This window comes from Homo sapiens, chromosome 15, assembly GCF_000001405.40.
Source record: "Homo sapiens chromosome 15, GRCh38.p14 Primary Assembly".
In the NCBI taxonomy this organism is placed as follows: Eukaryota; Metazoa; Chordata; class Mammalia; order Primates; family Hominidae; genus Homo; species Homo sapiens.
In genome coordinates this window covers 36,423,419-36,864,070 of record NC_000015.10, presented here as the reverse complement: position 1 = coordinate 36,864,070, position 440,652 = coordinate 36,423,419, and the positions used below count along the sequence as shown (strand labels likewise).

The window sequence follows — 440,652 nt, the reverse complement described above, 5'->3', positions numbered from 1 at the left end:
CTGGCAGTCTAAAGATTGTAAGCAAAAAGGCAATAAATACGTCAAAAGAAACTTTATAAATGGGTTTTTGCAAGCCAAGAAAACTGCCAAATAACTTGTAGGCTATAGATGTACTAATGCATTTGTCTTTCTGACCTTCCGATCTTGATTCGTTTTTTGATGCCATCGGCATCTCTAAGGTTACAATTTGGTGGAGATTCTGGATTGCAGTTGTGCTGTCAAAGGGTCATTCTTCCTGGTAATGAGGTAACTAGTAGTCCCTGGGAGAAAGGAGAAAACAATCAGGTCTTGAAAGCTGAAACATACTGAAGTGGAGAGTAGGTTCTTGGCAGAGGCCCAGCTCCTCTTTCTCAGAGCGTTTGTCATCATTGCAACAAAGAAGAAAATGGTGGGGTCTGCATAGACAGCTATAAAGTGGGGACCTAAATAACAAAGAAACACAGGCACCCAAATCCCATGAACTGGAATGTATTTGGAGGCTGTTTTTGAGAGCACTTTGTTTTTTCATTTACCATATTGTTGAGTCACATGTTAAGGATGTGGGTCGCATTAAAAAGAAGCATGATGCTTATTTTGAAGCAAATTATTATCAAAAGAGTATGCTTCAAAACATTTCTTAATTTCAACTTGAAGCGAAGTCATTTGACTTCGGAACATATGCCTTTGCTAAATTGTTGCCAAAAAAAGACAACTTAATTTTTGCATTCATTGCTTGCAAAACTGTTGATTCAAGATGTAATGGAAAGGTAATTCACTCATTATCGCTAGTGAGATTCACTTCATAAAGCCAAAGGTAAACTTGAATACTTGTCACATTTAGTCCAAATGAAGATTGTGACTAGCCTGTGAATCATATTTGTAATTTAAACCTAAATAAAAATAGTAACAATGACAAATAATTACAAAATACAGAATATATGTTAATATGTATAGTGCTATACATATTAGATCCTATAAGATATCTGAAAAATAATATTTGAGTAGAACATATGTCTAGTCATGTGCAACTCAATTTCATGGACCTTACAGGCACTAAATTCTCATCTACATATATTCTCTAAACTAGACTTTGGGCTTTATGACACAGTTTCTGCATTAAATTTTTTCCTGTCTTGAAGGTAAAGTTTGGATTATTTTTACAACATTTTATTTTATTATTTTCCTTAATGGCTAATATATTGACATGGTAAGAAACTCAAACAATACAAAAAGATATACAATGAAGATAAGCCTTCCATTCCCAGCCCCCAGTGGATTTCCTCTCCCTGACAGTTATTGTTAGCATTTTCAGCACACCATTCTAAGTGTATTATCTGAATATTTGAGTGTCTATTTCTATATATACACCATTCTTTTTCTTTTTTCTTTTCTTTTTTTCTTTCTTTTTTTTTTTTTTTGAGATAGGCTCTCGCTCTGTTCCCCAGGATGGAGTGCAGTGATCACTCCTCACTCCTCTGGAGTAGCTGGGATGACAGGCCACCACATCCAGCTAATTTTTTAATTTTTTTTTTTTGTAGAGACAGGGTGTCCCTGTGTTGTCCAGGCTGGTCTCAGTCCTCCACCTTGGCCCCCCAAAATGCTAGGATTACCAGCATGAGCCACCACACTTGGTCATTCTTTTTCGTATTAACATAGTAGCATAACTGGGTCATAATAGGAAGCAGAAAGAACATTCAAACTTGGAAAATTGGAGAACAGTTTACAAATAAAGAAATTATCAGCGAACATATGAATATAGGGGAACCACAAGGAGATAGTTTAGTAACCCAAGGTAGTATCAGTGGAGCTGTCACATCTATAGGCTCAAAGAAATGAGGAATGTGATGGCTATTGTTACCTGAACTTGGAAGGAAGAAGTCATGTAGGAGAAGAGTAGTGATACAGTTAGCCTAAGGCCAAAAGGGAATGAATGCTGTGACCTCATGCTCCTCTCCTCTGGTGTCATGCAGGGGTTCCCAGTGGCCAAATCCAACCAGCAGCCATGGGATCTAGAAGCCCAGTGGTATAGTCCATATAGGTTGGTCTCCACCAGCAAAGAACAGAGCAGAGAAACGGTAAGCAACTGGAAGACATCTGCTATACACGCTTCTGCTCCATGCTTTTTGCAGTTAAGGATATATGTTGGAGATCCTTCCATCCATCAACATCTATAGATTTCTATCCATTCTTTTGAAAGAGGTAATCTATTTCATTGTGCATAAAACATAATTTATTTAATTGGTCTTCTATTGCTAAACATTTAGATTGATATTTTGTGTTTTATGAACACAAACACTATAATAAATATGCTCGTATATATGTCTTCATGCATATGTGTTCTATATCTTTGATATAAATTCCTAAAATGGAATTCCTTCTTATTAATTTAGGTCAAAATGGAATTTTAGTGCTTATTTATCTCAACAGGAAAAAATGAAATTACTTTTACATTTGGGCATAAAGTTTTCAAAAACTGGTTGTAAGTGCTATTGCCCCAAATCCAAATTGTTTATTGCTTGAATATCTAAATTCTTTTTGATTTTTAGAATGGTATAAAATTGTAGAAGTTACAAAAATAACATGTACTCAGGAGCTAGTGAGCCTGTGCTGGAATCCTGGCACTGATGCATGACTGTGGGCAAATTTTATAACTTCTTTTTTTTTTTTTTTCGCCCTTGTCGCCCAGGCTGGAGTGCAGTGGCACAATCTTGGCTCACTACAACCTCTGCCTCCCGGGTTCAAGTGATTCTCCTGCCTCAGCCTCCCAAGTAGCTGGGATTACAGGTGCATGCCACCATGCCCAGCTAATTTTTGTATTTTTAGTAGAGATGGGGTTTCACCATGTTGGCCAGGCTGGTCTTGAACTCCTGACCTCAGGTGATCCAGCCTTGGCCTCCCAAAGTGCTGGGATTACAGGGATGATCCACTGCACCCGGCCTTATAACTTCTTTATGTTTCACTTTCCTTATCTGTAAAGCAGGTATACCAGGAATAACAGTAGCTACCTCGAAGGGCTTTGGAGGGGCTCAAATGAATTGATGTATGTAGATTGCTGAGACTAGTACCTAGCACTATGTAAAAGTTTTGTTGTTGTTATTGTGCAATAATGATCCTTTAACAGCTGCTTCTTCTTGCCACCACTTTTATAAAGACTTCTATTTGTCCCTTGTATACATCTTGCAAATATCTACTTTTCAGATCTTCTCACTTTTCTCTATGCAACTACTTACTTTACTTCTTTCAATATTTTTTCACTTATTTCTCCAAGGAACCTCTTCAAACTTGCCCTAACCTACCATGATATACCAATAGTATATCAGAGCTTTTTTATATGTTGTTTTTATTGATATATGTTTATTCATATATATGATGCTATAATATATATACATACACAAAACATGAGACCCACTACTCTGGTTAGTGGCTTTGGGTTTATTCTGGATCACACCAATGGCTAACTCAGTTGATCTCTGCAGTAGTAACAAATAATGCTTATTTAAACAGCATGCCTTCCAAAGGCCTTAGGTTTTGTTTGTTTGTTCATTTGTTTTGTTTTTACTAACATATTTGAGACTTACAGCATCTGCTAATTTATCTAATCTTCTCTTCAATTATTGTACTTTCAGCCTTCACCATAACTTCACGTAATGATTATATAAAATTACCCTTTCCTCTTATTTATCTCCAAACTAAGTTTTCCAAACTTTAAGGGGTACCTCCTAGTTCTGGAATTACAATTTTCATTAAAAAGTTGTTTCCTCTACCAAGACTGCATGATTTTGCAAACTAATATCATTTACTCTCTCCAAACAATCATTTTTAGATTTATCCTAATAATGGGAAAGAACAAAATTCAAATGGGCAGAGAAAATACAGTTTCCTTATTTTTGCTCTTGTCATGCTAACTTGAAGTCCATTCTGGTTTCTCTCTTAATCTGAGCCAATAGGGGTCATTAGATAGTCCTTAATATCCAGAGAAAAAATGCTTATCTCTCAGAAATTTTGGTCTCCCACCCTTCTGACCATCTCCTCTCCAACATGACATCTCAAGAAACTTTTGAATTCTTGTAGGAGGCGTAGAGGATAAGGCTTTTTATTTCATTGTCACTTGTCCATCTAGGCTGCCACTCACTGTGTTGGCTTTCGGTGGCCAAAGTCTACAGCTGGTATAATACATACGGTGGGTTCTCTCTGATTTATTGGCGCCCAGTGGTGCATTCTGACCTGCATGTCCTTTCTCAGCCCTTGCTGACTCCTCAGGCACTGCCACTGCCCGAGGCTCTGTCCAGTCAGCCTCTAGGCCAGATGGTCTGCCTTTGCCATGGAGTCACACCATCCTGTTCGGAATGGACCTTGGAACGTCCACTGTATTCATGCCACTTAGGAACTTAGAGGGACTCGGAAGAGCGAAATAAACCATCTGGTGGCCAGCTACACATTCTGGCTTGTTAAGTATCTCATGTTGGCATAGGACCATTCTCCTTCTGGTATTTTCTTCAATGTATCTGTATATATACCAGAAGACAACTTTCTCTGAAGGGTCACCTCCAAGTTGGGGATGAAGTATGGAGAAAGGGACCATTGAGGTACTTTCCTTCCCCTTCTCCACTCTTTCCATCTTCCTAATTTCTTCCATAATACCCTGGGTCTAAAAGGAGTAGATTGCTCCCTTTCACTGTGTCGTATCTTTCTTCTACCTAAGCCTTACAGGGAGAAGAAATATTCTCTGGGAGAAAAAGGGAAAATAACTTGAGCAGGTGCTCTAGGCTTGGTTCTTGAAAAAAATAAGAGAAAAAAGAATAATCTAGACATTCCTCTCTCAAGAAAATGGCTTTTTATGACCATTATAAGACTATTTTATGGAAATTTTCAAATTGATATTTCATTGATACAAAACTACATTTAAAATGTCAGGATCTGTACATTTTGTATCCTTTTGTAATTATCCTAATTCTCTTTTACAACCACCTGACCTCTTGACTTCTTCCTTACTAGGGGTTTCCTTGGGTCAATCAGAAAGGAGGTCATGAACTTAGAAAAGTAAAAGAAAAAAGCAGACTATTTCAGAATATTACCTCCAATACACTTACCTAATTAATTAATCTATTTGATAATACCTACATTCCTTATAGCAAATTAGGTAGAGCCTACTCTTAGATCTTCACATATTATCATTCTGTGACACCCCCACTGAATCTTTCTCAAGCTTCAACATATCTATCTTACCAAGGCACAACGATGGCACTGCAAGAAAGTGTTCCTGGTTCAGATGAATTATGACATCATGCTGTGGTTCAGAGAAAGGATAATGTCTTACTTTTTCCTGATAATACTTATTATTGTGCAGATCTCATTTTCTGTGATTCCCTATTACTGATAACTGATGCTGAGCATATGAGAGCTCAAAGCTCATTAAGGTACTTATCAGTGGGAATTCCACTGACTGCAACAGGTGGCTGTGGTGAGATGTTGGGAAAGAGGAAAGATAGAGGCAGGCATTAGTTTCCTCATTTACTCTGAACCTGTCATCAAATTATATTAGGTTAAGAAGCTAGAAAATGGTTAGCAACAGTTGATGAAATCAGCTTTGCCTTGTATTGACTCTAATTGAAACAAGTTGTAGAACCAACATTATGACAGGAATGTCAGAAATATAAAGAGGAAAAAAATACTATGTCTTCATGTTACCAAGTGAACTTTTTTTATTTTTTATTTTCCCATTCCTATTCATATTTATTATATCATTTGTAATAGATAAAATCTTACTGACAGTAACACTTTCAACATGAATTGGATTTCTCATAATATATTTATGCTCCAATTAAAGACAATTTGACCTTGTAAGATTAAAAAAACTTTTTGCCCTGAGAAGGTCGAGGATACAGTGGGCTGTGATTGCAACACTGCAATCCAGTCTGGGCAGCAGAGCGAGACCCTGTCTTAAAAAAAAAAAGGTTGGGAAAACCTTTAAGACTAACACATCAGGACTCTGACTAGTGTTTAAAAAAATTATGCTTTTTTCTTATGAAGAACTTATCACTGTAATTGGTCTTACTGTTAAAATAGCCTAATTAGTTGATGGGGACGATACTAATTTACCATGACAAATATATTAATTTCCTGATGTTGCTTTTTAAATAAACAGAATCAAATTATTTTTTATCTTAAAAATACCCATGAGATTATTTTTTGTGATGGTATATAAATGTCTTTAAGCTTTTGTCATTTAGTTATCACATCATTTCTAGTCTTTCCCAACAGCCTTCAAAGATAATTATCATTCTTGAAGATTTTACCGGGTATATTTGGCCCTTTGCTCTTTGAATTTTTGGCTTATTTGCGAACTAGTTGACATTTTTCTGATATTTAGTCTGCTTATCTATGAACATAATATATTTTTAAATTTATTTAGGTCTTCCTCCTACATGTCCTCAATAATAAATTATAATTTTCTCCATAGGAGTTTGCATGTTTGAATAATTTACAGTTTCTTTATATTTCTGTTGCTATAAAATTTGTAATGTTTTTAAATTTTAAATGAACATTGTTGGAGTATAATTTTTATACAATAAAATTTTAAGTGTACATTTTGATGAGTTTTGACAAAGGTATATACCAATATAATCACCACTTTAATCAAGACATACAGAACAATTCTTTCATGCTTATTTGTAGGCAGTCCCAACCTCCACCCCAGCCACAGAAAAACACTGGTCTTCTTTTTGCCATTTTGGATTTGTTTTGTCTCCTCTGTAATTTCATATAAGTGGAATCATACAGTGTTTATTCTCTTGTTTCTGGCTTCTTTGCTTAGCAAAATATTTTTTAGATTTACCCATTGTCAATGAATGAGTTCATTCTTTCTTATTTCTGAGTACTATTCACTACTGAATAGTATCCAAAATACTATTTGTTTATCCATTTAATTGTTGATGCAAATTTGATTGTTTTTAGTTTAGGGCTATTAAGAATAAAGCTTCTGGCCAGGTGCGGTGGCACACACATTTAAATCCCAGTATTTAGGAGGCCAAGGCAGGCAGATCACTTGAGTCTAGGAGTTTGAGACTAGCCTGGGAAACATGGCAAGACTCCTATCTCTACAAAAAAAATGCAAAAATTAGCCGGACGTTGTGGTGCACACCTGTAGTCCCAACTACTCAGGATGCGGAGGCAGGAAGTTCTTTTGAGTCTGGGATGTGGACATTGCAGTGAACCGAGAATGTGACACTGCACTCCAGCCTGAGTGGCAGAATGAGACCCTGTCTTAAAAACAAAAAAAGGAAAAACGAAAGAAAGGAAGGGAAGGGAAGGGAAGGGGAGGGGAGGGGAGGGGAGGGGAGGGGAGGGGAGGGGAGGGGAGGGGAGGGGAGAGGGGAGGGGGAGGGAAGGGGGGGACGGGAGGGAAGGTAAGGGAAGGGAGGAAGATGGAAGGAAGGAAGGAAAGAAAAGAAAAAAAGAAAAGAAGGAAGGAAGGAAGGGAAAAGAAAAAGAATAAAGCTTCTATGAACATTTGTGTACAAGAGTTTTTGTGGACATCTGGCCCTAATTTTAAGTCCAGAGTAGTATCATAAAAACAATCATTAATGTAGGACAGGTCTCAGTTTATCATCATAATATGCCTTGGTGTAATTTTTTTTTCATTCCACTTTGGATTTATTGGGCTTTTTTTTATCTGAAAGTTTACAATTTTCATCAAATTTGGAAAATGTTCATGAGTTTTTTTTTTCTGCTTTCCCACTTTCTCCTCTTTGGGATCTCCAATTAATCATATGTTAGAACACTTAAAATTGTCTCACAAGTTATTGAAGTTCTGTTTAAATTTTTCAACTTTTTTTACTCTGTGCTTTAGTTTCGATAATTTCTTTTCTACCTTTTCAAGCTTACCGATGTTTTTTTCTAGAGTGTATAATCAGTTATTAAGTTCATCTAGTGAATTTCTCATTTCAGAAATTGCATTTTTCAGCCCTAGAAATTTCTACTTTAAAAATCTTTCATTGTCTCATTATGTTCATGTTTTCCTTTAAATCCTTGTACATACGTATAAAGCTGTTTTTAAGATCTTGTTTGCTAATGCCATCATCTCTGTCATTGCTGAGTTGTTTTTTATTGAATTGATATTCTCTTGGCTTTGTGCCATGTTTTTCTGTTTATTTTTGTGTCTAGTTTTTTTTTTTATTGGTTGCTAGATATTGTGAGTGTTATACCATTGAACATCTGAATTTTTATGTTTTTCTTTAAAGAATAGTGTGCTTATTTTTGCAGGTCATTAGTTACTTGTAGACCAGCTTGATCCTCTTGAGTCTTGGTTTTTAGCTTTGTTAGGGTAGGTCTAGAGCATCCCTTAATCTGACGCTAACTTAGCCCTACTGCTAAGGAATGATCTTTCTGCAGACTCTACTGAATGACCTAGGTGTTCAAAAAGTCCTCTCCACTGTGACTAGCCAGAACTCTGTGGTCTCCCAGCCTTTTGGGGGCTCTGTGAATTGTTCAGCTTACAACTTCCTTGTAGTTGCTCTTTGCCTAGCCTCATGAATTATCATCCTATATAGATAAACAAAATGGTATATAGCGAAAAACTCAAGAAGACTTTTATGCAGATTTCTGGAACTTTATTTTGTTAATATGGTGAAATATATTAATTTTCAAAAGTTAAATCATCCTTACACTTCTGGGGATAGACTCAAGTTGTTTATAGTGTCTTTTTTCCTCCACTGCATTTAATATGCTAAAATTTTATTTAGACATTTTCCATCTATGTTAATCAATAAAACAGGCCCATAATTTCCCTTCTCATACTCTTCTAATCTAGTTTAGGTACTAAAATGATATTAGACCCATAAAATACACTGAAGAACTACTGTTTTGCATAATAATTGAAGTGTATTTTTCTTTGGTAGAATTTTGCCTGAACCTGTTTTTCTGCATAAGCAAATTTTAAATAGCTGGTTCAATTTCTTTAATTTTCAAATTTATGACTTCTTCATATTCTTTTAAATAAAGGCATAACATATGTAAGGAAAGAGCATCAAGCTTAAGTGTACAACCCGATACATTTTTACATATATTATACGTTACGATAATACATTATATAGACAAATACATAGATACAGAGAGCCATCTACCAAACAGATAAAGACTTAGAACATTTCTACTACTCAGAAGGTTCCTTAGCATAATATCCTGAAGGTTTATCCATGGTGTCACATGTTGCAGAATTTACTTCTTTTTAAAGGCAGGATAATATTCCATTACATGCATATACCACATTTTCTTTATCCATTTATCTGCTGATGGACATTTAGGTTGTTTATGTATCTTAGTGATTATGAATAATGCTTCAATGAACAAGGGAGTGCAGATATCTCTTTGAGATCCTCATTTCAATTCTTTTGGATATATACCCAGAAATGAGATTGTTTGATCATATGGAAGATATATTTTTAATCTTTTGAGGAAATTCCATACTGTTTTCCTTAGCAGCTGTGCCATTTTGCATTCCCACATTATGCTAAGTGAAATAAGCCAGTCACAGAAGGATACATGCTGCGTGAGTCCAGTTACATGAGGTACCTAAAATAGTAAAATTTATAGAATCGAAGAGTAGAATGGTGGTTGCCAGGGTGTAGGGCAGAGGAGAAGGTGGTGGAGTTGCTAATCCATGGGCTGAGAGTTCCAGTTAAGCAAGATGAGTACGTTCTAGAGATCTGCTGTAAAACATTGTATCTATAGTTAACAAAAATAATACTGTATTGCACTCTTGAAAATTTTAGAGGAAAGATCTCATGTTAAGTGTTCATACCACAGAAAATGTGGCATTATTTTTAAGGTTTTTTTTTTTTTTTTTTGCACCTTTCTCAATTAGTACCTTACCTCCTACTATGCTGAATTCTATCACTGTAGATAGTTTTGTCTCTTCCTAAAATTCTTATAAATGGAATCAAATAGTGTGTGTGTAAAGCGTTTAGCTTCTTTTGCTCAACATAACATTTGTGAGATTCAGCAGTGTTGTTCTGTGTACCAGTAAGTCATTCTTTTTTATTGCCCTATAATATTCCATTATTTAAATATAACAAAATTCATCCATTCTCCTGTTAATGGACATTCGAATTGTTTCCTGTTTGGAGCTGTTATAAATAAAGCTGTCACAAACATTCTTATACAAGCTTTATAGTGAAAATATGCACTCATTTCTCTTAGGTAAATACTTAAGAGTGGAATTGTTGGGCTAAATGATAGGCATGTATGTAGCTTTAATAATACACTGGTCCCCCTTTATCCATAGAGAACATGTTCCAAGACCCCCAATAGATACCTGGAACCTCAGATAGTACTGAACTCTATATACGCTATGTTTCTTCCCATACAGTCCTATGAAAAAGTTTAATTTATAAATTAGGCATAGTAAGATATTAACAACAATACCTAATAGTAGAACAATTATAACAATATACTGTAATAAAAGTTATGTAAATATGGCCTCTCTCTGTCTCTGTCAAAATATCTTAACATTTTCAAACTGTGGCTGACTATAGATAGCTGAAACTGTGGAAAACAAAACCATGGGTAGGGAACTATGGTCTTGCCAAACAGTTTTCCAAAATCATTGTATCAATTACACTCATGCCAGCAATACATGAGGGGAAGAATTCTTCCACAACCTTGCCCACCCTTGTAATGTCACTCTTTTTAATGTTAGTCATTCTTGGGGGTATGTACTAGTATTAAGATATTACTTTGGTTTTAATTTGCATTTCCCTGATTTGGAATGATGTTGTGTACCTTTCTGTACTCTTAGTATTTATTTGAATATTCATTTTTTTGAAGTGTTTCTTCATGTATAGGATTTTGTTATTGTTATCAAGTTCAAACTAATAATCAGAGAACGTGGGTCTTTTTTGTTTTTGTTTTTGAGTTTTTTGATGCTTATATTTTGATATGTATAGAAGTTTGCTTTGTGACACTTTTTTTGGTTACAATTGTGTGTTTGTAAAGCATATACTCTAATTATTGGGTTGTTCACATCTTCTACATTTTACCTAATTTTTATTTTCCTGAATTACTGAGAAAAGTGTGTTAAAATCTTCTATCATGTTTATGGCTTTTTCAATTTCTTTTTGTAATTCTGTCAATTTTTTACTTTATATACTTTGAAGCTATTTATTAAATACATACGTGTTTTAAATAGTTATAACTTCCTGGTGAATTTTTTTTTCTTTTTTAACAAGAAGGGAAACCACTCAGACTGAATTCTTTCCCTCTTACTCTCCTGGAGGAAGAGAAGAACCATCATCAATGGTACATGGTGGTTGCAGTGAAGCAACAAGAGTCTGCTTCATGCTCAGGCAACAACACTGAGACTCCTCCTCATGGCTTCCAGCGCTCTACATGTTTAGAGAAACTTTTCTAGTAATGAACTGTATAGAATGATCATGATTCTTGAAAGTATCGTCTTGAATTTTTCTTTTTATCATTATTTGTCCCTCCCCTCCCCTCCCATCCCCTCCCCTTTTTTCTCCTCTCCTCTCCTCTCCTTTCCTTTCTCTGTACCTGGGCTGGAGTACAGTGGCGCAATCCCCACTTACTGCAACTTCCACCTCCCAGGTTCCAGAGATCCTTCAGCCTCAGCCTCCCGATTAGCGGGGATTACAGGCACCCGCCACCACACCTGGCTAATTTTTTTGTATTTTTGGTAGAGATGGGGTTTCACCATGTTGGCCAGGCTGGTCTTCAATTCCTGGCCTCAAGTGATCCTCCTGCCTCAGCCTCCAAAAATGCAGGGATTACAGGTGTGAGCCACCATGCCCGGCCTTGTTTGGTTTCTTTCTTATTTCCAATAATGCTTGATGCCTGGTGTGACTACAAATATATTCACTTTATTTTGGCTAGTAGTAATATTTGCATGGGATGCTTTTTCGTCTTATACTCACAACATTTCTGTGCCCTTGTGTTTTAAGTACACCACTTGTAAGCAACATATACTTTGATTTTATTATAGTTTTAAAATACAATCTTCCATTAAAAAATCTGTCTATTTTCAATCTGTCCATTTTAAAAGTTAAACTTTTAACTGGAGAGTTTAGTATAATTAGTGATGTATTTGGATTTTTTTTTTTTTTTTGTCAGTTGAAACCCCAGAAGGAAATACATGGCATCATTTGTAAAAAACAAAACAAAACAAAACAAAACAAAACAAAACAAAACAAAAAAAACACTTACAAAAGTACAGTCTGGGTATGGGAACACTAAAAGTAAAGTAACCCAGAGCTCATAATGGCAGGCTTCATTTCCACCAAAAGTGCTGGGGGAATGAGAGAAAGGAGTAGTTACTGGGACCTAGAGTCAGAGAAGGCTATGTGTAGAGTGACCTGACAAGAACTGAGACCTTTGATTAAGGAATCAGCCAGTCTGATGTAATCCTGCAGTGAGAAAGCTGGGGAAGTGAATACTCAACCTCACTTTTCTTCTTTCTGATCTTCTACTCTTCAGAAACAAGAGAGCAAGGAAGTCTCTGATTTTGTCCAGGCCACACAGCAGGGTAGAAAAGTATATACAGATGGTGAATCTGGAAAGGCAAACAAGGATACCCATTCCACATGTCTACTGTATTAATTTGTGTTTTCTATTTATCCTTTTAAAAATGTGCTTTATTTAGGTATGGTTGGCATGCAATAAACTGCACATAAATAAAACATACATGACAAATTTAGACAAACATATACACTCTTGAAACCATCACCACAATCAAGATAGTAAATATAACCATCACTCCCCCCAAAATTCCTTATTTTCCTTGGTTAATCCTTCCCCATGGCTCCTAACCTCCATGACCAACAATCACTGATCTGCTTTTGGTCATAATAGTTAAGTGTGCAATTTCTAGAATTTCATATACGTGAATTCATATTACATATATATTTTTTGTCTAGCTTCTTTCAGTGAGCATAATTATTTGAGATAATTCATGTCGTATGTGTCAATAGTTCATTGCTTTTAATTGCTGAGTAGTATTCCTTTGTATGGATATACCACAAATTGTTTTTCTGTTTACCTTTTGATGGACATTTTGGTTGTTTTCAGCTGTTGGCTATTACAAATAAATCTATGAACATTTGCTTTCAAGTCTTTCTATGGACATATCCTTTCAATTTTTTAAAATTAAATACCTAGGAGTTGAGCTGGATCATATGGTAGTTGTATATTTAACTTTTTAAGAAACTTCCAAGTTTTCTACCAGCAGTATATGAAAGTTCCAGTTCCTCCACATCTTTGCCAACACTTGGTGTGGTCCATCTGTTTTATTTCAGCCATTTTGATAGTGGGCAACGGTGTCTCATGTGGTTTTAATGTGAATTTCCTAAATGTCTAGTGCTATTGTGCATCTTTTCATGTACTTTCTTGTAATTTATGTCTTCTTTGGTGAAGTACCTATCTAAATCTTTTGCCCATTTAAAAAATTTGTTTTTTTGTTTTCTTATTATTGAGATTGGAGAGTTCCTTATATATTATGGACACTTTTTTTTTAATCAGATATATGATTTGCAAAGATTTTCTTCTAAACTGCAGCATGTCTTTTTATTGTTTCAGCAATGTCTTCCAAAGGGAAGAATTTCATATTTCCTATGAAATCCAATCTATCTGCTGGGCATGGTGGCTCACACCTGTAACCCTAGCACTCTGGGAGGTTGAGGTGGGTGGATTGCATGAGCCCAGTAGTTTGAGACCAGCCTGGGCAACATGGGAAAACCCCATCTTTACAAAAAATACCAAAAAATCAGCTGCGCATGATGGCACATGCCTGTAGTCTCAGCTACTTGGGAGACTGAGGTGAGAGAATCACCTAAGCCAGGGAAGTCAAGGCTGCAGAGAGCTGTGATTGCAGCAATGCACTCCAGCCTAGGAAGTGAGGGACCCTATCTCAACAGAAAATAAAATTTCAGTTTATCAACTTATTCTTTTATACATCATGCTTTTGATGTCACATATGAATAAATTGTTGCCTACCCCAAGGTTGCAAAGTTTTTCTCTTATATTTTTCTCTAGAAATGCTATGGTTTTAGATTTCACATTTAGGTTTATGATCCATTTGAGTTAATTTTTCATATGGTACAGAGTATAAATTAACTTTCATTTTTTAAATAGAGATATTAAATTGTTCCTGCATCATTTGTTGAAAGACTATCTTCTCTCCAATAAATTGCCAGTCCACTTTTGTCACAAATATGCAAGTCTGGCCAGACGTGGTCTATTTCTGGACTCCAGTCTGTTCTGCTGATTTGTCCATCTTGGTAGCAATACCATCAAGTCTTGAGTACTATAACTTTATATTAAGTCTTAAAATCAGTTATTAGTCCTTCTGCTTCATTCTTCTTTGTAAAAGTTGTTTTCGCTAGGCCTTGCTTTTAAAATTTGTTAGGTGGGAACAGCAGAATGCTCAATTTAGTGCTAATTATTTCCCACTAATGGTAGAAGACCCTTCCAAGTAGTCTGTAAAATGCACGATTAATTTTGCATTTTCCAGTATGGTTGCTGGATATAGAAATTCTTTCTGGCCCCGTGTGAGCACCTGGTACTATTTCCTCTCATCGTTTCGGATTGTCCTTTTCCTGGCATCAGCTAATTTTCTTGTACACGTATTGATTCACATTTTGCTGAATACTTGAGGGCATCCTCTATCTTTATTTTACTTTAGGCAATATTTCCTCCCAAGATTTATCAGGAAGATTACTAAATAATAAGTCTTTTAGAGAGTGTGTATAATATGTGATTTAAAGCAAAAATAATGTAACTTTATTTCCACTGGATGACTTACAAAATGTTTCAGAAAATGGAGTTCTGATGCCATTTTGGTCCTCAGGGCATATGGATAGATTCAACACAATGATTATTCAGTATCTTGAGTCAATCTGGTTAGTGACTAACAACTTTTCCTAATAGAATTCTTGATTCTCACCCTGGCCAATCCTGCCTTGTCCAACCATAAAAAATCTGGTTAATGTCCTAATAATACTAGAGAGCTCTTTCTGTCTTTTTCTGACAAATTGCTTAGCACAATCAGAGCAGTTCCCTTTAGACTAGCAGCAAGAAATAGTGCTTTCTGTTCCTCTGTCTGATGGTTCATTTGGCTTATTATTTTAAATTGGGCATAATAAGCTTCCCAGGATGATTTTCCTTCGGCGTTGACTGGTCTTTGCATTGGCTGATTACACAAATTGACCATATTGCCACTTGTTTCTGGTTCTTGAGGCTAGAAACTTGATTTGGGATTCCATGATGGAAAGGAATATTGTGATCCTTCTGGCTTAAAAGAGACTTTCTTTGCTTGACTGTTAGCTGAAAAGGGATCTAAACAAAGTTGCCAGAAATTTCCTTCTCTTCCTCATATTGCCTTTACTGTTTATTATTCATTTTATTAAATCAATACTTTGATAATTAATGCTTCTACACCTGCTACATTCTTGATATTTTGTTTCTCCGCTTGCTGAATTATGCGTTTGCTAATATAGTTTGCCTCTTTGTTTTTTGTTTTATTTTTTTAAGCTGAAGAACTTTAAGCAAGTGAGGTTCCTTTTGCAAAGCCTAGTTGGCATGTGCCATTTAGTCTGAAATTTTGGGATTTATTCTGTATCATTTTGTATAATATTAATTGATTTGAAGTTAATTGAAATTTCTTTAGTTTCTGAGAATCCACATTGAGCTTTAATGCAATAAAATAAAAACATCTTAATTGTTTGCCTCGCTCATTCATATGTGTACATTTAACAGTGTGAACTTCAAAGTTAAATTATTGGGAGGGTTCAATCAAGGAGAGGGCATTAAGATGTATTTCCTTTCCTTCTGTCTCTTTCCTAAGAAGACTGTTCCAATTAAGTATAATAGAAAACAATGTATAGAGCACAGACCTTTACTGCAGCAAGTAACATAGAATAGGCATAGGAAGTCCCAGTGATGTAAGCAGTAGACATCTCTTGGATGTTTTCTTGTCCAGCTTCCATCATGTTTATCACCTCTTACTGCTCTTATCTTCCGTAAGATAACTTCTACTGAGTAACAAAAGCTATCTCAAATCATTTAATCATCCAAGGGCCAGCAATTACTCTTATACCTAGCTATCTATGAATATGGTTATTAATAACTTCTATAATCTAAACTCACTCATGAGTTTAGAGCTTTTTAATTCTTGGAATAATGCCCCTTTAGAAATTAATTTTGGGGCATCCATTAGATAATTTCCCATTAAATGACTTATTCTTATTACTTCAACATTCATCTGTCAGAGAATATAAAAGGAGTCACTTCTGATTTTACCTGAGATTCTTACTTCCCGAGGTAGCCAATAACCAATCTTGGGGTGGGGAAAAAAAAGAGCAAGAAGGCAAAATACCTGGACTAACTTTGAAACCTGGCTTTTATACATGGGGACCTCATTATCTAATTACTGCATATAAGTTCTAAAGTTATTAGGCAGTCTAGGGAAAAGTGGTCACTACCCAGAAATGTCCATTACTGAACTAACCACTTATACAACTAATCCCCATCCAACTAGCTCTCCTGGCTTAGCAGAACATTTATATCAGCCTATTGTGCCAATGTCTTGGTTAGTCTCTCACTGACTATCAAATATTATAAAAAGCCAACAATGTGATACAATATAATACAAATTGACTGCAAAGAGAAATTATGCATATTTCAAAAGTTGTAGAATTTTATGAAAGAATGAAAGTAATGTTGGTGAGCTGCATAAATCGCATTTTAAGCCACTATTTGACATATAGGGATCTGGCAGAGTTAATTTAACAATCAGAGAAGAGAAGGCCAGGCGCGGTGGCTCACGCCTGTAATCCTAGCACTTTGGGAGGCCAAGGCGGGTGGATCACGAGGTCAGGAGATCGAGACCATCCTGGCTAACAAGGTGAAACCCCATCTCTACTAAAAAATACAAAAATTAGCCGGGAGTGGTGGCGGGCGCCTGTAGTCCCAGCTACTCGGGAGGCTGAGGCAGGAGAATGGCATGAACCCGGGAGGCTGAGCTTGCAGTGAGCCGAGATGGCGCCACTGCACTCCAGCCTGGGCAACAGATCGAGACTCTGTCTCAAAAAAAAAAAAAAAAAAGAAGTTAAAAAAAAAAAAAGAATCAGAGAAGAGAAATCAAGAAGGAGGATGGCTAAATAGAGAATGTGAATATCAAAGTCTTAGTAAGACCCTCAGAAAAACCTAATTTTAAAAAACTTCAAATATTTTCCAGGTGATAGTCTTGTGTTGCAGAAGTGAAATGTGAAATGATGGCTGTATTATATTGCCTTACAATTTTCTTGGGAAAATTACCACAAAAGTCAATACTTGATTTACTCTTCTTGATTCTGAGTACTGCATTTAATTATAAAATATATTTTGTTACTTATAAAATAAAATGCATGTGCTTCAATAATTTTTGCTTTAATTTTTACAATTGTTCTCAGCAAATCCTTTTGAAATATGTTTTTATCAAATTATGGTTCCATTTTAAGTGGATTCACTGGGAGATGCCTTTTGCTGACACCAATTAACCCTGGTCAATGAGAACCTCTCAGGCAATGAAGTGATCCATTTTCTTCTTCTCTTTCACCGTGTTAAATCAAAGTTTAGCCTAAAGCTGCTTCCTTACATATTTTAAGTTCGGCCTAAAGGTTTTTTGTACATCATGAACTCTAACAAGTAGATGTACAAACAAACTGTAACCTGCACTTGTGCCAATCACTGAGTTTTGGACAGTCAACTGTAGCCAACTGTTTTAACTGCGTTCAAATAAGGCAAATGCCGAGCTGTAACCAATCCAGCTGCTTCTGTACCTCACTTCTGTTTTCTGTACCTCACTTTCCTTTTTCTGTCCATAATCTTATCCACCACGTGGCTGCGCTGGAGTCTCTGAGCCTATCCTTGCTCAGAAGGCTGCCTGATTTGCGAATCGTTCATTGCTCCTTTAAACTCATTTAAATTTAATTCAGGTGAAGTTTTCATTGTATCAACTCTCCTCCACTCTCCACTCCATCCCCCATTTAGCTCATTGCTTTCTCTACCTCTGTCCTTGCCGTTGTGTGATTTTCTTCTTTCCTAGCTATCATCTCCTTTGGTGAGGCTCTAGCTCCCGGAAAACCAGAAGGGTGAGTGCGTGTAGTCAGTCTCCTGAGATGCTTGTTGAACTGCTGACATCTTTGCAATTTCACTCTATTAGGAAATACGGAAAATACATTTTTATGTTTATATATCTACCCTTATTCCTAACCATTTGAAACAAATCATATTACATGAAGGCTGGTTTACTTTTACTAAATCTTCTTAGGAAGGATAAAAATTGCTATAGTGATAATTAGCTAGCCCCTCCTTAAGGAGAAAAATTGAGGCAGAAAGTTCCAGAAGGAGAGAGTAAGAGGGTCAGGTCTTTAAAAATGTCACCTGATCCCTTTTGAGAATCAGTCTTGAGATTTGTACATGGTAAATGCTCAATAAATATTCACAGATGGGCTAATTGGCAAATAAGAAGCCAGTCCTAGGACCCAGTGTTTTCTCATATTGTCAATTCACTCTAGAGTAAAGTCATGAAAATGCCTGGGGCACAGTGCACACTGCTTTTGTTGATTGGGGCTTAGATTATTTGCCAGATTGATTGGTGTTTCTCAACCACACAGGGAGCTTTAAATCCTGATGACCAGGTTGCACCCCAGACCAAACCTTTGGGGAGGGAACCAGTGCTAGTACATATAAAGCTCCCTTGATTATTTCAGTGTGTAGTCAAATTGGAAAACCATCTTCTTAGATGATGATATTTCTATGCACTTTCCTTATGGCTCTGAGGTCTCAAGTTTTCCTTTTAACTTTCTCTTCTTCTTTTAAAATTACTTTTACCCCAAAGAAAAGGCATGATGAAGTCCTTATAACTTTCTGCAGCAAGCACCAATACAGGTAATTTGACACTGATGGGGAGGCTCAAAATTGTCCTGGGAGTATGACGAGGCAGAGTGCTCATCCTGGTGGCTGCACTTATCTAATTTAGCACTGGGATCAGGTTGAAGTCTTTTTCACATACACAGTTCTCAGGTGGACCTGCCTCCACTTCTCTTCCGTGTTACAACTCTGATTACTATGAACGCAGACAGCAGCTCTTTGAAAGGGTGCCAGGGCTTGGAGACTGACAGAGGAGACATCCCTCCTGCAGCTGTGCTCTTTCTCCTTGGCTCCTTCTTGTGGCTGCTGTCAGGCTCACTTCTTGAGATGTTAAGAAAGAAATATCTCTCTGGTTTTCTTCTCCCCAACCCTCACTTTTTTTTGGGTGATATGCAGCACAAAACAGTCTAGAAATATTCTTCCTATGCCAAACCACGGTCAAGTGTGAACCTAGAAAACACATGAAGCAGACAAAATTCCTGCCCTGGCAAGAAGCCTACATTTTAAACTGCACATTGAAAAAAGCATTCACTAGGATGTAATGTAAACATTGACTTACAAGCTTTGGTGTGCTCCGTGTTTGTGTTGTATAAGTAGCTTGTTGAAACTGAAGGGGAAAGAGATTTATAATCTTACTTATACAAGTCAGGCAATGTTCTGGTGGGGGAAGAGGGATTTTTAGGAGCTCTTTAAGTGAGGATAATGTGAGTATTTGGTCTTAATAAGCAGTGAAATGAAACAAGAGGGTAACATTTAAAAAAAGATTCATTTACTCAGGAAAGCCAAGTTAATGTATTAAATAATGGTATAGAGGTGTAAACTATGTCTTATGCTACTACTAAGCAAAAGACAGTTGCAAATTCTTCTATATCCATTCATTTAAAATGATATTTTTGACATAATAAACATAGCTAACATTTATTGTGTGTTTAGTGTGTATAAAACATATTTATTCTTCAGGAAAATTCTATGTGCTAAGCTACTATACCCACTTTACAGATGAGGCATTGAGAAGTTATGTTACTTGCCAAAGGTCACACAGGTAGTAAATAGCAAAGCCAGAATCTCGACTTACAGTCCAGCTCTGGATGCCGGGTGCATTAAGTTGACTTTGATTGTTCTGTGTTATTTTGTTTAGTATAACTGCTGATATTGCTTATTCTACTTTCTTGCAACTGAAATAAAATCTTGTGGGTCGAGTCACTTAATTCCACTGGGTTCATTTGAGATGAATGATAATTACTAGTGGCATCTAGTGATGTTTATTCTGCTGATCTGATATAACAAATGGAGAATTTCTGGCAAAACATTGGAGTATCAATTAATTGATTTATTCACAAGTGTTCATTTTCCTGAAGTGAAAATTAGATTTTGTTCTTTAATAACTATTTTTTCTTTGATAAAGATAGGATAAATAACAGCTAGTAGGTAATTATAATTTATTTAATTTCTACAAAATAGCTAACTCAAACCCATTTGGAAATGATAAAGAGAGGAAATTTTACATGGATAGTAGGAAGACTACAATAGCTTGAGGAAATCTAGGAAAAGTTATGCAAATGGATGTAGATGCTAGTGAAAAGCTCCTTAAAACATGTAGCAAATGTAGGTAGACTTTCCTATAATCAGTTCAATAGGCATTCAACATTTTTTGTATGTCACAGTTACAATTGAGGACAGTATCTTAGAAATTCAGAATTTAAAGATCTGTAGCAAGTAGTAGAATACCTGGTCCTTATTAGGTACAGGTTGAATATTTGTTGAATGGTTATTACAGAATAAATTAAAATCACTGCCGCAAGACAGAAGGAAACAGGCTCAAACTTCTCTTTTTTTAAAACAATTTTTACTTCCATATTTTCTACCCAAAATATATGTGGTAGATATCACCAATGAATATTAATTGAGTGGGTCAGATTCAGCTACTCAACATTTCAATTAAAAGATCATCCTGAAAGAAGATGGTAACCACATTTCTTCTAATTTCCTCAGGCAATATAATCAACTACGTTCTGAGTTTCCATTCCTGGTGTTAGTGTTGTTTGCCTTTTCTAGGTAATCTTCTTTTTTAACTTGATTTTTGTTCTTTAATTGTTTAAAATATATCACCCACTTTCAACCTCATGAAAGAGCACATATGCACGTGGGGCATTTTACCAAATCACCTAATATCAGTGCTTTTTCTTTTTAATTATCTACTTTTTAGAAGAGATTAGTAATAGTACCAAAACACCATTTCTCCTTTTCTTTCTTTTCTAAATGGCCAACATGTAGGAAGTTGAGAGTCTCTGGTCACTCCTTCCGGACACACACAGACACCAGCATCCAGCCTCCTTTTTAACTCAGCATTTTCCATTTTCCATGTGATGCTTTGAATCCAGGTTATCCTTTCTGCTCTTTCTATTCAACCTGATATTGAGACTGGCCCAAGCAGAAGCAAAACCAAACAAAACCAAACAAACAAAAAATCAAGTTGAGTGTCCAGCATCCTTGTCAGCTCCTCTGAGACAGTGGATGGCACTTGGGAAATCAGAGGTGACAATCTTGTGCTCTGGTTTCTGTCCTGTCATGATGGAGATAATAATACCTGTCGCCGAGTAGTTGGTGAAACTCAGGTGAAAGTTATTGTGAATAATGGCCACACAACTGCATGGCTTTAAGCCAGTCCCTTGTTGAATGAGAAGCAAAATCTAATGAGGAGAGTGACTCTCTCTGAAAATGAGATCTTAGGTTTAACAGCTGCAATTCCAAACCTGAAATGGAAGACACGTAGGGCTTTTCTTTGCCTGAGCTTTTGGTTGGGGCAAGAAGTGCCCTGAAGTTCGAATTTTCAGTCTGTATCTCAAAGGTAATGTCTAGAAATCAATTTTCTGCTTGTCCTCTTGTTTAGTCAAGGGGAGAAATTTGCTGCTTATGAAGGGTTGAGGGCCTGACACCACTTCAAGAGAGCTCTCCAGGACCACAGGTTAAGGAATCTTCTGTGTAATCTCGTCCTCCCCACACTGCAGACAGCCTCAACCTTGACCTAGAGGGAATTTCCTTTCTAGAGGAGAGCAAGGAAATTCTGTTTCCATGTTAACAGAGGGAGGTCTCCTCCTGTCACTGACTGCTGCTGTTAGCTTTGTGGGCTCTGGGAGCCCAATTATGTGTGGAAACATTATAAAAAGGAGCCAGTGCTCAAACTGGCATGCAGAAGACACGGACAAAGATTCCGTCAACAAATAATGGAACGAGCTTGTGTGTTGGTACACACATTTGTGGTTTAGAAGATTACCTTTCAAAGTGGACTTACTGTGCAATTGGAAATGAGCTGAGACCCCCATTTCTATACCTTTCCTGCTTGGATGGTCTGGATGTCATCGACACAGGCAGCAGAGAAAATAACAGCAGGGTTAACTGTTCATGCAAGTGTAATAATAGTCTTTAACAGAAGAAGAGTAATTACCTTTGTCTAGTTTTCCCTGCTGTAAAATGTAATAAAATAGAGACCAGTGTCTACTGCTGATATGCACCATGCTTCTCTTCTGAAATACACGCCAGTGACTCTGAAACACCCTTTGCTCACAAGCTAAATTCACATCTTAATTTTGAAAAATCCATTACTGTTGGGTAGATTCCCTGAATGCATGTGACAGCTCTCAGGCCAGTGCTATTAGGTGAGAAATCTCAAAGCCGTGAGAGATTTACAGCCTGGGAGATCATAGAGCATGGGTGGGTGCAGTCCCATCCCCCATCGATTCTCCAACATCACGATGACAGGAGGTATCTATGTAGCAGAAGGAAGAGCTCAGAGGGGTGGCTTCATTTGGAAATAGAAGCCCCTGTTAGCAGCCGGAAGCAGTGGTGCTGAAAAGCAATCGCTGGTGTCAAGAACTTTCTTAGCTAAGCAGTGCAGCTGGTGGCAATAAATAGCATTCTAATAAAGGAGGATGTTCAATCCATGACATAAGTACATACTGTTTCAACTACCAAACATAATTTATGAGGCTGCATATGTCTGAAATGGATTCCCCCTATACATTTATGAATAAAAATGCAAAGATTTCAAAAGGAGGAAAAGATCTGCATTTTAAATCCAAGTAAAATGGGAAGATCAATGAGAAGTACACTGCTTTTTAAAAGTACACTATGATACATAACATTTTAAAGATGTGTTGGGTGTCATATTGTACAACTACCTCCATTCCTAAGAAAGATGGATACTATTTTCTATGATAGTGAATGCTATATTTATGACAAGGGGTCTTATAACACTCCACCTCTTCCCAGAAGCTGCAAAAAGGCAAATGCTTACATTGAATATCTTGGACCTTACTTTCGAAAACATGAGCACATGTTCTTACCTAAGCCATTGATGAAACCCAGTCGATTTCACATAATCCTTAAAACAGTTCTGAAGGAACTTGAAAATGATGAACCAGAAAAGCCATGTGTACTATTAGGCTTAAACAACAGGGCTCATTTGACCTCTTAACTCATTGACTCTGCATGAGCAAAATAAGTTATTAGTTTTGACATAACCAGTGGTTATTTTACCATCTACTGCTGTTCTTTGTTACATGTTCTATTCATATCACATGTTATTGCTCTTTATAATTATTGTGGAACATAGCAATTGCACAGAGTGTATCATATCCCACTGGGATAAACATTGTGGATGAGGGACCAGAAGAACTTGCCTTTGACTTAAAGTTTATTCCTACTGCTTTCTTTACACGAGAAAGATTTTTCACTGATGGCATTCACAAAACTAACTCTATGTTTTAATGCCTATGGAGCCACTTTGAATAGCACTTTATTCAGGAACTCCAAATGCCAATTTGTTTTCTACTGTGAGGTGTGTGTTCAAGCTTATGAAATGAATAGCTGGTTAATCTTTTAAGCTATTACTCAAGATAAAAATCCACTGAACCTGAAAGCAAAATACAGCATTTACACTGCTGTTCTTTGAAATTTATTTTCCATGCTGTGCCTGTATAACTGTTTATTAATAACATATTTTTGCTTTAGAAAGGAAGCAAAGGTCTGTAAGCTCAGATGTCAATGGGTATCAATATTTTATCCTTTTGTTGACTTTGAAACTCATTACTTAGTGATAGAGAAGCTGAATTTCTATTCTCTTCATGGTGGAAACGTAAAAAAATTAGTAGCATTGCAGCATAAAGACATACTGCCAAATGGATATTATTGTTATGTGTTTTAATTGTAAGTGCAAACCCCATCTAAATAAGGGCAGATGTATTTCCACTGTACAATGTGTTTGTGGGTTTTTTTTATTTTTTTTTGAGAAAGTCTCGCTCTGTCGCCCAAGCTGGAGTACAGTGGCATGATCTCGGCTCACTGCAACCTCCGCCTCCTGGGTTCAAGCGATTCTCCTGCCTCAGCCTCCTGAGTAGCTGGGATTACATGTGTGTGCCACCACGCCCTGTTAATTTTTGTATTTTTAGTAGAGATGGGGTTTCACTATGCTGGCCAGGCTGGTCTTGAACTCCTGACCTTGTGATCTGCCCACCTCGGCCTCCCAAAGTGCTGGGATTACAGGTGTGAACGACTGTGCTCAGCCAGGGCAGGCATATTTCAAAGCACCATATTATAAAGTCAGGAACCACTATAGAATAACATGAAAGCTTTGACATGTTCTACTTGGTGAGGAGAAAAACACTTTAGATAATCAAAAGGGAGAGAACTACTAGAAAGATCTTGCTTGACTCTGTCCTCTAAACTGTTCAGAACCAGATGGTTTCAGAGATACTATACATGAAACTGATAAAGATTTCAACCCAGTGGTTTCTGGGGGAATTCTAGGCAGATGCCATCAGGATGTGCTTAAAAAGTTAAACAGCAGTAATGAATTCCCTTAAATGTCTCTTAAAGTGCATATGGATTCTCCAAAGTCTGTACTTTGATTTTGTTTGTGAGGCTGATAGCTGTAAGTCCAAACAGGGGAATGGAGTTAGTCAAGATTTTAAATCACTTGCATACATGTTCTTTCTCTAAGTCAGCAACAGGGAAAACCTGAAAGTTTTTCTTACTTTTCAAGGAAGCATGGATGAGCATATGGTGAACATTAGTTATCTTAAAAGTAAGTTTTGGTCATGGCTAAATATTGCCTCTTTTTTCTGATATCATTAGCTCAGGACTGAATTAACCTGACACACACGTACAACATTAAAGAGAGTGTTGGCAACAGACTTCTCAGTCATTGTTCCACACACTAGGGACAAGTACACACCTTTGTTGCTGACTGTGGGTGGAACTTGGACAGTTTTAAGTGCAAAAGTAGAGTTAGGAGTGGTACCACTCTGACTCTCACATTGAATTGCACCATGCAAATTGAGGTGTTAGAATCATCTGAAGTTCCTTTGGGAAAACACGACCTAGTGACAGTTGTCTTGGTGTAGTCTTTCACCTGATAATCTTCAATATTCTCACTTTTAACAGAAGGAAATGTGCTTTCTACTGCTAATGAAATCCCTGTGGTGGTGTAAGAGGTAACAGTGAAAAATTTTGAAGAACACAAGCACCTAGTGGCAAGGATTTCCAAGTCTGGAATTGGGGTGCCCAGCCTCTCTCTTGAATTCTGGATTCATATTTTCATCTGTCTGCTTGTCTTGGTAGCTCTTTCACCTTGATGGGTAGTAAACATTGGCCCTTGTCTTACAGGAGAAATTTTCTCCACTCTCAGTGCCAGAGAAAGCTGGGTCTTTATTTTTATCCTCAGGACAATGTGGATCTTGCACTGAGACAACTTCTCTCTTTGCTCTCGCCCTTCAGAAACGTCAAGCCAAATCAGTCTTTCTTCAAGTAATCATATACATCATACAGCATGCATTTTGAGTGCTAATTTTAATCTTGACTTCAACTTACTTCTCTTCACCTTCATTTCCTCATTTATTTCATTTTTTAAACAAACATTTTGTAATGTTTCTACCCCGGCAAGGCACCCCCAAATCCATTTATACAACAAAGAGGAACATAAATAAATAATCCAAATTTGAAAAATGTCATTTTCTTCCCCATATCCTCTTTTACACTCAGTGCTTTAAATTACTGAATTCTCCCTTTTCTTCAGTCACCATTTCTATTCAGTCTTCCTTTTAAATATCTCCTGAAGCCACTCCTTGTTTTTCTGTTCTCCTGCCGTTGCCTTAATTCAGGTAGGCCATCTGATTGGCCTCCCTTTTAGACTCTCATTTTAATAAATTCCACCTCCATGAGTATGGTTGTTATTTCTCTGCTTACAAATACAAATATTATTATTACTTCCTTGCTTAAAAATCTTCAATTGGCTTTGTACTTCCTGTAGACTAACATCTACATTTCTGTCATGTGCTGTTTATTATCTGACCCCAGATTTTCTTCTAGGCTTTTTCACTGCCCTTCCTCATAACCCCATGCAACATGCCACCCAATAATGCTGACCTGCTAATAATGTCCTGAACATGCTGTATTTTTTTTCACACTTCCATGTCATTTTGATGCTATTCTCTTTGCCTGGAAAAAACAATCTCTGTGCCCTAACCCTTGTCCATATATTTCCTAGAGAAAGACTGCTGCTTGTGGAGGCCTCAGCTCCAATGCTATTATCTTTCAGAAATGCCCAGGCATAAATACTCTCTTCTCTCTGCCACCTTGCAACTTGGAATAAGTTTTCATGATGACATATCCAACAGGTATTTTAAGTATTTGTTTACTTGTCTCTTACCTTGATGACACCCTAGTTCTACAACAGTAGGGTCTTGTTATTCTTCTTTGCATCCTCAGTGTCTAGCATAAGACTTGACACATTGTAGGTGTTCTATAAATGTTTATTAAATTAATGAATAGAGGAATGGATTACTGAATAAGTGATGGAATGAATTAATAAATCACTTACCTCTGGTCAATGAGAGAGAGAACCAGATTCTCTTGTCCTGTTGAAAATACGGGTGATTTCCACATTTTTACCAGTTGTTATGGGTTGAGTTGTATCCCTTCCAAATAACTCCTAGTACCTCAAAATGTGACTACATTTGGAAGTAAGGTCATTGCAGATGTAATTAGTTAAGATGAAGTCATAAAGGAACAGCATGGGCCACTAATTCAACGTGACTGATGTCTTTATAAGAAAACGGTCATCTGAAGATAGAGATACACAGGGAGATAACGCATGATAACAAAGGCAGAGATTGGAGTAATGAAGCTGCAAGCCAAGGAATGCTAAAGATTGTCAGCAAACCACCAGAAACTAGAAGAGGCAAGGAAGGGTTCCCTTACAGTTCTCAGAGGGAGAGTGGCTTTGCCAATGCCTTGATTTTAGACTTCTGGTCTCTGGAATTGTGAGACAATAAATTTCTGTTGTTTTAAGCCACTCAGTTTGTGGTATTTTGTTATAGTTGTCCTTGGAAACTAAGACACTCTCTAAGCTCACTTTTAAATGTGGGGATTGCTTTTATGTAATTTTCCTTCATTTAATTATGATAATATGCACAATTCACTTCAATTTGTTAATGTTCACAATGTTTCTAAACAATGCTTCTCTCAAATATTTCAAATAAATACTTCAAATGTGAATGTCATATTTATCAGTAACACCGCTGACCTAAAAAAATGGTCCTACCAGAGCAGTATTAAGGATAGTCCCTACCTGGCACCAGAGCATTAAAGTCTCAGTAATCAGAGTTAATACAGTTTTTGAAAAAAATCAACTATTTGGGGATGTCATTTACATACAATAAAAATGAATCAATTTTAAGAGAAAAGTACAACAATTTGTTTATCCATTTACATGTTGATGGATGTTTGAGCTGTTTCCAGTTTTTGGCTACTATGAATTAAGTTCATATAAATGTTCATTACAAGTCTTTGTGTTGACACATGTTTTCATTTCTCTTGGATAAATATCCAAGGGTGGAATTGCTGGATCATAGGGTAAATGTATGTTTAAAATTTTAAGAAATTTTTAAACTGTCTAAGTGTTGCACCGTTTTACCTCCCCACTAACAATGTATGAAAATTTCAATTTTTCCATATTCTCCCCAAATCTCGATATTGTCAGTCTTTAAAACTTTGGCTATTCTAATGGGTGTGTATATTTTGTGGTTTTTATTTGCATTTTTCCTAATGACTAATAATGTTGAACACTTTTTCTCGTACTTATTGGCCATTTGTACATATTCTTTTGTGAAGTACCTGTTCAAATCATTTGCCCAGCTTCTAAACCTAGAGAGCTTGTCTTCTTACAACCCCTGAGTTGTAAGTGTTTTTAAAATACATATCCTGGATACAAATCTTTGTCAAATATGTTTTGTAAACATTTTCTCCTAGGCTATGGTTTGCCTTTTCTTTTTATTAGTGGTGTGTTTCAAAGAACAGAAGTTTTTCATTTCATTGAAGTCCAATTTATCATTTCTCTATCATGATACATGCTTTTTGTGGTTTATCTAAGAAATCTTTGTCAAGATCAAATAATCTTTTTGTCTTATTTAAAAAATAATTTCATAAATTTATCTTTCATGTTTAGGCTCTGATCCATTTTGAGTTAATTTTTGCATATGGTGTGAGGCAGGGGGTCTAGATTTCCTTCTCCTTATAAATGTATAGTTGTTCCAGCATTATATTTTGAAATACCTATGTTTTCTGCATTGAATTGCCTCAGCACATTTGTCAAAAATCAGTTGGCATTTAAGTCTGGGTCTATTTCCAGACTCTCTAGTCTGTTCTATTGATCTATGTGTCTATTTAGCACACTGCCTTGATTCCTGAAGCTCTATACTAAGTCTTGAAGTTAGGTAGATTAGTTCTTCAATTTCATTTTTCTTTTTCAAAATCGTCTCGGTTATTCTAGGTCCATTGCATTTCAATGTTAATTTCAGAATTAACCCATCAACTTCTAGAAAAAAAAACACTGCTGGTATTTTGCTTAAGATTGCATTGAGTCTATTGACCAATTTGTTGAGAACTGACATCTTAACAACATTAAGTCTTCAGATTCATGAATCTGATATTATTTATTTCAGACTTCTTTGTTTTTCTCAGTAGGAATTAACATATTTAAAAATAGTTTTTGTTAAAGTTTATTTCTCAAAGACAAACTATAATTCTTCCTTTTGTGACTTGGGTCTTGTTATACCCTGAGCAGGACAATGTATGGACTACTGAAAACAAAGGCAGAACCAAGAAAAATCAAACCATTCTGATATTGGTCATAAGTAATTTCTCTTCCTTCTTCCACGTAATAATAATGTTCATAGAATAAAATTGGATTATTTTACAATGGAGATGCAATTGACTTACAGAGATTACTTTTTCTTTTATAGTCAGAAAAAATGATGACAATACACGCACACAAAAAGAAATAACTACAGGTCTCTAAATTTTAACATTACAGGTATGAATTTAGTTAATATGAAGATATCTAACTTCCATTTGAATGATGTATGGCATGAACATATCCTTAAATGACCTATTTAGAAGACAAGTGCTCTTTCTCAGGTTTTCACTTTTCTTCCTTGGCTATGTCATGGGCCCAAGGCCACATGACAACAACTGAAGACTGCATATACTGACCGTATGCTGAGTTTATATACTGGTTGTAGATTATAGATTGAGATCTTAGATTGAGAGTTTAGAGAGCAGATTATAGATTGTAGATTAAGTTTAGATGTAGGTTGTAGATTATAGTAGAATTACCCTGTATGTTTTACTGTTGGCCTAACTTAGATTTGCTTAGCTTTCATGACTTTGCGAACTTCAGGAAAAAGTATACTCTACAATTCCCTTATCCATAGTTTTGAAATCCAGAAAGCTCTGAAAACCTCCAATTTTTAGAAACATCTAATTTGGTTGTAAAACTTGATCTGACCTCAACTCATTTAGTGCCCAAACCTAACTAAACTGGCATGAGGCTATTTTTGGTCTTTTCTATCATTTAGTATAAATATTTAAAAAATTCACTGCAGAAATATTTATACATTTGATTATGGGATGCTGTTGCACACCCTGCTGGGATGTTACAAATGGTATGTGCATCATATTACCTTTCTAAACTCTGAAAAATTCTAAATTCTGAAATGCATGTGGGCCCAAAGGTATTAGGCAAGTGATTTTTGACTTGTATATCTGATTTTTTGTATATCCTGAAGTCATGCAGTCAAGCTGTGGTGAATCTGCAGAATTTAATTTTTTTGTTATATCTGATTTATAAGCAGTCATAAAAGTGGTAAGGTAGAATTCTTTCATTTTTGGCAGCCCAGACTTCATTCCCCCTTTTTAACAGCAGCTGGCTCCTTTTGGAGCATGGCTTCTTCCCTATTGAGAGCTAACTCAGATGTCTCCTCAAAATATAGCAGCTGAAGAAGACAGAATTTCCCGTTTCCTGCCTCAGTGCTGTCAAGAGTTGGGCACATGTGATCCAAGCCTGGCTATTCAGATGACAGTCTTGCAACGTTGATTCTTGGATAAACAAAAGACTAGACGTCACACAACTCAGCCACAAGTGCTGCCCAGCATGTTCCTGGATCTTAGCCTTCTCAACTTAGTATCTTCAAACTTCCCTAGCTCTCAGTACCTGTAAATGTGACCTTATTTGGAAATAAGGTCTTTGCAGATATAATCAAATTAAGATAAGGTTATACTAAATTAGAGTGGATTTATAATCCAATATGACTGGAATCCTTATAAGAAGAGAAGAAACACACAAATACACAGTGAGAATGACACGTGACTACACAGGCAATGATTGGGGTGATCGATCTACAAGCCAAGGAAGGATAAGGATTGCTGGGAAACACCAGAAGCTGGGAGAGGCAAGGAAGGACTGTGAGATAGTAAATTTCTATTGTTTTAAGCAACCTAGTTCATGGTATTTTGTTATAGCAGTCCTTGGAAACCAATGTGCTATCAATAAATTCTGTCTGGGGTAAGTCAACCAGTTTGTTTTCCTGTCTGCCCCTAGGGATTCAAACATGCTAAGTAAAAATCTACATACCTTTATGTGATTCATGGATGTTATACATTATTTTACAATTCTAAACAGGAATATATTTAGATAAAATATTAAATGTTCCTACCTGGAAAACAACAAGCACCAAAGCTGAGAAAGAGACAGAGAGAAGAAAATAGTTCACAAATTCAGACACAAAACTGCAGAGCAACTGAAATCCTGAAGGTTTCCAAAATAAAATATTATGTTGCTCATAGCAACAAATTAGTGAATAGCCAATCAGGGCTTGCCTTTAAAATATATTAAAATAGGCTGTCCTTTACATAAGAGAAAGTCTTCTTTATGTTATGATTGCTTTCCAGGATATATTACATTATGATAAACGATTATCTACATTGTTTTGACAATCAGGGAATTTATGAATGAGAAACGGATTTGCCTGCAGTGATGAACTGAATTGTAAAAAAAAAAAAGCATTAGCAATGATGATACTTTTAAAAATGTGTTTAAGAATTGTGTTACAGTTTTGCTTTCTTTTTAATCAGGAGGAAGAGAAAAAAAAAGGCAGCCAAAAGGCATTTATTTTGTAGTAACAAGCATCTGACATCTCTCATTAGAAGAATTCACTCGCAAATCCGAAGGTATAGGCTGGTTTGTTTTTGCTCTATCACACTTACATGACCTCTCAGCTGCAGTATTGAGATCTCCTACTTGTGTTTTTAACCTTGTGCATGGGGCAATGTCGCAAACTTTTGCTGCTATTTATTCTGAGGTTTCTTAGGGTGAGAAAATGATGATTTTCACCAGTTTTAGGAGGGTATGTAGCAACGGGGACCCTGGGCTTAAAGATCTGCATGTTAGGCATGAAGTGCCTCCTGGATTTGTAGGAAATAAATCTCAAGGTGAAACAGAAATTATGACTACTTTTCTCCATTTATGCCTTTAAAAAAATCCAAAATAGAACACAATAAAAACCCAAGAAGTTAGATTACCTGTTGAGGAAAAAAGAAAGTGTCAAAGTTGAAGTATTACTAACAGACATGGTAAGATTATTTATACCAAGATTGCTTTAAAATTCTGTGAAGGCTAGCAATTGCAACTCCACCATGGTTAGGTGTTGCTTGGGGAGGTTAGCTGGCTGCCTGCCAAACAACCTCACAGTTTGGCATTCATCTTGATGAATTTAAAGTACAGCCTTTTCAGATTTGCAGGCTCTGAAATTGATGTATTCAGCATCCTGAGACTCACATGTACCAAGCTCACATGAGCCTGATATGTAAATCAGAATGCTAAAATAAAATATATAATAAGAAGCCTTTCTCACCGGCAAAGGAAAATCTAAATAAGAATCTAAATTGTAATGAGAAATAGGCTTGAAATGTATGGAATCAGAACATGGGAGATTAGTCATATGATTCAAATTTCAATGGCCTTGCTAACCAGATGCATTCACCTCCAGTAGCAAAGACCTACCAGTGGGACCTGATGGGCTGGCTGTGAGAACTTGGCCTTCTAGCCCTTGGCTGTGCTGGTCACCCACTGCCAGCTGCTTTACTTCTGACTCAATGTGACTTCCAGTCAACTTTCAGTATGACTCTTCAGAAAGGCCATTTCCTTCTCTAGATGTTTTAATGTCATTAGTAAAGTATCTGCTTTTGACATATGTCATCACCCAAATCTTTAACCTAGGAGAAATCTTTCAGTCATGTTGGAATGCTTTATTTACTTACAAATCAATAATTTTCCATCATGTAATATTTAAATGTTTCCCAACTTAATAAATTCTGATTTGGAGGAAACCTTACTTTTGTTCTGTGTATTATCTACAGGCACTAAGATCCTGAAAATGTCTTTTCCTCTTCACATTACACACAAGGAAACCAGACTGTGAACATAACAATGAGTTACTTGAAAATTAAAGGTAAGTCAATGATGCATACCTGGTTCATGTAGTTAATCAGTGAACGTTGGTGGAGTGAATGAGTGTGAGTGTGAATGATGAGTATGGCTGACATGTTTTGAATTTGACTTGAAACGGAACAGCAGAGGACATTGATGCAGAGATTTTCCTGCTCATCACTTTATGATCATCAAAGACACTTTTTTAATTAAATAAAATCTTTACTAATGAGTAACCTTTCAAGTTCCTATTGTTTCAAACACATTCAGTTCACAGTGAAAAGTGGCAATGACCTGATTTTGCCATTTCGTTTTAATAATTTAGACTGTTTTCTTTTTCTGAGGCAATTTAGGCACAAACAGTGAGATGCTGCCCCTGAAAAAAATTGTCAATAATTACAAGATCACATTCTATCCTGCTATTTTCCTCAGGACAAGAAACTCTTGTCCTTACTGGAGAACTAGCTTAGTGGTCTCCCTATGGTATTAGTCCATCAGTGGATATAGATATTGAGTGTCTTTCATGTATAGGGTATTTTGTTAATTGCAGCAGTGTAGTTATTACTACACATGTTCTTCACCTTCGGACATATTAGTTGAAAAGCCAATATCTACATAAGCAAAGTTAGTTATCATTACAAAGCAAATACAAAAGAGCTGGAAGAAACATTAAAGACTGTAAGCATTTATACAAAACCACTCACCAGAGTTGGAGAAGTTGGGAATTCTTCAGGGGCCTTATGAAGACTTTATTTTCTTCTCATCTTACCCAACTTTCTCTTGTTCACACACAAAATCATTGTTTAAGTATTTTATGTTCAAAGATATTCTATCAGGCTGGGAGTGGTGGTTCACGCCTGTAATCCCAGCACTTTGGGAGGCCGAGGCAGGTGGATCACAAGGTCAGGAGTTCAAGACCAGCCTGGCCAAGATGGTGAAACCCTGTCTCTACTAAAAATACAAAAATTAGCTGGGCGTGGTGGTGGGCACTTGTAATCCCAGCTACTCAGGAGGCTGAGGCAGAGAATTGCTTGAATCTGGGAGGCAGAGGTTGCAGTGAGCCGAGATCATGCCACTGCACTCTAGCCTGGGCGACAGAGCGAGACTCCATCTCAAAACAAAACAAAAAAAAGATAGTCTATCTTCTTGGATTATATAATATATTCTGAGCTTTCAAGCCAAGTATAATGGCAAGGCCAACTTCTTTCACTACATTCTCTTCTTAGGTCTTTATATATGAATGACTTCCAGGATCATATCTCCAGGACAGTCCCCCTTCCCTCTGACCTCCAGACTTACTCTTTGACTATCAGTTTGACACCTGCATTTGGTTGTATGGCAGTAGGCATCTCAAACTTACTATATCCAGAACTCTAGATTTCTCCTCCACTTGTTCTTCACCACCATCACAAGCCCCAGGTCTTCCTCAGCTCTGTGAATGGAACCACCATCTAACCACATGCTCAAGTTAAAAACCTAGAAGTCACTCTTGAGTGCTGTTTTCTTCTCACTTTTCCTCCTCTTTGCCTCCCTTGATCTATCCAAAAGTCCTCCAGGTCCTACCTCCAAAATACATTCTATATCTATCCGCTTTTACTAACCTAGGCCAAGCTACCATCATTTCTTGCCTGGTCTCTCTTTTTATTCTTTAAACCTAATTTTTTTATTTTGGTAAAATATACAGACAATCCCCAATTTAAGAAGGTTCTACTTATGATTTTTTTTTACTTTGCAATGATTCAGAAGCAATAGGCATTCAGTAGAAACCATACTTCAAGTATCCATACAGCCATTCTGAACATTTTATTATAAAATAGGCTACGTGTTAGATGATTTTGCCCAACTGTCAGCTAATGTAAGTGTTCTGAGCATGTTTAAGGTAGGCTAGGCTAAGCTATGTTGTTCAGTAGGTTAGGTAGATAAAATGCATTTCAAGGCTGGGCACAGTGGCTCGTAATCCCAGAACTTTGGGAGGCCAAAGCGGGCAGATCACAAGGTCAAGAGATTGAGAGTATCCTGGCCAACATGGTGAAACCCCGTCTCTACTAAAAATACAAAAATTAGCTGGGCGTGGTGGCACTGCCTGTAGTCCCAGCTACTTGGGAGGCTGAGGCAGGAGAATCACTTGAACCCAAGAGGCAGAGGTTGCAGTGAGCCAAGATTGTGCCACTGCACTCCAGTCTGGCAACAGAGTGAGACAGCATCTCAAAAAAAAAAAAATGCATTTCAACTTACAATATGTATTTTTCTGTCGTCTTTATTTCTTTTCTTTTTTTTTTTTTTTTTTTGAGATCAGCTCTGTTGCCTGCCTGGGCTCAAGTGATCCTCTCACATCAGCCTTTCAAGTAGCTGAAACCACAGGTGTGTGCCACCATGCCTGGTGAATTTTTTTAATTTTCTGTAGAAACAGGGTCTTATCATGTTGTCCAGGCTGGTCTCAAATTCCTGGGCTCAAGCAATCCTCCTGCCTTGGCTTCCCAATGTGTTGGGATTACAGGCATGAGCCACTGTGCCCAGCCTCTCTCACATCTATTCTCTTTTCTTCACTGCATTTATCACTATTTAACATTGACACGCTTATTCATTGGTTGGCTTATTTATAGTCTGTCTTCCTATTTTAGTATCTGCCACCATAGCACTACTGACCAGTGGATCTAATAATTACAAAGTCAGTTGGTTTCTTATTTTTACTGTCCTGTGGTGTAGTATATTAATCTTCTAAATGTAATACTTAGGCATTTGCAAAATGGCACATCACACTTAAACTATAGTATGCTCTCTGTTATTGTGGTACCTAGACTACAATAGTACATCACTGTGAGGTTGAGACTAGACATCTGAAAAGTGAGTATGTGCCTTGGAAGTACTTAAGACACAGCAGATCAATATATTTGGACGGCCATGTCAAAGTGAGTGTGTAATTTGTATTAAGTGAGTGTGGACACTCATAGATGGTACCTATAGATCCTTGCTGTTATTGGTCACATACTGCTGTCAGGGGAAAAAATTGTGCACACACCCTTAAACTCTATGCATTTATTTACAAATTGTTTATAAATTGTTAGTATTTACTTACAAATATTGGAAAATATTGGTAAAATTAGTAAAATATATTAAATATTAGTAAAATTAAGTTTTTATTTTTTAAGATTAAAAAGCAAATAGAGGTTCCAATATACCTTTTCTACATATACTCTTGGATAAATGCTCCCCACTCTTGAGCCCACTGGCCTAATCACAGACCATGAAGTATGTCAAGAGCAAAGCTCTCTTCACTGTCATTAATCAATCTTCTGTCAATATGCTTTGTGGAGGTATAGATCTCTTTCAGCTGCCTGTCACAACAGAATGACAGTTGTCTGCCTCTCCTTAAAATGCAGGGAGAACACTTGATGGTCTCTGGTATGATCTACTAGTTTTTTGTTGAGTAAAGTTATTAATGTTCTGGCCTTAATTTTCCTTCAGACCCTTCTGGTAGATATAATCTTCTGCCTTTTTTCCTTTTCCTTTTTTTTTTTTTTTAAATAATCAAAGGAGTCTTTGTGTTCCAGTATGACACTAGGCAAAGTTTTTATACAGCCCATCAGGAATTCACATATGACCTCACTGGACAATATTCAGCTTATACTTCATCACATCATGTAATTTATGTGAAAAAATTTAAATGAATAAGGCTTTCAGAATAAGAATGTTTTTATATTTAGCAAAGTAGTTGAAAGAGACATATATGATAATTTTGCCCATTGTTTATACATTTATTCTAATGAATATGATTAGTTTTATTTAAGAAATAGAATTGTATAAAGTCATCTTTTCATTGAAATTAAGCATACTGTGTATATACTGTAAGTTGCTAAGGTCTGGTGAAAGTTGAGGTGTTTGGGGGTGCTTGGTATAATGAGTTTTTTGCTCAATCAATTGATTTTCCAGTTACGTTCTTTTCAAAATTAAGAGAGAAAAAAAAATTCTTCACCTCATAGCATTTGAATTATCACTCTGTGATCAGATAGTCTGAATAGTTTCCACCAAACTGAAAATTTTCTGTTTCCATGAGCTTTGTAAAAGAGTCTTCCTGTTTTAAGAGGAGAAAGAGGAAAAAGCAAAGTTGTCTGTATGGGAGGCCAGGTCTATTCTCGGCTTTGTCACTAATTACTGTGTGGCCTCCTGCACGTCCCTTTATCTCTCCAGTATGATTGTTTTCTTATCTATTGAATGGACACAGTAATTCCTGTTCTCCCTCACATTTTTAGGAAGTGCTTTAACTCTGCAGGGATATGCATGGAAATGACTATATAAGTAAAGAAATTTTGCCATAAAAGCTGCTCACACGTAAAATATTACTATACATGAATTTCAATTTAAAAACTGTTTTTTGTGTATCTACTGTGTTATGTTTTATCACTTTTTGCAAATAACCTTTTTATTTTCTAACAGTTTTAGATTTACAGAAAAGCTGTGAACATAGAGTTTCTATATACCCTGCATCCAGTTTCCCTTATTATCAACATTTTATATTAGTATCTTATCCTTATTTTTAATAACTAAAATAAATATTATTCTGTATGTTCAAGGACTGAAAAATAAATGTGGCATCCCCTGATTCCTTTTCTGTGATCTTAGCTTCCCACTCCCTCACCAGCCCATGAAAAACAATGTATGTGTTGTAAGATGTATCAGTTATGACGTTTTTGGCTCCAAATAACAGAAAGACCTGACCCAACTGGCTTAAGGAGTAAAGAAAATGTATCATCTCAGATGACAGGAGATGTGGAGGTAGAAGAGTTCTGGGATTGATGCAGCAACTCAGGGACATCAGGAGAGTCTTAGGCTTCTTCCATTTTAATTAAATTTATTTAATTAGTTAACTTTTTTAGACAGGGTCTGGTGCTGTTGCCCAGGTTGGAGTGCAGTGGTGCTATGTTGGCTAACTGCAACCTCCACCTCCGGGGCTGTTGATTCTCCCACTTCAGCCTCCTTGGTAGCTGTGGCCACAGGCGCATACCACCATGCTCAGCTAATTTTTCTTTTTTTTTGGAGAGACAGGATTTCCTCCTGTTGCCCTGGCTGGTCTTGAACCCCTGGGCTCAACCAACCCTCCTGCCTTGGCCTCCCAAAGTGCTGGGATTACAGGGAGGAGGCACCATGCCAGGCTTCTTGCATTTTTCTGCCTTGTCATTTTCAGTGAGTTGGCTCTTCTGCAGTCTAGCACTGCTCCTGGTTGCTGGATTGCTGTAGCAGTTCCCACATTTTATCCAGAGGCTACCACAAATGGTAGAAGAGAGGTTGTTTCTCCCTTTGTGGTTCTTAATCAGCAAAGAATACCTTTCCCAGAAGCCCTCCAGAAGACTTTCTATTTGGTTTCATCCAATTTGCATCATATGCCCGCGCTACACCAGTTAATGGTAAGGAAAGGAGGGCGCCATGACTGGCTTATACTAATCATGACATGTCCCTTGGGGCTGGGATTGGTATTCTTTTCCTTTGAGAAAGTACATGGCCATCTAAGGGACAGGGAACACCTAAATGAAAGTGACCTTGGGGCAGAAAGAAAGTGTGGCAGTGGTGATGAGTGGCTGCTGGGTAAGCATTAACAAAAGCAACTTCAACAGATATTATTAAACTTGCATAATAATGGTGAGTGGAAGAAATTTAAATAATAAGATAGCTAATGCATATATTTGCATATTATGGGCCAGGTATTATTCTAAGAAAGTGGATTCTGTAATATCATCAAGGTATTTTCTAACTTACTTTAAAGTAATGTAGATTTGAGAATTCAGTACGGCTCTTTGGGGCCATTAAAATGTGCAAAGCTGCCTATTTTACAGATTGAGACAATATATGCTGAATAAATATTTGTTGAACTGTACTGAATGACTTTTTTTTCTGAAACTTTAAAGCAAGATATATATTTTGCTTTTTCTGGTTGTCTTGAATACAGCTTACTCTTTTACATTTTGGCCCTTAGACCATTTTGCCTTTATTGTTTAATGTATTGAATATACATATTTCAAGTGGAGTTAGTATGAATAAATTAATATAGATAACATTTTATATATAATGAATTGCATTAAAAAAGCTTAACTTATAACTGTCAGAACATTACTAAAATTTGAAGAATTCATTTGAAACTATTAATCATCTATTTTTAAAATTTTACATTTGTTTGACTTTTTGGTGTTTTACTGAGGTTTAATTTACTATGAATTCACTCATTTTTGGCACACAGCGTTCTATGATTTTAACACATTTATACAGTGTGCAACCACCAGAATTAAGAGGGAGAATATTTACAACATTTTAAAAAGTTCTCAGATGCTTCTTTTTAGTCAGTTTCCTCCCCTCCACCACATCTTCAACCCCTGGCAATTATTGCTTTGATTTCTGTTCCTACAGTTTCTCCTTTTCCAGAATATTGTATAAATGGAGTCATACAGTATATAGCCTTTTGAATCTGGCTTCTTCCACTCAGCATAAGTCTTTTGAGATTTATCCATGTTGGGGTATGCATCTGTGGTTGGTTCTTTTTTATTACTGAGTTGTGTCCAGTCATATGGATGTACCACAGTTTGTGTATTCATTCAGAAGATGGTGGGCATTTGGTTTGTTTCCAGTTTTTGGCATTCGTGAATAACATTGCTATAAATACTTGTGAAGAGGTTTTTGTGAGTACATTTGTCTTTATATCTCTTGGGTAAATGTCTAGGGGAATTGCTGGGTTATAAGGTAACTGTGTATTTAATTTTATAAGAAAATGCCAAGTTGTTTAACCAAGTTAACCATTTTGCATTCCTACCAGCTATGTATGAGAGTTCCAGTTGCTCCACATCTTCCCTCAACATTTGGTAATGTCAATGTTTAATATAAGGTATTCTAATAGGTATGTAGTAGTATCACACTGATTTTCATTTGTATTTCACTAATGACTAATGATGCTGAGTATCTTTTTATGTACTTACACAACACATCTCTTCATTGGTGAAATGACTATTCAGATCTTTTGCCCATTATTTTTTACTGGGTTATTTGTTTTCTTATCACTGAGTATTGAGAGTTTTTAAATATTCTGGATACAAGTTTTTAATCAGCTAGAATTCACAAATATTTCATCCCAGTCTGTCGCTTATGCTTTCATTTTCTTAACTGTGTCTTAGGAAACTAATCTATTTTTAAGATTCAAATTTGTATGCTCTAGGTTAAGAGAAATAAAAACATTTTATATTATGATTTCTTGAAGATTGCTTACATGCAGGTTAAGCTAAAATGCCTTTCTAAACCTCAAAAGGCCATGATAATTTTAAAATAAATTTTTCTCTAATATCCTGAAAAAAATGTTAAGCAACAATAGCATTAAGGCTTTCTAAAATACTACAATTATGAGCTGTTGATATTCATAATATTTATATCTGTCCTGAAGGTTTGCAGCATGATTATTACTTATCATAGGAAATTAAACTGTAGAAGAATGTACATTAAGTTTTCCTTATGGCTCATTATAACATTGCTATAATGCCAGATGAACCTCACCCCAACCCCCATCCCCTAAAAAAACAAGAGTTATCAATGAGCCACTGGGATAATGTCATATTAATCAAATAGAATATTAAGTCAATACTCTGGTTTTTCTGTTATACAATATTTGGAAACTTTATTAGTTGAGATAGACCAGGCTGATGCTATGGTAATAATTCCCAAATCTCAATGCTTAACACATAAAGGTTTATTTCTTGCTGTTTTTAAAAGGACTGCTGTAGGATGGTGGTGGTGGTATGTAGGTTGGTCTATTTAGTTTATCTGTGCTCCAGGGTGATGGAGATTCCACTTCTGGAACTTTGGTTGGGTGTTACAGCAAGGGAAGAGAAAGAATGAAGAATCCTGCAATGTTTCTCATTGTCTCCCTGACACATACAGGTCTCATCACTCACATTTCATTAGCTAGAATTTGTAATGTGGCCTCGAGGGGGCTGGAAATTGTGTAGTCTCTTGTACATTCTGGAAGTTGGGGAAAATTGAATATCGGTGAGCACTAATAATGTTTACCACATTTTCTAAAATAGCATAAAAGATAAATTATAACAACATTATGTAAACTAGAGGAACATTTTGAAATAGTTTTACTAATTACTGGATAGGAAATCTTGGATAAGCTACCTAACCTCTCTGAGCTTCAATGACCCCATCTGGAAAAGGGGTAATAGCAATAGCTAATACTTATCAAGTGTTTATAAGGTGTCAGGTTCTGTTATGAATACTCTACCTATATTAAATGCATTAATCTTTACAATTCACACACAAGAGGTACTTATTATCTCCATTGTTACATATGAGACAACTGCGGCACAAGGACACAAAGCAGCTAGCATCACCCAGACCACATGTGAGAGCTGGATCTGTGATTGAAGCCCAGGTATCTGGTGTCAGTGCTCCTCGACTCCATGACAAGGCTTTACCTCTTCTTTAATAGCTAATCACACCCATTTGAATGAGATGTGTATTAAGTACTTAAGTTGCCATTGCAACATTTTAGATGTTCTGGCAAAATAGAAAGCTGGCTAATATATTCAACTGAATAATTCAGTGAACATGGTGTTCTTTTTTGGAGGTGGGGAGTAGAGAGGGAAAAGGAAAGGGTTATCCCAAAATTATTGTATATGTGGCCAAGGATTTCTGTCCACAGTTCTCTATGGGGGCCTTTTACTTTCCGTAACTCATTTTAAAATTCTGACCTCAATACTAATAATGATGCCTTTGAAGACTTCAGTTCTGGCACAGGGACTCGACAGATTTTCACAGAATCCTACTATAGACTGAATTTGATGGTGATGCTCCATAATAAATTACTGGGTCCCTCTTCTCTCCAAGGGAAGTTAACTTCCATCACAGCACTCTTAAGAGTTTCAGATTGCATAGAAATCAGTGTTTCTGGATATGTCTGAGCAATCAGTGACTTTGTTAGACATTTCAACTGGATCTCTCCCACCATGCAGTATAAGAAATTACCAAGGGCTCTATTCTAGAAAGCCACGAGATTCCTTTGTCAGTTAGAAATGCTTTTGGGTGCAAGTAACAGAATACCTAATAAATAATAATTGAAACAAGAGGAGTTTATTTTTCTCACATAGTAAGGAGACTGAGGGTTGGCAATGTTGACATGGGCTCAGTGGCTCTAGTGGTTTCTTATCTTTTTCCTCATTGTCTTGATGGCCACTGCAGCTATAACCATCCCAGCCTTATATCAAAAGGAAGGGGATGACAGTAAAGGGAAGAAAAGCTTTCTATGAAACTTCACAAGGGGTGTCACAGTCACAACAGTATCACATGCTCATCATTGGCCCAGTTCACCTGTGCTGTGAAGATGCTGAGCATCTCCCTCCAAGCTCCTGATTAAAATGCATTCTGCTACACAGGATAAAGGAGTGTGTGTGCATATGTATGTGTGTCAATGGTTTCTGTAGACAATAAATTGTAGATGAAATACTGTGTAGACACACATTCTTTCTCATAGGCATCCGAGAACAGATAACTCCCTAACTGGGTTTTCATTGTGAGGGCCTATTAGCTGCTCTGGAACTGACCCGAGCCCTCTGAAAGTGGCGATATTGACTCCCAGCCCTAGAAGATGAGGGCCAATCAAGCTGTCTCTAGTGAGCCTCCAATTTCAGCACATGCGGGGTTATGGTTCCCACAGCAGTCAGGAAGCCCTTCCTCATCACATCTCCAACAAGAAGCCCTTCCTCATCACATCTCCTCATCACATCTCCACGAATGAATGAACTGATTATTTTGGCAACTCTGTAATTCGACTTCATTGCATTGTAAACTCAGATCAATTTTAGTTAATAATCAGATCAAGCCATTTCAGGACAGTTGTGTCAGGCTTAATATTTTTAACAAGATAGGGTACCAGGTTGAATCTGATGCAAATTAATTTGAAATTTTCAAATTCAGTTAACAAAAGAGTCTGGATTATCTTTATACCACGAATTCTATCATGCTAAATGGGTCCATTGCAAAGTTATTCCTGAGGACTGTAACTTCTGTTCTGCTGAACTTTTATTATTTTGAGTTAAAAGAGGTAATTTTTTTTTCCTCTCTAATTCCTCCTTTCATAATTTACGCAACACATTTGCAATAGAAGGAGCTATTGAGGGCACTGCATTGAGGACAATGTTACAGCACACACCACCAGTTTTCTTTCAGATGTTCTCATCCACCCATTGAGGTTGGAAGTTTGGAGAGTGCATCTGAAAGAGCCTACCGATATGCCTCAACTTGGTATCCCTGTCTTTTAGTATTTCATGAGATACTACTAACAAGCTAAGAAAAGACAGTCTCTGAGTGCTGAATATAGGTAGGTCTGGGCAATTTACTTATTGATTTATTAATTTTATTTTTTTGAGACAGAATCTCGCTCTGTTGCCCAGGCTGGAGTGCAGTGATGCGATCTTGGCTTGCTGCAACCTCTGCCTCCCGGCTTCAAGTGATTCTCTTGCCTCAGCCTCCCAAGTAGCTGGGACTACAGGCGCACACCATCACGCCCAGCTAATTTTTTTATTTTTAGTAGAGATGCGGTTTCACCATATTGGCCAGGCTGGTCTTGAACTCCTGACCTCAAGTGATCTGCCCACCTCAGCCTCCCAAAGTGCTGGGATTATCGGCGTGAGCCACGGTGTCCAGCTACAGTTTGTACTACAATTTCATATTTGTGGTTGAGTGAAAACACATTTTAATATTTATTTTTAAATTTTTTTTATTTTTCCAATAGCATATATTATGGAAGGAGAAATCATTCTCTTCAGTGTAAGTGTTCTTTCAAGTTTTTTTAATGTTGTAAAGTAAATAAATAAACAACTTCTACAAGAAGCAAAACAACATTAGTTAAATCCTCTGTAAGCAACAAAAGACCACTTATCTAACTGGAAGCTTAGTTAACTGGAACTTAGATGGGAAGCTTAGTTCATTGTTTGCAGAATGTTCTGAAGCCCCCAGATGAGAGAAGCCACATTTTTCGATATCTGGCATTTTTGTAACAGTGTTTTCAGCTGCCTAGGAGAGCTGACTCAGAATCTGCCTCCAACATCACTGGCCTGTGTTTTGTGAGGGGAGCATCAGTACTTGGTTCAATTGTTTAGAAATTATACAACTTGCCTGTGACCTAAGGAGGTTTATGTTTAGGAGTGGTGCGCTTTCGAAAATCATGTCCTTTTAAAAAGCCACCCCAAAAAGTGTCACAGTCATCAATCAGAGGAAGAATCCAGGAACAAACTAGTGATTTCCCCAAATTCCTTTTGCTTTGCCTTTTTGTTTTTTCAAAGATCAAATTCGAATAGCATTTTATGCTTTCTTTCACTGAAAAGAATGGCCTGAAGAAGGTATTTCACAACTAAGAATTAACAATGACCCGGAGAAGGTATTTCAATCCTCTTAAAGAAAGCTTTTATAGTATGACAAACCTATGCACCTTTAGGGGGCTCATCTTGTGCATGGTGGATTTGAGCCGTCAGTCAGATGTGGAAGTCCTGGCTGGTTCCTGTGCTGTGCCGCCGCTGAAGCTGTATTTATGGCAAAGGCTTCAGTCACTATCAAAAGTAACATGGGCTCACTGTCTCTGAGCCTCTCCTCCGAGCAGAGGAATGTTAAACCAGACATCTGTCTGCTAAAACAATCAATTAAACATATGCCTGCTCTCAAAGGAGGATCTTGTTCTGCCTGTCTCTTAAGTTTTGGAAAATGGCTTTTCCTAAATGAGCTTTAGAAAAGCAATAATAAGCCAAGCTACACACCTTATAGTGATTTTTATGTTAACACAGGAAACACACATTTTTAATGCTGTATATCGTTCAAGTAGAATTTTCAATGGGTGTAGTAATATAATTATAATTATATAACACATAATACAACTATAATATACGATACTAGTTTTATTAGAGCTATGCTTTATGAGGTATTAGGCACTAATCTTATTTAACTATCATAATAGTCCTGTGTGATGGGCATAATTTCAATTTTACAAATGAAGAAACTGAAGCTTTTAGAGAGTTTGGTTATATCTAAGTGCACAGGCGGGGATTCCAGACTCTCGTCAAAGCTTGTGTCTTAGCCACTAGGCTCTACTGCCTACAGTTCTAGAATACTATATACTGGTCATTCCTGGTGATGATCAGTAGATGTTCATGAATTACTGTTGGTTTAAATATTACCTTATCCTTACAGGAAGAGAAGATGGTAAACATAATATCTGTGGATTTTTTTTCCAGTAGAAGAAAAGTCAATATAAAAATTGACCAAAGGAAAACATTGTCTTCAGTCCTTCCAAATTCATTCTTAGTGGCGCATCCTTAGGCTCATGGCAATGTGTAGAAAATGACTGTCATCAAACGCTAAGGATTTTAGGATAGTAAAGTACTGACAAAATGAAAACTGTTTCTGTCAAAATGCTTAGCTGATTTCCACCATGAAGAGAACTGGGCAGGACCAAAACAGTAAGGTTCAGAATGTTCATTAAAAATATACCAGGACCCTTTACTTTGTAAATAGTCAACATAACTTATGGGATTGGAAATTCCTTGGAGTAAAATATTTACCCTATGAAGGAAAGGACAGTGGACAGGAAGTTAGGGGGTGTAGATTCTGGTCCTGCCTCCTATTAGCTATGTGACCCTGGACAAGTCACCTGCCCTCTCCAGATTTCAATGTTCGCATCTGTAAACTGAAGCCTCTGGCGCCTTCCAATTCTCAAATTCTGAGTCGATGAGGCGGATCCTTTGGAGCAAGCGCCGGAGGTCCCTTTCCCAGAATGCTCTGCGCCGTGAAGAAGCGACTCCCGGGTACTGGGGGCATTTTGTGTTGGCTGGAGCTGGAGTAACAAGATGGCGTCGTCGGCGGAGTGACAGGGGTCCCTCTGGGCCGGAGCCGACGGCAGTGGTGGCAGCGGTACCGCTCCCCAGCTCACTGCGCCCCTTTTCCAGCCCGGACGTCGCCGCGAAAGCGAGGCAGCGGCGGCTGCCCAGAACAGGTGGCCCAGCCTGGTAACCGCTAGAAGCCCTTCACAAACTGCGGCCTGGCAGGCAACCAACCAAAAAACAAACAAAGAATCCTGACCGAGCAGCGGGCATCAAGTTCCCTTCGCCGGCATCTGGGCCCTGGACGCCGGGAAAGGCCTCCGTGTTCCGCTTCCTGCCGCCTTCCACGGTAGGCTTGGCCCAGCCTCCATCTTCGTCTCTCAGGACGGCTAGCAGCAGAATTCATTGTCGGAAGGAAATATAAACTGCTTTGGAAGATCTGGTGTAGCTCCTTCGGAGACATCTGTCTGGCGATCAGCATCACCAACGGTGAAGAAGTGGTAGTGAAGCCAGAATCTCAGGGCCAGGCATCCCCAGTTGCTGTACAAGAGCAGGCTTTACAAGATGCTTCAAGGTGGGGTTGGCATCCCCCACATACGGTGGTGTGGTCAGGAAGAAGACTATAATGTACTAGTCATGGATTTTTCTGGGACCTAGCCTCGAAGACCAATTTCTGTTCAAGAAGGTTCACAATGAAAACTGTACTTATATTAGCTGACCAGATGATCAGTAGAATTGAACATGTGCATACAAAGAATTTTATACACAGAGCCATTAAACCAGGTAACTTCCTAATGGGTATTGGGCGTCACTGTAGTAAGTTATTCCGTATTGATTTTGGTTTGGCCAAAACGTACGGAGACAACAGGACAAGGCAACACATACCATACAGAGAAGATAAAAACCTCACTGGCACTGCCCTGTATGCTAGCCATGCACATCTTAGTATTGAGCAGAGTCGCCGGGATGACATGGAATCGTTAGAATATGTTTTGATGTATTTTAATAGAACCAGCCAACCAGCCTGCCATGGCAAGGGCTAAAGGCTGCAGCAGAGAAACAAAAATATGAAAAGATTAGTGAAAAGAAGATGTCTACTCCTGTTTTTTGTAAGGGGTTTGCTGCAGAATTTGCCATATACTTAAACCCTTGTCGTGGGCTACACTTAGAGAAAGCCCCAGATTACATGTATCTGACGCAGCTATTCTGCATTCTTTTCAGGACCCTGATCCATCAATATGACTACACATTTGATTGGACAAAGTTAAAGCAGAAAGCAGCACAGCAGGCAGCCTCTTCTAGTGGGAGGGGCAGCAGGCCCAAACCCCAACAGGTAAGCAACCTGACAAAACCAAGGGTAACATGAAAGGTTTCTAAGCATGAATTGAGGAACAGAAGCAGCAGAGCAGATGATCAGAGCAGCATTTGTTTCTCCCCAAATCTAGAAATTTTAGTTCATGTGTACATTAGCCAGTGGTCATGGACAGCCATTTACTTGGTGTAAAGAACTTAATTTTAGTATAAACTGACTCTGGGTAGCATTGGTGATGCTGTATCCTGAGCTGTGGCTACTGTAATTGTGAATATTAACTGAGACAGTGAAACATGGTGGCCGGGTTTCTAGTGCATTTTTTTTCAAGTGAAAAAGTTTACTAAATGGTTGACACACACAAATTGGTGGAGAAATTATGCATATGCCAATTTTCTGTTAAAACCTTTTGTTTTGAACTATACTGCTTTGAGATCTCATCTCGGAAGAATGTCGTGAACCGTCTTCAGCCAGTTTTGATGGTTATAAATGCTCACAATTGTGCATTCTTAGGGTTTTTCCATCTCTTGGGTTTGCAAGTTGTTCACGTAAAACGTTCTTAAAGTTGTTGGCTTGTTGTTTGCAAACCAGCTGGTAGGGTAGCAACCAAAGATTCCAATGTTGGAGCACATGAAAGACTGCCTGCTTACTTGTGCTAGAAATAATAGCATCTAAAGTGAAGACTTAAGAAAAACTTAGTGACTACTAGATTATACTTAGGACTCTGCATTAACTTTATAATGTTCTTAGTGTTTTTCTTAAAAGCTTGTCACAGAAATTTAGTTAACATCTTACAACTGAACATGTATGTATGTTGCTTAGATAAATATTATCACTGTAAACATCTATATGATTGGGGATCTTGTTTTTATTTTGAAATGGTAGCTTTTCTGTTTTTAAGTTCATTAAAAACTAAAAACTGTTTCTGTAGGAAGATGAGTTTTTTTTAAACAAAAAAAAATGCCTTGCTGACTCCCTATTAAATAAAATCTCCCAATTTTTTGATAAAATTGAGTCTGTGAGTCAAACTCACCTTCGCTAATGGCTCAAAGATGCAATTAGTATCTTTCAGGGAATTGTCAAGAAATAAACTGAAAATGTAATTCGATTTTCACATGAGTTTCTTGGCTCATTCTATGCACCCATTTTGCCATTTTTAACTCATTTGTCATTGGGAAATATTTTCAAGGATAATGGGGAAGTAAGAAAGACGAAAGTAATTTACCAAAAGACTGAGTTTTACATCATTATGCAATGTGCTCATGGCCACTTTGCCATCTTTCATTGTTCTGCTTTTCTATTATCCTCTGTTAGGTTGCACTGCTATTTTTTCATTTATTGAAAATTTTATTTTTTAAAAATTGTAACTCTGAAACCAAGATGGATTCTTCTATTCAAATTAGTACAAAATATAATACTTTTAGATTTTTACCTAATTTTCCATGTGCAATGATTGTCATTATTTTAGCTGCCAGAATTAATGAACTGATACAATTAAAAGGTTCTGGCAAAAGTATTTATAGCTTAATGGTAAATATATTAACAAAATTGTCTTACCATGTAAAGCATACAATCTTCTCTGTCCTTGAAAATATTTTACACTTCTTTTTGGGAACATATTTTCAAACCACTATTATATACAATCACTACCTTATAAAAATGCACTGTACTAAGCAGAAAATTGATACCCAGATGATATAAAGGCCATGAAAGATAAAGGAGGCAGAGTGTTTAACTCACCTTGAATTCCTAGCCTGGTTTGAGTGGGAGAAAAAAAAAAACCACCCCAACCCCGCAAAAAAAAGAAAAAAAAAAAAAAGAAAAAAAATCTCCAAAGCTAGAAATGTGTAAAATTTACTAATATAATCTGCGAATTTCAAGGTCTTTGTGCAGGGCCAAAATATACAGGCCTAACGTTTTTCATTAATAATATAATTGAACTTGTAGACATTTACTGAAAATAATAATTATCTGCGCCCATCTAGTGTTTATCTTGAGGCTTAAAATCATATTTCTATGATTTCAATGACATATTTAGCTTATCTGTATTACTAGACAGACCTTAGCCATGGACAGACACTTTGCTTGATGTTATAGAACTATCAGAACAAGTTATTGCTTGTTTTATTACTTAGGCCGATGAACAGGTATGAATTCTGTTTCAAATGCTTAGAATTTATTTATACTTGCACTGAACATGAATGGCCCAGAGCAGGAATGGAAAATATGTGGCATCCCTGTGATCACTGCCTACTCTAAGAACTAGATCAAAGCCTTAGCTGCTAAGCTGAACTTGGCCTTGGAATTGCTTAATAGCAGTGAATGCAGCCACCATAAGCAAATAGAAAGCTACTTGCTGTCCATAGTCTAGGGTTAAAATATCTTATTAAAAACCTCATAGATTTCCCTCTTTCCTTCATGTGATTTGCTTTTCTAAAATTTCCAAATATTTTGTGTTGTTTTCATTTTGAAGAGGTAATGATTTATTTTTCTTCAAGAAGAGGATCTTTTGTTGCATTAAAAAAATTCCCCACAGCACCTCACATACTTCTAATACACATTAGGGACTCAATAAATATCTGTGTCTTAAATAGTTTTAATGCTGGAAATATAAGACAGAATTATCACCTGCAACCAAAGACCTGGTCTTAGTGATATCTGTACTGGGGGTCTGTTCTGTCCAGAAGCTCATGGAAGGAATAACAAAGTAAAGAGCCCCAACAAATTAAGTCCTGGGAAACTGGCAGAAAAAGAAGAAATGTGGAAGTTCCAGTTCCTTTTGTGCTACAAGTTTCCAAATTATGAGGAAATATGCCAAATGCGTTTGGCTTTCAAATAATAATATACTCTGAATTAATGAGTAACAAGGAAACACCCACTGAGCGGTTCATGGGCAGTATCTCTCCAAAGGTCAGATCCTATTGGCAAATGACCAAATAACCCTTCTCTCTTGAGCCAGCCAACACTTCTATGGCCAGGAAGCACTTTGCCATCAACTCAGCATTATAAAAGGGAGCAATTAAAAGTATCATTTGCAGTTAATCTAATAACTCCATTGAATATTCCAAAATCTGCTTGTGAAACACAGTTGATTTGGGACCCTGCCGTGATTTGAGGAGAAAGTTTTTTTTTTTTAATGGAAATATAAAGATAAGCCATTTCTTTTAAAAGAGAAATAAAGATTTTTAATATTCTCATTTAGCAACAGTGCATAAACAATAATGTATTAAGATTAACTTTAAGGCAAATGCAACAAAAAGTTATGTAAATTCCCCCCTTAAAACTAAGTGTGCATCCTAAAACACTCTTGTTGATGAATTTGATTTATTTCACATTTTGGGGAGTTTCTAAATTAATTAATTCTTTAACATCAACACATGATGATTTTCTCTGATTTTTGGTAAATACACTCATTTTTCAGATGAAGAAAATGAGAAAGATAAAGGTTCTAATTATTTGCTAATGCGAGTGATAACATATTTAATAAAACCGTGTCATTCATTTACTCATTTAACATTTATTGAATACCTGCTCTGTCTGCACCAGAATTCTGTTAGGCATTAGGGACTAAAGTGAACAAAGTTAGTGTAGTTTCTACTTTCATGGAGCTTACAGTCTAGTCGGAAATCTTGCATTAAACAAGTACAGAAATCACAACTGAGATAAAACAAAAGCAATCAAATAAAGGGTGCTTATAACTTTGTTTACTTAACAAAACTATGGTTTCCTGCAGAGGTGGTTTTATCTTTTTATCTAAATTTTGATTTGTCCTATAGAAGAAATTCAATTAAAAATGTAAAATACAGAAGGTTTACTATAGATCCACTGAATTGTTATTCCTGAATGTTATTTCTGAATTAGTGTTTAATGTTAAAATGACAAGGGTTTTTTTTTTTTTTTTTTGAAAAAAAAAGTGCTAGTTATTGTAGAAATACCTTTAACCAAGGCAGTTTCCAGGGGAATTAATGACCACTTTAGGTTAATGGTCATTGGATTCATGTTCAGCCCTCAATTAAACTCTGAACTTCAATTGTTATTACTTAATTGACTTGGTTATATTTCATGTCAGCATTTCAATATGACCTTCCTTTTAAAAAGTAAAAATTACCCTGACATAATACCATGAGTCTTTAGTTGAGCCTGACATTGTTGCTGCAGCCCACAGTATCTTTATATATGGTTGAGCCTAGAATTTGCTTAGCTTTGCTATCACTAGTGTACTTCCCATTATCCTTGCCTATAAAATGAGACAGCTTAGGATAAATCCAAGTGATGAGGGAAAAGGGATGAAAAAATAAATATATCTGTTGCCATGATTATTATTAAGATGCCAAATAAATCCACTGAGATCCTCACCACTTTATCCTAATTGCAGGGAGTTAGACAGTTTTAACGAATACCTCGAGTATCACAATTAAATACTATCAAGGTATGCTTATTTTAAAATGTTCCTATATTATCTTTTCCTTACAAGTGACTCCAAATATTCAGCTGTTCTTGTTAAGGAGATGAAAACTTAAATCTCCTTTACCTATACATTAAACAACAAGAACAAGTTGGATTTATTTAAACAATGAGTTGGATTTTATATAAAGTGAGTATGACACCCAGATCGAACTTTGCTATACTAAGTGAAACAAATTAAGGCACCAAATGAGCATTTCCCTTCCCCTGTACTGTGGAAATGTTTTAAAAGTCTTTTTGAAGTACTTTGATCAGGCTTTGAAATCATTTTAGTGGATTACTATTGTATGAAAACTGTAATTTATAGCGCTTGACCTAAGCAGCTCTTTGTCTCACAGCCATATTCAAAACAATAGCAGGAAAGTGAAAAACAGAAGGCGAACCCAAGTTGTTCAGGTTATTATTTAATTCATAATTCCATCTTCCTTATTTAATCTTTGGAATCCAAGCATGTTCTTAATAAAACAGGTTCAGATCATGTTTACTAAATGTAGGAAGGTTAGTTTAGAGTAACAAGATTAAATGATCCAAACACATGACCCTTCCATAACCCACGAGTGACTTTACACAGACAGGTTCAGATAGACGCTTCCCATAAATGGTGACATTGCAGGCAAACTTCTATTGTTTGCCTTTTAGTTTCCTCTCAAGTTAAGCTTGCTTTGTTCCTTAACCCTAATCAAGAATGTGCCTATTGAGATTTTCTCCTCTCATCTTGTCACAAAATAGTTATACTTTGAGACAACTTGCTCCCATCAGATCACATGAAAATGGCAAGCTACCCCCAAGATGAATGAGCTAGGAGTGATTCGCTAAATCATACAGACATTTTGCTATTTTAATCAGCTGAACACCACCACTCAGGCTGAAAGTAGCTATATAACCTTACTTTTTTTTTCTCTTTTTGCTCCTTTTGCCAAATCATTTACTGAAGGCATGAACTTCAAGCCATATTTAACCCTGTAAAATCTTATTATCTTAGTTAAAAGTTTTACGATCCTTCTGGTGCCACATATGCACTTGAGTATTTGGGCATGTGGAGGGTGCTTAAGTTGTGTTTCTCCCCAAAGAGGTTAGGCCAATTGCTCCCCACTCCCCAACCAGGTGTATGCATCAGGACATATTTTGGTCCTGGGATCCTGATCTTTTAGAGAGAAAAAGAGCCCAAGAGTAATGAGAAAATGCAGGGTACATGTCCATGTGGAGGGAAACTGGCAAAGGCCAACGCAGGGGAAGATGACATGGAAAAAGTGAAAAGTGAAGTGAGAAAGCATATGGAAGCAGTAAGGATTTATTGCAATTGAGATACCAGGTCTCTAGATGGGAACAGTTAAAAAGAGGAGACATCTAAGGCATCTTGGTTCCAAAGAGAAAAGAAAGCAATGGGTGTAGCTCCCCAGTGAGAAGCAAGTGAATTAACTGTTCACTTCAGCATTAATTAGTGTGGCCCACCAGGGACCATTTAGGTAGATTACCTCATCAGGGCTCTAAGCAGTCCCCTGGCGGCCTGAGTGAGTTAATGCACCCCCTCAAGACCAACAATTTATCATCTTTTCCAGGGGGAATCAAGCCTTGCAGATAATGAACAGGTACACACACCTACAGTTACAAGAAAATTATTTCCCCTGGAGGTCCAGCGTTCTACTTTAGACCCCTGAGACTTCCCTTTTATTTTAGATTTTAGGAGTGTTGTAAAGAGCTGACGTATGCTTCACTAGAAGGCAAAAGAAAAAAAGAGGATATGCAACTGTTTATGGTTTGTTTCTTTTTTGAGGGGGTACAGATGTGAGGTGGGAAGGAGTCTATGCAGTCGCCTTACAGATCAGTACCGGATCAGCTTTGCTTTGAGTTGATCTGTTTCCAGACTTCAAATGGTCGCCTATGTGTTTGTGAGGGCAGATGCTTGGCAAGTCTGCATATGCCAGGGAGAACGTCATTCAGTTTTACGTTTTACACACGCTCCTGCTTTCTGGCTTTGCATAATTCATTAGCATAGTGTGCAGAATGCACCATAAAACAAGATTTGGCTTTAATGTTAATGTTCTAATGATGACAGCAATAAAAATAAGTTGTCATTCCGTGTCTACTTTCTGGGGCTGATGTTTATATTGTCTAAACTAAAAAAACCAGCAAGCAGACAATGCATAGAGATGGAACACAGACAAGTATTTTTAACAGAAAAAGAAACAAACCAAGGAGACTTTAAGCTTCCAGTTGGGAACATTACTCTCTTCTCTCCCATACAGCTCCAATTCAAAAGTAGTATAATTATCACATTAGTTTTTATGTGTGAAAAACTTACTTTTGACTAATTTGTAACCTTATTGTAGTGTGTACAGTTTACTGTTGGGTTCTTTCTCACTTTTAAGGGCCAGATTTTAAAGCCTCATTCATAAAGAGGAGGTAGTGCCTTTGCTAGGAACACCAATACCTTCTCACAACACATTATGTCAGGGCAGCAGGTAAAAGAATAAATACAAAACGCAAGTACCTTTTTTATTTTTTAATTTATTTGTTCACGTTCATCATAATAAATTTGTTTAATGTAAAATAAACAAATCCTTGACAAGGGTTTAACAGGATTTTCAACATCTGTGCAGATAAATGTAATTTATTCCTAAAGAAAAAACAGTTTAGAACATGCCAGGAAACCTGCTTTTAACATTTTTGTATAAAGTGTGTGTGTGTGTGTGTGTGTGTATCCAGGCAATACAGTAGTGGTTTCAAATCATTCTATTTCACTCAGAAGCCTGCATGATGAATTTTATACTGAAACAGAAGTTTGCCTGACCCTTCTTTAGCATTTCATCTTCTGCCTCTCTCTTTTGATTTAATGCACCCCACTCAGAGTTAAAATCCACACATGTTGGGACCAGGTTTGTGTCCTTCAAAAGGAAAAGCAGCAGGCATATTTTTACAAACCTTCTTTGGTAGAAAATAAACAAAGTATAAATGACATATTTAGTCTTTTGAAAAAAATCAAGCAATGTATATAAGTTAAAGCTGTCTGCAAAAATTACATTGTTGTTATTAGTATTTCCCATATCATCTATTCAACATTATAAAAGTTGTTATGTCAGCATGGCAGGGTGGCGGGGGCAAATATTTTACTAAATACGTTTTGGGTACAGATTAATATTCAACTTCCCAAAAGATAGGTTTATTATTAACTTACTGATGTTTCGCTTTAGACTGAAATCTGATTTGCAGTACATAAAAGTACACAAAAGTGAATAAATTAAAGTGAACAAATAGAAAAATCTCCTTTATTTTGCTTATTTAAAAATTGCTCCAGGTTTATTTCTGGCACACTCAGTTCATACAAAGCTAAACATTTCTAATGCTGAACTTACTCGAGTGTTTTATAATTACATGGTATAAAATGCATATACTAAGCAGTATACAGAATGTGCCTTTAAAAAACTCGACTCATAAAAATACTAGCTCACGTACATACTGACAACTAGCCATGTTTAAAAATAAACTCTCCTCAATGTTGGGTTGTCGCCTCTCGGCCCCCAATCTAAAGGAGTGTGGTTTCCAGGCACAATGGAACTAATACTTTCAAATAAGATAAATCTAAAATATGTGGTGTTCAAATAACATTATTAAAAGAGGAAATTCTCATCAAGTGTATTTTTGCACTTGGCTTACTGTCACAGAAGTCAGGAAGCCGTAAAGATTGAATATAGCAAACACACAGCATAGGCAGGCTGCCATCAAGGTCTTCTGGAGCTCTGCAGGTGAGTACAAAGGTGGCTTTGGACTTTGTGGCTTCAGCTTTCCTAGGTTTGCGCTAGATTATTCCACGATGGTAATGCAATGCTGGGTCTCTGTGAGTGCACATGAAGAGAAAGGGAGAGGGAGAGACAGTGAACGGAGGCTTAGGGAAAAAAAAATAAGAGGGTGATTCGGTAACTGGGAGGAGAATTGAAAAATCACACCTTTCAGTCTTCACATTTTTTCTTTTGTTCAGCATACAAGGATAAACCATCCGGAAGAAAGAAAGATTATGACTATCTATAAACTAATTGTTTGACAGAGACAGAAATGCTGATAATGAGTGGGTTGTGTCTGTAGTTCTTGGCTGTTCACATCAGCAAGGGATGAAGGAAAACAGAAACTCTTGATATGTTTGTCTAAAGAGGTAGTGGTGTGACTACGGGCAGCAAGAGTTCAGCTGAAGTTCAGGGCAGATGTTGCCAGGATCTTACAGTGCAGGAAAGTAAAATTGCTTCCGGATTCACCTTTTCCTCCCAGCTTCTCTTCCAGGATCTTCAGGGTCAAGCTATGCTGTGGCATAAGGTGACAATGTTCGTGGGGAAACAGGCTTTGAGCAGGATGCCCCTTTCCCGGTTGCAGTCCAGCTCCTGGATAAATCCATACCAATAGATGACTAAGCCTGGCCCAAATCTGTAAAAACACCAGAAAATAACACACACACATGGTATCAACAGAGCTCTTGAAAAAAGTCACCTTGGGGCACTGATAAGATGATTAAATGACAGGACTGCACAAAATTTTTGTTTTGGTTGCTACCATTGTGACTGAAAATAGCCAAACTTATACCAAAGAGTTCACATAACACACATACTACCTTCTCGGATGGATGTGTTCCCTTTCTTTCCAGAAACCTGAAGTATTTCAGATATGGAAACTCTGAATCTTACCTTTCAGTAAGGTGTTATGAGCTTGGGCTGATGTGACTACCTAGCTGATGGAGGACAGATTCACAGTGCAAACAGGAATGAGCTGGGGAATGCCAGCCTTGGGATTTAAGTCTAACATTTAATGGTACTATTTAAAAAATTAAACTTGCCTAATAGCAACTAAGAAAAATAAAAGAATGTTTGAAAACAGAATTTAAAAAAATGCAACAACTTATGGTCCTCTTCTGGCTATACTGTTCTACTTATGCACCCATTGGGCTGGAAGTACCTCCTGTCATCCATATGACACACTGGGTCCCTTTACTCTCTGCATTACAACTTCTTTAAGTGTGGACACAGCATAAAGTTTGGTCATTGGTGCTTACGGAAATGAGGAATAAGGTCATATAGGCTTGTGACAAAGTATAGATCGCTACGGGCTTAATAAAACCTCAGCATTTCTAAGTTGTGCCCTCTGAATTATCTGCAATTTTGTTAGCAGTGACTGATCCCCGCCAGGCAGACTCAGGAAGTGGCCCTATGGACTACTTCACCCATCAGGAAGTTGAGACCTTTAGGCTGGGTTCATAAAGATGTAATCACTATCAATCACTGCACACAGAGAGATGTTTTGCACATCAGTTTCACGTTTTTCCTACCGAGGGCACTTAATTAAAGGGCAGCACTACTTTTGGTGTAGTGTTGCAGGAATTTTACAGTGAAATAATAAATTATGAATGTTGGGTTAGTAAAAGCATGTCTAAAAACAGAACTGCTTTCTGTATTCTAACATTACAGCAGGCTGAACCATGCTAGGCCAAAAAGCTTTTGCCTTCCATGATTTATTATATGCTGTAGTGTACTTGCCAAAACTAACAATACAGGATGGGCTGCGAGATACTGTATGCACAGGGACAAGTTCAATTGGATGTCACGGCCTGGTTTATTTGGGGATCCACATTAGTGGGGTAGCCAAGTTGTATTCAAGATTATTTAAAACTTTGGGATTCCCCTCTGTGCAGGTACAGAACCATGAGATGGCAGCTCATCACTTGATCTTGTTCTAGAAGATGTAGGAACTGGGTATAATTAGAAGCCTTGGAGCACCAGGCCCACTGAGATTTATCAGCTGCAGATGTTCTCTTCTTCCTCAGCATCCCCAAAGAAGAGATTCCTTTGGGGTCAGTAGAATTAGGCTACCTGTGCACAGGTGTGTGGGTCCCCAGGCTCAAATGCATACAAGACGAAGCTCACACCTGCAGAAGAACTTGCTTCCATTTAACCGAGGGTTTCTTAGTAACTTTTAATCACAAACACTTGTCTGTAATTGGAACATAAACCATTGGTACCTTTATTTTACAAAGAGCTCTATGATTAGTGTCAAATGATCTCAGATTTGTCAAAACAAGTCTGGCAAGAACAGAAAGATTTGTGATTCTGTGGACCATGTCTGAGAAGCCACAAACCTTCCCATCAGTGAAGCACCCCTGAGTCACGGCCTTGACAGATCTAACATTAAGCTCAACACATTCTTCCATTTTATTATACAGCCATTCTGGAGACCATGATGTTCTTCAGAAAGGTGCTAATATTTTCACAAAGGAAGAAAAAAACTGTGATCTAACAAGTCACAGAGAAGAACAAAAGAATATATGGAGGTCATAAAAAACAAGCCCAGTATTTTAAAGATTTAATAAACAAAAACACATATCACCAGCACTGAGCAAGTGAGAGCAGCCTGCACTTTCTTTGAACAGCTAAATCATAAGCCAAAGGACACGAAGCATGACAGCTCTTTACGAAAATGGCATTTTCTAGGCAGAAAAGCCAGGCTGGGGAACACCTCAGTGCTCAAGAAAATGGACTTGTTTCACTTGTGAGGCAACAGATATTCCTGCAACTCAAAAAGGTTTTGCAAGATTGTGAACCTGAACATTTCATGCAGTGGTTCACAACCAGGATTCCCTAAAGATACCAACACAGATCTATGAACATTTTGAGTAGGATTCATTAATAAGACTCTACTGTCTACCTAAGTTTTGTGTTTCTTATGGAACTATGTTTAGGTTAGGTAACATTACCTCTGTCAATGTAGCTCAAAACCTCTGATTGACAATATGTCTCTAATTAATTAAGAATGAGGAAACACAATGTCCCTTTGTAAATAGAGATTGATACGCTTTCAAATTATGTGGTCTTTGGGTGACAAAAGCAGTAAGGACTTTAGAGGGTGACAAGTTTGGAAATTTAATGGCAGAACAAGATCTGGCCTTATTCCCAGCACCTACTTTAGTGCATTTCTGAGCCTTCTTCAACAGCTCAGGATCCAGAGATTATCAGATGCTGACGAGATAATCTTTCAGCAACCTACCTGTTTATGAAGAGGCTGACCACATTAAGCAACTTTATATAATCAATTTCTGGGTTATCTGAAGTAACAGGAGGGGAAGTTTTGGTTGCTAATTTGAAATATCAAGCAATCAAAAATGGTAGAAGAGGTGTAAAATAGGACCCTAGAAAATTTTTATTTAGGTCAAATGCAGACTTTTGGGTTGAACCATTTCCTCTTTTTGATGCCTATTCTTATTTACTGTGGCACCACTAGACAAAAATGAGATCACTGGGAAGGCAAATACAACCTTTGTGACCAATAAAAATCAAAGAGACTTTGTTAACAACATTGAAAAGAAAAGAGAGTCCTTGGGTCTGAGGAGATATGCACAGCAGAGGTTGGTCTGCTACTGAGATTGCAGCCCTCCCTGCCAGCTGGGAGACCCTCAGGAATGGGTGTCCACGGACATCTGAATTGATTCTGGAAACACTTTTTAAAGTTGACTATAATTTTATGGTTGCTATACTCATGGTCAAGTAATAAGATCCAAGACCCCCAATGGATTTTAAAGACTCCTGGGAAGCAGCGACTAGAATGTGAATGACGTTTGAATAAGTAATTTTGCTTGCAAATAAAATATCACCAAATTAGCAAAAACAACAAATACGCCTTGAAAAAATGGGAGGTGAAAGCCAAGAGCCATCACAGACCATGAAGGCAAGAAAGATGAGGTTTTTCATAAGTAATGACCCCTTATAAATATGTTCAAAATGTGTTTCTCGGCTGGGGACAGTGACTCACACCTGTAATCCCAGCACTTTGGGAGGCTGAGGCAGGCCAATCACTTGAGGTCAGGAGTTTGAGACCAGCCTGGCCAACATGGTGAAACCCCGTCTCCACTAAAGATATAAAAAAATTAGCCAGGCGTGGTGGTGCTCGCCTGTAGTCCTAGCTACTCTAGAGGCTGTGGTGGGAGAATCTCTTGAACCCAGGAGACGGAGGTTGCAGTGAGCTGAGACTGCACTACTGCACTCCAGCCTGGGTGACAGAGCAAGACTCTGAAAAAAAAAAAAAAAAAAAAGTGATTCTCTGGTTTCATTTCATTTTAGGGTATTTAGAGAAATTCAATCAGAGACGATGGAACTAAAGCTGGCCCTTCTGTGCATACCTGTTTCCTAGTGAGTATCCCTCTGTTTCACCATTTGTCTGTTATATTGGGACCCTGTTGAGGGTAAAGACCAGGTTTTATTTGTATTCATGACCTCCATGCCTAACACAGTGCCTGGTACATGAAAGATACCCTCAAGGACAAGATGGGCAATACAGGGTTAGCACTAAGATGATCAGACAGCTTTGCATTGGTTATTGAATCAGTGCGAGTCTAGAGACAGGGGTGCAGGCAGGGGTCAGCCATTGCCTCGGCATGGCAATTTTATTAATGACCAGAGTGAGCACACTAGTGGCATACTTACAGGTTATAGTGAAAATAATATAGTTACAACAATGTTCATTATTAACACTTTCACCCCACTTACTATGTGCCCAACACTGTTCTAAGCACTTTAATATATATAGAAGCACTTTATATATATCGAACCACTTAATTTGTATGCCAACTCCATGAGGTTGGTACAATTATTATCCCTGTTCTACAAGTAAAAAAACCAAGGCATAGAACAATTAAGTAGATTGCCTAAGGTCTCACAGCTAAAAAGTGGAGGAACCAGTTTTAGAACCAAGGCAGTTTGTGATGCACTCACTATGAGGTAGTGATCGGTTTACTAAACAGGGTGATAGAATGTTAGACTTTAACCAGAAAAAGAGAGTCAATGTCCTTTGCAATGGTTAAGCCACACCTAGGGCATTTTGGAGAGTTCTGGTGTCATATTTTAAGGGCATGTCTCCAGTTTGAAAGTCAACCAAAGGAGAATCCTAGGATATTTGAGGAATGGTTAGAATAAGAGTATGTCTGATTTAGAAATGAACAGTCAAGGTTCACTAACACACTCATCATGTTCTGATTTTGAGAGTGCTCTTATGGAGGAAGGATTTGATTCGTGCTGTAGCTCTCAAGTGCAGACTTAGGACAATGCTTGAAAGTAGCCAAGAATTAGATTTTGATTCCACACAAATAAAATTTTTTGTATAACTGAAACTTTCAAAAACATGGAGTGAGCGGCCTTGCAAAATAGTGACATCAGTAGATCTGTTAAATCAAGGCTGGGCTTTCATTAATTTTAAAAAATTGAACCAATGCATACAAATTGGGAATGTTTACACAAAATCCTGCATATTTAGCTTTTTTTGAGAAACTAATCAATCTGGCAACAAGCAACTGAAGATAAGTAACAGCTGCCCCCTTCAGATATAACCTAGGTTCGCGGGACTGCCACAGTCCCCACTGTTCTCTGTCACTTTCTGATGCCGAGGATCAGTGCCAGGTATACCAACTGAGCTTCTTAGCTCCTAACTTGCACTATACAGCAATACTCCTCCTTGCTGCATATCTAGGATGCTAAGGTTACATAAAATAAAGAATTCTCCATATTTTCTCCAGTTCTATTGTTTTGGTAAACTTGGTTATTGGGTTCCTGAAGCTGCATATTTGAAGGAGTTGGTTACAGGGAGAACACTTTGTCAGTCAAGGTGAATTCCTGCTGGCAAGCAGTGAAGAGAGACATAAAAATGCCCCAACTGTGAGAGTCCCTGGCTGTTTGGTGTTGGGGCTAGCAGGCTTTGTCGATCTCAACAGGTGTTGAGGACAGTGCAGGAAACACAAATGCTGCTTACATTTTGTTCAGTTTTAAAAAAGGCAGTGAAAGCTGTTAATGTATTTTTAAAAGATTATCACCAAGAATGTTTTAAAAATGGTACTTCAGTGAGTAAATTCTTAGTTTTGGAGAAAAATCTAGCTATCCTCAGATAAGCCCTGAGGATTCCAGATTGCGAATGTTGGACAGAATATGATATAAGTATCTTTCTGTTCAAGGTTTCCTGTAACTCTCTGAGAAACTCAGTGGTTCAGACAGAAAATTTGGCTCCCCAAATTCAGGAAGAACTTGCTTACTCTTTTTTTTTAAAGTATAAAACTAAATACTCCCCTTTCCTTGCCACGCCTCTAACACTATCCTATAATTCAGGAATTACTAGGATGAGGCATCTTTACTTATGGAGAATGGAGAAGATTATTAACTTCCTATTGTTATACTTTTCCTCAAGGCATCCTCTTCAGAGACTGTTGAAAAGAAAGGCAGATGAAGGAATTTAGAGGTTTCGAATCATACTATTAGATATCATCTTGCTAAATTAACCCCAATAACCCCTCGTTGGTTTCCTGAAGCCAGCTGAGCTTCTAGATCTCCACAGATTTCAGGGAGCCCTTGACCAATCATTATGTCTATAAAGATGCTAAGTACATATAAAATAATATAAGATCTCAATAATCAACAACAAAGAGGTAACTAATATTTACTGAGCAGGCAGTGTTTCAAGAACTTTTACATGTACAGACTAATTTGGTACTCACTGCCACCCTATGAGGAGGGCACTATGACTATCCTCATTTTACAGATGAAGAAACTGGGGCCCAAAAAGGGCCAGGTTTCGAACCCAAGCCGCCTGGCTCTATGGCTTACCCTTGTAACTACTATGCTTTACTGTCTCATTATACCTTGTGTTTATATAGCATTCTATAACAGTCATTTGACTCTGAAAAATATTTACTACACCTGGATAGGTGATAGGCAAGCAGGGGTCCAGAAGCAAGGCAACTGATCAAAACCCCAGTATATGAGTTGGGATCCACCTATCTACACAGGGAATAACTCTAAGTTTGATGTCAATAGTTTCACGCTAAAAAGTTTATCTGGCTACTTATTTCAATTTAAGTATCACCACATTTAGGAAGTAGATGGAAAAGCAACCCATAATTCTGGCAAAAGAAATGAAAATAATTACTTTTGAGGGAGCATATTTTAAACCTTTGACAAACAGGTGGAAGTAAGCTAGGGAATGAGAATTACAGAATCACTACATAAAGTTCAGAGAAGAGAAATGTCTCACGCTGTGAAGGGGTTCAGAAGTTATGGGGCAGAATCTAAACATGAGGGAAGAGGAGTAAATCCAGAACACTGCCACAGCTTGTTCATATAAATGGAAATAAACAGCTGGAATAAGTTATGAGGAAAACTGAGGGAAGCAACGGGTCTAAGTGAACGTATGAGGTAGAGATTTGTTTTCCCAGAAAAGAAGGTTCAGAACTTGTTAAACAGGGTGATACAGTATGCCCCAAAGGCCCCAGTTTTGCTCCTAAAATACCTCTAGTATACAGATGCATCTTATGTTTGTGCCATTAACTTGGCTTACCCATGTTTTCAGCTCTATGAGAAAACCACTACATATATTTTTTAAACTAGTATGCTTTTACATCTCTTTTGGTAATAAGACGGTGAAAGGTGTGGGATTTATGTACTATTACATAATTTGTCTCTCTACCTGTAATCACGGAAACTGCTGAAATTGACCTAATACTTTTCTTCCCAATGAGCTGAATTACCATAATTGCATAAACAAGGATTCTCAGTGCAGTAGAGTCCTACAATATAAATCTGCATCTAGTCAATGAAACAAACAATTCTCAATTGAAGAATGACAAGTAGACTACGGAATGATCTGATAATTTTAAGTTTCTTGTTCATGAGGGTCTTCATCAAACAATAAAAACATACAGAAACCTTCATTCCTAGCCCAAATTTTTTATTTCAATCATAGGGAAATAAACTCCTTCTCTAAAACAAGAACAGCAGAGAATCATATATATATATATATATATATATATATATATATACACACACACACACACACACACACACACACATATATACACACACACACACATATGTATAATCATAATCATATATATATTTCTTTTTCTCTTATTATGAGTTGCTGTGTGGGGTCTGTGCTATCTTCTGAGGATGTGTGCAGACATGTGGCTGTTGGAAGTCGATTGTTTCACCATCAAAAAAAGACTTGCATGTGGTTTTTATGAAGAGTGCGTTTTCAAACACATAGTTCACGATGAAGGAGAAACATAAAACATCTTGTAATTGTTTTAAAATAAACTCTTACACTGTTTATTTAGTTTTAATCTACGTGTTGTAGATTGGTTATGCACTTGTTAATCACTGTTGTATGTATATCCAGACAGAGTTGTAAATAACCTTTCAGTCCAAGTGAAATATGCTTGCACATGTTTATATGCAAAGTATGTGTATACTTATGCCTGTGTGTAAATACGTGTACAATAATAATAGATTAGTGATCATGTAATATAACATCATAAAGTTCTGGCACTATGGTCAATTTAATATACAATACAAATATTCTTTTTTCGTAGAAATGAAGTTAAAATATGATAACTTGGTTGTTTCATCTACTTTTTCTTACCTTGCCAGGTCTGTATTTGCAGACTGAAATGACCAAAGAAAGAGAACCTAGTTATGAGTATTCTCACTCAATCTATGCATGTTGGCTATGAAAAGTGCAACTTTATCTCTTTGAAACAACTTTCTATAATTTTGAAAATAAAAAAGTAAAAGCATATGATAAATACTGATTCACTTTGGGCCTTTATGCCACAAAGAAAATGTTATTTTGAACAAAAATTTAAATGTATATAAATATACAACCACAACACTCTGAAATTCTCCATGGTGATTATATACCTTGATATTTTCACATCCATGTTAAATTACCTGAAAAAGTAGTTAATTTCTACTTTGCTTTGTTCTATATTGGATATAGATAGATGCTATATTTATAATCTTTCTAGCCTGTTGTAAATCTTTTCTCAGAAGATTACAATAGAAAACAAAGGCAGAAGTGATTTTGTCTTTAATCTGTTGTCTTTACTCTCTGTTTTCTAGAAGAAATGTTTACTCCTGGATTGGGTCAGCCCCTCTGCATTTACCTATAAGAATCTACATACAAGCTTGTCTATCCATCCTGCATAGAGCACAAGTCACAGAAGAAAAGCTCCTCTCCATAAATTGCTTAACATAGTAATCAATATCTCTTCACATTTTCAGAGTAAACTATATCACTTGAATAAACAAAATGCCAAAGGGTTCACAGTAACAGACTAATTAGAGCAATGACAATGATTCTAGAAGTCTTCCTGGAAAAGGCAACTATTTAACTATGTTGTATTTATTCACATCAGCCCTTTAAACTTTCTCCATGATACATCCATTTTTGAGGGGAGGGAAAGGTGAGGTTAGGGGTCCCGAGAGACTTAGAGGGATGATGGGGTCAGAAGTATATTGAGATGATTTCACTGGGAAACGGGAGGATGAGTTTCAGGACAATAGCTGTGGTTCTGTTTCAAACAGGATGCATGGAGAAGACAGAACACCTTCTCAAATGGGAAGAGAGAGACAGCAAACATAGCAAAAGACATAGAAACCCTAAAAGTAACAAAGTACCCGAAGTTATGTTTACTTTGAAAACACTTACTTACTTAAGTACTAAAACGAGAGAACACTTCATGTGGACACTGGGTGCAAATCATGTCCATCGATCTGGAATTTATACCCCAGCCTTCTTCCAAAAGTTGGGGGTGTTTGTTTTAACAAAATTGGTCGTGTGAATTATTACATGTTTTCTCAGTTATTTCCCCAGGGAAACACGCCAAAGGCAAACCCATCATTTCAGCTGATTTAGTGTTTGATGCCAGAGAATTTATAATTGATATGACAACCATAATGGATAGTGATCATGGAGTTGGCAAGGCCTGGCTGACAGTGGTGCAGTCCATTTTGGTGTTTGCCAGTTAATCAACCATCAGACTTGCTCTGATGAATTTTGAGGTGATTTCTGAACTTTCCATTTCTAACTAACTTTCTGAATATTAGAAATTAGAACCACATTATAAAATGGAAAAGACTACATAAATCTTGCGTACCCAAAATATGTCTTTTTCAAGTAGCCCTTAATTATTCGCTAATGGAGGGAATGGAGTTTCTTTTTCCTTGGCATAGTTCTCAAAGGATCACAGGGTAACCCAGAGTTCGGTCAGATGTTTATCTCAAGGAACAAAGAGATTTATGGGTTTTGGATATATAAAAGTCTGCTTAAAATAAAAAATTATTGGAATTTCATCCTCGGCAAAGTCAAATAACTGAAGGATTAGGGCTGATACATGTTTGCCCTATAAATCTATCATTAACCAAATGTGACACAATGCTTTGGTATGTCAGATCCCAACTCACTCTAAATGGGCAGTTAAATTTTTCTCTTAGTCACAAGAAATATTTAATGATAAGGAAAATCTCTTTGGCTAGCCAACCTAGTCCCCAAAAGCAAAACATCCCAATTTTGCAGATTCATGAAGGCAAATGCCAGAAAGGGGAAAAAAATAAATTAGAAGTTAGAAATGTCTAGATCATTAGAAAAAATGATCAGATAAGGAAAAATGATTTTAAAAATGGGTCTTCAAAAATTATGGATAACCTGGCCTTGCAGTTATCAAACAAACACTTCTTTTAAAATGTAAGCTTCATGAGGGCAGCTTGTATTTCAGTGGCACATAGGAGTCAGCCAATACATATTTGTTGAGTGGATATATGAATACACAAATGAATATCACTCTACAGTCCCTTGCCCTAGAAGAAGAAGATGTCAGTGTTACTACTCATTTGGAAAATAATTTTTTTTTTTTTTTTTTTTTTGCTAATAACTCTCTACTATATAATGAAGGAAAGTCTTTTTTTTTTTGAGATGGAGTCTTGCTCTGTCACTCAGGCTGGAGTGCAGTGGTGTGATCTTGGCTCACTGCAACCTCCGCCTCCCAGGTTCAAATGATTCTCCTGCCTCAGTCTCCTGAGGAGCTGGGACTACAGGCATGCACCACCATGCCCAGCTAATTTTTGTATTTTTAGTAGAGACGGGGTTTCACCATGTTGGCAAGGCTCGTCTTGAACGCCTCACCTCAGGTGATCTGCCCGCCTCGGCCCCCCAAAGTGCTGGGATTACAGGCATGAGCCACCATGCCTGGCCACGGAAAGTCATTTTTAAAGGTAAGAAAATGAGCCTTAAAAATATGTCCAAGTTGTACACTTCTGAAGAGCGAATTGCAAGATTGCTGGGATTGCTGGTAGGAATCTATTCTGTCTAGGATATTAAGGGGGAGATGATGCTGTGGTTTAAAGAGTGGTAGAAACCAAGAGTACTAGTCCCTGTAAGTAACACTACTGATGGTTAAAGTGGTGGCTGCAAGGCTGTGAGCAGCAAGAATTGGCTGCTAGGAGGAAAGACTGCACTTGGGAGCCAATTGCTGCACACAGGTGGCTCTTGCTTCCTTTAAATACAATCAGTTTAGGTAGGCTTTTGTTTACAGTCGCTTTTATCTAGAAGATAAGGTTGTAAAAACATCAATCAAAATGAAGTACTACTGTTCCTGGCCATATCTCAGCAGGTTCATCTGTTTTATTTCTTCCTCCCTTTCCAAATACCTTAAGGTGTTTAAGATGAGTGAAGAGATAGCAAACTATTAAAGTGAACTGTATTTGTATATGACACATGGATTTGCACTCATTGAACCACAACTGCCATCTCTACAATGCCTATGTCATTCCTAGGTTCAGCAGGCATCTGTGTTCTTCACAGCTCTACTTTTCCATAACATACAAACTCTACAAAATGATCTTTGCACCATTTTCAATAGTGCTCCTTTAAGAAAATGAGAATCTTACAGTTTCTGTATGTCGGTTGTGCGGCTTTTAATGTATTTATACTCTGCCTTTTCTTCAAAGAGTCATGATAGCAAAATAGAAAATTAAGCTCAGCAAAAGGGAAATGCAAATATGTGAACTTCAAAGGTCAACTTTATAGTTAGAAATTTTAAGTCTGTAAAGATGGTACCTGATTATATTTTAAAGGCATAGCTTAATTAATGCTGGATCTGCAAGATGAAGTTCTGAGCCACAGACATTTCCAAACGAAGAGGGATGCTCTGTTTAGGGAGTTAAAAAGGCACACTGGTCCAGCTCCAGAGGATGGTTCCCGACAGGGCAACATCTCATGGGGATTTCAAGCCCCGATGTATGAACATCTGAGGTGAACAGAAGAGGCTTGACTGCATGAGCAGACAGATGCCTGGTAGGGGACTGGATGCCAGTGCTAGACAGGTCTGGGAGGCCATCCTGCACTCGATTCTGGTTGTGCTGAGGGTCTGTGTGGTGGAAAATATCTTACCTGTCATTCTTGAGGTTTTGTGAATCATTCTGCAGTTCTGGGCTTTGTAATTTTTTTCTATTTGGTTCCCTCCTAAGCACAACGAGAGTAAGGCATTCTAGTAAATGTAATGCCCCTGCAGCTAATCCATGACTGACTACTCCAGATTTATTTTCCTGGCATAGCCCCAAGATTTCTCTATCTATAAAGTGAATAGAATAGCATTTGTGCCCTGAAGTTCAAGGTGGATTTGAGAATAAACTTCATAACAACTGAATCTGTATATGTTCATTGTTGCCTGATGCCAAAAACCCCACCCAACAGTAGAATCTAATAAAGAAATTTTCTGAACTCTTCTCCACTAAATCCCCACCACAGATCTTTCCATGAGTAGACTAGATCTCTGTCCAGAGATCTGGAAATGAACTCAGTAGGAAAAAGAAAACTGTTATCTGTAAAGTACTAACCAAAGGCAATACAAGGTCATACTTTACCCAGGATGAAAATTTGTAACGCAGAACTGAGGGGTAGGAAACGTGAGTAAACTAGGTCAGAAAATTTCCTAAATTTATAATTAGATAAGATGTTTCTTTGAGCTAGAGAGCAGGAAGAACCATTTCACATGGTCATTTCTGCCTTGAAAAATAAGAGCTAGTTCAGGTGCAGAGGTTCATTCCTGTAATCCCACCATTTTAGGAGGCTGAGATGGGAAGATTGCTTGGGCCCAGGAGTTCGAGGTTGCAGTGAGCTATGACTGCCCCACTGCATTCCAGCCTGGGCAACAGAGTGAGACTATATAAATAAAAATAATAAATAATAATAAAAATAAATAAAAACAAGAGCTGATCAGCTTCATGAGACCAGGAGAAACTCTACTTTAAAAGAGACTAGACAGAAAATCCTGGTGATGTCAGTGACCTAAATGTTATTTAAATATAAGTTTCTGTTGTTAATAACATGACACTGCTGTGCCTGTTTGAACATTTAAGTCTAGTTTACACAACAAAGAAGGGCTGCATACACCAATTTCAGGGCAATGAAGTTTCACTGTACCATCTTGAATACATTTCCTATTAGACCAAAAACTTAAAACATTTTTATTACTTTTATTGGTATATAAAATTTTGTGTATTTATAGGGTACATGTGATAGAATGTGTAATGATCCAGATAATTTAGGGTATCCATTACCTCAAATAATTATCATTTTGATGTGTTAGGAACACTTTAGGTTTTCTCTTCTAGCTATTTTGAAATACACAGTACACTTTTGTTAACTACAGTCACCCTACTCTGCTATTGAACATTAGAACTTACTCCTCTATCTGACTGTATGTTTGTATCCATTAACCAACCTCTTTTCATCCACCCACCCTCTTAAACTCACACTCTTCCCGGCCTTGGATAGCTGTCACTCTACTCTTTACCCCCATGAGATCAACTTTTGAAGCCCCGATATATGAACGAAAACATGTGATATTTGTTATTCTGTGCCTGGCTTATTTCACTTAACATAATAACCTCCAGTTCCATCCATGTTGTTGCAAATGACATGGCTTTATTCTTTTTTTATGGCCAAATAGTATTCCATTGTGTATACATACACATTTTCTTCATTCATTCATCCACTGATGGACACTTAGGTTGATTCTATATCTTTGTTATTGTGAATAGTGCTGCATAGAGGTGCAGATATCTTTTTGATATGCTGATTTTAGACTAGGAGCATTTTGAAATCTTGCCAAGTTTAATAGTTCATCTTTGTTTTAATATTTGCTTTTTAAAAAGAGAAAGAACAAAGCAACCCAAATGTCCACTGATAGATGTATGAATGGATAAAGAAATGTAATATACATGTACAATGGAATATTACACAGTCTTAAAAAAGAGGAAAATCCTGTCACATGCTACAACATGATTGAACCCCAAGGATATAAATTATGCTAAATGGAATAAGCCAGTCATAAACGGACAAATACTGTATGCTTTCACTCAAATAAAGTATCTAAAGGGGTCAAAATCATAAAAAGAGGAAGTAGAAAGGTAGCTGCCAAGGGTAGGAGAAAGAAGAAATTAGTGTTTAATGAGTATGGGTTTGTTTTGCGAGATAAAAGTTCTAGAGATCTGTTGCACAAAAATGTAAACATGCTTAAGACTGTACACTTAAAAATAGTTATGATGTCACACCTGTAATCCCAGCACTTTGGGAGGCTGAGGTGGGTAGATCACGAAGTCAGGAGATCGAGACCATCCTGGCTAACACAGTGAAACCCGTCTCTACTAAAAATACAAAAAAATTAGCCAGGCGTGGTGGCGGGCGCCTGTAGTCCCAGCTACTCGGGAGGCTGAGGCAGGAGAATGGAGTGAACCCGGGAGGCGGAGCTTGCAGTGAGCCGAGATCGCATCACTGCACTCCAGCCTGGGTGACAGAGCAAGACTCCATCTCAAAAAAAAAAAAAAATAGTTATGATGGCATATTTAATATTATGTGGGGTTTTTTTTTTCACCACAGTAAGAAAATAATGAAAAAGCAACAACAGAAAATAGAAGAGCATTTTTAACTAATAAAGTCTCTGGGAAGAAGATAATGTAAACAGATAACTAGCGAAACAGATGATGGTTACTGTTGGGCACGGCACTTGCAAAAAGAACACGGAAAAGCATTGGGACACTGATGCTGGCCTTTAAGGCAGAGTGGGGATCACACAATGGGGTTTTAGGAAGCCCAGTGGCCAGCGGCAATTTCTAAAGCTGCCCAAACTCTTTGTTTTCTCGCGATTAATGAAGCCGCTTTTTATCAGACAATTGCAGGAAATAAATACCAAGTTAAGGAAACAAAAACTTTGCCTTGTAAAGAAACAGTTGAAGGATCATGCCTGAGTACAGAAAACTGCAGGGCTGGATCCAAAGGGCAGGATAAGCTTTAGTGAACTCTGGTTCTATTCTTCAAGTGATGAGGAGAGGAATGCTTCACAGTTCTTAAAATACTTCCACAAAGTGTACAGTAATTTATCTAATCCCCCAAAAATGCATTATTCTGATAGGACAGCTGAAGAAATTGAGGCTCTCTGAGGTCAAGTGACTTGCTTAAGATAACACGGGAGGGACTGACAGCATGGACCTGGCTCTACTTACTTCTAGTATAGTGCTCTTGTCAGCTTGTAATGCTCTCTCCCCCTCACCCTCACTGCAGAATAGGGCCAGGAATACCTTCTGCTTCCCTGAAAAGGAGGCCATGTTTTGGTGAGGCAAAGATAACATGAACCCAGCTCCTGTCTTTCAGGGACTCTCAGTAGTAAGGGAGACAAGCAGGTAAAAAGATGAGTGTATGAAAGAAACAGAAAGGTTGTTAAGAGAGCTATGCAGAAGGCCCTGGGGTAGCTCAGAGAAGGAAGCACTTAACTCTTACCTGGCAAGGCTCTGAGCAGAGGGGAGGTGTCTCTGGGTTCAGTCTTGAAGTCAAAGTTCACCGAGTGGGTAAGAGGGGGGAGATACTTCAAGGAAGAGCCACATGCAGATCGAGTGGAGAGAAAGATCAGGGGGACTTTCAGGACGGTGCAGGAAAGTTCAGGAGAAAGAAAGATCATGGCCATGCACGACACAGCTTAAAGGTGGAGTGGGAATGGGGCTGATGAGGACCGGAGGGAAGGGCACGGTATAGCAGACCAAGGTGCTTGGTGGGCCCGATGGGATGCTACACTGATAGAAAGCCCAATCCTATCAAGTACAAAGGAGGCCTTCGCCTGAGGGTGATCCTCTTTCTTGAAACCCAAATACTCTGGGCCATGTTTCTGCATGGAATCTGTGAGCTAAATATTTACTTTGTGCTGGACCAAAGTATCTACTGCAGCTCACTTATTTGGGGATAAACAGATTCAAGAAAAGCGTACATTAAAACAAATCCACCCTCCCCCCCAGCCCCACCTCATTTCCACTTCATACAGAAAAAAGACTGTCATTCAAAAAAATTGAAAACTATACTGAGGGCTCAACTTTCCGGAGTCATTGGGACAAAGTATGTGTATATAAACATTCACAGCCCAGCTCCACAGGGTTCCCCCGATTTGTATTTTTTGAGAAGTCTGCGGGCACGAGGTGAACGGCTAACAGTTTCCTTAGTGAGTTACACAGAAACTTTATTTAACTTAACAGGAGTCATTAGCTGAATTTTATGGAGATAAGGACTTCCAGGAGTGAGTTCCCTTCTGATTGTTTTTTGATTAAAAACAAGACAAGAGAGAGCTACACTTCGATGCTCTGACAACCTGCAGTTTTACTTTACAAACTCTATGGCTCTAAGATGGCCCCATAGAGCCACCAGGGCTGGGGCTGCGGTTTGATTTCACTGAGTTGAAAGCAATCTGTCAATGTGAAGAGGAGTTAGAAGGTTATTTTAAACATTTAGTTAAGCTTGTGACGGTCTTTCTTTTAGAGGCGTTCCTGGCTGCAAACTGCCTCATCCTGGGTGACATAAGACAAGCTATTGCATGAGGTTAGACTGAGGTCCCTGCGTGCTGGTCTGCGCGTGCTGCCATTAGCTGATTAATATGTGTTTATTTTTAGGGCCTGAACTAACAGACCAGGCTAAGGCCAATGCAAGATAATATTTGAAGTACTCTGTGAGCATCTCATGCTTACAAAAGGCCCTACTTTGTGTGAAGTTATTGATGTAGGTGTAGTCCCTGTCAGCCTAGTAAAATATAATACACCAAATGCAGAGAAAACCCCACCCAACTCCATTATAGAAAGGACCACTGCTAAAACACATCGATGATCACTTTTAAAAGAAACACTTGTTGAAGGAAACAGGAAGATAAATATGCCTAACTAGCTATGAGAACTGGTTGAGTCCAAATACTCATTCAATACTAGATACTAAATAACAACGATTCCTAATATTATGTCCAATGTCTTCCATAAACAATAACTAGGTTTTAAATTTATTTTTAATGAGATACTTATGCCTCTACAGATATATGGTATAATAAAATCCATATGAATTTATGGCCTTTATGTAGACTTAGAAGATTTATGATTCTAAGGAGTTCAGAAACAAAATGGTAAAAAGACTCTTCTGTTGTTGCCAAACTATAAGTTTAAAGACGTTACAATTATATATTTATTTGCATTTAATGTTTATCTCCTCCACTAGATAGTTTGTGCTATGCAGGCAAGTGTCTTGTCGACTTCATTATTACCTGGCATTTAGTGGTTAATGGCACACAGTAGACATTGAATAAATATTTGTTAAATAGCCAAATAATACAGAGAAAAGTCAGGCAGAGTATCTTTGCATAGCTATTTTGTGTAGGTCTAGTTTAGATGTCAAACCTTATGGCATATGTAAGATGGGCTGAATGATTTGAAAATACTGCTATTGTTTGCTTTACTGATTCATTTGCCTTTGTTCATTTGAGGAGCTTTCCTACTTCCTCAAGAAAGAGGGCCATTGTAAATGATAAGAACTCAAGGACACAAAGAGGAGAACAACAGACACTGGGACCTACTCGAGGGTGGACAGTGGGAGGAGGGAGAGGATCAGAAAAAATAACTATTGGGTACTAGGCTTAGTACCTGTGTGATGAAGTAATCTGTACAACAAGCTCCTGTGACAAAAGCATACCTATATAACAAGCCTGCACATAGATCCCCGAACCTAAAGTTGTTGTTGTTTTAAAACAAGAAAGAGAGCCATTGGTGCTGACTGGCACACTCAGAGAAAAGTTAAAGTTAACTGCTTTTCATGCTTTATGTTTTTTCTCCCAGGGAATTTGCTGGAATATTTTTAGAGGAAAATGAACTGGAACTTTTCCCTTTTAGTTTAAATTGGTCATCTCAACCTTTAATATTTTTTAAAATTGATACATAATATTTTAGACATTTATGGGGTACATGTGATATTTTGTTACATGCGTAGAATGTGTAATAATCAAGTCAGGGAATTTAGGGTATCTATCATCTCAAGTATTTCTTTCTATGTGTTGGGAACAATTAAGGCCCTCTTTTCTAGCTACGTTAAAATATACAATACATTGTTGTTAACTATAGTCACTCTACTCTGCTGCCGAACAACAAAACTTGTACCTTTAGTCTAACAGTATGTTTGGGTCACCTCAACCTTTGTGATGATATGCAATATTGCAACACTGGCGTACCTTCCTTACCTTTTAGGTTAACACAAATCCAGTTCTAGCCAGACTTCTGAACAGTAACAACTCTGGAAAAGGTGCATTTAGAGTTTAGAGCTGGGAAAGATTGCTGGCAACAGTTCCAATTCCCTGCCAAGTTCTGTGCTTGAGGCTGAAAAGCAAGGTGCTATTTTATTTATTAGACTTCACAGAAAGACACTGGAGATCTCAAGAGACCAACAGTCCAGTCTGTAAAGTTGTTATATCCACAATCAGATCAGCTAGGTCCATAACGGGGACACATATGGCAATTTACCACCACGATTTCCACAGGGAAGCAACCCTTGTGGCTTCAGTCTATTTTCATGATATAACAAACGTAGATCAATCACCCACAGCTCCCAACATTTATAACACCCTTTAGGCTTATTTATGGACCAAGCATTAGTTTTACTGAAACAGACCAACAGCCACCATTTGAAAGGCGAATTCTTTTATCTCACCAAGATTACTCAATGGTTTCTAGGACTGACTTTGGTAGGCCTCACTAGCCCCATGTCAATTTTGAAGATTCTTTACTTTAATGCCTTTAGATAGTCAGTTGCTGCTCTCAAACCTTCCAGCACAAGAACAGACATTTCAGAAGAGGATGGAAATAATAACTTTCACGAGGAGGAAGGACATCATGTGTGGGGCATAATTTTAAGAGGAAGCCTTTGAGACTCACGGTGTGATGTCTGGACTTTGTCTTAAGCCTCTCTTCTAGCTATTTTGTAATAAGTATACCTTACTGTTAACCACTGTCTCCCTAATGTGCAACAGAACACCAGAAATTATTCCTCCTATGTCATGGTAACTTTGTACCTGTTGACCAACCTTTTTTTCAGACTTCCTTCACCCATTAATTTTTTAACAAAATATACATCTTGAAAAACTAGGAAGGTCGCAGAAGATTTAGAGTATATATATTGACTCAATGCCCACCTTCTTTTCCAAAGTGTTTACCATAATCTGATTAAACTTTATTTAAAATGTTTCTATATTTGTTTACTCTAAAGGATTGAACATAATTAGCTCAAGAAAATGGTCTGCAATTTTGGAACTCCTCAACTTGCATGTGTGAGTGGCGGATGTCAGTTTTTTGGACAAATGTACATAAATTACCCAAAGTTAAATGACAGTAATCATGCAGGGAATGGAAGCACTAGGGACAGTCAGTCTAGAGCAAGCTTGTCCAACCCACAGACTGCATGTGACCCAGGATGGCTTTGAATGCAGCCCAACACAAATTCGTAAACTTTCTTAAAACATTATGAGATTTTTTTGTGATTGTTTTTAAAGCTCATCAGCTATTATTAGTGTTAGTGTATTTTATGTGTGGACCAAAACAATTCTTCCAATTTATGCTTGTATGGTACTTTATGCTTTCTAGAAAATGCGAGTCTGTTATTTAGGAGGATGAAGTATTCAGAGAAACTAAGTGACTTCCTGGAGACTTATTGGCAAGATACTGGAGTTATTAGGATGAAGGTCTTCTGATTTCTTGTTCAGAGTTTACTAAGGAACCCTGGAAAGTTTTGGTGAACCATTTTACCCTATAAACCCTATCACATTTATCAAATGAGTCCTTACAATTTGCATCTTATCTTGTAAACAGAAATAAAAAAAATGATAATTATTCAGTGTTTAAATGCTACAAATTTGATATAATTGCTAAGCATTATTAAAATATATTTAAGTAATAATTTTGTTTTGAAACTAATTGAGATATTCAGATATTTCACATTTTGCTGACTTCACCTTCTGACAAGCTATTTTTTATTTCGTATTCATAGACAAACCTTTAAAATATATAAATTGGGTTTTTTTATTTTTGGTCAGGTATCCTAAAACTTCTGAAGGTAACATTAATTTTTATCTGTCAGGATGTACTAATTAGAGCTTCAAAAAAATTAAAACATTATGCCTGAGTTCAAACTGCTCATCTGTTTTTTTAAAAATATAATTATCGGGCTGGATGTGGTGGCTCATGTATGTAATCCCAGCACTTTGGGAGTTCAAGACCAGCCTGACCAACATGTAGAAACCCTGTCTCTACTAAAAATACAAAATTGGCCAGGTGTGGTGGCGCATGCCTGTCATCCCAGCTACTCGGGAGGCTGAGGCAGAAGAATCGCTTGAACCCAGGAGGCAGAGGTTGCGGTAAGCCGAGATGGTGCCATTGCACTCCAGCCTGGGCAACAGGAGTGAAACTCTGTCTCAAAAAAAAAAAAAAAAAAAAAAAAAAATATATATATATATATATATATATATATATATGTATAAAATTATCGTCATATTGCTCTTTAAATGTGAGGCAATATTTTACCTTTCCAGGTAAGTGAAAATATATTGGTCTTAGTTCAATTTCACAATTGTGAGTTGTACAATTTCTATTAAAAAGTATGAATAACATCATTTAAAGTATGAATAATATCACATTAAATATATGATACATATTAATACATATTTATCATATTAAATATGTGATACATATCTAAATATATGATACATATTACCTAGTCTTTGGTCTTTGCTATGATTCCTATGGCTATATATTGGGAATGAAATTAAAACAAAAGGACATTTTTCAAACAAACAGAAATCAGTCCTTAAGTGACAGAATAGACTATCTCTATAGTACGATTAAAATCTAATTTTCAGAATTAATACTAAGAAGATATAAAAGTATATGTATTATCACAATAGTGCTATAAGAACAACTTATTTGATATTAGTTAACCAAATAGATTTTGGGGAGTTATGTATATTCACTATAATCTTAAGACAGTTCTGGATACAATGAGAGATAGTATATTCAAATAACAAAAGACTGAATAAACTGTATACAAGTGACTATTGATTTTAAAGGGCTAGAAAAGTAGTCCTTCTAACTTTGCATCATTCTTATTATTACAGTATCCTTGCTAATGCAAATGAAAGTGTGGGTTAAGAGTATGAGAGCACAGCTACTAATATTACACTGAAATGCTTGAAAAGCTACCACATTTCAATGGTAGTGATGGAGGTGGCTTATTTAACTAAAAAGGTGAAATTTCTATTTGGTTTTGAAGGATGAGAAGAAGGATATAAGATGGAGAAGCATGTATGGGTAAGAACCAGGGCAGAGACAAAAATAGAGGCATCCATGCCTGGTACTTCAGGGCTTCCCTAGAACTCAGTTTGAAAATCAGTGCAGTAGCCAGTTAAAAGAATAAATCTGGAAATAAAAAACAAAAATAAAAACAAAACAAAGATTGAATCTGATGACACACGTCTGGAAATGATGCGAAGACAGGTACCTAGACAAGACTGTTGGAGGAGTAAGGAGACCAGGGGTGTGAGGATGGAAACATGAGGCCAAGAATGTAAGGGGCAGGTGGAGGAGAAGGAACAAGCAAAGATGATTATGCCGGCAGACAGGCATCAACAGGGTGGAAAGAGAATCAGGAAAGAGTGGTATCACAGAAGTCAAGAGTGGGTTTGAAGGGTCAGAGAGAGGAGAGTGGTCAAAAAGGATAAGGAGCAAGACATCTCTGCAGGGTCTGACAACTAGGAGGTACTATCAGAGCAGTTACACCCCAGAGATGGAGGTGGAGACAGACTCAGAGACATGAGGAAGTAGGGACCCTGAATGCAGATGACTCTTTCAAGATTGATCATGAAGAAAAGAACAGAGATAAAAGCAGACACAGCAGAAAGAGAATGAAAGCAGGTTAGATGTGGGATGGGCAGCCTTCAGTATATTGGTGGCCAGTATACTGGGGTCTAATATGATCTTGTGTGTCATAAAACAGTTGACCTTATGAAATTTGTGTCCACAGACTCAATCAGAAGGACACAGGATTAAAAAGACCACAATACTGAGAGAATAAAAATGAGAGATTGTCACAATGAGATGTGTCCACTCAGGGGAAGTACACGATACACACAGTGAACAAACAACTACGATTAAAAAATCTATACATTTAGCACAGTTTCAGAAATATTATAATTTTTTAGGTAAAAGGGCAAGTAGCATTCTTAATAGAGTTAGAAGGTGATAAGGAACATAACCCAATCTGTACCATTCACTGTGTCAACAATGTTATAAAATCATAGGATTGAGACAATTTTATCTAAAGGAATAAAAAGTTACCTTAAAAATACATATTTTCAGCCTTACAGCTTTGAACTCTAATTAAAGTGAAGTCAACTTTGTATTAAGGACATGCATGCTTACTTATTCTAAATATTCCTTATTTGCTTTACTTTCATTTTCTCTTAGTGTATGAACACTGTCAGTATTGAACTCTGGAAACCACTGGAAAGTCAGGATAAATGAGCTTTATATTACAACAAAATGGGTTATATGTCTCTTCATTTAGAGTTACTTGCTGATCTCAATTTAATGAGGTTTTAGGCAGAATTATCAAAATAGTGGCCAATATTCTGAAATGTCTCTTACAGGGGTCTGTGCCACCATTAAGAGCAGTGTGTGTTTAGTTGCCTTTATGGTACAGTGTGTGTCAAGCCAACAAGTCCTAGCAAATAGAGGGGTAAATTAAACTTCGGCAAGCAGTTTCTCAGTTACAATAAATCTTCAGTTCAAGAATTATAGCTTAACACCAATTCTTTCTGTAAAAAGTATTGGAACTCCTGAGAGGTGCTCAACTTCCAATTAGTTATCTGCACAAGGTAACGAGAATAGTTTTTCCCTGGGTCACTGGAGAGCAAGTTTTCAAGTTGCAATGTGTAGAAAAGTCCCAAGTCCAATCAGCCGCTCAGGCACTGATCAGTGGCTCTTCTTTGATCTAAGGTGTGTATGTGAATGTGTGTATCAGTGTAACTTGTCTTTGTAGAGGCCCTTGCTTCTGCCTCACAGATGTCCTATGCTTCAATTCATGACTACTCGACTCCCGGGTTAGTAAGTCATGATCCCAGAATGTTAGTGATTATCCAACCGCTTTTCAACTGAACAACCAGGGCTCACTGGGCCAAAGTGTGAGGCCTACCGGACTCTTTGGTTAACACAGAGCCTAGAAGAGCATCAGACAGACTATTGAAATATGGTATCATCACTTTAGTGCCTCTTTTTGCAATTTACTAAATTTGTAATTTTATTATGATGGGAACCAAAGTCTATGAGAACACCTTAGCTATTTTGTGATTGACTTATAGATATTTCCCCTGGCTGGCTTAATAGCTGGGAATATCCTCCATGTAAATGTGAATCATTCACCCCATTCTCAGAAATGTGCAAAAGTAAGAACCACAGAGGCCCTTTTTGGTGACTCTGTACGTGTACACTAAACCTTTACAAGGGCAGCACCCTGACATCTGAAATCAACCTCTTAGCTAATTCAGAAAGATAACCCATCTCCTCATGGCCAAAACAGGTCCACTTAAGTTAACAGTATTTGGTGGTGTCACTTGGGCAGGGAAAAATCACACCTGCCATACCACAAAATCAACAGGGGAGCTGTCTTGATCAAGTGGAGCTTACAGGAATTCCAGCCTATTTCTAGCAAGAGCACCATGGTGCAACAATTATGTTTATGGTACTGAAGGAAAAAGTAGCAAAGAGGAGGAGAGATATCAAGCATATAAAGAATGTTTTTTAAAGGGGGAGAATTTAGTTAGCAAGCAGGACCAAAGAAAAAGAGATAAGATTGGATAACGCAATGTTTATGCATTATTTAATATGAGATCCAACTAAATTCCAACAATAAAAAAATCTCCGTGAAGTGTGGAGATTTTATCCACAGAATAAGATAGATTATTCGTCACTGCTGCAAAGCAAATATAATAAGGGCAACAGGAAAATTTTCAGCAGACAGATTCTTAAGTAAACAAGGGCAAAAGACCAGTGATTATTACACCTTTTAAACTTTTATATTGTCTAAATTGCATTATCTGTGGATGGCAAGGGAGTTACATGTGTAGTCCTTTACAATTGCTTTGAGCAATTATTGCTTGTTAGACTCTAATTTCCTTTTTCTCCCTAGGAATAACTGGCTTAACTGCCTAGTTGTCCAAACTTAGCACCACTTACACGGCTACCAGTGATCCTCCTCCACTTCCTCCCTACTCTTTACTGAGCCCCTGCTAAAGTGCCAGGTACTCTGACAGGCACTTTGTGTTTTTATCTCAAATCTCTCCTGTAAGCCGGTAAGTGTTATTTTTAATAACAGTGTTATAAAATCATAGGATTGAGACAATTTAAAGGAATAAAAATTTACCTTAAAAATGCATATTTTCAGCCTTACAGCTTTGAACTCTAATTAAAGTGAAGTCAACTTTGTATTAAGGATGTGCATGCTTACTTATTCTAAATATTCCTTATTTGCTTTACGTTCATTTTCTCTTAGTGTATGAACCCTGTCAGTATTGAACTCTGGAAACCTGTGGAAAGTCAGGATAAATGAGCTTTATATTACATCAAAATGGGTTATATGTCTCTTCATTTAGAGTTACTTGCTGATCTTAATTTAATGAGGTTTTAGGCAGATTATTAAAATACTGGCCAATATTCTGAAATGTCTCTTACAGGTGTCTGTGCCACCATTATGAGCAGTGTGGGTTTAGCTGGCTTTGTGGTACAGTGTTTGTCAAGCCAACAAGTCCTAACAAATAGAGGGGTAAATTAAACTTCCGCAAGCAGTTTTAATCATATTTTCAGCAAATTCCAACTTACGTTTCCCGTGTTTACTGTATGTTCATGTGTATCACAGCTCTGAGGCTCTAGCTCTTTTTGGGTCCTAAAGTTATGCCTTGTTTAAACAAGTGGCTCTGGTTTCATCATGAAACAATTTAAAAAATAATGAACACTGGGATTTCCTAAATGAAAAAGCTTGCCACCAACTAACTGGGCGAAAGGTATCAATAAGATGCTCCCATTTTGACAAAATGCTTAAATATTGGGCATATATGAATTTAAACTCAGGCTTTTAAGAGAGGATTAGATAATGTGAAAATTATACACAGGAACTTGCAAAAAACTTTTAAACAGCATTAAAAAAAAAAAAGCTACTCCAATCCCAACATATGTTTTTACACAAATCTGCATGCTCCAATTAATCTGCCGAACTGCTGGTGTGCGGCTGGGACCGCCTTAATCATCTTTGTAAGCACAATGTACAATTTGTGGTCTGATTTCTAGCAAGAAAAGTGCACTTAATTTTGGCTCTCCCCACACTTAAACCTATTTTAGAAAATTAGAATTTAACCATAGCTTTACAGAGTCTTAAAAATAAAAACTGTATGCAGCTGCTGACAGGTCATTGATGTTGTAATACTCTGAGTACCCGAGGAGAGATTTTATAGTATTATCCCAATGAATGGCATAAAAGAGACTTGGATTTTAAAAATTCATCTCCACTTGTCAAACATTATTAGGAGAGGAGGGAAAAATGAAGATTTCTTGGGATGATCTGACACAATGGCATGTTTTTCCAGTCCACCATGTCTGGCTGGCAGAACTCTTTTCTTCTGTAGTGTAATAAACAATTGTTAGTACAATGCTACGTTTGGAACAAAGCAAGTTTTATCTTCTTTTTTAAGCCCTTGGCTCAAGACAACAGTCTTATAGGAAATGGCTATTGTGTTTAGTGTTATCTGATGATGAAACGTCATCTGACTAAAATATTTCTATAATAAATTATTTCATTCAATAAAGCCATCAATAGTTTGGTCAGCTTAAAAATGTAATTTGCATTATAATACATTCAGAAATCCCTCATGAAAACACCTTCTGTATGCATTAGTTCATATCTACACACACACAAGTGCGCTTGCTCGTAAGCTCTTTCTCTTTCTCTTGTGGTTTAAAAGAGTTGCTTGCAACTTGAACTTGTCATAAAAATTCAAAATCTGAAAATGCCATCACCATTTTGCAGCTTAGTATAGAATCATTTTAAAGCAGGAACAAAAATGCTAAATTATTAGTTAATTTAGAGAGTGATGATTTACTAGGAGTAAACTGGCAGTATTAAAATGCGGTTTTGCCTCATTTTCTTGTAAAATGTGAATGGCTGTGGCATCATCACATTTTTGATCATCTAATGGAATAAACCCCCACCTTTTGGGAGCAGCCACATCTCCTCCTTGTCGTTTGTTTTTGCCACATAACTTTGTTATAGTTGTGTTTACCATTTAACAATAATTTAGTTTATAAATTATGAGAAATGAGAATTACTTTTATTGGGGGAATTTTTCAATATTCATTAAGATAACTAGAGACACTCTTGAAAAGTCAAGGCTGCTAATTATCAGCTTCATGGAAAAAATACGAGGATCCTATTTCTTAATTAGTCTGTTTACAATCCATGGCTACTTCTGGGAGTGGAGTCCCTGTTGAAGGAAAAACTGTGTATACTGGCCAATATCCTTCTAATACAGACTTGAAATATTTTCCTCTAAGGAGAAAACCTTTTGAGGAAACAAAATGTCCCTCCTGCTTCTGAGATTGGTGAGGACAGGGGCTGGATCTATGTGTCTCTGTTCCTAGGGCCAAGCACAGGGCCTGACCCACCTTTGGGTGCCCAATAAATACTTGTGAATGAATGAAGAAGTGAGGGAGTAACTGAGATCATTGAGCTTATGATAATCCATAACTCTGGTCCAACAGACCAGTATTCCTAATCTCACTGCGGCATCATGGCTCCTGGCCTCTGTGCCATAGTCTTGAATTTCGTGCATGTACTCTAGCTTCTATCTGAACCTTTATGGGACTGAAAAGGATATCTGTGCTAAATCTCTTATTACTGTTTTATTTTCAAAAGAGCAAGAACATGTTTCAGTCATTTGGAAAGGAATGGACTCAAGATGCAGAATGGACACCTATTGTTTCTTTGGATGTGCATACCATGAATTAGTTAGTTCAATGTAGGAAAAGCACGGGAAAAAGAATCTGAAATCCCAGGCTCCAAGTGTGACCCTGACTGTAATTGGCTGTGTGACCTTGGATAAACTGCAGAGACTCTCAGGCCCTTTTTCCTCATCTGTAAATGAAAAGGCCGTAATCTCAGATAATGCCTAAGGTCTTGCTTAGCCCTAATATCTTTAAATTTTATTACTATTCTTATTTCTACAAGCAAATATGAGTACTAGAATGTGATTTTTTTAAGTAGTCTAAAAATGGCATAGCTGCCCTCTCAAAAAGAACAACTTGAACTCCCAGTTGTAACTTACATGTAAGCCCAATGTAACACATGCATTCATTAGATTATTCTTTTGTATTACCATCTATGGTGCTAAATTCCACATGTGAGGTACATGAGGAATTTGTTTATTTATCTTGTAATTATTTAACAATCTTTCCTGTCAAGCTAAATCTAGAGTTACATACTCATTGGTGATATCCTGGACTTTGGGGCGTCCTTGGACCTTTTGAAACGGTATGCAAAATGTTGCATATGTGGAAAGCTATGCAGGGAGAAAGTTCATAGGTATAATTAATATTGAATTCAAAATTTTAGAAACCTCAGCCTAAATCATGGTCTGTCATTTCTTGCTATGAAATGTCCTTGGAGTTGGACGTGTGTTGGATTCCTAGCTCGGCCACTTACTAGTTCTCTGACCTTGAGCAGGCCTCAGTGTTCTTATAAGTAAAATAGAAACAATAGTATCTACTCTATTGCACAGTTATTAGAATTAATAAGAGATACACATAGAATTAATAATTATAAAATCACTGGTCCAGAATCCATCTCATGACAAGTACTTAATATGCAACAAATACACTTTGCTTTTTGTTTTAGTAAATGAGGTTACCTAACTCTTCAAGGTTTTTCCACTGCAGATAGTCAAATCAACCTTTGGGAAAGATTCCTTTTCAAAAGCTTTCAAGAGAAGGTGGGGTGGAGGTGTGTGTCTAAATATGGTAGTCTATAAAGGAATCCACCTGCCTAATAGGATTCTATCTATACGAGTTAATTCAATTATAGTACAATGGATGGCAGCCATTGGTTAAAACATCAATTTAAAACAATTTAAAATGTTTGATAGTTTTGGTTTACACATGTCTTATTACAGGTAGGTTTCCTGACTCAGCTTGGTGAGCCAATGAGATTTTCTGATCCAAGCATTTATTGGCATAAAGGCATGAAGACTCAGTAAAAGGGCTGAGGTCCCTTCCAGTTCTGAGACTGCCATTCTCTTTTCCTGAATGAGGAACTGAAAAATCTGCTTTAAATGGCTCTGAAATCTACTTTAATATCTAAATAGTCTCAGGTCCCAAAAAGGCACTAGTGTTCCCAATATCTTTATACACCATACAACGGGTGCTTCAGTGCACAGGAAATTGAGACTCACTCTCCATTTGGAATCATTCTAAACGTAAATGACTATGGGAGTTCTAGATTGAAGAGAGAAAACTCATTTGAACTTTAGAAGAAGGGAGGGAGGGAAATGCCACTGCTACTCAGTATGACCACATCATAAACGAGACTGGCTACCACACCCCACTCAGAAAAGCAGTCTGTTTCATAGGACCATCTTCAGAAGACTATATTCACACTACTTGATGTACCAACTTAGTTGGGTGGTATCTTCAACTTTCAGAGCATCCTTCCTCTAAAAAACAAAACAAAAAATCTTTGGAAAAGAAACTGCAATTTTGTAGTCTCTGAGGCCCAGAGAAGTCTGGTAACCTGGTCAGCTAATAAGTGCAGGTGCTAAGATCTGAACTCAGGTCCAACAGACTCCAGAATTACTGATTCTTTCCGTCACCCATGTGGTTCCCAAAACACGAATGGAGAATGCCAAGCAGTTGCATAGGAATTGGCTGAGGAGCAAGATAGAACACATATTCCTAGATTTAGACACAATCTGAGTAAGGTGGTCTGGGGCAGGCTCAGGAATCTACATTTTGAACAGCTGTCTCCATTAAATCTGATATGCAGTCTGACTTGGGAACCACTGAAATCTGTCTTTGGGCTATAGTCTCCAGGAAAAGTTTTCTGTAGGGAGCGAGATTTGAACACCAAAGGAAAAAAATGAACTTAGGTGGAGGCTGGGTTGTGAGTTGATCTTTACTGAAGGAAGCTGCCATGTTTGTAAGAGAATAAGAAAACTGTGCGAGCTAGAGCAGAGGGTCTGTGAAGGAGGAGTAAGGCTGGAGGTGCATCTAAAAATTATATAGCGAATAGATTCATTGTTTAGGGAACTCTAATTGTTTGGTAGTGGTTTCCTTGAAGCCCCGTGTTGAGAAGGATTTTAATGCAGGGAGTGGTGGCATACAGCCACATAGCACACATGCCTAATTTAAATACAAAACTTTATTTTAAAATGACAACATATGGTGTATTTTGTAGTCCATCAAGACTGGCTTTGTGTAAATGAATATATGATTAAAAATAAGACAAATAGTAAAATTTAATTATCTCCCCCCAGTCTTACTCGGCTCCTACAATCCTGTTTTCAATTATAGCTTCATGACTTTTACCTGAATTCCTCAAGTGCAAATACTTTCTTTTACAATTTATTTCCATCATATCTTTAGTGCAATGCAGAAAAGGAATCTTAAATATTTATTTCAGCATTTTATATTTTTATTGGTTTTGTAAACCACTGAAATTGTAGGGTGTGCTTAGAGTGAGTTGATTCCATATGCAGTAAATCAACTGGAGGACAGACGACAGTGTACACCATTTACAAAGTGAATCACTATAGCTAAAAATACAACTTTCTCCCCTCCCACCCCTAAAACCTGCCAACATCCAAACAACTACAAAATTGCATGCTAGAGAGATGTGCACTATATGCCAAGATAAATACATACAAATTAAACTGGAAAACCTCAAGGTGTTATTGATTAATTCTAAGAAACATTTCAAAATCAAGTCATATAGAGACTATTTTCTGGGATAATTGCAAGGAGAGATGTAAAACAATTGCAGAGGATAGGAATGTGGAAGGGAGCCTTATTAAAATACTTTAGATTAAAGGCAAAACAGAAGAAAAAGTTTGTAGGTAGCAGAGGGTAAAATGATAAGTACCCATAAAAAGGAGTTTCAGATTTAATTAAATAGCACTAGGAACACAGACCCTCTACTTTCCTCCACTTTCTCGGGCTGCCTTCCAGGCTGATCCCATGTCACTCTCATCCTTTCCTGACGTGTGTCCTCCCAATCTGAGGCATCTGTGGGGGTCAGTAGCTTCAGGACTTCCTAACAGCAGTGCGTGAGAGGCAGAAAAGACCTGACGGTGACAAAGCCAACAACCCTAAAAACAGAGGTCTTATACTCAGTCTAAGCCAGGCCCGTGGTAACTTGGTATCTGATATTCAGGATTACATTCCTGAGCACGCTGAACATTGCATTCTCTTCACAAGGGGGAGAAACATCCTAAAATCAAGCAAGTGAAGACCCAGAAGGGATCACCCAAGCATTTCAGAGGCTACCAATTCCAGCAGAATTAACTAGGTCATCAGATATATCTTCCAATTGCCTTTGAAGACTTGAGATGCTGGGTACACAGGATCATGCCTATAATCCCAGCACTTTGGGAGGCCGAGGCGGGCAGATGGTTTGAGCCCAGGAGTTCGAGACCAGCCTGTGCAACATGGCAGAACCCCATCTCTACAAACAATACACAAATTAGCCAGGCATGGTGTTGCTCACCTGTAGTCTCAGCTAATTGGGAGGCTGAGGTGGGAGGATTGCTTGAGCCTGGGAGGCGGAGGTTGCAGTGAGACGAGACTGGGCCACTGCCCTAGTGAAAGAGTGACATCTTGTCTCAAAAAATAAAAATATAAATAGAAACCTTGAGATGCAAACTTGATGTCTAAAACAGAGTCTGGTGTACAGTAGGGGCTCAATAAATGTCTTCTGAATGTTGATTAGATGTCCAAATGGTTGACTGTGTGTGGCCTTGACAGCTAGAATGTTGGCAACCTTTAAATATAAAATAAGTTTCTGAAAAACAGGGAGAGGGAGGGAATGGACAATGGACCTTTTTTTTTTTTTTTCAGATCTAAAAACCAACAAAGCGTAACTCTAAAAGGGTTTGTCCAACATAAGGTGACCTGAAATGAGCAAGTGAGTTTGGTAGGGTGTGTGGGTGCAGAGATTTACTTAGAAACTGAGGAAATTATTAAAACAATTTAAGCTCAAGTATTTCTTTTTTTCTCCCGTCACTAATTAGCCACAACGTTGAAAACATTTTCATTCTATTCACACTCTGGGCTCAGTAAATATTGCTGATGGACCTATTAAATACACATCCAGTAAAGTAAGCACTATTAAAAAATGTGCCCATCAACAACCAAGATAATGGTAATCCCTACTGATAAGTATTTTTTTCCCCAGTAAATATCAAATTCAGACTAACCTTTAAAATTATATAACCTTAAGATCAGAAGTGTGGCATCAAAAATATTGGGACAAAAAGATGAAAACAGCGCTTCATGCAGCAGTTTTTGAAATTCAAAGTTTATGATATAATAGGAAATTTAAAAATTATTTCCAAATGAAAGCGAATTGGCAAAACAACCTCATGTTTTAGAAAACGTTCAAAATGGCTCTAAGATTTAGATTTCATTTAGGTAAGGAAAAAAAAGAGATCACTATGTTGGGCGACTGGCAACCACTTTTACTATAATTTAAATGAACTCATTTTATCTTTCTTTTACTCAGGGAAATAATTATTTCTACCAAAGCTCTTTGCTGCCTTTTCCTCCTTTAAACCTGCATTCTAGGCCAGGATCCTATAAATGTCACAGAAAATGAGTTTACATAACTGAACAAGCATACTGCAGAAACAATATAATGACAGAAAACACCATCCTTTTAGCACGAAGAATAATTTTATTTTGAAGGCTACAGCCTGTGCATGATTACCAAGAAGAATATTTTTTAGCTCTATGTGACTTGGCACTGGCATAGAACAAGGATTCTGATGCAGAACTGGGAAAGTAGAAAGTTAGTTTCAAGAGGCCAGGGAGTGTTCTCTCCACCTGATCAACACGGTAGGTGCTCAGTGAGGAACTAGAAGATAAATGAATGAAGAGAGTTCAGGTGTTCATTGGTGGTGAATTCAGACCATTCCCCATACCATGATTCTATCACCACCATGTATGTTCCCTGAATATTCTCTCCAATACAGATTTAGGAGGACACAGATGTCCCTGACATATCCTAAATCTGTGAGGTAAGACTGCCCAGCAGTGAAAGACTTGATCAAAGGCTCATCAGAAGAATGTGAATGGGTCGTACTTGAAAAACCTACTGTAAAACTGTATTATTCAATTTGTCTTGTTAAAAGTTTAGTCGTTACTTCCTAGAAAATTAAACCACATATTTGAAAAAATTAAGTGATGTTTCAAAGAAATATTTAAGCCAAATACTTGGGAGAATAAAAAGAAATCAAGTTTCTAAAAGCAGCTTGTTACTCCTTCCACAGATGGATTTTCATGATATATTAATCGATTACTAGAATAGTTCTAATCTACTAAATCTAAATGAATGAATACATACATACGTACATACATATATACAGTAAGTAAATCCAGGTAGAAACCAAAGAAAAATTCTAAGCTCTTAAGGAAAAAAATGAACATAATGTAAAATTACGAAGTAGGTTTCTATAAATATCGAAATATCATATTTATACATTTAGAAAACAGATAAAACGCTTGTCAGGGTATACATCTTGCATATTGTCCCTGTGTAAATCTGGTAATAGATGAAATTAGAAAAAGCTGCATGTTATACTTCATTGCTATTGGATCAAGACTTTGGCAGAGTAACATTCACCTTTTTGTTTTAAAATAAAGGTACATCAAGACTCTTGAGTTGAAAGGTTAAGTGTGCTCTCTGTGTAGTTGATAAATGTAGTCCTAATCTAATCAGGGCCTGTCATAGGCACTGCTGCCTGACCCAGGCTTCTGGTTTCCACACGGGTAAGATCTAACCAAGATGTAGACTCTAGGCCTCTGACCTCCTGGAGACCTTGTCCGTGCCAGCCGAGAATTCTGGTTAACAGCCGGGGAACTCATAGTTCAAATCAGGAACATGTGCACTTTGCTAATACAACACATGGCTTTGAAATTAAAATGCAACATGATCGAGTGCTTCGGGATATTTTAACAACTAGACGAGAGATTACAGCTAGATAAAACTGGGCTTTCAGGTCACTTTTGCTCATTCATGTTTCTTCCCGTTTCTTTGGACTAGACAAATTTAATTTCATTGTATTTCTTAAGAATTTGCTAGAAAAACAAAAGTTTGGTAAGTTATTTCATGGCTGATTGATCTCAGGGAAATGGGGATGTTGTAAGGTTTCTCTGCGACATGTGTCACCTATTAGATAGTTAGCTTTTTCTATTTCCAACTGAGCCAAACCAAATTAATTAGAAAGTGGTTTGAATTACAAGCTAAATACAATAAAAAGTAATAAAAACAGAAAATGACATTTATGTCATCAATAATATTCCTGAGGTAATTCAGCATTGATTTTTTTTCTTGCTTTCTATGATAAAGAGCTTTACAAGTTGTCAAGCTGACAGTTTAACCCCCACTTGCTACAGTCAACAACTGCAGGCGTCAAGAGCACAAATTTAATAATGCGACAGATTTATTTTCTTTTTGTATCTCACTTTGTTTCTCCTGGAGACCAGTCCTAGGAGTGTAAGATGGCCTGAATAACCTACTGTGCACCTGAGGAAGTCTACTAATCACACGGTCATATGTTTGACTTGTAAGAGTCAAATCTGCAACTGTTCTACCAACAAAACTCAAGTCAAAGCAGAATCAGATTCAGAAGAAAAAGAGGAAAACTACCAACAGCACATTGGGATTTTCTTTTTAAATAAGGAAAAAATGTGAATTATGATAACCTTTGCAAAGTCTTCCTACCCTTCAGAGAAAAACTTTTTTTTTTTTGCTAAATGAAAAGTTAAATTCTTGGTTCAATTTATTTTAGACTGTCCTAGGTCCGTGAAAATGAACGTTTTGAATTACTTTTAAAATTTTAGTATAGGAAAAACACATGGTACAGACGTCCCCTCCAAATAGCTCAACTTATCAATTGGGGGAAAAAAACAACCAGAGTAGGAATAGGTCGTGCTTATTTTGTTTAGATGAATTTCCAGTTTGTTAACCCTTGGAGAGTATTGGAGGAGGACTAGTGACCCTTCATCTAAGTTTAAATCCTGTCTCTAGTAACCTAAGGGGCTATGATTGTGTCTCCCCTCATGCATGCGCGCGCGCGCACACACACACACACACACACACACACACACCCCTGTCAGTTACTTGCCGGCAGGTGCCTGGGGGTGTGGGAAGGCGGCCCTAAACTCAGGTCCCTGAGAAGACTCTTCTCTGACTCCCAGTACTGCACAGTAGCCATCTGCAGAAACCACAAGAAATCTCTTCGCAGTTCAACTTCAGGAGGACATTCCATGCCAAACTATGCTTCTGGTGTGCAGGAAGTAGCTTTCAGAGGTGTCAAGGACTGGAGACATTTGCCAAGTGGCACAGATAACTCCTTGTCAGAGTTCTTAGCCTCAGAATAGCAGCTGACATTACAGGAGCACCTTTAAACACCCTGAAGGGTTTATCCCTAGCCTGACAAGTTGAAAGGTCTTTTCAGAAAATTCACTTCCTACCACTTTCCCAGTACCTCTCACCCAACCTACACTATAATAATATCTAGCCATATAGAGTCAGATACAGTTCTTTGAATGTGCCAGGTTCTTTAGCATTTCTATGCTTTGGTTTTTGTTTTTGTTTTGCTTTACTTGTTCTGCTTCTGCCTGGAATTATTTCATCCCATACTTTAAGGCTGAGTTGAGTGATCTTCTCTGGGTAGCCTTAGAATGCCTCAGCCATTTATGTCAGAATGAAAAGAGCCTGTACCCCAGATCTAGACCTGTGCTGTCCAATACAGTAGCCACTAGCCACGTGTAATATTAAAATCAAAATAAAAAATAACTAATACAATTACAATTTCAGTTTCTCAGTTATACTAGCCACATTTCCAGTGTTGAATGGCAATATAAGGCTAGTGATTATGGTATTAGACAGTACAGATATAAACCATTTCCATTATTGCAGAATGTTCTGTTGAACAGCACAGATCTAGAGAATAAGGGATGGATGTACTGCCCCATCCACCATGGGACCAATAGCCCTAGATCCTGAAAATCCCTCAGAGACAAGTGCCATTGGCAAGAGTGGAGAGAAATCTCAGTTTTCAGTCACTGTCTGAGCCCAGATCACTAGACCCATATAGCTATTAGGGTAAGAAAAACTGAACACCAAAGGCACACCTGGGATATTTTTTTCCTGAACCTCCCCCCACCCCCCACAAACAGGATGAAGAATGAGGGGCTTCTTGATTCTAAAAGTCTGCCTGAACACTAGCAGATGAAATATGCATGTAACTACAATGCAGGAGAGGGAGGAGAGAACAAAGCATTACTGTTACTACTATAGTGCTAATACTACTAGTTTCTTGCAACAGAATCTATTTGCGTTATACAGGTTTTTCTTTCCTCTCTTTAGGAATCAATCCACTCTCTATAACAATATATTTAAATAACTGATTTCCTCTGTTAACACAATTCTTTTGGAATTTGGAGATACAGCTCAACAGATCCTATCAGAGCATGGTGCTCCCAGGATTTAGGGAGAAGACTGGAAAAGGTCACCCTCTGACAGCAAAACTAGAGAAATCAATGCACCATAGATTGCTGTATTTCCTCAGTATGTATCTATCAGGGCCTCACCATTCCAGGCTTTGTGCACAGCAATGGGAAGCAAGACTGAGTTGGTCCCTGCTGAGATGAACATCATTGCCTGCCAGCATAGTCAAACCAAAAGTGGTTAGAAAATGGACTGCCCTGAGGCTGGGCTATTACCCAAGACCAGAGGAGGTCCTTTGGGAATTTAATATATAAAGAAGCTATCATAATCCTTTACCTGAAGCCTTTAGGCCAGATGGCTTCAAGAACTAAATTTATCAGATTTAGAAATTTATAAATATTGTACATTATGTTATACCCAGAGTGGGGAACAAAGCAGCACCATGCAATCAAATGTATTCATATATCCAAAGAAAAACATATGACGATTTGCGCCAAGTAAAGTAAGTAAAGCCTTCAACTAACTTTACATGAGTTCTGGTCAGGTTTTATTGCTAAATATGTTTTGACACCACCTTACTAAAAAAAAAATACAGTTTTCATAGCTTTTTGGGATTTCAGAATTGTGGATAAGGGACAGTACACTCTACTTGAAGATATGATGTGTTGGCAATAGGGTAACTGTTAACATAATATCTAAGAAAAGAAGAACCAAAGAGGATCCTCACTTCTGTCCCTGAAACAAATGCTTCTGGTCTGTTGACAGATTTCTTTTAACAGCATGAATGCACAGGACTACAGAATTCAGTCAGTTGCTGTGAGTTTGGTTTGTGTGAGTCTATCTTCTTTTTTTTTTTTTTTTGAGACTGAGTCTCACACTGTCACCCAGGCTGGAGTGCAATGGCGCCATCTCTGCTCACTGCAACCTCCGCCTCCCTGGTTCAAGCAATTCTCCTGCCTCAGCCTCCTGAGTAGCTGGATCACAGGCACCCACCACCGTGCCCAGCTAATTTTTTGTATTTTTAGTAGAGACGGGGTTTCACTATGTTGGCCAGGCTGGTCTCGAACTCCTGATCTCGTGATTTGCCTGCTTTGGCCTCCCAAAGTGCTGGGATTACAGGCGGGAGCCACTGTCTTCTTTCACCTGCCTGATTCTTGTGAATGGATAAAATAGAAGGCTGAAGCCAGATGCTGGTCTACAGAGACCTGGCCATGGCACTGCTAACTTGAAGCGTGGTTGAAAGCAACCAGTGAGCCTCCTTCTAGAGCTATGGTTTCCAGCCCTGGCTGTGCACCACAATTGGCTGGGAAGCTTTACACATCGATGCCCAGGCCACACAAATCAGAATCCCTAAGGGTAGGACCAGCTATCAGTGTGCCTGTGTATGTATTATTATTATTACTTTACTTTTTCTTTTTTTGTTGTTTTTTATTTTTTATTATACTTTAAGTCCTGGGATACATGTGCAGAATGTGCAGGTTTGTTACATAGGTATACATGTGCCATGGTGGTTTGCTGCACCCATCAACCCGTCATCTACATTAGGTATTTCTCCTAATGCTATCCCTTCCCTAGCCCTCCACCCTTGGGGTATACAATATATACAATAAGAAATATAAAATATAAAAATCTTAAGTAACCATTCCTCAGAATGAGATACAGAATGGCCTGGGTTTCCTCCAGTCCCTTTCCAGTTCTTATTTATCCTCTCTTCCTCCCCTGAGGCACTCCTATGTCCTGTGACTTCTCATCACTATCCAGCAGTCTTAAGCACCAGTATTTTGTAATATTCATTCTCAAACTGAGCTGTTCTTTGGCATCACCTAGAGTTTTAATAAGGACTGGCACTAGGTTCACCCCAGAGATGCTCATTCACATAATGTGGCATCTCGCTGGGCAGCAGCATTTTTATAGCTACCAGGTGACTCTAATGTGCAGCAGTTTGGGAGCCACTGCTCTAGTAACTTGAACATTCTTAGCTGAAACAGATAGATCTCCTAGAGGCCAAACACATAAAATCATCCAGAGTAATCAGAAAGAGGCTCGGCGTGGTGGCTCACGCCTGTAATCCCAGCACTTTGGGAGGCTGAGGTGGGCGGATCACTTGAGGTCAGGAGTTTGAGACCGCCTGGCCAACATGGTGAAACCCTGTCTCTAACAAAAAACACAAAAATTAGCTGGGTGTGGTGGTGTGTGCCTGTAGTCCCAGCTCCTTGGGAGGCTGAGGTGGGGGGATTGCTTGAACTCGGGAGGGAGAGGTTGCAGTGAGTGGAGATTGTGCCATTGCACTCCAGCCTAGGTGACGGAGTGAGACCCTATCTCCAATAATAATAATAATAATAATAATCATCATCATCATCAGAAAGAGATTGTGTTTTTTAAGAAGTTAAGATTGAATTCTCCCTCTCCCCTCTCCTTTTCTCTCTCTCCCTCCCTCCTTCCTTTGTATTCTCCCTTTCCCCTTTTTTTTTGCTTTCCTCCCTCCCTCCCTCTTTCGCTCCCTCCCCTTTTTTTCCTGATCAAGCCACAGTTGCTACTACAGATGTCAGAAGTGGCTCAAATTCCATTTATTATAAAGTCCCTTATTTTTCTCCCTTCCTTTTCATTTCCCTTTCAGGAAGAAATAATGTTTTTTAAAAAGAATACACAGGAAAAAATGAGAGAGAGAGAGAGAGAGAAAGGGAGAAAGGAGAGAAATAGAAAAGGAAAATGAAGCAAGCTGAGTGGGGAAGAAAAACAAGGCTGAAAGGGGAGAAATAATCAAGGGAAAAGAGATGGGGGAGAGAAAAGAAAATGGGTTATGTCTTGACATCGTCCATTTGACCCTGTAGGTTCATTTCATAAGGGCCCAATAGAGCAAAAAGAGCTTTTTAAAATTGCCGGTGGGTACCCTGCTGTATCAGCTGACTGTAACATCATTTATCGCACAGGTTCTTAGACTTTAGAGCAAACACCTTCCCCCAGGGCTCGTTGCGTTTTTGGCAGGCAGCTAAGCATTTTAGGTTGAGAGCTGGGTTTCTAAGGCTGACTGCTTGGCCCAACCATGAAAGAATAGGAAAGAATGGTGTCACCTTGAGGAAGGTACTTAATAAACCTTTTTCAGCTTCACGTTTCATTGTCAGTAGAATGGAGTTAACAGTACCTACCTGTGATGGTTAAATTTTATGCATTAACTTAGGCTAGGCTATGGTGCCCAGTTATTTAACCAAATGCTAATCCAGATGTTGCTGTGAAGGTATTTTGCAGATGCGATTAACATCCATAATCAATTTCAGTAAAGCAAAGTACCCTCTGTAACGTGGGTGGGGTTCATCCAACGGTTGAAGGCCTTGAAGAGCAAAATCTGAGGTTTCCCAGAAAAGAAGGAATTCTGCCTCAGGACTTTAACACAGAAATCCTGCTTGAGTTTCTAGGCGGCTGGCCTGCCCTACAGATTTAGGACTCAGGAACATATTAGCAATTCCTGCCTGAGTTTCCAGTCTGCCGGCCTATCCTGTGAATTTCAGAGCTGGCAACCCCCACAATCACATGAGTCAGTTCCTTAAAATAAATCTCTCAATATATGTACACATATGTCCAATTGGTTTGTTTCTCTGGAGAACCCTGACTGATATAAACTACCTCTGGGGTAATAAATGTAATGCGCTAACCAAAGGCATATTCAATGTTAGCTACATATTTTAGGGTGTGTGGGGCTTATAATATTAATCTGCCTTTATCAGAAGGCCCAGGGATGATTCTTAACTCTGCACTTGAATATAATCTCTTATCTCTCCACAACCTTTTGCAATTTTTTTTTATAACAGATCTCAGGCCAGTTCTCTCTACATTTCATGATAGCCCCATAACATAATTAGGGTACAAATGACAACTGGGTCTTTAGAGTGCACAGCTGAATTTAAAGGTCCTCCTAGGAAACTCCTTTCTTTCAGACTCTGAGGCCTTTCTCCTTGGCTCCTTCAGCTACCTTCATTCTTTTACTCTTCTTTGCTTTTTCCTGCTTCCCCAGCCAAAGCCTGGATTCCACTTGATTTGCTTCGCCAGAGCCTGGCTACCTCCTCCATGGAAGTCAACAGGGCAGCAGCTCCAGTTCCACCCCACTCTGACCACCAGTTGAGGCCACTAACAAATATTCTCGCAGCAGTTTACAGCAAACCCCTTTGTAATGCAAGGATGGGGATCTGCGTAAAGGCAGCCTGATACACCTCAGATTTGGCTTCCCAAATGAAACTTCTTCTTTTCTGGCTTGCAGAAAAGCTGGCCAGAGGCGAGAAGTTGAAGGGGAAAAGCTACCTTTGGGAACAGGGAGAGCACTCCAGCAGCTACAGTCTAGTTCAAATTTTCCCACAAATAGTTTGGAAAGAAGGCCAGCTGAGTGGAAGGATCTGTCTGTGCATCAAGTGTTGGCACTGGATTATTTAGCCCAACTCTCTTATTCATCAAACTAAGACAGTGAGGCCCAGAGAAGAGGTCTGATTGAGGCAGTAGCTAAACGGATCCTAGGACTTGGACCAAAGGTCAGGCCCCTCCATGCAGAGTCCAGGGCTTTCTTCCACAATGCCATGTGGCCTTTAACAGCTCAGGTGGAGTCACAGGGTTTAAAGATTACATCTCCTTTATCATGAAACTAATACCAATCATGCAGGCCAACACTGTCTGGCTTCCTCTGGCTGTCCGTGAAATCTATAAGCCTCTGGATGCAGGGGTCCTGGGGGTGGGAGGCAGTTAAGGGCAGGTAACAGGAGCTGAACCACAGACTAGTATTTGCAATGAGCACAATATATGAGGGGTCAGAAACAGCCCTCTCTTCCTTAGGTGGTTTCCTATGAAGAAACTCAATCAATAATTCCAATTTCTCAGGGCTTCCAAATTCCTAATAATGACTACTTAAAATGAGGAAGTCATTCCTTGATGGAAGGCAAATTAGAAACACTTATTGGATCAGCCTCCTTTTACAAGTCACTCCAAGATGTCACCTATACTGTCTGTATCACCTCTACTGCAATACATTTGAATTTCAAGTTCACTCTACACATGATTCAAAAAAGGCTAATTTCTAATAACAAAGGGCACATGGAGAAGGTATTTCAGGAGATGTCAAAGTCTTGGTTGCTGAATTTAATGCAAGTGGAAGTCTGAAGGCTGAAGGTCCAATTACTCATGTGAAGCTTTCCAGGTGGCTTTGCTTCAGTGACCTGAACAGGTGGGAATATGAAGCCCACCTGCTTCTCTGTTTGCACAGTGACTAATACATTTATAAACACTTAATAAACATGTAACTGTGTCAACTCTTAAAATAGTTCTTTCACAACTAGAATTCAACAGATATGAAATTACTAGGTGACTTTGTAAGGCCATTTCCATAAAAGGGGATGGGGCTACACATTCTGGTGATGTTGGAATCTAACCCTTACCCACAGGCTAGAACTCCTGGTCCTTGTTATGCTCAGATCTGACTCAGGAAGCCCAAAAATACATCTACATTACATAGGGAACAGAGAACAGACTGAGACAATTTTATTCCAAACTGCTGAACCGTAACACATTTGGAAGGAAACTTTCCCAAGATTCAGAGTCAACTCTGAGTATTAAAAATATAGATCCATTTTTTTTAACTGCTGGGAAAATTGGACATCCCCAGGCAAAAGAATAAAATTGGACCCTTATCTTACACCATCCACAAAAATCAACTCGAAGTGAATTAAAAACATATATAAGACCTGAACTGTAAAACCCTTAGAAGAAAGCATAGGGAAAAAGCTTCCTGACTTTGGTCTTGACAATGATTTCCTAGACATGACACCAAAAGCACAGGTAACAAAAGCAAAAATAGACACTTGAGACTACGTCAAACTAAAAGGCTTCTGCACAGCAAAAACACACAAAAAACAAAACCCATCAACAGAATGAAAAGGCAACCTTCAGAATGAAGAAAATATGTACAAACCATATATCTAAGAAGGGGTTAATGTCCAAAATATATGACCAACTCCCAAAATCAAATAACAAGAAAAATCCCAAGTAACCCTATTAAAAATGGGCAAAGGAGTTGAATAGACATTTTTCCAAAGAAGACATACAAATGGCCAATAGGTATAAGAAAACTTGCTCAGCATGACTAATCATCAGAAAATTGCACGTCAAAACCACAAAGAGATATCACCGCTCACCTGTTAGAATGGCTATTATAAAAACAACAAGAAATAAAACAAAAGGTAGCAAGTGTTGACAAGGATGTAGACAAACTGGAACCTTTGTATGCTGTTGGAGGGAAATGTAAAATGGTACATCCACTATGAAAAATAGTATGGAGGGTCCTCAAAAAATTAAAAATGCAACTACTTTATGATCCAGCAATCCTGCTTCTGGGTATTTATCCAAAAGAACTGAAATCAGGATCTTGAAGAGATATCTGCACTCCCATGTTCATGGCAGCAATATTCACAGTAACTAAGATATGGAAACAACCTAAAGGTCTGTTAATGGCTGACTGGATAAAGAATACGTAGTACATACATACAGTGGAATATTATTCAGGCTTAAAAAAGAAAAAAATCCTGCCATATACAACAACATGGATGAATGGGAGAACATTATGCCAAATGAAATAAGACAGACAAGGACAAATATTGCATGATTCCACTCATATGAGGTATCTAAAATAGTCAAATTCATAGAAGCAGAGAGCAGCTGGTAGTTGCCAGGGACCGGGAGGAAGAGGCAAGGGGAAGTCGCTGTTCAATGGGTATAAAGTTTCAGTTATGCAAGAGGAATAAATTCTAGAGATCTGCTGTCTACCATAGTACCTATAGTTAGCAATATGGTATTGAGCACTTAAAATTTTAACAAATTTTAACAGAAGGTAGATCTTATGTTAAGTGTTCTTACCATAGAAAACACACACACAAATCCCCAAAATAAAGCAAGCACTAGAAAACTTTTGGAGTAGTGTGTATGTCTATCACCATGATTATAGCAATGGTTTCATGAGTAGATGCTTATGTCCAAACTCACCAAATTGTATACATTAAATAGATACAATTTTTGGTATATCAATTATATCTCAACAAGGCTGTTAAAAATGTAGATCCATTTTCAAATCCCATAATTTAGGAAAAAGGATAATAATTAAGAATTTTAAATAACTATAAATAATCAAGTTAAAAACAAAATTAGATAAATTCAACCGTCATTACATTTAATGGAACATGGCCTCCAAAGACATGGGAAAAACATTGGCCCCAGAGTTAGAAGGCCTGTGTTTGACTACTTTTTTTAACGTAAACTCTCTTGATATAGATCTATTTTTATCCCCCACATCTCACCTACCGTGTTGGTTAGAATTAAATTCTGCTGCAAGTGAAAGAAAAATCACAATAGTGGTAGCATAAACAAGAAAAAAGTTTATTTCTCCTTTATGAAAATTAAGCTCAGGCTGGGCATGGTGGCTCGCGCCTGTAATCCCAGCACTTTGGGAGGCCGAGGTGGGTGGATCACTTGAGGTCAGGAGTTCAAGACCAGCCTGACCAACATGGTGAAATCCCATCTCTACTAAAAATACAAAAATTAGCCAGGCATGGAGGCAGGAGCCTGTTACCCCAGCTAATAGGAAGGCTGAGACAGGAGAATCTCTTGAACCCAGGAAGCAGAGGTTGCAGTGAGCTGAGATCGCACCACTGCACTCTAGCCTGAATGACGGAGCGAGACTCCATCTAAAAAAAAAAAAAGAAAGAAAGAAAAATAAAAGAAAAGAAAATTAAGCACAAAGGAAAGTAGTTCTAGGCTGGCATGGTGACTGCAGAGTCAGCAGGAACCTAGATTCCTACTACCTTCTCGCTTTGCCATCTTCAGCATATAGTTTCCTCTCATGCCCTGGAATGGCAACCTAGGCATTACCCATCAGGCCCACATTCTTATCGGCAGCAAATGGCAAAGAAGGGCATGTGTCTGTTCCTCTTAAAAAGTTGCACTGGACACTTCGGCTTATGTGCATTCCAATGGCCAGAAATGAGCCCCATGGATACATCTTACTGCAAGGGGAGCTGGAGTTTTTATTCTAGGTGACTACATACCTAAGTAAAACCAGACACTGATTTAAAGAAAGAAGGGGAGAACAGATATTAGGGGACAGCTGCAGATATTTAAGCTGTTGGTCAAGATTTAATGAAGATGAAAACCATAAAAAGAAAAAGCTTGTTCTGGATGCCGGTAGAAGCTTTGCATGGGAATGGGGCAGGGAATAAACAAACACAAAGATTCTATGTAGCAGATAAACGCATTCTTTTTTCCATACAACCCCATTAACATTTTCTTGCCTACTAAATACCTTTAAAAACTGAATCCAAAGCTCTGAAGACTACTGGTAGAAAACAAATGCATATGTACAAACTACCTTTGCTTCTGTTTGTTTACATGTTACTAGACAACTGGATAAATGAGTCTTTTGGCATCATAAAACAGTAAAAACAGAATTATCTCTAAAAGTCACATCATGGTGCAGAAAATACAGGTGCTACAGGATTATGCATTTATAACACAGCAGATTTCACAATGACAAAAAAAAAAAAAAAAAAACCAAAACCACAGAAAGAAAATAAAAATGCTTATTAGGCCTTAGTCCATGGTGGATTTCTGGATTGGCCTATTGGCTTTGCTAATTTATCACAACAGGTAAAACAACTCACAGCATAGATACTTCACTCTGAGTGTGAGGTCAAACTGATTCCCTCCTCCACCCCCAATCTTCTTTTGTTTGAAGTCTGAATAGAAGGGGTGATTTACTGGAATGATTTTTTGAACTTGTGGTTTGTTTTGGTACGCATAGAGAATGGATACTGACAGTCACCAGACTTATACAGGCTGTCACTGAATGTGGACATTCACTATGTATATATAGCCTTTGCTGCCACCTCCCTCTAGTTAGTGTTTGCCTCCTAGAAGCCACAGCTGCTGAAAGGAGTATCTAGTTAAGGAATAAACAGGTTTTAGGTGGAGCCAGCAGCTGATTCTTGGCCTGAGGTTGAGTTGAACTCTACACAGAGAACACAGACATACAATGTAGAAGGGGACTCCAGTGAGCCTTGATGCCAACTCTCAAGCTCCCTGAACCCCACGTGGAAAGCAAGGAAGGCTCCCTAACCCAAAGAGACGTTATGGGTGTGGTTTCTCACCACAACATGGCGGGGTACAGTCCTCTCTCTTCTGGCTTGTGGTAGTGCAAGCTGATGGCAGAGAAGTGGGGATTTATTGTTTTGACACCTTGGGTTCCTAGAGAAACTGGATTCTATGCTTTCCAGTCTGGGGAGCCCCTGAACTCCCATGAGGTGCAAGCAAAGCACAGCTGTCCTAGAAAGTCCTGTTTTATGAAGCCAACTGGATGTAATCTTGACTCTTACTGAGTGTGGCCAGCAAAGTACGGGGCAACTCAAACAAATTTACAAGAAAAAAACAACCCCATCAAAAAGTGGGTGAAGGATATGAACAGACACTTCTCAAAAGAAGACATTTATGCAGCCAAAAGACACATGAAAAAATGCTCATCATCCCTGGCCATCAGAGAAATGCAAATAAAAACCACAACGAGATACCATCTCACACCAGTTAGAATGGCGATCATTAAAAAGTCAGGAAACAACAGGTGCTGGAGAGGATGTGGAGAAATAGGAATACTTTTACACTGTTGATGGGACTGTAAACTGGTTCAACCATTGTGGAAGTCAGCGTGGTGATTCCTCAGGGATCTAGAACTAGAAATACCATTTGACCCAGCCATCCCATTACTGGGTATATACCCAAAGGATTATAAATCATGCTGCTATAAAGACACATGCACACGTATGTTTATTGCGGCACTATTCACAATAGCAAAGACTTGGAACCAACCCAAATGTCCATCAATGATAGACTGGATTAAGAAAATGTGGCACATATACACCATGGAATACTATGCAGCCATAAAAAAGGATGAGTTCATGTCCTTTGTAGGGACATGGATGAAGCTGGAAACCACCATTCTCAGCAAAATATCGCAGGGACAAATATCCAAACACCGCATGTTCTCACTCTTAGGTGGGAATTGAACAATGAAAACACTTGGACCAGAAAGTGCAACATCACACACCGGGGCCTGTCGTGGGGTGGTGGGAGTGGGGAGGGATAGCATTAGGAGATATACCTAATGTAAATGACGAGTTAATGGGTGCAGCACACCAACATGGCACATGTATACGTATGTAACTAACCTGCACGTTGTGCACATGTACCCTAGAACTTAAAGTATAATAAAACAAACAAACAAACAAACAAACAAAACAAAACAACATATGGGGCAGAGGTGCCTCGGCAAAAGTCATCTATAAGTCACTTAAGCAAAAACTTGTAGATAAATCAGAACAGAATAGCCATTTTTATAAATAAATCTTGTAGGCCTTAACTACTTCAGCAATATGTGGGTGACCAAAAAAGCTCACTGCCCCCTCAAGAAGCTTTTCTCAGGGATTCCTTACCAAGAAAGTGCCTGCGTGTAACAAAAGGAAAAGTTCCAAGTTTAAAGAATAGGAGAGGTTAGAAACAGAGGGAAAAAGAAGTGAAAGGCATGAAGTCTAGGAGTGCTCACAAGGGCAGCCTTCCTACTGAGTTTAGCTTGCCCAGTGAATCCTAAGGCTTCAAATCCTTTCATTTAGAGTTTGAACATTTTTAATTTACTCTCTAGATATGATAGGAAACCAAGGTTGGTCCTACTGATATTCTAGAATTGCCACATTCTGCCTGCAATAGACTTCCGGGGCCAGCCTGTGAGCTTAACACCGTTTATAACCCCATTTCAGTATACAAGGAACTCCACAGTCACAGCTGCTATTAGACCCATTAAATTTATTAGTGTTAGTCATTTGCAATTGGTGGCAATCTCTATTTTATTTTTTCCCTTTCCAAATGAAAATAATGGGCCTTTTCAAGAAAGTATAACAAAATCTTGCATATCAGTATGCAACAGTAATAGTTAATGTCCTAAAAAATTGCTCAGACTTTTTCCTGGAGCAAGAAGTAAACAGGAAAGGCAACTGGCATTAGAAGATGCCTCGCTGTCTGCATGAAAGCAGGATCGGCAAGAGATGATGAAGTGCTTTCGTTGCGGTGTCACAAAGGGATGGGGCTGCCCACAAGAGCTTCTTCCAGTGTCAGTTCAGTGAACTTTGGGAAACTTCCCTCCCTGACTCCATGACAGCGCCTCCTTGAAGTGCAGTAATGAAAGCATTTCCCCTGATTTCCTCTCTTTTCTGGCTTGTGGCAGCAAAGAAGAAAGACCGTATCATCTGCTGGCTGATGAAAACTTGAATAGCTGTATACTGTCACCAGATCATTTGGAGGAAAAATGATAAATGCCCTAAAGAAAGCCTTGGGATGCTATATGTAAATCTGAGGTAAGAAGAGCCAATAAGGTCTGTGACAACATTAAGCCAGTTACTAGCAATGAAGCAATTATATGCACAACGGAAACAATCTACAGTGACAGCTATAACAAAGGCACAGGAAAGTGGGCAGGAGACTGCTTGAAATAATCTGAAATATCTAGTGTCCTGAGCAGAGAAAAGTGTGACCTGTTCCAGAGCTTGAGGGTCAGAAAGAGCTGGAATTATAACTGGAGACTGAAGGTCTCTATCATACAACTTTCTAATTGTTAAGTGCCTTAGCTTTTAGATGTGCCGGTGAAGGCGTATCTTATAAAATGACCGATGGCAAAAAATCTCAAAGTAAAATGCAAGCATTCTGAATGAAAACAAGGGGAAGGAAAGTAACAATGAGAGTGTAAAAACTATCCATGAAGTGATGGCATCTGACTTGGGCCAGGGTGCTGAGAAATGGGCATACTTACACACTACTTGCAGAAGAAGAAATTGCTACAATCATTCTGTGACAGGCAGTTTACAAATATGTAACCATGGCCTTAAAACTCTGTGATCCCTTTGACTTGGAAAGTCTATTATCTGGATATTATCCTAAAGAAATATGTATGGATATGAAAAGTGATTTAATGAAGTGTTCAACCACCACCACCACCAGCACCACCACCACCATTTCTTAGATGCTCCTTATGTCCTTCACAGGAGAAAATGTTTATTCTGGATGCTGATGGAGGCCTCAGGTGCGGGATGGAGTTGGGAAATGAATAAACACTTAAAATTTCTGTGGAAGAGACAAATGCATACTTTTTGAAGAACAACACATAACCTTTCTTTGCCTCTAAAATAACTTTAGAGATGAATTAAAAGTTCCTAAGAACTGGATGGTAGAAAACAAACGCATATGTGCAAGCTACCTTTGTTTCTGTTTGTTTTAGGTTACTAGACAACTGGATAAATGAAAATGTCTTGGCATCATGAAAACAGTTCTTTTAGTTGAATATTAAAAGGAAAAAACAGAATTATCACAAAAGTCACATCATGGTGCAGAAAACACAGGTGCCACAGCTTTATGCATTTATAACACAGATTTTACAAGACAGAAGAGAATGAAAATGTTGACTGAGGCTATTGTACTTTCCATGTCTTAACTCATTTCATGATGAGGATGTTCATTACAGTGCTATTTATGTTGACCTCCTAAATACCCATTACAGGTGACTGGTTAAAAAAATTCTATTGCCATATAATGCAAGCATTAGGAACCTACTACAAAGGGTCACATAGAGCTATATTTATAGATATGAAAAACAATCTCAACATCCTCTGAGGTAAAAAACACATAAGTACTCTACAGTATATACAGTGTGATGCCTGATATGATTTGGCTGTATGTCCCCACCCAAATCTCATGTTGAATTGTGTTCTCAATTGTTGGAGGTGGGGCCTGGTGGGAGGTGCCTGGATCATGGGGTAGTTCCTAATGGTTCAGCACCATTCCCCTAGTGCTGTCTTCTGATAGAGTTCTCACAAGATCTGGTTGTTTAAAAATGTGTAGCACTTCCCCGTTTGCTCTCTCCTGCTGCCATGTGAAGATGTGCTTGCTTCTGCTTTGCCCTTCCACCATGATTGTAAGTTTCTGGAAGCCTCCCCAGTCATGCCTTCTGTATAACCTGTGGAACTGTGAGTCAATTAAACTTTTCTTTATAAATTACCCAGCCTCAGGTAGTTCTTTATAGGGGTATAAGAACAGACTATTGTTAACAATGCTAATAGTGTCAATGTAAATGAATTGGGAAGATAATGATGTTACTTTTGTTTATCTGGAACTTTTAGATTTTTAGAATTAATGTATTACAAAAAAAGCACAATTTATTTTAAATGAGTTTTTTTTTTAGAAATTAAAAGACTTTCTTCCACAAGAAAAAACATATTTATCTGAGCAATTGTGAGGAAAATAAAGAATATCTCCAAAGTGGGGCTGATGCAGGGAAAGACTCATCCCAGATATGGACCTGCAAGACCTAATAATTCAAAATGGAGAATTCCTGTCAGCAGGTTGCATTTTCAGGGGAAGAGGACATATTTGTAGTACAGAACCCATGGCCTGGGGCATTTTAAGCCAAATTCTCCTTTGTTCACTTGGGAGCACAGACAAGAAGAGGCGCCTCTCCTCTTACTCCTTCTGTGACTCCTCAATTGCTCCTGATGTCCCTGAGCCTACTGCTGGGGTCCTGCACCCCTCGATGTATCTTGGTGGGGTGGAATGCTTATTCTGCTCTCGATGAAAACCTTGGACAAACACTGAAACCCTCAGGCAACTCAAAAACCACTGAACAAAGTGGATGTGTGGGCAGCTGCTTTTACTGGGCATAAGAGGAACTCCCTATCCCAACCACTCTCACCCCCAGAGAAATGCAAAAGCAAAGACAATTTCATAATTTTTCTGGATGGGTTTCTAAGCCTTCTGAACTGTTGCTTAGGGCATTAGGCAACCTATTTGGTTAGGTTTAACAATATTTGTGAAACTGTATGTTTTAAGTTATACTGAGAAGTTTAACAGATATTATACTGTATTATGTTTAGAAAGGAATCTTTCTCCACATGAAGGTCAAAACTTACAAATAACATAGTATGAATAAGTGTACTGAATACACACTTTCTTCTTCAGACAACATTAAAAAGATAGATTTCATAGCTTAAATAATGCTCAGAAATCTTCCGAGAAGAATTCCATTAAGTGCAAAGGTGATATATTTCTTTGTAAAGGGTGTTATTGCCTTTACAAAGATCTGGAGTGATGGTGGTGAAGAAAAAGACTGTCGCAGGTGCATAAAATACATTGACTTGCTTAAAAATATTCTAACTTGTACATGCATCAAGATCATGCAATCAACTTCTGCATAAATTTAATCAGCTTGCCTTTCCTCATCTTATGAATGAGGAAACTGAGGCACAGAGAGGCAAAGTGGCTCGTCCAGTTTAGAAACTTGCTTTTTTACAATGAAAAGATTGTCCCCAATGAAACAAAACCAGAAGCTCAGTAAAACTGTTGAAATATCACTAGACTATTTCACACTGTAGCCACATGCTACTATCAAGGCCAGAAGCTACTTACAGCTTTGGAGGTAGAGGGTGTAGGGGAGGGAGGCCCCTTATATACCAGTTTTCTAGCCTGCTCTGAGATTAGTATCACATTGATACAATCAGAGAAAAAGGTGCTGGTAGGAGTTTTAGCCTATGAATAGTAGTATTATACAGTAGCCCACTTGTACCCAGTGGGGATACATTCTAAGACACCCACTAGATGCCTAAAACCATGATAGTACCAGACGCTATATGTACTATGTTTTTTCCTATACATACATACATATAATAAAGTTTAATTTATAAATTAGGCATATAAGAGAGTAACAATAAAAAAAGAACCATTATGACAATATACTATAATAAAAGTTACATGAATGTGGTCTCTCTCTCTTTCTCAAAACTATCTTATTGTTCTATACTCACTCTCTTCCTGTGATGATTTGAGATGATAAAATGTCCACATGATGAGATGAAGTGAGGTGAATGACTCAGGCCTGGTGGCATAGCATTAGGCTACTACTGCTCTCCTGACAGTAGGTCAGGAGGAGGATCATCTGCTTCAGATGACCCTGGGTCACCGAGCCAAGATGAGGTGGATGTCTAGATGTCAGGAGCAGAAGATGTGGCTGCTAACAGGCGGGTAGTGTACACAGCATGGATGTGCTGGGCAAGGGGATGACTCATGAGTGGGCAGGATGGAGCGGGCTGCTGTGAGGTTTCATCACGCTCCTCAGAACGGTGCTCAACTTAAAACTTATCAGTGGTCTATTTCTGGAATTTCCCATTTATATTTTGAGATGGTGGTTGACCACAGGTAACTGAAACCTTGGAAAGCAAAACCTCGGACTAGAAAGGGACTACTGCATTTTGTATCGGATTGATAGCAAGCGAGAAAAGAGTTCATGAGGTCTCGACCCAAGTGGCTACAACTCACTACTGTGAAGAGTTAATACTACCCTCATGTAAGGGCTGCCATCACCATATTACATGGCTGGATTTTTGTTTAATCTTCAACAGGCTAGCAACTGCAACTCACACCATCTTTCCATTCCTGGGCCTCCATAACCCTAACTGTTATTCCCACGACGTAAAACAGAGCACAAATTTAAGGTGACAAAGCTCTGGTTGGTAGACGTGAAGTATGTGATGAGAACAGGACCCTCTGAGTACTGCACAGCCATTATGAAGTAACTGACCTATATGAAACTGCTACCATGGTTCACAAATTTATTGTCAGGTTCCAGCCTCTAGCTGTTCTCTGATTGTTCTAAGTACTTGACAAACTGAAGCCTTTTCACTTTCCGTTGAAATTGCCTCATCTCCCTGTCAGAGCGCCATGGGGGACTCCATTACTTTTCTGACTTCTCTCCCCTCCTGACAAGTCATTTAGCTGGCTTCTTGTTGTGAAGGCTGTCCATGTCAAATTAGCCAGGGCCCCTATTGTCCTTATTACCACTCGAAAAGCCATCATGAGTAATGCTACGGGGTCCCTCAGTTGTCATCATTTGTCAGAAAGAAAGGGAGTGTGGTTACATATAGCTGACAGGTAATTTCAGTGTCTACAATTACCCCAATTAGTCTTGTCATAAACAATTCGATAAATGCACACCAATACAAACAGATAAACACACCAAGGTCTCTCACTATTAATGCTGTGTATTGGGTAAATCAGTGATATGATGCTATATTTTATTTATTTTTTTAAACTATCCTCAGCTGTGAGCTGGCACTTGCTACCTGGTCAGCACAAATTGTACTATCTACTTTCATTAGCTCATCACCACAAGGAAACTTGAAAGGCTGTGACAAAATTCATTTAGAGAGAGAGGGAAAGAGCAGATTGTTATAACACCTGCTTTAGGCAAGGATATAACAAAGGTTTTCTTTTTGTCAGTTCTAAGCAACTATGGGCTTTAAAGTTCACTATTTTGTGTTAAAACACCAACATATGAAATATGAGAGAAACAGGGAGTTGAAAAATAATCTCCACACTGAAATTAGATATATGATTTGAAAACAAAAACAAAAACAAAAACCTACTGCCAAATGTGCCAGTCAGCAACCATATATTTTAAAACAAGATTGTGGGCTGGTAATTTCACATTTAAGATAATTACAGTTCTCTTCAACTAAGGATTCCCCACTCCCTTTTTAAAACTGTACCTTAAAACCATATAAACCAATAAAGCTCACCATGTTCGGGGTCAAACTTATTTATCTACTCCAGTCCTCATAGGAATTTGTTGAATAAAGGCATCAACGCTTCTCCTTGCTGGACTCAGCACAGAGGTGATAAAGACCTGGTAAGTGTGGCACACTGGTTCTCTCCCATATTCTCGAAATACCAGGGAATGAACCTGTTTTAACACAACACCCTCTAGGAGCACTCTTCAGTTACATTCTATATTCAACCCTGAATAAAACGCCCTTAAGTTCGCTCTTGTGATCCACATAAATAAAGGCTCAAGATTCAACATCTGTAGCGTCCACTGCACCCTGTCTGTTTGCTGACCGCAATCTTAAGTGATGGCTGAAAAACCCAACACGAGGATATTGTTGTAGGAAATTGCTCTTGGCAACTATTTGTTCAAGCTCAAGATTTTTTTTTTTTTTAAACCAACACTAAGAACTCACCAGAAAATAGGACAGGTCTCCCTAATGAGTAATCTATTTTAGCACAGTCTTGTCTAGGCATGACAGTTTACTGAGAGGCTTGAAAAACTCGTAATTACCAGTGTTACAGGGCAATTAATGTATATTACACTGCACTACTCATGGCAGCAACTGTCATTTTCTCAATAAAAATGAGTACTCTTCAGCTAAAGGTGACATTAATTGGGACTTTAATGACTATGCAGAGGAGCTGAAGCCAAATATGAACAAAACAGCGATTCAATGAGCGACTTCAGAAACGAGAAAATTGTACTAAAATGAGATTAATTGCTGTTTAGAAAAAGGAAAGAACCTAAAAAGCTATTAAATTGCAGGGTTTGGGTGCCCGGGTGATGGTTGTGATGTTAATCTTGCATTCTCACAGCAGGCAAATATTCACTAAATTCAGAGCCTTTTGACAGCAGGAAAAATCATGTATGCTTAACTTCAATCCATCAAAAATATATTTCAGCTTTTATCAGTGTTCTAAATACTTCTGCAATTTCAAAAATTACTGCTCCATTCCTTGGCTGTCATCATGCAAATGTGAACACTGTCAATATTGCTATGAAAAATTTCCCAGCTTCAAAAGGCCTACTTCAGTGATAAAGAAAGAAAAACGTGAAGATTAGAATTGCAAAACACACACTACTAATATAACAGAAATCAAACAATAAGAATTTAATGTTTAAGTTGTGGAAACTGCTAAAATAGAAAATGATGGGGTGGGCCTTTTTTTTGGTAGAAAAATCAAAGAAAAATAATTCTGAAATTCTTTCAAGGCGTGTAACTTTACGCTTAATTAATCATCCCCAATAATTAGGACAGAATTTTGCAGCTTGACTTCAGGTACTATAATTGTTAATACTGTTCTCTAGTTTCTAAAGGCCTTTTTATCCTTGCTTCTGCGTTCTTTAAAAACAATTATATAATTGTTTTTCTTTATGGCCTTTTCAAATATCATGATGACTGTATATACAAAACACAGCACTTAAACTTTGACATGTAAGGGGGATAAATATATTTGATAACTCTGAAGTTATATATTCCCTTACTTGGCCTTTTTTTTTTTTTTTTTTTTAAGAGAGACCATCAACTTAGTATTTTTGTTAAAGAGGGAGTTTTCAAAAGAGTTATATTTTGGACAGAAATGTAGCATGCCCAATAGCTGCCCCATAAAAAGATTAGGCCTGACTTCTGAATACTGTGCACTTTCCTACTGCATAAGCAATCCTGTTTGTTCTCCATTTTAATATTTAAAGAGCCTTCTCATCTACAGTTTAGGTCAGGGCTCAAGACACATTAACAGCCTTATAATTCTGGACATACTCAAGAACCACATCCACTAAATGACAGGGGGTAGTGAAATAGTGTACTTTCCATCTTCAAATCAATGATAAGCCCTGTCTATTCTAAAAATCCAGAAATACAAATCACCTGACCTCCATTATGAAGACTGGTTATTGGCCACTTGTCTGCCAGAATATACTTAGAGGGCCACTGTGGGAGAAGAGGAAGGAATGGAGAGAGAAACACATGCATACCCACGCATAAGTCTGTACAAAACGGCAGGATATTCTGCCAAGTTTTATCTTCTAGCTGTTTTATTCACTATAAGCATGCTTTCTTACGTTTTGAACCCAAACTTGAGTGTAATCATCTTTGCAAAACAAGTTGCTTTCAGGGTCCAGCATTTCTCCAGTATTACCTGCTCCTCCTCTTCTTCCAATTTTCCCTTTTCTTGTATCTAGACTTTCATGTTAACAGCACAATTCTTCCCCAAGAGTCTAACAAATGTTCTTTTTAGTCCTTTTCTGGGGGGTGAAAAGGGGCTTTTGTTATTCATTGTGCCATTTCAAAAACCAAGCTTCTCTTATACCTCAAAAACAGCTTTATTTTAAAGACAAAAAATTCACCAAGCTCCCCCTAAAAGTCTTTTCAGGCAGAGTCCTTAGAGAACACAGGTGCCTTTGGCTAAATTATCTCCACTGACAAACCATTCACATAAATTTGCTTTTTTTTTTTTTTAATAAAAAAGTACATGTCAATAGTTTGATTCCATTTTGTCTATGCAAATACCATTGATAAAAATTTCAATGGAAGTTTTCAGGGAGTGGAAGAGTTCCAAGCTAGGTATTGAAATGGGACTCAGGAATAGGATACTAATTCACCAAACTTGCCAAGAATGATCTAACCCGGTAGCCATACAAAGGCAACTGCAAACCATCTACATGATCCCAGATAATCCCTTATACTGTATCTCTAGGATCTCATCTCCATTCTGCAGTTTACTGTGAGAGGCTCCGTTTGGGGCTCCAGGTTTCCCATTTGCAAAATGGGAGCAACTTTGTCATGCTAAATTTGCTGCCTGTGAACTAGCGCTGAGCACTTGGCAGACACCACCAGCTCCAGGAATGTTAACGATTGGAATAAACCTTTAGGAGAGTTCCTAAAATGAATTTATTTGATACTGTTGTTCAATTGCTGAAATTCTTTACCCCTCACAGTTGCCGCAGTGGTGCTATGAGAAAAGGTGATCACATTGAATCATGCGAAAGGCTTGCACAAAAAAGCAGGAGGCATTGCTCTTTCAGCTAAGGCTGAAATTCCATTTTTAACCTCATTATTATTTTGCACAAATATCATACGTCTCTCTTCCAAAACACTATTTAATAGTTTAAATTTCTTATTCAGGCCCCTCCTAAGATTGAAATGTACCACAATGCCCATCAATCTCACAATTGACAGACCATGTTTAAGCTGGGAATAGTGACAAGTTACAGGGACTTTTTTAAAAAAATCAATTCCAGGAGATTAGTAAGATGCGTTTTTAGATACATACCCTCAGAACATTATAAACTCAGTGAGAAGCCAAACTGGAATATCTCAAGTTTGGAAGATGAACAATATTTTGATGTGCCAAGGCTAATACATTATATGTTTCGAGTCTTACTATTAAGACCTGTAGCAACTGTTTCAAGAGATGAGTAGAAATGAAACAAATGGTAAATGTTTATTCAGTCACACAGTTCTGAAAGAAAACAACTGTTAATTTGCATTAACTTGGGATCACTTAGCAGACTGCTTTTTAAGAGCTATCACCTCTCAGCAGCCCATAAAACAGGAAGCTTTCATTCACATCCCTTGTACCTGCTCCAGCAATATGATATTTCATTTACATTCATTTTCCACTCACCACCAATATTCAACAAATTAAAAGTCACTTCAAAACAGATAGCGTTCTTTGTCATTGGGAGGAGAAAGTCAGTGCAGACAGATGCAGCCTCATCTACTTTATCTTCTGAAATACAAAGTTCTAGAAAGATAAACTTAAGGTATGTTTTGAGTCATCAATTAAACATTGTATTTAATATATCTTTGGCATAACCAGGACAGTTATCCTGCATAAATAAAAATTTAGTGCCCTATATTTATAGGCAACAGAATCTAAGCTATTTAAATGAAGGTAAATCATTTTTATTCATCAACTTTTATTTCGAGTTCTGGGGTACATGTACAGGATGTGCAGGTTTGTTACATAGGTAAACGTGTGCCATGGTGGTTTGCTGCACCTATCGACCAATCACCTAAGTATTAAGCCCAGCATCCATTAGCTATTCTTCCTGATGCTCTCCCTCCCCTGCACCCCCAACAGGCTCCAGTGTGTGTTGTTCCCCCACCCATGTGTCTATGTGTTTTCATTGTTCAGCAGCCACTTACAAGTGACAACATGCAGTGTTTGGTTTTCTGTTCCTGCGTTAGTTTGCTGAGCATAATGGCTTCCAGCTCCATCCATGACCCTGCGAAGGACATGATCTTGTTCCTTTTTATGGCTGCATAGTATTCCATGGTGTATATGTACCACATTTTCTTTATTCACTGTATCATTGATGGGCATTTGGGTTGATTCCACGTCTTTGCTATTGTGAATAGTGCTGCAATGAACATACACGTGCATGTATCTTTATAACAGAATGATTAACATTCCTTTGGTTATATACCCAGTAATAAGATTGCTGGGTCAAATGGTATTTCTACTTCTAGATCATTGAGTAATCGCCACACTGTACTGTCTTCCACAATGGTTGCAAATAGCAATTTTTTTTTTATATTTTTAGTAGGGATGGGGTCTCACCATGTTGCCCAGGCTGGTCTCAAGTTCCTGGCCTCAAGTGATCCACACACCTTGGCCTCCTAAAGTTTTGGTATTATAGGCGTGAGCTGCTGTGCCTGGCTCTCACATTAACTTTAGAGTCTTCCACCTAGGCAACACTGGGTGCTTTTAGAACATTGTTTTCAGGAATACCTAGGAATTTCCATGGCATTAAGACATGAATTAAATCTCTTCTCAACCATATGTATGCCTATTTTTAACTCTATTAGTGCCATATATATATATATATATATATATATATATAAAATAAGCATATATATATGCTTTTATCAATAAAAATGGAATGAAGTTCTTGGTAAAAGCAAACATAAAGAACACTTAGTTAAGTAGTAAAAATATTCATTTTGTGGATATTGATCTAAAATTTAAAATACCTAAATCAATCAGACTGGGCTTCCCTTACCCAGTACCGTCTAAATGTTAGAAGGTTGTTCATTTATTTTAATGTTTCAATACAAAAATATAAAAAATAAAAGGGGAGGTTTTGGCAGTTCACATTAGCAAAAAGACAGATGCTTTTTCTTGTCCTACCTATAATTTTGTTTGTTTGCTTTTTTACCTCTGAGTTGTCCACCCAACTAGCCCCACACCTCCACCTGCTGATCTCCATGGCTTTTCCTAATAAGTTTTGTAGGTCTTTGTCTCCCTTTTCAGCAGTTGAGTTATAAGGTTGGCCTCTTTTATAATTATAGTATAGCTTTATCTTAAAAAGTTTCGGAACTGGCAATTCAGTGAGTTAAAATGGGAAGATATTTTTCAATTGGCCAAACAGCTAATTCTTAAAACTGCCCTTACTTGGAATGAGGGCAGCTGGATCAAAACAGGTCTCCTCCCACAGACTGAGCTCAAGCCACTGCCTCAGTGCTCCTTCCTGCTGTACGTTAAGTATTGAGCTATCAGCAACGTCACCCTCCATCCCACACATCAGAGACTGTAAGCACCTTGAGGGAAGGAATCAAACCCATCCTTGGATGCCTGGTACATAGTAAATGCTGAAATCCTGGCTCTGACGCTGATGAATTAATATTGGACAAGTCACTTTATCTTTCTGAGCCTTTGCTTTCCTATCCATTAAAATGCTTTCAGTTTCCTAGAGGAGTGGTTAGCTCAAACGAAATAATGTATATGGAGGTGCTGAATAAATGCAATGGATTACTACAGCTGTTGTTAATAATTAGCATTTGGATTTATAGAGTAAAATTGCACTGTTTCATGGGACGAATGAGGGAGGTTCCTAATGGTCTCAACAGTTTTTTTTGCCATAAGGAACATACAAAAATGTAGTTCCCTAAGAATTTTAAGATGACAGTCATACCCACATAGGTTTTTTGGTTTGGATTTGTTTCTTCTTCCCCTCTCCTGTGCCCCCACCACACCACCACCGCGAACCAACACATAATTCTTTTCTAGGCTCTGGATCCTGCTCAGGAAGAAGTGAAGTGCTCAGGTGACTGGGTCTGGAGTTTCAAACAGAGGCATTTTCATTACGGCAACACAATGCATTTGCAGAAGGTATACTGGCTCTGCTAAAAGGCAGGATTCTGCTGAGGTGGCCAAAAGGTCGGGGGACCTGGTTGGTGCCCTGTCTCCCACCTCCCAGCACCAATGCCCTTTCCTTCTCAGACTTGCTGCTCCTTCAGAACCTGTGTCCTCCCTTCACTCAATGGCCTGGTGAAAATAACATAGATAGGAGAAAATCAGCGTGAAAAAAGAACACTTGGACAGGTAGGCCACCTCTCTATGGTTGTTTGGGAGCTAATAAGCTGGCCTTGACAAAAACACAGATGTACTTTTTTGTTTTTGCTTTTTAAAAGAAGAACCACTGTTCAATTACTGATGCAATAGCATCCCATTCCTAATGTTCAGATCCGATCTAGCGGCAGACAGCCAGCTGAGTTCAGTCTGAATCGTGCCACAGACTTCATAAGACAGCATTTATCTAGTGTAGGATGAATAATTTCCACAGACAGTGGAATTATTTGAGAAATCTATAAAAATAATGAAACTTCAGAAACCTTGGTGAGCTTAAATGCTACATGGGCCACATATCTCCAGTTCCCTAAAGGACAAAAGGCACTGCAGGTGAATCCAGGGCAGGGCATTATTTTTAAGTCACCAGAGCAATACAAACACATTGTTTGCTTTAGGTCATCTGGTTTGTCTTAATCACAAGCTAAAAATTCATTTATAATGCAGTATACAAATGCCATGTTTATATCAGTATCATATGCTGCTTGCTTGAAATCGTATACATTAAAATTAAGAACAGAAATCCAAGTTAATGGTCTAAGACAACCAATAACAAAACCACTAAATTCCAGTTGTCAAACATCATTTAATATGTATATTTCTGGGGTTTTTTGGAACAGTAATTATTAAAACTTAAAGCGATACGAGTGAGTGTTTATGACTTCCTATTGAAAAGCCCAACTTAAAGAGCATTCATTTCAGGTTGAAGAAAATCACGTGGCCGTCTCTGTGCGATGGCCTACTGACTTTATATCCTCTTGTCAAACCTCAGCAGTTTTATTTGTAGTGATACATGCCGGAGAAGGTTGGAGGTTAAAGTTGATAGGAGGGGCAACAGGAAAATCAACCAACTCCTTTCAAGAGATTACAACCTTTAGCATTTTGGGTCTGTCGGCAGTTTCTGCAAACTTTACAAGTCTGTGGTTGGTGATGTTTTTAAAAAACTGACCCTCAAATCAGAAGTCACATAGATCTAGTAAATGCACTTTTGCTTTGAAATAATCCCAAGTGGTGAATGTACCCCCCAGTTGATGGCTGCACGTTTTGTTTGTTTGTTTGTTTTTACTTTTTTGGTACCTAAATCTAAAATGGAAAAAATATCTGCTAACTTCTCAAGTATCTGAGACCTTGGAAAGTGAAATTACTAATCCGAATTCACTATGTGGTTCCAAAAACAGGGAAACAGCTGTTGTGAGAGAGGAAAAAAAAAAAGGAAAATGAAAAGGCCTCTGCTGGAGGCAAACTTTGTTGGGCAAGGAGACAGTTTGTTAGTGCACCGGTTTCTGCCCTGCAGAAGTGTTCAGATTCTTAGCAGTGTCACACTGAAAAGTGAGACATCTGGCTATGGCATCTATGCCACAGCACAGAATTATAACAAAGTCACAAACTAAGACCCGGCAATGACTGCAAAACATCTCATCCCGTATCTATTTACCTCAACTTGGCACACACTGGTTTACTTACAGATACTTTCCATCAAGTACTTCTAGTTACCTGTTGTCAAATGTGTATTATGTGGCAGGCACTATGTATATCTAAGCTCACTCAAACTTTACAAGAATCCAAATTGTGCCCATTTTACAGATGAGTAAGAAAAGAGAGAGAAATTGAGAGATTTGCCCCAGGTCATACAAATGAGAGACCAAATGAGAACCAAAGTTATTTCCCACTGCCACTCCCCCAGACCTGTGCCCTTTCTACTCAGCTATATTGCTTCTTGGGTTGTAACGAATGATTAAATAACTTCTAGACTATTTCCCTTCATGGTTAAATTTTTAAAATCCTTATTAGCTGATTTTAACTCACAGTGTAGTGTTATGTAGCAGCAAGGGAACAAGACTCAGAGTGAAAAATCCTCAGGTCTTGTATTAGGTCAGCATGTGGTTGGCTCGGGGGTCTGATAATATTATTGGCTGCCACTAATTATTAGGAAAAATGTTTTGGTATTCAAAGAGTTCTCTATGTCAAAGTGGTAGACAGCAGTTATATAATACTAAGTACTTGTGAAATTCAAACAATTCCTACCATAAATGTTAATTCATTTCTGTTTTTAAAGATTTTACTCAACCCACTGATTAGTGTTCAACACTGAGTGACTTAAATCTCCCTGGGCCTTGGTTTCTTCACTCATGAAATTAGATTATATCTATGAGAGATCTTGGCTAGCTCTAAGAAGACTAAGTCTGTGATTTTTTAAAGAAAACCACTTAATTCTAATAAATACACTCATAAAGCTTTTCAAGGAAATAAAGACACTTACCTTTATGAATGAAAGTTAAGAAAAGAAACACAACTTTGAGAAAAGTTCACTTATAAAAAAGAGCATGGAATAAATGAAAACTCTAGGCCAACTGAAGCCGTCCAACAGCCGCCCTTTTTTTGGGAGCCCTTGCAGCTGCAAATAAATGCTTTAAAAATAAATTTACTTGGGAATGACCTGAAAGGCAAATTATTTTGTCACCCAGAAATGTTTGTTACAAGTGTTACGGGAACTATCAACTTTTATTTAGAGAGATAATATAACAAACATTTTCCAAACATTGCTACTTATTGTTTAAGATGAGGAAACACATGCTGGTTGAAACTTTTTTTTTTTTAATGCACTAACTGCTGAGAAATTTCCAACAATTTGAAAATGTTTTTTGTTATTTACAAACACATTTCATAAAGATTCCTGGTAGAAAATGTTTCCTCGCTCCTGTAATTCCAGCACTTTGGGTGGCTGAGGCAGAAGAATCGCTGAGCCCAGGAGTTCCACACCAGCCTGAGGAACATTGTGAGATCCCATCTCTACAAAACATAGAAAAATTAGCTGGGCATGGTGGCATGCACCTGCAGTCCCAGCTACTTGGGAGACTGAGGTGGGAGGGTCACTTGAGCCTGGAAGAGGGGGACGCGAATGCTGCAGTGAGCCATAGTCCTGGGCAACAGAGTGAGACCCTGTCTCAAAAAAAAAAAAAAAAAAAAAAAAAGACACGTTTCCAACTTTTAATGATACCTTGTTTTCTTTTACTCACAAAGTAGCAGTGTGTGTGTGTGTGTGTGTGTGTGTGTGGAACCATATATTTATATATGATATGCATATACGTGTATGATATGCAGGTAACAGTTTTGTTTTGTTTTTGTTTTTGAAATAGATGAAGCATTAAAACAGAGAACATAGCACACCAGAACTCAGAAGCACTCAGTTCAATTCCTGGTGCAAATAAGTTGGACACTAAACAATGCAAATGATTTAAATGGTACTGAATATAAGGAATGTAACTACTCCTATCATAAATACCTTTCTTTCCAACCTAAATTTAACAGAAGAGGACAATACATGTCCTTAATATCCCATATATATTTTCTCCACTTCCATGTATCTGTTTTTGTTCCTTTTCTATTTTGCACTTGTATTTCAGCAATAACTTCCCACTTGGCCTCCTTCCTCTTTCTCTCTACTATTTCCACTCCCCAATACAGACAAACAAAACAAACTTCCAAAAGCAAAGAGCCCCACAAACCAAACACCTCTAATTGGTCTTCTACATGGTAGCTTAATAATACTGCCACATATCAAATGAATTATGTTAGCAATTTGCTCAACAAAACTATCAGCGCTGCCCCAGAGACACTGAAGTCTGTGGTGTCACAGGAAGCTTTTCTTTACCTGGATCCTGTTCCTTTCGCTCTAATTGTACTAAAAACTGTTTTTTGTATATATTTCTGTGTCCTATGATTTGAACAATTTTTCATAAGTAGTATTCTTTTTTTTTGGAGATGGCGTCTCACTCTGTCGCCCAGGCTGGAGTGCAATGGCGTGATCTCGGCTCATTGCAACCTCTAACTCCTGGGTTCAAGCGATTCTCCTGCCTTAGCCTCCCGAGTAGCTGGGATTACAGGCATCCACCCCCACGCCTGGCTAATTTTTGCATTTTTAGTAGAGACAGGGTTTCACCATGTTGGCCAGGCCGGTCTTGAACTCCTGACTTCAGATGATTCACTCGCCTCGGCCTCCCAAAGTGCTGAGATTACAGGCATGAGCCACTGCACCCGGCCTCATAAGTAATATTCTTAAATGAGTTAGTTTAACTGATATGAATCAATTCTATGCTTACACCCTAAGAGTATCTAAAAGTAATATATTCATATTTATTGATAGATGCCTAAAATCAATATCAATAATATAATAATATTACAGATGAGGAAGAAGACTAGTTAACAGTTGTTTTGAAAGTTCAACAGACTTGTCATTCAGAGTTCTCTACAGTGAACCATGCATATTTTTGGAAAGTAATAGTTGTTTAAAATAATAATGAGACCAGAATTAGATTATTCAGAATGTAATATATACCAAAGTTGAACAAATGGTTAATTTAAAAATATATATAATAAGTTCATTCTGGCCAGCATCATGTCTTTAAAAGTTCAGTACTTATCAAAGAGTGGAAATTTAATGGAAAATAATGACAAATTTATTATCTTTTATAGGGTCCTGGGCTGATAACAAATGAAGTGTTTAACTTAATATAAATATTTTAATGGTAAAAATGAATCACAGCTCTACAAATGCTTGGAAAAGTGCAATTTTTTCCCTTTAGTTTTATTATAATCTATCAGAAACCTCTGATGTTTAAACTGTATGTATAACCCTGGCTGGGTTTCCATTAAGATGCATTTATCATAATCTGCTCATACATATACTCTCAAATATACAGACAATAAGAACATCACCACTTATTCACCCTTTCTGCTTCCTGACTTATGGATGTATACAAAAGTGATTGCAAATAATGATATTACAGGTACTCAGCTGCTTCTGGGATGTAGAAAGCTAGACATGGCAGTATTCAGGTCAATGGCCATATATCAGAAAAACTTCATGCCACAGAGATGTCCTACAGCCAAAACATTCAATGTCTCAAATTACACATGGGCTAATTAGAGCTGTACACAAAACAGCAGTATAGTTGAAGGCCATTTTCAAAGTTATCATCTGAGCTTGATGTGCAGAGGGGGTCCGATTCAATTTGGTGAAATGAGATTCAACTCAAACATTTATAGAGATTTATTTTATCACAGGTGGTTGGAAAAACCTTCCCTAATCATGTTATCATGATTTGAAAAAAAATGTATTCATTCATTTCCTTGTTTATTTTCTGTCTTGCTCATCACAGTATGAGATCCCTAAGGATAGGGCCCACATCTGTCTTGTTCATTTCTGCATTCCTGGTTCCCAGAATGGTGAACATAGTAGGCGCTCAAGAGGTACCAACTTAATGAGTGAACATATTACCCTTGCTCTCAAGGAGTTTATGTGAATTTGGTACACTGGAAAGGGCAATCAGACCACGCTGAGGGAGACCTAGATCCCAGGATGCAGCTAGAGAGATATTCAGAACCAATAATCCTCTGGCTTCTTAATGAACATAAAAAAGATGCTAATGTGGCTGGTTGACATTTGCTCCCCTATGGAGAAACCAGGATAACAGGGCTGTGGGTATGGACCAGAGGCCTGGGGGAAGTACTCAGTAGTCTGTTGCTGTCTCCACTGAAGCAGATGTTGCTCTGAAGAGCCTGCAAGGAAAGTGGGCCTTTTTTGCTATGTCCCCTCATTGCAGAATTCCTCTGTACAAAATGGAAGGACAGAAAAAAATGTTTGCAAAGTCAGTCATCTGGTGATGCATTTCATGAAGGTCTAGTAAATTTCAGGGAAATAGAAAACCAAAATTTTCAGAGACTTTTTAAGAAAAAAAAAAAAAAAGACAAAAAATGTCTTTAGAATGAAGAATAAAATGTTTAAGTCAATGGGTTTACAGACAGCCTCGTGTTTTTTTTTGGTTTTATTTTGTTTTAGATAGGTTCTCCCTCTGTTGCCCAGGCTGGAGTGCAGTGGCATGATCATGATTTACTGCAGGCTCGACCTCCAGGGCTCATGCGATCCTCCCACCTCAGCCTCCCAAGTAGCCAGGACCACATGCGCATATCACCATGCTCAGTTAATATTATTATTTGTAGAGATGGGGTTTCACTATGTTGCCCAGGCTCGTCTCAAACTCCTGGGCTCAAGCATCCCTCCTGCCTCAGCCTCCCAAAGTGCTGGAATTACAGGTGTGAGCCACTGCACCTGGCCTGCCTCATGGTTTCTCTTTACACCTTGGAACACTGAGGGTATATATAATACTCACTCCATACCTGGGTTTCAAGCATCAGAAGTTGCAGGGACCCTGACTGCAGCATCCACTGATACTAGGATTAGTTCTGATTATTGCATTTGATTAGATTAAAAGAGGGCACTGCACTGTTGGGACTTGATACTGAAAAGAGATGTTGCAGAACACAGAATATCTTTGTGTGTTTTGGTACAGGTAGCAGGTTATGTTTAGGCTAAGCACCCTACTCTATGACTTTGCTAAGATTATCTACTGCTTATTTCTTAAATAAATTTGACTCTCAGTGACTTTCCTTTCCAATCTATTCCCCATATTGCTGCTCATACAGTCTTTCTAAATAAAAATATGATCATGCTACTCCCCTAATTAAAATATTTCAAAGGCTTCCCACTGCCGAAGTGATTTTTCCCCTACATGACCTGGCTCGTCTTACTTCTCCAATATCATCTTCTCTATCCTGACACACAGTTGATACTTCAGAAATACCAAAGTTACTTACCATTTCTTTAATATACTATCTATTTTCAAACTTCTCCACTTTCATGCCAGGTAATTTGGTCTGCCTTTTAATAGGTTACCTAGAAAACCTTTGTGCTTTTCTTATGACTCAACTCATGGGTCTTCCCACTCCCTCTGGCTTGAATGACTATTTCCATTCTGAGGACCCAAGCCAGTTGCTACTGTACTTAACATACTAAATTCCTTGTTAACATTTTTGTTTATTTTACAAGACCATGAGCTTACTGAGGCTTGAGGCCATGCTTATCTTTTATCTTTATTGCCTACCCCTGTACCCAGCACAAGGTACCAGTTTAATGAATAAACGAATGAATGTGTGAATGAGTGAACTTCAGCAATCTGCTGCAGTTTTGAAAGAAAACTGGCCTGCATCTGGAAATACTTATTCTACACAGGCAAACCAACAACAGGAAGACTCCAGAAGGAGGTCTCAACTCAAGCACATTGGGGTCTCAGAAATCTATGATGGTATAAAGAAAATTGTGAGAAAGCAGTTCACAAAATAAAGGTGACCTGAAAAAGTTTATTTTACATAATCAATGTTGAATTTGAGATTCTGTTTGATTTTTGCCTTCTTCGTTGGCCATCAAAACTCAATGTACTGATTTTTTGTTTTCCTGTGTATTAACGAACAAACACTAAAGAGAAAACAAAAGCAAAACAAAAAAAAATTGTTTTGCATAGGCTTAGACTACTAAGAACTTTTATGCATTAGAACATGTTGATGTTAACAGTAAGGGTTCGTATCTCATTTTACATATTATTCCATTTATACTCTATTTTATGTATTTATAGATATAAATTGGCTTCCAGCTGGTCTTGTCTAGTTGGGTCTTTGACGGTGGTCCAGATGAATGACCTGTAATTTCAATCCTTCCTTTCCTAGTATCTCACATATACACACTAGTTTTTGTAGGTCTCTGGACACTTGGACATTTGGTTCCATCTACTCTTTTATTTGGATAATTGGTTTCATCTACGCTTTTATTTTCAGTTCACAAAGGAACTTTTCCTGGCTTATGTATAAAATATTATGGTTAAGATTTTGAATCTGATTTTTAAGTATTTAAATAAACCAAAATACCAAAACCCAAACCACGGAGACAGCCCTCGTTTTACTCCACAAAGTTCTTTCCTAGTGTTATGTACCTCCCAAAAACTTTGTATGTTGAAGCCCTAAATTCCAGCACTTCAAAATGTGACTGTATTTGGGGACAGGGTCTTTACAGAGGAAATTAAGTTACAATGAGGTCATTAGGGTGTCCCTAATTGAATGACTAATGTCCTTACAAGAAGAAGAAACTTGGACACAGATATCACAGAAGAAAGATGATGTGAAGACACAGGAAGAAGAAGCCCTTCTACAAGCTAGGGACAAATCCTCTCCTCATGACACTCAGAAAGAACCAGCCCTGCCGATACTTTGATGTCAGCCTTCCAGCCTCCAGAACTGTGAGAAAATAAATTTCCGTCCTGTAAGCCACCCAGTCTGTGTGGTATTCTGTTATGACCACCCTAGGAAACTAGGACCCCTAGAGCATCATTTTATTTTTCAATGCTAGTACTTTGTAAACTAAAAAAAAAAAAAAAAAGCTTTTCAAATATTAAATTGTCATTATAATTATTTGATGAAGACAATGATGTCAACTGGTCTTTGAAGTTTTTCAGACTTAAACACTTACAACTAGTTGGAAATACTCCAGTCTAGGAAATATGGAAGGTAAAGTTGTTTTGTTTCTACCAGGGTTTGATTATTTGGCAGGAGTGCACTGGTTACCCCATATGCCTCTCCTTTTTATGCTGCTGTACCAATTCCTCATAAAGTAGAGGTCATGCATCAGGGTGGTTCTGGGATATATTTTGCTTCAGTGCCCTGAAACTACAGAATTAATTGTCACTATTTAAAGTGTAGGAGATAGCCCAGGCCATCACAGTAAATTCTTTAAAAAAGCTGGGTGTGGTGGTCCACACCTATATTCTCAGCTACTTGGGATGTTGAGGTAGGAAGATTGCTTGAGCCCAGGAGCTAGAGGCTGCAGTGAGCCATGATCGTGCCACTGCACTTTAGCCTGGGTGAGAGAGTGAGACCTTGTCTCAAAATAAATAAAAATAAAAAAAAAATTGAAATGCAGGAGAGCAAACATAATTTTTTTTTTTTTTTGAGATGGAGTCTCGCTCTTGTTGCCTAGGCTGGAGAGCAATGGTGCGATCTCAGCTCACCGTAACCTCCGCCTCCTGGGTTCAAGCGATTCTCCTGCCTCAGCCTCCAGAATAACCGGGATTACAGGCATGCACCACCATGCCCGGCTGATTTTTGTATTTTTACGGGAGATGGGGTTTCTCCGTGTTGGTCAGGCTGGTCTCGAACTCCCGACCTCGGGTGATCCACCTGCCTCAGCCTCCCAAAGTGCTGGGATTACAGGCGTGAGCCACTGCGCCCAGCCCATAAAAATTTTGATATTCAGCATGATTTGAAGAATTACGAGATTTGACCATAGTGGGCCCATTATATCTCCATAGCCACATGAGATGAGCTGAGCAGGGCTGTTTCACGTAGAAGTGCTACCATCTCTCGGTATCACCACAGTTTCCACTCCTTTCTGTTATCTGTCTGGTCCCTGCATAATCTCGGATCTAAGGTGATGTCATTTGGGCTTTTCAGTTATGACAGGTATGGTTAGTTAGGATGCCTAAGTATATTTACTATCTCCTCTTACGTAGCTTAAAAGTGGTACTCCCCACCCCCCACATCTACCTCACTCATATCCCACCACTGATGTGATTATCGTCCACACAAGAGAGTCCAAGAGGGCATTCCAAAGGGGACACAGGTATTAGATGCAAAAAAGAGGTCCTTCATCAAATAAGTTTAAGAAATGTAGGCTTAAACAATGAAAACATGTTTCCTTGACACAGAATTTCTCAGAGCCGTTAATATTCTAATGTAGTAGGCAACATTTTCCAAAATTATTCAACCCCCCAACTTTTGTTTGGAGAGCATTTTCAACAAACCATATTCAGTGAAACTTTCGGGCAAGCCCTTTTCCAGTACAAAATAAATTTGTTGTTTTTGCTAAGCAATGTGGATTCCTGTAGTAAATATGACATTTTAGATACATATTCAATCAGAGTTTAAAAAAAGAATAAAACTTTGTATATTTCATTCAGAATACTAATTTTTCAAATTTTTTGGATGTGATATGTGCAGAGATGGCCAACACTGTGGATCTTTTAAATTCAATAACATGGTTTTTGTATAATTTTCAGTAATCAAAATGGTAATAGGAGAATACATACTTATTTTCAGTTGGATCCAAGACATCATCTCATGCTTTACTTTAAACTTGCTAACATTTGGAATATTTGCATAATTAATTTTGAAGTTTGATACTTGCCAGTAATGGTTAAAATACGTGTCACAGTGTGCATTTCCTATAAATGGCTTTATAAGTATATTGTAACACGATCTCCAAACATACTGATAACATATAAAACAATACCAATAATTTTTCTTTAAGTTGGTATTATTTCTCTCAGAAATTGCAGTGGGCTTCCCAGTAAAACCAAAGCGAGGGAGAGAGGAGACAGCCTGTCTTTTCTTTGTTTTTTGTTTTGTTTTGTTTTGTTTTGTTTTGTTTTGCATTTAGAGACAGGCTTTCACTCTATTGCCTAGGCTTCAGTACAGGGTTACCATCACTGTTCACTGTATGCTCAAACTCCTGGGCTTAAGGGATCTTTCCACCTCAGTCTCCCAACTAGCTGGAACTACAGGCACATGCCACTATGTCTGGCTTTTTAAATTTGTTTTTGTTTTTTGTTGTTGTTGAAACAGGGTCTTGCTATGTTGCCCAGCTAGTCTCAAATCCCTGGCTGCAATTCAGCTTCCCACCTTGGCCTCCCAAAGTGTTGGGATTATAGGCATGAGCCACTGCACCCAGCCTTGTTTTCTTCAAACCGCAAAACTCAAAGACTGATGATTGTTTATTTTCCATGGCATATATATTAGATTTGTAACATTCCTTCCAAGTCTCAGAAACTTTGGGAACATCAAATGTTGTAACATTAGCAGTTTGTGCTATTAACATTGGTACATGATATTTACATTTTAAAAATACATTATGCCTATTCAAAATAAACCATTCAGTGCCTGGCACATAATAGGCTCTTATTACTTTAATCCTAGTGATACAGGGGTAAACAAAACAGACAAAAATCCCTGTCCTTGTGAAACTTTTATCCTAGTGGGGCAAACAAAACAGAGGGATATTATAGATCATTTTAGGAGGTAAGGATTATGGAGAAACATGGAACAAAAAAGAAAGCTGTAGGCTGTTGGGGGGGTCAGATTAGGTCTGAGAAGGTGGTGATGTGTCTGACTTTGGACAGTGAGCTACGTATGTACCTCAGGACAGTGCTTCATGTAACAGGGAGTCAGCACAAAAGGCCTGGGGCAGCAACGTACTTGACAAGTTTGAGGAAGAGCAAAGAGGCCAGAATGGCTGTTGCAGAGTGGGTAAGCGGGGAGTGTGTGGTAGGAGATGAGGTCAGAACAATAACTGGGGCAGAACGATCTAGGGCCATGAAGGCTGATTTTGGCTCTTACTCTGGGTCATAGGGAACCACTGCAAGAAGTGGCATATGAGGCAGAGAAACAAGAATGATTCCAAGGTAGTTCATCTAAGCAAATGGAAAGACAGAATTGTCAAAACTGAGATGGGAAAAACATTTAAGGACATCTGGAATTCAGATATGGCTACGCTGAATTTGAGATATCTGCCATATATTCAAGCAGAGGTGTTGAATGGGCAACTGGATATATGGGTCCTGAAGTTCAGGGAGAGGTTCAGTATAGACCCATAGCTTTCGGAAGTATTAGCACGCAGATGGTATAAAACTAGATGAAATCGCCAAGCCAAAAAAATAGAGAAGAGGATGAAATGTTGAGCTCTGGGACACTCCAACATAAAGAGAACAGTTAGAAGAGAAGGAAGCATGAATGGAGATTGAGAAGGAATGGTTACGAAGATTGGGAGAAAACCAAAAGGTGTGGTACTCTATAAACCAAATAAAGTCAAGTTTCAAGGAGTCATCGGTAAGCTTTGTCAAATGTTGTGGACAGGTCAAGTAAAGGTGAGTTCTGACCTGGTGATTTTGGTCATAAATATAGTCTTGAACAATATTATCTTTATTAATAAGTATGAGTTTATGTGACAATCTAGGACACCCTATGTACCTCCCACACCCAGATGTCTTTTCTAAACAAAAAGCAGCTCCAGGCATTTCCCTGTATATGAGTATTCTTATTTGGGTTAAATTACTTTACATTCTTGGGATACAACCAACTGATTAAGTGATTGTCCTCTGACTCATAAGCAGCCGGTACAGTGATCTGATCCCATAACTGCTTAATAAGGATGAAGAGTCATTAACTGGACAGTAACTAGCTAGACAGTAACTAATTGACCCAGACTATTAGTGAGACAGGATATGAGAGACAGAGAAAAGGGAGCTAGCAGAAGTCAGCTGTCCACAAAAGCCTCATAATTCTTGAGGTAGTACTCCATGTAGTCCCTGTCACAGCAATGGCACACACAAATGAAACCTCCTGGTCTAGTTCTTTATCATGTCACATTACGGTGGCACACTCTGGCAACATGCAGATTAGTTAATATTTTCCAAATGCTCCTAACATAACTTTAGCCTCAAATGCAATATTTGTTACCTATAGTCTAGATTCTAGATGAATCACTTCATTTGAATAATTTAGCAGAAGGGGAGGTCAGATATAAAAGGCAAAAATAGGAACGACCCAGGTATTGGAACCTGCAGGAGCAAAGGCATGCAAAAGGGCAGTGTGAAGCAATTTTTGTTTTTTTTTTTTTTGAGACCGGGTCTCACTCTGTTGCCTAGGCTGGAGTGCAGTGGTGCAATCTCAGCTCACTGCAACCTCTGCCTCCTGGGTTCAAGCAATTCTTCTGCCTCAGCCTCCCAAGTAGCTGGGATTACAGGCGTGTGCCACCACGCCTGGCTAATTTTTGTATTTTTTAGTAGAGATGGGGTTTCACCACGTTGGCCAGGCTGGTCTTGAACTCCTGACCTCAGGTGATCCGCTCGCCTCAGCCTCCCAAAGTGCTGGGATTACAGACATGAGCCACTGTGCCCGGCCAGTGTGAAGCATTTTTAAATGATTAAAAAGGGTGTGAGGCATATTTGTTTGGCTAGAAGTAGGGAAGTGTATGGAGTAACATCTTGGGATATGGCTGGAAAGGAGGAGGTCAGACTGTGGAAGACCTTAAACGTACTTCAAGACAAGAGGCCTGACTTTCCTCTGCAGGCAATGGACAGCCATTATTTACCAAGATTTTAAAGAGATCTGGATGGGTAATACTGCTAGAACATTAACAGCAGAGCCCTGAAATAACTCAGCATCCCAGGCACTCATCAACAGCAGGTCCAAGTGAGTAGGCTTAAGGTTCTTCAGCCTTTCCATTAGGAATTAGAGAATGTTTATGCAATTGAGTAGGATGCAGGAGTATAACCAACTCATTATCAAAGCAGCATCTCGTAGACACATGCCTATGTGGCTTTGAAACAAACATGGGAGAATGTCAAGTTCTTCCATTAAGTGGGTTGGGGAGTAGAGGCCACCAGCATGAAAGAATATCAAGGTACTGGACAACAATGGGAAGAGGAGAGTAAGTCAGTAGCTGTAGAGTGTAAATCAAGGGAGATTTTCAAAGCACAGGGCAAACCATGCAATTCTAGGGAAGAGGGAAAACTGAGGAAAGGAAGAAGTGTAATAAGAAGCCACCTTCATTTGAGACAAGTGGAGAGAATAAGCAAAAACAGAGAGAGAAATGGGGGTGATTTAAAGCAGTTCTATGTGGGAGTTCTCTACCTTCTCAGAGAAGCCTTGGAGCAAGGTCTTGGGCTAAGAAGGTAGATAATGGGGACAGTTATAGAAACTGTTTAGGAGTAACCAAATAAAATTGTTTTCTTAGAAAAGTTAAATGAACTAATGGGGAGGATGCTACATGTGCCTCCTTCTTAACACCAAACTCTTAGCAACTAAATCCTATGACCAGATAGTAACTTTTTTCCCAAATAGTTCCCTCTAAGCATTACAATTTTTAATTCTGTTCTGCAGCTGTGGACTTTTAAAGGATTGAACTGCATGATTAGCAAATGTTTATTACTTGCAAATGAATTAATATTAAGTGCTGGGAAATTAAACTCAAATATAATTAATCCCAAGTGGAAAAAAATTATTAAACAACACAATTATTAAAGTGTGTAGCAAGTATATATTAAGATCACATATATAAATTTGATATGATAAAAGCATAATATAGAATCTTCACTTATCTTACAGTCTACCAATTAGAAATAATGTGTATGAATAATGCAAAGATCAACTTTAAATTTTAAAAGTGCAATAAGACTATATACAGTTTTTAAATTTTAAAGTTGATCACATAATATGCATATATATGCACATATGTATGTCTTTGGTAATTTTAGTGATTTAGGAAATTAATCTCAAATAAAAATGATTTAAAATGGTTAAAAAGTGTAAGTATATATTAAGATAAGCATATTTAAAATAACTGATATGATAGAATGATAATAGGGAAATCCTTACTTAAAATGTCTTAGTATAGTCTACCAATTAGAAATAATATGTGTATTACTATGCAAAGATCAACATTAAATTTTACACTAAAACTATGTATTTCTGGTAATTTTAGTGATTAATGCTTTAATTAAGAGATGAGGTACATGCAGACATATGCAATAAACTGACGTAATTCATCATATTGAAAGAATAACATGATGAATGCATATGTATATTGTAAATTATACAACACACATGCAAATCATATACTCATTATCACACAGAGGCATTATTTTTCCTACAGTCAAAATGCAACAAATCTTCAAGTATTATTCAATCCACTGAATGACTATTTAGGAACAAAGTAGTTTGCAGTATCTTTTGCAGAATAATAATTTAAACTGAGAAACTCAAGTTAATGGAAATATAGAGCAGACATTTTTAGTGGCTACATCCCTGTGTGAGCTAAACTGGAAACAAGTCCCTGTACTATGTATCTAGTGTTCACTAGTGTCATTTTAAATGGAAGTCTAGACACAGGAGATTTTAATAAGGCCTTTAAGTACACTGCCAAATTAATCCTTATTTATTTATTTACATTGAACAGTGAATACATTGATCATTGACTAGTTGGAAAAATAGCAACACTGGCCCAGAAACAGATTCTCAATGAAAGAGTAATTACTTAAAAACACAACCTTCTGAGATTGATTTGTTTTTGAATGAAGTGTCCTAAAACAAAGACAATTTAAACATGAATATATTTGGTGTCTGGTAATAGCCAGTAAATACTGATGTGTGTGTGCTTGGATGAGAGCAGACTGGCTCTCCAAACCCTGAGACAGGCTAGGCAGGCTGAGGTGACGATGTAAGCTCTGAAGCTCTAGAAGAACAAACTTGGGTTATTTATAAACAGCTACTTAGCACAGAGTCAGGTTAACCTTCTCTGCTGTAATTCAGCTTGGAGATATACTGTTAATTAAGCTTTAGGACTGAACTCAGTGGAAAATAAATGAGCTTTTTTTAAAAAAAAAAATTATAAAAGTTAAAGTAACTAGGGAAGGAATAAAGTACCTCTGGAATTCTTATACCCGACTACATAGTATTAGTATTGTTCTAAGGATGAACAAAGTGTACATGAACATGTTAATTAAAACAAACAGCATATGCACTGATATTTCTGATCATTTTAAACTTTAATTTGGGTAAAAGGACTCCTTTTAGGAGGGGGAAGACTACTATAGATGTTCCTACTTTACGGGTGAGATTGAATCACCATCTGTGAATCAAAAAGAGTAGGCCTTTTAACACTGTTATATACTTCAATGCATTATAATTCTCACTCTTAAATCAAACCTAAAGAAAAATATTTATAAGCTCCACTGTTGTATGAATCAAATATAATAGCTTCATGGATGACTTTTTCTCATCTAGGATAAGAAGACAATACCCCTATTAATATATTAACATGAAGTTTTATAACATTTTTAAGATTTCTTTGAAAAGTCTATTTTACTTTTTAATTAAATCTATTTTCCAGAAAGGTCTTGAAGGCCCTACAAAGTACCTTGCATTTTCTTATTGCTGACAGTTCTTGAAACCACGCTTGAATGCCTTCTTTATCCTTTGCTGAACAATTGAAAGATCATATGCGAAAAGACTGTGCCTTCTCTTTTTCTTGCTCTGTAATTAAGGCATTCTAATACATTTCCTCATAGTTGTTACAAGAGCAAACTGCTAAGATTCATAGATTGAGACAATTTTGATGCCCATGATTATATAAACACATGATTTTTTCTAATCACAGATTTAAAAAATAACAACAGAACTCCTTCAAACTAAATGATTAATCTCTGGAAGGTTAAGCTGAAATGGTTCTTCTTGTATTGTCTTAATGTATGTACACGATTCACAAAAAGGAAAAAAAAATACAATACATTTGGCTAACTAACCTTTAATATAAGTTGAGTAAATGATAAATTCATATTAAGAACACATTTTCTCCAAATCAATGTATATTCTGAGAGTCTCAGATTTTCAGGTTTTCTTGTTGTTGCTTAAAGATGAAAATACTGCATATGTGCTTAAAGTGCCAAGTAAATGCAGGTTTTAAAAATCATACAAAAAAATCAAGATTTTAATTTAAATGTATATATGTATATAAAATGTCTGAACAAAGATGCATCTAGAAATACATTTAGTTTAATAGTCCTTAAGTTGGGAAATTATATCTGTAACTCAAGAAAATGCTTTTGTAAACAGTGATAAAAAACAAAGCTTAAAATATAAGATTTATAAACTCTCTAATTCATTTGCCAGAAACATAAGGCTGAAGTTATACATCAACAATCATTTTAAACAAAAAAATGATTTGTGCTACTATTTAGGAATTAAACACTTTTCAGAGCACAAAGAAGTATGCTAATAAGTTTCTGTCATATTTTGAATAAATGTTCAGAATTTCTTACCCATTTTCTTTATTTAAAAAATACTGGGTTTGCTACTGGGTTAAAATATTGTAAATGGATTTGGTAGTGGCCAATTAGATGATTTTTTGAATAAACTTTGGAGATTAAAAAAGGTTTAGGTTATATCTTATGACTTAAAAACTTATACTGGTGATAAGAAAATACTAGAAAATATAGGATGTTATAATTTTATATTTAAAATGGTACTTTTAGATAATTCCCCTGACTTTTTTTATTTTTTGCAAACAATTTCAATGTATACAAAGCAGAGAGATCCCTCACCTCAGATATCCATCTTCCAGATTCTATATCCCTCTTTAAATCTTTCTTTCCCTATGAACTTATATATTTATTTTATTGAAATATTTAGAGGAAATCTCAGACACCAACTCAATCTACCCTTACATATTTTTGTATGTATCTCTTTTTCAAAGAAAGGACATTTTTTGACACAATTTCATACATAATGCCACAATGGCATTGTCATGCCTAAGAAAATTAATAATTTCTAGGTGTTAAGAATTCACAATAATTCATATTCAACTTTCAATGACTATCTAAAAAATGTGATTTTTTTTTTGTAGTCTGATGGAATCAAGGTGCAACAAACAGGATCAACTGCATTTGGTTAGGATGTCTCTTAAGTTTTTTTCCTAGTACAGTTCCTCCCTTTCCCTGTAAATTTTTTTTGTGCCTTTGTCTTGTTGAAGAAACTGTTCTGACTTCTTTTTCAATTGAATTTGGAACGTCACTGTTGAAGAAAGTGCAGCATTGGGCTGACAAAGTGAAACCTGCCAAACTTCTCAAATTTATTTTTTGGCTATAGAGGGGCAAAGGAAGTCCTGGGACATTTCTGCCTACTTCATGTTCTGAAAGATCTCCATGAAGCCCTTCAGCAAGTCTACCTGTCACATTAAGGAGTCTAAAACTGTGATAATCATTCATAAAATTTTGTGTTTTACAATACTACTGTGACGTAACGAAGTTTGTAAAATAGTTTTTATTTAATAGCATTAAGATATTTATGCATAAACTAAATGACATCAAATAAGCCAATAAATGTTTAGAAATCCCAAGTTTATAAATATCTTCCTTAGAATGTATAAGAAATAATTGAGAATTGTTTTTTAATAATCCTGGGAAAGAAATACAATTTGGCATGTCTCTTAACTTTGGCTTTTGCCCCCATTTTTAGGGATCATTTAGCCAGACAGGCAGGTTTTCATTAAATTTAATTTGTGTGGAGCTTAAATATTAAGTTGAGTTATTAGGATGGTAAACCAATTGATGGCTCTGTCTTTTAACATCTTGTGGTGCACTTTTTAAGAGAGATATATAGAATATTCAGAGGATTAGAAAATGCTGATGAAAATTACAAGTGTTAGGAAAGAGAAAATGAAACTTGAACATATCTCCATGGTATTTGTGTTACATAAAAGTGTAAATTAGCATATATAAGACTGGCTTAATCTTTCTTTGCAACAGCTTTAGCTAATAAAACTTCAAAAAGATCGGTGATGCAGTTTTTGAAAATCTTAAATATGAATGACTTTAAATGGAACCATATGAAGTGAATGACAGTAAAGTAATCGTAGATGAAATTACCAATTTCAAATGAAATAAATTCAAAATGAAAAGGATGAAGGGCAATTAAGTACCTATTTTGACAATTCGAAGTGGTCAAGTTTTTAAAAGTATGACACAGGAAGCTTAACCTATCTATATATGAGTGATAAATGAGGCATTTTGTGTCATTACATTCCCATAAATCACTTTCTTTAACTGCTGATGGCTTTTATCAGATCTAACCTTTTCAAGCTTCTATTAGAGTGCTAACATTTTCAACTTTGACACATGTGCAGTTTACAAATTCTGCAGCTGATTAACTCTGGACAGAAGCTCACTGGCATCATTGTCTTTAAGTTGGGTGAAAGCCTTAGGGTCTCAAAAACTCAGACACTTACATTACAGTACAAAAATCTCCATTAATGTAAGGGGTTGGGCTTTAGAGTTGCCAGGCGTTTGTTTTCTTTTGGGAAACAAATATGAACAAGACTTCATTTTCTATGAAACAGGTGATTTAGGAAATACTAAAAATTAGAAAAAAGAATTCGATGAGCAAGCCTGATAATAAGGGTTAATCATGTATTTTTTTGCCTTAAAATATATATTTTTGGCACTCAAGAAATATTGTTCAAAAAATGAGTGCTAAAGTTTAGTTTTGAAACAATCAAAACTGAAAATCAAAGATTAATACATTTGTGGGGTGAGGGATATGACCTGAAATACAATATAATTTAAGTGAGGCTTTTATACTGATTGAACCATTTTAATGATTTTTATGGAGAGATGCTAAATCAAACTAAAATATATAGCTTAACTTTCATGTAAATTCCCAACATGCTAAATTAAAGGTTGTTTTGGTTAATTCACCGGTCAATTCAGTTGAAAAAGAGATTGAACACTCTTACTCTGCCTACTTTTAAAACAGTTGTATTGAAATTATAAAGACAAATCATGTAGAAGGTAATGCAATTTCTGTTAAAAGTTACTTGTTAAAATACCAAATCTTCACAGGATACTCTGTATACATAAAATTAGAATAAACCACTTATTACCAACATGAAACATTTATCACAAGACACTTTAAAATTATCAAACTATTTGTCTATTAATAGTGTAGGAACAAATAAAGCAAATATATGAAAGCTGTAATCTATTAAATTGCAGACAAGTGAAGATCAAGACTTCACAATATTTTTAATTTTAATGGTCCTAATTTCTTAGTTGAAGAGTCAAATACAACAGTTAAATTGGACACCCTGAGGGTTTTGATGATTAACATGAAATTGTATAGGTAGATATGAATAGGTCAATGTATTTATATAAATAGCACATACATAAATACATGTGAGTAGATGTGGGTTAGTGGGAACAAAGATGTCAAAGAAATGTATTTAGAAAATATAATTGACATAGACCTTGAAATAAAGCTAAAGTTTAAAAAAACACTGTCTTTGATAATAATAACTTGACAGAACAAATCATGATGCTGGTTGTTTGACCAACAGGAGCCTGGGTACTTCAGATAGCATTAGTTTTGATAAGTACTACCAGTCATCTAGCCTAAATAATGAAACCTAGAGACAGACTAATGGCACTAAAGTAAAAATGTTCACAGAGAACCTCCTGCGGCAGATTGCCTCTTGTTGATAAATGACAAATCTTAGAAAAATAGTGGGGGAAGGACAACTTTTTCTAGCACCACAACCCACATAGTCTCATTAAGGCCTATCCATGACAAATTAAAAACTTCTTTATTTCACTAATAATGTCACTCATCACAGGAGCTGGGCAGTTACACTTTGACAATTCAGATGTAAATCCTGGGTTGCCTATGAGTATTCATGACAAAGGCATATTTATCATTTAAAACAAAAGGACACGACTTCTTGGTGTTCATATCAAAGACCAGTGATGGATGAGGCCATGCTAATCAAAAGACAGGCTAGAAAGAACACAGATGTTTGCTACTTTGATTAAGAAAAGACTATTCCCTCCCCTAAAACCTCCCCAATATGGACATTTCAAATGGTTTTAAATGTATAATTTTAAATAGATATCTAAGAATTTAAAATTCTCAGTGATAGCTCTTACAATAAAATATCATTTTTTTCCAACCAAATTATGGAGAGTCTCGAAACCAAGAAAAGATCCACCTACTAGAAAGTACTAGTTCCTCAGTGTAACCCACAGAGATATTTCCACAATTGGTACTGTCCTGAATTATTATTTTCAATCCAGAAAAATAAAGAGAAAAAAGTCTATCATCTCAAATTTTATAAATAGCACAACCGTAAGATGAAATCATTGTTAGGAATTAAATAGAAAACAAGGTTTAAGACATTTTTGCCATTTTTGTTTCTGGCCATTGTGTTGCTGATTTTCATTCCAAATGCTTTTCCAGTTGAAAACCATTAAAAAATAATTGTTTGGCTAGGCGTGGTGGCTCACGCCTGTTATCTGAGCACTTTGGGAGGCTGAGGCAGGAGGATCACCTGAGGTCAGGAGACTGAGATCATCCTGGCTAACATGGTGAAACCCCGTCTCTACTAAAATAGAAAAAATTAGCTGAACGTGGTGGCACGCGTCTATAGTCCCAGCTACTCGGGAGGCTGAGGCAGGGGAATTGCTTGTACCTGGGAGGTGCAGGTTGCAGTGAGCCGAGATTGTGCCACTGCACTCCAGTCTGGTGACAGAGCAACACTTCGTCGTAAGAAGAAAAAAAAATTTTTTTCACATTTTAAGGCTTATTTAAAACCTCAAAGGCAATTATTTCTGGTAATTTTAGCATTCATTACCATTTTGGATGAGAGAGACCAAAAATAAGCGTGGCATTTAAAAAAAAAAAAAAAAAGGAAGAAAAACAAGCAAAGATATTTAGAGGTGGAGCTATCGATAGCACTTCCTCCCATTCCTCTGATGAAGAGCTATCATCAGGGCTGGCTAATAGAAATCCAATTTACAAGGCCCTGCTCATTTGAGTGCCTTTCAAGATGCAGAGGATTGGTAACCCGTCAGACCCACAAACAAATGTCTGCTCTTCCAGGGCAGAACTATTTTAATGTTGGTTACTGGGAAGTCATCACTGTAAGGTCACCTTGAAGAACTGTGAATGGTAGGGGGGTGGGAGAAGCCCACTTCTAAGTCATCTGTTTCCTGCCAATTTTCCTTGTCACTTTTTCAATTCCAGTGAAGCATACTTGTTGATAAGCTTTTAATAGAGTGATGCATGACAAAAAACAAAAAAACAAAAACAATTCCTCCCTCCACATACAAAGCCATATGAGGGGAAAGAACTACCTGTGTATCATAAGAATACTTGGGAGCTTTGTTTTTCCTTTTGGTAGGATCATCTTCCTCTCAAAATCATGGAGACACCAAAGCCATACAGTAATTCTTAGCATGCATATAATCTGTGCTTCTTGTATGGAAAATTTGTGTCATATTAAATGTGTGGCTGGTGTTAGACCAACAAGTGTATTCCATTTTACAATACTGAGTTGTATCTACACATGTACCAGGGTCTACTTTTTACCGGCCAAAGTATTACGTGTCCTACTTATAATAGGTATGTTCTCTTTTTAAAATATATACCTACTTCTCACAGAGAGAGTTAAGAGCTGGATATGTCAGAGGGCTCAACACTCAATATATTAAAAGATATTTATAGAATAACAACAATGTTTCACCTTTTGGCCCTTTTATGAAAAATTTACTGGATGCCTAATATATTTAATATTCAGTAGCATGTGAGAATAATTTTTATGCAACTCTGATATTTAGAAAGATAGATAACTCAATTATTAGATCATCTATCAAAATATTCAGATGTATAAGAGGCTACTAAAAAGATTGATGACTGAGAAAGTCCACTGATTCTCTAGCCATCATATTCATGCATTTGGCCAGACAACATTTTTCGCTGCCTTCACAAGCAAGCTTCATTACCCATCACTCCACTGAAAAGAGTTTATTATGAGGCTGCCATCTTGGCAAGACTATTATTTAGATGATAAATGCTGAGGGGGAAAAAGTGTGTCTACTTTTTTCTTTTTTTTTTTTTTTTAAGAAAAAAGATGAGCTTTTCTGACAGATAAACAGCGTCTACATTTCTAATTAACTTAAATTTGGCAGATACAAATATGGGTCAGTTAAAGCTATGATGTTGTCTTCTGTCTGAATTTTACCCTTAATTTGCAAAATGTAAATTAACTAATTAGAAGAAAAACAGCATGATTAGTGACAAAAATGCTTCAGCTGGGTCTTTGCTTCCTGACATTTATGATCAACTATAATGAATTATTGCTTTTTAAAATAATTGATAGAATATATTTTTTTCTCACCACAATGAAAGAAATTTTACTAAGAATTTATAAAAGAAGGCCAGGAACCTGGCAAAACAACAGAACTTTGTTCTGTGCTTTCAGAGGGAAAGATATATATAGAATGCCATTATATTAGAAACAATTGGGTAAATTTATACTTGTGTAGCTGGGGTGAATTTAGAGGAAAGATATGTATAGAAATTAAGTCGCTGATAAACCCTGTTAAAAGATTGTTTCATATATAGAAAAAAAAATGCCTTATACTGGGCTCTACTACAGTTTATACTGTACTCAGGACTTAACCCTCTCTCTATCATTTCAAATGGATTTGCTGTATACTCAAGCAATTAGTGAGAATAGTGCTGAGTGGTGGGTTGCAATGTTAGATGGAGAATGGTTAGAAACAAGAAACTATCTGCCCACTTGAGTTTCAGCAGGGAAACCTGTCATTGTTAAGTAACATTAATCCATGTAATAGTTAAGTGAAAAGCAGTTTTCAACTATTCCTATGTAGATAAATGTTCTACAATGAGAAGTACATCTACAATGTCAGACATAAATGTCAATTAAAAGTTATACAAAATCCTGAACAGAAAGGTGTGTGGGGGTGGCCACGCTTGGCACAGTGGAGTGTGTGTGACTAGGCCCTGGGCAAGCAGAGCAGGATGGGGGGCTGTCAGTTCTCATAGCACACCATCTAAGAGGTCTGATCTGAATGAGGAATACCAGGAAATTGGAACTGAAGCCGAGTGGTAATGTAGACAGAAGCTGAATGTGCTCAGCTGATAGTGGGCATTAGCTCCCAGTGACATGACACCATTTGAAATGGTGGAGAAAATAGGAAGAGAAATGATTCAAACAAAGATGTATGATGTCTAGGGGTTACTGAAAAGTGCAGTGATATGAGTAAAACAGGTGAAGAGCTAAAACAAATACTTCAAAATTTCAGTCCTAATTTTGGGTATGCCATTAAAATATTTACCTTGGACAAAAGTATCTTAATTTCATTTAGTAGACAGTTATCACATTTGGAAACAAAACCACTGAAATACTTGAATACTCCTTTTTCCAATATTATGACAAATATGTAAACTTTCCACACTTTGCAAAGTGCAATCTAAATGCTCGGAGAATATTATTGCAATTATTTTATATTTATTAGCTGTGGAGACAGCATGAAAATCTTCCTGAATAGCTGCTTCTCATTAAAAAGAGTATTTTTTTTTAAAGCACTTAGGTTATTACTTTTATATTTATAGAAATTCATTAATAGTACACATTTTTCTTCCCCTCTCCATGCCACCATGATATACTAAATTAAAAAATAATATGGATAACCAGTCAAAGCCCCACTTCACAGTAGATAAATCTAACATAGAACATCAATTTATAAATGGCAGAAAATCCTCTTGATAGTTCTCTTGCCTCCAACTAACTCTTCAACCTTTTAACACATTATGTACACAGGAGATAATTACTTCAATTTATCTACAATTTACCTTTATGTACATTAATCTTGCACTTCAGAAGTAATCCTCAAACTTCTGAATTCCAATAAATTGGTTTCTATCAAAAAGATAGACTATAAAACATAAGATAGCACACAGACCTCCTCATTTGTTTAGTTTTTCTCTTTCCAGCTATTAACAATCTCCATTCACATTTGTCATTTTGAAAAACTAATTTTATTTTTTAATTAAAAGCATTAATAGTTCCAAGTAAGGGTTTCAGCTTGATGGTAACTGGAAAAAAAAAAAAAAAAGAGGCAAGAGAAATGTAAAAAGCAATCATTTATATCTATTTAAATGATTTAATATTTCTGTACTGAGGGCAGCACTTTGTGTTTGAGGAGTGTGTTTATCTGTGAAGGAGAAGGAAGGCAAGGAGAGAAATGCAATGAGTGTCAGGTATCCTGACCAAACCTGAGTCCCTCGGTGTTGCAGGAAGGTCAGACCCTTTCAGCATTGTACCGTTGTGTCAAAATACGTCAACAAGCCATCACATTGCAGGAAGAAGAATGACCTTTCAGTTCTTTATGTTTGGGCTGCCGATGGAGCTTTGGATGTGGGGTATGCATGAATGGTTTTCCTAGCTGCTTGACAAATGCAACTCCCAAGGTTTCTTTCAAGTGTGATTGTTAAAAGCCCTAGGTTCGTACATTTTGGTACAACTTTCTAAACCCACATAACTCATGGTAGAAACTGATGTGAGGTTAACTATCAATACCCTGAATAATCAGATTCAGTGCAACCAGACTAAAATTACTTTATAAATGTTCAAATGCAAGAGATGAAGGGTGGGAGTCGGTAAATTTAGAAATAATTTAATTTGCTATGAGTCATAATTATTGTTAATCAGTTCTCTAAACTTTATTATGATGTCATGTCACAAGTGTCTTCTTTCCCTGTTTATAAGAGGCATTTTTCTATTCTCTCCCTCTGAGAAAAACCACTTAATCTCTTTCTACCATGGATGATCCCTAAATCAAACTATCTCTGACCCATCACTCACATTCCTCTCCCACAGCCCAGTTGCCTTTGGACATCTCTAAACATCCCAACTGAAGCTATTGCTAACCTACATTACTTTCTATTCCCAATTCTTTAATAGCATCATTATTTTGCCACCACCAATATTAAAACCTCAAAGTTATCTCTATTCTAAACCACTTAATACAGCAACACTTTTACTGATGTATTGAATGTCGGCATTACTTGACAAATTCTGTGAATCCTGTCTTTATAATCTCTACAAGTCTATACGGTCCCCTTCCATTTCCACTACTACCACTATAATTGGGGAATTAATGGATTATTTCAATATGGATGACTAATAGCAATAGTGTCCCTATTTCCAAATTCTTGTTTCTATTCAATCTAAGCACTGCTACCAGAATATCCATCCTAAAGTTAGGTCCTAATCACGTCACTCTTCTATTCAAAAAACTCCACTGGCTTTCTAGCTCTGTGACCTTGATTTGGGCACTTAACCTCTTCATAGCTCAACTTTCTCATATGAAACAGAGATAAAATACTAGCATTTACCTCATAGGACTGTTATGTGGATTAGAGTGGAAAATACATGTAAGTGCTTAAACCAGCACCTTGAACATAATTGGTGTTCAGTGTTAGCTATTATTATGATCTATGTACATCTTTGTTTCCCTATTAGTTTGAATTAAATTCACTGAAGGCAAGATTAAGTTTTGCTCACCTTTGTATGCGCTGAAATATATAATATGCTATTTCTACATAGAAGTAACTTATTGAACATCAGCTGAATTTAACTGTATATCTATGCCACTACTGATGGGCCAGTTTGCTAGAACTTGTTGCATTAGGAATACAGCAGGCCAGCCATGGTGGCCCATGCCTATAGTCTCAGCACTTTGGGAGACAGAGGTGGGAAGATCGCCTGAGACCAGGAGTTCAAGGTTGCAGTGAGCTACGAGTGCCCACTTCATTCTAGCCTGGCTGACAAAGTGAAGCCTTGTCTCTAAAATAAAAAATAAATAAAAGAAATATGAAGTAGTAAAAAATACTTCACATTAAACCAATGAAAGGTAATTAGGGCTCATCAAATATTTTAATCTAGTGTTGAGTTCAATATGGCTTTATATACCTGCCATTAGCACACAACCAATGACTTCACTTTTAATACCTTCTTAATCAATATGGAGTACTCTTAAAATACTGCAGCTGGTTATCAAAGATGACTAAAATAGCCTCCTATTTATATGAGTTGATGAATCCTAAAAAAAAATCCTCTTTACTAAATAAAAAAAATTGGCTTTAGTTTTTAACTTATGATCACTTGGAATGAAATACCAGCTATAAGATTAAATTTAAAATGGTGGTAATGGTTAGCAAGCTGCCAGCAACAAATGGGAAGGAAACAGCAAAAGGGAATATATAAAGAGAAGCAAGAAAGGGTTAACAAGACAATTTGCTAGTACAATCCTGTGTGAGAAAAGGTGACCAAAACACAAGAAATATCTCAATGTCAGGGATTCAGATAGAAAAGGAAGAAAATTAAGAGAATAGAATTCACACAGATCTTAAGAGTAGATTGGAAGAATGTAAGGGAGAGAGAAACACACACACACACACACACACACACACACAAGTGAATGTAATTGACTTGTGTTAATGAATAAAGGGAATTCATAGGAGAAATTTAATTTTTATAAGAATTTGACTTCCAGAGTCAATTAGAAATTAGAATGAAAGAATGTTCACCATTGCCATTACGTATCCATGAAGATTTCTGTTTTATGAGAAGAGTACGAGACATGCGAATTGCATTCATGACTCATTTTCCATATTCCACATATGTGAGAAGAGAATGAGCACAGGCAAACCAGGGCAATGTAGCCTCATCACTTATACATTATCCATTCCAGGAGATACCTGAATGATACAAAACATCAGAAGATGCTTGGAAATGGGAACATATGCTCCTTAAAGGCAGAGGAAATGAAAAAGCATAGCTGCTGTGAACAGGGCTCTGTCTCACCAAAATATGGCCTGCTTTATTTTAATCCAAGAGGCATAAGAAGCCCTGAGTGCTACCAGTAGATAACCAAAGAAAGCTGCTTTCTAACAACCGTATGCTTATTATAATCCTTGGCCTTGAACATATTAAAGACTGCCCTTTTGCTGGGCATAAAGTTGTAAATGAAAAATCCCATTCCAACTCTCAGAAGCCTGAGGGAAAGAGAGGTAGAATATATGGATGTCTGAGAGAGAGAGAGAGAGAGAGAGAGAGAGAGAGAGATCTCAAAAGAAAGTAACCTGAAGGACTGCACAGTACTCTCTTTCATGATGACAATGAAGTCTATAAGTTAAATGGATTTAATAAAGATACAAAGGTTAAGATTACAAGGTTAATTTTAAGACAAACTGGTTTACACAAATCTGTTAAACTATGTGTTAAAATCATAATTGAAAGTCTCCTACTTGGAACCAAGTTAGGGTAACAAAGACTAGATTAGCTCTCTGTTCAAAGTTAAAAAACAAAATAGATGACATAACAGTTTTTAAACACTAGACATCAAGCAATGAAGAACAGTAATCCCAGAGTGATGGGATTACAAAGAGTGAGCCATTTGATTGGCCCAGCTTAACAGAGTTTCCCAGCTGTGATGTCCAAATGGCGAGCCCAGGTGAAGTCCAGCAGTCTCCCTGAGTTGAGGAATTGTAGCTAGAAGAATGGGAAAGCCAAGGCAACTAGAGTTTAAAGGGCACAATATCAGCAGGAGAAAGCTGCCCACAGAGACAGACAGACAGACAGAGAGAGAGAGAGAGAGAAATTCCAGGAACTTAAATAGGTCTCCCTCAAGTATTCAGAAGAGTTCTGATAAGTGCATATATGTAAAGACACAGAAAACTTGAATGACACAAACAACCAGTTTGACCTAATTGACATTTATAAGCCACTCCAAAAACAAAAGTGGAATAGTTTCAAGTGTACATAGAAAATTTACAGAGATAACCACAGTCTGAGCCATAACATAAATCTCAATACATTTAAAAGAATTCAGATTTGTTCTCTGATCTCCATGCAATTAAATTAGAAACCAAACAGAAAGATATCTGAAAATTTCTCAAATATTTCAAAACAAAACAGCATACTTCAAAATAAGTGTGGGTCAAAGAAGAAATCAAAAGTAGAAAGTATGTGGAACCAAATAAAAATGAAAATGCAATATGTAAATATTTGTGAGATACAGCCACAACAGTGCTCAGAAGTAAATTTATTGCATTAAAATGTCTACATTGGAATAGACAAATGGGATCTAATTAAACCAAAGAGCTTCTGCACAGCAAAACAAACTACCATCAGAGTGAACAGGCAGCCTACAGAATGGGAGAAAATTTTTGCAATCTACCCATCTGACAAAGGGCTAATACCCAGAATCTACAAAGAACTCAAACAAATTTACGAGAAAAAAACAACCTCATCAAAAAGTGGGCAAAGGATATGAACAGACATTTCTCAAAAGAAGACATTTATGCAGCCAACAGACACATGAAAAAATGCTCATCATCACTGGTCATCATAGAAATGCAAATCAAAACCACAATGAGATACCATCTCATGCCACGTAGAATGGCAAGCATTAAAAAGTCAGGAAACAACAGATGCTGGAGAGGATGTGCAGAAATAGGAATGCTTTTACACTGTTGGTGGAAGTGTAAATTAGTTCAACCATTGTGGAAGACAGTATGGCGATCCCTCAAGGATCTAGAACTGGAAATACCATTTGACCCAGCCATCCCATTACTGGGTATATACCCAAAGGGTTATAAATCATGCTACTATAAGGACACATGCACACGTATGTTTATTGCGGCACTATTCACAATAGCAAAGACTTGGAACCAACCCAAATGTCCATCAGTGATAGACTGGATTAAGAAAATGTGGCACATATACACCATAGAATACTATGTAGCTACAAAGAAGGATGAGTTCATTTCCTTTCCAGGGACATGGATGAAGCTGGCAACCATCATTCTCAGCAAACTATCACGAGGACAGAAAACCAAACACTACATATTCTCACCCGTAGGTGGGAACTGAACAATGGGATCACTTGGACACAGGGTGGGGAATATCACACTCTGGGGCCTGTCATAGGGTCGGGGGAGGGAGGAGGGATAGCATTAGGAGAAATACCTAATATAAATGAAGAGTTGATGGGTGCAGCACACCAACATGGCACATGTATACCTATGTATCAAACCTGCACGTTGTGCACATGTACCCTAGAACTTAAAGTATAATTTTAAAAATAATAATAAATAAATAAATAAATAAATAATAAATAATAAATAAATAAAATGTTTATATTGGAAAAAAATGAACTAAAATCAACAACTTCAGTTTTCCACCTTAGGAAATTAGAAAAAGAAGAGCAAACTAAACAGAAATTAATACACAAAAAGAAAATAATGTATGATTACACACCAATGAAAGAGAAAAAAGAAAATCAATATTTAATAAAAAAACAAATAAAAAAATGGTTCGTTTAGAAGAACAATAAAATGGATAAACCTCTAGGCAGATTGATCTAGAAAAGAAGACACAATTATCAATATCAGGAATTAGAAAGGAGACATATCTACAGACATTGAAAGATAATAAGGGAATATTTTCAACAAGATTATGCCAAAACATTCTGCAACTTAGATTAAATGGACAAACACTTTGACAGACTCAAAGTGCCAAAGCTCATTCAAGAAAAAAAAGGCATAACCTGAATGTCTTATAACTACTAAGAAATCGATTTTATAGTTAAAAATCTTTCACCAAAAAAATACCACAGGCCCAGATGCTTTGACTGGGGAATCTCACCAAAAATTTAAGGAAGAAATAATAGCAATTCTGTGCCAACTTTTCAAAAAAATTAAAGAGGAGGAAATGCCTCCCAACCCATACTAAGAGGCCAGCATTACTCTAATACCAATACCAGATAAATACTTTAGAAGGAAAAATAAAACATGAACCTGTATCACTCATAAACATAGATGCAAAAATTCGTAACAGATTTTAACAAATCAAATCCAGCAAAATATAAAAAGTGTATTGCTTCATAATCAAATGCAGTTTATCTCAGGAAAGCAAGGTTGGTATAACATTAAAATATCAATCAGTATTAATTCACTATATTGACTAATTTAAGAAACTTATATGATCATCGTAATAGATGCAGAAACAGCATTTGACAAAAATCCAACACCAATTTTTGATAAAAACTTGTAGCAAACTAGGACTAGAAGGGAGTTTCTTCAACCTGATAAAGGGCGTCTACAAAAACCTATAGCTAACATCAGTCTTTTCTATTTATTTTAGAGACAGAGTCTCACTCTACTGCCCAGGCTAGTGTGCAGTGTGGTATGATCATGGCTCACTGCAGCCTCAAATTCCTGGGCTCAAGTGATCCTCCCATCTCAGATTTCTGAGTAGCTAGGACTACAAGTGTGTGCCACCATGCCTGGCTAATTTTTTTTTTTAATAGAAACAGGGTCTCACTATGTTGCCCAGGCTGGTCTTGAGCCCCTGGCCTCAAGAGATTCTCCTGCACTGGTCTCCCAAAGTGCTGGGATTACAGGCTTAAGTCACTTGTGCTCACCCCTAACATCATTCTTAATGGTGAAAAGATCTAAAATCTTTCTTCTAAGATCAGCAGTGAGGCAACAATGTCCATTCTTACCATTCACTTTTGTATGAAGCAAAAGCAAAAAAAAAAAAAAAAAAAAAAAGCATACAAATTGAAAGTGAAGTAAAATAGTCTTTATAAACAACATAGTTGTCTATGTAGAAAATCCTATCACTTCCACCAATGATGTAAACTATTAATAAATGGGTTTTATTGCAGTATAGAAAATCAAAATACAAAATCAATTGTATTCCTCTATAGTAGCAATGAACAAATGGAAACAAAACTATCATTACTAATATTATTAAGAACTATGAAGTACTTACATCATTCAATCAATACAAAAAATGTGAAATTTGTGCACTGAAAACTACAGAACAATTTCTGAGAAAAATGTTAAAAGACCTAAATAAATGGAGAGATGTCAGGTTCATGGATCAGAAGATTCAATATTATTAAGATGTTAATTCTTCCCAAATTGATCTGTAAATTCAATGTAATCCCAATCTAAATCGCAGCAGGCTTTTATAGGAATTAATAAACTGACTCTAAAATTCATATGGTAAAAAAGATCTTGAACAGCAAAATGTAACTTTGAAAAGAATAACAAAGTTGGAGGACCTACTATCTGTTTTCAAAATTATAATGTTACAGTAATCAAAACAGTGTTGAATTGGTATAGACAAACCGATGATGGAACAAACAGAGAACTCAGAAACAGGCCCACACGTATATGAACAACTGATTTTTGACAATTGTACAAAGGTAATTTAGGTGGAGAAAAAAGAGTCTTCTCAAAAAAGGGTTCTAGAACCATTTCTACATGCAAGAAGCTTATATCCAGAATACTAAAATATAAAATAAAAATGCACTACCAAAACTCAATAAGAAAGCAACTCAATTAACTAATGAAGCAAAGATTTCAAGAGAAACTTTTCCAAGAAAACAGGCAGCAAATAAACATAAGAAAAGATTCTCAATATAATTTATCATTAGAAAAATGCAAATTAAAAATCACATTAACACATTTTTACACAACTATTAGGAAGCCTTGAGTTAAAAAGACTGACCATACTAAGTGATGAGGAAGATGGGAAGCAGAAGGAACTATCATAAGCTGCTGGTGGGAATATAAAATGGTATAACCACTTCAGAAAAGAGTTTAGTCATTTTGTAAAAAGGTAAAAATATTCCCACCCTATGTTCCAATCATTTCATTCCCAGGTATGAAATGATTACATTACATCTTTACTCAAGAGTAATGAAATCATGTTAATATTTTACAAAACTGTTCAGATCAGCTTTATTAGTAATAGCCAGAACTAAAAATAAGCCCAATGTCCATCAACAGGTGAATGGATAAATAAACAGTGGAACAGCCATGCTACTTAATGCCTCTCAGCAATAAAAAGATGAACTATTGGTACATTCAACATATATTATCCTGAAATAATTATGCTGAGTAAAAAAGGCTAGACAAAAAGAAGTACATGCTGCATAGTTCTATTTACATAAAATAGTAGAAGCAAAGTAATCAACAGTCACAGAAAGCAGATCAGTGGTTACAGAGGTGCAGGGAGAATTGAAGGGATTAGGAAAGTGGATTATAAAGAGGCATCAGGAAACCTAGGGGTGGCAGGTATGCTCACTATCTCTATCATGGTAACAATTTTATAGGTTTATATAAAACATTAAATTGTACTCTTTAAATATGAGTTTATTCTGTGTCAGTTATACCGCAATAAAGTTGTTTTTTAAAATACAGAATATAGGCTCTCGAAGAACAGAGAACAAATGGTCCATTTTCTCCAACCACATTAAGGTGAATATCTAAAACTTGTATGCTGGAGAGGGTTGTAGTTTTAGCTTAGCAAGCCCATTAACTGACAAAGTAGCCTCTTCCAACGTATTTACCACCATGACAGACATGAAGCTGCCGGTGGAGTAGAAAGAGCATAGGTGTGGAGTTCACAAAGAGACTTGGGTTCAGGTGCTGCCTCTGCAGTTTACTGCTCAGTTCTCACTGTTAACCCCTCAAAGGCAGGGGCTGAGTCCCTACTGCCTAACACAGTGCCTGTAAATGTTTGCTGACCTGGACTTGTATTTCTTCATAAAGCAACTATTTCATGAAGACTCTGTTTGGAAGCAGATAAGCTAAGAATGCTACGGCTAGCTAGCAAGTTGAGGCTCGGTAAAGAAGAGTCTGACTTCAATGTTAGATACAGACTAACCTCATCATAGTTTTCAAACAGAACAACAACAACAAAAATCCCAGAGTCCAGGCTGCACTGCACACCAATTAAAATAGGGTAAAGCCAACATCAATATTTTAAAAACAACCCGCATGTGATTTTAACACACAGTAAACTTTGAGAACCATTAAGCTAGACTCCAAGCCTTTTTAGTATCAATTTTGACCTGATCTCCATTATTCTAGAATTAGCCTCAGAAATAGACTCTGTATTCTTGGGTTCTTGACAATAACTATACTCCCGATATTGGTAAACTCTCATTTATTTTTCCCTTACCCTCTCTGGATGATCATAATGGTGTGTTTCCATTCCTAGAACGGCCACTCAATCCTTTGCTTGTTGGTTTGGTTTGGTGTAAGATTTCTGAGCTATACATGACTCAGATTAACTTTGTCATAGTGGGTGTCAACACGAAGTCATTCTCTCAACAATTGTCTGGTCCCCTGGATTTGTGAAACTGGTCAATATACCCCTCTTGTAAAAATCTTACATATGCTTGAAAAGAGTAATCATTTAGATGTCTTTCTAGCCAGAGAAACTATAATTCATTGACATTCCCTTATAGATCTGTTTTCTTTGATTTAAGTCATTCTAGTTTCTCAACAATTGTCTCCTTATTACGAATATCACTCTAAAGGCCTAAGATAACATTTCTATACTTTGCTCAGTTTTGTTAAAACCAATGAATGATGGCAGAAAATATGAATTCCTCACTTAGAAAAGTCTTGTTATTCACATTCAACATGCTGAAAAAATGATACTTATCCATTATAACCATTATGAGAAGTCATTTTTCTCAAAGTACTCTATACACAGAAAACACTTCCCTCATCCTGATAAAATATTTTGAGGTTACTCCAGCTAGCAACAGTGTCAAGTATCTGTCTGGAACAATGGGACATCAATATCTCACAATCAACTCAATTTTAAGAGATAGAAAAAGCAAATCATATTTTACCCTTATCGAAGCCCCCTTCAGAGCATTTGCTAATTATTAGTCAATCTGTCACTTGTTATTGCTACTTGATAGTATACGGCAGCAGTGCTGCTTCTGAGGCTGCTGTAATTAAAGGTTTGCAAGAGCTTCTATTGCTAAGGCACATACTCCAACTTAAGACAGATGTGATCAGCCTTGTTTTTAACAAGACCGAAATAACTGGAAATCTGTGATTTGGCTAATTGCAGGGTTCCTGAAAGTATCTTAATACAGGAAAAACTTTGGCCATGCTCTGAAAAATATCTTCCTTAACTCTAACTGGTTGGCATTCCCATTCTAAATGCCTCTCCTCTCAAGCTATCACAAACCAGAGAAAGCAACTGCCAGACCATTGAGTAAATAACTGATCTTTAAAAAATACTTAGAGGTATGAACTAAAGTCAAATCAATTCTGTGGCAGAAGGTATTAGCTTAGCATTGCCTTCAGGAGAGTAGACTCTCTGGAGCCAAAGGTTCAAAAATCTGACAGATAGAACTCAGCTCTTAATCGTTTCCGTGGTACATAAATGTGATCAAGACCATATTTCCTCTGGTGCTCATCTCGCCTCCTATCCTAACATCAGAACAAGAAATGGCTTTCAAAGATCTATGCACTTGCTTCATTTAATACTGTCCTTTAGAGCCAATCAAGAGAGGTCCGTGTCCTGCACCCAAGCTTTAGGTAACTCTGCTCTGGCCCCTGTCTAGTTATATCTGAATCCATGAAGTAAGGAGTTTATGGGGCCAAGGAAACATCCCCATCTGACACCTGTTCCCTCAACCAGTTTCTAGGCCACATTCCAGGTATCAGTGACCTCAGAACTTCCTGATCTTATAGCCCCAAGACCATTCCCAGGGCCTGGAGGGCCCTTTCAGGTTCATTCACCTGATAAGAGGGCAGACAACCAGAGTGTGCAACTCTGGCCTGAGAGCAGTGGTTCATGGGAATGTACGTGGAGCTTGGATATGCAGGCTGGGCATGTGCTTGACACCTTTCCAGGTGTAGGATGGAGCTGAGGGTGGGAAGAAAAGGAAGGCAGGCTGTGCAGTGGGACCACCTCTCCCTGCACTGACACACGGAGCCTGGAAATCCAAGGAATCTAGGAATTCTTATGCAATTCTAAACTTTCAGCTCTTCATGTAGAATAGAATATATTTTATTTAAGGTCTGTTAACTTAATATGTAACTTTACATATTTAGACACATAGTATATAAGGCTCCATTTGTACTCTTGCTCCAGGCCCAGTTTCATGCAACCCTTAAAGAAACTAGAGTTTATCCTCTGCTTAGAATTTTCACGGTATTCTATGTCAAATTTCAAATGAGAGAACTGTCTGAAGTTTTGGGAAAGCAACCGACCAACATAAGATTATACATATTTATCTAAAAACCTTTATAAAGTGCATTTGTCATTTAGTTCTCAGTTATTTTCTGTTTTTAAAAATCTTTATGTTAAATACATTTATGCTCTATTTCATGAAATAGGACTGCAAAAGTCTACACATTTGAAAAGTGCGTAAAAGTTTTTCAGAAAAATCAGGCATTTTCCTCACTATACTTCGAGTTGAATTCTCAAAGAAAAAAATTTGATTGTACTAAGGCTTAATGTCACAATGCCTGACAAATTCCTCAATGGCCGATTCAAAACATTATTGTCTGTCAGACATCAGTAAATACAATCAATAAATATCTACTATCACCTACTATATGCCAGATTCTGGACAACCAAAGATGGATAAAACCAGTAGATAAGATGGAACTCAACATTAATTGGAGGAGGTTGACAAGTAAACAAGCGATGACATGTTTGATAGATGTTACGAAATTATTAGCAAAACGCAGGAGGCGCATCAAACCCAATCCTAGAAGGCAGGAAGGTTTCTCAAAGAGATGTCAGCCAAGCTGAGTGCTGAAATTAGCTGAGTAGTTTATGTGGCAAAGAAGGCAATTAAAAATGTCTAGTCGGAAGACTTCTAAACTTCATCAGTGGTATACAGAAAAACAGGCAGAGGGGAACTAATATTTTTTTGACTGCCAGGCACTGTGAAAGTGCTTTGCATATATTAAATAACTGATCTTCAGAGTAATAGGGCAAAAAAGGTTTTACTCAGTCCATTTTATTGAGGAGAAAACACAGTAAGTTGCTCCCAGTCATGGGACCAGAAAGTGGCATACTCTGGATTCAAACCCAATATTCCTCCCATTACTTCAAGGATCACTAAATTGAAAAAACAAATTTTGCCCCATTTGTTCCAGCCAAGAAGCTTAGATTTTCTTTGAGAGAAGCAGAGAGGTATATCAACAAAGTGCACTTTGGTTTTAAAGAGATGTCTCTAATGAGAACGTGCCAGAATGTGACTGGAATGGCAGATGGAGGGGCTGAAACTTGCAGTTGCAATTTCCATGTTCTTGATCAGTGGTTGTTGGTCACTGTTCATGTGCTTTATAGCATATGGCTCTTTCTCTGTCATTTAAGGTCACTCAATATTTTCATTCAAACTGACCCACTTTATCTCAAACCACCAAAAGTAAGGACAATGTGTCTATCCCTGCCTCTTTGAAAGGTCACACATTAGAGACCATATATGTAATCTGACCTTAGACTGGTAGAATTGGTTTCTTTCTTTATAAGTCATCATCTCAGTATAAAAGTATACTTAGTAATAGATGCCAAATTGTCAAAGAACTCACCTTTTGATTAGCGAAATAGGATTAGAAGACTTTTTGTGTGTTGATTTCATAAGGAAATGTATTTTCTGGTAGCCTTATATAATTTGGGGTTATATTTATGGTCCAAATGCTTCCCAGAGGCATTCTTTATCTCCTTTAACTCTGTAGAAGTAGAGACTACAGAGTTTTGAGTAGTTGTTTAACCAAGGTTCATAACTGGGTCTTGGGATGGAGATGTGCTTGTAGGAACGGCTGCTTATGTTCTTTACTCAGTAGCACTGATTTTGGGGAAGATGACTACATTGTAAAATTTAAATGTTTTCAAGGTTAGTTAAGCTGAGTAAGAATATCAATTTACTATAAAAGAAAACTCTTATAGAAATGTTAATCTAAAAATTGGTGGCTCTGTAGTTATTTGTGTGGGAAATGGATTTATACAAAAGCATTAGTCTAGGCCAGGTGCAGTGGCTCACGCCTGTGATCCCAGCACTTTGGGAGACCAAGGAAGGTGGATCATGAGGTCAGGAGTTCGAGACCAGACTGACCAACATGGTAAAACCCCCTGTCTACTAAAAACACAAAAATTAGCCGGGAGTGGTGTGAGGCACCTGTAATCCCAGCTACCTGGGAGGCTGAGGCAGGAGAATCACTTGAACCCGGGAGGTGGAGGTTTCAGTGAGCCGATATCACACTACTGCACTCCACCCTGGATGACAGAGTGAGACTCCATCTCAAAAAAAAAAAAAAAAAAAAAAAGCATTAGTCTATAAATAGTAATTGAACAGTCTTATTGTAAAATCCAATCTTTAATCTGAAAATAGTGGGACAATTAGGTAATATTGGTTTTTATATAAACTAGAGGCTTATCACATGAATAAAGCAAAAAGCCCAATTTCTAACCAATAGCCTCCTTGAAAGGCTACCTACAGGTGGGAGAGAATTTCTTCCAATTCTGAAGAACTTTAGAAGCTGCTAAAGTTATATGCTGAAGAACTTTAGCAATTGCTAATATACATGAGTTGTGTTGAGGCAAAATGCGAGAAGAGGAGGATCCCATACATTCACAAATGGGGTAAGTTCTCCTTCTGTCAAAATACTCTATCACCGGTCAGCTTGTATCATTATCATATGTTACAAATTTTATATATAAGTAAATACCCCAAAGTTCCATTTCAAACCTGGGCACTAAATGTTCCTTTTTGAACTTGCATTTCTTGGCCTCTCTGCAGACCTTTGGTAACATCAGTGACTTCTGTGACGTTTACTCCTTAAATGATCTGGACCATTTAAAACCAAGGCTAACATTCCCGTATCACACATCATGCCCTAAATGAATTATGCTCACTTAGCCAGTATATATTCAAACAATGTGCTCAGGGAATGTAAATCAATAGTAGTCTAAGTAAAACATCACCAGAAGGGTAAAAGTAGAATGCAACAAAGTGATATAAAATCCAAAGGAAATTGTATTAAATTATCTATCACACAGACATCCTCCAGGCATGTCAATAATCCCTAAATCTATCATCTAGGTGACTAGATTATTTAATCAGCCTCTAAATGGTGAATGTTAAGTACACAGTAGGTATTCAATAAATAATTGAGTTGTTTTAGAAGAAAGATAATAATTTGGAATTTTGAAGTAAGCTCTAGTATTTGGGATTTGGTTTGTAATTTTTCCTTAGAAAAGATATGACTGGTACCAAAGCTGGGGAAACAGTCTGCCTCCCTACTGATTGAGCTTATCAGTTTTTTTTAAAATACTTTAGCAACCTAAACTTATGCAATTTGATTTTCCTGTCATTGCTTTCCCTATACTTCCAAAAATGATGCTTTCTTTACTATTTCAAACTCATCATAAAATTGCTAAAAATCTAAAATTCAATTTGCCACATTACTGCTAATTTGAATAATGGCTGAATAAAACACAGGAAACGCTGAAACAGCATTGATTTCTAAAACATTTTGCACTTTCCTCCTCCATCCCTGTAAAGTAAAGCTCGGATGCCACGCACAATTACACAAGAAAATCAAGAAAGCTATTACATTCAGCATTTTGTCATGATCATTGTTACCATGGCAAAAAGTGGGCTTAGTTTAGCACAGCTGCCACAGGCGAGGTCCACTGGCCTTTTGTAAAGCTGAGTAACAATATAATGCCAAATTCTGTAGCTGGTCACTGTTTTTACCCTAGGACAAGGCTATTACCCACAGATGCTACTGTCTCATTCCTTAAGGATCTGAGCCAATGTCATTTTATTATTGTATTCTTACTGTTGGCTGGCATTCCTGTTCTAAGGGGGAAAAAACATGTAGTGTGAACACGGGACTGCAATAATAGAAAAAGCCAAAGTTTGGAAGGTTGTATTGTAAATGACAATAGGGTTGTGCTGGAAATCACACAGATTTGGGAGTGAGAGATAAATGCAGCCCCATGATAACTAGCTCTACAGCACATCATTTTCTCTATCAGCTTAGTTATCTGTAAAATGGGGACAAAAGTAACTTCCCGGACATGTGGTAGATAAACAGTAAAATAAGACCCTCCCACTCCTTTCTTAACGCTGAGATTTCCATGTCTTTGGGAACGTTAATATGAGTTGGTAGGTAAACTATTCTCTATTCTTGGAAGGTGTATTATTTCCATCTTTCATATCATTTGGCTACTTTCCTCAGAGAGCTGAGGATAAATTATTTTAAGGTCTGAGTAAGCATAAATTTCACATCAAAAGGATAAAAGTTCAGTGTCAATACTGTAATATACACCACATCTTATTATCTGTATTTTAAGTGACACCAATATTATTGTAAAATGAATGAAAAATGGAATATATACTAATTTTGACCTTATGCAGAGATTTTTAGTTTTAAAAAATGAAGCAACATTATGAAAGCAGAGAAGTTTAAATTATCTGAAATGAATACATTAATCAAAACTCTGTATTTACTAGAAACAACGGCTACTAGCATTTTTACCAGCTAAACAAAATATTTTTTTCTAATGAGATTTCAGCTGAGTATCGTTTATCTTAAAAGAAAAATAATGAGACCTTACCTATTCCAGTAGCTCCAGAACTGGTCATGCAGGTAGGCGTGGTGGCTACATTCATCACCAAATGAGGCTTTGCTTTCAATCCAGTGAATTATGTGCCCTTCTACAGCTAAGGGACAAAGCATTACTAATATACGGAGAAGGGAGGGGAAGATTGAAAATTCTGAACTCTGTACAGGCCTCTCTATGCTTCACATTAATGAGCACAGGCTTAGCCCTTACCATCATCTATAAATGTAATTACAAAACAACACACTGTATATGTTCATTACAAAGAACATTTATGTGACAATCATATCCCTTTGATTTTCATTATATTCTTCAAAACTCCCTTTCCTAGTTCTCAGACTGCCTGTATAACTCGACAAGTGCCATGTCAAGCAGACCAAAATGAGTCTGGCTTTTCAAGAGATCTATGTTTAAGGAATTTGAAATTTAGAGAAATAAGTTGAAAATGACAACCAAAATATCTTTAGAAAACATGTTTATTTCTCAATATATGCAAAAGATTTTAAGACAGATTTCTTCTGAACCTATTATTTTCTGCTGTTTAAAAGTAACATTTTCCAATTATCCACCCATTTATAATATTATAAAGCTAATATTAACATAAAAAAATTAAAAAATACATCCCTTTTCTCTAAAAACAAATGCATAACAGAGTTAAAGAACTTACCAACTGGTACTTGTAAAATGAAGTCTGGTGTTTTGTCATAACCCTTTGCACGAAGCTGATCTTCATCTACAGGAAGAACAAACACTATTTACTTAAAACACTATTCAATTAACAAGATAGGAATATATTTGTTTTTATTTCTTAAATATGTATAAAAATTACTACTGTAGTCATACATATCTTTCTTATGCATGCAGTGCTGTGTCAGAAATAATGAACTTTCTGAACAACACTGAAGCGTAAATATGCTTCAGATATGCTTCTTTCATTATTTTTCTGCATGTTTTCGTTATTATAAACATCACGAGTTCAAGCTGTCATATACTACCTTTTTTGTAATTGAAAGTACTCAAAATAAGGTAATATACTTACTGATTTAAAATAAAGGCTTTCACCACTGTGAAAATTACAAATGTTATCAGCCAGTATTGAAAATTTATAGTAAAGGGGCAAGCACAGTGGCCTTCACAGTTATGAAAAAATGCCTTCAATAAAGCAATTACGAAAGTTTAGTTTCAATTAGTGAAACTATTCCCACACACAAGAAAGAGACAAGGACAATGAGATCGCCATAAAGAATTAGTTATCCTGCTTAATTCCTTTGGTATGCTATTGTTTCTGACATTTACCTGAGTTTTATAACAATATGTAATTCTGAAAAGCAATTTTAAGGCTTTAAGATTTTTTTTCCTAAGTCTGTTTGATTTCTTAGTCCCCTGTAAATATCAATGATCTATTAGGAAGGAAAGAAGGCAGGAAAACAGGAAGCTTGACAAAGTTGGGAAAAACTAGAAAGGTGATTGTTTAAAAAAAAAAAAAAAAAAAAAAAATCCACCAATATTTTCTAAATGCTGTCCTTGACTTCTAATGGCAGTACAATGTGATTTCTGAAATGGGGAGTTCTCCATTAGATTTTGGAGTGACCTGGTCATTCAATTCCAGACATGGCTTTCTGTCTTCACCCAACCTCAACTAATGGCCCGACCAAGTAACAAGGAAGGCTGTGTGGTCTCTTAACACCTACTGGGCTGTTGACATTGTCATGCATCCCATTCGCCTTCCTGCATCACCTTTGATTAAAATTAATGGCCCATTCCCAGTGTTGGGTAGCTTATTTCCAATCCATTTGTCAGCCCAAGACAGTGGTTTCATGGCCAATGTTCAGAAACTCTGTTTTAGAACACTCTTGTGCACAACTTGAAAGGTCAGCATTTCAAATGTAAATAACCTTTTAATGACAAGACACATATTTAAAGTAGACATTTAAGTTAAATTTTGTTAAAAGTCAATATCCTTAAGCTGTCTAGATTTTGAAGGATTGGTGCCAGTATTCAGAACAATCTCCCCTCCTTGAAATATAAAAAATCTCAAGTTAACTATTGAGATAAAGAAATACAGATTGAAATAATATGACTTTAAAAACAAGAGAATTTGGAAAGTGAGCTGTAGATGAAGAAGATTGGACAAGTTTCTGTTCTGTAACTATACTCTGACCACAATGAGAATATTTAATTAAAATCAACTCCAGTGCCTTAAGCTGATGTTTCCGGTAGCTGATGAACAGTTTTAAAAGCAATGGTGACATTGAAAAAGATAGATTAATATTTCACTAAAACTATCCTAGCTTCATCAACCTTTTCAGATGTTAAAATCTGCTTCAGAAAGAAAAATGATTACGTTTCTGATAACAGTGCAAAACAAAATTTCAAAGGTCACCAAGCAATCCAAATGCACATAAAAATCCCTTTAAAAGACAGATGCTGCACTCCTGTTCACTGCACCAAAATTACTAACATAATATCTACAATTTAAATTGCATGGGTGACTTAATATGAGAATTAACAATCCCAAACCTCAAAACTTAAACACAAAACATCAAGTGTGGCTGGGGATCCTTCCCATCTTTTTGTGGTGAACTTCAACAAACTACAACTGGCTCGCTCTCTCTCTTTCTCTCTCTCACATACACACACCCCTGTCTCTCTTTCTCCCTCCCTCTCACTCTTTCTCTCTCAACATGAAGCTGATTCAGTAATAATTGTAGCCAAAGGATAGCATCTGGAAGTCTTTGTCACCATTGGTGATATTAGACTTCTAGTTTTTATAGTAAAGATGTTATGCCAAACATGTAAAATGCTGTGTATTGGGTATCTTCTTCCTTTAATCTATTTACTAAACTCTGACTGTCCCATCTCCTCTGTTTCAACCTTTGGCTTGCTTCCTTCATCCTAGATCTAAGAAAGGACGAGGTAACAACTTGGCAAAGTTCAGATGAAATGATGGTACCAGGGTAGGAAGCAGCATTTCGAAACAGGTGGCCTTGTTCACTGTTCTAGGCCCCAGGACACTTAATGCCCCCAAAAGATGAATGAGTAAAATACAAGTACACGTTTAACAGTATCCATGTCTTTACAAAGCCTATCCAGACTGACAATAATTTCCTTTCTTAATTTAATTCCCTAATTATCAACAAGGCACAAAGGCACCAACTAGGCTCAAAGTTCAAGGTTTTATTGGAGAACTCTCACTGTTATCTTTCATCCTTGGTCCCAACTGTCTGTTCTACATGTTCATCTGAGGTTCATCTCAATTTTGTAAAAAAGACAGCATCTCTTTCCTTAATACTGATGGGAAAATTTTTCTTTGAAGTCAACCTTTTTTTTTGTTTTTTTTTTTGAGATGAAGTCTTGCTCTGTCGCCCATGTGGGAGTGCAGTGGCGCGATCTCGTCTCACTGCAACCTTCGTCTCTTGGGTTCAAGTGATTCTTCTGCCTCAGCCTTTCAAGTAGCTGGGATTACAGGTGCATGCCACTATGCCTGACTAATTTTTGTATTTTTAGTAGAGACAAGGTTTCCCCATGTTGGCCAAGCTGGTCTTAAACTCCTGACCTCAAATAATCTGCCTGCCTCGGCCTCCCAAAGTGGTGGGATTACAGGCATGAGCCACCATGCCTGGCCTCAAGTATTTTAAATAACACTGGACCTATCCACTCCTTAACATTTTAGTAGAATTCCTCCACAAAACCCAATCTGTGCCTGGTGCCATTGTTGGGTGGGCAACTGTTTTTTCTTTGGCTACTGATCTGTTGATATATATATCTCTTTTATAGTCAGTTTTACAATTTATGTTTTCCTTGAGAATCACACATTTCATACAGGCTCTTATAAAACTGCATATGTTTGAGCCAAGTAGTTACTTATGATTCTTTGAATTTTCTAAGTGGAAACTAGATGTTTAAGTAACATAAACTGTTTCTTCAAGTTTCACTGTTTCTTCAACAGTAATATAAGATGTTTTCTTCAAGAAAAAAATGATAAAGATTAAGAACAAAGTAAAAATAATATTAGTTAGAATGAAAAAAAGGTAATGGCAATAATCTGAAATAGTACTTTTAGTATGACTTCCACAAATGGTTGGGAATCAATATGAAACCAATCTTCAAATCCTTCCTATGTGTCTTATTCAGCAACTACAGTAGATACAAAGTAAGGGTCTTCTGGTTTAAGGTATATATTTAAAAACCCAATATATTTTATAACCATTAAGTTCATTAATGTCATAGTTCAAGTGCTCATTATCAAAATTAATATAGGAATATTATCACTTAAAAGCAGACCTGTTAACCTTCAGATTCACAAAACATAGATTTTTAGATAATGGTTGCCTCAGAAACTTTTCTGAACTAGCAAAATTGTAGAGATTACTAGTCCAACATTCCAATTTATACACAATATAACTGGCCTAGAGAAGTTAAATGACCAAACAAGACCTAGACCTCTCAAATCACTGCAGATACAGGATATGTGCCCATGTCAACCAAGTTGCAGTTGGTCCCAGCAGACCATATACCATTCTTAATTATGCAAATATTTAAATTTGATCAAATGTAATATTTTTAAAGTGGGGAAAAATTTATTTTCATCTTGGAAGATCTTGAAATGTAAGAGAAGAAGACTGCCATCTGTGAGCTATTTAGACAACACCTGCCTGAAAAGGAGATGAACTAGATAGTATCTTGTTTTCTAGCACTTCAATGGTCCTCTCTCCAATTTATCTTAAATAAATCAATAAAACCACATCCAAAGATGATGTTAATTTTTAAAAACAACCCAGGTCTTCATTCATTTTTAAGTTGTCAGGACTGTCTTTAGAGGGCATTTTTTAAAAAGAAATTACAGACGCATAAAGAACATTCTGAAAGTTTAATTTCTCTGGCCTTTGAATTACCCTCTTCTCCAAATGCCCAAAATATCCAAAGCAATTAAGTACTAATTACACAATTTCTTTTCTTAAAATAAAGAGCTGATTTTGAGTCAGCGAACAAAACACATCTGAAACTAGTTAACATATACTTAAGAATCACAGGGGGACATGAGGTCCACCAAGAAAAGGTTTGAGGGCTTTAAATTTGTTTTGTTTTATTAAAAGTTTTACATTTTAAAAGTATAGTCATTTCCATAAAAATCATGCAGAAATCCAGTTCACAACATCTGAAAATGAAAAGTCACATTCTGACAGGGCTTTTATCTATGAACTTGTAAAAAGTTTTCTAAAATGCTAGATTAAAATACACTGTATGATAAGAAGAATATTATTAACACCTAGTGCATCTTTACTAAATTGGGGGAGGGCAAAAAGACATGTATCAATACATATTAAAACTATATTTTTTCTACTCTAGTAACTAATTTTGTTTTATTCTGGTTTTTTTTTTTTCAAAACACTGTATCACTCAATATTTGGAGTTATGACCTTCATTCTCTATATTTTTATGTTCTCTAAGAGTAAGTTTCACAGCCTTTTCTATACAATTTAAGAAGTTTGCAAGGTTTCAGTAATAAATATTATATGTTATGCAAACTGTGTGCAAAGGTACACAGAACAGGCATGCATTTAATGGGGAGACCAATAGCACCGATAAATGAAATCTTTAGAGAACCCAAAACTTCATTATAGCCGTTAGTTTCAACCTCTTCCCCCAAAGCCTCTTATCAAAGCCACTAACAAGGAATACAACTGACTGCTCTGACCTTGTCCTTTGCTTATGTCTTTAGGGGATAATACTAGTGAAAATTGAAGTGCCTTATAGAAAAAAAAGGGGAGGTGAAGAAGCTGGGACAGTGTGGAGAGGCTAGGTAGGCAACTGGTAGCTGTGGAAAGGCAGAGGACACGAATATGAGCAAAGAAAGTAAAATTCTCCTATATTTTATACCAGATCATGCTAAATCCTTTTCGTTGTAGATGAAGGGACAAATCAACATAGTAGAATAAAAAGATACAGGACAGGTTGTAGGGAGGGTAGTAGCTGTGATGCAAGGCCAAAGGACAATTTATTTAATCAAAACAAGTGGATTGGACAGTCACTAGAGCCCTTTCCAATTCCAAGATTCAGAGGAAAGATTGACTGTTAGCCTTTGTCTGCCCTGGTTCTTTTTAGCTGTAGTCACTGATGTTAGAACCTCTTGCTGGGCCAGCTCCATGTGTCGCCGAACCAATCTCAATGGAGAGAGGCATACTAGCAGTTCTGAGACACAAAAAGGATCTCCTACACAGACAGATGTGCACATGGGTGAGTGTGAGCCAGTGCACCCATGCACAGGACCAAAGGATTCAATTCAGCAATCACAGTAACGTGTTTGACCCCCAATGCCTTTGGTTATGGTGAGCAAAACCCTAGCCTGTAGTTAATTTTCTGCAGGGAGAGGGAGATTTTTTATTCTGCTGTCCTGTATGTTATCCTGTCCGGCATTGCTACCCTACTCTCACAATGTGATTCTCATGAGTGGGCAGTAATGTGACCCCAAATCACCCCGCCATAGGGCTGGACACAGACTAGCTGATCAGATCCCTTTCTGATATATATATATCTGATATATATGTATATCATATATATATATATCTGATATATATATATATGATAGATCTATCTGATATATGTATATATCTGATAGATCTATCTGATATATGTATATATCTGATAGATCTATCTGATATATGTATATATCTGATAGATCTATCAGATATATATATCCCTTTCTGATATATATATATCTGATATATATATATATTTGAGACAGGGTCTCACTCTATTGCCCAGGCTGGAGTGCAGAGGTGCCATCATGGCTCACTGCAGCCTTGATCTCCCAGGCTCAAGCAATTCTCCCATCTCAGCCTCCCCAGTAGCTGGGACAACAGGCGTGCACCACCACACCTGGCTGTTTTTTATTTTTTGTAGAGTGGACGTTGGGGGAGTGGCGGGGAGTCTTGCTATGTTGCCCAGTCTGGTCTCAAACTCCTGGGCTCAAGCAATCCTCCCACCTCAGCCTCCCAAAGTGCTGGGATTACAGGTATGAGCCACTGCACCTGGCCCTTTCTGAGATTTGTTATGTGGCAAAAGAGAATCACTGACTTTGCTCTGGGATTATAAACTCTAAGGATTAAACAAACTGGCAATCACCAGCAATCATCTTTGTGACCTTGTGAGCTAAGAATAAAGCCAACACAGAAAAGAGCAGAACCCAAAAAGGACAAAAGATATTAATGATATTGTTTTGCCTTCTGGATCCTATTAAGAGACACAGCAGAAGCAAATCTCTCCTCTGGACTTCCCCAGTGTATATTTAAGCCAATAAATTCTCCTTTTTTGTGTATATAATCTAGTTTGATTGGATTTCTGCCACTTACAACCAAAATAGTTCCAATAAATCATTAGTGACCCAAAAGCAGATGACCCGTGGACATGAGCTAACTACCAAGAGCAGTGGTGAGGGAGGGCCAGGAGCAGGGAGCACACCATCGTAAGTGGTCACAACAACCTTTCTTCAAAGTTCCAGGGAGCTGAATCTCAAATTCAGCCGATAAGAAAACAAACATCCAGAAAGCATTTCATCTTCCAGCAGCATATGCATTTATGGTCCTTTTCTCAGTGCCAGGGAGAAGCATGCACAAGCACATTCAATAAGGGGAGTAAGTAAGAAAGTCTCTCACCATGACAATCTCTTCAGAAAGGGGAGAACAGAGCCCAAATCCCCCACCTCCCACCCTCAATTTCATGTTCCTGTTACTCTAAAAACAGCATCATATTTTTAACCTTCGGATAGACAAGAATTTAAATGGTGGATTCCTTATGAAATACCCAGCCATCTCCATTCCCTTCAGCCTACATAATCGTATGTTCCATTTCTGGTCTCTTACTCTCTGCCACTGACATCTGCGTGTACACACAGTCTTGGTATTCTAAATCTCATCTGCTCCTGCTGCCTGTCCTTCACCTGAAGTCATAATCCCCTGTTTGTCACATCATAATCACCTCCCCAGCAGAGTATTATTGCTTCAGGTGAGGAATAAAGCAGCAGGGGCAGATGAACTCTTAGAAACAAAGATCCTAATTTCTTACGACAAGGGACATCCTTCACTAAGCCTATTTGGCTTTACAGATTATACTCTCTCAGAGTCCCACAGAGTAATACACAAATGCTACACAAGCACCCCTGTAAAATTTGCTGGTTTGTCCAAACATGGGGGCGAGGGTGAGGCAGGGGCACAGCAAATGCCTCCCAGGTGTCACTCAAAATAATTGTTAGCATCTACTAACAGGGAAACATTCACTGGAAAGAATAAAATATCTCCAGAACCATTCTTATTAGGCCAGACTTAACAAGAATTTGCACCAGACAGTGGCTGTGGCAGTCACTAACGGAAGTCCCTCCAACCTGGAGATATGCCAACCCATAAAAGATGGATGGTTTATCTTCAGTCTTTTGTATGCGCTCTTTCATATTTTAGCTAACAGGGCAAACTGTCTTGTTGTCTTTGCATTGTCACTATTTTCTTTTCCTTTCCTGTCTTTTTGTCCAAAGCTGCTAAAAAAAACACACAAAAAAACACAGCAAAATACGGTCTCATTAATCACTTGAGAGATACTAGTTAACATGTCTCTACCAGTAGATGAAATACATTTTCTATTTTGTCTGCTAAGAGTGAACCCTTAGCAGAGGTAATGGGATGATCACAATGCTTATGGTTCAATTTAACGTTGAGGAGTTTTTTGTACAGCTAAGCCTAGGAGTAGGCAGCAAGTTCGTCACACCTTTTGAGACTTTAAATGCTCATATCTATCTATCTATCTATCTATCTATCTATCTATCTATCTATCTATCTATCTACCTACCTATCTATCTATCTATCTACCTACCTACCTACCTACCTATTTTAGTTAGAGACAGGGTCTCACTCTGTCACCCAAGCTGGAATGCAGTGGAATGACCACAGTTCACTGTAAACTTGAACTCAAAGGCTTAAGTGATCCTGCCACTTTGGCCTCCCAAGTAGCTGGTACTACAGGTGCCTACCACCACAAAATTTTAAAAAATTTTGTGTAGAGACAAGATCTCCCTATATTGCCCAGGCTGGTCTTGAATCCTGGCCTCATGTGATCCTCCTGCCTCAGCCTCCCAAAGTACTGAGATACGGCCAAAAAATATTAATTCTAAATTAATTATCCTTGGAAAGAACTGCTAACATGTACTGAAACTTATCTTCAGTTTTCCCAGAAGGCTCCACGTTTGCATGAACTTAAAAAAAAAAAGTTTGGTTCTTTAAAATTCTTAATGGTGTCTGCCCACAGCAGGCTTAAGAGTAGTTAGCTACTGGCAATAGAGCCAACCTTATGAGCTCAACTGGCCATCCTAGATATATACTGTGGCAGGAAGGTCCCGGTGAGAAAGAACAAATGAATAAGTAAAATTCCATCACTATTTCAGGAAAAAGCAGCTCATGAGGCAGCAGCATTTTCTTCATTCATAAAGGATAGTGATTGATGTTGAGTATAATTTGTACCTTTCTTTGAAAGGTTTAATGGAAGTAACCTAACAGCCTTGAGTTTTTATTTTCATTATCGAGACAATCATGTGAGCACCTACTAAGTGAGATGCATTCTCACTGGATTCTCACTGGATCAGAGAGAAAACTGCATTCTCATTGGATCACACATGCAATACGGTGCTTGACTATGAGCACTGGGAGCACAGAGTGCTTATAATCAATCACTTTGTACTAACTAGTGTAGTTCCTGGCATGCAGAGAACACAACAAAAGTTAATTGAAAAGAATGAATAAATAATGAAGGGAAGAATTACATGGACTCTCAGAAACTGTTAGAAATTATCTGTGTTCATTGGTAGCTTGTCTCCCTACTGGACCATAACCCCATGAAAGCAGACACTTCATCTGACTTATCTAGTGTCTAAAACAGTATCCAACTTAGTAACTTATTTGTGGAATAAATGAATAAATATGCACATGAAAAATATTTTCTAGTTGGAGAAACTAAAGTCATTTATTCAACTTTGACCTGTCTTAATACAATATACTTATGTGTGGAAGTACAAATTGGATAAGTTTAAAAGATAGGATGAACTCCTATCAGTACATTCAAATCTTCAATGATAAGAACACTTCTGTTTTTCTTTCCTATAGTTCCTGGCTAGATCTTGTGCCATAACAACTGCTCAGGATGTAGTTATGAACCAAGGACATTTAAGAAAGAATTAGTAATTTATTTTTCCCTTCAATTGTTAAGAGTAAAGATAAAATATGCATTTTATAAAACAAATATAGAGCACAATGTGTGGCAAATTTAGAATGGGGTAAAATATTTTAGGGAAAGTCATAATTCTTAAATTAAGAAGGGTTAATATATTAAAAGATGAGAATATTTGTCTTTTGAATGCAGTCCAAATTAGAAGCCAACAGAGAGAGAGAGAGATTTTACTTCAGCTTAGCAAAGGATCAAAATAAATTAAACATGTTTGCAACATCTCTGCAACAAAATTCAAGGTGTACACATGTAAACAAGAAAGACTAAGATTAGTGGTCTGTTTATTTACCAATATTTTTTCCATAGTTGGCTTTAAAATGATCTATCTAAATTTACCTGTCACAACACTTTAAATCTAATTAATCTCTGTGAAGGGGTATTTATAAGGTAAAAGGACAACAGCCCCATAACAATATTTCATACAAAGCTTTCAATTTTCATTTTTCAACCACAAACATATGTTAATTCAGTGCTACATTAAAAATACAAAGAATTAACAACTTCTTTATAGGTTGATGAGGAAATGCTTTAAAACAGGACTCAGGTTGCATAAACTTCCTATATTTCATTTATTTTTAAAGATCAATTAAATATCCTGTTTGAGTATGCTTCCATAAAATAATTACCTCTAGATTCTACAGCACAGAGGAACAGATGAGACCCATCAATTTCAAGTTCCCTTTCTGTACTTGTTTGCAAGTAGAGATGATCCCCAGACCACATTTTTACATTGCTTTTGTCAGCCATGGTGAATCTAATTTAACACGTTCAAGTTCAAGTAAGTTGAGGACTAGGACTAAGTTTAGCCCACATCTACAACCTTTGCTTTTTTTCCCAGCTGGGATTGGCTAGTTCTCAAGAAGGAAGCAGAGAAAAGTTAGGCCAAACAAAAAAATGGGGCTGAAGGCCTGACTGTCCACAGGCTGATGGTGCCCAGAGAGTGGTGCTAAGCAGCTCTGACAATGATGCTGCTTAGTTGGTGGCTTAAAACAAAACAAAAAATAGACTTGGCCATGACATATAGGCCTCTATCTGAGTAATCAATGTGATCGGATGTTTCACAATACTATCAGAACTACCTGGTTCCAAAACATATCTCATAGTGCATCACAGGTCACTCATTCCAACTGGTTCTGAACTATTACGTATTTTCCTTTTGATTAGACTTTTAAAAGGTGATTTCTTCCAACTTACCATCTTTCCATAGGCTGAACAATTCAACTGTCCCCATATGAAAAACCTTGCTGCTTCTACATACTGAAATTTAATTTAGTGACTTGAGAACACTTGCTTAATTAATCAACTTTATTTAAGCCTAACTAGGGAATATTTATGATATCTCCAAGCTTCAAATTAAAACAATCTTATAATACATTCAATTTTATTCTACAGTTTATTAATAAAAACATTGAACATTAAGATTTGGAATAGATTCTTTGTAGGACTTTATTAAACATCTCTTCCTTATTTGACATTTCTCTGCATTTGGTTTGGGCCAATTCTTTGCCCATTTTGGAAAAAACCTTATGTAATCCAATGTTGTTCTATTTTTTGTGTATGTCCTAAAATAAACATCATGCAGACTCTTCAATATCTATATAAAACAGATCTGTATAATAATAAAATGACTTGTATGAAACCTTTACAAATTACCATATTTAAAGTGGAGAAGAGAAATTAATTCATTGTAGAGTGCTTTATGGTTTCTGTGATCACTTATTATATGTATAGTCCTTTGAGGCTTAATTTCTAATGCTTAAGAGATGTTGAAAGAAATAATCTGTAATACACAAACACATGAATACATGTGGGATTTTTAAAAAATCATAATAAATCCATGATGCCAATGAACGTTTGGCATGAAAATAAAGGCTTAATATTTTGCTTTCAAGTAAAAGTACTACCCAGTTCCATATATGAGACAAATATACCCAACATGAATTTTTCTAACTGTTCTTTTTAATATATAAAACATTTTATAGACAATATTTCTTTTGTTTCCTTTTCTCATAAGGGCTAGATTATGGTTAATATCTCATGACACCAAAAGTAATACTGCAACAGATATTAAAGCATTTTTTCAGCCACTTATTCTATAAAATATTAATTGCAAGCTTGTGCATGTGCTGTATATATAGGAGATTAGGTAACTGAGTTCCTGCTCAGTTCCAAATCAATAAAAGATAATATGCACAGCATCAATCATCATTCACTCTTCCTTTAGTGGAAGATTTTTAAAATATATATTTAAGCACTCAGGGAGACAACACAAGCTAGAGAAGATGTGAATAATACTTACCTAGGAAGGACAGGTTTTTCTCTAGAAGCAAGTCTCTCAGCAGGACCTCATGCTCATGACCAATGGCACTGGGAAGTTTCAGTTAAGGGGGTAACACAGGCAGAATTATACCAGCAGGAAAACGCTAATACCAGGTCTATACTTTGAGCAGCCATTTTCACCCTTAGTCCACATCTTGGAGGAATGAAATCTCTACACACATCCCCTCATTTAAATAATTGGATAGAATTTTTCTATAATTTTTTAAAACCTTTTTTTTTTTAATAGAGACAGGGTCCTGCTCTGTTGCCCAGGCTGGAGAGCAGTGGCACAATCATAGCTCACTATAACCTTGAACTCCTGGGCTCAAGCAATCCTCCCACCTCAGCCTCCTGGGTAGCAGGGACTACAGGGGTGTACCACCCACCACGCCTGGGTAATTTTTTTTTTTTTTTTTTTTTTTTTAGAAATGGAATCGCACTATGTTGCTCAGGCTGGTCTCAAACTCCTAGGCTCAAGTGATTCTCCGACCTCAGTCTCTCAAAGTGCTGGGATTACAGGCATGAGCCACTGTGTCCAGCATTTTCTATAATTTTTATATATATTTTGGCAAACAAAGATTTGTAAATGGATGTGTGCTTGTATTTTGAAAAGAAGGAGAGTCATTTTAAATGTACTTTAATCTGTGTTAAAAATCTTCCAATTCAGCTGGGCAAGGTGGCTTGCGCCTATAACCCCAGCCACTCTGGAGGCCGAGGTGGAAGGATCACTTGAGGCCAGTTGGGTAAGGTAGCAAGGCTCCCGCTCTTAAAAAAAATTCTAAAAAAATTTTTAAATTAAAATCCCTCAACTCAATTTAGCATACATTTATTAAGCACTTAATAGGTACAGTAAAGAATACTAGGCAGTCTTTGCCCTAGAAGAATTCCTAATCTTAGAGAATTCTGTAAATCTTCTGTGAATTCACATTTGTCATCAGGCCAACATTTAGAAACTTCTTTGTTTCACTTCCAGTCGACTGTTGTTGAACTTTTGCCACTGGCAAGCCAAACAAGTAACTTGTTAAGAATATATGTAATCTGCAGGAAAGACATCTTAGTAAAGAGTTGTGGATTAGGGTGTGGGTACAGAGGCTGTTTCAAGAGTCTTTTTCTCGTGTGTGTATGCGTATGCATGTACATGTATCTAAATAGATATACATATGAATATATATTTTTTCAGTGCTTACTATGTGGTAGGCACTGTGTTAAGTGCCTTTAGGATGTTATTTTATCCTCATAATTACAATCCTTATTTTATAGATGAGAAAACCGAGGCCTAGAAGGAACCTGCACAGGGCATACAGTTAATGAGTGGCAAATAAGATAACAACAAGATCCCTGTCAAGTCTATGTTTATGACCTCCATATAGCTTCTCAAAAAGTATTAAAATTATGGAATAATTGATAATAGCTAATATTTCTTAAATATAATGTATGAAGACTTTGTACTAAATACTTTGAGATACCATCTTATAATAGCCACACAAGTAGATACTATTATTAGTCCCCCGCCTCTTTTTTTTTTTGAGATGGACTCTTGGTCTTGCCCAGGCTGGAGTGCAGTGGCACAATCTCAGCTCACTGCAACCTCTGTCTCCTGGGTTCAAGCAATTCTTCAGCCTCAGCCTCCAGAGTAGCTGGAATTACAGGTGCCTGTGACCACGCCCAGCTAATTTTTGTGTTTTTAGTACAGATGGAGTTTTACCATGTAGGCCACGCTGGTCTCAAACTCCTAACTTCAAGTGATCTGCCCATCTCAGCCTCCCAAAGTGCTGAAATTACAGGTGTGAGCCACTGCACCCAGCCTTTTAGTCACATTTTTACAATTAAGGAAAGTAAAGTTCAGGGAGGCTGGGGAATTTGCTGAAGGTCCCGTGGCTGGTAAATAATGAAATCAGGAGCAGAACATGGAAGTGCTGTGTATTTTCCAAACAGATGAGATTGCCCAAAGTCTGAAAAGGAGTGTTATCCTAGTCTAGTATTTCAACTGACTCAAAAGCATTTGCATTTGGTAATAATTATGTGAATCATTACCTTCATTGTCCTTTTCACTGATAACGTCAACCTGGTCACGTCACTCCTTGGCTTACCAGAGAAGCTGATTCTGATCATGCACTGCACGAGTTCAACTTAAATAAAACTTCGTTATTTATTAAAAAAAAAATTCCTAGAGAATTATCTTGCATTTTACCAATACATACAGGTGAATATGGTTTAAATCTTAGAATTCAAGAGATGTGGCCATTTATGTTCCAGCAAAACATGCCCTAAGTCATCATTATTGCCTTTTCCTCCAGTTGTCCCTTGCCTTCCAAGGCACATGGCTGTGCTTTTTAAATTTCTAAAGAGAAACAAAATAAAGGAACACATTTTTAAATCACAAAATTTCACAAATTTTCAGAGTCCATTGAAGACATTTGATGAATAACTCTCAATGGTCTCTCATTACTAGGGGCATCCCACACTTTAGAACTAAATTATTTACTTCTATTCCACATAAATGTGCTCTCATTTTTATTGTTGTAAATTATTTACATCTAAAATGTTGAATCATGAAACTGAGGTCTCTGATGGTACAGAAATGAAACCCACAGCATTTGAAGCTTCCTGCATCATTACCTTTCCTTGCTTCATAGTTTATGCTTTTGTCTAATAGCTGTGTCCTGGAGTCACACTTTGGAAAGTTGAGGTGGCTGGTTTCTCACATTTTTTCCTTGGTGAGTATAAGCTGTGGTGGGAAAGGTGTAGGTGGGCATGGCTGCATAGGAAAAAATACAGTAGATAACAAAAAAAAAGAGAAAGCACAATGATGATGTATATACTCTTTGCTAACTGTGCTTTCTGTGATGTCTTACTAGTAAATGACCAACTTACTTTATTCTACTTACACAAACATAACATTTTCATAAGGCACTAAGAAGGTTTAGCACCTATCTTATTTACTGAATGTGTGCTTTCTTTCTCACATCATGATGTAATTTACTGAGAGTAAGCAATGTAAATATTACTAAACTATCAGAAAAACAAACAGCACATTTACTCACATGGAAAAACAATAATTTTTATTCAGTGTGAAATAAAATAATTATGCTGATCAGTCTAGGAAACATCTATGCAAGTGCATTTATACATTATATGAAACTGCTACTACTTCAATGCAGAGACAACATCAGTTTCTCTGTAAACTTCCCAGCCTGTTTTATTTTGCATGACAAAAGCAATCACCAAGTTGAAATTTTGGAAAGATATGTTTCTTAATTATGCTTTGCTTGATATAAACATATATGAAATGCAAAGTCTAGAAAATAAAACTTATAAAATCTGTAGTTTTACTGGCAACAGACATAATGAAACTGCAAAAATTATAACCTAGTCGGTGAATGTAATTTATAGACATACGTCATTATCTTTATCAATTGAAATCATGTACTACATTAAATTCTACTGGCAATAACACAACCAAAAAAGGAAAGTGAATGGTGGCAAAAATGTAAGGAAAATACTCCAGACAGAATTTATAATGCTGTATAAGCAAAAACACTTAGACTTTGTCTATAATAATACCTATTATTGATGTATGGCAGTGACCATGGGCAAAACTTGTAAATAACCTCACAAGCCATTTTCTTCACCAGCAATACAGCAATCTAGTTTCCCGTAAGCATCTCAACTATTACTGAAAAATAGCCTCCTGGCATTTACAAAGCAGTTGACTTCATACTTTAGTCCGTGCATACATAATTAGATAGTTATATTTAAAATCAATATGCAATCCTTCAAAAGACATTATGCTTTTAAAACCTTAACTTTAAATTGATTTTTAACTATTTTATGTGCTTTAAAATTAACATGTAATTCAACCCCAGATACTCTGAGATGGTGTTAGTTGATATATGAATGTGCTAAACTTTCTCAGTGTTAGCAACATAAGGTTGGTACTCCTACAGTTTCTAACACTATCATTAATTTTATACTGAATATAGAAGTACAATTTCACTTTGGTTTAATAAAAAGGTGAGCTTGGGATAATGCTGTGTGTTTTTACTAATTTAAGCTAGACTGGAGAAACAGACTTGGAGGAGAAATACATAAAGGGCTGTATCTTCAATACTGAATATTCTTGTAAGAGGGCTCTGTTCAAAGGTTATTCATCAAAGATTAACTTTACTTATATAGGCATGATTTTCTTATTAAAAATGTTACGACTCTAAGCCTTTGTGAAAGAAGGTGGAATATAAACACATACATGTACACGATTTGACTAGCAGGAGTTTCCAACAAAAAGCCTCCTAACTAGTAATTACTGAGTCACAATTCATCACAGTGCCATCCATGCTAACAAAATCCATACCAGGAGGGACATGTTTATATTATTAAGAGGGGTGAAATTCATGGACTCGGATAGAAATTATTCTCATAAAAATTACTCATTATTTACCATTTAAATAGCACCTTTGAGGATTATCAAAAACCTTGCTGTTGCCACAGTACTACTAAATTTATTGATTAATAATGTCCTACTTTATGTAGTTACTGTCTGTTCAATCTTGTTTTAAAAAGTGAACATTAACTCTTTAGTAATCTCAATGTCTTTAATGAAAAGTGACTGGACATCTGTTTTCACAACCTTAAATGTATTCCAGGAGGAAAAATTAACTTGATTTCTCTAAAAATGTTTATTAGGAATCCAAATGCCGGCTCAGATTGTAATCAGCATTTAAGCAATAAGAATCTGTTGCCTTTAAAATGTGATGTCTCTGGAAGCATTTTAATCACAACCTCCTTTAACTCCAGGCTCTAAATTTATTCTCGTAAATTCAACAAAATTTGGCTCATTTTAAATGGAAATTTGTTATATTTTTAAAAAATGTTTACTGGGATGGGTAGATACATTCCAAGACATTACGTTACCTGCCTAATGACTCTGTACCTGTAAACTCATTGAAAACCAGGCAGTTTGAAAGAAGCATGTGAATGTGTGACTGCTGAACTGACATCTTCCTGTGGTCTACCTGATATTTCTTAAGCTGTAGAAAAGAATGGTCTGTAGTGACCCTCCAGTTGATTGAATGTAAAATAGAAGAGTATGAAATGTGTTTTGTGAAGCAGAACTTTATGTCAGGTTAAAGCTAGACACATCTCCACTGAGTCTAAGCTCGTCAATTGCGCACCTAAAATTTTATGGGAAAGGATACTGCTTGATGCAGTCCACTAGTGGTCCGTAACAGCAGTCGTTCACAATGCACTGCAGACAAATAAGAAAAGGGGTCTGGGGTGGGGCGGCTACAAAAACTATTACAGTAAACAATATCCTAAAAGCAGTAATTACTTTTCTTCCCCCACCCCCGCCCCCCAAAAAAAGAAAGCTATCAAAAGGCGGTTCGGATTTAATCACAGAAAACAAAAATTGCATGCTTTTTATTCACTATAAAAGCAAGCTATTAAAAAGTGAAATGCTCTTCTCGCAAATACTGCATTGCCATTTATGGTGCACCCTGACCTCAGTGATAGTTTATGATGACAGTAATTAAATGAGGTTTAAAATCCTTTACTCTGCTAGGCAGATAACAGCATTGCCACTGAAAATAGACAGCTGTGATTAATACCTGATAGACCTGATTTGCTAGAACTCCATCTGGAATCTGAGAAGGGTCCCGTAGCATACTATTTATAATAGACTTGGAGGCTGTAGAAGAAAAGAGATGAACTGTTAGCAGATAGTCAACATACTTTTAATGCAACATGAGGAGTGACATATATCTACATATACACAAACCATGAAAACAAAAATATGACTGGCATTAATCATTTTTTCCTTTTTCTATAATCTAACAGAAGCTTTTAATTAGACCATTTTGCCAAGTTTATAAGCCACACTACCAGATTTGATGATGACCTAATTTTTCCAAGGTAAATTAACAAGTACAGACCTAAAGCATATGTCTCTTTTGTAGATAAATAAGCTTCCGAAAAGCCCATTTGGGGTAAAAAAAAAAAAATCAGAAAATATTTACCTTTTGCAGGTAGTTATTTTATAACCAAGCATATGTATATGAAGAGTTTAATGAAGACAGGTCAGATCTGAAGTCTTTGAATCTGACCTGTCTTCACTAAACTCTTCATATACATATGCTTTAATTATATCAATTAAAATGGCTTTCAGCCATGAAAGAATCTTCTAATTCTAAACCTTTCCAAAATAATTCTCATCAACTGCCATAAAATCCTATCTCCATTCCACAAGTGAGGAAAGTAGGTAAAACTGACTGAATTGAGAGAATCTTAAATAAGGAAAATATATACAGAGAGAGACACACACACACAAGTTTTCCACCCAAAATATGCCTCAACTTGCAAATTAAGTTGAACCCCAAGGGAACTGCTATAGAAGAAGAGGGGGCACTAAGGGAGGCATCTGATGAAGGTGCTATAGCAAGTGACATCCTTTGGAAAGCAAGGTAGGAGATCCTGACCTCGCTGCTCACTAGGCATGTGGCAGCCACAGTAGCCAGAATTCCTTTTAATGCATGGGAGAAGGGCAGGTCTCTAGGCTGAAGCTAAGTCACGTGTTGCCTAGGTATCGATTATTTCAAGGCCTCCAGTGGAATTATTCACCACAATTTAGCAAAATGGCTTATGGTCTGATCCACACAAGCACAAATTAAAATGCATACTGAATAATTATCTAATTATCATCATTCAAGTTCTGAGATAATTTCGGGTCTAACTTGTTTTCTTTTAAGATTATGTTCTTTATCAAGCTCTATACTATAAGAACACTGATACATAAGATAAATGTTAGTGGCCAGGCGCGGTGGCTCACGTCTGTAATCCCAGCACTTTGGGAGGCCGAGGCGGGTGGATCTTGAGGTCAGGAGATCAAGACCATCCTGGCTAACAAGGTGAAACCCCGTCTCTACTAAAAATGCAAAAAATTAGCAGGGTGTGGTGGTGGGCGCCTGTAGTCCCAGCTACTCGGGAGGCTGAGGCAGGAGAATGGCATGAACCCGGGAGGCGGAGGTTGCAGTGAGCAGTGATCGAGCCACTGCACTCCAGCCTGGGCAACGGAGCGAGACTCTGTCTCAAAAAAAAAAAGAAAAAAATGTTAGTAAATACTGTGGAAATAAATAAGGAAATTACATCTTATTCACTTAAAAATAGTATTGGGTCTGCAAAGAAAAAATGAAGCATGATTATTTTAATTACTGCCCACTGTTAGTCATATAACTACATGCTTATAGCAACACTTATGTACTTAGCCATTTGTGAACACGTGTTTGCACTGCAAGTGAAAAGGTCATATGGAATCTCCAAAAGAGCATCACCCAGCTATCCTATCCAGCCCTATCTCTACAACTGGCTCTGCAACCTTGGCAAGTTACATAGCTTCCCAAGTTTAATGCCCATTGCTATCTGTAGAAAGTGAAAATATTATTTAAGCTGACTACCGAAATAAAGTGTTCTTGTGTGGTCTCTAGAGAAGACAGCTAAAGCACTATTTTGCTAAGTTCAAGTAATAGTAAGAATCAAATCAAACTTAGGTATTTACTTCATACAAACCATAGGGTTGGACTCAATTATTTCTGAAAGCAATTACCACTGATAAGTGGTAAAAATATCGGGAATAGGAAACAATGAATCATCTTCTTATAAAAGAAAAGATTACAGCAGCAATAGTATTAAAAAAATAATGTGCCTGGGAAACTCAGTATTCCCAACCTAATTCTAAGGCCTGGCCAGTCAGAGGGGACCAAAGCAGTTGTCCATACCTTTCATTACCTTCTAGAGGGAACTCTCTCTGGCCTGCCACTCGAGTCACCACATGGTAATGGCAGACACATTCTTTTATGTTGCCCATAATGCCAGCAGAGGCCTAAGAAAATAGGAGCACCTTCTCTGTATGGACCCCAGTCATGGTACATTCCAACTCTCATGAACCCATGTGAGGAAGAGATCACTAATATGTAAGTGGCCATGACTAAGAACGCTATCCTATAAAAATTACAGATCTCATATCAAACTATATGCAAACTCCTGGCTAAAATAATAAAACAAAGGCTGTTTTTTAAAAAAAGAAAAGGGACAATACTCCGTGACATAAGAAAAGTAGTCATTTATTTTCAGCCAAAAAAGGGAAATATCAAAAGAAAAAATAAACTGATGACATAATTTTCCTCACAATATAAATTTTAGAACAGTGGTATGCTTATCAGGATTAAGAATCATAGGCAATAAACTTTTTTTTAAAAGTCTGAATATGTTGAATAAACACTATTCAAATGAAAGGAAACTTGCCAGAGGAAGTCAGTTGTTTTAAATGGAATAACAGCAAAAAGTATACATTGAGTCCACATTCATTTTAACCTCAACAAAATGTCTTTTCTCTTCTTGCAACCCACCACTTTTTAGTGCAACAGAGAAAGTTCCTCTAGGAAGTGACTGCCTGTGCTGTGGACCCAGGATGTATCTGCCAAACACACACAGCTCTTTCCACTCAGGCTTCATGAAAGTATGTTGGTGTCTCAGATCAAGCCAGAGAATGTAAACCTACTTTTACACACAGATTCTGAAGCTTAGGAACTGCCATCTCAAAGAAATGAATAATAACATCAACCAGATAAGTAAATGCGACTGGACAACCTTGTCATGGCCAGAGCTAAGAGGCCTCAAGAAAGCCTGTGTCTTTTATGGAAGCTGTTCCTAGACCACCTCTGGCCAATTTGCATCTGGCTTTTTTAACCACACATGGACAGGATTCCTATTCTCCTCAACCTTTGGTAGAGGCATTCATTCTGTTGATTTCACACTTTGCCTCTGCCATTCCAGGATTACAATGAACAGGATTACAATTTTCTACAAAGTATGTATAAAGCAGGAATGTATGAGTCACTGGAGCTAGATTCACAAGAATAGGAGAGACTTGGTACCTGTTAAAGCAATGCCTGGACTAAGGCACAATGCCTAAGATTATGAACTTTTTGTTGTGAAGTATTTTTAACATAAAGAACTAATATATAATAAACATCTGTGCACTCACCACCCTGACCTAACTTCTACGTCTGCAATAAATTTGCTTTAGATAGTCTCATATTAATTTGTATAAGCTTTTTTTTTTTAATTTCTCAGTCTTGCTAGAGGTTAGTTTTACTAATATTTTCATGAGACCAAATGTTGGCTCTGTCGATCCTCTTTACTGTACCATTTCTTCTAATTTCATTGACTTTATCCTTTTTCATCATTATTTCCTCGTTCCCACTTTGAGTTTGCCACATTACTCTTTTACTATTTTTATAAAATTCATTTTCAATTTTTTATTTTAAAATATACTTTTCAAGGCTATAATTTTTCCTCTAAATTTTGCTTTAGCTACATGCCACAATTTTGTTATCATTCATTTATAGTTTACACTTTCCATTATTTCATCTTTGACCCATAAGTTATTTAAAAACATGGATTTCTGCTGTTTCTAATTTGTGATGTTTATATTAATATGGTTTGTTTCACTTTCCTTGTGTTTTTATATGTGATCAATTTTTGTTAATGTTTTATATGTCTTCAGAAAACTGAAGTTCCTACTTTTGAGCTGCAAGGTTCAGATATGTCTAGTAGGTTAAGATTTTAATGGTATTATCCAAATCTTCTGCATCCTTGTTATTTTTTTTTCAACTACACATGAAATAATCATCTACTACTACTGTGGAGTTGTCAGTTTCTCCTTATAATTCTGCCAATGCTTGCTTTCTGTATTTGGAGACTATACTGTTGGGTGCCTGCACTCTCAGTTGTTATACACTGAATTCTTGGTAAGTATGTCTTTTGGCAAAGTCAAGACTTTCTTTAACTCTAATAAAGGTTTTCTGTTAAATTTAATGTGACCTAGTGGTAATACTTCTGCAACACTTTTCTTTTGGATAGGATCTGCCTCCCTCACATAACTAGTGTTCCATTTCTTTTTATTGTTGTTATTAGTTTTTTATTTTCTAATGTTAATTTTTATTGTACTAATTTCCCCATTTCTTTACTTTGAACTTTATTGTGTCATTATGTCTTACGAGTGATTCATAAATAGTATTTTGTTGGATTTTCTAAAATCAAATTTGACAATCTAAGCTTTTTTAAAAATGTGAATTTAACCCATTTACATTCATTACAACTGATACATTCAGGCTTATTTTTACTCTCTTATTTTCTGTGTTCTGCTGATCATTCTCTTTCTTTCTCCTCTTTTCTCCCTACCTTCTAGTTAATTAAGTTTTCTTTATTCCCCTATTACCCTTTATTCCCTTGGATATAATACATTCTACACTGATTTCTCCTTCCATCCCTCCCTCCCTCCCTCCCTTCCTTCTATTCTCTTGGAAATAATACATTCTACATTGATTTGTCCCTCCCTTCCTTTCCTCCCTTTCCTTCCTTCCTATCTTTTCCTTCCTTCCTTCCTTTTCTTCCTTCCTTCCCTCTCTCCCTCCCTCTCTCTCTCCCACCCTCCCTCCATCTTTCCTCCCTTTCCTCCCCTCCCTCCCTCCCTCTCTCCCTCCCTGACTACCTCTCTCTCTCTCCCTCCCTCCATCCTTCTGTCTGTCCCTCTGTCCCTCTGCCCTCCATCCCTCTGTCCCTCCCTTCTCTCTCTCTCTTTCTTTCTTGTATTTTTTTTAGTAGAGACGGGGTTTCACTATGTTGCCAGGCTGGTCTCAAACTCCTGGGCTCAAGTGATTCACCTGCCTCGGCCTCCGAAAGTGCTGAGATTACAAGCATGAGCTACCGTGCCTGGCCTCTATGATGATTTCTTTTTCTTTTTTTTTTTTTTTATTATTATACTTTAAGTTTTAGGGTACATGTGCACATTGTGCAGGTTAGTTACATATGTATACATGTGCCATGCTGGTGCACTGCACCCACTAACTTGTCATCTAGCATTAGGTATATCTCCCAATGATATCCCTCCCCCGCCCCCCACCCCACAACAGTCCCCAGAGTGTGATGTTCCCCTTCCTGTGTCCATGTGTTCTCATTGCTCAATTCCCACCTATGAGTGAGAATATGCGGTGTTTGTTTTTTTGTTCTTGCGATAGTTTACTGAGAATGATGATTTCCAATTTCATCCATGTCCCTACAAAGGACACGAACTCATCATTTTTTATGGCTGCATAGTATTCCATGGTGTATATGTGCCACATTTTCTTAATCCAGTCTATCATTGTTGGACATTTGGCTTGGTTCCAAGTCTTTGCTATCGTGAATAGTGCCACAATAAACATACGTGTGCATGTGTCTTTATAGCAGCATGATTTATAGTCATTTGGGTATATACCCAGTAATGGGATGGCTGGGTCAAATGGTATTTCTAGTTCTAGATCCCTGAGGAATCGCCACACTGACTTCCACAATGGTTGAACTAGTTTACAGTCCCACCAACAGTGTAAAAGTGTTCCTATTTCTCCACATCATCTCCAGCACCTGTTGTTTCCTGACTTTTTAATGATTGCCATTCTAACTGGTGTGAGATGGTATCTCATTGTGGTTTTGATTTGCATTTCTCTGATGGCCAGTGATGATGAGCATTTTTTCATGTGTCTGTTGGCCACATAGATGTCTTCTTTTGAGAAGTGTCTGTTCATATCCTTTGCCCACTTTTTGATGGGGTTGTTTGTTTTTTTCTTGTAAATTTGTTTGAGTTCACTGTAGATTCTGGATATTAGCCCTTTGTCAGATGAGTAGGTTGAGAAAATTTTCTCCCATTTTGTAGGTTGCCTGTTCACTCTGATGGTAGTTTCTTTTGCTGTACAGAAGCTCTTTAGTTTAATTAGATCCCATTTGTCAATTTTGTGTTTTGTTGCCATTGCTTTTGGTGTTTTAGACATGACCACATACTTGGAAGTAAAGCTCTCCTCAGCAAATGTAAAAGAACAGAAATTATAACAAACTATCTCTCAGACCACAGTGCAATCAAACTAGAACTCAGGATTAAGAATCTCACTCAAAACCGCTCAACTACATGGAAACTGAACAACCTGCTCCTGAATGACTACTGGGTACATAACGAAATGAAGGCAGAAATAAAGACGTTCTTTGAAACCAACGAGAACAAAGACACAACATACCAGAATCTCTGGGACGCATTCAAAGCAGTGTGTAGAGGGAAATTTACAGCACTAAATGCCCACAAGAGAAAGCAGGAAAGATCCAAAATTGACACCCTAACATCACAATTAAAAGAACTAGAAAAGCAAGAGCAAACACATTCAAAAGCTAGCAGAAGGCAAGAAATAACTAAAATCAGAGCAGAACTGAAGGAAATAGAGACACAAAAAGCCCTTCAAAAAATTAATGAATCCAGGAGCTGGTGTTTTGAAAAGATCCACAAAATAGATAGACCGCTAGCAAGACTAATAAAGAAAAAAAGAGAGAAGAATCAAATAGACGCAATAAAAAATGATAAAGGGGATATCACCACCGATCCCACAGAAATACAAACTACCATCAGAGAATACTACAAACACCTCTACGCAAATAAACTAGAAAATCTAGAAGAAATGGATAAATTCCTCGACACATACACTCTCCCAAGACTAAACCAGGAAGAAGTTGAATCTCTGAATAGACCAATAACAGGATCTGAAATTGTGGCAATAATCAATAGCTTACCAACCAAAAACAGTCCAGGACCAGATGGATTCACAGCCGAATTCTACCAGAGGTACAAGGAGGAGCTGGTACCATTCCTTCTGAAACTATTCCAATCAATAGAAAAAGAGGGAATCCTCCCTAACTCATTTTATGAGGCCAGCATCATTCTGATACCAAAGCCTGGCAGAGACACAACCAAAAAAGAGAATTTTAGACCAATCAATATCCTTGATGAACACTGATGCAAAAATCCTCAATAAAATACTGGCAAAACGAATCCAGCAGCACATCAAAAAGCTTATCCACCATGATCAAGTGGGCTTCATCCCTGGGATGCAAGGCTGGTTCAATATATGCAAATCAATAAATGTAATCCAGCATATAAACAGAGACAAAGACAAAAACCACATGATTATCTCAATATATGCAGAAAAGGCCTTTGACAAAATTCAACAACCCTTCATGCTAAAAACTCTCAATAAATTAGGTATTGATGGGACGTATTTCAAAATAATAAGAGCTATCTATGACAAACCCACAGCCAATATCATACTGAATGGGCAAAAACTGGAAGCATTCCCTTTGAAAACTGGCACAAGACAGGGATGCCCTCTCTCACCACTGCTATTCAACATAGTGTTGGAAGTTCTGGCCAGGGCAATTAGGCAGGAGAAGGAAATAAAGGGTATTCAATTAGGAAAAGAGAAAGTCAAATTGTCCCTGTTTGCAGACGACATGATTGTATATCTAGAAAACTCCATTGTCTCAGCCCAAAATCTCCTTAAGCTCATAAGCAACTTCAGCAAAGTCTCAGGATACAAAATCAATGTACAAAAATCACAAGCATTCTTATACACCAACAACAGACAGAGAGCCAAATCATGAGTGAACTCCCATTCACAATTGCTTCAAAGAGAATAAAATACCTAGGAATCCAACTTACAAGGGATGTGAAGGACCTCTTCAAGGAGAACTACAAACCACTGCTCAAGGAAATAAAAGAGGATACAAACAAATGGAAGAACATTCCATGCTCATGGGTAGGAAGAATCAATATCGTGAAAATGGCCATACTGCCCAAGGTAATTTACAGATTCAATGCCATCCCCATCAAGCTACCAATGACTTTCTTCACAGAATTGGAAAAAACTACTTTAAAGTTCATATGGAACCAAAAAAGAGCCCACATCGCCAAGTCAATCCTAAGCCAAAAGAACAAAGCTGGAGGCATCACACTACCTGACTTCAAACTATACTACAAGGCTACAGTAACCAAAACAGCATGGTACTGGTACCAAAACAGAGATATAGATCAATGGAACAGAACAGAGCCCTCAGAAATAACGCCGCATATCTACAACTATCTGATCTTTGACAAACCTGACAAAAACAAGCAATGGGGAAAGGATTCCCTATTTAATAAATGGTGCTGGGAAAACTGGCTAGCCATATGTAGAAAGCTGAAACTGGATCCCTTCCTTACACCTTATACAAAAATCAATTCAAGATGGATTAAAGACTTAAATGTTAGACCTAAAACCATAAAAACCCTAGAAGAAAACCTAGGCAATACCATTCAGGACATAGGCATGATGATTTCTTTAGTAGTTCTCTCAAAGAATGTTTAAACTTAAACAATATATAATCTTTATCAGTAACATCTTTGTTGTTTTACATATAAATAAATTGAAATACATTCACTCCAATCAGGAAGCCTCCCTCTAATACATCACTCAGCTAATGAGCTGCTCAATGACTGTTACTTCAAAGTCTATCTGCTCTTTTTTTACACAATTCTATCAGCCTCCCATGTTATTGTGTCTGTTATTTTTGTTCAACAATCTTGTTTGTAATACAATTTCCCAATTAGTCTCTACGGTGTTAAATTTTATGTGTCAACTTGACTGGGCGATGGGGTACCCAGATATTTGGTCAAACATCATTCTTTTCTTTTTTCTTTTTTTTTTTTTTTTTTTGGCAGGGTCTTGCTCTGTTGCCTAGGATGGAGTGCAGTGGTGTGATCTCAACTTACTGCAGCCTCAACCTTCCAGGCTCAATATACCCTCCCATCTCAGTCTCCCTGGTAGCTGGGACTACAAGTGCATGCCACCACAACCCCAGCTAATTTTTGTTTTTTTTTTTTTGTAGAGACAGGATTCTCCATGAGGTCCTGAACTCTTGGGCTCAAGCAATCCACCTGCCTCAGCTTCCCAAAGTGCTGAAATTACAGGTATGTGTGACCTTGCCCAGCCCAAACATCATTTTGGGTGCGTCTGTGAGGGTATTTCTGGATGACATTAAAATTTGAATGTAAACTGGGTAAAACAAATTGCCCTCCCTAATGTGGGTGGGCCTTATGCAATCCATTGAAGGACCGACTAGAACTAAAAGGCTGAGTAAGACAGAATTCTTTCTGCCTTGGAGCTGAAACATTAGTTTGCTTCCTGTCTGTGAACTCTAACTGAAACCTTGGCTCTTCCTGTGTCTCAAGCCTGCTGGCCTTCAGACTGGAACTACAACCACTGGCTCTTCTCATTCTCAGGGCTTTAGCCTGGAACTGGGACTACACTATCAGTTCTCCTGGGTCTCCAGCTTGTCAACTGTAACTCGAGGCTTATCAGACTCTATAATTGTATAAATCAATTACACACACACACACACACACATACACACACCCCTCCTATTGGTTCTGTTTCTCTGGAGAACTCTAAGAGTTGATTTCCATTTTTTTAAACACTCAACGTTTATTTAAATTTATCAACACATTTGCCGTATTTCCTTTTTCAGCATTGCTTCTTGAATCCCATTCTCTGCTTTTGGATTCAATATCCTTGTTACTGAAGCATTTCATTTATTAGTTCTTTCATCTGAAATCCGTGAGCAGTAAAAATGTTTTAGTCTTGCCTTATGTAAAAATATCTGTACTTAGTTCTCACTCTTGAATAATAATAAAACATAGTATACAATTACAGGCTAAGGGTCATTTTAATTCAACTCTGGAGATTCTACTCTCTCGGGATCTACCGTTACTTATAAGCACTCTAATGTCAGTCTAAAACTAATCCCTATATATGTAATTTGTCTTTTTATCTCTGATTACTTTTAATATTTTATTTGACATTCAATGGTTTCATCACTGTGTGCCTAGATGTGGCTATTTGTATTTCGTCTGCTTGGAATTAGTTGTTTCATGAAGCTAAGAATATATGCCTTTAACCAATTTGAAAAATTCTGAGTCATTACAGCTTTGTCCTCTATTCTCTCCTCTGAAACTGGTATTAGACATCTGTTAGAAGATCTTATTCTATCCTCTATGTCTCCTACTCTCACAAAGTGTTTGTATTTCCCCTCTCTTCATCCTTGTGTCATATTAAGGATGCTTTCCTTAGAGTCACCCTAGAATTCACTAAATTTTCTTGTAATCTAATTCTTCTAATTTTCTCCTAATCTTTTTGTCTAATACATCACTCAGCTAATGAGCTTCTCAATGACTGTTATTTCATTTCTACATTTTATTTTTTAAAAATCTGCTCTTACAAAATTCTATACCTTTATTTATTCAGTTATTTTTATTTACTCAGTTTATATATATATGCAAATATATAAAATGTTTAGATTTTATACTTTATATACTTTGTCTTATAGTTTATAGTGTCATTTCCTTATCTCTAGTTCATGGTATTCTATTTTTCTTTCTTTCTCTGTCTCTGTCCACTTCTCCATGGTAATTGGTCTCCTCCATTGGCTTGTAAATTTTTATTGGGAGCTTATTTTCAGCAAGAATTGTTTGACCTGCACTGTAGAATTAACCATGACAACGTAGTTTCATGTTTAGTTTTGCAAAGACCAGTTTTATTGTTAATTTCTTTGCTTGGCCTTTCTGCAGTAAACAGGAGCATAAATTTGGACCCAACCCCACAAATAGTGCTGACTTATTTCTAATTTCTATTTGTTCTCTCAATACTGCACAACCCAAGGCCACATCCACCAAGCAAGCTTCCTTGCCATTTTCTCCAAGAAAGTAGAGTTTTTCTAGTCCTTTTTATATGGTTTGAGCTATACATGGAAGCTCAATTCCGGCTCTTAGTTGCATATCTGTCCCCTGGGGAGTTCAAAACCCAAGCCCAGCCCCTCGTGTCTATATCTGAAGTTAGCAATTTCTGTAGATCATTCTGAATACAGGTTCTTTCTCCATTTCTGATACCCAAAGATTTTACTTCTCTTGTTTATACCTGGTCACATATCTTTTAAAGTTTTAAAAATTTTGTCTATCATTTCTATCTTTTTCATGGAAATATGGCCCACTAACAAAAGCTCACTCTGCCGTGTTGTTGAAATTTTTGAAGGCCCTTTAGTAATAAGTTCAGGGGAATACTTATTTACTTTTTTGTTTGTTAACTTTCTTTGGAGCCAGAGTTATAAAACTATACTTAAAAAGATCCTTCTAAGAAGTTGGACTCCCAAACAACAGAAAGAAGGGCAAGTGACAGGCATACGGACAGGATGGGGAGTGCAATCACCTAAACTACTACTAAGGACCTGCCTACTGTTATGGCATCTGGGAAGCCAGGGAAAAGGGAGAATGGTCATTGGTGGCTATAAAATGCATTGTTATCCTGATTCCTCCAACAGCTGCCATGATGTCTCAGGCCAAAGCACTGTGCTAATCATCAAGCTTGGGAAAGAAGACAACTTGTTTCTGTGGATGTGAGAATCAGTTCTATTAGATTCTCAAATATAACCCTCCGTTTTTTGGGTAGAGTGCTTTAAACAATTTCTCAACATGCTCATTATTTGGCAATTTGGCCTTGGCTCAGTGGAGACAATTTGCTCTTCCTGTGGTCTCCACTGGGGTGCATCACCTGGGTGCTGAAGGATTCACTTTGGTGGCGGCTCACTTGCATGTCTGCCATGTGGGTGAGGGGCCCTGGCTTCCTGACACAAGACTTAGAGAAGTAAGGCTTCCCTAAGGTCTGTTTGGGCTTCTCCTTGAAAAGGTTGGTGGGTTCCAAGAGCAAGCATCCCCAGATAATGATGCATAAGTTTAAGACCTCTTATGATCTAGACTTGAAAGTCATATAACAGGACCAATATTTTTATTTACATCTTCCTCAAAAGAAGAAAAATATGTCTTCCTTGAAAAAAGGTAAACTAGGAAAGACATGCAGAATAACACTTTCAAACAGACAGGCAGTAAGGATAAGCGGTTATGAGCAGAGTCTAGAATCAGACAGACTTGGTTCGAGGCCTGGCTCTTCCAGCTACTAGTCATGTTATCTTAACAAGTTAATGTTGACACCTCTCAGTATCCTTGTTTGTAAAAGAGAATAACATTGGTGCTTACCTTGCAGGGCTGTTGTGAAGATGAAATAAAATAACACACTGTTATGAACTTGGGCTGTTTGAGACTTGGGATGTTATAGTTGATTTGATGAGATGTTTATAAAGTCAGGGCCCTGCCATAGGCTTGAGAGACAGCCAGAAGTCAATCTATTCAACAGGCAAAATTTGCCAATGCCAGATTGATACTCCCATCTTACATCCCCACTCCCCCACCCCAGCCCATACACACATACACACTCTTTTGTGGCACTCAGTGCACAATCCACTACTAAAAGTGGGCTTGAAAAGAACTAGGTAGAAGTCCTTTCTACTTCTGTGTGTATTAGGTGAATGTGTTGTCACTCTTGGAAACTTTGTTATTTAAGTCTTGTCTATAACGACATAATAGAAGAATTTTCCCCCAGCTAAGGGCATTTCAAGTATTAGCAACCAAGCAAGTAAAGACTTTCCCAAGAATAACTAATATCACATCCATTTTTATAGCTCTTGCTTTCCTTAGCATGAGGTCAGAGAAGTAGCCAGCTACTGCTAGAAGAAACTGAGGCAAACAAGCAGGTGAAACATCTGCGCTCTCAAGATCCCGAAAGTCCTGCCTACTGCAAAGAATGCCTTTTGATTAGGCTGCACTTGAACTAAAACAAAAACAAGACCATATATCGTTGGGATCCCTAATCTAAGATCTCAAATAGGTTTAAGCAAGATAGGGGAACTAGTATGGACTGATTGTGTACTGGATGGCAGCAGTCAGGGAGAAGAAAGGATGTGTGAAGGAAGGACAGACATAGGGATAAAGATGAGAAGGAAAAGTCATGCACAGTCAGAGCTGTGTTGTGAGAGCCTAGTTCTCTCCCCACTTAAAACACACACACAAACAGACTCTGCAACTGAACAGCTGGATGGATATGGAAACTGCTGCTGGCAATACTCCCAAGGTACACCAGGAGCTTTGCCTCTTCATGTGGCTGCCCCAGGGGCTGAACTCCAAGACAGCAAAGCCTAAATACCAATTAGTATTTCATCTTTTCTTCCAATGATGGTTTAACGCCTTTGGATATCATGGTCACTAAAGTCCCAAGCTACATCTCCACAGGGGTTGACCTGCCAGTGTCTTTCCTGAACAATTTCCATATTGCCAGTGGCCTGCAGGAGCCTACTTGCCCTTGCAGTTGGAACTACTCCTCAAGAATTCTAAGCACTAGCCCACTGGCTCTCCCACTGCATAAAAGTGAAATCTAAAGCAGTTTGATCTCATTTGACAATCTGAATAAGAAATATCTTTTAACATTAGGGAATCCTATAGGGACAAATTAAATTATTCTCTCCAACTAGCACATAATCATGTAAGAAATAACTTAGACTAGAGCTATCAAATATAAAAGTATTATGTAAGGACAAGAGGAAGATATCTCCAAAGCATGAGTGTTCAGACTGATCGGAACCTTGTCTCAGGCAACTTGCAGCCTTATAGCCGCTATATGCCACCAATCCTTATCCAACAAGCACACATTCAACAAACATTGAGAAAGCACCTGGTTAATGCTATGAATATACTGAATTCTTCTCCACACTCACACACACAACTTCCAAATCTGGAATTTTTTTTCCTGACTTTCCTTTGGCTAAAACTTTGAGGCCTGGTTCAATGTTTACCTCCTCCATTAAAGCCTTCTCTTATTTTTTTCCAATCCACTTGCCTTCCTCTCCCTCATATTGTGGAATGGAGAGAACTCATATTGTGTATCAATCATTGGGCACTTGATTAAATGTCACTTTGTCAACTGATGACAAGAGATTGATCAGGATGCTGAAATGTTAAATCATGCCACATTAAAAAGGTGTCAATATTTTCTTAATATTGTCTTTAAGTATCTGGGGGTTTTCACATGGAAGTAGATTGAGGCTCATCATGTGGTCACCCCTAAGAAGACAAGAAAGAAATCTCACAAGTTTATTATTGGTGGTGAGGCTACAAGGTTTCAGATTTCAAGCTTGGATTTATGTGGCCCTTATTTAGTCTAAACAGATGATTCTTAACCTTTTCTTTTATTCATTAGGACCCACCTCAGAAGACTTCTTATTTTTTCTTACTTGCTCCCCCCATGAAATTTTAATGCCACAGATATGCTGCATATCTGTTTACACAATCTCACCCCCTTTGAGAATGCATGGTTCACATGGAGGATTAAGGAATTGTTTTTGTCAGGGTATTTGGCAAGCTGCTTAAAAGCAGAAAGCTTATTTGTTACCACTCCAAAGCCACTTTGCACAAAATAGCTACTCAACAAACTGCTGAATAAATACATTTATGAACACACTGCCAAAGGAAAGAGAAGACTACTCTTTCTCATAGGATACAATGGATCTTGAGGTAAACCGTGAAAACATCTAATGACTCATCTCCCAAAGAGGACTGCTTATCACTGGTATAGGTATGTGAAGTGACCTTACTAGCACACATTTTTGTTGTTGTTGTTAACAGTTATATAGTACTTTTATAAATAGTTTAAACTTACGGTAAGAGATTCCATGGTATTACCTCCTCCCTCCTGGATTTTCCTCCAATTCATATATTAGCAATTAAAGTTTCAAGCTAGTGCTCCATGCAGAGCAAATATAGGGCCACATAATGAAGGGAAGCCCTCTTCTGGGCTCACTGGGGCCCAACATGAGAGGTGAGATACAGGTAAAGCGAAAACTCCCATTCAAGATCAGAGGAGAAAGTTCATGGCAGCAAAGACCTACCGAAATTTACTGGGGTATCCAGAAAGCCTGATGAGATCAAATGTCTTATAGTCTATGAAAAGAAAGAAAACTGGATGCTTCTAAAGGTGATACCACAGTGGCTACTGGTATGACCAAGTCTGTATTATTCAATGAGACAAGGGCAAGTCTCTGCTTTGCAAGTTGATGACTTCAAGAAGCCTCTCTAATAATTCCCTCTGGTAGCCTGCTCATTTATGTCTCTTGTGTTTCCAATTGCTGGCAAAGGCCCATACAACATCATGGTGTCTGCCTCAGTGCATAATTAGAAAGCAGTTAATTCTAAGTCATTAAAAATGTTGCCCAGGATTGGAAGTATTCAAGGAAAGGGGGCACAAAAGTGTGTTCTTTTTCGGCAGGCTCCCGAATCTAACGGGAAAGAACAACCTAAACTTTATATCTTAAATTGTAGGAGAGGGATAGGTAGGTGAGCAGAGGCGAAATTTCAAGGCATGTTAAACGATATGAAAATTCAAACACTTTTAGTATGCTGAAAGAAACATTTCCTGGGAACTAAACCCATGTGACTAATTACAGCCAGGGACAGTGCTTCTATTCAGAAATAACTTTCGTCTAATTCTCCTGAGAAAAATCTCAACAACTTTCAAGGAAAACACCGCTATTCAATTTCTGCCCATTATCCAACACAGAGATCTATCTTTCTTGCACTTTATTAGGTACCAAAAAAAAAGTCAAAATTCTATGTGTCAAACAACCTATGCAACGAAGGCGAGGTACAGGTCAGCTTCATTTTAAGGAGAGACAAATACCATAAAAATATCCTACCAGGTTAACATATTTTTGCAGCGGTTTCAAGATTCTCTTGAGTTTTCAAGAAAGCTTACATTTTGGTCCCTCAAGCAAATGAGCTATTCATTTAAATGAACAAGTTAGTAGCCTGATCTAAAAATAGTTGTACAATTAACAGTGTACTATATAATTAAAATCCGTATATCATTAAATGATGCGGATGTTAACTTCACTATGAATTCTTTATGTAATGAGACAGTTAAAAGATACATTTCTTCAGTTGTAATTAATCTTTCAGCAAGGCCGCTGAGCACAATGGCAGCACAATGCTGTGCCAAAGTGAGAGATAGAGTTTACAAAAAGACATGCTGCAAACTCTTGGGGCTCTGGAAACAAAGTGTGTTAAGGGAGAAGGGCAATTAGTCTCTGAAGCAACACTTGTTCTGTAAGCATCACCTTTGGACACCCCAAATGACAGAGGAGTGCTAGAAACTACTCCATAGAAAACAGATGATTTGCATTTTGTACCCTTGGCAATTTTTTACAGTGGCCGTGGTCAACAGAACAGTTGAAGACAGGGATGAGGAATTTAATACATTTTTAAGAACTGAAGAAATTACTCCCACAGTGCAGCAATTAAGTGTAAATTAAAAGAACCATTTAATTACATTTTTTGCTGACTTTAGCAGAAAAAAATGTTAATAGTCACCAATAAAAATGAATATGAACCCAAAACATCTATAAATTAAGCACCATTATGCCAGGATAATAAGAACATTCATGTTTAGATTATCACATACAGCTGCAGTATCCTGAGCTTGGAGTATTTCAGTGGCCTCACGAACTTCTTTCTTCGTTATGAGGGGAAAAAGGGTTGATGTGAGAACAAAGTACTGTCAGCAATCTACCCTTTAAACTGCTCAGACCTGGAAGGCACACTCATTGCTTTATTTCTTTGCTCATTTTTCTCGGAGATTGGTACATCTGAAAAACCTTTCTACAGATCTATACAGCACTACCGTTCAGCAAGAAAAAGAGAGTTATATTTTCCCCTTGAGTTAGGACGCCTCATGACAAACGATAATGGATAATCAATAAACTGGGAAATATGAGGCCACAAACTTTATGAAGCCAAGAGACATATTACTTCTGAACAACACTCATTTCCCTTAACAAAGTCACTACTAGACTGTGCCTAATAATCTGAAAGAAAATCAAAGGACCTGCAACCACATCAGCAATATTGGCAACTTATTCCACTTTAATGGCATTTTGATTGATTTTTCTGCCTAATGGTAGTTTTATACTGTACATTTGACGCTGCTTCTGCAAAATAGTTGTGTGTAATAAACATCCCCGAAGGCAAACAGTGAACATTAAGGTTCTTGTCTTACTAGGAATCATAATTGAAGCTTGACCAACATTGCCTTTGGCCTTTTAAAAGAAATCTTTTTGCAAAAGCTATTCCTTTCTGTTTTTCCTTTCTATGAAGGACCTGATATGTGGTCAAGGCATTTTGTTTAAAAAATTCATAAAGAGGCTGACCTTGACAATGACTTTGTGTGTTTCAGTAAAGCATTGACCTGCTGGAAATGGAGACCCCCGCGCTAATAAATCAAGCACATTTAAAATGAGTTACCCTAATGCTCATTCATCACAGCTGTAATGCCATTTGCAGCAGAGGATTCGCCGTCCTGCGCAAACACTGCAGTAAATAATAACACTTGAACATCTCTGCATCATTGCAGGTTCCAACACCACAAGCATACGCTTATTAAGGAGCCTTTATTAGACAGCGTATTCTCACCTAACAGGCCAGATCATGGTAAGGTTAAGAGAAATATATACGGCTTTTTCAAAAGAGGAATGTGACACTTTCATAACTATATATTCTTTTATGTGGAGTGTGTGTATGTGTGTATGTACTAGAGAAAAATTCCGTTACTTTCAGGAAAAAAAAATCTCATTCTCACCTAATTTCTTAAACATCCCACCCCCTTTACAGTGTGTGTTTCTGAATTCCTTACTCTATACAAAAGCATGAGCATCAGTCTAAGAAATGTCCTTGCCACCTCAATGCACACTAGAATTTTGTTCAAATGTGGAAGCCTTTTATTTGGTATAGTATAGTTTTCATAATCACCCACCCTGCCAAATTTTTTTTTTCCATCTTTATCTACCAAAAAGGGATGTTGAAAACACAAAAAAGGGCCATTCAAAGCAAAGTAGTTTTGACAATTTATACGATTCAGCTCCAGAGAAGCATACTGGCTGGTTTGGTACATTTTGTACAAGAAATTTGCATTTTTCTCTGGGATGAAAATGCCATTAACTAAATTAAAAAATAGGAAAGAAATCTCATTAGAAGGCAACATTTGTTGCAGGAGGAATGCAATAAACAATAATGAATGACAATCGTTATTACTCTTGACACTGATGAGCTCCTGAGCAAATTTGTTTATTAATTAAAAACGTACTTTTTTGCACACAACTCATTGAACTGCAAAGATGCTCATATATCAAACTTCATCTCAGATGGAGATAATGCACGATGGTAAAGCTGATTTTCCATGATGAATCTCAGAGCATATAAATTGGCTAATATCTGAAAACATTTACAGATACTAGAGGAATTGACTACTTGTAGGACATGATGAATGGGCCTTTCAAACACCCGGAGACAGCTCTGCAAATCTCCCCGGCTGCTAAAGCCCTCATTTGATTTTCCAATTTACTCCTCTTAAATTTATCTTCCCACTAGAAATAAAAAGTGCTGATACTTTTCCCCAGTGCCATCCCAGAGAAGATGACTCCAAAGGGTTACTCTGGCAGAACTAATCTGCTTACACCTGCTCTTCCTCACCTGACAGAGCCGGGACCTTCTAATGCCTTTTCGTCTGATCATTAAACTGAACTGAATATGCCTTCAGATCCACGTGAAAGAGAGTAATTAGTATACTTGTCAAGCCAGGTACAGCCCTGCTTACCCTGCTTTTTTTCCCTCCAGCAGCTAATGAACTGCTCCCATCTCATTATTCAAAAATAAAAAGGCACTTAGTATACTATGAACTGATTTCCCTTGCCTTTTTTTTTTTAAAGAAGTAACAAGATTCGGCGCTGATCAACCCTACCATTAAGTTGACAAAGTGATGAATATGCTTCTGGATTGGTGAAAAGTTAGCCATTTGGTAGTCTGAGATGCTACTAAACTATTTTACAAGACAACCTGGAGTATACTTCCTTGCTTAATTGAATTTGAGACCTCCCCCCACCCCAACCAAATCGATCAAATTAGTTATTCTCCACCTTTATACACACAGGTGTTCAGCATGTTTGCACTGTTCTATTTCCCCCCATAGCACTTACCACCTTAATATACTGCATTATTGATTTCTTTATATGTGTATGATTGGCCTTCACTGCTAGGATGCAAGCTCCTGGAGGACAGGGATTTTGTCTGTTTTTGGCTTTCCTGAGATCTCCCAAGAGCCTGTAATAGTACCTGGCACACAGAGGTACTTAAATATTGTTGAATGAAAAAGAAAATTCATATTGATACAGAGATCCTTTGATGTTACAATAAAAAAAGTATAACTACTCTAAGAGTTTAAAATTTCAAAACTTGTTTTCTTTCATATTATAGTGAGGAAAAAAGGAAACATTCAAGACATGTTTCATAGAAAAAGAATACAGTAAAAAGAAACAGTACAAAAAACTGTTTTCTCCCTATTTCAAAAAAAAAATGCTAAGTGAAATTCTAAAAATTTAAACTAATAAAATTTAACATTCCACTTTTTATGCCAAAGCAAGCTGACATTTTGAATGTTTCAAAATTCTGCCTACTCTATTTTAATTCCTGGTGGGGAAAAAAACAACATTGCCAAGGTCAAACAAATTTCAAAACATCAAAATCCATAAAATGATTAATTAAAACAGTGCACATTTTTATCCCTTAGAAGAAACCAAAACTGATGTATTCTGAAGTTCTTCTAGACCCAAAGGTGATTCCACATTGTTTACATGACTGCACACAACACAAGGCTCAATTTTCAGAACTGTCAAACACACCTGCTATAGGTACAAATAAAATCTTCTCAAAGGAAGACAATTGTAAGAGGAACAGTACCTAAAAAACATCAACATTAACAATAAAATCTTTCAAAATCGGTGCCTGACGAATGAACTAAATCCTAGCTGATCACATGATCATATGGCCTGCTCAAGGAAGAAACTGGATAATATGTTTGCTGAGTAACGATTTTGATCTAAATTGAACATGCAGCTGTGAGGACCTCATCTGTCCTACTAGAGCCTAAGTCTCTAGAAAGTAGATAACCCAATTCAGCCAAAAGAACCAGCTTTCCATGGGGTGGGGGTGGTATATGTTCAGTAAACAAAAAAAAAGAGAAACACACACACAATATGTCAGAATGATTTTAAAAAATAAGACAGGAAATATTAAAAACAAAAAAATCTGCCCTTTTTTCATCCACTTGTCAACCTAATTTCCCCCAATCCTTTTGCCTTTCATACTTTTGCTAAAGATACCGTTTTCTACCTTCCAGGCAAAAAGCAAGACAAGCAACCCCAGACAAAGAATATTGCCAATGCCAGTGCTGACTCAAAGAACACGCAACAGATGAATGGTTTCGTGACTGGTGCAGCTACTTCCTTCATCCCCAAGGACAGAACGGCCTCTTCCCTGTGTGGCTGCACTGGAAGGAGAAGACAATCTGTTGCTAAATACCTCAGAATAAGGCCACACATTAATGTTCCCTCTTTCACATACTACAAATAATTCAGAGACTTTTCCTATTTTCTTGTTTCAGATACAACTAGAGACAAACAAAAACACAGAGGAAATGCTGCTGGATACTATTAAAGTGGTAAGAATAAGTTTTCGCTCAAGTTACAACCTTAGTGTTCTCAACTGGCAGATTATTAAACACAATATACTCTTTTCTCTCTTATTTAGTGTTTTTTTTTCCTCATGTAAATAAAAATGCTAAAAGTCTAAACTGAAGCAACTAAATATACAAAATATCATTTAAAGGAATATTCCTAAAGAAGCTACACTTTTCTCTATCTCATTCTTTACCAATGTTCACAGTCTGAAAACAGGAACAGCTACAATGGACAGGCAGAAAACCAAGATTAAAACAAGAAATAATTCAAAAATAAGTCAAGTAAAAAGGCTATAGGAAATTCTTACCATCCATACCTTGTAGACAAAGGTATTCACTGATCATCCAGCATTTTTGATAATTTACGGAGAGAAGAGTGATGACTGAAGCATAAAAAAGAACTCAAAGGTCTGGTTTTAAAAGGAATTCACCTGTATATTGATGGCCTCACTTCAAAACTGTTGCTTCTAAATAATCAAAACTACTTGATATGCAAAAACAAAATCAACCCGAAATACAAAGGTGTCTGTTAATAAATATAATAGATTTGTCAAAATTTAGGTCAGATTGAGGAAATTTACTTTTGATACTTATCAGGCCTCTTTATTAACAAGAGTAACTAACGAAAGAGTTTATCTGTGTTCTTGAAGAGGAGCGCTACTCTGGACTTCTGTTAAATAGTTTATCACTGAAATGAATAGCAGACAAGGATATATGTTTGCTCAGTTTATGGGTAACACAGACAAGAGAAGAAGGAGTATGGAATTAAAAGAAAAAATTAAAATGTATGCTACAAATTTAAGTTCTAAATCTAAATAAAAGTTGTTTAGTGGGACTGTATCTCAAAATTATACATATATGTAAGTTCAAATATAAAAATGATAAATAAACAGGGAGAGGAGACTAAACTTCCTTACAGAAGAAACCCAAATAATATCTCTCCACACTCCTCTCTCCAGAAGGCAGAGTTTAATCATTCTCCTCAACTTGAGTGTGTACTAAATTTAGTGACTTGCTTCCAAAGAAGAGAGTATGGAAAGGGAAAAATAGTAATTTTACAATGGAGAAATCTAGCAAACACTAACCTAACCAACAGATTAAGGTTAACATAACCAGTGATAAATCATGTTGATACCACATACCCCTTGATATGATATAATGATAAGGGAACTTCACCTTATTCTTCCCCAAATCTATGAGAAAAACCTTAGACACATCCAAATTGAAGGCATTATGCAGAATATCCTCTGCAAAAACATCATGACCATCAAAAACAAGAAAAGATTGCTTTCACACACCAGAGGAGACTTGGGAAACAAGACAGCTAAATGTAATGTGGAATCCTGGATTGGGTACTGGTGAAATTTGAATTACGTCTGGAGTGCAATCAATAATAGTAAGGTACCAGTGAGGGTTTCTTAGTGTTGACAAATGTATCACAGTAATATAAGATGATAACATTAGGGATAACTAAAACTGAGTGATGGATATAGGCAGAACTCTCTGTACTATCTTTGCAACTTTTCTGTAAGTCTAAAATTATCCCAAAATAAAATTTTATTTTAAAAAAGTAAAAGCTTTCTATTAGACTTGCTTCTCCCAGAAATGACCTTATGACAAACTTAACCCTTTCATTACCACTAAAAACATCAACCCCTGTTACTTTTGAGAATGTTGGTTATAAGAATTCCAGAAGTATAAGATACAAGTATGGGTAATTACAGCAGGAAAAAAGTAAATTTCAATAGTGCATATGCAGATAGATCTAAACATATGCTGTTGTTTTGTTACTATAAGATATAATAAATTAGAAAACGAATTCAGGAAATTGAGGCCAGCCTCCATTCTATGTAGCTTTCATAAGACCATAATTAATTTCCGCCCATACAGAGCATCGTAAACATTATTTCAAGAGGTTTCCGAAAAGGATCTCTAAAATTATCAGAGAATTCACAATTCAAGAGTACCTAACGAAGAAGAAGGGAAATTAATCCTTCATATGGCTCAAGTGTAAGTATTTGTTGGAATATTACTGCCTATTACTATAAAAATCATGATTCTTTGAGTGCCTACTATGTGCCAAGTAACATGCCAGGCAATTTACAAAATCATCTTTAATCTGTTTAACTTTGAAAGGTAAATGTTGTTATCTGATTTTAAAGAAGAGCAAACTAGGGCTCTGGAAGACTTCACCCAGGATGACAGCTAGTATAGGATCAAACTGGGACTCCAACTCGACATATTGTGGAAATATGCACCAATGATAATAGGTGAGATTTAGGTAAAAAGAAGAAAAACTTTTATGACAGTAAGAGATGCTAAACACTTGGGCAATATCTAAACAATGCAGTCGATTTACATTCATTAAATAATGGAGAGAGGATGAATCTGAAATCAGAAGACACAGATTCTCCCACTCGTTCATTGCTTTTGTTTGTTCATTTGTGCATTCAGGCATGTAACAAGAGTAAGCAGGACATGTAGGCTTGGGTTTTCCAAGTTCAAGTCCCAGCTCTTGTCCTTTCTAACTGTATGACTAAGCTGGTCACTTAACCTGAAATTCAGTTTATCATTTATAAAATGCAATCATAACATTTGCCTTAGCTATGTCAGAGCTATTTATGTGTCAAATAAAATATATCAAAACTTCTTATAAACTATAAAGTTCTATTGAAATGTTTTACATGTTAGCTACAAAATTTCTTGATACCCTCTCAACCCTAGAGTCACAAGGAAATGGTAGGTACATTATCAACAAAATATTCACCTCAAGTCAACAAATATTTATGGATGTATCTAGGCAATGAACCAAGACAAGGAACACTGAGCCCAAGAAAAATTAGTCCTGTACTGATTATATAAAACATCTTCTCAGGCTGAAAAACAAAAACAAGAAATTGGAGATTAGGTGGCTTAGTGAAGAAGACAAAACATTTACCTACACATAATAATCAGTTTTAGCAAGAATAAGTTAGGGAATCCCCTTTAAAATACAAAGGTTAGCTTGTATACAATGACATCACAGATCAACTATAATCCAAGAGGCCAACACATAGGTCCTGAATGAAGCAGAAATTACCTACAATCTACTTGACGTGTTGTATTTTATGTTCTTGTAAAGAAAATAGCTCATATTGTCTGCATATTTTTATCTGGCTAATGAAAAAATACTATTCATATTTTCCAAGAATGTTGTTCATCAAGCTTCTTAAGCAAAATAGTATTAACAACTAAAATAAGAGCTATAAGGTGAAGCACAAAAGAAAAACTTCGTATCATCTCATTCTTAAATATATTAGCGTCTTCTCATGAATAAGAAGAAAAGTGGAATTCCTAAATTCTCAAACTGTGACGTAATATTGGTTTTATTGATTCTCTGTACAATTTGTAGGAGTACCCAATCATTATTTTGACAGTTTTATCATAAAGTAATAGACTTCCTTTTAGATAATTGGCAGTTACCACATTGAATTTCAACCTTCCATAGGATTTCTTCCTAGATACAGCTTTACTGTCTGTCCTAGATCACATTACTTTCTTTTTATAGCTGTACACACAAAGCGTTTTAGGTGCTACACCTAATTATGTCAGCACAATAACAATTTAAAAGCTCATGATTAAGAAATAAAGGTTAAGCACTTACATGTTAAGGCTCCTTTTTACAAAGACATATAGTGCTATGTGACATAAGTAAATGAATTACACAAGCACTTAAAAGTGTGTTGGAGGATTACAAAAAATAAGAGCTCTTTTTGGGTAAACTGGGGAATTTGATGAGTTTGTCCAGGCAAGGACATTTGTTACCTACAGTATTGACTTGCAAGCTTTCTGACTCATGAAAATGATTTGCTACGTAACTAACTTTCAGAAGACAAAACTGTGCTATAAAATATATTTTTCCAAAGGGGAGTAGTTGAGCATAATTGTGAGGAGCACAGGCTCTGGAATCACATTGTCACTGCTCACTGCATGACCTGCAGCAAATCACTTAAGCTCTGGGTACCTCGGTTGCCTCATCTGTAGATGGGGATAATACTACTACTTGACTTATAAAGTTGTTATGAGGAATAAATATCCAAGTAGGTAAAGCACCTAGAAAGTACCTGGTATATAATATGTGCATATTAAGTGTCAAATTTTATTATCATTGCTTATTTGAACTGCCTTAAGCAGCTAATAACCAAATAAGGACATGAGAAAGCATTAAAACTGACAGCTCATCTAAGACAGTGCATGGAGGTGGCAGAAACATAATGGGAACCAAGAAATGAGCTATTCATGGAATAGGGAAGTTTGGGGCATTCTAACCCAGGAGAAAAAGAAAACTGAAAGTGCATAAGTACTTTGTAGGAAGAATGAATTAGGCTAAAAGGAAATCTAAATACAGAGGTCCAAATTGGTATCTAAGGATGAAAATCAAATGGGAGAAAATAACACGATTAAACAGAGATCTATACAATAGGCACAATATAACCAAGAACATTGTTCTGACAATCTTGCAGTCTCTGGCAAATGTGTATGTATAGTGAGGGGAAGGGGCAAGTGTTAGCAGGGATGGGATACAGATAAAGATCAGTAGACTGCAGAAGGGAACAACTACAAAGAGACTAGGTTTAGCGGCTAATCAACTTAGCTGTAAAATCCCCTGAAAATACCAGCCATGATAATTCTCAGTCTACTACATTTCATCAGTGGGGGTAGAGGAGAATTACTTGATTTCTGTATTCCATAATTTCCACAATTCCACTCAATAATTATGAAATTGTCAGAAAAAAAAGGCTTTGTGTCTGATAGGCTCAGGCAAAAATTCTATCCCCTAGTAAATTTACCTGATTTTTTTTAAAAGAAGTAAAATAAGAACAGCCCTTTATTAAAAAGAGCAAAGATACAATATAATTTGGCATCCACAGTAACTACTTCCCTTAAGATAAACAAAAAGTACCTCTATTAAGTTATTGTGTTTCTAAAGAAGAAAAACAAATCTGCATGGTTCTGCAATAAATATCCTGGAATAACCAAAAACGTCAAGTCAATATCCCATACAAACACCAAAATGAGAAATATAAACTAAAAAGAGGGTTTTTCTTATGTATCAATATATGTAAATGAAAGTATGTTTTGAAGTTCTAAGAAAATTCCACTGTATTATAAATATTAAAAATAACTTTCTTTAAACAGAAAAAAAAAGTATATGAAATCAGGATTGTACCAGAAAATTTAGCATACATAAGCACTATACATTATGAACCATTTTTGACTTCCATAGTCTTCTTAAGACAAAAGCTCCAGTGGTGGTGGGAAAGACCATCTCTGTCCAAATGAAGCAACATAGGTCATCAATCCTTGATTCTGTGCGTCTCTTCAGGTTGTGGATAAACCCTGCAATCTCTTTGGACCTTCCTTAACTACTCTTTCACCATCCTCTTTCTCTATCCTAACAACCTGTTCACTGATCAGTTTGCTTTTCATATATTTAAATTTTCTTCACGAGTTGAGAAAAATAAAAGGGGAAGAACATTAACCAGTAAAGGTTTTCTATAGTAAGCAGGATTTATAAGCTCAGTAAAATATCAACATTAATAGCCAAGGTAGATTATTTTTGAATTTCAAGAAACCATCCTCTGCTGTACCCACAATCATGGGTTATAGACTACACTTTACACTATAAAGCGTAGTTGAAATCTAATTTCCAACACAGAGCTTCTTGAATGACAAAATCTTTCAATACAATCATTACCGTTAATATTTATCACACAATGCATGTACTCTTATATGTCTTATCCAAACTAGTGAAAATAAGTTATTTTCTCATTTCACCAGTAGTAAAAAGCAAGTCTACAAACAGATACAAGAAAATGCCTAACCAAAGATACGACTTTTTATCAATAAAAGCATAGATTCCAAAATAAGTTCATTCCTACTCCTAGAATTTCATCTGAATTGTCTAGGCCAACACATTTCAAAGGATAAAATATGATACAGTGGAGCTTTCAAGAAATTGAAAACATAGCATCATGCAGAAGCTTTAAAAGTTTGTTAACTAAAACTTTCCTCATGTTTTAATATTTTACAAGAATATAAAAAGCACCCTCATGCAATGCATAAGGAAATAATATTTCCCTCTTAATAAATGTGTAACCAGGCTGGGCGCGGTGGCTCAGGCCTGTAATCCCAGCACTTTGGGAGGCCAAGGCGGGCGGATCACGAGGTCAGGAGATCGAGACCATCCTGGCTAACATGGTGAAACCCCGTCTCTATTAAAAACACAAAAAATTAGCCAAGCGTGGTGGTGGGCGCCTGTAATCCCAGCTACTTGGGAGGCTGAGGCAGGAGAATGGCGTGAACCCGGGAGGCAGAGCTTGCAGTGAGCTGAGAATGTGCCACTGCACTCCAGCCTGGCGACAGAGCGAGACTCCGTCTCAAAAAAAAAAAGTGTGATCAATAAACAGGAGGCTTGCGAACAGTTGGAAGCATTACCCTCTAGAATGAGCTAGAGAAGCTCAATGTATTCACTTCTCAATAAGGTATTCATTCTTGAAATATGTAGGTATACAAATGAAAATTTAATCATTAATAATTTTGTGGATTAAATAAACACTTGAATAATTAAGAATCAAATGAGGGTTCACATGTAGAATGCGGAGTGCTTCCTCCTATTTGAAATTGCTTGGAAAAACCATTCCGTTTATACATGATTCACAAATCTAAATATGGGGCTCTGAGAAAGAAGCCCACACTTCCACATTTATAAAACTCTTCTATAAACTGTGGTCTGGAACCTGAATTTCATAGCCTGAAGTGAATTCCATTTTTTCCCTTCTCTCATTCAAAGCAACTCTTATTCCTCTTAGCATGAGATACCCAACTTTTAAATCTCAGATGCATCCTGGGTTCCTTTTACTTCCTCACTACCAGTATCCAGTAAATTGCCATGTCTACAGACTTTATTTCCTTTATTACTTTCATTGTAAACCGTAGTTCAGACCTGAAGTTTGCTAAAGATAATGCAATAGCTTATTAGTTGGTCTTTCTCACTACACTCAGAATTACCTTACTTCAACACATTTTACAGTGTTGCTGGATCATCTTCAACCTTGGTTCTTAACTGCGGTCAACAACACATAGTTCTGTGTCATGATCTATTACAAAGTGAGCTGCAAGTTATTTATAACTAATACCAAATCTATTTAAAAGTACTTTTAAATAAATGAGAGTTGATTTAGCTATTTCTGTAATAGTACTCTCCTTCGGTTTTATTCCAATTTGCTTCCTTGAGTGGAAGAGAGGTGGTGGAGTTATAGGAAAGTGCTAGGAATTACACAAATCCTGGTTATCTCACAGTTCAGCACGATGATGGTGGAAGGGGAAGCAAACACATACTTCTTCACATGGTGGCAGGAAGGGGAAGTGCCGAGCAAAAAGGAAGAGCCCGTATAAAACCATCAGATCTTGTGAGAACTCACTCACTATTACAAGAACAAAAGCATGGGGGTAACCGCCCCCCATGATTCAATTACCTCCTACTGGGTCCCTTCCACAACACGTGGGGATTACGGGGAACTACAAGATGAGATTTGGTGGAGATACAGCCACACCATTTCAGATATCTTCCGTATCTGTCTTGTTGAAAAGCACTGTCATAAAAAACTAAATAAAAGCTCTCATCAAGTCACTCTGCTATTCAGAACCAACAGTGGCTTCCCATTCCCTGTTAATTTAAATATAAATACCTAGGTCTGGATTTCAGTATCTTCCATCATATAACCCCATCTGAATTTGTCCAACTTTAATTCCCACTAAGATTGTACATACAAACTTTCTTTGTTCATAGAGTTCTCTGTCTTAAATTGTCTTCTCTTGAAGCCTCAATCCATGAGGCTTCCTCTAATTCTACAAACTAGAACACATCTCTTCTTTGATTCCTTTCAAAGAGATGTTTTTACCTCTAAAGGCACAGACAGGATCATAAGTTGGGCATCCCAAATTCAAAAATCTGAAATCTGAAATGCTCCATAAACGTTTTGAGCATTTCAAAGGAAATGCTCATTGGAGCATTTTGGATTTTGGATTTTGGATGCTCATCCAGTAAGTATAATGAAAATATTTCAAATCCAAAAAAAAAAAAAAAAAAACTAAAATCTGAAACACTTCTGGTCCCAGACATTTCAGATAAGGGATACTCGATTTGTGTTACGTACACACATGATACATTCCACTAAACTATGAGTTCTTTGATGAGTTTTATCCTTTCTTCCATCCACTGTAGCACCTAACATAGTGCCTGGAATATAGTTAGGATTCAAATAGCTCTTGACAATCTGCAGAGGAATGAAGAACATGAATTCCAAAGGAATTAATATCCTCTTATTGTTAGAAAGGGACCACTCAAAGTCTAATCAGATCTAAACACCTACTGGATGCCTTCTCATACTTTCTTCTATTAAACTCAGGTTTTGAAGATGATTGTACCATCTTTTGATGGCCTAGCATACTGAAACTCAGGTTTTGAAGATGATTGTACCATCTTTTGATGGCCTAGCATACTGGCAAAAGGTATAAACCAGTTTGTTTGAAAACTAAAATTAAGCTCATTCAAAAAGTAAGAACAAAATTTAGTAATCCCATCAGGGAAATCATAATCCCATTCTGGTGTGTGTGTGGAGGCAGGGATTATACACATTATGTTGAAAAGCACATTCCCTTAAGAAAATAAAGAGGAACTCTACAAAACATTCATCTTTACGGCAAATTACATTCAACTGTATGGCTCAGTTTCAAATGATGTGACTATTAACCTCGGTCTATCCCAAAGCCAGAAAGATTAAACAGCAACATGAAAGAAAGCAAAGGTAAGCTGTATAAAATCTCCAGGACATAAGCAAAAACATCAGTTTATAATGAGGATTGAGGTATTTTCTCAATGGTTCTTCAGAAATTTTAATCTGCCTTATATTCAGACTCAGTAGCAGTAAACATGGTCGATTTACAATTTTATTATAATGTCAACCTCCCTATTAATAATAGTGTTCACCTTATAAGTTATAGAGGATTGATTTTCATAAAAGGACTGAACATTTAGACAATTTTATCCTGTTTAAGGATATTTCCATTATCATGTCTACTCATAAAATTTTCATTAACAGTTTTCTATACTTAGAGTTTTCATTAACAGAGATTTTCTATAATGCTCCTAGTAGAAAGTCACCATTATTAGTGTGAAACTTACTCATTTACTCATCACTCACTCACACATTTAACATTTGAAAGTTAATAGGGAGCAGGACCTGTGCTAAAATCAGGGAGCATTGAACAATAACAAAAAAACAGGTAAAATCACTAGCATTCTTGTAAAAGTTAAGATGGAAAGGTGATCCCAGGGGTAGACTATAAAACATGGGAGTAAAATTTAGCCTTCCTTAAGCAACTCAGTCTGTAACTGGTCAGCACTTTCCAATTATACTCTCAATGCAATTAGAAAACACGGTATAAAACAGAAAAATATGTATTTTGATACTTTGACACTTAAATGATTTGTTAAAAATATAACGACTGACTTTAAAAAAAAAACACATCCAAACAGAGTCTCCCTATTACTTATTATTAATCATAATGTTGTTGGTAATATCCTCTGCTAGGAAGAAAGGCTACTGAGTGGGGTAGGGTTCAATCACTTGGATTGATGGCATGATGAGTGAAGAGCTCTTTATCTCCTGCTTTTACCCAGGTCTGTGATGTGACAGGAAAACCTGCAATGCTAGTCTAAAAGCATTTCCCCAACAATTATTCTAACTGCTACTTTATTCAGTGTAATGCAATAAAAAGAGTTGTTGACAAGGAGCTGGAAGCCTTGAGTGTGAGCACCAGCACTGCCATCCACTTCACACCCTTTGCTACCACTCCATTTACAACTCACCTGTACACTGGCCTCACATGCTCCACCCACCTCCCTGGGTGATTCCGAGGCCACAGAAAACCAGAGATGCTATTCTCTCCCAGAACAGCCTCACTTCAGATTTCATGAGGAAGAGAAAATGGCACAACATGGATAAACTTCCTCATGTCTAATTTGGGAGGAAGAAAAATAATTCAATTGAACAGATAAAACTTGGAATCTGGGTTCTAGGACCAGCTTTATGTAGTAATAATCATAGGATGATGGCCAAGGCACTTATACTCAGTCCCTGCAGAGCTCAACTCAAAATACGTATCCTATCAGTACACTAGTTTTGTTGTGAGGCTAAGCAACAGTACAACACAAAAGTAGTCTAAAAGGCTATAGAACATTATTTAATCAGGGGCAATAACAAAATGTGTACAACAAAATTGTTTGTCATCACAAGAGCCACTCAGGTTTCTTTTTAACTACTGAGACACTAGACAGAATGTATATATCATACCCTAAAAATTATCGCGTGAGAAACCCAACAGTACTCCTTAAAGTGGATATTCCTAAAGTATATGTTATCAAAATTACATGGCTTATATGTCCCATGCTATTAGCTATACCTTTTTACAGAAGTAAAAACAATTTAAAACTGAGCATTGATCTAATGAAAGTAATAGTAAATACACAGTACAATCCACCCCCAAAAGAATAGGATTTTTTTGCCTGATTTCTAGTTTTAAGAGGAAAAAATTAAAAATACAAGCCAAGACTGAGACTTGCAGCTCATTAAAGCTGAGGTGATTTCCCCTATATAGAATTCTATTGATCTCCATAGTCCACACTAGACAAAAAGTGTGGTCAGGGAAGGGGGTGATGGATGCCTCTGCCAATAGCACTGAACAAACCTGTTAGCTAATTGCTACCAAAGACAATTATCCCCGCATTGTTTCATAATGGAAACACATTACAAAACTCTAATATACACACAGGGAAATTTGATGATTTGACTGCGGAGCCATGTGCATTGAATTTCATTGCCAAAGGCCAGCCAGGCCCATGCTCTGAAGGGGAAGAAAGTGTCAGAATATAAGCCACAGTAACTTAAAGTTCTTTAAGAAAAAAAAAAAAAAAAAAGAAAAGGAAGGAAAAAGAGAGAATGAAAAAGACGAAGAAAAGAAAGGAAGATAACCTAGCACCATCAGCAAATTAATTGACTTCTATAACCTGGCATTAATTTTAACATTTTCTGTCACTTTTTGAAATGATAAACCCTCAATTATGGTTTGTCATATAATCATAAAAGATTTTTGAAACCATTTTCTGTCCAGAGAAATATTTTAATACAGCATTTTTGACTGGCAGTCAGCCTACTGGCAAATAGGGAGTTAAAATGGTGCCTTCACAATAGCCTAGTATGATGATTAAAAATAACATCAAATATCTGTCATGATTTTACTCAGGAAAAAAAAAAAAAAACAAAACCTGACTCTGTAACAACTCACAGTGAAACAACCATTAACCCAACCAATTATAAAAGAAAAAGCTTCAAAATACTGTTATTTGATTATACATAATCATAGTGTAATTCAAGCATACAATATTTACATTCGCCTCCTTTCCAAGCAGCCACATTCTTGAAATACCCTTTCCTTGGTATGTTTCTAAATATGCTCATGTCCTTCTCCAGTGTATTCATGCAAGACATTTAATCCTAGCATTGGAATTATAGGATTCTGATATACAGTACACATCAAAATTATATTCAGTACTATTTAACTCTGCTGTATAAAATGGTACAAAATAAAAAGAAAAATGTACTGAAGATGTGCCAGTGTTATAAAGATAAATTAATGGCTACAAAATTTATGATCAACCTATTAACTTCATAATTCACAAGTCAATGAATTCTGTTTTACTGTGTTTGATACTGCTCTATATAGGCCAGTCTACCTGCTTCAGACTATGCTGACTACTATTTTGACAAGACCTGGATAGCAGTAGGTCCAAAGCAATCAGAAGGTTGACTTTGACAAATGGCGGTGCTGCTGCGAAGTTGAAAATAACACACATCCACTTTAATCTCTTTCTTGATTAAATCGAAACCATACCATTCTGACATCATGTGATTTGCTCATGAAGCATCACTGCAGGTTACTTTGGAGGCTACATCTATTGAAATGATATTGAATTTTTAGGGGAAGTACTTAATTCATTCAAATGAAACCTTCACAAGGTAACTGGGCCACCAGTCACTGGTAACTGCAGATTCAAAGAAAATCAAAGGGAAAAAATCCCTGACAAAATATAAAAAAATAAAAATCCAACATGTACTACTGAATGATGTTTTAGCAGGTATTATCTTCTACTTTCAAAGAGGGAAGATTATGTGCATAAAGCATATTCCAAAGCTTTTTACCTATTCTACCACAGCTGAGCTCCAAAGGTAAACATTATACTAGGTAATAAAAATGCAGAAGATGAAATTGTCTTTTTTACATGAGACTAGGCAAATATTTATGGGGCAGTTGACAAACTCCTGCCTAGTAAAAGAGCCAGCACTGAGAGCAATTATCCTGATATTCATGACTCACTTTGAATATCACATTGAATATTACTCATAAATCTTTTACGAGCACATCCCCAGAGCTCACTTAACAGCCGGTTTTAATCATGCAGTTGACACAGAGAAAATAACAAAATGTATTTTTTCAGTGGCAAATTAATTTAGGCTTGAACCTCCTTCTGTAGCTCTATTCTTTTCTTTTTTTCTTTTTTATTTTCTTGTAGGAAGACCAGTGGAATTCACCTTTGCATTTGGAAGTAGTATTTCTCCGGTCTTGCTGAATTAAAATAAAAAGGATGAATGTTTCTTTTAGAGCCAGTTCCTGACAATGGTTTTTCAAATGATGTATCTTATTCTATATACGAAGATGAATCAATTTTTTAGTTTGATACACATTGTCTATTTAGCTCAATGGAGAGGTTGAGTGTGGAATTTAGACAAAGAAGAGAGCATTATTCTGAAGAGTATTTAAGTTGTGGGTGGTCTTTTATATTGCATTTAATTGTCATTAACTGTTCATGATAGCTGTTTTGGAATCTGGCTCTCATTAAGTGACTTGAAATGCTGTGTAAATTATTTTTAAATTGGGGAAGGGAGTAAAAGAGTACCATTAGGAAAAAAGGGTAACTCACGTGGAGTTTCCTCGTGTTCCTGTAGAAACCTCTCCAGTATAAGCCGAGCCATTAATGAGGGCGCATAGTCCACCTTTATAAAACAGAAGTAGAAAATTAAAACTATCAAGTTGTGCGAGCAGTGGATACTCCAGTATTTTGTCAACACTGAAGAATAAGTCAATTTTAATCAACCATAGCAAGCATCATTCATTAAAATCTTTCCCACCCTTGGTGGCTTCCATTATAATAAAATTATAACAAGTATGGTTTGGGCTGTTGAAAAGAATAAATGGGTCAAATTTATTGAATATAACATTGGAGCAAAAAGGATGGAACAACTTAGAAAAAGCATTCGTCTAAAACAGTGAAATAGGCTTTTTTCATCTCTCCTCAATTTTTTCTGTTGGTAGGCCAATATAATTTTTTATTCAAGCCATGCTTCTTTCTATGCAACTGTCTATATTTATACTGTTCTGAATGCAATTTCAAATAATAAGCCCTTTTTGTTATTTAGTGACAGTTTTCAAAAACAGAGTCAAATGTCCTTATATGACAAATCCAAATAAGGATTTTACTGATTTTATCTTTAAAGACAACTGAAATTTTGGTATAAATTCCTTACATTTAAAATATTTTATTTGATAAAAGACAACTACATTGCAGAGATGTTAATAATAAATTACAACAATATAATATCTGCAACATAAGATCACCGTCCTTATCTGAAACACTACTTACCAATTTAATTAATACAGATCCCAGGGTGGTAACTTTTTAAAATAAAGAACCAGTCAGAAAACAAAGGATATTCAGTCCGACAGTCATTTTAATTAATAAAAAATGTATCTACTATTTTGTAAAGATATTGTCTTCTTTGGGGTTCTTAAATCTTTTATTAACCATTTACTTAATTTCACCAAAAAATAGGAACACACATTTTTAAGAACAATAATGCTTCCCTAAAACGAGTCTTTTTATCTTAGGTGGAAGACAGCAAACATTCCTCATATATTATCACCATGAATTTTTCCTGACAGGTTTTCAAGTCCCGTATTCATACCAAAATTTTATCTTGATTTAGTAACTAGACAAAAAGGCTGGCTTCATTTGTATGAACAGTTTTTTCAAATACGTATGTACTTGGATGCCCTTAAATTCCCCAAGTAGAAAGAAATGCTTTCCACGAAGCTGCTTATTCCTAGTAACCCACATCAGAGCTGACACATGAAAAATGGTGAAATTACTGAAGGTAGTCCAGCCTGAATAAGGACTACCTTATTAGTTCAGGTACTTGCATCTCCCTAATTTTCATATTAATCATGTGTCCATCTTTCTCTGAAATAGGGCCATCATGCTTCATGTCAGAATTTAGCATGTAAATAAAATGCATAGTGCTTCAAATCTCACTTGAAAATATTTGTGTGGAGAGAACAGAATGACTGATCTTATTATCACTAACGAAGTGTGAATTGCTAAAATGTTCAATTTTAGACTTGAAACTGGAAAAGTAGTATGAAGACATTTATAAAATCAATGATGACCACATACAGCCCTTAGCCCCCCAAAAAGATAATAAAAATACAATGCTCTTGTCTAAGAGAGTTGCTGCACCCTGTAATGTACCAATGCTATATATTTCTCATCAATTTTTATAGTTTCCCCTGATTAAATAAATATCAGCTCATAAAGTATTACCATCACATCAATTGTCACCAGATGCAAGTGTATGTTATCTAAGTATTACCTATCTGGAAAAAATGGCACCTTGGTTGTTTAGAAGCTATAATATGGTACCAGCCATTCCTAAATTTCCCTAATGCATTATCAATTTCATAGAAAAGTGCTATTCTTTCTGTACTAGTCTGTAGCCAAAACGGAGGAAAAGTCTTTAAACAACTACGTTTTCTCTTGGCTAAATACTGCTATATATTCATGGTAAATAAAAGGTTTATTGATGTAGGAGAAAATGTGTTGGTAGGTTAAATTTTTCCATATTACTAGAAGACTGAAACTGAGGTCAGCTAAATATTTAATGGATATAGAACTATCCATTAAAAATTCAAATGAATATAAATTGCTATGATATAAAACTTATATAATCAACATCATCATCTATATAGATGGGTACCATATTTGCATCACATTCTTTCTAGATGCTGTGTCTGGAATGCTGCTAGCTTATTCTTCTTTTTCATAAAAGACAATCACTAAATTCCTAGTTAAAGCTCAGATACCTCAAGTTACTAATAGCATAAACTTGTAACAAACAAGTCTAGATACATTTAAAAACCAGCCTGCTGGCCGGGCGTGGTGGCTCACGCCTGTAATCCAAGCACTTTGGGAGGCCAAAGCAGGTGGACCACAAGGTCAGGAGATCAAGACCATCCTGGCCAACATGATGAAACCCCGTCTCTGCTAAAAATACAAAAATTAGCTGGGCATGGTGGCACAGGCCTGTGGTCCCAGCAACTCAGGAGGCTGAAGCAGGAGAATCTCTTGAACCCGGGAGGCAGAGGTTGCAATGAGCTAAGATCACGCCACTGCACTCCAGCCTGGCAACAGAGTGAGACTCTGTCTCAAAAAAAGAAAAAAAAAAAGCAAAAAAAAAAAAGCACTCTGCTCTAGAAATGGAAAAAACAAAAAAAGAATAAAATACTTGTTTTCCTAGGAGGCGCACAGAAATTCATTCTATATGTTAACTATCCTATCTGATTGTGTAGACATTGCTTAGACTATTAAAACCATCTAGTAACTGATAGGTAATTGCTCATTTGTTGACTGCAGCAGTGTATAGCAGCAGACAGAAGCTGTGAGGGAAGCCATCCTTCCTTGCTAATATAACATGTAGAACTTGCTGCTACTGCAACACTTAATGCTCACAGTACCGAGTCATCTTTAATGCAAACACACATTTTCTGCCTTGCTTCTATGTTTTCCATTATAATGCAACGCAAAAACAGTGTACATTTCATTCCATCCCTACGAGGTTTGCATAAGCAGTTCCAAGTCAGACTAAATATTGTATTGCTCTTATTACAGTGGATAAATATTTTAAAGTTTAGGAATTAAATATTTTATTTTTTTGGTATGCTCTCTGCAACTATTATGAACTTTTCACAGCTTCTTCATTCATGGGAAATCTGTAGGGTTTCCCTTTTTAAATGTAAGGCTGTTATTTGTTTCCCCAAACAGAAGCAGATCAGAGTTAACGAATAAGTTCAATAAATCACTTCTTACTTGGTGTTATTAAGAACACTATGCTTCTTCATATAAAGAAGGAGACTTTTCTACAAGGCATGTATCCTTTATTATAATAAAAGTTTGCTAACAAAAAAATGAATCAAGTACATCTTTAAGTATACAATTTCTCTCTTCATTTTTATAACAGCAGTTTTTTTTTTTTTTTTTTTGGCATCCATCTCTTTACTTGACACAGGTATTTCTCACACTAAATTAAGACAACCTATCCTAAGAAAAGCATGTCCTGAGCTGTTTGGTTGAAATTTTCCACAAAATAAGAAACCAAGAGGCTGTTTATACATTTGCCTTAAAAGAAGTAGACTAATTATGTCAACTGATTTATTAATATGTGAAGTTCTTTGTCCAATTACTAAAAGTACAAAGAGATCAGGGAGCAATTTAAATGTCTAATGCACCTCAAATCCTTTTTTTTTCCAAAGGTAGTTATAATTGTAAGCAAAGTTACTCTAGATAGGCCCCTTAGGTTACACGCAGGTTTAAATAAAATCATAACAATAACATTACCTCATTGGCCAGGTCCAGGAGCACTGGGGCAGCTCCATTTTTCACCACTCCATTCAGGTACCTAGACAAGACAAAGCCAAGTGGTAATGCAGTGACAAGAAAAGGCCAGCATAGACTTGTCAGCATCCCCTGTGTGTATACATGTTTCTCCTGGACAAATGCCACGCTCAACTCTAGTTAAAGTAAGCTACTTTCATAGGAAAGCACTGAAGGGAAAAACATAACACAAACAACTCACCTCAAAACCACTGGCAACTAAGAAGCTGAAGGTGGGGGCAGAAGGTGTAAATACTTAGGTCTCCCTTGTTTTCTTTCACCTCCTACCATATAAAGTGAACAAGAGGAACTATCCATATCACTCTGCCTTGTCTCTACCACAGACAACCATTGCATGGAAAGGAAAGAAGTTGACTTATATAGTTTGAGAAAAGCATTCATGCACCCATCTTGCCTTTTCCTTTACCTGTTTCACAGGGCTGCTTGACACCTTATTAAGAAAACGATGGAACAGACATGTCATCAGTGGGTCAGCACACCTGTGACAGGCAATACAAGCCATCACCTTATCTGCCCTAGATTTGTGGAAGAACCTCCAGCTCTCATTATCCTCTCACTCCACTGGAAAAAAACACACAACTCCCCAAAATCCCCAAACAAAACAAAACCCCAGACATGGAAGCTGGGGGGATTTTTTTTTTTTTTACAAAAATTTGAATGTGTCATTCCCCTTGTTATAACACTTCAAGGCCCCACATTAAATCTCAAGATTAAATTATAACCATTTAACAGCTCTTGTAAGGTTCTTCATAATCTGGTTTCTACCTACTCTACTCTGCCAGCCTCATCTCTAGTCACTGTCTCCCGCTCCCATCCCTCACCTGGATAACTCATGATTCAATTCAGATGTCACCTTCTTCGATCCACTACCATATAAGTTAAGTGCTCCTCATATGCAATCGAGGAATACCCTGTACATCTTTCTATCATGTAACGTAGCATATTGTATTTGCCTATTACTTGGCTACCTCAAACCCATCCCCCACTGTAATGTTGAAAGCTTCATGAAGGTTGGAGAATTGTATTTTATTTAATTTATTATGCCTACCAAGTACTTTGTTTATAGTAGGTGATTATATAATAAAAAATCACCTTATACTTTTCCTTTAACAAATGAAAAATTAAATAATTTTTAAAAACCATATTGGACAAGAAAGCAGAATTAGGTATGGAAATTTTCCCTACAGTATATTATTTAAGTGAATAAGCTCTGGGTATTTGTCTGACAGTAATAAAGTCAACAGGTGAGGTCTTCCATATAACTGCCAGAAGTAGGTACTAAATTATATTATTTCATGAGTATATTTATAAAGTTGTATAATTTTCCTGTAAGCAAAGTGGGGTAACAGCAAATTATTTAAGGTGGGGAGAACCTCTGGATCATTGTAACTTCAAAATAATTCTAACAAAGCAATTTTCCACATATTGGGGCCACCCTTGAATGTATTATTTGGGAAACCAATTGGAAAATAAGGACGTTCAGAAGCAAGAGGAAAAAATAAATAAATAAAACAAGGCAAATGTGCTTTAGAGAAAGGTCCCTGGGAAACAGGTCCGTTAAGAACCTCACATCAATTTCTCACAAACAAGGCCACTGCACTGATACCACCCAAGGAACCAGCAATCAGTTCAGTCAAGTCAGACCAGCTGATTGTGTGCCTGTAACCACCAAGAGTGCGTATTTACTATGGTTTCTGATTCTGGGTCAGCGTATTTAAGCCTATACCAATATTGGGATATCTTTACAGCTTTCTACTTCAGTTTCAGTTACCCGACAAGTATTTTGGAGCGCTATGTGTCAGGCCTTATTCCAGGTTCTGAAGAAGCAACAGCAGGAAAAAAAACCATTCATGGTCCCATCATCACAGAGATTATATTACAGTGGTGACACAAACAATAAAAAGGCAGGGAGATAAATATACAGTATAATGGTATATGCTAGAATAAAATGTAAACTTAGATGGGTTGTTCAGGAAGCCCCTCTCTGAGGGAGTGACACTCGAGTAGAGATCAGCATGAAAAGAAGGAGCATGCCATGGTGAGAGCTGACTGCAAACAGTGAAAGAGTAGCAGCTAGATGCCAGACTACCTTTTATACCAGAGATCTGTTGCTTTAAGTCAAAATGACATGGCTTCATGTAAAAGTTGCATCAATCATTATCCTGCTAATGACCAGTGAAGAACTTCTATCAAGTTTAAAGAAACAGAAGATGATTAAACCATAACTACAATCCTCTGTATCTATATAGTCTGGATAATATTAAAAGCATGACCATACTTAATACTGTGGAAATTCCTAATTATGAGGTTGTTAAAGCTTCCCAGTTGGTCATATAAAGAAACCAAACCCCAGGGCACTGATAAAACCCATCTGGGCTCTCTTAGCTGGTAAACAATAAAGCTATAGAACCCTGAAATAGAACCCTGATCCCTCGAGGCCTAGTGAGGTGCCACATACATTGAACATGGTGGATCTGCTCTAAATTTATTTGTTTTCCAATCTGTTTCCCAACTATACCTGTAGCACCTCATAAGTGGTAGGAAAAAAAATTAAGTTTAATTTAAGGTTATATTTGTCTTTTCTGGAAACTTTAATTATCCCCCACATCAAAGTGACAGATCAGGCTCTATTTAAATTTTCAGATATGTAATCAAAGGGACATACTAATTACTGAAAATATTCCATAAAGACATAATTAGAAAATCCTAATGGTACCTTTCTCTGCATCCTCATCATGATCTTGTGCAAACTTATAGCATTGCACTTTTCACACTGGTATAATGGTTTGCTTCTGTCTCCAGTTACCCTGAATGCTCTTTGGGGTAGGGCTACACAAATGAATGTTGAACCTTCATCCAACCCTGGCAAACATCCAAATTGCAACTGGGATATACAGATGTCATTCTCAATACTACATTAAGGTGACGTGGGCTCCATTCCTAATGCCCAGGAGAATTCATGTGTCTCTGCATTCTTGCTAGCATTGAGTTGATACCAACTAAGAATTCAAAGACTGTATTTTTTTTTATTTTTTTTTTGAGATGAAGTCTTGCTCTGTCACCCAGGCTGGAGTGCAGTGGTGCAATCTCGGCTCACTGCAACCTTCGCCTCCTGGGTTCAAGCAATTCTCCTGCCTCAGTCTCCCAAGTAGCTGAGACTACAGGAGCGTGCCACCACACCTGGCTAGTTTTTGTGCTTTTAGTAGAGATAGGGTTTTGCCATGTTGGCTAAGCTGGTCTCGAAATCCTGATCTCAGGTGATCCGCTTGCCTCTGCCTCCCATCAAAATCTGTATTTTACATGATTTCATCATGGTTAACAGAAATCTTATGATATCCAGATAGTAGAAAATGTTTTCTGGCTGGGCACGGTGGCTCAGACCTGTAATCCCAGCACTTTGGGAGGCCAAGGCGGGTGGATCATTTGAGGCCAGGAGTTTGAGACCTCCCTGCACAGCATGGTGAAACCTTGTCTCTACTAAAAGCACAAAAATTAGCCCAGCATGGTGGCGCGTGCCTGTAGTCCCAACTACTCAGGAGGCTGAGGCACAAAAATCTCTTGAACCTGGGAGGTGGAGTTTGCAGTGAGCCAAGATTGCACCACTGCACTGCAGCCTGAGTGACAGAGAAAGGTTCTGTCTCAAATAATAAATAAATAAATAAATAAATAAATAAATAAATAAATAAATAAATAAATAAAAATTTTCTCAAGCTTTTGAATTATTGAAGAAATTTCCTCAATTCTCCATGTTGTATATAAATAGACACAGCTCGAGAGTTTACTTTGAAAATATCTCTATTCTTTCACACTGTACTAACGCCATTTTATTTCTAAACAGGAAAGATTCTTGGTGAAATTTGTTTAGGTCCGCCTAAATTGGTGCACATGAGCATAAGTGCACATGCACACAGTTGGTCAGATCTGCAAGTCCCCATCAATAGCAAAGTTTAGAAATATTGTCTCCATTTCCTCCCTTCTCCCAGCACACTGGCGGAGGAGCCAGCTTTAGCAGCGTTAGAAGATCAGATCTACAGAACTTTATTCAGATGTTCACATGTAAAAAAGGTTGGCTTAAATATGATACTGGTAACATATGTGATAAAAATAGTTTCTGAAAATTTGGACCACTTTTTTGTTCAATTAGCACCATCTGCTTTACACTCATTATGCCCCATTTACAATGCTAAAAACCAACAATACATATATAAGACACAGTACCTGCCTTCCACTGTCCTTTTTGGTGGGAAAAGAGCTGTGTATGTAAGTATGTAAAATGCAGCAAGAGAAGTGCTAACAGAGGTATGTCTATACAGAGTGCTGTGGGAGTTCCAAGAATTATCGATTCGGGGTGTCCGGGGCAACTTGTTTATGCAGTAGTCTAGAAATAAACTTATCATCTTTACTAGTTTGTAGGGAAGCAGAAGGTGTTCCAAGCTGAGAGAAGACACTCAGTGACAGGGTTGTGGATCATCTTAGGCCACAGCATGGAGAACTTTGCCTTATATTTGAAATGAGTATACATTAGTTTCATCTTAGATATAAATGAGTCTTTCACACTCAAAAAACATCATAAAATGGGCCTTCTCTGAGGACCTTTTAAGGCTGATTTCACCCATAGGATGTGTATTTGTTAGCCCTCCTGTAGCAAAGCTAGATGATGACATATAGCTTCTGTATAAAGTTGTTTTAACTGGCAAATAGGCATCAGGAATGGAGCCCAGGTCACCTTAATATAGTATTAAGGATGACATCCTTATATCCCAATTGCAATTCAGATCTTTGCCAGAGTTGGCTGAGGGTCCATCATTCATTTGTTTTTGTGTAGCCCTACCCCAAAGAGTTTTCAGGCTAGCTGGAGACAGAAGCAAACCATTATACCAGTGTGAAAACTGCAATGCTGTAAGTTTGCACAGGATACTAAGAGGATGCAGAGAAAGGTACCATTAGGATTTTCTGATTATGTCTTTATGGAATATTTTCAGTAATTAGTATGTCCCTTTGATTACATATCTGAAAATTTAAATAAAGCCTGATCTGTCACTTTGATGTGGGGGATAATTAAAGTTTCCAGAAAAGATAAATACAACCTCAAATTAAACTTTTTTTTTCCTAGCACTTATGAAGTGTTACAGGATATAGCTGGGAAACAGATTGGAAAACAAATACATTTACAGCAGATCCACCCTGTTCAACATATGCAACCAGCAAAACATTTCTAGACAGTAGTTTGGCAATATGTAATACTTTTTTAAAATGTTCACATTGTTTGCACCAATAATTACATATATAGAAATATTAAGAAACTAATTCAAAAGCAGACTCATGCATCAAGATGTTTATCACAGTTTTATTTACAATAATAGAACATTGGAGGCCAGGTGCAGTGGTTCACACCTATAATCCCAGCACTTTGGGAGGCCGAGGCAGGCGGATCACAAGGTCAGGAGATCGAGACCATCCTGGCAAGCACGGTGAAACCTGTCTCTATTAAAAATACAAAAAATTAGCCGAGTGTGGTGGCAGGCGCCTATAGTCCCAGCTGCTCGGGAGGCTGAGGCAGGAGAGTGGTGTGAACCCAGGAGGCGGAGCTTGCAGTGAGCTGAGATTGCACCACTGCACTCCAGCCTGGGCGACAGAGGGAGACTCCGTCTCAAAAAAAAAAAAAAAAAAAAAATAGAATATTGGAAACATATATGCTCGACAAAGGAATAATTCAGTAAATTATGATACTTTCATATGATGAAATAAGGCAATCAAAAAATGTTTACAAAACGCTTTTTACAAAATAATATTATATCATATACATTTTTCCAGGTGTAAAACTCAGGATTCACAATTGCTTATATAATATGACCTCATCAATATAAAAATGGGCTGACAAAAGACTAAAATGAAAAATGCCAGTAGAGATCTCTGAGTGGCACAATTATGGGCAATCATTCATTCCTTTTTAATACTATCACAGCCGGGCACGGTGGCTCACGCCTGTAATCCCAGCACTTTGGGAGGCCGAGGCGGCCGGATCACAAGGTCAGGAGATCGAGACCATCCTGGCTAACACGGTGAAACCCCGTCTCTACTAAAAATACAAAAAATTAGCCGGGCGTGGTGGCGGGCACCTGTAGTCCCAGCCACCCAGGAGGCTGAGCCAGGAGAATGGCGTGAGCCCGGGAGGCGGAGTTTGCAGTGAGCCGAGATTGCGTCACTGTGCTCCAGCCTGGGCGACAGAGTGAGACTCCGTCTCAAAAAAAAAAAAAAAAAATACTATCACAAATATGCTTAATTTTCACAATAGCTGAGTATTACTTTATAAAAGAAAAAAATTAAATTAAATTGCCATTAACATTTTCAAATTGCTTAAATATATTTTGATATAACAAATACAATTTGGCTTTATTCTAATCTGCTGGAAAACAAACAAAAACCTTTTAAAGCCAATTTACCTTAGCACAGACAGGAACATTTGACCTGCACATTTCCAACAAAAGGCTACTGAGGTCAATCCATCTGAAAGGTAACAACATGGCCTGTCCCTAAGTGCAAAGTGCAGGGCAGAAAGTCAGACAGCAGGTTGGTAAAGTCAGAAAGTGGTCAGACTGCTTTCTTCTGAGACTGCCCATTACGGTCTAACTTCATGTTTTTGTTTCAAATGCTGTAACTCCTCGAAATAATTGAGACTGTCATATTTAAATAAATTGAAAGAAATCTATTTATGTATTCTCATTATTACCCACTCAACTGTTCATCATTGGGTATACTTAAAGGTATTTATTTCTGGGCCAGGCACAGTGGCTCAGGCGTGTAATCCCAGCACTTTGGGAGGCTGAGGTGGGAGATTACTTGAGGCCAGAAGTTCAAGAACAGCCTGGGCAAAGTAGCAAGACCCTGTCTCTATAAACTTTTTTTTTTAATTAGCTGGCCATGGTGGTGTGCACCTGTAGTCCCAGCTACTCAGGAGACTGAGGCAGTAGGATTGCCTGAGGCCAGGAGGTTGAGGCTGCAGTGAGTTATGATCGTGCCACTGCACCTCAGACTGGGTGACAGAGAGAGACACTGTCTCAAAAAAAAAAAAAAAAAAGATATTTATTTATTTATGGCCTATACTACCCAGATAATCCAACAAAAGTATGTTCATACTTCAACAATTAGATATACTTTTTAATGAAACTTAGATTTGAAATAGCAGCACCTAGTGATCCTAAAAATCATGTATTAATAACTAAAACAACCTCCTTACAATGAGGCAAATGAGTATCAGAAGGCAGCCCCATTACCTGTCAGTGGATCTCCGAATTTCCAGGAAAAGAGCACATTTTCCTTTAAAATGCTCTATTTTCCTTTGTATACATTACAAGCCTTTAAAATCCAGACATAAAATCATACTTTTATATAACAGCCTAGGACTATAATGTTTACAAACAAGAATGTATTTTTTGGCATGTAAATAACCTTCAGTGCTTCTTTGAAGAGTCTGGATGCCAACACGGTTGCAGGCTTCACAGCACTTCATGGGCCATTTTTAATTTCATATGTATAATTTAGGCTATGACTTTAATTTGAATGTCAATTTCACCAAGAAGGTTATGACTTTTGAATAAATCATCAAACTTTACAAAGTCTTGTTTAGAGAGGATCTCTCCTAGACACAAAACTGTGTGTGTGTATGTGTCTGTGTCTGTGTGTGTGTAATGAGTGCATGTTATCTTTCTTTGACAGGTATTACTACTCAAAACAAAGCATATCTTTTACCACATATAGCAGTGAATAATTTTTTTTAAAAAATCTAACTTCTGTGACTTTCCTGTTCAATATCCCTTTCTTGATTCTAAATAAAATGATTACCGAAACATGACACCAATATTTTATCCACATATTTATTTCATTCATAAAATTTTTATGCATAAAAATCATTCATCTAAAATCAGTGGTGTCATTCTCACCACAGAAAGGTTCATCTGTCAATCTTAAGTATAATAATTTAAGAGCAGATTTCAAACAGTTTTCATTGCCAATGTGCCCCTGAAAGATTTAAGAAACCAACTAACAATTTCTAATGCAAACCATTACCATTTAGTGTTATAAATTATTCAGTCATATTACAATGACAATACAAATTTTAAAATAAAAAAACAGAGCTATTTTAAATATTGTTTCAGAACAAGAAGTTGAAATTTATTTATAATAAATTAGGCTGAAATTAAAATATCTCCTGGATACTATGCTGTTGATTTAATACCCAAGGTTGTCTTTTAAAAATACAAAATCCCCTTTAAAATGTGACCGTTATACACTACAATATATCTCCAAATGCCTTTACTTGATACATCTTTTTTCATTTCTAAAATGGATATCCTAATACCTATGATGCAAAATAAAATGACATCCAAATTCAATCTTCTTTTTTCAACTTGCTAATCTAAGAAATGAAAATTAGTTTGAGAACTTTCAAATATATGTAGATATATGTATATATGAGCATATGCATTTAGACAGGATATGCACTTATAATAAGTTTCAAGTAGCCAACTGAGATTTCATAATATTATAACTACATCTCACATAGTATGGGCACACACACACACACACACACACACACACACACACACAAGTCAAGACAGCCTTACCATACTCTTTAGATCTACAAAACAAAGCATTTGAAAACTCATTCAAAAACATACTAAAAGTTTTGAATAAAATACTTAAAACACAATGTCTTGGGATATGACATAGAAAATTAATAACCTAACTTATTCATAATTATTATTACAATTAATAGGTACTATGATACCCTCTAGTGGGGCAGGAAGGTCATACCTCTGGTAATAACTTTCAATTGCTTCCGAAGTATGATGTTTGGCATGTGTTCTTTTAATGTGTTTCTGAAAGAAAAAAAACAACAACACAAAAAAATCTTTGATATGTCACAGATGAGGTTCAAAACAAGAATGACATTATTTCTTGAGCCCAGTGACTAGCACATAGGGAACACTGAATAACAGCTTGGGAATTGTGGTGATGGCAGGACTTCTTTTCCTTCTACTCTATGATCCTATGCATTTTAATCTCTATTGCTTGGCTGGGATGTCTTCAGACTGTACCACAAGGTACGGTATATATGTAAAAGCCAACAGGGTCATAGTAATTGAATCTAAATAAGTTTGCTTAGGGCTACAGAGGGCAAAGAAAAACTTGTTCCCTCTTTCAACCTTTGTATTAATTTTCCCTCGATTCAATTCCATCTAAGTCCTCTGCACTCTAGTTTTACAATCCAATTGCCATTTTTAACCAGGAAGAACATTGCTTAAAAACAACTTATTTGAAAACTACAAAAAGTAATTCCATAGAGACTTGCCACTTGACTGACACCTGTCATCTCATGATAAATGACTCCATTTTCTGCCTCTCTTGCCTTCTGCCACTCCAGCAATGGTCATTTATCATCATCTCTGTCAGCAATGGAAAGCAGCACTGACAGTGCAAGTCAGCAAACATTTAGCACATGGAACCACGCAACACAGGGAAATTATTATTGTCAGAATAATAATGGTTTAGCATAATTTATTACAGGTCCACCAAATAAGCAAAGGCTAGATGTTATTAGACAGATGGATGGGTAGGCTTGGCAGGCCTCCACCGAGACGCAGGCGGTGCTTGATGTGGAAAGGAGAACATCCTCCAACCCAATCAGAGAGCTGGCAGTTCAATTACAAAGAAATAAAGGGACATTCATCATTCAATTAGGCACCTGTCAACCCTCACAAAGGAGAAAACTTCTAACCTGGTACTCCTGGGAGAAGATGCTCAGCAGAGTGGCCTGCGATTGACTGGAACAAATAAAAGAAGGACAAAGTTAATTACTGGAGTGCACGGCAAAGAAACAAAAGAGAAAGGAGCTTCAAAGGTAGGCCTGCTGCCCTGTAATCTAACAGAACATGAAAACAAGTGTGGAAAAGTTGTTCCAGATGAACACCTCAAACAAAGGCTTCCTGCCGCTGGGTCAAGGAGAGAGAAAAAAGGAAAGGGGAAAATATGGATAGGGCTCAAAGCAACTATCACATTATTTTGATTTTTTTAAACTTTAGAATCATTGTAAATCATATTTGTAGAATGCAATGGTGTTAAAAGGGACCACAAGAAAGCAAGGCTTATCTCCATTAATAAGTGACACAGTTCAGTCTCATAAACAGTAGAGAACATGCACTTCATTCATTGAGAATGTTCTGAAATTAATTTTGTTAGCAGACAGGTATTCTCCTCTACAGGTATCCCAGTTTCAGGGAGAAAACTTTGGTCTTTACTAGAAGTAGCACAGTGGTCACTGGAACATTCCCACCGATACTGGCGTGCTATGAAAATACAAGCTTTCACAGCAGGAAGCAGAGGTCCTTGGAGTGAATCATTCCTAAAGACTGCCCTAAGCCTTATTCGTCTAAGACAACACACAATGTCAAACACCTGGCAATGAAGCAACCTGAAAAATGTTCTTCCCAAGTGGGAATTTTCCTTTTGCAATTGTTAACATTTAGAAGTGGAATGGAATTTTTCTTTCTCTAAAAAGCAATCAATACCCCACTGCTACTCTTTTCGACTGTCCTTTACAGACACGTCTAACTTATCGTATCTTGAAAACAATTATTTCTATTTTCCTACTAAATGCTATCTGACTAGATTACATTTTAGATAATTCGACTTTTATAGTATGCCAAAATACTGTGAATACATTTTTTTCTATTTATAAATGAAAAAATCTCTTAAGCTCATCACAGGTAATTTGGGGAATGTGAAATAAAGTGACACCATATTTGTTTACTCATTGTCTAGGTGTCGTCATCTTCTGGATGACATTACAAATTTGGTTTCTAACTTTCCACCCTTACCAAATTACAAGAGTAGGTTAAGAAAAAAATACCCTAAATGTTTGCCAAGGAAACTGATACATTATTAAAAGAATATTTCAATAACTCAAAAATGCAGAGAAATGATTAAATACAATAATAAATCCATTATAGTCTGTTTTTTTCAATTTCCCTTTAAAACTGAAAAGCCCCTTTGAAAGAGCCAATTTTATATAAAATCTTCCTATTTTGCCTGGCTTGACCGAGCTTAACATCCAAATCACATACCCTAGTAGGGTTGCTGACAATAATCTTCTGGGGTGGGAGGGAGGCAAAATGAAGCCCAAATCTTTGTAAACCCTTAATAAATTAATGTTAGATATTTATGTGCCATAAATAGACCCCCTCCTCACTGTATAGCAACCATGTATATTATTAACCATCTAATGGTACACAACATGTCATTCTTTGTGCTTCAAAAAAGATGATAGAAATAAATGTATTTGTAATGAGAAAGTTAGGGACCAATGACCAATGAAAAGAAAACTAAACTGTAAATAAAACATAACATAACTGTAGATGCCCAGAATGGGAAGAGGCAGTTGGAGAAATAAGTTCAAGAATAAATAGTTCAAAATGAGAAGTTGGTCAGGAGTTGAGAGTACTGTATAAGCCAAGGATAGAAAAACGTCTTTAGCTAGAAAAATGTCTTCAAACTGCTTAGAATTCAATTCAGCTAAAACCATGGACAGAGCCTGTGAAGCAACTCAGTTTTCTATGGCCGAGAGGGTTAGAGTGATTTTTGCCAGCTTACACTGGGGGTAAAAACTGGCTAGAACTATTAATAAAAAGAGAAAACCACTTACGTATACATAGTAACAACAGAAAGACAGATTCGGGTCCACAATGTTTTGGTTTTGTTTAACTAATTCAAAGCTGTAGAGAATAAAGTGAACTTTGCTAGGTAGTCTGCCAGCCAACTATCTGTTTCTGTATGTGCTAACCTTATAGAAGAGTGTTCTGACCAAATGTCACACCATAAGGAGCAGGAAAGTAGTTTTAGTACAACCAAGACATTGACTTCAGTGTATATTATTTGTACTTTCTTCCAACGTGTTAATGCTGAGAAGGGACACCGGAGGGAAATACTGGGCAGGTGGGGAGAGGATCAGAGTCCCATGATCTCAAGGCTATCGTTTTTAGGAACTCACCACCTCTACCCTGCGCCCACTGTACTGTCCCACCGTGTTTGATCTGTTTCGGCCAAAGGGAACAGAAGTTACAGAATAAATTCAACTTTCACTAGGTTCACAAGAAATGTGGTTGCCAGCTAAAGAGGAGAGGAGAAAGATTCTGTGCAACTGAAAGGTCTACCTTAAACATCACAGTCCAACATTCAACAGTACCACAGTGCATCTACAATGTCCCAAGGTAACACGTATGGGAAAATATGCCATCAGAATCAAAAAACTAAACAAGGTGGACGGGAGTTGATTTAGAAGAAACTTTCAAGTACGCACACAAAAGTACACACATAAAAAAGGCAAAAAATCAGAACACTGTCAAGTACTCACATTTTTTTTATACAGAATGAAGTAAATCATACCCTGAATCTTTACACTTTATATCACTTAGCATATATGGGGTTTTAAATTTACATAATCAAAAAGGCAGTCATTTAATTTGTACCAAATACCCAGGATGTAGTATTAAAACCCCATCAAAACGGTTTTGCTTGTATTTTTCCCATGCTATCTCCCAGCTTTAGCTCCGCACCCTACAGCTGTCTGGGTAAAGGAGAGCATGTGAGTGGACCCAAAGAATGGCTAGGTAAAGCCCTGTCCAAGTCTAGAACAGCAACAGCCATGCTGCAGCAATGTGGAAACAGACCTGAAGAAAAAACTAGCACTGTGAGGATGGCAGACGGAAGATGGAAAGAGCTTGGGTCCTTGAGGACACTGTGGAACTGCTGAAGAGACCATGGAATTGAGCTGACCAGCCTCCATTCTTATTCTGTGTAATTATACATGTCTATTTTTTTAAATCTCCAAACCAAAGAAATAAAACTCTTCCCAGGCTTCTGTGTTCTCTAGTAAGGTGGAGGCATGATGAAGGGCTTTGAGACAAGGTGCTCCATAATGGTGGCACATGTACAAGATGGAACACTTGAGAGGGATTGTCCATTTCCATAATTTCTAGTTCTCCCCTTAGCTGATGGCTATAATTGGCTTCCCTAAAATTTTTCCTCTGTCTGTGCCTGACTCACTAAATTGACGTGCCTAGAGATCCTAAACTGGTGTGTGATTTTCCCATATAGAGTTTAAACATTAACGGGGTACTATTTCTTCTCATGTTATATTGCATTCAACGTTTTTCAAATGCCTGATATAAAAACAGGCAACAAACTAGTTCCTCATGTGATATTTAACTAAATGTGCTCCCAAGTCCACCCAGCTAAGATACTCGGTAACATGAAAGAGCCTCAAAGAGTTGGGAGAGTGTAGCACAGATTAAGAGGAGAGCTGAGCACAGACTTAATTGCAATGCAACATTCATGCAAGGGTAAGGTCCTTATGTTTTCAGATGGACAGCTAAAGCATGCAGAACCTTAAGAGAAGACATCACGTATTTTATGTTCCTCCTCTTCTTGAGTATGCAATCTCTGAAAAAGACCACAAGGAAGTAAATACCTTTACCTTAAAGCTCCTTTTCTATAGAATCTAGGAAGCTTAAATGTGTACACTCTACTGGGCTCAACATTCTCTGAGAAAAATAAATATTATTTCTGGAGCTTGGGAAGAAGCAAACCAATTAAAGAAAGATAAAGCAGGATACTCCTACAAAGCATTATACTTGGATATACTTGGACATCTCACAATTGCTAGGCACAACCTCTCTAAACCTGTGAAGAATACAATGGAACACCAGCTGTCTGTAGTTAATGATTCAGAGTGCTGGTCAAGGCGTATTTTCTATAAAAGCAATGCAGCTACAATCTCTTGACCTCCCCCAACGCCCCCTGCCACACACACACATACCACACACAAATTTGAAATGTAGAGCCATTTTTCTCTCTAAAATTAAAACAGAATTCAACAATACTACACAAACTTTGATATAATACTACTACAAACTTTGCTTATTTTTTAGGAACAAAATGCAAAATGGAAATCTGGAGGGAGATTACTGATACACTGGGAAATTACTGAGGGGGGAAAAGGGAAAAATCTGTAAACTAAATTCAAGACATAAAGAAAAATGTATCCATCCTATCTCCCACCCTATGTCTTCTCTTCCTAATTTCCAACTGCATATCAAGGATGCAAACATTTTATGCCTAACCACAGCAAATATCCCCATAAATGATTAGGTAGATGGCAACATTAAGCTTAGTAGTAATCAACTATAAAAAAAAAGTTCTTAATAACTATAGGTCAAATATATAATTGAACGTCAGTATCTGTTGGGGGGACTGGTTTCCGGACCCTCATGGAAATCAAAATCTGTGGATGTTCAAGTCACTTACATAAAATGGCACAGTATTGCATATAACCCATGCACATTCTCTGGTATAATTTAAATCATCTCTTGATTACTGATAATACCTACTACAGTGTAAATGCTGTGTAAACAGTTGTGAATACTGTATTGTGTTTTTTTGAGGGGGGCAGTTTTTTTTGAGACAGAGTCTCGCTCTGTCACCCAGGATGGAGTACAGTGGCGCAGTCTCGGCTCACTGCAACCTCCGCCTCCTGGTTCAAGCTATTGTCCTGTCTCAGCCTCCAGAATAGCTGCCACCACGCCCGGCTAATTTTTGTATTTTTAGTAGAGACAGGGTTTCACCATGTTGGCCAGGCTGGTCTTGAATTCCTGACCTCAAGTGATCCCCCACCTTGGCCTCCCAAAATGCCGGGATTGCAGGCGTGAGCCACCACGCTGGGCCTGGTTTTTTATTTTTATTATTTTTTGTTGTTGTAGTGTTACTTTTATTGCTTTTTTTTTCCCCAAATATTTTCAATCCATTGTTAGCTGAATATGCCAATGTGGAACCCATGGATACAGAGGGTGAGCTGTATATATATGAAAAAAGTGGTTACTGCCCCAGGCTTTCAACTACTTTTGCTGGGAAACTGAAGATAAATCCAAACGGCTCTATAACTACCTTTGCACTTAATTTTATCCCCACAACAATCTTCTGAGGTAGGTACTGCTATCCTCCTTATTTTAGAGATGGGGAAATGAAGGAAGAGAAGTTAAGTAAAATACATAATTAAACAGCTAGAAGAACAGTAGACCTGGGAATCAAAATTTATATCCAATTCCAGAGCCCAAAGTCTTAATCCCAATGCTAATCTGCCTTCTTAACAGTTCCCAGAAATGAGTTCTGCAAATCATGTATGCTAATATCCCTGCTTAAGCATTTATATGATGTGACATTATACTCCAAACAACCCTGAAATGTGGGGCATGTGGCTTTTTTGCTAGAAAATTGAAGGCACAGGAGGTCAAGTGTTTTGACCAAATTCCATGGCTTTAGACATTATTTCCTTTTTAAGAAATCAAATTGCAGTTTTTCTTTAACTTCATAAAAAATGTTGTTCTTTTATGTTTTTAAAGATAAAGGAACTACTGACTGCAGAAAACAGTCAAGGATTAAAAGACTGTGTGGTAATTTCCATTATTCTCCCTGCAGCAAAGGTATATTTTAACCACCACTATTGCCTGAAGTGTCTCTATCTGATTGCATATGTCTTCTGCTCAAATGTTATTCACTTCATATTAAATATAAAGCAGCTTTAAATTTGTTCCTGAACCAGGCAGGCAAATATAAATAATCCAATCATCTTCTCTATAGAGGATGCCGGGGCCCTCTGTAAGTGTTAATTTTATAAAACAATATTCAATGAAGAGTTTCCTAGTTATCCAATGGTGCATCTTCTGCGTAAAATTCAGATGTCCACTCTTAGAATTCATTCTGGACTATAATTTTCCTGTGTTTTTGCTCTATGTCTGATGTGTATGAATCTGTTTGTGTGTATCTATATACACACACATATACATTTAAAAATTGTGTGTTAAACATACTTTTTTATAACATGCTTTCATTATATAAGATACTAACATTTATCCATGTCATTATATATTCCTTTTTAAAAATTATTTTTATTGGAAATAAAACACAAAAACCCACGTGGAACAAATGCACAGCCCAAAGAATATTTTTTTAAAAAAATATAACCACTTAGGTTAACAAACAGAACACTGCCAGCACCCCAAAAGATAACGCATCCAATCACTACCCTCCTTCCCTCTCACAAATGAGCCACTTCTGATCTTTCCTAGTTTTTCTTGATAGTTTTACCACCCAAATATGTCCCTTAGGTTCTACAGGTTAGTTTTGCCTGTCTGTAAACTTCATATTAAGTAGATTACACAGCATGCACTCTGCATCTGGCTTCTTTCACTCACCAATATGTCTGTGAGAGTTAGCCATGTTAATTTAAGTGTAGTTAATTCATTTTCATCACTTATATTCTATCGAATGAGTATACGCCAAATTTATCTATTCTATTGTTGAATATTACTACTGTGGACTCACTCCTGGGTGAGTCTCTTGGTGTACATTCACACGCATTTCTGATGGGTATAAATGCAGGAGAAGAATTCTGGGCCATCTGACATGCACCTCTCCACTTCAGCAGATACTGTCAAACAATTTTTCAAGTGTTTGTAACGACTTTAAACTCCCACCAACACTACAGAAGAGTTCCCATTGCTGTACATCCTCATCACACTTTCTCTCAATCCATGGCTTGCCTTTTCATTTTCCTTGTGGTACCTTTTGAAGTACAAAAGTTTTTTCAGTTGATGAAGTCCAATTTATTCTTTTATTTTGTTTTAGTACTTTTTGTGTCTTGTCTAAGAAATTTTTGCCTACCCACATTCATGCAGATATTTTCATATATTTTTCTAGAAGATTAATAGTTTCGGCTTTTACGTTTAGGTGTATGATTTACCTTCAATTAATTTTGTGTGTTAAGGAGGGGATCACAGTTTGTTTTTATTATTTCCATACAATTATAAAATTGATCACACACGTTGGTGCCTCTGGGAGGTTAAATATCTGAGAATCTATTTTGGGACTTTCTAATCTGTTCCACTGAGTTGTATGTTTATCTTTACATAGGTACCACACCATTTTGATGACTGTAGCTAAACCAGGTACATTCAATGTAAGTACTGATATATTCAGGTTTAAATCTATCATCTCACTAAATGCTATTGTCTTACCCACTATATGTAATGTTTCTCTCCATTCTTGCGTACTTTTCAATTGATTCAATGTTTATTCACTACTTTTCCTCTTGCAACTTAAAAGTTACATACTCTTTTACTATTCTTTTAATAATCACTCTAGAAAACCATGCTGCCTCCTCAATGTATCAAAATTTATTATTGATTGGTGATTTATTGCTTTCTGGAAAATATAAAAACACTACAACATTATTGAAAGGTCCCCTTCCTGGAATGTAGGATATTACTGAAATTGTCTTAAGTCTGTATATTTCTTAAATCTCAAAAGACACTGCTACTGTTGCATATATCTCTGCTTACTCAGATTTACCCACAGATGTGCCATCTCATTGTTCTTCATTCCTTCCTTTCCACTCTTTCATCTCCGTTACGTTCTTTTGTTTTTTTTGTTTTTGTTTTTGAGATGGAGTCTTGCTCTGTCGCTCAGGCTGGAGCACAGTGGCACCATCTCGGCTCACTGCAAGCTCTGCCTCCCAGGTTCATGACATTCTCCTGCCTCAGCCTCCAGAGTAGCTGGGACTACAGGCGCCTGCCACCACAAACGGCTAATTTTTTGTATTTTTAGTAGAGATGGGGTTTCACCATGTTAGCCAGGATGGTCTCGATCTCCTGACCTCATGATCCTCCCACCTTGGCCTCCCAAAGTGCTGGGATTACAGGCGTGAGCCACCGCGCCTGGCCCATTACCTTCTTTTAATAACTCCATCAGTGCAGATTTGTTGATGATGTCAGGTAACAGTCAAATTGTGGCTCTTTGTAATGACAATCTGTCTCATTCCTCTATCTGGCTTTAATATTTTCTTTTAACTTTGCTTTTTATGAGTTTCAACTATAAAATCCTGCCTAGAATTTGTTGGACTTCAATATGTGACTGCGTACCTTTCATCATTTTGGGAATATGCTCGATCATAATTTCTTCAACATTGCTTTTGCATTCAAGCTCCTCCCCGAGACTCCCAATGAACCTGTCAGCCTTCTCTACTGTATCCTCTGTTTCTTAGTTTCTCTTCATATGTTCCACCCTTTTGTTATTGTATGTTACATTCCGGTATTTTCTTGTGACCCACCTTCCAGTGCACTAATCCTCTCTTCAGTAATGTCTAATTTACTGTTAAATTGATGCACTGAGTTAAATCCATCCAATATTGGTTGCTGTATTTTTCAGTTCTAAATTTTCTATTTGATTCTTCTTCATATAAGTTCCCTGCAGAATGTTTTAATTTCTTTTATAACTCCCCGAACAAAGTTTAATTCTAGTAATTCTGTTTGGTAATTCCAATAACTGGATCTCCTTTGAGTCTAGTACTATAGCCTTTACTGGCTCTCATTCTTGTTGTCATGTGTCCTTATGCAACTGAGTATCTCTCATTATGTGTCATACTAGAGTCGTCCTTTGGTACACACAGGGGATTGATTCTAGGACCCCCAAGGATACCCCAAATTTGTGTATACTCAAGTCTCAAAGTCAGCCCTGCAGGACTCATGTATACAAAAAGTTGGTCCTCTAGATATGCAGGTTTCACGTCTTGCAAATACCATATTTTCAATCTAAGTTTAGTTGAAAAAAAATCCACATATAAATGGACTCACACAGTTCAAACCCATGTTGTTCAAGGGTCAATTGCATTTGAAAAACTATCTCATAAAAAATCTAAAGGCTGAAATGATGTTTTCTCCAGACAGAATTCTGACTTGATACTGGGAGTACCAGGAGTCTAGGATCACCTTAGTCAATTTCAGGTATTAATTTTTGGTGCCAATCAGATAAATCTGAAACTGTCAGGGGGAGATCTTTCAATTTCAGTTCACACTTACTCCTAGGGTATAGTCTGTTAGAGGCCCCCTGCCCCCAAAGCTTGGGATATTTATAAGAGTTCTCATCTTTGGCAAGCCCTCATCTCTAAACTTTGTCCTCTAGCCCTATAAAGCTGTCAAAAGTTCTGCTCAGGACTTGACTAGACTGCATCAAATCAAATAGTAATTAAATTAGAATTCAAAATTAAAAACATAGTCCTCCAAAAAATTTTCAGAAATTAAAAAACACATTCCTATGTTACTCATAGATGAAAGAGGAAGTGATGGAAAAAACAAAAATGCATAAAATTGAGCAATGGTGGTATGTATCAAAATTTGTGAGAACTTTGTATCATTAACTGGACTTTAGGAAAAAAGGCGAAAGGAACTGGTTTTACTGTAGGAGGTCTTAGCAGATTACGTATCCTACCACACAAAAGAAAATAGGAAACGAAATAAGAGCATCAAGAAGGAATACAACAAACAAACCCTCCTTATTTGCAGATGAGATGGCTTTCTACATAAAAACAGCAAGATCTACAAACAAGGTATAAAACTAGTATCTCAGAAAGGTAACTGGAGACAAGATTAATATAAATAAGAATTCTTATAAATCAGTACTATCCAATGAGAGAATGGAATAGAAAAATAGCTATCATTCACAATCAAAGGCCATAAAGTATTTAGAAATGTGTTTTTAAAAAATATATAAAACTTTTTGTTGTTGTTGTTGTTGAGACGGAGTCTTGCTCTCTCTGCAGGCTGGGGTGCAGTGGCGCGATCAAGGCTCACTGCAACCTCTGACTCCCTGGTTCAAGGGATTCTCCTGCCTCCCAAATAGCTGGGGTTTCAGGCATGCACCACCACGCCTGACTAATTTTTTGTATTTTTAGTGGAGACGGGGTTTCACCATGTTGGCCAGGATGGTCTCGATCTCCTGATCTTGTGATCCACCTGCCTCAGCCTCCCAAAGTGCTGCGATTACAGGCGTGAGTCACCACACCCAGCCAAAAGTTTTGAAGAAAGTTATAAAACATTACTGAAGAGCATAAAAGACTTTTTGACTAAACACAGAATTGTGACATTTTTATAAAGTATCATGGGTGGGTTGGGCATGGTGGCTCACACCTGTAATCCCAGCACTTTGGGAGGCCGAGGCGAGCAGATCACTTGAGGCCCAGAGTTCGAGACCAGCCTGGGTAACACAGTGGTCTCTGCTAAAAATAGAAAAAATAATCTGGGCATCATGGCGCATGCCTGTAGTCCCAGCTACTCGGGAGGCTGAGATGGCAGAATTGCTTGAACCCGGGAGACAGAGGTTGCTGTTAGCTAAGATCCCACCACTGCAATCCAGCCTGGGTGACAGAGTGAGACTCTGTCTCAGGAAAGAAAAAAAAAAAAAAAGTATCATGGGTGGAATGATAGTGTAAATAAAATTGTCAGTTCTCCACATATTAATCTATAATTTTAATAAAAATGCTACCAAAATCACAACAGAGTCTTCCGGTAGGACATAATAAATGTATGTTAAAATTCAAGAAGAATACATAAGAATAGCTAACAAATTCTGGAAAGCAATAACAAGTGGGGAACTTATGCTAACCAGGTATCAGCATAGATAAATGTCAAAAAATGTAGTGTTTACCCAAAAAAAGCACATTATAGAATTACATTCACATTTAACACCATTTATATAAAGTATCAAACAGCAAAATATAATGCCCTATTTTTTGTGAATATATATATGGATGTGGTAAAAGAAATATGAGACTGATAAGCACTAAACTCAAGAAAAGAGTTACCTCAGGTGACAGAGAAGAGGAAAGAAATCACAGAGAAGTACATTCAATCATACCTACAACAGTTCATCAAAAAACTAAAAATCAAAGTGAAAAGAAAACGTATAACAGTATTGGAATATGTCATTTGTGTAAAAGTAAAAAGCACCTGAAGCAAATATAAACAGATGTATATTCAAAGGGTTCATTTATCATTCTCTGTTCTTTTATATTTGTGCTATATTTTATAACAAAATTAATTAGGTAGGCAAAAAGAAAAGAAGGACAAAATTGAGGAGGAGTTGGATAAATTGATCTTTAAGATTCTTTTCTGCTCTAAGTCCCACCCTTTTCTAAATGTTCTGATTTAATGAGAGTCTTAAGTACCTATACTTCTTTCATTTCTAATTAAATTTAGGTATTAACTTTTTAGAACAAGTCGTAACATAAATCAGGTAAAGAATAAGAGGCTTGTGTGACACTTAATTTCACTTGCAAGACCAGGCTTCTGGCCATTTTTCTCTGAAGTAAACCTAATAACTTCAACACATTATATAAATAATAGATTTGTAAGAAATGTTTATCAGTCATCTTTTTAAATGTGGTCTCTTCAGTCTTCTCTTGCCCTACATGCTGCAGAGGGGAGAGAACCCTCTCCTTCCCCTCGGGAAATTCAATAATTAGAGTCTATAAAATAAACTGACAATTGATTAGCAGAAGAAAAGGTGTACACACTTATAACATGCATATGCATGGGGGATCCCACAAAGTGTGAGATGCAGAGAAACGCCAGATGGTTGAACTACGGTAGGGCAAGGGGAGGAACTGTACTATAAACAAAGATCATCTTATTATGCAGATAAAGTCTCTCAGGTGGCAGCCCTCAGAAGTACTGGTGAAAAGTCTGTCTGGGTGTGGTGTCCTGGGCATGAAGACCTGTCAGCCTCCTCTTCTGTGATATGAGTCATCTTCTCTGGTTAGTGTAGAATTCAGGGAAGTTATTCATGACAATCACATTCTTTCTGAAGGAACTTCCCTTAGTCAGATGAGAGAACTTCAGAGAAAGCTCCTCTCTGTGCTTCAGAGGGGTGGGAGACTAGGGAGCAGAATGTCCAAGAGACTGTAGTTTTGAGGCTACAAAGATGTAGAGAAATTGGAACCCTCATATATTGCTGGTGAGATTGCAAAATGGTGTAGCCGCTTTGGAAAACAGTTTGTTTCTCAACATACTAAATACAGAGTTATGGTTAGGCATGGTGGCTCACACCTGTGATCACAACATTCTGGGAGGCTGAGGCAGGAGAATCACTTGAGCTGAGGAGTTCAAGACCAGTCTAGGCAACCTAGTTAGACTCCATCTCTACAAAAAATTCCTTAAAAAGCTAGCTGGGCGTGGTGGTGCACGCCTGTAGTCCCAGCTAATTGGGAGGCTGAGGTGGGGAGATCACTTGAGCCCAGGAGTTCAGGGCTGCAGTGAGCTAGAACTGTGCCACTGCACTCCAGCCTGGGCAAGAGAACAAGACCCTGTCTCAAATAATATGAATAATAAATATACATAAATAAATTTTTAAAAAACACAGTTATCATATGACCCAGTAATTCTTCTCATAGGTTTATACCCAAGAGAACTAAAAACATGTTTCTAAACAAAAGTCTATACACAAATGCTCATAGCAACTTTATACATAATAGCTAAAAGGTAGAAACAACCCAAATGTCCATCAGCTGATGAATGGATCAATAAAATGTGATATACCCATTCAATGCAATATTATCCAGCAATAAGAAGAAATGAAGTACTGATATATGCTATGACTCAGATAAGTCTGTAAAATATATGAATGGAAACATCCAGTCACAAAGGCCACATCTTGTACGATTCTATTTGTATGAAATGTCTAGAATAGGAAAATCAATAGAAGTAGAAAGCAGATTAGTAGTTGTCAGGGACAAGGAGGGGAAAGATCGGGAGTGACTGATAATATGGGATTTCTTTTGGAGGTGATGAAAATGTTCTGACATTAGGCAGTGGTGACGGTTGTACAACTTCGTGAATATACTAAAAACCACTGAACTGTATATTTTTAAAGAGTGAAATTTATGGTACATAAATATCTCCATAAAGCCATTCTTAAAAAAATAGAAGATCAAAATTATGAACTTCTTTCCTTCTATGACTTCCATTTTTTCCATTATAAATACAAAATTTTAAATGTGACCTCACAACACTAAAAGGGATTATTTTTCCAGGTTATGTATCATTTCTCCTGATACGGGACCATTGTTCAGTCCTTCAAAATACTAGTTTTCTTTTGCAAATTTCTGGTAGGCATCCGCTATAGTTTGGTTTACTTGACCTCCTCCAAATCTCATGTTGAAGGTTGGTTACCGGTGTTGAAGGTGGGGCCTAATGGGAGATGTATGAGCCATGGAGGCAGATCCCTCATAAGTGGCTGGGTGAGTCTTCATATTAATGAGCTCTTGCTCTATTGGTTCTCTAAAGAGCTGGTTGTTAAAAAGAGCCTGGTATCTCCCTTCTTTCCTCTCTCTCCCCTCCTCCTCCTCTCTCACCATGTGGTCTCTGCACATATCAGCTCCCCTTTGCCTTCCACCATGAATAGAAGCTTCCTGAAGCCCTCACCAGAAGCAGAAGCCAGCACCCTGCTTCTTGTACAGCTTGTAGAACTGTGAGCCAAGTAAAGCTTTTTTCTTTATAACATACCCAGCCTCCGGTATTCCCTTCTAGCAGCAAAAACAGACTAAGACAACATCTTTATGTATTCCACAAATATGTATTAAACAATAGGGAGGGTGGCATCAACAGTTGTATTGTCAAGGGAGCACCAATAGGGAATATTGTCTTTATTCTTGAAGTGCTTAAAATCTAATTGGAAAAATCACTTAATATTTGTAGGTCTCAATTCCACCGTCTGTAAACTGATTGGTAACTTCTTTAGAATCCGGTTCATCTTAAAAGTTCTATGATTTTATCAGTTCTGCAAATCTAAGAGTTAAATTTGTTAAATTTCTCTCTACTTACAGCCCTAAGATGTTTAAGTAGAGTTTTATCAAAAAACTGCGCCTTGGTCCTAATAATAATAACCCATAATCATATTGACACTGGACATTTTTATGTGGGCCTACTGTAGCAGTTCTATTCTAGGTCAATAGCTACAGTGATTAAATTGTCTCTGAAGACCTCTAGGCCTTTAAAGTAATCAAACCACAGAGTGAGAAGATCAAGGAAAATAATTAACTTCTTTTATTCACCACTGATTGTAAGGTACCACTTCCTCCAACAGAGGTTAAATAACCATCTCGTGGTCTAACACAATTATTTCACTGCTGAAATTCCAGCCTCTCCTAAATTACCATATTTTCTGATATAAGACTTAATCCAGATATTTACTAAAAGAGCCGTCAGATCTTTACCTGAAAAGTTACCTAAAAAATAATATACATATATATGTATGCACATATACAAAATATTTAACCTCACAATTTCAATTCTTCACATATTTTCTTTAGGAGGTCCCTGGCTTAAACTTGGTTATCACAAGAAAATAGACAAGAAGGTTATGAAGACCTAGAAGCACCCGCCTCTCCTCACCAATTTGCAGTAACTTCAAATTCAATAATTTGTTTGGCTTTCAAGATTTTAATCATGGTAGCCTGATGCAGAGGAAAACAGAAGTGACTGGATTCTAGAAATAAATGTAGCTTTCAAAGGGCATTTGTCAAAAGGGTTTAGAATATAACATGAGACGTTAGAGAGTAATGGTATCAATTCTTACTCAAGTGACAAAATCACTTCTCTAACAAGCAATGTTCAGCATAATTTAGTAGGCACTAAATTATGATATTATTACCATGAGCGAGATAATTGTTAACCACTAACAAATAATCTTTCTACTCCATGGTATCCTTTTGCCTTTTCTTCCACGAAAGCCTTAGTCTTAAAAATAGCACCAAATAATATTGTAAGTTTTTCCTCAGTAATATTCAGTGCTAAAAAGATGATCAGTTCTGACCCACTTCAGATGGCTTCTTAAACCAACTACTTATCAAAATCAAACAAATTAATTTTACTTTCTCAAGACTTTATCTTAAAAATAAAAATTTACTAAACATCCTACCATGGTCACACACTTTAGTTTCCTATGGTTACTGTAACAAATTACCAAAAACTTGGTGGATTAAAATAACAGAAATTTATTCTCTCACAGTTCTGGAGGCCAGAAGTCCAAAACCCTTATCAGCAGGCCAAAATCAATGTCTTAGCAAGGCCATGCTCCCTCCAGAGGCTCTAGAGGAGAATCCATTTCTCATCTCTCTCAGCTTCTGGTAGCTGCCTGCATTCCTTAGCTTGTGGACACATCACTCCAATTTTCAAGATCAGCATCTTCAAATCTCTCTCTGCTTCATTTTCACATTGCCTTTTAGTATGTGTGGTAAAAACTTCCTCTACCTTGCTCTTCTCAGGATGCATGTAATTCCATTTAGGGCCCATCCTGGTATTCTAGGATAATCTCTCCATCTCAAGATCCTTAAGTTAATTACATCTGCAAAGACTCTAAGTCTATGTAAGGTAACATTTACAAGTTCCATGGCTTAGGACCTAATATCTTTAAGGGACTTACTTTTCGGCCACCACCATCCACCCTCTGGCCTTAAAGATTCATATCTGACCCACATGCCAGATACATTTGCCCCATCCCAGCATCCCCCAAAGTCCCAACTCATCACAGAATCAACTCAGGTTCAAAATGTCATCTAAATAAGCATCATCTCAAACTCCCAAATCTTACCTAAATTAGGTTTGAGTTAGATTATGGGGATGATCTATCCTGAGGCACTTCTAGATATTTACCACACAAAGCCCTACACACAAATTTTTATAGCAGCTTCATCTATATTGGAAAGAATATAAACAACCTTTAATAATGGATGAACAAACTGTGATACATCCATATAAAGGAATACTACTCTGCAACAATACAAGTAACAGCATGGAGAAATCACAAATGTGCTCTACTAAGTAAAAGAAGCCAAACTCAAAAGGCTATCTACCACATGATTCCATTTCTATGGCATTCTGGAAAAGGAAAAATAGAGCGACAGAAGGCAGATAAGTGATCCTTAGGCTCCAGGGCAGGGGGGAAAAACTGACCACAAAAGGGCTAACGGAATTTTTAGGGGATGATAAATATGTTCAACATCTTGACCATGGTGTTAGGTCCAACACATGGCTACACAACTCCATGTGTTTGTCAAAACTTGCAGAACTGTATAGAAAAGGAGGGAATTTAACTGTATGTAAGTCAAAAATAAATTTAATTAAAATTGGGAAAAAAAAATTTACAATGTTTCACACATTTACTGTAGCCAGTGTTCCATAAACCCATGCTGACCTGGTACTAAAAAAAAAAAAAAAAAATTACAGGCCTCCCACTTCTCCGGCAGGGGCAGCTGCTGAGCCAGGAGTCACTGGGCATGTGGGACCACCTCCCTGATGTGATGCAAGATGTGAACCTGGTGGGCCGCCCACTGACCTGTTGCTACAGTCCCTGAAGTGAGTCCCCAGGTTGGGCCTGCCAGGTCGGGCTGGCTGTGCCCTGGCCCTGGTGATGGTTGGTCCAGCTGGGGCAGCAGATATTAATGTGCCAGGCAGTGCTGGCAGGTGAAGCCCCGAGTGGACCCTGTAGATCGGATGGACCACGTGGAGTACCACTACAGCAAGGCCATGCCACTCATCTTCATGAGCAGTATGCTCTGCAGCGGCACCATGCTGATACTCACTGGGCTGGATGCCCACCTTGAGGTGCACCGCAGCAAGGAGACGCACATCATCCCTTGTGTGCTGGCCATGCACCAGGCCTGGTCCAAGTCTGGCCACAAGAAACTACAGCTGGACAAGGCGGGCGTGACTGACGAGGTGCTGGACATTGCCATGCAGGCCTTCATCCTGGAGGTGATCTCTAAGCAAAGGGAGCCAGCCCATGTGCTCTCCAACAAGGACCACTTCAGACTCAAGTCCTTGAATCACTGGTCTACCTGTCACACCTGTTCTCCAGCTCCAAGTTCCTGCTTATGGCTCAGGACAGCCATGTCTCCATGCACTCCTTGATCACATGCAAGGTCACTATTGCAAGGTCACTACCCAGGCTTCGACCTCAGCAGCTATGGCAACTGCCTCACCAAGTGGAACAAGGCCATAGAGGTGATGTACACCCAGTGCATGGAGGTGGGCAAGGACAAGTGCCTGCTCGTGTACTACAAGGAACTGGTGCTGTAGCCTAGGAGCTTCCTCAGACTCATCCCAGACCATCTCGGCATCACCTGGAGCAACACTGTCCTCCACCATCAAGACCTCACTGGCAAGTGGAATGGCATCTCCCTGTCTAAGATCCAGTGGTCCATGGATGAGGTCATCAAGCCTGTGAACCTGGAAGTGCTCTCCAAGTGGACTCACCACATCCCTGGGGACATGGTGCCAGACATGGCCCAGATTGTCCCATGCTGGCTCAGCTTAGCCATGACCCCTATGCAAATACCCTCCCCAACCCCCACTTCCACTATAGCAACCCTGACCCCCATCATCATCAGTAACGCACACCAAGTAAGGGACTATAAAACACCAGTCAATCTGAAAGGATATTTTCAGGTGAACCAGAATAGCACCTCCTCCCACTTAGGAAGCTCATGATTTCCAGATCTCTGCAAATGGCTTTGTTGCCCAAAAGAGAAGAAACTGCATTTAAGTGGAAGTTGGACCCCTTATCCAAGCATATTGCTTGCTATTAGTCGCCAAAACAGGATGGCTAATGAGGAATATATTTGCATATGTTTGCAAAACTGAATCATTGAAAACATACCTTGAAACTCTATCTTTGGATACCCTACGGTGGAAAGCAATGATTGTGGAACTCGTCTGGCTTTTGAAACTTAGGTATTTTATATTTTTCCCCTCGAGAACTATTTTTTTTTTTTTTAAGAAATGGATTTGCCATCCTCCTTAATTTGCAGGACTCCCTTTGTGGCTTTGTTTGCTGGAACAAGGCCCACAGACTGTGCTTCTCTTACAGATCCTTACTTTGAATTTTAAGAATCTACTTAAGAATTTAATATATAAGGCCTTCCCTGATTCCCCATCAGTTCTAGCTAGTTTTGAAGAGAAAAAAAAAATGATTTGAATAAAATGAACAGGGGCTTAAATAAACAAAAATTTAAAAATAAATTATATATATCACATAATATTTAATACATGCAATTTTAACATACATATCTAATTTTAATATATATTTAAATATATCCTGATGACAATAACAGAGATGTACCCAATACAAAATACATAATCTCTAAGAACATATAAACTATTTTTTGTAGAGTTCATCTTGAATAAATTTACTTACTATAATCTGATAAAAATGCTTAAATGTGAAATAAAAGGTAACAAAATAATCCAGTAATTAAATATTAAAATTAAGAAAATGACAACATTTCAACAAGAGAACAAATTTCTGTTGTTTAAGCTACCCAATCTATGGTATTTTGCTATGGCAGCCTGAGCACACTAAGGCACTGGGGATCCTTACGTAACAGGCCATACTGAGAGTTGATGATTAATTATTCCTCCAATATTCCCAGCTAGCTAACTAATTCTTCAAGATCCAGGACTGGGCCAGGCTCTCCCGAGTTCAACTCTGAGTCTCTTTCTTGAAAAGCAAGTTCTAAAAACTTCCACAGAAAACAAGTTTGTGGCTGCATCAGGTTAGCTACATATGTTGGGTTTTATGAAGTAATCTAATTTTACTCCAAGGTGTCGAATTTTTTCCCCTAAATTTCAAATATTTTCTGGTTTTGCTTATACAGAAAATATCATGAATGAATCTCTCTTATCAGAGAATTCTTCAATGTATGAAATCCTGCTAGAATACATAAGACATCCTACTAACTCTATGCAATCATAAGTGAATGAACATCTAGAGGTTAAATTTAATTCCGTGACCATAATGCTACTAGTCTATGTCTAATAAGCACAGTTACTTTCCAACCTTTTCACAGAGTAAAAAAGTTTAGAATACTTTTTTTTTTTTTTTGAGACAGGGTCTCGCTCTGTCGTCCAGGCTGGAGTGCAGTGGCGCAATCTCGGCTCACTACAAGCTCTGCCTCCCGGGTTCACACCATTCTCCTGCCTCAGCCTCCCAAGTAGCTGGGACTACAGGTGCCCGCCACCACACCCGGCTAATTTTTCTTTTGTATTTTTAGTAGAGACGGGGTTTCACTGTGTTAGCCAGGATGGTCTTAATCTCCTAACCTTGTGATCCGCCTGCCTCAGCCTCCCAAAGTGCTGGGATTACAGGTGTGAGCCACCACACCCAGCCTAATATACTTTTTAAAACCATTTAAATATTTCCTTATTCTTTTTCTGCACAAAAATATATGTTCTGCCCCCACTAATCTTTCTTAATTTAATAGGTCACAGAAACCTCATATAAAACCCGCAAAAATGACTGGTCACTTTCACTTTGTAATTCTTATAATTTATAAAAATTGTAGGTATAACTACCATCTTTACTACTTTCTTCCCAAATAAATTCTCAGTTATATTAAAATAATGGTATTAATAATCTCATACTTTTTCCCTGTCTTCTGCTTCTTACTCCCATCCCAACCCCCAATTACCAAGCTGATACTTTTAAGAATTTAACAAGGAAATGCAAAAACTTGCATAAAAGTACCTTCCTGAATATGCAGTTCCTTTAAACAATCTCAGTAGTACTCTCAGGAGGTCAAGCAAACTATTTGAAGCCTCAGTAGATGACATGTTTTCCTTGCTGTATTAGTTTGAAAAAACTATAGATTTTCAATCTTCTCTAAAAACAACATCATCATCATGATATGGACTATAATTATTCTACAACCACCCACTTTAATAATAAATGCTGGCAATGTTAAAACAACAAATGGAATGCCTTACAATGCATTAAGCTCTTCTCTTAATAAACACAAAATTCTAAGTCTTACCACAACCTTTTATTCTTGATTCACAATCAAATCCTTTTGTCAGTTATTCTCAGCACTTAATGTTATTCATTCCAATAAATCCAATCTTAGATGGCTACAAATGCCTTCCCTGTTTCTCTATGTGTCTTAAGAGAAACCAGAGGATGAGCAGAGATGGAGCTGTCATTAAGACTATGCACAATACAATTAGGCTTTGTTATATACTAAATTTTGCTAGAATACCTATTTGTAACTTTTCCCCATTTCTGTTGAACTCTAATAAAGAGTAGGTGCTCAATAAATACCTACTGTCATGATGATCATGATAATGAAGATGGTAACACTGGGGGAACACTTATTAGCTACCAGGTACTGTTTCATTTAATTATCATCACTATAATAATAGTAGTGTTTTCTTAAGAAACTAAGGGAGAAAAGTGAAGTATCTTCTCCAAATTGACACAGTCAGGATGTGAATATAGGCAGTTTGGCCTTAGACTCTAGGTTCTTAATCACTGCCTCCAAATCATAAAACAAATTACTTTCAAGAACCAGTATGTCAATGTTTCACAAGATGCTTAGTTGCAAACAACTTAATCTACTCAATTGAGTTACAACAAAAAACAAAATTTACTAAAGGTTTTAGACAGTTCGTGGAATTTACCACAGGACCAGAAAGTCGAGTTCAGAGGCCTTATAACCAAAAACAGCATTCCAACCACACCATAGGAGTGCTCCCCTCAAACGCTACAGCAACTTCCAGGACCCTGTTCAGGGTACTGAGCTGCCTGCCCCATGGCGTCAACAACTGGTTACCCCCACTGCAACACTTGCCAAAAGAATGGAGCCTGCACACAAAGCCATTTTCACCCTAAAATCCACCATTCACTACTGAAGTTCAACTTGGCAGATCTGAGTTCATCATTCGATAAAGTTAACATGCAACTACTGGCTGTAAATAAATATAATTTAAAGTAAAAAATATATAAAGTTATATTGACAGTATGTTTAAAATTACAGTCTCAAGTAAGAATATGCTCAAGATCTAAAAGAGAAGGCAAAATTGTTTAAAAAAAAGTATGGATTTGGGTTTATAGGTGATTTCTTCATCCTTTTTTTTCTGGTTTTAATGTTATTTACATAAGAAATAAAAATTCAGCGGGAAAAACATACATTTCCCTTGGCATATATACAACATCCTAAAAATGTGACTGAGTTTCACTATGTTCCCAAAATAACACAACCCAATCAAAAAATACAAAATTCACATCCTGTGAAAGCCCCCAAAAGCTGCAAAAGCCCTAAAAAAATGCAAAATTTTATAGAACCACAGCTTACATTGCATTAGATTATGTTAGATTCTCCCCAAATTTGAATGTGTGCCCTGCACATTGGCAGCTCCATACATTTGTGTGTCTCAATATTTAGAAATGGCTGAATTTGATATAAGAAGCTTCAATTTTCTTCCCCCCATCAAAATGGCCTCCCCAGACCAGAGGAAGCCAGAAAGGCTGCCTCCCCGATACAAACACCAGCATGATTCAAGACAGGACCCACCTGGGGAAGTGCTCCCTGCCCCTTACTAGAAGGCCAGGCTCTGCCTGGTTCCTGTTAGAGCTACTTGACCTCACCCTGGGGTCTGCCCATGACTTCCAGACCAGCCCTAACCAGACCAGTGAGTAGCACTGGCCAAATACTCTGGCATCCAAGGATAAGTCCCATTTGCTGTTACCCTGGTTCCTCATGTTTCCTCAAGTCTATAACCACAGGCCCCTGAGGTGAAATACAGTCTGCTTCCCAGCTTCTCTGTGTATGAAGATCTTGTCTTTAGAAATCTAGCTAGAATTACAGTTACTCAAGAATTTGCTCATGCCAGGAACCAGTCCCCAAGGATATCCTGACTGCTGGGCCCTGCTCCCCATGACAGAAGTCCACACAGCTGCTGTACTTCTATGAACACTGCCTCTCTCTACTCCACAATGGCATGCCAATGAGACACCTGCTTGGGTTTCCTTCCTACCACTTCTATGCCAGTTAAAGAGCAGAGAAGAGCAGATCCAACTGTCCCCACCCCTCCCTCAAGCCCGATGAGAAAAACTGGGTCACCACTAGCTTCACTCTACACGTGACAGTAAAAATGCCAGAAGACCTATTTTGCATATAAACTTTTACCATTAAAGAACATATATTGAAATCTAGTTTTAAGCATAAGCACAATGAAAAAGATCAAAAGCAGGTGACACCATGATGAAAGAAACAAACACTTTACTTTGAAAAGTTTTTCTCTTCAAGTTTTCCACACATAAAATTCTAACCACTTATAGGTAGTCATCATTTCAATGAATTGTGTCAAATGAAACAGGGAAAAGAAAGATACATTCACCATGAGGCTAATTTATGATCTCACTAAATCCAGCAGACTGAAGGATTTCATTTAGTCTATCATGAATTCTTAGACCAAAGCAATTCTATTAAAAGCCCTTGGAGGAAAAAAAAAAAAACTGAACTTGTTGTCAGGTCAAACAACAAAAGCTTTCCCTAAATATTATAATTAAGTCAGATACTGCCCTTCACACAATTTTGAATGGCTAGCACCAAGGAATTTGCCCATCTAAAAGGGAGGCCAACAAAATAAATTTTTTTTTGTTTTTACAGAATGTTTATTCTCTGAAATCCAATGCATTCAAAGGATGTTAACACTTAAAATGTTTATCATTTCCACCAACTGCATTATCTTAGTAAACCAAAATAAGCACTTTTATCATAGATGTAGTCAATGATTAATACATTTTTTTAAAGGACCTAAACTTCCCCCAAATTTCAGCACAGGTAGTTTCATTGTATGTTTCACCTAGTAGGTGATTTTTAAAAAATAGTGTATAGAAATGAATAGTTTCAAACTGAGTAAATATAGTATACCATGTCATAAAACAACCAAATCAAAAACAACTGCCATGCTAACAATAAGTCAAAGAAATAGTAATTCTGGCTTGTACAGATACGTGCAGTGTTTTCAAAGCTCTTAACAGTTAATCGCTAATACGTATCTCCAAAGCTTAACTTAGAGTTGGAAGGTGAATTTCACAGTAATGTAATTTTAACCACTATTTACATTCACTTTAATATATTACCAAGATGCTTACGCTATGTCACAATGGTGCTTTCCAGTATTCACAATTTACACGTAATTGTACACACATAATCTAACATATGGGACAGTTCTTACTATTACAAATTATCCCTTAAAAGAAAAATAAAACCCACCTTACATAGAACTCTAAACATGGTATGACTTAAAACAGATAAACACAACATGGCTTTTAATATTTTAGCCATTTTCTAAATAACAGCATGTAAACTTGTGTATTTAGTATATGAGAGCTACAACTTGATTCACTGAGAAATTATGCATTAATTTTCTTCAACCATCTTTCTCATCTTTACTAAAAAATCTCATGACTTGCTGGTTCTGTTTCAGTGAATTCCAAACTGTATTTTTTGGGTGTGGGGGAAGAAGAGGAGGAAAGGAAGGTGATAAATACACTGTAAACAGAAATAAGTCCCCCCCCAAAATTAAGCCTTTAAAAAAAAAATAATATTTTACTTCTACACTATTTAACACTTAAGAGTCAGTCACAATGTTTCATCTTTAACACTGACAGCAAATAAATTACTGTAAGGTCAGTCCGCCTTACCATCTTGGGACCTAAAATTCTCAATGTGTGAACAGAAGAGTAAATACTTCAATGTTCAATTCTGAAATTTAGAACAATTTATATGATTTGACTAGACTGGTCAAAGCAATGACAAATATAATTCAGTAAGTAGTTGGTTATTTTGCTTTTGGGGATGGGCAGTCAAAGAACAGAGAATAACATATGGAGTAAGAAAAAAAAATTGTTTCCCATTTTAGCAGGGGGAATCACAGGGAATTTTAAGACTCTGAAATATATTTCACCTACACACTGAGGTCCAAGATAATTTTCAATTTATTTTTATTTTTATTTTATTTTTATTTTTTTTGAGACAGAGTTTCGCTTTGTCGCCCAGGCTGGAGTGCGGTGGCGCCATCTCGGCTCACTGCAAGCTCCGCCCCCCGGTGTCACGCCATTCTCCTGCCTCAGCCTCCCGGGTAGCTGGGCCTACAGGCGCCCGCCACCACTCCCAGCTAATTTTTTGTATTTTTAGTAGAGACGGGGTTTCATCGTGTTAGCCAGGATGGTCTCGATCTCCTGACCTCGTGATCCGCCCACCTCGGCCTCCCAAAGTGCTGGGATTACAGGCGAGAGCCACCGCACCCGGCCGAAATTTTCAATGTTTTTAAGAAACCCCATTCTTTCCTTGAGTATCAAACTGATTAGTAGTCACATGTCCAAGTACAATCACAGTTTTACAACTTGTTGAAGGAAATATTAGTAAGGTCAAAAAGACAGACTCAATTTCAAACTAAAAAAAAAAAATCTACTCAAGTTTTACATTCAGTTTTCAAATCATTTACTAACATGACAACAGATTTTGCTTCAATCGCTCTTGTACACACTCACACCCACAACAGGCACCCCAGCCACTAATCCGCTTTGCAATACAAGGCCATATAATCAGAGATGGCATTCTCCACGCCAAACTTTAAATAGATTTTAAAAAGTAATTTCTAATTTTACAGAAATGCTTCTTCAAAAAATATTTCCTCTCACTCCCTCATCTCCTATACTGAAGGATGTATAATGTTGTTTTTTTTTTTCCTCCAAGCTGAAACTGAACCCTCAAAATTGATTCCTGGCAGCAAATCTCTGCAAATTAAAACCAAAAACAAAAATAGAAAAAATACACTTTATATGTGTGTGTGGATGGATGGATAGATAGATAGATAGATAGATAGATAGATAGATAGATAGATAGATAGAAATCCTCCAGCATTTATAAATCACATCAGAGATGAATTTTGGGATCCTATCACTCACAACTCCAAAATCCATAATGATTTAAGGATGTACTTTCTCCTGTTTCCTTCCTGGTTACCCTCTCCCCTCCAAAACAGTTCAATATAGCTACAGCTCAAGTTTAACGGGAAGAGAGAGAAGTTTTTGAATAGTTTTGTTGTTTTTTACTTTGGTGATCTGGGTGGCACATATTGCTCTTTGCCATTACGTCATGTCACTCCCTGAGGTATAGCCCTACGACTAAACTGGCATCTCTGTTCCCTGATTTTTCCAGCTGCTCCCCTGGGAATGGTATGGCCTCAGAAGCCAGAATAATCCTTACTAGCCCTTGCTTCTGGCTTCTCATTTGGTTTCTCAAGGGACTTCTAAGGAGCTTCATTGTCTTTGTTTGTCGTGGGAGACACTACATTGGAGCGAAGTTCCCATAGTGGCTACACAAGAACTGAAGATGGCTCTTTAGGGGGCTTCTGGCACACTTCAGCATAACTTAACTTTCAGGGTTCCTGTAGAGTCACGGTGTAGCTACATTTATGTTACGATTACATGGTGAGGCAGTACTTGCCCTCCATGGCTTTGTAGTACTTGGAGGAGAAACTGGTATAGTTGTCTGGTTGAGACCATCCTTCTGAACAGAGGAATCCTCTATTAGATCCTTTTTTTTTTTTTTTTTTTGGCTGAGTTGTGCTTAATGCAGTAGGCTCAGCTGCACATGGAGAACTGGTACTCATACTGAGTTGCTGGGCAGAAGTGCATTCTGTCTGCTCATCTGCAGGCACTGGGCAACTAACTCTCAACACTTCATTATCCTTTTCTTTGTAGACACCTTTAACAACATCAGACATCCTATTCTCCAAAATGAGTTTATCTGGGATTCTTGATGAACTTCCAGGTAAAGGTGGAAAATTTGAGGCTAGTAAGTCAAACTTTGGTGTTGGAGGCTTTGATTCAGCTGTTGAAGGATGAGGTCTTGAGATTGACATCTTGTCGTCATCTTCGACCTCTGAAAAGAGTTCTCCTGCCCCTACCATAGTCCCCATTTTGTTCCATCTGCAAAGTGGAAGTCTCCTTTTGAAGTTAAGTTTGCTCCTAATCCCCAGTTACTGTAGGATTATGCTTTCAGTTGAAAAATTTTTTGAACTAGATCTGTTCAATTGTCCATCCCCCAATGATACAGAGTCCTCTGTTGAGTGTTCTGAACCACTGGATGACCTAAAATGAGGCTTCAGGTTTTTTTTTGGAATGGTCGACCCATATTCATAGCAGTAGCATGTCTTTTATAAGATCCTGGTGAATTAATGCCATTCACAAAACTACCATTGGGAAAGCGGGCCAGTGGTGTTTCAAAGTAAGGTGTAGGATTTGGAGACCAAGACTGAGGAATAATACTATAGACCGAGAACTGCTGGTGAAGATTATATACAGGCTGCATAAAGACTGGGGAGGCATACTGTGCTTGAGTCTGAATGGGCTGACTATAGATACTAGAATCCATTAATTAGTAACAATTCTTAGCAAAAAATGTATTGATGGCTTTTATCCTTGCCATAATTGGCTTGCCCTGAAATGTTTTAACTTCTTCTCTTAAGGATTTAAAAGCCTTTTGTGTATCTGTGTCTGACTGGAAAGTGATATACCAGCTGCTACTGTGTGCAAACTCACAACTTATCACTTTGGGGCAGTTTTCAATTTGAACAAAGCTTTCACTTCCTCTATTGGTGTTGTTTCAGGAATCTCTCTAAGAATCACAATACAACGCTTATGACTTGGCTCACTTTTTTACCCTTCTCATCAATTTGTACCATGGGAGAAGAACTTAACACTTCAAGAATTACATCAGGGTCTGTGGTCAACTTTTTTATTTCTTCCATGTTAACAACTGTCCAAATTGGGATGAACTGATCACTATCCATTTGAGAGATCAAGTAAAGATTCTTTGACAAATTTTCTCGTGAAAACCAGAATTCTAATTGTTTCTTTAGACATTCTTTTAGGTCTTCTGTAGAAATTGCTGAATTGCTTTCTCCAGAAACATCATATATTTGGTAACTCAGATCTTCTGGTCCTAAAATCATCCCATCAGTTGATTCTTCAATGCCTGTAGTATTTCTTGTGGTTTCACAAGACAAAGAACACATTACTTCATATTCTTTACATATATCTTCTGAGAGCTCTGCATTAACCTCAGGATGAGCACCCGATGTGGCTGCTGTTTCATGCCAAGAGCTTTCAGTTCTATGAGTTACTGGGGTGGCATCAGTATTCCCAGGAGCAATTTCTTGCCATACTTTGGCATTAGGATTTAAACCAGTTCCTTTAGATGTTACCTGCTCCACGAAAAACAACATGTCGTCCTCTGCTCGGCCCAATCGTTCCCACAGCTGCAACTCTAACTGGCTCACAGGCCCGTGCCCCAACAGAATAAATTTTTTAAATAAGTTTTTGTTCTGAAATATTAAAAGGTATAATACTTTTACAATTTTATTTGCATTATATATATATATATTTTTTTGACACTAAGTCTTGCTGTGTCACCCAAGCTGGAGTGCAGTAGCACGATCTCGGCTCACTGCAACCTCTGCCTCCCAGGTCCAAGCAAGTCTCCTGCCTCAGCCTCCTGAGTAGCTGGGATTACAGGCATGCGCCACCATGCCTGGCTAATTTTTGTATTTTTAGTAGAAACAGGGTTTCACCATATTGGTCACCATATTGGTCAGGCTGGTCTCGAACTCCTGACCTTGTGATCCGCCCACCTCAGCCTCCCAAAGTGTTAGGATTATAGGTGTGAGCCACTGCACCCAGCCTTGCATTATATTCTTGGAACAATACTGGAATTTGCACAAGGCTGATATTACTCTATGCAGACTAGAAAATGTTGGCTTATCCCAGCACTTTGGGAAGCCAAGGCGGGTGGATCACCTGAGGTCAGGAGTTTGAGACCAGCCTGACCAACATGAAGAAACTCCGTCTCTACTAAAAATACAAAATTAGCCGGGTGTAGTGGCTCATGCTTGTAATCCCAGCTACTTGGGAGGCTGAGGCAGGGGAATCGCTTGAACCCGGGAGGTGGGGGTTGCAGTGAGCAGAGATTGTGCCATTGCACTCCAGCCTGGGCAACAAGAGCGAAAGTCTGTCTCAAAAAAAAAAAATGAAAGAAAAAGAAAAATGTAGGCTTAGAAAAAAATGACCAAAACAGAAGCATCCAGTTCTTAAAGGATAGAGCCTCTAAAAACTTAACATGGCACCTCCAAATCCCTGAGACCCAAAGCCTCCAGTTCACCTGTCCACCATGTATATGATGTGCCTTCAGCCTGGTGGTTAAGAGATTAGTTGTGAATTCCAGATAATGAGAAGAAGGAAGAGGCTACATCATGCCGCTTATGTTTTTCTGTACACACATCCATTTTCCCCCATCGATGCTCTTGCTATATTCTCCCACTGGTCCAATGTTAGACTGAATTGAAACACTGTGAAGGCAAATGTTCTTCAGAATTGCTTTTAGAATAAAAATATGAAGGAGGATACCTGGGAATTTCCAAAATGACTACATCAAACCTGAATTTTAACAGAATTCTGACAATTATATAATGCCCCAAGAAGAAAACCAGAGGAAAAACAACATGTAACTTCAAACCAAAAAACAAAACAAGAAATTGAGAAGGACTGTGTTTTTAAAAAACTAAATTTTAAGCATTCACAAATGTAGGTAGAATAATCTTTCATTGGTTGTTGCGGGACTCGCACTGCTGTTTCAGGGGCTCTCAATAGAATTGCTTTGGGCTAGGAGTTCATGAAACCCTTCAGATTTCTGGATTTAGTGAGCCCATAAATAAGTCTCATGTTGAAATTTAATTATTTTTTGGACCACACTTCATTGTGCAGATTAATTTTAATTGAAGTATTCTTTTCTTCATTTGCTTTTCCATTAAATTGAGTTCTTTTTATTATTATTATTTTCATTTTTGGAGGGACTGGTTCTTTATTTCAAAAAGACACTTGTCAATATTCAGTATCAAAACAGTTGCACTATTGATTTCTCTTTCTCCCAATCAGCCCCAAAGAGACCACATCAAAGGAGAGTACATTTTAAGCCAATAAGCTGCAGGATGTACACCTAACAGACCTCCTAGAAACCTTACCAGAAAATGGGCACTGGGTAGGGAAAGAAACTTTAAAAGATCAACAAACTGCCAGCCCACGGACTGCAGAGGCTGTCACAGCCAGATGCGGTGGCCAGGGTGCCACAAACCCAAAGAAGCAAAGTTTCAAAATAATATAAATTTTAAAAAGTTTTGTACGTAAGCTATTCAAGATTTCTCCAGCACTGACTGATACAAAGCACAATGAGATGGCACTTCTAGAGACAGCAGCTTCAAACCCAGAAAAGGGTAATGAGATGAGTTTCACACGGCTAAATCAGTGGCAAAAACACAATCTTCTTTCTTTCTTTCAAGGAGGCAGGAAAGCAATTAAATGGTTACCTCAACATAAGGGGGGACATGATCCATTCTGTAAGCAGTTGGGAGGGGGTAGAGATGGGACAAAAATTTTGTCTCAGAGGTCTTACCATCTTAATTTGGTGACTTCTAATGAAAAAATAAAATAGAAATAACATTATCCAAAGATATATTAAAGCTGAAAACTTGAACAGCACATTTTTTGTTTTTGTTGTTGTTTGGCTAACTCCTCCTGGAATCACCTTTCTGGTTTAGCTAGTACTTTGTAGACAGCAATGAGGCTTCCCATAGTACAGTCTTTCCCTGGGCTCTGTTTGGCTCTCAGTAAGGCAGGCCTATACCTTTTCCTCTCCTCTATGGAGAGGGGAATATGCATTAAGGTGAAAAGTCACCTTCCAAAAGTGAGAAAGGGATTAGATTGCTGCTTCAGGGCTGTGGAATTATTTGGAATGTTTGACAAATGGTTGCTACAAAACAACAAAAAAGGTAATTACAAAATGTGTACATCATAACATGCTTTTTAAAGACACTATGCATTGTGCTCACATTCCCTTAAATGTTGTTTCCAAAGGTGCTCAGCCTCTAGCCCAGCTGGAATCTCTGGGAAGAGGCAGAGACAGTTTGGCAAAAAAGCCACAGGGGAGAAGGGGGTGGCGAAAGGAGAAAGCAGCCTTCCAGTTAAAGATCGGCCCTCAGTTAAAGGTCAGCTTCGGGCAGGCTGGCCTTAGGTGGAGTCAGGGTCAGAGGGAGGAGCAGCAGCAGGGTGGGAATGGGGCATTCTACAGCTCATTCAGGTCAGCAGAGTCTGGTCCAGCAACCTCTGTGTACAGAATACTCCTCTTTGGTGCATTTCAGTTTATCTTCCAAGTCATTTCCAGCTTGGCTACCGATCTCTCAGCAAACTCAGCACAGGTCTCTCCTTGAGTTTATCAGTAGAATCTTGATCTCTTCCTCATATTTGTCTTCTTTTTGAGAGTAGTTTTCTTCAGCAGCACTCAGACACTTCAGGTTCTGGTCCATCAGTCTGATCTGCTCATCCATCTCTCGGCAATGGGGCTCTGCCAGCTCAGCTCATTCTCTGTGCGTTCCAAGTCTCCTTCAGTGATCACCCACTTACAAGCCACCTCTTCATACTTCCTATCTGCCTCTTCTGCAATGTGCTTAGCTTCTTTGGGTTGGATTTCCTGGAGTTCTATCTTTTCTTCATCTTTTAAGGCCCGGTTTTCAAAAACCTTCATACCTGTCTCACTCTCATCAGCAGCTTTTTCCGCTTCTTCTAGCTTTTGCAGGGCAGTAGCCAGGCGCTCCTGAGCACGGTCCAGCTCCTCTTCAACCAGCTTGATCCTACGGTTCAAGGAGGCCACCTCAGCCTCAGCCTGTTCCCGGGCCCGCCTTTCTCCCTCAACTTCTTGCTGGAGGCGCTCAGCTCACTCCTCTGCATCATCTGCCTGCTGCTGCACAACCTGGATCTTGCGCTTCACCGCCTTGATGGTGGTGATCCCAGCCATGGTGCCCACCTAGCTACTGCTCACGCTCCAGTTCCTGCCTCCTCCACTCAGCGTTGCAGCCTCCTCTCCAAAACTGAGTTCTTAAGACAAGGAATCCTTTTTTTATCTTTACATCTTTTTAACTTTACGTCATCAATATATAGCACAGTGACTTGCACCTATTAGCCTTCCAAGTGATGACTTAGTGAAGAATGACCCTCCTCCTCTCATTCCCTAACATCCACACCCGCATACCAAACACACACATCCATTTTAAGGGAAAATGTAAAAACATTGCAACTCACAGACACAGCAAATGAACATGCATTGAGATAACATGTGAACACATAACAGAGATGCCATTGCTAACGGAGATGTTTTGCTTCCAAACACCGTGGTGCCTAACAATTAGTGATTTTAAGCTTCACAAGAATAAGAGAGTGTGTGCTCCTAATTAAGTCTTAGAAATTTTGACTATATCAAATACAGAACAAAAACCTAGTATGTTTTGGCCTCTGCTTTCATTTTGATAATGGCTACAATATCACAAAATTCAAGCAACCAACTGTTACCTTTTTAAGAGATATCGACAAATACTGAGATTGATGGAAACGTTTTCTTAGGGAAAAGATGTTTATGTCCAGACTAAAAATAATGATGCCTGAAAAGAGCACTGTGACCTGTTGATTATATAATCAGTAACCGCTCCCTAACCCAACTCTCTATCTTTACAACATCCAAGAAGATAATGCAGACTAGTCATTGCAGGAAATCTGTAAAAGCCATATACAAGTCCTGACATAGTCAGACCAAATCCAGAACCAGGGAAGTAAAGACGCTCAGCATCATAACATGCCAAGCTTACTAAAAGGCTACGTGACTCACCAGCAATCAGTAAGGCACACACTTTAAAATGGCTCTGAATATGGTGACAAACTTGTTCTCATGCAGCCTCATTCTGATCTCATATCCTAGGAATCCAATCTGATAAAACCCAGCCCATCTATCTCTAATAGATGGGGTGAGGTTCGCTTACGAGGGATAGAAAATACAATCCCAAATAACTGTGGATTATACCGTACAGAAATGTTTGTCTTTCCCAGTAAGATTTGTCTCTTCCACCACAGCAATTTTGCTCCAGGAAGTCCTTGGGACCCAGGCTCCTGTCAGCTCACCATTCTATCAGCCCACAGTTAAGACTGTGGCATGTGCATTCCAGACAGCAAGACTGAGAAAGGATCCTGAAGAAGAGAGACAAGGGCTGTCTCTTAGGGAAGGCTCCACATAAAACTAAGCTGCCACATGAAACTTACGCTTACTCTGCAATAGCCAGAACTCAGTCCCATGGCCATGAAAGATACAAGGACGCCTCTGTTCTTGGAAGTCATGTTCTGGTCAAAACTGGAGGATTCTATCACATTAGAAGAATGAGAAAACAGACACCTGGGGAAAACTACATTTTCTATCATGGGAACAGCACTCTATCCAAGTGAACTCAACAATTATAAATGAAGCTACTATAATTCTGAACAATGTACCACGGCTAAAAGTTGTCTTCATTCACTTTACTTACTCAATAAATTTAAGCCATTTTAAATTCCTACTATATGTTATTCCTTTAAGAGTTATCTCTAATAATTATGAACTTCATTTCACAAACACCATTGGTGAATAACAGAGTGTAGGGCTAGAGATACCACCAAAAAAACAACTTGATATTCATTTGATAAAAGGCAAATGCCTTGCTGATGTTTTTAGTTCAAGACATGATCGATTCCGTTTAGTAAAATATTTACCAACTTTAGGAATAAAGTATTCGATTCCCAAAACACAAACTTTCTTTCTCCTATTCTCTTTCAAGATAATGATAATACTAAGAAAATTTTAAAATCAGCTGATTTTATGAGGTATGGACATTTCATCTCAAAAGAGATGCAGGTATACCTAGATTCACTCAACCAACCCATGATAATTTTGTATAAGTTTCCTTCTCAGTCTTTCTTCATTTCATTAAACCCACCAATGTACATTAAATAGCTACACATTTGGAAGCCTCTTGAAATAGGTGGTTAGTTCACTTATTCAGAATTTCAACAAATATTTATCAAGCACCTGTTTGTTGACAATTTCCACGTGCTGGAGAGTGGACTCTCAAAAGAGTATGTAGCACAGGACTCAGCCTCCCCAAGACTTTTATATTCAAAAGGCATTGCTTCTGGTAAGTAGAAAACACAGTTATTCTCAGAACTAAAGGACTCCCTACTGTCTATCTGAGTATTGTCAATAGCTACCCAGTTCAGTCAGAACCAGATTCTCCAACTGTACCTAAACAAATTGCCAAGAAGTGCTAAGGCCTCCCCCAAAAAAGCCTGTTATAATAAGTTCTTTCAAATAACTTGTTAAAAATGATCTTACTACAGAATGTTATGCAGATAATTTGGGTAACATAACGCTAAGAGAATGAGTCAGAAGCATCATCACTCTTGTAACCTTGACCCTGAATTTGGTCTAAAACTTCTATACATTTTTAGTGGCATGTGAGAACAGATGCTATAACACCTGAAAATGGCAACACTTAAAATTCCTAGTAGCACAAAACCATTACTCTTCCCACTGGACCCCTTGAACTTTAATAATGTCTGACCTGGCTGGCCAATAAGTTCTAAAAGCAGACAGAAGAAAATTGCCAATATTAAATATTGCTGGAATGATTTGTCATTTAGAAAGATGTTACAGGTTCTCTTAAAAACAGGTCACCAATTCTGTGGACACTTAATTTTCTTAAGGCAGTAGCCTTTGCAGAGGGCAGGTATCCACCTTTGTTTAGGCAAATAGAATCTAGCTGAGAACTAGATTCATATATTCTTATTATCACTTACACATAAAGCAAACAAAAATACACACCCACATACACACTCACACGCAGTTATATACAAACCCATCCAAATAAAAGATAAAGTGTGGCAAAAGAAGTGGATGTGAAAGAAAGCTATTCTTTTTTCCCAAGATAAATGGCACAAAAGCCAACATCTCATTAACTATCCAAAGAAGATGATATACTACACAACTACGTCTAGATAATCATACATTAATAATTTTCACATTACACAACTGAAAAGATTTATAAAGGCACAATTTAAGAATCTACCTTGCTTAAGTCACTTAAAAGAAGCAAAGTGACAAGAGGAACAAGCAATTAGGTACTTCTCTACAACACCACAATTTGAAGTGACTTCCTACATGCCCCTTGCTTTAGTCAAATATCATTTCAACATGCAATTATCCCTGTGCTTTGATGCAGCTGTCATCTGTTTTGTTTTTAATGCAAATACCTACTTACTGATTAAATATTTCCTATATTATAGTTTGTGAACCCTTTCTCGTATTTTGCTGATAAACTACTTTAGCAAGATAGCCAGTCTTTGAGACCTCTGAGATAATATTCAACCAGAGGAGCTCCTAAGGTACATGCCCTACTTTGATATGTCAGAGAGCTAAAGCATGTGGTCACACAGAGAGCTGTACAAGGCAGAAGCTCTCATCTTTTCTCTCTCAGACTGTAGAAAGTTTCCTTTTCACAGCTTTACTAAAACACCAGCCTCCAGATTGGCAGGGCATTATCCTGGCACTACATCCTTCTTAAAAGCTTAACACATCCTGTGTGAAAAACAGGAGCTCTTTCTATCCACATGGACAAACTGGAGCTCCAAGACAGTAAGTGACTTGCCCAGGGCCATGCTCTTAGCACTGCAGCAAAACTGGCTTTGGAAGCCAGACCTCCTACCTGGTCTGGATCCCCAGGCCAGTATCTTCTGGCCCAGGAAAGGTGATGGTCTCTTCCCAGCATTCAGCTAAAGAAATACATTTCATAAACCATATCTGGTTAATCACTTTGTAAAAGCAATAGAACTGAGTTTAAGTTTTTTCTCAAACTCCTGGCTTCAAGCGATCCTCCTGTCTCGGTCCCCCCTTTAAAGTGCTGGGATTACAGGTGTGAGCCACCACACCCAGCCCTTTAAGTTTTTTCATTTTAAGTTGATAGATCCCTGATTCTTTACAATTATAGTTATTTTTTAAGTAACATTTTTACTGGTTTATACAAGTTTTTATTTTTAGCACTTTACTAACATCACCCCTATCAAATTGTCAACTTAGATGATATGATCAAGATATAATAGGCCAGGTGCGGTGGCTCACGCCTATAATCCCAAAACTTTGGGAGGCCAAGGTAGGAGGATCCCTTGAGAACAGGAGTTTATGACCAGCCTGGATAACAAAGGGAGACCCCCATCCATAAAAATAATTTTAAAAACTAGGCCAGGCATAGTGGTTGCACACCTGTGGTCCCAGGCTACTCAGGAGGCTGAGGCAGAAGCATCACCGGAGCGTGTGAGGTTGAGGCTGCAGTGAGCCATGATCATGTCACTGCACTCCAGCCTAGGCGACAGAGCCCAAGACTCTGACTTAAAAAATTATCTATCTATCTATCTATCTATCTATCTATCTATCTATCTATATACACACATACATACACACACACAGAGATTTGTGTAAAACTTTAAATATATATATTTGTGTATAACTTTAAAAGGCAAAGCGAAAAGGGAAAAAATTAAAAGCATGCCTAACTTTTAAAGTTATATTCAGGAGATTCAGGAGATTGCTTGCCAAGTTTTTTTTTAATTTAACATACTGTTTAAAGAAAAACAACTTTTACTAAAATAGTGTATTGAACAATAAGAACTTCACTAAAGAGTGATAAAATTCTCCTCATAGAAAGGTTACAGATATCTCTATATTTATCTTCTGTACCTTCCTTCTGGAAGTAAGATCCTTAAAAAAGAATAACTCAAGGACACCATAAATAAAATAAAAAAGAGAACCAACAGACTAGAAAAAAATACTTGCAAATCACGTATATAAGGCTTGTATCTAGAATATGTAAATAACTCTTACAGCTCAATAATAAAATGACAAACCAATTAGAAAATGAACAAAGAATGTAGATAGACATTTCTTCAAAGAAAATATACAAACAGCCAATAAACACATAAAAAGATTCCCAACATCATTAGTCACTGAGGAAATAGAAATCAAAACCACAGTGAGATACCACTTCATACCCACCAGGAATATAATCAAAAGGACACAATACACAAGTGTTATTGATGATTCTGAGAAATTAAAACCCTCATACATTCCTATGGAGAAACGTAAAATGATGCAGCCACTTTGAAAACTAGTTTTATGGTTCCTCAAAATGTTAAACCATATGACCCAGAAATTCTGCTCCAAGGTATCTATCCAAGAGAAACAAAAACATAGGCCAACACAAAAATTTATACATTAATGTTCATAGAAGCATTTAATCATAATAGCCCAAAAAGGGAAACAACCAAATGTCTACAAACTAATAAAAGGATAAACAAAAGGTAGTATATTCCTACAATGGATTTTTCAGCAATAAGAAAGAATGAGACAACACGAATGAATCCCAAAAACATTACGCTACGTTAAAGCTAGTCGTATTGTATAATATCCATTATACAAAATGTCCAGATAGGCAAATCGGTAGAAACATCTAGTAGATTAGTGATCGCCTAGGACTGAACTGAGCCAGTGTGAGAATGGGGAGCCATGCCTGATGGGTACTGGGTTTCTTTTTGGGGTCGTAAAATATTCTGTAATTAGATAATGGTGATGGATGCCCAAGTTTGTGAATATACTAAAAGTCACTGAATTGTACACTTAAAAAGGGTGAATGTTGCAGTATGTGAATTGCATATCCATAACAGGTTATAATTGAAAAAAGAATACTTATATAACGTACAATACACTTAATTTTAAACTGGAATGAAGGAAAGACAGAAGAAGGAATAAAAGGAAGTTAAGAGGGAGGAAGGGAGGGAGGGAAAGAGACACACACACAGATCTCAAAGAAGTCAGTCATGATCGCGGGCACACTTCTAGTGGAACAAGACTCCAGATGGAATGCATATTAGATCATATGAAGTAAGCTATTATATTTTACATATTGTATCAGAAAACTTAAGGCATGTTTCTTTAAACTAATAAATTGGGTATTTCTCACAGCTTATTTTAAATACTGTAAAATTACCTCCTCGTATTCTCCTGTGAACTATATCATCAATGTTCTTCATGTTTTATTTTCCTGACACACCAGATAAGATGTTATTTCCATTGAACACAATCCTAGTCTTCAAACTATCCACATTATTTAAGGATGCCACTTCCCACTGATCCAACAATTTGATAAGATATTATAAGACTGGAAACAATGGAGAGGAGTGGAAGATCTTTCCAGTTCATTTTCATGGGTACCAGGCATGATTACACCTACTGTTCACAGATTTCCAGTGACACTTAAAATTTTAACAATGTACTTTTCCAACCTCACAAACGTAGGGACCAAGAAAACACCTTCTGTCACAAGTACCACTGATCAACCCAGAAAATGCCACCAAAATGGTAGTAGAGAGTTAATAAATCAACTCCTACTGCTTTAAACCTCAATTCAAAAGTCTCTCTGTGACTTCCAACCTGTTTGGGTTAATCCCTAGACAGGTGGCAACCTTACTAGAGTAAATTAACCACCCCCTAATTGTACAAAAAGAGCTTGCTGGTAATTGACAGGAACACAGCTAAATATGACTGTGCCCTTAGGGAATATAAAATTTACATAACCCCCTTAGAGGTTAAGGGAATAGTGACTTCTATAAACAGAGGATTTTAATTTAACAGAAAACATTTTAAAATAAAGTTTAGGTATACAGTCTTTTAAGGAATTGAAACAGACATCATAAGCAGGTAAATACAGAACTGCTGTGGGAGAAAATTAAATTATCCAAGACTGCTTTTACCCAGAAGCTTTTTAGCCTTTGTCCTGTATGGCTTATTTTGGATGATTTTTCAACCAGATAATAAAAAGCAATTTCATTTAAGTGCTGCAGTCACAGAGTTTACCACATGAAATCCTTCTAAGCTTCATTTCCGCATCTCTTTATGGGTACACCTCTAGCATTCGTTCATTCTTTGGGTAGCATACTTTCCTCCATGTGTGTGCAGAGTCCCAAACTTCATTCCCTTATTCTCATTCACTTCAAGAAGTGGTCAGTTTGTGGAAATGTAGAAGTCGGACTTTCAGTCATCTTTATGAGCCAAAAAGTGTATTTCTTCCTTTTCCATGAAAAAGAACAGAAATCACATGGGAGGTAGTATATCTAAAATAATGAATCAAAACTTTGAAAGACCCATGCTCAGAAACATATTCATAGTGTATATATTTATATATAAAATATATGTAACACTACACAATGCGTGATGCTTTTAAAAAACCAGCATCAAGGTTATCTACTGTGACTTCAGATCAGCAGAGAGAAGGAGGCAGATAGAATTCTGGAACATGAGTAAGATAACACTCACGTCAAAACAAAAAACAAAAAAAAAACTCCTTGTCCTCAAGCACGCTAATGAAGCAAGTGATAAGCTAGAGGTCAAATTCCCACTTCTACAATCAAAACTTATCATACAAGCTCTTGAAAAGGGAGTGCATCTGTCATATGTTAATGACTTCAAGCCGTTCACTGAACTTTTAGGTGTACAGGAAAACTTAAAAGCACTTCACAACTCCTTGTGGGTATAATTAGCCTGTTGGAATTGTTGGCAATTCTCATTCTGGGACTTTAAAAGGTCACTCCACTCTTTAAGATACCAAATTTGGAGGTACTCTCCCTTCTGGACAGATTAGGCACACCCTGCAATTAGTATACACAGCTGCACCTGTTGCAAAGCCTTCACTGATGTAAATGGGGACAGTCAACAACACTCTAAATTCTTGAGGGATTATTAGACCTTGGAAACCAAGTGATGAACAAATCTGATGTCTGCTATTGAGGTGATGGATGGTGGTCACACTCTGACTACACACAGAAGCCAAAATTTTTATTCTTTATAGACAATTCCAGCTAACGCGGAAACCTCCTCACTTGACTCTCTCAATCTTGCAAGGAGTCAACATGCAATTTTGCTATTTAACAGAACTAACTTTTTCATAATCTAGTTGAGTTTCTACAAAGAACAGAGAGAATTCCAGATTAAAAAAAAAATACAAGTTACAAAAACAGCATTATTGATTTATATAAACTTTATTAAATCATGGTGAAGTAAAAATGCTGCTAGTCACATATGGAGAAAAGTCTTTGCAGTTTATAAATTTGTAGGTCAAAGCTACTCAAATTCTCCTTTAATCTGTTAATCCTTTACAAAAGTATTATACACACTGACAATGATAGTGATTTCACGGCTATAGTACAAAATAATAATATAGATATTTAAAAGAAATGCATCTAGGAAAGAGGTATGAATTTAAGAAATCAGATTCAAAGTTTGAGAAAGTCTGATATAATCATCATTAAACAGTAGTTAAATCTTAAACATAAAGCCATAAATTATGTCCTTCCTTACTTCCGTCTTTCCTTTCTTTTTTAATGAAAGAGAAGCACAGAGGACAAGGGTCTAAATCCCCCTTTCTCTTTAAACCATGTGAATCTTAGATATTTTCTATGTCAGAAAACACAATTCTTTGGCAGCTGATATATGTGACCACATAAACAAAAAGAACTACCGTAAAGCCATTTTAAACTAAGATATTGTGCTTGGTAAATCTATTAGGCAAAGAGCCTCTTATTATCACCACAATATGTTAAATATCATCATATATGCTTAGGTGCTTTTTCTTCATATATAAATTCTTTTGAAAACATAATTGGAATTTTACAAAATAGGGAAAAAGCTTTTTTTAAAGGAGTTTTACTATATTACTGTTAAGTAGGTATACTTTCTTCTGAGTGTACTAACTATATGTGTAAATACTTTTAAAAGGTCAGCTGACATAATAATATAAAACTTAATGAGACTATTTCAAAATTAGCATTCCAACTTGAATAAAACCAACAGGAGTTGATTACATTCTTATTGCTCCCCAAAAGTATTTTCATCTGATGTTTACTCTAAAATGTGTGTGTGTGTGTGTGTGTGTGTGTGTGTGTGTGTGTACCTTTTAAAAGTCATAGAAGAACATTATGGAATTGATAATTTTTTTGGGTTTGCTGTTGGGTCTACATGGTAATCAAATTTAGAAAACCATAAATTACACTTAAATTTATTATTTACAAGCAATTAATTATAAAAAAAAAAAAGCCAGGTGGCTTTCATTACATAAATTACTGTTAATGACAGAGACCTCATGCTGCTACTGAATTTAGCATTTGCATGTGTCAAGTGCACATAGTGGTGTGTAACTCCCCTCTTCAGGGTGGAACCAAGCATTGAAGCAGAAGGCAAGCTGCCCAATTTTAAGATCACACCCGAACTGGTCCTTTCAGCCCCACATATTCCAAAGGTTTTAACATCTGTAGCAGAAAATCTGTCTTCCAATAACATTTTGTTGAAACAGCTTTAAAACCAGATATATAATTACTGATCATGAAATAGTGTTTACCTACACTTAGTTACTAAAAGTCCTATCTCTATGATTTAAATATTACCAAAAAAAAAGTTTAACCAATTTGCAGCAAACCAAGGCATCTATTAATATCTCACAAATGCAGTTTTTAAAATAATGTTTAATGTTGCCTCCCTACCACAGAAACTGTGCTAAATAAATGGACAATAACTCTTTTTTCAGGGTTCTCTGTTTTACTCAGCCTTTTGTAGTGATTCCTCCAACTCTACAGTAAGTATAAGTCCCTTCCAAAGACAAGGAAGAATTTTACCTCTTTATTCTGATAAAAAGCATGAGTTTCAATGATATAATAGGAGAGTAGGAGCTTATATGATACAGAAAGAAACACAGGAAGAAAATAAAAATAAATAGCAAATAAGTTTCATCCTATTTCAAACCCTATCCCAAATAGAGGCCTAAAGAAGTATCTCCAACCCCCTCCATCACTACCACCAGAAAAAGGAGAAAGTTTTATGAAAATGCTTTGTAAGCTATAGGATAAAATTCAAAAATTACTATAGTCTCCCTTTCTAAGCAAATAAGAAATGCTTTAAAATGTAACTGAAAATCCTAAATTGAGCTACCACTCTGGTTTTCAAGGATTAACTGCCTAGTTAGATTATCTAACCCTTTACTTTTCTTCTTCCTCTAAGAAGCCTGCCTTATAAACAACCACCAGAGAGACGGGTAACGGAAACAGGTTAGTTAAAGGGAATGTGTCTTTAGCTTCTGAGTAGTCAGTCTACATTTGGGGAGCACAGAGAAAAGGTGGGCATAAAATAAGGGCTAATAGTTAAGGAAGGAGAGTCTGCACTTACTAAGTACAAGGATAAAGTAACAAAATAAACTTTTTCAGCTAAAAGAAGGAGCTAATTTACTCACATTATCTTTGGCCAAAGTAATAATCCCAGAGGAGTGTGATTTGTATATTTAGCACCAATGATGCTGCCATGGCTCAAAAACACAACTTACCTTTTTTTTTTTTTGAGACGGAGTCTCTGTCACCCAGGCTGGAGTGCAGAGGCATGATCTCGGCTCACTGCAAGCTCTGCCTCCCGCATTCACGCCGTTCTCCTGCCTAAGCCTCCCAAGTAGCTGGGACTACAGGTGCCTGCCACCACGCCTGGCTCATTTTTTGTATATATATTTTTTTTTAGTAGAGACGGGGTTTCACCGTGTTAGCTAGGATGGCTCGAGCCTCGATCTCCTGACCTCGTGATCTGCCCGCCTCGGCCTCCCAAAGTGCTGGGATTACAGGCGTGAGCCACTGCGCCCAGCCCAACTTATCTTTAAGAATCACTTTAGAACCACTTTACCAGTTACACAAGAAAACCAACTTCACAGTCACATCTCACATCTCACCAAAATACAGGGTGGCCACCACGTCTAGAAACACAGATAAATACAATAAAGGATTTATTGTTATTGAATTATAACACATGGCAAAATAATTATGTCTCTAGAATTTATGGTCACCTAGTAACATCAGCCCCCTTATTTTTCAAACTTAATAATGCCTTTTGTCTCCATTCTCAAAAGTACCAAAGACACTGTGTCACACACTCCAAAAATACTTGCCAAAAGAGAAGTCCCAAAAGTGTTTTTGCTATCATTACAATGTGTCCGCAGTAGGAAATAGTATTCATTATAGCACTTTTAAAACTGTGAGCCATTAATTTATAGTTGCAATACATGTGAGGGAAAATAAAAGTTTGGTTATTGGAGGACATTAGAAGAGTTAAGTAGAAGACAAGATGCAGGCGCTGATAGCCTGGCAGGCACAGGGCACACCACCAACCAAAACCATCAGCCCCTTCCACTGGAGTGGCTGGAAGCGTTCACGCTGAGCACATACGCTTAAGAATTCACAGTAAGTGAAATTCAAACTCTTTCCCTCTTACTGTTACATAATAATTTTTCAACACCCTAACAAGATTTTTCATGTCTTCCTAATCCCAATTAGGAATAATAGTAGCTTTATCACTATGAATACAAAAAAAAATTGAGAGCTGCTATCGATAAAACCCTGAGTGTTTTGGTGTATGGTGCAAGTTAATGATTCAGTGATGCTATGATCGTGTCAGGTTCATGACGAATTTTCAGAGAGCAGCCCAGAAAAGTCAATCAGCACTGCTGTCTATTTTTATGATGCTGGAGGCAGTACAATGGTAGAGCTCACTAGCACTGTGTGCCAGGCAGGACACGAGGATTTTACTCATACGGTTAGGAATTCCAGTCCCAGAGAAGGCCAAAAGCAAAGGTCTAATGTAGACAGTTAAGATAAAGCAGCTTAGCTTGAAGAGGAAGCTAAAAATGTTCTGCTTTGGAAACTGCCATATTTGTGACCTCATGGCAGACTGAGAAAACCAAAGAGCTCCAGAAATCACACAAGTAGTTAGTTCACTGGGGTTTTACAATGCCCTGTGGCTGCTCAGTTGTGAATCCCCTGAAAAAACAAGTTCATGAGGTTTAATAATAGGTGACAGATCACCTCAGTAGGTCGTTTTGCAAAAATATCCATGCCAAAGACCACAGAGGTACCTGTTGGACATGGTCAAGGGTGGTAAGTATTACACTAGTCTCCATCTGAATCATGTAAGCTACAAGCCTAAGACTACGAAAAGAAAATGGGGTATAGAAAAAGGACAAATCTCCAATCACAAATCTACCTTGATTCCAGCCACTAAAATTTCACATAAAGGTCCCTTTTCAGTCCAAGTTACCCCGTGCTGAAGGGTAGGACAGTTACACATCGTACCTAGTCTCAACCCCTAATGAAATCCCAGTTGGTAAAGTCATTCACATTCTAAAAGGGAACCAACTCCTCACACTGCAGAATGTTAGCACTGCACAATAATCCACAGTTAAGTAAACTCTGAAAGGAACCTTTTACTTTTTTTTTTTTGATACCCCTACTTGGGACATCAAAACACTGTAGCATTACTTCCTAAAAATAATAGAAATTATGTTGAATCACATGAAACAAATTTACTCTCACTCACGAATAAAAGTCAATCACTAACTTAGAATTAACCATTGAAATAGGAAAAATGACATAAAAATGGATTGAAAAGTCTATCTACAAATGTTAAGGTTAGCATTCATCTAGGATCCATTTCTTTTGTCCAGTTTTACATCAAAGTTTCATAAACTACTGAAAACTATACTTTGATGGAAAACATGCCTCCAATACTAGTTCTCCTGGTATAAATGGTCCCAGAATTTATGTCTTTGACATGTGGCCACGGATTTTCACACTGCCACCAAAGTATTCAGTTAATATACAAATTTCTACTAAACCAAGCCATAAACAAATCTTTAACTGAAAAGCTCTGTCTACTCGTTTATAATCTGTTACCTGGAAAAAAAGCAGAAGGTCTCTCTAGCCACCTAATCACCATATCAATGACACATGCCACAAGAGAGAAGCACTAGTTTATTTGATTGATCATGGTAGATAAACTCCAAATAACAGAGAAATTAACAAATGCTTGACATTTGCTCAACATCCATTATTCTGACACTGCTTTCAGAATTTCAAAGCCTGGGAGTATGCTTAATCAACATTCATATTCCCTCGTGAACTACAGGCACCATATTGCACCCCGCCTTCATACTGATGAAAACTGCATATTGGCCATTTCCAAAATGTTCTGGGACTCCACACAGGGCCCCTTTTCTCCCTTGTTCCTGCTCTGCAGTTTTCTTTTAAACACTTCCAAGACAAAAGCATCTGCCAGTTTTTCTCTCTAGGGATGTATGCAAAATGAACTTAACAGTTTTAAGGCAGGAGTAACCCTCACATCTAAATTCATTCATAGGACAGAAAAGGGCCTAAGAGGCCTCTCCAGGGACAAAACCCTGCTGAAATTCTCCCCACACACAACAGTGGGAGCTTTATAAAATCTAAGTCCAGACAATTTCCAATTCAAATGCCCAACATAGCATGACCTTTGTCAGATCTCTGAGCCCAAGATGCACCCATGATTTTTTATTCTAACCAGCACAGACATTAGACAGGGCACTATTGCTAAGCAGGAGGTTCAATATTTGCATGCTCTTCTATTGTGAAAATGTAACAGTGACAGCACTGTGTCAAATTCTTTTCCCTCTAGAACTTTAACTCCATAGGAGAGGCATGGCTGACAGATGACTCCCCAACATCTGTGTTATGTACACTGCACAGCTGAGGAGCCCTGGATCACTGTCAGAACATCGTGGAGCTGACCTGCACCTTTCTTATGCCTTCTTCTTATCCCTGCCCCAACCCACAAATATATAAATATCTATAATACAAATAGTGCAATTTTTAACAAAATATAAAGATGGCAAGACAGATTAACATAATTTAGTCATTAAGCTGTTCACGTAGCAGCTCAACATATGTTGTATAAATGTCCTATACCGAATAATTTATCAGATCTGACACAGTGCACATCATATTGTTTTATTTAATACACTTACTAAAATTTCATGGATCAAGCATCACTTCTTAAAGCACTGAGAAAGCACTAGAAAATATTTATTCACCTCCTGTGATTTATTTTGATTACCCTTACAGCTACATGATAAAGTGGAACTCACAAAATTACAAGGTTAAGGTTTACACAGCCATTGCTTCATATACTAAAATATAACAAATGGCTCCATGTCTGTGTTATATTTTACTTTCATTTAGTGTTAAGTAGAACAGTAGACTAAGCACTTAGCTGCCTACTGAATATTTTAATATTTTTAAATAGGACTTAAATATCTTGGCCCAGAGAGTGGGAGCTTAAGTAACAATTTCAGGAAAGAATAGTAAGTCCTTTGCAGGGTACTAGTTAGAACAGTACTGCTCCCCTCCCAAAAAAAAAAAAAAAGCAAGTATGCTTCAAAGTCGCTGTCTCCTCAAAAGAGATCATAAAAATAAGCACAGGCCCACATCAGAAAGTTAGCAAGAATTCACTGAATGCATAAAAGAACACTACAATGCTAGGCAATACAGCGTACAGCTGGAAGATCAAATTACAGCAAAGCACACAGCTCCCATCCAAAGGATCTCACAATTAATTCAAATAGAAAGCAAAAGAAAGAAATGTATACATTCCAAATGAACAGGTAAAAGTAACTACCATGGCCAAAGCAAAACAAACAAAAAAACAAACAAACAAACAAAAAAACTCACTAAAGCTAATATTCAAGAGACCAAAAAAAAAGATGGGGGATGGACAGATGAGGAAAGGAAGGGCAGAAAAGGAGAGGGTGGAAAAGGGAGGGACGGACAGAAGGAAGGAGAGAGGAAAATAGAAAGGGAGGAAGGGAGGGAAATAGATTAGACGTGGCACTTGAGATTCTTCACACTTCAGATTCTTTTTCATCACTTTTCTCCTAAAATGTTTTATCTGGGGGCAGGTCTCCAGGACAAGGAAAATGAAATGAAAAGGATGGTAAAAAGATCAGCAATGGGAGAGGAGCTGAGAGCCTCAAAAGGCAAGGTCAATAGGGCTTTTCAAAAAAAAACATGAATGCATGTTGGCCTGATCATGTCTGGGAGAACGATTAAAAACTTTATTGTATCAACTGCCTTAGGAAAGAATACTAAGCAAAAAACCTTTTGTTTCCAATGGACTATTTTGTTTAAAATGTAGTAAAAGTGAAATGAAGACAATAACTAATAACTAATAATAACTAAGTCAGGTCAGGTGTGGTGGCTCACACCTGTAATCCAGGCACTTTGGGAGGCGGAGGTGGGTGGATGGTTTGAGTACAGGAGTTCAAGAGCAGACTGGGCAACATAGCAAAACCCCGTCTCTACTAAAAATACAAAAAATTAGCCAGTTGTGGTGGCACACGCCTGTAGTCCCAACTACTTGGGAGCGTGAGGTGTAAGGATCACCTGAGCCCAGGAGGTCGAGGCTGCAGTGAGCTGACATTGCACCACTGCATTCCAGCCTGGGCAACAGAGTGAGACCCGGTCTCAAAAGAATAATCATAATAAGTTTTACGTCCATTTATGAGTGATAAAATAAATGAGAATTGTTCCCAAATATCTACAAAATAATAATCTTCTCACAAAAAACACTCTCAGGTTCCCAAAGAAGCTCCATATGTTTCAAGGTGTAGATACTACAATCCAGAAGCAAGGCATCAGCTTCTCAAAAACTTGACCTTACCATCAGATGACAGGAGAACTGACAGTCAATGAGATACTTCATGTGGAGCAAAGAAACCACAAAGCCATATAATATTGTATTGCAAGTCAGGCAGCAGAGTGACTTTAGATGAATAACAGGTTATTGTAAAAATACTGAAGGTTCTATCATACTGCACCGTCAGAAAGGAAAGATAAAGACGATGAAGTCAAATACAGTTCAATATAAAAAATAGTAAAGTTCCAATCTCCCAAAAGAAAAGAACGAAAAATAGGAAAATAATCTTGCTCAGTTTAATGCATGGTGATAATGGTACCTGGAAAATCCTAAGTACAGAATAATTTAACCCTTACAGCTTTATGTCTGAGCAAAAAACCACTTTAGCCATAATGCAGGGTTTATATGAAAGTGAGTGCCAGCATTAACAGATAGCTTTAAGAGTTGGGATGGTGGTAGAGAGGTTGTGTATCAAAAAATTCAGTAAGAGGTCACTGAGAGCATTGAGAAAAGAAAGAGTTTGAGCATTGCAAATTCTTGCTGGGACCCCTATCATCACCATCACTCTGGCATTTTATTTCCAAACAAGCAATGTATTTTACCTTTCTGAGATTATTTTCTGGTTACAAGCCAACCATTATGAACCTTTCAGTGAATCACCGAATAGGGCACTTAAAGGGATAAACAATTATAAAAATAACTCTGTCATAGGCACATACATTTTATTTTATTTAGTGATGTAATAAGCTTAGGGGCATATATCAGGTCCAAAATGGTCTTGGTCATTAATTTAAGCAATAAATCATAGGTCTTGCCAACAATGACGGCAAACAGATGCTAACAAGGAAAGGTATTATTTAATATTGCCACGTGTTATAAAAATGTAAGTGTGTTTAAGACATGTCTTAAATTTTTATAATAATATGCATTTAATACATTACTGTTTTGACACATGCAGGAATCAGATTTATAGGTCCCATTCTGTAGCTTCTTCTTCTGTGAACATGAGAGCATATTCTGGGTTTTTTTTGTTGTTGTTGTTTTTTGTTTTTTGTTTTTTTTAAAGAGGGGTTTATAGTGCATGTTTGCAACTACATCTAATTGGTTGTCTTGCTGTTTTGTAGTAAATAATGTCAGCATTGAAACTCATTTAAAAGAATGAATCTACACACTTTGCCTGAATTTGAAAATAGAACATTTAAAAATTATAATTTTTAAAGAAACATTACAGCATAAGAAATACATAAGAGCACTTTATATCAAGTTGGCAACTAATTTTTTTTACATTCATTTTGAACTGTTCTGCATACCAGGCAAAAATTACTACCTTAATTAATAAGTTTACAAGTAAAGTTCAATATTCAAAAATTTGGAAGTAACTAAGAAAAACTCCACTTTATATCTTCATGCAAAAATCCTAAGAATCAACAGTAGTATACCAAAACACAAAGTAATTTAAAATGGAGTCTTTCTATCCATAAATTTGGCAAATTATGCCAAACCATAATATTCCCCCTCTAATATTTCCTTTCAGAGCAGTAGGTTTATATTCCTTTGCCAGCAGGTCGAATCCTCCTAGGGAGAGGGCTTGTGAGAAAAGGGAATTAGGGGCTAAAAATTTAATCCAAAACTTCTTTAAAAAAAAAAAATGAGCTTTTTTTTTTCACATCAACAAGATACTGACTCTACTAAATATATTTTTTGTTAGCAATTATTTTGTTTGAGTTTCCTTTTCAATCAACTCTCCTAGCTGCCAGCATGGTCTTCCCTCTTTTTTGTGTAGGCAAGGAGTTCATTCTTTAGAATACTTGAGGAAGCAGTGCTCGGAGTATGGAAACTAAATTTTCTTCATTAAATCTACTGAAGCAGATATTAAAAATGCATTTAATATACTGGCAATGGTCGGTGGGCACCGCTGACTGTGACAGGCCAGTTACTGATGATATGCCGTCAGATGGCCTTCTCAGCAGGCGCCTGGGTCTCAGGCTGCTGAAGGACAGCAATATCTTCCCTTGTGTGTAAGCTCTATTCATCTCCCAAGTATTTACTAAATCACAGGCCTCTGCACACATAGCCCACGTTTTCAGCGTATGCTAACAAATGATGGATGGCCTCGTCAATTCGTTATGTCCTGAAAGCATGGTTTCCTGCCATTCCAATCATCAAACCTCAGTGCTTCAGAGCTGATCAGTCCCAGGGAATATATTTTGCAGGCTCGATTAAAAGAGTAGAAGTTCTTTCCATTAGACTCTCTGGCACTCTCCTCAACTATTTGTTGTTTCAACCAATTATTAGGGCAGACTATTCAATAGGTGTTCAGGTACTATAACATGAGCAGGTTTTTTCCTGATGTTCACTAAGGTGTAATTTCTTTTATGACAAATCAGTGGAGGTATTTGAAAATAAAATATTTGATAGAGAAATTCATGTTTTAAAACAATTTTCCTTCTAGGTACAGTGGGCAAAACCTTAAAAATACATTATATCATCATATTATTTTATATTATATTATATTATATTATATTATATTATATTATATTATATTATAATGTAAGTGTATTAGCCAATGCACTTCAAAGGAACTTCCAAGGCAATAGCCATTCTGTAAATCATCTAAGCCTTTCAAGACAATAATTCCCACACATTCTCTTAATTATAATCTAGATAAAGGCACAAACTGCTTAAAAATTCTCCTGACAGTTCCAAAGTTAGATGACAAAAGTTCAACTTGTCAAAGAAAAAAATCTTCTTAAAAGAACATTTATTTTCAGTTCCAAGGTTACATATGTCAGTTGTCTTTTCCATAAGCCATAAGAACATTTTTTTCTCTATAGCTTATCTATGGAACAGAAAATAAATAAAAGCACAGTCATACCTTTTACTCAGAAACAGTAAACTTCATAAAAACAGATGAACTTACCACAACTAAACAGAAAGCTGAGCTTTGAGGAAATGGGGTGGTATTAAAGAGCCAAACAACTTGCTATAAATAAGCTTCTTGAAATGCTAAAAAAAAAAAATTTTAAGTGCCGGACTCCCATTTAGCCAATAGCCACATAGGCACCAATACACCTCCAGTCAGTGTAAGCTCCACCACACTGTCCTGCCATTCACCTCAACCTTAACCTCAAGATTAAGCTCATTTTTATTGCGCACAAAGGTCATCTGTATTAGGTCAAAATTCAAAGTCCCTTGTCAGAAAAGGTTGATATATTCCAACCTTTCCTTCTCCATGCATCAAATTTTTCATGGTAAAGTCATATTCAGCAGACAGTATATTCAGCAATTTATTGTGCCATTGTAATACAGTGCAGAATACAATCGTCCAAAAAGCTATCACATGAATAAAATATTTTTCATGACTATGAACCAAATCTAGACTCCTTACACACCTCTAACAGAGGAAATACAACTAACCAAGTCTTGTTTCCATGCTTCAGAAGAGTTATATGGCAAATAATTGTCCCTAAAATATAATCTATAGCATAATTATGCTTTTGCTTCCATAGTCTTTGGGAATAGGCAACTTTTTTTCAAAGTGTCACTCAAATTTTTGAATGGTATTTTTTTTAATGCAAAAACATCTCACCTGTTTTAATACTTTTATTCAAATCTGGCCTAAGCAGTTTAACTGAAGTAGGTCTAAACCTGAAACCCTCTCTTTGATCTAGAACCTAGAGGAAGATAGGCTCTATGATACAATGAAAACTAAAGGAGAAAAATTACTGTCTTGCCCAATTCATTACTATTACAATTATGTGATTAGCAGAACTGCAAAAATAAGATAAATTAAAAGAAAACTTTGAAGGCACCATTCTAGAATACATCGTAATTAGTAAAACCAAAGTCTTAAGGAATAATCAATCCATTCTTTTTAAGAGTTTATGCAACTTCTTTGTGTTTACCACAAGGTCTTTTCACAATCAGTATGTTAGTATGATGAATGGTTTCAGATCATTTTAAAAACTCTCATTCAGCCAGGCGCGGTGGCTCAAGCCTGTAATCCCAGCACTTTGGGAGGCCGAGGCAGGCAGATCACAAGGTCAGGAGATCGAGACCATCCTGGCTAACACAGTGAAACCCTGTCTCTACCAAAAATACAAAAAAATTAGCCGGTCGTGGTGGCGGGCGCCTGTAGTCACAGCTACTCAGGAGGCTGAGGCAGGAGAATGCTGTGAACCCAGGAGGTGGAGTCTGCAGTGAGCCGAGATCACGCCACTGCACTCCAGCCTCAGTGAGAGCGAGACTCCATTTCAAAAAATAACAATAATAATAACAACAAAATAAAAACTTTCATTCTTCAAATTTGATTAATACCTATATTGAACACTAAATCAATGTTCACACTGACGTGATGATCTAGGGTATCCTATAAAATCTCCTTGCCCTGGAAGACTTACACCTGAACTTACATATTTACTGGAGTCAAGCTACTACCTGATAGAGAAACCCTGACTCTAAACCTGGTACTCACTCAAGTATCTTTCATAAATGCATAACCCCCTTCTTACTAAGTTGAGACAAAACAGTAAAACAGCTTCCAGATATGAGTGGTTGCATTTGAGAAAAGTAGACAAGAAAATACTTGGAAAGGGGTGGTTTTAGGCAAAATATTTTCAGTTCTAATATGCTGAGTCTAACTATCATAACCATAAATACCACTGCAACAAGCAACCATGATTAAGTAATGGTTCCAATAATATAACCGCAGTAGCAACCAGTGTAGTATCAGGAACCGTGCTAATCATTTTATATGTATTATCTTATTTCAAGTTCATAACAATTCCATTTTATAAATAAGGACTCTAAGGCACCAAAAACTGAAGAAACTTACCAATTAGGTATCTTCCCTCTGTTTTTATACTGGAATAACTACCAAATGAAAATGTAACATCTGAGCTTGAGTTTTTCTAGAAATAATTTCTGACATGATAAACCCTCGGGTGTACCACTAGAGCATTTCTAAATTCCAACAGAAAGGAAAGAATCACTGTAATGTCCCTAAACTTAGCTAATTAATCAATTTTAAAAAGGATTCACTTTTCTAAATGAGACATGTATATATGGCTTTAAAAAAAAAAATCAAGCAGCATTCTTTAGGCAAGTTCAATCAAATGTCCATTATGAATGTACCATAATACTTACAATATACTAGGTACTCCTCCTAAGGCCCAAGACTATAATTCCAGCTCCCATGCTAACTATAGTAAGGGAAACATAAGGAGAAAGCCCAACAACCCAACAATGACAAAAATCTTATAAGAATGAACGAGTTACACATGGTAGTAGTGTGAGTCTCTTTCAGAAAAAAGGCTACAAAAATCAGAACAAAGGGGGTGTAAAAACATCTATGAAAGACATCCCTTGGAGCCATAAGGTACAAAAGTCTCAGACTGGCGATAGAATGCAGTGGTGTGTGAGGCTTAACAACTGCCTTTGGTAGTGAGGGGTGGTAGGGCTGGAGAAGGGGCAAGCCCAGGTTGTACCATTTGCCAATTTCTGTGGTGTAAATACTCCTACTGTGGATGAATTTTAAGCTACCAATGTGAGGTCGCGGTTTGTAGAGTCTGGAAAAGATGCTCACCATCAGCTCTCACAAGCTGGAAAGAGCACCAGCATCCACTGGCTGTAGGCCAAATTCAGCCCACAGACTTGTTCTGTTTGGCCAGGAAAATGTTGGCCCACACAGTGCTTTAAAAATTCAAACAAATTGACAACATTTAAAACTCAGGATATTTTATTTTTTCTTAAAAAAAAAAATCAGATCTAGAGCTGCTTTCTAAAGAGTAGAAGGCCTGGCAGCACCAGGCCCACATTCCTGCATGGCACTGGATGGCTGGCATAAAGTGGCCACTGCCTTGTTGGTACACACAACTGTACTTTCACCTAGCTGCAAAACCAACCAGGTCAGCTTCATTCATTCACTTGTTGTTGATACTTGCCTGGCCCCTAGAGGGATGGGAGTCTGTTCTCTAATTTAAAAGCATGAATGGAGAGTTTTGCATCCAGATATGGAACTTTGGTCAAATCACTGGGTAGGACTCCTCCCTCTGCATCTGCAACATTAACAGATTTGACCAAATTATCTCTAACTGCAATCTCGATCCAACACCGGCTTGCTTTATAAGTCACTGAATCTGAATAATAAGAGAGGTATGCAGGTCCCTCCCAAGCAATGTTTTATGATCTATCTGCATGTAGAGAGTTCCAAGTGCACCCACCAACATGCAAATAAAAAACTGAACATGTTATAAACTTGAGGTTAAATGTATTTTTATCTTTATATATTTTAGTTGTCCTCAGAAAATGAGAATCTAGATAATTTTAACTTCATCCATTAGGAAACAGCTATTTGTTACATACAGGCTGTTACATACAGGCTGGAAGAGTCTATGGGCTTTTTAACGTTATACAAGGAACAGTCTGCCTCATATTCCCAGTCCATTTACCATCTTAGCTAAATGGGGCTCGAAGTGTAAGTTAATTTCAAATTTTATTAGCTTTCCCTACCAATATTATCAGCAAAAACAAATAGCAGTGTAATATACCTTAAGCAAAGGATGATATCAGCTTGAGAGAGCTGTAGACAGAAACAAATTTTTTTTAAAAAGTGCCAGTCTAACTTCATGTGTAATGTAGAAGACACATTCAAATGACTCTTCACCTCCCAGATCTCAACCACAAGAGAAGCCACTTACAAGAGCCCTATAGAACCACGTCATCAGCTACAGAATCACAGGAAGATAAGGTGTGCCACAGGCATGAATGTCCAACCACAAAATTTTCACCCTGCATCTCTATTCATCCTAAAACATTCCTAGATTAAACAAAGTTCTATCTGAGAATAATCATAAATATATATGACAAACACTGATTCATAAATGTGCTGAGTATAAATCTGGATCATTCATACTAGGCTGATCTGAGGATGCACAAGTCAGTTTGCTGGTAAGTGAGCTTAGCCAACACCGGCATCCCAAAGCTTAGTAGACCTTTCCCATCCTATATAGTGCTAACTGCAAACTTGGGGATTTTCAATAGTCTTAAGTGATAAACCTTGTAAATATCAATGGTCTGCTATGCCTCCTATTTCATGTAACAGAATAAACACAAGTTCAGAGTTTATATCTCATCCTTTTTTGTTCCTGGAACAAATGACAGGCCTTAACTAACAGTGACTGAAAATAATTAAAAATAAGTATATGTTGGGGGTGGGGAGCAATGATGATATACCAGGTATTTTAAATCTTAGTCTTGGATATGACGACTACTCCCAGGACAACCTCAGAAAAAGACTGGGCTTCGCACAGAATTGCCTCAATTAGCAGGGGCCGGTGTTTGGTCAGGGAAAGACCAAGTACTTACATATTTCATTGAACAGCTATATTAAGAGATATGAATCTACCTTACTTTTTTCCTCTACTCGAATTGCTTTGTTTCAAAATATTTATTTTCATAGTCTTGAAGTTATTGCTTTAAGTATAATAGCTTTAAACATTTTTTAGCAACTGAATCATAGTATTTCAAACACATAAAAGAAATAGGTCCTGAGAAAATTTAACATTTTACTTTGGATGAAAAATTGCAGAGCCCTTGTTATCTCAATGAGATCCCAGCTATTTATGAGGTCACAGTTTGAACACCACAGTAGGTTAAAAAAAGCAAACAAACTTTTACTTGCTGTCACGAAGCCAGAATGAATAGAAAAGATCACCCTTCAGCCAAGAGACGTAACTTGAAAGTGACAAGCCATGTCACTGTTCCTTGGCATGAAGGAAGCTCTGGCTTACGAAGAAGGACTACTGACTCTTCACTATATGTTTCATGAAAGGGTAGGGACGGGAAGAGAGGAAAGAAAAGGTGAAGCAGGTATTAGTTCCCCAAAGTGGCTAGAACAGGGTTGGATTTGTGATCAGCATGTACCATCTTTCATACGTGGGTCACAGATTGTTCTACTCTAGCTTCAAACCCATGGACCGACCAAACAATCCAGGATCTAGCTGTGTTCTGTTCCCCTAAGAAATGGAGAACTGTTGGCCGGGAGCGGTGGCTCACGCCTGTAATCCCAGCACTTTGGGAGGCCGAGGCGGGCAGATCACGAGGTCAGGAGATCGAGACCATCCTGGCTAACACGGTGAAACCCCGTCTCTACTAAAAATACAAAAATTAGCCGGGCGTGGTGGCGGGCGCCTGTAGTCCCAGCTACTCGGGAGGCTGAGGCAGGAGAATGGCGTGAACCCAGGAGGCGGAGCTTGCAGTGAGCCGAGATGGCGCCACTGCACTCCAGCCTGGGAAGCAGAGCAAGACTCCGTCTCAAAAAAAAAAAAGAAAAAAGAAATGGAGAACTGTCATTCAGTTAGGAGTTTCACCCTAGCAGCTTAAATGTATTCACTGTATATACAGCTCACTGTTTAAGCAACTTGACAGCAGAATGGAGAAAGGAGAAACATCTTCAAGTATACATTTGAAAACATCTCCCTTCAATAAAAAGACAATTAAAAATAAAGAAGCATTTACTCTTTACCTATCTTCTATATGATCTTTATACCAGAGCATGACTTCATATATTAAGGTCACTTTTCAGATTTAATCTAGTAAAGCATATATTGATTGTTTTGTTTCTAAGGAAAATTCAACCAATACGGCAAAACTGTACAAAATGTGTAATAAAAACAATGGCAAATTCAGTCGACTTTGTCAAAAGTTAAATAATAAAATATTATTAAACTATACTTCTATTGAACCTTTTTTTCCCCTAGAGAAATATATAATTTCTCCTTATTGCACAAGCAATCATTCTGGTAAGGGTTATTACTTAGTAAACTAAAGTTTGATGCCTGAATATAGATTTTTTAAATAAAGCCAATATTCTAATTACATGAAAATTCCCCCCAAATTAATAAGAAATATAATTATAGCATGTGGATTCTTCTTAGAATAACATTATCTGAGGCTTTCTTCAAATACTCCTCTGCGAAGAATTCAAGCTCATATCCCTTTCGCAGCTACACAATGCAAAGATGCACAAATATCTAATAAAAGCTAAACACTTCTTTTAGAAAGTGAAGGGGCCATACACTAACATAATAACCTTTCAGAAGAGTCTTTAAAGCTAAGCTACAATGTAGCAACAAAGTAAAAAAATAATAATAATAATACAGAAAAAAATGTAAAAGATCACTAAAGAAAACACATGAAATAATCATACTCTTTTCTTAGACATTCCTACCTAGTCCAATGATTAATACAGAAATAACCCTAGATATCCTTCCTGGGTGTATGAATATTAATTTTAAAGATCATGTAAATTAATTCTATTTCTATGGCAAAACCATCAGTAGAATTTCCAGTTCAATAAAAGCCTTTCTCTCTCTTTCTAAGCTATTCTCACTTATTATTCTGGAACTCAGGTCCACCACAAAATTATCAGAAGTGTAGAAAATTGACCACAAACTGAGAATCAACTTTCATTTCAATTGAGAAAAACAAGGCCAATAGGAATAGTATTTCAATTAAGTATACCAAGCCCTACGGTATTAATTATGCATTGCAATGCTCCCTCAATTCTTAAAAATCAGTGAATTTAGGTTTAAAAGGTTTTTTTAAATGCCATTATATATCACTGTGAAATACTTAAAGAAGTTTCTGTTAACGATACAATATTCAACTGATAATCAAATCTTACATGTTCAGCCATACAACCAACTGTTCCATATAAACATTTTCATTTTCTGTAAATCTACTGCACTTTGTTTCAAAGCAAAATTGTGTTTTATGTTTCAAAAGGTTACTGCTCAGACATTTCTTCTACTGTAGATCAGCTACTACCTTCTAACAAAAATCATATTTACTTTTCATTAAAAACTTACGGAGAGCTCTACACTGCGCTGTTTTACATGCCTTATCTCACTTCACCGTCACCACAGCCTTAAGGAACTGATCAAGAAGAGACAACAGAGCGAGAAAGAGATTCTGGAGCCTGACTTTACTTGGGTTTGATATCCTGCTTCCTCTACTTCCTAGCCGTCGGACTTCACCTCTCCTTTTACAGATGAGACAACTGTGACTCAGATAAAAAGAGATAGAGCTTTTTATTTCTATCATTTCTCAGGAAGAAACTGTGATAGGAGGCAAGAAGAATGGAATACGAGACTCCCTCTGGAAAGAGCAGGCATCTTAAATGCATCATTTATTGGGGGTGGGAGGGATTGTTCAAAAAAGACAACCATAACCAATGGCAGCACCAAGTAAACCAAGCCACCTCAAATAAGCATAAGAGCCAAGTAAAACTGCTGTGCTTGTCCCAAGCAAGTTTTTTAGCTACTCCACTCCTTACCAGATTGGACTCCTAAGTTCACCACCAAGAACCACTAAGTTCAACACTGTACACAGCACAATACACAATATGGCCAGCTTCAACTCATTTTCTGGTAAAGAGAGGTGAGATTTCAAGAAGATGACTAAGTACATTGGTTTAAGCACAGGATGACCACTCAAACAAGTTTTTACCTATTACTTTTGAGATCTTACTAGGAACAGCAATTTAAAGCACCTCATATGAGTGAATGGTTGCCTATGTCATAATCCAAGAGTAGGAAGACAGTAGGAGATATGGGCCAAGATAGAAAAAAAGAAAAAAAACATGCTTCAAAATGTGGAAAACACCATTAGAAAAACCTAAGCCAGGATCTCTAAGGGCAAAGATATATCAAAATGATACAGATATCTATTTGCTTAGCGATTTATGGTATCACGAGTTTGAGTCATTAGTACAGCGACTAAATAACCAATATATGGTAAGGGAACTCAAGGAAAAATTAAACTTGTGCCAGAGGGCTTGGTCTACTAGCAAAATAATTCCCAACAAGGTATATTCTACTTATTTGAATCCTAAGAATGCTACTTAACCATATCTGAACTAACTATTCAACGAATCCTTTGGCTTCTAACATTCTATGATTCTAATACTTCATAGCTATTGGATGTGTCTTACACTAGTTTCCTCAGACTACAAGCTATCCAAAATTAGTTACTACATTATCCTATTTTGTTTTGTTTTATTTTGTTTTTAGAAATATGTTGCCCATGCTGGAGTACAGCTATGTTGCCCATGCTGGAGTACAGTGGCTATTCACAGGCACAATTATAATGCACTGTAACTTCAAAACCCTGAGCTGAAGTGATCCTCACATCTCAGCCTCCTGAATAACTAGGACTACAGGTGCCCAGCTATTTTGTTGTTATTGTTGTTGCTGTTTGTTGTTGTTGTTTTAATACCCAAATAGTGCCACAAACATAGTGAGCACACTATTATAGACCACATGCTAATTAAGTGGTGAAAAACTCTACAAATACCAATGAAAATCGTGGGCTAATTGTAGGGTAGTTCGTTTCACATAAAATGGTGGCAGTGGATGACACTGGTTAAATGAATATTCTGGTGAGAGAAATAGAGAATCACTATTAAGCAAATACCAGTAATAACTGCTTCATGAAAAAGTCAATGGATGCTAAAATCAATGGGAAAAAGGGTGACGAGAAACAAGAAATTTGCATAGTCTCAAAGTATATCCCCACAAGGTATTTATTAAAAGGAACAATAGTAACTTTATAGTGCAGTTGTAATAGTTAAAAAAAAAAAAAAAACTCAAAGGTAAACCCACACCAAGCAAACTGTGGAGTGTCTCAAAATGAAGAATTAGGGAAGAGGTACTCGAAGGTTCTAGGAGCCGGAACTAGTCATGAGGTGGTCCTGCTAGATGTTGGTCAGACTTTGTCAACTAGGCAGTTTCTGGAACAGAGTTTATGAGTATGGGTTGAGCACATAAGGCTGAATGAGCTCATGATAAAAGAGTTCAGGTTTAGTCAGTAATTGTAGTTTGGTCAGGTAGAGCCTGTTTTGTGAGTCACAGTACAGGTTAGCAAGTTATGGTTATATTTCCACTCTCAAGTAATACATATGTAAGACTCTATAGTAAAACATACTAGTTCTACTGTACACTTCCAATTTTTCTTCTTGTCCTTATGAAGCAATGCCATTGTCATATATCACAAAATTATTTTCCTATTATAAAACACCTTTAGTTTTATTTGTTGATTATAAAGCTATTAAAGAGCTTCAGAATTTAAAAATAATAATAATAATAAAAGTAACATTAGAACTACCAGCTCCTGAGCACAAACCAAGGCAGACACCACCTTAATCAAGTGAATAAGGTTAACGTCTCCAATAATAAGACATATGAAGTCACAGACCCTGATGTAATGCACTAAGTAGGCCACACCATCACTTCCAGGGTACTCTTGCCAAAAGTGTTTACCCTCAATCTAACCATGAGAAAATAAACATCAAACACAAAGGAAAGGACATTCTATAAAATTGACCAGTACTCTTCAAAAGTGTCAAAATCATAAAAGACAAAGAAATAGTAAGAAACTGTCACAGATTGGAAATGACTTAAGACATTACAATTAAATCCAACGTGTGATCCTAGAAAAGGGACATCAGTGAAAAAACTAGCAAAGTTCAAAAAATGTGTCTGTAGATTAATGATATTGCATTAAAATTAACTTACTGATTTTGACAATCGTACCATGGTAATGTTAACATTAAGAGAAGCTGGGTGAAGGGTATATGAGAATTCTCTGTAATATTTCTGCAACTTTTCTGCAAGCTTAAAATTATCCCAAAAACTCTCCCAAAAGTAACAAATAATCAAATATATATGTAGTGTTTGGGCAGGAAATTATAATGTAAAATATAACCTTATAAGTAACAGCTGATTGGACCAGGGGCTTCTAAGAATGTCCACAAGAAAGATTAAAAAATGTCAATCAATAAATATGTCCTCAGCAAGTACTTCAAATGTAGTATGTCCTATGTTTCAGGTGCCAAAGGGCCCATTACAGAAAGTCTTCAAATAACGTTATTTTGTTCAACATTATTTTGTTATAAAGTTGATGAGTATTTTTAAAAATTGTTTCCTGGCTGGGGCCACTGTCTGTGTGGAGTTTGCATGTTCTCCTGACGTCTGCGTGAACTTTCTCCCAGTACTCTGGTTTCCTTCCACATCTCAATGATGTACGTGTCTGCAGAACTGGCATGTCTAAATAGCCCCAGTGTGAGTGAGTATGGGAGTGTGTGTGAGCGTGTCCCGTGCTGGGATGGCTTCATACCTTGCAGCCTGAGCTGCCAGAGGCCACTCAGAATCCTAAACTGGAATAAGCGGGTTGGTAAATAAATGAATGAATAAGTGAATAAATGAATGAATACAAATTACTGTAAAATAAAAATTCATAAATCTATGATAATCATACAAACGCATGACAATAAAGATGCAGTACACAAGTGCTCAGCAAGCTCACCACATTTGTTATTGTTTGCTTTTTGTTTTTTGTTTTTAGAGACAGAGTCTAACTGTTGTGGCTCAGGCTGGACTGCAGTGGCACGTTCCTAACTCACTGCAGCCTCAAACTCCCAGGCTTAAGCAATCTTCTCACCTTAGCATCCTGAGTTGCTGGAACTACAAGCATGTACCACCACACCTGGCTAATTTTTAAATTTTTTTGAAGAGACAGGGTCTCGCTCTGTTGAACAGGCTATTGTTTGCTTTTGAATACATGGTGGTAAGAGGTGCTTCTCACAAATTTCACTTTGCAAACACATACTCTTAGATTTAATCCACCACCACTATGACCACCATCACTCACTGATTCACCAAAAATTGGGTAAATAATTATCTTACTTGTTTAGGCTCACATTAATTTCAATGTTTAATATTAGATGTGTTTTGGGTCTTTATTTTATTTTTTATGGTTTTTTTGAGACGGAGTGTTGCTCTGTCACCCAGGCTGGAGTGCAGTGGCGCCATCTCAGCTCACTGCAAGCTCTGCCTCCCAGGTTCATGCCATTCTCCTGCCTCAGTCTCCTGAGTAGCTGGGACTACAGGCGCCCGCCACCGTGCCCAGCTAATTTTCTGTATTTTTAGTAGAGACGGGGTTTCACTGTGTTAGCCAGGATGGTCTCGATCTCCTGACCTCGTGATCTGCCCGCCTCAGCCTCCCAAAGTGCCGGGATTACAGGCTTGAGCCACAGTGCCCAGCCTTGGGTCTTTATTTAGAAGTTTGGTGATGTTATTATGACCAGAAATATGCTATAGGAACTTAATTCTTGTTTATAACAATTAGCATATGGTAAAATTGCTCTCATTATACATTGTTTCACTTAAAGTTGCAGTCTCCAAAGCCCTACCGAAGACATTAAATGATGACTTACTGTATGGTAAAACTGTAGAAACGAAAATAGAATGAGGGTGAATTTTGGAGTTGTAAGATATTACAGATCACAAAGTCCTACTCCTTCATTTTAAAGTGAAGGATTCTGAGACCACGTAAAACACAGTGACTTGAAAAAACATAATTTTGTAACTTCAGTCAAAACAAGCCATGAAGAAGTGAGGCTACCCCAGAAGTCACAGTAAGAGGAAAAATTAAGCTGGAGAAAAAATTAAGCTACATCTTCACCTCTCAGCATTTACTAAAATAAATTTCAGCCAGAAAGATTTAAAAATTAAGAATAAAAAACAAAGCCATAAAGAATCTAAAAGAAAATTTAGGTGAAATATTTTTTTCTTTCATATATTAGGACAGAAAAGAACTTCCTAAGTATAAAGGCAAAAATGTCAGAAAAAAAAAGCATACATTTAAAAGTTAACCATATCAAAAGCAGAACAATATTTAAAATCAAACAACTGAGAAAATTTATGCAACAAATATGACATATATAGGACCAGCATCCTGAACATATGCAGATCAATAAGTAATAAATCAATAAACAATAACAACAGACATGCCAACAGAAAATTAGGCAAAGGATACCAAACAGGTAATTCAAAGGAAAATTAAGTGGTCAAAAAAATTTGGAAAAAGGTACAACCTATAATAATTTTTAAAATGCTAACTACAAGATGTCATTCTTGATCGAACATATTAAAGATTAAATAATGACTCTTCTCAATACTGGAAAAGTTGCAGAGACAGAGACTCTCACGCTCTGCTAGTAAAAGGACTAGTACAATTTTTTTAAATTTGTCAGTATACATCAAAATCCTTGAAAACATAATTATGCTTTGATTTGAATTAGCTAGTGATTGTCTAAGTGTGGCTGTGGACTTGGAGTCCCTGAGACCCTCTCACAGGTCTACAGGGTCAACACGACTATTTTTATAAAAATAGCAAGATAGTATTTTCCTTTTGCGCTGTATTCACATTTGGACTTATGGTACAAAAACAATGGTGAGTAAAACTGCCAGCTCCTGAGCATAAAACAAGGCACAAATCATAGGCATCATAACTGTACTAGTAGTCACTGTATTCACTGCCACACACGTGCAGGAAAAACAAAACAAAACAAGACTTTCACTAAAGAATATTCTCTTATTAATTGCATTAAATCTCAACCCTTGAATACACAACCTTTTAACATTCTGTATGACTAGAGTAAATACAAAGCACATATACTTCATATCAAAGTATGATGGTTGCCTCCCAGGAAAGCACTTGTATGACTGTTTGAGAGCTGAACTAGCTACTTTTTCTAGGGAACACCATTTTTACTTGAATTAATGATAACAAAGTATATTATTCAGATTTAAGTATCTGGCAGACACTTTCTCAAAAATAAACAATGTGAGCCTGTCATTTCAAGGAAAACAACTAATAGCATTTGTTGCCAATGATAAAATTTGAGCTTTCAAGGGAAAATTCAAATACTGGAATGCTCATATCCATCACCACAAGCTTGACAGCTTCAAATCTTACAGACTTCTGATGAGATTAGAGATGATATTAACAAATGTAATTTTTTGATATTGTATAATGAAAGGTGACATTTGTAAGATCTGCACAACTCACAAGCAACATTTTACAAAGGAATAATGCACGATGATAACAAATCAGGCATGGGTAAAAGATCCATTCAAGTTCAAAATAGGCCAATGGATTGTAATGCAACAAGGTAACAATCACCTTGATGTGGTGATTCACCCACCTCAGCCTCAGGAGTAGCTGAGTAGCTGGGTCTAAAGGCACATGCCACCACACCCAGCTAATTTTTTGGATTTTTATTAGAGACGGGGTTTTGCTACGTTGCCCAGTCTGATCTGGAACTCCTGGCCTCAAGTGATCCTCCCATCTCGGCCTCCCAAAGCGCTGGGATTACAGGCGTGAGCCACCACACCCAGCCCTAAATAGCTCTTTAATCCCTTCTTTTGCGGATTAGTAGTTCAGCTCTCTCTAAATAAAGTTTCCTGTGGAAGGAGAGTTGTTATTTATTCCCTGTATGGCATTTGGGAGAAGTGAAAAAGATTTGAGTATATCATGAATAAGAAAGAAAAGAGCATAAGAGAATACACCAGACAGAAGGGAGGCTTTTGTAAGTGTTGATTAAAGTAACAGACACTTACTTATTATAGAGAAGACAAGGTATTTGCTAGAGAAAAGAACGAAAAAGAGAAAAAGAGGGAGAGGAAGAGAAAAAAAAGCAAAATTACAAGTGATTGCATACATAGTGAGAGGAGAATATCAAAATGTATGCTCTTTCTTAAAACTGCCCAGAAAAATCTACCTATTCCCTTGGCTGACCAGTCTTCACCCATTTCACTGTTCATGTGCAGAACTGGCAAGAGTTAATGACAGAAAATTAAATTATGTGTCAATTTTGTTCCTTCTTAGCAAGTCTGATAAAATACTAAAGGCTATAAAGGGATAAATATTGCCCTAAATCAAATCTGGATAATATTGAAAAGAGACTCCTTCATTTTACAGACTAGGAAAACCAAGTCCTTCAAAAAGCAAAGTCATAACAGAACTTAAACTTATGCTTCAATTTGTACTTTGATACCTATTATCCAATTACCTTTCTTTTCTCAAGAAATTACTTCTGTCGTGTTTGTTCAGGGACTGAATACGTCAAGGATGGGGAAGCTCTCCATTAGGAATAACCATGCTCAGTGCCACAAAACAAAATGGTACAGGTTTGGATTTGGTTTTTCATTAGGAAAAAAGTAAACAAACATTCTCTGCTTTTAACACAACATAAATACAGTGACCTGGTTGTCCTCAACTGGTTCCTCATGTAATGTTGGGGTCTCAGTTTCCACTTCATTAAAATGAGAAATCTACATAATTCCCAAAGTCCTTTCTTAGAAAGTTGGATAATTCTAAAATCGCTGAAAAAAGAAGTGTTTGGGGGAGGAAGTATGAAATACACCCGGAATGTGTGTATGCATAACATATATGGAGAAACTTTAGATCTGGTTGTTCAAATGGCCAATGACCCAAGAGTGGAATCCCTGGGTACCCTGCTCTCTGATTGGATTGAGAACCCTTGAGGTCACTTAATTCCACAGTTAACAGTACAAGCCACAGTCAAACAGTATGAAGCCGCTTTACCTCTATGCTCCCTTGTTTGTTTCCAACGGCCAATTGAAAAGGGTCCTCCATTTGCTCCTTTCGAATCTACAATTCATATTCCCACCCATCATTCATTCCTACTATCTGTCAATTAACCTCTGGTCATTTATGAAGCACCTACTATGTTCACCCATCACCTAGCACGTACCACGTTTTCCATAAATATCTGTTGACTTGAATTTAATTGCAAGGCCTTGGAAGGCTGCCATGAACTCACCGTTAAGAGTTTTGTGTGGAAGGCGAGTGAAAGAATAAACCTTTTTTCGCCAACCTCGACCTCCTAACGCCTGACACTGGTGTTCCTCCCCACTCATGTGTGACACGTGGTTCCTAAGCGCTGCCTGGGCGGCCCAGGCACTGCTGCTGCAGGCAAAGGGCTGTGAGAGGGGAGAGATGGACACTTACCTGGGAAACCTCTGCTTCAGCTTCCTCAGGCTCTGCCTGGTAGGCGGCACAGACACTAGGCACTGGGCTATCTCGTCGTACTGAGCTTTGGTCAGTATCATGTTGGGCCAGGGACCAGGAGGTGGCGGGAACAAGGAAAAAACACCCTGGGGCTCAAGTAGCCTTGGTGCCGAGGGATGAGGGGTAGGCAAAGCGGCACAGGCCCGGGTCCTCGCCTGCTTGGCTTGCCCCAATCCCCCCTGAAACACACCCCTAGCTGCAAAAGCGGGGCGGAGACTCGCCCGGTCCCAGGCTCCACCGGCACCTCCGCGGCGGGGACTGGCTGTACACCAGAGTGCCCTAGCTTGGCTTACTGAGCAGCCGCAGTGGTGCGCCGAAGGCAACTAGCCGCCATGTCAGTTAAGGGCAAACCAACCAGGAAGTAGCGGCCGCCCTTGGAAAGGCGCCGCGCCAGAGTTTCAGTAGGCAGGTAGGAATCCAGGGCATCGCCCACCTAGGATCAAAGGGTCAACAAGGGATGCTTTGTACTCTCCCAATTACTAGAAGCCAGGGCGGCCTGACGCACAGACCAGGCGGCAGGTCTCACGAGTGCCCCGCGATCCTTCAGCGTGAGCCCCCGAAAGCCCCTGCCAGAGCGCGCGATTTGAATACACTTCCTAACGCGCCAGTTTGAGCGCTCCTCGGAGCGTGGACTGGCCTGCCGAGAAACCATGTCTTCACTCTACCAAGTCTGTCATGGTCCGAGCAGGAAAACTCACTAGGGTCGCTGTAAACATAATTTGGCTTGTGTTGAGGAAGCCCTACAACTTCTGTACATCGCGTGGAAGGCAGTTTTGTCCTTGTTGAGAAACAGACTTGAAACAAATCCGACGTCATCAAACAGCCGGCAGTAAAGAATGTCACTTTTGGCCGGGCGCGGTGGCTGACGCCTGTAATCCCAGCACTTTCGGAGGCCGAGGCGGGCGGATCACGAGGTCAGGAGATCGAGACCATCCTGGCTAACACGGTGAAACCCCGTCTCTACTAAAAATACAAAAAATTAGCCGGGCGTGGTGGCGGGCGCCTGTAGTCCCAGCTACTCAGGAGGCTGAGGCAGGAGAATGGCGTGAACCCGAGAGGCAGAGCTTGCAGTGAGCCAAGATCGCGCCACTGCACTCCAGCCTGGGCGACAGCGAGACTCCGTCTCAAAAAAAAAAAAAAAAGTCACTTTCACTCCTTGCAGTTAGCTGCTCAAGGTCTAAAATCGCATCTTATTGTAACCCCAGTTCTCAGAAAATAGTAGGCGCTCAATAAATGTTTGGAGTAATGAGCCAATCTTTTTTTATTTTCTATATGTATTGTGAATGGATCTCAGTTCTCCTAAAGCAATTTGTTGGGATATCAGTCCCTCATTTAATCTCTTTTCTAAAATCTGTTTGGTTCTTAGAAGGTCATGTGTTGTGTTTCTCTTCTGATTTCAACAATTTAAGCAAACTAAAGCAAAGGTGCTTAGACTTTAGAGAACCTGTAAGTGGTTTAAAATTTTTCATCTGGAATAATGCCTGGGTTGGAAGTTTTAGATATACCTCCTTGAATAAATTCCTTAATCCATCGAAGCCTCATTTCTTTTGTCTGTAAAACTGATTTAATTCATGGAGGTGTTTTATTTGTGTATGTTTGATGTAGAGATGGAGTCTTACTCTGTCGCCCAGGCTGGAGTGCAGTGGCTCCATCGTGGCTCACTGCACCCTCGAACTCCTGGGCTCCAGCGATCTTCCCACCTCAGCCTCCCGAGTAGTTGGGACTACAGGCACATGCCACTACACCTGGCTAATTTTAAAATTTTTCTCTAGAGATGAAGTCTCGCTTTATTGACCAGGCTAGTCTCAAACTCCTGACCGGAAGTGATGCTCCAGCCTCTACCTCCCAAAGTACTGGGATTACAGGCATTAGCCACTTCGCCCGGGCATGGGCTGTTTTTAAGATTAACAGGCTGGTACAAATAAAAGATTATATAGCGTGGTGTCTAGAGGATAGTCTATGTGAAATATTAGGTTGGTGCAAGAGCAACTGCGGTTTTGGCCATAAATAAATAGGCTAAGTAAGACTACTTGATAAAAATGGACAGGGCGTTTACTAGGTATTGTTTTACAGGCTCCCCATGCACAGACTCGCTTAATCCTCATAACTTCCTGCCAGGCAGGTACTATTGCTGTTATCCTCCTCTTCCCTTTTGTACAGAGTGAAAAAACTAAGACATGAAAAGGTTAAGGAACTTCTAGAGGTCATGAGGATAAGTAGCAGTAGTAAGATTTAAACTCCTGAAATTTGGTTCCAGAGTCAGTGCTCTTGCCAACTTTCAGTAATGCTTAATTACTACATCAAATAGTCACACTGTCTTAAGCCAAAGGTTAAGGATTTTTTTTTAAAGGGAATATTGTACATTTCAAAGAATCTTTTAGCCTTGGTTTTTAAAAACTTCACTACTTTTAATTTTCTGAGGCATCTCAAAATCCAATACCAACAGTGGATCCTGAATTTAACAACCATAGTTTTTCCTGAATATTGACATCAGAATGTTTTCTTCCCATATGCTTTGCATCTAGCTCTGATTGTGTGACATTAGTACATAACTATTTATTTATGGCAGCGTGGCCTGGAGTTGCCACCTGGCTAGTTTGTTGCTGACCCTGCCATGACTTTTACATGAAAGCTAGCTGACGATAAGCAGACACCACTTGATCCTCATTCCTTTCCCCTTCCCAACTTTACTCTTTCCTTCACAGCCATCAGATTTTTATAGAAAACAGCAGTTCAAGGATGTTTGCACCAGTTTTTTTTTTTTCTTCTAAAACAAAAACAAAAACAAAACGGGATACATATACAGAACGTGCAGGTTTGTTACATAGGTATGCATGTGCCATGGTGGTATGCTGCACCTATTGACTCGTCCTCTAAGTTCCCTCCCCTCACCCCCAACCCCCCAGTAGGCCCTGGTGTGTTACACCAGTTATTTTTATAGCAGCTCTTCTCTCTGGCTCTTGTCCTGCATTCACCATCACAACCCTTCAGAAAAATGCCAGGTTTGTTTTTCTGTTTTTATTTTTAACATGTTGGCAGTTTATAATTTTGACCCAAATCCAGTAGATGGTTTAGAATTAGTGCTGGGAAAAAACCACAGTTATGTTGCTGTTTTCATTGGCAGTGACAGTGGTGTTGTTTATTAGGCACAAAATAGAAGCAAAGCAAAAATTTCTAGTTGTTGTTGTTTAGGTTTTTTTTTCTTGTAATGTGAAATGGCTAGAATAAGCTGATTATTCCTCTGAGGCATCTTTTCTCCCTCCCTTAGCCTCCTCCAGCTTGCTCCCATCTCTCGTCATATCCCATGCCCCTCATCTATTGCTGTTACTTCTTCTAGAGCTGCCTCTCCATTCCTGAAGTTCCACACTGTTTCTTAGTCAGCCAGCAATACCATTTCCCCACTAAATGGAGTAGAATCACGAAATGAAAACACCAAACTAAAAACCCAAAGAACAGGCTGCCTGTTTAAAATCAGCCATAAAATGTGTGGCCTTTAGCAACTGATAGCCTCTCTAATTCTGAATGTCCTCAATGGGAGAAAGAATCTAAAACTATGGAAAAGGTAGAGGAAATCAGCAAAAAAATGTGTCAAACTGGGGACCAGTACAGCTCCCTGGAAGAACCTATAGTCCTGGATGGACCGGAGTGAATCACTTAACTAGATTTCTTTCTGCCAATTTTTGGATGACATGACTGTTGAACAACTTTAAAGGAGTATGGAGTTTGGCAGGGAGGCATCTAAAGGTCATTTCACGAAGGGCACTAACACAAAAGACTAAAAGTAGGAATGAGCCAGTCACATGCATGGGAAAGTTATTCTGGTTGGAGCAAAGAGTTCTGGGCAGAGTAAAAGGAGTTGAGGATGTTTGACCTTGGAAAGAGTCAGTCATGTTTTCAAACAGACTGTTGTTCACTGAGTCTGCCAGAGCCAATGCATGTTTTAAAAAATAAATACTGACATATTGTTTTTATATATTGTAAAATCTGATTATTTTGATGGAGTCTCAAAGTTATCACATGGATTTAAAAAAAATAATTGAAGTTTATTAACTGGATAGAGAAAAAGAAGGGAGCTAATATTATTTGAGCTCCTATTATGCATAGTCATTATCCTATTATACCTTATCTCACTTAATCTTCACAGTGACCCTATGCTATAGAGTTTATAGTCCCTGATTTACAGATTAGGAAACTGAGACTCAAAGAGAGTAAGAACTTACATGATGTGTCCAACTACTAAGTTGCAAAACTGTGATTTGAACCCAAGTTACTCTGAGTATAAAGCCTCATGTTCTCTATTGCACTGTATTGTATTGTGTGTATTGTATTGTAATTCAAAAATGATTTAGAAAACTTTTTGGTTGAATTATCCTCAGTTACGCATTTATTCTGTGAAACGGCCTGAAATAGCTGGCTGCTTTCTTTGGCCACCAGATGACTGTTAAAGGGACAATGACCTTCAATTTTGACATGTAGCCAAAACACACTTTGAAAAATATTCTTTGGCCACTTTGACTAGAAAAGATGTTATATTTTTTACTTTGTACAATGGGCCACCACCTTAAGTAATATATCTCTTGAAACCAAAGTTTATGTCTCTATACTTGCCATCCTTGAGTGACAAGTCATTTTTATGTTGGCCCCCAAATAATACAAGCTCCTAGCAAACAATAAAGATCAGAATAATTCAATTGTTTAGGCCTGCAGCAATTACTCAGTTTAATGACTTAAGGAAAACAAAGGAATCCTGCGATGGAAGGATGTTTTACACCATAATGATGAAGTAGTTATGCTAAAAGGTCAGGGAAGACCAAAAGCCAAATGTTGGTCCCTTCATGGAAGTCAATGGTAAATGAACTCTTGATCTGTGAAATCAGTTGGTCTGATTCCAGAAGATCACGTGTAGATGGAGGATTTCATTGAAAAGTCATTGCAAACAAACGATGTCCCATGTGCACATAATGGCACCTCCTCAAGCCTTTGTTATTCAATATTACTAAGAGCTAATGTTTTGGAGGGCATTTACCAAAAGCAGGAATAGTGCTAAGTACCTTACATACATATATCTTCCCTTAAGTCTCAGATCCAGCCCCAGGAGGGAAGTACTATTGTTACATCCACTTTCCAGGTAAGAATACTACAGTGTAGAAGTGGCTTCTATTTAACTCATCATTTATTTTACAACATTCTAGAATGGTGTTTATCAAACTATCTGTTTTGAGTTCCTAGTTTTTCCCCAATTTGTCATGGATGGACAAATTTGTAAAATAAGAAATGAATTAGTCAAAAAATGAAATTTAAAAAGACACACATAAAATGTAAGCCCCCAGTTTGTTAGGAGATCCAATAGACATGCAATTACTTGACAGATTAACATAAAAGATTCTAAAGGCTTATTTTCACTTTCTCTACTTACTACATCATGACATATAACAAAAAGTTTGAGGACCAGTGCTAGTTTGCTCACCGCATTTTGAGTAGCACTGTGTCTTACAAAGTCAATATCGTAAGCCAGGTATGTGCAAAGGCCAAGGGCTGATTCCAAAGTCTAGAACATCACATTCTTCATGTACTCTTGAAAGAGGAGTGTAAGACCTGTAAGCATCAACCATCATTATTATTACCATTATTCTACTGTATTTAGTTCTTCTCAAGTTATGCGTGTTTACTAAGGTTAACAATGCAAATCCTTACATGCTATTTAATTATGCACCTTATAGCAAAAAAACCCATTTTTTTCTTTTTTTTCTTTTTTTTTGAGACAGTCTCACTCTATCACCCAGGCTGGAGTGCAGTGGCGTGATCTCAACTCACTGCAACCTCCATCTCCCGGGTTCAAGCGATTTTCCTGCCTCAGCCTTCCGAGTAGCTGGGATTACAGGCACCCACCACACCCAGCTAATTTTTGTATTTTTAGTAGAGACGGGACCATATTGGCCAGGTTGGTCTCAAACTCCTTACCTCAAGTGATCCGCCCACATCGGCCTTCCAAAGTGCTGAGATTACAGGCTTGAGCCACTGCGCAAGGCCCCCAATTTATTCTTTAGATTATAAACCCATCAATCAGAGCTCATATACCTCTTCTGTTCTGAATCACACTCAGGACACAATTGGCACATGATAAAGGCTATTAATTGGCATGTGCACTTTCACTATCACTACATTTGACAAAGTTAAGGAACAAAAAGTAGTTTTTTTTATAGGGACAATTTCTCTTGAGTGTTTGTGTGTTATAGCAAAGGGAGATGTGTGAGCATGTTTGTTGAAGAAAAACTGAAGTCTCTTACATTTTCTCTCAGGCTCATCAGGGACTGGTGGATAAATTGCAGACAATTTGTATACCCTATTCCTACAGGACTAAACTTCAGATGTAATTTCTGCAGATGTCAATCACTCTTATCCCAAAGACCATTCTGCAAAAATATGCATACTATGTTCTGAGGGTTTTCTCACATTTGTAAATTCAGAAATTGAAAGAAGCTATGTTGAAAGAACTCCAGCCTGGGTGGAGTAGAGGGTTTCTTTTGGGGTGAGGGGAGAGGAATGAGAGTCAAGGAATCAAGTCTGTCCTTAATAAGCACTTCTTTCAACATAAGCTAGAGTTGGAAGCATATGTCAGATGAAGATTAGATATAAATCCCTTCACTTAAAAAATTACTCTATTTTGGCCGGGCACAGTGGCTCATACCTGTAATCCCAGCACTTTGGGAGGCTGAGGCGGGTGGATCATTTGAGGTCAGGAGTTTGAGACCAGCCTGGCCAACATGGTGAAACCCCATCTCTACTAAAAATACAAAAATTAGCCAGGTGTGGTGGCACGCTCCTGTAATCCCAGCTACTCAGGAGGCTCAGGCAGGAGAATCGCTTGAGCCTGGGAGGCGGAGGTTGCGGTGAGTTGAGATCACGCCACTGTACTCCAGTCTGGGCGACAGAGTGAGACCCTGTCTCAAAAAAATAAATAAATAAATAACTCTATTTTGCCTTCCCACTGGGTTAGACTTTCAAAAGATTGGGCAAGAGGCCAGTCAGTATTTATAACCCTTTCCCTCTCCATAATTGATAGAGAGTTAAGGGAAAGAATTCCTTCTGAAATAAATATAGATATAATAATAATAATAGGTTCCTTTCTTTTGAGAAAATATAGTTATGTTTTACAGTTATCTAATGTAGTGCCATCATGTAATCTATAACTGCCATTATCATACCACCTTGGCATATGGGGAAACTGAGGTACAAAATGGCTTGGAATTTTAATCAGTTTCTTTAGATTTCATTTTTAAATGTGAGGCTATAAAAATACACCTCTCTTTTTTTAACTTAATTTCTTTTTTATGATCATGAAAGAAAAATGTTTTTCGTAGCCAACAACAAAAGATCAGATACTGTAAATCATGCATTATCTCATCACTTGGAAGCCACCATAGTAACCACATTGACATTATTCCTTCCAACCCTTTTCTGCAAAATTTTTTTCTATACATAGATAAAATCAAACTATATATACACCTTGAGTCCAGCTCTTTTCTATTTCTATTACACCATGAGCAAGGTATTCTTTTTTAATTCATTAATTATTTACCTAAATAAATGATTTCTTAGCCCACATATTCATGTTTCATAGTTCAGGAACACAGGTCAGTAATGAACTTCTATGTAATTCAACCCCCCAAAATTCTTTATATTCCAAAATCACTTTGCACTCTGAAAAGTACCAGTCTTCCTCATGTCCTCAAAATCTTTCATGGAATCGTAATTTCTGTAGAAATCTGTGTATGCCTTCTTTCTTGGTTCAGCCACAGCAATTTGATAGAGAGCTGCCACCAGCCAGAATACCACAAATGCTCCAACAATGTGAAACCACAGGTACTTGGCTAGAAGGCCATACACCTGAGGTTTCGTCAAAACACTAGGAGACATGGAACTTATTTTCCTTGATAGGTGTGTCAGCCTCAACACCAGTGTCCTTCCTGGCGGATGGAGAAATGGGTGACCTGCACTATGAGCAAGGCACTCTTAAGAACACTTGGTAATTTTGACCCTAATTTCATATTAAGAATAGAGTAGTAGGTTGTGTACAGCAGATGGACTCTCACAAGCTAGTCCTTGAGATGAGATCCTTGGTGTGGCTAGCAAGAGGCTAGGCCATTCTTCAGTTCCATCAACAAACTGCAATTCAGACAATGTAGAAATGATGTAATGGGCCCTCTGGAGCAAGGTGGAGATTTCTGTGACTGATGGACAACTTTTCTGGGCATTCCATTTGCAGAGCTATGATTGAAATCATATCAGTGAGCCTCCTACCACATGTACATTCTGTCAGTCATCATGTTGACAGAGGATCCAGCATGCATTTTTTTTCAGCATGACTACTAGTTGTATCTGAACATTCAGATTCATTACAGCCCTTGATGCAGGGAGCAAATGTTTTGCATTGCCCAGAGGACAGTCACACTGGATGCCAATCTTCGTGCCAGAAGAGCTTGGGTTTCCATTTCACTTTCAAACAACAGTAAAAGGTTTAAATTGGTACAGGGATGAAAGGGATTTAAGATAATGCTGTGGGCAGGGAGCACGGGGAGGGGGCCTTAAGGAACACTTAAGCTCTATGCACACAAATCTACTTATAAAAAACAACATGTTGAATTATTTGTATAGATAGGAATTTTTAAACATAATATAAATTCTACTTAAGAGGCAAAGACCAATGTAACTCACTTATACCAACTCCTCTTAAGAAAATATGGACATTCACTTGCCGGGCGTGGTGGCTCACGCATGTAATCCCAGCACTTTGGGAGGCCAAGGCGGGCGGATCATGAGGTCAGGAGTTTGAGACCAGCCTGTTCAATATGGTGAAAGCCCGTCTCTACTAAAAATACAAAAATTAGCTGGGCATAGTGGCACACGCCTATAGTCCCAGCTACTCGGGAGGCTGAGGCAGAAGAATAGCTTGAACCTGGAAGGCAGAGCTTGCAGTGAGCCGAGATCATGCCACTGCACTCCAGCCTGAGCGACACAGCGAGACTACATCTCAAAAAAAAAAAAAGAAAGAAAGAAAGAAAAAAGAAAATATGGACATTCACATTCACAAAAACTCACTTATTCATCAGATATTTAGTGAGAGCTACCATGTACCAGGCACTGTTCCAGGCCGTGTGCATAAGCAATATATGGAACTGTCAAAGTCTCTGACCTCAAAGTTTATATCCTTCAATAAATTAGATTTACTTTATCAAATGATTATTTCATATTCCAGTTTAAAGCAAGTTAAAGAGCCATGACAATGAAATATATAATACCTGGTCCTAGACTGGATTCTGTACTGAAGAGGAAAAAGTGCTATAAAGGATATCATTGGATGAACTGTCAAAATTGGAATGCAAATGATAGATTGGATTATAAAATATTGTGTAAAATATTTATGATGTAAATAATCTCCCCCATTATTAGGAAATACACACAGAAGTGTTAGAGGTAAAGATCCATGATGTATTTATAAGTTATCCTAGGCCAGGCGCGGTGGCTCATGCCTGTAATCCCAGCACTTTGGGAGGCCGAGGCGGGCAGATCACGAGGTCAGGAGATCAAGACCATCCTGGCTAACATGGTGAAACCCCGTCTCTACTAAAAAAACAAAAATAAATTGGCCTGTCTTGGTGGCCGGCGCCTGTAGTCGCAGCTACTCCGGAGGCTGAGGCAGGAGAATGGCGTGAACCCGGGAGGCGGAGCTTGCAGTGAGCCGAGATCGCGCCACTGCACTCCAGCCTGGGCGACAGAGCGAGACTCCTCCGTCTCAAAAAATAATAATAAATAAATAAATAAATAAATAAGTTATCCTAAATGGTTTAAAAAAAAAAAAAAGAATCAAGATCAGTGAGAAAGCTGGGCATGTTGGTGCACACCTGTAGTCCCAGCTATTCAAGAGGCTTAGGTGGGACGGCTGCTTGAGCACAGGAGTTGTGGGCTGTCGTGCACTATGCCAATTGAGTGTCTTCCCTAAATTAGGCATCAGTGTGGTGACCAACCTGGAATGGGGGACCACCAGGTGAGGACAGGTGAAATGGCCTAGGTCAGAAATGGAGCAGGTCGAAGCTTCTGTGTCTGGGTGACATAGCAGTGAGACCCCAACTCTACAAATTAAAAAAAAAAAAAGATTATAAATCAAATGTAGTAAAATATCAAAAACAGGTAAATTTTTCCACTCTTTGTTGCATACAATTTTTTGTAACATTTTGGTAAGTTTGAAATTATTTCCAAATAAAAATTTTTTTTTTCTTGTTTAGGTGGTCTTTATTTCCACATCTCCAACAGGAGGGCTGAACACAAATTGAACATACTCGTGAAATCAACACCCAGATGAAGACGTAGACCAGTACCCCAGGATGCCCCTCCCCAGTATCCTTCCCACCGTTAACTGTTTCCCTGACTTCTAACACCACGGATCAGTTTTGCTTATTTCTGTACTTTTTGTATGAATAGAATCATACACTGAGTATGACCTCTCTTGGTGGTGAGGATTCTGACCTCTTTTGCTTCACATCATATCTGTGAAACTTATCCATGTTGCTGTGCGTAGCAGTATTTTCATTCATATTTGTTGCTGCACAGTAGTATTTGACCCTGTGACTTCACCCCAACTTCAACTGTGGATGGACATTTGGGTTGGTGGATGGACATTTGGGTTGTTTCGAGTTTGAGGCTACAGTCAGTGGCTAGCAACGTTCTTGCCCATGTCTCGGTGGACGTAGCTCTCGTTTCTGTGGTGTACACACCGAGGAGTGGAATTGCTGGATCACAGTTTATGTGTATATTCAGCTTTCGGTAGATACCACCAGTTTTCCAACAGGGTCACAGCAGCTTAGTCCATTCAGGCTATAACGAAACACCTTAGCCTGGGTTTTTTGTAAACAACAAGAAATTATTTCTTGCAGTTCTAGAGGCTGGAAAGTCCAAGATCAAGGAGCCAGCAAATCCAGTGTCCAGGAAGGGCTCTGTGCTTCAGGTACACAGCGCCTTCTCACTGCATCCTCACATGGTAGAAGAGACAGAAGGGCTCCCTCAAGCCTCTTTTATACAGTGCTAATCCCATTCATGACCTCCACCCTCATGACCTAACCACCTCCCAAAGGTCCCACCTCTTTTTTTTTTAAACCTACTTTACTTTGTAAAATGAGTGAAAACATAATGTTCTTAAATCATGTGGCAAACTCCCCTCAGTCATATGATTTGTAGACATTTGATTGACATGCTAATTTTCTCAGGACCTCAAAGATGGGCTTGTGTCGTCTAATTGAGATCCACGGCATAAATAAGGCAAGGCATTCAAAATCTCTTCTTCTACCTCCCCCCAATATGAACCATAGACACTTTCTGTTTCATCAAAGTACCTAGCTATTTTCTTTTATATCTATAGTAAATATATTATTATTATATAATTATGCCAGTCACTGTGTATTTGTAATTCACTTTCTCTGGGCTAATAAACACCCTAAAGATCTCAGCTATATGCTAGAAGCAGGAAATGCTACCAAATAATTCCTTCAAATTCCTGTCTTGCTTAGAACTGCACTACAGTCTAATTCGTTCATTCCATCCTGCCTGTCTACCTGCCTACCTGCCTGTCTGTCTTGCCTTTCTCCTTCACAAGAGTCAGACAATTCTCCCAGCCTCCTCCCACTATCTACCCTAGTTCTCTTGCAGGTTTTTACCCCAATAAATCTCTTGCATGTCAAATCCTCTCTTGGCCTCTGCTTCCCAGAGAGTCTAGACTAATATGTCCTCCTATCTTCAAAAGCATGCATAGAGAACTAGAGGTTAGACCTAGTCACTTTATTAGATATGAGTGTTTCCCAAGGCTTCATCTCAGCAATACATAAAAAAAATATCGTCTAAGAAGGCAGTCTAATGAAATGCTTGATACTAGAATTTGAAGTCAAAAGGACTCCGGTAGAAAAATTAGTTGGATGATCTTAATATTCAATGGAATCAAATCTTTTTCACAATGATATACATATTAGACTGTAAAAAAAAGAGACTTTTGTTTTTCTCTCTGCTTCTTTCTTACATATCATGCAGACTTTCCTTGTTTCTAAAGACAGCAAAGTAACTAGATGTAAACTTCCTTTGTTACAGTCAAAACTCTATTTGCTTCCTCAAGGAGACTTAAATGTACACCCAGATGACGTGAATTAGATTTTAACTATTCTTGTAATTCTCCAGGCTTGCATTCACCTGTACTCTCTTGGATACCGTCATTTCCACAAATGACTCATCTCAGTTTGGTTCTCTCTTAGAGAGTAACTCTTATTTCTATCTTGCTATTAGCTCAACATATAATAACAAATCTGGCTGGGCACAATGGCTCATGCCTGTAATCCCAGCACTTTGGGAGGCTGAGGCAGGTGGATCACCTGAGGTCAGGAGTTTGAGACCAGCCTGGCCATTATGATGAAACCCCATCTCTACTAAAATACAAAAATTAGCCGGGCGTAGTGGTGGGCGACTTAATTCCAGTAACTCGGGAGGCTGAGGCAGGAGAATCACGTGAACCAGGGAGGAGGAAGTTGCAGTGAGCCAACATCATGCCATACACTCCAGCCTGGGCAACGGAGCAAGACTCCATCTAAAAAAAAAAAAATTATATATATACACATATATATATATATGTATGTATACACACACACACACACACACACACGTATATAAAATAACAAATCTCTCTTTTTTATTTGAGATGGAGTTTCTCTCTTGTTGCCCAGGCTGGAGTGCAGTGGCGCCATCTTGGCTCATCACAACCTCCGCCTCCCGGGTTCAAGCAATTCTCCTGTCTCAGCCTCCCAAGTAGCTGGGATTACAGGCACGTGCCACCATGCCCGCCTAATTTTGTATTTTTAGTAGAGACAGGGTTTCTCCATGTTAGTCAGGCTGGTCTCGAACACCCAACCTCACGTGATCCGCCTGCCTCGGCCTCCCAAAGTGCTGGGATTACAGGCATGAGCCACTGCGCCCGGCCTATAATAACAAATCTTGTCTGATCTTAGGGGTCCAGAGCCATGTATCCACTTGCGTACTATGGCATATCTATCTCTGAATCCTACAGGCATCTCACATAACTCTCAAAATGAAGCTTATTTATGTACCTAAGTCTCCTTACTTTCTTGGAAAGTGGCACTACCCTCATCTTTGCCTCTACAGCCAATTGCCATGTTCTGTCACGCCAAGGAATATGCTTCTGTCACTATTTGGTCCCTTCCTTCCTTTATTCTATTAGTTTCCTAATGAGATTCCTGCTATAGCCTGTCTGTGCTCTAGTCCTCCACACTGAAACTAAGTTGATTTTTCTAAAAATACAAACATAGGTTGTTTTGAGAGGTCCTCACATACTTTTCAGACTTGAATTCTTTCTGTATATCCTGATAAACCCTATATACATTCAAGAACCAGTTGACAGACCTCATTCATTAATTACCTATTACATGCTAAGCACCAAAAAAAGTCTTCTGTAGTCCTATGAGGAAGGTATTATAATTTCAGATCAGAAAAATTGAAGAAGATAAGTAACCTGTTTAATTTCATGTAACTGATAAGGGATGGAGAAAGACTAAATCTTTTTGACTCCCAGATTATCCTTTTTAAAACTGAGATGTAATTAATACACATACTATTTAAAAAGTACACATTTTAAAGGTAGAGTTTGTTAAAGTTTGACAAACATATACAGTTCAATCATGGCATAGAATTCTTTTATTACTCCCCCAAATTTCCCTTCAATTGAAAACAATTGATCTACAATTTACATTACTTGGAAAGCACAAATTTTATATACACAATTCTAGGAGATCATTGTTTCAGTTCACTGAATCCACCTTAGTTTATGCTATTATACATGGACACATGTATTCCTCCGTTGTGGTGCTCTGGCTCCTTCTGATAACATCTACTCATTTCCCAAGTTTCACTCTTAACAGTGTCCTCTTTTCTATGCCCAAACCTTCACCATTAGTTAGCTTTTCTCTATTAGCTCCTAGTTATTGGCACTTGATTTTCATTTTTTAATTCATTTATCACTCTCATTGCAGTCTAGTGGCTAGAGTGTGTGCATGATCTCTTATTTGTTTTTCTTAGCATTTAGTCTCTTATCAGGCACACACTTAGTGTTCAAGACATATTGTTGAATAGGAAAATGCAAGATGCTAAAGGCATAGGTTGGCGCCTTAGAGGTTATATGTGAAGTTAAGATTTTATGCCAAGGCAACAGAGATCTATTAGAGATTTTACACAAAGGAATGTCACGATTAGATCTGTGTTTTAGGAAGATAACTGATAGCAGTGTACATGCATTAAAAGAGTGGTGAGAAGAACAGTTACAGGGAATTGAGTTGGGAAATCATTGCAGAAGTCTAGAAAAGGGAACATAAGGATATTGATTAGAGGAATGGAATTGAAAAGGAGAGCTCAGAATTCAAAAAAATGTTTCTATGAAAAAATACTTGCCAGACCTCAATGGGAGAGCTATAGGAGAAGGAAAATCAAGGACATTCCATGGTCTTTGGATTGAGAGAAAATATTTGCATCACTAAATGAAAAAGTTTCCATAAGAAAAACAGAAGAAGTGGGCAAATTAATTTTAAGACCCATAGGTGTAATGCAAGTAGATTGGAGATGAAAATGGAAATTTTGGTCAAGATCTCAGAAGAGCAGTTAAAACTAGAGATATAACATCTGTGCTAGATATTTTTCGTTTGTCCCTCTCCATACTTTCCAACCTTCTCTGTACCCTAGGATCGTTACCTATTTTTGGTTTCATCACTGTACTTTGGCTTCCAGTGGGTTTAGGCAATGGGAGGCACCAGGAAAAGTTCAAAGGGCCGAAAGAGAGTAAGTTTTAGATATTTATTTTATGACTCCTTCTCTTTCAGGTCCCCACAGTCTAGTTGAATCCCTATTCCAAAGGGTGCAGCTCTTTCCCAGTGATCCTTATTAGGCAGCCACTCTCTAGATTCCAAAAATGGCTTTCTTCCCTTATGCCCTTAGGCCTTGGGGCAGTTAAGACCTAGGGTACTGAACATTCCTTTCTGGTTTCCGTTATAAATAGTAAACAGTTGCTTTATTAAAACCTTCTCAATTACCCCATTTGAGAGTGCCATCTGTTTCCGGCCAGGACCCTGATGATTGACACATATAGATGGTACCTGGAGTTCTTGGAGACAAAATCACCCAAGAAAAGCAGGTAGAGTAAGAAGAGACCATGCAGGAAAACAAAAATAAATTTAAATTTCTCACTCAAGACATTTTCAGATAAATTAATTTGAGAGGAAATAAAGGAAACAGAGCCAAGGAGGAAAAGGGTTTCAGGAGGAGTCAACTCTGTTGAGATGCCCTTGTTCCTTCTGATAGCATCTACTCATTTTCCAAGTTCCAGTTTTAACAATGTCCCCTTTTCTATGCCCAAACCTCCACCATTAGTTAACTTTTCTCTATTATCTCCTAGTTAGTGCCATTTTATTTTAGTTTTTAATTCATTTATCAAAATGGTTTCAGGAGGAGTCAACAGTTTCAAATGCTGTGGGAAATCTGCCAGAATAAAAATTGAAGTAGATCTTTGGTGTTGGTGATTAGGATGTCATTGGTGACTTTTATCAAGAGGAGTTTGGGATAATGGTATAATGTGCTGTGGCAGGAAAGAGAATTTTTAAAAAGTAGATATAAATATAGACTTTAAAAGTGTGGAGTTTGGAGAAGGACAAGATAGGGTGGTACTGTGATGAAGAATAGTGTAGAAAACTTTTTTTTAAATGAGGAGAAAATATGCTTGTTTAAAGGCTACAGAGAAAAAAGTCATGGAGAAAGTGAGATTAAAGGTACAGGACAAGAGGAAATGGATGGTGTGTTAGTCAGCTAATGCTGTTATAACCAATTACCTTAGACTGGGAGGCCTAAACAACAAACATTTATTTCTCACAGTACTGGAGGCTGAGAAGTCCAGAATCAAGGCACTGGTAGATCTAGTGAGGTGTGGGCCCACTTCTTGGTTTGCAGATGACCATCTTCTCATCGTACCCTGACATGGCAGAGAGCAAATAGAGTAAGCAAGTTCTTCTGTTTCTTCTTACAAGGTGTATTAGTCTGTTCCCACACTGCTATAAAGAAATACCTGAGACTGGGTAATTTATAGATAAAAGAGGTTTAGTTAGCTCACAGATTCACAGGGTGTACAGGAAGCATGGTTGAGGAGGCCTCAGGAAACTTACAATCATGGTGGAAGGTGAAGGGGAGGCAAGCACGTCTTACATGCCTGGAACAGGAGGAAGAAAGAGAAAGGGGAGGTGCTACACACTATTAAATAACCAGATCTTGTGAGAACTTACTACCAGAAGAACAGCAAGGAGAAAGTCTGTCCTTATGATCCAATCACCTCCCACCAGGCCCCTCTTCCAACATTGAGGATTACAATTCAAAATGAAATTTGGGTGAGGACACAAATCCAAACCATATCAGAAAGGCACAAGTCCCATTCATGAGGGCTTCACCCTTAGAACTTAATTACTTCTGAAAGGACCCACCTCCTAATACCATCACATTGAGAGTTAGGATTTCAACACATGAATTTGGAGTGGAACATGCAGTTCCTAACAGATGAATAAGTTCATGGAGGAGGAAAGATGAGGGAAAAAGCTTTCATACACTTTCCTTCAAGTGCCAATTAAGGATGTAAAAATAAGGTGAGCCTCCTATCTTTATAGCATCCCACATATATCACTAACATAGGGATTGCTACTACTACTTTGCAATGATCTGTTTCCATTTTTGTCTTCCTCTGTTAGGTCCTCGAGGACAGGGTTTGTATCTTAATCTCTTTGTCCTCAGTGTATTAGACTGTTCTCACACTGCTAACAAAGACATACCCAAGACTGGGTAATTTATAAAGGAAAGACTTTTAATTGATTCACAGTTCTGCATGCTGAGGAGGTCTCAGGAAACTTACAATCATGGTGGAAGTTACCTCTTCACAGGGCAGCAGGAGAGAGAATGAGTGCCAAATGAAGGGAGAAGCCCCTTATAAAACCATCAAATCTCATGAGAACTAACTCACTATCGTGAGAACAGCATGGGGGGAACCTGGCCTCATGATTCAGTTATCTCCAGCTGGTCTCACCCTTGACATGTGGGGATTATGGGAACTACAATTCAAGATGAGATTTGGGTGGGGACATAGCCAAACCATATCATTCTGCCTCAGCCCCTCCCAAATCTCATGTTCTCATATTTCAAAACACAATCATGCCTTTCCAACAGTCCCCCAAAGTCTTAAGTCATTCCAGCATTCACTCAAAAATCCAAGTTCAGACTGTTGTCTGAAATAGGTCAAGTCCCTTCTGCCTATGAGCCTGTAAAATCAAAAGCAAGTTAGTTACTTCCTAGATATAATGGGGGTACAGGCACTGGGTCACTACACCCATTCCAAATGGGAGAAATTGGCCAAAACGAAGGGGCTACAGGCCCCATGCAAGTCTGAAATCCAACAGGGCAATCATTAAATCTTAAAATTCCAAAATGATCTCCTTTGACTCCATGCTTCACATCCAAGTCATGCTGATGCAAGAAGTGGGCTCCCACAGCCTTGAGTAGCTCTGCCCCTGTGGCTTTGCAAGGTGCAACCCCTCTCCTAGTTGCTTTCATTGGGTGTCTGTGGTTTTTCCAGGCACATTGTGCAAGCTATTGGTGTATCTATCATTCTGGTGTCTGAAGGATGGTTGCCCTCTTCTCACAGCTCCACTAGGCAGTGCCGCAGTGGGAACTCTGTGTGGGGACTCTGACCCCACATTTTCCTTCTGCACTGCCCTAGCAGAGGTTCTCCATGAGGGCTCTGCCCCTGCAGCAAACTTCTGCCTTGATATCCAGGCATTTCCATACAGCCTCTGAAATCTAGCAGAGGTTCCCAAACCTTAGTTCTTGTCTTCTGTGCACCCACAAGACCAACACCACATAGGAGCTGCCAAGGCTGGGGGCTTGCAGCCTCTGAAGCAATGTCCTGAGCTCTACCTTGGCCCCTTTTAGCCATGGTTGGGCTGCCAGAACAGACTGGCCCAGGAAACCATTTTTCCCTCCTAGGCCTCTGCGCCTATGATGGGAGAAGCTGTCATTAAAGTCTCTGACAGACCTTGGAGACATTTTCCCTATTGTCTTAGTGATTAATATCAGGCTCCTCCTTGCTTATGGAAATTTCTGCAGCTGGCTTAAATATCTCCCTAGAAAATTGGTTTTTCTTTTTTATCACATCATCAGGCTGCAAATTTTCCAAACTTTTATGCTCTGCTTCCTCTTGAATGCTTTGCTGCTTAGAAATTTCTTCTACCAGGTATGCCAAGTCATCTCTTTCAAGTTCAAAGTTCCACAGATCTCTCTAAGGCAGGGGCAAAAAGCTGCCAGTCTCTTTGCTCAAGCACAGAAAGAATGACCTTTGCTCCAGTTCCCAACAAGTTCCTCATCTCCATCTAAGACCACCTCATCCTGGACTTCATTGTCCATATCACTATCAGCATTTTGGTCAGAGCCATTCAACAAATCCGTAGGAAATTCCCAACTTTCCCACATTTTTCTGTCTATTTCGGAGCCCTCCAAACTGTTCCAACCTCTGCCTCTTACCCAGTTCCAAAGTTCTTCCACATTTTTGGGTATCCTTATAGCAGCACCCCACTTAGTGCCAATTTATTAGTACCAACAGTACCAGTTTATTAGTCTGTTCCCTTGCTGCTAATAAAGATATACCCAAGACTGGGTAATTTATAAAGGAAAGACGTTTAATTGACTCACATTTCTGCATGACTGGTGACGCTTCAGGAAACTTATAATCAGTGTGGATGACACCTCTTCCCAGGGCAGCAGGAGAGAGCATGAATGCTAAGTGAATGCGGAAGACCCTTATAAAACCATCAGATCTCATGAGAACTAACTCATTATCATGAGAACAGCATGGGGGAAACTACTACCCCCATGTGTCAATTTTCTCCACCTGGTTCACCCTTGACACATGGGGATTACGGGAGCAACAATCAAGATGAGATTTGGGTGGGGACACAGCCAAACCATATCACTTAGTGCCTAGGATATGAGAGATACTTAACTTTATTTTTTTGAAAAGTTGAAGATTTGACAACATCTTACAGTAGTTGACAGATATAATAAGAGATTGTTTTATTTCTCTGAGAAATAGTAGGTTCAGTCTTCCTTTATCTAACATAAAGAAAGATAAAAAGCTCAAGAGAAGAAGCCACAGTTTAAAACCACTGCAGCCAGGAATGTTCTGATTTTACTTAGTAAGCAAACTTGGATATTAATTTCATTTCTCATATCTTGCCTACAAAGAAGAAAAACAATTAATGAGCTGATAGGAGAATTCCAGTCATGTTTGTTTCTTGCTTGTGTACTTTTAGTTTTGATTAAGATGAATAAGTCTCTCTGAGACTTATCAATTTGGGTGATTATTAAAATCATGTTCTAAAAACTCCAAAACCCATTGATCCAGGGACACACTAGAAGGTCCTGCTGCTCTGACCCTTGCCCCAACAGCTGGTGGACCTCTCTTTAGAGTTCTCCTCTCCACTTGCAGCACCATGGACTTCAGTTTGTTTTAGGTATCTAGGTAGTATGTACACTGTATGACAATGAGATCAATTTTCATATGTGGCCAATTGAATCAATCTCTTTTCATGGCAGTGGAATCTTATAAAATCACCTTCTCTATTGCCAGAGGGAAGCACGGAATTTTAACATAGTCTGTACATATATATATACACATGCAATTTCTTTCTCAGTTGCATCCAAAGAAGATTTGAAGTGTCTAGTGTATTTTATTTTACCTGTCTCTTTTTTTGTATGGGCAGAAATTAGATCTTTAGAGATTATTAAAGCTACATCAAGGAGAGGCAACATAATATAGTGGTGAAGAACACTGACGCTAGATCCTGTTCAAATCTTATATCCATTCAGATCCTGGCTCTACCATTTAAAAGCTATATGGGCTTTGGTAAACTACTTAACTCCCCTGGGCCACAGTGTCCAGCTCCAGCTGTAAAATGAGATAATAATATCTGCTTCATAGATTATCATGAGGATTAAAAACCAGAATATGGAAGGTACTTCAACTAGTAACTGGAACGTGGCTAAATGCTGAAACTTTTATCTTACTCTTTCTTTCTTCTTTCTTTCTTTCTTTCTTTCTTTCTTTCTTTCTTTCTTTCTTTCTTTTTTTTGAGATGGAGTCTTGCTTTTGTCACCCAGGCTGGAGTGCAGTGGCATGATCTCAGCTCACTGCAACCTCTGCCTCCTGGGTTCAAGCCATTCTCCTGCCTCAGCCTCCCCAGTAGCTGGGATTGCAGGTGTGCACCACCACGCCCACCTAAATTTTGTATTTTTAGTAGAGGCTGGTCTCGAACTCATGACCTCGTGATGTGCCCACCTCGGCTTCCCAATGTGCTGACATTATAGGCGTGAGCCACTGCACCCAGCCATTTTTACTATTTCTTTATAATAACTTCCTATAAAGAATTACTTATAATCGATGTAATCGTAATAAAGCACAACAAAATGACCTAGAGAAATGTCATTCGATTATCCAATGAGCCAAGGTACCCATTTAATAATACAGTTAGCATATATAAAGTACTTTGTCTTTAGGCTGTGCTAAGGGCTTTATACATGTTATCGCTGAAAATTTTGGCAGGAGAAACAGAGGCTGAGAGAATATTGTCAATTTGCCCAACATCAAACAATTGGTTAAGTGAGATGTGAACGAGGTATTTTGGCTCCAAATCTACATGCTTAACCACAAAACTCCATTGCCTTTTCTTCACACAACTATTTTCTTCCCTTGGCAAAAATATTAGTCAAGATATGATTAGGCTTAGTTAAATCTTACAAACAAATCTAACAACACTTTTAGTGGGAAATGCTACAGAATTGTGATTGCTTGTCTCAGAACTGTCATACTTTATTTATCTGAGGAATATTAGCATATTTTATCAGATTGACATGATTTAGGATTCAAACGTTTGAAAAAGTGTTCCTTAGCTTTCACTTTAGAATACACACAGCTACCTGAACCTTTGAAAGATCCAGTTAGAAACCCAATCCCCTTTTTCCCATGAATGAAGAATACCTACCGATATAATGTGTATGAATTAATTTTTAAAAGTAGAGATTTGCAGAATGGTCATAAAGACTTCCACCAATTAAAAATTTTAAACTCAGGAAGATACTAGATTCAGAAAATTTCAAACGGAATTTGTTTGCTCATGCTTAATGAAAGGAGGGGAAATAAATCCGGATGTTCTCATTTCTTTGTATCTGTAATGTGACCTCCCTTTAAAACAAATTCATGCTTTCATAAGTCACATTGCATCTAAGTAATTTTGCTTTAGACACATTGTTTATTATGAAGAAATAGGTGTAGTACCTTTTTCCTCAAATTCCACTTTGTAAAAGAAAAATACTTCAGGTAAAAATTATATATTTAGTATTTATAAATCATTTTTCAGGTTTCCAGCTAATAGCCTACTCCAGAAAATGGCAAAACATACATAACAATGTGGATATTAGTAGTTTCTGATACCCAGTTCTGATTACAAATCACCATATTTACCTTTCTAAAAATTTCTTGCGATAACATGTGAATTTTGGAATAAAACATCTCACAAATCCAAAATTAGAAAAATTGTTTATATCAGTATATAGTAGGTATAAAGTGGATAGATTATAGCCCAAAATTTTAAATGAATTTTCTCTTGACTTAATATATAGAACTTTCTTAATGTATTAATTGGGTGTTTTTAAAATAAGCCATTATATTTATTTGCCTATGGAGGCTGATTAATATAGTGGTTGAGAGCTAGTAAACTGTTCAGAAAAAACAACCCTGATTTGTAGTATTTGCCAATTTCCACTATGTAAATACATAATATTTCCACCATAGCCAATTTCAGTCTGTGAACATGAAGTTACTGAACTTGAAGTTGGGAAAAGATGCAGGCAATTAGTTTTCAAGCTTGTAGGATTCAGCTCCTGCATACCACCTTTGAGATTCCAGGCTTAAAGTTGGCAAGACCTAAGCTTACCTTCTAGTTCTGCTACATACTAGATGTATGAATTTACTTAATCATTTTCATGCTCCAATTTTGCCAGATATAATATAAAAGCAGGATAATACTTGTACCTATCTGCAGTGAACAGATGAGATAATATCTGCAAAGGACTTAGCAGAGGACTTGGCATATAGAATGGGATTTTTATGTGTTAACTCCCCCATTCTCTGGCAACCACTAATTTACTTTCTGTTTCTATATATTTGCCTCCTCTGGGCATTGCATGTAAATGAACTTAAACAATATGTAACCTTCTGTGTCTGACTTTTTTCATTCAGCATAATGTTTTCAAGGTGCATCCATATTGTAGCCTGTATCATTACACACTCCTTTTCATCAATGAATAGTATTCTACTGTATGGATATATCACATTTTAAAAATCCGTGTATCAGTTGATGAACATTTGGTTTGTTTCCATTATTTGATTATTATGAACATATTGCTGAAAGACTTAATATTGTTTAAGATGGCAATACTACCCAAATCTATAGACTCAATGCAATCTATGTCTATATTAATTAAATCTATACATCTATAGTCAATTGATTGTTGACAATGGTGCCAAGACTATTCAATGTGAAAAAAATAGTCAAACTCATGTGCGAGTTTTTGTGCAAACATATGCTTTCAGTCCTTTTGGGTACATACATAAGATTGGAATTTTTCACTAGTAATGTATGCAGGTTCCAATTTCTTCATATCCTCACCAAGAGTTATTAATTCCTATTTGTAAAATTATAACCAATTTAGTGTATGTTTTATTAAGTGTATATTTTATTAAGTGTATGTTTTATTAGTGTATATTTCATTGTGGTTTTGATCTGCATTTCCCTAATGACTAATGATGTGGCTAACCTGTTCATGCATTTATTTGCCATTTGTATATCTTTTTTGGAGAAATAGCTGTTTGTCCAAAATATCCTTTGTCCAGTTTGTTGTTGTTGTTGTTGTTGTTGTTGTTGTTGTTGTTGTTGTTGTTTGGGATGGAGTTTCTCTCTTGTTGCCCAGGCTGGAGTGCGATGGCACAATCTCGGATCACTGTAACCTCCATCTCCCAGGTTAAGCGATTCTCCTGCCTCACTCTCCCAAGTAGCTGGGATTACAGGCGTGTGCCACCATGCCCAGCTAATTTTTTGTATTTAGTAGAGACGAGGATTCACCATGTTGGTCAGGCTGGTCTCAAACTTGAGCTCAGGTGATCCATCCACCTGCCTCCTAAAGTGCTGGGATTACAGGCGTGAGCCACCGCGCCTGGCTGTCTTTTTTCCAGTTTTTAATTAGATTGACTTTTCATTGTTCCTTTTTGTCTGTTTTTACTTCACTTGTTTTTAAATACTTTTGAGGAATTTTTATTGTTCTTTATATAAAATATATTCTGGGCATGAGAACTTTATCAGATATATGATTTATAAAAATGTTCTTTCACCTTGTGGATTATCTTTTCACTTTCTTGAGAGTGTCCTTTGATGCACAAACATTTTTAATTTTGATTAAGTCCAACTTATCTATATTGTTTTGTTGCTTATGTTTTGGTATCATAGTTAAGAAATATCACCCAGGCTGGGCACGGTGGCTCATGCCTGTAATCCCAGCACTTTGGGAGGCCAAGGTGGGAGGATCACCTGAGGAGCAAAACTCCGTCTCAAAAAAAAGAAAAATTGCCTGATCCAAGGTTATGAAGATTTACATCTATGTTTCCATAAGCTTTGTGTATTTGGTCAATTCTGAGATTAATTTTTATATGTGGTGTTAGGTATGGGGTCCAGTTATTTACATATGGACATCCAATTGTCCCAGTGGCATTTCTTAAAAAAACTATTTTTTCTTTATTGAATAGTCTTGGCACCATTGTCAAAAATTAATTGAGCTGGGTGCGCTGGCTCATGCCTGTAATCCCAGCACTTCGGGAGGCTGAGGCAGGTGGATCACTTGAGGCTGCTGTTCAAGACCAGCCTGGCCAACATGGTGAAACTCTGTCCCTATTAAAAATACAAAAATTAGCCAGGTGTGGTGGTGTGTGTCTGTAATCCCAGCTACTCAGGAGGCTGAGCTGGAGAATCACTTGAACCCAGGAGGCAGAGGTTGCAGTGAGCCAAGATGGTGCCACCGCACTCCAGCCTGGGCAACAGAGCGAGACTCCATCTCCAAAAAAAAAAAAAAAAATCAAATTGACTATAGATGTATAGATTGCATTAATACAGACACAGATTTCATTGAATCTACAGATTTCGGTAGTACTGCCATCCTAACAATATTAAGTCTTTCACTTAATGAATATAGCATGACCTTTTATTCATTTAGGTCTTTAATTTATTTTAACAATGTTTTGAAGTTTTCTTCACTTCCTTGGTTAAATTTACTTCTATTCAATTATTTTCGATGTTATTGTTAGTAAGTTGTTTTCGTAATTTCATTTTTGGATTGTTGCTGGCTAATGTATAAAAATATAACTTACTTTTGTGTATCAATCTTGTGCACTGGAACTTTATTGAACTTGTTTATTAGCGCTAATAGGTTTCATATTTTTTACTCCTTTAGGGCTTTCTATATCATTTCCCTTAATGATATGAATAGAAATGGCAAGAGTAGACATCCTTGTCTTTTTACTGATCTTAAGGAAAAAGCTTTCAGTCTTTAACCATTAAGTGTAATGTTAGTTGTGGGTTTTTCATAAATTACCTTCATCAGGCTGGGGAAGTTCCCTTCTATTCTTAGTTTGTTGAGTGTTTTTATCATGAAAGGGTATTAGATTTTATCGCATCCTTCTGTTTATGGAGATGCTCATGTGGGGTTTTCCCCCTTTTATTCTACTAATATGATGTATTACATCGATTAATTTTTTTCCTGTTGAACCAACTTTGCATTCCTGGGATAAACTGCTTATCATCTTGACAAGATTTAATTCATTTAATATGCTCCTAGATTTGGTTTGCTAGTATTTTGTTAAGGGATATTGGTCTGTATTTTTCTTTTCTTGTAGTGTCTTTACCTAGTTTTGATATCAAGGTAATAGGATCCTCATAAAATGAGTTAAGAAATGTTCCTTCTTATATTTTTAAAGGGTTTGAGGTTGGGCACGGTGGCTCATGCCTGTAATCCCAGAACTCTGGGAGGCCGAGGCGGGTGGATCATCTGAGGTCAGGAGTTTGAGACCAGCCTGGCCAAAATGGTGAAACCCTGTCTCTACTGAAAATACAAAAAAAAAAAAAATTAGCTGGGCATGGTGGCACACACCTGTAATCCAAGGTACTTGGGAGGCTGAGGCAAGAGAATCGCTTGAACCTGGGGGGTGGAGGTTGCAGTGAGCTGAGATTGTGCCACTGCACTCCAGCCTGGGCAACAGAGCAAGACTCCATCTCAAAAAAAAAATAGTGTTTGAAACGGTTTGGTGTCCTTTAAAGATTTAGTACAATTCACAAGTGAATACATCTGATTCTGGGCTTTTCTTCATTGCAATTTTTGATTACCAATTGTCTCTACTTGTTATAGTCTATTTAGTTTTTTTTTTTTTTAGTGAGTTTTGATAACATGTATATTTCAAGAAATTTGTCCATTTCATTTGGGTTATCCAATTTCTTGACATACAACTCTTCATTGCATTCTCTTATCCTTTTTATTTCTGAAAGGTTGGTAGTAATGTTCCCACTTTCACTTCTGATTTTAATAATTTGAGTCTTCTCTTTTTTTCAGTATAGCTAAAGACTTGTCATTTTTTAATCTTTGAAAAAATCAAAAGTACCACCTTTTGATTTCATTTATTTCTATATTTCCTATTCTCTATTTTGTTTATATCTCCACCCTAATATTTTTATATCTTCTTTCTCTTTGTTTTCAGTTTATCATGTTCTTTTCCCTTTCTTTTTGTTTCTTATTGTGGAAAGTTAGGTTATTGACTTAAGATCTTTCTTCTCTTATAATGTAGTTGTTTACAGCTATAAATTTCTCTCTGAACACTGCTTCTGCTGCATCCCATATTTTGATATGTTGTGTTTTTGTTTTTCATTCATCTCAAAGTATTTTCTTATTTTCTTTGTGATTGCTTCTTTGACCCATTGCCCCAACTCTTATTTATTGCCTATAAATATTTTCAGCAAATGCCTTCCAGATAGTGCTTTGGTGCTGCATGAATTCCAAGTTAGGCAAGATAAAACAAGTTTTTTGAGTCAAACTTCTAGGGAGCTACTGGTTGATCAACCAAGGGAAAATCTTTATAAATGAGGTTCATTTTGTTTTTTCCTATTCTGGGAATGCAGGCTTTTATTTTTAAGGCTGCAGCTGAGCTGGGGAGTGAGTTGGTGATGAAAATATGAAGTGGAGGGTAGAGGGATGTTGAAGAGGGAAACTTGTGTAGAGAAAAGACTTGAACTTCAGATTTAGGCAGAACTGAGTTTGGGTTCTGACCCTCTCACTTATTATCTCTTATTTTATGCAAGAAAATCAGTATTTAACCTCTTAAACTCTGAGTCTCTTTTTGCGGTAAATAGGGGCGGTAATATCTACCTTTTACATTGTTCTGAGGAATAAATGTGCTGTAACCTGCCCGGCACCATTAATGGCACATAGTAGGTGCCCAATAAACATCAGTTCTGATCTTTTCGACAACACCACTTCCATGAATGTAAATATGGACAACCAACTCTGGTGGTGGCAGTGTTTGAAGGAAAGAGAGAGAGAACAATCTTGCCATATGCCTAAACACTCAAACCAGTTAAGAACATGGGGAAGAGAATGGATTTGATTCTAACTGGAAGCAGTATGATGTAGTGATAAGAAAGAAGGTTTTAAAATTAGATACAATAAGTACAAGTTTCATCTTCTATTCAAGTAGATGTCTGATTTAAAGTCATTTTTTAAATTATAGGAACTTCAGCTTTCTCATCTGTAAAATGTAGATAATAATACATGTTATTGGACTTAATGTGAGAACTTAATGAGGTAAAACTTCTCAACATTACCTGGAGAAAACATGAATTCTAAATCTTTATCTGCAGAAGCAGTAATATTCATTTCATCTACAGGGGGATGTTGGGTGGGGAGAATATTGATTCTTCCTTTTTTGTTTACTGCAGTCATTAAATAGGCACTGCCTGTTTTAATTGACCATTGTAATAAGTCTCATTTCGATTGGATCATATTCATGAGTTAGGGCAGATTGGAATCGACGGTCTAGTTTCTCTGGTGAAAATAGGCTGTGGAATACTATACTATTTCTTTAAAAATAATAGCTGCTACTTCATGACTGCTTACTTGGTCTAGGTTCTTTACCCAAAGTTTTGCTGATAGCCAATGAAACCCTCCAAAGGAATTGAAATTCTAAGGAGTCCAAACTACATGTTCAAGATTGCACAGCTTGTATGTGGCAGAGCCAGAAGATAAATGCAGATCTCTGTGAGAGCTCCCCTTCCTGCCTCAACTGGTTCTCTCCATGACCTCACCAGGCCTTTGCTTTCTCAGTTTACCCCAGGTAGAAAAGGTCCCTCCCAACAGTAAGCCTTCATAGCACTTTGTTTTCACTTTTCACATGGCATATATATATATATTTCTCTACTAGTCGTCAAAGTCATTTGAGTTCTTGTATTATTTCCTTGAATCAATTATACTCCTTGAGGAGGAGGGACACTATTGCTCACCACTGTATCAACAGGAATGCTTTCAGCTTCTCACAATAGGGACATTTAATTGTCTCACAAAGTAAGTCTGGACATAGGTGGCAGACTATTTCTTTTAATAGACTATTTCGTTTAACAGTTTCTTAAAGGGCCCAAGCTCTTTCTCTTTCCTCTCCACCATACTTAGTGTATTAGATTTTTATTTTCTGGCCTGTCACTTCACAGCTGCAAGGTGGCTGTCACAGATCTAGGTATCTGGTTATTCTTCAAGATAAGAAGAGGGGAATGGACAGCACCATTGAGCCATCTACTCATGCCTGTGCCTTATAAGACAAGAAACGCCTCCCAGGAGCTCCCTCATTAGCTTCCCTGTACTTCCCATTCCAATACTGGGTCCCTTTGTAATTCTTCAAGTGTACAAATACTACCACTACCCAAATTTCCCCGAGCACAGTGAATTCCAGCTGAGGAATTTAAAGACCCTTTTAGAGCCTTAGTGGCAGTTACAATCTATGTGATATTAAGTAGAGGACGAGAAAGCTGAGGGCATACTTAGATACTGCACAGCTATTGAGGATCCCTTTCCCAGAGTTGTGCCAATTTTTCTACACCAACTTTATATCACCTGAAATTTAAACTCATGCCTCAGCAAAGTTGCAAATTGCATGATAGCGAAGATCTTTGAGCTTGCTAACAGTAAGTCCCTCACTGTTAGGTCTGCGAACACCAAGAGTCTACTTTAACATCTTTTGTGATGAAGAAGGTGGACTGTGCAAGTTTCTTGCTGAATTATTACCTCTTACTTTCTTAAGAGAAAGTCTTTGTTGATCGCTGACTTTCAGACCCTAAGCATATGTTTAGTTATAGTTCCCTCAGGTGCCAACAATAGGTAGAATAAACTTAGAGATGTTTCAGGTGAATAGCATTTCACCCTATACCTTGGCACAAATTGTGGGCCAATTATTGATGAGTAGAGCCCAATTTCTTTAAACCTCATTGACCTTTAATACAATTATGACATGTGTCTTGACATGATTCTTCCCTCTATTGATTTGGTCTGGAAAAGTAAAACAAGAGGTGAAATGGCCCCTCAGGGTAAGTTAAAATTGTAGGTTACAGCCACGTTAAATTGCTTTAGTATACTTTGTGTCCTTTAGAGTCAGAAAAATGAAGCAATAAAGTAGGTTGATGTAAGTAATTCTTGTTTTTAAAAGGACCTTGAAGTGCTCTTAACAATATCATGGATTTGATAAGATCTGCTTCAGACTTCTTAATTTAAAATGAACATAAAGATGGTAAAGCCAAAGGAATGTTGAAATACTAGTGTTGTGCTAACAGCTTTGAAACTGAATTCATGGGAGAGGACTGACAGGAATTCTTCACTATTGTCTGCCATACTTGGGGAAAATTAAAGCAGCAGTCACTGCTAGGAATTTCCTGGGGGGCATATCCAGGTGTACAAAATATTTAGGAGGGTTTTAAATGTTTTTGCTCATTACTTATATGCTATCAAGTTCAGACAGTGTTTAAAACTTGGGGAATTTTTCAAGTTTTAAATCTTAATTTTTATGACAGCCAAACCTCTTAAACCTGACTGTTCATAATCTTTTCCTCTCGCCTCCGCTTTCTCTTTCTTGCCTGTGATTATTGTGGTGTTGATAGGCTAAGTAGAGAGCTGAAGAAAACAGAAAATATTAATTCACATAGAAAAGGAGAGAGTGCAGCAGTAGTTGGAGAAAAGAACAGACCTTGTTGGGAGGATAAGCAGGGGAGAAAAAGGGCAAGAGCCTACATGCTAACAAGAGCTGGGTTTGGTGGCAGAGGATCCGGATTCTTAAAAACAGGGAGGAGAAAGAGTTGATGTATGGTTCATACAGACAGAAATAAAGAAAGCTGGTTTCAAAAGAAGTTATTGGGCGTGAGGCATGGTGTGCTTTGAAATAATTAGGTATTTATTTAGGTTGCTTGTGACTTACTTTTGGATGTGTGACTGTTACTATTTTTTAATGGACTTGAATTTGGTTTCAAGGTAAGAATAAGCTGGTTTGGCTTTATTCTGGTTCCTATTATTATTCTTGAAGTTGACATCTTTTGCTTTTTAAAGCTCTTTCTCACCTGTCAATAATAGCAGTTCAATTGATTGATTACCCATAAAGAAAGTATATGACAGACAGAAAGAGATTCAGAGCTGGAGTTCGGTGAGAGACTACAAGGTGAACCAGAAGACATGGAATAGTTGTAGAGTACTTAAAGTTGGATGAGAGTTGGAGGCTTTTGAGATAAATGGGCAGTTTGCAGAAGTTGTCACTCCTAGGACTTCAGATACTACTCAAATACTGCTTTCTTGATATCAGCTCATGCTTCTATATATTTGACTCTAGAGCTCCGTTTATGCCATTAATAACCAGAAAGCTAGTTTCAGCCCTCTAGAGCCCTGTGTAACATGGTGTGCTAACTCAAAAATTCCATGCTCTGAAGATTATATGTTAACCATATAATTCAAGATCCTCTATATAAGTATGCTTGATTTAAGACTTGTAAAGAGCCGTTCACAAAGTGGCAATTACTACATTGCAACTAGGGATAAGGTGGCAAGTTTAAACCAAGAAATCAATAATTCCTTTGTTCAAAAACTTCAAACTCCATTGTTGCCATCAAGGCTAACGTAGCATATGGGGAGGAGTCAGTACCACTTGCTAGTGAGTCTTTCCAGCTGTGGTCACTTACCCTTAATATCTCCCTACTTGAAAAGATCACTCTATGGGATAGGGTTCCGCTCTCTTGGTCAGTGTCTGTATTCTTTCTGTGGCTGTCAAGCCTCTCCTCCGTCGAGATGCGTAGAAAGTATTTCTTAAGTGCTAACATTATGAATATTCTGTACTAGATGCAATGGTGTCTATTCTCAAAGTTCCTCCCTAATCAGTGATAAGTATGCCACTAAGAATGGCTTATAACAAGAATTTTAAAATCGCTGCAGCTGTTATATAAATTGTTTTAAATATGTTACTTTTGTTTGTTTGTTTGTTTTGTTTTGTTTTGTTTTGTTTTGTTTTGTTTTGTTTGAGACAGAGTCTCGCTCTGTCGCCCAGGTTGGAGTGCAGTGGCCTGATCTCATCTCACTGCAAGCTCCACCTCCCGGGTTCATGCCATTCCCCTGCCTCAGCCTCCCAAGTAGCTGGGACTACAGGCGCCCACCACCATGCCCAGCTAATTTTACGTATTTTTAGTAGACATGGGGTTTCACCGTGTTAGCCAGAATGGTCTTGATCTCCTTACCTCATGATCTGCCCTCCTCTGCCTCCCAAAGTGCTGGGATTACAGGCATGAGCCACCGCGCCCGGCCATAAAAATTACTTTTAATAATAGTCCTGCAATGCTGATGATGCACATGTTTGTTGCTATTTGTTCATAAAAACAGAAAACTTAGATTCATAGAGGTTAAGAAACTTGTCCAAGTTTACAGCTAACGCTAATGGCCTATATCTTTAGATTTCATATCCTTAGTCCTTTAAAATGTAACTGTATTGAGCTGAAATGAGTGATAATGTAGCTTAAAAAGGCACAGTAATAATTTTGAAAAAATATTAAAAGTAATCAGAGTGGGGTGGGTGTTGCTGAAAATATGGAACTTACTGTAGATTCTAAAGAAGGACATGAATTTGTAAGAGGATATTTATAGAAAGGAGAAAAAAATGAACAGTTATAAGTTAACAGCATATTTAATATACATTTATATATATGTACCCAAATATATATTAGAGTAATAGCTAACATTTATCTAGTACTTACTGTATGCCAGACATGAGCTATGTATTATCTCGTTTAATATTCACAACATCCCTCTGAGATGGAACCTATTATTAAACTCTATTTTACGGTTGAAGAAATGGATGCTCGAAGCGGCTTAAGAGTTAAGATCATATGTCACAGAACTAAGATTTGAGTTGCTTGGTTTCTGTAACACCACTTTGCAGAGCCATGGGTATAGCATGGGACTGTGTTATGGATACGGCTGTAGAATTCAAGGTAGCAAGAGGCCCTGCTTAGCATGGAAGGCCAACTTGTGGTAAGAAGAGTTTCAGGGAGGCTCTAGAATCATTTGGTAAATGTCCCTAAATCTTCTATTACCCCTAGTTGAAGCATTTCATCTCTGCTACTCCAACCAGCACCCTAGATAAAACTTCTTAAGCTCAGTGAATATTAAACAAGTGTAATAAAATTATGTCTTTTCACAGAAAAGAAATCTTTGGAAGAACATCTCAAATGCAACTATAATTCATCTCTCCTCACTATCATTTCCTTCATATGGGAAAAATTCTTTTGGTGTTTTCATCCAACATTACACTTTTATCTATAAATTCAATTACCACATTCATTCTCCTCTTAAACAAATTTCCCTTTTTGGTCCCAGATTTCTCCTGGCCATTACTACAAACACTCACTAGATTTCCTGTTGCCATTATCAAACTCAATATGACTGAAACTGAGCTTCTTAGCTACATTTTTATCCCTTCAAAAGATTCCCTGCAAAGGCATCTTTGTTTCTCACTGTCTGTTCTTCTCTAGCACCACCAGAGAGTTTTATATAGACCAGGATACAAGATGATTGGCTGTTTTTGGTTGACATCTCCTTAGTCCCAAGCTTCTCTTACTCAAAGTTTTTCTGCACATGGCTAAAAAGTATTGTTCATTTCTTAGTATTGCAATTACTCAGTTCACGTATGGCTGTTACTAATAACCTCCAACGACTTCTTTACTGGGTATTAACATTTGTTGGGGCTCAGAAAATGATACCCCAAAGTATGGCTCTTTGGCATGCTGAGTACTTTGAACATAAGAAGAACACAGGAAGCAAAGTCTCTTCTGACCTTCTCCTGCCCTTCTTTTTTCTGCTCCTCTCTCTGCCCCAAGGCAGGCCATAGAAACTAGAATTCCTTTTCCCCAAGGCAGATCATAAAAACCACGTCCTTCCCCGCTCCCACCCCTCCTGAAAGCAGCTATAAGACCTAGAAACATTATTCCAACCTTATCTTGTCTTTCTGTGGAAGAGCTGGCCATGAAGAAATCATCAGACCTACCTTGTCTGAAACTAGATCATGAGACTGTCATTCCAGAAGGGGTTCTTCCCTTACCAAACACAGAGGTCCAGAAGAATCTGAACTGATAGGCCTTGCTAGGTTTCCCTTCTCAGTCTATTACCATTGGATTATTCTTTTTGTGTCCAATCACATTTCTACATGGCTGTCCATTCTTCATTGAATCTAAGCATAAAAATGGACAATTTTCCCTTGGGTCTTTGGGTTTTCATTTCTGAAGCCTTCTGTGCTGCACAGAACTTTGATTATATAAATCTGCTATGGTTTATTATTGTGATATGGTTTGGCTGTGTCCCCACCCAAATTTCATCTTGAATTGTAGCTCCCATAATTCCCATGTGTTGTGGGAGGGACCTGGTGGGAGATAATTGAATCATGGGGTGGTTTCCCCCATACTGTTCCTGTGGTAGTGAATAAGTCTCATGTGATCTGATGGTTTTATAAGGCTCTCACTTGGCTCTCATTTTCTCTCTTGCCTGTGCCCAGGTAAGACGTGCCTTTGTTCTTCTCTCATCATGATTGTGAGGCCTCCTCAGCCACGTGGAACTGTGAGTCCACTAAACCTCTTTTTCTTTATAAATTACCCTGTCTCAGGTGTATCTTTATCAGCAGCTTGGAAATGAACTGATACGTATTGTTAGCCTGACCTTTGTCACAAGAGTGTTGGCCATGACCCTTATGATGGGTGAGGAAAGGTATCACACCTTTCTGCTCTCCGTACCTTTTTTCTTTAAAGCTTCTATCAGCCGATTAAATGCACAAAGTCTATTTTCTCTCTTAATTAACTCAGGCCATATTGTATCTTTTAGCCTTCCATACAAGACAGGATTAATTTTGTGCTAACATTGTTTTTTTTTTCCTTTGTTTAATCTAAAAAATTCCCAACCCAGGCTTTTCTGAAAGTTTCAAATAATTCTCTTCTTTTATTGGTTATATCTCTGCCCTTAAGACCAAAACAAAACAAGAAACAAAGACCAAAAAAAAAAAAGCAACAAACAAAAAACCCTCAAACCTCAACTTCTAGAGGTTTGTTCCTGATTTATTATCTCATTTTCCAATGTGTCAATAAAATCTCCAATCCAAACTTTCTAACTTGCCTTTGTTATATTTATTAAAAAGTGTCCATTTTAAAGGATAGTTATCACCTTGATTAGATTGTAAATCTCCTTGAGGGCAGGAGACTGTGTCTAACCAGTAATAAGCACCCAAACATTTATTAGAGAGCTGTGCAACCTCTGGGAGGTCAATAAATACTCGTTGACTCACTGACTCTATAAATATAAATAGCAAAATAATCAGACATTCTGCTGGCACCTAATTTGCTCCCTGTAGGTAAGTTTGTCTCTTTGGTAGCATTGATTCTTTTAGGCCACCAGGGTTCCATTTAGAGAATTACAATTGCCATGTGCTAACTGGTACTCTGGTAGCCTGAATGAGTTTCAGAGTCTCCCCAAATGAAGGACATTTCCCCTGAGAGTGACTGAATCTTGCTGAATACCTAACTCAACCTTTATTTTCTTCCACAACACTTCCCCTCTGAGAGGAAAGATTCCTCTGCCTTTAGGTCTTTTAGCCTTTTCACAAGGCAGAAACTCTCAAGTCATAAACAAATAAAAATGCACTCCATTTACCATATTCTTGCTATTTTACATTTTTAAAGGAAAGGATTGCTGAATTAAAGTGAATGCCAAGCAGGAAAATCACAATTTTCCTTGCAGCATTTTTCGTAAGTGAGCAGCTTTCCAACAGATCCAGCTGCCAACAGTGCCCTCCCACTGTTTGACTCACATTCAGAATTTATTTCTATGTGCACCACAATACGAAAATTTTGCAAAGCATTAAAGGAGCGTAGAATACTCCTTAGGTGTTTCATCCTTGGGTCCAGGCTCCCAAAGCTTTTCTGTTTTGCCTAGTATTCTCCACCAAACAATAATTTTTTAATGCAAGTTTAGAAAACCTTTAACAGGATAAAGTTAATGGATGAATTAGTTGCATCCCAGCAGGGAATCTCCATCTTGGATCCTGAGGAATCTGGTGTCTTTTGTTATGTAGTGAGCTAAAAATTGCAAGCAGAGTTTTAAGGAGTGGTTTGAGTGTCCTGGAGCGTAAAGACTCCAAGTTCCCAATTCCCACAACAGGACCGAAATGCTTATGAATTCAAGAGATTTATGAGCAATTCTTCTGTTGTGTTAAAACATGTGCAATTCTGGGTAAGTTGTGAGAGAGGTAATGAATGCCATGCTCTGATAATACCGGTCCATTCTCATTACAGATGTTCTGAATGCCATACCCTCCTTCCACATGCCCCTCTTGCAGTGCCTAATAATAGCAGTAGCATGGGCTGTTCCTGTGTCTCTTGAGAAAGTCATCCACACTGGCTGCACAACCAAAAGAACACAGCTACTCCAATGGCATACCCTTCATCCTGCTGGGGAATTGTGTTACCTGCTTATTTTACATGAAGCTTTCTTTTGCTCCTGACCCAGTTTCATTCCTTTTGGATTTCTTGATTTTTCTCACTCTGCATCATTTTATTTGCACACTTGTTTCCTACCAGCATGGCCCTCACCCACCTTCCTTTGTACCCAAAGAGATGATGCTCTGTGGTTACTCTTACTTAGTCCCTGGAGTCTGAACTGTACAATATTCAGTGCCCAACACCATTTCTGTATTAAATTTCTATTTATATGAAGCCTTTACTGATAGTAATAATTGATATTTATTGAACACTTCCTGTGGGCCAGGCACTGTGCTTGTGTGCTTATCATGCTATGTACAGATGTGAATCTGTGTACATAATAGCATTTATAATTGTTCTTATAGACAGCTGGTAATACTTTTAACTTCTCTAAACTACTAACTTTAGAGAGAAAAGATTGAATCTTATTTATCTTTATGTCCTTCCCCATAAACTCAGAGCCTGGCACCAAATAAATTGCTCAGTAAATGGTAATGATAATATTGGTTTGGTAGAGACATCATTAGGAAGTAAATTTTAATTTACAGAAGTTTATTCAACTTTCCATCACTATTATGGCTTGCAATTTTGGCACTCCTAAGGGGAATATTTATAGACTACTTGGGCCATTTACAATTAGTCTCTCTTTCTGTACAATACTAGCTAATCAATTGCATATTAAAATAAAGGGTCTGTATGAATAGTCTGGATTAAAATATTTGTGTTGCAAAAATCAGTACAATATAAACACACAAGCAATGTTTTTAGCAAACAGCCTGAAGTAATTCTTTCCTTCATGAGACAGTGCTATAAATGAAAGTTAAGGGTCTGGACCAGTGCTCAGGTTTCAGGAAACCCCTTCCCTCCACCTTTTCGACTTGACTTGTTTAAATGTTTCCTAGGGATTTAACATGTACATAGATAAATTGTCTGAAATGATTCATTCAGGGTTTTTGTTTGTTTGTTTTTTGAAGATGCTACTAATAAAGCAAGGTAATGTGTTAACTTAGTACAGAGAAAATTCTATTTTTAATCCTAACCCCCAGTATGACAATATATTTTGATCACAAGACATAACACGAAAATGTTGATGTCCTGGTAGAACTCATCATTTTTTTCTGGAAAAAGTATCACAATGAAGGAGTGCCTATGGTATAGTTTTTATTTTTATTTTTTAAAGTCACAGACTCTTTATACAATGTGGTGGCCATTTTATCTGAATTAAAGCATTCTTTCTGAATTTTTAATTTTCTCTTTGTTCTAATTTCCATCTCTAGATTTTCTCTTTTACGCATGCAAAATTTAAGTGTAAAAAACAGCCTCAAATCCTAAATAATGGATGGAATACAGGAAAACATAGGCTGATTACTGCAACACTGCATCATATGTTATATAAAGACAGAGTCTCAGCAATTTATTTGGCTGTGTCTGGGTGCTTGCTTAGGGAGCTTGAGATCTATTCTTTCATTCTATCAACAGCTCTTGCTGTCAATTAATTAGAATATATATTCCTATTAATTCAAGGATGTGTGATGCCTTCTTTATGTATACTACAAGCATTTCCATGAGACCACATCTGTCCTCAGTTATAACATGCAGCACTCCCACCCTGAATTTTACTGTTTCTTCCCCAATCTCCATATTGCATGCTTGCCAAACTGTATAGATGCCTTTAGGATTGGAAATACATTGCTGCTTTTAGAAATATTTTAAAATGTTGAAAGGATTTTTGCTTGATCTCTTTACAAACATAACCAAGTAAAACTAATTGAACAGACAAGGAAATAAGGCCACCTATGATTTGGCTATAATATGCAAACCAAATGGTTAAATATCCTTCCACAATGTATTTCCCCTCAACAGATATAATTATCCTACACAAACTAAAGTCCCACATCCACTTCTGAAATAATCTCAACATTTTGAAAATAGAGCTGCTAACCTCATCCTCAGTTGTTTTCATCCTCAAATCTGCATTTCCCTATGGAATTCTATACCTCAGCTAATGGCATTAAAATACACTCTGTTGCCTCAGCTAGAACTCTTCAAGTCATCTTTGACTTATGTCCCTTATTTTCCATGTCCAATTGATCATCAGACCTGTCAGATCTCTGTCAGAAGTGTCCTCTGGCTAAAGTCCCTTTTTATCATCCTCATGGCCACTGGCTTAGACCCTCATCATTTTTGTTTAGAGTATTAATACAGCCTCCTAGCTGATCTCCCTGGCATCTATCTTCCTCAAGTCCATTCTTTACATAGACATCGAAATGATCTTTCTAAAAACAATTCTCATCAAGTTACTTCTCTCCTTCAAGACCTCAGCTGGAGTCCAGCTGTTCGCAGGATGAACTCTAAACTCCTAAGGTGGGCCTACATGGGGTTTGCAACTGGGCATCAATTTACTTCTCCAGTTACAGCTCTTGTTGCTTTCTGTGAGGATGCCCCTCTCCGACTCCATTCTTAAACACCCAGATCAAACTCTTATAGTAGTTAATTATCTTCATTAAGGCCTTCACACATGCTCTCCCACTGCCTGGGGATGCTTCTTTTCTCCTTCACTATTTGGCAAACTCTTACCTTTTAAACATCATAATATCACTTCCTCTTCAAGTCTTTCCTGACACCTACAGGCAAAATTATTCTTACCCTGCTCTAGACTTTCTCATCATGCTGATAACACCTCTATTATAACATTTACTGCTTTCTTTCTAATTACCTGTTAACAACAGTTTCCCCAGTCTGGGTAACATAACAAGACCTCAGCTCTACTAGAAATTTTTAAAAAAATTAGCTGGGTGTGGTGGCATGCGTCAAAGTCCCAGCACAGGAGACTGAGGCAGGAGGATTGCTAAACCTGACAGTTTGAGGATGCAGTGAGCTATGGTCACCCGATTGCACTCCAGCCTGGATGACAGAATGAGACCCTGTCTCAAAAACAAAACAAAACAAAACAAGTCCGGTTGTAAACTCTTTGGAGAGAGGGCACTCCTAATATCTGATTCATGTTTGAATTTGCCAAGTACAAGAACATTTAATAAATGTTGCATGAATGAATGATCTATATTGATCTTCTCCCCATATTATAGTGCTTTGTAACCACATGAAATCATGTTTTTACTTATGAGTGCTTCTATTATTAACATGATATATTCTTTCCTGAAAATTTCAGTGTTCTGCAAAAACAAGACAAAGCTAACACAAACAATGAAGAAGAGCTCAGCCTAGGCAACACAGTGAGACCCCATCTCTACAAAAAGAAAAAAAAATTAGCTGGGTGTGGTGACTGCACCTGTAGTCCTAGCTACTCTTGAGGCTGAGGTGGGAAAATCATTGATCCCAGAGGTTCAAGTCCGCAGTGAGCTATGATCTTGCCACTACACTTCAACCTTGGCAACAGGGTGAGACCCTGTCACTAAAAAAGAAGAAAAAAGAAACAGCTCATGGGCAGACCACTCAAAATCTCATACAATTTGTAATCAGAGCCCCAATAAAAACAATATTTGGTATCTGAGCTGTTAGAACTCCATGGAAGTCTCCTCAGTATGGCTGGACACTGCCATAGTAGATATTAATAACACACAGTAATATTAGGGTATAAATGCTGATAACACTTTGATTAGTGTTTAGTTTAGTTTCTGTAAGATAGTTCGTTTGATTAGTACAGAAGGAGCTTTGCTGAGATAATGTGGATGGAACTGGAGTCTGAGCCAATGGCACGGTTGTCAAGGTGGGCTTGGGGGCAGTGCAACCTGCCCACAAACTGAGAGTCTCAGCAAGCTGCCTCTGGGGCAGTGGCTACCTTCTGTCTGTGGCTCTAGCTCCTTCATGGTCCCAACTCCCATCAGGTGATCGTCTGCTGGGGTTTTGGCTGGCTCTAGATAGCCTGGCTTCTGAGCTCTGGGAACAACACCTCATCTCCTTGTCACTTGGATGTGGCAGAGCTTCCTGCTGTTGCTAATTGCTGAATTGCTTCAGCTCTTCCACCATTGAGTTACCATTTCTTTATGTGAAATTGTCTCTACATCCAAGATCTCAAGTGGACTTGACTAGCTCCCAAGTGGACTTGACTAGCTCCCAATACGCTGTTGAAAACAACGTAGAGTACATTAGATATAACACAGGTTCCCATTGTCCAACTTGTAGAAAAAGTCACCATGTCTGTGTCCACCCTCTAAGAAGACAATGCCAGTTTATTGCTCTAATATGTTTTTGTGAATGTTAAATGAAGTCTTATGAATATTCCTAAAGTATTAAGAATGCCCATAAATGGTTTGCTAAGAATTACTCACAGCCCCTTGATCATGTACTTGACATGGGACGTGCCTCTCATTTCTGGAAGAAGCTGTAGAGCTTTGCTGCTGCTGCTAGTATTTGAGGACACAGCCCTGGTGACTCTGCCCAGGACCATGATGTTTAAAGGGTCATTTCACTGGTTTAAGTAGTCGATTAACAGCAGAAGTGATTGGAATGTGCTGAGAATTCCAAAATATCTGTTGCCTTTCTCCTCAACCAATTCATAAGAAACAACAATGAAAACTTCAATTTAACCAGAAAAAAAGCAAGTTCCAGATCCTTTGAGAAGTGCTGCAATGAGAAGTATAGCCACAACTTTAAAAGGCACAGGCTCAGTAGGTATACACTGCAGAACTCTGTGCTAGCTCCTCTTGCAAAAGATAATTTTTGATGTTTCCAGAAGAATAGGAGGATGGCATCTTCCTCATACCCTCATCTAACATCTGCTATTGCAACTAATCCAACTTTTATTGATTAAAAGCATTCTGAAGCTGTAATCACACATGCTAAGGAAAGAGTAATGCAGCTCTTTTGAGTCAAGATTAAGTTGTGTTTGTTGATGGGTATGGAAAAACAATATTATAGTTGGCTTCTAGATAAATACAGCAGGGACCTCTTGTAAATCCTCCAGTAATTTTTTGTAATCCTTCACAAGTAGTAAAATCATTGCTGTGAGGCAGACAGGAGATGAATCCACAAATAAGACATCTGTTATTGTTATATCAATGATGATATATGCCCAACTCTGAAATAACAACATTTAACAAGAAATGGAACCTTATCCAAAATGAGATCTCACTCACTTCCATGACTTCATTTGCTACATTAATAAGAGTAAACTGAAGTTTATAATTGGGTGATCTTATCTATTAGCATTAGTAATATATCACAGGTATAGGGCTTTATATTTTAGATTAATGGAACTCAAAATGTTGGAAAAGTCCTACGTTAACATATAGCATGCATGAACAGATGAAGACAATGATAAATTAAATAAACAGAAAAGAATTAGGGTTGTTTGCCTTTTGTTCTATGTTTTTTAAAGAAAATGTGTACTATCTCCCCCTCTATTTTCAGTTTATGTGTTACAAATTTAAGATTTTTACAATCATATATTACAACAACAACTTCAGAATATTGAGGTTTCTAGTGTTTTAATAAGATATTGAGACACCAGGCCTTAATATTTAAAATGAGGTCGCCATGGCTCACACCTGTAATCCCAGCACTTTGGGAGGCTGTGGCAGGTGAATCACTTGAGGTCAGGAGTTCAAGACTAGACTGGCCAACATAGTGAAACCCCATTTCTTCTAAAAATACAAAAATCAGCCGGGTGTGGGGTCGTGCGCCTGTAATCCCAGCTACTCAGTAGGCTGAGTTGGGAGGATCGCTTAAACCCTGGAGGCAGAGGTTGCAGTGAGCCAAGATCATGCCACTGTACTCCAGCCTGGGCGACAGAGTGACATATCGTCTCAACAGAAAAAGATAAAAGAAAATGACTGATTGGTGCAAAAAAGTGGTGGTATTAGAGGTATTAGGTAGGTAAGCCCTACTTAAGACTCACCGTATTTCTAATGCAGACTGTATTATAGCATCATACATAAAAAGAAGAAACAATATTATCTTTCTCTAAACCCATGCAAAGCACCCACTCTGGACTTTCATTAGACCTGCTTTTCAAACTACAGTTTGGAGAAATGTGGTTCTTTTTTTTGTGTGTGTATATATTTCTTAATATTAAAACAATATTTAAAAATTTGACTTTTTACACCAGGTTCAGTGGCTCACGCCTGTAGTCCCAGCACTTTGGTAGGTCAAGGTGGGAGGATCACCTGAGGTCAGGAGTTCAAGACCAGCCTGACCAACATGGAGAAACCCCATCTCTAATAAAAATACAAAATTAGCTGGGCGTGGTAGTGCATGCCTGTATTCGCAGCTACTTGGGAGGCTGAGGCAGGAGAATCACTTGAACCCGGGAGGCGGAGGTTGCAGTGAGCCGAGATTGTGCCATTGCACTCCAGCCTGGGCAACAAGAGTAAAACTCCATCTGAAAAAAAAAATTGACTTTTTAAAAAATAGGGCACATAACCATACTGAGACGATTTGGCGCACACACACACACACACACACACACACACACACACACACACACATATATATATATATATATATATATAGCTGTCTAACTACTGATCATATTAATCTGTGAAGCTACTCATGAGATAAATTATCAGTCTTTACCTTTCTCACTGTTGGGCCTAAAGATACATGTAAGTGCTAAGGCCCTTCATCTGCAGTCTCAGTCCTGCTATATCCTTGGGCTCAAATCTTGGCACTGGGAAGAACATTAGGAGATTTTTGCCTCATCAGGGGGTGGGATCTAAAATTAGTCTTGCTTCTACAAGATCTCTAAGACCTACTGTCTAATGTTAGTTCTGGTACTCACATATCCCCTAAGATGTAAGTTTCCCTTCATCTTTCTATGCAAATCCAGTGAGTGCAAATAGGCATATCCTTGGGTTTTCAGATAAGCATTCCAAGATCCTGTAGGCACTGGCTTTCTGCCCTAGATTCCAGACCACTGGCAGACGCCTTGCCTATCTCTTGTCTGCCAATGTTCCCAGGGGTTAGAACTCTTCACAGGTACCTCTAATTCCCAAATAGAGTCCTGATCCTCAAATGGACTGAAACCCAAAATGGTGACACTGTTGCACACTAAGTTTGAGATCACAAAGGACTCTCGTAGTAGTCCTCACAGACAGAGGAACTCCTACGAATACAGATAGTAATTTGTACTACCATAAAATAATAATGTAATAGTGGCCAGCTCTTATGCTGGGTCAGCTTTCTAGCTTTGTATCAATCTGCTCCTGCTTTCTCCTTTTTGCCCGTCACCCCCTAAAGTCTCAGTATGCTCCATAGACAGAGTTATACAAATTTGACATTTTTTACTGTTTCAACAGGTTAGATAAGCGTTAATGAGACAAAATCATGAATTATTTAAGTATCTGAAGGATTATATTACTTTCACCTCAAAAGTAATGTATATTGAAACATAAAATGTATTGTCATTCAGTGTGAGGAGATGGAACTGTAAAACCTTGCTTCTGTCCTCAAAGTGTTTGCATTCCAATTGGACACACACACACACACACACACACACACACACACTACACAAGACAATATAAATGTAACTGAACCATAAGAGAAAGAAAGATAACATAACTAAGTCTAGGTGGGGTGGACAAAGAAAGCTTCATGCAGGAGGTGGGGATCAGAATGATGAAGAAAAAAACTGATGACAGATGCATAGGGAGAAAAAATAAAAAAGAAACAGATAGCAAAGTTTGAAGAAAGTAAGCCACTGTCATTTAAACAACATCTAGAAAGGATTGTGGGGAAAGATTTTTTTTTTGTATTTTTAATCAGTCTCAATTGGAAGGGACAGAGCCTCCTCAAGGCTATAGCAAAACTGGGAAGAGCTTTCTGGCCTCCAAGCTTTGGCGATAACATGCCATATTAATGACAATCACTAATGGGAGAAAGCGTTGGCTCCACCAGTGGTGCTGTAAAGAAACCTAAGACGTGGTGTTTTTAATTTCATATTTCAATTCATAATTCTTTCATAATTCTATAAAGGCAAAGATGGACCCTTTTTCACTTCCATTCAAAACCCCAGGTTTCTCTGGAGGCTTCCTTTTCCCAACAGTGTTACTCTTGTACATTGCAATTGCATTTTGCAGGTACTATGTAGAAATAGGGAAATGAGAAAGGAGATTCATCCTGGGTATCGTATCTACCCCTTACCTAATGAGAGAAAATGTCAATTCAGATTGCCTTATCTAGTAATATGAGCATGAATTGGAGTGTCAGGGGGAGGAAAGGAGGGAGAGAGTAAAATTCATTTCCGGCTTGAAACTGGGTTTGGAAATACAGAGGCACTCTGGAACTGTAGAGCCATGTGCATGCTTAGTGAATGATTTAGAAAGTGAAGCAGTAAAGGTTTGTGTGCCCGCTTATCTCAATCCTATGCCTCTCTCCTACCTACCTCTGACCCATCACCTCTCTCTCAGCTGCTCAAGACTGTTATCAAGTCTCACTCATGTATGTCCTTTCCAAAAGAGAACTCTAATTCAACATTTTCCCTTTCCACCTACCCCACCCACAACTCCTACAGTCTCAATAACAGCTGTAATATATGCTGTTTATTGAATGCTTAAGATGTACCCGGCTCAGCTGGGCACGATGGCTCACTCCTGTAATCCCAGCACTTTGGGAGGCCGAGGCAGGCAGATCACAAGGTCTGGAGTTCGAGTCCAGCCTGGCCAACATGGTGAAACCCCATCTCTACTAAAAATACAAAAATCAGCTGGGTGTGGTGGCGTGCGCCTGTATTCCTAGCTACTTGGGAGGCTGAGGCAGAAGAATCGCTTGAACCCAGGAGGTAGAGGTTGCAGTGAGCCGAGATTGTGCCACTGTACTCCAGCCTGGGTGACAGAGCAAGATTCCATCTCAGCAAAACAAAACAAAACAAAACAAAAATAATGCACCTGGCTCATACGTTATTTTATCTAACGCTTATCCTTTCACAGGGAAACATCAACTCTACTAATTGAATGTAGAGTGACAAGCCCAACCTCCCAGACCATCAGTTTTCTCCTTTATAGAATGAGGAGAAGTATTTATTATACTTTATAGATCAGTTTCAGCATTACAAAGGAGGAAACAGAGGCTCAGAAACTTAGGTCACACACAATGAAAAGTGCTGAGCCAGGTTTCATAGCCATGGGGTCTGACAAAAATTTGTGCCTATTTCATTCTACTGTGCTACAGCATGAAAATGTCAAGCTCTGATTGTGAGGTGAGTGGCATGAGACTTTCTGAGTACCTAGAATCAGTCACCAGATAAAATGCAGAATGCCAGTTAAGTTGGAATTTCAGGGAGACAACAGTTTTTTTTAGTTAAGCGTGTACCAAATATTGCATGGGACATACTTAACGCTTTATTATTTTTTTGTTTACCTGAAATTTAAGTTTCACTGGACATTGTGTGTTTTTTTCCTTCTAAATCTGGCAACCCTATTAGTATTCCATAGATCACACTGTGTAGACACTGCTGAAGAGTAAGGCGTATGCTCCTTAAGGCTAAAAGGAGGTACACTTTTATTACCAAGTAATAATAGTCTGTTAGAACTGAAAAGTTACTTAGAGGTCATGTAGTCGTCATTTTACCAATGAGTGAACTAAAAATTCGGGTGGAGAAATGACACAAAGTCATAGTGGTTTTTTTTTTTTTTTTTTTTTTTTTTGCGACGGAGTCTGGCTCTGTCGCCCAGGCTGGAGTGCAGTGGCACGATCTCCGCTCACTGCAAGCTCCGCCTCCCGGGTTCACGCCATTCTCCTGCCTCAGCCTCCCGAGTAGCTGGGACTACAGGCACCCACCACCATGCCCGCCTGATTTTTTGTATTTTTAGTAGAGACGGGGTTTCACCGTCTTAGCCAGAGTGGTCTTGATCTCCTGACCTCGTGATCTGCCCGCCTCGGCCTCCCAAAGTGCTGGGATTACAGGCGTGAGCCACCGCGCCCAGCACAAAGTCATAGTGCTTATAAAGGACAGAGACAAGACTTGAAGTAGGGCTTCATTGTCCTTGTTTAATGTTGAACCCTACCACACTCAGAGCTGTTGAAAAGTTTACAATGGACCTGAGGTTTGCTGGTGAAAGAAGCGTGGCAGTCCCATGTATTATAGTGATTTAATAAATACTTTGGCCAAAATGATGTCTTGATATTGAATCTGGTGCTTGGCACAATGCTTTGCATGGAATAGGCAAGCTATTAATACTTGTTGATACTACTGTGTGGAATAGACACACTATTAATGTTTGTGGATATTGTACAGTATTAATGCTTATTGCTTTTACATGGAGTAGGCCCAGAATTAATGCTTGTCACACACATATAAACTACTATAACCATAAATGCACACATACATATTCATCCTTAGGACTTGAGAGAATATGTTGATTTCTTCTACATGCTCTGTTAAATGCCCTTGGTAAATATGAAACTAAATCAAATCAACTAATTTTTGATATCTGAAGTCTATAGTAGCTAATAGAAAAACCAGGGCAGGATAACATCCAAATTAGGGGAAAAACAGAACCTCAGAGCTGTGCTATTCAAAATAGTTGCCACTAGGCACACATGGCTATTGAGCTTGTGACAGGTGGCTAGTCCTAACGGAGATGTGCTGTGAGTATAAATTGCACATAGACTTCAAAGACTTAGTACAAAAAGCTGTAAAAATCACAATAATTTTCATATTAGTTGCATTTTAAAACATTTTTGATACAGTGGGTTACATAAAATATATTATTAAAATGAATTTCACCTGTTTGCTTTTGCTTTTTTTACTATGGCTGCCAGAAAATTTAAAATTATGTAAGTGTATCATAATACTTCTGTTGGACAGCAGTGTTCCAAAAAAGATTTACTATTTAAACAGAAAAAAGAGATTGGGGTACATATTCCCCTCACTCACACCTCTTACCATCTTTCTGTGTAAGTATTTAACTCATTTATTTGCTTCATTGAAAATTTATGAAACTATTTTGGAAAGTGCAGACCATTATGGAAATCTAACATATCTTTATAATCGTTGTTGTTCTTAAGAATGAAAATACTTGGCTAATAGATTTTCTTTTCAGAACACATTAAATATTTACTGATCTCAGGCTGCTTACCTCTTTAGGGTAAGTCATTAGGCTGAGTTCAATTAAATGCCTCAGTTTCCTCATCTATGTGCAGGAGTCTCTGAGAGAGAAGGTCTGCTCCCAACACCCACGGAACACAGGACTGTCAGAACAATGAATAATGTGGCCCCATTGTTGCTGACAGATGGGAATCATTCACTTCTTAGTGTATGTTTTTTGAAATGGTTTTGAGTTTACGCCCCCATTGCGGCAGTTGCCATGGTCATATGCTTTACGGCATGAGCCCCTTGCCCCTTACTTTGCCTTCCCAAAAAAGACAGAGCTTTGTTGCCAGTTTCACAATTGTAAAGATATTTTACTAGTCAGTGCTTTTGTAATCTCTTCTTGTATTTCCCATTAAACTGAGTAATTCATAGATCCAGATAATAAAATCTATCAGATACAGAAAGAGGCAGAATCTGATTCCATTTCATTAGAAAGTGCCCTAAGAAAGTCTCTTGCATGGGGAGTTGCTTCTAAAGTTCTCTCTGGCTCTGGCAATTTGACATTTTATGCTCTTACTTTTGGCATGGAGGCTCTTTTGCATTTTTGGTTAGTGGCAGAAGCCAAAATGTCTCCTAGAAATGTCCACTTTTGTCCAATAGAAGAAAAGATGAATATTTTGAGGGATTTTTTTTTTTCCATTTCACCCTCATCTTTGTTAGTGTATCTGCACTCCACCTGACCTTTCTTGGTTCTGTTTTTAATTCTCCTCATATACCAGCTTTTAGTGAAGACTGTGTGCTTTAAGTAACGAAGGTCAAATTTCTGAGCCCTTGTATGCTCGCCCAGTGATTTCTAGCCCTCTTTAATCCTTCCCTACACCAACTGCTGCGGTAATGAGGGGCAAGGGGCGGCTGAGGATTGAGGTCACGGGCTTTCAGTTTGTAGTTATATATTTCATTTCTCTGGTGCTTACGTGGAACAGCTCCTCTTAGTTTCCAAGAGGTGGGTAAAAAAAAAAAAAGGAAGAAGAAAAGGAAAGAACTCTCGGAATTCCATGAAAGTGTATTGATATTGTTTGTATTTGTCTTTTCCTGCCACATTGTGCATCCTTGTTAGTAAAGGGGAGGAGAAGCTCTCGAAAGTCATAAAAAGAAATGCATCTGAGTGTTCACAATACATGCTCTCACTTGGCCATTTGGAAGAAGTTGTGGTCTTCTGCCCAGAAGTGTCAAAGTAAGGGGAGTTTCTTACTGACTAAAGAATTACCACAGCCCCTGTTCTCCTAATTTAAGGCGTATCTTCTGCCTGTCACCTTTCAGGATGTTCATGCATTAAATGCACCCTATCTTTAAATCTCTGCAGGTATGCATAAAGACAGGATTCTAAGGATATCGTATTACTAATTCAGGACTCCTTAAACGTATTTGTAATTATTCTATAGCCTTTATTGTAGAAGAGAACCAATTTAAACTGTCAGTATGTTAAAAGTCAGTCCTGAAAATCTTAATAGAAACTATATATGTGTTGAATTATAGGCTCTGTATAAAGCTGTTATTATGGTTTTAGACTGTAATACTGAAGACTACTGTACTTGAGGTTTTTGACATTATTCATGAGATACTGTAATAAATGTTTCCCCACTGGGATGGACAAATGGGAAAAAGGAAGAAAGAAAAAAATCACATTATTTATTTGTTTCTGTGTTTATTTGTTCATTTACTTATTCAAAGGCATTCAACAAATATTTATTGAGCACCAATTATATGCCAGGTACTCTGTTTGACATTGGAGATGCTCTGTCTACTGACAACTACATATTAATAAAAAGAGTTTAATAATTATTTAAACAATTTAGAAACTATTTTCCTTTGTTTGACTATTAGGTTTAAAAAAATTTTCTTGGCCGGGCATGGTGGCTCATGCCTGTAATCCCAGCACTTTGGGAGGCCGAGGCGGGCAGATCACTTGAGGTCAGGAGTTTGAGACTAGCTTGACCAACATACTGAAACCCCGTCTCTACTAAAAATACAAAAATTAGCTGGGCATGATGACACATGCCTGTAGTCCCACTACTTGGGAGGCTGAGGCAGGACAATTGCTTGAACCTGGGAGGCAGAGGTTGCAGTAAGCCGAGATCGTGCCACTTTACTCCAGCCTGGATGACAGAGTGAGACTCCATCTAAAAAAAAAAAAAAAAAAAAAATTCTCTTGCTATATGATGAGCACTCTACTTAGTCTTACGGGCACAGTGGCATCAGTTCAAACCTTTAAGGAGCTTACATTCTATTAGCAGGATATGAGATAGACGTCAACTTCTATAATAAGGGAGCACTTGTGGCAAATGCCAGAGAAACGCATAAGCTGCAATGGAGGTACAGTGATGGCAAAGATCACTCTCAACAGAAAAGGCATCACTCAGGATACTAGGGAAAATTGCCAGAGGAAATGATATTTAAGATAGACCCTGAGAGATCCTAACAGGTGAAGAGTAACAGAGAGAAACAAAGAAATTGTAGGAGGAGAGACCATTAGCCAGACATGGCTAAATCCACATGGTATGTATGGCACATAAAATAAAGTGGCAAGACACAAAACCCCATAACTGAAGAACCCTGAATGCAAGACCCTAGGATTTGGACTGCATTTTGTTGGCATTATCAGAGACGATATATGATGAAATGGAGGGTCTCCACTTTTAGATTTCTTTTTATTTTCTTCTGAGATGGAGTCTCCCTGTGTCACCCAGGCTGGAGTGCAGTGGGATGATCTTGGCTCACTGCAACCTCTGCCTCCCAAGTTCAAGCGATTCTCCTGCCTCAGCCTCCAAAGTAGCAGGAATTACAGGCGCCTGCTACCACCTGTTGTATTTTTAGCAGAGACAGGGTTTCACCATGTTGGCCAGGCTGGTCTTGTACTCCTGGCTTCAGGTGATCTGCCCACCTCGGCCTCCCAAAGTGCTAGAATTACAGGCGTGAGCCACTGTGCCCAACCCACTTTTAGATCTCTGTTTTTTTTAGATTTCTTTCTTCTTTTTTTTTGAGATGGAGTCTCCCTCTGTTGCCCAGGCTGGAGTGCAGTGGCACAATCTTGGCTTACTGCAAACTCCGCCTCCTGGGTTCAAGCAATTCTCCTGTCTCAGCCTCCCAAGTAACTGGGACTACAGGCGTGCACCACCACACCCAGCAATTTTTGTATTTTTAGTAGAGACGGGGTCTTACTAAAAATTGGCCAGGCTGGTCTTGAACTCCTGACCTTGTGATCCACCCACCTCAGCCTCCCAAAGTGCTGAGATTACAGGCGTGAGCCACTGTGCCCGGCCTAGATTTCTTTAATGTTGCAAGTAAGTGCTGGGAATCTTGTAGTGCTCAAGAAATGGTGAAGAGAAAAGCAAGCTTGCATCAGAAAATAAACTTCCAAGGCTTTATAGTTCTTGCTTTGTTTCTCATTTTACTCATCTTTTTTTCTGTGCTAAGTCTTTTTCTAAGCTATTATGGTTGTGAGTTTTATAGAATAGTGCTGGAATTGTTAAAACATTCACATTAATGAGTGAATGATAGCAAAGCATCATTATATTAAAACTTTTCTAAAAGTCAACAGTAGTGTTTACTTTGCACTAAACCTGAATCCTTGCACTTCAGAGAGGTAATCTTCAACCATGTTGGACATGACTCTGAACTGAAGATTCTAAGGGCGAGTGGCACCGAAGCAAGTCGGTGTTCCCGTTAGAGGGATTCCATGCAGACGCTTAATGCCCCCAGCAGCTGCGTTATGAGAATGGAATTCCCCCAAATTGCCAGCACTTAGGCATAATAAAAGGAACTGAAAATAGTGAAGTAGAAGCAGACAGAGAGAGTGTCTAAGTGAGAAAACTTCTAGACTGTAAAATTCCATCCCTTTTTATAACTTTCTGAGAAACCCTCTTCCAGATTATGTTCTGAAGAGCAATCAGATGAAAATATTTGGGAAATTATTGTGTGTATGTTTATGTGGGGGAGTGTTAAATGCACACATTATGGCTCTAGGTTGCACATTAATTTCAAAATGTTACATATAATACTTAAATACTTTTTTTCTTATGAATGTCCACTTGATACTGCAGTCTATAGAGTAACAAGTGAAAGTCCTTTCCTGCCCTGAGGACTCGCTTCTCACCCTTGTCTTTTCTTGTCTACTGTCTTAGAGGTTATCACTGCTATCAGATTTCCAATTCTTTGGGACTTTTCCCATGCATTTACACACACTCACACTCACCCTTACATACTGTTTTACCTTGTTGATTCATATAATATATATTGTTCCACAACTTGCTTTTTGAGAACATTCCACTTGTACATATAGATTTACCTTATTCTTTTAGTTGTTATATAGATCTACAGAATATGAATTTGTATAGCTTATTAACCATTCCTTTGTTGACAGGCATTTAGGATGTTTCCAGTTTTTTCACTACTAAAAACAATGCTGTAATAACCATCTTCCTAACTCCATTCGTGCATATGTGAGAATATCTCCTTAAGACAGATTCCTAGAAGAGGACATGCTCGGCCAAAGAATGTCCGTATAAGAAAAGACAATAATAGGCTATTTCCAATGCATTTATGTAAGATTTTTTAAAAAATCTTTATTCTTTGGCAAAGATCTGAATCTAGCTGAAATTCTAAATCCAGGCACCTATCAAAATCATTCACGAATTGCTTGTTATTTTTTCAGATTATGCTCAAAATCTACTCTGGGAGCAAAATTCTGTTTGTGAAGAGATATGCCAATCACATGCATTTAGATTTAGGTGTTGCAGCTCCATTTTCTGGCTTTACCAGATAAAATTACCCATGGACTTTACAAAGTAAAGCATGGACCTCAAAAGTACATAAGACAATTAGTTAGGTAGACATTTGTTTTTGGATAATACAGATTATACAGAGCTCTATCTGAGTGAAAAAATATGGTGAAATTAAAGCTTATTTTGAGTATCCATCACTGGTTATTTCTGGCATAGTTGTCAACAATGCTATTTTACATTTTGTGTTTCTTAAATGGTCTTCCAAGCACACTAAGCATTTAATACATATGCAAATATTAGCAAAATCTAACAACTTCATTTTTTTTTAAACCTTCACATGCCAGGGTGTCTTAAAATGTGAATTTTATACAATAGGTTATTTAGCTTTTCAACAAGCTACCACAGGGTTAGAAGTGAGTAAGCCAAAAGTCCTGACTGAGTTTTGGGATTGAAGCTGATGGGAATATTCTCCAGAACCTAGCTTAAGTGGAATGCATCCCCCTTCTGTTGGTCAGTGGCCTTTATAATGTGGACATGGAAAAGAGAAGGTTGGGCATCCGGGCTGTGCAGGTGGAAACAATTAAGATTCAAAAGCGATTTTGAAAACGGATTTGCTTTTCTCTTTATTCTCCACATAAAAAGTAGTGCTAGGTTCCTAAAATCTTTCACCCACTCACTAAATAAATGCATTGGTAGAACATTTGAGGTTTTATTGCTTATGATTTAAAATCTACCTTATAGAACATATGGAATATGTATATATATTCATCTATAAACACACATATATGGTCAAATCTGTGTTTCACATCAAACATCTACTGTATGTTTCACTAGGGAGACAAGACCCATGTGTTTTGCAGAAGCTTTTAAAGCTGTTTCATTTATTTTATTAGCCTTTAATGAATGTAATTAGAACCCAAGTAATTAAATGCAATTGTGCTCAGTATGTTCCTGTTGTAAATTGCCCTAAACAATGTGCATCGTGTGAACAAATTTGTGGGATTAATCGAGGATAGATAATGTTTTTGGATAGTATTTCACACTAAACGGCCGCAGAGAGAAACAAAGAAGCTGGCGCAGTGTCATTAATCTTAGTCAACTGGCAGCTCTGGTGTAATTTGCATGACTTAGACAGTGACACAGGATGAGGCTTGCTTGGGATGGGTGTTAGATCACTATGATACGTATGTATTTATTCCCCTTTAGTCTCCTGATTTATAAGCAGAAAGAAGTTTGTATGTGGAAACGGATAAAAACAACAGTGTTAATGGAAGGAGTTGTAGATTACCGAATTATTACTGGCAATATACATGTTCCTTTGTTTTCATATTGAGCATTTCTGTTTTATGGATGTTAAAAAGACATCTGTGAATCCCTGTCAGGATAGAAAAAAAAAAAAGGCAGCTATATTGTGGCTGGATAGTGGGATACCAGTAGAAGAAGTTTGGCTTTTTATTTTCTTCCTTCTATATCTAATATACATTGATTCATTGCTTTAGGAACCTGTCCCTTTCAGGAGAGGCACTTTTGAATTGCATTACAGAAAACCGTCAAACTCCACTTAAGAAAATATCATTTGGAAATAAGCTCTTGGAAACATGGATAGCAAATGCAAATGCTTTCCTTTTTCATCATAAGATGTAGAATGCAACTCTGAATTACAGAAACAATTAGATAAGACATTCTAAGAAAAGCACACAAATGGAGCTTCAAATGTCATAAGAGATGACAAATAAAAGGTAAATGAATTTGGGGAATTTTGAACTGAAATGACCATGCCCTCATGACCTAACGGACATGCTAATCTTAGCATACACAAGTGTATCTGACATTTATGAGCAGTTGGTCCAGGCCATTGTGTTCTTTTCTTTTGATGGAGATAAAGTTGCTTTCAAAATTACCTATAACGCAGCCAGATAATTTTGAGGAAAGCACATACAGCTACTTTCTTTGCAAGTGCAATAATTATACATAAGCTATATTTAAATATTCGTGAGGGAACCTTACGCACAAAGCAGTGTATCTACTCTAAAGTATGAATATTGGTTCAAAGAACTAATAGCAAATTTTAGACTGAACTTTACATAATTTTTTCTTCTACATACCTGTTTTGTTTTTCTATTAATTTCTTCTAATTTTTCAAAAATTATGTAATCTATCCTTCTAAAATTGAATTACAACTATAAACCTATAAACTTTAATGAGTTTTACCCTCAGCAAAAGAAGACTTGTCTTGCTTTAGTGATTGTATATCTTTGAATAAAACTTGCTGGACTACGGAAACTTAATCTCTCTCTTGTCTCTCTTCTTTCCCTTTCTCTCACATCTATATAGGCACCATAGTATGTGTGTGAGTGTGTGTGGGTGCATGCATGTGTGTGTGGAAAGACCTAATTTTATGTTCTTATTTCACGAACATTTAAAACAACAAAATAATTAACAATTCATGAGCATAACTGACTCCTATTAATATGCCATTTGTCTGTACACCCTGTTCAACATTTAAAGACCTAGGACAGAATCTAACATGAATTTAAAGACCTAGGTAGAATCTAATATGAGAGCAACATAGTGATATAACATTAAAATGAGTCATATTTAACACAGTGCCTAGAAATAGGCACATTAATGCAAAAACTCGTATGGCAGCCTAGCTATAGTTAAAATGATATAGGACATTGTTAATTTCAAATATTAGACAAATCTCTTGGAATGAGAAGAAACATGCAGTTTAATATTGTGGTCATGCTTATTGTTCCAGACTGGTTGGGCATTGGCGTGAGAGGAAGGAAGATGTTGTCTATGTAGTCAACCCTTCTTTCCATGAATGTTATAGTCACTGGAGGGCCATTTGATTTAATAGAAAAAAAGGCGGTTTTTCCAACCCTGGCAGAAATATTATTCCAAAAAGGATGTAAACTGTGGCTCCTCAACTGGGCATTGTAACTGATCATCATATGATTTAGTCATTGTGTTGTGTGAGTGATCACTACCATTTCTATGTTCTTTGTTGTCCAAGTCAAAAATACACGTGTGGCAGAAGTAATTTGTCCAGAGTACTCAGAGAAAAGAATTTCTACTCAGTTGCACAGAGTAAATGAAAGTAATTTACTGAAAGTCTTTGCCTGGTATTATTTTGGTATGTAGTCCAAGACATGATTAGAAGAACCTGTACATGCCAGATATGTCATTAATTGCTGTGTCAAGTCTTCAACGGAATTGTGATTGATGCTGCCAGCTTGCAGGATCTGACTTCCCTTAGAGCATTCGGTATCTTTTTGTATTTATTGCAACATTCTGCTTTAAAATTTGTACAGCAATGTTTCTATTATTGACTTAAATCTTACAAATTCTTGTCTTTACAACCTATGAGATGCTTCTGAAATTAAACCCCCAAAGGCTTACACAGAATATAGACACTTGGAAGAAAAAAATATATATATTTTTTAAAAATCAGAGTTGCATCTACATGAAGACTCTAACTATTGAGACTTTAAAAATAGCTATAATTAAAGCTATTGAAGCATCTGTATTATAAAATCCTATTAAGACACTGAGAAAAAGCGATAAGCCCATACTCATTCATTCATTATTAACAAGTAGGTTTGCTTGTAAGGGATCACATTTTTAGAAGAAGTTCAGAAAATTGTTCTGAAATTCACATTTTAAAAACTTGTGTTCTCTGTAGTTCTTTAAACTCTTTTCCCCTTAATATTCCTATCTGCCAAATTGGTAAAAACAAACAAATAAACAAACAAACAAACTTACTTCAAATGAATTTAGAAGTATGCATATGAGAAAAGAAATAAATTTCTAGAGGCCATTGTTCAATGGTAAAGTAGCGTTAGTAGTTAATGATCTTTGAATGGAAGCTCTTAATGTACCTTTGGTGAAAGATGGTGGAAGATGCTTTGGACTAAGTCTAAAACTGAGGTGCAAATGGTAGTTTTGCTCTTTACAAGATGTGTGATTTTAGGCAATTCTTATATTTTCTTATCTGTCATGAAGGAATGATAAACCTGAGTCTGAACCAAATATTTAAACAGGGTATTTTGGCTGGACTCAGAGCCTGAGACCTAGATGCTATACATGATCGAGGTACATCACTTCTCCCCTAACATGCCTGTTGCATTTAGAGCTTGGGTACTTCCAAGAGGAACTGAGCAGTATATTAGTGAGGGTAGAACATTTATGGTGACCAGCAGAGACAGGCATGTTACAGCCGAACAACATATGAGTTTGTCAGGCCTGGATATGTATTCAGGGCAACAGGGCAGCTCTTCTCCACATGGTCATTCAGGGACCCAGGCTCCTTTTACTATGTGGCTCTGTCATCTCCAAAGTCCTCATTATTATTTAAAACTGGTCAGCAGAAAGAGAAATAGCATGAAGAATCATACAGAGGATTTGTTATAGACTGAATCTTCATCACTTCTCAAATTCCACTGGCAAGAATTTGGTCATAAGGTCAAACCCTAACTTCATGAGAGCCTAAGAAATGTTGTCTACCTATATGCTTGAAGAGGAAGAAAAATTAAATGGAATTAATGGATGGCAGTGGTCTCTGCACCAAGCATATCCCTTTTGCTACATATCTACATATACCTGCATTTATAAATTTACATAGGGGTAGACTAGTCTTTTGAGTTAAAAGAGACTTTAGATCTGAACCTGTCAGTCTCAATCCCCAAATAAAGCTGAAAGATTATTAAAAACACGTCTGATGAGCTACGGAGGCTCAGATCAAAACAGTATTTTTTTAGAAAAGACAGTAGACTCCCTCAGAGAAACCTCTGTGAGGAGCTCAGATCCAGAAGCCAGAAGTTCTTGCTGTGGGACTTGTTACAGGCCTTCACCGGAGCAGCTCTTTCCATTGTCACGTATGCAGCTCTTTGATTCATCGCATGACCTTGGCACCAGTTGGCTGGGTCTGGGGCATTTTGGTATTAGGCATCAATTGCTTAGATTTAGTCATCCCGAAGACCTCTTGGTGTAAAGTGAATGGGAAATGGGGCTCAGGGTCTGTCTTGTAATTGGGAATATTAATACATGAACATCATTTGAAACCACGTACAAGTAAACGTTGGGTATACATGTTACCCCCAAAAAACATTAAGTAACTGCAAAAATATAAAATTTTAGCAGACTATTTGTAATGATGGTCTTCAGTAGCATATATTTCTAAAACGGGATGCAAGTAATATTTTATAATTTGTAGGGTGTGTGTGTAGACTGTATAGAAAACTGTGCAAAATTGGTCCCCATTTTATATGTGAACCCATTTTAAAAGGTTGTTCTTGGCAGGCCAGGCGCGGTGGCTCATGCCTGTAATCCCAGCACTTTGGGAGGCTGAGGCAGGCAGATCACGAGGTCAGGAACTCGAGACCAGCCTGGTCAACATGGTAAAACCCTGTGTCTACTAAAAATACAAAAAATTAGCCAGGCGTGCACCTGTAGTCCCAGCTACTCAGGAGGCTGAAGCAGAAGAATCGCTTGAACCCGGGAGGCAGAGGTTGCACTGAGCCAAGATAGAACCACTGTACTCCAGCCTGGATGACAAAGCTAGACTTCATCTCAAAAAAAAAAAAAAAAAAAATTTGTTCTTGGCATGCAGAGCATGAGGGTCATAAACACTTGTACCTTGCTTAATACATGGGAGGTGTTCAAAAATAGTAACTCTCTTTATTGCGCAGCCATTATACACAAATTATATATGTTCTCACTTTTAAGCCTCTAAACAACCTGATGAAGTAAATATAAGTACTCTTGTTTTAAAGATGAATAAATAAACTGCGATTTCAGTAAAATGCACAAGGTGCCAGAGCTATGGAACAGCAAAGCCAGGATTCAAATTCTGTCAATCAAAATCCAAAGTCTGCATTTATGCTATTTGGGTTGGCAAATAAATATTGACTAGTATAGGCCAGCAATAGTGGTGCAAAGAAGGAGACTGAGTCTGACAGATGCTGTAGGACTAGCTGGGCAAGTGATCATGTCCAGTAGTAGCCACAGGCCCAAGCAGACAATATAGAGTAGCAGGAAGGTAGTTAGACTGAGATCCAGGCAGAAAAACAGCAAGCTACTTAGCCTTTCTGGGTTTTAGTGTCCTGATGCATAGAATGACAGTAACAGGACTATCTACCTCTTAAAGATCCTGTAAGGGTTACAAGAATTCTAGGACAGTGCCTTGCACTCTGGGCAATAACGATTAATATTTATTAAATAATCTTTAATCCCCCTTCAGGTTCTATAATTTTTTTGATGTAAGACTATTAAGGATTTACAGTGAGTTTTGAGAGTTCTAAAGGGGACTGCTAGGCAGAAGCATCATCAAAGTTGCATCCCAGGAGACTGCTCTGTTCCAGGTGGAACAAGGACAAATTGAGTAGAGATGGAGGTTGATATGGTTCGTATCTGTGTCCCACCCAAATCTCATGTTCAATTGTAATCCCCAGTGTTGGAGATGAAGCCTGGTGGGAGGTATTGGATCATGGGAATGGATTCTTCATGAATGATTTAGCACCATCCGTTTGGTGCTATTCTTGTGATAGAGTTCTCATGAGATCTGGTTGTTTAAAGGTGTGTGGCACCTCCCACCTCTCTCTCTTCCTCCTTCTCCAGCCATGTGAAGTGCTAGTTTTCCCTTTGCCTTCCACCATTATAAGCTTCCTGAGGCCTTTTCTGAAGCCAAGCAAATGGGCATTATCCTGCTTCCTGTATAGCCTGCAGAACTGTGAGCCAATTAAACCTCTTTTCTTTGTAAATTACCCAGTGTCAAGCATTTCTTTATAGCGGTATGACAAAAAACTAATACAGAGGTGATGGTGGAAGCAGTGGTAGTCCAGCACAGCTGGCCAGAGACAGGAAGCGGAGTCCCTTTGAGTCATGATTTCTAGCAGGAGATTTGCATTTAGAAGAGCAAAGACAGCATCAAGCAAAGAGGGCAGAGTCATGATATTAGTAGCACCAGGGAGAGCTCCCAGAGTTCCTGTAATCCATGGAAGGCAGGAGAGAAGCTCATTCTCTTCATCCCTGGGACACTTTTGGCTTCTATGGTTAGGTCCACCCATGAAGTACAAATCTTCCTTTCCTTCCTTCCCTCCCTCCCTCCGTCCCTTCCTTCCTTCCTTTTTTCTTTCTTTCTTTCTTTCTTTCTTTCTTTCTTTCTTTCTCTTTCTTTTCTTCTTTCTTTCTTTCTTTCTCTTTTTTCTTTTTCTTTCCTTCCTTCCCTTCCCTCCTCCCTCCCTCCTTTCTTTCTTTCTTTCTTTCTTTCTTTCTTTCTTTCTTTCTTTCTTTCTTTCTTTCTTTCTGTCTCTCTCTCTCTTTCTTTCTCTCTTTCTTTCTCTCTTTCTTTCCTTCCTTCCCTTCCTCCCTCCCTCCCTTCCTTCCTTCCTTCTATGGAGTCTCGCTCTGTTGCCAGGCTGGAGTGCAGAGGCGCCATCTTGGCTCACTGCAACTTCTGCCTCCTGGGTTCAAGAGATTCTCCTACCTCAGCCTCCCTAGTAGCTGGGATTACAGGCGTCACCAAGCCTGGCTAATTTTTGTATTTTTAGTAGAGACGGGGTTTCACTATCTTTTAACTGCTTAAGTGCCTGGATCTAATAAGCAAACTCCCCATGCAAGAATACTGCCATTTTCACTAATTTAGGAGCACTGAAGACCTGTCTGAAATCAAGGCCACATCATCTCTACGGATTTGAGCTTCAGTGGCATTTGAGCCCCCAATGAACTCTGTGAGAAGTGATTCCCGAGAATCTGCGTTTTCCTTGCTCCAGCATCTTCCTAAAACATGACCAGGGGCCCCAGCAACATAAACATCGACAAACAAGAATGCTTTCTCTTTTCCTTATTTTATGCTTTTTGCAACACGTGAGTTGTCCTGGGCCCAAAGATACTAACTGGAGAGAGGATCAGAAGCTTACAGGAGAATTTTGCGCTAAGCGAAGGCAAATTTTGTACACTTTTTTTTTCCCGGGGAGAAGGATTTAACTTGGTGGTTTCAGTCCCAGTTGATCTAGATAAAACCTATTTGACTTATAATCCTGTTTAGTGATCTTTTTCCATAATGTTTCCATCCTGAGTTGCTTATCAACAATGCGGGCCGCAGTGACAAATGAGCCCATCTCCCTTCCCCGCCAGCCTCTAGAAAATAAACAGCTCCCTTTGTAGCTCTGGTTGGAGGAGGAGGGTCTTTTTCCTTGTACCTTGATTTTTCTGGCATTAAGGGAGAATTCCTCTCCCACTTCCTGTTGTCCCTGAGGGAGAGGCAATAAAAGACGTAGCCTGACAACTTTGCAGTAGCCAATTCTGTGGCAGCATTGCTTTGTAAGAGACCATCTTAAGTATGGAGTTCCTATTTCCAGGCCTATTTCAATTTTTACACAATGGTACAAGACTAAATCAGGATTGTTGTTTAAAAACGATAACATAGTTTAGTATCTTGAAGCAGTAATTCAGTAATTTCTTTTGTTTGTTTGTTTGGGTAGGGGAGGTGGTTCTTTTGAGTTAATTGTTCTGAATTTGCAAATGCTTGTCAGTAACAGAAGGTTCATTACTTCATGGCCAGCAGTTTTTGTTTGTTTGTTTGTTTGTTTTCTGTCACCAGGCTGGAGACCAGTGGCCCGATACCGGCTCACTGCAACCTCTGCCTCCTGGGTTCAAGCGATTCTCCTGCCTCAGCCTCCTGCTGATGTTCTTTTTATCATGTAGGAGATTCTATCTTGGATTTGCTGTTAAGCACAGGCTCTTCTAAGCATTAGGTATACTGAGGTTGCTCAAGGGTCTTAAAATTACCCTTCTTTTTTCCTGTGTTCCTTTCTGGTGATGTTGTCTACCCCCAGATCACTAATTACTTTTTTTTTTTTAAGTAACCAAATGTCGGCCGGGCGCGGTGGCTCATGCCTGTAATCCCAGCACTTTGGGAGGCCGAGGCAGGTGGATCACGAGGTCAGGAGTTTGAGACCAGCCTGGCCAACATGGTGAAATCCCATCTCTATTAAAAATACAAAAATTAGCTGGGTGCGGTGGCATGTGACTGTAATCCCAGCTCTTCAGGAGGCTGAGGCAGGATAATCGCTTGAACCTGGGAGGTAGAGGTTGCAGTGAGCTGAGATCGTGTCACTGCACACCAGCCTGGCGACAGAGCAAGACTCCATCTCAAAAAACAAAACAAAACAAAACAAAACACAAATATCTTCTACATTTGTAGCTCCAGCCTAGACCTCTCCTCTAGGCTCAATATCCATATATCAGACCGTCTACTCTGTTTTCTCAAGTGGTTGTATCAAAAGTACCACACACTGAAGACAACCAAAAAAATTTGGAATCCAGTCCTTGCCCTGGACTGTTCCTCTTCCAGTATTCTCTATTTCAGTGAACCCATGATCAGTGGACATAAAAACCAGAGGTCATCCTGGTCATCTCAGTTTCCCTCATTCCCTGTCTCCAATTCATCCTCTTTTTTTTTTTTTTTTGAAACGGAGTCTTGCTCCCCTAAGCTGGAGTGCAGTGGTATGATCCTGGCTCACTGCCACCTCTGTCTCCTGGGTTCAAGCGAGTCTCCCAAGTAGCTGGGACTACAGGCATGTGCTGCCATGCCTGGCTAATTTTTCTATTTTTAGTGGAGATGGGGTTTCAACATGTTGGCCAGGCTGGTCTCAACCTCCTGACCTTAGGTGATCCGCCTGCCTCAGCCTCCCAAAGTGCTAGGATTACAGGCGTGACCCACTGCGCCCGGCTCAAATCATCCTTGAGTTCTGTCAATTAGACCTTCGAAATATTTCTTATATTTCCCCCACTTATTTCCCTCTCTATATTGATCCCTCCCTGGTTCTGATGTACATTCTGCCAGCCTGCGCCTCTACCCCTAAATCTTATATGATAATAATTATTTTGCCACATTACAGTTACAATGACCTTTTGGAAGCACGTATCTTCTCAAGATTCCACTCTGCTCAAAACTATTCAACAGCTCTTCACTGCTCTTGAGATGAAGACCAACATCCTAAACAGGGTTGACAGGACCCTGTGTGAACTGGCACCAACCCGTCTCTAGCCACACCTTGTAGCACTCGCCTCCAATCTTGCAATTCACAACCCACCCTGTCTCTTTTGCACTCTCAGTTTTCTCACCTGCCTCAGAATGTTTTTGAACATAGGATTCCTTCTTCCTGAAGCTCAACCTTTACCTAATTATCTCCTACTTACTCTTATCATCCCAGCTTAAATAACACTTTCTCATGGAAGTCTTTGTGATACTGTAGGCTAGATACAGTCATGAGTTCTTTGATCACAGACACCACATCTATTTGGCTTTCTGGGGATAATATTTCTAGGGAGGATAGAGTAGGGTGACTGGCACAAAATAGTTACTCAATAAATACCTGCTGAGAGGATGAAAGAGCTTTGCTCAGGATTACTTTTGTTTGTCTTTGTTTCTTTAATCTTGTCAAAAGAATGATCAAAAGAATGATTTTTGTCTTCAAAGATTTATATCTTTTACTTATTTTTTCCTCTGGAGTCATCTTGATATTTTCTTTTGACTGTTTCTGTATCTTGATTTTTTTCCCTTTCTCTCAGTTGGTACATGAATATGCATGTGCTTTGATATCTTCACTCAGCATAATCCCTTAAATTTTAGCTGTCTCACCAAGGTTTTTCCCTCAGTTATTATTTCACAGCTTTCTGAAATATCCTCCATTAGAAGTTCTGTCTAAGTTAGTCATCATAAAACACAATTGCACTCATCTTTCACCCCATGGTACACTTCTCAAATTCATTTAACTGTTTCTAACACATTTACTCCTACTGCAAGCTGTGTGGGATTGTCAGAGATAGACACTCAAGCAAGCATATTTCCGACTAGTCATTTTGTGCCCAACACCTTGAATGACTGGATGCTGCTTTTGTTGAAAGGCTGAAGGCATGTGGTGTTTGGTGACAGAATTTTCAGTTTTATGCTAGACCATGCCAGGCAGCAGATGGCATGGGTCATCACAAAATTTATCTTTGATTCTGTTTCATTGTTTGCTAATATTACCACAATATTTGGGAAATGGTTCACCATTATGCTCATTTTTCTGTTTCTTTATTATGAAACCTGTAAAGTTCTCTGATGCACATGGGGAGTAATAATTCTTTTCCTGCATTTTCTTCTCTTTGTTTCTTTCTGGTTTTTTTGAGACAGGGTCTTACTCTGTTAGCCCAGGCTGGAATGTAGTGGTATGATTACAGCTCACTGCAGCCTCGACCTCCTGGGCTCAAGCAATCCTCCTGCCTCAGCCTCCGGAGTAGCTGGGACTATAGGCATATAGTCCCACCTGGATAATTTTTGTATTGTTAATAGAGACAGGGATTTGCCAGGCTGGTCTTGAACTGGGCTCAAGTGATGGACCCACCTCAGTCTCCCAAAATGCTGGGATTACAGGTGTGAGCCACTGCGCCTGGCCTTCCCTGCATTTTCATTGGTACAATTCCTACTCCCTCTTATTATCATTTTTTTTTTTTGTCAAGACCTTGGAGAGATTAGCTGCAAAGAAAATACCTTGTAATAGATTAGTATCTATCAGTTTATATCTATCTATCTACCTATCTACCTGCCTACCTACCTACCAATCACCATCATCTAGTATCTCCTCTGCCATTCATTTAGGATGATCTCACTCTTTGTTTCTTACACCTCTTTTGACTGGAACTGACCCTTCACTCAGTCCTAAGAGCGGGTGCATGGTCTAAAGGAATCAATTAGTGGATTTCATGCCCTTCACTACAGATATTGGTTTAAGCAGGTTGCAGAGCTCAATTTTGACAATAATGGTCAGGCCCAGGATGTTAATTTATAAAAAATTGTTGGTGAATAGCGTGTGTGTGTGTGTGTGTGTGTGTGTGTGTGTTTGTGTGTTTTGAGAGGATTGCTGAGAGCAGAGAATTTGGGCCTGGAGCTGTTGGAGCCATCTTGTCACAATTGAAGAGTGTGCCTGACAATGGAGCCAAGAGAGAAAGAGGCAGAGCCAAGAGACGGTGTGAACTCAAGTCCTGATTTTATTATATGAGGATCCAGTTGCACCCTAGCCAGCTTTACCTCTGGAATGTTCAATATATGTCTCTGTTTTGTTTTTTGGTTAAGCCAGTTTGAATATTTTCTCCCCTATTGTAACCAAAATAGTTATAGTTGGCCAGGTGTGGTGGCTTACACCTGTAATCCCAACTCTTTGAGAGGCTGAGGTGGGAGGATCACTTGAGGCAAGAAGTTCGAGGCTGTAGTGAGCTATGATTGTGCCACTGCCCTCCAGCCTGGGTGACAGAACAAGACCTTGTCTCAAAATGAAACAAAAGGTTGTGGCTAATGTATTCTTTTTTTCTTTTCTTTCTTTCTTTAAAAAATCAATATCTAAGGTGTTTGCTTCCAAAGGATGCTGAGGGAGAAAATACAGTTTTGTCATCAAATTCACTACAGAGGTGGTAAGTTTCCTAAAGATTGTCTAGACCCAGGCATTTGTTTGGCAGTGATGCTGACCCTGGGATAGGAAGTATGCAATCAAGTGCCATAGCAGATGGCCCTCTTAAATTCCCATCAATTCCTGACAATTCATAACACTAGGGTTGAACTGTTACATCCTTATATATCACAGTATGTTGATGATTGGCTTTAGAACATTGCTATGCAGTAGAAACCTAAAGTATATGGTATCTAAAATGTCCTAGAGTTTTGGATTTGTTTTCCCTAGTTTATTCAACAACAGTGAAGTTCCTTCTGTGGTCTACTTCTTACTTTTTGTGTGGTCAATTGAAGTCATCAAGATCTCGTTCAGATGCTTACCAGTACCCCTTTGGGGCCCTCTGGGGGATCTAGGGACGGTGCAGTTGAATCTACAAAGAGCCTATAGGTCATTTAGAATGCTGCTTAACTAGCCACATCTTCTTTCAAGGAATTTTAAATCTTATAAAGTATTATAGCATTATAGCACCCTTATTTACCACTTAAAAAGGATCTTTTTATTCTGAATGTGGACGTAGGCCAGGCGCGGTGGCTCATGAGTGTAATCTCAGCACTTTGGGAGGCCGAGGTGGGCGGATCACTTGAGGTCAGGAGTTCCAGACTAGCCTAGTCAACATGGAGTAACCCTGTCTCTACTAAAAATAAAATTAAAAAAAAATAGCCGGGCATGTTGGCACATGCCTGTAATCCCAGCTATTCTGGAGGCTGAGGCGAGAGACTCGCTTGAACCCGTGAGGTGGAGGTAGCAGCGAGCCGAGATCATGCCACTGCACTCTAGCCTGGGTGACAGAGTGAGACTCTGTCTCAAAAAAAAAAAGAAATTAATTTTAAAAAAAGGATTACATGCTCATTGGAAGACTTTTGTTGTTGTTGTTGAGACAGAATCTCACTCTGTTGCCCAGGCTGGAGCGCAGTGGCACCATCTTGGCTCACTGCAAGCTCCGCCTCCCAGGTTCAAGTGATTCTCATGCCTCAGCCTCCTGAGTAGCTGGGAGCACAAGGAGCATGCCACCACACCAGGCTAATTTTTGTATTTTTAGTAGAGACAGGGTTTCACTATGTTGGCCAGGATGATCTCAAACTCCTGAACTTGTGATCCGCCCACCTTGGCCTCCCAAAGAGCTGGGATTACAGGCGTGAGCCACCCGCCCGGCCTGGAAAACATTTTTAACAAAATTAAAAGTAAGCATTTATGATCCCATTACCCAGAGATATCCACTATTGAAACTTTTTACACGTTTTAATCCAGTCCTGTTTTCTATGAGTATGAAAGCATTTGCTTTTTACTGTATGCATGGTTTTTCCTGCTTTTTACACTTAATACTTCATTATAAATATTTTCCCACATCATTACAAGCTATTCCGAATTTTAATGACTGCACAATTTCCCCCTCTTTGTGTGTTCCACATGTGTTTGGCCATTATCTTATTGTCACACATAAGTGAACGCACTCGGTTGGCTCTCAGCTAATTCTGTTTAAGAGGTGGTTGTCCATCATAGGTTCACAATTACTCTTTTCAAGTAATTAAATTTGTGCTCAGAATTTTTAAAATGTTATATGTATTTCATAAGAGCTGCTTTCTTAAGCATTCATTTGTTATTAATTTATTCACTCATATCTTTTGAGTGCCTACGAGGGGCATAGCATCTTATTCCTAAACATATTTTACAGACCCAGAAAATTATGCTTTAGAACATTTGTATAATGATAGCTAAATTTCACACTTGCAAAATTACAAAAAGCTGTGTAAAGATTCAAGGGTCTTTGAAGCCATCTTTGGTTCCACTTACTTGTCATTATTTAATCAGAAAAGAGCCTTATTGGGACGCATATGGTGTAAATAGTTCAAAAGATATTTGGATGTCTTCGTGACAGAGGGTTTTCTTACACTTCAGCCTTTAAAATGTCGCATTTTATTTTTCCACAGCTATGCACTTTTTTGGAAGGTGGTGCGTCATTTCTTTAAACCAGAAATTAACCGTTTTTTTTCTTTCTATGGGAAAATTTTCTTTTGTATGGAATTCTCTTGGTTTGCAGTAACATATGTGTTTGTAAAAGCAATATGCATGTTTTCAAATTTCCATCATGCAAGAGAGGACTTGTCTGTTCTACTGATTTGAATGGAATTGAACTTTAAAAGAACAGGTCCGTGCATAACCTAGAAATCCCAAAATGCTGAATGAAATGAAAGTCCTGCTTATCCCACCTAATGTTTGCTGGAGAGGCTCAACTTGGAAATGAAAGATAACAACAAAGAACATTTGAACTCGGCTAAGTTCTTACTGAGCTGTCGTGCGTTTATTGAAGGTAAGTGAAACTCAGTTGATTTCATCCATAGGGGGCTTTATTACCTCTTTACGTACGAGCATAAATTACTCTGAATTTTAATTTCAGGTTTGGGGTTTAATACATTCTCAGACTAAAATAAATATTTTATCTCATCTAAAAAGTTTCTTTTGCATGCTGTTATTTGGAGACACATGAATTACAGATTGAAAACTGAAAAGTGAGACAAACCCCTTCATATTCCAAGAGAACTTTTGAATACTTTGAGATTTTACTGTAAAGAACTTATTTCTTTTGTCTAGTATCACTGAAATGAAAACGTATACAAAAACCTGATCGCACTGTGCTAAATTAACATTTGCTTATAGGAAAAATATATTTTTCATTTTCCCTATTTTATTCTTTTAAACTTCTGCTGTTTAACCTACGATGGGCTCTTTAAAATGGATCTACTTATAACCCTATGTGGGACCTGTGTAAAATGCTATCCTCATATCCAAATCACTTTTATTCCCAGCAGCACTCACCTGGCCCCTTTCTGAAGACGATAAGACCTCTCTATATACTCATTTAGAAGCAAAATTCTACCCTGATGTTACATTTTATATTGATTAACAATTAACTTATAAGTTGCCGTTAAGCTTAAGGAATTTTCTTTTTAATGACTTTTACACGTGGGGGATACAACACACACTAAATTTTTTAAAATAGAAGCTTCCCTGAGGGCAACATTTCAGTTCAGTTGCCATATATCATATGGGCCTTTTATGGAATCTTCAGTTTGTGGACACGTATATTCAATGTAATTTTCCAACTTTATTTATTATGTTATAAAGTTTACTTTCAACATTTAACGTGCTGTTCTCAATATCAAGGTATTTAATGTTGAATATCTTGTAATCACTGAAGAATCAAAACTTATGGATTATTAAGAGATATGTACTTATACCACTGGCTGGCTTTAGGACTTTGTTCAAATCAATTAATTATACTTCAATACTATTTGAATATAAGGCAATATTATTCTTTTTTTATAGAGGACTTGAGGCTTTTCTTAGAATCATAACTGCCTTTCTAGGTTCTCACTGATTCTTGCCCCAGTTTTAAGCCTACTGTACAGTGTTTTACTTTAAGGAGTACTCTGATCTCATAGTCTAAAATTAGGGAAAACTCAATTTGGGAACATTTTTTATTTACTGGTTGTGCCTTTAGTAGCCACAGACATATTAACTAATTACTAGGCACGATGACATCTGTCTGTAGTACCAGCTACTCGGGAGGCTGATGTGCGAGAATTGCTTGAGCCCAGAGATCGAGGCCAACCTGGGCAAACAAACAACAAACAAAACAAATAAGTAATTAATTTTTTTTTAGTGCTTACCATGTGTAGGCACAGTATTGTTTTTAAACATCATTTCATCTGAGCCTCACCACTCTATAAAACAGAGCTGCCATTATTTCATGAAGTCAGAATTTGGATACCAACTGTGGGACTCTAGAGCCCAAGTTTTTAAAAATCTATAGCCTATATAACTACTAATGTAGTAAGTATAGCTATTTAAGTAGAAGTTTTCCAGTAAAGTAATTTACTATTTTCAAAATGATTTGATGCAGCTTATCATAAAATATCAACATATAAGACAGTAAAAAATTAGATGAAACAAGGAGTCAGAAACAAAAAATAGAAGGTGAGATTATTATAATTAAAAGCTAAAAACCTGTGCTAAATTGATTACTGCAATAAAACAGTAAACTTAGGAATGCTTCCCACAGACAAGCAAAAAAGGAAAAGGTGATGGGTTATATGGCTCTTACTTAATAAAGGGAAATATATACATATTCTTCAGTAAGGACAAATTTCCAACTTTGTTCTGATACTAAATTCCAGCAATTTATTACATAAATTTTTCCTTCTCTCCTCCCTTCCTTCATTCAACAACTACTTTAGAAATGCCTTTTATGTCTCTAGTATTGTTCTAGTCACTGGGGACTCAATAGTGAGCAAAATAGTTCTCTGCCTATATGGCAAGTGCAGTACTGGACGAAATTAGCCATTAATCTTTTTCTTAGTTTGCGATTACAAAATGGGATTATAGTTCTATAAGAACACATAATAAAAGGAGTATAGTTCTATAAGAGCACATAACAAAAGAATATGACCTAGACTTGGAGTTTAGGAGAGCTTTCCTGAAGAAGTGATATGAGAGCTGAAGTCTTACGCAGAAGTTATCTAGGTCATTTCTTGCAAAGCGCTGTCCATAGACAACAGCACTGGCATGAGCTAGGGGTTTCTTAGTGATACAGGATCTCAGGTTCCAGCCAGGACCTATAGTCTGAATCTGCATTTTAATAAGAACTTTAGTTAATTCCTTTTAACATTAATGTTTGAGAGGCACTGATCTAGAGAAAGGGCTGGGATAGGACAGAGGGAACAAAGTGTTGAAAGTCTTTGTGGCAGGAAGAAGGCTTGACAAACTGAAATATGAGCTATGTGGCTGGAGTTGAGTAAAAGGAAGAGGGGAAATGGCATGAGAAGGTAATGAACATCTATGCACCCTCTGGCCTCTTGAGCGGGGCTGGTAGGCCTGAGAGATGTGAGGTTCTTTGGAGATTGCTAAGCAGAGGAAGAACATCATCAGATTTCTATTTGGAAAACATCACCCTTGCAATATAGAGACCAAAGAGAGAATATTCACAGTAGAAGCAGAGGGCTATTTAGGTGGCTATTCTGGTATCTAGGTGAAAGATGATAGTGTGAAGACAGCGAGAAACAGAAGGGTTTAAATTAATTGTCTTTGATAATGGGTTTAATATACTGGTGAAGGAGACTGACAGGTCAAAGATTGCTTCTTCTGAATGCAATCAGAAGCCGCTGAGATAGGGTATCCCTGGCAATCAGATTTGGAGGGACAAATAATCAGTTGGCTCTTAGACATGTTGAATTTCAGATGCTTTTGAGGCAGTGGAAATATCAAACAGTTAGTAGAAAAGTGAGTTAAGAGTGATCTAAATTGGAGATACAAATTTGGGAGTGAGATTAGGTAACACATTGGACATTAATTTAGGGAACATGCAAAAAATGTTTTTCATAGTAACATCTCTTGTACTGGATTCCAATAACACTTGCTGATTTCATGAAAGCATTTTTATAGAGTGCCATATTAATATAGTCCAACCCCATTACTTTCTATTGTTTAGATTCTGAAATAGAGTTTATAGAATCTGAGAAATGGATAGTCAAAATGTTTTTTAGTCTTTCTCAAATCTTGATTGTCTTGACCATGTTTTGGTAGAATTTGGATGCACTCACTTAAAAATTAAATTCCAGTGCCTTTAGCATGGATACTATATGCTGCCAATTGCCTAGCCCACAACAGTATTTGAATTGCCATTTATTGAAGTGAGAACTGTATGTTTTAGATACCATATTTGCAGATGGCAAAGCTGATATTCTATTGTGAAAATTAATAAGCCTGACAAAACTGTCTACTGAAATATAGTGTCATCCTATTTCTGTGCAAAGAAGGGCTGCTAGGGGGTGTATCTAAGCTGTGATAAAACTAATCTTTAAAATATATTTGATTATGCTCAAACAAATAAAGATATGTTTGCATATCCATAGTGTCGAAGATATAATTTGACAAGGAAATTTAAGTGTAGATTTTATCAATCAACCATATTAGCTATGAAATATAAATGTGGCTCTTATAGAATAAATATACAAGTACAAAATATACTTTCAAGAGGTTGAATGTATTAACCTACTGGGTGGAGAGAGGAGCTGGAATCAAAGGTTAATTATAAAAATATTTAACGACTGATATGGTATGGTCACAAACCAATAAGAAAAGACATCATTCACATTGCTGAAGGTGTGCCCCAGAGAACCAGATGCTATAAAAGGCGTAACTTGAAATAGCTTAGGTGGGGGTATTTTGGGGTTAAGGAACCTGGGTGGATAGGAGCATAGGTGGTCCTTAGGGGAGGGGTAAGAGCATTGGTTAATGGTTAGTGATTAATGATGATGAATGGCAGTATTTCATTATTTTAATAATCAACATAGCTGTTCTGTTACCTACTGCCTGAATACCAGCCCTGCCTAGAATTATACATTTGAACGATAAGAAATGATAAAACCAATAATCTTTGATTTGAACATGGTTAATATTTCGCTATTATTTTTGACAGTGATTTACCAATAGGTTCATCTGCTTTTTAAGACCATACATAATACAATGATGAAATCTGTAATAGGAGAAATGACTTATCTTCATTGTCTTTCATAGGAAAGTACTAATGTCATGCACCCCAATGGAATTATTCCTTTACAAGTAAGCAAGGAGGGGAAGAAGTAAAATATAGACCAGTTTTACACTGTTATAATTGGAATATGGTCTACAAATGATTGTTCCATCCTCCTTTGATTCTGGGAAGAGTTTTATGGTACAGGCTCTGAGACAGCATTAAATTAGAAATCTTAGTTGAGATTGTATTACTTGGAGGACAAAGCAGAACAGCTTGAAATGATCCTGCCATAAACTACTTACTTTCCTGACCCCTCACTGTCCTGGGACTAAAAGAACAAGTGTCAAATAATTGAGAAAGCACACTCAGCTGAATTCAGGTACTTGAAGAATTTCAACTTTCTCTCCTTCATATTGACATGCTTCTGGAACTCCACTCCCTCTTCTACCTTCTCCATCCTTTTTTATGACTATGTTCTGTGTTCTTGGCTATGTTTCTTACAGAAGATGGTGAATTCACCTCCGATTGTGAATGGCAATTGTGTTAGTCTGTTCTCATGCTGCTAATAAAGACATACCTGAGACTGGGTAATTTATAAAGGAAAGAGGTTTAATGGTCTTACATTTCCACATAGTTGGGGAGGCCTCACAATCATGGCAGAAGGTGAAGAAGGAGCAAAGGTACATCTTACGTGGTGGCAGGCAAGAGAGAAAATGAGAATCAAGCAAAGGGGAAAATTCCTTATAAAACCATTAGATCTTGTGAACTCACTCACTATCATGAGAACAGTATGGGGGAAACCGCCCTCATGATTCAATTATCTCCACCTGGTCCCGCCCTTGACACATGGGGATTATTACAATTCAAGGTGAGATAAGGTGAGATTTGGGTAGGGAGACAGAGTGAAACCATATCAGCAATTTATTTATCTTTGATAATTAAAGCAGTCTCATTATTTTGTCTATGTCATGGTTTAAGCTTGGGTCCGTCACTCTGAACTTTGCGTGTGCTCTGATCAACCTGAACATATGAACCAAGCTACTTTTCCTAGACTTTGTCTTACTTACTACTTTGTTCTTTCTCCTACCTTTGGGAAAGTATCTATTATAAATGACTCTGTGACATTTTGCATCACTTTTTACACATTATTTTAATGCCAGACTTTAAAGATTATGCTTGTATGAAGTATAATCTTTTCTAAAATGGCTAGATACACTCATTCAGAAAACTTGATTTGACTGGCTCATAAACAAATTACACTAAATTCTGATTTCCAGAGTGTATTGGTAAGTGGCATAACATATGATTATCACATCAATTGTAGTTTAGTGTTTTTCATTTGTTTGATGAGCACTGTGGAATCCACTGAAGAAGGACAATCTCAGGAAAGAAGATAAGAAAAAAACAGGATAATATTCTACTTGTTGCATTGAAACAGATTTATTAGAGGAATTTGGCTGAATTTTTTCTCCAGTTCATCTTATTTTCAATAACAGATAATAATGATCATACTTATTGAGTACTTATATGCTTATCTGTATTTAAAAATAAAAACACGTCTTGAGACATTATTTGGGAAGTAGTGTTGCAGTGTTATATATGCACTGCTTACCTGGTGGTTACCTAGCTATTAATCATTATACCTAGCTATTAACCATTAATGTGGTTACCACATTAATCAGTGTTTCAATGATAGAGTCTATTGAAATACCATCACAATTTTCATTTCAAACTTCAAGGTTTTAGAATGTATTTGTTGTGATTGAGATATTTTTGCTCTTCCAAGAGAATAAAACTCTAAATGAGAAAATACACTGTTTCTTGAGAACCAAGAGATGAAATGGGAATACTTTCATATTTAAATCCATGGAAAACTTAATCTCGGAGGGATTATTCCATTTGTATAGCACATATGAGGAAATTATGACCTTCAAATAATCTCAGTATTGACTTAAATTTCACCCTCATCCCCAAAAGAATGGGGATGGTCCTAAAGATTCTCCTGTTTAATAAATATCTTTGGGCCACTTGTTCTTAGTGATCTCATGGAGGGGTGGCTTTAATTGAGCCAGTCAATTCCATTTTGGCCTTGGAGGAAAAAAAGAATCTCATTTTGCCCATGATGTCATAGTGTCAGCAGTGTGTAATTACCTTCACTGGGACAATATGCATTATTTCTCTTACTGTTAGAAACGTTTGAGATATAGGATAATTTATAGCATACTCAACTCTTGTCAGCTGTATAAAATCCTGTTGTTTCACTTTCCAGATAATTTTTCCTTGTAAAACTTTCTTTCCTTTGTCTCCTAAAAAATATGCCCTTTCTAAATCTTTTTTCTTTTCAAATGAAAAGACTAAAAGGACTACTTTTGTAATTAAAAGTCATTTTGAAATAACCTCAGAAGATTGTTTCTAGATATCAAAACATCTTTATGGTCCCATTTCTATGGCAAGAAAGACAAGCAACTGGAATCCTGCACATTTTACTGTAGTCTACATTAATTACCTTCTATTAAAAAATGACAAAGACCTTTTTGAAAGAGAATCTGGCACTCTTTCCACAGAAATGATGGCAGACACCCTACTTTGCTGATTTCCTGACACTTCTAATTACCTGTATTCATTTGAAATCGTTTCCTTTGTAGAGAGTTATTGGCATGATTTTCTGAGAACAAGAGGAAAATGGAAAACATTTTAGCAAGTTAAGGAAAAAAAAATCAACAGTATCATTGTTTGCCGCTTTTGTTGAAACTACCTACACAAGTCATTTGAGGGACATGAAGGTAAATGAAAGGTTATACTTTGCCCTGCACGTTGTTGCTGGTATTTGTAATGTCAATAACTGTAGAAGGTTGTCAGGAAACTGGAGAGATAAAGGTCAATAGCAATGACAAATATAGCATTGTATGTGTTTGAATATGCAATATCAGGCTAATCTGCCAGTAGAGGTTTTCACACCCTGGAAATATCAATCAGGTGCTATATGAAACCCACCTATTGTTCTCCAGTTTCCTAGAATGTAGTGAGAAGATTTTAAGATTGAAAACCCACCAGAGAATCTTTTTTAGTAGGGGGTGACGGCGATATCATAGCCATTGCTGAATACACATATAAACACTCATTATTTATTTTAAAAGTGGGATTACAGAAAACACTAAAAGTTATCCAGTTTCTCAGATGCATCACTGGTGGGATATTTAAGCATTTTTCTTCTCCCCAAATGAGAAAGACACAGTTCAGCCTTGCATATTATTCCACTAAGGTGGATGGCAGCTCCTTTCGGTGTTATAAGCTAAATTAAATATTAAGTATGCTTTTCACACAATCTTGACAAAAATTTAGTAGGACTAGTGGTAAACCCTTACAAGAAGTCCTGCTTCCTGTTGATTTTGACATGTTAGAAAGTATGGGCATTTGTATTCAATAATAAATTATTTACAAATAAAATGCGCCATAGGTTACTTAAACTGGGTCTCTGCTAAGAACTGACTTGTTAAACACATTTTCTCAAAGCCAAACCGAAGCATTCAGATTCAGGAGAAAAATGCATCTGTCTTCCTTTTAGTAAACTGTACTAAAGAATTTATTTAAAACCTTTTGGGAAATGAAAAGTAAAAATAAAATAATAAGAGATCTTTTAAATGACTGTGCTTCAAGTTGGTCTTGAGGAACACCTGCAGGATATAAAGGCATTGGGTGTGAAATACAGAGGGATCATATTTTTTGGATATTACTTTTTAATTTTTGCATCTGCTGGTGGTCTACATTAAAATAAAATATTTCGAAAAGTTTGCTCTTCCTGAGACATTCTGCATTTTCTTGCGTATTAAGACCTCTTTCCCTCACCCTGACCCCATGCGTAAGTCATCTTTCCCAAATGCATACACAGACCACATGGAAAGAGAAGTGGGAAAGAGATTTGCTACTGAAGATTGTACAGAGTGACAGGAAAAAGAGTAGGAAGCTCAGCAGCAACCTGAGGTGACAGAATAAGGGAAAAGGCTGGAGGGGACAGAGAGGGCCTGAAGGAGAAGAGAGTTGGAAAGAAAGATAGAAATGATTTAGGGAGGGGAAAATAAAGAAGGGACATCATTAAGGTAAAGTATAAATATAATTTAACATCATAAATATAATTGTTACATAGGAAAAATGAGATTTACTGAACGCAGACAAAGAAGAAAGATAGACTGTAGAGAGTGAGAGAGAAAGGCATAATATTCAGAAGGCTGATCAGAAAAGAAGTTGCTAGATAGAGGGAAAGAAATGAATGTAGCAAAGGGTCTCTGATGTCTGTAGCCAAGGGGGTCTATCCATTCAAGGAACAATAAGTCAGAGGCTCAATTTCACTTTTCTTCTACATATGCCACGTGTAAACGAAGGTGTTTAGGAAGATACATGTCATAGTCACTGCAGTGAATATACAGTGTTCTTGCACACTTCTTTTCATTTAAAAATATTCTATAGATTTCCTTGTGGGGGCTTTTTGATGTCTTTTTTTTTAATAAAGCTCTAATTATTTCCAGAGAAATAATAATTTTAAAAGTCCTCAAACAAAAACCCTAAGTGATTTAAGTAGGGCATTTTGAGTTTGGGTTATTTCATCTTTCACTAGTTTCTCTTTGTATTTGGTTAGTTTTTGATTACATTTCTGACCTTCAGATAAGACTCCTGTGTAAGTAAACAGTCTGGTCAAATTTACCATATGCTAAATGACAGTTATAGAACAGTTCCAAGTTTTATTTATTTTACTTTTTATTTTTTGTAAACTGAAATGATATAAACAAAAGAAGACCTTAACTTTTCTGTTGTCTTCTTGCTTGAAGGTATTATTTTCTTCATGAAGACAACTAATGGGTTTAAGAAACCATAGAAGGACTCATACGCACTAGACATGGGTTAAATAGAGGGAACTTTTCTTTACAATTTCAGCAACTTGGATGCAGGTGCTGGAAGCAATAGAGCCCTGCACTGTTTATGCAAGAGTGTCTCTTCTTTACAGGCTAACATCTGGGTGAGAATAAAAACTTGAAGGTTTAATTTGTTTTATTTTATTCCCCTCCCCCTCTTTTTGTGTAAAGGTTAGTTTGGAGATGAATAGATACTAAGAGTTCAAGCAGTTTCATAATATTTCTTGTGATCTCTGGCCGGGCACAGTGGCTCACGCCTGTAATCCCAGCACTTTGGGAGGCCGAGGCGGGTGGGATCACGCGAGGTCAGAAGTTCAAGACCAGACTGGACAACATGGTGAAACCCCGTCTTTACTAAAAATACAAAAATTAGCTGGGTATGGTGGCATACATCGGTAATCCCAGCTACTCAGGAGGCTGAGGCAGGAGAATCGCTTGAACCCAGGAAGTGGAGGTTGCAGTGAGCCGAAATCGCGCCATTGCACTCCAGCTTGGGTGACAAGAGCAAGACTCCGTCTTAAAAAAAAAATGTATATATATTTCTTGTGATCTCTTTTTTTAAGTAAGCAAGATAGCACAAATAATGATCATTTTGCACAAAGTAAGGCTATTTTTTAAAATTTGATGATTGGTATTGAAAATCAGTTTATTAAATCATAATTTTCTCTTCCAATTTTTTCTTTGCTTTCACAGGACAGTATTAAGGCAATAGTAGAATTACATAGTGATTTTGCTTTTCTCTCTCCTTCGTTCATTGTTATTATTACAGGGCAGTTTAGTCATCAATAGCCCACAGTGGGAACTACTCAGAATTTGCAGAATTCGTCCATAGCTTTATCTCAGCAGACTAAAAATTTAATATAATTTCTAAGTGGAATAACCTACTCTACAAAGTGAAAGTACTGAAGGAGTACTGTAATTTGCAGGTGTTAAGGATGAGAGAGATTAGATATAATTTTATTCATATCTATCTTCTCTATCTCTCTATGTGGACGGATAAAGTATTAGACATGACAGAGGGTGCAGTTGTGAGGAAAATCGTAAATCTCAGGTCCTTTCCGAGGTAAGAAAAGGGTGAAGGCCAAATGCTTCCAGTTTTCTAGAAGTTAACTTATGCTTACTTCCATACACCAACACCTCTCTTCTCTCTCTTTCACACATACCTGCCACATTAGCCAAGTCTTCTTGTTTGGAAGAAAAAAATATCTACCTTTTAGGGTAATGTTAATATTTTAAAGACATTTTTTCTTTGTAAAAACTCACTAATCTTATTTATTAAGAGTTTGCTTAAGGAAATTAAATGGACATATAATTATTTCAATTATCTTTGTATTCTGAAGAAATTGTTGAGGTTCTGATACTGTCCAAGACATTGTGATGGGAATTTAAGCAAGAGAGAACAACCAGCGTAAAAAGGAAAAGTTAGAGGGAACAAGTGAAAAAAATTATAGAGAGGGTTATTGGAAAAAAGCATAAGCAATTAACTGGTGGAGAGAAAAAAATAAACTTTAAATATAAAAAATGAAAGATTTATTGAATTATAAGTAAGAAAAAAGATAACAAGGTTCCACAGTGGATCATAAACTAATTGTGGGTTAAAAGCATAGTCTGATTGTTCAAAGACAAAATACTGACAGATAGTCATTGAGAATTTAGGAAATAGAATCATTCACTTTATATGCATTATTAATCTGTTCTTTGTTATCCTGTTGTGTCCTTTAGCATCCTAACATTTATGCCAAATGTGCAGAATTTGGAGTAGGTCCAGAGGAAGCAGCAAAATAACTCAAGTGTTGGAAAATAGTACCAATAAAACAAGGGTAAAGAAACTGGCCTTGTTTAGTCTGGAGAAGAAAAGACTTGGAAGGAATTAATCGCAGTCTTCAAGTTCATGAAGGAACACAGTCCTTTGCAGGTAGAGGTGAACAGCTGGTCTCTGTTTCCTCTGAGAATAGTACCAGACAGCAGGGTCTTAAATGTGGTAGATGGGGATTTCAGCAAGATATTAGGAAGATCTTCTCCACCGTGCAGGGAGAGGATCTTCAGGATTTAACATGTGTTGAATTATTATTTTTGTAGTCTGCTAGTCCAAATTGCAGAACAAAAAGAGAGAATGCAATCTATAACACAGGAACCCATCCAGGAAAAGAAACAAAAAATAAATAATTGTGGATCTAGGGATAAAGTCCATCTGAGATGAAAGAAGTGCTAAATTCCAGAAGTGCATAAGAGTCAGGATACTTGATCAGAAAGGAAAACATATTACAGAAAAAAGAAAGGGATTAAATAAAGACAAAATAATGAAAATGGAAAGGATGCCATGAATTTAGAATACATTTATAATTTTAATCAAAATTATATTTTGGTGGTAAGAAAAGAATTCTAAATATTTTTATGTACAATACATAACAGCCACCAGAAATTTTAAAAAATACTGTGCAATTGAAATCCTTAAATATGAAAAATAGGGCCAAAAAATAAAAATAGGGCAAATAAACAGCTTTGCCATATTTTATTCCCAGTTTTATATGAAATAAAAAACAATGGGAAAATGAACTAAATTTCTCAAATATTTTTCTCAAATTTCTCAAATTTTTTTCGACCTTTTGATTTTTATGACGGGAAAACTGCGATTATCTGGTAAGTAAATAATACATGTGTACCACATAAAACAAGAATAAACAATGTATAGCATTCAAGAAGCAATATTGTAACAGAGAAATAACTCAGAAAAGTATTACAAAACTCATTAACATCCTTATCATCAGAGATATTAAGTGACTGCTCAGTGATATAGGTTTTATGCAGCTCAAACAAAGGAATATGACCCATGAATTCAAGAAACTTAGAAGGTTATCATTTGATAACAATGTTGCAGTCTAGGTAAATCACCTGGGATTGTAAAATCTATTGCACTTAGATGATGTTTAGGTGTATAAATACAAAAGCATAAGTGACCATTTCAGCAAACTGAATTGTTAAAGGATGTGCATTAGCTTTTAAAATAATTACAGAGGTTAAAATTGTTACTCGCCTTGAACTATGATTGCAATTCCAAAATCAAAATTGTGCTTTATGATCACAAATGTATTATATTATGGGTCTATATAAGCAACTTTCTGCATAGATGACTCGGTCAGTTTTATCAATTTTCTAGTTACTTTTGTTTTTTCAGACAGTCACTCTACCTCTTTGAAAATGGAATGGATCCTGCTTATGTCCAGCTTTGATGAACAGTCTCAACATTTCACAGTTGCATTTTGTCATCGATAGGTTCAGTCTAATATGTTTTGCAATGCGCTGTTTTTTTTTCCTGATGTTTGAAACTTTTCTTCACTCTAAAAAGCAGAAAATAGAATAGCCCATATTTGAATTTATTTTGCCAAGATGATAGTTATGTATATTTTATAACATTCTGGTACACAGAGCTTAGCAATCTAAAAATAGAACCTTGAAAATATTTTTCTACTGCTTTTTAAAAATACACTTACGAATACTTGTAAAATGATTTTAGTTTGGAAATACATCTTAGTCTCTCTCTCTGTCTGTCTCTCGACAAAGAAAAGCCTTTTGTTCTGGTCTCTCTGGCACTACCTCATTCTGTGACTTTCTGCTGTCCCCTAGTGGCATGTTAATCTTCTTGACTACTGTGTGATTGCCCTGGAACCAATTCTCTACTCTTCTGTGCTTTCTTGTGACTCCGATTAGCAGACATTTAAAATACTATTAAACAACCCATGAGCTGCCTTTTAGAAGCAGTAACCCTGTTCTTTAGCCTAGTTTTGCATTTATGAATTCTTACCAGAGTAAACATGTCCAGGGGAGGCATGCTATGTAGATACATTTGATTATTTCGCCACAATCAACATTTCAGGTTTTCAGAATCCTAACACAAAACTGATGAAAGCAAAATGTTATCAGTTTTGACTGTTCTATACATAACATACGGTAGCTAAAAGGTAATTTGTGACAGGTCAGACTATTTATGTCAATAGGTTTACAAACAAAAATTGCACTATTCCTTTTCCTTTGCTTTTCAAAATTCTGGTTGGTTACTCTCATTGTAATATTTGCTTTTTCCATGGTGACATATTTCTATAAAATATTTAAAAAGATAGAATGACATTATAATATCTGAAGCATTAGATTAACTCATATATGTAAAAACAGACTTGCATCAACATTTACCTGAATGAATAAAAAATGTTCTCAAAATTTCCTGTATGTTATCCTTCTTTCTACATGAATCAGAATTTTTTTTAAATTTAAAGATATTTTGGTTATTTTATCTCCCTTCTGTGTTTTATGTGCTTGAGCTACAATGTTCAGCTCTAATATGGTGTTGGGAAATTTTTCAGTACAGCATTTTAGTTTTCTGAATTAGTAATTTCAAAATGTATATAATAAAAATGGAATGTAAGAACTTGTCAAAAACAATATTTCAGTTTTTAAAAAAATTAACTTTCACTGAAAAAGGATTACTAAAAACCTGGCTTACACAATTCTTTTTAAAGATGGCTAAAAGCAAACTAAGGAGAATTTACAAGAAAAAAGGTCTGGTGAAATCCAGCCCATTAACTGAACATTACAGAAATCTGAGATGTATACTGAACTAATGATTTCTTGGCACTGTCTTGTTTGGCCCTCGTCATGGTTTTGACAATTATCATATGAATAGCAACACTTTTTTCTTTCTGAACTCAGGGGGAAGGGAGTTTGGGAGGGGTTGGGGTGGGAAGGAGGCCCAAAGCCCTGGAAACTCCTATTTCTTAATAATTCAAGGGTACAGTTCGGCCGTGTGGAAGAAAAAAGAACTAAGCTGTAAGGTTCTGTTCAGTGACAATGTTCTTGTTTCTTCAAAGAGAATTTGATGTAGTTTTTGAACTGCCTCTCATCTAAAAGGTCAGATTGCTGCCCAATTTAGTCATTTTGTCTGTTTATACATGCCTCCATTGGGATAAGATATCAAAAAACAAAGCTCTAGATTGCAATCAATCTTGGCTTGAGTGCAAAGTCATCCAGCCAATCCAAGAGATCCTACTGACTACCATGGGGAAAGGGTAAAGGAAAGGTTTAAACCTCCTAAACTTTTTCTCAAGAGAAACCTCTTCTAAACTACTTTTCTAAACCTCCTTAACAAATGATGGAGCTCACACCCCCTCTTTCAATTTTGCCCTGACATCCAATTTCTCAAATTCAAATGACATCGTTTTCTAAAAATATATTCTCCCTCAACCATTTTAATTTACAATAGCTATTTTTCACACAGAAATGTCTGATTTTTTTAGTTGTCTATTCAGATTGTAAGTGTTCCAAAAATGTTCTCCTGGAGTTATTTTTAAAAACTTATGGTACGTTAGATAATAAATATTGTTGTTCTGTTACTGGAAACATTGAACGCAACATATTTGACAGGTTAATAGGAATGAGAATTCTATTTGAAATTTTAATTAATTTTAGTTTAGATAAATGTGCCTTTCAAAATCTTAATTCTAATGAGTAAATGGGAAAATTTATTTAATATTATAGATTATATTCAGTTAATTATCTTGTAGATTATTTGGAAAATAAAAACAGGAAAGAGTTTCTTTATTTTAAAAAAATTAAATCTAGAGACAGTCTTAATAAATCTCCTCTAAAGTAATATAGCATTATCAGTGGCCTATTCTCTACAGAATTAGGTTTTCCAAAACAAATAATAAAGCTGAACAGTCCTACTTTTTACAACTCTGGAGACTATCTAAACAAAATGAACAGATTTATAGGGCTATTTTTAGTGTGTGTCACTTGTATTACAGTTTACATTTGCTTTCGAACCTTATTTGACATTCTTGGGAGAAAAATACAGGCAGAACCCTCATTAAGATCCTTAATAAAGGATAGTCTCCAAAGGGCAGTTACCAAAAAACCAAAGTTGAGGCATGTATAAGAACGTTCCTTTGGACTTCATGTCATGCTGCTTCATTTTCATTTGTCTAAATAGTACAGCCCTGAACCAAAATGCAGATTTATAGGTTCTGTTTATAAAAATCATCAGGCATTGGTATAGCCTACATTATAATAATAACTGAAGTGAAAGCACATTTTTAATGGTAGGAATTTTCCCACAGCAACAGGTAAGTACGCTACACTTAAATAACTATTATTTTTCCATAAACTGTATATTCGCAGTAAAGTGAAAATTAACTTGCTGGAGAAGCATAGTACAATGTTGTGATTTTCTGCAAGCCATTCTCCCATGAATAAAAATGCATGGAAAGCCTTATGTAATGTTACGAAATATGTCATCACACATAGATTTATGGAAAAACCATGTACTATTTTGAAATATAGATGCAAGGATTAAATGTTTCCATTTTGTGTAAACCAAGTTTCTCTAGCAGTTTGTTCCATGTGAGGAGAAAGGCCAGTGCCTTCCATCGTGAAGGGGACCCAATTTCACTTGTTTGTACAAATAAGGAATGAAGAATTCACTTCCCTTTGTTTATTCCGAAAAGATATATCGAGAGGAAAATGTTAGAAATCTAAGACAGATACATATTTAACCGCTTTATCATATTTGTTTTCTTCTATGTAAACGGGAACACTTCGATAAGGTTACATTGTACCGGAAACCTAAATTGACACCCTGTTCAATGCGTTGTGTGCTTTCATATTAATTGTGTTCGTGTAAAACTCCCTAGTAAGGAAATGCCTTAGCTGCAGACATCATTTAGTTGAGCCTTATAAATAGAGCTCAAATTCAAAGGTAAGAAAACAGACAAGAATTGTACACCAACCACCCCTGATAAGATTATGTTTTCAAAGCAAAAACATGTCTACAAAGTGTTGTGGTGTGGAAATGTCCGATTAAATACTTAAGAAAACATGCTTTCCCACAGAGCAGTCTCTTTATTTGCATAAAATCTTTCCTTAGAACAACAACAAAAAAGTAACTTGGCACAACTATTGGAGCTTATGAAAAGTCAGGGTACCACATTTAAACCTGAAAAATAGATTTCTATAAAATTGTGGCTTCATAGGTTGCTCTCTATGAACTTGAATAAGTTGAAAAGTGAAAATGATACATTTGGACTGGAAGAAAGTAACATTCATTGTAGCTGCTGAAAAAATATAAATTAAGGCACTTTGGGAGGTTTCAAACAGTTTGCTATAGACATCTAAGAAAGTAGTTTTATAGCTTGATGAGTGTTTTTAACCAGTTAAAGATGTTACTGCAGCTACCTAAAAGCCACGTTGTAAACAATGCCTTTGATTAAAAGATTGTCAATTTTTTTTTTTTTAGATTTGAAGCTTTCAATTATCCTATTTCTTTGGCTTTGCAGTGTAAAGAAATTACATTACTATTGTAAATTTATCAATTACTAATTAGTTTGGTGGTGAGTGCCTAATTTGGGTTTCTGTATAATATTGGGCCAGTTTCAATTTCTTCTAGCATTGGTTTATCCCGACCTATTTAACATATGAATTAAGCCCAAATATCTTTCAAAATTCAAGGCTATACTTATTCCTGCCAAAATAATAAAAAATAATTTATTGTTGTAATCTTGATTTATGGTTTAGTTAGGCAGAGTGAAAATATGACCTCTGTAGGACTCCCCATTGCCCCTTAAATTCCAGTTTGCTTTACAATGGGTTTGTGTGCTGGTGAAAGTTGGTGCAGCTAACACTTAATATGTCGATTTAAAAATGAGCTGCTTTTGATTTTAAAATAATATTTAAACAAGAGAAGAAAAAAATTCTCTAAAAACATTATTTTGCTCCTTGTAACTTTCAATAACCCCCCCCCAAAAAATAAAAAAGGTAAACGTAGTCGTAAGACAATATATTGCAAGCAGGGACAGATGAGGCATTTTTCAAAATTAAACTGCTATGACAAGCAGTTGTAAGGCAGTCTGTTTTCTTATTTTGGGGGAGAGGTGGATTAGAGGCCTCACAATTGAAAATACATACCCACAGCAACCAAAATCTTCTTTTTAAGATATTCTCTTTTTTTAATCAAAAATAGTATCTTCTTTTTATCAAATATACCCACAATGTTTCATAATTTCGGTGATCTTTGCTTTCCAATTTTGGTGGATTTATTTCAAATTTTTATGACATCACTTTACGTGTTGCATATTTTTGTCCATAAATGATAGTTATTTGTGTGAAAAATAGAACAAAGCATGAAAATATGGCTTTTCTTCTTACTCCGTTTTTGAAGTGGAATACGATCATTAGCCAGGGCTGTGGTTTAGTAGCAGTAACATTTTGAAAAATAGCCTAAATAAGTAGATGTTAAATTAATCAAATACGAGACTATTATTTTTAAAAAATGTATACCATTAAGATGTTTCAGCTATAAGTAATTGTTACGAAGAAAATAGAAGGTTGCATCTTTAAAAAATTAGCATATGCTACCTCTTTGGAGTGTTAAAAAGATTCAGTACTTAACTCAGATTTGTGAAAATCGTAATTAAGAAACTGTTCATGTTTATATTAAAGTCACATGATTAAGCCTGAATTTAGAAGTTGATGATGCAGCAGTAGATGCTACTGTGACTTACTTAAAGTGTTTGTCTCTTTTATAATTTGGAAAAAGCGTCTCTATATCAGCTTTCTCAGAGTCTACAAGGATGCCTCACTGATGAAGTTAAGAACTTTATCCAAATTTCTTCTAGTGTTTTTACTTTGTTACTCAAGTCAGAGACAAAGCATATTTTCTCAGGCATTGATTTTGTTTACCCTCTTGTGGTTAATAAGAATTTATCATTTAAAGGTCCTGCAGGTTGAAATGCATATAAAAATCAGTCTTGATTTCCAAAAACCATTTATAGTGAAAGCAAAAGGAATTTCAATTATTTTATCATGTGGTTTATATATCTAGGTATACTTTTAATTAAACACCAGTCCATAAATAAGCAAATAATAGAAGTTAGCAGGGAAGCAGTTGATCTGAATCATGACAGTTGCTCATTTATCTTTGTCCTAACTAGACAATAGGAAATGACACTACGCCGTTGTTTTCTGTGCATTAAGATTTCCTTCTTAAACAAATGCAGTTGAGGCGGTTTGTTTTCCGACAGCCTAGCACACACTGCCAGTGGCCAGAGTTTTGTCTCATCTTCATCCAGAGGAGGATTAATCTTGGTGATGGTGCAAACAAAATGTATGTCTGGGGTCAAAGTGCAGACTGCCTTTTGGGATCTGCATTACATTAACGTCATTTTTGGGTTCCTGACGTTAATCAAAACCAACACCATAAAGCGTCACTTAGCTAATTTGTGTATTATTGTCAATGTTACCATTAATTATGCGTTTGTGAGGAAAAAGAGGATTAATGAGATGTCACAGGTAATTTACAATGATCAGGCTCCCCAGGACATTAAGAAAACACTAGCTGGGTAAGATTACCGTGCAATCATAATAGTATGCAAGAGGCAAAAGTCTTTGTTGAGGCACCACACTAATATTGTCCATCATCATCCAAATCTGTTTTCACTAGAGTAATTCCTAACTTTTACATCTCTTGTTCAAATTAAATATTTGTCTTGTCCTAAAACATTAGGCCAAATGTATTAATTGTGAGACATTTGTTGATGTGTCTCTCCAAGTTCTGAGGATAAGCTATTGTTTCTCTTGAAAGGTAGGCAGAGTCACACAGGACTAATTCTTTACCGTGCTCCGTGAACTTGGGTTCACATTTAATATCCCTATGACAACAGTTTAGGTAATTTACGTGGTTGTCTTTAAATCAGTCTGATAAAAAGATCTCTTATATCACTGTTTTCTCCAGCCTCGCCTGCACTCACAACCGTGTAAATAAAGGGCTTTTGCTTTCTCTCATCCCATTTCTGGAATTCACTCAGTAAAGAGAGACAGAATAACCTAATGTAAGTATTGTATCAGCACAACGCACAGCGGGGTAGAGGCTCTGAAGTACAGTTCTGTACTGTGGTCTAGATGGCCATCTGGAAACAGGAGTGCTGGGTCTCGGCTTCCCTCTATTGCCCACTTGCTGTGCCATATGGTGAATTGGGATCTGCTCAGAGAACAATCTGGAGCCCCCAAGGGCAAATCAGAGAGTGGTTGGTTCAGTCTGTGATTGGAGAATCAAGCTTGATACAAGTGCTCACTCAGAACCCGAGAACCTAGTGGCAGAGGTTCTGAGAGTCAAGAAAGGAGCTAGAGCTAGGGACAAGGAAGTACTTTGAAAGAATCGGGAGACAAGAGCATGAGAATTATTGAGAAAGAATTATTGGGAAATAAATCTGTGACATTTATTTATTTAACAGATATTTGTTCATCTCTCATCACGCACTAGGTATCATGACAAGGATAGGGACGCAATGGGGAGCAAAACCAAACATGATCCCATGCAGTTGAGAGCTCCGGGCCTCGGTAACTCTATCAGCTTGGCTTCTGAAATGATCACCGTGCTGCAGGATGGAAAATGGATTGGAGGAGAGTGAGAGTGAATTATGGAACGGTGTGTAGAAGGAGTCAATTTAGGGAGAGCATTTACTATTTTAATGTGAATTTTCGTTAACTCATATTAGTTTTTCTTGGTCTTATTTTTATTTATGTGAGGAATTATATGATAAAATTTCAGAATTATATATTTACTTTCACACAGATTTATACAATCCAGGTTTAAATCTCAGCTCTGGGAAACCTTGAACAAATTATTTAACCTATAAGTGTCAGTATCTTTATCTGTGAAATGGAGATAATAAAACTTACCCAATATAGTCATAAAAATTAAATGAGATAATGAATGTAAATTACTTAACACAGGGCTCACCACACAATAAGGGTTTAATAAGGTGGTGGTTTTAAGCCTTAAATTTTTTTCAGGAACACCTGTGGAACTTCAAAAAATACAGCTGCCTGAGCCATACTCCAAACCTATTCAATCTGAATACCTGGGTCTGATCTCATTGTGTACCCTAGATGAAAATCACTGCAATAAAAATTAAATATTTATAATTTATTATTAGCAATTTTATTAACATTAATATCGCAGTGAAACATCTAAAAAATTTTATCTGATGCCATAGTATAGAGGATATGTGGGATCACGAATTTTATCAGGTCCTTATATGTGTGACTATAATGTTTGGGGCCATATGATTTTAATTGTAGCATATAAAGATCTATGAAATAATGTTATATTGCAATTACTGCTTATTTTTGTGTGTCTATGTGTGTGCATGATGGATCTATTTCCCTGGGGTGAGTGCAGAAGTTTGAGATGGCTGGCGTTATAGGAAAGCTATTTTTAAGAAAAATTGTCTATGTACTAGGATAAGGTCAAACCACAAGTGAGCTGAACTTCACCATCTATTAACAAACGAAAATAAAACATTTATTACATTGTCCATTCTTGCTTTTTTATATTTACGGTATATTCCAAGGAGATTTCCCTGTTGGGATAAAATTTCACAAACAGAGAGGGGAAAGGAGGGGGAAGTTTAAATAAAAATCTTTTATTATTGATTTGGCATTGTTGGGGCTAACCACATAGATTGTGAAAATAATATAGTTTATTTCTTTTTTTTATTGGCTCTACAAAGTAATAGCTTAGCATAGCTATTAGTTTATCTTGTAACTAACCTTTGAACTACTTTGTGAATTGGTTGTTTTCCAGAAAGCAGTATAGTCAATAAAATAAACACTGAAAGATTCTTAATAGCATTAAGTGTACTGAAGGAGAAGATTCTGAAGACAAGCTCTGCTCTTCCTCTGGACTATGACATTTTATGGACTTGAAATTTCTTACTATATTATCATGGTCCTTGCAGTGAAAAAACCCCTACTCTAAGATTTGCAATCTACCCATTATAGAATTTATTCATGCTCTGAAATTAAATGGACAGTGTGTTTAATTATTTACCGTACTGGCACGGGATGAAGAAAAAGCTATATCAAAATGTTCTGGCCCAAAGGAAGTTTACCAAGGGATTAGATATTATACATAAAGATCTAGTCATTTTATGACTATTTTTTTTAATGTGAGTGATCATATGTGAAACTGTGTATAAGACCCACTGAAATTATTATTTAAGACACCAGAAATGTGTATATGTTCATAAGTTTTGTTTAAGTGCACTGTTGTCATCAGAAACCAGGATTGCCAAGATATCTACTAAGTAAAGAGTAGAAAATGTTGCTCAGATGACTACACAAATTCCTCTTCAACATAATCATGAAAAAACTTTCCAGGATTGGGAAGCTTCTGTTTTATTTTCATGTCCAAGAGAGCTGATTAAGAAATTATCATATCATTTCTGTCTTTTCAACTACTGGCCAAGACATCCTGGTAACCCTCTAGATCACTACAATCTTACATTGTCAATCAAACATCACCAAACCTATAATGCACTTAGAGAGTATAAAGCTATACATGATCAACATTTCCAAAAGGAGAATCCTTTCAACATCATCAGTTCACCAGGAAAAAGTGTATCCTCATGTTAAATACCTTTGAAAAATAATACATTTATATTTTCCTCTTTGAAATTAACCATGTGCATTGACTTATTAAATGCTCCTATTATAAATAAATATTTTTAACTCTGAAAGTTATTTTTGCTCAGTAAAACATGGATTTCTGCTCCATGGGACACACTCTAGGTAACATGGCAGTAGATATTTTCTGTCTCCATTAGTTGGTCCACGGGCAAGCCAGTGGGAGACGGGAGTTATTAGGAAGTGTGAGCAGTTGAACCAGCTAGAAACAGAATAACCAGGGGAAACCCAGGGCTACAGCTGGCACACCAGTGCTGATTGTCAGGTCTGTAGAGTGAGACGAGGGCCAAAATGGTTTTGTATTTCAGAACTCTGTAAGTAGGTGACCTGCACTGGAAGGATTTCACCTGTGAACTACATTCAAATGGAGACAGAAATACCAACAACATCTGAAATGTAAAAAGCTGGTACAGAAAAATATGTATAACGCACTCAGACATTCTCTGCCAACAACATCTGAAATGTAAAAAGCTGGTACAGAAAAATATGTATAAGGCACTCAGACATTCTCTGCATCTTCAAGGAGCTGGAATCACTGGGTTCTCCTTATTCACCCTATGTAACCTTTCCTCTACCTTTGTCACCTCAGATACCTTCCCTCCTTCTCCCTCCACTCTGGATGGTGGCTGGTCTTCATGTTTGTTTTGTTTTGTTTTTAACTTTCTTCAGGGGTACTCATTCTGATTTCCAGCAGCTCCCTTATTTGATAGTTTGGGTTTGTATTATTGACTGTGACTTGAACTCCAATTTGATTAACCCCACAAATGACTTTTCACCAAGAAATACTCTAGTGCATGTTCTTGCAAAGACCCTCTCTTCTACCTATATAGAATCTTTCAGAAGTGAAGACAAAGGAATGCACTGAAACATCCTTTCCTTATCTTGGTTCTCTGCCTCACAATTTTTCCTCTCCCTCGTCTTCCTCCCCTGCCCCCTTCTCTCTCCCTCTCCCTCATTCTCCTTCTTCCTTACATTCTTTTTCAAATCACTGGGGCTCCAAACTCATTAAACTTTAGGTTCTTCAACTATATCAAAGTGAATAAATCTGTCCCTTAAATTAGTACAATAAGTTAATAGATCTTGGCACAAAAGATGAACACGAGGAAGAAAAAGTAGTAGCCAAGAAACACAGGGTTCTGAATAGGATTCTTCTTTTCTCCCTTGTTTTCTAAATTCAGCTCTTCCTTCCTGCATCCTAACCTCCATGCAGTCATCACTGGCTGCACTGCCCTTCAGGTGACAGTTGAAAAGTCATTTCTTCAGGGACCTCTTCCCTTACCATCGATACATAGTTAGATCTACTTTTATATGATCTTTAAAACTCTATAGATAGACTGCCTTAGATTTAATTAACAATCTAGATGTAGATACAACGCTACAGTCAAATGTTATCTATTCAGAAATTTTGTACAATTCCTGGACAATTAGAAATGTGTGACAAATTCCTTCATTACCGTACAAGAATATCTCTGTAATAGGCAGCCTGTACAATGGCTCCTTAAGATCCCCCCTCCTGGAATTCATAGCTTTGTGTAATGTGTCTCCACTCACATGTGAGCTGGACACCGTGACCCTCTTGTAATGAAGAGAACACTGCAAAAGTGATGAGATATCACTGCCAAGATAAGGTTACAAAGAGATGGTGACTTCCATCTTGCTGGCTCTCTCATGGTCTCTCTCTCTGAGCCCTTGCCCTGAGAAAAACAAGATACCATGTTGTGAGTGGCCCAATAGACAGAACAAGATAGCAAGGAACTGGTGCCATGCTAATAGCCAGTGAAGACCTGAGGCCCACCACCAGCCACTCACCAGTGAGCCAGCTTGAAAGTCAATTTTCCCTTGGTCCAGCCTTGAGATGTCCGTCACAGCACATTGATTGTGACACTGTGAGAAACCTTGAGTTAGGGAACTCATCTAAGCCAAGCCTGGCTTTCTAACCACAGAACCAGTGGGAACAAATGTTGTTTTAAGTCATCAAGTTTTGTTTTGGGAAAATTTTTACTCAGCCATAGATAACTAATACAGATTTTGGTACCTGGAGGTGATGTGCTGCCGTGGTGAATAGTGGGTCAAGTCTGGAAGGATTTTGAGGAGTGTGTCAGAGAAAGGCTAATTTTCCTTGGAGGTCTGGAACGGATTTCATCTGCATCTCCTATAAATTCGGGCTAACAAGAAAACATTAACAGTAAGTTCTTGAGTTATATTTGACAGGGTTCTCACCAAAAATGCTGAGATTAAGGTGCCTTAAATATGATAGCTATCCAGGCTAGTGAATATCTGTAATTTCACCTACTAGTAGCCTTTTATATGCATAATTTCAATCCTCTAAGACATATAACATATACCACACACAGCGGATGTGTATGGTGATTTGATGTGGGCCAGGATGCTCTTCTACAGCTTTTTACGAGGTTGTGAGTTCCCCCATTAACTTTTTATGGGTATCTGGCTCGAATCTGTGCCTGTGAATAAATGATCACCCTTTCTTTTTTTTTTTTCCTCTTGTGGAAGTAATGCATTTCCATGCCACTTCAAATCTTGGTTCCATTTGCTAAGTAATTTATATTATAAATATGTTCTTAGCTCATGTATAACTTTCTTAAAAGTTTGATTATCTGATTTTACTGCAAAGAGAAATTCCTTTTTGCAACATCTTGAACTAAATCTATTTAGTGATTTTGTTTTCATAAGTAGGAAAAAATTTGTTATCTACCCTGAAGGAATTTGCCCTCATGTATAATGGAGAAAGAGATGCTTATGGTATAAGTGTCTAAAGACATTTGAGTCAAGACAGTTAAGAGTATAATATTGTGATTTTTAGATGGCATTCCTTTGAAAGTGAATATAATTAAATATTTTTACGTATTATTAGGTAATGCATCTGTATCTATCTATCTATTTCTATACATCTATATCTATCTATGTAGCTATCTCTGATTTAACAGAATCCATTTCTCATTTCATTGCAATGGGTAAAAAGAAAATGCAAGTCTAACCAATCTATGTTTTAAAATAATGTTGTATGTAAATTGGGGTCTGTTTAGATCAAGCCTATTCATTTAGTATGACCTCTCCTTTTCCACGTAACTTAAGAAACAGGATATCTGTGCATCCTTCAATTACAGCCCAGTGAGAAAAGAGGTAAATATGGGAAAATGCCTTTGGTCCCACTGGCATGTGATTATTCCGCAGAATTTAAGTGATTTAGTAGTAACATGGTCCAGCCTTCTGGACTGAATCGTTTCAGCTTCCATCACCACCTAGTACTTATACACATACATTTGAAATAACCTGTATTAATGAAAATTACCTACTGGTCAATCTTACATATAATAAGAGAGTGCTGCTTAGGTGGTATGCTTTGAAGAATTTCTCTGTTGTAAAATATCTTCCTCCACAGCGTGCCACAGAGTTCCAAATTCCAAATATTCGTTTATCCATAAGGGTCTATAAAGGAGCTATACATTTCAACCAGCTTAAGCCATCCCTTGAAGAGGGGTTAACTAGTAGCTGGTGGCTAGTTAGTTTGTAAGGATTAATTAGCTTATTTGAATAATTGCTACTCATAGTTATGCAGCAGAAGGGCCTCAGGCAATAGACGCACACAAGATTGGGTTTGATGGAAGTGGCTGAAACCAATACATTGTATTTAGGGTAACTAAGCTTAGTGACCCCTCTATCTCCATTCCCCGTAGATGAGAGCCCTGAAAATCTAGGAATCAGATAAACATGGAAGCAAAATGGCACCAAAAAATGGCAGAGCAAGGTCTTGAAGACACATTGTATTTTTGTCCATCTTGCCTAGGACTGGAATTTGTTACATTTCCTTTTTTTGTTAAATATAAACAACTCATAGATGAAGACTGTATAATAAATTTCTATGTAAGGACGTTTATTTAATTTATTTATTATTGTCTTTAAAATAACATATTATAATGAAGAATTCTTATTTTTGGAATGATTTTGTTGATAGTTTCAAGTGCATTTTTCATAATTCCACTATTAGAATTTTTATAATATTTTAATGGACATCAGGTACATAAAATTGGACTCCAATAATCTTTGGTCATCATTAATCCACTTATGGCCCTGTAAATGTATTCATTCATGCAGTGTGTTACACAGTCAGTCATGAGTCCACTTTTCAACACACAAGTTGAGGCCTTGACAGTAACTTCTGTCTGGCTATGTGGTTCTCCTCAGTCCCCTCATCTGTCTTTTCTTACCTAATGCAATCACCATCCCAAGTCCTGTGATCATTGTTCTCTTGCATTGCTTCTTATATCATTTTATCCCATCTAACTGTATTTCTAAAAAGCATATTTATATTTTATTTTCATTATTTTTAGCTTTAAAAATATGCTTTATGTAGACATTAGTGACATTTTTAATATAAAATTATTAAGATTTTCTATATTGCTGCATTATGAATATCCACACGGTAAATTCATTCATTTTGATTGTTGTATATATTTTGTAAATTATTTTTTAACTGAAACTACAGTCTCCCTTTTCTTTCCTTCCTGCCTCTCCTCCGTAACTCCACTCTCCTTTTTTCTTTTCTCCCTGGTCCCTCCTGTCAGTCCTGCTCTTACTCCTGTATTCAGGACATGTAATTGCAATTACCTACTACACATCTGCACTTGCAAGTACTGTAGTTACCTTCAATCATACTTCTAAAATAGATTTCCCATATATATATATGTATATTTTGAGACGGAGTCTTGCTCTGTCGCCCAGGCTCGAGTGCAGCGGCGCCATCTCGGCTCACTGCAAGCTCCGCCTCCCGGGTTCACGCCATTCTCCTGCCTCAGCCTCCTAAGTAGCTGGGACTACTGGCGCCCGCCACCACGCCCGGCTAATTTTTTGTATTTTTAGTCGAGATGGGGTTTCATCGTGTTAGCCAGGATGGTCTTGATCTCCTGACCTCGTGATCTGCCCGCCTCGGCCTCCCAAAGTGCGCCCGGCTATATTTCTTCACTCCTCACAACTCAGCATCAGAGGACCTTGGGACATAAGTTAGCATTCCAGAAAACAGAGTTTGAAAATAACTGTCTGAAGCAGTAAACTGATGTATGCATAGATTAGGAATCTCTTTATAGTTTACTTCAGTACTTCTTAAACTTCAGTGTGTTTCAGAATCATCTAGAGTGCTTGTTAAACCATACGTTTCTGGACCACCCTCCCAGAGTCTCTGTTTATTAAGTATGGGGTGGAGCTTGATAATTTGCATTTCTAACAAATTCTCAGGTGATGCTTATGCTGTTGGTCTGCAAACCACTCTTTGAGGACTATGGGTGTATTAGAATTTTTTTTTTTTTTTGAAATGCACCTGGCCCCAAACCTTTTATTAGTCTCAAAGGATAGAAATAGGTTTGGGAGCTGATGTCCAGTATGCCCATGGTCAGTAATCTAGCTAATAATCGAATAGTCTTTCAATTATGCAAGAAGAAAATATTGATTCTTATTTTAAATTCTATGTGCAAATTCAAATTAATACTTGCCTGTCTTGTATACTGGCCAAGGATCTTGAAATTCAAAAATGAGTAAGTTTTAAGGTGGTTTCATTTATTTTCATACTTTTGTTGCATGCATTCTGATCATATTCTTTAAATACTACTTACCGATAAATCTCACTTTACCCAATAGATGTGATTTTGATAGATTGCATGTAGGCCACAGTTCTGTATACGAAATAATATCTTAAATGCACAAAGGGAGCCATCTATTAAAAAATTTATGTTAAAAAGTTCTTTTGAATTGTACATAATTATTCTTCAATTTATATCTTTTGAGAATTTAAGATTCTGCCTATAATGTTGTCTTGAATGCAGCATACATACACAAGAGGTGCAGTAGTATCTCACAGATGCACCAGGAAGACAAGAGCTTTTAAGAGAAATAATAACTTCTCTTAGATATCCATGTGCAATTTTAATGGCAAAAGTGGTACATTTTCACTGGATGTCATGCACAACTTCATGCCTGGCTATCTTTTTCCAGCTCATAAATGCTACTGATTTGCAGATGCTAGGCTGCTACAATATCCCTATAAACCTCTCTTAGAAGAAACACAGCTTCCGGCCTGGCGCGGTGGCTCACGCCTGTAATTCCAGCACTTTGGGAGGCCAAGGCAGGCAGATCACCTGAGGTCAGGAGTTCGAGACCAGCCTGGCCAACATGGAGAAACCCCCATCTCTACTAAAAATACAAAATTAGCAGGGCATGGTGGTGCATGCCTGTAATCCCAGCTACTCAGGAGGCTGAGGCAGGAGAATTGCTTGAATCTGGGAGGTGGAGGTTGCGGTGAGCCAAGATTGTGCCATTGCACTTCAGCCTGGGCAACAAGAGCAAAACCGTCAAAAAAAAAAAAAAAAAAAAAAGAAGAAGCATAGCTTCCATCAAAGTAAGTCTTTAAAAATATTTATCAAGCTGTAATAAACAACACTCCTCAAATGTGTTGGATATAAAAAAATAACCTCTTGAGGGGCGACAGCAGTGCTGTTTTTACTCATAAGGTGCTGCACCCTTGCCAACACTAGTAAATGATGTGGTCAGTGGGGCTCATGAAAATAAAACTTTTCCCTTTTTCTTTTTTTTTTAATCTGAGGTGATGATCTATATTCTTTTCCTGAGTTATTCAAATAGATAAAAATAACATCTTTTCAAAAAAAACTGCTCCCAGCAGGCAAGAAGATATTTATATTCAGTACTGAGAATAAGGATCTATAGTTAAGTAAATGGAAATGTACTAGATCAAATTATATCGCCTTTAGCAAATAATAGCAGTGTTAGCCCCTTGGTACTGACCAAGTTGTTCAATATCCTTATTAACCTGTGTTATTTAAAGTGCGAATTCAAATAGCATAGGAAAAATTTTGGCTGCAATGGGAAGTGGTTTCCTTCTGCCCCAGGACTGAGGACAACTTGGAAACTTGAGCGATGCCCCTATGAGCTAGAGGGGACCATGAGCCCACATGAGTCTAGTAGCAGTAATGGTCCATTGACCGTATTTGGGAAATTCATCTGCGGACTGATCCACTCCATAAAAGCAAAAGAAATTGAGACAAGGATGAAAGGAGGAGGAAACTTAATAGGAATTAAGTGCAAATCATTGAAATAACCATAAATGAAACATTCCTGATGATTTGCCTCACATGAATAGACACTATTTCAGTTATGAGTATCTTTAAAATTCTTCAACTCTTTTTCTTACCCATAAAATATTTTAGTTGTCCCTATGTATTTTTCTCACCTGTTTCTTTTTTGGCTGTCTTTTCTTCTCTCTAATGTTTCTCTTTTGTCTCTCTTTCCCACCTTTTCTCTTTTCTATTTTGATTTCCTTCTTTCCTTTTCTTTCTGATTCCTTCTCTGTACCTCTTTCTTCTTATTTATTCTCCCCCTTTTTATGCCAAGCATTGCATAGGCACTGAACAGATAAGACAAATGATATGCTGGTTTCTGTGAAGAGTAATGAGAAAATAGACAGTAGTAGTAAACTAGAGGCACTGTAAAAGAGCTAAGGGACTGATATTATAATTTGGCATCAAGCACACAGCAGATTAGCTGACTTACGCTTCTAGCTCTAGTCACACTTTCACAAAGCAGGTCCATCATTTATTACCTGTGCAATGGACTTCTAACGTCTCTTCTTTGTGTTGCCTACAAGTCCATCCTTCCCACAGCTGTCAGCCTTCTCATCAGATTTCTCACCAGCTTAGAAATTTACTTCCAATCAATCAACTCATTCATTCATTTGACTATTTACCCAGTGATGAATGTACAGTCATGCATTGGTTAACAGGTGGAATATGTTCTGAGAAATGCATTATTAGGTGATTTTGTCATTGTGTGAACATCATAGAGTGTACTTACACAAACTTAGATGATATAGCCTACTATGTACCTAGTCTATATGGTATATATTGTTCCTAAGCTACAAACCTATATAGCACATTACTGTACTGAATACTGTAGGTAATTATAATATAATAGAGTTTGTGTATCCAAACAGATCTAAACATAGAAAAGATACAGTAAAAATACAGTATAAAACACAAAAAAAGGGTATACCTGTATTACGCACTTATCAAAAATGGAGCTTATAGGACTGGAAGTTGCTCTGGGTGAGTCATTGAATGAGTGGTGAGTGAATGTGAAGGCCTAGGACATTACTGTACACTACTCTAAACTTTATAAACACTGTACACTTAAGCTACACTAAATTTATAAAAAATATTTTTCTTTCTTCAATAATAAATTAACCTTAGCTTACTCTAACTTTTTAACTTTGTAAACTTAAAAAAAATGGTAAACTTTTTGAATCCTTTTAAGTAACAGCTTAAAACACAAATGCATTGCTATGGTTGTACAAAAATATTTTGTTTCTTAATATCTTTATAAGCTTTTTTCTCTTTAGTTTTTTTTTTTTTAACATTTCAAACTTTTTGTTAAAAATGAAGACAGGAACACACAAATTAGCCTAGGCCTACACAGGTTCAAGATCATCAATATCACTGTTTTCCATCTCTACGTCTTGTCCCACTAGAAGGTCTTCAGGGGCAATAACGCACATAGAGCTGTCATCTCCTATGATAAGAATGCCTGCTTCTGAAATTCCTCCTGAAGGACCTGCCTGAGGCTGTTTTACAGTGAACTTTCTTTTTATGAGACAAGAACACACTAATGATAAAAAGTAAATACATAGATCAAGTAACATAGTCATTTACTATCATCAGCAAGTATTAGCTACTCTATATAATTGTATGTGCTATGCTTTTATAAGACTGACAGTGTAGTAGATTTGTTTACACCAGTGTCACTATAAACATGTGAGTTATTCCTTGTGTTACAATGTTAGGATGGCTACCACCACTAGGCAGTAGAAATCTTTCAACTCCATTGCAATACCATGGGACCACCATCATATATGCGGTCCAGTGCATGACTGAATTTGGATATGTTTTCTTCCAGAAATTTTTCTATGCATAATTTTTAATAATTTATTACATCGCTTTTTTTTTTTTTTTTTTTGAGAGAGTCTCACTCTGTTGCTCAGGCTGGAGTGCAGTGGTGTGATCTCAGTTCACTGCAACCTCTGCCTCTCAGGTTCCAGTGATTCTCATGTCTCAGCCTCCTGAGTAGCTGGGACTACAAGCGCGTGCCACAACGCCCAGCTAATTTTTGTATTTTTTAGTAGAGATGGGGTTTCACCATGTTGGCCAGGCTGGTCTCGAACTCCTGACCTCAAGTGATCCACCTGGCTCGGCTTCCCAATGTTCTGGGATTACAGACGTGAGCCACCATGCATGGCATATTACATCACTCTTAAGGTAAAAGTCTTTATTCCAGGGATTTGATAAATTTTAGTTTACATTTTCTTTTTCTACAATTTATCTTTCCTTATTTCTTAATTTTTAAATTTTATAAGTTTTTTGGTAATAATCTTTACATAAAGCTGAAATTTATTTTGGACCCAAATTGATTATAGTCTCCAAAGACCAAAAAATAACCTCTAAAACAGATATTGAATTTTTCTTCATTGTCTGGAGATTATGCTAGATTTTTAAAGTGGGTTGCTTGGAATCTTCATATAGCTATGCAAGACAGGCATCTTCACATCTATTTTATAGCTGAGAAACCAGAAATTCTGAGAAGTTAAATCATTCTTCAGAGGTCAAACAAGTTGTAGTGATATACTGAGACTCAAATTTGGTGCTAATTCAGAATTTATGGTCTCTAGTTCACTAGGAAGCCTAAATGTGGAATTAGTCTTTACATACTTCTTTTCAAAGCTGTATGTCAGATTTTTGCCTGATCTTTCTTTCCGATCAACATTAGAAATATTTTGTTGTTTTTAAAAATATCACAATACACTTCTGATTGGATTTTGTATAATATATACATATAAATTAATTTGGGAAAATGGTATTACATTATGTGTTATCTTTTATCCAGGAATATAATTTTTTAGATGTATTTTAGTAAATTTTTAATAGTTTTTTTCATTTAGGTCTAATGTATTTCTCAATAAGGCCATTTATTGCTATGGTCTGAATGTTTGTGTCCTCCTCAAATCATCTGCTGAAATCCAACCCCTGAAAGTGGTTGGAAGTGAGGCCTTTTAGGAGGTCATTGGGTCAGAAAGGTGGAGCACTAATCAATGGAATTAGTGACAGATATGGTTTGGTTCTGTCCCCACCCAAATCTCGTCTTGAATTGTAGTTCCCATAATCCCCACGTGTCGTGGGTGGGACCTAGTAGGAGGTAATTGAATCTTAGGGGTGGCTACCCTCGTGCTGCTGTTCTCATGATAGTGAGTGAGTTCTCACAAGATCTGATAGTTTTATAAGGTGCTTTCCCCACTTTTGCTTGCACTTCTCCTTGCTGCCAGCATGTGAAGAAGGATGTGTTTGCTTTCCCTTCTGCCATGATTGTAAGTTTCCTGAGGTCTCCCCAGCCATGCTGAACAGTGAGTCAATTAAACATCTTTCCTTTATAAATTACCCAGTCTCAGGTATGTCTTTATTAGTGGTGTGAGAACGGACTAATACAATGACCTTATAAAAGAGGCCCCAGACTGCTGCCTTGCCCTTCCACCATGTGAAGACATAGCAAGAAGACACCATCTGTGAACCAGGAAGTGGTTCCTCACAAGACACTAAATCTGCTGGTGCCTTGATCTTAAACTTCCCAGCCTCCAGAACTAGGAGAAATCAATTGTTATTGTTTATAAGCTTCCCAGTTTCTGGCATTTTGTTATAGCAGCCCTAATGGGCTAAGACATTAATTTTTTGTTGTTACTGCAAATGATACATTTTTCATTTTGCGTTCTAACTAGTTATTTTTTACCTATGAGAAGATATCAACTTTTAAAATACTTTTGTATACATGCTGGAGTTTTAGAAATCAAGTGTTGCAATGTCTTCAGTTTTCTTTCAAATGTCTTAGCCAAAAAATAAAAAAAGAGAGAGAAAAATACACAAACAAATAGAAATATGAATCAAATGAGAAAAAAAGCCAATGTAGCAAAATTTTAACAGTTGGTGAATCATGGTTAAAAATGCAAGTGTTCATTGTACTACTCTTTCAGCTCTTACAGATGTAAAAGTTTCTGAAATGAACAGCTGAAAAAATGATCCCATCTTTCATCATTTTATTGAACTCTCTTATTCTCACATTTATGTGCTGATTTTTTGTATAGTGAAGTTCCAGGTACACAACAGTATCAATTGTAAATTATCATAATTTTCTCTTATCTTTCCTAATAATAACACATAATTACTGCCTTACATCTTTTTGAAATTAGTCAAAATTTCACGAACAATGTCAAATAAAAACACCGGATATAATTTTGGTACTGTTCTTGCCATGTCTAATTGATACGACTCTAAATGTAATTTCTTTTTTAGGTATAAGATTGATATCTATCCATCATCTGTTTATCTTCATTATTATTTAATTTGTTAAGAAACTTTTCTTTGTTGTCCATAAATTATCCTTCAGCATGACTGATAAATTTTATCAATGTGTTGAAAGTACATTTTTTTCTAGTATTACTAATATTTAAGTTTTGCTAGTTTTTCTTACTAGAGACTAACAAATGGTGCCAGCAAAATTCAAGGGACATGGTAAATGCATAATAAATGTCTGTTAAATAAATGAGAAGCAAGGATTAGAGAAAGAGTACAATGAAGAGAAGAAGAATAAAAATAATTTGGATCTTTCACTCATGGTGCCGCCATAGTTTTGACTTAAGAGAGATTTGTTCTATTAGAAGTCTAAATATTGCTTTCATAAATTACACTGAAATTTGGAGTTGATTTCTCCTCTTAATCTGGTGCTAACAAATAAAGACGTAGGGTTTCTCAAAGCCTAGAGAAGGGCTGCAAGTCAATCTTGATGTTCCCCTGTCCTATGCTAATATGTGTTATATCGTGACCCTAAAAGTTAGTTGTTGGGTTGTGAAGAGAAACTCAGTGTCATTGTGTTCTAGATACTATTAAGGGTTCTGAGAGAGGCAACTTAAAACTCAAAATCTGGCTGGGCACAGTGGCTCACGCCTGTAATCCCAGCACTTTGGGAGGCCGAGGTGGGTGGATCACAAGGTCAGGAGTTCGAGACCAACCTGGCCAACATGGTGAAACCCAGTCTCTACTAAAAATACAAAAATTAACTGGGCATGGTGGTGGATGCCTGTAATCCCAGCTACTTGGGAGGCTGAGGCAGAGAATCGCTTGAACCTGGGAGGCAGAGGTTGCACCGAGCCGAGATCGTGCCACTGCACTCCAGCCTGGGCGACAGAGTAAGACTCTGTTTCAAAACAAAACAAAAACGCTCAAAATCTGTGCTGGTGCTTACCTGTGTCCCAGCTACTTGGGAGGCTGAGGTGGGAGAATCCCTTGAGCCCAGAGGGGTTTGAGGCTGCAGGGAGCTATGATTGTGCCACTGTGCTTCAGTCTGGATGACAGAGTGACACTGTCTCAGAAAAAAAAAAGCCTCGAAAGCACCATCATCGTTAAGATTAATATTGCTTGTTTTAATCACAGCGATAATAGGAATGACTATAAATATTTTTAAATGTCTTAAGATGTTTCACAACATCTTAGTGGTTTTTTGTTTGCTTCATGAAAGACTGAAAGGCAGTCAGCTACAGGGAGCTAAAGGTGGCCAGTGGATGAGAAAGAGCTTGAATTTTGAAGGTGGAGCTAGGCTGCGCCACTAACTAGCTATGAGGACTTGGTAAAGTAGCTCAGCTCCTTTAAGCTTCTAATTCTGATCACTTCACAAAGCTTTGTGAGTATTAAAAGTAAAGAAAATTATATAAATGCTGACACATAGTAGGTGCTCAATATATGTTAGTTTTTTGTCTTAACTTTTTTTCTTTTCTTCATATGCAGCGTTTTTACAATGTGTAAATGCTTGTTTACTCTGTTATGAATAACAATGTAGTGGACGTCATTACAGTGGAAGAAAATGACGACTAAGGAATCTGCCTTTGTGTTGCATAACTTTACAGTCTTTCTTGTCATACAAATAGAATCTGTAAATAATGTCTCCAGCGGTTTTCTAGTGGTTTTCAACTACTTTCTCATTTTACGAAACTATTAAAAATGAGCTTTAACATTGATTAGTAGCTTTAACATCTGATTACCCATTGCAAGTTACCTTTTTCCCTTTTAGTATACTTTTCATGATATACTATGTAGGAGAAATGTGTAAGAAATCTTAACTTCTAGATAATAAACTAAAGGAAAATTAGAACAAAGACAAATTAAAGTTAGAAATAGTGGTAAGAAAAATTGCATGGTTTTTGTAACATGCTGGATAAGGAGGCTATTTCCAAATATCAGAAAGGTAAGAAAGCTCTCCCTTAATTTTGTCAACCTTGTTAATGCATCATAATAAAGGATGAGCAATTCTTTTAGAATTATTTTTGGGTAGTGCCATGAAAAATAACAAATCATATTATAGTGGTAAGCTAACATTTGAAGTCTAATTTTACTTGACATTTTTTCTGGTATGTGAAGAACTATATTTGCTAAGAATACAATCTATCCATTGAAATATCTAAGTTATTAAGCAGTGGAACAAAACAATGCTGCCATTATATAGTACTCGAAACTGACAGATAAGAGCTGATTCTTCTAGCAAACATATACTTTGAGAAGACTTGCCTCTCAACCCACAAGTAAAACTCACTGAACACAGAACAATGTACCATTGACCATGAAAGCTTTAACATGCTATACATTTTTTGGACGTGATATTCCATCCATCCATCCAACCATCCATCCATCCATTCATCTATGCAACTGCCCATGCTTTTATATTTAAAAAACAAATTACCTGAAAATACCTTTCTGTGCTTTTGTTTCTACAAAAATAAACCTGATTTTTCAGCCAAAGTCATTATCCTTTTTCTATTTAGAAATATATATTTGTTTAGAAACATGAGATGTAGGACAAGGTCCCTAACAAGTGGTCTCTAAATATTGTATGAATCAATGTCTACTGGAAATGAGACAAATCAATTATTAATTCATATTACCTACTAATAGCTATTTTTAAATGGTTGCTTCTAAAATTTACCTAGTTTCTAGTTCTATGTAATTATTTGAACTTATGCAAAATGAATCTACCTGTGATGGCATATTTTGGAAGGAGTTTTACCATCTTGTTATTAATAATATAGAGACGTAGACTAAATAATAGTATAGCTAGTGAATTTGTAGCTGTTTGAACAATGGTCACAGAGTTTTGATTAATGGATCAATATCAAACTGGAGTAGCGTCTCCAGTGACATGCCAGAAACATCTGTCCTAGATATTTTTTCCTCATAGTTTATATGAATAATTTGAACAAAGACTTAGGCAAACAAATCATGTTTGTAGAAGCTGCAGAACTGTGAGAACTATATTAAAATATTGAACCTATCAAATCAATACAAAATCAACACAATGACGTTCAATAGTCACACACATACACACACACACACAAATACACATATCCCAAATGTAAACTATGTGCATATATAATATGCATATATATATACATGCACTTCATGAAATATGCATCCATCAAAAAGTAACTTATAAATAGAATACCCAACAACATAGTAAGATGCTTGTGATTAATGCTAAAAACCCAGAATACACATTAGATAATCTTAATCTATGTAAACAATTATATGTCAATGAAAAATTCAACATATATACCCCAAATGTTATCTTTATTTTTCTGCTACATGTTATCTGTTAGTTCTACTTCTTTTTGTTTTAATTTTTATACTGAACGTATATTTCTAAAAATAATTATATAATTATTTAATTTTATGAATATAATTAAACAAATGGAAAAAGATTGAGGATGCCTGGCTTAAAACAGTTAATATTAATGGCTAATGATTGTTGCAGTTTGTTAAATATCTTGTGCTTTCTGTACTTTACCTCATTCAATCCTTGTAACAGACTTTAATTAACTTAAGCCTGACAATACCTATATGAGGTAAGTATCAACATTATTCTCATTTTAAAATTCAAGCTTAAAGGCCACATTATTAGTGTCATGCTCTGAAAAGATAAACATGAATGCTCAGTGGGGCCAATAAATAGCTTTACAAGTTATAGTAAGGAGATTATGTATGTAATGTATTTGCCTTAGTATTAACAAGCAGAAAGCTTTTATGATTAGCTGTACATGTTGCTATGTATACGTACACACACACACACACATACAAAGATGGTGGTAGTAGTAGGTGCTGTCAGGATCATCTTACAATATTTAAAGTGTTTAAAGTGTTATTTTGGCAGGGCACAACTGCTCACAACTGTAATCCCAACACTTTGGGATGCTGAAGTGGGAGGATCAGTGGAGCCCAGGAATTTGAGACCAGCCTGGGCAACAGAGCAGGACCCTGTTTCTACAAAAAATACAAAAATTAGCTGGGCATGGTGGTGCATGCCTGTAGTCCTAGCTATTCGGAAGGCTGAGGCGGGAGGATGGCTAGAGTCCAGGAGGTTGAGGCTGCAGTGAGCTATGATTGCACCACTGCACTCCAGCCTGGGCATCAGAGTGAGACTCTAAAAAAAAAAAAAAAAAAAAAAAAAAAGAGAAAAGAAAAAAGAAAGTCATCTTACTGAAAAGAAAGAAGACTTTTTTTTTTTCTGGCAATTTCAAAGGACCGAACTAGGACAAACATTGTGGAAATTACTGAATGAAAATTTCCTTTCAATATGAAATTCCTAAGAGATTGACTTACTTAGCCCTTTATTTCTGGAAATAATACAGAATCTGAATGATCATGTATCAGCAATATTTCATAAAGGATTTATGTCGAGTGAGGATTTTTATTAGATCTTCTATTTGTTTAAAGCTCTGCAGTTCTTTTTAACGCTTTTTCCGTAATTCAATTATATCTTATCTTCCTTAATTCTTAATTATTTTCCATGTTCCTCACACATATCTCATATTAAGAAGTGCATCCTTTTCTTTACTGCATTATTCTCAATGTAGACATTTGTTATTGGAACAGAATGAATGTTCCACTCACCTTCACAGCTAGAAACTATTTAACATTACTTCATTCTGGGCTTCAAGTGTCCATTACAAATAAATCTGAGTTTTGGATGAACCTGATAAGATGGATGTTGTCCAAAGAAATCAAATATCATCTCCTTTCCATAAGATGGGGCAGTTGGTGTCTCAAAGGCTTGGTCTGGGCAATGATTTGGAATTTGGAGCCAAAGAAGGTGGAGGCAATTAGCACAGACAAGTCTTTGGGGTTTCTGAGGTCAGTAAACAAGGCAAACAGTCTGGGAACAGTTGCCAAAACTAAATGGAACAAAACAAGGAGGATGAACCAATTCTCAGAGCCAAGAGGGTAGAAAGCAAGAGCAGAGGATTTCTGTAACGGGTTAGAGCAATGGGGTGAAGGCAAGAGTGGAGGAATTCTCTAATCCAGATTTCAGATGATGCCACATCCACAGCCTTAGTGAGTGTGGCCGTGGCGAGGAGGGGCATATGCTGAAGTTCACTCTCAAGGGACACCTTCAGGCACGAGTTTATTAAAAAGTATTTAATGACTGCATCATATGAACAAACACTTCGCTAAGTACATTGAGAACTACAAAAACAACACAGGCATACATCTTGTTCTCAAGAGATTACTTTGTAATAGATTGGAAAGATATAAATAGAAATAGAATAACAAGTATATGAATATATAATTATACATAAGTTAAGGGGTAGGAGAAAATGGACTTATTTATCACCTGGTTAGTAAATACGTAAGTGGGCAAATATGAGAGGAAGATTGGAAATAATTTGGAAGAAAACATTTCTAAAGCTTTTCAAGACATATTACACCATCTTAAAACTTTCTAGTTCGGTACAATTCTTCCAAACAGAATTGATGAAAAGAACTACACAAAATAACAGTAAATAAAGCTTTAGTGTTAAGAGGAAACTGGCAATCAACCAATCCATGCCCTCTGCTTTACAGATGGAGTTACCGCAGCCCAGAGTGGTTGGAGGGCTCGCCTGAATGACACAGCAGTTCTGTTTGTTAGCACTCCGTTTGTCTAATTAATGGGCACTCACAGGAAATGATTGTTCATGTGAGTCTGTATTAACTAGTGGTAAACCAGTTTTAAATTTCACATGGATAAGTTTGATAAATCTGGTGTTCAACACCTGAAAGCATTGAGACTGATAAACCTGTTCAAAATGATGCATAAACATTTATACAACTCCCAAGCCGTGTGATGGCTGACTGATATATGTACCAACACTGTGTGAAAATGCCTTTTGGATTCCATTATTACTTCTTCTGGGGCTTCTTCAGAATGTACTATTAGAACATGCATTATTACAAATATTATGTTTATCTCATCAAACGCTGGCATGGAGCATGCCAGCCATCTCCCTTCTACTGCCTTTAGACCAAGTCATTGCCAAAAAAATGAATTCTTAATGTTTTCTATTGTGATTTAATATTTGCACTAGAAAATGATCCTGAAGCTTGCATTTTTCTATGATGTCTTCTACATTTGCTTTTCAGAGTAATTGAGGGAACCAAAAATGTAAAATATGGTTTGTAGGTGCTCAGTGGTTTTAATTTTATAATGTCTAACTCTATTTATTCAATTTTTGCAATGAACTTTGAGGACAAATAGCATTATTTTGCCTGGATTTATGTGAGAAATCTCAGACACAGAAAGGTCAGAGTGTGTGAGTGATAGAAACAGCAACAACAACAACAAAAATCTGTGGATTAATGACAAGCTTTTATTCCCCTAGAAGCTCTTTTTCCCCTAGAAGCTCTTTTCCAACAAATATGGTATCGGTAAAATTCAATAAAGAAATTCTTTGTAGCCTTCATTTTAGTTATATAAATAATTATTTGTAGTTTCAGCAAGGTGTTAAAAGAAAAGGGTTATTAATATTATAGATATAACTGCCAATTCAAAATATTCTTGGCATTAAATTTGTCTTTTTCAGTAATTTTCTTAGACAACACTACAATATTCAAAAACATATGGTGTTTACAATTTCACCCACAGGCTATTTTTCCAAAATGACTTCACTGATGGGCAATCATAGGATTTTCAAAATAGATTTTCAATGTAAAATTTTACTTCCTCCATCCTTTATCTGATTCTTAACCCTTTGCTACAGTCACACCATTCACCAAAATGGGCAACACACTTATTATGCTGTGGGAATAGTAAAATTTGCATGTTTTATTTCACAATCTATCTAAAGCAGAAATGAGTTTATTATTTTATTTATATATGCAAATGTATAAACACATGTGATGGTATTATGTGTATGTGTATATTATTCATTCTTTCTCTTTATACATTCTACATAAACCTACAAACTGATATTTATTTGAGGATATAGAACCAATTTTATTTATTGTGCAAGGTCTAACACAAGATTTTAGTCATGACCACTACTCAGAACAGTAGAGAAGTTTGATTAATACAGCAGTTCCATTTTCACACACTTTGAGCAATAAGACATCTATAAGGCCAATCTGGAGTCCAGAGCATTCAAAATAGTTAGTGTATGTGGAGTAAATTCTTTACTGACAATTAGGAAGTAGTAATTTCTAGCTATATTTTTGTGAACATGTACTATATCTCTGATTCTTGAAATATAACTTCATTTTATTTTAAGTTAGAGTTAAGGTCTTACTCTGTCACCCAGGCTGGAGTACAATGGCATAATCATAGCTAACTGCAACCTTGAACTTTTGGGTTACAGGGATCCTCCTGCCTCAGGCCTTCCAAGTAGTTAGGAGTACAGGTATGCACCTTTGTGCTTCATTATTTTTAAGTTTAATTTTTATTTATCTATTTACTTATTTTGAGACAGGGTGTCACTTTTGCCCAGCCTGGAGTGCAATGGTGCGATCTCTGCTCACTACAACCTCCGCCTCCTGGGTTCAAGTGATTCTCCTGCCTCAAACTCCCGAGTAGCTGGGATTACAGGCATGCACCACCATGCCCAGCTAATTTTTTATATTTTTAGTAGAGACGGGGTTTTGCCATGTTGGTCCAGCTGGTCTCAAACTCCTGATCTCAGGTGATCCACCTGCTTCAGCCTCCCAAAGTGCTGGGATTACAGGCATGAGCCACCGTTCCTAGCCACTAATTGTTATTTATTTACTTTTTTTTTTTAACAGGGTCTGGCTATGTTGCCCAGGCTGGTCTCAAATTCTTGTCCTCAAGTGATCATCCTGCTCGGTCTGCCAAAGCACTGGGATTACAGGCATGAGCCACTGCACCTGGCCACATTAATTTTTCTAATTCTGCAAGTTAGACATTGTTGAGAACTAAGTCACATGGAAATGAAGTCATTTGTCCCACATGATACAGATATGAAGTGCTAACCAGAATTTGAACCAAGATTTGTCTGGTTCCAAAGATTCAATAAAGGAGAGTGGGATGTGATGGTGATCTGTTAAGGCAGAATGTTGAGCAATTCTACTAAACCACGATTGATCATTTGAGCGCTGCCCTAGCCTATTGTGCAAGAGGTTCGGAGGATCATGTACACTTGTATGCATATGATCTGTCCAATTTGTCAAAAAAGTGGAAAGGAATAAGGTGCACTTATGAAGGGCTCTAGTCCTGGAGTCATTCAGATCTAAGTTGGGGCTCAAGTTATGTTGCATTCTAATTACATGACCTGGGCAGGTTATTTACCTTCAATACGTTTCAATTTTCTCATTAGCAAATTGATCCTAGTGTTAGCATTATTAAGGATGGTTATTGCAATTTATTGAGATAATCCATGTGAAATCTGCTTTAAAGGGTGCTTGGAGTATATTACGCACCCAAAGGTGTACTGTTAATTCTTATTACGATAAAATGTAAAAGTTACAATATTCACTTATATATTTATCTAGTTACTTTATTATAACACAAAAACTACTGCTCTAAAATAGTTCTAAATGGTACAGGAGCTCACCAAGAAAGATAATAGAATAACAAGTATTCAGAGTTGGAATGCCATGAAGGGCAAATGATAGATCATATCTTAAAATACACATTTTTGTGCTTTATTCAAACGATAGAAACGGTAGACTCTTGCTTGCAGCTACGCTGGCTAGTGACCTAGTACAATGGACAATTGCTTGATATTTTAAGGCATTTGCAAGGGAATGAATATTTAACGAAAGTGTCCATATTAAACACTCACAGTATTTTTCCTTTTTTCAATGAGGAAACTGAGTTTCAGTTAGATTGAATAGTCTGCCCAACATTTTGTAGGTGACAGAGCCAGGATTCACGGTCAAGTCTAATCTGCCTCAAAGCCTGTGTTCTCTCCATGATTTCAGGTGTGTGGTTTAAGAATTGGAAAGGGCCAGGAACCAGGACTTAATCTAGTCTTACTTCTGCCACTAACAGGCTATGTGACCTTGGCTAAGTCATTTGACTTCCTTGAACCTCAATTTCCTTTCCTTTTGGAATACAAAGACATGAAATTGACAGTGGTGTTGAAATCTTTTGTGAGCCAGGACTTTTTTTTTTTTTTTTTTTTTTTTTTTTTTTTTTTTTGAGACGGAATCTCGCCCTGTGGCCCAGGCTGGATTGCAGTGGCGCGATCTTGGCTCACTGCAAGCTCCGCCTCCCGGGTTCACGCCATTCTCCTGCCTCAGCCTCCCGAGTAGCTGGGACCACAGGTGCCTGCCACCACGCCCGGCTATTTTTTTTTTTTTTTTTTGTATTTTTAGTAGAGACGGGGTTTCACCGTGTTAGCCAGGATGGTCTCGATCTCCTGACCTCGTGATCCGCCCGCCTCGGCCTCCCAAAGTGCTAGGATTACAGACGTGAGCCACCGCGCCCGGTCGAGCCAGGACTTTTAAAGGGAATTCCTATGTGCTTGTTGAAGCCTCCCTGTGTCTCGCAGCTCAGGATGGTTTCCAGAATAGTGCTTAGTCCGGGTAGTCAGCAAGTGTCAGCGAATTAACCTTCAATGGCCCTTCCATCAGCAAGGGACAAGTGTTGGTAGATAAATATTTCCGCCTTCTCTCCTGCAGCGAAACTGTTGTAAGAGGCATGTTCCACAGTCTGTCAGAGGGTCCCAGCCAGATGGAGTGCCTGCCATTTGTCCACAGTGGTAATCCTCTTAGTAATACCTTTATTAGGTTTCCTTCTTCGACCCCTTCCTCTCCATTTCCCTCACAGTGCTTCCTGGATTTGCCTCTCAAATAAAATATTTGCACCCAAATCTTGTCTTCTTTTGGAGGAATCTACGCTAAGACAAGATTCACTATATAAAACAGGTTAAAAATGGTCGAAGCAGTCCCATATGCTCAGTGACCTTCTTGCTTCTCTGAGGTGGATCCTAAGAACAACTGCTAGGCTGGTTTTTATTGAACATGGTTTGGAAATCTCTCGAACAAATGATTCCTGAGACCCACCCCAATTCCAATGCTATCATTTTGTGAGTTTTATTATTCATCTGAATTCTTACAACTGGTGTTTGGTAACCAGAAGAAACCTGCAAGGTGATGGTGAGTGAATAGCGGTCTTTGAAATAGCACTTTCAGATTTTCTTATGCTATGTAAATGTAAATTGTCATTTTTTTCAATTAAAAAAATAGATGGAATCTTTTCTACTTATAAGCTATTCCTTTATAAACTAAAACATTAACTTTTTAATATTGATTTAAGAAAACCCATCTAGTGCAGATGGATTTATTTTTCTCCAAGATGTATGATTTTTAAACTCCTCAGGATATTTGATCTTGTTATTTTTAATGTACTTTAAAAACGTTCTTTTTCTAATTTTAACTTCAATCTGTGTTCATTGTAGATAATTTAGGAATTACAGGCAATGTTGAAGAAAATGAAAATCATGTTTTTCCTTCTATTCTTAGATTTTATTTGTATATATGCTATAAATCAGCACATATGTAAACACATACACATAAATATATACTTAAAACATTAGGATAATATTTATAAATAGTTTTGTATCATTTGAAAAGCATAACATTGTTTCACAGTATTTTTCAGTGTTAATAAATATTCTTCAAATCATCCTATGCCATATTTGATTTGATTTTTTTTCCTATTTTTGGACACTGATACTGCTTCTTATGTGTCACCATTACATGAAAAAAACTTGCAAAAATCTTTGCCTAACTCTCTGATTTAAAATTAATTCTTAGGCGTAGAATTACTGGTTCCAAAGGTAGGAGCAACATTAAGTCTCTCGATACATTTTATCTTTGAGAAAGTCAGCATATTCCAATTAGAAACATGTGAGAGTGGCTTGCTTTCTTTTATTTCTTCTTCTTACTTTCCCCCCATCATTTAAATAGCATTGAAGAAAAAGATTGAAAAGGGAAAACTCCTGCTTGTAGCAGCTCTGCCTGGTGACTGGGTAGACTACTTTATTAATTGGATTTTAGAAGCTATGCCCAGTATTTTCAAGAACTGTTTATTCTAAAACTGTGAACGCTGCTCAGAGCTTATATAGCTTTGCCTTTGCTATTAATACAGGCCACAATTTAGATCCTGTGTTTTTTCCTGTGGAAAAGCATCATGGGCCAGAAAAATCGTGGTAAAGATTTGCTCATTCACACAATTTTGTTCATTCTAAGCAGAGGCTGAGATGCCATGCATGCTTCGTGACACAGAGGAATGGAAGTTTGCTTTTGACAAAAGAAGAAAAAAAAATCTTAGCTTTTCAATAGCAGGTAGCAGAACATAAAACACAATACGGAGTTAAAAATTTCCCCCACTCTTTAGAAAAAAAATACTGATATCTCATTTGGATGTTTTCTTTTTTTTATTGCAGTATTATGCAAGGAAAGTGGTACTTAAAAAGCCATAATCCGTTGCTAAAGGCATTCGTTTCCTTTTACAGCTCAGGTGCAAATGCAATATGCTATGAAAGACATGTTACAGGCTTTAATGTTTCTTCTAATAAACAGGATAGGATCGTAGTCCATGTGAATTTTTGAATCCTAGAAAATTTCAACTAAGAACTGCAGTGAAGATAGAGATTTAAAACCACAGCAGGAACTCAAAACCAAGCTAACATAGTCCATTATTAAAGGAGACACTTTCTTACATGAGAATAAACTTACTAAATTATTCTCTCCTTTCAGTTAAGTATTTACAGAACAGTTTGAGTCTGTGAAAAAATATTTTGTGGTATCAGAAAGCATTCGAATGTTTCAGGTGAGAAATTTAATAGCCACCTTTTCAGAGACACTTGGGGATTTTCAACGATCGGGTTAGAACATGCAGGCGCATGTCATGTGGTTAGGTAGACTTTGCAGGCCTTAAGTACTACCGTCTAAACCTCAGTGTGTTGTTTCTTCACCCTCCTTCCCTCTGTCTGGTCTGTTTATGTATGTGGGAGAAGGCTTGTTGAGTGTGGCTGATCTCTCCCAGCTGCGGCCTCTTCATTGACTCTAATTTCTTTCTCCATAGCTCATTTGGACCCAAGCAGTGGTGAAATTGCTGACTGGTGAGTGTGTCCTGCCACAAAAGCCATAGGCAAGATGTGGCCACAACCAAAAGAGCATGAAAGATGGAAAACACCATCTGGATCATGCAATTCAAATCACATCAACTTCTCTTTTTTTCATTTAAGAAAAATCATCCATGCAGCCTTTTGTTGCTTTCTGCTGTGGCCAGAAACCACTTAGGTTGCAATCCTCTGTTAGTGAAAGAGAAAGTCCAAAGGGACTCCAGTACATACATTGCCCCCTTTCAAGTTTTATGCACAGTTTTTTTTGGGGGGGATTGGGGAGAGTCCACAACTCTGTAGACTTTTATTCAGCTTGGAACCATAGAAAGTAGCTTCTGACTGTACCTCTGTCATTGATCGCCCCGAAAGGGCTCACTGCACTCCATGGATTGTCATCCAGTTGTTAGATAAGGAGAGTTTGTTTTCTGTTTCAATATAGCTAATAACCCCAAAACGAGCAGGGAGTTCTAGAGAGTTCATGTTCATATCCATTTGGGAAAAAAAATATCACAATACCCTTCCCAGTTTTTCACCAGATTTAGTCAGTCTTTGGCTTTGCTGTGTGATGAAGATCTATAGTCTTATGTTGGTATATTTTGACAGTAGTATTTTATAACAAATAAATGATCTGGTTGCTTTTATTTTAATCAAGAATCAAGGCCCATTTTCTAGCCATGAGGATAATTAAATAATAATTTTGTCAGTGATTTGGGTTCATCACAGATAGCATTCATTTCTGTTGAGGGATGTTAGAGAAGTATTGTCATATAGTAAGAACGATACTGGAGTAAGTGTCAGCGACTGAGCTCTGTCACTAAATAGCTCAGTAACTTTAAGCAAGTCATCTAACCTCTTCTGCTTGTATCTTCATCTGTGATAGGAGGATTGAGATCTCCTCCTTCTCTGCAAAGCCACTTCTGAATCTTCAGAATGAAAAGTGGGGAGCAAAACGTAGATGGCATTGAATGATGTCTACTAAGTGCCAGCACGTGGAAGACTACTTAAAATGCTCTCTGTGTATTACCCATTGCAATTGTTAAAGGCAGTAGGCACAATATTATTATGTACATGTTGTAGGTGATGACATTGAGACTTAGAACATTTAAGGAATTTCCCAAAGCCTCAAATTACTTATAGGCAGAGCTGGAATAAAATCCCAAGTCTCCCTGGCACCAAAGCCTGTCTGCTTCATAATTATTGAGCATTTATTATGACCACAGAAGTTTTCTTAAACCAGCCCATTTAATCTTCCAAAAAAAAAAAAAGAAACCAAAAAACACTGTCAGGTTAATATCATAATTTCCATAATTTCCATGACGCAGATAAGGAAATTTCAGGGTAGAAAATTAAGAAACCTACCAAGAGTGGCGTGAGTTATGTAGAACAGGGGAGCTAAGATTTATTCTTATGTTAGCCTAATTCCCACAACCAAGCTCTTTCTACTACACCAATTGGATGCCTGGTAAACCCAAGTTTGTTGGAGAATTAGGTAGCTTTTTGTTTACTTTGGTTTTGACTTTAAGTTGGTAGGGTCAAATTCATTTGGCTAAATGTTAGGTAGTATCATGCAAAATGTTATTTATTTTCCTAATCTCTGGACATAGCCCATTCAAGCTGGACAAACCAATAAGACAAGTTTGGGTTAATTTTCAGAGCCCAAACAAAACCTTGGATAATCTGAGAGAGCAATGCATGATTGGCTGGGGAGGGTGATGTCACCAAGATCAGATCCATGCTATTCATTTTTATAAAATGGTCTTTTATAAAGTGAGATAATTTAAGAGTTCAAACGATCTCTTCAGGAAAGATGAGTAGATACTGTCTTGAAATTTGGAGAATATCATGGAACATCTCAGTTTTCTTGTTCTTTTTAACTTCACAACTTTTTTTTTTTTAATATAATGAAGGCATGACAATAAGTAGGTAGGGCATATGGGAATCTTCTCAAGTAAAAGCTACTAAAGAGAGAGTTTCATTTCAGGGTGACTGCATCCCACAGAAAGAGTGCTCTCCAGCTCCAGACTTGCACAGGGGGAGAGTCACGATCCTCTCTTTATGGAACATTGACATACCTGCAAATGAAAAGAAGTGCCTGTTCGATCTGCATAGCCAGAACACTGGGTCAGGAGTGTGACTAAGAGGTGGATCACCTTTCTACTGGCCTGGAAGGGCAGCTGAGGTGGTTCCCATCCTTATTTCTGGTAAGACTTCAGTGCATTTCACTGAGAGCTCCCCCAGCTGCCTCTGTCAAGGCTGAGACCTCGGCCTACCATCAGTATTGCATTTAGCCACCTGCTTTAGTCACAACCAATTTTTACCCATGGACACCTCCACTACTGGCATGAAGGCTGAACTGTTCATACTAGTAAATAAAATACTGGGGAAAAATAAATAAATCAATCAATGCAGACCACTGGGGTATAAGGAAGCTTCAAGGGACCTCTGTCATTCCAACCCCAAACCAGACAGTGAACCTGCTCACACACTGAGCACATTGCTACAACAACAAGCATTTGAGAAAGCCATCATACAAAGACTGCCTATAACTAAGGAACTCATATAAAGTCTTCATCCTTGAATGCAACAAGAGACAAATTAGGCTACAATGAACTATAAACATTAAAGCTGCATTCTTAAAGGGGAAGAAATTAAAAAAAACACAGTAGAGTAAAAAGTAAACTCCAGAATAATTAGAAGAAATAGTCTACTGAAATGAGAAGGAACCAGAAATATTATTCTGGCAATATGACAAAACAGGATGCCATAACATTCCCAGAAGATCACACTAGCTCTCCAGCAATGGCTACAAAATAAGATAAAATCTTTGAAATACCAGATAAAGAATTCAAGAGGTTGATTATTAAGCTATTCAAGGAGATACAAGAGAAAGGTGAAAACCAACATAAAGAAATTAAAAAGAACAATTCAGGATATGAATTAAAATTTTTCTGAAGAGATAGATATTTTAAAGACAATCCAATCAGAACTTCTGGAAATGAAAGACAAATTCAGGGAATTACAAAATGCAACGAAAAGTTTTAACAATAGACTAGACCAAGTAGAAGAAAATATCTCAGAGCTCAGAAATGAAGTTTTCAAATTAAACCAAACAGACAAAAATAAAGAAAAAAAAATCAAAAGAAATGAACAAAGTCTCCAAGAAATATGGGATTATATAAAATGGTCAAACCTAAGGATCAATGGTGTTCCTGAGGGAGAAACAAAAGCAAAAAGTTTGGAAAATTTATTTAAGGGAATAATTGAGAAAACTCCTCTAGCCTTGCTAGAGAATTAGATATCCAATTACAAGAAGCTCAAAGAACTCCTGGGAGATTTATTGCAAAAAGGACATCACTAAGGGATATAGTCATCAGACTACCTAACGTCAACATGAAGGAAAGTACTCTAAAAGCAGTGAGACAAAAGCATCAGGTAACCTATAAAGGAAAACCCATCAGACTAACAGCAGACTTCTTAGCAGAAACCTTATAAGCCAGAAGATGGGGTTCTATCATTAGCCTCCTTAAACAGAATAACTGTCAGCCAAGAATTTTGTATCTGGCCAAATTAACTTTTATAAGTGTAGGAGAAATAAAGTCTTTCAGACAAACAAATGCAGAGGGAATTTGTCACTACAAGACAAGTCCTACAAGAAATGCTAAAGGGAGTTCTAAATCTTGCAAACAAAGGTCAGTATGCACCAAAATAGAACCTCTTGAAAATATAAAACTCACAGGGCCTATAAAACAATAACACAATGAAAAAAAATATCTAGGTAACAACCAACATGATGACTGGAACAGTACCTCACATCTCAACATTAACGTGGAATATAAATGGTCTAAACACTCCACTTAAAAGATACAGATTGGCAGAATTGATAAAAAAAATCAAAAACCAAATATCTACTGCCTATAAGATATTCACTTAATACATAAGGATTCTTATAAACTCAAGGTAAAGGGGTGGAAAAAGATATTTCATGCAAATGGAAACCAAAAGCTAGCAGGAATAGCTATTCTTATGTAAGATAAAACAGACTTTAAAGCAACAACAGTAAAAAAAAAAAGACAAAGAAGATCGTTATATAATGATAAAAGAATCCAACAGGAAATTATTACAATCCTAAATATATGTAGCACCTAACTCTGGAGCTTCCAGATTCTTAAAACAATTACTACTAGACCAAAGGAAAGAAATAGGAGTATAATAATAGTGGGGAACTTCAATACTCCACTGACAGCACTAGAGAGATCACTGAGGCAGAAAGTCAATAAAGAAACAAAGGACTTAAACTACATTCTAGAAGAAATGGACCTAACAGATATTCATAGAACATTCTACCCAACAACTTCAGAATACACATTCTTCTCTTAAGCACATGGAATAGTCTCCAAGACAGACCATATTATAGGCTACAAAATAGGTCTCAATAAATTTTAAAAAATCAAAATCATATCAAGTATCTTCTCAGAACACAGTGCATTAAAACTAGAAATCAACTCCAAAAAGAACGCTCAAAATGATACAAATGCATGGAAATTGAAAAATCTGCTCCTGAATGATTTTTGGGTTAACAGTGAAGTCAAGAAGAAAATTTAAAAATTCTTTGAAATGAATGATAATAGTGACACAAGTTATTAAAACCTCTGGAATATAGCAAAAGCAGTGCTAAGAAAAAGTCTGAAAGATCCCAAATTAAGAACCTTATGTCATACCTCATAGAATTAGAAAAACAAGAACAAACCAAACCCCAAGCTAGCAGAAGAAAAACAATAATGAAGATCATAACAGAACTAAATGAAATTGAAAAATCCCCAGAGAACAATGAAACAAAAAGTTGGTTATTTGAAAAGATAAACAAAGTTTATAGACCATTAGCTACATTAACCAAAAGGAGGGAGAAAATTCAAATAAGTTCAATTGGAAATGAAAATGGAGATATTACAACTGACACCACACCACAGAAATGCAAAATATCATTCAAGTCTCCCACGAACACCTATATGCACAGAAATGAGAAAATCTAGAAGAAATGAATAAATTGCTGGAAATATATAACCCTTCTGAACTGAATCAGGAAGAAACAGAAATCCTGAACAGAATAATAACAAGCAGTGAGATTGAATCAGTAATAAAAAAAATTGCCAGGCCAGGCGTGGTGGCTCATGTCTGTAATCCCAGCACTTTGGGAGGCTGAGGTGGGTGGATTGTGAGGTCAGGAGTTTGAGACCAGCTTGACCAACATACTGAAACCCCACCTCTACTAAAAATACAAAAATTAGCCAGGCATGGTGGTGCACACCTGTAGTCCCAGTTACTCGGGAGGCTGAGGCAGGAGAATCACTTGAACCTGGGAGGCAGAGGTTGTGGTGAGCTGAGATCATGCCACTGCACTCCAGCCTGGGCAACATAGTGAGACTCCATCTCAAAAAAAAAATTGCCAACAACAAAAAAGGCTGGGGCCAGATAGATTCATAGCTGAATTCTACCAGACATTCAAGGAAGAATTGACATCAATCCCACTGAAACTATTCCAAAAGAGAAAGAGGGAATCCTCTGCAACTCATTCTATGAAGCCAGTATCACCCTGATACCAAAATCCAGAAAAAACATAACAACAACAAAAAAGAAAATTACAGACCAATAAACTTGATGAACAAAGATAAAAAATTTCTCAAGAAAATATTAGCAAACCAAATCCGACAAGACATCAAAAAGATAATACACCATGATCAAGTGGGTTTCATCCCAGGAACGCAGATGATTTAACAAACACAGTCAATAAATGTGATATAGCACATAAACAGATTTAAAAGCAAAAACCATATGATCATCTCAATAGATGCAGTCAAAGCATTCAATAAAATGTAGCACAATTTTATGATAAAAACTCCCAACAAACTAAGCATAGAAGGTAGATACCTCAAAATAACAAAAGCCATATATGACAAACCCTAAGCCAACATCATACTGAATGAGGAAAAGTTGAAAGCATTCCCCCGAGAACTGTAACAAGACAAACATGCCCACTTTCACCACTTCTATTCAACATAGTACTGAAAGTCCTATCCAGAACAAGCAGGCAAGAGAAAAAAATAAAAAGCATCCAGACAGGAAAAGAGGAGGTCAAACTACCTCTATTTGCCGATGATATGATTGTATGCCCAGAAAACCCTAGTCTTCTCCAAAAGACTTCTTGATTTGATAAATGAATTCAGTAAAGTCTCAGGTTACAAAATCAATGTATACGAATCAATAGCACTGCTATACACCAGCAACGACCAAGCTGAGAATCAAACCAAGAACTCAATCCCTTTTATAGTAGTTGCAAAAAATTAACATATCTAGGAATATACTTAACAAATGAGGTGAAAGATCTCTACAAGGAGAACTATAAAACACTCCTGAAAGAAATAATAGATGACACGAACAAATGGAAATACATCCTATGCTCATGGAATGGAAGATTCAATATGAAAATGACCACACTGACCAAAGCAATCTACAGATTCAATACAATTTACATCAAAATACCAACATTATTTTTCACAGAATTAGAAAAAACAATCCTAAAATTCATATGAAACCAAAAAAAGGGCCCAAATAGACAAAGCAATTCTAAGCAAAAAGAGCAAATCTGCAGGCATCACATTATCTGACTTCAAATTATACTACAAAGCTATAGTCACCAAAACAGCATGGTTCTGGTATAAAAGTACATATATAGACTAATGAAATAGAGAACCCAGAAATAAAGCCAAATGCTTACAATGAATTGACAAAGCATACAAAACATAAATTGGGGAAAGGACACCCTATTTAATAAATGGTGCTGGGAAAACTGGATAGCCACATGTAGAAGAATGCAACTGGATCCTTATCTCTCACCATATACAAAAATCAACTCAAGATGGGTCAAAGACTTAAATGTAAGACTTGAAATCATAAAAATTCTAGAAGAAAACCTAGGAAAAACTCCTAGGCTATTGGTCTCCTGGATATTGGCCTAGGCAAATAATTTATGACTAGGACCCCAAAAGGAAATGCAACAAAAGCATAAATAAACAAATGGGACCTAATTAAACAAAAAAATTTCTGCACTGCAAAAGAAATAATCATTAAACAGACAACTCACAGAATGGGAGAAAGTATCTGCAAACTATGCATCCAACAAAGCACTAATATCCAGAATTTACAAGGAACTCAAACAAATCAGCGGGAAATAAACCCTAAATAATTCCATCAAAAAGTGGGCAAATGACATGAATAGATATTTCTTAAAAGAAGATATAAAAATAGCCAAGAAACATATAAAAATGCTCAACATCACAAATCATCAGGGAAATGCAAATTAAAACCACAATGAGGTAACAGCTTCCCCCCACCAGAATGGCCACTATTAAAAAGTAGATGATCAAAGTAGATATCAAATAGATCTTGATATGGATATGGTAAAAAGGAATGCTTATATACTGCTTCTGGGAATGTAAATTAGTACAACCTCTATGGAAACAGTGTGGAGATTTCTCCAAGAACTAAAAGTAGATCTACCATTTGATCCAGCAATCCCACTACTGCGTATCTGCCTAAAGGAAAATAAGCCATTATACCAAAACAACACCTTCACACATGTGTTTATTGCAGCACAATTCACAATTGCAAAGATAGGGAATCAACATAAGTGCTCATTGACCAATGAGCAGATAAAGACAATTTGGCATGTATACACCATGGAATACTACTCAGCCATAAAAAAATGAAATAATGTCTTTTGCAGCAACTTGGATTGAGCTGTAGGCCATTATTCTAAGTGAAGTAACTCAGGAATGGAAAACCAAATACCGTATGTTCTCACTTATAAGTGGGAGCTAAGCTATAGGTATACAAAGTCATGCAGTGATGTAATGGACTTTGGCGACCTAGAAGTGGAGAGAGTGACAGGGAAGTGAGGGATTACAAAATGTATAGTAAGTACAACATATACTACTTGGGTGACAGGTGAACTAAAGTCTTAGACTTCACCACTACACAATTCATCCATGTAACCAAAAACCACTTGTACTCCAAAAGCTATTGAAATAAAAATATACTAAAAAATCATAAAAATAAAAATTTAAATGTAAATAAAAGAGAGTTTGCAGGAGTAGATATAACCAATTAGTGTCAATTATGGCTGCTTTGTCAATAAGTGGAATAGTATGCTCATCTAGTACTATTGATGATTTCAAGCCTGGTTGATCAAATTCATTTGCGTCCTTAAAAAATTCAACTTCCTGGGCCTCCAATCTAGTTGTATTAAATATGAATCGCTAGGGAGTGTGACCAGGGCATGTGCATTTAAAAAATCTCCCCAGACGGCTCTCATGTGCAACCAGTTTTGGGGAACCACTGAGGTAGGCTGGAGTCTGGCCTCTTAGCAGTTCCTTAAAGGTAGTCTATGAATAGAGATGCTGCTGCTGCTTTCACTTGTGTGGTAGAAGGACTTTGTTTACCTACAGAGTCATAAAGAGGAACGTCACTTGGAAATTCACTTGGATGCCACTTTGTAAGCCTCAGTCACAGAAAATGTCTAAAATTTACTTGTGACTTTTTTTTTTGCCTTGCTAAAGAGTGTACTTTCCTTTTTTTTTTTTTTTTTTTTTTTGAGACAGAGTCTCGCTCTGTCGCCCAGGCTGGAGTGCAGTGGCGCCATCTCGGCTCACTGCAAGCTCCGCCTCTCCGTCTCACGCCATTCTCGTGCCTCAGCCTCCCGAGTAGCTGGGACTACAGGCACCTGCCACCACGCCCGGCTAACTTTTTTGTATTTTTAGTAGAGACGGGGCTTCACCATGTTAGCCAGGATGGTCTCGATCTCCTGACCTCGTGATCCGCCCGCCTCGGCCTCCCAAAGTGCTGGGATTACAGGCGTGAGCCACCGCACCCAGCCTCCTTTTGTTTTCTTTTGAGGGAATAAATACTATAACAATTCAGTCAATGCTTTATATTTGCCACGGTTAGAGAAGAACTGGAATAAACAAAAGTTCTTGCTTTCCATTCTGAAAGTATGGCAGAGTTCTTTTGTGAAGGAATTTGGGTCACAAGGTACTGTAAGAAAAATTAAACATTAGTTTTCATGAATTTCCTTGAGAAACAGGTTTTAGAAATGTGTTCACCATGTATCGGAATATTTTACTTTCTTTTAAGTCATATTATATATTTTGACAGGCCCTCAGTTTAACAAAATGCATTGGTTGTAAAGGACAAATATCTCACTACTGTTAATTTGCTTTTTATTTATAATGTCTTTTTCCGTGATGCATGTATGCTTTGTTCTTCCCTGCCCCCAGTCTTCTTTCAGCTGCAATAGATTTACATATGAGGTTTTAATTTATTTATTTGAGATGATGGAAAGGGCCAGAATTATATTTGGACCTGTGTATGCAAAGGAAGATGAGAAATTTCCCGTGGGGTGTAAGAGAATGAATAGATTTTAACAAAATAAAATGAGAGACCAACATTGCAGATGCTCAAAGTTTAAACAGACTCTGAGAAAAACTGTAAATCAAAGATTGTAAGCTCTATATGATATTGAAGTAATAGTATACTTTATTTATAATAAAATCATTTTTCTTTAGCTGTTATGAGTAGGATTTTTCTTATAAATTAGTCAGTCATGAAAGTATCAGAGGCATATCTAAAAAAACTTTTTCTCCATCACTTTCCTTGTTGTGAATAATTTGGTTTAGTTGATGTGGAGTTTTCTAATAGTTGCATATCCCAAGATCAGCGTCTAATTTATGTGTGAGAAACATATATTGGTTTCTTTTTTATGGCAAAGAGAAAATCAGATAGTATGGGTCTATTCCATTGATTTCAGAAAAATAAATAAACCTAAAACACAAAATACCACCAGAAGGATGAGGGCTAAAAACAGTGGGTCTGTTTGCTTTTAGTAATTTAAATTTCATTAGGGTAAAGTCCAACAGAAGGAATATTAAAATCTAAACTGAAATTGTTATTTAAAATCATGTTCTTGGAGAAGGGGGCAGGTTAGAGATAGAGCTATAAGTTGTGAATCATGTAAAACTGATTTAAGATTCAACTGCATTTTATACTTTCTATGAGGCCATTAGAATTGGAGTATTTCTTTGAATGAATTGTGTTCCGTTTCCAAGGCCTGTATCTGCTCAGACTTGGTTTGCATGGTGATCACAGCGCAGCCTCAGGCATCCTTCCCTGTGTGTGTTTGAGAAATACTGTATCACTAGTCTGCTCCTGGTTTTCCAGACAGCCACAAATGCATCACTAAGTAAGAAAAAGCACGTTTACTCTGCTCAGAGTGGTTCGCTCTTCTATATTCCCGAGCAAACTGACTCAAAGGCAACTTTCTCCTTTAGCTTGGGTGAAGTATGTCCTTTACATTGAAGAGTTTCTGTTCCTTAAGCTTAATGAAAATACTTTTTGATATGAGTTCCCATGCAAGCTAATTTAGCATCCCATCTACATCTAACCATAGATAGCTGTTTTGAAAATACCACTGGTCTGTAAAGAGATTTATGCTAGACAGTGTATTAGAATAAGAAAAAATTCATTCTAGCTATTGGTAAAACAACTCATTACTTTACGTTCTGTGGCTGCAAATGATGCTTCCACATTAGGAGGGGAACATGAAAAGAGAACAGTGTTACTACCTAATGAATTCTGATCAACCTCATCATGAACTATTTACTGTAAGGAAGAACATTGAATAGAATTTGGGGTTACTTGAACTCTTTGGGAAATATCTTTTCTTTGTGTTGTGGTTGGTGTATGCCCAGGCTCCTTCTAGTCAAACTTCCACCACAAGTGAACAATCAGCACTCTCCAAACTTAACTCATACCCTGTGGATATGGTAAAAAAAAAAAAAAAAATCCCTAATGAGAATACATTCATTAAACTAATCTCTTAGTCAAATAAAGAAGCCAATAGATTGTGGGAATGGCAAAATCAACAAGAGCACAACCCATCAGACTTTCAGGTGAGCTTCTATTATTGAATCAGTATGCACATTAAGAATAATCTGAAATGCAGCTGTAATGGTGGTTCTTGAAGTTTTCTGGGGATTGATAGTTCCAATAAAATAATTAAAACTTCATTTTTTGCTAAAAAAATCATGCATATGTAAGTTCAAACAATTACATTAATGGAAATACATGTAGATGAAAAGCCTACATAGCTTTCTAGAGAGTTAATTATTTATGCAAAAAAAAAAAAAAAAAAAAGAACAAAGGACCTTGGCCAGGCACGGTGGCTCACACCTGTAATACCAGCTCTACGGGAGGCCAAGGTGGGCGGATCACCTGAGGTAAGGAGTTTGAGACCAGCCTGAACAACATGGTAAAACCCCGTCTCTCCTAAAAACACAAAAATTAGCCAAGCATGGTGGCAGGCATCTGTAACCCCAACTACTCAGGAGACTAAGGCAGAAGAATCGCTTGAGCCTGAGAGGCAGAGGTTGCAGTGAGCTGAGATAGTGCCACTGCACTCCAGCCTGGGCGACAGAGCGAAACTCTGTTTAAAAAAAAAAAAAAATTAAAACCTCAATGTTGTCTCTCACTTGGAACCCTCGACGAGTTTAGGCAATAGCAATGATTTTGTCTCCATAATTTATAATTCCAGTCTCATTTCATTCCAGGTAATGTGTTCGGTTTTTCCTTCTGCAAGGCAGGTCCTGAAGGGAGTTACCTTGCCTGTATGCATATGCGTGTGTGTGTGTGTGTGTGTGTGTGTATGTGTGTGTGTGTGCCTTCAAGTAGGTGTATGAAAAAGGGGAGTCATCCCATACTAACTATATAGGTGATAGCAGGTGAGTGAGTCAGGAAAGTGGTTCTTGAACTTTGCGATTAGAAAAAGTTTTCTAAAATGTAAAAGACTGCAGAAATAAATTTAGAATATTAAGGTGGTTTGAGGTTTGTGTAAAATTTAGAAATTGATAAAGCTTTGGGAATCCTAACTTTTTAATGGCAACAAAAATGAAGCGGCTGGATAATGTGGCCAAAGACTCAGGACTATATTTTCCACTTTCAGCATTTTGACTTCCTTATTTTTAGTGTAACAAATTGTTGTGGTTAATGCTTGAGTGTTGGCATTAATGTTTAATGAAAGTTATATTTTTTTCCTCTATGTGATTTTAGGAGATTTTCTGCATGCCTAGGTATAATTTTATTATATGGAGAAGCTGAATCTTTTTTCCAACAGCATACAGCTGTGATTATTATATAATGGGCAAAGAGTTCATGGGAAAATTGTATCCCCTTAATAGGCCTTTGCTGCACACACCTTCTGCTTGTACAGCCCCTGCTTTGTTTGGTGATGTATTCTCATAGAAACTCAAATGCACTTTACTTGGCCTGCTCATTTGAGTAATAATGCACTTACTGAGTGACAGCCTCTACTTGGTAAGAGAAAAACTTCTGCAAATAGTGATCCTGACTGAAATTAATATTCATAAAGTTCGCCTATGCCCTTAAAAGAAGGTAGGTGCTAAATGCGTCTTCCAACCTGGGTCTGCACATGCTTGCGGTGTGTATATACACCATAGTCATATGATAGGACCCAGAAAACATAACCATAACTTCCCTTGTACTCACAACATCAACATGGATGCATTTGCTTAGGAACCAGGGAAGGCTGCAACAAATTAAGTTGCTCTTTTGAGTCTCATATATTTGGAAATGTTCTTCAGGTCTATGTTATTTTTATGAAAATATACCTAACTCTGCTACTAAATTATCAGATTTTCTTTCTTCTTCAAAGCTGCTTTATGATTCTGAAGTACTCGGAAATAAAAAATCAGTTTCCAAATGAAGTAATTGTGTCCCCTTACATAGGGAATCAAGTCTGAGGTGAAGCAGCGTGTCGTCCTTTTAGGGGGTGTGAGGTAAGCAATATGTTTATGTCCTCTTTTGAAGAACAAATAGATAATATATCAGAACACACGACTAGGCCTCAGGAGGTGTGGCAGGCAGAATTATGGCCCCCAAAGATGTCCATGTCTGTAGTCCCCACAACCTGTGAATATATTACCTTATATGGTGAAAAAAAATAAGTGCAAATGGAATTAAGGTTATTAATCAGCTGACCTTAACGGAGCAAGATTATCCAGTTAGGCCCTAGGCCCAGTGTAATCAAAAGGGTCTTATATGGGTGGAGAAGAGAAGCAGAAGAGGGGGTCAGAGTGATGCAATTGGTGGTAGGAAGGAGGAAGAGAGAGAGAGAGGGGGGGGGGACAGATAGAGATAGTTAGATAGACAGATGGGTAGATATATGATAGAGAGAGAGATAGAAACTTCTCAGTTAATATCATAACCTAGTCAACCTCAGTGGAAAAAGACTCAATTATATAGTATTGGTTGGGGAGTAGTTTTGCTGTCTAAAAACCTGTATTTGTTCTGACTGACTGTGATTCAGGTAACCCCAGTGGGTTGGCAAAATTGGATATAAGTTGAGATTTGACTAGGTTTGCATGACCAATAGCCTTTCCAATTTAATAGAATAAACAGCGCTTCTATGTGTGCCTAAGATATTGACATTATCTCAACCAGAATGAATTCTTTGTGGAGGAACAGTAGGATTTTTTGATACAATGGTAAAGAAGACCTATTATACAAGAGCATTTTATCATCTGGATTCAGATATACCAAATGCATACTGTGAAAACCTGCTAGGATTAGCCCACGTTGCAGATGATAGTCCTGTCTTGCGTTCTCACACCATAAGAATGTCCCACTATGTAGTTTATGAATGGAATCTAATTTAAAAACTATAAGATTACAGAAAAGCATGGTTATCTGAACGTTTTATCAATTTTTAAGTAACAAGTCTATTATGTGTGTGAATATATTTAAATATTTTTCTTAATTCTTTACTAGTAGAGTATTAATGTCTAGTGTAATTACGAAAAAAATTTTCTAATTTTTCAAAGTCATATTTAGGTGTTTTAAGACTGTCAGCAATGGTGACTTGGAATTTGTTAATTCTTTCAAGTATTTTTTAGTATTACAAACTAAAAAATAATAAGAAAGTCAGAAAACTTGCAACTTGCCAAGTATTTTAGCTTTTCTGCAGAGGCAAAGATATATACTAGGGCACCAACTATCTGGAGGGACTGTAGTTGATAGACCAGACAGTGTACCTTAAAATTTTATGGCTCACTGACCCCTTTGAAATTTTGATAAAATCTACAGACTCCCTCTTCAGAAAAATGCACACACAGACATACATACACATAAACACACTTTACACTATCTCAGACAGCTTATAGATCCCCTGAAGCCCATTCACGAGCTGCTTAAGGTTAATAACCTGTTGTTCTTTAAAACTTTGTGGCTTTTCAAAGACACGAAACCAGCCCATGTGACCCATCAATGGTGGATTAGATAAAACGTGGTACACTTACACGATGGAATACTACACAGCCATAAAAAAGAATGAAATTATGTCCTTTGCAGCAACATGGATGCAGTTTAAGGACATTACTCTAAGCAAATTAATGCAGAAACAGAAAACCAAATACTGCATGTTCTCATTTATAAGTGGGAGCTAAACATTGGGTACACATGAACACAAAGATGAGAACAATAAACACTGGGAATTCTAAATGGTGGTGGCAGGGGAGAGATGCAAGTGTTGGAAACTACCTATTGGGTGCTATGTTCATTCCTTGGGCAATGGGATCAATAGAAGCCCAAACCTCAGCATCAAGCAACAAAACCTGCACTGTACCCCCTTAACACTTTTTTTATTTTTAAAGAAAAGTTTTCTCAATTAAAATAAATAAAACTTTGTGGCTTTCTTGTTTGGACTACGTTAACACAGTGAACTTGAACTTAGGTTCCTTAAGGGATTCAGGGGACAGGTACGTTGATATCGTAATAAATAAATTATTTGGGTCATACTTTAATTTTAAATTTTAGGCAGTTTATGATCTAACCTCGGGTGAAGTCTAAGTAGTTATTTCTGCTCGAAGTCTAGAGTTTTAAAGCAAGCAGAAAATTTTGATGGGAAATTACTTTTAGGGCTCAGAGTGAAAGAATTCAGACAAAACCAGAGATTATGAAGAGGAGGCAGATTCTGATTTTCCTGATCAGATTTATGAGTGAAATTTGAATTAGGTAGGAAAGAATAAGGAGGTATGCAGTGGTCTTTAGCAATGTGTCATCAAGGCAGGTGGGGTTACATGTAAACGAGGTCTGGCTGGAGGTTGCAGAGGTGCAGGAGATGGTTCTAAGAACCTGGGCACTCAAGTTTTGGGCAATGGAGTCAGAGAATGTCTGGTCAAGAGGAGATGGGTGGGAACAACTAACAATGGACATCATGATTGACTTGATCTTGAACCTTGGTCTTTGGAGGCAGGCAATTTCATGCACTCTTCACTAGGACTGGGACAAGAGGCCCTGAGCTCAAGGGTAGGAATACGTATGCAAATCTAGCAAGGATAGAAAAGCAATGCGAATCTGGGCCTCCAAAGTGTGTGGTGTCCTGTTTTGGAAAAGCACATGGATTTCTTAATACAGTTTATATGTACCTAAATGAAGTTGTGTATCTTAGTAGGCAAATCCTAGCATGATTTAAGGTCATTTACTCCATGGAACTCTTCTGGATCCCTTCCCCCACCCCAATTAAAATTATTAGTAATGTGACTGAGATTACAGCTGAGATCTCCCTGCCTCCTAAGATCTACGTGAATTTGAATCCCCAGCAGAATTTCTGAGGACCTTGGATGACCTTTCATCTTTAATGAAGATTTTTGTTAATTCCTGAAAGATTTCATCAGGGATTCATGTTCTCAACTCCAAGACTTTGTGGCTGTTCTTTGATCTTGTTCTGGCATCAGTCCTAATGTGGAACTCTAACTCTTCTTTTTTGCTTTTGTGCATGTGCACAATATGCACACACACACACTCATGCTCAGATTCACAAAAATTCAACTTTGAAACAACCCTTTGTGGTATAGAACTGACTGTACTGATGGTATGGGGACATGAAGGTTTAATCTAGTTCAGCAATTTAATTGAAAATCAGATATTCAACAGTCTATAAGATGGGGACAAATGAGGGCTGAAGTCTAGCCTTGTTGTTCCCCAAGCCAAAGATGGAGGCTGTGTCTGCCCAGAGGAAGGGTCACCTTTTGAAACACATACAAAGATAGCAGGCCATCCAATCACCAACACTTTTGCTGACCTCACCCAGAGGTGGCTTCTTTTCTGACTTTGTTAAAGACTCCATGTAGCCTAGTAGCAGCTATTCCTTTGGCCATTCTGCCATATTGCTCTGACATTCTTCTTAAGAGCTCTGGACACAGATGGCCTGGGTTTGAACCCTGGCTTTGCCACACAATAGCTGTGTGACAGTGGGCAAGTTATTTATCTGTATCTCATTTTCCTCATCTGTAAAATAGGAATAACAAAGGTTCGACCTACTTTTATAGGGTAATTGTGAGGACTGAACAATGTATAAGCATGTAAAGTGCTTAGAAGTAGCATCTAGAACATAGTGCTGAATAAATGCTAGTCATTAATATACTCCTAAATATGTCATTTCATGCAATGAATAATATTTTATTCATATAATAAAATTTCTAGTAGTTTCATGTTACTGACAGAATAAAGTTCCAACACCTCAACCTGACATTTAAAGTCTGCTCACCACATCTATTTAGTTATATATCCCACTCCTTTGACATACAATAAAGCCTCCACTTTAGCCAGGACAGTTTGCTCACTGATAGCTCCATCTTACTATGTTCACCCCCAACTCTACACCTCTGCTTCTGTTGCTGAACACACCTGATCGCACAATTCACATGACACATTCTCAAAAGATGCTTGATAAATGCACATGAAGGTCAAAGTAATAAAAACATTCTTCCCTAGTGACGAGTGAAAAAATAAAGGAGGAGAGAAATCTGAGCTCATTAACTGGTAGTAAATGAGAATTTAAATAAAAGGCTTTTATTGGGACGTTTATGACCTTTGACTACAATATACTCACCATAGTATATGTCTACCCATAAGCACAACTACAAGGCAAACACCTCCCCTCATTCTTTTCTCCTAACATCTTTCACTTAAATGAAGGTACCAATGATGTTTCTATTAGAGGTATCTGATCTTACGCAAGGATTAAAGTCTAAATATATGGTGTTACAAAGACTGACATTTTAGACTTTAACTAAGAAACGAAATGTGTAATATTTTTCCACATTGCCTTCAAATATCACCCTTTGGGCTGTTGCTTAATTTGCAGGAACACGAACATAGTTTGAATGCTAATTAACGAAAGGGGAAAATGAAAAAGATAAAAGAGGAAGGGCATCCTGACCCCTAGTGTTTACTTTTCCGCCCAACTTCATTGGTAGTGGTTGTGCTGCTACTTCAGAATATTTAATTTGCCTTTTTGCCATCCTTATGACCCAGTTCTTTCTGTTTTGTGACTGTCACTTTGGTGAGAGAGAGAGGCTAAATGCCACTGATTTCCTTCTTTAATTTTGGTGATTATTTCCCATGCCCAGAGGAAAAAGTCATCTGAGAAGCAATCTCAAAAGCTGCTAACAATCTGGCAAGGAATTTAGAGAGCAGATAAAGCTACTGAGAAGTTTTTAGGTGCCCATGGGTAAAATAAATGGTTGGGTTAGCTGACCTTTTGCTTTTGAAGCTGGCATCCAACGAGGCTTCACACAGCGGGTGGAAGGCCTCTGTGGTCCTGACCAGGAGAGATGCTGATCCACGGATCTCCTCAAAAACATGAGTCTAGAAGTAGGAGACCTGTGTTCCATTCTGAGTTCTGTCATTAGATCTTTTAACTGCTCTGTGTCTTAGTTTTTCACATCTGTAAAACAAAGGGCCAGTCACTGAAATATTTATTGAGCACTAGGCATTGTTTGAAGTGTTAGAGATGGGGCAGTGAACAACACTGACAAGGTTCCCGCTCTTTGTGTGTTGGGGTGGGGAATATGGAGGGAATGGAGACGGTCAAGAGAAATGTAAATTAATACAGAAGAAAATTCCAGATACTGATAATAGTTATGGAGAGAAGAACCTTAGGTTGAATTCAAGAAAGTGACTGGGGGTGGATTAGGGAAGGCCTCTCTGAGGAGGCTGACGTTTAAGCTGTACTGAAGGGTGAGAAAGAGGATGTAGGGCAGCTGTTCCCAGAGAGAAGGCAGAGTTGGTGCAAAGAAAGATTCTAAGGCAAAAATTAGTTTAGTGTCTTTGAGGGACTGCTATGAAGAGCGAAAGGAGAGTGACAGGAGATGTGATTAAAGAGGTGGGCAGGGGCCACACAAGACCTCGTTGACATTGTAAGAAAACTTTGAATTTATTCTTATTGCCATGTAAACTCATTAGAGCAGCATTTGTTGTTCAACAGAAATACAATGCAAGCCACACATGTAATTTTAAATTGTCTAGTAGCCTCAATTAAAAGTAAAAAAAAAAAAACCCAAACAACAGATAAATTAGATTTAATAAGATATGTCATTTAACTTATTTATTTCAACTTGTAATCACCATTAAAATTATTAGTGGGCTATTTTACATTCTCTGTTTTTTAGATTAAGTCTTGAAACCCCTGTGTGTATTTTACATTTTTAGCGCATTCCAATTTGGATCCAAAATTTTCATTGGGAATACTTGACCTGCACTGAGACTTCCTAAAATCTTCAATTGATATAGTACATTCACATAGCCAGGTTATTCCAAACATAGTCAAATGCTTTCCAATAATTGAATTATCCATTTTTAAAACTTAATTAATTGAAATTAAACAAAAATAAAAATCCAGCTGGTCAGTTGCGCTAGACACTTTTCAAGTGTTCAACAGGCACATGTGGCTAGTGGCTGCCATATTGGACAGCAGAGCATATAAGAGTTTTAAACACAAAATGACGGGAGTTGATTTGTTTGAAAAGGATCACTGGTTGCTATGCTGTGTCATTTCTTTAAATGACTATGGCACAGAAAGTGTGATATAGGGGACTGATAAGACAAAAGTCAGTAAACATTTTCTGTAAAGAGCCAGAGAGTAAGTACGTTAGGCTCTGTGGGCCATGCAGTCTCTGTCTCAGTGACTCAGTTCTGCTCTTGTAAAGCAAAAGCAGTCATAGGCAATACATGAAAGACTTACCATGGCTGTGTTCCAGTAAAACTTTATTGAGGGACACTGGAATTTGAATTTCATATAATTTCACATGCCATACAATATTATTATTCCTTTGTTTTTTATAATAATTAAAAAATGTAAAAACTATTCTTAGCTTTCAGGACATACAAAAAGAGGCAGCAAAGGGGGATTGTGAGCTTCAGTTTGCTGTCCCCTGCTTTAATGTCCTGTGGCAGCAGTCCCAGTGAGAGGTGCTAGTGTTTAAGAGCTGAGGGTGTGGCCAGGGATGAATGTGATTCCTGCGATAGAGCAGGCTGGACTTGCCGATTGTCTGGGTGTGGGGAGCGAGAGGAGAGAACAGTTAAGAACAAAGCCGGCCACTAGGCTTCAGTTTGAGCCTGAACAGACGATTTCTAAAGTTCCTTTTAGTGCCAACCATTTGTGATCTATGATCTTTAAGATGTATCCATTTTTTTTTTGGACCAACTTTTGGAATGATATGCTTCCTTTTTCTTGAGTGGATGGATTCCAGTATCTGGAAATTGCAAACCTGGAGATTTTCACTGCTAAAGGAGTGTTGTATATTTTAGCTCTTCACTGACAGCCTCATTAAGCCATTTTATAATTTTAAAATTTGTATGTTGTGAAATTTCATGCATCTTAAGAGAAACTTTTCCATGTACCAGTGATATATTTCATTTCTGTTCAGCTATGATCCTATTTAAATAGGTTAAACCTGCTTGTTTTAAAACAGCTTCTAAGGGAATTCTAGATCATTTAGGTCCTTCCCTCCCTTCTTTTTGTTTCATCCTATTGTAGTGATCTCCCAGTGAGCAAAGGTTTCATGGATTAAAACAGTAATTGATTTTGTTTTTAGCTTTTATTTGAATGTATCCTTTCTCCTCAAATACATTATGCAGCTCCAAAGAAACTCATAAATTATAGACAAAGCAAAAGTTAAAATTAGATCTGAGTGTAGTGTAATGTCCAAAGGAAAGTATTTGAAAAGGTTACAAGCTGTCAAAAAACAATTTGTATGGTTAAAAGCCACACAGTTAGATGCTGTTAATGGAGTATCTGTAATGATTATTTGGGCATTGGTTGCTTATTATGTCTCTGTGGCAACTAAGTGTGTTACTTTGGAAGCCAGAGAGACCTGGAATCCAGCACCTATGATACTGGAGAAGTGTGTGGAGGAATGTGCTGTTCCACATCAAATAATCAGTGCCTCTTCTTTCTCCAGATTTTAATAATTCCCCACCCCCTCCCAAATTGTCATTGGTGCTGATTGCAAAAATAAAAACTAGTTACTTCAGTGAAAGAATCATAAAGTCAATCATGTGGATAAAATTACTGAGTTATCCAGCCAGCTGGTCTCTATTTGGCTCCACTTTGGTTCATTAGTTTATGAGGCGAATTCACTCCATATTTAAGGAAAGAATAAACGGCATCAAAACTAGTTTGTAATTAATTGCAGCTTTTTAGAAAGGAATGCATTTGCAAATTGAGAATATGCAATGTCAGGTCCTGCTTTCTGACTGTGTTGTGAACCTGTCTAAAATGTAACTTTCTTTTGTGTTTATGTTAACGCTGGGTACAGGTTATACACTTTTTCAGATGCTAACTATTACTATCTGATTTTAAGAGTTTCTTTTGCACAACTTTAAAACTTTAATATATTATGGGTTGGCCAGAGCATGTGCATCTCCAAACAATATGAGACATTTGGATGCCTAGCAATATAATCTCAGCACCTATTTCATTGTATTGCCATGCAGGCGATTAGATGGGCCTGTGCAACTGTAGGCTGATGTTGAAATGACTGTACATCACAAAACACTGTGGTTTCCATGCTTGATTAATGGTAAAATGGCTAGTTTTAATTACTTGGGTATTTCATGGACCCATAAATAACAAATACATGATTCTCTTGATTTGGAAAGCTTTTATAAATGGACATAAAAGCAGTCAAGCAACTCTAGAACAGGGCTTCTATGCCTCTAGCTCCTCATAACAAGGGCCAGAGTAAATGCAAAGAACACAAAGTGCTTCAAAGAAAAGGAACCCAGTAGATCAGAGCACTGTTTCATGCTAACTCTCATAAACACAGAAAGGAAAAATCTGTTGAACAAAGAAGCCAAATGTCATAAATATGCCTCCCTGTGTCAAAGACTGGGAATTCTTGCTCACAGAGCACAACAGGCAAAGGCAAAACAGATCTTCACTTGGCTACTGATGATGGAAACAATCCGCCTCAGAGTCAGTCAAGCTACTGACAAAAACATTTCTTTGGAAGTGATGGGTATTTAGGATGTAAGCCCTGTGGCTCAAGACTGAGCTTAAAATGTGTTTCGGGGGATGTCCAAGTACAGAAATCTCTACCAGATGCCATGAGACACAAAGGCCACAGAACACGCCATGACATTTGGTCTACCTTTCTCATCCCCTATTTGTCTCCAAGTCCTGGACCATCTGAACTTGTAAGAAATTATCCATGAATTGAAAGTTAAAGAAGAGGTCAGAAATAGGTAAGTAGATCACCATAAAAATAAATTGGTTTCAAATTAGGGAGTTTTAATTTTCTCTTTAGGCATTAGGAAACGAAGGCCCAGGATAAAAATGTTGAAGTAAGTTTCTCAGAATTACCTATTTGCTTAGCATACCTGGGATAATCTGCAGAGCATTTTACCAAATGTCTTTAATATATGATTTAACTAATTTCTCAAAAAAATATTGTAAAGTAGGTAGGGAGAGTTTTATTTTCAAAATTTTACAGGTAAAGGGACTGAAATTCAGACAGATAAGTAATTTGCCCAAGACAACCCAGCTTGGGAGTCATGATCCCTTCAAGCTGGTTCTTTTTGACTCTGTGAACTTTCCATTATTCTAAATTGCCTCCAAATTTAAGTTCCTTTTTTTCTCCATTTGGTAGTCAAGCATAATGAAAAGCTAAAGCATGAGGAAAGAAAGAAAAATGGGCAGAATTACCTGTGCATCTAATTCCACAGGTGATAGTTTTCTTAATTAAATACTGAATACCACCTCATCAGATTGGTGGAAGAGAAAAATCTAGAACTTTGGTAATGCTACTTCATAGAGGAGCCCCTCTTTGCACTCTTAGAATCTATTCTTCCTCTTCTTAGAGGACCCTCAACATTTCCTCTCAAAATCCCCTCAAAATTAATGCAGTCTCAAAAAAAGGAAAAATGAATTTTGCTTAAAAACACAAAGACATAGGGCCCTAAGAAATGTATCACATCAGAAATGCAATTTTAATGGCCTAAGTTATATAAATGACACATAGTAAGACATTATAATTACCTATTATTTACTTGTGTGTTCTAAGAATTACTGAAAATTAATTGGGAGCAAGATTAACAAGTTTAATCACTTTATGAAATATTCATGAGCGTTCATAAAAACCACCAGACATTTCTTTAATGAATTAATGGTATTTAATATCTTTTCACAGAATTTAAGGATGGAAAAACTCCATTAGATAATTCAGTGTATGTTTTTGAAGTTACTGTCAGTCTCCCTGCAGAAAGGGCTACCACACATTGTTCTTAGCTGACAGATCTATCCATAGTCATGCAAGCGATTCTTTTCTGCTTTTAATAATGAACTAGATTCTCCCATCACAGTCAATTGGACATGACAACAACAATAACAAAAATGTTCTTGCAGATGGACAGCACTTATACTTTTCAAAACATACATTCTGGTCTCGGGGCAGGATATCCATTGATTGTTTTTCATAGCCACTGTTAGGCCAGTCTGAGCTCTAGGTTTCAGGAACACCTAGACTCTTAGGGCAAGATTTGAAATTGCATCTGTTTGTAATGCAAATGAAAAAGAACTGAGATGAAATGGCTGCGGTCAGTAATCTGCAAGTGGGGCACACACCGTATATATACTGTGATGCTGAAATGTGCTCTTCTTTTTTTTTTTTAGTTATTATACTTTAAGTTCTAGGGTACATGTGCTCTTCTTATCTTAATTGGTTGTATCCTCCATCCACTCACTACACCTGCCCCCATAAACTTTCCTTAAATCCAGCAGGGATCTACTAGTTGTAATAAGGACTAAAGTAAACAAACTAGATAATTGAATTTTAACAGTATGTCAAGGAAGTATTACTGACAAAATGAGAGGAGATAATAAATGAAAAGGGGATATTAAGAATAAAATTTTTAAAAGGCAAAGAAGAATTTGATGCATAATTTAGGCATGTGGGATACTCAATAATGACTTACCTTTGTTATCCTCATCAAGGTGTCTCCAAGACTATTCAGGGAGAGTGTACTTGGCTCTGTTTATGGAAATCTTGCTGGTTCTATTTCTGAGGGTGTTTTAGTGAACTTTTAGATAATCTTTTAATTTCTAGGGCTAGGTTCATGAAAATCGGCCACTCAGAATGCTATCACTTTTGAATGAGCTTGGAAATCTGATTTTTTAGTATAAAAAGTGGAGGACAAGAACTGGGACTTACAAGAATCACCAAGCACAGACATTTAGTGAAAAACTTGAGCAGTCAGGGCTGTTACTAGCTATTAGCGTTATTACTTCTATAGTGGAAAGAGACATTTTCTCTTGCTGCAGAGTTAGAAAATGGGTAAACAGGTAAATTCTTGGAGGAATTGTATATTTTATCCTGATTTCATCCCATTATGACCTTTAAAATGCAGGTTAAAATTATAAAATTTTAATTATTTTGCATTTTCAAAATTATTTTAGATGGCTCTATCAAATACTTAAAAATTTAGTTTATGGCTTGAATGAGAAAGTATTGTGCACGGACATTTGAAAACTAACAAAATGTGAAAACATGAGGAAAAAAATCATCTGGAATTTCTCCTACCCAGAGAGAATTGGTATTAATATTTGGGTGTATGTCTGTTATACATTTTTATGCATGGAAATATGTTAAATGTATTAAAATTTTAAAGTAATACCTGGACTAGTTAATGAAAATTCAGCCCATGTAGAAAGGTTTAAAACAGAAAGGACAAATCCCCTTTTCTGTACTGAGATAAGCAGCTTTAACGGTTTTTATTTTTCAATTATTCTGATAGTTACTCTTGTAAATGTAAATACTAAATGTTATTGATTTCTTTCTAGCTATATCAACTTCAGAAACACCTTATGACTTCTCATCAGTACATTTTTATCTCTAGGCTTGATTTCTGCTAATTTGTATTATAATATTATCTTTATGACATTAAAGAATGTGTTTTATGATTTAGTAACCTTAGGCAATATCTAATGATATGTGATTTTTGTTGATGTTTTGGTTATATTATTATCTTTACCTTTTCAGGTTTTAAGACATTTACATTCCATTATATAATTAAAATTAACTGTAACTGAGACTTCATATTTTCTTTCTGAGTCTAAAATTTTATAATTAATAAAATAGGCTTTATAATATTATGATTATGTGAATGTTATTTATTACAGAATCAAATAGTGTAAATAGATCCACAGAAGAAGAAGTATAATGAACCTGAAATTGCTAAACCCCTTTTAAGGAAAATTTTCCTAGCATAATATATGAAGGTATGTCAGATATCTATTTAAATTTTTTGAACTTTCTTCACTTCCTCTCATTCATATTCAGTTGATAGTGTTTCCTTTTATCTTAAGTCATCATCTAGCTTGTATTCCTTTTAATTTTTCTTGGACATCCTTCTTAATGAATGGTTTTTATGAGAGTGGCTTGAGTGATAAGTTTTCTGAGTCTTGTCTGATTGATAACGTTTTTGCTTTTACACTTGAAAAGTATAGGTTCAAATGGTTTCTTGTCAGTTTGTTAGAGGAAGAATTGCTCCATTGTTTTGTAGCATTCAAAGGTAATTTCAATTATTGTCTTTTGTGCTAATCTTGATTTTTTGTTTTGTTTTTGTTTTTGTTTTTTAGATGGTCCCTCTCTTTGTTGCCCAGGCTGGAGTGCAGTGGTGCGATCTTGACTCACTGCAACCTCTACCTCCTGGATTCAAGTGATTCTCCTGCCTCCTGTAGTCCCAAGTAGCTGGGACTACAGGCACCCGCCACCAAGTCCAGCTAATTTTTGTATTTTTAGTAGAGATGGGGTTTCACCGTATTGGCCAAGCTAGTCTTGAAGTCCTGACCTCAAGTGATCTGCCCCCCTCGGCCTCTCAAAGTGCTGGGATTACAGGCGTGAGCCACTCCACTGAGCCTGGCCTTTTAATCTTTTTTTTTTTTTTTAATTCTTTCTTTTTAAAATTCTTGTTTTTTAAATTCTTATCTTTTTAAAAGTTATTTTAGTCACCGCTTTGCTCTTCTTTGCCTTTCAATTGCTTGTTAGATCTTGTTAGATAGATGTTGGATGTCTACATCTCTTAACATTTTACTCATATTTTCTATCTTTTTTATTTTTGCTGTTTGTCTAGGAAATTCCCTCAACTCTGTACTCTTGATTACCAATTTGTTTTATTGGCATTCTTGTATTATTTAGTGTGATGCTAAAGTTTCTAGTCTGTCATTCATATTTTTAATCTTTTTAATGTCTACAATAATGCAATATCTTCTATTGCTCTTTTCTTATTGTGGCCCATTTGAATTTTATGCATATCTTAGCTTCTTTAGTCTCTCTGAGAAAATTAATTAGAAATTTTAAAAAGTATTTTTTGGGCTGGGCATGGTGGCTCATGCCTGTAATCCCAGTACTTTGGGAGGCCTAGGTGGGAGGATCACCTGAGCCCAGGGGATCAAGACCAGGCTAGGCAACACAGTAAGACTCTGTATGTACAAAATTTTTTAAAAAAACAGCCAGGCGTGGTGGTGAGCACCTGTAGTCCCAGCTACTAAGGAAGCTGAGGTGGGAGGATTGTTTGAGCCCTAGAGGTTAAGATTGCAGTGAGTCCTGATCATACCGCTGTACTCTAGCCTGGGTGACAGAGCAAGACCCTGTCTCAAAAAGAAAAAAGAAAAGTGAGTTTTCCATCTCTTCAAAGGTCAGAATTTTGTTTGTTAATTTCGTCCTTCTCCTTTACACCATTGACTTTCCCCAAATGTTTGTTGCTCCCTGATCATCCGTTCATATTTGTGAATGATGGGCTAATTTAATTGATATACATTAATTTAATTTAATTCACTCTGCAGTTGCATAGTCCATGACACACTTTAATACCATGATTTGGTCATATTTTCCTTAGTAAAGTCCAGGAGAAAACAGAATGGGAGGATGGAAGATAAAAGAAGGCAGCACTTCTAAAAGAACAAATAACTCAGTAGGCACAGGTTACTTGGAACTGAAGTGGACTTGAAACTATAGGCAGAATACTGTATTTTACAAATGAGGAAATAGGTAGAAGTTTAAATTATTTGTTTAAAAACAGCAATTATGACTTTTGTTTCAATAATCTTATTTATAAAGAAAACACACTTTAATTTTCTTTGAAGCAACATTGACTTTGACTTGCATGTGGATTAATCTTTATAGAAGGTAATCCCAAGGTGGCGAAATGCACTGAAGTTTCGTGTGCGGAACACAGGCTGTTTAAGCTGTTTCAGACACAAGTTAACTGATTTATTTTGCATAAATTTCTTAGCCATTCTGACCTTCAGTTTCCTTAAATAATCTGTAAATAATCTTAAATTTTTTCCTTAAATTCCTAAATCTTAAATTAATTTCCTTAAATAATCTGTAAAATGTTAAATCTATAATATGATTATTTAACAATACTTACCTCCCAGGACTGTTTAAGAATAAGTATGCAGGCATTCCTGAAATAACAAATGATATTCTTAATAGAATAGTCAGTTGGGTGGTTACCAAATTTTTATTGAGTTTATTATTAGAGTATACTTATTCTTTTAATTGAAATACATAACCAGGAGAGTTATGGAAAACTGAATCACTTGGGAGGATAATGCAGCCTATGAAATATATGTACGATTCTGCAAAGTTTGGATGTTTAATCATTACCCTGAAATTGGAGCATGAAGAAAAGACAAATGAAATGTTCTGAGTAATGTTTTAGACTCTTGTTAATTTAACAGATTGTTAAATGGGATTTTCTTTCTGTCTTGCAGTCTTGGTGGGGACCAAAAAGCTGAAGAAATCAGAGATAAGTGCTGCACATTCTAAGGAAAGGTGCAAGACATCTGCGTAAGACTAGCTTTTCTCTTCTAGTCTGTAGAAAATAATTCTACAAATTTTCAAAGGAAGAGAGTGAGAACATGATTTTTAACAGCATGATTGAGATACAATTTATACACTATACAATTCACCCATGTATAGTGCATGGTTCAATGGCTTTTAATATATTCACAGTTGTGCAACCATCACAACAATCAATTTCAGAACAATTTCATTACCCCTGAAAAGAAGCTCCTCACCCCTTAGCCATCACCTTGCTGCTATGAACATTTGTGTACATGTTTTTGTGTGTACATATATTTTCATTTCTCTGGGGTCCCTGTCTAGGCATGGAATTTTTTGATCACATGGTAACTCTATCTTTAACCTTTTGAGAAACTCCCAGACTGTTTTCCAAAGTGGCTGCATTACTTTACACTCCCACCATCAATGTATGAAGATTCCCATGTTCTACACCCTGGTCAACATTTGCTATTATTTGTCCTATTGATGATACCCCTTCTGTTGAATGCAAAGTGGTATCTCATTGTGGTTTTGATTTGCATTTTCAAGATGGCTGCTGATGTCATAAATCTTTTCATGTACTTATTATTCATTTGTATGTCTTCTTTGGAGAACTGTCTGTTCAGATCTCTTGCCCAGTTTTTAAATTGGGTTATTTGTCACTTTGTCGTAAAAGAAAGCTGGTGGTGTTCCTGGCTTCCCACAGCCATGTAAAATAGCTGTAATGCATGGACATGAGAAAAGAAGACTGACATATCATTCCCTAATTAGGATATTATGACCTTCTGAACCTCCCAGGTCCAGGACTGCCACTGAATTGGAAGCAGAGCCTGAGGAGACAGCCACAGTGAAAGCGGCTTGTATACTCTTAGAGTTTGAGGGGCATTGGTGATGAGCTTTCCTAGGGGCCACGTGGATATCTGACTTTTGATGGCTAGAGTCTTTTAGAAGAGGCCCTGCCCATGAGTGATGCCTGATGGGGGCAGGAGTCCCTAGGGATGTAGCCCCAATTTAAAAGCTAGAGCAGAATCAAAAGTAGTTAGCCAGAGCATGTGTCACTTAGGCAGTGTGGGGGACAGTGCACAGGTCCCAGTCTGGAGCTCTCCAAAGATCCCTCAAAGCAGTCCATGAGATAAAGAGTTTACTTTTACATGAGCACCAATCAAGAAAAACTTTGTCCTTTCTGTCTACCCTCCTCAGGGTACTCCACCAGCCCCCAACCTTGGAGGATCCAGAAACAGAAGAGGAGAAGTAGCAAGCAGAGAGCAGATACAAACAGCACTCCCTGCAATCATTTACCCATTTGTGGTTCTCTAGTTGCAAGCCAGTTGCTTATGCTGGGGTAGGGAAAGGTGCTTTGAAATGGTTTGTTTTGATTTAAATTGGATTGGATATTTTCACATCTGAAAATAATACTGTTCTAATACCCAAAAGTGACAATATAAAAGCTATAGGGAAACTTCCTGAGGTATTTTCCAAGAGAGCAGAAAGCAGGTCTAACAGAGAATTTCTTAAAATAGTGGTAGAGAAAAAGGAAACAAATTCTTGGTTGTATCCCATTGAAATTAGCCTGTTCACCTGCACACACATACATGTGTCTACGTATTCTCACAGTATTGCATTTTTTTCTAGGTTGATGAAATATCTTTAAGCTCTTTGGTCTATGCTTCATAAAAGATAGCAAAATAAAATTTTATGGAATTTCCAATAACAGAACATATGGCAAAGATGGAGTCAAGCAATAGAACCCCAGTTTGTAACTGGCAAATTCGGCAGCAGAGTATACAGACCTATGGTTTGTACTTCTGCTCAGGGCTATTAATATTGTAAATGACTCTAATAACTGACTGCTTAGCTTACATTATGTGATGAAGGATCTTCATTCTCCTGGGCAATCTCAGATCTTTTAATAATTATTGGTTTAATAAGTGAAAATATTCAGTCAACAAAATGGTTATTTGAAATAATACCATATGTAGAAACAATTTTCCAAGTTCACATATTAATATAATAATGTGTTAATTACAGAAAGCTGATTGTTTGGGTAGCGCACTCCTAGAGGCTGAAGTGCAGCAACAATGTGGGTCAGTCCCTGAGAGCCTGAGCTCTTGCATTTTGGTCATGTCAAGCCCAAGATCAAGAGAAAGCTCATGTGGTAAAAAGCTTGGCATGACATCTTAGAGACCCAGAGCACGGAGGCCCTTTACATAAACAGAACAAATCCTTTTCAGTGCTTTTAGACCTTAACAAACATGGGGTGATGTACAAAACTGCACTCCCCCCACTATAAGGCTAGCCCCCACCCTACAAACCCCTGAACTCTTTTCAGCATTTCTTAAATCTGTTCCATTGAACAATCTGCGTTCATTGTAACAAATACAATCTCATTGAATTAGATTCTGAAGAGACTTTATAGTAGAGGAAAAAAGGAGACTGATCCTGTATTCTCTTTAGTTTAAACAAGGAACAGAGCACAGCAAATGAGAAATCTTGGGTGAGCTAAGTTCACTGGAATGGGTGGGGAGGGATGGGGAAGAGGAAGGGGGGAAATTGGAGAGACTTGTACCAGATAAGGAATCCATTTCTAGGTGTCTCAGAAACAAAAAACCCAGTGTTAATGTCTGTGCTTTAATTACATGACTGTTAGGTGTCACTGGGCACGTTTTTATTTTTCTATTACAATGCAATACATTTCTTTGAATTTAAACTTCCTTCAATTGTTAGATAAGGCTTGGAGTCAGAATCACCAAAATTATAAAGTGGGAGGGGAAAAACATGCCAGTAGCTATTGAAAGATGTAACAAAGATTTGACTAATCTGAATATTTATAGTTTGTAATAGCTTATTGGCCATCATAGTCTGATAAACCTGCACTATCGCCCAGGCACACACAATTCATTGCCTAGTATCATTATGATTATCTATGGCTGTCTCATTACTCAACCATTGCTTCACTTGTATCAGGAGTAAAAATAAGCCATAAGCTTCCCTGTTGCTTAACCTAACAACAAATCATTCCAATTCCAAGCCCAATGTCTATTATTCAAAGCAAATTAGGATCGTACAGACAGATTTCTTCTTCCTTCACTGGGGCAGCTGACCTCTCTCCCCTGAAGCTGTCGACCCATGCAAATGTTACACTTAGGAACTCATTCTTGATTTTCGGGAGTTACAAATCCCTAATAACTTAACGAGCAAAACATAGAGTTAGCTTTGCAATGCTTCAGCACACAAATTAGCTAGACAAATAAAAAGGATTAAAAAAATCTTGAAAACAGCACTTATCATCAGTCTCCCATTCAGAAATAATGAAGGGAGATGGTTTATACAGACTTAGTAATAAGACACGACATAAATGTAAATATAACATGTTATGCCCTTTCTTCTGGTGAACAATAAGCATTTTGTTCATTATCCAGAGCCTCTTTGTTTATAATGAATGTGGTGATGAATCGAAGTTATGACATCAATTAAATCACAAGTTTGTATTATTTTCAAACAGACAAAATGCAGATATTTTAAGGCAGGTAGGAAAAATGATGAGTTACTGTCTATTCTTGGTCTCTAAATGAGTTATACATATTCAAAAAAGGAACATTAAAGATGCTCTACAAAGCCAGGATCATATATTACTTTTACTCTGAACAAAGATAACATTTGTAGAATGCCATTAGCAATAAATCTTTTAGATTTTTTCACTTAAAATCTTATGATCCCAATGGGAAGAATAGATAATCAGTAAATAGAACTCTGATATCTGTCAGGAATTTGCCTGAATTAGAGCTGAACTATCTTGACAGGGAGCTTGAGAAAAAAAATTACCTTTGGTATTCTGATGAATGTATTTGAATTTTTCTTTAAAGGCATCACTAAAATAGAAACAAAAGTACTTACCTTGTCACAGTTGAAAAACACAGGATGTGTAGTACATAATTACCAATGATACAAAGTAAATATCGTTGGATAAAAAATACAGACCATAGAATCATTTCAAAGAATATTGAACTTGAATATGTTATAATAAAATATAAACTGTTTGGTATTATGCATTTCTCCTTTTTGTGATTTTGTAATTTCAACGTAAGAGAGAAATATGAATTAAAAATGTTTTATAAATTTTCTCTTTTCTTTTCCAACCAATGGTTATGTAAGGAGAGAAAAAAAGAAGGGAGAGGATTTAAAGCATTCTGGAATAGTCTACATATTATGTCCAGAAAGACATGGTTCTTGTTGACTCTTTGGAGCATTGCAGTATCTGGCCCTGAATGTGATTTAGTTATGGAGTCACTGTGTATTAAATACTCAGTGCAGAAGGTTTCATATCTTTCCATCATCTTGTTTCTCTGGAAAGAAAGGGCTCCCAGAAAGGGGGACTGTAATATGCCGAGGAACTCTTCTTGAGAAGAGAGTTGCCTCGCTAACATCTCTGTGCACAACTCCCCCTGCTTTTCTCCTTAAAACATGCATTGCCCATGAACTGGAATAGAAGATGGCTCATTAGCTTCTTAGGGTCCTCTGGAAGCCATAAGAGGACAGTGGAATGTGGCAGGAGGAGTGCTGGTGGTGTCCACTTCAAAGAACAATCCTCTCTCTCAAATCAGTGTGTGACTGGTACCAGAAAAGGCCACTTAGAGTGAATCTATTCAAAATTGAAGCCAACCTTTTGTGGACAATAGTGGAAAATGGAAAGCTTTGGTTGAGCTTTATCTAAAAATAAAATAGAACATAATGAAAAAAATTAAAAAAAATGCTTAACAATGAAAACGATTCTCTAGTCCTTAGAACAAATGAAAAATTAGCCAAATCTTAATTTTTTTCAATTATCTTCCCAGCATAATTTTAGGGTATTAAATTCTCCACTGGGTACTTGACTTGAAGATCATGCTCATAAAAAGAATCAATTGTGCAAAGATATTCCATGGCTTTTTAAATTTTCAAATGAGTTTTCCTAATTATTTGGTTTTTAGCTTATTCCCTTTTGAATCTCATTATCTTTTTCATTTTCCCTATTTTCAATTTTCTGACCTTGATGGAGCCACAAAATCTTTGCCTGTGACTTGAGCAAGTCTCTAATATCACTTGAATAAATTGTATGAAGTCCTGCATTTTGAAAAGATTTTCAATTTAACTTTTTAGGTTTTTTTTCTATTTACATGGGAAGTTGTAACTATCAGATTGTTAGCAGGATTATAACTGATCAAGATGTTGATTTTGTGGATTAAGGTAGGCACTATATTAATTGCAGAGGGGAGTTTGGGTTGCTACTAATTTTACAATTGCTCAGTTCACCAGTGAATATTTTCATGCTATGACAACTTTTGATTTCCTACGGGGGATTTCTTGATGAGGAATCAGATACCTGTGTCTATCTGACAATCTACTGAAGATTCAGAGAAAACAATGCAGGGATTAATAACAGCTAAATAGCTAATATGTTTTTGAAAGTGAACTATGTTCTAAGCATTTAAACATTTGTGCCTCGGAGTTGTCACTGTGCTATGTAAGAAGGAGGGGCATTTTGGCTTCAGATTGCTTATTTTATTCTTAAATTGCTTAGACTCCTTTGCTGCAGATTCATTGTTCTATCCATCTATTACACATGCATATATGGGTGCTCACTGTCCATCAGACACTGTGCTAGGCCCTGGAGATATAGAGCTAGATCATGCAGAAAGCTCAGGATCTAGTAGGAGACACATCACTCTCTACTGTCCTGAGCAAACAGTACAGCGGAGATCTTTAAAAAAATTTTTTAAAGACTAGTTACTATGATACATTTACTATGTGTCAGAGACCACACTAGATGCTTTACTTAGATCATTTCCTTTATTCTAACAATCTGGTTGGTGGCTGACACTAGATTTGTACCTAGCTTTTTCTGAGGCCAAAGCCATGTTCTTTACCATGGTGCTCCACCACCCACTGCTTCATAGTGAATATAAAGACAAAGGTTTATGTCTAGGTACTGTGAGAACATCTAGGAGGGGACCCTAACCTAGACTGAGGATGCTTATGAAAGCCTCGCTGGGGGTGTCATTATCTTAGCTAGATGCCTGAGGACAAGTGCATAGCCTGTTGGCAAGGAAGAGCAACATGGAGATGTCGTAAAGGGATGGGTTGGATTCAGGAAATTTCTCTTTGTTTTCCTCAGTATTATAAGCATAGTTATAGTATAGACCATTTTACACTACATTACCTAGAATATAACAATGTAATTTCATTTATAATTATGTTTAGCGTTCCTAACATGAAAAAATTCCAAATAAAATCTTGTATCTAATTATTGTCCTCATTTTTGTACAAAAGATTTCAAAAGCCCACTGCCTCGGGCGGTATACTTAAGAGGGATTGTTACTCAACTGATCACTGCTTCTTCTGATTCCTTCTACAATGTATATTTACCAAGAAATGTCACATGGGATTTTGCATTTATATAATGCTTTTTAGGGCAATGAAAACCCAATATAATCAGTCGGCTTATTTAATGTTCAAAGTGCTTAATAAGCTTTTTTTTTTTTTGAATGAACCATCTAAATGAGATTTTTTTTCTTTTTTCATTAATTAACTCACCAGTGCACCAAATACGTATCAGATAAATGAGTTGATAGGGTCCCCAGTTTAGTTGAAGATGCAATACGGAAAGCACTAATTAGGCAGGCAAGAGCTCCAGATAATTAAATAGTGATTAATAGATTTTTGTACTACCAAAATTAAAAGTAACTAATTGGCTGAAAAAATATTTAAAATTGTGTGCTTGGAACTTGTATGTTGAACATGATTCTGTGGGACATGAAGATTATTTTGATTTTAAGAGTAAAGGGTTTTTTTTTTTATTCGTTTTCCCTTTTCTGACATCTTGTGTCAAAGTGTTCCCATGTTAATAGTAGAATATAATGGAAGTTTATGCAATTAAATACAGCAAGAGAATTTATAGACCATTTATCACTGGATATGGGTCATATACTGTGAATTTCAGAAAATAAAAGGGAATTCCATTTGTAGCCTAGTCTTGCCTGAAGCTCACCTAATGAAATCTTTCTCACTCATAGAATTAACAGTGTATCCAGCTGAAAAGTATTTAACATTCTCTATGCATACTAAGCATGCAAAAGTAGAATAAAACCTTGCATACTTACAGGGGATTTTTGTTGCTTTTTCTTCAGCCCAAATTAGGCAGCTCTTGTTCATTTAATGCATTTGAAAGGAGCTGAACTTTTAAAATTCTGAACTGTCAGTCCCCATCATTTCATTTGACAGCTGACACTTTGAGAGTGAAGAACACACAAATCATGTGAGTGGAGTGAAACACTGCTAATAAATGCTATTGTTTTTCCTGATGGAAAGAAGCACCTTAAACAACTGTTTGCAGATCCAATGGGTTTGTTATGATGCAAAATGCATGTTTGGCTGTCACCATTTATGTTTACTACCTGCAGAGCATAAAATTGCTGATAAAAAATTGAAGAAACATAAGGCCAGATTCATTAGGAAAAGAACCATGCTTTTTCTCCTCCCCACCTTACCCCTCAACTTCCCATTTTAATATGATAAACATTGAGTCTTCCTTCATTAAGGCATGGAACTAAATAAATAATGTATGGTTCTTGAGATAATTACAAGATTTCTGTATTTATGGAAAACACAAATTCTGAAACATTTGCTTGTCTGCTTGTACTTTGTGCTTTTTTAGCAAGCAAAGGAACTTGTGAAAATTGGCTCTGCCATTTTGGAATTTTATTTGAGAATATTCATGATCATTTTGGGGGCTTTTTGGCTTTGTTTTTCTCCCATAAAAGATCTGAGGCCAAATGTTTGTAGGTTGAACATATCCTCCTTCCTGATGCAGAAAATCTGTATATCCTTCAGATCTGTTCACCTGACTAAATCATATAAGATGGCATATATTTTACTGAAACTTTCCTTGTTAATATTAATTAATATTAATTAGTTAACTAGCTAACAAGAGGATTGTTCCTAGTTTGTTTTGTAGACACCTACTGTGGAGACAAAGAAATGGTTTGATAAATGATATGCTTTGACTACTTTGTAGCATATGACCACTCATAACACTTTTATCTCTTTAGTCTTTCATAAATGTTGCTATTAAGAGTAGTGAATATCTTTGACTATCTTAGTACACCATAGAAGAATTCTAATAGATTGAAATAGGTCTAAACCAAATAGTGAACTATAAAGTTATGGATTGGGTTTCAGTTATGAAAAAACTATAGAAGTGTGAAAAGCTTGAGTGACTAGTATTTCTTTTTTCTTTTTACAATTTTAGTTTTCAATGCAAATAGTAGGAAAGGGAAATTATTTTCTATATTGTTTCTTGCTGATGAACTGGCAGAGATAACTCACTTAACTGTCTAGACAGGAAATGTATACATACATATGAAAACTTTAGGCTGGGCATGGTGGGCCAGGTGCGGTGGCTCACGCCTGTAATCCCAGCACTTTGGGAGGCCAAGGTGGGCAGATCACGAGGTCAGGAGATCGAGACCATCCTGCCTAACACGATGAAACCCCGTAAAATACAAAAAATTAGCAGGGCGTGGTGGTGGGCGCCTGTAGTCCCAGCTACTCAGGAGGCTGAAGCAGGAGAATGGCGTGAATCCAGGAGGCAGAGCTTGCAGTAAGCCAAGATCGCGCCACTGCACTCCAGCCTGGGCGACAGAGCGACACTTCGTCTCAAAAAAAAAACTTTAAGGAGCTCATTACCACACTGCCTTGAATAATGTTGACATCTTATGCACATAGTTATGCATGTGTATGCATACAAAGTACAGTTGATCAAGAAAGGGTTCAATGGAAAGCCCAGAAAATTAGTTGTAGCGTTATTCTACACACAATTTTTCAGTGCCTTGGTATATCCATCTGGAAGATGAGCAAAGAAAAACTACTTCTCTGAACAAGAAAATGCTTTAGACTTTTGTGGAAAAGTGCCCTTTAAATTCAAGGCAATTTACACACAAATATTATGTATGTAATCTGCATGGTTTTCATAGAAAGGTATGGAGAATCTATATGCCCCGCTGGGAAAATGATAGTTCTTCCCGGAGAAGCCATTGCTTTGCCTTCGAGTTTCACTGCTCTGACCTCTCCTTGAGGGTTTCCTTGAAATGTATTTAACTTCGAGTCACCATCCTACTGTTTGCTTACTCACCTTCTCAAAACCAACAGGTCAGAAGTCAATGGATACTTTTTAAAATTCATGACTGTCATAGGAGGTCTGATTCCCAAGACAGCTGTGGCAAACAACCAGTCTCACAGATGGATAATATCCAGAATGTTATTCTGTGGCTAAGATTTTACTGGAGTTGCCCCTTACACCCACAAATAGGCTGTTTGCTTGGTTTGTCATTCCCTTCCAAAGGTACTTAGGAGGAGTGGAAGCCTAGAGTGAGCAGTTAAGTTCCACCATGTGAGAGCACAAATGAATTAAAGTTCCAGTGACTCAAGTCTCAGAGGCAATTACACAGGTTTTCAGTAGTTAAACCAAGGTGACTTGCAAAAAGCCCAATGCCATTGCTGACTTGATCTTTAAATCAATATGTTTCTGCAGACATTATATATGATAGCATATGTAGGCTGGAAAACAAGGAACTGAGGCCCCAGAACAGATTTAAAGGGGAGAAAGCCTGTCTTTCTATGAGGCTGGATTTTGAAGTATTATCTAGGGCAAAAGTTTTTTAAAATCTTAAATTACCTGTCACTCTATAGCAGAAAACAGTTTCAGAGACTCGACTTTGCTCTTAGATAGTCACTCCACAAAATGTCAAAGACCCCGAAAAGGGCACTTGGAAAGATATATTGCAAATTGTTATGCAATTCCTTATTCCTCTGGCCAGGAGAATTAGGAATTTGGGAGGTATTTTTTATGTGGGGTAGGGGAAAGAGAGGGTAAAGAGTTGACATGGAAATATATTTTTAAGGACCCTAAAGCCTGGGCAGTTTTTTACTGCATAGCTACAGGATACTTTGGCTAAAACAATTTAAAAAGAAGGCAGTGGAGAGACTGAACTGATGGTTACAGAGAGTGCGTTCTGGAAAACCCTTTCAATATAATTTAATTGGAACAGGATATCACTGATCTCAGATTCTTTCCAATTTCATTGGGAGGCCCAGGAAGCAAGGAGGTCAGATACAGTAGTTGCTAAATGGCGTTTGACTATTACCTGGGTTGTGCATAAACCAAACATAGGTTGTGCACAAATATGGGTTAGTTTGATTATTACATGGGTTGTGGATAAAGAAAACCCAGTTAGTAATGTCCTCTGAACCCTGATTAGGACTGAATGCTCATCCTGTGAATTGCAAATTAGTCAACATCTTTGGAAGTGGCTCATGTGTTAAAACCTTGGGTTTTGGAGTCAAGACACACCTGAGTTCAAATCCCAGCCCCACGGTTACTAAATGAGTTCCTTGGGAGATTTACAAAATCTCTCTAGGCCTCAATTTCTCCATCTGTTGAAGATTAACAATAGTATCCATCTACTACGAAATGAGATTATGTGTGGAACATGCATAGCAGAGGTCCTGGTGCTCAGTGTGTGCATAATACAGTTTAGCTAATAAGTTACATGCAGAAACTAATAAAGGGCAGCTGATATGATCATGTTAGTCATAATACAAAGTATTTAGAGTAAAGCAGCCCTGAAAATCTGAGTGGGATTCATACAACTGAAATGCCCTATTCGTAGCACATTGGGTTAAAAAAATGACTTGGGTGTTTATCACCAGTGAAAACACTGCAGAGAGGCCATATTCTAAATGTTTTAAATGTTTTATAACAGTGGCAGCTGAAATGTTATTAAAATGGACAAATGTAAAATACTAAATGTTCTTGGACAAGAGTGATTCACCGAGTGTTCCTTGTATGTGAGCATGTATTACAATCTTTATAAATTTAGACAGAATTGATAACAATACTTGAAAATAAGACATCATGGAAACTCATGCTCAAATGACTTCAGGTTGTGTGAATGAACCTTTTGCCAGTGAAAGAACAAGGAGGATGTGATATCTCTCTTCTATTCACAAAGCCTAAGGGGAAAAAACCCTGAAATATCAGAAACATATGGTTTTAAAGTTCTGTGTCTCAGCCTGCAACATTGATGGGATTTTATGTAAAGAGATAAAAATCTGTGCATGGACTGTCACAAGCTGTTTGGGTGAACGGAGTCACTGCTGCTAAACCACTGTTGATATTCTTAAATGGGTTGCAATGAGAACCACCTGTAAGCCAGACAGGTTTGGAAGTAGTGAAAATCATCAAGGGATACAGGTCAAAATAATGTAAATAAGATGAGTAAAGAAAGGTTGAACAGCATCAATGAGTCAAATGGCAAAAAACCCGTCAAGAACAAAAAATACAGAAACAAGTGTGACTTCTGTCAGAAGCATGGCAGAAGTGTGTTTCAGAAGGATGAGAATAGAATTTATTCATTGGTAGTCTGGAAAATTGCAATTCCTGGATCCATTCACTTTTCATATTATTTGCTCTAATTATGGTAGGCATAAAGTGGATCAGGAGACTACACAGCTTTGGAAAACATATACAGTATTGAGTAATAGAGTAACCAGATTTTGAGGTGAGCATCTTCTTAGGAGTATGCTTGTCAGTGTCCATGACTCTCTTGCAGAGCACGATAAACTGAGGGGAAGATAAAAATTTATCAACATTTTCTACTTTCCTAAGTGAATTCCCATACCTTATCTCATTTGAACCTCATGAGGCAGGCAGGGTAGAGGAATGTCTGACTATCCAACAGCCTTCATGAAATATTTTGTTCTAGATGAATTTGATGAGACATAATGACAATAAAGATAAGTAGAGATAAATTCAGTTGAATTGAATCTACTTCTTCTGAGCATTTGGTTCTCAACGATTCCTGTCTCATTCTTGTCAGACTCAAATTAATAACTTTGCTAGATATTTATTACATAGTTAAAGCACCCTGGATGTTTATGTGTCTGTATGTTGGCATGTCTTTGGATCTGAGTTTTGAAAGATTAAAGTTCCAGCCTTTGGAATTTGGATATATGTTAATTAAAACAAAGCAAAATAAGCAAAGGAAAGCTTGGACTTTGATATTCAAAGACTTGATTCACTTTCCTACTTCTGGCCAATTTTTAAATCAACATTCTACTATATATCAGGCACTGGGTATGTCACCTAATTTGTGTGAACTTCAGTTTCTGGATCAGAAAGTTGAAATAAAGAGCATATCTGTTACTCAAAGTTGCTGCTATGAGGAAGAGATGTAACAATGTTTGAGAAAAGCATATTGTGATCTGTAAATTGTTATTACTCTTGTAATTATTAGTGTCAGGTGGACAGAAAGAATGAGAAAGACAATTTAGCTTGGGAGACTAGCATGAATTAAAGGCATGGAAATATAATGACATACAGAATGTTCGAGAATGACCAAAAGGCAGGTATGACTGGGATGTAAGGGTATAGAAGGAAGTTCTTCAGTGGAGCAGCAAAGTGCTTTATGGAGAGCCTGAATGCTGGGTTACAGAGTTTGCGCTTTATTCTAGGTCCAACAGGGAGTCCTTGAGGATTTTGAATGAGTACTACATCTTCTAGAAAAATTATCTCACATGCTAGAAAAGTGTCCATCCATACATTATCAATGAGGAGACCACAGAATAGTTTTATCCTTAAGCACTGAACAACATTTCTCTTTTGTTCTCCTTTTTCTCCTTGCCTGGCCGACATCATTCTTTGACTACCTTCAATAGTTTTCAGCCTTTGATGTACATTAGTAATTCCTGGCCTTTGCTCCAGCCTATTGAATTCACATCTGGGTGGTAGGGCCCAGGCCCTGCATTTGAAAAGTCAGTACAGGGGATTCTGATGTCAAGACAAAATTGAGAGCCATCTTTTGAACTTGTTCTGTACCTATTATCTCCCTGTGATATACAGAGGAGGCTCTTTAAACTGCAAGAAATATCCATACATTACAGTGGTCTATGATGAACATATAAGGGATATAAGAAAGAGAGAAAGCTCAACCACTTGGCCATGACTCAGGGAAACTGAAAAGAGCAGGCAGGGGCACTATGTCTTATGGGACAAGCAGAAACCACAGTATGCTTGAGTGTCCAGATAACTGGATCACAGTTCAGAGATAGGAAGATGACTCAGGATTCAGTAATGTGGGTGTCATCAACTGAGGTCCAGGGGTCCCTTCCCATTTTCTGCAGGGAATATGACTCAGCTACTTTCCCAGTCCCTGCTGGTTTCTCTGTGTGAATATTCACTCTAGCTCCTATTGCCTGGCAGACTTACTCATTATATCCTCAATGGAAATTCCAGAGAGGGACAACTGGATTAGTCCAGTGACTCATGGAGGAGCATCTGCTTTTGATGAAGTGCTTTCTCTTCAGTCGGGCCAATCACGATTGGGAGGCAGCGTCTTGAACGGTGGAATATGAGTAAGAACTTCTACAGAAGAGGCCAGGGCTTCCCAGAAGGGGGCTATTCAGTAACAGTAATTATCAGCAACCTCTATTTAGCACTTGAGCACATATCTAAATATTTTACATATGTGAAAATTCATTTAATTTTCATAACATGCATAATTTAATTGTTTTCATTTATTTGACAAATATATACAGCGTTGCTCTGTAGCAGGCACTGGTCTTAGTACCTTACAGATGTTGACTCCGTTGATAAAAACTTACGAGGTAACTACTATTGTTTTTTTCATTTTACAGACAAAGACAGTCACAGAGTTAACATGTTTTCTGAGGTCATACCACTAAAAGTGGAAAAACAATTATTTGAACCCAGGCACTCTGGCACATGCTTTATGAGATTCATTTCTTTGCACCCTCAGGTAACCCAAGGTGCTAAAAATCTACTTGTTCCTATTATGTATTCCAGGAGATATGTAAGGCTGACACACAGACTGGCGTGAGGAGGGCAGTTAGCCTGGTGCTTAGCTCTGAATGATCTCAGAGATCAGAATCTTTTCTTTTGAAGTTCTATGTATCTGGTACCCAATAAATGCTCAATAAATATCTATTGAATAACTATGGAATAAATGAATGAATAAATAGAATAAATACATAAGAAAATGAGATTTAAAAAACGTGAGCAGTTGAAGTGGAGTTTGAAGAAAGAAATTTTTGGTTGAGTGAAAAATCACATTTGATCATTTGAGAATGATAGTATTAAGAAAGAATGGTACGACTTGACTTCACCTCTTAACCTCCAGAGACTCCACTGAGAGCTAACCTAAATGTTTGAAAGATTTTTCTTCCTAGTCTTCTTAGCTTGTAAAATTTGAGCAATTAGACATGCCAATATTTAGGAAATAGTTGCTACTTTTCTAGCAAGACACTATGAGAATCAGTCATCATTTAGTATTTTGTTGTAAGTCTTGAGCTATAGTAAAAAAAATGTAAGTAGAAAAAGTTAAGTAAAATCGTATTGACTTAATATGTACATTAGGCATATTGGCATTTGAATGGGTTTAAATTTATTCATGCATTTTTAAAGGGAAAAATAGTGATTAAAAGGAAAACTCAGAGACTTTTTTGGGAACATAGTCTTTAAAAAAATTATAAAGAAAACATATTTTTACTTAATCAGCAGGACAAGTATAAGCTCATCAATAAAAATGGGGAGCACAAAATAAAGGCAAAGCAAGGCTGACGACAGCCTGGCTCTATTGTCTAACTGTGGAAGAAGCAGGAAAATAACAGCTGCAGACATGCAATAAACAAGCACAAGGGACTAAGTTGGAGCTTGATGCCAAATTAAACCTGTGCGTGAACCTTATTTGTTTCGTTGCAGTTAAGGAAAGACACTACCATTCAAATAGACAAGCTACATAAGACAGACTACGTATACACTGGAATCAGAGTCTCCAATCAGAAAGGGATTTTGTGTCTCTTTTCCTGTTAAGAACCTGGTTTAGACAGCTCTGCTACCTATAAACATTTGCTCTAATCAATTAGAGAAGGAGAGCCTAAGAAATGGTCATGCAAAATATTCGGACAATGTCACATGATGCCTGAAGACTGCTCTCATTTTAACTGGGATAAAGAGGACATTTCTCCATTCAAGAGCTGCTTCTGATTGTTCTATGTTTCTGATGCATTTTTACTAACGCAATACATAGGGTAATAAGATACTCATGTTACAGACACATTATGTAATAGTCTGTATCGTTTATATCCTTATTTGTTTTCAGGAAAATCAAGTTTTATTTTTACTTCTGTGAAACAATGTCATTTCAACTTATTTATACATATTCCTTTATCAGGAAATAATTTTATCCTGGATATCCCTTTAATGTCTTGCAAAATGTCTCCCCATTCTTTTTCATCTCTTAATATATTTTTCCCACCCCACTACCCAACTGTGGCCAAGATATGGAATATAAATAAATGGAAATATGCAGTAATTCTGGTTTGTAATTGAGAAATGTATATACTCATCACTTTCTTAGCAAGGTTTTAATAACAAACACTGAGTATAGGAAAAGACTAGCAGAATAGAAATCTTTAATTAGAATCTCTCAAAACCTACCTTTAAAAATTAATTCAAATAGGAAATTATTTAGATTAATTGACTTATTTACTGCTCTATTTTATCAAAATATTATTCTTTGTTGTCTGAATTGCTCTTATAGCTTCCTGTACCATAACAAGGTATCATAGTTACGTACCATATCATAGCTAGGGAGGAACTAGCTGTTTTAAGCAGTTTATAATCTGGGGAACAAAGGCAGGAAGAGGTTGAATTATATGCTTAAATTATGAGGCAAATAAGAAAATTCTTTTGAGTAACTCACCATTTGGTGATTCCCATTGGCCACTCTCTCATATCAAGTACCCCGTCTCTGATAAAGTTTATTGAAAACTGAATAAGAATTATTTTCTTGGTAATAAGTTAGAATCCATTCTGTAGGATGAAGCTAGTTTTAATTTTTCAGTAGTCTTCTTTAGATTGTCGTTGATGTGGCTGAATGTAGTGCTGTTAAGTACCCAGATCTGGAGCTGATGTTAATGGAGGATGAAGTGAGGAAGACATTTGGATGAATTCTAATTACAGCAGCAGTTCTGATTCTTTTATTTGTGGAAATTTGGCAAACTTCAGTGGACTTAGTAGTGCTTTGCAAATGTGACATGAGTTGAGCAGGCTTGGGTCCTACTGAAAGCTTACAATGTGCCTTGGCTTTGGTAAAGTGTCTGTGGGAAGATGTGATATAAACATTACCCAAACTTTACTGTGGTATAGGGGTAAAAAAATGCATAAGTGAAACTTTCCCTCACCACATTTTCCATGTATTTTGGCTCTTGATTTTGGCTAGGTGTCACCATGGAATTACACAGATAGGTAATATTCTAATGAGATAATCAAATAGCCCAGTCAGATTAATATAACAAAATACGTTGTTGGAAAAGAAATGGTGTTGAATTTAGCTTTCTATTCTCAATAGAGGTTTTAACAGTAACAAACAAACAAAAATAACAGCCATAACGTACTCCAAAAAAGTAATCGGCTTTTGACTGTCATTGGAAACCAAACCGACGTTTCAAACTTTAGAACTCTAGAATAATTTTATGAAGGTAGAAATGCTACTAAGGATTTATGATTGTCATATTTAAAAAATTCATTCATTCTGCTTGGTGAGCACGTGTGTGAGTGTGTATGTTTAGAAATGGTGGTAGTAGCAGTAAACAATTTTTGAGCTGTAGATTTCCCTAAACTTCATGTCCACTATTGACGGGGTCAAAGGATACTATAACATGGATTTGTCTGCCTCATCTGGCAGCTTCAGTCCAGCAGAAATGAGAGAAGAGAGCCATGAAAGCAGAGGCTGAGGAGCAGCATCCAGTTAATAATGTGGGGCAACACACCCAGGGCTCACAATGATGGACTCCGTAGAGTGGGGCAAAAACATTCTTACGGCCTTTCGCATGGAAACTGTATCACCAGCCCCACTTCCTACCTCTCAAGAATGTCTGAGTTTTAAATGAACAAACGATTGGTGAGGTGAGATGCCAAAATAAGGAGAAACATATTAACCTTCTTTGAGGTGGAGACAGGGGAAAGGTACTTCCCAGAGGGAGGTTTACAAAGTGAAAGCCACTTTAATTCCTCCACAGCGTTTTCTTTCTTCCTTTCAATTGTTATATTTAGCAAGGGCCCCTTTCTGTTTTCTTAGCTTTGCTAAGTAAAGCATTTAGGATGACTAGCTTTTTTGGTGTTCTATGAATTAAAACTTGTAGGGTGTTAGGAGATATTTTGATCTCTCTCTCTCTCTCTCACTTTCTTTTTGAGACAGGGTCTCTCTCTAGTCCTTATTGAAGATGACAAAAAATTATTTTTTTGAAGATGCATGATAGAAAAAAATATATGATCAAAATGGGTTCCTATAACCCATTTCACCTCTGAATTGCCTCTTTTTTCTCTCTCTCTTTATTTCCTTCTTTCTTTTTTCTTTCTGTCTTTCCCGTTATCAAAAAATGTTTCTTAAATGTACAAAGTATAGAAGGCATAAATTGTTTCTTTATTAATAAATGCAATTTTAGCAGTAGATGTGTAAATTTTAAGTTAGTCATTTACTTTCTGCTTGTTCATTTTCTCAGTGTGGAATTGTTTCTTAATGTAGAGTTCTAATGGCTTTTTTAGTTTTAACATGTATTAAATTTTCTGCTATCCAGCCTTTTACCAATATATACACTTTAGCTGGGATTCTTGTGTAGAAAGTATAGCAGGATTATATTTCAAGATTCTGAGGAATGTGTGGAATTGTGAGAGATTAATTTACATTCACTGCAGTTATGGTATTACAATTATTTATTATATTGTAATCATCTGAAAATTGTAAATCAAAGAGTAGCATATAAGAGGGGGTCTTCAAAATGTTCATGGAAAATGTGTGTTATAAAAAACAATGCATGGATTTCAAATTTTTTTTGCACCAAAATAAACTTATACTAACTTGTAACATGTCCAAACAGGATCTAGTTTAAGGTACAAAGAAGATTAAGACATCAATTGAAAGAGCACCTATTAGAGCAACATAAATTCTGCTAAAATTGAAGCAAGAACAAACATCAAATTTATGGTGAAGGTTGGGTAGAGGAGTGATGAAATCATTGATGCTCTATAGAAAGTTTCTGGGAATAATGCCCCAAAGAAATCAGCAGTTTACAAATATATAACCCATTTTAAG

The 440,652-nt window shown here is 37.3% G+C and overlaps 1 protein-coding gene, 4 long non-coding RNA genes, 1 other non-coding gene and 5 pseudogenes across 27 annotated transcripts, besides 10 other annotated features; 4 read left to right on the top strand and 7 right to left on the bottom strand.

Moving 5' to 3' along the window:
- Positions 1 to 11,211: 11,211 nt before the first annotated feature.
- LOC124903595 (small nucleolar RNA U3) lies at positions 11,212 to 11,431 on the bottom strand. Its single transcript, XR_007064822.1, has one exon. It is a non-coding gene; the product is annotated as a small nucleolar RNA U3 (small nucleolar RNA).
- Positions 32,368 to 32,537: an enhancer, noted in NCBI's record as "active region_9195". NCBI's record gives its function as "activates an Ori minimal core promoter by ATAC-STARR-seq in GM12878 lymphoblastoid cells {active_cell/tissue: GM12878}" and the evidence as "EXISTENCE:reporter gene assay evidence [ECO:0000049][PMID:35858748]".
- On the top strand, positions 45,565 to 64,971 carry CSNK1A1P1 (casein kinase 1 alpha 1 pseudogene 1; annotated as a pseudogene). Its single transcript, NR_027320.1, has 4 exons — positions 45,565 to 46,344; positions 46,783 to 46,894; positions 59,425 to 59,493; positions 64,243 to 64,971. The product of NR_027320.1 is annotated as a casein kinase 1 alpha 1 pseudogene 1 (transcript).
- On the bottom strand, positions 53,827 to 284,445 carry CDIN1 (CDAN1 interacting nuclease 1). 20 transcript variants are annotated; one of them, NM_001321757.2, is made up of 13 exons: positions 284,110 to 284,445; positions 219,748 to 219,793; positions 218,784 to 218,848; positions 209,913 to 209,973; positions 206,166 to 206,238; positions 205,777 to 205,810; positions 172,307 to 172,386; positions 171,896 to 171,945; positions 166,681 to 166,748; positions 154,783 to 154,848; positions 154,110 to 154,215; positions 55,582 to 55,747; positions 53,827 to 55,167 (listed from the first exon to the last, which is right to left on the bottom strand). In NM_001321757.2, exons 7-12 carry the CDS (start codon positions 172,361 to 172,363, stop codon positions 55,618 to 55,620), a joined length of 477 nt encoding a protein of 158 aa, NP_001308686.1. In that variant the 5' UTR covers positions 172,364 to 172,386; positions 205,777 to 205,810; positions 206,166 to 206,238; positions 209,913 to 209,973; positions 218,784 to 218,848; positions 219,748 to 219,793; positions 284,110 to 284,445; the 3' UTR covers positions 53,827 to 55,167; positions 55,582 to 55,617. The 20 variants fall into 20 exon arrangements, 18 of the variants coding, with proteins under 18 accessions (NP_001308686.1, XP_047289130.1, NP_001123482.1 ...); XM_047433174.1 differs by lacking the exon at positions 205,777 to 205,810 and adding an exon at positions 223,412 to 223,466 and having other exon boundaries at positions 53,827 to 55,747; NM_001130010.3 differs by lacking the exon at positions 205,777 to 205,810.
- Positions 106,328 to 106,377: an enhancer, noted in NCBI's record as "active region_9194". NCBI's record gives its function as "activates an Ori minimal core promoter by ATAC-STARR-seq in GM12878 lymphoblastoid cells {active_cell/tissue: GM12878}" and the evidence as "EXISTENCE:reporter gene assay evidence [ECO:0000049][PMID:35858748]".
- Positions 110,470 to 111,038: an enhancer, noted in NCBI's record as "OCT4-NANOG hESC enhancer chr15:37045234-37045802 (GRCh37/hg19 assembly coordinates)". NCBI's record gives its function as "activates a minimal SCP1, AML or CMV promoter by ChIP-STARR-seq in primed H9 embryonic stem cells {active_cell/tissue: H9 hESC(primed)}" and the evidence as "EXISTENCE:reporter gene assay evidence [ECO:0000049][PMID:30033119]".
- Positions 181,278 to 195,173, top strand: LOC124903466 (uncharacterized). The gene is made up of 3 exons (XR_007064582.1): positions 181,278 to 190,005; positions 192,746 to 193,066; positions 194,975 to 195,173. It is a non-coding gene; the product is annotated as an uncharacterized LOC124903466 (long non-coding RNA).
- Positions 190,174 to 191,453: an enhancer, noted in NCBI's record as "VISTA enhancer hs828". NCBI's record gives its function as "enhancer in: hindbrain (rhombencephalon)[4/11]" and the evidence as "EXISTENCE:transgenic organism evidence [ECO:0001131][PMID:17130149]".
- Positions 220,209 to 220,503: a silencer, noted in NCBI's record as "tiled region #1254; HepG2 Repressive non-DNase unmatched - State 19:H4K20, and K562 Repressive non-DNase unmatched - State 24:Quies". NCBI's record gives its function as "represses a minimal TATA promoter and a strong SV40 promoter by Sharpr-MPRA in HepG2 and K562 cells {active_cell/tissue: HepG2 | K562}" and the evidence as "EXISTENCE:reporter gene assay evidence [ECO:0000049][PMID:27701403]".
- TPST2P1 (tyrosylprotein sulfotransferase 2 pseudogene 1) lies at positions 236,295 to 237,394 on the top strand (annotated as a pseudogene).
- Positions 236,438 to 236,939: an enhancer, noted in NCBI's record as "H3K4me1 hESC enhancer chr15:36919333-36919834 (GRCh37/hg19 assembly coordinates)". NCBI's record gives its function as "activates a minimal SCP1, AML or CMV promoter by ChIP-STARR-seq in primed H9 embryonic stem cells {active_cell/tissue: H9 hESC(primed)}" and the evidence as "EXISTENCE:reporter gene assay evidence [ECO:0000049][PMID:30033119]".
- LARP4P (LARP4 pseudogene) lies at positions 245,648 to 247,059 on the bottom strand (annotated as a pseudogene).
- LOC751603 (tropomyosin 3 pseudogene) lies at positions 248,597 to 250,667 on the bottom strand (annotated as a pseudogene).
- Positions 284,207 to 284,326: an enhancer, noted in NCBI's record as "active region_9193". NCBI's record gives its function as "activates an Ori minimal core promoter by ATAC-STARR-seq in GM12878 lymphoblastoid cells {active_cell/tissue: GM12878}" and the evidence as "EXISTENCE:reporter gene assay evidence [ECO:0000049][PMID:35858748]".
- COX6CP4 (cytochrome c oxidase subunit 6C pseudogene 4) lies at positions 291,762 to 292,141 on the bottom strand (annotated as a pseudogene).
- Positions 335,577 to 337,251: an enhancer, noted in NCBI's record as "VISTA enhancer hs355". NCBI's record gives its function as "enhancer in: neural tube[10/11] | hindbrain (rhombencephalon)[10/11]" and the evidence as "EXISTENCE:transgenic organism evidence [ECO:0001131][PMID:17130149]".
- Positions 356,862 to 378,987, bottom strand: LOC105370770 (uncharacterized). Of its 2 annotated transcripts, XR_932113.1 has the most exons (4): positions 378,948 to 378,987; positions 373,728 to 373,857; positions 362,368 to 362,517; positions 356,862 to 356,937 (listed from the first exon to the last, which is right to left on the bottom strand). It is a non-coding gene; the product is annotated as an uncharacterized LOC105370770 (long non-coding RNA). The 2 variants fall into 2 exon arrangements; XR_932112.2 differs by lacking the exon at positions 356,862 to 356,937 and having other exon boundaries at positions 362,042 to 362,517.
- Positions 378,988 to 379,036: 49 nt separating this feature from the next.
- Positions 379,037 to 417,365, bottom strand: LOC105370768 (uncharacterized). The gene is made up of 3 exons (XR_932110.1): positions 417,307 to 417,365; positions 412,858 to 413,046; positions 379,037 to 379,153 (listed from the first exon to the last, which is right to left on the bottom strand). It is a non-coding gene; the product is annotated as an uncharacterized LOC105370768 (long non-coding RNA).
- Positions 383,577 to 384,229: an enhancer, noted in NCBI's record as "H3K27ac hESC enhancer chr15:36772043-36772695 (GRCh37/hg19 assembly coordinates)". NCBI's record gives its function as "activates a minimal SCP1, AML or CMV promoter by ChIP-STARR-seq in naive H9 embryonic stem cells {active_cell/tissue: H9 hESC(naive)}" and the evidence as "EXISTENCE:reporter gene assay evidence [ECO:0000049][PMID:30033119]".
- On the top strand, positions 416,687 to 426,490 carry LOC105370769 (uncharacterized). The gene is made up of 4 exons (XR_932111.3): positions 416,687 to 416,846; positions 419,779 to 419,877; positions 422,377 to 422,452; positions 423,647 to 426,490. It is a non-coding gene; the product is annotated as an uncharacterized LOC105370769 (long non-coding RNA).
- Positions 435,025 to 436,224: an enhancer, noted in NCBI's record as "P300/CBP strongly-dependent group 1 enhancer chr15:36720048-36721247 (GRCh37/hg19 assembly coordinates)". NCBI's record gives its function as "activates an origin of replication core promoter dependent on BRD2, BRD4, P300/CBP, MED14 and CDK7 cofactors, with strong dependence on P300/CBP, by STARR-seq in HCT116 cells {active_cell/tissue: HCT116}" and the evidence as "EXISTENCE:reporter gene assay evidence [ECO:0000049][PMID:35650434]".

What these genes read in the sequence shown, in the direction of transcription:
- CDIN1 (NM_001321761.2), bottom strand. Translation starts at nt 284,210, where the DNA reads ATGATACTGACCAAAGCTCAGTACGACGAGATAGCCCAGTGCCTAGTG. An exon ending in CTGAAGCAGAGGTTTCCCAG is followed by an intron (nt 219,794 to 284,109) that starts GTAAGTGTCCAT and finishes TATTTGTTCCAG; the next exon opens with TCAATCGCAGGCCACTCTGC. An exon ending in TCCTGGACCTGGCCAATGAG is followed by an intron (nt 206,239 to 209,912) that starts GTAATGTTATTG and finishes TGTTTTATAAAG; the next exon opens with GTGGACTATGCGCCCTCATT.